The sequence below is a fragment of the Macaca nemestrina genome, chromosome 12, assembly GCF_043159975.1.
Source record: "Macaca nemestrina isolate mMacNem1 chromosome 12, mMacNem.hap1, whole genome shotgun sequence".
Lineage (NCBI taxonomy): Eukaryota > Metazoa > Chordata > Mammalia > Primates > Cercopithecidae > Macaca > Macaca nemestrina.
In genome coordinates, this window is record NC_092136.1 from 86,259,044 (window position 1) to 86,835,759 (window position 576,716).

The 576,716-nt window shown below is 39.0% G+C and overlaps 2 protein-coding genes, 2 long non-coding RNA genes and 2 pseudogenes across 14 annotated transcripts; 3 read left to right on the forward strand and 3 right to left on the reverse strand.

Annotated features, from left to right (window-relative positions):
* Window positions 1-20,922: 20,922 nt before the first annotated feature.
* Window positions 20,923-66,264, reverse strand: LOC105468880 (frizzled class receptor 4). Of its 3 annotated transcripts, none has more exons than XM_071075403.1 (3): window positions 64,842-65,241; window positions 61,251-62,513; window positions 20,923-32,492 (listed from the first exon to the last, which is right to left on the reverse strand). In XM_071075403.1, the coding sequence occupies exons 1-3, from the start codon at window positions 65,124-65,126 to the stop codon at window positions 32,469-32,471; spliced, it is 1,572 nt and encodes a 523-aa protein (XP_070931504.1). In that variant the 5' UTR covers window positions 65,127-65,241; the 3' UTR covers window positions 20,923-32,468. The 3 variants fall into 3 exon arrangements, with proteins under 3 accessions (XP_070931504.1, XP_011717669.1, XP_011717668.2); XM_011719367.3 differs by lacking the exon at window positions 20,923-32,492 and adding an exon at window positions 66,199-66,264 and having other exon boundaries at window positions 55,769-62,513; window positions 64,842-65,048; XM_011719366.2 differs by lacking the exon at window positions 20,923-32,492 and having other exon boundaries at window positions 55,769-62,513; window positions 64,842-65,436.
* A 1,691-nt stretch (window positions 66,265-67,955) lies between these two features.
* LOC105468879 (transmembrane protein 135) lies at window positions 67,956-416,597 on the forward strand. 6 transcript variants are annotated; one of them, XM_071075406.1, is made up of 17 exons: window positions 154,107-154,214; window positions 164,846-164,961; window positions 174,363-174,490; window positions 178,221-178,313; window positions 193,723-193,756; window positions 198,923-198,992; window positions 258,936-259,001; window positions 337,164-337,210; window positions 388,067-388,108; window positions 394,435-394,581; window positions 398,090-398,159; window positions 401,666-401,833; window positions 406,194-406,257; window positions 407,228-407,304; window positions 410,911-411,009; window positions 412,082-412,149; window positions 413,941-416,597. In XM_071075406.1, exons 4-17 carry the CDS (start codon window positions 178,283-178,285, stop codon window positions 414,071-414,073), a joined length of 1,116 nt encoding a protein of 371 aa, XP_070931507.1. In that variant the 5' UTR covers window positions 154,107-154,214; window positions 164,846-164,961; window positions 174,363-174,490; window positions 178,221-178,282; the 3' UTR covers window positions 414,074-416,597. The 6 variants fall into 6 exon arrangements, with proteins under 6 accessions (XP_011717663.2, XP_011717658.2, XP_011717660.2 ...); XM_011719361.2 differs by lacking the exons at window positions 154,107-154,214; window positions 164,846-164,961; window positions 198,923-198,992 and adding exons at window positions 67,956-68,046; window positions 110,197-110,265; XM_071075404.1 differs by lacking the exon at window positions 198,923-198,992 and having other exon boundaries at window positions 164,846-164,981.
* Window positions 136,517-146,900, forward strand: LOC105468953 (heterogeneous nuclear ribonucleoproteins C1/C2-like; annotated as a pseudogene).
* Window positions 196,883-198,302, reverse strand: LOC139357642 (E3 ubiquitin-protein ligase XIAP pseudogene; annotated as a pseudogene).
* LOC105468875 (uncharacterized) lies at window positions 242,268-314,710 on the reverse strand. Of its 2 annotated transcripts, none has more exons than XR_011610968.1 (3): window positions 314,575-314,710; window positions 308,720-308,934; window positions 242,268-242,385 (listed from the first exon to the last, which is right to left on the reverse strand). It is a non-coding gene; the product is annotated as an uncharacterized lncRNA (long non-coding RNA). The 2 variants fall into 2 exon arrangements; XR_979682.3 differs by lacking the exon at window positions 242,268-242,385 and adding an exon at window positions 288,102-288,238.
* A 7,238-nt stretch (window positions 416,598-423,835) lies between the features above and the next one.
* LOC105468881 (uncharacterized) lies at window positions 423,836-536,530 on the forward strand. 3 transcript variants are annotated; one of them, XR_011610969.1, is made up of 6 exons: window positions 423,836-446,976; window positions 449,365-449,484; window positions 496,979-497,054; window positions 518,091-518,296; window positions 519,066-519,259; window positions 534,620-536,530. It is a non-coding gene; the product is annotated as an uncharacterized lncRNA (long non-coding RNA). The 3 variants fall into 3 exon arrangements; XR_011610972.1 differs by lacking the exon at window positions 518,091-518,296; XR_011610971.1 differs by lacking the exons at window positions 423,836-446,976; window positions 449,365-449,484 and adding an exon at window positions 495,605-495,925.
* Window positions 536,531-576,716: the final 40,186 nt, after the last annotated feature.

Consider the following 576,716-nt stretch of genomic DNA (forward strand, 5'->3'; position numbering starts at 1 on the left):
GATTATGGTTCAACATGAATTCTGGAGGGACATAAACATTCAAACCATCATAGATCCCTTGTGCCTAGAACTCTGGGGGAAGAGGCTGAACACTCAGCTTCACCTGTCACTCTGAGATTTAACCATCAGAAATTTCAAATCCTGAATATGACCATTCAGTAACAGAAATCTCCCTTCCCTTCTTTCTCTGATGTGCAATGGTTCTGCCTGTTAGAATCATCTGGAGAGCTTTTTAAAAATACCAAAGTCAGGAGCTCGACCCTAGAGACTCAAATTTAACTGATCTGGTGTTGGGCCTGGAAATCCTCTATTTTCTAAAAGTTCCCCAATTGAGGCCAGGTGCGGTGGCTCACGCCTGAAACCCGGCACTTTGGGAAGCCGAGGTGGGCGGATCACTTGAGGTCAGGAATTCGAGACCGGCCTGGCCAACATGGTGATACTCCATCTCTACTAAAAAAAAAAAAAAAAAAAAAAAAAAAAAATTAGCCAGGTGTGGTGGCGCACACCTGTAATTCCAGCTACTCAGAGGTTGAGGCATGAGAATCCTTTGCACTTGGGAGGTGGACGTTGCAGTGAGCCGAGATCATGCCACTGCACTCCAGCCTGGACAACACAGCAAGATTCCATCTCCAAAAGAAAAGAAAAGTTCCCCAGTTGAGTCTAATGGGCAGCTAACATTAAGAAGCATTGACCTGGAATCTCATACCTCAGCATAAAGCATAAAATTTCTATCCATATTTATGTCAGAACAAAAGTTTACATCAGCTGTTGACAATACCAGTGAAAAAATATGATTAATAATTGCTTAAATTGTATCCGTGTAGGGTAAATGCACCTGATAGCAATAACTTAAGCATACCCTTAGAATGACCCTGTATGGCAGACACATCTGAATGTGTGTTCCAAGCTAGGGAATTCGGGAGTGGCCAACCCAGAAATTATTCCTTGTTTATGAAGAACATCTGAGCCCCTGGCCCGAACCATGGAAGTGAAACACGGGCTGTACATGGGATTGAGGCCCTAAGTTTTGGGTTATATGAAGGTTTCCAGGTGGAGGTCATTAGGGGAAGGTGTTAAGTGAAAATGCTATATAAACTGCATGCTGTTTGCAAGTGGTTGCAGTTTTCCTGCTCAGCCCAATGCCACTGGGCCATGTGGTTATGTTGTCCAGGCCACCACCACTGGACTTCCTCTTCTGTGTGTAAGCCCTTAATAAAACCCCGTATCTCCTTTGCTGACTCTGGGTCTCTTCTTCAGCCTCTTGAACCTGGTGCTCTCCCTGTTAAGGTTAATCAGCATTCAGCAGAACAACCAGTTAGCAATTTACAGTTTGCCATCTTCAAAATGCCTTTTGGTTCGGTGAGATAAAGTGGCTAACCAGGAGGAAGCAGGTAGGATGTGCCAAGGCTTGGTCTAAAACACCTAATTATTTGAGCTCAACTCCTTCCACTGTTCCACCCCCGGCTCCTCAATTGCCAAGCCTGTTTTCTGTAATCAGACTGAGCCTGTGAGACATTTACAGCCGGCCCTCCACCACTGGATTGAAGTAGAACAGCAAGGTAATTATCAGAATAATTCAGGTAATGGCAGTTTATTTTCCCTGAATTACCTGGATAATTACCTCAAGCCTAATAAGATAGAGAGAAGCCAGAGCCACATTCTGATGGTTTTATTGCCCCTTCAACAATGTGTTCTTGTTTAACGGTCCTGACTTAAAGAAATAATTTGTTGAAGCTTGTGTCTTCCTTATTTGCCACAGGATATTCCATAAATCATCTGGGAAAGGTACCAGTGTGTAATTGTCCAACTCCTGTGCCTGTTGAAATCTCCTCCAGGCTGAGGAGCACAGCTGTCCTGGATTTCTGACGTGTTCTCTGAGTTTTGGGGAGTCATTAGCTCAGGTAATGAGGTGACAAAGAGGAAGTCTTCTGGGTGTTAGATTTTTGTTTCTCCTTTTCTTTTTGTGTGCCTTCCCACATTTCTTAACTACGTAACCAAATATTTCACACTATGTCTGATATGGTTTGCCTGTGTCCCCACCCAAAATCTCATCTTGAATTGTAATCCCCATAATCCCCACGTGTCAAGGGACCAGGCGGAGGTAATTGAATCATGGGGGCAATTTCCCCCATGCTGTTCTCATGATAGTGATTGAGTTCTCTCGAGATCTGATGATTTTATAAGTGTTTGGTAGTTCTTCCTGCGTTCATGCTCCTTCCTGCTGCCTTGTGAAGAAGGTGCGCTTCCCCTTTGGCTTCCACCACGACTGGAAGTTTGCTGAGGCCGTCCCCAGCCATGCCGAACTGTGAGTTAATTAAACCTCTTTCCTTTATAAATTACCCAGTCTCAAGCAGTTCTTTACAGCAGTGTGAAAAAAGACTGATACAACATCCTATTTTCTCGTGCTGAACTTGATCTGTAAAATGGAGCACCTTGTCCAAGAGACAAGACCTGGGCTTTCACATCAAGCCTCATGGCCAGAAACTGGGGAACCCAAAGCCAACTAATGGGACAGGAGCTTCCTGGTTCTGCTGCTATCACTATTTGCTTTGTTAAAATGACCAAATGTCTCACAGGAAGAGGTGTCTATCTCTTTCCAAAAGGGAATTCCTCCTCTGGGGCACTTGGTCCTCTCTCTGGAGCCTTACTTCATTGTCACTCCCTCTTTTCTCTCTCTGCCGTCTTTGCTGTCCACTGGCTCCTTCTAGATAGGATTAAGTCTTCCCCATCCCTGTAAATAGAAAGTGAGAAATTGAATGAGATTGGGCAGGAGCTGGCCATGGCCGAGAGTTGATGGAATGACAGTTTTATGAGATGGAAAGCAGAAAATAGAGGCCAGAAAATGCAGCCAAGTCAGATACACCAGATCAATGTAGCAATATGGAAGCAAAGAGAGATGAAGTTCCAAATAAACATGATATGATGGAAAACCATGGGTTTGGAATTGAATCCTGGCTGCTTAGCTCTCTAGCTGTGGGATAATCTTTAAAACTGATGTATTATTAAAACCCACCTCCCAAGGCTTTGTAAGATTGAATTATTTGTTGCATGCAAAATTACTTGGATAAATTTTATACTCATTAATTATTACTATTATTATTGCCAAAAAGGGAAATGTAGCCGGCTATGTTAAATGCTTCTTGGAATCAGAGTGAAAAAGGTACTGGGGGTCTTCTAGTCCTATCTTTGAAGGTTTTGAGACCTCTTCTCATAATAAGAAAAACAATTCACAAAGTGATCAAGAATTTACATATATATATATGTAGTGTGTTGAATAGTGTCCCCCAAAATTTGTGTCTACACTGACCCTTGGAATGTGGCCTTATCTGGAAATAGGGTCTTTGCAGATATAATTTAGGTAAAGATCAAGATAAGATCACACTGGGTTAAAGTGGGGCCTAAATCCAATGACTGTGTCCTTATAAGAGACAGAAAAGGGCACAGAGAGAAGATGCTGTGAAGATGAAAACAGAGATTGCAGTTATGCTAACACCAGCCAGGGAATGCCAGGAGTCACTAGAAGTTAGAAGAGCCCAGAAAGGATTCTCCTCTAGAGCTTTCAAAGAAAGCTTAGTCCTGCCACACCTTGATTTCCGACTTCTGCCCTCCAGAACTATGAGAGAATAAATTTCTAATGTCCTAAGCCACCCAGTTTGTGGTAATGTGTTATGGCAGCCCTAGTAAACTAATACATGTAAGTATCTGAATCCAAAGCTTCGCAAATTATACTGTGTGTGATGCACTATGATAAATCCTATTAATGCTGGCTGTAAACCACTAAATTGATTTCTGACCCACTTATCGGTTGTGACTCATGATTGGGAGAAACGTTGTTCTACTGTATCTCTCATTAAGGATGAATGAAGACTGAGAAAAAAATCTTTGGATTTGGTGATTAAGAGTCAATGCTGGTCCTCATGGAAATAATTAAGGTAGGATGGCAGGAGCTATCTACTTAGCACAGAAATGTGATCATTATAGACAGGTAGATAAAAATAGATGGATAGATATAGATATATACATGCATTCTATATTTTGTGCCCAAAATATCAGTGGCTTAAATAAAAGCATATTCTTCTTGTTAAAAAAAATTTAAATAAAGGTAAATTATTTACTCTCATACAAATATAAAATGAATACATGTCAAAGATTTTAACTCATTAACTAATGAAGGAACCAGTAAGATATTACTACCAGCTCAAAGGAGAATTTAAAGTACCCCACTTATAGAGGTCAATCAGGAATACTGAAGAGAATTTACAAATAGATGTAAAACTGGTTTTTTCCAAAGGGCAGAAGTAGAGAGGGAGTAAAGGGGATAACCAATTCACGGACAGAATTTGTCTTCCTTTTTTTTGTTTGTTGGTTTTTGTTTTTTTGAAACGGAATCTCACTCTGTCGCCCAGGCTGGAGTACGGTGGCACAATCTCGGCTCACTGCAACCTCTGCCTCCCAGATTCAAGCAATTCTCCTGCCTCAGCCTCCCAAGTAGCTGGGATTACAGACATGCACCACCACGCCTGGCTAATTTTTGTATTTTTAGTAGCATGAGATTTCACCAGGTTGTCCAGGCTGGTCTCAAACTCCTGACGTCAAGTGATCTGCCTGCCTCCACCTTACAAAGTGCTGAGATTACAGGCATGAGCCATTGTGCCCAGCCAGAATTTGTTTGTATGTGGAAAAGAAATCATCTTTGCCTTGCTAGCAGTTCTCTACAATTTACAGAGTTGCAAAATAGTTCAAAGACAATGAATGGTAGAGGTAACCTGGCTGGGTAAGGTACTCAGGACACCCAAGAATCTTTTTGTTGCCCATTTCAAAACCCTTTGCAATTTTTCCTGGCACTCTCTTATATAATCCCATGAGAGTAAGTGTTCTAGAACTCCCATGGCAGTTCCCAGTATCAAGGGACCAGTGCCTTCCGTCTTACCAGTTATCCATTTCTAGGGTGACACTTTCATGTTTGGCAATGTAGGGAAGGAGAGGTAGTAGGAACAGGTAGGGAAAATCAAGCTGAAGAAAGGACTAACCTTGACTCGTCACTGTCTTTAACTTCAAAGCTCACACTGCAGATGCCATCCCCCCTACGCAGCCTTGCCTAATTACCATAGCTAAAATCTCTTTCTCCCCTAAACTCCCATGTCCCTTGATATATGCCCTTCTTCCTCATCATTATTCTGTATATATCTTATCTCTTCTGTAGGCTCTAACGTATCTTATTTATGTTTTAATGCCCATAGCTTCTAGTACAGTGCCCTGCCCAAAGCTGACATTTTATTCAGTTATTGCCATCCTATTGAGCTCTCTTCAGGACAAAGCCAAAGAAAGAATCTAGTATTTTTCCTCCCCTTTCAATAACACAGAGAGTTACCAGTAATCTTTCTTTGATGGCATTACAGTGAGACTTCAGATCATGAGTTTGAGAATTCTGGCATTTAAGTCACATTCCATTTTGATATACAGTAACATATAAAGATTTAATCAAATAATTAAACATCTATTCTGCCCAGCACAGTTTGGCATATTAGAAAGTGAGAGAAATTTTGAATACCACAGACCAGGGTACAAATCCTGGTCCTGCTACTCACTGGCATATGTGACCTTCTGTGAGTCACTTAACTTCTCTGGGCTTCTGCTTTCACATTCATTAAATGAGGATAATAAATCCACCTTGCAAGGTTATTGTGACATATAAGCCTATTGTATACACAATGTCTATCATAAAGTCAATGGCATTCACTAATATTAGCATACAAAACTGAGAATATCTGGATTTTTGACTGTATTTATCCTTTATTTATCTTTTTTTTTTTTTTTTTTTTTTTGAGATAGGGTCTCACTCTTGCCCAGGCTGGAGAGCAGTGGTGCAATCTTGGCTCACTGCAGCCTTGACCTCTTGGGCTTAAATGATCCTCCCACCTCAGCCTCCCACCTCAGCCTCCTGAGTAGCTGGGAGACCACCAGCACATACTACCATGCCCAGCTAATTTTTGTATTTTTTATAGAGATGACATTTCACCATATTGCCCAGGCTGCTCTCGAACTCCTGGGCTCAAGTGATTGGCCCACTTTGGCCTCCCAAAATGCTGGGACTACAGGTGTGAACCACCGTGACTGGCCTGTATTCATCTTTTTTAACCAGATGTTTGGTACTATTGTGTAGTCACAGCTATAGTTAGTAGAAGGTAAGTCAAATTCATGTCAATTATGGCCAGATGTGAAGATGAATTAACAAATGCATCTGATCAGTCCATCCATAATTTCAGTCAAATTATCAGGAACTATATAATTTGTATAATACAACTAACTGTTCATCTTTCTGTGAAGTGTACCCACTTCACAGTGGGGACAGGTTTATGGCAGTAGCTGTACAACTTTTAAAATCTGCCTTTGTTTCTTATTTATTTTGAAATGGGGATCTTTTTAAACTCCTTAAAACTTGAAGTAAGTCTCAGAGACCCCAACTAAAACTACCAAGTAAGTTTGTACAGGAGACTTTTCCAAATGTAATTACAGGGCAGATATTTCAGGGTGTATATATATATATGTGATAGTATTTTAATAATTTGTTGAGTCTTAAGGTACAGTATCAAATACTGTTCATTCCTTCCAGTTTAGAGGGGAGGAGTGGAAACAATAGGGAAGCAGAATGGAATGACTTATTCAACTTTCCCATTCTTTAATACAGCATTGACCTTTGTAAAAGAAAACACATATACACATGCGCATAAACAAGGACTCCCATTTACCTTATTTTCCATTTTAAATTATACTACCCGGTCATTCATCTTTGTCACGATCCACCAAATAGTTTTGTAAGAACATGTTTCATAAACAAGCTCTCCTTTCAGCATCAGCCAGAAAGGTTAAGGTTTCGATCCTGCATGATAGAAACCCTTTTTGTAATTCTCCCCCAAACATCTGTTCAGTCACTCATCATTAACATCTGTCACCCATTTCTGGGCTCAACCCAGACAAAGCTATGTTTTTCTGTTTCTCTAACAAACTCCATTTCAAATTGTTACCAAGTGATTCCTACTCAGACTAATCTTACACAAGGATTGAGAAGATGTCTTTTTGGATCAAATTCATCTTCCACTAATGCAGCATCTACCCTGAAGACTTGGCAAAAGCTTAATGGCTCAGAGGAAGGGAAATTCCTCATAACATGCTAACATTTTCCTGCCTGGAATTGTTACATTGAAAACTTCTAATTCTCTTTAACTTTCCAGGGTTAGCAAAACGCCATCCTATACATCTTATACATACGTATATCTTTAACTTCAGCCCATCATTTACCCTATACAAGCCCCAGCAGGGCTGCTTTGCTAACCAGCTGAAATAAGAACATAAGAAATGATTTTTTAATACTTGGTCCAATTATTTGCATAAAATGGCCAATAAATGTTGGTTCATTTGGAAAGGTAATGCAATGTTTAAAAATATGTAGAGAGACCTGAATTGAGATCTTGGAAAATCACCTGTAAGTCAGGTAACCTTGGATACTTTAGTTAATGGCCCGGGGCCCTCATCTACTTAAAGGAAAAATGGATTCCTTATAGAATTAAAGAGTTAAAAGGACTATTGCACATAAAGTGCTTTTTTTATTTTAAATTTCTTAGATAGAGACAGGGTCTCACTATATTGCCCAGGCTGATCTGAAACTCCTGGCCTCAAGCAATCCTCCCAACTTGGCTTACTCTCAATGTGCTGGAATTACAGGAGTGAGCCACCATGCCTGGCCAACATAAAGTACTTGACACAGTGCCTGGCACATAGTAAACAACTCAGGTTATAGTAACTCTTTATTTATTTTACTTATTTAATTGAGATACAAAGTCTTGCTCTGTCACTCAGGCTGGAGTGCATGGCACAATCATAGCTCACTGTAACCTCAAACTCCTGGGCTCAAGTAATCCTCCTGCCTCAGCCTCCTGAGTAGCTAGAATGATAAGCGTGCACCCCTGGATAGTTTTGTTTGTTTGTTATAAATACTGGGTCTTGCTGTTGCCCAGTCTAGTTTCAAACTCCTGGCCTCAAGTGATCCTCCTACCCTGGGCTTTGTTTGCTGGGATTATGGCGTGAGCCATCACACCTGGCCAGTTTATGGTAACTCTTGCCATCATCATCTTCAAAGAAAAAAAAGAGCAGAATAGCTTTACCTTGCTCTTTGAGCTTAACATCTCCTTTTTCTCATTTCTGTTTAACCAGTATTTACTGAGAGCCTCTTATGGGCTAAAAACTGTGCCAAATAACATGAAAGAGGCAAATTCCTTATCCTCAAGGAGCTCTCCCTGGAGAAGATAGATAGATCTAGACTCTACTTCCAATCAGATGATAGTAAGTGCTATAAATACAAAAGTAACATTCCCCACAGATTACTTGAGGATATTTTAACACCAAATCTCTGATTTTCTTATTAGAAGTCTTTAATTGGAGGCTCATCTTACAGTGTAAGTTAGGAATTTAAACCCCAGGGCAAATATTTCATTTCAATGAGAACCTAATGGTTATAATCTAGGTGAATGTTTATAATGTCAGTAGTGCAGTGAAGAGAAGAAGAGTTTTCACCTCTCTTTCCATGGATTTTAAAAACAATCATAGTGAAGAAGGCCCCCAAAACTGAACCAGATGGGACAAGTGAATTATTATAACTTATTTATTTCCTTCAAGAAATATAGTATAAAAAGTATTTCAGAAAGCTCCCATAACCCATTAGAGTCTGTTTGATATATAAGGATGCTAAATATTAATATCGATATTTTTTGTTGGGGAGCAGAATGCCAAGGACTCATTTTCTGTTGAATATAGTCAATAAGGAAGGAGTCTCTTTGAGAATTCCATCGTGACCATAGCTATGGGTCCCTTTCCTCATTATCTGGGGAAAGGACAAATGAAGCGGAGCACCTTTCAGAGCTACAGTTCTCTGCTGTTGTTCCTTCATGGGCCCCTGTCCTGGGGATATACGTCTTGTGAAGAAAATATGTGTCACACTGAAGATGTGATAAACGTGCTGAGACCACACAAAGAAACTGACTCCATCAGCAGAAGGGCATGGGGTGAGCAGAGGCTTTCCAGGCAGAGGGAATTGCATGCGGTGGGGATATCACTTCTCTGAACCTTCATTTCCTGGGTGGACAAAACAAGGCACATCTCTCTGGGTGCCCAGAAGCACTTATATATATTGTCTGGTAGTCATGGGCACTCATCTATGTTAATTTATTTGTGGCCCAGAGTTACTGGACTAGGCAGTGATTAGAAACCAAGCCCAGGTATTCTGAGCACCAGGTCATGCAGGTTCCAGGGCATCACTCTACTTCCAGGCACACCCAGCAGACAAAGTGTGTGTGCAAGTCCCAGCTGACCTGCTACCATGTTCATAGGGTAAAGTTGGAAAGTATTTGTCCCGCAACCTTCAAACCCCACCTGCTTCAACAAACCCTGGCCTGCCCAGCATGCATTCTATGTTGATCCCTTCCCCAACCCCACACCCCATCCATGGGGCACTGGTAGGGGAGAATCAAGCTAACTCTTAACAAGTCAAGAAAAAAAATACTACCCCGGCCAGGCGTGGTATCTCATGCCTCTAATACCAGATCTTTGGGAGACTGAAGGGGGCAGATTGCATAAGCTAAGGAGTTTGAGACCAGCCTGGGCAACATGGCAAAACCCCGTGTCTACAAAACATACAAAAATTAGCCAGGTATGGAAGCTCGCACCTGTAGTCCCAGCTACTTGGGGAGCTGAGGCGGGAGGATCGCCTGAGCCTGGGAGGTCGAGGCGACAGTGAGCTGAGATCATGCTACTGCACTCCAGCCTGGGCAACAAAGCGAGACCTCATTTCTTAAAAAAAAAAAAAAAAAAAAAAAAAAAAAAAATACTACCCCAAGGGACGCCTCAGCCATGAATTAAATTGGGAAGAAAAAGTAATGACAAATGACGCTGAAAAGGCTAGAGTTTTAAAAAGATGCTTTTAGTTGTCTTAAAAAAAAATCCAAAGGCAAATCCGATAACCAAAGAATGCATGGTCTATGATGGAGGAAAGTAGGAAATTGAGTTAGATGAGGGAAGGAGCTGACTAAATGCCTCTTTGGAAATAGAGATGTTTCTAAGTCAACGGACCCTAAGGACATGTTTCCTGAGATACTTAATGCCAAATGTGTTCTTTTCACTTAAGACTAGTATCTTGTTCTCTAAGTTGTTGAGATCTTTAATACTTGATTTATTATTTCCTCCTCAATGCTTTCCTCTCCTGTAATTGTAGACACTTTGTACTCGGTTTCAAGTTCTGTAAACTGCATTCTGCCTCCCAGGCAGGACATTTGGTAGGGGGAGGCAAGGGGAGGAAGCAGCTTGCATGTGCCCAGCATATGTTCAGGCTCTGTGCCCACCTTGCAATATGCATTTGATGACTCAGGCTATGTACTGATTTTCTTAAATGCATATCTGATTCATTCTGCACACAGAATTCAGAGATATTTTGTAACGTAAGCAGATCATACTACTTCTCTGTTTGCCACCTGCCTGTGACTTCCCACTGTACCCAGAATGAAATCCATACTCTTTACCAGGTGCTACAGGGCCCTACATGGGCTGGCTCTGAGCCACTTCACCATGCTCATTTTGTGCCACTCTTCCCCACCATGACTATGGCACACCTGTGTTTGCCTCTGACAGTGTATAGGCGACATCCTCTTCTTTTCAGCTCAGAGTCTACACATATGCTGCTCCCTCTCCCTGGAATCTCTTTCCCAGGCTCTGCCTGGCTAGTGCCTCCTCCTTCAAATTTCAGCATTATTGTCTCTCTCTCTCTTTTTTTTTTTTTAAACAGAGTTTCACTCTTGTCACCCTGGCTGGAGTGCAGTGATGCGATCTCAGCTCACTGCAACCTCTGCCTCCCAGGTTCAAGCAATTCTCCTGCCTCAACCTCCCAAGCAGCTGGGACTACAGACACCCACCACCATGCCTAGCTAACTTTTGTATTTTTAGTAGAGATGGGGTTTCACCATGTTGGCCAGGCTGGTCTCGAACTCCTGACTTCAGGTGGTCCACCCACCTCAGCATCCCAAAGTGCTGGGATTACAGGCATGAGCCACCATGCCCAGCCTGTTATCTCTTTCTTAAAGAGGTCTTCCCTGTCTCTCAATCCAAAGTAGGCCAACCACTATTGTACATTCATAACAGCCTAGTCTTTCCTTATTAACGCTTGTTATTTGTGAGGTTATTTGCCAAATATCTGAGACCCTACACCTGATGGAGAGTAAACCTCATGGAGACATTGACCAATATGCACCTATTTTATATACATTATATACCAAGACCCGAACATAGCTCTTGTCCCAGCACAGTGCATGATAAATGTTTAGAAAATAAATGAATGGCTGGCTTGAACAAAACTACCATCTTTTCTATTTCTGCTGTCGGAACTGAAAGAGTAGAGGTGGCCTCTATACCTCATCTCACAACAGAATACCAAATTATTAAAAGCGCCTGAAACCAAACTGAATTACAGTCAAAATGGTAGATTGGCTGTCTTCTCCTTCTAGCCAAGGAGCTGCTAAAAAGGGAAGTCACTGGTCTAAAAAGTTATAAAGGACTTTGAGGAAAAGAAGGTGCATTTATCAAAACCAGGAAGGTTCTAATCCAAAGTCTCTTGAGAGGGCCAATCACCTCCATAAATAGTCCTACAGTCACTCACATAAATGCCAAAATGTCAGAATTTAAAGTTGGCATTTGGAAGGGAAGTAGCTGTATCTCCACAGAAACCTGGACCCTACAGACCTTGCTCACATAGTACAGTATTTTCCAGTGTTATCCTGAGAAGCCCAGCTGTTCCCATGACTAAAGGCAATTTCCAGTCATTCCTTTGGTTTTCCACTAATTATACATTATTATTGTAATGGTATAGCATGTCAAGCCATGGTCTTTATGAAAACCAGGGTACTTCTGGGGGAAAATAGATAAAAGGGAAACTCATAACTCTGTCTCTGTCTCTACTGAACCAGGCATGGGTGACCCTTCAAGGTAGAAATTGGGTGTTGCTCATCTTTGCTTACCTGGAGCCTAGAATGATGCTGAGCACAGAGTAGATTGTCAATTAGTGTCTACTGAATGTCTACATAAATGATGGAGAGATGGGAGTGTGTCTAAGCAATTTGTGGAGTTTTCTTTCACTGAAATAAAGTTGACCCTTGGACTATTCATTTAGGAAGATTATGTACTTATAAACTGACCCACCTGTGCTCAGACCCTATAGGGACATTCTCTACATCATGCCCCCCGCCACCAAAACCTTATCTATTATTTATTCCCAATTTCTACTGTTCTATTTACACTCAGCATGTCTTCTGACCTTTGGCAATATCTCCCAGCTGGAGTCTTCTCTTTCCTTGGACAAGGCATTGGTACTTAATTTTTTCTTTCTTAAGACCTGTTACTCAGCTTATCTCATTCTCATCTTTGGCTGACCTAGATAAGGGTCCTCCCTCAAGCTTCAGCCACTTCAGGTGTAACTGGCTTTCTGTCAGCCCAAGACTTCTGAAACAGATTTTAAAGAGAGATGCCCTAGAAATTGGATAATTGGTGAGCTGCCAACAGATGACAGGTAACAGGCATGATGATATCATACATCTAGCTATCAAACTACTTCCAGATGTGGATAACTGAGGAGAAAATATTACTGTACATGATGCTACTACCTATGTCTTTTCTAGAAAGACAGTTAAAAAAAAACCCAAAGCAAGATTTAAACATGACATCAAGACACAGATTGGTGCTTGCTTTTTCTGCTCTCTGCTAATTCCACACTGCTTCATTCAGCTACTTTATGTTTTCAAGTCTAAATTGAAAATATCTTCCCTTCCTCCCAAGGATCAAAGATGAATATAATCGTAGTTAAGATCTTGGATTGTCAACTCTGGAAGGCCAGTGTGGAAATTCTGGGTCTACTAGTAAGTAGCATGGGCAAGCTATCTAACCTCTTCAAGCCATAGTGCTCTTCTTTCCAAAATATGAAAAATAACAGCACAGAGGGAAATTGCTCACTGGAATTCCAGGACCTCACCTGTCCTGGATGAATGATATTTCCAACATTTAGATATCTTCAAAAGAACTTTTCCTGCTACCATTTGATCCAGGTCTTGCATCTTCTGGATATATTTTTTCCTTCTTTCCTTCCTTCCTACCTTTCTTTTTTCTTTCCCTTCCCCACTGCCCTTTGTTTATCTATATGTTCTTACCTACTACATGGATTAAGGGATGCATGTCTAATGTCAATTTCCACAATCAAGTTAAAAGATAATAAAAAATGTGGCCGGGTGCGGTGGTTCACGCCTGTAATCCCAGCACTTTGGGAGGCCGAGGCGGGCGGATCACGAGGTCAGAAGATTGAGACCATCCTGGCTAACATGGCGAAACCCCGTCTCTATTAAAAATACAAAAAAATTAGCCAGGCGTGGTGGCGGGCGTCTGTGGTCCCAGCTACTCGGGAGGCTGAGGCAGGAGAGTGGCATAAACCCAGGAGGCGGAGCTTGCAGTGAGCCGAGATCGCACCACTGCACTCCAGCCTGGGTGAGAGCGAGACTCCGTCTCAAAAAAAAAAAAAAAATATATATATATATATATGTATATATAAACGTGATATCCAGCAAAATAAGCATCCCACGTTCTATTTTACAAGCTATGGGTCACAAGGTCACTGCAATCACTCATAATGGTTCATATCCCACTATGGATGTTGTAGGGGCTGAGCCTCTGGCATGCCCACTGGTCATTTACAACCCAGCCCTATACAGTACCACAACACCAAGTTGTTCCTTAAGTATCGTAATTTTTAACATATAATCTTTTAAAACCTTTTTGAACAATTAAAATGCTTACTTCCAGACCCCTGGGTAAATGACTTATTTATTCTACCTCCCTCATGACCTTGAAGTGAGGATTAAGAGAGATAAAGTGTGTAAACCACCTGGTGTATGACCTGGCATAGGCAGGGTAAGCAATAATTTAGAATGTGCTGAAATGGGACTGTTTGAATTGGTAGCTGTTGCTTCTGAAGGCTTTTTCTAATAGATCCAGAGAAAAATAAATTTAAAACCTTCTCACTATGACTGGAATGAGGTAAATCAGGGATAGCATATAGGTCTGAACATGCACACTCACTCTGACAAATAGTAGCCACCTGGAGTACAAATAAAGCTGCAGGAAAGAGTTCTGTGTTCAATCAGCACTGGTCACTGTGGACCTAGGTTGAAGGAATGACAACATGGGTGCTGTGTATTTGCTGTCTTTGCTGTTGTGATAAGCACATAGGACTGCCAGTTAGAAAACCTGGATTTTAGTCCTGCCCCACCTAGACACACCACCTCCAGCAAATCACCCAAGTCGAGACTGATTTCCTCATCTGCTTCCGTCCCCATCTTGCATGTTGTATCCTAGTAATCATAAACTGCTTGTGGTTCTCCCTATGTATCATTCTGTTGTCTAGTCCCTTGGCTTTCCTTTGCCTGGAGTACCCTTCTTATCCTTCTAACTCCCATAAGTCTTACCCTTCAGTTCCTAGCTCAAGCAGTGCCTTTCCCAGGAAGCCTTTCTCAACCCCCAGGTGGTGCTATGTACCCCAACTCTAAATGCCCACCCACCTGAGCATTATTCCTCTATTCTATGGGTTAGCAAACTTTTTCTATAAAGGTTCAATAGTCAATATTTTAGGCTCTGTAGGCCAGATAGCCTCGGTCACAACTATTATATTAAACTCTGCCATTGTAGCACGAAAGTATCCGTGGACAACATATAAATAAATGAGTATAGCTGTGTCCCAGTAAAACTTTACCGTTGGGCCAGACATGGTGGCTCATGCCTGTAATCCCAGCATCTTGGGAGGCTGAGGCAGGAGGATTGCTTGAGGCCAAAATTTAAGACTAGCCTGAGCAACATATTGAGATCCATGTCCACCAAAAAAAAAAAAAAAAAAGTTCTAATTAGCAGGGCCTGGTGGTGCATATCTGTAGTCCCAGCTACTTGGGAGGCTGAGATGGGAAGATCCCTTGAGTCTGAGTGTTAAAGGCTGCAGTGAGCTATGGTTATACAGGTCACAAGGTATGACTGTGCGTCACAAGGTATGACGCACTTCAGTCTGGGGGACAGAGTTAGACCCTGTCTCGAAACAACAACAAAACAAAAACAAAAAAACCTTTATTTTCAAAAACAGATGTTGGGCTTGATCTACCCTATCAGGTAACATGTCATACCGGAATTGATCCATGTGCATATCTTTCTCTTTCACTAGACCGTGCGCTAAAGGCAGAGATAGGCCTTACTTCTTTGTACCTCTAACATTCAGCACACAGTGGCTATTCAATAACTGAAGTAACAACACTGGAAAACTGGAATAATAATCTCTTTCTGGCTATTCCACAGGGCTATGGGTTTTAAGCATGATAAAGCATGTGAAAGCCCAGGACAGTGATAAGGCACCATTCAAACGTATGGTGCTCTTCCTACGGGCACATCATTGACACTCTTGCTCTAGCCTCAGGAGGTGAAGAGTCACATATGAACCTGTTATTTCCTGCCACAAGCAGACACAAAATAAAACACCAGCTAAAAACCTCACTCCTGTCAGACTCAGCTTCTAAGAAGAAATGAATCATTAGGTTATATGCTGAGTTGAAACATATTAAACTGAAGTCCTGAAGTTACCCTGAAAGGCATAAAAAGCCTCGCAATGTCTGCCTCCCTTTCTTTAAGCTTCTCTCTAACAAATTCCTTCACACTTTTCCGGAAAGTGTCAATATTTACATCTGTTGAGTTTGCTGTCAAGCTTAACAGAAGGCAGGAATAGATGTCTGAGTCCCCAAGGTGTAGACACAGAACTCAGAGAAGTCCCACTCAGCTGGGGTTTCTGCTCACTATGCAATGCTGCTCTTACCTGAAAACATGACCCCTTTACACCAGCCGGCTGTGACCAACACAACGTGAAAATTCTGTACAGATGTGAACAAATGGAGTGAACAAGGAAGGTGAGGATGAAAGATGAGATGTCCTGATCTTGCTGGTGCCCTAGGCCCATCCCCAGTGATGACATTTATTCACTCATTCATTCATTCATTCATTCATTCAACAATTATCTTGAGAGCCAACTCCATGCCAAATTGTGCTGGGCATTCATTGCCTTTGTAGAGAGAACAAGGCACCACTGGGATTTCTCAGGCGCACTATTACCTTGCAGGGAAGGGCTCCAAGGCCTTTCGGGACCGAAGGGGCGGAGGCAAGAGGAAAGCTAATACCTCTAGTATTGTCTGCCAGTCAGAAGGCCACACCGGGATTGGAAGGGGAAGGGTTCCAGCACCTTCCTCCACCCTTGTCCCGAGGAAACCAAACCTTGCAGCTATTGTTTTCGTCGAAGCCCGAAGCCATGGGCTAGGCTGCGGCCCCTCAAAGGCCCCCACCAGCGCCACTCTCAGCTCTTCGCCCAGGATCCCCCTGAGGCTGCGCCCTCCGCGTGCGCCCAGCTGCCTGCCCCTGCGCCACCCTGGGGCACCTGAGGGGCTGGAGGCTGGCTCGGCGGGCTTGGGGAGGTTGTGGCCGGGACCGCGAGGTTGCGCCCCCTGTAATCGCCCCGCAATGCCTCGCCAACTCCGGAAGATTTCAAGGAGTTGTGCCCGATAGTTTGCCACGAATCTCCAAACGCTGAACTACCACTTTCCTCCATGCCCTGCATTTCCCAGAGGGAGGACTGAGGTCCAGGGACAGCACTGCTGCCCAAAATAACACTGCTGGTTAGTGGCACAATAAGGCCCAAACCCAAGGTCCTCTATCACTGGCACTCATGACAATAAAAGCAATGTCTATTTAGGAAGCGCTTGCCATATACTAGGCCCTGTGACCATTTTAGGTACGTTATTTCATTCATTCTTCTCAGCCACAACCAGAGATGACATTTGTATCTCTATATAAATTAAAGCACCGAGAAATTAAATAGTGCCTGAAGAGCAACAAGCAGTGAGCAGGAGGGCGAGGTTTCCGTTCACTTTACCCCGTGATAGATTCCCGCTGATGTCAGGGAACTCATTCTCTGTTGTGTGCCTACCTGGCTGTTACAAACTTTGGTATACTTTAAGATGCCTAAAAGGAATGGGCTGCATCGTTTTTCTTATTTGTGTACATCCAGGGGACAGAATACCATTGCTGGCCTACACTGGGCCCAATTAATGGTTTTTTTAGTCTTGCTATTCACATAAAACACGAACAAAAATATCTTGTAGTATATATGTACATGTATATTTTTGTATTGCATATACTTTTTGTTATATAGATTGACTGATGGATAATGTTGCACATATGCCTATAAAGAAAAACTGTTTGCTGCAGCATCCCCATGTATAACACTGAACCTGGCACATTCTAAGTGTATAATAAATGTTTATTGAACAAATTCATGATTAAAAAAACAATAAAATGTTAGCAGTGGTGTTAGGGAAATTGTCATTTTAAGAATACTTTTCGATAAGGAACTTTTTAAAAATTGTGGTAAGAGCACTTAACATGAGATCTATCCTCTTAACAATTTTTTGGGTTTTTTGAGACAGGGTATCACTCTGTCACCCAGGCTGGAGCGCATTGTGCCATTATGGCTTCCTGTAGCCTCGACCTCTTGGGCCCTAGCAGTCCTCCCATCTCAGCTTCCCGAGTAGCTGAGACTACAGGTGCGTACCACTATGCCCAGATAATTTTTGTATTTGTCATAGAGACAGAGTCCCTCTATGTTGCCCAGGCTGGTCTCAAGCTCCTGGGCTGAAGGGATCCACCTGCCTTAACCTCCCAAAATGCTGGGATTTCCGGTATGAGCCACCATGCCAGCCTTAACAAATTTTTAAGTACACAGTGCAGTATTTTTAACAGTAAGTACGATGTTGTAGAGCAGTTCTCTAGAACTTATTCAGCTGCATAACTGAAACTTTATACCCAGTTGAATAGCAACTCTATTTTTCCCTCCCCCTAGTGCCTGGCAACCACCATCTACTCTCTGCTCCTACGAGTTTGACTACTTCAGATTCCTCATGTCAGTGGGAATCACGCAGTATTTGTCTTGTGACTGGCTTAATGTCACTTAGCATAATGTCCTCAAGATTCATTCATGTTGTTGCATATGGCAGGATTTCCTTCCCTTTAAGGCTGAAAAATATTCCATTGTATGTATATGACACATTTTCTTTATCTACTCCTTTATCAACAGACATTTAGGTTGTTTCCACATGTCGGCTATTGTGAATAATGCTGCAAAGAACATGAGAGTGCAAGATCTTGATTTCAATTCTTTTTACTAAATACCCAGAAGTGGGAAATACTGGATCACATGAGAATTCTATTTTTAACTTTTTGAGGAAACGCCATACTGTTTTCCATAGCAGCTGCACCATTTTGCATTCTTACCAACAGTGTACAAGGAAACACATATTTTTAATAATCAAAATATGTACCCATCTATAATTTTGTTGGCCTTTTGGAAAATAATAAGTCAAAAGTAACAGGAGTTCATGAAGATGTTCACAGTCTTGAGCCAGTTTACTCCTACAGATTGATCCTAGGGAGGAACAGGAGGAAGTAAGAAATGCCCTTGGGCTGTCCCAGAAACACTGCTTCCTTGCAGCCACTTCCTGGGACTCACTGGTCCAGTGTGAGGGAAGCAACTGGATAAATGATGCTGTTTCAACACTATGACATATTGTGTAGCTACTCAATAATAATAACTACAGAAACTTTGCAGTCCATAGAATCTGTAGAAACATGGAAAATGTTTATTAGGTAAATGAAAAATATCAGATGTGAAAGCAGTGTGAGGGTGGTGGGGTTTAGATAACTCACTGTTATTTTCATTTTCAACTATTTTAATGGTTTCTATCCTTGTTCATCAGGATAGATGAACACTCAAGCAGGAGCAATATCAGCCAGGTTCACCCTGGAGCTTGTTAGAAATGCAGAATTTTTAGCCCCACTCCAGATCTACCAAACCAAAATTTGCATTTTATCAAGATTCCCAAGTGATTTGTATGTGCCTTATGGCTTATATTATCTTTTTTTTTTTTTTTAATATATTTGTTGAATGAGCTCCTTAATTTGGTCTTCAAGCAATCTACAGATGAAGAGAGAAAATTTGAGTTAAGTGACTTAGAGTTGTGTACCATTTAATGTCAGCTGTCAAGCCCAAGTCCCCTGATTCTGAGGCTACAGCTAAATTCAGACTAGCCACAGCCTGCCTGGCCTTGTTTCTGTGCCAGGCCTTCCTCCATATGGCCTGAGGTGGCCCACCCGCTGTCACCTTCCTTAGGCTAAACAGCATGGACAGTGACTACCATCAACAGGGGCCCGTTTCAGGAAAAAGAGGACAGGCTGAGGTTTCTGAAAACATTCCTGTCTCTCCCATGAGTTCCTGATAGCACTCCCTTGAACCCAATCCAAGGGGCTGAGGATTCGTGTTTGTGAGCCACCTTGGAGCCGTGGAGATGAAAGTAAGCAGGGCAGAGGGCCACTGCAGATCAGTTGAAGCCACCCTGGCTCTCATCTAGTTCAACCCCATCCATTTTCAGAAGAAACACACCCAGAGAGGGAAGTGACTGGCCTTAAGCAACAAAGCTAAATTCAAGGCTAAGAGGAGAGGCTGGCATAAAGGGCAACCCAGATATGGGAATTCAGGGTAGTGTGGCTGGGAGCACCTCAAAACACAGGGTGGGGAAGGAACAGGGAGGTCCAGAGTATTCCCTGAAGAACAGGTGTGTAGTATCCTCCCATAATGCTGTGATCCTTTGTCATTCATGTACCCCTTTCTGAGCAAAAGTTTATCCTAGTTCTCCGCACTGAGAAAGGCTTGCTCCCCTGTCCTGTGTGTTGTACATCCTCAAGTGCCTTTCCCCTCATCAACCACTGACAAAACAGAATGAGAGACATATGAAAGGTGGATTTAAATAAATAAAATTCACTCTTCAGTTAAGGTCTGTGGAAAAGGCATGATTTTATTGCACACTCACAATACGCCAGGTAGTGTTCTACTCATCAACACTCGTTTCAAAACAGGATTTGGAGACAGGATGCTTCAAAAGAGAACTGCACATTCAACTAAACATATCCAAAAAAATTCAACTCTTTTGAATTAGTCTCCAAGTCTACACAAGCCATGGGAAATAGAAGATCATTAAGATATGTGATTATACACAGACAAATGGACAAATGAAACAGTAATTAATATTGCTTGAGCTCAGACTGCTCCTGTAAGATCTGCAGAAATATGACTGGGTAAGGTTTTATAGAACAATATTTCATCAGGAGATAATGGCAGTATCTCATTAGACTAAAAGGAGACGATAGATGCTGGAAGATCAGCTTTCATACAGCTCTTCTCTGTTCATAATAATACTGTGCGCCTTCTCCAAATGACAAAGAAGTAAATTCATACTCCGTCAAAATAACCTCAAAACACTGAGCCATTTCAGGGCTTTAAAAATTGGTCAAGAATTGTTTGGCCCCCACAAAAAGACTCTGCCATAAAACTTAGATGGCTCATAGGTAGAATATGTTTTAGTATTCTGCAGGTAAAAAATAACATATGGTTAACTATAAATAAGAAATATATGTGCAAAATATGTATGTCCTTAACATTTGCTACTCAAAGGTAATTTCTAAAGTATCTAGAATGAGCTAAATTTTTTTTAATAAAAAAAGCCTTCCTTGAAGTACCCACTTTTGGCATTCTAAATGTTATCTCTCCCTCTCACATATACACACACTCTCCACTTCCTTTCTAATCATGGTGTATAGATGCAAGCAATATTGTTGGTTCTGTGACAATACTTTTAAAACTACAAAAACAAGTTCTCCCACTCTAATAGACGATGTATTTGTTTGTTTTCCCCTTATGTGACTCATCTGTTAGAGTGAGAGGGTTTTTTTTTTTTTTTTTTAAATGCTGTGCTTCCAGCAATAAGGATAGTCAATGGCACAAAATAAGTGCTCAATGAATAATTAATGCACAGTGAATTCTCTTACCTTTGCTCTCCTATATCTTCTAAATGTCCCATGTATGATTTTTGTAATAAGAAGTAAAAATAATGTTATTTTTAGAAGTACCAGAATCCCAAAGTGACCAATATGGACCATTACATGATGAGTTCTAAAGGGTAAAGATGTCCTTATTTGTCATCACGTCCCCAGGACCTGCCCCCAAGTAGGTGACTAAACAGGTTTCATTATTAGATGAATAAATTAATTAAGGAATGATTGAACTATAAATAAAAAAGGGCAGGAGAGTATTGTATATGTAATTAGCTTATAAGGAATCTCATCCCTTTCTACCACATGACTTTCTTTTTAAATTATTTTTATATAGAAATATTTTAATGTACTTTGTATTATCATACATATATGGGGTACATGTGCAGGTTTGTTACATGGGGAAACTGCATAATGCTGGCATTTGGGCTTCAAGTGAACACATCACCCAAATAGTGAACATAGTACCCCAAAACTTCCAACAGGTGGTTTTTCAACTCTGGCCTCTTTCCATCCTCCTCCCTTTTGGAGTCTCCAGTATCTAATATCTCCATCTTTATGTGCATGTGTACCCATTGATTAGCTTCCACTTACAAGTGAGAACACGCAGTATTAGATTTTCTGTTTCTGAGTTATTTCACTTAGGATAATAGCCACTAGCTGCATCCATGTGGCTATGACAACATGATTTCATTCTTTTTCACATCACATGACTTTCAAACTTGTTTTTGTAGTTTTAAAAGTATTGTCATAGAACCAACAACATTGCTTGCATCTATACACCATGATTAGAAAAGAAATGGAGTGTATGTGTATGTGTGTGAGTGTGATAGGGTCCAACTCTGTCACCCAGGCTGGAGTGTAGTGGCATGATCTCAGCTCACTGCAGCCTCAACCTCCTAGGCCCAAGCAATCCTCCCACTTCAGTAGCTCAGTGGTCAGTAGCTCAGACCACAAGCATGTGCCACCATGCCCAGCTAATTTTTTTATTTTTGCAGAGACCGGGTTTTCCTATGTTGTCCAGACTCATCTTGAACTCCTGGGCTCAAGCGCTCCTCCCGCCTTAGCCTCTCAAAGTGTTGGGATTACAGGTGTAAGCCATTGCACCTGGCCAAAAAGTGGATTTTAAAATGTTTTTGTATATGCATCTCCAGATTAGTGAAAATAAGAAAGAGGGTGGTGATAAGCAGGAAAAGACAAGAAAGTTTTGCACCAAAAGATTACAGACATAACCATAGGCTTTGTTGTCATTGTTGTTATTGTTGTTTACTACTGAGTTATGTGATGGTTATCTTTGTATTTATCCTGTCGAGGATTCATCAAGCTTCTTAAATCTGAGAACATATGCATTTAATTAAATTTGGAAAGCTTTTAGATATCATTTCTTCAAAAATGTTTTCTGTCCCATTTTCTAGCTTCTAGTCTTTGGGACTCCAATTCCACATGTTAGGCCTTTGATATTGGCCCACTTTCCTTGAGACTCTGTTCATTTTTTTCCCAATTTTTCTTCTCTCTGTTCTGCAAGTCAGTGACTTCTATTGACCGCTCTTCAAGTTCACTGACCCTTTCTTGTCACCTACAATTTACTGTGAAGTTCAATCAGGGAATTTTTTATTTCTCATATTGCATTTTTGTATACGATTTAATTCCATTTGGTTCTTTTTTTAAGTTTCTATTTCTCTAATGTAATTTTCTATTTGTTAATTCATTAGAAGCCTATTCATCTTATGTCCTTAACCACAGTTATAATAACTACTTTAACATTTTTGCCAGCTAATTCCCACATATGGTTCATCTCAGAGCTTGTTTCTATTAACCCTTTCTCTTAAATATGAGTCATGCTTCCCTGTTTCTTTATAATAATTTTGAATTACGTCTTGGACATTGTGAGTAATATGTTGTAGGGATTCTGTTTTTTGTTACATTCATCCAAAAAGTGTTATTTTTGTTTGTTCGTTTTAGCCAGTAATTAACATGGCTAAATTCAATCTCTATCTTGCGCTAAAATAGACACCAAGTGAAATCTCTGTTTAGTTGTTTGGCCTTAGTTGGGCTGCTTGAAGTCTGTCTCACACATGCATAGTTCAGGGAATTGCCAGAGACTTAGGCAGAGTTTTATACATAAAATCTTGGGCTCCCTTTCTGTTGTTTTTTCCTTTCTTGGATCCTCCTGCCCTTGATCCCAATTTACAGCTGCTATAGTTACCCTGAATGCTTCCCTCTTGTTCTTCTATTTGATAAGACTGCATCTATCTGTATTTTAGCTGCTGCCCTGCTTAGTACTGACTGGGGTCTGCCCTCAGGCATATATATATATATGTGTGTGTGTGTGTGTGTGTGTGTGTACATATATATAATGCAAATTTCACATATGATATTCTTTTTGTCCAAATGCTGACTCTTGTCTAGCATTTGTTTTTTGTTCTTCTCCATAGCCTTCAGGTTTGTATTGGTGTTTTTTTTTCTCAATAGTCTACTGTTTTTATTTGTGGAAGAGTTGGTCTGATAGGAACTATTCTGCCAATAGCGGAAGTGGAAACTCAGATTTCCATGTTTTAGAAAGTATTCTAAAGGAATGTTGAGAATGGATCTGAAATGAGACGAGGGACAGAGAAACCAGTCAGGAATATAGCAGCCACCCAGGGAAAAGGTAATGAGAGTTCACAGAACAGCAGCAATTAAGTGCAATGAAAGTTTGTATTTGCAAGCTCCAGACTCTTAAATTCCAACTCTGCAGTAAAATAGCTAAAAACAGTCTGAACTAAAATATCAAGAGTTTTTGGATAGAGATGTAGGTTGTGGTGAGAGGGGAGGCAATGATCTTGGGCAGTATCTTCCTAGGAGAGTGGGAAGTGTGAGAAGGGAAGTGGACCATAGGCTGAACACTGGGGAAGAGGCAGGGAGTGACAGGACAACAGGGTAGCTAAGAAGAGTCAGAGAAGCTGGAAACTGGTTGTGATGACACTGAGCTAGAAAGTTGTGGCCAGGCTTCGTGGCTCATGCCTGTAATCCAAGCATTTTCGGAGGCCGAGGCAGGTGGATCACCTGAGGTCAGGAGTTCGAGACCAGCCTGACAAATATGGTGAAACACCATCTCTACTGAAAAAAAAACAACAACTCAACGATTAGCCAGGCGCAGACATGGTGGCGTGTGCCTGTGGCCCCAGCTACTCAGGAGGCTGAGGCAGGGGAATTGCTTGAATCCAGGAGACAGAGGTTGCAACAAGCCGAGATCACGCCACTACACTCCAGCCTGGGTGACACAGTGAGACTCCATCTCAAAAAGCAAAAAACAATGAAAGAAAGAAAGAAAGTTGTAAAAGGAGTGCTATTGATTAATAACATCGAATGCCTCAAATTAATCAGGTAAGCTGAGGTCCAGAAAACTCCCACTGGATTTGCAATTGGAAAGTCACTGGTGACCTTTGTGAGAACAATTTCAGAGGATGGTGGAAAAGGCAGATTGGAGAGGGTTAAAAAGTGAATGGAAGGTGAGGAAGAGCAGAGCATTCTATGTCATAGATGCCTTCAAAGCATTTCACTCGATTTCCCTTGTTCTTTTTCCACATAAAATTTCTACAAATTTCATAATAGTGTATCATGCAGTTTTCAAAAAATGTAATTAATCTATATTTTCTTTCAGTTTTTATGTGACTGTCTTTGAAAAAAGTACCATCTGATTGTTCTTTCAAAATAACAGAAATAAACAGTTGGAAAAAAGGATTATAATGTGGCAGAACCTTTTTTCCCCTTTTTAGTTGACATGTAATCATTGTACATATGAAAACTTTTAATAATTCTGATTTGAATGTGTTAAGTTTCAAAACATCTGACTGGGTATCAATTAAACTGTTCCAAGTCTGGAATTTAGAAGAGAGTTTTAAGCCTTACATATTTTTTAAAAGTTTAATATCCTGTTTAGAATGTGCTGAGTTGCTGAGAGCATCTCAGATTTTGAAAAATTTTGAGAATATAAATGGGAATTCAAATGGGGCACAAATAACCACAAGGGCTTTAGTGAGTATATCAGGATTCAGTTTTACAGCATAGAGACGTGATTAACCTCACAGCCTGCCTATCTGCGAACAGCTGAGAAGGAAGGAGGACCAGAGCACATGGCACAGCAGTTGGGAACCATCAATTGCATCAGTCCAGCTGCCTGGGAACTTAAAAATGGACAGTGTTTAATTGGAAAGGCCCAAATCTTACTACGGGGCCAGGGGATTCATGGGAACATGAAAGGAGTGAGACTAGGATTAAGTTTTTTGAGCAAAGGAGAGTCGAAGAAAACTCCTACATCACAAGTAATGATGTTCTGGAAAGACAGAAAACTCAGGGTGGGTTAGGGAGCACCAGGCACAGCCAGGGTGTGGCAATAAGTAGTGTTGGCTCAGGAGTTAAAGAGACCTGGGTGTAAAACCTGGCTTTGATCTTGGGACAGTTTCTTATCCTCTTTGAATTCTAGTTCCTTCATTTATAAAATAGTAATAATACTGTAATAATGTCTACTCTGGAGGCTTAAGATAAGGAAATGAGATAATGTAAGAGGCCAGTGATGTCACTCAATAAGGCAAATATCTGCTTAGAGTTGTAATAATAATATATTAGATATATTAAAAACTAATATATAATGTATACAACTAATATGTATAAAATATATAATGATATATATATATTTTTTGAGACAGAGTCTCACTCTGTCACCCAGGCTGGAGTGCAGAGGCATGATCTCAGCTCACTGCAACCTCTGCCTCCTGTATTCAAGCGATTCTGGTGCCTCACCTCCTGAGTAGCTGGGATTAAAGGCACACACCACCACACCCAGCTAATTTTTGTATTTTTAGTAGAGACGGGGTTTCATTATGTTGGCCAGGCTGGTCTCAAACTCCTGACCTCAAGTGATCCTCCCGCCTCAGCCTCCCAAAGTGCTGGGATTACAGGCATGAGCCACCGTGCCTGGCTAAAGTGGTAATAATATAATAACTGAAAGATAGAAAATTTAAATGTCCAACAATAGATTGACCAACTAAACCACAGAGCAACTGTATAATGAAATATTATATTTATAATTACATTTGAAACAGCATAATAGGTCAGGTGTGGTGGCTCATGCCTGTAATCCCAGTGCTTTGGGGGGGCTGAGTCGGGTGGATCACTTGAGGCCAGGAGTTCAAGACCAGCCTGCCCAACCTGGTGAAACCCTGTCTCTACTAAAAAAAATACAAAAAAGTTAGCCAGGCATGGTGGCACACACCTGTAATCTCAGCTACTCAGGAAGCTGAGGGACAAGAATTGCTTGAACTCAGGAGGCAGAGGTTGCAGTGAGCCAAGATCACACCACTGCATTCCAGCCTGGGTAACAGAGCGGGACTCTGTCTCCAAAAAAAAAAAAAAAAAAGTGCATAATATATAGGGAAGTATTTATCATATTAAGTCATATGACCAGACCAGAATAAATAATGCATACAAATATACTATTTAAAAAGAACGTTTATACATCAAAATGTTAACAGTGATTATAGTTTAGACTGAGAGATTTTGGTTTCCTTTTTACAAAAAAACCCTATAAGCACAAACTTTGGTAGCTTTCTGAGTTTTCTATGATGAGAATGAATTGCTTCTATAAGAATATAGAATTTTAACTGGAGATAATAGATAGTGGATGTTTTCATGCCATTGGTGTTACCCTTATTAGTGAATTGTTCTTATTTGCTGTTCCCCAAACCCACCTCTGGCTTAGCCCCTGGGAAAATGGCAACAATCCAGCAGAAACTAAATCTGCAGACCTAGAGGAATTAGAAGGATTTTTCTTCATTTACTTTGGGTGGTTTTGTCTGGCTGGGTGTGCCTCATTCTGACAGGAAGTGTGTGTCACCAGAAAAGAATTTAATTCTTTGCAGCAAAAAGATGGTTAGTGGAAAGAGAGAAAAATACTCATGCATGCTTCTCACAGATTGTCAAACTAGCTCCCCTTCCTAACTGGACCCACCCAGAGAAGAGGTGCCTCCACTCAGAGTCCATGCTGCTGCAACAGACCAGGAATGTGTAGTGGCCTCCCAGTCCACTGAGAGGCCAGCTTGTTTGACCTCCGGTGTATAAACCTGGCTTTGCCTCTTGAAAGACTAACCACCCCTCTCTGTGCCTCAGTTTCTCAACTGCCATGCCCCACTAAAAAGTGAGCCGCACGTCTGCCACCGCCACTAAAAAGTGAGCCCCTATAAGCACAAGGACAGAGCATTATACCTTTCTGTATCTATACAGCCTAGCCAGCACCGAGGCTCAATTAATGTCTATTGACTAAAATGACAAAGTTGTTTTAAGTGGCTTTTTAAATGTGCCATCCAGTGTTCGCAATTAAATATGTGGAGCCAGGCGCGGTGGCTCATGCCTGTAATCACAGCACTTTGGGAGGCCGAGGCAGGCAGATCACCTGAGGTAGGAGTTCAAGACCAACCTGACCAACATGGCAAAACCCCATCTCTACTAACAATACAAAAATTAGTGGGGCATGGTGGCACGCGCCTGTAATCCCAGCTACTTGGGAGACTGAGGTAGGAGAATCGCTTGAACCCAGAAGACAGAGGGTGCAGTGAGCCGAGATTGAGCCATTGCACTCCAGCCTGGGGGACAGAGTGAGACTCCGTCTCAATCAATCAATCAATTTGTGATCATAGCCCTCTGGGGTATATTTATATGTGGTATAATGTTTCTGGGGAAAAAAATTAAGACAAACATAGGGAAATGTTAAGATCTGATAAGTCTGTATGGTAGACACATGAATGGATCTAACTAATATCCATATTAATCACTGATTTTCAGTTTCCTTGTCCACAAAATAATATCTACTTCATTGAGGCTTTTGTGCCTTGAACGAGAAGTGTTATGTCAAGTGCTTAGCACATTTGTGTCCTAACTCTTGATTTTCTTTCAGCAAGAGGAATGAAGGGTAGCTCTCAGTTGATTTTTTAATTCTAATGCTTAAAATTGAACTATCTGATTTGTAGGATCTGACCACAGTCATCCTGGCTATCATCCCACAGTGGCTGTATCCCATAGTGACATAGATATTTCAATGGAGAGAAGATTGGACCACATTAGGGCAGATGATTTGATCTCAGCCAATATTTCACCCAGTGTTGGAAGCCTTCTACAGTAATGCATAAAAGTATAACTGATTGCCTATTCATTCACCAAACACCACATGCTAGGCATTGCACCAAGCACAGGAAATGAAGAGATGTGAAGATATAATTCCCTGGCCACAAAATATTCACTGTGTAGTAGCAGAGACAGAGGCAGAATCAAATTATTTCAATATAATTCAGTATATGCTAGATTATTAGCCCAAAGGAAGAAGTAAAACATTTACCTACACTTAGCAATCAAATTTAGCTATTTCATTTTTAGTAATGAGGCCTATAGCTCTCACATACCTTTCAATTTTAGAAAATGTTAAGAAGAGTCTTTTTGCTGAAAATAAAAAGATATCACCTTCAAAAAGGATGAGCTCATTTACGTAGAAAATAAAATAAAGCTGTTGTGTCGGTATATACAGAAATGAATGTAAATGCAGAGACAAAGCTTGGGCAGGGAACACATCATTGCCAAAGTGTTTATTGGGAGAGAGGAGAAGGTAATAGGAAGGTGGTGAGAAGGTTGTTCCTTTGTTTCCCATATATTTCTGTATTATTTGAAGATTTTAAATCAAAGATGTATTCACATCTTGTTTATGTTATAATCGCATTATTGTACATGTACCGAAAGAAAGGAGTCGTCTCCCAGATATCCACGTGTGCTTCAGATCTTTGTTCAAATGTCACTTTCTGAATATCCTATTTTTAAATTGCCACCTCACCACCATTAAAATCTCCGTCCCCTTCTCTAATTTATCTGTCTTCATAGCATTTACCACAATCTGACATGCTATGTATTTTACTTTTTTACAAAATATTATTGTCTGTCTCTCCCGGACAATTAGAACACAGGCTCTGTGAGAGCTGAGATTACTGTGTGCCAGTTTTACAGCTCTAAACCCAGGGCTGAGGACACACATACCAGGTGTTCCATAGGCCAACGGCCTGACTCTATACAGCATTAGCTAACAGCAATTATTTCTGAATGGAGAGACTACAGATGTCTTTTATTTTCTTCATTCTGCTACTTGCTATCTGAATTTTTGTAATGAGCACATATTACCTAAGAAAGCAATTGAAATTATTATTTTTTAAATGATAACCTGGGAACTAAGAAAGAGGCTCCCCTAGAAGCCACCATGGAAGCAGTAAGGGCCTAGTGGGAGTCAGGCCAAACAGCATAGGAGAAACCTCTTGAGACACTTGGTGGAGTAAAGTTAGTTGGAGTTAAAAAGCCAACTAATTTATGACTCCTCCGCTGCCTCGCAGTTTCCAGACATCCACACAAATGCCTGGTCTACGAGTCACTGGTTCACAAAGGGTCTTCTGCCCCATAGCTTCCCATCCCCAAGCAGCGGGGCCCAGAAATTTGCCCACATCCTTCCATCCAACAAATGTTTTTATCTGGGTCCTACTTAGATTTCAGCCAATTCTTTGCTGAGCAACTTGGCTTACTGTTTTCCTTGGGAACCAGACTCTTTGTAAGTTGGAGTCATAAAAAGAATGAAATCCTTTACCTGATACTTTTCTATTCGGGTATTCAAGCCTGCCACAGATGGAGGCCCTGTGGGCCACTCTCTCATTATAGGCACTGGTACCTTAGCCCAGCACTTTGAATAAGGCACATGTGAGAGTGAATGCTGAGCTTTTTTCATTCTTTTCTTCTCTATTTTTTTTTTTTCTGTTCTATTTCTAATTGAAAGCCATTGTCTTGAGGGAATGATTGCAGCGATGGCTTAATCCTCATCTCAAAATGCCATCATAGGAGCAATGCGAGAAAGTGGTCCTGCCAGTCTGAAATCAGTTAAGAGACTTGGTTTCTCATAATTGTTCTGCCATTAACTTGTTACATGATCTTAGTCAAATCATGTTACCTCCCCAGGCCTCTGTTTCTTCATCTGCAAAATAAAGATCTTTGCAGTGTTTCTCAAGTCCCTGCCTAAATCAGTTTTTGTTTAACTGAGGATCAACAGTGACACCTTGTGGTTCTCCTTGAGCCATGTCTTTGTTTTTTCTAGCCCAAGTTTAAGGGAACCAAGGATATTTTTGCCTGTTCCCTTGCCTGGCCCACCCACCCTATCAGCTTCATTTAGCATGGCCCTAACCTTGTCTCCCCCTAGATTCGGAAAAGTGTGTCCACCCTTTGTTCACCAGCTGCTTCCCAGCCTCAACTTAGCAAATGTTACTAAAATCAAACTACAAGTAGACTGCAGACACCAGCGTGAAGGCCTGTGCTTCTGTGGTGACGTCTGCGGTTTGCTGTGAATGTGAGGGTATCAGCCCCAGGTGTTTTTTAGGGCTGGTAGTGCAGTCCCAGAGAGGGATCTGGGCAACAGCTCAAAGAGCAAGACTGAAGATTTTACTGTTTTCCAGCACTCCTACTAATTTGTAAAATTATCAGATTCCAAATTGTTCTATGCCACAGTTTTTCCATTCATAAAATAAGAAAAAGCTGCCATAGCACTGCCTTCAAATTCAGTTAGTCTATTCATTCATTTACGTATTTCTTCTTCAAATATTTAATGAGCATCTTCCTGATGCCAAGTTCTGAGCACCTACCTGTGCCAGTAGTCCGAACTTGAGAAGACAGTCTCTACTCTTCAAGACCCTGTTCTTGTCTAATGAAGAAGAGAGAGGGAGGAAAAACTTCCATTGCCGTGCAACAAAGTAAGCCTTATGGCAGATAATGTGTACACATAATGGCATGGAAGCCTGGAGACAGACAGCATACCAGGCCTGGGAAGAATGTTTGACAGAGAACAGGACACTTAAATGCGGACTTTCACAGAATGGAGCTTGCCAGAGGAGACTGTTCAGGAAGAGAGAACAGGGTGGGAATAAACATGATCTATTTAACAGGGTGGCACATAAACATGATCTATCTAGATGCCCTACCATAAAATCAAAACACAAAACTCGACTGACTCAATTCCCTCCCCTTCCAGATATTACCCCATTTCTCTACTTCCCATTGTAGCCAAACTTTCCAAAAATTCATGTTCTGTCTTCACTTCCTCATGTTCAACCACCCTATCTTAGCTACCACCCCTCCGTAACTACCTAGCCTGGGTAGAAACAAATGCCAGCATGATACCATACTCAATGATCCTCTGTCACTGTTGGCATTGTCATCATTCCATGGCCATACTTTCCCTCTCAGTGCCATTTGCCACAGTGAGAAACTTTCTTTCTTGACTTCTTGTTTCTCTTGGCTTCCATGACACCCACTCTCCTATTCATGTTCCAGGTTCACTGTCTGCTCCTTGCTAGTCTCCCTGTTCAGCTCCTCCTACTCCATTCGATATCAAATGTCAACATTCTTTTCTTCTATCTAGGAAATCTCATTCATTCCCATGGTTTTAAATGTCATGTACCAGCTCCTAAATTTTGTATATGCAAACCTGACCTCTGAAATCCAGTCTTAGCAACTAGTGAGGTCTCAGCTTAAATACTACCTGAAGGTTTGGTGATCTTCCCTGACATTTTTCTTCTTATCTGCTTCTTGCTAGATTGAGAGCTCCATGCAGGCATATTCATCCTTACTTTCTTCAAACTTGCATGTTTAATGATTAGAACAGTTCCTAGGATACTCAAAAATTATTTGTTAACTAATTCCTGAATAAAATATAAGTAAATATAAGTATTTCAAATAGAATAAATCTGTTATTTTGATTGTTTTTAAGAAATTATTCACTCAATCCAGTTCAAGTTCAGCCAGGCAAGCCTCACAAAGGGGCATACGCTCAGTGTTTCAGGATGTGATCTAATTTTTAATTGTTTCTTGATGCAAAGTATCACCTTTTTCCAGTGACTGTTTCTCCTCCTCCATCATCTACTCTTGCCCAATGGGAGATTTCCCAATGAAATCCCACTGAAGATCTGAATCAGAACATTTCATTCTCCATGGTTATTCCAAGTTCACAAACTTCATTTGTGGCCCTTGTGGCAGTTGATATTTTTTCAGGAAATACTATAGTTGCAGCAGGCCCTGTTACAGCTTAGAGGATATGCACGTTGTGGATGCTTTTTACCGAAACACATGATAACCAGGTATCCAGGAGCGGGAGCTAGCGACACGGTGGTCCGGACCTGTGGAAAAGGGAACGCCACTCCTGGCAAAGGGAAGCAACAGGCAGCACATTTTGTTCAGAGAAACAAGGTGAACCCTCTTGGAGGTAAACTTAAGGCTGAGATCCATTTCGGCTTGAGGCTTCCAAGGCACAAAGCAGCTCCCAGTAGCTGAGAGGGATCAAGAAATAGGATATCCTCATCTTTCCTTTGTAGCAAGAGCATTCAGAAACGAGGACCACTGGTCACCTGGAATAGAAAGTTATTATTAAAATAAAGCTCCAGTCACATTATTCAGGAAACTTTGGGAATGTTTATAAATAGATAAAAATAGTAATGGCCAAGGAACATTCCTCTCTCCTACCTCTCCATGAGACAATACTGACCAAGTTAAACATGCCTTGTTTCCGAGATTGAATCCCAGGTCTACCTCTGATAAATCAGATGGACAATTACTTAACCACTCTCAACTTTTATTTCCTCCTCTTTAAAATGGGCAAAATGGGTACAGTGGCTCTTGCCTGTAGTCCCAGCACTTTGGGAGGCCGAGTCAGGTGGATTGCTTGAGCCCAGGAGTTAGAGACCAACCTGGGCAACATAGCAAGACCCCATCTCTAAAAAAATAAATAAATAAAAATAAAAATAAAATGGGCAAAATAATGTCCTCACACTATCACTATGAAGATTAAATGAGACAGTACCTGTTAAGTGCAGATACAATACCTGGGACACAGTAGTAGCTCAGTAAAAATACTTTCCATCCCTTAATACCTAAGCAAAAGAAAATGCCCTGATGATGTACATATTCTCTAGAGAATTTTTTTCTATATTTGTTCAATCAAACATATGAATAAATAATACAGCAGCCTAGACAGGAAGGGACACCCAGCATTGAATTATGATTTGTGCTTTCCAGAGCTGTCTGCCTATTACCCTGGTATGTTTGTTCACCTTCATATTCCTGCATCTAACAGACTTCCTGGCATATAACAGGTGCACAAAATGTTTACTGGCTTGAATTAAACTACACCTGCACTGTAGGTCCCAGCCTCATGTGACTATTAAGCAGTTGAAATGTAGTTAGTCTGAATTGATTGTGCTGTGAATGCAAAACACACACCAGATTTTGAAAATTTAGTACCCCTTTTTTGGGGCTACTAAACGTAAAATATTTCATTATTAATTTTTATATTCATTACATGTTAAAATGATAATATATCACATATATCAGGTTCAATAATATATATTATTAAAATTAATTTCACCTGTTCTTGTCTATTTTTTTTTTTTTTTTTTTGAGATGGGGTCTCTGTCGCCCAGGCTGGAGTGCAATGGTGTGATTATTGCTCACTGCAACCTTGAACTCCTGGGCTCAAGTTCCACCTCTGCCTCTCAGAAAAATGGAACTACAGGCACACATTACCACACCTAGCTCATTTTTAAAAAAATATTTTTGTAGAGATAGGGTCTTGCCGTGTTGCCCAGGGTGGTCTCAAATTCAAGTGATCCTCCCACCTAAGCCTCCCAAGTTGCTGGGATTACCAGCATAAACCACCTTCTATTTCTTTAACGTGATTACTGGAAAATTTTAAATTACATGTATGGCTTTTACATTATATTTCTAATGGACAGAGCAGAACTAGACTATAGGCCACCAACTGGCTGAAAGGCCATTGAATATGTATATCTCAGACTTTTTTCTCTGGACCTCCTCTCTTGTTAAAGTTATACAAGCTTTATAAGGCATTTTCTAGGTCCAGCATTCTATGATCTTATGAACTTTAGACTACAGTTTCTTATGTAAGAATACTGATTAGGTTGCTAGTCTGGGCCAAACACTTTTGTACACACTGTCATTTAGTCTATATGACAAACTTAAGAGGGAAGAATGACCCTCCTCATTTAATAAGTGTAAAAAGAAGACTCACAGAAGTTAAGAAACTGACTAATGTCACCTGGCTTGTAAGTGGCAGAACTGGCCTGGAATCTTTGCCCGTTTTCTCCAGTTCTTTGAAAGAATTCCCAACAGAAAACACAATTCAAGAGTCAATGTGGGTGCTTTGACTTGGTTATTCCCTATGATATATTTCCTTGAGAAGAATCATGTATCATCAAGATCATTGTAAAACGATATGCAAGAGGCTCCTTAAAGAATGGAGAGGAAGCCCCGGCGCTTCTCAAGCTTGGTAGATCATTGACACCTAGCAGTAAATGTAGGGAGGCTTCTAAGGAGGTAAGATTGAAAGCTGGAAAAGCAGGGTCTGCTGGCGGTTAATTGTTCACTAGATTCAGAAGACACGGCTGGGAGGATAGCGGAGGAGTGAAACATTGACCAGTTCTGATTTAGATGCAGGAATGTGCTAGGGAGGCACAGAAAGGTCCGGCACCTGAGACACCTCTCATGGGCAAAATTCTTCTCCCAAGGACTGTGAAAGGAACAGAGAATGTGCTCAGAGAAGAAAGGGGCTGCTGGCCTCAGAGTGCACTTATTTTGCCAACTCCTACAGCCATTTCTAGGGCCTACAACAACAAAATGATGACGGCATGTTTGACTTTTACAACCCACCAAACTCTGTTAAATTTTGGAGACCTGGGACCAAGAAGTAAGGGATAGATAAAACAAAAAATGAGTTAAATAAGATATTGCCCTTGCATTGGAACCAAACTGGAAAATGCAAACTGGACTTGAAGGCTCTTGGACCTGGATTCAATTCTTGGCTCCACCTAACCCCTTAATCCTAGGCAATTCAGTTACTCTCAGTTTACTCAACTGGGAAAGTAATAAAACTTACCTCTAAGAGTTGTTATAGTGATTACATGATAATCAGGAAGCTCCTGAGTCCTGGTGTAATCAATGTCAAGTTGAAGAGTAGGAAAGACTACATTGTTTAAAATGGTCCAAGGGTTCCCTAAAACCTTTAGTGAAAGGTTCAGTATGGCTTCCTTTCCTCCAAGAGCCCAGCTTATTTCCACAGCTTCCCTCCCACCCTCTGCCTCTTCACCCCTACCCAACTGGGGTCAGCTTCTGATTTGTGACACTTTTAGAACCAACATCCTGAATGCTGAGACTCAGTATTTCATTCTGTAGCATTTTCTGAAGCCTTTAACTCACCGAGGGGAGTTGACCCCTTCAGAGGCCCTTCTTTAGCACAAGCCGCCAAGCTACCTTTTCCGGGGTTAGCCGTTGGCCCTGTGGGGGTGAGCTTGATCACCCCAGACATCACTTGACAAGGAGCATGCTGCATTTCTCTTAAAACACAAAACAAAAATTTGCTGGCTGGCTGCCCGGTTTCTGTTATGTAGACCCAGATTAAATTTCTCTTGGACTGGTTTGTAGAGCCCCTGGATGTTGGACTGGAAAGTGATTTATGTTTTCTCTTGGCAGGGAATTACCCAAGTGAAAACTGCATTGAAAAATAACTGTTTGACTGGAGTGTGTGTGTGTGTGTGTGTGTGCGCACGCATGTTCGTATACATTTATATGCATGCCGTAGTCTGGTCTGGTTGATAAGCTGCTTCTCATTGGTTGACAAGCTTTAGAAGTAGAAAATCAACAGCCAGGAAAAGGGACTTACAAATATGCCACCCTTAATAGTAGCAGGGTTGCCATGATTAAGTTTTAAATTTGATTCTGAACTCCCTGGCAATCAAGGCAAAAATGAAAACATAATCAGGCATGTAGCTCTCAATAACAGACAGGAAGGCCCTCCTGACCCTTCTTGAAAGCATTCAGAATATTACAACAATAACAACAGTCATTTACTGAGTACTCTCTATGTACCAAGAGCACATTTTGTGCTTGAAACAACCAAACAAATTAGTTTTTTCTTTTATGGTTGAAAAAATTAGGCTCCCAGAGGTGATGACTTTTGTAAGACTTTCCAGTTAGTAGCAGTTGAAACCTGAATTACTATCCAAGTATATCTGACTCCAGCTACTAACCAACACTGTCTTTCCAGCCTGTGATAGGCATGTCTTCAGGAACATTTTCATAGCAAATGTGCTACTTTTAATGACTGTTTGACCGTCAAGTAGAAATTTCAAAATTTGGGAGTTTGTTTCGTGTCATATTCAAACTGGAAATGAGTTGAGTGAGCCTCAGAGCTTTGCTCCATCCCCTTTCCCATCAAAAAGTAAAGAATAAAACTAAATATATGTTGAGTCTACCAAGCCAGGTGCCCTACATTCATTTCCTTCTTTAAACTTCACCCAAGGCCAGGTGCAGTAGTTCACACCTGTAATCCCAGCACTTTGGGAGGCCGAGGCAGGTGGATCACCCGAGGTCAGGAGTTGGAGACCAGCCTGACCAATATGGTGAAACCCTGCCTCTACTAAAAATACAAAAATTAGCCGCACATGGTGACATGCATCTGTAGTCCCACTTACTCGGGAGGTTGAGGCAGGAGAATCACTTGAACCAGGAAGGTAGAGGTTGCAGTGAGCCAAGATTGTACCACTGCACTCCAGACTGGGCGACAAGAGCAAGACAGAATCTCAAAAAAATAATTAATAAAAAAATAAATAAACTTCACCCTAAAAAAAGTGTGACTTAGAGTCTTAATAAACGGTTTTTGGTTACCAGTTGCAAGACCCACCTGAAAGAATTTAAATAAAGGGATACCCATAATTATAAATAATGTGTATCTGGGAGAACTCAAGGGTGGGAAGTGTGGTTGAGCTTCATAAGAGAGACGAGAAGCAGAAACTGCGAAGTCAGAACACTGACTGGACCTACTTCTCCAGAGGGTATTGTCTTTTGACCCTGCTTCTCTATGCATCTCTGTTTCGGGGTGAACCTTCTTGTTTCCAAGTACAAAAACCTCCATTAGGGCTATACTCCTGGATTTTGGTTCATGAATTTGGGGAAGGGACCAAGCACTCATAGTTCAACTGTTTCCCCTCGCATTTTCCCCTCCATCTACATGCAGCAGCCTCTGGCTATTCAGGGTTGTCTACGAAAAGTCTCTCTCATTATGTGTTCAGCATTGCCACACTAAACCATGTTTATCTGCAAAAAGCTCATGCGTTACTCCTCCTCTGCCATAACCTCATGAATCCCTTAATTGGTTTGCAAGTGAGGCAAGGAAAGAGGAGGCTACTTATTGGGCCCCCTCAAACTCCAACATGTAGTCAGATAGGGTTACCCAGTCATGGTGTCACCCCCACTTCCCAGATCAAGAATTAACAGAGCCTCTGGATGTTATTCTTAAGTATTTTTTAGATTCTGACTAACCTAACGAGTCAGTCCACCGTGGGTCCAATCAGCTCTGCCAGGGGCCTGGAACCATGTGGTACAAACAGAGAGGAGGAGAGTAGTCAGAGAGAAAGAACCAAGGGGCTAAGCAGATACCTCAAGGTTTTTCTATTATAGGCAGGCGTTGTCATCTGCTTTTCACCAGTGGAGAAATTGCATCTTAGGGAGAAGACAGTCTCACAGCTAATATCAGAGCTAAAAGTCATACTGAGGTCTGATTGACTCTAAAGGTTATATTCCTAACATAGTTATAAGATCTCAGAAGCTGCCCTGAGCTGGCATTCTCTAGTTGGCATTGAATAGAATACCTGGCATCGTGTAAACTATCCCATCGTGTAAAGTATCCCAGTAATACTAATAAGAAATCAGAGTTAAGATTTTACCTTTTCATTTTTTTTTATTTTAAAAATGAGATGGGGTCTCACTATATTGCCCAGTCTGGTCTTGAACTCCTGAGCTCAAGGAGTCCTCCCACCTTGACCTCCCAAAGTGCTGGGATTACAGGCATGAGCCACCGTGCCTGGCCTTACCTTCTCATTTTCAGTGACATCATCTTTTCCTTTCTCCTTCTGAACTACCCTAGAAATACGAGCTGCAAAGATTAATAAAAAGAATACTAGGCTGGGCGTGGTGGCTCATGCCTGTAAGCCAGGAGAGGCTGAGGCAGGAAGATCACTTGAGTCAGGAGTTTGAGACCAGCCTGGCCAACATAATGAAACCCCGTCTCTACTAAAAATACAAAAATTAGCCAGGCATGATAGCAGGCACCTGTAGTCCCAGATACTTGGGGGGCTGAGGCTTAAACCCAGGAGGCGGAGGTTGCAGTAAGCTGAGATCGCACCATTGCACTCCAGCCTGGGTGATAACAGAGAAACTCAGTCTCAAAAAAAAAAAAAGTATACTGTACTTGGTCCCAGAAAGTTTCCACTTACAAGTTCCATGTCCTTAAAACGCACAGATTTAACCTTAAGCTCTTTGATCATCATTCAGTTTTTTCTTTTATTTAGCCTATATAGATGTATGTATGTATGTATGTATGTGTGTATATGTATATGTTAATGTAATATTAAGCATGTTTTATATACTTATACATATTATACATAAGTATAACATATGTATATGTTAATGTAATATATAAAGCATATGCATTACAAATATTTTATACTTATACATGTGTATTATATATAAGTATAATATATGTATATATTATATACTTATACATGTTTAATACATATTACATTAACATGCATATACTTATATAAGTATGTAATTCATATGCTTAATATATTACATTAACATATATAAATCTATAATACATATGTTTAATATATAAATGCCTAAGACATATACACCATACCATATAATATGTTATGTATTAATATGTAATACATGTTTTATTATTATATCAACAGATATATTGGATATCTATAACATATTAAGTAATTAAAAATAAAACAAATCCTACCAGATGCTTATCTTCTAAAGTGAGAAATGCAAATTAAAAGTAACTATACCGAAATAATGTTTTTCTGCTCTCAGATCTCCAAATGTCCAAATGTTCTGCAACACATGTGGGTGAGGCCAAGGGGAAACAGGTGCACTTAAACACTGTGGATGGGAATATGAAGTAGTACAATCCCAATGAAAGCAATTTGCCAAAACTTATTAAACCACAAACTTGGCCGGGCGCAGTGGCTTATGTCTGTAATCCCAGCATTTTGGGAGGCTGAGGCAGGCGGTTCATCTGAGGTCGGGAGTTCGCGACCAGCCTGACCAACATGGAGAAACCCAGTCTCTACTAAAAACACAAAATTAGCTGGGCATGGTGGTGCATGCCTATAATCCCAGCTACTCAGGAAGGCTGAGGCAGGCGAATCACTTGAACCTGGGAAGTGGAGGTTGCAGTGAGCCAAGATCATGCCATTGTACTCCAGCCTGGGCAACAAGAGTGAAACTCTGTCTCAGAAACAAAAAACAAAAAAAAAACCCCACAAACTCAAGGCTGGGTGTAGTGGCTCACGCCTATAATCCTAGTACTTTGGGAAGCTAAGGCAGGCAGATCACCTGAGGTCAGAAGTTCAAGACCAGCCTGGCCAACATGGCAAAGCCTCATCTCTACTAAAAATACAAAAATTAACCACGCGTGGTGGCACATGCCTTTAATCCCAGATACTTGGGAGGCTGAGGCAGGAGAATCGCTTGAACCTGGGAGGCAGAGGTTGCAGTGAACCAAGATTATGCCTGGATGACAAAGCGAGACTCTGTCTCAAAAATAATAATTTGGGCCGGGCGCGGTGGCTCAAGCCTGTAATCCCAGCACTTTGGGAGGCCGAGATGGGCGGATCACGAGGTCAGGAGATCGAGACCATCCTGGTGAACACGGTGAAACCCCGTCTCTAATAAAAAATACAAAAAACTAGCCGGGCGAGGTGGCGGGCGCCTGTAGTCCCAGCTACTCGGGAGGCTGAGGCAGGAGAATGGCGTAAACCCGGGAGGCGGAGCTTGCAGTGAGTTGAGATCCGGCCACTGCACCCCAGCCTGGGCGACAGAGCGAGACTCCGTCTCAAAAACAAAAACAAAAAATTTGAAATACAAACTCGTAGACAATTTGTACCAGCAATTAGGTTTCCAGGAAATTATGCTTCAAGTGTTCTCACACTCATAATATCATCTGTATATGATTGTTATTGTGGCATTGTTTATGATAGCAAAAGATTAAAAACAATTTAAATGGCCATCAGCAGAGGCCTAGATCATCTATAAAGTGGAACTCTGGGCATCAGTGACAGAGAATGAGGAAGCTCTCTAAGTTCTGAAACGGAAAACTACCAAAATGTAACAGTGCGTGGAAAAAGCAAGGTGCAGAACAGTGTGTAGAGTATGCGTATGTGTAAAAATTATATACATAAGTATTAGCAATACTAATAGTACTAGTAATTACTTATTTGCTAATATATGCAAATACAGTATATTATACTGTAATAGTATTCATTATAATGGTATAGTATGTGTATATATGTTTGTGTATATGTATATGTATATAAAATCTTGTATAGGCATTAAAAAAATCTCTGAGGAAAAAAACTGAAATCAAGAAGTTCCTTTAAAAAGAAAAATGTGGGTTGGGAAGCCAGGCAAATGGGGACATGGATGGGAATAAAACTTTTGACAGAATATCTTTTGAGAATTTTGAACCAACATGAATGTATAAGCTATTCAAAAATTGAAATAAATATATGCATTTGTAAATATATGCATTGTCATTTGTAAAACGACAACAGTGCAGTGAATGTTAGGAAGGAGAAGCCCAGGGTCCCACAGGAACAAGTAACTTAGTCTGCAGGGCCTAGGGAAACTCTCTGATGAAGTCGCTTTTAAACTGAGACTGGAAGAATAAATAGGCAAAGAGGAAAGTGGATGAAGAATGGCTGACCAGCAAAAGGGACCCCACTTACAAAAACCCTGAGCAGGTAAAGAGCTTCACAGTCAAGGAGTAAAAACATACACAGTATGGCCAGAACACAGAAAACCAGGGGAAAGGGAGATGCAGGAAGGAGTAGCCAAAGCTGAAAGCAAAGTGAGGGCCAAATCGTGCAGGCTACGTGAAAAATATCTGGACTTGCTCCTAAGGGCAATGGGAAGCCATTGAAGGAGTTTAAGCGGGAAAGTGATGGGATCAAGGTTATGTTTTAAATGGATTGCTCTGGAGCCTATGAGGAGAAATGACTGGAGGAAGCAAGATTGGATGTTGACAACTCATATATCTGACAAACTACTCTGGAAAACTGTCTGGCAGTTTCTTATAAAGTTAAACATACATCTACCCTATGACCTAGCAATTTCATTCTTCGGTATTTATCCAAGTTAAATGAAAACATATGTTCACAAAATATTTGTACAAAATTTCTTATAGCAGTTGTATTCATAGTAGCAAAAATGATGTAGGAAAAAGCCACTAAATTTCTACCAAAAAATGAATTAATAAGCAAATTGTGGTGTATTTCTACAATGGAATACCACTCAGCAATACAATGGAAGGAATTCCTCATACACACAACATGAGTGAGTCTTAAATCCATGAAAAAAAAAGCACAGATATGTACATACTGTATGATTCCAATGATATAAAATGAAATCAATGTACAGAAAAATAGTCCCTAGTAATAGAAATCAGAAAGTAGTTGCCTATGGGAAGGAGACATTGACTGGAAAGAAAAAAACAAAGAATTATTCTGGGGTGACGGAAATATTGTATCTCTTTTTGCACATGGTAGTTACCCAGTGTATACAATTGTCCAAACTCATCAAAGCAAAACAGCTGGACTTGTGCTTTTTATTATCCCAAGCTCAAGCGACCCATTCACCTTGGCCTCCCAAAGTGCTGGGATTACAGCATGAGCCACCATTCCCAGCATGCTTTTTATTATCTATTAAGTATACTTCAAGTTTTAAAAAAGAGTGGACCTTGAGGAAGATAGGAGGCAACTGTAATAATCCAGAGAAAGGTGATGGCAGCCTGGTCCCCTATTACTGAGGACCAAATAAAATAACATGTATAAGAGGGCAAATAATAAATCTTCATGCAAACCATGAAGCTCTATGCGAACTGTGAACCTTTGTGTGAAAGTGAGGACCGAGTCTAACTTAAACCCCATCAAATTTTGGAGGTGATGGGGACTTCCAAAATTGCCCCCGAGGCAGTCCCATTGTTGGCAATGAAGGACTTGGGGGCGATTAATCATGATCATCTGGTTGGTTTGTCACAGTTTGGCAGGAAGTGGGACCAATGACTGCTGAGAGTCATCAGAATACTTGACCTTGGGGGCAAAAGGCGGGGGAGGGGCAGGAGCTGCTTTTGCCAGAAGTCGTTTTCTACTGAAAACTGGGCTTTCCCAAACAAGAAGTGTATTCAGCTGCTGGGCTGGCGTCTTGAATTTATTTTTTTGTATAATTAGGGTTTGAAGGATACAGCAAAAAAGGAAGCAGACTGTCAGTTCCTGATGCAGGGGCCATCACCATCAGTGACACGGCCACCCAGCCTTCAGAAGAGTTTGCTGGGGGCTGAGAGTGTGTGGGAAATACACGGGGGCTGCTTGCAAGCATCTGCCTCTGAGTGCAGACAGGTTTGGAGAAACAGCTGTGTGGAAATCAGGCAAAAGTCATCTGAAGAACTGTTCACTCACCATTTAACTGAATTCAACTTTGTTTCCATGCCATTTTTTTTCAGTGTTAATAAATCTCTGATTATTTGCTTTAATTTAATGTTGATTTTGTTTTCTCAAAACTACTTGGAATGAGCAGACACAGCTGGATCCTCCCTATTTACCCCAGTGGATGCTAAATGCCCTGGTGAAGAGGAGACACCCCTGCACAAAGCAGAGCTGCGGATTCTCTGACCTCCTTGAAGACCCTCTTCTGAGCTGCAGTGGACATTTGTCATATTTTTATTAATGGGTGTCTGTCATAAAATCTCCCTCTGTAAGGGTTGGTCACTGTTGTGGCTTCTCTAGATGTAAGGTTGGACTCACCTTCCATACCAAAAGTGCACAAAATCACACTCACACTCTCTGGTTCACACATAAACACTCACTCATAGAACCCTGGCACAATCTGAGGGTCAGTAATTGACTTTGGCTCAGCACACCAAGTGGTCTTGCCCTGAAGTGTGAATCTCAGGGAAGCAATACAAAAACAGGCAGGGGGTGGGTGGCTATCTCTGGAGACAGCTGGAGGTCGTCCTTTCAAAAGCAGGCTGGCTGGCATGCTGACCAAACTACTCCTGCCAAGGTGCCATTGCCGTGGTTCCTTTGGCTTGACTCTCCCCTAATTTCTACTCATTTCTAAGGTTAATTCTCTTTATTCTCCAATACCCACTCCAATACATTTCCTTCCATTTGTGTTCTCCAGAGTCTGTTTTTATTGCTGACACCTAAGACAGTGCATAATCATAAGCCAGTGTGATTTCATTTCCTACTTGAAGCCTTTAAAGAAAATGCTCTCAAGCAGTATCTCAGACACTCAAATCAAAGGTGTTACTTGTGTGGCAATGGAAAGACACCTGAGCGGGTAGGCATGGGAATAGAGGAAGAGGAATAGAAAAGAGGAAGGGAAAAGAGAAAGTACTGCACATTTCATACCTACTATAGTCTAGGACTGAGGATACAGCAATGATCAACATAGGCAGAGGCTCTAACAGATGCCAGGAGCCAGCTAGGCATTTGTCTGGCTACCTTATGATAACATCATAGGGAGGGAGGTGCTCCCATATCCCAAGTGGGAAGAGTGTGGCTCAGTGAGGCTGAGAAACTTGTCCTGGGCCACACAGCAGATGATTATTGGAGCTGGAATCGGAACCAGATCTCATTCCTAACCACATCTGCCCTTTCCACTACATAAATTTGCTAGACAATGGTGGGTAAACCGCGCACCTTTTTTTCTTTTCATATTTTGATTTCACTGTTGTAGCCATGATTTGGAATGAGCCCACCTGAGCCTAATGATGTAACAAGATCACTGGATTATATATGTACTTACTTTAAAAACACAAGGTAGAAAACTTTACTGAGTCCATGAAAAGAAAAGCTGGAGGCACGTCAAAGCCTGTTTTGATTTAAGTGGAATAGATCCAGCTTGAGTGTAAATTCGAGACTGTGTTTGCTTGTGTCACACTCTATTTTTCAAATTACTTTCATATGTCCCGTTTCATTTATTTCCCCCAGTTCTAGATGGGAAAACTGAGGCCTGGGACTTGAAATAACAGATGTATGTTTGCATAGCAAATTATGAGAGCCAAAACTCAAACCCATTCTGTCTCACCGTACCTCACTGCTTCTTTCAGCACACAATAATTATTCTTGTACCAAGTAAGTGTAACAAAGTGACTTGGATCGATTCGTTCTGATGATTTGAGTTAGCTCCTGGGATCATTTGGGTAAATATTAGGCCCACATCTCTTTCCAAACATATTCCATCTCTCTCCCTCTTCAGTTTATTTCTTAACTTTTTTCTATATTTTCACCTCTCCTCCCTCATCATACCTCCCTTCCTTTCTCTGTTAAACTCCTCCCCTTCTCTTCTTTCCTCCCTTCCTCTCATCCTCTCACCCACAAAAACATTTGTTTGTCTTACATAGGGATAGTGTCATGTGACTGGGTGGCTGAAATGAGAAGTATCTTTTAAGCTCCTGGAAGCAGAATATTTTCTTATGGATTTTTTATTGTTTGGATTGTTTTGCCAGGCTAATGAAAAAAGACTCCGAGGTCCCCTTATCTCAGGCCAACTAGAGGATGCCTTCAAGTTTTTGTTTTTCTTCCCAAGCTGGTTCCTTACAAATGCATCCAGAAGGTCATTCCCAGGTCCCCAAGATAGTGGTGGGTAATCAATCACATCCAGGACATCAGCATTACAGCAGATAAGCTCATGCATGGGAGGATTTGGGAAAGGAGAAAGGGGAGCCTAAACTGTCCCTGAACCATGTGCTCCAGCAAAGGCAAGCTGAGGGATTACTTTTTCTAGGACTTCACTGGGACAGCCACAAGTATATTCTAGCTCCAATGACCATTCTTCCCTTTTGATTTTTGACTCAAAACAAATAAAAATACACATACATAAAATGCTTAAACATTTCCTATATAATCTGATAATTGCAATTCAGCAAGCAATAAAGATTGTGTGATTGTGTTTAATAGCTCCAAGGGCTGGGTCCACACAGGGCCCCCAGGCAATAACTAATCCCTCTGAAACAAACAGAGAGGACAACTCCAGACCTGGCTTTGCCAAGGACACGATTTGTAAGCTTATTTAAGTCACCTAATTTCTCTAGGCCTCAGAGTCCTCAACTATAAAATAATGAGCTAGTTTATTATTATTTTTTAGCTAGTTTATTATTTCAACCAACGATTATTAAACATCCACTTTGTGTCACGCTTTGTGCAAGAAGCTGGAAATATTTTTAAAGTATAGACACAGTATCTGTTCTCAGAGGGTCTCAATGTTTAATGGGGGAAAAAATGCATCATAAGAGAAAAGTGCTGTGGAAGGGCAAAGGTAAAAACAACTCAGCCTAGGAGCTTATCTTTAGGTTTCTTCCCAACCCCAAAGTCTACGTGCTTGGCATTTTTTGTCTGTTCATTTTGTTTTGGTTGTCTTTTCACATGGATGTATGTTATTTCATTCTTTCTTGACTAGTTGTTTTCAAATCATTGTTGTCATTGTCAACATTACCAATTACCAAATACATATTGTTTAATTACCCCAACAACTCTAAAAGTTAGACATTATAATCACTATTTTTTATACAATAACACTGAAGCCCAGAGAGTTAAGTAACTTACCCAAGCTCACATAGCTAGGAAGTTACAGAACTGGGATCGGAGTTGACCCCCATCAACTCCAAAGTACATGCTCTTTCTACTACTTGGTGCTGCCTCAGGTATATGTAGCCACTTAGGACAAACAACACCATTTGCAGGAGCCAGTGTGAAATAAAAATATGAGGCCCTTTGTTCAAATATTATTGAAAATTTCAAGACAGCAACAGCAAAGCATTAAACAAAGCACAAGGCCTGTCTAAGCACAGGGCTCTGAATGACTGCCCATGTTGCACACTAGGAATCCAGCCCTGCCAGCCACAATTCAGTTTGCAGTGGCATCTCCCACTGAAGCAGAAAAGCTTCATAGCAAGTTGCAGGCCCAGATCACAGTCGCAGAATGTTTCAGTGATCATGCTTCACATGTAGGATTTCTGGCATTACCCAGAGAGTTCATTGTGAACCACCTGGCAGGATTTGGGTGCTCTCTGTGGTAGCTTTTTCAGAGTAGCCCTGGCACCTAACCTAAAGAATATTAATATCATTTCTGGAAATGCCAATTACTTTTTTTTTGAGATGGAGTTTTGCTCTTATCACCAGGCTAGAGTGCAATGGCACAATCTGTTCACCACAACCTCTGCTTCCCAAGTTCAAGTGATTCTCCTGCCTCAGCCTTCTGAGTAGCTGGGATTACAGGCATGTGCCACCATAGCCGGCTAATTCTGTATTTTTAGTAGAGAAGAGGTTTCTCCATGTTGGTCAGGCTGGTCTTGAACTCCTGACCTCAGGTGATCCACCTGCCTTGGCCTCCCAAAGTGCTGGGATTACAGGCATGAACCACTCTGCCCGGCCAGCCAATTACTTTTTTTAGTGTGGGGAAAGCTATATAGTTTTGAGCTGAAAGAGTTTTGCTCGGTGCAATGGTTCATGCCTGTAATCCCAGTATTTTGGGAGGCTGAGGCAGGAGGATGGCCTGAGCCCAAGAGTTTGAGACCAGCCTGGGAAACAGAGACCCCTGTCTCTACAAAAAAAATACAAAATATCAGCCAGGCATGGTGGTATGTGCCTGTAGTGCGAAGCTGAGCTGGGAGCATCACTTGAGCCTGGGAGGTTGAGACTACAGTGAGCCATGATCATGCCACTGCATTCCAGCCTGGGTGACAGAATGAAAAAAGAAAAAAAAAAAAAAAACAGTTCTGGTCATACCCTCACACCCTTACTCTTACATTCTTACATTTAGAACATGAGGAGGGGGAACATTAATGCTGCATAAATGGAACATGTCCAAAAGCCTCTTGGGATGCAAGCCTCTTTTTAAATTGCAAACTGGGACCAGTACGTGTGCCCTAATAGAGGGCAGTAGGAAAAAAAGCAACAAGAGCTTTGCAGCTGCTAGATTACAAACTTCTCTACTGAGGCACTAACTCTTATTAAGGTGTTAGCTCCTACTGACCCAGCAGAGGTTGAGTAAAGATTGTCATTTTGGTCAGTGATTCTTAACCAGTGGTATTTAATCTTTTGAGATCGCAGACCCCTTCTTTGAAAAGTATGAACCATCTCCCCAGAAAAAAAGACAGGTATATGTAAAATATTCTTGTGTTCAATTGTAGACTCTCTACCATAGCCCTAGATTTTTAAAAACCGTATTTTAAAGCATGGCTCCCCTAATTATATAATTGTCAGAGGCGTTTGAACCACAGCAACTCCATCTTGAGTAGGGGCTGGGTAAAATAAGGCTGAGACCTACTGGGCTGCATTCCCAGATGGTTAAGGCATTCTAAGTCACAGGATGAGATAGGAGGTCAGCACAAGATACAGACCATCAAGACCTTGCTGATAAAACAGGTTGCAGTAAAGAAGCCAGCTGAAACCCACCAAAACCAAGATGGCCATGAGAGTGACCTCTGGTTGTCCTCACTGCTACAGTCCCACCAGCACCATGACAGTTTGCAAATGTCATGGCAATGTCAGGAAGTTATCCTATATGGTCTAAAAGGGGAGGCATGAATAATCCACCCCTCGTTTAGCATATAATCAAGAAATAACCATAAAAATAGGCAACCAGAAGCCTTCTGTCAGTGGAGTAGCCATTCTTTTATTCCTTTACTTTCTTTATAAACTTGCTTTTACTTTATGGACTCCCCCACAGTTCTTTCTTGCGTGAGATCCAAGAACCCTCTCTTGGGGTCTGGATCCAGACCCCTTTCTGGTAACAGAATCTTCCAATGTTAGAACTAGACAGAAACTTAGAGATTATTTTTGTGAAAGCACCTTATTCCTAGTGGTGTGAAAGCTGAGGTCATTTGGGATAATAAATGGTTCTGCACATTTTCAAAGAGCTAGTCCTCTCATTGTCAACGCTACCTTGAACTAGTTGTCCCACTCCTAATTTGCTCCTGTCAAGACACTGCAGCCAAATGGAACAATCCAGTGCCACAAAAGGCTGCTGCTAGGATGTCAGTGAACATTTGTGGAGCACCTGAACCAGCCAGGGTATTGGGCGCAAGAACAGCTCTTGTCTTTGAGAAGCTCAAACACATCTAGAGGAGAAACAAACAAGAACAATATAATGTAACATAACACATGCAATTATAGATGTTTGAACTAGGTTCAGAGGTGCCCTAACAGAAGGTGCTACAGGCTCTGCTTGATTGGATCATGCGAAGCTCCCAGAAGAGGAAATGCATATGCAGGGACTTGAAGAAGAGGAGGAAACACTTATGCAGGGACTTGAAGAATGAGCAGAAGGGCCATGGAGGGGAAGAGTCTCCTGGCTGAGGAGTCTAGCATGCACAAGCAGAGAAGGCTGAAACAGCCTGAGGACAGGAGGAGCTAGAAGTGGCTGGGATTGGCTAGAGCATAGGGTGTGTCCGAGGAGGAGGAGTGATGTGGCTGGAAGAGAGGGGAAGAGCCAGACCTGAGGGTCTTGGATATCACTCTGAGGGGTTTGGACACAAAAAAGAATATCAACCAATGTGATGGATTAAGGAACTCCTTCCTAGGGGTGGTGCAAGGAGGCCAGATAGTCATCTGTCCTAGATGAGCTTCTCAGGGGTTGGGGGTGGGGGCTGGGTGGGGCTGGAGTGAGGGCAGCCTCTCTGAGATCCCTATCGCCTCTCTCTTTAAAAATCAGCCACTGCCAAACACTAGAGAACCTAAGAAGGCCCCTGTAAAGCATTCAGAAATGACAGGCAGTCAGCCTAGAGCACTCCTTTAACAAGTCAATAAGACATACACAGCAGAAAAGGACCACACTTCTCCATTAAAAGATAGCCAAATGGGAGAAGGCTTTCTCAAAAATACAGGGAAATTTCTCACTTGATGTATTGATGTTTTTCCTCTGCAGAGCTTCACATTTTTCATTCATTCTTAAAATTGAGCCAGTTTAGCCCTAGGAGGTGGGCAGGCTCTGAGGAATCATCAATCAAGAGAAGAGAACAACATCGCCAGAAACACGTAAGGGAAATGTTTCCATGTCACTACTTCTCAGGATTCCTGGGCATTAAGGGTACTTAAGAAGTGCTTGTAAGGAGTGTGTTTTCTCCCAAGCAAATGCATAAACAAAAAATCCTAATTACAGGGACACTGCATTGAGTCTGTCCTAAAGCTGTTCTGCCTGTATTCACCACTAGGTGTCATTAGAGCCCTCTTTTAAAAGAAACAAAGCTTCAAAAAACACCTCAAGAGAATAATTTTTCCAGTGTTCCTATTTCTCAGTTAAAAAATATGTGTGTGTATATATATATTTTTTAACATGAGTAAAAATTGCAAATGTTCAGGACTTAGCTCTCGAGTGGCTACTAAGGATTATGATTCCTCAGACTACCTGCAAATATCATTAGTCCTACAGAATCACAACAAATACATTTTTATTGAAATATCTATGGTAAATATACATCTTACAGGAAATTCCATTGCGTTTACACTATTTATTTAATAGAAATAATCTCTGAGATTATTTGCATTTATTTCTGAAGGAGGATGTTTTTCCTTCCTCAGAATAAGTTCAGGAAATGGGTGAAATGTTCAGGAAGTTAGCTAAATGCTGATGTAAATCCAAAAGGAAGGTCTGTTGTTGTTTCTTTCTTTTTTTTTTTTTTTTTGGGGGGGGGGGTGGAGGGACACACAAAAAAGCTAGGAAGTGGTTCTCTCATTCACTTATGGAAAATGTTATACTGAATTTCTGATTTAAAAGGAAGAGGATTAGAAAAAATGTGTGGGCCCATGATATCATTTTCTGTAGAACTAGTTAGGCAATCCACAGTAGCTAGCAAAGGAAACTGTGTCAAGAAACAAAATCTACATGGGAGACATGACTTGGATTCAGTTTGTCCTAACTTAAACCTTTACAATGAAATTTGAATCAGCTACTCTAAGAAGTAAGTCGTGTTAGAAAACTCTGAGTCCTGAAGAGCTGGTGGGGCCTCTTAGCACTACATAAACAACTAAATGCTACCCTCTCCTCCCAAGGACCCTGTCCCCTCCACTAACAGTGTCATGCTGACCCTCGGACTGCAAGGGGGAGTCTGAATGCAGTGAAACTCAAGATCTCCGGGGTACTTGGTCAGTGTTGCAAGCTGCTGTGGCCTTTGGCGTTATTTATCTTTAGTTTGCAACGTAGGGGTGTGCTGTATCAGGTGTGCAGAGCAAACAAACTCCTTGCCTCTGAAACACTGGCATTTTAGAAAGCAAAGATTCGGCTCATTGACCAGAGCTACAGGGGACACAATTTGTTGTGGCTTCTCTGAAAATCACCCCCTCTTTTCCATCTCTCTGCTACCACCTTCATTCAGGCCTTCATGGTTTCTCATCCAAACCGGTCTTCCTGCCTCCTGCCTGCCTTCTTCCCAGCCCGCAGTGCACACAGCACACAGAGCAAGCTATGTAAAAACACCAACAGGGACATGAGCCTTCCTTGCTTTCAAACTTTTGCCGACTCCCCTGTGCTGAGCGCAGGAGAGAATACGGATGGCCTCCAAGGCCTTTCATAACTTGGCCTCAGCCCACCTTCCCTCCTACTCCAAGAATCTCAGGCTCCAGTTACACTGAGCCACTCACTGCCCTGCACCTCCTGCCAGGCAACTCTCTGCCAAGTTTATTCACCCATTTATCCTTTTCACTCTGGATAAATGAGGACTGATCATGTACTGTACTTCTTTTTAACTTCTATAGAGCAATCTCTTTGTATTTATACAATTATGACTTAACAGTAGTAAGAGAAGGTTCAGAGGGCACAAGGTAACACACCTACATAAACAACCCTACTGGGTGCAAATATTGTAAATCAACATATGCCTAGAAAAGGTGGTCAGATGCTGAATTCTGACTATATACTTCCGATGGCACATAATGAGTAAGTTTCAATTTTTATAGTTTTAACATTCTGAATTCTGGGGGTGGTTTTGATGAGCAGACCAAGTTTTAAAAGAGTTATGGTCTTTGGGATCCTCACTTCTTTCTCTTCTTCCCTGCACCTTCCCTACATGTTTACATCAGCAGATGTGTCCTTTGAGGGGTGAAATGGTGAGACGACAGCAGTTTAGGAACTGTTTGCCCATTACACTGGGTACTCAGAAACTGTAAGACCTAGGGACTTAGGAAGAAATAACATAGTAAGTGTGATAGGACTAGTAGCATTGATCATTTGTGGGGAGGAGTGTAGAGGGAGGCACGTAGTGTGCCGCAGCGAACTTCCAGAGGGAAAGGTTGTGTCTTATTTATCTGTGTCCCCTACGGTGCCTTCCCAGGACAGTGGCTGGCACATGATGGACCCTCATTCAGCTATTCAACAAATATTTACTAAGCAGTAGAGGATTTGTTTTTCCAGGTTTAGAGTTTTAAGCTTGTTAATAGCAGCTGAATTCTTTCTCTGTTTTGTCATCTGCACTTTTGGACTCCAAGTTGGACTTCATATTTCATAGTTTTTAAAAATCACTCCCTTTCCCTTCCCTAGCCCATTCCAGTGTTCTATATACAGTAGACTTTCAGCAAATATTTAAAAGAGACAACTTACAATAGGCAACACGGTGGGGTAGTCGATCATTCCCTAACCTATCTTTGAGGCTAGAGAATTTTCTCTGAGGCTAGTGCCGTAGCATCTTCCCAGAAAGTCCTGCCAACCTGATGGCTCTTGTTGTCACCTTTGGTTTCCTTCCTATGGTGGCCACATTTGTCACCAAAGCCCTTCAGTTTCTCCACCTAACAATATTAAAACCCTCCCTTCCTGCCCTCCTTCCTTACTCCATTTCTTCTTTCCTCCCTCCCTTCCTTCCTTATACACATTTTGATACTTGTGCCCTGTGCCAGGCAGTGTGCCAAGCTCTGACGGTACATAGACAATTTTAGGTGCTCAAAGTCACACTCAGGGAGCTCAGTTTAGTAAGAAATGGATGCATGCACAGACCTTGCAATCACAGTGCAAGGAAGGCTCCCAGAGTTGAATGCACAGAGGCTTAAACCTACCTATCAATAAAAGGAAAGGGAAGCAGGAAGTGGCAAGCAGGAGGGTCGGGGATGTCTTCCCAGGAAAGATGACACAAGGCTTTAAAAAGGACAGGCATAACCTAGTTAAAGAAAGATGGAAAGGACATTCCAGGCAAAAGGAATCAACACATATGCAAAGGCAAAGGGGTGAGAGGAAAATGATGAAACCAGGACAGGCTTTTCTGTGACTTATCTATTCCATCTCATTGCTTTATATTCTACCCATTTACCTCATATCAAGTGGAATGATGCAACCCCAGGCATTTCAGGAAATTTACATAGCCAATCATTTAATCTCTTAAAGAGAAAGGCATTGATAATGCAGGCTTTCCATGAGATTAAGCACGTTCTTGGGTGAAAACAGAATTGGTTGCTTATAGGAAACCAGGTGGAAAGCTGATGAAAATCAGGCAGTGGATGGAAAAATGCAGTACATTTGATTTTCTATTCCCTTTCCCTGGTAATTTGAGAAGTTGGAATCCTTTGCCATGAGGGTAAATAAATCTATGGGCCCTCTTAGCCTAAAGATGAAATAGACTGAAGGAAAAAAACAGGGTAATTCTAAGAATTTCATGTGAGGCCAAGGTCCATTTTGAAAGTCTTTTGGACTAAACTTTTGCAGGTCCAACACATTTTCAAGATATTTAGTGGGATCCTCCCAGTCCTATGATACCAGCTTGCATTGTGAAGGAAAACGAAGGACAGAATAAAGCCCTTCTCCCAGTCTGGTTTATTTTTGTACACGGAACCTCTGAAAACAGGAGGCCAAGGCTGACCTCTTTAGTCAAGAGTCAGCTCAACTTTAAAATTATAATTGCATGTGAAAGCTAAAATGGGAAAGAGAAAAAATCAGTTCTCAAGACCGAAATGCTAAAAACCCTTGGGTCACATTCCAGTTAGGGTCCTGGCCATGCACACAGAGCTCCCATTGGGGGAAGGTGGGCAAGAGACCAGTCAAGACCAATTCAAACCATAGAATGTTGGGCATCATGGCATTTACTCTAGAGGTGTCCAGTTTACAGATAAAGAAATGTACTATAGTGATTATGCTATATAATCTTTTAAAAACTAGAAGCTTACAGTCAGATCTCATTATTGAGAAAAGTGCCAAAGAATCTACCCACTCCAAGTGAACTATTTGCAGTAAAGAAATCAGAGGAGGTTGGGTGCAGTGGCTTACACCTGTAATCCCAGCACTTTGGGAGGCTGAGGCAGGTGGATCACCTGAGGTCAGGAGTTCAAGACCAGCCTGGCTAACATGGTGAAACTCCGTCTCCACAAAAATACAAAAATTAGTCAGGCATGATGGCAGGTGCCTGTAATCCCAGCTACTCAGGAGGCTGAGGCAGGAGAATCACTTGAACCAGGGAGACAGAGGTTGCAGTGAGCTGAGAACTAGTCATTGAACCATTGCACTCCAGCCTGGGTGACAGAGCAAGACTCCATCTTTAAAAAAAAAAAAAAAAGAAAGAAATCAGAGGGATAGAGTCTGTATTAGTTTCCTTGGGCTGCTATAACAAATTATCACAAACTGGGTGACTAAAGACAACAGGAATTTATCATTTATTTGGGACAGGGTCTTGCTGCAATGCCCAGGCTTGAGTGCAATGGCGTGATCTCGGTTCATTGCAACCGCTGCCTCCCAGGTTCAAGCGATTCTCCTGCCTCAGCCTCCCAAGTAGCTGGGACTACAAGTGCACATCACCATGCCTGACTAATTTTTGTATTTTTGGTAGAGACGGGGTTTCACCATATTGGCCAGGCTGGTCTCAAACTCCTGACCTCAAGTGATCTGCCTGCCTGGACCTCTGAAAATGCTGGGATTACAGGCGTGAGTCACTGCACCTCGCCCATAGGTATTTATTCTTATACAGTTCTAGAGGTTAGAAAGCCAAGATCAAGGTTGTTTTCTTCTGCAGGATCCAAGGAGGAATCTTCCCTGCCTGTCTCCTGGCTGGTGATTGCCAGCAATCGGTGTTTCTTGCTTGGCCCATAGCTGCATAACTCCAATCTCTGTGTCAGCCTTCCCATGGCATTCTCCTCTCTGTGTCTGTGTCCAAATTTCCCTTTTTTTATAAGGATACTAGATATGAGATTAGAACCCACCCTAATCTAGTAAGTATGAACTCATTTTTGACTTTATTTAATCTGCAAAGACCCTATTTCCTAATAACGTCATGTTCACAGGTATCTGGGGTTAAGATTAGGGGGACACCATGCCCATAGGAGTATAAAACAAAAACAAAATAAATCCCTGTATAAAATAAAAATACAACCAAAACCCTGAACTGGGCATGGGAAGACCTGCTAACCAACCTTCTCCAACCCCTTTGGGCTGTCCTCGCCCTCTCTACGTCTTGGTTTCTCCACTCTAAAGGAAGGTCATCAGGCCTGCCCTACTGACTTCAGAAATGCCAGGAGAATAAAATGAAATCATGTAAATGAAAGTATTTTCTATTCAGAAAATGTTTCTTTAAGTGCAAGGAATTAAGAATTCATTCCAGATTGTGTTGACTTTCCTTAACTTCATAACTACTTAATGAAGAGGTAATGGAAAGAGAAACACAGCCCTACTGGGAAAACCATTTAAATTACATACTTGCCTTCGTTTAAGGTTTGAGGTAAGTGTCCAGTAGCAATCTGCAGATAAGGAGAGTAGTATTGCAGATCCTTGTTCAATGGGCTTTTTACTCGCACCAAAACAGGGTGGTATTCAAGCGAAGCTAAATGGTGGCAAGCAATTTAAAAGCAAACCAAGAGGCCTAAGGTTCACATCTGGGACATCAGCAGACGGTGATGGCTCTCCTTCTCTCTGTCTGTGTGGTCTATAATATTACTGGCTCCCATAACAATATCCTCATAGTAGCTTTGAATTTGCTTTGTCTGATGACTTTTCTGGATATGGCGACACAGACCACACAATTTATAAAATTAGCTAAAAAAGCCACTTTCCTGATTGACAAATGTGGCATATGCCCATGTATATTACACAAACAGAACCACTGTGTAGCCAGAAAAAAAAAAAAATCTGAAGAAAAAAAAAAGCCCCCTTTCCTTTCCCTTTTTTAAGAGGCCAAAAGTTCTAGCAATGATGGGAAAACTCTTTTTTAGGCCATCAGATTAAGTCAGTGGGGCTTGGAAGGCAAAGATAGCCACATGCATTGAAAATGCCAGAAAAAGAGGTGTCATTGGGATAACAACTTGAGAACTATAGTTATATCCAAAGCATCATGTGACCTACTTGAGTGTTACTGATGCCCATATTAGTAATCAATTCTGTTGACCTTGGACTGTGGGGGTTTGCTGACCCAGGAGAAATCTCACAGGGGAAAAAGAGCCCCAGCAAAAAAGAAAGAGGCCCTCAGAAAGCAGTTTCCAATCTGCCCTGCAAACTGAATCCTCTATTTGTCACTGCTGGGTGTATATGCTTCCTAGTGGCTGTCATATACTTTCAGAAATATGCCAAGTCACACACAAGCTAACAAACAAAACTTTATTTTCCTTTAATACAAAAATTAAATAGCAAGGGGTTTTCTTTGTACAGTGATAAATTAGAAATTTACAGTACAGACATCGAAGCAGACATACTTTTGTACATCCTTAAAAGCAGGGTCCATTTCCTTTGAAATTTAGCAATTCATTCAGGGCATGTGTAGCAGGAAGTTTGCCTGGTACCTCTTTGTCAAACATCTGAAAGTCCCCCAGATTGGCTTCAAGGTTCCTGGAGCTGTGGGGTGGCATGAGGATCCAAGAAAGGCCACAGAGCATCCAGCCCAACAGCTGCACACAGCAGGGGGAGTCACATGTTATCTTTTTGCAGATTACACCTAATATTTAATCAACCTTTCTTACAAAGAACCCAAGGGGCCTTCATTTTTTTGACCTTTTCAAGCCTCACAACATCCCTGTGAGGTAGACAAAATTCAGAAACACCTCCGTGCCTCGCAGGGAGAGATCTAGAAAGCAGCTTACCCCTCCCAAAGCCCACAGCCAAGTCAGGGCCCCAGCCTACTTGTACAATTTGAAAACTTTCACAACCTGGGAGAGAAGATGGACCCAACCTTTGTGGGACAGAGTGGCTCTTGCCCCTCTTTCCAGAAGCCTTCTAGGATGACAGTGGTCATGTACTGAATATTGTAGGAGAGCAAGGAGGTATAAAAGCTTTGAGGACATGGCTCATACAGGACCCCAAAAAGGTCCTCTACAAATTGCCTGGGTAAATTCTGGAAATTGGCTAATGCAAATAAGAGAAAAAAGGTAGCAGAAACAGAAACAGGCTACTATCAGGGCAACTGAGCTTGCCAAGGGGAACAGGCATGTCGGGGCATCTATAAGTCATTTGTCTCCTGGTACTGTCAAGTGTGTAATCACTGCACAAGTGCATGGCAAGAGACAGCAACAGAAAGCTCTATGTAGGCTAGAGTGAAATGAAATCCATTATGTAGGGCTCTAGTATCTGATCCTTGGTAGGAGCAAAATGCTCTCTAAGTAGTTTCCAAGATCTATGACCTAACCCTGGAGGAATAGTGATAACTCAGGTCATTTGCAAGACATAATACAAACCCAGATGGGAACTCAAATAAAATAAAGGAACCAATAGGATTTTCAGAGTCCAGTGACTCGACATGATTGACTGGAATAGCAACTCTCTCCAGTGTCCTCCATCACAGAACAAAATACAAGATGTAAACTGATTTTAAGAGGTTCCTTCCAGGCCAGGTGTGGTGGCTCACACCTGTAATCCCAGCACTTTAGGAGGCCGAGGCGGACAGATCATGAGGTCAGGAGTTCGAGACCAGCCTGGCCAACACAGTAAAACCCCATCTCTACTAAAAATACAAAAAGTAGCTGGGCGTGGTGGCAGACACCTGTAGTCCCAGCTACTCGGGAGGCTGTGGCAGGAGAATCGCTTGAACCTGGGAGGCAGAGGTTGCAGTGAGCCAAGATTGTGCCATTGCACCCCAGCCTGGGCAAAAGAACAAGACTCTGTGTCAAACAAACAAACAAAAAAGAGGTTCCTTTGACAGTCTGTGCTCTGTGGCTCCCTTCCCTAACTGCAGCTGTGGCCACCTCACCAGAAATCAAATATTGTACCGGCCTGGTGAAATCCCTGAGTCTGTTCCTCTAGGGCTGAGACTGCTGAGCTCATCTTTGTGTCCTCAGGTCCCAGCTTGGTTCTCAACACAATAAGCATTTAATTCAGTGACCATGAGGATGCGGGGAGCCAGAGAATATAGAGCTAAAGGTGCTGAACAGAATCTAAAATCAGAGTCTAGACACACGAGCTTCCCAGAACCTGAGTTTGGGGAGTGCAGGTGAGAGAGTGACCTGGGAGAGGAAAATCAGAGAGCATCTCTGAAATTAAATTCTCTAGTTTCAGGCCCAAGTAAGTTGCCAGTTCAGAAATAGTCTCAGCGATCAGGAAGTGGGTCTCCATAAAGGAAAGAGGATATGAATCAACCAAGAAGATCAAGCAGATGGTTCTGGCCAGCACCATTCTACTCCCATGTTTCCCTGCCCTGAGGTTTGGCCTATATAAGCAGGAGAAAGGAGTCTACCAGAAAGGACGCTGGATGGAGGTGCCATTGCATCATGTTTAATCTCTGGAGGCCAAGGGATTTCTGAGGAAGCTACAATCATACCTATTTACTGCAGGTTTCATAGAAAAAAAACAATGCTCACCTTCTCTCTAGCAAGATGCTGTCCTCAAACACACCCATACAAGTCACATGGAACTCCCCAAGCCCTGAATTGCCGGCAAAGCCAAAGCAGATGTGTGGGCCCATGTCCTTGTGGACTACTCTTATAGTCTTCCTAAGGGATTTCTCCAGAGATTGTCATGAAGCAGAGCTGATGCTTTCTGTTAAAACCACCTGTAACTGACTTAGAAGGAATCCTGGGAAAAGGATGAGAGATGTGTTAAAGGCAGAGAGACCCAGGCTGGGTGTGGTGGCTCACACAGGCAGAGATTTACGGAATGGAGACAGTGAAACAGATGGGAATTCCAGAGGTCCCTGCTCCTTTCCCAGAGGAACAGTAAAGTTCAGCAGACCTGGGTGCGTCCCCACCCTAGATCAGTTAGAAGAACAGAGATTATCTATTTCAGGGCTTTACATACAGTTGGCACTCAATAAACACAACAATAACTGATATTTTTAACAAATACCGATTTAAGAAGTGATGGAGTTGATTGAAGGTCACTGGTAACTGACTCCTCAGCCACAAAGTTCTTTTCCTGAAACCATGAACACTCTCCATTGTCTGCAATGTGAAAGGAGAGGCCTATAACCCTGTAGCATTGCTAAGACTACTAATCCAAATGGCCACTTCTGATCAAATACACTTTGCCCTGAAAAGGTAAGAGATTTGTGGAAAACACATGTCAAAACCCAAAACATTGTCAAAACACTAGCTCCAGAACTCAAAACTCAGAAATCAGGTGCCCAGATTCACCCAAGTGCTCTTTTATTGTTATTATTTAGTCATTGACAAGCATTGATCACCTACTCCACGCCTGGCTTTCTGTTAGATGCTGCCTTGGTCACACAATCACTGACACGTTACAAAGAAAACTGCATTACAAACCTCTATACTCTAACAGTAAGACCAGTCCCCTACCGCCTGGTCTTCCTTCCCCTGCCTGGGCCAGAGTCCCTGCACAACTCCCAAGACACCAGAACAGAGCGTGAGTAAGGGCAGGCTCTGCCCCTGGGTGCGTGCTCCAGGGCCCTGGACAGTTATGGGAACTGTCTACAAGCAGCACAGGGAGTTCACATTTTATATTTCATAGGCAATGGAGTATCAGATGGAGTTAAAATGGTTCTTCCGGGGATCAATTCTCATGCTCCTGGAGCCTGACCCAGAGTCTAGCCAAGGTACTCAGACTGGGCACAGCAGCAGGGGCCACCTGTGCCCACTTAGCTTCAGTCTCAAAAGCCAAGACTTTGCCTTCCAAAACATACGATGGACCTTACATGCATCTTGATGTCAGAGAGCTCAAGAACCACACAAAAACGAAAAGGAAAGAAGAAAGGGAAATGTCAGACTATGGGCATAAGGCTCAAACCACATTTTTAAAACAGAGGAAATGCTTATTTCCAGAATTTGACCACCTATTTGGAATTCTGAGTCCCTGGAAATGTTTTTTTCAATCACACAAAGTGTGATTTAAAAAAAAAAAAAAAAGAGCTTCCCTTCCTATTTTTTTAAAGGCATGAATTAATAAATAAGTCATTGCAAAGCAGTTGCTGAAGCAGACAGGTATGAGTTACAAGGAGTGCAACCTGTGACATAGTCAACAATTTGTCCCCAAGATCTCATGATTAGAAGGCCTAAGGCAAGGTAAGAGAAAGGCCAGTTACAGTTTTAAGAGAAGTGCAATTTTCAAGCGGCTGCTAGGGGATACCCCCTCATGAAGAACGTATAGCATAAATTTTAAAAGCTTTGGATACCTCTGCTAAAGGCAATTAAGACCTGGGCTATTAGAGTTTGCAGTTCATTTCATATGGTCTACACTTTATTCCCCACTAACCAATCAAGCTTCTGGCTGGCATTCTGGAGATTCATTAAGCACCATATAAATACTCCAGGCCACACTGCCTCCAATGAAATCTTACAAGGAGCCTTTGCCAATTACTAGGAAACAATTATGCACCAAGTAGTTGGATTAGCTGTCCTCAGTTCCCTTTATAAAACTGAAAAAGTCTCCATTGTCGTTAGTAGACCAGACTCTGATAACATTCTTATGCTTTAAAAAATAAAAAATAAAAAATTTAAAAAGGCACTATCATTCTGAGAATGCAAGTTGAAGTTGACCCTAGTTTTAAAGTCAGTTGAGTATACTATGTCATGGTCCAAGAATGTGCTTTTAATTCTAATTGACACACACAAATTACACAGCTAATCTGTGCGAATGCAAAGTTGCCAAGAAAGTTAACATTTCAGCTCTTCCAGACTGGCGTCTGCATAGATGCAATCACACAAGTAAAATATATTAAGTCCCCACCACTCAATGCAATAGGTCTCTGGGGTCGGTCAGGTAAGTCAACTTAGTAAATCTCATTTTCCTTTGAATTAAGTGATTGTCAAAAAGTGAATCATCCTTCCTTTTCCCCTCTTTAAGCATGCTGCAGTGCAAAAATTCCTATAAAAATACCTTTTTTTTGAGTCATTAATATAAAATGAAGAAAACAGCAGCAGCCCAGAAGAGAGATGTTGAAATTTAAGAGAGGAAGAGAGAGAAGAAAAATCCACTGGATACCTTATGTGTGTGAGTACAGTACATTTGTTTGTTCAGACAACTCTGTTTTATGACAAAGGCACTGAAAGATTCTAACACCACCTCTTGGGAGTGCAATCCACAAAGTTCTAAACAGCAGACAGTGCACCACAGAAGATGTTTATGTTACATCAGCCAAACTATAAAACTCTTGTAACACTTCTCTGAACCCAGCGTTTCCAGTGTTTATAGATTGCGTTGCTATCTGAAAGACCCAGTTAGTATTTAAAATTGTAAAGGGTTAAAAAAGTTAATCTTTCTCCCTGCAAGTTACCAACTCACAGCTCAAATCCCACCCTGCAGGGGAAAACAGTATCGCCCTGGACTTCCTGGACTCTAGGCAGGACCTCCACGCTCCAAGCTGCAACCTGCTAAAGTGATCAACGTTTTTGATTTTTCACAGCTTTGAAAGCCTCTAACTGGCTGTTCCATTTTGGATCATTCCAAAGTCTGCAGCAAAATCATTGTTTTTTTGATGCTGGGGTTGGGGTGGGGTCTCTTAATTGTTGCTAGTTTGTTCAAACTGAGATTCACTGCATAAAACTTTTAGTAGAATTTCCTCCAAAATGCTGGCATTCCCTGCTTCAAAATGAAGAAAGCGTGGAGGCTGACTAGCCTTACACCACAGTCTCATTGCCTTTCCCAGGCTTCACCCAACCATTTCCTCTTTTCTCTCTCTTTACCTTTCCAGAATTCACCAATCTGTTGGAACACTTCTGCCACGTGTGAAGAGTTTTGGCAGACCAAATCCACATGCCTGAAGTGATGCCCACCAGCAAAGACATAAAAATTTTCAACATTTCAACAGCCATGTTGGAATCATCTGCAGAATACCGAAAGAGTGCCCAGTTGGAGATTTCATAAAAGTAACAGGCAATCACACACGTTGCAGGAACTGTGTACAGTACTGAGAACACCCCGATCTTGACCATCAGTCTTTCTAACTTGTCTGTCTTTGTCCCATCCTTTTGAAGATTTGACCGAATTTTGAACAAGGCCACCAAACCTGCAGCAATGAACAAAGTTCCAATCACCAAATAAGTAAAGAGGGGAGCCACCACGAACCCGGTGAGCGCATCGAGATTTTGGTTTCCAACATAGCACAGGCCAGTCAGTTCATCTGCATCCACCAGTCTCATAATCAAGATGACAATGGTTTTCACTGCGGGGATGGCCCAGGCTGCAATGTGGAAATAAGAGCTGTGCATTTCAATGGCTTCATGGCCCCATTTGAGTCCTGCTGCCAAAAACCAAGTGAGTGTCAGAATAACCCACCAAATGGAGCTGGCCATTCCAAAAAAGTACATCAGCAAGAAAATTATTGCACATCCTGTGTTCTTAAGTCCTTCTTGGATGAGAACAGGTTCTGCTGCCTCTTCAAAATCACAGGATATCCTTTCCCGGCCTACAGTCAGCCTGACAATATAAGCAATGCTATAAATATTATAGCACATACTGAGAAATATGATGGGGCGCTCAGGGTAGGAAAACCTAGAAGAATCGATCAGGAAGGTCAGTACTGTGAAGGCAGTGGAAATGAAGCACAGGCTGGCCCACACAGCCATCCAGATATCGGTGAACTCCTTGGCTGAGCGGCTGTATAAGCCAGCATCATAGCCACATTTGAGAACACAGTTCAGGCTCCTTTTCACCCAGATGTACTGATCAGAATTGGTTCCCACAGAGTGACACTCTTCCCCAGGCTGGATGGGGGTTTTGTGAGGTAAGGGCACCTCTTCATCACCTGGCCCTTCCATGCACATGTGGTTGTGGTCGTTCTGTGGTGGGAATTTGCTGCAGTTCAGACTCTCTGGCCAGGCAAATCCAAATTCCTTCAGGACGGGTTCACAGCGTCTCTTGACTGAAAGGCACATGCCGCCGCACGGGCCAATGGGGATGTTGATCTTCTCTGTGCACATTGGCACATAAACAGAACAAAGGAAGAACTGGAAAAGTAACAAAATGAACAAAAAAAAAAAAAAACACAAAAAAAACAATGACTTGGAAGTTTGACCAAATGCTCCCACAAAGCTGAGTTGAATGCTTCCAGGCAATGTACGTATCTACTTTTAAACCAACCTATGGGGAGTCTGTCTGTTTACTCTGACCTCAAACAAGGATGCCTGATAATCCATCACTTACACACTTTTCTTAGTTTGGCTCTAGTAATCCTTTCCAGAGGAATGTACACAAATAAATAAATAAAATAAATAGGGTGTGAAGAATTGCATAAGCCCTCTTTGCACAACACTTGAAATAAATTTAAAAAAACTGGCTTTCAATCTCCTTCCATTTTAGATACTATTTGAAAAAGCTAAAGAAACTAATATGACTCAGGTGGTTTATTTTTATCCCCATTTCTTTATCATTTTAAAAATAAAAGTTTAAAAAAATGTAGATCCTGTTAGTATTCTCTTCTCCCTACTTTACCCCTTAAAAATTTGTTTAAACTAGTCCCATACTGAAACAAAAAATGGCCCAACTGAGACACTGTTAGATTCAAGGATGGGATGCAGATTGAGGTCTCTGGTCACTAGGGATTTGTTTGGCCAGGTTTCCTCAATGAATAATAATGAAGCACAATAGGAAAATGTAAATGTTAAGTCGCTGAAACTGCAATACCAGCAGGGGAGAGTCCAGTTGCTGTCCTCAATTCCTCCAGCATTGATAAACAGTCTGCTTGGCTCCTTACAGATGTTGTCTATGAAGTCTAGAGTTACAAGTAACTATTTTCCAGCATGTAAAGGGATCCAGTCTTGTCCTTCAAAACAGCTTGGCCACTTTCCCCAGGATACATGTAATTAAAAATATATATCCCTGCAAAAGCTGTTTCTCCAACAAATTACCACTGATGTCAGGATATGTGCTGTTTCCAAACTGAGAGCTGGAGGATCATTTCTTAAGCTTTTATAACCTAGTTCTAAAATTCTGGAACTTCCAAAGGGATATTTCAGCAGCAACAGGTCTAATCCCGACCATCTTTCCAAAACCACAAACCAAGTTTTAAAATGACCTATGTAAAAACATGCACCTAGTAAGTAAGCTATATGTCTGTTTCTTATCTCTCAGAAGTTACAGCCAGAACCACAGATTTCTTTTTTTTTTTTTGGATATGGAGTTTTGCTGTTGTCGCCCAGGCTAGAGTGCAATAGCATAATCTTGGCTCACTGCAACCTCCACCTCCCAGGTTCAAGAGATTCTCCTGCCTCAGCCTCCTGAGTAGCTGGGATTACAGGTGAGCACCACCACGCCCGGCTAATTTTTGTACTTTAAGTAGAGACAGGATTTCACCATGTTGGTCAGGCTGGTCTCGAACTCCTGACCTCGTGATCCACCTGCCTCGGCCTCCCAAAGTGCTGGGATTACAGGCGTGAGCCACCGCGCCCGGCCAGAAACCAGATTTCTGAAGCCTGGACAACTAACGTGTACTTTTTCCCACAACTTCTCTGTTTTCTAAATTTCTAAAAATCATCCAGCCTCAACAACCCAAACATAACCAATGTTAACACTTTAAAAATTTTCCTTTCAGTTTTTTATTACCCCAATGATTTTTTTTTGCAGGATTATAATCACCCTGTATATGCAAATTCTTATTACTGTGGAATAAACATTTTCTCTATCATTACATATGCTTTACATTTTTTAACGACTGCAAGAAAAATTTCTTCCAATATACCAACCACCTTCCTGCAGCTTCTTGTCACCCTCCAAGCATTAAACGTGCCTTCAACTCTTGAGGATAAGAAAGAACTCAAGCCAACCCAACCACTCCTTCATGCATGACCTCTAAAACCCTGCGGGACGCCGTGAGGAGGGGCTATTCGGCAGAAAAAGGTACGGTAGTATTTCATTTAATAACACCCCAAAAATAGTGGGGAGAGGGAAGGTCCGTGAGGGATGGTCTCCTTATCTCTCCCTCCAAGTCTTAGCTGCAGCTGGCTCCCTCCCACTTGCCGACCGAGCACTGGCGGCCAGAATCCTTGGCAGAGATAACCCTCAGCTCCACTGGGGTTAGGGGTCTGGCCAGACATGGGTGGGCAAGGAAGAAAAACGGAAGGGCGGGGTGTAAGAGTGGGTTCTTTCCCAGGCCAGATGACTTACACAACGTTTTGGCTTCCAGTCCCTGAGAAAGTGGGGGTGGGGATGGAAATCAGTTTTCCAGGAGAGCTGTCTCCTTCAGGCTAGGATGATCAACTTGGCATGGGCTCTGCAAAGTTAGTTTGGAGCGTCCCTCCCCAAGGGGTCCTGCCAGGGGTGGGGGTGGGGGCGCCCACCTGCAGCTGGCTGGAGCAGCCGTACTGGATGAGCGGTGTGAAAGTTGTCAGCTGCAGCTCGGCGTCCGTCTGAAGCTCGTGCCCCACCAGGTTGGGCATCTTGGTCACGTTGTAGCCGAGGTTCTGGCACATGGAGATGCGGATGGGGTCGCAGCGCCGCTCCTCCTCGTCCCCGAAGCCCCGCGCCGGCCCCAGGAGCAGCAGCAACTGCAGCAGCAACCCCAGACTGATACCGACGCCCCCGGGCGCCCCCGGGACGCTCGGCCCTGCGCCCCGCCAGGCCATGGCCAGCGTCGGGGGCAGCAGCGGCAGCGGCGGGGGCTGCTCTGGCAGACACCCCCAGTTTGCACGGGGGCGCCGGCTGCCCGCGCTGCTCCCAGCTCCCGGGAAGGGAGTGTGATGCGGCGATGAGGGGGCAGCGGCCGGCTCTCCAGAAGCTGCGCGCGACCGTGTGGGATATTAGACGTCCCGGGCCGAGGCCGAGAGACAGGCTGCGAGGGTCATGGCTGCAGGCGGCGAGCCCACAAGCCGGCGCCGGCCGCGTCCGCTCGGCGTCTCCGCGAGGCCAGCCAGCAGCCAGCGCTGCGCAGCTCTCACCGCCTGAGCCCTGCGCGGCGCTGGAGGCTCGCGGCGCGGCGGCGGGGCGGGACGGACAGGGCGCCGCTCCAATGGCCGGGCGCGGTGGGCAGCAAGGGGCGAGGCGGCGGGGCGGGGCCGCTCTCCCGCTGGAGGGGTCAGGCCCCCGCCCTCCAGCCCCCTCCTCCGGCCGCTCCTCCCTCCCTCCCTCCCTGAGCGCCCCGCTCCGCCTGCTTCCCGGCTCCTGCTTTCCTCCCACCCGGATCTAGGCGCGCAGGGGCCAGGCGGGGACTGAGCCCAGTGGCTCCAGCCGCGCCGTCCTGCCGCCTCCTCCCCCAGGTGAGAAGTGCGCCCTGTTCCGTCTGCCCCCTTTTCTTCCCGTCTCCTTTCAGCTGTAACCTAGGCCCGTGGCCACCTCCCCGTCAGGCAGAGGAACGTACACAAAGAACACGGGATTTGGATTTACACCGATTGTGGCTTTCAGTCCCGGCTGTGTGACCTTGAGCAAATTGCTCAGCCTCTCGGCGTCAGTCTCCTCCTCTCTAAAGTCACTTGGGAGGATTAGAGATAAAGCGTAGAAGGCTTAGCGCGGTGCCTGGTACTGCGCTAGCCCACAGCTATTTTCACTCCCGACTAGAGGCGATCCGGGCCCGGCCTCTCCCCGCCCCCAGACTCGCCCGACCTGCGCCGGGAGCCGCCCACCTCCAGCCGCCAGAGGGGAGGCGCCCCGGAGCTGCGAAGCTGCAGACCAGCCGATGGTCTCGCGCTCCGATTTCCTCACCGTATGAAATGAAATTCCACAGGGGGATTCGAAAGGAAATGAGACCGGGACTCTCCGTGCTTCTCGGCCCGCCGCCCTTCCTGTCTCGGGGACATGGTTTCTAAATAAGGTTGGGAGGGTGAGAGGGCGGGAGGGGAGAGGCTTGACCTATGACTGGGGACGAGGAAGGCGCACAACCACCGTGACTCCTCTCTCCCGGCCTCCCGGGCACCCCCTCCCCACCAGCCTGCACCCCTTTTTTTCCTTACTATTCTTCTGCCTCGGTTCCTAGGGATTTGGGGATCATGCGACCCAGGTTTGAACCCAACTTTCCTGTCTCATTACCAGCCCCCCCGCGGCTTTGTGCTGGTCCACCCTCTCTCTGCTTTCCAGTCGGCCAGTAAAACTCCCAGCAGGTGGATTCCTCAACCATTCACTTGTTGCTTGACTATGTTCAAGCTATGGTGCCTCTCTGAGCCTCAAAGTGGCCAGCTGTGAAGTAGGGAAATTCATATCCACCTCACACAGTTGTTCTAAGAGTTCAGTGAGATAATGCCTGTAAATCATTTAGCGGTGTCTGACACATAATGAATGCTGAAGAACTTGATGATTGGTGTGTATGTGTGTGTGTTTCCAAAACACTAGGGGAGATCAATTCTGGGACAGCCTCCTGCTTTCCAGCCTGGTGCTAAAGACAGCTCTAACAGCCCCAGACTGAGGATCTGGGTAAAAGACTTTTCACCCTCTTCCTGAGATCTTTTTGTCCAACACTTACCACTGTTTTCCTGGAACTGTTTTATGCATGTTTTTATCCTCCCATTTCAACCAAATTCTGTGGCATATGGCAGAGGCTAGGTGCAAGTTGGAAGAATGTCTGTGCCACTCATATGACACTCATATTCTGTCTTGTATTTTTAGTCGTCTTATATTGGCAACGAGACTTGACTGAGGGCAAAAATGGAATCAACTTTTTTTTGGTATTTGGCTTTGTGCCTAGAACTGTGTTGGACACGGAGAAGCTGCATTGTCTCCAGTCAGCATCATAAACTCCCAATGAAGGAGGTTCCGTTAGCCCCTTATAGAGATTAGGAAACTGAGGCTAGAACCAAAGTAATAGAAAATGACAAGACCAACCAAACCAGGGCACAGAAGAGGCTCTTCAAAGATGGAAGGCAGGGCTATTTTCCCAGAAAAAATTCCCAGCTGGAAATCAATATACTCAGCAATAGGATTGAATCTCTGTGTGCCTGTGCTGAGTAATGCATGAAACCCTTGGCCTACAGAGATGAATAAACGATCAAATGAACAGATCAAATGATCTATTAATCATTTGGGTTACAGAGATGAATACATAATCAGATGAATAGATCAAATGAATAGATAATCCTCATCCTTTAGGACTTCACGGGAGGAGATAAAGGATTAACAAACAACAATAACTTAGTGTGCTAGTGCACAGATAGAGAATTATGGGTGAACTGAAGGTAGAAGTGGCTGAGTCTGGAGGGCTACTCAAAGGAGGATGACCTGCAAGATTTCTAGCTACTCAACAAAGTGAAGTTAGTATGCAATTGGCCCTTCTCATTGGGAAGAGAGGTGGTGGTGGGGTGTGCTTTGTGCTGAAGATATACTTACATGGTTTATTAAACAGTGAGGTCACGGAGGAGGACCTGTCCCTCATACAGGGCCTGGCACACAAGGAACATCATTTGTGCTGGGTGAAGGAATACTGTTTTCAAATCAATAACCACTCATATAGAACTCTTACTTTCAGACACTGTGTTACATGCCTAACATTCTTTATTTATTTCTCAAAACTTGCAAAAACTGATGCTCTGAGAGGCCAAGCAGTTTGCCCAGGATTACACAGTAAGTCGTGGAGAAGAACTCGTGCGTGTCTGCCTGGCCCTAAATTCTGTGTGCATGGTACTGCTCTTGCAGAGGAAACTGCTTCACGCCCAGCCTAATCCATAAAGATGACCCTTTTGTGATCTGGACCTCTTATTCCTAGACCTGGCATCCTGCCTCAGCTTGCTTGAAGCAACTGTCTCCTTTGAGAACACATGAAGAAGCCCCTTCCCTATCAGAAGCCTTTTCTGTCAACAGCTTTTGTTTCTAGTGGTGGAACTCATCACCAGTATTTTCCAAAAAAGAAAGCTAGGGGAATCACATTTCAGTCTGAATGTGGAAAGGCAACAAAGACCATAACTTAGAGCTAAATCGGAATGGCCCGGAGTCCCTCAGCCTCCCTCTGCTGGAGTGGTTTACACAGTCCACAATCTGCCCCTGGTGACAGGCATGGCATGTTTGTCTTTGTTACGGAAAACACTTCCCAAGGGAGTCCCAGGCAGAGGGATATCCACCCTGTGACATGCACAGCATTTCTGAGAGGAAAATATAGTGACACCTGAATAAAGTGCAGGCCATGGGCCCCTGCTAACTCTGGCTTGAGTGCCTGGGCAGTTTCCTTGGTCCAGCCTCTGAGCAGTAAAGATTCAGCTGCTTTGGAGCTGCAGCAAACATGACTTCAACAGGCTCTTGGGCAGTTGGAGGGCTCTCCATTTGTATCTAATAAGAGGCTGGGTTCTTATTAACTCCGGTGATGTGTTAATTTTTCAACCTGACGTTTTCTGCTCTAATAGATTCTTGTAATGGTTAGTAAATTAAAGGCCGCATGGAAGACTAACATTTAGGTTAAAATGCATCACCTAAGGGGGTGGAAGCCATAAACATCCTTTCCCTCCTACGGGAAAATCTCTCATTTGCAGCTCTTTGCTAACCCAATTAAGTGCTGAAGTAGTTACCCTAGAGCCTGCTTTTTATTTCCTATGAAACAATCCAACTAATCCATATTCAGTAGCTTCCAAGAAAAGTCTTATTCCAACCACTCATGAAGAAACCAGCTTCTTTGAATCTAGATAGAACATTTAGAACTCACAAAGAGCTGTCTTGATGGAAAATGCAAGAAAGTGGTTCATTATTATCCTGCCTGGTTTTTGAGGGAAATAATTCACTGGGACTAAAACCCCATAAGTATTGGGAATTTACTGTGGAACAACAGAAGCAAAGGAAGATGCCATGACACATTCCATCCGTTTATAAATAGGGTGTCACATCTCCCCCTGCACCCAAACTAGTTATAAAACAAAAATGCGCCTACTGAGTAAGGTGGAAGGGAACACTGATCTTACTTCGAGCTGAGGAATCAAAGTTCCCAAGAGATTAACACCTATTAAGTGGCAGAGCCAAACTCCCTTCTTAGTCCATTGCACCACTAGCTAGCAGAGAAGAAATGTCACCACAGAGCTCTTGCATTTCAAGGAATAGAAGCTCAAAATTTTTCCTCCTACCCATAAATTTAGCAAGCATTAAATGGTACATCAGACATCCTTATTTATTGGTGGTGATAACACAAAGATGAACAACTAAAAACCTCCATGGAAGGCAAAAAATAATGCAAACACACTTTTACATCCATAGCCTCATTTCATTTCAGTGAAATTGATCAGTCAAGCTATTAACAAATGTTTAGTGATGGGTTATTGTGGACATGTTACTGAGCTGGGTACTAGAGAGTATGCAGACCTGTTAAAGGTGGTTTCTGCCTTCAAGGAGCTTACAGTCACATTGGGGGAGATTAAGACATGAGACCAAGGGTGAAACAAGTTTTTTATGGTTAAGTGCATTTTGTTGAGCTCTCATTTCCTGTTTCCCCTTGTTGTTGTACATAAGGTTCTGTATTATAAAGTTATTGGGTTGTTTTGTTTTTGTCTCTCACTCTCCTCTGAAGTCAGAGACTGTGTCTTTTTCACTACTGTGCTCCTAAACAACATAGAACAATATTGCCTGAGTCACAGAAGGCAGTCCGTAGTTATTTGTTTAATACATAAATGAATGGTTCTGGCTATAAGTGATCGGATTATTCAGAAAAAGAGAGCCTGCATTATGAGCCGGGTATAGGCAACCATCAAAATACTACCTAAGTGGTTCCAGAATGACGGTTAAGTCAAGATTATAAACCACTCCTGCAAGTCAGGCATGGTTCACGCTTTCAGGTTTCTTTTCAAGTCAGATGTTTTGCCAATTATTTATCTTCCTTTTTATTTGACAGTGTCTCTATTCTTAAATCTTTTACAGTAGACAAATATCTTTCTTTTTTTCTTTGAGATAGGGTCTCACTCTTTCACCCAGGCTGGAGTGCAGTGGTGTGATCGTGGCTCACAACCTCTGCTTTCAGGGCTCAAGTGATCCTCCAGCCTCATCCTCCTGGGTAGCTGGGACCACAGGTGTGAGCCAACATGCTGTGCTAATTTTAATATTTTTTTGTAGAGTCAGGTTTCGCTATATTACCCAGGCTGGTCTTAAACCCTTGAGCTCAAAGTGATCCACCCACCTTGGCTTCCCAAATGCTGGGATTACAGGCATAAACCACTGCATCTGGCCTAAAAAAAACCTTGACAAAAATTGTTTTTCAATTCAGAAGCAAATGTGTTTCTCTATTTCGTGAATCAGCCTAAGACTGTTTTGTTGTTGTTTTTTTTTTCTGTGAGATGGAGTCTCACTCTGTTGCGCAGACTGGAATACAGTAGCACAATCTCGGCTCACTGCAACCTCCGCCTCCCAGGTTCATGCCATTCTCCTGCCTCAGCCTCCCAAGTAGCTGGGGCTACAGGCGCCCACCACCACACCTGGCTAATTTGTTATATTTTTAGTAGAGATAGGGTTTCCACCATGTTAGCCAGGATGGAGCCTAAGACATTTTTAAAATCACTGTTTACTACTGTAGCTAGTCAACCACTCATCTCATTATTGTCAGCTGAAGCCATTAGGAATCATATATGCCATGAAACAGTTGGTAAAAGCCGGGGTCTCAAGCCAAGGCATTTTAAGTCAAGGAATTACCTGTAATTGATAAATTTGTAGAAAAATTAGAATGTAAGCTTAGCTTTGAAGGATGGGTAATTTTCCAAGAAACCTTGGGAAGCATGGAAAGGAAGGCACTTTTAATAATATTCTCATAGACACCGCTCATTAATTAATGGAGATGAGAAATGAATATGAATGAAAATGATGCTAAATAATGACCAAAGGGTGAACTAGCTACCACATATTGTGTATAAGCATGAACTAGACGAGATAAAGTCCCAGATGATGGTTTTAAAACATGGCCTCAAATTCTTTGACTCTTCTCCTGTTGAAAGATGGAATTTATGTTCTCTCCCCTTGAATCAGGGAGGGTTTGTAACTTCTTCAACCAATAGAGTATGCTGTAAGTGCTAGTACATGACTTCCAAAGCTGCATCATGAAAGGTCATGCAATTTCTACTTTGTTTGCTGGAAAACTCACTTTGGAGCTCTGAGCAACCTTGTAAATAGTTCAGCTACTCTAAGACTGCCATGCAGGAGAGGCTACATGCAGGTTCTTCATTAGTCCCAGATGAGCCTTTCCTTCAGCCATCCCAAGCCAGGTGCCCAAAATGTGAGGAAAGAAGCCATCTTTAAAGTGGATTCTCTGGCCCCTGCTATTCCTAACCTCTACTGTTGGTGTCATCCCAACATCCTTGCTGTGCCTTTTCCCAATTCCTAACACATAAAATCCTTGATGATAATTGTTTTATTCCTATAGGTTTAGGTTGGTTTGTTGGTTAGCAACAAATAACCAGGACAGAATTAAATAGCAAGATATCAAAGGAGAGTGTGACTCAGCTAGGAAAAGAATGATTATTACCTAAAGATGAATAAAGGGACTTTATAGTCTCTCTTGGGGAGAGGGATAGCATATTTTCAGTTGAATGAGGGACAATTGTGTATTGTGAAGGGAAAGCCTTATTTTGCTATTGTCTTTATTTGGAAGTTAAGTGTGGTTAAAAGAAGTGTGTATGCATCCCAGGCTGACAAGGAGTAGACTCCACTAGTTTCGTATTATGTTAATCTAGCTAAGCTGAAATGAACTTTCCCAGAATCTCCTTCCTACATGGTTCTAGATTAGGGTAAGCTACAAGAAAAATTAACACAAGATTGGGGAGGTAGATGTGAAGCAGCATTTTTATGCTCTGAAAGTCAGTGCTGGGTACCAGGCACCATGGTGGCTCATGCACACTGTTACTAATCTGCTGGCTCACCTGCTGGCATGGGGTAGCACCCGGGCCTGCAGTTCCTCCAACTCCTGATGATCTCCTTTATTTTCTCTGAGTCCTGGGCTAGGTGCTTGAGTAGTTCTGTTGCTGAGGACTCCAGCTTCTGCAGGTCACCTGCATTATCAAGCTTAGAGGTGGTTAAAGACAGACATGGGATCTAGTTTGTCCCCATGGGTTCCACTTTGCCCCTGATTTCCCAAACTTCACACCTAGCTTTCCTTTTTGTAAAGGAGTAGTGCTTCAATAAACATACATGTGCAGGTATCTTTATGGTAGAATGATTTATAATCCTTTGGGTATATACCCAGTAATGGGATGGCTGGGTCAAATGGTATTTCTAGTTCTAGATCCTTGAGGAATCGCCACACTGTCTTACACAATGGTTAACTAATTTACACTCCCACCAACAGTGTAAAAGTGTTCCTATTTCTCCACATCCTCTCCAGCACCTGTTGTTTCCTGACTTTTTAATGATCCCCATTCTAACTGGTGTGACATGGTATCTAATTGTGGTTTTGATTTGCATTTCTCTGATGACGAGCATTTTTTCATATGTCTGTTGACTGCATAAATGTCTTCTTTTGAGAAGTGTCTGTTCATATCCTTTGTCCACTTTTTGATGGGGTTGTTTGTTTTTTCTTGTAAATTTAAGTTCTTTGTAGATTCTGGATATTAGTCCTTTGTCAGATGGACAGAGTGTGAAAATTTTCTCCCATTCTGTAGGTTGCCTGTTCACTCTGATTATAGTTTCTTTTGCTGTGCAGAAGCTCTTTAGTTAATTAGATCCCATTTGTGTATTTTGGCTTTTGTTGCCATTGCTTTTGTGTTTTAGTCATGAAATCTTTGCCCATGCCTATGTCCTGAATGGTATTGCCTAAGTTTTCTCCTAGGGATTTTATGGTTTTAGGTCTTACATTTAAGTTTTTAATCCATCCTGTGTTAATTTTTGTATATGGTGTAAGGAAGGGATCCAGTTTCAGCTTTCTACATATGGCTAGCCAGTTTTCCCAGCACCATTTATTAAATAGGGAATGCTTTCCCCATTGCTTGTTTTTGTCAGGTTTGTCAAAGACCAGATGGTTGTAGATGTGTGGTGTCATTTCTGAGGCCTCTGTTCTGTTCCGTTGGTCTATATATCTGTGTTGGTACCAGTACCATGCTGTGTTGGTTACTATAGCCTTGTAGTATAGTTTGAAGTCAGGCAGCGTCGTGCCTCAGCTTTGTTCTTTTTGCTTAGGATTGTCTTGGCTATGTGGGCTCTTTTTTGGTTCCATATGAACTTTAAAGTAGTTTTTTTCCAGTTCTGTGAAGAAAGTCATTGGTAGCTCGATGGGGATGGCATTGAATCTACAAATTACCTTGGGCAGTATAGCCGTTTTCAGGATATTGATTCTTCCTATCCATGAGCATAGAATGTTCTTCCATTTGTTTGTGTCCTCTTTTATTTCGTTGAGCAGTGGTTAGTAGTTATCCTTGAAGAGGTCCTTCACATCTCTTGTAAGTTGGATTCCTATGTATTTTATTCTCTTTGTAATAATTGTGAATGGGAGTTCACTCATGATTTGACTGTTTGTTCTTGGTGTATAGGAATGCTTGTGATTTTTGCACATTGATTTTGTATCCTGAGACTTTGCTGAAGTTGCTTATGAGCTGAAGGAGATTTTGGGCCGAGATAATGGGGTTTTCTAAATATACAATCATGTCATCTGCAAACAGAGTCAATTTGACTTCCTCTTTTCCTAATTGAATATCCTGTATTTCTTTCTCTTGCCTGATTGCCCTGGCCAGAAGTTCCAATACTATGTTGAATAGGAGTGGTGAGAGAGAGCATCCTTGTCTTGTACTGGTTTTCAAAGGGAATGCTTCTAGTTTTTGCCCATTCAGTATGATATTGGCTGTGGGTTTGCCATAAATAGCTCTCATTATTTTGAGATACATTCCATCAACACCTAGTTTATTGAGAGTTTTTAGCATGAAAGGCTGTTGGATTTTGTCGAAGGCCTTTTCTGCATCTATTGAGATAACAATGTGGTTTTTGTCGTTGGTTCTGTTTATTTGATGGATTACGTTTATTGATTTGCATATGTTGAACCAGCCTTGCATCCCATGGATGAAGCTGACTTGATCGTGGTGGATAAGCTTTTTGATGCTGCTAGATTCAGTTCACCAGTATTTTATTGAGGGTTTTCACAATGATGTTCATCAAGGATATTGGTCTCAAATTTTCTCTTTTTGTTGTTTCTCTACCGGGTTTTGGTATCACTGGCCACATAAAATGAGCTAGGGAGGATTCCCTCTTTTTCTATTGATTGGAATAGTTTCAGAAGGAATGATACCAGCTCCTCTTTGTACCTCTGGTAGAATTTGGGTGTGAATCTGTCTGTTCCTGGACTTTTTTTGGTTGGCAGGCTATTAATTATTGCCTGAATTACAGAACCTGTTACTGGTCTATTCAGATATTCAGATTCTTCCTGGTTTAGTCTTGGGAGGGTGTATGTGTCCAAGAATTTATCCATTTCTTCTAGATTTTCTAGTTTATTTGCATAGAGGTGTTGATAGTATTCTCTAATGGTAGTTTGTATTTCTGTGGGATCGGTGGTGATACCCCCTTTATCATTTTGCATTGTGTCTATTTGATTCTGCTCTTTTCTTCTTTATTAGTCTAGCTAGCAGTCTATCTATTTAGTTGATCTTTTCAAAAAACCAGCTCCTGGATTCATTGATTTTTTGAAGGATTTTTTTATGTCTCTATCTCCTTCAGTTCTGCTCTGATCTTAGTTATTTTTCGTCTTCCGCTAGTTTTTGAATTTATTTGCTCTTGCTTCTCCTGTTCTTTAAATTGTGATGTTAGGGTGTCAATTTTAGATCTTTCCTGCTTTTGCTTGTGAAAATTTAGTGCTATAAATTTCCCTCTACACACTGCTTTAAATGTGTCCCAGAGATTCTGGTACGTTGTGTCTTTGTTATCATTGGTTTCAAAGAACAACTTTATTTATGCCTTCATTTCGTTATGTACCCAGTAGTCATTCAGGGGCAGGTTGTTCAGTTTCCATGTAGTTGTGCGATTTTGAGTGAGTTTCTTAATCCTGAGTTCTAATTTGATTGCACTGTGGTCTGAGAGACAGTTTCTTGTGATTTCTGTTCTTTTACATTTGCCGAGGAGTGTTTTACTTCCAATTATATGGTCAATTTTAGAATCAGTGCGATGTGGTACTGAGAATAATGTATATTCTGTTGATTTGGGGTGGAGAGTTCTGTAGATGTCTATTAAGTCCACTTGGTCCAGAGCTGAGTTCCAATCCTGGATATCCTTGTTAATTTTCTGTCTTGTTGATGTGTCTAATATTGACAGTGGAGTGTTAAAGTCTCCCATTATTATTGTGTGGAAGTCTAAGTCTCTTTGTAGGTCTCTAAGAACTTGCTTTATGAATCTGGGTGCTCCTACATTGGGTCTGTATATATTTAGAATAGTTAGCTCTTCTTGTTGAATTGATCCCTTTATCATTATGTAATGGCCTTCTTTGTCTCTTTTGATCTTTGTTGGTTTAAAGTCTGTTGGTTTAAAGTTGGTTTATCAGAGACCAGGATTGCAAACCTGCATTTTTTTGTTTTCCATTTGCTTGGTAGATCTTCCTCTATCCATTTATTTTGAGCCTATGTGTGTCTTTGCCCGTGGATGAGTTACCTGAATACAACACATCGATGGGTCTTGACTTTTTATCCAATTTGCCAGTCTGTGTCTTGTAATTGGGGCATTTAGCCCATTTACATTTAAGGTTAATATTGTTATGTGTGAATTTGATCCTGTCATTATGATGCTAGCTGGTTATTTCACCCATTAATTGATGCAGTTTCTTTATAGTGTCGATGATCTTTACAATTTGGCGTCTTTTTGCAGTGCCTGGTACCGGTTGTTGCTTTCCATGTTGAGTGCTTCCGTCAGGATCTCTTGTGAGGCAGGCTTGGTGGTGACACAATCTCTCAGCATTTGCTTGTCTGTAAAGGGTTTTATTTCTTCTTCACTTATGAAGCTTAGTTTGACTGGATATGAAATTCTGGGTTGAAAATTCTTTCCTTTAAGAATGTTGAATATTGGCCCCCACTCTCTTCTGGCTTGTAGGGTTTCTGCCAAGAGATCTACTGTTAGGCTGATGGGCTTCCCTTTGTGGGTAACCCGACCTTTTTCTCTGACTGCCCTTAACATTTTTTCCTTCATTTCAACCTTGGTGAATCTGACAATTATGTGTCTTGGGGTTGCTCTTCTCAAGGAGTATCTTTGTAGTGGTCTCTGTATTTCCTGAATTTGAATGTTGGCCTGTCTTGCTACGTTGGGGAAGTTCTCCTGGATAATATCCTGAAGAGTGTTTTCTAACTTGGTTCCATTCTCCCCGTCACTTTCAGGTACACCAGTCATACGTAGATTTGGTCTTTTCACATAACCCCATGTTTCTTGGAGGCTTTGTTCATTTCTTTTCACTCTTTTTTCTCTAATCTTGTCTTCTCGCTTTATTTCATTAATTTGATCTTCAATCACTGATATCCTTTCTTCCACTTGATCGAATCAGCTATTGAAGCTTGTGTATGCTTCATGAAGTTCTCGTACTATGGTTTTCAGCTCCATCAGGTCATTTAAGCTCTTCTCTTCACTGGTTATTCTAGCTAGCCATTCGTCTAATCTTTTTTCAAGATTTTTAGCTTACTTACGATGGGTTAGAACATGCTCCTTTAGCTCAGAGAAGTTTGTTATTACCGACCTTCTGAAGCCTACTTCTGTCAACTTGTCACACTCATTCTCCGTCCAGTTTTGTTCCCTTGCTGGCAAGGAGTTGTGTTCCTTTGGAGGAGAAGAGGCGTTCTGGTGTTTGAAATTGTCAGCCTTTCTGGTCTGTTTTCTCCCCATCTTTGTGGTTTTATTTACCTTTGGTCTTTGATGTTGATGACCTATGGATGGGGTTTTGGTGTGGATGTCCTTTTTGTTGATGTTGATGCTATTCCTTTCTGTTTGTTAGTTTTCCTTCTGACAGGCCCCTCAGCTGCATGTCTGTTGGATTTTGCTGGAGGTCTACTCCAGACCCTGTTTGCAGGGGTATCACCAGAGGAGGCTGTAGAACAGCAAATACTGCTGCCTGTTCCTTCCTCTGGAAGCTTCATCCTGGAGGGCACTCGCCTATATAAGGTGTCTGTCAGCCCCTACTGGGAGATATCTCCCTGTCAGGCTACATGGGGGTCAGGGACCCACTTGAGGAGGCAGTCTTTCCATTATTGGAGCTGGAATGCTGTGCTGGGAGAATCACTGCTCTCTTCAGCGCTGTCAGGCAGAGACGTTTAGGTCTCTAGAAGCTATCTGCTGCCATGTTGCCATTTGTTCAGATATGCCCTGCCCCCAGAGGTAGAATCTAGAGAGGCAGTAGGCCTTGATGAGATGCAGTGGGCTCTGCCCAGTTCGAGCTTCCCTGCCACTTTGTTTATACTGTGAGCATAGAACCACCTACTCAAGCCTCATCAAGGGTGGACCTCCCTCCACCAAGCTCCAGCATCCCAGGTTGATCTCAGACAGCTGCGCTAGCAGCGAGCAAGACTCGTGGGCGTGGGACCCACCAAGCCAGGCACAGGAGGGAATCTCCTGGTCTGCCAGTTGTGAAGACCATGGGAAAAGCATAGTGTTTGGGCAGGAGCATACCGTTCCTCCAGGTACAGTCACTCACAGCTTCCCTTGGCTACCACAGGGAAATCACCCTATCCCTTGCACTTCCTGGGTGAGGGGATGTCCCACCCTACTTTAGCTCACCCTCCATGGGCTGCACCCACTGTCCAACCAGTCCCAATGCGATGAACCAGGTACCTCAGTTGGAAATGCAGAAATCACCCGTCTTCTGCGTCGATCTTGCTGGGAGCTGTAGACAGGAGCTATTCCTATTCCGCCATCTTGGAAGCAACCCCCCCTCAGTGAATATTTCTTAAATGAATAAATCGATACAGTACCTACTGTTAATCTCCCCATTCTGCAGATAAGGAAACAGAGTATCTGATAAATTGAGAAACTTGCCTGAGGTCCCACAATAAATGGCCGAGTTGATATTCCAACACAAGTCTGTCTGACTCTACAGCCTGTGCTTTTAATCATTATGCATGCTACCTTAGACAGCTTCATTGCATCCCTAGTTTTTCTCTGTAAAATGTATTAGGGTATATTAGCATTGCAAGGAAATTTGATAATCAGCTAGTTCCTTGCCTAGTCATTATAGTAAGTTTAATCAGTTAACAACTATTGATTGAGTTTTTATAGTATGCATTGCTAAGGTAACTGAAATTCCTCCCCAAAATAGGGTAGACATTAAGGATCACTCATTTATCACATCCTGAAAATTTCCAGATGCCTATATTTTTATCTGATTTTCCTTTAGTAGCCCTTCAGGAGTTCAAGACCAACCTGGCCAACGTGGCAAAACCCCATCTCTACTAAAAAATACAAAAATTAGCTGGGTGTGGTGGCACACACCAGTAATTCTAGCTACTTGGTAGATTGAGGCAGGAGAATTGCTTGAATCTGGGAAGTGGAGATTGCAGTGAGCCAAGATCACACCACTGCACTCCAGCGTGGGCAACAGAGTGAGACTCTGTCTCAAAAAAAAAAAAAAAAAAGAAAACAATTTTCACACCAATGTAAAGAAACAATAGCAGCTGATAGTATCCATTAGACTATCAGAGACCTGGAAGGAATGTTCCAGATCATCTGTTACTGAACACCGCTTAATAGATAAAGCAGTTGAGACCCAGTGAATGGAAATGACTTGTCTAATCCAGGGTTAAAACTAGAGGTCCCTTACCCTGTTACCAGGACCCTTCCCACCATATCTAACTCTGTTTTTCCTCCACCTACCTTCTCCAGAAACTAGGATTTCTGTGGAAACCAGGTTTTGGGGTAAATAGCAGCAAACCCGTCAATCAGACCTGAGACTTCAGACTGCATACACCAGGAGCTAGGTCATAGGTTGCTCTTTATAATCCAGCCCTTTCCTGTTCTCTATATTACTGCTGCACGTTGTCATTTGCTGACTAAGAATGAATAAACATTCCCTGCCTGCCTGTCCTTCAGAGTGGCCAATCACTCCTCTCCCTCTGCCATGCCATTTCTCCTTCCTCCTTTTCAAAACATTTGTGTTCAGGAAGGCATTGTGTTGAATGACTTTCTCATTTCTGCCCCTGTGATGCTGTTTAAGCCTTCCTTGAGGGGCAAGCTAATGAGGTCTGAATTATACCATCCACATGAGACCAGACTGGTAGAGGCTGTGTGGCTCATAGAATGTTAGAAGTGGAAGATAACTTAGAGACCCAAAGGTCCACCTCATCACCCCATCTTGAAGATAAATGAAGACAGCAAGAGAAAGGGAAATATTAATTGGCTGTCCAGGTTGATATTGCTAGCTAGATGCAGAGCATGGCTAGAACCCAGGCCTTCTGACTTCCCGGTTCAGTACTTACTATTAATACATTACACTGAAGCCTTGGCACTTAGAAGACAAGGGATATAATGAGCCCCCAGGAAAGGATGTTGACCAATTGATAATAATTTCCAGCAAGGAAATGAAGAAATTATGTTTCCTTCTTAGAGGAATTCCCCACCATAGTAACCTTCTCCAGGAAAAACAAAAGCAAAAACAAAATTTCTTTATCATCCAAGGGGCTTTGTGAAAATTAAAGAGATAACTATATGAAGAACTATAACTGTGTGAACTATATAACTTACCACTGGGCTTGGAAAATACTGTTAGATTTCTTTTCACTCCAGCTTTATTGAGGTGTTTTTGACAAATAAAAATTACATATATTTATGATGTACAACATGATGTTTTGATGCAGTTATATGCCATGAAATGATTACCACAATAAACCTAATGTACATTTCCATCACACCTCACATAGTTACCTTTTGTGTAGGTCTGTGGTGAGAACATTGAAGATCAAATCTCTTAGCAAAATACAATACATTATTATTAACTATAATCATCACAGTATACATTAGATCTCCAAAACTTATTCATTCTGCATAACTGAAACGTTGTACCCTTTGACCAGCATCCTCCCATTTCCCTAATCCCTCAGTCCATGGCAACCACCACTCTACTCTCTGTTTCTATGAGTTTGAGTTTTTTAGATGCTACGTATAGAGATTATGCATTATTTGTCCTTCTGTGTCTGGCTTATTTCACTTAGCATAATGTCCTCCAGATTCATACATGTTGTCACAAATGATAGAATTTTCTTTTTTTATAAGACTGAATAATATTCCTGTGTGTGTGCGTGTGTGTGTGTGTATGTGAAATTTTCTTTATCCTTTCATCTGTCACTGATGGTAGTTTGATTCCATACGTTCGCTACTGTGAATAGTGCTGCAGTGAAGAAAGGGGTAGAGATATCAGAGATCCTGATTCCTTTTCCTTTGGATAGGTATCCAGATGTGGGCTTGTTGTAGCATATTATAGTTCTGTTTTTAATTTTTTGAGGATATACTGATTTCCTTTCTTCGGTTATTATTTTGCACAATAGCTCTACCAGTTTACATGCCCACCAACAGTGGACAGGGTTTTCTCCACATCCTTACCAACACTTGCTATATTTTGTCTTTTTGATGATAGCCGTTCTAACAGATGTGAGGTAATATCTCATTGTGGTTTTGATTTGCATTTGTCTGATGATTAGTGATGTTGAGCACCTTTTCATATACCTGTTGGCCATTTGTATGTCTTTTGAGAAATGTCCGTTTAGGTTTGTTGCCCATTTTAAAAATTCTGTTGTTTTCTTGCCATTGAGTTGTTTGAGTTTCTTGTGTATTTTGGATAGTAACCCCTTATCAGATATATCGTTTACAAATATTTTTTATCCCATTATATAACTTACCTTTTCATTTTGTTGATTGTTTCCTTCGCTGTGCAGAAACTTTTTCGTTTGATGCCATCCCATTAGTTTATTTTTGCTTTTGTTGCCTGTGCTTTTAGAGTAATTTTTTAAAAAATTCAGCTGGGTGCAGTGGCTCATGCCTGTAATCCCAGCACCTTGGGAAAGGATCACCTGAGGTCAGGAGTACGAAACCAGCCTGGTCAATAGGGCGAAACCCTGTCTCTATTAAAAATACTAGCCGGGTGTGGTGGCAGGCACCTATAATCCCAGCTACTCAGGAGACTGAGGCAGGAGAATCACTTGAACACAGGAGGTGGAAGTTGCAGTGAGCCAAGATCGCGCCATTGCACTCCAGCCTGGGCGACAGAGCGAGAAAATAAAAAATTCATTGCCAAGATAAATGTCAAGAAGATTTTCTCTATATCTTTTGTTCTAGTAGTTCAAGCTTTACATTTAACTTTTTTTTTTTTTTTTTTTTTTTTTTTTGCACAGATGGGGTGGGGAGGCAGGGTCTCATGATGTTGCCTAGGCTGGTCTTGAACTCCAGGATTCAAACAGTCCTCCTGCCTGGCCTCCTAAAGTACTGAGATTACAGGCATGAGCCACCATGCCCAACCACATTTAAGTCTACAATTCATTTTGAGTTCATTTTTGTATGTAGTTTAACATAAGGTCTAATTTCATTTTCTGCATGTGGATATCCAGTTTTCCCAGCACCGTTTATTAAAGAGATATGCTACTTTAAAAAATCTTTACAGAAATTAGCCAGATGTGGGTGGTGGGCATCTGTGGCCCCAGCTCCTCAGGGGGCTGAGATAGGAGAATTGCCAGAACCCAAGAGGCAGAGATTGCAGTGAGCCGAGATCGTGCCACTGCACCCCAGCCTAGGTGACAGAGCAAGATTCTGTCAAAAATAAAACAAACAAACTTCATTATCATTGATGTTTGAGAATTTGATTATAATGTCTTGGTGAGGCCAGGCACGGTGGCTCACGCCTGTAATCCCAGCACTTTGGGAGGCTGAGACAGGTGGATCACAAGGTTAGGAGTTCGAGACCAGGCTGGCCAAGATTATGAAACCCCATCTCTACTAAAAATATAAAAATTAGCCAAGCGCAGTGGCAGGTGCCTGTAATCCCAGCTACTTGGGAGGCTGAGGCAGGAGAATCACTTGAGCTGGGAGGCGGAGGTTGCAGTGAGCTGAGATCGCACCATTGCACTCTAGCCTAAGCAACAGAGGAAGATTTCATCTCAAAACAAATAAATAAATAAAATAATAATAATAATAAAATGTCTTGGTGAAGATCTGTTTTTGTGGTTTTTGGGGGACTTCATGTGTCTGAATGTTCACTTCCTACTCCAGACTGGGGCTGGGCGGGGGAGTTCTGTTATTTCTTTCTTTAGATAAGCTTTTTGCTCCTTTCTCTTTCATTCCTCCTTCTGAATATCCTATAATGTGAGTGTTGGTTCACTTGATGTTGTCCCATAAATCCCATAGACTTTCTTCACTCTTGTTATTTTGTTGTTGTTGTTGTTTTGCTGGGTAATTTCAATGACCTGTCTTTGAGATCAGTGATTCTTTTTTTTTTTTTTTTTTTTTTTTTTTTTTGAGACAGAGTCTCGCTCTGTCACCCGAGCTGGAGTACAGTGGCCGGATCTCAGCTCACTGCAAGCTCCGCCTCCCGGGTTTACGCCATTCTCCTGCCTCAGCCTCCCAAGTAGCTGGGACTACAGGCGCCCGCCACCTCGCCCGGCTACTTTTTTTTGTATTTTTTAGTAGAGACGGGGTTTCACCGTGTTAGCCAGGATGGTCTCGATCTCCTGACCTCGTGATCCGCCCGTCTCGGCCTCCCAAAGTGCTGGGATTACAGGCTTGAGCCACCGCGCCGGGCCAGAGATCAGTGATTCTTTTGATTGACTGAGTCTGCTGTTGAAGATCTCAATGGAATTTTTCAGTTTAGTCATTGTATTCTTCAATTCCAGAATTTTTAAAAATGATTTCTGTTTGTTGAACTTCTCATTTTGTTCGTGTATTGTTTCTGTGATTTTTGTTTGTTTAGTTGTTTATCTGTGTTCTCTTGTCACTCAATGAATTTATTTAAGACAATTATTTATAATTGTTTGTTAGGCAGTTCATAGATATCCATTTGTAGGGTTGATTACTTGTGCTTTATTTTGTTCCTTTGGTGGTGATCCTGGTGGTCTTGTGTTAGTTTCTGTGCATTTGAAGAAGCAGTACTTTTTCCCACCTTTGCAAATTTGCTTCAACAGGGAAAGACCTTCACTAGTTAACCTATCCAGAGATACTGGGTGGGCTAACTGGTGGGATTTATGGATGGGCTTGCTGTTGGAGTCCTCAAGTAGCTGACCTGGTTCCTGGGTCTGTGAGTGGATGGTCCTGGTGTCTGTGTCCACAGTGGCCAGCCTGGTGCCTGGGTCTGCAGGGTGGCCTGAAGGTCAACTTGGGCAAACCTGTAGCTCAGGTCTTCATGGGTGGGCCTGGTATCTGGGTCTGCAGGGGCAGACCTGAATCCTGAGTCTGCTAGAGTCTGGGCTGTGGAAGATGGTTTGGAGTGTGGGTTTGTGGTTATCAGCCTTGTACCTGAGGCTGCAGGACCCAGCCTGGCACTAGGGTGGGCCTCTGTTAGCTTTATTTCACATGTTTCTTGTGGCATGGAGTTCAAACTTGTCTGTGTTATAGTAGTACTTAAGTTAAATAATTTTCCACTCTCACTCTAAAGTTAAGTCATCTTACAACTTTTAGTCAAGGTGATGCTGTGGTGAAGCTCTAGGGGCATAATTAGTCTTATCTTCTTGGTGAATAGCACACCTGAGAATTACACATTGTGTCATTCTTTATCCTATGGTGGGGCAGCAAATAATAGCTAAAGTGCTTTACATATACTAAGTTAATGTGATACTCTAAAAGGTAAGAACTATTGTTGTGTCTATTTATCAGAAAAGAAAATTTGTAGGGATCAAAGCATTGGCCCAAAGTTACAATATAGGGCCAAATCAGATCTATCAATAGCTACAGCTAGCAAATGAGAGCCAGAGAGATGTTGTTAGCAGTTCTAACTTAACATTGTATTAGTTGTGTGGTGTGGGTCAACTCAATGTTTATGAGCCTCAGTGTTCATATCTCTAAAATGGAGATAATAAAAATTTGTGAGTGGCTGGTATAAGAATGGTATGTGACATAATTCTAGCCAATGAGATTGAAATGGATATGGGGGTGGTGAATTTAGAGGGCTCACCTTTTGGAACATTTTCCCTAACTTCTAGAAAGGGTGTGGCAGAATAGACCAACCTCCTCCTTTTACTCCAGCTTTTGGATGTTGTGTGAAGAAGTGATGGCTGGAACTGTTGCTGCTATCTTGCTACCAGAAGAGGTATAGGCCAAATAATGAAGATGACTATGTTTGTTAATTTTATGTCAACTTGACTGGGACAAAGAATACTCAGATATCTGGTTGAACATTATTTTCGGTGTTTCTGTGAGGGTGTATTTGGATGAGTTTAACATTTAAATCAATAGATTGAGTAAGGCAGATTGCCTTCCCTAATTACCCAATCAGTTAAAGGCATGAATAGAACAAAAAGGCTGACCCTCCCCAGAATAAGAGAATTCCTCCTCCGTGACTGCCTTCAATCTGAGACATCAGGTTTTTTTTCCTGCCTTTGGACTGGAACTTAAACATCTGTTCTTCTTGGGTCTCATGCCTGCTGGCCTGCAGACTGGAACTACACTATTGGCTCTCCTAGTTCTTAGGCCTTCAGACTCAGACTATGACATCAGCTCTCCTGAGTTTTCAGCTTTCTAGCTTACCCTGCAGAGGTTGGGACTAAGTAGAGTCCATAATATTGTGAGCCATTTCCTCATAATAAACACACACACATACACTATTTGTTCTGTTTCTCCAGAGAACCCTAACACAACGAGAGAACAGGAAAATGGAAAGAACATGGTTCTTGCAGAGGTGGTTGAGTTACTGGATTAATCAACCTAATAAACTCTATGTTTAGACACATGGTTAAATGAAATACTTTTTTATTCTTATTTTAGCTACTTTTAGTTGGTCTCCTATTTCTTGCATCTGAAGGCATCACAATAGATCCAGAAATCAAACTAGTAGGACTGTTGTGAAAATTTAATGGTGGTCAATAAATATTAGTTCTCTTCCCAGCATCTAAATTATAGCTCAAGCCACACTTCTTCATAATAAGAACCCCTTAAGTGATATAGTCTTCTGTTTGTCATAGAGAGATTCCATAGACATTTTTCTACTAGACTGTTTCTTAAAAGTAGAAACCATGTTAAGTTTGTCTCTATTTCTAGCACAGGTGTTGAATGTTTCTTAGACTACATCTTTTAATGGATTTGATCCTCAATAACATTGATGCTCACTTGGAAGTAATTACCTAGTAATTACCTAGTGATTACAAGTTATCTTGACACAACTGTAGATGTATACTTCATAGTAGAGTTGTTGTTATAGGACAGTCAATTTGGTTCTTTGGTTGGCAAACCTTATGTTGATAAGGATGTACTTACATGTTAACTGCTATTATGCTATTATCTAAGGCCTGTGCTATGTTAAAGGCACCATTTTAACTTAATAACCAGGTGCCCTATAATTGAACCATCATGTGGAAATTCCATGACTGTTAGGATTGCCACCAAGGACAGACTTAGGATGCTTGGAAGGGCTTGGGTTACCTCCGGGCTCTGGGAAAAGCAATAGAAAATGCTAAATATGATTCTGAAAGGTAAACTAGAATTTCTAGGATAGTTAGCCATGACGTAGCTGCTTCTGCCTGCTGGAAGGTATGTCCTTCTCTATACTATGGGCCAGAAATAGGAAAGAGAGGGGGGAAAAGGATCCCTGTAAGAGATGGGTTTGTGTATATATAACGGGAGGAAAGGTGGAGTGGAGGGAGGTTATCAAGAGAAAGGAAGCCTATGACTGTTGCATCTTTTGGCTTCTCCCCAGAAGAGCCTTTTTAAAGAACTTTCAACTCTTCACTAAGATGCCCATGTAGACTTTATGAATGAAGGGAATCCTTAACCAAGGAGCTTTTTTTTTTCTGCTCAGCAAGCCTGTGAAAATATGATTATTTCAGACAGTTGTTCCCTAATTTAATTTCTAGAGATTCTAGAATCTAGAAGGTCAGATGCATGGTACAGGAAATTGCATTTTCCTTCAAGTATCCCAGGTGGATGGTGTCAGTAATTTTTCAGACTTGACTTTGGGTATTGCTAATACCCTAAGAGGAACATCTGAGCTAGGCAACTTATTTTGAGAAGGCCCCTGCCAGCTAATTGCCATGACCTAAAATATCTTTGTTAGGGTCTGCCTGAGAGACTAGAGAATGTAGGTGGAAATTGAGTCTAGAGACCATGATGCTTAGATGTTTTCTCTAGGAATTTCTCATGGTCTCCTCTGCTCACAACAGGAAGCTGTACCCTAAGTAAAGGGTTGCTTTAGACCATTTTCTGTGAGAATTAGTAAAGCCATTCCCTCCAGGTAGATACCACCCTGTGGAGTTCACAGCTTGGTAAGGGAAGTAAGGCTAGATTTTAGCCCACTTGCCCAAATCAGGGTATTTTTGTGCACTGTACAGTCTGTACAACTGTACGTGATGTCCTTATGAAACCCTTCTGCTGGTTTTCACTGAGGAAGGAGCATTTGAGGATTAATAAGATAAACAAAATGAGCTCTTTGGGGTACCCAATAAAGCCCTAAACAAACATCATTATTTTCATTCCTGAGTTCAAAATAAATTAGATAAGTAAGTCAAAATATTACCTTTATTAGTGAGAGAGGCTAGATTGGTCAGTGAATGCTATAGCTCTAGTGATAGCTGCCCTTTATTCATTAACTCATATATATACCAGGTACTGAATTTATATTATTTCTAAACCTCCTCCCCAAGTTTTGGAGTTAAATATTATGATCCCCATTGTGTAGATGGGGAAACTGAGTTAGTAAGTTGGAGAAGCAGGATTCAACCCTAGACCTGACTAGACCCAAAGCTCCCAGCTTCTTACTTGGCACTGCTGCTTCTGGGGAACAAGCTGGAACTTCTACAACCAAGACCCAATTAAATCAACCAATAATTCTTACGAGATTTCCAAAGTTGTCTCCAGGCAGAGTTTTTCTCTTTCCCCAAGGTTCTCCTCTGGCACAAGCCAGAAGGCCTGGCTCCTCCAGCAGATGCAGAACTGTGCAAAGCCTTGGGTCTTCCAATTCCAGGTTATTTTTCATTGCCCCTGGGAGCACTAGGTCTAATGCCAGCACGGATATACTATTTTGAAACTAAATGCATTTCTCAGAAAACTTAGGCAGAATGCCATTCAAGGATATATTTTATATCATCACCCCACAGTGCAGTATCACTGCTACTGTCCTTCAGCCTGGGCCTTGCTGTCTATGGAGAAGAATTGCTTTATTTAGTATTTACCTCCCAAGCATGTCGGGAAAACCACAATAAAACCCAAAGGGGTAGGCTACTTTCATCATTGCACATAGCTTTCATCATTACAAAGATACATTTTTTCAGGGGATAGTTCTTGTCTTAGGTCACGTTCCTTAGAAACCAACCCTGAGGTGAGGATTTGTGCTCAAGTGATTTATTGAGTGTTTTTAAGAAGTGGAGTGAGATATAGGTGGGAATGGAACAACGAGAACACTTGGACACAGGGTGGGGAACATCACACACCGGGGCCTGTTATGGGGTGGGGGAGGGGGAGGGGGAGGGATAGCGTTAGGAGATATACCTAATGTAAACGACGAATTAACGGGTGCAGCACACCAACATGGCACATGTATACATATGTAACAAATCAGCACATTGTGCACATGTATCCTAGAACTTAAAGTATAATAAAAATAATAATAATTTGAAAAAAAAAAAGAAGGAGTGAGAAACAGGACAGGACAGAGAAAGGTGTTAAGCAAGAATTTGGCTTCTACTGATGTCTTGCTTCCGCCTGATCTCATGAGGAGCACTGAATCACAAATTGTACCACCGAGTTAAACCCACTTTAAAGTTGAGGGGGTGCAGCTGGCCTTTTGTACTCCCCACGACAGTTAGTCATGGGCCACCAGCTGCAGAAGTCAAGTCTAGTGTACATGCGCATATAGCCTCCTGGCCAAGATGGCTCCCATTAGCTCAAGGTCTCTTCCTCATGGCCAAGGGCAATTCTCCAGAGAAAGAGGAAGCTGTGAATTGTATTAGCCAACTCTCCCAGCAGCTGGGGGTAACTGCCTGGGTACACTGGCTGGTAAAGGGGATCTGGACAGGGCACCAACAGCACTTCTGAATCATACGACACAAGAGTCATTTGAATCTGAGTATTGGTTAATTAATCTCAAGAGTTCCCAGAGACTATGCCTCATTATATATTCCTTTCTATGCATTTAATGAGTGAGTAAGCCAAAGTGAAAATCACATAGCAACATAGTCCTATGGTTCTAAGTTGCTGTAAGTAAAGATAATATTCAAGTAACTTCACTCTATTTCAACATTCAGCCAGCCTGCTGAAATGCATAACTTTGAATGTTACAGCATATGTTCCATTTTATATGCATTTTCATGGCCAACAATACTGCATATAGTTTAGTCTTACAGTATGACCAATAGGTGGCACCAGAAACACCCACACTTATTCCAGCTGCATAGTATGTATATATGTGCTAAAATTTCAGTCCCTCTCTACTTAGTTTTTTCATGTTGAAAAGGACCTCATAATGTTAAATCTAAACCCAAACTTGGTAACTTACAATTTCCCATTTGCTATTTGACCTCTTTCTTGTAGGGTTATGTGAGCATGAAAAAAATAGGGTGATAGGGGCAGTCGATTCAGAAAGAAAACATCTATTCATTAGCAAAAGGAAGGAAAAAAGACTGGAGCCCTGTATCCTTTTCCTTCAAGGTCTCTTGAGTGCATAAATGCTGAAGATTATTAGGAAATATTTGAATAACAGGATAAAAAAGTCAAGGATACTGCCTCCAAAACATGAACTTTATTCCCTACTGAAAACAGACTTGGATGGCAACCAAGTTGTTCAAGGATTGCCCTAGCCAATATCTGACCACAGGGTTCCACTCCGGGAAAGGTTTTTGAGTCCAGCAGTCACCATTTTCAAGTTTGTTTCTTTTGAAGTTTGTACTTTATTGTTGGTGAAGGGAAGTAAAGGGAGGAGGGGGTGCTACATCTTCCAATTTTTTTCCCAGCAATCCAGCATTGTGCTCTTTTCCTACATCAGACTATTCCAAGGAGCAGAATGACTTAGAGGAAAAAGTACTCAACTGGAAATTAGGCTACAATACACTTAACGTTTACCAAGTATTTTTGTAGTCATAATTTGACCCTCCAACCATATTAAAAATGGGTATACTGAATTTCAGAAAGGTCCTTTAGCTAGAAAGGACCTTAATCCAGTTCATCTGACCCCCAAGGCCAAGGCTAAATCTAGATATGATATGGGCTCACCATACAAATTGGACAACTCATTTCACCTCACTGGCCTTTAGTTTCATCTACAACATAAGGGACTGGACTGCATGGCCCCAACACATCTTCCAGCAAGACATCTCCAGATTCTGAATAGTACGTGTGGAGTGTAGTGTCTTGTGTACTGATTGGGACTAGAGGTGTGGTTTGGCACATAGTCAGTAGGAAGGGAGGGTAAAACTCACTTTGATAGTGTTCCAGAGTGGAAGGTGACAGGGCTATGATACAATGTGTTCAACAGTCTGGTTCTTGCATTTTGGGGGGGAAAATCAATGCCAGGTTTTGATTAGCCTTTCCTATGCCTGTCATCAGCTTATTATGCAGTAAACATCATGCCTCTGTGAGCTTTCCTTTCCAAATGAAATGATCCTAAAGTTTGGAATTTCTCTTTACATGGCATGCTCTTCTGCCATGCATACCACAAATTATTTTCACTGCCCTTCTCTGAACCGTTGCTATTTTTGCTCTGCCTTTTTGATAGCAGGACTGATTAAAGAGTGATTTTATTCTTTTAAATATTAACTACAAAGATAGAGGCAACAGGACTCTTCAAGGATACACATGGATTTCTTGCTCATAAACCTTCATAATGTGAACAGAAAAATCAAGAAAGGGGAAGAAAGGAAACGAACTTTAATTGAGTGTCTACAATAATATATCAAGCTTTCTTCTAGGTCCATTTGATATGTTATCTCCCTTCATTCTCTCAGATGGCAGGCAGTGCTGTGTAGCGGTTACATGCCTAGGCACTCGAGTCAGATAGACCTGGCTTCTCATCGAGGCCTGAGTGTTACCTTACCATGTGACTCTGGGCAATCTATGTAAATTTTCTAAGCTTTGGTTTCCTCAGTGAGACAATATCCATAAAGTACTTAGTATTAGCCCAGAGTAAGTGCTCAATGAATGTTAACTATCTTTTTGACCACCCTAAAGAGTACATCTTATCTACTTCACACTAGATTTTTAAAAACCTAAGGTTCTAAGAAGCTAAGTAAAAAATTTTCAGACCTGTATTGATCTGACACTGATGGATATCTGTTGTTTCTCTCTCTCTCTCTCTCTTTTTCTTTTTTTTGAGATGGAGTTTCGATGTTGTCACCCAGGCTGGAGTGCAATGGCGCAATCTCGGCTCACTGCAACCTCTGCTTCCCGGGTTCAAGCGATTTTCCTGCCTCAGCCTCCTGAGTAGCTGAGATTACAGGTGCCTGCCACAACGCCTGGCTAATTTTTTTTTTTGTATTTTCAGTAGAGACGGGGTTTCACCATGTTGGCCAGGCTGGTCTTGAACTCCTGACCTCAGGTGATCTGCCCGCCTCGGCCTCCCTGGCCAGATATCTGTTGTTTTTTTCCCCAGCACCACTCTATACCCAGGGAACCCACCATCCTACCACCCCTATTTCACTTTGTTTTGTTAGAACAGATTCCGTAAGGCTCAAGAGTGAACTCTAGAGCAGACAATATGGTTCAAATCTCAGCTCTGGCCAGGTGTGGTGGCTCATGCCTGTAATCCCAGCACTTTGGGAGGCTGAGGTGGGTGGATCACTTGAGACCGGGGGTGCAAGACCAGCCTGGCCAACATGCTGAAACCCCATCTCTACTAAAAATACAAAAATTAGCTGGGTGTGGTGGTGCATGCCTATAATCCCAGCTACTTGGGAGACTGAGGCATGAAACTCGCTTGAACCCAGGAGGCAGAGATTACAGTGAGCTAAGATCACACCACTGCAGTCCAGCCTAGGCGACAGAGCAAGACTCCATCTAAACAAACAAACAAACAAAAAATCTCAGCTCTACCGCTTATTGGCTGTGTAACTTTTGAAAGATTCCTTAACCTTTCTGTGTCTTAGTGTCTTCATCTATCAAATGAGGATGACAAAAGTCTTTACCACTTGGATTCTTGTAAAGATAAATAAGTTAATAGGAATGAAGTGCTTACAGCAGTGCCTCATGCATGGTAAGTGCTTGGTAACTATAAAGCCTTTTTCTTCTTCCCCTACCTGTCTCCCAGTTATAGGGCTGGGCACATGACTCAGATCTGGCCATCAGAGTGTCTGTCCTATCTTCTTCTTTACCACGATTGGTCTAGGGCAAGGTCAGGGAAATTTTTCTGTAAAGAGCAGATAGCAAGTATTTTAGGCTTTGTGGGCCATGTGGCCTCTGTCACCACTATTCAACTTGCTGTGACAGTGGAAAACCAACCATAGACAACACAGAAACAAATGGGTGTGACTGTGTTATTATAAAACTGACATTTATGGATCTTGACATTAGAATTTCATATAATTTTCAGGTGTTAAAAAATATTACTCTTCTTTTGTTTTTTTTCCCCAATCATTTAAAAATGACAGAACCATTTTTAGTTCATCTGCTGCCCCAAAACAAGAATCAGGCTGGATTTGGCCAGTGGGTCATAGTTTGTTGACTCCTGGTGTGGGCATGGGCATGTGACCCACAAAGGGCCAAAGTCCTGCCACGGGATTTAATCCATGGACGCTGGGAGAGAGTATGTCCTTCTTCCTTTTGGATCAAGATTTCCATGTCCATCTTCCTTCCCACAGGGAGAGACTCTGTGTATGGCAGGAGGAATGAAACCAACAGCAAAAAGAATCAAAGCCCAAGCAGAGCCAGCTAAGAAATAAAAGACAGAGACACCAAGCCCTGAAAACTTTACCTGAGCCTCAAGATCTAGCCATGCCTATTCGTTCCATGAGTTTTTTCTAATGTAGGTTGTAGTCAGGTTTTGGTCACCTACAATGGAGTTCTGATAGATAATAGATACTTAAGGGCTTGTTTTCCTTACACAACATAATACCACTGTACATAATTATTTTAAAAAATGGAACACTAGCCTGTATTGTGTAGTTACCATGTGCCAGGCAATTTGGTAAGTGCTTTCACATGTGAGCTCTCATTGACTTCTTATAACAACACTCTGAGGTTGGCATTATTATCCTCACTTTACCAAGAACACAGACACATTTGATGCCAGTGGATTGCTTGCTGAGGTACAGTATTTGATGGCAGAATGAGGCAGCTAAAGGGATTGGGGGAGTGGACTGTTCAGGGCCCTTTTCTCACTCGCCTCGCTCCCTAAGAAAGAATGATGGCAGAGTATACTGTCAGGGCACACTTAATCCCTTTTCTGGGAAGGAGGACATGTACTGATCAGGAATCCCCACTGTTCCCTCTTCTGGGCAGTGGGGAGTGGCGGTCCTGGAGTTCTTGCCCAGCTGCCCAGCAGAGAGTGGACGAGCAGCTGAGGCACACTGATGAACAGCCTGGGTTAATCCAGGCTGCAGCTTGCAACTCCCTTGCAGGACTCATCCAGGATTTCCTTCAGAAGTATCACATCACAGCAGCTGGCTGGCTTGACTTTGCCAACTGCTTGACCCCTAGCTGCACAGGAAACTTCAGCAGGTAGAACTTGGCCAGCCTCAGGAGCAGACACACCCTGAGCTCCTCAGGATAGAAAAGAAACGCTTGCACAAACAGGGCTTGCACAATAGAGGATGAGAAAGCGGCCAGGGAAAATAATCTTCCACATCCATTAACCCTCACCTTGACACATCAGCCCTTTGAATTATGGATTGAAGACAACTACCATACTAATAGCTGCTACTTACTGGACAACTCCTGTATCTCATTCCATTTATTACAGTAGCTCTTATTATCAATTATTATGTGCCAGATACTTTACCTAAATAATAATAATTACATTATATATATTTTTTTTCTTTTTTTTTTTTTTTTTTTTTTGAGACAGTCTCACTCTATTGCCCAGGCTGGAGTGCAGTGGTGCAATCTCAGCTCACTGCAACCTCTGCCTCCCAGCTCAAGCAATTCTCTTGCCTCAGCTTCCTAAGTAGCTGGGATTACACCCAGCTAATTTTTGTATTTTTAGTAGACATAGGGTTTCACCATATTGGCCAGGCTGGTCTCAAACTCCTGACCCCAAGTGATCTGCCCACCTCAGCCTTCCAAAGTTCTGGGATTATAGGCATGAGCCACTGCACCGGCCTCATTATTTCTAATTATCAGAAACCTTGCAAACTACACATTAAATATTACCTACTATTTCATAGACAAAGAAACCAAGACGACTAGAGGTTGCAAAATGATGAACACTAGGAGAGAAGTGGAATTTGCACTTGGTCTATCTCTATTTCCACCCACTACCATGTGGGATGGGAGATGAAGCAGGAAGAGAGGGGCAATATTTTTCCAGCCTTAGGTAGTTGGGCAGGACAGGTCAAGCCACCGGAAATGGAACATGAAGCCTGAATCCCTCTTCAAGCTTTTTGAAGGCAGGGAATTGTGTTATTTTGTATTTACATGATATACCATCAGCATATAACTCATATTTGGCCCAGAGCAGGAGCTCATTAATGTTTGTAGAATAAATGAATAAATGAGTCCAGGTGTCTTTTTCTTTCAGTAAAACAGGAAAAGACTGAAGGGGCACTGATTTGATTATGTCCTCTCTTTAAGTTGCTTCCTGGAACTCTTAGAAGTCATATGAACTCTTAGTACAACGGAGTAGAAGTTCACCCAATGTCACGGTAAATTTTATAGGATGGCTTTACCTAATACCACCATAGGGTTCTAAAACAGGTAATGCATGTTTCAAAAAAATGTCTCTATTGGACTTTCTTCTTGAGGTAGGGAACAAATTCTGATTTTACAAACTTACTTTAGGGTTTTCTTGCTGAGCCTTAACCAGGCTGAGAAAGTTAAGCAGAGACCTTTAGAAGGGAAGTCTTTTTAAAATGGGGATAGAGGGCAAGGCAAGGAAGGAAAAATGGGGCACAAAGGTCAAAAGTTGGAGCTTTGCCTATTCTATTCCCTGGCCAGCAGGCAGGCCCTGAACTCAATTCCCTTTTGCTTGCTCTCTGGGGCAAGGCTGAGTTAGCAAGCTATAAATTCCACTAGTTTAAGTGTGAGGAATGTGGAGATGAATGTGGAGAAGTCTTCGTTCCAGAGGAAAGGGCACAACAGCGGGCCAGCTGGAGATGGAAGACAGAACATATCCCAAGTGCGAGCCAACGGAGATTTGAAATTAGAATCTGGGCTCAACCTGCATCTGGGTTTGAAGAACTCTGTGATTGTAAGTGGATAGGGCTGTCAAGTTGTTGGAAGAAAGTGTGTAGAGACCTGAGGTGACACGGAGTTGATTTGCCAAGAAAAATTATTAGCATATTTATCAGATCATTTGCGTCAATGTGTCTTCTTGGCAAGGAGAAGCATTTGTGCAGGGAACTAGTGAAAGAGGAAGGTTAAAAGAAAAGGAGAGCCCCATAAGGTGAGCAGGAAGTCAAGTGGTACTCAGAGAAGCCCATCTGGCTTTGCCATCAAAGGTAAATTGATGGAGATGGAGAACCTAAATGACTGGCCACATTTCCCATGTGTTGTGGGTGACACCCTCTCCTAGAACCTGGGAACTGGGATCCAGGCCTGGAGCTTACTTTGGAACTTGCTGTGGAGGATCATTTTTATTGGGAAGTGTGGTTTGGAAGGTAAAACTGTTGAAGACCATCTCTCTTTGAAGATCAGTGTTTGCTGGCACTCATTGAGGATTTCTGGATACTTGGAAATCTAACAACTGCCTCTTTCCTCACCACAACTAGGTATAAACAATGAATATGTGGGAACTAAGAATTCAAGGATGATGGCCCTCTTAAGGTTTGCTTTGAGTGCAACGATTTAAAACTATAGATAGAGACAGGAGGCAGCCAAGGGTCCCGATGAAACCCTGCCTCCAAGCCTAAAAGCCTGAAGGCTGAAAAACCGGACTGATGGTCCTGGATGAAGTGCACCCTTCCCGACTGATTCTCTGAATAATGCCCACCTGCGCACTGGGGGAAGAGGGTGGAGCCAGTAGAAGTTCCTGCCATTTGCAGGGGAAGGAGCCTGACCTCTTCAGTTCCTGTGTGGTGACCTGGGAATCAATCTGTGAGGTGGGAGATCTGTTAGTAGGACTCCATCTGACTTTGCTGAGAGTTCCTCTTTCATTTTTTCCTTTTCACCCAATAAACCCTGCCCTACTCACACTACAGTTGTGTCTGTGTGCCTAAATTTTCCTAGTCGTGTGACAAGAACCTGGTGTTTTTCTACAACACTGTGTCCTCTTAATGTGACTTCATCAAGTCATAGGAAGCATGAATAGCTGAAAAAGTATTGCATTAATGGCCAGAAAGTAGGGTTTCAGGAAAACTCTCCTTTAATGTGTGAGATTGGGCAAGCCATTTAACTTCTTTGTGTCTAATTTTCCTTACCTTTTAAATGGAGTTAATAGTATCCTGTCAAAGTAAAATAAAATGATAAGTGGCCAGCCAGGCACAGTGGCTCATGCCTGTAATCCCAGCACTTTTGGGAGGCCGAGGCGGGCGGATCACCTGAGGTCGGGAATTAGACACCAGCCTGACCAATATGGAGAAACCCCGTCTGTACTAAAAATACTAAATTAACCGGGCGTGGTGGCACATGCCTGTAATCCCAGCTACTAGGGAGGCTGAGGCAGGAGAATCTCTTGAACTGGGGAGGCGGAGGTTGCGGTGAGCCGAGATCATGCCATTGTACTCCAGCCTGGGCAACAAGAGCAAAACTCCATATCAAAAAAAAAATAAAAAGATAAGTGGCCAAGTGTTTTTTAAGTATGCAAACTAAGTCAACCGTGTTACATGAAAAGGGTTTGGGAATCTGGGTTTAAATACCAGTTCTCTGATTTACTACCTGTATAATTTTTTTTTTTTTTTTGAGACAGGGTCTCACTCTGTCGCCCAGGCTGGAGTGCGGTGGCAGGATCTCGGCTCACTGCAACCTCCTCCTCTCCAGATTCAAGCGATTCTCCTGCCTCTGCCTCCCAAGTAACTGGGATTACAGACATGTGCCACCAGGTCCAGCTAATTTTTGTATTTTTAGTAGAGATGGGGTTTCACCATGTTGGCCGGGCTGGTCTTGAACTCCTGACCTCAAGTGATCCGTCCACCTCAGCCTCCCAAAGTGCTGAGATTACAGGTATAAGCCACCATGCCCCAGCCTATAATCTTGGACATGTTTCTTAACTTGTCAGTGCCTCATTTCCTGATCTCTAAATACTTCTCTAAAACATTGTAAAGATTAAAATAATGTATGCAAATGACCTAGCTTATATATGGGCTTTATAAATTCTACTGATTATGATAATGACTCTTATAAGCAAGAAATACATATTAAGTGCTTGAACTAATACTTAAGTTTGTGCATGGTAAATGCTAATTATTGTCATCATTAATGTTTCTACCAGAGATGAAAAACCATCTAGAGGCAAAATTCCTCTCACCTCTCAAAAATGATTGAATAAAACAGCAGTGAATCCACTGTATGCAAAGCAATCTGAGCTTCATTGGACCTGGAGCTTTTTCTACCACCTCCGGAAATCCTGTTTCACAAGAGTTTTTTATTATTATTGTTATTCAAATGGGAACTGTGAAGGGAATAAAACCACTAGTAATAATTTAATGCATAGGCAAAACCCAATCTGAGGATAAGCTTTGGACATGATTCCTCAGCAATAACTCAATAGCAACCACAACCCCACCAGAATAATGTTCTGCCAGGAACCTCAGGGCCAGGGTGGTGTCCTTCCACCAACTCACCACAAGAGATTATACCAAAGCAGAGGAGTACAAGGAGCCCACATTGTAAAAATTACAGGATAAAGAAGCGGAAGTTCAAAATACTCATAAGACAGAATGTATAATAATCTCATCATAACGTCTATAACTGCTAAAAGAGAACTGATTTTACTGCCTTAGTTTATCCAGTAAAAACTTACGATAAGGTAACAGGATTGGTATAGACTTGCTAGAAAGCTAATAAAATACCTAGCTATTTATTTTTCTAACTCAAATGTATAATGGTTACACCTAAATTTTTTTCTTCCCATTACATCTTTTTGAAGGCAGTTCTATTTTTCTGTTTAATGAGGTCCTGCAAATATAAACAAAAAGTATAATATATAAAAAATCAAGCAATAACTTCACATGTTATGTGAAGAATTTTATCCCCAAGAGCTAAAAATAATATAAATTCCCTATTATATATTATAAATATTTTAATCTTGAATTAAAAATAGAAACCCAAGTCTTATACAATATATATGTGATTATTAAAAATGTTCAAAAGACAAACATTGAATACAGACAATAAAATTACTTACCTAAAGTAATTTCTTACCTCAAATTCTGGCTGTTAACCAATTTATGTGACATTTTGTTGACATAAGACATTGATTTAGTGTTAGGAAGGAGGACTTTCTGATGGTGATTTTTCACTGGCTTGGACAAGGTATTTTGCAGGGGAATGAGTGGACTGATCAATAAATTATTATGCTAACTGAGATGGCTTATCAGCCTTTGCCAGATTTCTTTCTTGGATCAAGATGATGAAATAATCATGCAAGTCAATCTTGCTTTTCCCACCCTCCAAAGCCCTTAAATTAACGTAAATGAAAATTTTAAAAAGATTTAGGGTTGACAGACTTAGCAAAAATTAAAACAACACTGGACATAGTTAAATTCGAATTTCAGATCAACAACAGACAATTGTTTAGTATAAGTATGCCCCAAATGCACTATTTTGGACATGCGATATTTTATCTGGCAACCATAAAAACAATAAATTCATATAAATTCATAACACTGTAACATCAGTGGATCATAATTATGTAGAATTTTGGGATTGGATTAGATTGAGTTTGTCGTGCAATTCTACTTTTAGGAATGTATGAAATGAAAAGATAATGTTCATAAAAACATCTGTGTAAGAATGTTCACAGAAGCGTTACTTATAATAGTCAAAAATCTAGAAACAACCAAATGTTTGTCAGCATTATTCTGATAATTTGCCTTTTTAACAAGTTCCAAGGTGCTGCTGATGCTGCTAGTTCAGGCACTATACTTAGAGAACTACTGTTCTAGAGGGATGGATAGCTCACAGTCAGGGTGACTACAAGTCAAAAGCAGGAGGGGGTCCTGAGACAAGTGTCAGGATAATTAATTACAGACCTGCATCTGGAACAGCAAAGCCAGTCATGTCCTGGATACCCCATTACTACCACCACTGAGTAGCCAGCAGCAGCAGCTCTGGACCCTGGGTTAAAACCCCAAGAGACTACCCCTCCATATAATGTTAACTTCCTATTTGGGAGGGATAATGTTGTATGGGGATAGAGAGCTGAGAAAGACAAATACACACTTCCAAAATAGACCCAGGAGAAATAAAACTATGTCATCTTTGCTTAGGAAAAAAATGTACTGAAGTCTTCCCATGCCAAAGTAAAACCCTACTTATTCTAGTAATGAGGTAGGGAAGGCAAAGGGTCTTTAGCCTGCTTGTCTGCCCCATGCCCATGCTCCCTAAAGTGACATCTTTTGATCAAGCCCTATCCACTTACATGCAGCCACAGCCCCCCTTTCTTTTAGGGGAGAGACCTGTTGGGAAAAACAAGTCTGAGTAGCTGCAGAGGAAGCCCGTGCCAGATATCTAAAATCCAAACAGACAACTAGCGATCACCAGACAGACATCAAGATTAAGAAGGAGAAAGAAGAACAAACTGACCAGAGGAAGCAGAGATATCTCAGAGAAAAGAGAACTTGCAAGAAATACTAATTTGTGTACTAGGAGATATTTGAGAGGCTATCACGTTCATAAAAATAGGAACAATCATAGCCTAAGACTGCCAAAGAAATGTAATAGAAACTAAACATGACTGAGGACAGTTTCTCTCCTGTTTTCTTTATAAATAATCATGGTAAGATGCAATAAAATATGCACAAAAACTGCTGAACAGAAAAAGATGTGGCCCTGCCAAAGTAGAGCTGTGGGCTGGCAGGTGGTGCAGCCATGGGATACCTCAAATTGCTCATTAAACGGCAAGTAGATGAAATTCCAGATTTGGTGTGGGAAAGGCATTTTAGGGGTGGCATGTGTAATGTGTGAAAATCGGGTTGTATAAAAGTTGACTATGTGAAAGTTAAGAACCATCTGTGTCCACATTCCACTTGGCTTTCCCCAGAGCTTAGTAATATAAATCTGTCAGCTTAGACTCAGGGTCACCATTACAATAACTGTATCTATATACTACTTCACTACTTATAGTTTACAAAACACTTTTACTAATTATTGTATTTAATCATTATCTTGGAAGGTAGCTAATATATCCTTATTCTACCCTTGAGGTAATAGAGGCAACCAGCAATTTTTATCTAAAACCTTCCAGGAAATATAGAGACTGGTCAGGCATTTTGCAAACTGCTTCCCAAAGAATGATCTGCAAATTGTTGATTCCAAAAGACAATAGTTCTCAAACTTCAATGTGCATCAGAATTGCTTCAGGGCTTGTACATGCACACACACACACACACACACACATTGCTGTCTCTCCTCCCTCTGGTTTCTGGATTCAGTAGGAGCCTGAGAATTTGAATTTGAACAAATTCCTAAGTGATGCTGCTGCTGCTCCTGCTGATCTAGGGTCAACATTTCATGAACCACCATCATAAGATGCTCTCTGAAGAAAGGGTTCCATGGTTAAATTGAGGCATATTCGTCATGTAATGGCATTAGCTCTGCAAGGGAAAGAGTAGGAAAAATGGAAATAGGTATACTAGAATAATAGGATTATGAATGATTTTTACTTGAAAAATCTTTTTACATACCATGAGTTTATCTTTTAAACTAAAATGGAGAGGGAGGATATAATATACTGAAAAATGACTAAAATGAAAGATAATGCACAAAACTTAACAAAAAATTCTTAATGATCTGGAAAAATGTTTATGATGTACCATATGATCTAACCATAGATACGAAAATAAATATATCTTTTTCCATGAAAGAGAGAGAGAGAATGAAAAACTAGAAGGAACTGCTCCAAAATGTGTGCAGTGATTATCTTTGGACTTTTGGGTTTATGCATAATTTTTAGTTTCTAGAAAAATACACCTGTATTTTTTTCTAAAAAGATGCTTAGAGTCTGTAGGAATTCCAGTTTTTAAGAGGAAAAGAAAATCTCTGCTTTTTAAAGCCTACCTTTAAAATTCCACCCCCTTTGTTTAAGCAATCTCTCAAATAGAATTATAATTCTTGTAACATAATTCATATAAAAGGCAATTTGTGGTGATTTACTAGTGCAAAAAAGGATTATACCATTAAATCAACTAGCGTCAAATTACCACATTTCACCACATATAGGCTATAATTAAGGCAAGTCTAAACTGGACTAATCTTTTTTTCCTGCTTCCCACAATAATCTGGTTTTGTCATCTTCTCTACTATTTTTTTTTTTTTTTTTTTTTGAGACTGAGTCTCAGCTTGTTGCCCAGGCTGGAGTGCAGTGGCACGATCTTGGCACACGGCAACCTCCACCTCCCGGATTCAAGCAGTTCTCCTGCCTCAGCCTCCCAAATAGCTGGGATTACAGGTGTGTACCATCATGCCCAGCTAATTTTTGTATTTTTAGTAGAGACAGGGTTTCACCATGTTGGCCAGGCTGGTCTCAAACTCCTGACCTCAAGTGATTGACCCGCTTCAGCCTCCCAAGGTTCACGGATTACAGGTGTAAGCCATCGCACCCAGCCTTTCCTACTACTTTTATGTATTTTGCCCAACTGTGTTCGAAAACTGCCTCAAAGTTACAGGCCAATCTCTGATATTTATACATAACAATGAATGTTTTGTGTATTTCAAAAAAAGAAAGTAAATCTGTATATGTTGTGGTTTGTTGATTGTAACAACTGCATGCTAGAATGGATTTCCATGGCACAGATTCATACTGTACAAGTTTCAATGTAGAGAAAATATTCTCCTTAGAGAACTAATGAATCAGTAGTTCAAACATTAGGTTAATTTTTAAAACATTTTCCAGACACAAATAATAATATTTTTTTGCAATACGTAGCTGAAATCAGACTGAGGCTGATTAAAATGGCCCTAAATTGTTATTTCTAAACTATGTCCATGAAAATACCCCTTCAAAAATTCAGGTAAGGCCAGGTGTGGTGGCTCATGCCGGTAATCCCAACACTTCGGGAGGCCAAGGTGGGCGGATCACTTGAGGTCAAGAGTTTGAGACCAGCCTGGCTAACATAGTGAAACCCTATCTCTACTACAAATATAAAAATTAGCCAGGCATGGTGGCATGTGCCTGTAATCCCAGTTCCTCGGGAGGCCGAGGCAGGAGAATTGCTTGAGCCTGGGAGGTAGAGGTTGCAGTGAGCTGAGATCACGCCACTGCACTCCAGCCTGGGTGACAGAGCAAGACTCCGTCTCAAAAAAACAAAACAAAACAAAAGGGCCAGCCGTGGTGGCTCAAGCCTGTAATCCCAGCACTTTGCGAGGCTGAGGAGGGCAGATCACGAGGTCAGGAGGTCGAGACCATCCTGGCTAACACAGTGAAACCCCATCTCTACTAAAAATACAATCAATCAATCAATCAATCAATCAATCAATAAAATAGCTGGGTGTGGTGGCGGGTGCCTGTAGTCCCAGCTACTCAGGAGGCTGAGGCAGGAGAATGGCGTGAACCCAGGAGGTGGAGCTTGCAGTGAGCCGAGATCGTGCCACTGCACTCCAGCCTGGGTGACAGAGCAAGACTCCGTCTCAAAAATAAATAAATAAATAAATTCAGTTAATAATGTGTATGTTGGATATCTGTTAAGTGCCCAGTTCTGTGAGATCTGTGAAATGTTTCCTGCTATAAAAGAGTTTCTGTCTAAATTGGTAGAGATAAAATTTTTACACATGAAGCAATAAGAGACAAATGAAAGTACAGATGAATGGCTCAGGGAAGTTAGTGCACTAACCAAGGGAACACGATCTAACAGGCATACTAGCAGGCATTTGAGAGGTTATCACATTCATAAAACAAAAATAAGAACAATCATAGCCTAGGACTGCCAAAGAAATGTAATAGAAACTAAACATGGCTGAGGACAGTTTTCTCTTGTTTTTTAAATAAATAATCATGGCAAGGTACAATAAAATATCCGCATCTTTCCAAATCATCTTCAAACCTCTTTAAACACTACTGTAGCGGATCGATGATAGTTCAGAGTGTTCCACAGCGTCGCAATTCTAGAAGGATTTTAAAGTTTACTAAATTCAAATGAATCCTTGCTCCAGGAAGTCTGCAGTAAGGAGGCATTTATTTTCTTCCTTTTTTATCCTACTGCTACCGGCCTTTAGTACATTTACCATTCCACTGCAAGCAAGTGAGGAAATAGACAAGCGAGAGTATCCGCTTAGGGACATATGGCAGCAAGGATGCCCTTGGCTACAAGTAAAAGAAAAGCCCACTGAGACGTAAATGAAGAGGAAATCTCTTATCTCCCAAGATAGGAAGCACGTGAGGGTGAGTTCTAGATGCATCAGGATTAGAAGCTTCTATGAAGGAACCAGCTCTTTATCTGTACCTATCTTTCTCCATCCTCAGGCTGGTAGCAGAATGGTTGTCATTCCAGGAGGCCCTCCCAGACTATATCCTAGTGGGCATAGTCCAGTGAAACGACGGGAAAACTATGACCATGAGGAAAATCTGGAGCACCACCTGATTTTTTAAAGTAGATTTTACTGAAACACAACCATGTGCATTTCTTTTCATATCGTTTGTGGCTGCTCTCACATTATAGCAGCAGATCTGAATAGCTGCAACAGAGAATTTGAATAATTCTCACAAAGCCAGGCCAAGACAAAGAGACAGCCAATCACTGCTGCTCGTTGTTCATATTATCCTTTCCTATTTCTAATGGCCCATCTATCTGTCCATCCACCAATTTACATGAAGAGAAAATATTCTCCTTAGAGAACTAATGAATCAATAGTTCAAACATTAGGTGAATTTTAAAAACATTTTCCAGACACACAATATAATTTTTTTTTTGCAATAGGTAGCTTAAATCATACTGAGCCTGATTAAAGTGGCCCCAAATGGTTATTTCTATAATATGATCTTGAAAATACCCCTTCAAAAATTCAGTTTATAATGTATATGTTGTCATATGCATTAGTATACAAGTATATATTAGCATATAAATAATAGGGAAGTAGACAAAGCTAGATTATTGTGGGAAGCAGGAAAAAAAAGATTAGCTTAGACTTGCCATAATTATAGCCTATATGTGATGAAATGTGGTAATTTGACACTAGTTGATTTAATCCTTTTTTGCATTAGTAAATACATACACATAAATACATTTATCTTCACGCCTGAGGTCAGTCTTAGGCAGGAGTGAGAAACCTTGGCAAGCAACCCAAAAAAGGGAATGCAGAAGGAGACTTTCATTAGTAGTTACTAGAGAGAGTGTGTTATCTCCAATTTGCTTGACAATCACCTCTGATCTTTTCATACTCGGGCTCTTGCTAAACTAGAATTATTTCTAGTCCTTCCCTTTCCTAGTCTTTCTGAGATCTTAGAAACTTAAAATTAGGCCAGGTGTGGTGGCTCATGCCTGTAATCCCAACACTTTGGGAGGTTGAGGCAGGTAGATCACAAGGTCAGGAGTTCGAGACCAGCCTGGCCAACATGGTGAAACCCTGTCTCTACTAAAAATACAAAAATTAGCCAGGCATGGTGGCACAGGTCTGTAATCCCAGCTACTTGGGAGGCTGAGGCAGGAGAATCACTTGAATGCAGGAGGTGAAGTTTGCAGTGAGCCGAGATCAGGCCACTGCACTCCAGCCTGGGCAACAGAGGAAGACTCTGTCTCAGAAAAAAAAGAAAAAAAAAAAAATAGCCAGGCGTGGTGGCATGTGCTACTTGGGAGGCTGAGGCAGGAGAATCCCCTGAACCTGGGAGGCGGAGGTTGCAGTGAACCGAGATCACGCCACTGCACTCTAGCTGGGCCACAGTGTGACACTCTGACTCTAAATAAATAAATAAATAAATAAATAAATAAATAAATAAATAAATAAATAAAATTAGAATGAAACTAGAAATAACCCTTAAAAAATATTCCAGCTGAGGGACTTACTCTTTTTTTTTTTCTTTTTAGATGAAGTCTCACTCTGTTGCCAGGCTGGAATGCAGTGGCGCAATCTTGCCTCACTGCATCCTTCACCTCCTGGGTTCAAGCAATTCTCCTGCCTCAGCCTCCCCAGTAGCTGGGACTACAGGCACCACCACACCCAGCTAATTTTTGTAGTTTTAGCAGAGACAGGGTTTCACCGTGTTGGCCAGGATGGTCTCAATCTCTTGACCTTGTGATCCGCCCACCTTGGCCTTCCAAAGTGCTGGGATTACAGGTATCAGCCACCACGCCTGGCCCAGCTGGGGGACTTATTTTTAAAAGGAGCTTGTGTAAAATGTTAATACTTATCATAATGGGAATGATACCAATTTTCCATGAAACAAGATGTGAAGAGAACCATCATTTATTGAGCATCTGCTATATGCCACATGATTTGTATATTAACTTCAGTCAATATTCATAACAAGCCTATGACATATTAAAATTCTCTGGTGATAGAGCTGGCTGGAAAATGCAGAAAATCTGACTACAGTGGATTGAAATTTATGGGATTAGTAGTCCACCAGTATCCACCACTAGGTGGTGCTGATATTGATGCAGCTTCTCAGTGATGACATTGAAAAACTTATCTCTATCTGCATAACTATCCTTAGCAAGTTAACATTTGGCTTTGTTCATGTCTCATAATTGCAAGATGGCTACAGTAGCTCCAGATACCACATCCACATTAGAGGTAGAATTGAGAGAGGCTGGGCGCGGTGGCTCACGCTTGTAATACCAGCACTTCGGGAGGCCTAGGCAGGTGGATCACATGAGGCCAGGAGTTTGAGACCAGCCTGGCCAACATGGCAAAACTCTGTCTCTACTGAAAATTACAAAAATTAGCCAGGTGTGGCCGGGTGCAGTGGCCCATGCCTGTAATCCCAGCATTTTGGGAGGCCGAGGTAGGTGGATCATGAGGTTAGGAGATCAAGACCATCCTGGCCAACACGGCGAAACCTCATCTCTACTAAAAATACAAAAATTAGCTGGGCGTGGTGGTGGGTGCCTGTAATCCCAGGTACTTGGGAGGCTGAGGCAGGAGAATGACTTGAACCCAGGAGGCAGAGGTGCAGTGAGCTGAGATTGTGCCACTGCACTCCAGCCTGGTGACAGAGCAAGGCTCTGTCTCAAAAACAAACAAACAAACAAAAAAATTAGCCAGGTGTGCTGGGCACCATGGCTCACGCCTGTAATCCCAGCACTTTGGGAGGCCCGCCTCCCAAAGACCATCCTGGCTCACATGGTGAAACCCCATCTCTACTACAAATACAAAAAAATTAGCCGGGCAAGGTGGCGCACGCCTGTAGTCCCAGCTACTCAGGAGGCTGAGGCAGGAGAATGGCTTGAACCTGGGAGGTGGAGCTTGCAGTGAGCCGAGATCGCGCCATTGCACTCCAGCTTGGGCGACAGAGCGAGACTCTGTCTCAAAAAAAAAAAAAAAAATTAGCCAGGTGTGGCTGGGCTTGGTGGTTCATGCCTGTAATCCCAGCACTTTGGGAGGCCAAGATGGGCGGATCATGAGGTCAGGAGTTCGAGATTAGCCTGGCCAACATAGTGAAATCATGTCTCTACTATAAATACAAAAATTAGCTGGGCGTGGTCTCGGGCACTTGTAGTCCCAGCTACTCGGGAGGCTGAGGCAGGAGAATTGCTTGAACCCGAGAGGCAAAGGTTGAAGTGAGCTGAGACCATGCTACTGCATTCCAACCTGGCCAACAGAGCGAGACTGTATCTCAAAAAAAAAAAAAAAAAAAATTAGCCAAGGGTGGTGGTGTACATCTGTAATCCCAGCTACTCGGGAGGCTGAGGCACGAGAATTGCCTGAGGCACAAGAATTGCTTGTACCCAGGAGGCGGAGGTTGCAGTGAGCTGTGATCACATCACTGCACTCCAGCCTAGGCGACAGAACAAGACTCTGTCTAAACAAAAAAAAAAGGTAGAATTGAGGAAAAAGGATAAGGCCATACCCCAGAAAACCCCATCATCAGACTGCTACTTAGGTATTATTGACAACAAATGTGTCACATAGATACCCTTAGTTACAAAGGAGTCAGAGAAAGTAAGGGATGGGATTGTCAGGGTTGTGTTAGATTAGGGATGGATAAACAATAACTAAATCTGGACAACTGCCTGTTTTTGTAAATAAAGTTTTCTTGCACCATATCTATACCCATGCATTTCCATATTGTCTATGGTTGTATTCACACTACAATGGCAGAGTTGTGACAGAAACTGAATGGCCTGCAAAGTTTAAAATAGCTACTCTCTGGCCCTTTTCAGGAAAATTTGCTGACCTCTGCCTTAAACCACTTGTGAGCCATCATCTAGATTAGGCACTTCCCTCCCCCAAACAAAACTGGGAGAGCTTCTGATAGCAAAAAGAAGGGGACATTGTCACTGAGTAGGTCACTGACATTATCTGCCACATGTAGCTGTTGTTACCTGTTTCAGATGAGGAGGATCAGAAAAGTTATGTAACTTGCCCAAAGACACAAGTTGAATGAGGGCAGTCCTAATTTCAAGTTTAGATTCAAAGTTGACTTCATGTCCTTTTGATCACCATCATAGTTTTGTGAGCTTTCTCATCTGTGAAGGAGCTGTGAGACAGCCACCTATTATTCAATGCAGCCCTTCAATGAGTTGTACAAAAGGACAGAAAGCTAATGAATCTATCTAAATAGGTTCACAATACAATTATTTACTTTTAAACTGCATTTCAATGTTCGCTTTGTGGAGTCAAACTCTGTAAAATATTTGAAGAGATTTATTCTGAGCCAAATATGAGTGACCATGGCCCATGACACAGGCCTCAGAAGGTCCTGAAAACATGTGCCCAGGGTTGTCGGGGAGCAACTTGGTTTTACATATTTTAGGGAGGCATGAGACATCAATCAAATACATTTAAGAAATACATTGATTTGGTTCAGAAAGGTGAGACAACTCAAAGCGCGTTGGTGGGGGGTCGGGGGGCTTCCAGGCTATAGGTAAATTTAAACTTTTTCTGGTTGACATTTGGTTGAGTTTACCTAAAGACCTGGGATCATAGAAAATGTTCAGGTTAAAAATAAAAGATTGTGGAGACCAAGGTTCTTTTGAAGTCTTATAGTGGCTGCCCTTAGAGACAATAGATGACAGATGTTTCCTATTAAGATGTTCAAAAGGTGCTAGACTTTTAGTTAATCTCTTTAGGACTGGGAGGACCTAGGCCGGGCATGGTGGCTCATGCCTGTAATCCCAGCACTTTGGGGGGCCGAGGCAGGCGGATCACGAGGTCAGGAGATGGAGACCATCCTGGCTAACACAGTGAAACCCCGCGTCTACTAAATATACAAAAAAATTAGCTGGGCGTGGTGGCGGGCGCCTGTAGTCCCAGCTACTCGGGAAGCTGAGGCAGGAGAATGGCGTGAACCCGGGAGGCGGAGCTTGCAGTGAGCCGAGATCGCACCACTGGATTCCCGCCTGAGACTCCGTCTCAAAAAAAAAAAAAAAAAAAAAAGGGATTGGGAGGACCTGGAAGAAAAAGATCTAGCTATGTTAATAGAGATTCCTTAAAGATGCAAATTTTCCCCACAAAGGACAGCTTTGCAGGGACAATTCAAGATAATGGCAAAGAAACATGTTTTGGGGTAAAATATATTTATTTTCTTCCTTGTCTCGTAATGTTTTGCTAGAGTCAGGTTGGAAAGCAAGTCATGATATATAGGGTTAAATAAAACCCATCTGACGAGAATTTAGGATTTCTAGGGCATGACTGCCCAGACTCCTTAGATAAAAATTTGGGCAAGATTAAAAAATCAAAGTTTAGTCTTCAGTTTCCCATTTGGTTCTCTTTCCCTTACATATAAACACAGGCTATAATAACCTGAGCTACTTTAGAAAAGTTTTTATTTATTTATTTATTTATTTTTATTATTTTTTTTTGAGACGGAGTCTTGCTCTGTTGCCCAGCCTGGAGTGCAATGGGGCAATCTTGGCTTACTGCAACCCTTGCCTCCTGGATTCAAGCAACTCTGCTTCCTCAGCCTCCCAAGTAGCCAGGACTACAGGCACGCACCACCACGGCTAGCTAATTTTTTGTATTTTTAGTAGAGACGGGGTTTTACCATGTTGGCCAGGCTGGTCTCGAACTCTGACCTCGTGATCTGCCCACCTTGGCCTCCCAAAGTGCTGGGATTACAGGTGTGAGCCACCATGCCCTGCCTAGAATAGGTTTCTTAAAAATTATTTTTCTCCCCGGTACTTCACATATACCTAACACACAAGAAGGACTCAAGAAAAGTTTGTTATACCCCATACTCCACTATTGTCTCATACAAAGTAAACATAACATAATTTCATGTGTTATCTTCCCAATGAGGCTGTGAATTACATCTGTGGATACCCACTCTGCACTTAACATATGCAAAATGAATAAATGACAACCCCAACCCTCACCATTGGCCCCTTAGAACTGAAAATAATGGCAGTTGCAGTGTTTAAGGGCAACATGAATGGCTAGCCACCTTTGGCCTGCCTGGTCGGTCTCATCTATGTGTGATGGCAGCAGCACCTATATGGAGCTGAGGCCTCAACTTTGGCCTGTCTCTGAAACTTCATTTCCTCTGCAACCTGGAAACAGCAGCACAGGTGGTAAGAGAGCTAAGAACAGCATGATCAAGACAAAGGAAAAGGGCAAAATTTTGAGAGGAAGAAGAGGAAAGCTTTAGAATATTCATTTTTCTTCATTTTCCTCTCTCCATTCTCCATAACTCAATCAAGGGGATCTGGGAGAAACCACTTCCCCTCTTCCTGCTTTCCATTTCAAGTTTCTGAAGCTTCTTCAAATTTGTTCTCTCTCTCTCTTTCTCTTGCCTGCACATCTTAGCCATGCCTGGAAGAAACTTCTCTTCCACTCTGCCACACCACTGTCAAGCTAACCTTTCTTCTAAGGTTTTATTTTAGAGTTAACATCCTCCAGAAAGCCTTCCTCAAGAGTTGAAGATATCCCTAATATCACAGTCATGGTATCATGTACCCTGGACCTTATTGTCTGTCTGCCTGTTGTACCTTGTATTAGTCTATAAGCAAAACCTATAAGAAGCCACATCTGGCTATTCTGTGTACTCAAAAAATAATTGGCAAGTGAAAGAATGAGGAAAAGGAGGAAAAATTCAGAAGGCCCCTACCCCTTCCAATGGGTCAAGTCAGGAATTTCCTACCTGCATGTGATTCCCTGTGTCCTAGAGGGTTTTATTTACACCTCAGACCTTAGAAACTGTTAACCAGAGTCTCTGTTTGGAGATCTTATCTGTGTGCTTCTCCATGGTTGTTGTTTCCCCCTATCTCTCTAGCCATGCATTCCTCAGCTCTTTAAGTGGTGGAGCCTGTCTGCCTGGATACAGTGCAAAAGCTACAGTGTAATCTTGCTTTCTTTCAGGGCCACTGACCAGGGGAAACAAAAACTGGACTGATTGAGCTCTCCTGATGTAGACCAGCCAGTGGCCCTGTAAGTTTCCTTCTGTGTTTAAAATTCCTTATCTGACATTGCTAGCTGATCAGCAGGCCCACAGGTCAACTGAGGGCTTATCTCCAGGGCTGGAGCTTCAAAGAGATACAAGCACACCACTGCCCTGGGTCAGATGGGCTGTGTCACAGTGAGTTGGGAGTAATGTGGGATCAGTTAACACAGGTAACACAACCCATTAATTTTTTTTTTCAAAGAGCAAAGTTTATTTTACTTTTTCCCATTAAGAAAGTCATCAATGCTCATTATTGAAAATTTGGCAAATAACAGTGGAAAGAAAAAAATTCCTTAATAGTTTAGTATATTTGATATATTTATCTTTAATCTTTTACTATGTTATATCTTTAATAGTTGTGATTATATACTTTTTGTAAAAAATGTATATTTGTATTGTGGCTTTTTTAAAATTTAAAAACATAACAAATATTTCCCTAAATTTCTACATTGTTTGGGTAAACAATTTTAATAGCTGCATAATTGTTTACATAAAGCATACTTTAACTGTTTCCTCATTGTTAAGTATTTAGGTAGTTTTCAATATTTTTTTTTTTTGAGATGGAGTCTTGCTCTGTTGCCCAGGCTGGAGTACAGTGGCACAGTGTCAGCTCACTGCAACCTCTGCCTCCCCAGGTTCAAGCAATTCTCCTGCCTCAACCTCCCGGGTAGCTGGAATTACAGGTACATGCCACCACGCCCGGCTAATTTTTAGTAGAGATGGGGTTTCACCATGTCAGCCAGGATGGTCTCAATCTCCTGACCTTGTGATCCGCCTGCCTCGGCCTCCCAAAGTGCTAGGATTACAGGCGTGAGCCACCGCCCCTGGCCATGCCCGGCTAATTTTTTGTATTTTTAATAGAGATAGGGTTTCACCATGTTGGCCAGGCTGGTCTTGAATTCCTGACCTCAGGTAATCCACCCGCCTCAGCCTCCCAAAGTGTTGGGATTACAGGCATGAGCCACTGCACCCGGCCAGCCCCATCTTCTTTTGTGTTGGCCTTACAAGGCTGTATAGCATGGTACGAGGCATTGGTTTAGTGGTTAAGAGAAAGAAAGATAGCATCAAACACACCTAAGTTTGTGTGCATCTCAGCTTTGCTACCTGTCTGACTTTGGTGAACTTACTTCCCTGAGCTTCACTTTCATATTTCTAAAATAAAATAGGAGTAGCAATAATAGTACCTGCAACAATCCAAATGTCCTTTACCTGGTGAATGGACAAACAAAATATGGTACATTCATACAATGGAATATTATTCAGTTATAAAAAGGAAGTATGGTATGTACCACAATAGAGATAAACCTTGAAAACATTATGCTAAGTGAAAGAAGCCAGGCACCAAAGATCATATATTTTATTCCATTTAGATGAAATGTACAGAATAGGCAAATCTATAGAGACAGAAAGGAGATTAGTGGTTGCTTAGAGTTTGGGAAGATGGGGAAAATGAGGGATGATAACTAAAGAATACGAAGTTTCTAGTTAAGACTTGCATGGTTTACACTGATTGATGGTGCTAAAGTTGTGTGCCTGCATCTTTGTTGCAAGGGAGACTGGGAATTTGAGTTCAATTTTTCTAAATTGAGAAATTTGCCACTTAAATATGAAAATTTTAGGCCAGGCGCAGTGGTTCATGCCTGTAATCCCAGCACTTTGGGAGGCTGAGGCAGATGGATCACGAGTTCAGGAGTTCAAGACCAGCCTGGCCAAGATGGTGAAACCCTGTCTCTACTAAAAATACAAAAAATTAGCTGGGTGCTGTGGCAGGTGCCTGTGATCCCAGCTACTTGGGAGGCTGAGCAGGAGAACTGCTTGAACCTGGAGGGTCGGAGGTTGCAGTGAGCTGAGATTGTGCCATCGCACTCCAGCCTGGGCAACAGAGTGAGTGAGACTCCATCTCAAAAAAGAAAAAGAAAAAAGAAAATTTCTCCTAACATAGAAATGTTAATCAAAAGACAATGGGCAGTCATGATTATAATCAGATGCCTACAACAAGGACAAGGCATAGACTCCTAGAGAACCCAACATCATAGGGGCAAACAGGGGAAGAGGATCCAGAGAAGAGTACAGAGAAGGCAAGGTAGTAGTATAGATGGAAAGAAAATCCAAAAAGAAAAAACAGTCAGAAAGTAGATTAAATAATTTTAAGGAGGGAGTTATCAAGAGTGTTAGTATACATAGGTCAAATCAAGTAAAGACTGAGAATTATCCATTGGTGTTAGCCATTAGGAGGTCATTCATACCTTTAGTATGACTAATTTCAGTGGGCTAAAATGGAAACGGGAGATGATGACATAAAAACATACACTATCTCAAGACCTGGGGATCTAATCTCAACATGTATTTGTTTTAATAAACATCATCATTTTCAATCCTTGTAAAGTCTTATGAGGAAGGGACTATTATTACCCCCATTTTACAGATGAGCAAATAGACTTGGAGATGAAAGGTCACCTCTGGGTCTCACAACCAGACTTGTCTGACATCAGAGTTAGAAAGAACTCAACCACTAGATCACACTGCCAATACTTTATAATAGCTGTGGGTTTTAGGACAATCCCCGGAATCAGAGATTCTCAGAATGGAAAGGGATTTGAACTCGGTTCCTTTTGGTTCTACTTCAGTGGTTATTTCTTAGATCTGCAAAGCCAGAATATGTCTCTACCCTTGTCTGCTCATTATATTATGTTTATTCCTCTTTTATATTTGGTTTTGAATCCATTTCCTCCTCTCTGATTTCTTTTTCTTTTTTCATAGAGGTAGGGTCTCACTATGTTGCCTAGGCTGGTCTTGAACTCCTGGGCTCAAGTGATCCTCTCACCTTGGCCTTCCAAAGTACTGGGATTACAGGTGTGAGCCGCTGTGTCCAGCCTATTTTCTTTTTTCTCTGAGGAATTACCCATTATCTGAACCTTGGTCCATTGCTTTGATAAATGCTAACCTCACCTCTGTCTCCAGGGCTGGGCAAGTTACTCAGACTTGCCCAGTTAGAACATGACATTCCTTTGACCACTGTAATAAGTTTAAGGATAAACTTAAACTTCAGGCCACTGCAAGTCCTATCCAAGACTTACATCATACATGGGGGAAGAGAAGTTCTATTTTCTGACATTCTGAAATCAGGGAGTACATAGAGCTAGGGCTGTAGGAACCACCAGAGTGAGGGCTACACTTTGGAGAGCAGATCCAGAAGGTGAAGAGATTTGGGGTCCCAGTGACATTACTTGAGCCTTTTAATCAACCCCAATTTAAAGCCAGACTTTCCTTTCTTTCTTTCTCTCTTTCTCTCTTTATTTCTTTGAGATGGAATTTTGCTCTTGTTGTCCAGGCTGGAGTGCAATGGCGCGATCTTGGCCCACCGCAACCTCTGCCTCCCAGGTTCAAGAGATTCTCCTGCCTCAGCCTCCTGAGTAGCTGGTATTACAGGCATGCGCCATCCTGGCTAATTTTTTTTGTATTTTTAGTAGAGACAGGGTTTCTCTATGTTGGTCAGGCTGGTCTTGAACTCCCGACCTCAGATGATCAGCCCGCCTTGGCCTCCCAAAGTGCTGAGATGACAGGTGTGAGCCACTGCACCTGGCCGAAGCCAGACTTTTCATAATATAAGTGAATTTTTTTTTTTTAAAGCAGGTTCTTGCTATGTTGCCCAGGCTGGAGTGCAGTGGTACGATCACATCTCACTGCAGCCTCAACTTCCTGGCCTCAAGCAATCCTTCCACATCAGCCTCCCAAATAGCTGGAACTACAGGCACATGCCACCATGTCCAGCTTTTTTTTTTTTGGTAGAGGTAGGGTCTCTCTCTGTTTCCCAGGCTGGTCTCAAACTCCTGGCCTCAAGGAATCCTCCTGCCTCGGCCTCTCAATGCTAGGATTACAGGTATAAGTCACCATGCCCAGCCATGAATAATTTTTTAGTTTGTTTAAGTCAGTTTGAATGGAGTTTTCTCTGACTTCATACCAAGACCTAATGCATGGCTTATTACTGCCTGCATAGTATTTTCTCCCCCAGCCGAATTAACTCCAATCCTGCCATATTTCTCTTTATACTCTATCCCCATCAATGCCTAGGATGGTGTCTTGTACATAACATGTGCTCAGTAAATGTCTGATGGAGTTAGTGGATTGAATGTGGGTTGATTCTGCAACATTCCCTAAAAGTTGCTTTCGAAAAGCCTTCTGTCAGCCGGGCGCGGTGCCTCACGCCTTTAATCCCAGCACTTTGGCTAACACGGTGAAACCCCGTCTCTACTAAAAATACAAAAAATTAGCCGGGAGTGGTGGCAGGTGCCTGCAGTCCCAGCTACTCGGGAGGCTGAGGCAGGAGAATGGTGTGAACCTGGGAGGAGGAGCTTGCAGTGAGCCAAGATGGCGCTACTGCACTCCAGCCTGGGCGAGAGTAAGAGACTCCATTTCAAAAAAAAAAAAAAAAAAAAGCCTTCTGTCTGTAAGTTTGCTGACTGCTGCTTTTGCTTTTGTCTCTTAATCACAAAAGTAATCTGTAGAAGAACTTCCAAATATTTGATCTTTCTGTTTGTTTGAATCCACATTGAACTGAACTTAGTGTAAATATGTACTTGGAATACTCACTACATGCTCCAACAAAACTGATTGGAAGATGCAGAGTGGATTGCTCTATCGGTGGCTCAGTCAAATAAAATGTTTACTTTCTGCCCTTTGTAAAAAAACAAAAAACAAACAAACAAAAACCTGTTTTTTTTCTCTGGAGCTTGAGTCCTTTCACACAAAGCTACTGGCATTCTCTCAAATTAAAAAGGGGTAGAGAAATACGATATTTTTCTGTTTATTACTGTGAAAACGTAGCCTCAATTCTGTACCAGAATGGCCATGAGCTCTTGCTGCTGTGCACCGTTTAGGAACACTGCTCTTTGGGCTGAGCTCATTAAACCTGAAAGACTCAGACAGAAATACTTTTAGAACACATTGAAGAACACTGTGAAATGATGTGTCATAGCTGTGAATGGCTGGAAAATCCTGATTTGCTAGTATTAATAACTGCTGAAAACAAAAAGAAATAAGGAAATAAAAAACAACTGCTGAGATGGCTGTGTCACATTGAAATAGGCCAGGAGAATCTTCTACCATATCTTGATGACAAAAAAACAGTGGAGGAAATGTAGTGAATTGATTATGTTAATATTTCACTTCATCATAACTATAATGACAGCTGACCCTTACTGAGTACTTATTATATACTCAGTACACTCAGGCACTGTTCCAATCATTTTACACATATCAATAATGAGTAGCGACTATTATTATCCCCATTTTATACATATGAAACTGAGGTATGACATAATTACTTAACTTGCTTGAGGTCACACAGGTTGTAATGGACGAGCTAGGATTTATACCAGATAGTCTTGATCTAAAGCTTCTGTTGTTCTTAACCATGGTGTTTTACTGTTTTTCACAGTATTTGCACAGATAAGTTAATAAGCTTATAGGAATGTAGGAATACAACCTTTGGGAAAGTCATCTTGCAACACCTATTAAAATTTAAATTATACCTACCTTTATTTTTATGTATTTATTTATTTATTTATTTTGAGACAGAGTCTTGATTTGTCACCCAGGGTGGAGTGCAGTGGTGCAATCTCGGCTCACTGCAACCTCCGCCTCCTGGGTTCAAGCCATTCTCCTGCCTCAGCCTCCCGAGAAGCTGGGATGACAGGCATGCACCAACAGGCCTGGCTAATTTTTTTTTTTTGAGATGGAGTCTCCCTCTGTCACCCAGGCTGGAGTGCAGTGACATGACCTTGGCTCACTGCAACCTCCGCCTCCTGGATTCAAGCCATTCTCCTGCCTCACCTTCCTGAGTAACTGGGACTACAGGTGTGCACCACTATGCCTGGCTAATTTTCGTATTTTTAGTAGAGACGGGGTTTCAGCATGTTTACCAGGATGGTCTCGATCTCTTGACCTCATGATCCGCCCACCTCAGCCTCCCAAAGTGCTGGAATTACATGGGTGAGCCACCGCACCCAGCCGATTAATTTTGGTATTTTTAGTAGAGACAGGGTTTCACCATGTTGGCTATGCTGGTCTCGAATTCCTGACCTCAGGTGATTCACTTTGGCCTCCCCAGGTGCTGGGATTACAGGCATAAGCCACCGTGCCCAGCTACACATACCTTTAACCCAACAATCCAGGAACATATTCTACAGAAGTAATAGATATATACTAAAGGATGTACATACAAGAATTTTTATTGTGATATTCTTGATGGTAACTGGAAAATCCTGATGTCCATCAATAAAGGTTGAATTAGCAGCGACACAATCATATTTGGCAGGTATATTTTGAATGAATTGGATCTAGATCTATTGACCTGGAAATATATCCATGGTGTTCCATCCAATGAGGAAAGTAAATAGCAGAAACTATATGGAATGTGATTCACTTTTATCAAACAATAAACAAATTATACATATATACACTCATATGTGGTTTCATGAGAATTGAGTGGAATTAGGATACATTGGGCAGAGAGTATTTGGAGGTGGCTGGGGGGAAGAAGTGAGCACAAAAAAGTAAAACAAAGACTAAAACAACACAGAACAATAGACATGGCATAATGTCAAATGAAAATGTCAAATAAAGTTCTACAGTGTTATTGCAAATATCTAGTATTGAATATGCATTTAAGAAAAGCTGAACAATAGCAAGAACAAACGTTAAACATTAATTTGATTAAAAGGTTATTTTGTGAGAAAACTTTTTCTTGGATTTTGCTTATTTTTTAATATAGATTTTTGTAATAAAGAACCATTAATGGGGGAACAAGATTACAAATCATTTTAGGAGACGACTAAGTCTGGAACTCACAGGTGAGATTAAGGTGAAATTGTAAGGGCTGGGCACAGTGGCTCACATCTGCAATCCCAGTGCTTTGGGAGGTGAGAAGATCGCTTGAGGCCAGGAGTTTGAGACCAGCCTGGGTAACATAATGAGACCCCATCTCTTCCAGAAAAAAATAAAAAATAAAAATAAATTAAAATAAATTAGCTGGGAGTGGTGATGTGTACCTGTAGTCCTATTTATATGGGAGACTGAGGTGGCAGGTGGGTGGGGGAGTAAGTGGGCACAAAAAAGGTAAGAAAGGGTAGGTGAGCCTAGGAGTTTGAGGTTACAGTGAGCTATGATCATGCCACTGCACTCCAGCCTGTGAGACAGAGCAAGAATCTATCTCTAAAAAGAAAAAAAAAATGAAATTAAGTACTGTGGTCAATTTATTGCAATATGAACATGGACTATGTGAAGTGTTACGGAGGTAGCTTTGCCAAACCTCATGGCTAGGAGCCCAGAAGGAAAAAGTCGAAGCAGCACTGAGCTGATACGAGACCAATTTCCACATTCCTGATTTGTGACTTGCGTGGCCCCAAATCACAGCTGCCTTGAACCTATATATTTATTTGGGTGCCCACTAGCAACTTGAGAGCTTTGGAAACTACTTATCCCCATTACAAAATATTGGGCATCCATCCATCCAGCTGTTCAACTAGCAACAGTTGTGTGCCTACCATGTGCCAAGCCATACACCAGGGGGTCCTTCTATGGTAAGGCTGCTTCTATTACAGAAGATAAATATATTCTCCTCTTCCTCCCATAAACTTTATCTATGCATAAGCATGCTCACTTACCCTGCTCACTGTGCAAAATAGAAAGGAAATGGATTTTTATTTTTTAACTTTTAAGTTCAGGGGTACATGTGCAGGTTTGTTATATAGGTAAATTTTGTCATGGGGGTTTGTTGTACAAATTATTTCCTCACCTAGGTATTAAGCCTAGTACCCATTAATTATTTTTCCCAATCCTCTCCCTCCTCCCACCCTCCAGTAGTCCCCAGTGTGTGTTCCTCTCTGTGTGTCCATTTGTTCTCATCATTTAGCTCCCATTTGAAAGTAAGAACATGTGGTATTTGGTTTTTTGTTCCTGTGTTAGCTTGCAAAGGATAATGGCCTCCAGCTCCATCCTAGCCCCTGATCTTATTCTTTTTTATGGCTGCATAGTATTCCATGGTGTATATGTACCACATAATGAAAATATGTAGCCAGGCACAGTGGCTCATGCCTGTAATCCCAGCACTTTGGGAGGCCAAGGCAGGTGGATCACCTGAGGTCAGGAGTTCGAGACCAGCCTGGACAACGTGGTGAAACCCCATCTCTACTAAAAATACAAAAAATTAGCCGGGCGAGGTGTCGGGCGCCTATAGTCCCAGCTACTTGGGAGGCTGAGTCAGGATAATCACTTGAACCTGGGAGGCGGAGGTTGCAGTGAGCCGAGATCACGCCACTGCACTCCAGCCTGGGTAACAGAGCAAAACTCCGTCTCAAAAAAAAAAAAATTTTTTTTTTGAAAATTTAAAAGCAAATTATTCTTATTATTATTTTTTTTTTTTCTAGCAGCCCCACTCTGGTTCTGTCCAGTTTTGAGTGTGAGGTCTGTAAAGGATTTTAGCTGATGAGTGATATTGTATTTTATAAATAGAAAATGACAGTTATGTGGAATGCTACTGCAATATTTGGGTAAGAGAAAATGATGACCTAAATCAAGGTTCTGGCAGTGAGGATGTAGAAGAAAAGATAGATTTGAGAGGTGTTTAGGAGTAGAATAAATAGAATGAGTGCATATTGATGGCAGTGGGGTGCGGAGGGGTGTGATGAGAGAGGAAGCTATAGATAACATCAGTTTACTTGAATGAATGTGGAAGTGGTAATACCACTAATAGAAAAATGACTACAGAATAAGGAGCTGGTTTGGAGTTGGAGAGGATACATTCTACTTTATATACCCTAGGTTTGAGGTTCCCAGGAGAAATCCAGGTGGAGATGTCAAGTAAGATGTCAAAAATACAGGTCTGGAGATTAACATAGAAGTATAAATATATATTTAAGAGTAGTTGGAGTATGAATAATAATTGAAGTTAAGGTAGCAGTGTGCTGGGTGAAAAGGAAAGACAGGTGAATAATTAAATATTGGAGTACTAATACGTAAGGTCTGGCTAACAGAAGCAGCAGCCAAGTAAGCAAATTGAGAAGAGAGACATTGTGGTTCATCAGGAAAATCAGGAGAATGGATTGTCATGGAAACAAAAGGAAGAGAATTCCAAAAAGCAGAGTGTTTGGGGATATCAAATACCCCAAAGAAAGCAGTGGAAACAATGAAAAGTATTCATTGGCCTTGGCAGTAAGAAAGTCATTGAAGACCTTTAAAAGAACTTTAAAGTACACAAGCAACAAAAGCAAAAATAAATAAGTGGGACTGTATCAAACTAAAAATCTGCACAAGCAAAGGAAGCAATCAACAGAATGAAAAGGCAACCTATGGAATGGGAGAAAACATTTGTAAACCATATATCTGATAAGGAGTTAATATACAAAATATATAAAGAATTCATACAACTCAGTAGCAAAAAACCAATGATCCAATTAAAAAATGGACAAAGAGCCTCAGTAGGCACTTGCCCAAAGCAGACATACAAATGACCCACAGGTACATGAAAAGGTGCTCAACATCACTAACCATCAGGGAATTGCAAATCAAAACCACAATGAGATATAATCTCACACCAGTTAGAATGGCTGTCATCAAAAAGGCAAAATATATCAAATGTTGGTAAGGATGTGGAGAAAAGGGAATCCTTCTCCACTCTTGATGGGAATGTAAATTGGTACAGCCATTATGGAAAACAGTATGGAGGTTCCTCAAAAAATTAAAAATGGAACTACCATATGACCCCAGCAATCTCACTCCTGGGTATATATTCAGAGAAAATGAAATCAATATCTCCAAGAGAATATGCACACCCATGTTCACTCTAGCATTATTTAAAGTAGCCACAACATTAAAACAACCTAAGTGTCTATTGATAGATGAATGGGTAAATAAATTGTGTTATGTATAGACAAATGGAATATTATTCAGCCTTAAAAAGAAGGAAATACCATAATTTGCAACATAGATGAACCTTGAAGGCATTATGCTAAGTGAAACAAACCAGACAGACAAAGCCAAATACTGTATTATCTTACGTATGTATAGAATCTAAAAAGTTGAACCCATAGAAACAAATAGTAGAATGGTGGTCGCCAGGGGCTGGGGGCAGGGGAAATGGGGAAATGTTGGTCAAAGGGAACAAACTTTCAGTTATAAGATGAGTAAGTTCTAGGGACCTAATATACAGCTTGGTGACTATAGTTTCCATGTAATACTATACACTTGAAATTGTTGAGAGATCTTAAATGTTCTTACCAACCCGCCCCCGTGAATACACACATACATTTAAGTTCACTAGTGAAGTGATAGCTGTGTTCACTAACTTGATTATGGTAATCATTTCACAATATACATATATCAAATTATCACATTTATACTTTAAATTTATAAAATTTTGTCAATTATATCTCAAAACAGCTAGAAAACTTTTTTTTAAAAAAAGGAACTGTGAGAAGATGGATATATTCATTTGCTTGACTGTAGTAATCATTTCACTATGTATATGTATATCAAAGTATATTATATCCCTTAAGTATATACAAAAAAAAAAAAGGACTATTTAACATGAAAAAAGCTGAGCGCGGTGGCTCACGCCTGTAATCCCAGCACTTTGGAAGGCCGAGGCGGGCGGATCACAAGGTCAGGAGATTGAGACCACCCTGGCTAACACGGTGAAACCCCGTCTATACTAAAAATACAAAAAAATTAGCCGGGCCTCGTGGCAGGCTCCTGTAGTCCCAGCTACTCAGGAGGCTGAGGCAGGAGAATGGCATGAACCCGGGAGGCGGAGCTTGCAGTGAGCCGAGTTCGCGCCGCTGCACTCCAGCCTGGGTGACAGAGCGAGACTCTGTCTCAGAAAAAAAAAAAAAAAACCATGAAAAAAATCCCATCAAAGTGTGTGGGTCGTGGGTACTGGATTGTAGGATATTTAAATATGAACACAGGGAAGGTGCAGAAGGATGCAGAGTGAGGTGGGGGCATGGTGGCTCACACTTGTAATCCCGGCACTCTGAGAGGTCGAAGCAGCTAGATCACTTGAGGTCAGGAATTCGAGACCACCCGGCCAACATGGCGAAATCCCGTCTCTACTAAAAATTACAAAAATTAGCTGAGCATGGTGATGTGCCCCTATAGTCCCAGTCACTCAGGAGTCTGAGGCAGGAGAATCGCTTGAACCTGGGAGGCAGAGCCGAGATCATGCCACTGCACTCCAGCCTGGGCAACACAGTGAGACTCCGTCTCAAAAAAAAATAATAATAATAAAAGGATGCAGAGTGGAGTTTGGTGATGAAGGAAATAATAAATGGTGATAGCTAACATTTATTAAGTGCTTATTTTGTGTCAGGTTTAGTGTCTGACACGTAGCATCTAATTTTGTGAACCATGTACAATTGTTGTCTCCTTTTGTTTATTTATTTTTTAATTTTAATTTAATTTAATTTAATTTTAAGATAGAGTCTCGCTCTGTTGCCCAGGCTAGAGTGCAGTGGCACAATCTCGGCTCACTGCTAGCTCTGCCTCCCAGGTTCACGCCATTCTCATGCCTCAGCCTCCGGAGTAGCTGGGACTACAGGCACCTGTGACCACGCCCGGCTAATTTTTTGTATTTTTAGTAGAGACAGGGTTTCACCGTGTTAGCCAGGATGGTCTTGATCTCCTGACCTCGTGATCTGCCCTCCTTGGCCTCCCAAAGTACTGGGATTACAGGCATGAGCCACTTCGCCCAGCCTGTTGTCCCCTTTTATACACCAGAAACACACTTGGACTTAAGTGAGTTGCTAAAGATCACAAAACAAATAGGTTGCAAAACATGACTCAAACCTAGTTTTGACTGACCCAGACCCAATATCTTGACAGCCACATTGAGGCCAGAGAAGGTAGGGCTGAGAGTATTCTTGTTTATATGGTTATAAGCTTATAAAAGGAAAGCTTCTTAATATAATGATAGATTTAGTTTAGTTTTGTTTTGTTTTGTTTTTTGTTTTTTGTTTTTTTTGAGACGGAGTCTCGCTCTGCGCCCAGGCTGGAGTGCACTGGCCGGATCTCAGCTCACTGCAAGCTCCGCCTCCCGGGTTTACGCCATTCTCCTGCCTCAGCCTCCCGAGTAGCTGGGACTACAGGCGCCCGCCACCTCGCCCGGCTAAGTTTTTGTATTTTTTTTAGTAGAGACGGGGTTTCACCGTGTCAGCCAGGATGGTCTCCATCTCCTGACCTCGTGATCCGCCCGTCTCGGCCTCCCAAAGTGCTGGGATTACAGGCTTGAGCCACCGCGCCCGGCCAGATTTAGTTTTTTAATAATAAAAATCACACACACAAAATCACATAGGACAATTTTCCTCGAATTGCCATTCTGTTTCATGTCTGGAATCAAATAATAATGAATGATTCCAATTCTTTCAATATTAAAACTTTTCACTCAACCAGCTAGCTGATTAGTCATTAACACTTGCTGAGCATACACAGTACAGGATGGTAAACTTGAAGTGAAATTAAAACATCAGTCTCAACTTCCTGGACCCTCGAGGAAAAGCAGCTGGTAAAATAGAGAGGAAAAAAGACTTCTAGATCTACCTTGGTGTTTCTGACCAGTGCTGGGGAGAGCCCCGAAAGATTTTTAGGTTACAGTGGCCCTTCAGTGATTCAGATCCATCCTTTTTTCCCAATGGCATCTAGCCTCAGTCAGAAAGCTTTGCTGAGCCCAGTGCTCTGCAGATAGCCCTTCCCTTATGGCAAGTGCCTCTCTGGGGCCCTTGTTCTTCTTTCCCGCTAATAATTCTCAATGAGTACCATCCCAATCCATTTGGGAACCTCTAACCTAGGACCTCAAAGATAAAGAGTCAAAGCCTCTTTTCCTTTTCTTTTTTCAGGGTGGCTTCCTTGCAGAACTCCAGGGGTACCATCCACATTGTGCCCCTCAGAACATGTCCATCGCAATCTATTACAATATGCATGGTGTCCCCTGAAGTTGTGCAGCTTAGCACTGAGTCACCTACTTAACCCCAGCCTTCTATCCCAAGGGAATGGGAAAGAACAGATATTTCAAGACCAAGTCATCATATTATTCCTTCTTCCAAGGCAGTAGGTCTCTTGTAGTAATGTAATTCACTCAAGTGATTCTTGCAAAATAAAGATCTATTCAAATGTGATTTTCCAAAGCTGTTTTTTAAATAAAATGCATTTTCTGCTCCTCCAGGTGCCTCATTACACAAATAATAATAGCTATCATTTATTCAGCAGACATGGTACCAATGTTTTACATGCATTATCTCATCTCTGATGCAGAAGAATTTGAGTCTAATAGTGGAGCTAAAAAATGCAGAAATTATAGTACAAGGTGGAATGTGAAAAAGATCACATGAGTGAGGTAAGTGCAAAGCACCAGGGGAGCTCAGAGGAGGGGGGATTATTTCCAACCAGAGAAGCGGATACAGCCAACATTCAACAAATAATTATTGTGTGCCTGTTACATCTTTGTCTCAAGAATCTCACATTCCATTGAGAAAAGGACAAGGAAACAGATCATCTCAGTAGTGAGATGTCATTTGATGACTGCAATCGAGCCATCAAGGGAGGCTCCTTGGAAGAGGCAGTACATGAACTATAGGCACTGAAGGTTTGGGGGACTTCTGAATAGACCAGGATGGGGATCCCTGATATCTCAAGGGTTGCACCTGGATCTCATTACACCAGCCCCATCCTCTAGAAGAGAGAGAGAGAAACAAGGAGTTGTTCTCCATTCATTTCTCCTCTGAGGTCTCAATTTTGAAGACTTTAATGGTAACCAGTCCTTCCCCCCTGTACAACTGGCTTTTCTCCACTGCAGATTGCACTGCACTTTGCTTAACTCCATTCAGTTTGTGACCTCTTCTCCAATTTACCAATTCTGATTCACATGCTCCATCTTTCTCCCACAGAGAAGAAACAGCCGGCTTTTGGACTTCCAAACCTCCTGGAAAAAAGCCAAGCTCCCATAAACTGCAGAATGATTGTGTGAATTAAAATGTTCACATGATATCAACCGTGCAGTTACTCCAAAGTTTATTTTGGAAAATATTACATTTGGAAAATGGGAAGCATTCCAGAGTATTCCCTTACCTTGAAATATCAGTAGACACAAGGGTATTTTGAGATCATTTCTTGGTCAAAAGTTAGCAAATAATCTATACAATTAGACACATAAAATTGCCTTAAATAACATTAGTTAAGGACTCTGGGGCTTAAAAATTTCTATAGAGTATTTGTTGAGAAATTTGGGACAAAAGGCTATAATTTTAACTCACTGAAGCAAACTTTCAAAATGCCTTTGAGTTAACTCCCAGTTGACTTTTATTGCACATTTCACTTCCAATCATCAACGATTAGACCTTGGTCAGTTGCATGTTTCCCAAAATCTTACAGGCTTCAAACTCTATCCCTCTGGCTATAAGAGGCAAAAGAGTTTAGAGTCCTAGTGAGAACTGTATCCAAACCCTAACAGCCCAGGCATCCAAGGGCCCAAGGGGCCTATACATTTCTCCCTTACTCTCCTCTTCCATCCTTTTCTTCTCAGCTTAGTTTTGCAGTGCTAAAGCCACAAGAGGAGAGGTTCTACAAGGTCAGATGTCCCAGGGAGATCTTATTGATGCACCTCTTTCTCTAATGCAGCCCAGTTCCCAGTGCCTATGATGTATTTGCAGTGGCTACCATACTAATTAGATTGGAGGGCCTTAAGAAAAAAGGCCTAGAATGATAAACAGGTTACAGTCCTGGTATATTTATTCTGGCTTTGAAATATGAAAAGGCCTGAAACTCAATATTGTCCATTATCTCATTTATGAAAAAGAAAACCCAGTGCGTGTGTGTGTGTGTGTGTGCGCAAATGCATAAAGAAAATGGTTACCTCTGGGAAAGAAAGGGTAATTAGACAAGAGTAAAGGCGGACTCTTAAATGTATATATATAGAGATAGATATATAAACAGACTTTTTTTTTTTTTCTTTTTTTGAGACGGAGTCTTGCTCTGTCGCCAGGCTGGAGTGCAATGGTGCAATCTCAGCTCACTGCAACCCCTAACTCCCTGGTTCAAACAATTCTCCTGCCTCAGCCTCCTGAGTAGCTGGGATTACAGGCGTGTGCCACCATGCCCAGCTAATTTTGTATTTTTAGTAGAGATTCCATTTCACCATGTTAGTCAGGCTGGTCTCGAACTCCTGACCTCAGATGATCGGCCCACCTCAGCCTCCCAAAGTGCTGGGATTACAGGTGTGAGCCACCACACCCAGTGGTTAAGTTTCTTAAGCCCTCCAAGTCTCAATTTTCTCATCTATAAAATGATCTGTTATGAGAATGAGGGGTAAATGCTAATAACATAGGCAAACACCTAAAACAGTGTTTAATGCAATACAATGGTAATTATTATTGGTACTTTTATCATCATTATTGGTTCCTTCTATAATTGATAATTCTTCTTACTTTTTTTTTTTTTTTTGAGATGGAGTCTCGCTCTGTCACACAGGCTGGAGTGCAGTGGAGCAAGCTTGGCTCACTGCAACCTCTGCCTTCCAGGTTCAAATGATTCTCTTGCCTCAGCCTCCCAAGTAGCTGGGACTAGAGGCATACAGCGCTATGTCCGGCTAATTTTTTGTAGTTTTAGTAGAGATGGGGTTTCACTATATTAGCCCGGCTGATCTCGAATTCCTGACCTCGGATGATTCACTTGCCTCGGCCTCTCAAGGTGCTAGGATTTCAGGTGTGAGCCACGGCAATTGGCCTCTTCTTACCTTTTCCTGTTGCTGTTTGTTTCCAAAACCCCTTCGAAATGCATTCTCTTCTTATGTTATCAATTCTCCTCAGCTTCTAATCATCAATCACTTTATGGTAAATATACAAAACATCTAAATAAAAATAATTTTTAAATTCAATTATACTTTCCCATTTTACAAGAAAAAAAAAGTGTTATACAGCATGTGTGCCTTCTGTGATTGGTACTGGGATAGAACCTGGATTTTGTCTTTACCTGGAATGCAAAGATGATCATTGAAATGCAGGCTCCAAGGAGCTCCTAGTCCAGTGGAAATGATAGAACACACTAAGAACGTATTCAGAGATATCTGAAACTGCCTTTCTTTCTCATTGGTGTGTGGGAGACTGTCATACTCCCTTAGTAAGTATGGCATTTAGGCAGGAAACTTAAATTGGAAGTAAAACCCCCCTGATTTCTGAGAGCAGTCAGATGGTAGCTCCTGCCTGCCTTCCCAGCTAATTGCCTCCCATTAAGATAGTGAGTGGGTACAGGACAGGGAAAGGAGACAAGTAACTAAAGATGAGTATGAGGAATTAGGGTCAGAGGATGCCAGGGAGTGAAGAAAAGGAAGCAGTGTAACTAAAAGAGGCAGTAGAGGGATGTTTGTTGGCGGAACTAAGCAGAATGACTGAGGGTCCAGGCTCTGGAATCAAAATGCTTAGTTTCGTATCCAACTCCTTTACCTATGAAGTCTTTGACCCTAGACAATCCTCTTGATCATGAGTATCTCTGTTTTCCTCATCTGTAAAATGGGGGTCATAAATTACTATCTTCATAGGATTGTTGTGAGAATTAAATGAGATAATAGACATAGAACAGACAGAGCCTGGGACACAGTAAATGCTTAATAAATATTGACCCACCTTATGTTGGTGGAAGATGTCTAGGGTGATGCTTGTTGTCTTGGGCATAGTTAGCCATGTAAGACAGCCCGCTGGGAGGACCTGTGTGACTCAGCCACATGTGGGACACAGACAACAAGCTGCCTTCATAGCTCTTTGCCTTCCACCTCCAAGAGAGGAGGAGAGTTGTTTGCCTTGCTTCTTGCTCTACCCATAGCAGCTAGAATAGTGTCACTCACTGTGCAGATACTTAGTACATACTTATTGAATTAGTGATACATGAATGCATACCTAGAAAGGGTTTAATGCCTTATTCATCGGGAAAACTGCTACTATTTTTTCGAGGCATAATTAAAATTCTTTGAACTCCTCTGGTCTACCCCTCCAGAACCCCCAAAAAGTTAGGCACTTCTGCCTCTGCCTTTATTTACTCATATATCTTTTGGTTTTATTGAGAATCTTGCTCTGTTGCCCAGGCTGGAGTGCAGTGGCATGATCTCAGCTCACTGCAAGCTCCACCTACCGGTTCACACCATTCTCCTGCCTCAGCCTCCTGAGTAGCTGGGACTACAGGTGCCCGCCACCGCGCCCGGCTAATTTTTTATATTTTTAGTAGAGATGGGTTTCACTGTGTTAGCCAGGATGGGCTCGATCTCCTGACCTTGTGATCTGCCTGCCTTGGCCTCCCAAAATGCTGGGATTACAGGCGTGAGCCACCTCACCCGGCCTATTCCTCATATATCTTACATTATACTTTCATTTAATTTCCATGCATATTTTCCCTATTAGACAAGAGAAATCACAGAGGCACGAACTCTTTTAACCTTTGACACAAGAATGCCTTGCTAGGAACTAAACATAAGTTTTGTCTCCTCTGCTTTTGGAGGCCTTGGGGCTTGAATTATTGAGACACAAAAGCTAATCACCTCTCAGGAGGTGATAGATAGGAATCCTGGAATTTGGAGTTTGGGATTCATGGCAAGCTTTCTAAATCCTATTGCCAAGGAAGGAGCTTTTGTGTCTAAAGGTCAACAGAAAACTGCTGCCAGGAGAGGTGGCCCTGGAGACCACCTAGATAGTCACTTTAGCTGAGGGCATGAAAGGGCCTTTTGTCTGTGAGAAGTATGAATATAGTGCTTTTGTATTTTTACAGTTGAAATGGAAAGTGGGCTGGCCTCTGGTATTGCAGTCTGTGAGGTGCTAATGCTTCAGCCAGTCAGAGTGAAGGTGGATTGGTGGTGGGGATTGAAGGGGAATGGTTTTATGTGATGCAAAGGACTGAGCACTAAATGCTGCAGACTGGGAGATCCAGCAAGGGACATTCTCTGTTGATCATGGCATCAAAAGAATGGAGTCTCTCATGAAGACACCTTCCATCAAAGTACAACGCTAGCTGATGCGGTAAACTGGATCAGCAGCAGTGTCTGACACTGAGCTGCTACAGGCCCTGGCTGACGGTGGAAGGCCAACTTTCAACAGCAACACTATGAGGCATGCAGGAATAGCAGTGGGTGCTTGGATATCAGGGCTTACCTTAACTTGAAGCAGAAGTCAAATGGACCTCCCAGTTGGAATGTGTACACCCTCCAGGGTTCTCAGAAGAGCTAGAAGAAGGGAAAGGGGTCCCAAAAAAGAGACAACAGATTCCACACAAACCTAACATGAGGGGACTCAAGTCATTTTTCATTTAAATAGGAAAATTGAATATGCTGTCATAATTCTACCTTGAATGTTGAGGAGCTGACACCAGCTACACGTCAGTGGATCGACTTTGGTTTCTACCATACTGCTTGGCACATGATGGGGTTCATTACATGATTAGAGTACTAACAAATGGATACACGGAATGTGACTATAAAATGTTCAATAAGATTTCCACAGATTTGATTAGGAACCCATTTCGGTTTTCTTTTATATTCTGCAAACCCATGTTAAACAGGTTACTAAGATACAAAAACTGTTTTATGGTGTGCTCCATATACATACACCCAGTCTACCTGGACGCACCAGACGGTGATTAAAGAGGAGGTCAGGTTTACCTTGTAATGTCCAAATTACTGTGGCTCAAACTTTCATCTCATCTAATGACAGAAAATCCTGTCTTTTATGAGGCCCCTCTCTGCAAGTAGGTCTTTGCGCCTCCCAGTCGGTCACATGTTCCACAAACCCATACTGCCCTAGCCATCCCTGTGGTGGCAGATTGCTCATCGTAGCTCCACCACTGTCACCCCTCATCTCCCACAACCCCAGGATTGATGCCACTGTAGCTATGCTGGTCTCAGGGAGAGAAAGGCTTTTCTTCCCTTTGCTAGATGATCCCAAAGGTGGACACAGACCCTTTAATTTCCCACAGCATGATGAAGACCAAACATTATTTTGCAGAATATTTAAGGATATGAGAAAGGAATTATAAAACTGACAAAAATGCCTACTAATTCTGAATGTTCTCAGAGTCCACAAGCCAGAGCATAGTCTGCCTTGGGCTCTTAGAGCGGCAGTCCCCAACTGTTTTAGTACCAGGGACCGGTTTTGAAGAAGACAATTTTTCCATGGATGGTGGTGGGAGAGGGTTTTGGGATGAAACTGTTCCACCTCAGATCATTAGGCATTAGATTCTCATAAGGGGCACGCAACCTAGATCCCTCTCATGCACAGTTCACAGTGGGGTTCAAGCTCCTGTGCTGCCGCTGATCTGACAGGTGCTGGAGCTCAGGTGGTAATGCTTGCTTGCCTGCCACTCACTTCCTGCTGTGCAGCCCGGTTCCTAACAGGCTGTGAATTGCTCCTGGTCCACAGCCCAGGAGTTGGGGACCCCTGTTTTGAGAGTGCCTCCCTGTTCTCAAACTTGGACCTTCTAGCGGTGTCTATCTTTTCCCTTCAGGGGCAACCTCCAGTGGGTTCGCTCTGCTAAAAGTCCAGGCCCCAATCTCCGAGAGCCCAGGAGAGGACCACATTTCTCCCTCTGTCCCTCTAGTCTCAGGCCTGCCTCCCCATCCTCTTTTCCTGTTTATTTCCTGTGGGTAAACTCCAGCCCTCCCCCATTCATGGGGTCAGGCCTCTCCCTAAGGTCTCTGTGATATCATCGTATAAAAGCAAAATATCCAATGAGGCATATTCTCCAAAATCTGCATTTGAATATTACTGTGTATGACAGAATAGCAGGCCAGTCTTTTAGCATTAAGCCAAGCCCAGTCCCATTATTTTTACATTTTATCCAGCATGAACTCAAAATCAGAACCACAGTTTCTCTGCAGTCCTAAAGTCTTCTCTCCCAATCTCCCGTGAGAAGCTGTTTAAACAGGAAGCATGAGCATTTCTACTACAATAAACAATACCATACAGGCTGGGGTAGCCTACACCCGCACTTTAAAGGAAACATTTCCCCAAAGGCATAGTAAACTGCTGATATGTAGCTTTGCCCATAATAAAGATAATTTTTGCTATTACTATGCAGAAAAGTTTAGCTCTCTAAAGATACAGCCGTCAAACCCCCATTCCTGAAAAGGATCTGGCTTAATATAAGCATATCTAAACTGGTCCATTTAGATAATTATCCCCAAACCAAGGGTGAATCTGCCTCAGGATGAATGAAAGTTTCTACCTCCTGCAAAAACTACATGAAGATCTGAAATTACAACATTCAAGGCACCATCCCCACTCTAGCCTTCACAGATCTCAGGCCCATTTTTAGTTAAGGTTCTGGTTACAAGTATTATGTGACTGCCTACCCCCAGTGATCTCTGCTTTTCTTAAGGGTATCACTCACAAAAGGGAATCTAGCCCTAAAAAGAGAGCAGAAGGGAAACTGCTGCCTCTTTCCGGGCAACGCAGCCTTTCCCCTTTTCCACGAGCACATAAATATGGAACTAATTTTGATTTATTTTTCTTGAAACTTAGATACCTGGCTTGTCAACAATAATTCAAAAATAATTTTATGAAGTTTTAAGAATTAGAGTTAGTCAAATAGTGAAATTGAGATTCTTTAGAGATTCAATTTCTGTAATCATAGGTCATACAGAACTAAATGAATTTGGAGGTGTGGATTCTAATGGGTTTAGGTTGTAGAGACTGTCAACTCAGACAAATGGAAATAAAAGGTGAACTTTCTCAATAAGTTTCTGAATAGACTTTAAGGTTTTATAATGAACAACAGCTGGCAAGTGCTTACGTGTCTCTTTCCATTTATTTTGGCCACTAGCCCAAACAATGAAAATAGATTTTTGCCAATCATAGACTTAAAAATCATCAATGGGGAATGCCATTTTAAATTTAAAAACACAAGTAGGTATGCAGTATACAGAAATGAGCCATAAAGAACTTTCTATTTTCTTGCCTTCAGTTCTAGTCATTCAAATGTTTATTGCCTACCATGTACCAGGCATTGTGCTAGGTCCTAAAGTAGAGAGCAAAATGAGTAAGTAAAGCTGCCATGTCCTTACCTCCTGGTCGGGGAATAGAGGTGAGTGGGGTGACAGAATACACTGTTAACTAAAATATTAAAATAAAAAACCTGTTCTCAGTTGATAACAGATGTGTGGACCATGTTCAGAAAAGACAACTAACTCTACCCAGAAGGCTTCACAGAGAAGTTGCATTTCAGTTGGATCCTGAAAGGTGAATAGAAGGTCACCAAAAGAAGGGGAGATAAATTAAGTATTTGTTTGTTGTTTATTTTTGTTACTAGACTGGCTATAAGTTCTGTGTGGGTAGGGACTGGATCTTGCTCAATGTTGCATTTTTGGTGCTTGAAAACACCTCAAGTGTTCTAAACTATCTGTTGACTAACTAACTGAACAGTATTTCAGGCAAAGCGAACCATATGCACAATAGCAAAATAAATAACAGAATGATTTTTCTAGGCTATGGCTTTTAATATCAACACTGCTAGCTCCTGGAGAGGAAAGAGGTGTATCATAAGATGGCTAAAAAGGGCAGGTGTTATAGAAGGAACCAGCAGATCTGCATTCTATTCCCATCCCTGTCATTAACTAACTACACGACTGAATAAATGCTTAGCTTGTACCACCTGTAGTTTTCTCACTTGTAAAATAGCTTTGGAAGAGTATATTATCTTAAGTATAGCAGGACGATCTGCAGACAAAACTCCTCAGACACCAAGTTAAAGAAGGAAGGGGTTTATTCGGCCGGGGGCATCGGCAAGACTCCTGTCTCAACAGCCGAGTCCCACAAGCGAGCAATTCCTGTCCCTTTTAAGGGCTCACAACTCTAAGGGGGTGCATGTGAGAGGGTCGTGATCGATTGAGCAAGCAGTGGGTACGTGACTGGGGGCTGCATGCACTGGTAATTAGATCGGAACAAAACAGGATAGGGATTTTTCACAGTGCTTTTCTATACAATGTCTGAAATCTATAGATAACATAACCGATTAGGTCAGGGGTCAGTCTTTAACTACCAGGCCCAGGGTGTGGCACTGGGCTGTCTGCATGTGGATTTCATTTCTGCCTTTTAGTTTTTACTTTTTCTTTCTTTGGAGGCAGAAATTGGTCATAAGACAATATGAGGGGTGGTCTCCTCCCGTATAAGAAAAAAAATTAAAGAAAGATCAATAATATATGACTGCATTTTTCCCTCCTTTTTCTAAATGCAAAATTGATATATGCATCCCAGCTTTAAGATGGCCAACCACGTGCATACTGATCATCTCTTCCTTTCTCAACAAGACTGCGGCACTGACAAAAAAATTAATGAATGTTCAAAAACAGGGCAGAGATGTCCCTTGGATCAGAAGCTGTGAGTAGATAAGAAACCAGAGCAGTGAGCTGTGGCTCTCCCCACCTCAAAGCTGCTGTTGTTGGTCACGTATTGCCCTAACTGAGGGCCTTCTAGATTTCTATTACCTAACTAAAGAGATAAAAAGATAGAAAGATTGAAACAGAAAGAAAAGCTAAGAGATATGGAGGTTACAGGAATTTTACAATCAATCTAATGCAGGCATTTAAAAAATGTCTTTGTTCCAGGAATCTCTGTAGCAGTTTAGTGAAGACTATGGATACCTTCTCAGAATAATACCTTTAAATGCATAAAATAAAATACAGAGGAGAACAAGATGGCCGACTAGAAGCAGACAAGTGGAACAGCTCCCTTGACCACCACGGACACTTGAGGTAGCAGGGAGAGCTACTTAGAGAAGTGGTGGGGCAGCAAACCAGCTGATGTGGAGCCCAGAGGGTTTGGTGCCAGAGTATTTGTAGTGGAGCACAGCCAGGGACGGCCATCCCTCTAGCTTGACTTGCTCCTTTAAGAGACTTTAGCCCTAGGGAAGCTGTCAGATCTAATCTCTGCAGGGCAGTCTTGCACATCAGATGGGGCTGGTCCAACCTGAGCACTTCTTGGTTTGCTGGCCTTTCCTGGGGCCCCAGCATGGCCACACCTGCTTACAGGGCAGTCTCAGATGTCCTGGGGGCACACACCATGGCTTCTGCACCAGCAGACAGTGCCTGACCTGTGGAGAGCTCCAGTGATATGGCCCCTATGGCTACACACCAGCCTGCATGTTCCCTCCCTATAGTGCAGCCTCCCCCAAGCCCACTGCAACTTCCCACATTGCTTTTCTGGCCCACATCTACACAGATGGGTTTTACTTGCCTTGCCTTGCCAGCATGTGGGAGTGCAGTCTGCCCTCCTTCCCCTCCCTGGCCACTGCTCCCTGCTCCCACCATTGGAGAGAGACCCTTGGCAGGTACAGAGCCAGAAAGCCCTGCCAGCGCCTTGCTCTTGCCCTAATACTGCACAGAGAACACTGTGCAGGGGATCCTCAATGAAAGAAAGCTAAAAATCATGATAAAACAATGCAGCAGTTGACAGACAAAATAGCCATTATAGAGATGAACGTAACCTACCTGATAGAGCTGAAAAACACACTACAAGCTGCCACACTTTGGCCCCCACAGCACAGTGAACTCCAATCCTTGAGGATCCAGAGAGCAAAGTTGGGTCCCAATACAAGTCCCCCAGAGTTTGAGCACACAGTCCAGAAGTTGGGAGCTGAGTATTGGCCCCCTAAAATCTCCCAGAAATGAAGCCAGCCAGCTGAATGTACCTTATGCTATAATCAAACCCTCAAGGTCATCAAATAGGATAAAGAAAAAAAAAAAAATCCCATCTGAAGGTCAGCAGTCTCAAAGGTTGAAGGTAGATAAGCCCACAGCGATGAGTAAGAATCAGCACAATAATGCTGTAAACTCAAAAAGCCAGAGTGCCTTCTTTCCTCCAAATGACCACATCACCCTTCCAGCAAGGTTTTGGAACTGGAGTGAGGCTGAGATGGCCGAAATGAAAGAAGTAGAATTCAGAATATGGATAGGAACAAAGTTCATTGAGCTACAGAAGTATGTTGAAACCCAATGTAAGAAAACTAAAATTCATGATAAAACAATGCAGGAGCTGACAGACAAAATAGCCAGTATAGAGATGAATGTAACCTACCTGATAGAGCTGAAAAACACACTACAAGAATTTCATGGCTGGGCATGGTGGCTTATGCCTGTAATCCCAGCACTTTGGGAGGTTGAGGCAGGCAGATCATGAGGTCAGGAGATCAAGACCAGCCTGGCTAATATGGTGAAATCCCGTCTCAACTAAAAATACAAAAAAATTAGCCAGGCATGGTGGTGGGCGCCTGTAGTCCCAGCTACTCAGGAGGCTGAGGCAGGGGAATGGCATGAACCCAGGAGGCAGGGCTTGCAGTGAGCCGAGATCTTGCCACTGCACTCCAGCCTGGGTGACAGAGGGAGACTCCATCTCAAAAACAAACAAACAAACAAACAAAAAACAAAGAATTTCATAATGCAATCACAAGTGTTTTTTTTTTTTGTTTTTTTTTTTTTTTTGAGATGAAGTCTCGCACTGTCACCCAGGCTGGAGTACAGTGGCACAATCTTGGCTCACTGAAACCTCCACCTCCCAGGTTCAAGTAATTCTCCTGCCTCAGCCTCCTGGAGAGCTGGGATTATAGGTGCCCACCACCAATCCTGGCTAATTTTTGTATTTTTAGTAGAGACAGGGGTTTCACCATGTTGGTCAGGCTGGTCTCGAACTCCTGACCTCGTGATCCACCCGCCTCAGCCTCCCAAAGGACTTGGATTACAGGCATGAGCCGCCACACCTGGCCAACATTCTTAAAAAAGAAGAAATTCCAACCCAGAATTTTATATCTGGCCAAAGTAAGCTTCATAAGCAAGGGAGAAATAAGATCCTTTTCAGACAAGCAGATGCCGAAGGAATTCATTACCACCAGACCTGCCTTACAAGAGCTTCTGAAGTAAGCACTAAATATGGGAAGGAAAGAGTTACCAGTCACTACCAAAACACACTGAAATACACAAACCAGTGACACCATAAAGCAACCACATAAACAAGTCTGCAAAGTAACCAGCCAACATCATGATGACATGATCAATCCACACATAGCAATACTAACCTTAAATGTAAATGGGCTAAATGCATCAATTAAAAGATACAGAGTGGTAAGTTGGATAAAGAACCAAGATCCATTGGTATGCTGTCTTCAAGAAACCCTTCTCACATGCAATGACACACCTAGGCTTAAAATGAAAGTGTGGAGAAAAACCTACCAAGCAAATGGAAAACAGAAAAAAGTGGGGGTTGCAGTCCTAGTTTCTGACAAACCAGATTTTAACCCAAGAAAGTTAACAAAAGACAAGGGCACTACATAATGGTAAAGAGTTCAATTTAACAAGAAAATCTAACTATCTAAATATACATGCACCTAACACAGGATCACCCAGATTAGTAAAGCAAGTTCTTAGAGATCTTAAAAGAGACTTAGACTCCCACACAATAATAGTGGGAAATTTTTTTTTTTTTTTTTTTTTTGAGACGGAGTCTCGCTCTGTCACCCGGGCTGGAGTGCAGTGGCCGGATCTCAGCTCACTGCAAGCTCCGCCTCCCGGGTTCACGCCATTCTCCTGCCTCAGCCTCCCGAGTAGCTGGGACTACAGGCGCCCGCCACCTCGCCCGGCTAGCTTTTTGTATTTTTTAGTAGAGACGGGGTTTCACCGTGTTAGCCAGGATGGTCTCGATCTCCTGACCTTGTGATCCGCCCGTCTCAGCCTCCCAAAGTGCTGGGATTACAGGCTTGAGCCACCGCGCCCGGCTGCAATAGTGGGAAATGTTAACACCCCACTGACAGTATTAGATCACCAAGACAGAAAATTAATAAAGATATTCAGGACCTTAACTGAGCACTGGATCAAATGAACTTGATAGATATCTACGTAACTCTCTACCCCAAAACAATAGAATATGCAGCATTCTCATTGTCACATGGCACATACTCAAAAATCGATTATATAACTGGAAATAAAACACTACTCAGCAAATGCTAAAGAACTGAAATCATAATAAACAATCTTTTGGACCACAGAACGAACAATTAGAAATCAAGACTAAGAAATTCACTCAGCATTTTGTGAAGAGATGAAGACTGAGTTGTTGTGGCCTGTTGCTGCCAACCTCAAGCAGCAGTTGGCTGTCTCTACATAGAACCCAGGAGTAGGAGACTCATAATCGAACCTTTTCTCCTTCCCCATCCTGTTTTCAGCTTTATGAGAAATCTTATTATCAAACACAATGGCCAGCAATGTTACCAACAAGACAGATCTCTGCTCCATGAACTCCTGTGTGTTCTTTGGGAATCTCAACACTCTTGCAGTCAAGAAGTCTGATGTGGAAGCAATCTTTTCAAAGTATGGCAAAATTGTGGGTTCCTCGGTTCATAAGAACTTTGCCTTTGTTCAGTATGTTAATGAGAGATATGCCCAGGCTGCTGTAGCAGGAGAGAATGGCAGAATGATTGCTGGCCAGGTTTTTAGATATCCTGGCTGCAGAGCCAAAAGTGAACCTAGGAAAGCAGGTGTGAAATGATCTGTAGCAGAGATATATGGCTCCTCTTTTGATTTGGACTATGACTTTCAGTGGGATTATTATGACAGGACGTACAGTTACTGAGCACATGTTCCTCCTTTTTCTCCTATTGCTTGGGCTGTAGTACCATTGAAACACCACCATGTATCAGGAAACACCTCAAGAAGGGGCAAAAGTGGCTGGGTGCGGTGGCTCACACCTGTAATCCCACCACTTTGGGAGGCCAAGGTGGGTGGATCATGAAATCAGGAGCTCGAGACCATCCTGACCAACATGGTGAAACCCCCATCTCTACTAAAAATACAAAAGTTAGCTAGGTGTGGTGGTGCATGCCTGTAATCCCAGCTACTCAGGAGGCTGAGGCAGGAGAATCACTTGAACCCAGGAGGCAGAGGTTGCAGTGAGCTGAGATCACACCACTGCACACTCCAGCCTGGGCAACAGAGTGAGACTCTGTCTCAAAAAAAGAAAAAAAAGAGAAAGAAGGGCCAAAAGTAGCTTCAATTCTAAGAGTGAATAGTGGGGATCTTCCAAGTCTGGAAAGTTGAAAGGAGATGGTCTTCAGGCCATTAAGAAGGAATTGAAACAGATAAAACAAAAGGTGGATTATCTCCTGGAAAAAATTGAAAAGGAACAGAGCAAACAAGCAGTAGAGATGAGGAATAAGGCAGAAGAGGAGCAGAGCCATCAGTTCCACGAAGAGAGATGAGACTAATGTGAAGATAGTTTCTGAGGGGGGTGCAGGTGACTCTCCTGAAAGGGGAACCTACTAGATGACGATGATATTGAAGATGGGGGATGACCAGCTGGAGTTGATCAAGGATGATGAAAAAGAGGCTGAGGAAGGAGAGGATGACAGAGACAGTGCCAATGGTGAGGATGATTCTTTTTTTTTTTTGAGACGGAGTCTCGCTCTGTTGCCCAGGCTGGAGTGCAGTGGCATGATCTCGGCCCACTGCAAGCTCTGCCTCCCAGGTTCACATCATTCTCCTGCCTCAGCCTCCCGAGTAGCTGGGACTACAGGCACCCGCCACCACACCTGGCTAATTTTTTGTATTTTTAGTAGAGACAGGGTTTCACAGTGTTAACCAGGATGGTCTCGATCTCCTGACCTCGTGATCCGCCCGCCTCGGCCTCCCAAAGTGCTGGGATTACAGGCGTGAGCCACCGCGCCCGGCAAGGATAATTCTTAAGCACATGGTGAGGTCTGGAAATCTTATCCCATTATTTACCTAGGTGCTTCTCTAAGATCAAAATTTTCACCAGATCCTCTCCCCTAGTATCTTCAGCACATGCTCACTGTTCTCCAAATCCTTGTACTTGTTCTGTTCATTAATTCTTATTGCCCTGCTCCTAGTCCCATTTTCAATTCCTATGATGCTCCTGGTAGTTTTATTAAGTCTTACCCTGTAATTTTTGCTTTTAATTTTGATACCTGTTTGTGACTTAACAATAAAAAGGATGTATGGGTTTTATCAACTGTCTCCAAAATAATCTCTTGTTATGCAGGGAGTACAGTTCTTTTTATTCATACATAAGTTCAGTAAATGCTTCCCTAACTGTAAAAGCAATCTCAGGAGTTGAGTAGCTCCTGAAAGAAGCTTTGACTTAGAAGTATGTGTGTTACACCCCCACAGAAGTGTGCTGTGTGGGGCAGTTCAACACAAATGTAACAATGTATTTCTTTGAATGAGAATTGGCATGTCAAATGCATCCTCCAGAAATACAGTGTTATTGTCTTATGATTTGTTTTCTAAAGTTGATACTGTAGATTATTTTTGTGAAAAACCTGATGTTTGGGACCTTTTTTCCTCAAAATAAATCCTTATTAAACCAGGAATTTTAGGGAAAAAAACTCAAAACCATAAAATTACATGGAAATTGAATAACCTGCACCTGAATGACTTTTGGGTGAATAATGAAATTAAAGCAGAAGTCAGGAAGTTCTTTCAAACTAATGAGAACAAAGATACAACATACCAGAATCTCTGGGACACACAGGTAAAGCAGTGTTAAGAGGGAAATTCATAGCACTATATGCCCACATCAAAAAGACAGATCTCAAGTTAACAACCTAATATCACAACTAAAAGAACTAGAGCACTAAGAGCAAACAAATCCCAAAGTTAGCAGAAGACAAAAAGTAACCAAAATCAGAGCTGAACTGAAGGAGGTTGAGACACAAAAAACCATTCAAAAAGTCAATGAATCCAGGAGCTGGTTTTTTGAAAAATAAAATAAAATAAAATAAAATAAAATAGAAAGATTGCTAGCTAGACTAATCAAGAAGAAAAGAGAGAAGATTCAAATAAACACAATCAGAAACAACAAAGGGGCTATTACCACTGACCTCACTGAAATACAAACAACCATCAGAGAATATTGTGAACACCTCTGAGGGGAAATTTACTGGGAATCTATAATTCTTTTTTTTTTTTTTTTTTGAGACAAAGTTTCACTCTTGTTGCTCAGGTTGGAATGCACTGGAGTGGTCTTGGCTCACTGCAACCTCTGCCTCCTGGGTTCAAGTGATTCTCCTGCCTCAGCCTCCCAAGTAGCTGGGATTACAGGTGAGCACCTCTACGACCAGCTAATTTTTTGTACTTTTAGTAGAGATGGGGTTTTGCCATTTTGGCCAGGCTGATCTTGAACTCCTGACCTCAGTTGATCCACCCGCCTTGGCCTCCCAAAGTGCTGGGATTACAGGTGTGAGCCACTCTGTTCTGCCTATAATTCTTTGGATAACAAAATTATCATTAGTTTGTGGTAGAATGAAGGCAAAATAATGATACATTCAGAAAATTTAACACTCATTACCTAAAAATAAACTCTTAAGAAAAGAAAAATTTCTTTAGAAGGAAGTATTGGAATGTAGGAATAACGCATACTAGTTGGGAAAAAATTAAATGTTAATATATATATATATAAAGTAAAAGGTGAAAGGGCTCTGCCTATCCCTTTATTTGTTTTTGTTTGTTTGTTTGTTTTTTTGAGATGGAGTTTCACTCTTGTTGCCCAGGCTGGAGTGCAATGGCACGATCTCGGCTCACCACAACCTCCCCCTCCTGGGTTCAAGCAATTCTCCTGCCTCAGCCTCCGAAGTAGCTGGGATTACAGGCATGCACCACCAGGCCCAGCTAATTTGTATTTTTAGTAGACACGCGGTTTCTCCATGTTTGTCAGGTCAGTCGCGAACTCCCAACCTCAGTTGATCTGCCCGCCTCGGCCTCCCAAAGTGCTGGGATTACATGCGGGAGCCACCGCACCTGGCCCCTTTATTTTTTGTATATTCTCCTACACCGTTTTTAATGACTACATAAATATATATACAAATATATACACACACCCAACTTTTATTCTTTAAACAGTGAGCTCACTCTATGTAAAATACTTTGTGCTCTCTTTCCCTTTATTCCCAATTGAATATCATAAATATTCTTCAATATTGGCATGTGCAGATCTACCTTATCCTTTTTGCTATCTGCATTCCATGATATAAATATATCATAAGTTTATACATGTCTATTTAACATGAACGTTTAGATTATTTTAAATATTTTTTGCTCTTATAAATAATGCATGACTAAGTTTTTTGTTAGTATTTCTATAGGATAGAGGCCTAGAAGTATAATTGTTGGATCACAGGATAGAGACATTTAAAATGCTGATAGGGCCGGGTACAGTGGCTCACTCCTGTAACCCCAGCACTTTTGGGTGCTGAGGCGAGAGGACTGCTTTAGCCCAGGAGTTTGAGACCAGCCTGGGCAAGATGGGGAGACCCCCATCTCTCCAAAAAAAAAAAAAAAAAGTAAACTGTTTATAGATCCTGCCAAAATGACTTCTAAAAATATTGCTAATTTATAGTCAGACTAAAAGTATATGGAATGTAGTATTTTAAGGAAATAAATCTTCAAACATGAGAATAGGCACAAAATACAAAGAATCTAGATGATAATGTTTTTAAAAACAGATAGAAAATGTGCATTATTGGCTGGGTGCGGTGCCTCATGCCTGTAACTCCAGCACTTTGATAGGCTGAGGCAGGCAGATCACAAGGTCAGGAGTTGGAGAATAGCCTGGCCAACATGGTGAAAACCCATCTCTACTAAAAAAAAAAAAAAATACAAAATTTAGCCAGGCATGGTGGCATGCACCTGTAATCCCAGCTACTCAGGAGACTGAGGCAGGAGAACTGGGAGGCAGAGGTTGCAGTGAGCCAAGATCGCGCCACTGCACTCCAGCCTGGGCGAAAGAGCAAGACTCCATCTCAAAAAAAAAAAAAGGAAATATGCATTAGTTTGAGTGCATATAACAGATGGCTTTGTCCATCAGACCACATGGAAAATATATTTCCAGAAGGGATTACAAACTAATCCAAAGAGATTTTGTAAGCAAGGAAGTCTTCAACTATTATTATGTCTTATTCTATTAAAAGCAGATCATCAAATAAATTCTTGCACATTAGTTTGTCTTTTACAAAGTAATCTTTTTTTTGAGATGGAGTCTCGCTTTGTCGCCCAGGCTGGAGTGCAGTGGCGCGATCTCAGCTCCCTGCAAGCTCCGCCTCCAGGGTTCACACCATTCTCCTGCCTCAGCCTCCCAAGTAGCTGGGACTACAAGCCCCCGCCACTGCGCCCGGCTAATTTTTTTGTATTTTTAGTAGAGACAGGGTTTCACCGTGTTAGCCAGGATGGTCTCGATCTTCTTTTTTTTTTTTTTTTGAGACGGAGTCTCGCTCTGTCACCCAGGCTGGAGTGCAGTGGCCGGATCTCAGCTCACTGCAAGCTCCGCCTCCCGGGTTCACGCCATTCTCCTGCCTCAGCCTCCTGAGTAGCTGGGACTACAGGCGCCTGCCACCTCGCCCGGCTAAGTTTTTGTATTTTTAGTAGAGACGGGGTTTCACTGTGTTACCCAGGATGGTCTCGATCTCCTGACCTCGTGATCCGCCCGTCTCGGCCTCCCAAAGTGCTGGAATTACAGGCTTGAGCCACCGCGCCCGGCAGTCTCGATCTTCTGACCTTGTGATCCACCTGCCTCCGCCTCCCAAAGTGTTGGGATTACAGGCGTGAGCCACCGCGCCTGGCCACAAAGTAATCTTAATAAGGAAAAACCTCTGCCTTTGGACTTGATTCTAACTGTAATAGGATACTGAGTTGTCCTGTGAAAGTGACAAGATCCTTGATAAAAAGTATCTGCATCATCTTGGAATTTGTAGTGTTTGTAATGTGCAAGAATATGACTGATGAGCATGTTTGGACATGTACTTAAGACTTTGGGAAAACAGATATTGAAAACTTTAGAGAGAGAAAAAATATAGGGCCCATTATTTGAGTCTTCAAATAAGAAAGTTACTGTGGAGTGCTATCTATAGAGGTTTAACTACATAAGTATATATAATCTCTGCATTTTACTAATCCAACAAATGTTTGAGTGTGCCTATCTAGTAGATCCTGGGATAGGCACTAAAGTGGCTGCGTTAATGTTGGAGGAAATTGCAGTTTGGAGATTTTAATATATTTGATAAAAATCAATTCTCTGAATTACAGCAAAAATGTGTCTCAGTTTTGCAAGTGAGACTGTCAGTTGCAAAAAGCAAACAATAGCATTTCTTTTAAAAGATTATATTGATAACCTCTTAGGAGCACCATCTGTCACACAAAGAAATACAAGAGATGGTCCCTGACTTCAAAGTACTTGCAATTGTTTTAAGTATTTGAGTTAAAAAAAAAAAAAAAGTATTGTTTAAAAAAAACCAGTAGAACCTTCACAAAGTAAAATAAAATGCTGGTACTGCATGTCATGCAGCGATTTTCAAAGGAATTGTGAAACGAAAGAGGTGCCTCACCATCAAAAACAGGCACACAGCATAGCAATAAGAACACTGAGGACATAGCAAATCCCAGAATGAGTAATTGAGAGTCACAATATGGTCAACAAGTAAGACATTGTTCCAGGTTTGGCAGAGGCTTCTGATAAGGAAAGGGGTAAGCTCTGTGCTTAGGGGCAAATGTTGCAATCTGAGTGAATGGTAGGCAGAATACAAAGTAACTAACTCTTCTTTTGCTATTGTATTGTCTATCAAATATAATCATTTATTACAAAGGTTATGATTAAGGATAATTGAAAGCCAAGGCCGTTGAGAAGAAAATCATAATGTTTCTATTTTCCATGAATTCAAGTGTTCAGGCCCAAGTAAATTACATCAATTATATATCATAGAAGAAAAGTAATTGGCAGCAACTGTGGAATTGTGACACGTATGGATAGTTTTGTATGCTCATAGGTAGTTTGAGAGGAGAGGAAGCTTTTGATGTTAGGCTATGATCATACTAAGTTTTTTTTTTTTTTTTTTTTTTTTTTTTTTTGAGACGGAGTCTCACGCTGTTGCCCAGGCTGGAGTGCAGTGGCGCGATCTCGGCTCACTGCAAGCTCCGCCTCCTGGGTTCACGCCATTCTCCTGCCTCAGCCTCCGGAGTAGCTGGGACTACAGGCGCCCGCCACCGCGCCCGGCTAACTTTTTGTATTTTTAGTAGAGACGGGGTTTCACTGTGGTCTCGATCTCCTGACCTTGTGATCCGCCCGCCTCGGCCTCCCAAAGTGCTGGGATTACAGGCTTGAGCCACCGCGCCCGGCCTGTTTTTTTTTTAAACTGAGTCTCACTATGTCCCCCAAGCTGGAGTGCAATGGCGCCATCTCGGCTCACTGCAACCTCCGCCTCCCGGGTTCAAGCTATTCTCCTGCCTCAGCCCCCCGCCCCTCCCCCAGAGTAGCCGGAATTACAGACGTGAACCACCATGCCCCGCTAGTTTTTGTATTTTTAGTAGAGATGGGGTTTCTCCATGTTGACCAGGCTGGTCTGGAACTCTGACCTTAGGCGATCCGTCCATTTAGGGCTTCCACAATGCTGGGATTACAGAACTGAGCCACCGTGCCCGCCTGACAGATCCTAATATCTAAAATGGTGTAAAAAGATCAGGCGTGGTGGCTCACCTGCCACTGCACTCTGGTCTGGGAGACAGAGTGAGACTCTGTCTCCAAATAAAATATAAAATAAAATAGTCATTTATAGAAACTATAGACTGGAGCAATAAACAAAAAATTGTATACCAGAGTCAGTCATTCATTTCCTCAAACATTTTTTTTTTTTTTTTTGAGACGGAGTTTTGCTCTTGTCGCCCAGGGTGGAGTGCAATGGCACAATCTCAGCTCAACACAACCGCTGCCTCCCGGCTTCAAGCAGTTTTCCTGCCTCAGCCTCCTGAGTAGCTGGGATTACAGGCATGCACCGCCATACCCAGCTAGTTTTGTATTCTTAGTAGAGATAGGGTTTCTCCATGTTGGTCAGGCTGGTCTCGAACTCCCGACCTCAGGTGGTCTGCCTGCCTTGGCCTCCCAAAGTGCCGGGATTACAGGCGTGATGCACTAAGCCTGGCACCTCAAAATGTTTTAGTTCCACCACAAGTATGCTAGGTGGTTAAGGAAAATACAACGATGACAAATAGGGCATAGATTCCGTCTGCAAGGAACTGAAAGTTTAATAGGAGAGTTAAAGAAGTAAAACAAAAACAAACAAGCTAATAAATTTAAAATGTAAAAGTCTTGCCTACTTGCTGTCTTTGTTTTTGTTTTGAGATGGAGTCTCACTTTGTCGTCCAGGCCGGAGTGCAGTGGTGAGATCTCACTGCAACTTCCGCCTCCTGAGTTCAAGCAATTATCCTGCCTCAGCCTCTCGAGTAGCTGGGACTACAGGCGCGTGCCACCACGCCTGGCTAATTTTTGTATTTTTTCAGTAGAGTCGGGGTTTTGCCATGTTGACTAGGCTGGTCTCGAACTCCTGACCTCAGGTGATCCACCCACCTCGGCCTCCTAAAGTGCTGAGATTACAGGCATGAGCCACCTCAACAGGCCTTAACAAGAGTACAGTGCTTTCAAATTTCCCTCCCACCAAGTCTTCTTTTATTAAATATTAAAAATGTTCTGTGTACAAGACACTGTGCTATGTGGTACAGAAGATAATAAAGATGAATCAGAAATAGATCTTGTCTTTAAGGAGCATTATAATGACTGAAAGTTTTATTAAAAATTTAAAACTGCGGGACGTGGTGGCTCATGCCTGTAATCCCAGCACTTTGGGAGGCCGAGGCGAGCGGATCACAAGGTCAGGAGATTGAGATCATCCTGGCTAACGGGGTGAAACCCCGTCTCTTCTAGAAATACAAAAAATTAGCTGGGCACGGTGGCAGGCGCCTGTACTCCCAGCTACTCAGGAGGCTGAGGCAGGAGAATGGTGTGAACCCGGGAGGCAGAGTTTGCAGTGAGCTGAGATTGTGCAACTGCACTCCAGCCTGGGTGACAGAGTGAGACTCTGTCTCCAAAAAAAAAAAAAAAATGTATGTGTATATATATATATATACACACACACACACACACAGACATGTATATACACACACACTAAGTGATGATGATTAGTTTGCATTAGTTCATTTATAGTAAGCTATACTATTGTACATATATTCATTTAAGAAAAGAGAGTCATACAGTCCACAAAGATGGAAGAGAATCAGTGGAGGTTAGCTGGTTGTCTTACAGGTAGCCTGACCCTGCAATTGATATTTGTGACAGAGATGGTGCAAAATGCTTAACAAAATCTCATTTCATTTTCGTTTCCTGGTTTTATGGAAGGACTACATTTTCCATCCTCCTTTGAGGTTAGGTTGGGGACATGTGACTAAGTTCTGGAAATGGGATGTAAGCAGAAGTGATGTAAACCACTTCCAGGCCTGGTCCTTAAAAGCGAAAGCAGTGATTGGTATCTACGAAAGTTAAATGTATGCTGGCCCCATGACCCAGCACATCTACTCTTAGGTATATGCTGAAGAAAAACAAAAGCATATGTCTACAAAAGTCAAGTAAAAGAATGTTCCTTGCTGGGTTATTCATAATAGGTTCAAACATGCAACAACACAAATGTCCTCAAATGAAAAAAATTGTGCTATATTCATACAATAAACTCAATATAGCAATAAAAATGAATGAACTATAGCTACATACAACAACATGCACAAGATCTTGAGTGAAGGAAGCCAGACACAAAAAATATTCAACATATGCATTTGTTAACATAAGCTTTAGGAACAGGCAAAATGAAGCTATGATGCTAGAAGTGAGAATAGTGGTTACCTCTGTTTGCGGGTGTATCTACTGGGAAGGGGCACAAAAGAGCCTTCTGGGGTGATGGAAATACTTTTTCTTCATCTGGATAGCAGTCTCAGGGCACATAGTAGTTTCCGTAAAGGCAAATTTAAAAATTCATCGAGCTGTACACTTAAATTTTGTGCATGCTGTTATGTAAAAGAACTAAAAATTATGCACACATAAAAAATCAAAGAAGCAAGAAAAAAAAAAAATAAAAAGTGATCACAGAAGGCCCAGTGCAGATGGAAGAGGCTATATTCCTGAATCACTGGTTGCCCTTGCCCTGAAGGACTGGCCAGTCTGCTTTGGAATTTGTGTAAACACAAAATAAATCTTTCTTATTTTAAATTATCTGAGATTTACAGTGTATGTGGTATCTCAGCATAGCCTAACTGTTCTTGGCTAATACAGAATTCATTGCCACAAACAACCAGGGTTAAAAACCTGGTTTTGGCAGCATATCAGGGAGGCTCTTCCTTTCTCAGGCTAAGTGATATAAAACAAGCTTATAAATGAGTGTATAAATCAAGATGCCAATTTTTAAAATAACAATATAAAATTAAAGCCTCTCATACAAACTAGGTTATCTGTTGCCTAATAGATAATCATTCTCTCTCTCAAGATAGATCTGCATGGGAAGCCAAACCACAATAAAAGTTTGTTTTATTCTCAGAAAGAAAACATTAGTTAGATGAGTCAATTGTTTAATGACATCTGTCCAGGAGAAGCTATGCATCCCATTTCATGGTCAATTCCTGAGGTCCCTGGGCTGCAGTTCTCACTCCCAGGTATGCACCTGAATTGCCTCAGTGGCTCCTCCTTTTTTATCTTCCAATTCTGTCAATACACTTTTCTTCTATAGATATGTTATTGCATAAGTCTACTGTCTTTAGAGAGATGTGGCTGGCCTCTAAAGCATTCCTTGTATACATCTACATGTTGATTTTGTGTTTTTCCTCTCAAAGAATAATTATAAATCTTTTACTTTTAAATTCTGTGGTTGGAGTGGTAGGGGTTTAATGTGGAGAGGATGGTGTCCTTAGCTATAGCTTCCAAGTACTGGTAACATCATGAAACTAATATAGACACTGAGAATTCTAGACAGCGTATGTACCTGAATATTTTGTAAGGCCACTTGAGAGTTTTTTGTATAATCTTTGAAGGCTTGAAGGGATGAAATTGCTATCAAAAGCTGGAGAAAAAGGGATCCCTGTTATACAGTGGCAGAAAGTTTAGCCACACTGTTGCCTGCTGAAATGCAGAAAATAGAAAAATATATCTAACAAACTGGTGCATTTGGTTAAGGAAATTTCCAGACAGACTGTTGAAAGTGCCAACTGATTAAAACAAAACAAAACCAAAACAAAACAAAAAAAACCTATATGGGATAAGATGTAGAGAGGTGAGATATAAAAGGAACAATTTCATTTTTAAGCAAAATTTAGAGAAAATATACATAGTCTAGGAACTTTGGGTTCAAAAATAAAACTGCTTTTCACTTCCAGCCTCTCCAGATGGTGAAACAACTAAGGCATTGCCTTGAGGGGAAGGTACAATCCAGGGTGCAGCTATTCAGATTTTTTGTAAAGACTGTACAAAGATTTAAAGCCATTTTACCTAGACTATTTCAGCTAGACAAAAGCAATTCTAAGTGTATAAGGGCGTTTTCCATCAGCTTTCTGACTCTCAGCCCAAGATGGGAAGTGTCTGTCTCAAAGAGGTTTGTGAGTGGGGCTTTTTTTTTCTGTTGGAGTGGATTATAATTTGATATACATGAAGTCCCCAAAATCTTAAAGAGAATTGTATTGGCAGACACTGCCTACTTGTACTGAAAGGGCATATTATCTTTTAATATTCCAGATTTGAATATTTAAATTTATATTTATATCTTAGAAACTCAATATTTTAAATCAAATGATGTCAGGAAAAATCTGAATTATGTTGCAACAAAAATTAGTAGAAAATCAGAATTATTGCTGGGCATGGTGGCTCATGCCTGTAATCCCAGCACTTTGGGAGGCCGAGGCAGGTGGATTACCTAAGATCAGGAGTTCGAGACCAGCCTGGACTACATGGCGAAACCCCATCTCTACTAAAAATACAAAAATTAGATGGGTGTGGTGGTGGGCATTGCTAATCTCAGCTAGTCGGGAGGCTGAGGCAGAAGAATCGCTTGAGCCCAGGAGGCAGAAGTTGTAGTGAGCCAAGATCATGCCATTGCACTCCAGCCTGGGTGACAGAGCAAGACTGTGTCTCAAAAAAAAAAAAAAAAAAAAAAAAAGAAAAGAAAAGAAAATCAGAATCATATGTAACTGTTGTGAAAAGCTTGGTTATTGATTGTTGCTGGAATCAAGAGCTACTACAATGTCATACTTCGAGTTTGCCGTACTTTGCCATCGTACTTGTGCCTGATAATTATTTCTACAATGATTGCATGTAGATCTAAACTAGTTTAGTGTCGTTAAATCCTCTGCATTAGATCCTAAGAGCTCTTCCATTCTTTTTCATTGACATCAGCAAAACTAGAATCCTACAAGAGCAACAACTTTTTTTTTTTTTCATTCTTCCAACACACAGAAAGGAGCAACAATTTTCATATTGGCGTTTCTTCAAAGCCTTTGAATTCCATCATAAATTGCCAGAATAGTTTTCTTCATTCACTGTGCACTTTCATTGGAGAAACTCTTTTTTTTTTTCAGACAGAGTCACACTCTGTCGCCCAGGTTGGAGTGCAGTGGCCCGATCTCAGCTCACTGCAAGCTCTGCCTCCAGGGTTCACGCCATTCTCCTGCCTTGGCCTCCTGAGTAGCTGGGACTTCAGGCACTCGCCACCACGCCCGGCTAATTTTTTGTATTTTTTTTTTTTTTAGTAGAGAAGGAGTTTCACTCTGTTAGCCAGGATGGTCTTGATCTCCTGACCTCGTGATCTGCATGCCTCAGCCTCCCAAAGTGCTGGGATTACAACAGGGATGAGCCACTGCACCTGGCCTAGAGAAATTCTTTGCTTCACCTTGTTGATGAACGCTAAAGCCCTCCTCGCCTTTTCTTAATGAAAAAGAAGAAACAATGAAGCCCCCAGAAAGTATCCAATCAAACCACTGTCATAGCCAGCCTAAAAGAATGAATAACCCATGCAGATGCAATGTTTAACATTGAGAGGTGACAACGTGCTAGCAGCCCTTGCTCCCGGTGTCTCCGCCTTGGCGTCCACTCTGGTGGCGCTTGAGGAGCCCTTCAGCCTGCCATGGCACTGTGGGAGCCCCTCTCTGGGCTGGCTGGGGGCTGAGCCTGCTCCCTCTGCTTGAGGGGAGGTGTGGAGGGAGAGCTGCGGGTGGGAACCAGGGCTGCCCACAGTGCTCGTGGGCCAGCGAGTGTTCCGGGTGAACGTGGGCTCGGCTGCCCGCACTCGGAGTGGCCGGCTGGCGTTGCCGGCCAAGGGCAGTGAGGGGCTTAGCACCCTGGCAAGGAGCTGCAGAGGGTGTGCGGGGTCCCCCAGCAGTGCCCGCCCACCACGCTGCCATCAATGTCTCACTGGGCCTCAGCTGCCTCCCTGCAGGGCAGAGCTCAGGACCTGCATCCTGCCATGCTGGAGCCTCACTCTTACAATCTAAGGGATAGTAAATACACCAATCAGCACCCTGTGTCTAGCTCAAGGTTCATAAATACACCAGTCAGTACTCAGTATCTGGCTAACCTAATGAGGACTTGGATAACTTTTCTGTCTAGCACTCTGTGTCTCTAGCTGGAGGACTGTGAACGCACCAATCAGCACTCTGTCTAGCTCAGGGTTTGTAAATACATCAATCAGTACTCTGTATCTAGCTAACCTAGTGGGGACTTGGAGAACCTTTCTGGCTAGCACTTTGTGTCTAGCTAAAGGATTGTAACCGCACAAATCAGCACTCTGTGTCTAGCTCAGGGATTGCAAATGCACCAATCAGCACTCTGTCAAAATGGACCAATCAGCGCTCTGTAAAATGGACCAATCAGCTCTCTGTAAATGGACCAATCAGCAGGATGTGGGTGGGGCCCGACAAAGGAATAAAAGCAGGCTGCAGGAATCAGTCGGTGGTAACCTGGTCTGGTCGCCTTACACAGTGTGGAAGGTTTGTTCTTTTGCTCTTTGGGTCCGCAGGGCCTTTATGAGCTGTAACACTCACTGTGAAGGTCTGCAGCTTCAGTCCTGAGGCCAGTGAGACTGAGAACCTGCCAGAAGGAAGAAACTCCGAACACCTCCGAACATCAGAAGGAACGAACTCCAGACACACTATCTTGGAGAACTGAAACACTCACCATGAGGGTCTGTGGTTTCATTCTTGAAGTCAGTGAGATCGAGAACCCACCAATTCTGGACACAACATTATCTTTAAACTTAATGGTGACATGATGGGAAGGCTTTCTTTTAAAAAACAGCCTGCTATATCTTATAATACCATATAAAGAAATTTACAAATGTAAGCTACTGGTTTACTGCATACTACTCCTTTTTGCAATTTGTTTTGCATCCTAAAGCATAAATCATCTCCCCTGAGGATTTATCAATGCCTTCGTATTTTGGAATCTGCATAGCAGCACTAGAAAAGATAAGAGTTGTCCTTTCTTTTGAACTTGGGAGTTTCCCTGAAATCACCTCATTTGCCACCCAACTCATCAGCTTTGTCCTCCTTGGCACCATTCCGTTTTTCTCAAATTTCTTTATGCTTCAAGTCTCTATTTAACAGTTAATTAGGACCAGGTGTGTTGGTGCACACCTGTAATCCCAGCACTTTGGGAGGCTGAGATGGGTGGACAGCTTGAGCCAAGAGAGTTCAAGAGTAGTCTCGGTAACATAGGGAGACCCCATTTCTACAAATAATTTAAAAACATTAGCCAGGTGTGGTGGTGTACTTGTGGTCCCAGCTACTCAGGAGGCTGATTCAGGAGGATCTCCTGAGCCCAAGAGATATGGACTGCTGTGAGCCATGATTGTGCCACTGTACTTCAGCCTGGGCAGGAGAGACCACGTCTCAAACAAAAGACAGTTAACTAAAAGAAACTACCTGGTTTTAACTGTAATTTTAAGTTTTCCTTATTTATTAATGTGTAATTGCTGGGCCCACATAGTAAACATATTGTTTATTATCAGGCATGCAAGCTGTATTGTGCTATTACATTCAGAAACAACTGAGAGTTAACAATTTTTTTTTTTTTTTTTTTTTGGAGACGGAGTCTTGTTATGTTGCCCAGGTTGGAGTGTAGTGGTGCCATCTTGGCTCACTGCAACCTCCGCCTCCCAGGTTCAAGTGATTCTCCTGTCAGAGCCTCCTGAGTAGCTGGGATTACAGGTGTCCACCACCATGCCTGACTACTTTTTGTATTTTTAGTAGAGATGGGGTTTCACCATAGGCCAGGCTGGTCTTGAACTTGTGACCTCGGGTGATCCACCAAGCTCAGCCTCCCAAAGTGCTGGGATTACAGGCGTCAGCCACCGTGCCCAGTCCATATTAATTGTTTGGTGAATAAGATGTTATTTGTGTACTATTGTACATCTTAACATGATATTTTTTGTTAATATTTGATACTATATTTTAAATACTTAAGAATTTTTTGGTTGATATGTAATGCATTTTATTTTTTCCCATTTAAAACTAAGTTGCTATTTAGCATTTTCTTGTGGAAGGATCATATTTTTTCAGGAATGGATTACTGAAAAAAATAAGCCTGCACTGGTATTTCTGTAATTTTTTGGGTAAGTTTATGCTGTGTTTTTGATCTTCTTAGTTTCTGAATTGGAGATTTGAAAAAAATTGTGATTATCTTGTTCCTATTCTACCATTGTATGTTGGATGTGTTGAGGGGGAGGATAACTTTGAGATCTGCATCTGGTCCTCAGGAATATTCTGGACTTTGGCTAGGATTCAGCAACTGGATGGGATTTTAGGTAGTCTTCCTTGGAAAAGGGAAGGTATATCTGTCTGTAGAAAGAATGATATGCCCGGATATTTGGGTAGCCAGAGCATAGAACTACGGCAGACACTGCTAGTTGCCTCTAATATCTGTTTTTTTCCATTTTGCTCAGTAATAAAACCTCAAATGTTAGCTGGGTATTTGTCCAATTAGTTAAAAAAGATTGTATTTGCCATCCTCTCTTGCAATGAAGTGTGGCCATGTGATCAAGCTTTGTCCAAGGAACGTAAGTCGCAGTAGTTTGTATGGATCTTCTGGGAAGTTTTCTTAAAAAGAGGAAATATGCCCTTCTCTCCCCTGACCCCCCCCCCCCCTTTTTTTGAGACGGAGTCTCTCTCTGTCACCCAGGCTGGAGTGCAGTGGTGTGATCTTGGCCCACTGCAACCTCTGCCTCCTGGGTTCAAGCGATTCTTCTGCCTCAGCCCCTGAGTAGCTAGGATTACAGGAGCGCGTCACCACTTCCAGCAAATTTTTGTATTTTTAGTAGAGACGGGGTTTCACCATGTTGGCCAGGCTGGTCTCAAACTCCTGACCTCAAGTGGTCCACCCACCTCAGCCTCTCAAAGTACTAGGATTACAGGTGTGAGCCACCGTGCCTGGCCTCTCTTCCCCTTTTGCTGGTCTTCCTGACCAGCATGTTGATGTCATGTTAGGTGACAGAGTTATTTTCTAAGTCAGGGTGGAAATCACAGGTAGCAGATGGCATAGCAAACTGTCACAGAGGCTGGGATTCCCTAATCGTTATGGAGCCACCATTTTATTCTAGGACTGCCTACCTTTACCTGAGAGAAAGACACTTTTATCTTTTTGCCATTGTTGTTTTGGACTTTTCATCTGAGTATTTCTCTTTTATTTTGTTCAGACAACTACACCTATCTGATATTATCTTGTTCAGTTTTCTTTCTTATTTGCTGTCTTCTCCCTCTAGAATGCTAGTTTCGCGAAAATAAATACCTTGTCGTGTCTCTTGTTTCTGTTTGTTTCCTTAGCACAGTGCCTGGAAAATAGTAATGACTCAGTAAATATTTGTAGATGAATGAATGAAGACTAGGAGATTAGAATGCAATTCTTCTAAAGGTAGTTCGTTTCTGCTTTAAGAGACTATGGAATTTAGAATTCCAAAGAAACTGGTAGGTTTGTTATATGCGAGGAAATTGACTGAGGGGTTATATGACTCAAGCAACACACGACCCTTGTCTTGCTAATTGTTGGCCAAGCTCCCTACCCAGGTCTGCGTTCTAACACACGACTGCCGCCTCTACTGTGTGTGGTGTTTGGTTGACAAGCACCTATCAAGGATGCTGTAGACAGGATTGCTCCATGGCGTAAGGTTTGGACTGGATCACCTATTGCCCTTCCCCACACACGGTCGGGGTGTGAGCATAGCTGAGACTTTTCAAGCCTTCCCAGGTACCACAGAGCTTGGAAAGCCCAGCACCTGCGGGCAGTTCAGTTGCAACTGGCGGGCAGCCGTAGCTGTTTATTACCTGGGGCTCTCGGGAAGGCGAGCTCGTAGTGCTGGGGAGGACGTTTGTCTCAGGCATTCCTCTGGCAACCCTCTTCCTCCAGCGGCTCCCAACAAAGACATTTCATTTAATCCCTTTCTTCCACTCCCCTCCGCTCTACTTGGCTTGGCGTTGGAAGCTGAAGCACAATTTGACCCAAGCCACCTCCTACTGCGCACCTGCCAGAGCGCTCGCGCCCCGGAGCCTGGCACGGCATTGCGGGGGTGGGGAGGCGGCGCGTCCCCGAGCTGCGCTCCCTCGCTTACAGCCTCGGCTCTGGGGGCGAAGATCCATTCTACCTCCGCTCACCCAGCTGCGCCGCCGCGCGGGAGCGCGCCCCAGCGGAAGGCCTCTTGAGGGAGCGCGCACGCGCCGCCTCTCTCCGCCTCCCGGTGCACGTCCCGCCCCCTTAAGCTGCGATACGCCGAGCGCTCAACATCCGAGGACTTTGGCCCAGAGTAACCCCGCTCTCGTGACCTTTCCCCTCCATTCCGCGCCTCCGGCTGCTGGCCGGGCAAGAGGCTGGCGGCTGGGCTCTGGCGCCCCTCCCTGCAGGGCGCAGGCTCTCCCCCTCCCGTCTCCTCCGCGCTGTTCCTCGTCATGGCGGCCCTCAGCAAGTCCATCCCTCATAACTGCTATGAGATTGGCCACACTTGGCACCCTTCCTGCCGGGTCTCCTTCCTGCAGATCACCGGGGGCGCCCTGGAGGAGTCCCTGAAGATCTATGCTCCTCTGTACTTGGTGAGACCCGTCACCCCTCCCGCAGGGCGAGTTTAATGTGGAGGATGGGCCAGGGGCTGCAGTTGGTGATCCCGAGGGGCTCTGGGGGACTTGCCTTGTGTCGGGCTCTCTTTTGGAGGGGTCGGAGTGTTTTGGGGGGCCGGTGGGGGGAAGGCGGAGGTCGCTTGGGGAGGATATACCAATCCCTGCAAGGGAGAAGGAGGAGGGGAATTACAGGTTGAGCTGTCATCTGAATGCCTGTTGCTAGGAAGAGGATGGGCTCCCAACTTTTAGAATTAAGTTGAGGACACTTAAAAACGTTAATTCAAAGACCAGCGTTATTTTCCTCTGGCCTGCCTTGTGATGGAGAGGTATTTGTAGGTCAGCGAGGCTATGAGAAGTACCTGCAAGCTTTCCTCATCTGGTTTCCCCTGTTTTATTTTGCCTTTTTTTTTTTTTTTTAAATGAAGAAGGCATATTTGACCCTGAAGTCCCTGTGGCCTCAGATCTTGACTCAGTTTTGAGATGGTAGGATTGTGATTTGGGGTTTTGCAAGTGTTTTTGCAAGTTCACAGAACAGACTCCTGGGTTGAGATTGTGTGTGGTGATTTAAAGGGTGATGCCAGTCTTTCAGTGAGTGAACTTGGTTAGGACATCTGACTTTGTGTCACCTAGGACCTTTTACACAGCTTTACATACGGGCCAATTAATAGGAAATATTTGGCAATATGTATATGTAACCCTGAGGACTATTAAAGATGCTCTTCAATGTTCTCGCCAAAATCTTTTTTTCAATAACCTTATCCTTGATATTAAAGATTTATTATTACTTTGGCCATTGAAGTGCATTGTCTCGTTTTCTTGCCTTACAGAGTTTGTGTCCTAAGAAGACAGATCATATTTTTTGTATGTCTTCTAAGAATTTCGATATTCAGCAGATGATCAATTATTATTTCTCATTGAAGTAATTTAGATTTATACCCTAATGTTCCTGAAAGTGTGTCATGGCTGTATCTGTAGTACTTCTTGAAAAGTCTGATTATGTATTTCAGAGGTAACACAGGAGAAGGTGATGACTTTGTCGGAGGTTGCAGGCATCCATTTCATTTTTATTGTATAGACTGATGCTTCTCAAATTTTCATGTATGTTAGGAATCCTCTGAGGATTATGTTAAAATGGGAGTTCTAATTCATGAGGTCCCGGTGGGGCCTGAACCTCTGCTTTCCTAACAAACTCGTGGTAATGCTGATGATGGGGGCTGCACTTTGAATAATAAAGATCTAGAGTAGAGGCCAATAATTATTATTGGAGCTGGAAATTTTTTCCTCGATTTTCTTTGGCAAAGATTCATGTTTATCTGCTTTTCCACATTCACTGTGGCCAGCGTATGTCTCAGATTTTTCCTTTTTCTTTTTGGATATACGGTCTTGTTGCATTGCCATTCTGGCTGGAGTGCAGTGGTGCAACCACAGCTCAATGCATAAGGCTCAGATGTGTAAAAAATAAAACATCTACAAACATTATTGAGCTCTTGATGCACAACTATAGAAAAGATTGTTCCTGCCCTCAGAGGATTATGATATAGGTGGAAAGAGAGTTTATGCTGTCTACTTCTCCCTTTGAAAATCCATAGCACTTTTCATTCATTAATTCATTCACTTAACAAATATTTGTTGAATGCCTGATACTTGTTATATCAATAGCTTAGACAATTTATGGATTATAGTCTATGATAGGGAAGTTCAGGGCAACAACAGGAGCATAGGTTCTCCTACTCCTACTCTAACAAGGTAGGTTGGGGGTGTTCAGGAAAGGAGTTGTGTTTTACTACTATATCTCCAACAAGATTAAGTACTTATTGAGGATAAATTTTCCATCTCATGTGGCCTTGTACCCTTACATCTGTGTATATGAAAATTTGGGTTGCTACTCATCAGTAGTTGTGAAATAAAATTAGTGGGAACTGAATAGCATTTTATTTTATATTAAGTGAAATGGAAGAAAATAAAAAATGTTAGAACACATTGTGCATACTAAGGATAAGCATTATTTCGTGACAGTTTTGTTTCAGTTATCCATGTAGGTGTGGGTGGTGCTACTTGGAGCATATAGCTGTTTTCTTTGTAAGTGTTGGATAGTTGATTAAATGTATACCCCCATGTACTAAGATGCAAGGTGGTGTGGTGGAAAGAAATTGGGCTTTAAAAAGGGATCAGGCGGGGTGCGGTGGCTCACGCCTGTAATCCCAGCACTTTGGGAGCCCAAGGCATGTGGATCACCTGAGGTCAGGAGTTCGAGACCAGCCAACTTGACCAATATGGTGAAACCCCATCTCTACTAAAAATATAAAATTAGCTGGGCGTGGTGCACATGCCTATAATCCCAGCTACTTGGGAGGCTGAGGCAGGAGAATCACTTGAATCTGGGAGGCGGAGGTTGTAGTGAGCTGAGATTGCGTCATTTTACTCCAGCCTGGGAAACAAGAGCAAAACTCTGTCACAAAACAAAACAAACAAACAAAAAAAAGGGATTGGGGTATCAGGGTTTGAATCTCAGCTCTTCATTTATCAGCTGTTTGACTTTATATATGTTACTTTATCTTTTTGAGAATTATATGAAATAGTGCATTGATGATGTATCACATCTAGTTTATCATAGGTTTTGAATAATTATGCATATTTTTCTTCCTCCCTTCTCTGGTGGCACTTAAGAGTGAAGTTCATGGAAGATGGGTAGGGGAAGCCTCTTGAAGTAAGTGGTCCTTGACTTGTGCCTTAAGTATAAGGCTGTACAGACATTGATTCATACAGTAGATATTTATAGCATACCTATTCTTAATGGAGAGGAGGGAGGATAATGTAAACTGAGGCAGAAAACTAAGTGGTTTCGTAAGAGAGGCAATGCATATATTGTCTATAACAGAATGTTTGCATACAGGAGTTGTGAACGATAACAACTTATGTTTATTATGTGCTTAGTCCTTAACATCTTTTTTAACCCTTACACAACTCCAGCTTCTTATCCCCGTTTTATAGGTAAGACAACTGAAGGTTAGAGACATTAAGTGATTCACAAGATTTAAATCTAGTAAGGAAAAAGACAGGATTCAGTTCTCATGTTTTTTTTTTTTTTGACTGAAAGTCAGACTGAAGGACAGGCTAAAGGAACCATTGAGGGTTTTTTTGTGTGCATGCTATTGAGTTTTTTTTTTTTTTTTTAAACAAAGGGGTTGTAAGTACAAAATAATGCTTTCAGATGCTAAATATGGTAACACTGGGAAGACTAGATAGGAAAGATGTTTGAGAAATTGATGCAGTAGATTCACTAAGTGGTATAAAGAGTCAGAACTCCTGTGGAATCTCACCCTGCAATTTACTATCAATAGGATCTTTAGAAAAATTATTGAATTGCATGGAGCCTTAGTCTCCTTGCTTTGCAGAAGATGATTATATCCATTTTTTAAGGTCTGTTGTGAGGAGTTAAATAGGATAATAGTGCATTAATTATGATCTGTGTCTCCATCTCCTGTTAAAACAGTGGTTTGTGTTTAGACTCGTGTAGTACCTCATTAAATGCTTAGTATGTGTCTAAATGAGTGAAGGTATGAATGAATGAACTCATGAATAGTGCAGGAGTGAAGAGATATTTGGCAGGTCTGCCAGAGAAAATGAAAGGGCAGTTCTAGAGGCATTTTGCAGGCAGAATGAACAGGACGTAGAGACCAAGGATATTGGGGCAGTGTGAGGACTTGTTTATACTTCTAGGCTGTCAAGTCAGATTGTTGCAATTGCCATTATTGCTAGAAATGGAGAAGCTCCAAAGGTAAGCTGGTGTAGGGACCAATGGAGAGCTTTCCCCTTGGCCCTCTGAAGGTTCACCAAAAATCACTGACAGGAGGCAGATGGATTAATAGGAGAAAGGGCATGTACCAATTTATTTAACATGTATACACGGGAGCCTTCAGAATGAAGACCCCAAAATACAGGGGAAATTATCTGTTTTTATGCTTATGTTCAACAAAGTATAGATAGCTATGTAGAAATGTGATTGGACAATAATGCTAATGCTAATAGACTGATTGGGGAAGCAAGGCCTGTCTGTCTAGATTCTTCTTGACCTCTCTGAGCATTCATTCTTTTCTTTTGGGTGTGGAGTAGGACCCTCTCTGGAATGGGGGCTTATGACTTACAGTCAAACAAGGTAGGTCAGATAGTTTCTTTATGGCCAGTTTTTACATGGAAAGGCGAAGGGAAAGTTAGTATGATATTTTAAGATTTTCTGGCTGGCTTTGGGGAAAATAGGTTCTGGTTTTTATGACCTGCCTTGCGGAAAATTCTAGTTTCTAAGGCTAGCTCAGAGGAGAATGGGACTAGGAGACAGGAGAGCAGGAGAAGGTCAGGAAAAAAATTCTGCTTCTAAGGCTGCTTCTGAGGCCTTCATTTTGGGGTGTTGTATTCTGAGTCCCAACAAGAAGGAAGATTTTTTTTATCAGGGGTATTTTCTGGAGCCTATAAAAGAGGTCTTATATATCTGCTTTTCATTGGAAACATTACGTGATAATGTAATGTAAAAATCGTTTAGTTATTGAATAGAAAGATAAAGTGAGCCCCTTATTTACACCCCCATAAAATAGGTCTCAAGCAAAAATCAAGGGGGATTATGCACAGATTTACAATTCCATGGTCTCCAAAGCTCTTGATTTCTGGGGAATATCTTAAATTGTACAACAGCCAGATTGTAAAAAAAAAAAAATGCATATTTCTATGGAATACATAAAAGATAACTCTTGTTTTATGAGTTATGACTTCGAGAAAAAAATTCGTGCCTCAATTTGTGCGTAAGCAAGTATATGGATACTTTCTTTTCTTGATTATGAAAAGACGATGTGGATTGAAAGGCTGGAACACAGACTTATGTTGTATAAATCTATCTGTATAAGCTTTGGAAGTAAAAAATGTGGTAAGACCTTGACAATAGATTGATCATTTGTTAATTATCTTATTAGTTATTGAGTACTTAGGTGATAGGCAGGTGATGGGTGGTAATTAGGGAAGGGGAGTTAATTAAAGTGATGGTTTAATAAAGAACTAAATAAAATAGTTTTAAGAAAGTCTTTTGAAAATGTCAGTACAATTTCTTACATTACAGTTACTTCCATTACTTTTATAGTATAGTGAATGAGAATTATGTTTTCATCCCCAAGGACTTAAACTGGGCACATAGAATGCCTAATAGTGGTCGATGGTTTGATGATTAAGGGTTTTATAATATTTTAGATTTATTATTCTTCCATTATCGTAATCTAGTACATAATACAGTACTGTATTAAAGACTTAATTCAAATCTCTATTGACCGTAGGTTAAACTTTTAAATTACCTTTTAATTAATCACTAATCTTAGTTTTCTTTCTACTCATTGATATGCTCTTAAGCAATATTGTGATTGAGGTTTGTGTATTTTTTCCTTCAGGTAATAGGAAATGAATCTGTTTTATCTTTGGATACTAGGAATATAGTTAATAAGTATTTGTTAGTGACCCTGAATAATTAATTAGTCAAGTTAGTATGGTGAATTGATCTTATATACTATATGTGAGGCTCTGTCTTCCTCATAATTATACTTGAGGGGAATCAATAATTGAAATAAATTAAAGAAGATTTTAACTAACTTGGCTCATAGGAGTATTGAAAAATATTTAGTGGCTGGGCGGGTTGGCTTACGCCTGTAATACCAGCATTTTGGGAGGCCAAACTGGGCGAATCACCTGAGGTCAGGAGTTTGAGACCAGTCTGGCCAACATGGTGAAACCCCATCTCTACTAAAAATACAAAAATTAGCCGGGCACCTTGGCACGTGCCTGTAGTCCCAGCTACTAGGGAGGCTGAGGCAGGAGAATCACTGGAACCTGGAGGCGGAGGTTGCAATGAGCCTAGATTGCGCCACTGGACTCCAGCCTGGCGACAGAGCGCGAGTCCGTCTCAAAAAAAAAAAAAAAAAAAAAAGGAAATGGACCTTAAATGGACCTAAAATAATTTATATATGAAAGAAAAGTATTAAGGAAGAGTGCTAAATCAAGTATCATCAAATTTGAGCATGTTCCTTTTATAAGAATGCTGAATTTTTTCAACTTTCATTTATTTTGTATAGTCTTTTGACTCATTGGATTTGTCAGGTTGCTTTGGTTTCTTGATTCTTACTTGATTTTGGGGGTTTGGATTGTGATTAATTCACTTTGGGAGTTTCCTTGAAAGATTCTGCACCTCTTGGCAGTGATGAAGGGAGGCTTGTTCTGATTAGCTTCAATTTTTAAACCTTGAAGGAAATACACACGGGACTATTTTTTTTTCAGACCCGCATGTCAGAAACTCGCAAGCATAGGAGGCACTGAATTAACCAGAACCAGCCGAATTTCACTGTGCCCCTAGCTGCATTTAGAGCCCGTGGAGTGTAATATAACTGTATTTACTCTGAATCTTCATTTCCTTTCACTGTCTCTTTTCTACCCTTATTTCATTCATCAAATATTACATGAGAGTAAGCAATACTGGAGTGAGGGGAACATGGAGGTTAACAGTGAAGGGGGAAGATAAACTCAAAATAAATGCACACAAAATTATCTGTGATAAGTGCTATTAAGAAGACATACGGAGTGTTACTAGGCTGTTTACAAGAGGATCTATTCTAGTGTAGAGGGTTTGGGAAGCCTTTCCTAAGGAAGTGACATGGTGATTATATGAATATATATAAAGTGAACATATATTAGGTTTAACATTTATGGCACAAAACCCAAATTTTAACGTGAGGAAATCAAGAGAAATAAGAAGCCATTACTTTATAGAAAAAGAGTTTATGTGACAATTTCACGAATCCAGTACTCTGGTCAAGAATTTGGCCTTTGCTTACCTTGAAGTCAAAGGCAGTAAGAAAACTTTACTGCTGCCAGGCGCGATGGCTCACGCCTGTAATCCCAGTACTTTGGGAGGCCGAGGCGGGTGGATCACGAGGTCAGGAGATTGAGACCATCCTGGCCAACATGGTGAAACGCCGTCTCAAATACAAAAAATTAGCTGGGTGTGGTGGCGGGCACCTGTAGTTCCAGCTACTTGGGAGGCTGAGGAAGAAGAATGTTGTGAACCCGGGAGGCCTCGGAGCTTGCAGTGAGCTGAGATCGCGCCACTGCACTCCAGTCTGGGTGACAAAGCGAGACTCTGTCTCAAAAAAAAAAAAAAAAAAAAAAAAAAAACTGTACTGCCTACAAATACCTCGATTAACAAATGCTCTGAAACTGAACCTTCCTTCTAATAAAATCTGTTTTAAATTATAGTAGTCAGAAATTTTCAATTACGAATGTTAGAAAAACTATTTGAATAACTTCTATTTGTCTTACCCCATTTAAGGGTAAGTTGAGATTGTTTTAGACAAAATTGTGAAGTCTGAGAAGTTAACCATCTTTTTTTTATTTTTATTTTTTTGAGATGGAGTTTAGCTCTTGTTGCCTAGGCTGGAGTGCAATAGCACAATCTCGGCTCATGCCAACCTCCACCTCCTGGGTTCAAGTGATTCTCCTGCCTCAGCCTCCTGTGTAGCTGGGACTACAAGTGTGTGTCACCGTGCTTGGCTAATTTTGTATTTTTAGTAGAGATGGGGTTTCACCATGTTGGTTAGGCTGATCTTGAGCTCCTGATCTCAAGTGATCCACCCGCCTCTGTTACAGGAAAGGGATCCTGATTTAGACCCCAAGAGAGGGTTCTTGGATTTCACACAAGAAAGAATTCAGGGTGAGTCCGCAGTGCAAAGCAAAAGCAAGTTTATTAAGAAAGTAAAGTGGTGAAAGGACAGCTACTCCATAGACAGAGTAGGACATTCCTCAAAGTCAGAAGAGGAACGCATCCACCCTAGGTATAATGCCTGTATATATGGGGAGATGTGCACTGCTACAAGGGTTTGTGTTGTGATAAAGGATTAATTTTCTTAATTACTATATTTTGCAAGAATTGATATTGTTAAAGCAAAATTAGGAATGCCTTTGTTCTTCAGATATTGGGATATGTGGACACTCCCAAGTCTGGGTCTGTTTTTGTAAATGTTATTAATTTGTTCCTTTAACCGTAAATATCTAGAGGCTAGGAATGCCTAATTTTCTGAGAATGCAGCCCAGCAGGTCTCAGCCTCATTTTCCTAGCTCTCACTCAAAATGGAGTCTCTCTGGCTCGAGCGCCTCTAACACCTCTGCCTCCCAAAGAGCTGGCATTACAGGTGTGAGCCACTGTGCCTGGGCAAGCATCTTTTTAAAGTTTTCTTTTTCTGCGCTCTTTTCTCTTTTTCCCATGGTTAAATTTCATGATTAGATTTCTTTTCTGGTTCAGGTAGGTGGTTAGGGTTACCCTATCAAAGAATAGTAAAGGATTTTATATCCATCAAATGGTTGACAGACTAATTAATTATTAGACTTTAATATGAATGAGTTGAAGTGCAGTTTAAACCTTTTAATGTTGGCTTTATCTTCTTTTTAATGGAATTTATGTATCAACAAATAGTGAGACAGTTGTTATTTTTTAGTCAAGATAGTTACTGTTATCTGTGATTTCTTCTCTTTCTCAAATCATCCTTACTTCCAGGGCTTAAACTCTTAGTGTTCATGTGTTCTGTTTAAAGGATTCAATTCATTACCCGATATTCACCCAATTTATCACCCAGTATTCTTAATGAGACTGCAACAAATATGTATACTTTCTGTTTTTCATCTGAATATTGTTGTTCAATTAGAAATATATTAGGTTTTTTCCCATTATTTAAAGTATTTCGCATTAGAGTCCATGATATTTGTGCTTAAGTATGCAGAAGATGGCAGGGTATGAAAGAGTGGTTAGGTTTAAAGTTGTCGTGCTGCATGTGAGTTATATCACTGAAAGTTGAAGTGACAGGTGTGTGTTTTCAAGGCTTTATATTACAAAAATACTGGCATTACTCAGTTTTTTTTTTTTTTTTTTTTTTGAGACGAAGTCTTGCTCTGTCGCCCAGGCTGGAGTGCAGTGGCATGATCTCAGCTCACTGCAAGCTCCACCCCCCGGGTTCATGCCATTCTCCTGCCTCAGCCTCCCCAGTAGCTGGGACTACAGGCGCTCGCCACCATGCCCGGCTAATTTTTTGTATTTTTAGTAGAGACGGGATTTCATCGTGTTAGCCAGGTTGGTCTCAATCTCCTGACCTTGTGATCCGTCTGCCTTGGCCTCCCAAAGTGCTGGGATTTCAGGCGTGAGCCACCACGCCCGGCTGGTATTACTCAGTTTTGAACATGAGTATAATATATGCAGGGCTCAATCTGAGTCTTGTTCCTGATCACGTTTTGTTTCAGTGTTGTAACTTAAGTTTATTTTTATGTTTATCTTGAAAGCCTATCTCAACTTTTATGTAAAAAATTGAAAATGTAGGAGAGGAAGGCTATTACAGGTAAGGTATGTAAGGCTTAATGGTCATCGCTAAAGTTTGATAGTATGATTTTCATTATAGGGAGGCTTTACAATATAATCATGGAAAACTTTTGAAGATTGCTTGTATCTTTCCACATATATTATTAACAAGTTGCCCCAGTTTTTTGGCTTGTTTTGTTTTTAATAAGCTGGTTCTTGTATCTGTTGGGGGCAGCATGGTGTAATGCACTGGTTGTGAGTTACAAGATACGAGTTTTTGTTTTGCTTTGCGATTTATGATGCAATTTCTTCATTTATGAATAGAAGAGAATCCTGCCTTAACTTCATGGCTTGCTGTGGGAATCATGAGAGAGAGTGCACATATAAAAGCTTTAAAAACTGTAAGAAGATAGGTAAATATTGGTCTAGGATACTTGGTTTCTTGTCATTTTGTTTGAGATGTTTATATTTGGCTTTTGTAGCTAATGATTCTAACCTTAAAAATAAAGATGTTGGAAGCAGTTGAGATTGCTAGAATTATAGGTGTATGCCACCACACTCAGGTAATTTTTTGTATTTTTAGTAGAGACAGGGTTTCGCTTTGTTGGCCAGACTGGTCTTGAACTCCTGGTCTCAAGCTTATTAGAGTTCTTCAGAGAAACACAAGCCTCTGTGTGTGTGTGTGTGTGTGTGTGTGTATGTGTGTATAAATTAAAAAATTGGCTCACAATTTTGGAGGCTTCATAAGTGCCAAGATCTGCAGTTGGCATGCTGGAGACCCAGAGAGCCAACGTGTAATTCCAGTGTTAGTCCAAAGACCTGAGTACTAGAAGAGACAATGGTGTAAGTTCCAGTCTGAAAGCCAGCAGGCTGTAGACCCAAGAAGAACTGGTGTTTCAGTCAGGTCTGAAGGCAGGAAAATACCAGTGTCCTAGCTCAATAAATCAGACAGGAGGAGGAGTTTGGTTTTTTGTTCTCTTCTGGTCTTCAACCGAGAGGATGAAGCCTACTCGCATTAGGAAGGGCAGTCTGTTTTTCACAGTCTACTGATTCAAATGTTAATCTCACCTAGGAGCACCCTCATAGACATACGCAGAATAATCATTTGACCAAATGTCTAGGCATTCCTTGGCCCAATTAGGTTAATGCATAAAATTAAACATGGTATATAGGAAAATTTGTTTGTTAAAACAAATAATTCTACCTCCTTTATTATACTATTTTTTTTTTTTTTTGACAGTCTTGCTCTGTCACCCAGGTTGGAGTGCAGTGGCGTGATCTTGGCTCGCTGCAACCTCTGTCTCCTGGGTTCAAGTGATCCTCCTGCCTCAGCCTCCTGAGTTGCTAGAATTACAGGTGTGTGCCACCACACTCAGGTAATTTTTTGTATTTTTAGTAGAGACAGGGTTTCGCTTTGTTGGCCAGACTGGGCTTGAACTCCTGGTCTCAAGTGATCTATCCGCCTTGGCCTATGATAAATAATTTTTAAAAACAAGGTCTTATTTTTTAAAAGCATTTTGAAAACTTTTATTTAAAATTTTTTTAAAAAACTTACTTAATTAATTATTTTTGAGATGAAGTCTCACTCTGTCACCCAGGCTGGAGTGCAGTGGTGCGATCTCAGCTCACTGCAACCTCGGCCTCCTGGATTCAAGCAATTCTCTTGCCTCAGCCTCCCAAGTAGCTGAGATTGCAGGTGCCCACCATCATGACTGGCTATTTTTTGTATTTTTATAGAAATGGGGCTTCACCATGTTGGGCAGGCTGATCTTGAACTCCTGACCTCAGGTGATCCACCTGCCTAGGCCTCCCAAAGTGCTGACATCAGCCACCGTGCCCAGCCCAAAAATTTTTAGAAAAAAATTACAAGAGGTCTTCTGACTATGGATGAATATCCTACTTTAGTTCTGTTGTTTGAAGTTCTTTTTTTTAATTTATTTTTATTTTTTTTATTGAGACGGAGGCTTGCTCTGTTGCCTAGGCTGGGGTGCAGTGGCGTGATCATGGCTCACTGCAGTCTCTGCCTCCCAGGTTCAAGTGATTCTCCTGCGATTCTCCTGCCTCAGCCTCACGAGTAGCTGGGATTACAGGCGTGTGCCACCACGCCTGGCTAATTTTTGTATTTTTAGTAGAGACGAGGTTTTGCCATGTTGTCTGAGCTGGTCTCAAACTCCTGACCTCAAGTGATCCACCCGTCTCAGCCTCCCAAAGTTCTGGGATCATAGGCATGAACCACCATACCTGGCCTTTCCCAGATATTCTGATTATCAGAGATAGAAATCTCTTCTTAACACTTAATAAAACAAACCTGCACAACACAAAAAGGAATTGAGGTTGGGTCAGGAAGCAATTCTGCAGAGTGAAGGAAATAGCATTTTCAAAATGCCTACTATGTGCTGGTTACTCTGCTAAATACTTTATATTTGTTATCAGATTTATTAAAAAGTACCTATTAATAGATTTTGGGGCCGGGCGTGGTGGCTCACACCTGTAATCCCAGCACTTTGTGAGGCCAAGGTGGACGGATCACGAGGTCAGGAGTTTGAGACCAGCCTGGCTAATATGGTGAAACCCTGTCTCTACTAAAAATACAAAAATTAGTTGGGCATAGTGGCGCATGCCTGTGATCTCAGCTGCTTGGGAGGCTGAGGCAGGAGAATCCTGCCTCTTGAACCCAAGAGGTGGAGGTTGCAGTGGACCGAAATCGCGCGACTGCATTCCAGCCTTGGCAATGGAACATTACTCTGAATTTAAAAAAATAAAAATACATAAAAAAACAAGAAAAAAAGTTTAGATTTTATAGATCTTGGACAAGGAAAAGGGTAAAGTTAATTGCACAGCTGGTTGTTGTCTGGTCTCTTCTATTGGAATTAATTCTTTTTATTTGCTAATTTAGTGTTGTGAATGTTGTGTTCCCATCTTCTTTCCTCTTTATTTTTTTGTAGACTGGAACTGCAGTTTCTAGCCCCTGAGTCATCATGGGTGCCTTATTTAGTCTTTCTGCAGGTTAGATCACCACATTTCTGAATAGTCAGGTCATTTTTATATCTTAGTTGTAATTGCCCTATGTTTTTGTGTTTTTCTCTGAGAATAAGCAACTTGAACTTCTGTAGGAGCTATAAGTCACAGGTTTAAATTTATAACATGCAGTATGGATAAGTGATAATTCTCCTTATTTAGAATGTGTTTTGACTTCAACATCAATTGGTAATTAAGAGCCACTTGCCTGACTTCAATCCCTGCTCTACATCTATCAGTTACGTCACCTTGAGTAACTTCATCTCTCTGTATTAACTTTTTCTTCTTCTTCCTTTTTTTTTTTTTTTTTTTTTTTTGTGACGGAGTCTCCCTCTGTTGCCCAGGCTGGAGTGCAGTGGCGTGATCTCAGCTCACTGCAAACTCCGCCTTCCAGGGTCACGCCATTCTCCTGCCTCAGCCTCCTGAGTAGCTGGGACTACAGGTGCCCACCACCATGCCTGGCTAATTTTTTTGTATTTTCAGTAGAGACGAGGTTTCACCATGTTAGCCAAGGTGGTCTCGATCTCCTGACTTCATGATCCACCTGCCTTGGCCTCCCAAAGTGCTGGGATTACAGGTGTGAGCCACCACGCCAGGCCTGTACTAACATTTTCTTATCTCTAAAATGGGGATAATAAAATCATGCCCATTAAAATGATGCCCAATAAAATGAGGAGATTGAAATCTAAAGTGCATCTAAACAAAGATTTTTCATAGAAATAGTTGTAGGGTAAAGATTGTTATGATAATTAAATGAGTTGATATTTGTATGGTATATAGGATGGTGCCTGGCACAAGTGCTATATAAGCATTTTTTAAAAATAAAATAAAAATCCTGGAACTAACATATTAAAAATATATAAATTTGTTATACTCTTTCCTTTAAGGCAGTTGTTCTTACTCAATAAGGGGCACAATTTTACCTCCTAGGAGACATTTAACAATGTAGGCATTTTTGGTTATCACAGCTGGGGGGATTCTATTGCCATTTAGAAAGTAGAGAGCAGGGATGCTGCTAAACATCCTTCAATGCTTAGGACAGCCCTGCACAACAGATGATCTGGCCCAAAATGTCAATAGTGCCAAGGTTGAGAAACCCTACCTTAAAGAAATAATTTTTTTTGCTAGAGATTACTCTAAGAAAGATTAAATACATACAACATAAAATTGACTCTTATTTGCGAACTATTTAATTTTCCAAAGAAACTAGATTTCTCACACTATCACACCCTTTAGAAATGTATTCTTCTGGAAGAGTTTAACGATCAAACTCGGAGGCTCACGATGACTGCTAATTTAGAGTTTGGTACTAGGAAGGCTAAGATCGTGGGTCAGCCCCTTTGAGGGCCAATTAGCTTTATTCCGTGGCCACAAAGTGCAATCCCAGTACAGTCAACCATCTCTATGGCAAATGTGCAGCACTAATCAAATGGGGAAAGAAACGAGAATAACAAGGGAATGTATATAGTGCTGATGGATGTTTAATAGTGATAATCTTATGAAGAGATACTTCTAAATTGGGGGCCTGACCTTATAATTTTGTATCACTCTTCAGTCTGTGCCCATCATATTAGTCAGGTTGGTCTCCATACTTGTGTTTCATCAACTCTGGTTAATACTGCCTCTGTCCTTTGACTCATGCCTGGAATATCTGTGAAGATACTCACTTATGTTTGCTTCTGGGTACTTTTTTTTTCTTGAGACAGTCTCACTCTGTTGCCTAGGATGGCGTGCAGTGGTGTGATATTGGCTCACTGCAGCCTCTGCCTTCTGGGTTCAAGCAATTCTCCTGCCTTAGCCTCCTGAGTAACTGGGATTACAGGTGCATGCCACCACACCTGGTTAATTTTTGTATTTTTAGTAGAGACGGTGTTTTACCATGTTGCTCAGGCTGGTCTCGAACTCCTGACCTCATGATCCACCCGCCTCGACCTCCCAAAGTGCTGGGATTATAGTTGTGAGCCACTGCATCCAGCCCCTTTTTCTGGGCACTTTATTGTTTTATAATTTTCAAATTTAGTACATGATTTATTTCAAATTAATTTTTATGTATAGTTTGAAGTAGGACTGAAAGTACGTTTTCCCCCCTGCATAGATGTCCAATTCTTCCAATATCATTTATTTATTTTTTATAAATAAATAATTTAAAATAAATAAATTGTTTATTATAGTTTGACCGTCTTGGCTAGGCTGGTCTTGGACTCCTGACCTCATGATCCACCTGCCTCGGCCTCCCAAAGTGCTAGGATATAAGCATGAGCCACCACACTCTGCCCATTTATTTTTAAAAAATTACATAATTTTAGAAGTCGAAAGAAAATAAATACTTTGTGTTGTTTAATTTAACCTCCTTATTTACTAAATGAGGAGACTGAAATCTAAAGAGCACCTAAACAAGGATTTTTCATACATAAAAAATTAGCCGGGCGCGGTTGTGGGCGCCTGTAGTCCCAGCTACTCGGGAGGCTGAGGCAGGAGAATGGCGTAAACCCGGGAGGCGGAGCTTGCAGTGAGCCGAGATCGCGCCACTGCACTCCAGCCTGGGCTGGGCGACAGAGCGAGACTCCGTCTCAAAAAAAAAAAAAAAAAAAAAAAAACAAAAAAACAAAAAGAAATAGTTGTGGGGTTAAGATTAAAAATAAAATCTCTTAATTGTATTGTATTATGCTGATTGTTTCCACTCCCTGTTGAGATTTGTTTCTACGATAATTAATTCTTCTTTCTCACACTTGTTCTCGTCACCCCAATATTATAAATTGTAACATATATTTATTGCAGAAAGTCTGGAACATATCCAAAAGTGAAAAGAAGAAAATTAAAATAATCTATTATCAACCATTTAGGGATAATCAAGATATAACATTCTAGTATTTGTTCTGTATGTTCACTACAAATTTTTTTTGTAATCTGTCTTTTCACTTTATATATTTTGATTCATTTTCCTAGGGCATTAAATAGTCTTCTAAAGCCAGGTCTTATAAATACATAAATACAGATCTGTATTTTAACCATAGTGTTATGATGTGATGATGTGCCTTTTTTAGCTAAATCTTTATATGCATGTTTGAAAAATTCATAATAAATTAACGAATGTGGAATTATTTGGTCAAAGCATATGAACATTACAAACGCTTTGATTATAAAATGTGATGTTTCTGAAGGTATCTGATGTCTGATGATTTTATACTTGAGTGCAAGTGCTATTATAATTACTACATGGCTAACACAATTATTGGTATGTTATTTGTTTACTCTAGTGCTTCCTAACCTTTTTCATGCTGTAGTGTGCTGTGGTTTACATAGAAAATGATAAAAATATGTGGCACACTGGGGAAAACAGAGGTGGTGGTCACCCTGCCCTGTTACCTTATGTCTGACCTGGCTAACTAGACTACTGAGTGGATCAGTATTTTAGCCACTTGTAAACCTTGGTTAGAAGCTCTGGGTTACAGTACAGTGATGATAAGGTCCTAGGTTATTTTCTATGTCTTGTGTTAGATATTTCCTGTTTCTCATAATAGACTGTACAGTTTGGTCTATCAATATGGTAAATATGTACAATTTATGTACTTTACTGTTAATGGACATTTAGGTTGTTACAGTATTTGTAATTATAGATAATACTATAAATATGTCTTTTGGCAGACATGAGCATTTCTTTCTTTTTTTTAATTTTTAAAACTTAATTATTTAGTTACTACAGAGGTAATGGAAGAAATAATATTATGAAATAAAATATATTCTGATAAAACAATAGGAAATAATATTTTAATCAAATAGAGCTAATGTCATTCAAACACATTAAAATTGCTAACATATTTTGAGCACTTATGGTATACCAAGCATGGTGCTAAGCCTTTTATTATCTCATTCAATTTTCACAACAAATTTGTAAAATAGACATTACTTGTTTCTTAATTGATATACAAATATTAGTATAGATGTTTGATAAAGAATGAATAATTATCTCAATGTAAGGTTAAACATAAAATAAAAATAAAGAGCTATTTCATAGTTGATGATTTGATAAGCACTTATTTCTTTTGAGTAAATACCTGGGAGTGGAATTACTGGGTTATGGGGTAGGTACACAATTAATTAGATGCTATCAAACAACCGGTTTTCCAAAGTGACCACAATTTTACATTGTCATGAGCAATATATGAGAACTAATCCTAAAGCTGTATGAGAATTGCAGTTGTTCTGCATTCCCACCAGCACTTATGTTATCAGTTCTTGGCATTTTAGCCATTCTAATGTGTGTGTAGTGGTATTTCTCTGATGACTAATGGTCCTGGGAGCCTTTTATATGCCTAGTGGTCATGTGAATGACTCCTTTTTTTTTTTTTTAAACACAAAGTGTTGAACTTTTAATTTTGAGATAATTGTAGATTCACATGCAGTTGTAAGAAGTACAGTTCTTCAAGAGATTCAGTTAGCTCTTTGTCCAGTTTCTCCCAATTGTTTCATCTTGCAAAATAGTAGTATAATATCACAACAAAAATTTTGCCATTGATACAGTCAAAATACAGAACATTTCCATCACCAGAAGGATCCCTAAGGTTGCCCTTTATAGCTATACTCACTTCTTTTCCACTTACCCACTCCCCCTTAATCCCTGGCAACCGCTAAGTTATTCATTTCTATAATTTTGTCATTTCAAGAATGTTATAGAGGCAAGGCACGGTGGCTCATGCGTGTAATCCCAGCACTTCGGGAGGCTGAGGCGGGCGGATCAACTGAGATCAGGAGTTTGAGACCAGCCTGGCCAACATGGCGAAACCCCGTCTTTACTAAAAATAAAAAAAATTAGCTGGGCATGGTGGCAGGTGCCTGTAATCCCAGCTACTTGGGAGACTGAGGCAGGGAGAATCGTTTGAACCTGGGAGGTGGAGGTTGCAGTGAGTTGAGATCACACCATTGCACTCCAGCCTGGGCAACAGAGCGAGACTCCGTCTCAAAGAAACCCAAAAAAGCAATGTTCTAGAAATGGAATCATATAGTATATAGCTTTAGGATTAGCTTTTTTTTTTTCTCCCCCACTCAGTATAATTCTGTGGAAATTCATCAAGGTTGTTTCATACATCCTTTTTATTGTTCGTTTTTATTGCTGAATAGCATTTCATGTCATGGATATATCACAATTTGTTAAACCGTTTACTTGTTGAAGGACATTGGGGTTGTTTCTGGTTTTTGACGATTACTAGACAAACCTGCTATAAACATTCCTTCACAGGTTTTTGTGTAAATATGTTTTTATTTCTCAGAGATAAATACCCCAGGGCTACAATTGCTGGGACAAATAGTAGTTGATTGTTTAATTTTTCAAAAAACTGCCAAGCTGTTTTCCAGAATTGCCGTACCATTTCATATTTCCACCAGTAATGCATGAATGATCCAGGTTTTCTGAATCCTTGCCAACATTTGGTGTTTTCACTGTCTTTTATTTTAGCCATTCTGATAGTTGTAACACCTCATTGTGGCTTTAACTAGCATTTTCCTAATGGCTAACGTGCTTATTTGCTGTCTGTTTATCCTCTTCTGTGAAATGTCTGGTCATATATTTTCCTATTTTCTAATTGGATTGTTTGCATTTTTATTGTTGAATTTTGGGACTTCTTTATGTATTCTAGATACTAGTTCCTTATTAGATATGTGATTTGTAAGTATTCTATTCTGGAGCTTGCCTTTTTAATCCCCCAACAGGTCTTTAATAGAGAAAAAGTTTGAATTTTGATGGAAGTTCAGTTTATCCATTTTCTTTTTTATGAATTGTGCTTTTGGTGTCAAGTCTAAGAATGCATTGTCTGGCCTTGTATCCATAAGATTTGCTCTGTTTTTTTCCCTCTAGAAGGTTTGTAGTTTTATGTTTCACATTTGTGCCCGTGATCCATTTTAAATTAATTTTTGCATAAAGTGTGAGACTAGGTTGAGATTTAGTTTTTCTTTTCTTTTAACCTATCATTTAACACACTGCCATATTATAGCTTATTGTTTTTGTTTGTGTCTTTTTCCCTATCGAGATTTTATGTTCCTTGAAGGAAAGGATTGGGTCTTATTCATCATTGTTTTTCTTGTGTATGACAGTTGAATTGAAGTAATAGATGGTCAGTTTCAGAGGCTTGAAGAGGGAGGCAGTAACAGAACAATTGAGAAGATGCCATTAGATTTGTTGATCACTGACTTTAGGGAAAGTGTTATCTCTGGAAAGGTGGGGAATAGATGGAGAGTTTTGTAGTCTTTCTGTTCTCAAGTTAGTTTTTCTCTTTCTTACACCCTCTTACTCCTTCCCTATTAGGTTCTAACCTTTTTTGATATATTGTTTCATTATGTTGGGGAAGTACTGTTTTCCATGACTAGTGAGGAATCTTATTATTCTTCCAAATTCAGCACATATGCCTTTCTCCGTGAAATTCCTGCCTTCCCCTGTATTAAACTCACTCTGCTAAACTTCTGTGGTACTTTCTGTTTTATTACTAACACTTAGTCAGTCCTCAGTATCTATATATCTTGCACATATTATGATTTATATTGCTTTATTTCCTGGAATGTTAATAGTCTGCTCAATAAATACTTAGATTTCATGTCTATCCATATAATTACTAAATTATTTCAGGACCTTTTTTGGTTTTAATCTAGAAATCTTCCTTTCATATTCAGAGTTCACCAAAAAAAAAAAAAAAAAAAGGTTTTCAATCTAGATTTAAAAGCTAAGTCATGAAGACTGATAGGTTGATATTTTTTTTTAAACACTCCTATGGTAAATTTCTGCAGTCTTTTGTATTGGGACTTGTTCCTGTTTCTGTGTTCTGGTCACAGGTGATACTTACTTGTGTTGTTACTAGATTCTTTTTTTTTTTTTAATTTTTTTATTTTTTGAGACAGAGTCTCGCTCTGTCGCTAGGCTGGAGTGCAGTGACGCGATCCCGGGTCACTGCAACCTCCGCCTCCCGCGTTCAAGTGATTCTCGTGCCTCGGCCTCCCAAGTAGCTGGGACTACAGGCGCCCGCCACCACTCCCGGCTCATTTTTTGTATTTTTAGGAAAGAAGAGGTTTCACCATGTTGGCCAGGATGGTCTCGAACTCCAGACCTCGTGATCCACCCACCTCAGCCTCCCAAAGTGCTGGGATTGCAGATGTAAGCCACTGCGCCTGGCCTAGATTCTTAATATTATTTTTTCAGGTCTTTTTTTTAATGGGCTCCAGGAAACCAGAAATCATTATTTTTTAAATTTTCTTTTTATATTTCTCTCTCTCTCTCTGTCTCTCTCTCTGTCTCGCGCTATATATATATATATATATATATTTTTTTTTTTTTTTTTTTCCCACACCATAGTCAATTTGAATAACTGAATGAATTTCTCTGGTTTCTACTAGTGAAGTTCTCTAGTAGTAATAGGCTGATAAAATCTGTAATATAGTTTTATTATAGCATCCAGTTTTTATTTGAATTGGAATTTTTTTCATTTAAAAGTATATTCCATTTTCAGTTTAAAACTGTTTTAAGGCATTACAAATATTTACCTCAACATAAGGAGATTATTCAACATATGACCCATATAAATTCAGGTGTCTTCCTTTCTATCCTGAACATAGTATTTTTATAGAGGAACCAGTAAAATGCCAGCATTTTTACTTTAATTTTTAAATATATGCTTTTATTCAGTAGCTTCCACGTATAAGCTAATTTAAGTGGGAAATGTTGGTTGGATTAAACAAAAAATCCTTTCTCTTTCCAGATTGCAGCAATTCTCCGGAAAAGGAAATTAGACTATTATTTACACAAACTACTCCCTGAGATCCTACAATCTGCTTCATTTCTAACTGCTAATGGGGCCTTGTATATGGCTTTCTTTTGCATTTTAAGGTTGGTACTCATAATCACCATAGATATTAATATAGGTTCTGTTATTGAAATGGAAACAAGTATGTATTTACATAAATGTTATGTGGGTTACTATCCCTGCTCCCCTTTTTTTAATCTGTGAAGTGACATTTATGTCAATGAAAGCTTGTAAAACTAGGAACTATGAGCCTATTGACCTCAAGATGTAATATAAACTTCAAATTATTGGTGTAATTATATAGCAAAAATGCTTTAAGATGTTATACATATTCTGAGGCCTGTTATATTTACCAAGTTGTTGAATAGGATTTCTTAGCTTTTCAATTTCACAGATCAGGAATTCAAGGCAACTGTCTATGACATAGGTTAGGGCCACATGCAGAACAGACTTCTAAAGGACTATAACATACACATTTTTATTTATAAAACAGTAAGTTAACTCCTGGTATATTCTGTTGTTGGAACTTTTGATCCTGATTCAGTCTTACATATATTACCTGTGCTGCATCTTTATACACTATAGAGATACAGATAGAATTCAGTCTTTTGAGTGCTTCTACTTATTTGATATATTTATTAGCTATTCTTTTTTTTCCTGTTGATTGCTGAAAACTCACTTTTTTCTTTCTTTTTTTTTTAATAGCTTCCTGTTAGTGTTGCACAAAGTAATTGTGCAGGTATATTTTAACTGCAATTAAACATATAATTTCCAAATGTCTTTTACAGATTTTTCCCTCAGATCATTATCAGATCATTAATATTTATAAACTTTTAGATTATGCAGAAAATAATTGATAAGGCTTTTATACTATTGAACAAATCATGCCTTTAAATTGACATGAAAATCTATGTAAGGAACTCTCTTTATCATGTGCTGTCTAGAAAGTTTCTATGACGACTGTGCGCGGTGGCTCACACCTGTAATCCCAGCACTTTGGGAGGTCGAGGCAGGTGGATCATGAGGTCAGCAGATCGAGACCATTCTGGCTAACACAGTGAAACCCCGTCTCTACTAAAAATACAAAAAATTAGCTGGGCATGGTGACGGGTGCCTGTAGTCCCAGCTACTTGGGAGGCTGAGGCAGGAGAATTGCTTGAACCCGTGAGGCTGAGGTTGCAGTGAGCCAAGATTGCACCACACACTACAGCCTGGGCAACAGAGAGAGACTCCGTCTCAAAAAAAAAAAAAAAAAAAAGAAAGTCTCTATAATTAGATTTTTAAAAAAATTGCAGTTAAGTATACCTTGCTATTGCAGCATCTTTCTTTATGTTCTATGAACCTGTTTGGTTAAGTTGTAGAAGCATGTATCCTGAAGATACTAGGAGACCGTAAGAACTCATGAGGTGGTTGAGAGTCAGGGTGGAATTGAAAATGCCACTTACGTTTTGTTCCTAATTGGGTAGATGAGATGCTGTTACTTGAGGTAGGGAACTCAGAAGTTTGAGAAATTTGAGAAATACAGTGAGATCTGCTTTGGACATGTTGCTTTTTCTGAGCCTATGGGACATCTATGTTGACATGTCCAATAGACATTTGAAATTTGAACTTAGAATATATTTAAGGTAACATCCATGTTCTCCCTATAACTGATTCGCTAAGTCAATTTTTCTTATGATTTTACATTCAATAACTAAGTCCTTTATGGATTTTATATTGGAGGGAAAACCACTCAGTCTTCACAGGTGGAAGGTTTCTGATGTCCATATCAAAAAATACCCAAGTTATATGTCCTCAATAGCTTTTCTAATCTTTTTAAATCTGAGCTTCAATTTAAGAAATTATTTCAGGTTAGGTACAGTGGCTCCCACCTGTTGTATCAACAATTTGGGAGGCCAAGATGGGAGGATTGCTTGAGGCTGGCAGTTCGAGGCCAGCCTGGGCAACATGGTAAGACTCTGCCTCTTAAAACAAACAAAAAAATTAACCAGGTGCCGTAGTGTGCCTGTAGTCCCAGCTAACTCGGGAGGCTGAGGCAGGAGGATCCCTTGAACCCAGGAATTTCGGGCTACAGTGAACCATGATTGCAGCACTGCATGCCAGCCTGGGTGACAGGGCAAGACCTTGTCTCTAAAAAAAGAAAAATCTTGATTCTTATATATATCTATATATAATTTTCATAATGTATAATTTAGCAATTTACCAACTTTGTTCAGATAATTTCTTGTAATTTTTACTTGCTACTTCTCCCTTTCTTAGGAACATGTTGTTCTGAAAGGAAAAAAAAACTTCCTCATGTCTCCAAATATTTTTGTTTTTCTCTTAAAAAACCCGCAGTGGCTCACGCCTATAATCCCAGCACTTTGGAAGGCCGAGGCCGAGGCGGGTGGATCATGAGGTCAGGAGTTCAAGACCAGCCTGACCAATATGGTGAAACCCTGTCTCTACTAAAAATAAAAAAAATTAGCTGGGCGTGGTGACATGTGCCTGTAATCCCAGCTACTCAGGAGGCTGAGGCAGGAGAATTGCTTGAGCCTGGGAGGTGGAGGTTGCAGTGAGCTGAGATTGTGCCATTGCACTCCAGCCTGGGTGACAGAGTGAGACTCCATCTCAAAAAAAAAAAAAGACAAAACCCAGGCAGGCCAGGCGTGGTGGCTCACACCTGTAATCCCAGCACTTTGGGAGGCTGAGGCGGGCAGATCACGAGGTCAGGAGTTTGAGACCAGCCTGGTCAATTTGGTGAAACCCCATCTCTACTAAAAATACAAAAAAATTAGCTAGGTGTGGTGGCAGGTGCCTGTAATCCCAGCTACATGGGAGGCTGAGGCAGGAGAATCACTTGAACCCAGGAAGCAGAGGTTCCAGTGAGCCAAGACCGTGCCACTGCACTCCAGCCTGGGCAACAGAGCACGACTCCATCTCAAAAAAAAAAAAAAAAAAAAAAAAAAAAAAATCAAAACCAAAAACAAAACTCAGGCAGCTACTGGTCATTTGTAATTTGTAATTTATGAGGCACTGTGAGGATTCCTACTTTCAAGGAATATATTCTAGTAAATGAAAAATGACATACATAAAACTAAAATATATAAAATGCTTTAGTAAATGCTGTAAAAAAAAGTTATCAAGGGTTGTGGAAGCAAAGAAAGGAAAACATTTATTGAATATCTACCATGTGTTGAAAAAATAGTCATAATAATAGTAATAACAGCTAACACTTTCTAAGTACTTGTTATGTGTCCTGCATGGTGCTGGGAAATGTCTCATATAGTTCTCTTAATGGCTCTATGAGATAGGTAATATTATTCTCATTTGGTAAATAAAGGAAACTGAGAAGCCAGAGGGTCTGCATAGCCAGCAGATTTGGATCCAGGGAATGCCTGAACGATTGTGACCGGCTGTTATCGAAAGGAGTGTTACCCATTATTTGTTACTGTAGCAGCCTTAATGAGAGTTGGTGAGAGACTTAACTAAGGCAGGGGCAGTAGGTTGGAGAGGAATTTGAAAGATAAATTGCATCTGTAATAATTTAAGGGAATAATTTAATATGTGGGGTAAGGGAAACAGAAAGTGAAGGATGACGTGTGTCAAACATAAGTGGATAGGTTGTTGTTGATATTAACCTAGGAAAATAGAGGAGAGAGAACAAGTTCATGGGGATAGGAGAGAGATAAGAAGTTTGATTTTGAATATGTTTATTTTGAGGTACTGTGCTACATTTAAATAGAGGATGGATAGAGAAGGGAAACTTCTATTCATAATAACTGAAGTAACCAACTAGGAATTTCATACAAAAATTCCAAATTTGAATTTCAGGAAGATACTTGGAAAATTCTACTCATGGACTCCTGGCTTTGGTGCCGCTTTGCCAGCATCTTATGTGGCCATTCTCATTGAAAGAAAAAGCAGGTAAAATTTTATATATTTATTTAACAGAACTGATTACCTGTCCCCCACCCCAACCAGATTTTTTTTTTTTTAAATTATCACTTACAGGGATGAGAAATATTTCTAGATATATTTTTTCAGTTCTGCAGATATTTGATTGAAAATTACTTTTATATTAATATTTATATGTATTAATTTTCTTTTTATTGTCTGTAAAAATATAAAAATGGACATTATAGAGCAGTAATAGCCTCTGTTTACTAAAAGATTAGAGAGTTCTATGATGTGACCTAACTAAAATATGGCTATGCAAATTCTAGGCCAGGTGGCCCATTCCTGTAATCCCAGCACCTTGGGAGACTGAGGCGGGTGGATGGCTTGAGCCTTGGAATTTGAGACCAGCCTGGCCAGCATTGCAAAACCCTGTCTCTACAAAAAAAACTACAAAGAAAATTAGCTGGACGTAATGATGTACTCATGTAGTCCCTGCTACTGGGGAAGCCGAGGTGGGAGGATCACACGAGTCCCCAAAGGTCAAGGCTTCAGTGAGCCGTGATCATGCCACCGCACTTCAGTCTGGGCAACAGAGTGAGACTCCTGTCTCAAAAAGCAAGCAAATAAACAAACATTATAATCAAAGGTCTTTTCCATAGCCATAATAGCATTTCACACTTAAGAAAATTAACAATAGTTTTTTATTATCATCTAGATCTGTACTTCACTTACTTTGCTTCAGGCTCATTGAGTGATCTCAAATCAATTATTATTATTATTATTAATTGATTTATTTTTCCGTGCTGGAGTCTTGCTCTGTTGCACAGGCTGGAGTGCAGTGGTGCGACCTCAGTCCACTGCAACCTCCGCCTCCCAGGTTCAAGCAATTCTCCTCTCTCAGCCTCCCGAGTAGCTGGAATTACAGGCACATGCCACCATGCCTGGCTAGTTTTTGTGTTTTTTTTTTAGTAGAGATAAGGTTTCACTGTGTTGACTAGGCTGGTCTCAAACTCTTGACCTTGTGATCCACCCTCCTTGGCCTTCCAAAGTGCTGGAATTACAGGCGTTGGCCACTGTGCCTGGCCCAATTATTATTTTTAAGACATCTTATGTTTTAAAAAAAATTTTTATTATCAGCCTGAAATTTTCCATGTGAATAACTATGATTTCTATAAAATGTTGCAAACTTTCATAAACTGTTCAGTCAGGTAAACAGTTAAAATTTAAAGGTTTTGCCATAAGAAAACACTTGCCATCTCATGAATAATTGTTTTTATTGCTGAGGAATTTATCTACCGTTGTCCCAGATAAATCAAAAAAGGATCGTGTATCGAAACCACTTATGAAGATGCTTATTGTAGTCATTGGCCCTCTGGTAAGAATGTAATTCTCATCAGATAACCAAATATTAAACTACTGAAAGCCACTCTTTTTCTTTTTTTTTTTGAGACAGAGTCTCACTCTGTTACACAGGCTGGGGTGCAGTGGCGTGATCTCAGCTCACCACGGTCTCCACCTCCCCGGTTCAAGTGATTCTCCTGCCTGAGCCTCCCGAGTAGCTGGGATTACAGGCACCCGCCACCATGCCCAGCTTATTTTGTATTTTTAGTAGAGATAGGGTTTCACCATGTTGGCCAGGCTGGTCTCAAACTCCTGGCTTCAAGTGATCCACCCACCTCGGCCTCCCAAAGTGCTGGGATTACAGGCATGAGCCACTGCACTGGGCCATGAAGCCCCTGTTGCTAGGCCAGAGTGCAGTGGTGCGATCTCAGCTCACTGCACCTACTCCGTGGTTAAGCAATTCTCCTGCTTCAGCCTCCCGAGTAGGTGGGACTTCAGGCATGTGCCACCATGCCCAGCTAATTTTTGTATTTTTAGTAGAGACGGGGTTTCACTTGTTGGCCAGTATGGTCTTGATCTCCTGACCTCGTGATCCGCCCACCTCGGCCTCCCAAAGTGCTGGGATTACAGGCGTGAGCCACCGCACCTGGCCCATGAAGCCACTCTTAATATATTTTTGTAAGTGTCATAGTATCTAAATTTTTGTGGTTCTCTGTTGGATTATATCAGTGACTATAATACTTATCCTTTTGGATTATTAGAATGACTAAAATCAAAGGTTTGGTGGATGTTGTAACCTCAGCAAAATCAAGTCAGTAATTCCAGAAGCGTAGGTTACTCCACCTGAAAAGAGAGTACAGCATGATTGCTGAAGCATGGATTTTGGAGCTGTGCTATCTGGCTTAGGAGCCCAGCTCTGCCACTTACTGTGTGATATTCATTACTTGCAAAATGAAAACAGTGATAATCTATTTGTAGGATTGTTACTTTATTTTTTTGAGACGAGTTTCATTCTGTGGCCCAGGCCGGAGTGCAATGGTGCAATCTCAGCTCACTGCAACCTCTACCTCCCAAGTTCAAGCGATTCTCCTGCCTCAGCTTCCCAAGTAGCTGGGATTACAGGTGCCTGCCACCACGCCTGGCTAATTTTTGTATTTTTAGTAAAAATGGGATTTCACCATGCTGGCCAGGCTGGTCTTGAACTCTCAGACTCAAGAGATCTGCCTGCTTTGGCCTTCCAAAGTGCTGGGATTACAGACGTGAGCCACTGCGCCCAGGCTTATTTTATGTTTTTTGAGACAGAGTCTTACTCCGTCACCCAGGCTGAGTATAGTGGCTTGATCTTGGCTTACTGAAACCTCTGCTTCCTGGGTTCAAACAATTTTCCTGCATCATCCTCCCAAGTGGCTGGAACCACAGGCATGAACCACCACACCTGGCTAATTTTTGTATTTTTAGTAGAGATGGGGTTTTGCCATGTTGGCCAGGCTGGTCTCGAACTCCCGACCTCAGGTAATCCACCTGCCTTGGCCTCCCAAAATTTTGGGATTACAGGCATGAGCCACAGTGCCTGGCCTGTAGGGTTGTTTAGATAATTAAGTGAATTAATATATGTAAAAATGCTTAGAACAGTGCCTGACATATAGTAAGAGTTATATATGTGTTAAGTATTATTTTTGTTTTTTTTGCCTGTAGGTAATGAGAGAGTTATTCTGGTGATGGTAACTTCCTTATCAATAAAAACTGTGTATATTGGTCTTGAAAAGATATTTTTGAAATATATCAGTTACATTAAAGATTCTCTAAATCAGCATAGCTATTATTTACTCATATTTAGCACTCAAATAATAAGATAGTATTTTTGCTGTTATGTACCTACTTTTCAATACAAACTGTTGAACACCTTTGTAATAATCAACTAGAGTCAATGGTTATTAACATTTTGCCATTTTACTTTATTTGTATGTGAATATATGTGAATATGTATTTTTTTCTATGTGTGTGAGCCATATGGAAACATGTTATAGACATCATGCCACTTTACTCCTGAGTACTTCAGCATGCATCTCTTAAAATAAGGATATTTTTCTACAGAATTACAATACTGTTATCACACACAAGACAATTAGCAACTAGTTTTTCATACCATCCAGTTCGTATTGTCCTAAAATGGCTTTTAATAGTATTTTTTTGAGCCAGAATCTAGTCAAGGTTGATGTGTGTGGATATATTTCTTTCTTTTCCTTTTTCTGAAAGTACTTTTTTCTTGAGATAGGGTCTTGCTTTGTCACCCAGGCTAGAATGCAGTGATGTGAGATGGAGTCCAGTGGCATGATCTTCACTCACTGCAACCTCCACTTCTCTGCCTCAGCCTCCAGGTAGCTGGAGCTACAGGTGCATGCCACCACACCCAGCCAATTTTTGTATTTCTAGTATTGATGGGGTTTCACCATGCTGACCAGGCTGGTCTTGAACTCCTGACCTCAGGTGATCCACCTACCTTGGCCTCCCAAAGTTCTGGGATTACAGGAGTGAGCCACTGTGCTTGGCCATGTTTTCTTTTAAAAGTTGTATAGTTTTAGTTCTTACATTTAAGTCTTTCATCCATTTTGAATTAATTTTTGTATATAATGTGAAGTAGAGAGTATTAAGTTTTAAATTTCATTTTCCACATTTGTTGCTATGACATATAAATATAATAGTTTTTTTGTGTTTTATCTTGACTTCTGTGACCTTGCTGAATTTATCAGTTTTAAGAGTTTTTGGTACATTCCTTGAGATTTTCTATATAGACAATTATGTTGTCTGTAAATAGGGATGGTTTTCTTTGTTTGCCAATCCGTATGTCCTTTATTCTGCTTGTATCTGGTATTTGCTCTTAGGGGGAGGCGTTAACTTTTTCATCATTAAGTGTGTTGTTAGCTGTGGGGTGGTTTTTCAGATGCTCTTTGTTAGGGTTAGGATGTTTACATCATTTCTAGTTTGCTGTGAACCTTTTCATGAATGGATGTAATATTTTGTTGTATGTCTTTTCTGCATCTATTGATAAGATCATGTGATATTTTTTCTTTTTTTTTTTTTTTTGAGACAGAGTCTCACTCTGTCGCCTAGGCTGGAGTGCAGTGGCATGATCTCGGCTTACTGCAACCTCTGCCTCGTGGGTTCAAGTGATTCTCCTGCCTCAGCCTTCCAATTAGGTGGGACTACAGGTGCGCGCCACCTTGCCTGGTTGATTTTTGTATTTTTAGTGGAGACGGGGCTTCACCATATTGGCCAGGCTGGTCTCGAACTCCTGTACTCGTGATCTACCCTCCACGTCCTCCCAATGTGCTGAGATTGTAGGCGTGAGCCACTAGGCCTGGCTGATCTTTCTTCTTTCGCTTATTTGTAGTGTTTTTTTTTTTTATATCAACAAGGACAAGGTCATTGATAGTGTTGTCTGCAGCTGGGTTTCTCAGCTTTGGCACTATTCACATGTTTTGGGCCAGATAATACTTTACTGGGAGGGCTGTCTTGTGCAGTGTACCTATACATGCCATTAGCACTGCCTTCCCCTCCCCCATCAAGTTGAGATAACCAAAAATTCCTCCAGGCAGTGCTACATTTCCCCATGGGGCAAATGTCTCGTTGTTGATAATTACTGATCTATACCTTTACTAATTTGCTTAGTCTGGTTTTATCATTTGCTGAGAGAAAAGTGTAAAATCTCCAACCGTGATTCTGGAATTGCCTATTACAGTTTGCATAGTGTATATCTTTCTTTCCAATTAATTTCAAACATCAGTGTCTTTATATTTCAAGTTTTTTTTTTTTTTTAAAAGCAGATAACATATAGTGGGTCTTATTTTTTAAAATCTATTCTGCTAGTGTTACCCTTTAAATTAGATTATTTAGTTCATTAACATTTGAGGCATTTATTATTTATTTGTAAGGCTAGGTTGAGCATGCCATTTTATTTGTTTTCTGCTTTTCATTTGTCTGTTCCTTCTTACTTCCCTTGCATTATTTGATTTTGGTTTTTTTTTGTTTTTAGAATTCCACTTTAATTTTTTTTTTTTTTGTTTTTGGTATTTCAGTGCTTGCTCTGTGGACTGTAATATACATCTTTGAAGTTTCTTACTATTTTACTACCTCTCAAAATGTGGCAGTCTGTCTAGGTCCACCTTAGGACTGCTTACTATTGGATTTGTTTTTTGTTTGTTGGTTTGTTTTTTCTCTTTCTTTAAACACTAACATTAGTTCAAATACAGTAAAACCAAAGTAAAAGAGTGTTACTGATATTAAGAGCAATAACTTCTTAGGGCATAAAGAAAGGTTTCCTGGATGTGAGGTGATAACATGGATTTGGGTTCCTAGTTTATTTTCTATTTTCACTTTTGATAAGTGAGGGTTTTTTTTTTTAATCTTTCTGTTTTTATTTCCTGTAAATGAGCTTTTGCACTAGTGTTTCATTCTTAGACACTGGTTGTTCAAAGACAATTTTTAGGTATTACAGATTATGACCTATTCTAAATATTAGCTGAAGTGTTTTTATTGTTTTAAAGTCTTAAGAAATTTAAGTCTAGCTTTGTTTAACTTCTTTATAACTGTTATCACATGGTTGCTGAAAAAAAATTGATCCTTCCCTTGATCTGATTGTTACATTATTGAATTCTTTGCATATGTGTTGATTTAGTTCTTTTGTTTATTAGGTGATGCAGTTAACAATACTGGGAAATAGCTCTGTAGTTCTTTCTGTTGAGAGTTGTGTATGTCTATGCATATCAATCACAATTCCTGGTTGAGTTTAATTAAAAACTTTAATTTTTGTTTTTTAGTGTTGTTCACAAGCTTGGTGACTTTAAGAAAAAAATCAGGTTTTGTATTTTTTTTTCCCCTTTGGAGTTAAACTTTAAAACAGAGAAAAGCAAGTTTTTTTTTGCTTTATCTCTTGACAAGTTGCCTTATAGTGTGTCTTGTTTTAAGTAAATGTGTCTGTGCGTTATTTGGAATTTGTGAGTTACTTTAGTAGCTTAATTTGCTCTGAAACAGTATTCTTTACTTACCACAAATTTATGTAAGATTTCATTAAATATCAAGATCCATTAAAAGCTTATAAGTAATTTGCAAGGATTGAAGTTGTGCATATTTTAAAATTATGACATCTAGTCCAAAAATCAAGCATATTAGTATTGTAGTTCTTGTTTGGTAAGGAAAAAGAATTTATAATTATGCCTTTAATTCACAGAGAAAATCAATGGTATGCTGGTGGAAATAGCCAGCAGGCAGCTGGAAATGTGAGTCTAGGTTCAAGGGAAAGAAGGTAGTTAGAGAAAAATGGGAAGTTTTCCTCTAGTAGGTGGTCGTTGAAATTGTGGAAGTAGATTCATGTGTGAAAGCCCAGTATGAGAGGAGGTCTAAGATTGAACGTTTAGAAGCATTTAAGGAGCTGGTTGTCAGCTGAAATGTATACAGTTCAGTCTTTAAATTTAATGTCAGCAATGCACTAGAAAAGGTAGAAGAAACATATTGTGATGACTAGCAGTTTCTTTTTACAAAATAGCAAATACTGGTAGTCCTAAGTTTTAAATCTCTAAAGCTTTACTAATGCAATCTTTACTCTGAGATTTTGCACTCAGTTGTATAATCAGTTTTTCAAAAAGTATTTAATGAGGTGAGAACATACAATATGCACTTACATCTCTTTCTGTCTGGATATAAATATAAATACATAGATAAAGATGTGTCTCTCTGTAAATATCTTCATCTGTATTGGTTTAAGTTTCTTTCTTCTTCTTTTTTCCTTCTCTCTAATCCATCCATCAATTACCTCCTCCCTTTCTAGTAGTATTAAGCTTGCTTTGCTTGCTGGTTTGTGACACCTAGTAAGAGGGCAGCTTACTTAAATCTTAATCGCATCATTGTGGGGTTCTGAGAAAGCTTTGAAGTTGTTTCCAGGGTTGCTTAAAAAATTTGTGCCGCAAAGGACTCTGATCATAGAAACCCAGTAGGAAGCATTGGTAACATCTAGTTTATCTGTAGGAGGGCTGTTAAGAACTAGTCTTCTTTTTCTTTTTCTAGGAAGTGCTTTGTTTGTGGTTTAGAAAGAAGTTGTTCTGATGGATTTTGTTTTGTAGAATTGCTGTGGAATTTGCTTTGATATTTAGTATTAGCTAAGAATTACAGTGTGCTCAAACATGAACATGGATTAAGGTATCAACAATTACATATTTATTGCAAGCATACTCATTTGTTAAATTATTAAATTGCACTGTAGTACTTATGAAACTCCAAACCGGGTATGACCAGAATGAATGATCTATATTATATACAAATAAAAGAATACCCATAAATTTGGTCTGTAAGTTCTTGGTATCTTCAGGTTTCATTGGCATGTTAACTTCACCAGAAGATTAAACACTTTGTTGCCTTCTGTAAAGTTTACTCCTTATGTACTGTGTAAGATAGAACATGATCATAGACTCTTGCTCTAGATTAGAATTTTGTTCTATTAATTCCTATGCTTTAAGGAAGTATTTTTATACCTTCTAAAACATTCTGACAGTTAAAAACCCATTATACCTTGAAAGATCTTCCGAGATGATTAAATAGCATTTCTTAATAAGCCATTACAATGCTTAGGAATTTTCACTTTTTAAAATTTCTAATATCTCCTTATTTATAGAACATATAATTATTTTTATATGTATATTTCATATGCATATACAGGATATATACATATTTAGAATTTAGAAGTTGCATTGTTCCTACTGTATTTCCCAGTGGCCTGTTGTGAAGTGTGATATGTAGTATCATTCAAAACTTTGAGGTTAGCTAAATAATACATACACCAAAGTTTCTGGAAAAAAACCCATTATTGATTATGCATCTAATTAGAAATGATAATGCTGTTAGATGATAATAATGCTTAGAATTTCAGCAGGATGTATGAATACTTTTTAATCTACTAAGATGTTACAGAACATTTATTTATTTTATTTAATGTTTTCCTATAAGAATGATGATACTCTGACTACACAGTTTCTGTAGCAGTGGTTCTTTTTTTTTTTAAGACAGAGTTTCACCAGTCATCTAGGCTAGAGTATAGTGGTACAATCATAGCTCACTGCAGCCTTGATCTCTTGGGCTCAGGTGATCCTCCTGCCTCAGTCTCCTGAGTAGCTGGGACCACAGGCATGTGCCACCATGACCAGGTCAGTCTTATTTTTGGTGGAGACGAGATCTCACTGTGTTGCCCAGGCTATCTCAAACTCATGGGCTTAAGTGATCCTCCTAACTTGGCTTCACAAAGTGCTGGGATTACAGGTGTGAGGCACTGCGCCTGGCTGCAATGGTTCTTAATACTTTTTTTGATAACACCCCTGGAGGTACACACCCATTTAAATTTTGTATGCTGCAACTTTGAGAGATTCCACCCCTTCTCCAACCAAAATAAATAGATAAATAAAAGAAGGAAACAATGAGAAAAGCTTATGTGGTGTAAAGGAATATTGGACTGCTTATTTGCTGAGCTTTCCCAGCCTTCTAATATAGTGACTCTCAGTAGAATGGGAGTATAGGATATATGGGTATCAGAATCTCCTGTGAAATTTAACAGTTACTTATTGTGCTTCTTGGCCCCAGCTTCTCCCTTTTAGACCTATGCCATCATCTCTTCTAATGGGCACCTCCCCCTCTCCATCACTGTGTTAGCCATGTTTTAATAGGTAACTTGGTTTCCAGAGAGGATTTAGTCACCAGTAAGGGAGTGGCCTATTTGTCTTCAGAATTAGGCTAAATATAGTCAAGTGTGAAACAATAAAATGGCATTTAACTAACTTCTCAGTTTTTCGTAGTGCTTAACGTAACTGAAGAAGTGATAAATTATTGTTCTGATATCATACAGTTATAAAGTTGACATTGGAACAGAAGATGAAGACATTGCATGAAAGAAATCCTATCAAAGAGTGTGGCCCTATAATCCAACATACCATACCCTTCAGAGATAATATTCTCTCCGGGTGTGAATTCAGCAGAAGCTATTAAGGAGGTGATTTAGGGGAAGATAAATTGAAATTTTGAGAACAGAATAGGACTTAATCTAATAGCAATACATTCTCTGCTTTTACATAATAGTAACAGTATGTGAAGGCTTTAGTCTTCCTCAAAGAATAGAAGCCTGTTAGGATGCCGTGTTAAACAAGCAAGTGAATTACAGAACTTAAAGATAATTTAGGGCCAGGTGCATTGGCTCATGCCTGTTATTCCAGCACTTTGGGAGGCTGAGGTGGGCAGATCACTTGAGCTCAGGATTTCGAGACCAACCTGGCCAACATGGCAAAACCTTGCTCTACCCAAAATACAAAAAATTAGCTGGGTGTGGTGGTATGTGCCTGTGGTGCCAGCTACTTGGGAGGCTGGGGTGGGAGGATCCCTTGAGCCTGGGAAGTGGAAGTTTCAGTGAGCCAAGATTGCACCACTGCACTCCAGCCTGGGCGACAGAGCAAGATTGTCTCAAAAACAAACAACAACGAGAAAGATAATTTAGTAGTGCAAAGATATTCTGTAGAAGTAATGCATTGGACAGAGTCAGATGAAACTGCAGTCAGATGAACTGACTATGAATTCCAGCTTGTCTTTTTGTTACTTTTACCTTTTTAAGGAAACCACTTCACTTCTCTGATTCTTGGTCTTCAATAGAGTAAGGATAATGGTGTCTGCCTTTCACTTCATGGTACTATTGGGTGGGTAAAATTTGATCTCATAATATCGATTATACCTTGTAGATTGGTAAGTTTTATGCAACTTTAAGGTCTGATCACTTCTTTGCTAATAAATTGGTATCATTAATTGGCCCTCCCTTGTTCTAGTGGTTATCTTTGGTGATTATATGTCTATAATATACTTTTTTTTTGTAAGGATGTGTTGTTAGGAATACCTTGTTGACTGTGTCTAGTAATTCCATAATCATTTGTTTAGTGCCTCGTATGCCTTAGGTGTGAGGTATTGATGCAGGATTTTTCTTGTCCACTTTGCCAACTGGAGACCTCCATGACTGGTGATGTCCCCCTGCCCTGCACCCAGGCCTTACTTGGCCCCAGGCCTTCCACTGGAGGCAGGCCCTCTACTTGGCCTGCCTGTGTTATGGCTTGTACCCACGTTTGGCAGTTCCCAGGCTCTTGTCCCATGTCCAAGAAGAATTAGGATACACTGACAATTTGAAGGATGAGGAGGGCAGAGAAGAGTTTTATTGAGCGGTGGAACAGCTCAGCGGAGAGGGGACGCAGGGATGGTTCCCGACCCCTGCAGTTTGGTGTTTTTTTTCCTCTCAGTGTGCCTGTGTCTGGGGCTTTTATGGCCTCAGAATAGGGAAGTGCTTGCTGATTGGTTTGTGAGTATGCAAAAAAGTTTAAAACGAAGACTCTGCTCAAAGGTGGGCACCACAGTGTAGAAAACCAATTAGGAAAGGGTAGGTATATATAAAATAGGTGGAGGTGGGGATTAATTGGAGAAAAGTGTGCCAAACAGGAAGGCAAGTTCTTAATCTGGTCTGTGGATTTGACTTGTAACTTGGCTTTCAGGCTTTAAACTTTCTTCGGCTTGGAGGTGGGATTTCACCAGGGACCCACCCCTATCTGCCTAGGCATTTGACTGTCTCCTGCTGCTGTCAATTTCCCCTTCTGAAGAGGTACATCTAATTGCCATTAGGTTAAGGATGATGTCCAGTCTTAACTGCTTTCTGCTGACAGGGGGTGCTGTTTTGGGAAAATGGCAGTCAGATCTCTCTTAGACACCTAAGAGTCCCCAGTAAAAGGGAGCCATCATTCGAGACTCCGGTTGCATAACTGTTTGGAGTTTGATGGCCTGAAGGTGAGAAGAGACAAACCAGGTTATTAGAAGATATGTATCAAAACAAAACATGGGGGTAAGAACGGCTCAAAAACTGAGGCTGCTAACATGCCCAGATAACTGGTGGCTATAGTTATGCCTGCTAAGACTTGGGTGCTGGGGCTTGGTTGGGTTAGCTCCTTTGGTCTTATTTCCAAAAAAAAAAAAAGCAAAAAAAAAAAAAAACCCAAACCTTCAGGTTATGGGCACCCTGTTCTCACCACCTGGCAGGATTTGCAGGATAATTGCCCAGAATTAGAATATTGATCCAGATTTTTACATTACTCATCCCTTTTCTTTCTTAGCTGCATCCAGAGATCACTGGTTGGTTCTCAGGAATAAGCAGAGTTGGTCTAAAATGCAGGCAAAACTTAAAAACAACTAATGAGATGAGAATTTAATGACAACTGTATGATAAGTTTTGGAACTGTTTTCTGTGTTTCCAGTCCTCATTTTGTGACAAACAAGTCATGATAGGACCGAATTGTTTGCAAAATAAACTTTAGTCTTATACTTGGCTTAATCATTTGCATAAAGTGCACCAAGAATAATTATTTTCACATATGCCTTTAAAATTGGCTCTGTGTGGAACTCTATTCCATATGGAATCTCAGATAAGACTGTCTTTTTTTTTTTGATGGAGTTTTGCTCTTGTTGGCCAGGCTCAAGTGCAATGGCGCGATCTCGGCTCACTGCAACCTTTGCTTCCTGGGTTCGAGAGATTCTCCTGCCTCAGCCGGGATTACAGGCATGCGCCACCACGCCTGGCTAATTTTTTGTATTTTTAGTAGAGACAGGGTTTTTTCATGTTGGTCAGGCTGGTCTCAAACTCCCGATTCCAGGTGATCCGCCCTCCTGGGCCTCCCAATGTGTTGGGATTACAGGCGTGAGCCACCGCACTTGGCTCGGATAAGACTTTTTAAATAGCTGAGCCCAGCCATGGTTTTATACCCTCAAATACCTGTGAATTTGGTAAATTCCTCTCTTCTTGAGGTGTCAAGATAACTTGGGGCTCCTGGACCTGATAGAAAGTCACATTCTTAATCACCACAAGTTAGGAACCCTGTACAGGAACTGTGTAGACAGGGTATGAGGCCGGTACTCCCAATGGGCTTTTTTATTGGCTCTGCAAGTCAAGCTTAATTCCTTAAAGGGAAGCACACCCTTCCAGTCAAAGCCTTGGTAAAACAACCAGTCTCTCTAGTTGTGTCCTGTTGCAAAAGAAAATGGATTCTTATTGCAGTGATGCAAATAACTGTATTGCCCTATGCTAAGAATACTCACAAAGTTTCCAAATTCTGGAGAAACCAAGCAGAAAGAAACAAATATTTTCCAAACTTTGTTCATAGTATACCTTACTCAATTGTTGAAAACTGTAGATAGCTTAAAAGAAAAATTTCCATGACTCTGAAAAATAAAACAAGGACCAGCAATGTTTTAAGCAAAAAGTTAAAACGATTAATTAAGTTTTCTATTAGTTCAGTCCATTCAATTAACTCTTGTCCTGCTTGATATTCATGAACATTTCAGCTCTTCATGAGTCCGGAATGATTTTCCTTTATTCCAATGTCACAATCTCCAAAGATATCAGAAACTTGCATTTAAGAGCACCTGTCAAAGTCCTGTAGCTGATTATAAACCATTTTTGGAAGAGGATCAAGACAACTGTCTGTGAATGACAAAATGTCCAGGGTGGTTCCAGTCAGACACACAATTGATAAAGAGATTTGTTTATTTCTGTGGTTTACAATAACAACATAATAACCTTAATTATGATTGAGCACCAGCATGATGCCATAAGTGGAAAATTTCACATTTAAGTACTGAACACAAACTTTATTTCGGGCACAAAATTATTAAAAATGTTGTATAAAATTACATTAAGTTGTATGTATTTAGGTTGGTGCAAAAGTAATTGCAGTTTTTGCCAAGTATAAGGTGTATATGAAACATAAATGAATTTTGGACTTGGGTCTCGTCCCCAAATTATTTCATTATGTATATGCAAATACTACAAAATACAAAAAAATCAAAAATTGGGAATACTTCTAGTCTCAAGCATTTTGGATAAGGGATACTCAGCTTTAGCTCATTTCACCTTGAAATGCATTTATCAGCGGGGTGTGGTAGCTCATGCCTGTAATCCCAGCAATCTTGGGGGGCGAGGGCAGGAGGATTGCTTAAATCCAGAAACTCGAACCAGCTTGGACAATATAGAGAGACTGGGTCTCTACAGAAAATCAAAAAATTAGTGGGCATGGTGGTGTGCGCCTGTAGTTTCAGCTGTTTGGGAAACTGAGGCAGTAAGATCACTTGAGCCCAGGAGTTTGAGACTGCGGTGAGCTGTGATTGTACTACTGCACTCCAGCCTGGGTGACAGAGTGAGATCCTATTCAAAAACAAACAAACAAAAACGAAAAAGAAAAAAAATTGTCAGGCTCTGTCACAGAAAGTAAAGAAATATTTTTATTTTGGAATTTGTAATATATATATATTTTCTTCATATGTAACCAGCTTTTGGTAAAAATAGGTATCCTTTTGGTAAAAATGAGAAGCACTTAACTTTTCTTTCTTTAGTGTATGTGGGACTCTTGGATGTTAATGTTACCCTAATTTTTCTTGGTATAGCTTATTTAAAATAAGCAATATTAGAGTATTTTTGATTTAGAATTTGGTAGGAACTAACAAGAATGATGAGAACTAGTAAGAACACTTTCAATCCATATGTAAAAATCATAGAACAAAGGACGTTAAAAAACATTATAGATATTCTGACAAGTGATTTTTGTTATTATTTTCTTTTCCTAACTTTTAAGTTCAGGAGTACATGTGTAGAATGTGCAGGTTTCTGCCATGTTGGTTTGCTGCATAGATCATCCTATCACCTTTACCAGTGATTTTTAAAAATTCTTTTTGTAAGGGCAATTGGGTTCTCTTGTTCTGCTGAAATGCATTAGGATCTGCTGAGGAGGGATTGTTAGGAGTGTATGGTACTGGGTGTGTGGCACTGTGGGTCCTATATCCCCTTCTCCTTTCAACCAGAGTAGGTACAATGTTATATTTTATATATTGGTGATAATGTAAATTTTTTCTTTAATAATTTTTATGTTAAAAAAGTAGATTTAATAAGTAGATAACTAGTCCCTCAAATGTTCCCTAATTTTAATGACAAATTTACAGAGTCCCAGAGTACCTAACTTTACTTTAGCACTGTTTAGTTAAATCATACTGCCTGCATATGGCTTTAGGAATATTAAAAATCTTACTAAACCATTTAAAATAATGAACATTCAGCACTGTGTATGAATCGGGCATCAAGAAGATTTCATTGACAATATCAGTATGAAGATTTGGCATATTTAAATGAAAGTGGTTTGACATTGGTACTTTTTATATATATTTCATTTTCTTTGAGTATTGAAAATGTTCATAACAGAAGCTAAAATAAGTTTTTGTAATTTTCAGAGGTCGAACTCTGCCCTTGAATTCTTAAAATCTATTGAAGACATTTTCTAGAGAATAGAATGCGCTTCATTCATTTCTCATGTGCAGTATAAGCCAAGTAGACTGATTAAGGGCAGAAAAAAGTTCTTATGTTTGACTTTCTACCTGAATTTTTATTAAATAAGTTTGGTAAATATGCAATTTTTGTGTAAAGTGTTTATAGAACTTTTGTTTGTCCTTTGGCATTAGAAAGTTCCCTTAGTGCCTGACTTTTCATTTAAAACGAAATTAAAACCAATGTGATTTAGTATGATTTGTAATATTATTTAATGAAACAAACAATTATATTGTGTGTGAAACAGATGGAAGGCTTGTTTTATTTATTTATTTTTTGATACATTTTTATTTGGTCAGAATTGTTCTTTTTGGCAAGATGAATTAGAATTATTTATAAAAAATTTAGATTTAGCTAGCATAGATAAGTAAGAAATTATACCACTCTTGCCAATAACAAATAACAATGGGGAAATAGTAATTTTAAATATTTAATTAATGACTGCTAAGAATATTTAATGACCACAAAACAAGTGATTTTATGGAATTTTTTTAGATGCAGCTAAATTTAGGTCACAGAAAAATTAGTTCAGCATAATTTACCCGTTTTTCTAAGATACCAGTACGATTCTCAATTTCTGAGAATTCTTTTTATAGACTTCCAATAAATGATAAAGTGATTATTAAGTCAAATTGAAGTTTAATATCTTCCTTTTAAAATTATTTGCAGGAGAGGGCTGCTCACAATTTATATGGCCAACTTGGTAAGTATTTTGTTTTAACCTTTGATGTCTTCCATAAGCTGTATCTTTTTAAAATCATGTTATCTTAAAAAAAGTAAAAGAGGAAAGCCACTTGTGTCTGAGAATAATCTTCTCTGTGTTAATGGATAGACTTAAATGTTCAAAAAAGCCTTGATACCATCTGGTTTGTTCCTGTCATATAGGATTGAATTTCACGTATTTTAGAAGGAAATCACTGTCTTGTGCTCCTCATTGCCTTTTTCTTTCTTAAAGTTTACATCTTCATCTTTGATAGGCTATAATTCTATATGTATATATCTATCTTTTTATATCTGTTTATATATATAATTTCATATTCTGCCTCTGTTGTGATTTCTTATGGGAAAAACGATATAAGGATGGGTTTTTATGATACGTGTTCTTCTTGGACAATAAAACAACGTTGGTACTATCTCCAAACACTCGGTTCATTTAATAATATAATTAGCTAGGCTTCCAAATTTTTAAGTTTACAGAAATGAAGTTAATGTTATGTTGTTTGATATTCTTTAAAGTAAATATATAATCAAGGTTATATAATTTTTATTGCCAAGTTAATATTTTAAAAACATTTACATTAAAATCTTTTCAGGTTGTTTAATAGACTTGATAGGCAACGTTAAAAAATTTAACTAGGAAAGATTAATAATTATTTATTTACCTAAAGTTTAGTTCTTGAATTCTGTAACAAGGGAGTATTTCAGAGGTACATTTAGCAATTCTTTTTAGTTATAAAATATATACTTTTAGCTCTGTACTTTTGTGTTTCTGTGCTAGATGCTGGTAAACAAGAGATAGCTTTTGCATTCATGGAGTTTTACTCTCTAGTGGGAGAAGTCACAGCAGAAATAATAATATATGAAAAGGACTGAAAGATGATTTATAGGTTCCTGTGGAAATCATATAGCACCAAACTATTCTGGGTATGTGGGGTTGGGTCAGAGAAAAGTGGGTATAAACTCCTTTTGAGTCATAGACCTCTCTGAGAATCTGATGACATATATGGACATTCTGTACAGAAAACTGCTCATGTAAGGAACGATACCCAAATTTTCATTTCAGGGTGTTCATGGACCACCAATTAAGAAAGCCTAGGGTATGCCGTCAAGTAAATTTATTTTGAAATACTCCAGAAAATTAGGAGTTCTGAGCTCTTTTAATTGTAACGAAATGGAAATTTCAGGACAGCAGGAGAGCAGGATTTCTTTTTGGCATTATTCTCCTTGAAAAAATTCTTACTAGAATGTAAGCTCTTGAACTTCTAAATAGAGTCTGTCATGTAGTGAGATTTGATAAATATTTGTTTTAATAACAATCTTGCTGGGTGTAGAATTCTAGATTGACAATGATTTAAAGATAATCCTTTATCTTTGTTCTCTATAGATACTTTTCGTAGTCTGTTGTCAATCTGGTTTTACTTTTTAGGTAATCTCTCTTTTTTTCCTCAATTTTTTTTTTTAAAATTTACTTTTGAAGAATTTATTTTTGGCATATTGGGTTTACTATGATATGGATTTATTTTTATTTAGTTTGATCAGAACTCAGCTTTTGTAGTCCGAGAATTAATGGTTAGTTCTGGAATTAAATTCTTATCCATCCCCTCTCTGAATCTTGCTTCTTCCCATTCTCTATATTCTATTGTTTTGGAACTCCTTTGAGATGCATGTTAAACATTCTTATGTGCCTCTTCATGTTTTCTTAATCACTCTTTAACATTTTCCTAATTTTTCATCTCTTTATGCTGAATTCTGGTTATCTTTTCAGGTTTGTTTTCAAGTTAGCTTATCTATTTACTTGTTTCCATTTATTTTATTTATTTTATTTTTTTTGGTCTCATTTTGTTGCCCAGGCTGGAGTACAGTGATGTGATCACGGCTCAAACTCCTGGGCTCAAGCAATCCTCCCACCTCAGCCTCCCAAGTAGCTGGGACCACAGGCATATACCACAATGTCCAGCTATTTTTTTTTTTACATTTTATTTTTGTATAGATGGGATCTCTCTATGTTGCCTATGCTGGTCTCAGACTCTTGGGCTCAAGTGATCCTTTTGCCTTGGCCTCCCAAAGTACTGTGATTATAGGCAAGAGCCACTGTGCCCAGCCAATTTGCTTGTTGTTTTTATTAATTATTATTATTATTTTTTGAGATGGGGTCTCGCTCTTTCACCCGGGCTGGAGTGCAGTGGTGTGATATCAAGTCACTGCAACCACTGCGTCCTGGGTTCAAGTGATTCTCCTGCCTCAGCTTCCTGAGTAGCTGGGATTACAGGTGTGCACAATCAAGCCTGGCTAATTTTTTTTGTATTTTTAGTAGAGATGGGGTTTCACCGTGTTGTTCAGGCTGGTCTTGAACTCTTGACTTCGTGATCTGCCTGCCTCAGCCTCCCAAAGTGCTGTTATTATAGGTGTGAGCCGCAGCACCTGGCCAATTTACTTGTTTTTCTTGCTGAACCTGTCCAGTAAAAATTCAGTTTGAGTGATGATATTTTACTTTTAAAAAGATGATAAACACCAGACTTAACATAAAATCTAGATTTTATGTTAATTAAATGTTAAATAATTATCTAACATACCTCCACAAAACTTTTTTTCCATCATATATTGGTTATAAACTCCATTTCTTCATATGATTTTATATTATAATTTTCTTTTGAAAAAATTACTAAGACAATACTGATTTTATACAAGGAGTTTCCCAGACTCTGGGTTTTTAATTGGTCATGAAACTTTGATTGGTTTGGTGTCACCAGCTTCGGTTAGAGACTACTTGGAATATTTGAATATCAAAGTAAACTTTATTCCTCAAAAGCCAAGTTATATGGCTAGACTTCCTTTTCAGTTCCTATATAATACTTTTCTGAAACCCTCATGCTACAGGTTCTTATTATTTGTCTCTCATTTTCTTCTTACAGCCTAGGCCCAATTCTGTGTTTGATATATTTCTCATTTTGTGTATAATTTCTTAGTAATTTAGAGGTCTTGGAATCAGTTCTGTGCTATTACTGGCAGACCCTGGATCTGGAGCTCCATTACTTCTTCTCCCCTTTTTTCTTTCAATAATACTTCCTTCAATTCCCTCCACCTAGTCTTTCCTCTGGCTCATTAGTAATTACAGTATAGGCTGGGTGTGGTGGTATGAGCCTGTAGTCCTGGCTACTTGAGAGGCTGAGGTGGGAGGATTGCTTGAGGGCAGTAGCCCAAGATCAACCTGGGTAACATAATGAGACCCCGTCTCTTTTTGCAGTGAAATCTGACTTGATTCATTTTGTGTCTTTCTGAGCACTCAATGAATCTGCAACCAGAACCTCAGGTGACTTTTAGTTGCTCCCAGATAAGTTTTAGTTTTGTCTTCCATTATTAATGTCCTTAAAACCGAACCCCATTTGTATAGGGAGAGGCCTAAGGCCAAAATTCTTGTACCATAGGATTTTGAAAGATAGTATAATCTATAGTCAGTGATGACATTTTTTTCAGCACTTCTCACCAGTGACTCCTCAAGTGAATGGGTTAAATGGATATTACTTATATATTCTTGTTTCTCCTCCTGTAATAGATATTTACACCTTGGATACCATTTAGCATGTTGTTCCCAGGGGTGTTCAATGTGTTTCCATCAGTTAGCCTTCCTCCACAGCAAAAGCATTTTACTTTATCACTTTTACCTAAAGCATAAAATTCAGGCCTGTACACTGCTGCTTGTTAACTGAGTACATCCACATCCCCAAAGTAATGATCCGTGCTTCATAATCTGCTGTGGATGGATTTCTTCAGAGGATTTGTTGAATTGGGGAAATTCCTATCAGAACTCACAACATCAGATTCACTTCAAATGTTAACATTCTGGCCCAAAACAAAGAAGCAATTAAGAAAGTGTTGCCTATGTTCTTCTGCCACCAGCCAGCACTATAAGCTTCCCAATTTTTCAGTTTTCTACAATAAAAGCACTGCACTTGGTCATCAATACTTGTGTAGTAGAGTTCAGCACTAACTCTCATGGGGTTAAGTGGGCATAGTTTGGCTGGTTCTGAAATGACTATAATCGAGCTTCCTCACTATACATGGTGTGTTTCTTGGGTATATGGTATCTGATACATCTGAAGCCTGTCCAGTTATCAGAAGATAATCTGCGTGAATCTCAGATGGCCTGCCTAAGGCAAATTGATTACTGTTTCCCAGTTTTCAACTTTGTACTGACCATTTTGGATACTAGGATTTGCAGGTTGTGTGGCACTATTTTAAAAATAAATGCCATTGGTAATCTGCAGTTTGGGACAGTTTCTTGTGTCTTCCAACTACTGAGTCTCCATACTGCCTTCTATCTACTGCTGCATGACAACGAAAGCACCACATGGTATCTCCTTCGCCACTATAAAGAAAACCTACCTGTGCCAGTGTTGATGCTGAAACAGGACTACTGCTTGGAAAACTAGCCAAAGTTTTTAATCCGTTAAACTCTTCTACAAATTCTTCATCCTTATTTATGTCTGCAGGTACATAGTTTTAGATCCTTCAAAACTGTTAAAAGCCATCTTCTCTTGAAAATGGGACTTGTTCACCCTTTCTTAGGTGTCAGAGAGTTCAGAAAGGCAGTCTTGGAGGGCGTGAGCTACCCACCCTCCCACCCAGCCATACCTTCCTTCAACAGTCCTGGGAACCCAGTCATGGAGCCCCTGCTGGGGGGGTGCTGCTTTCCTGCCTTCCCCAGCAGCCTATAATATCATTTTATACAGAGAAAATAAAAAAAGATATTTCAGTCTTTCTTCTTGCATTATTGATCACATATGTTTTAATAATTATTCATATTTGGAATAGTTAAAACCATGTTACTTAATACACAGATTTATCACCTTTTTTTGAATACTGATATAGGTAGTGCTTCTCAAACATAGGCATTCTGAAAAATTTTCTGTAGTACAGTTTCCCATTGGGAAAAAAACCTACAAAGTTATGTTGCATTTATAATAATTATAATTGTATTCACTTCATTTACTTGACAGGAGATAACTTGGATTTTGACTAGACTTTGATAAGAATCAGATCTTCTGCTTACTACGTTGCATATCTGATGATTGGTAGAACTTTTAACAATCTACCTTTTAGCTTTGTGCATTTCAAATTTATTTCTTTTTCATTACCCACATATTTTCAGGGCTTGGCACCCTAGGACGTGTCTATATATCATTATGGCCTCTGGTTCTTCACCTTTGTGTCATGACGGGGTAAGTTGGCACAGTAGACAACAGAGTATTCCTGGAAGCCACTCTTTTTTTTTTTTTTTTTCTTTTTTCGAGACAGGATCTGGCTCTGTCACCCAGGCTGGAGTGCAGTGGCATGATCTTGGCTCACTGCAACCTCTGCCTCCTGGGTTCAAGCAATTCTCCTGCCTCAGCACCCAGAATAGCTGGGATTACAGGCGCACACTGCCATGCCTGGCTAATTTTTGTATTTCCAGTAGAGTTAGGGTTTCACCATGTTGGCCAGGCTGGTCTCGAACTCCTGGCCTCAAGTGATCTGCCAGCCTTGGCCTCCCAAAGTGCTGGGATTACAGGCGTGAACCACCGTGCCTGGCTGCCACTCTTTAATGAGCCACTAGGAATCAATGTTCTATACCTAAAAGCAACTGGAAAGTAAATTAATGAATATATCATGCAATCCAAGCTCAATATATCTTGCTAAACTCAACTCTACTAGTAAGCTGGATCCCAAAACCTAGTGCTGCTCACCACAAGGTGAAGTTTGACAGAGAAATCAGAATGTAAAATGATAGGGATCTTAACTATCTATGGTTAAAATACCTTACTTTGGCAAATGTTACCAAAATGTGACTATGTGAACAGATTTTGTAGGGCTCTTTTCGAGGCTTGGAAGAAGCCTGTGGTTATGAGGGGTCTTTATGTTTCTCTGGCTTCCTCCTACCACCACTGTCTCCTTCCTCATTCTCCACTTCAGCCACACTGCCCTCTCTGGTGTTCAGTGAGCATGACAAGCATGCTTTCTCTTCAGGACTTTGATATTTGCTGTTCGCTCTGTTTTGAGTTCTTACCGCCAGATATCTGCATGGCTTGCTGTTTCATTTCACTGAGACTGCTGAAGTGTCACTGCTGTGAGGCCTTCCATACCTATCTCACATGAAGTAACAGTCACTCTTCATGTCACTTATAACCCTGCAGTCCCAAACCTCTTTATCTTTTTTTTTTTTTTCATGGACTTGATCAACATCTAACATATATCTTTTTTGCTTATTATTTTATTGTCTTTCCACCTTTGAATTTAAACTTCATGAATGTAGAGTTTTTGTGTGTTTTATACCTGCTGTGTCATGCCTAGAACAGTGCCTAAAATGTACTTTGTGCCATAATTTGTTAAATGAATCATAGATGAATGTGTTTATTAACCCATCTATGCTGGAGGTTGCAAATTTGTTTTTGTGAAAAATCAGACCTACTTGAGCAGTAGGAAAAAAATAACTCCTACTTTCTAGTAGGAGCAACTGGAGCATTATTAGAAGCTTAGCGTTCTAATAATGGAACACTAGGCATAAATGGGTTAAAGAGAAGGATTTATAGGAGACATACCAAATTATACCTAGATGTTTATTTAAAAGCTTGTTTTAAATATTTTAGGTTGGCGCAAAAGTAATGGTGATTTTGCTGTAATATTATTTACTTTATAAGTAAAACCTTGCTTTATTTGACTGCATTAATGTTGTATTTCAGATTAAAATATACAAAGATTAAAAGTCGGTGGTCGTGGAACATAGATGAAGTATGTGACTTACTTTGAACTGAGTGTGAACACTTATGTCTTGCCAGCTCATGGTGTTGTAATCAGAATCCAGAAAAATAGATAACTGCAGGAAATCATCTACTTTAAAATGATAAACTTAAATTATTAAGTGATAATAAATACTACAACCTGAAAAGAATTTAAAACAATTGATTAATCTTAGTTATAGATTATAGATTATTTTTATTGTATAACAAAGTATCTTAAATTTTCTTAGTGGCTTTGTTATTGTGCTGCTTTTCTTATGTTTTTAAAAAAGTTTAAAATATTATGCCTGCATGCTAGAATAGATTTGAGTTTTAATGTATTTTTTTAGACACTCATATGCTTTTCTATAGTAGCACATGGTATATACTTCAATACCCAAATACTGTGCATATTCATACACTTATTTTTAAATTATAAGTAAATTTTCTAAAACTTTTGTGTGTTGCCTGCTTTAGATTGTAAATTCCTGGGAAAAAGATCTTTAACTTTGATATTATTGATGTTAGAGAGCACACTTAAAATACTGTATTTAAAAAAAATTAAAACTTTTATTTTGAAATAATTATAGATTCATATGCAATTATAAAAAGTAATATAGGGATCCCATGTTCTCTTTACCCAGTTTCCCCCAATAGTAGCATATTGCAAAACTATAATATAATATCAAAACCAGAATATTTAATTGATACAGTCAAGATACAGAATATTTCCATCATAGCAACACCCACTTCTCTCTTGTTGTTGCCCCTCCTTAACCCCTGTTCATGGTTTTTAGTTATTATGAATAAATCTGCTGTAAATATTCATGTACAGATTTTTATGTTTTTATTGTTCTGGGATAAATGCCCCTTAGTGCAGTTGCTGGGTTTATATTGTGGTTACATGTTTAGTATTTTCTTTTTTTTTAAGACAGATTTTTACTCTGTTGCCCAGGCTGGAGTGCAGTGGTATGATCTTGGCTCACTGCAACCTCTGCCTCCTGGGTTCAATTGATTCTCCTGCCTCAGCCTCCTGAGTAGCTGTGATTACAGGTGCATGCCACCATGCCTGGCTAATTTTTGTATTTAGTGGAGACGGGGTTTCACCATGTTGGTCAAGCTGGTCTCGAACTCCTGACTTCGTTATCTGCCCTCCTCGGCCTCCCAAAGTGCTGGGATTACAGGCGTGAGCCCCACGTTTAGTTTTTAAAGAAACTATCAAATGTGTTCCTGAGTGGTGGCTGTACCATTTTGTTAGGGTTCCCAACCTAGAAGAAAGCTTTGAATCTCTAGTTCTTTAAAATGGAAAACCTTTTTGGGGGTTACATTTGTCTGTAAATTTTAGTATTAGAAAAATTTCTGGGAAAGTACAAAATGTGAATTGGTGTTTTTAGCCAGTTATAAATGCTCAGTAATTCAAAGCTTTAATGAGATCAAAGACTTGACACATAGATATTGACTATGTCTAAGGGAAAGTGAATTTGAACATAATCATAATTTTTTCTGGATACTAATAATAACCTGATGTGCTTCATCTTCCTTTTTATCTAAACAGAGCCATTTATTTATTACTGTATAACTTTTACTACATGAAGAGGGTGCTTGTTTCAGAACAGGTAGGGATTTAAGGATTCAGGGAGAACTGAATTCAATCTAAAGAAATAACTTTTCTTATGACTTGATTATATTGCTTACAAGACTAAGTTGAAATTGTTGGCTTATAACATCCAACAATAAAATTTCTAAATGTTGGGAGGTTTTATTTAAAGAAAATATTTACTGTTTTTTGGTATGTGTCTCTGATTTGGAAAATAAAGAGGAGAGTAAAAGTCATCTGTATTTGGGAGGCCAAGGCGAGTGAATCACCTGAGGTCAGGAGTTCAAGACCAGCCTGGCCAACATGGTGAAACCCCGTCTCTACTAAAAAATACAAAAATTAGCCAGGCATGGTGGCATGTGCCTGTAATCCTAGCTACTAGGGAGGCTGAGGCAGGAGAATCGATTGAATCCAGGAGGTGGAGGTTGCAATAAGCCAAGATCATGCCACTGCACTCCAGCCTTTGCAACAGAGCAATACTCTGTCTCAAAAAAAAAAAAAAAAAAAAAAGAACTTTAAGAAAAAGAGCCATCAGATACAAGTACGTTTTGATAAGTTGCAATCATTAGACCATTAGTTTATAGCCTTAATGATTAACTAGCACTTAAAAACATACAAATTGAAGGCAATTGTATTAATACCCATCTGAAAATGTTGCTTTCTTGTTATATGTTAGTTAGCATGTATTAGAGTGAAAAGTAACCAATTTAAAAAATAGTAGTTTTCTAGATTTTAAATGTTGATAGTGAATTAGTTATTAAAGGTCAAAATGAATGAAATGTATATAGAAATAAGTATAAAGAGTTAAATATTTTCTCTGTCCAAAATATGTCTATAAAATTATGGAAAAATTTTCCTGGGGCTGATGTGCCAGAACTGATTACCCATAAGAGAACACTTACTGTTAGATTTCAACTTTGCCACAGTATGATTTAAGAGAGAACACGTAAGCAAAATTTGCATTTGCATGATTTTCCATTATTATATCAGTTGTGACGACTAAGTTTTCCAGTCTTTCAAAATTGATTATATGCTGCTAACATTTATTTAAAATGTGATGTCAAATGTAATTAGTTCACTTACATTTTATTTTAAGAAAAAAAATGTAAGACATTGAAAAATCCTTCTGTGTGACTCCTTTTGAAAACTTCTCTGTTATTTTATTTATGTCACCAAGCATTTCAACAGTATATATGTTTTAAAATTGTAAACATACATCTAATGTATGTTAGCAATTTGTCTTTAGCATTTGGTTTTTCATGTTAAACATGCAGTATATTTTATTAAAACATCTATATTTGATTTTTCAAACATAGGTTTGAAAATGGTGATTCAGTCTGGGCACAGTGGCTCACACCTGTAATCCCAGCATTTTGGGAGGCTGAGGAGGGAAGATCACCTGAGGTTGGGAGTTTGAGACCAGCCTGACCAACATGGATAAACCCCGTCTCTACTAAAAATACAAAATTAACTGGGTGTGGTGATGCATGCCTGTAATCCCAGCTACTCGGTAGACTGAGGCAGGAGAATAGCTTGAACCTGGGAGGCGGAGGTTACATTAAGCTGAGATCATGCCACTGCACTCCAGCCTGGGCAACAAGAGCAAAACTCCATCTCAGAAAAAAAAGAAAAAAGAAAAAAGTGCTTTCTCTTGTTCTTTCACTCAACAGAGAATGATCCCCACAGATCAAGCAGTTCTCTGGAAGCACGTTCTCTAGCAGACACCAGCTTAGTGTCTTCTAATTCAATTGAATTCTGACACTGTCTACCTGGATGGAGATAGCATCAGATTCCACAGGTTGAAGGCTCAGTTTCATAAGACTGCCTCCACCTCAGATGCCAATAAAAAGTAATACTTGTTATCTGTACTTCTGACTGATCAGCTATAAATTGGGGTTCCCACTACCCCCTCTTCAAGTTCAGCTAATTTACCAAAGCAGATCACAGAACTCAGGGAAACACTTTGCTTACATTTACTAGTTTATTATAGAGGATATTAGAAAGGTTTTGGATGAACAGCCAGATGGAAGAGATGCATATGGCAAGATATGGGAAAAGTCTAACAAGAGCAAATGTTGGTATGAATGTATAGGAACTGGAACTATCAGATTCCTGCATGTGGGAATGTAAAATTGTTTAACCCCTTTGGAAGCTGATTTGACAGTTTATTAAAAGGATAAACATACACTTTTCCATATGAGCCAACAAATCTACTCATAGACATTTGCTTTAGAGAAATACATTTTTATTTCTTTTTAAGTTATTTTTAATTGACAAATCATACTTGTATATATCTATGGGGCACAATGTGATGTGTGTGTATATATATGTGTATATATATATGAATCTCGAACTCCTGACCTCAGGTGATCCACTCGCCTTGGCCTCCCAAATACAGATACAAAAAAAACAGGTTTTGTTTTTTTTTTTTTGAGAAATGTCTGTTCAGGGCCTTTGCCCATTTTTTAATTGGGTTGTTTCCTTGTAATTGTGTTAAATCCCTTATATATTTTGGATATTAACCCTTTATCAGATGTATAATTTGCAAAGATTTTCTCCTAATCTGTGGAATCTGTGGGTTGTCTCCTTTTCTTTTTTGAGACAGAGTCTCGCTCTGTCACTCAGGCTGGAGTGCAGTGGTGCGACCTTGGCTCACTGTAACCTTCACCTCCCAGGGTCAAGCAATCCTCCCATAACTTCTTGAGTAGCTGGGACTGCAGGTGCATGTCACTATGCCTGGCTAGTTTTTGTAGTTTTTGTAGAGATGGGGTTTCACCATGTTGCCCAGACTTCCAATCTGTAGGTTGTCTCTTTACCCTGTTAATTGTTTCCTTTGCTGTACAGAAGCTTTTTAGTTTGATGTAATCCCATTTGTCTATTTCTGCTTTTATTGCCTGTGCTTTTGGGTTCATATCCAAAAAAACAAATTACCTAGACCAGTGCCATGAAGCTTTTGCCCTATATTTTCTTTTAGTCATTTTATAGTCTTTAACCCATTTTGAATTAATTTTTGCATACCATATGAGAAAAGAGCCCAGTTTCATTCTTTTGCAAGTAGATATCCGGTTTTCCTGACACCGTTTATTGAGACTTGGTTTTTTTCCTGTTTTGTGTTGTTAGCACCTTTGTCAAAAATCAGTTGTCATAACTGTGGGTTTATTTATTTCTGGGTTATTTATTCTGTTCCATTGGTCTGTGTGCCTGTTTTTATGCCAGTACAATGCTGTTTTGATTAAAATAGATTTAAAATATATTTTAAAATCAGGGAGTGTGATGGCTTCTAGCTTTGTTCATTTTCCTCAGGATTCTTTGGCTGTTTGGGGTCTTTTGTGGTTCCATTTGAACTTAAAGATTGCTTTTTCTATTTCTGTGAAAAATTACATTGGAATTTCAGTAAGGATTGCATTGAATCTATAGATTGCTTTGGGCAGTATGAACATTTTAACAATATTAAATTTCCCAATTCATGAACATGGGTGTTTTCCCGCAGTTTTGTTTATCAGTGTTTTATAGTGTTTTTAGTATATGGATCTTTTACCTTCTTGGTTAAGGATTTTATTTTTTGTTGTTGCTGTTGTAAATGGGATTTTTTTCTTAATTTATTTTTGAATAGTTGATTGTTAGTGTATAAAAATATTACTGATTTTTGTATGTTGACCGTGTGTCCTGCAAGTATACTGAATTTATTTATCAGTTCCAACAGTTTTTTGGTGGAATCTTTAGGGTTTTTAATGTATAAGATCATATAGTCTACAAACAGAGATTGTTTTACTTCTTTCTTTCCTACTAGGATTACTTTTATTTGTTTCTCTTGCCTAATTGCTCTGGTTAGGGCTTCCAGTACTATGTTGAAAAGAGATGGTGAGAGTGGGCATCCTTGACTTTTTCCTCATCTTAGAGAAAACGCTTTCAACTTTTCACTGTTGAGTATGATGTTAGCCGTGGGCTTGTCACATATGGCCTTCATTGTGTTGAGGTACATTCCTCTATACCTAATTTGTTGAGAGTTTTTATTGTGAAAGGATGTTGAATTTTGTCAGCACTCTTTCTGCATCTCTTGAGATGATCATAAGGATTTTATCCTTCATCCTGCTAATGTGGCATATCACAGGGGTCCCCAGCCCCTGGGCCACGAACCCCATCAGGAACCAGCCTGCAAAGCAGGATATGATACGCAGTGAGCGACCATTATTGCCTGAGCTCTGTCTCTTGTCAGATCAGCAGTGGCATTAGATTCTCATAGGAACCCAAACCCGATTGCGAACTGCACATGTGAGGGATCTAGGTTGCATGCTTCTTGTGATGATCTGAGGTGGAACAGTTTCATCCTGAAACCAACTCCCACGCCCCTCCACCCCCGCCCTTGCATCCATGGAAAATTGTCTTCCAGGAAACCACTTTCTGGTTCCAAAAATGTTGGGGACTGCTGGCCTATCACATTTATTGATTTCCTATTGAACCATCTTTGCCTCCCAGGGTTAAATGCCACTTGATCATGGTGAAAGATTTTTAAAAAACAGGTAAAAACACTTAAATTGACATATATTACTTGTACATATTTATATAGTGCATGTAACATTTTGATACATGCATAGACTATGTAATGTAGGATATCCATCCCTTTGAACATTGATCATTTCTTTGTGTTGGGAACATTTTTCCTTTTTTATTTGCAGATGATTTCTGTAGTGTCAGGAACATTTTAAATCTTGTCTTTTAGCTATTTTGAAATAGACAATATGTTGTTAACTATAGTCACTCACCCTACTGTGTTATAGCACACCAGAACTTATTTCTTGTATCTCACTTTATGTTTGTACTCATTCACCAACCTCTCTTCATCTACCCTTCTCCTACACAGCTTCTGGTATTTACCGTCCTGCTGTCTATCTCCATGAGATCAACTTTTTTAGCTCTCATGTATGAGTGAGAATATGTGATGTTTATCTTTTTTGCCTGGCTTTTTTCACTTAATGTAATGATCTGCAGTTCCATCTGTGTTGCTGCAACTGACAGTATTTCTTTTTGTTTTGAGACGGAGTCTCTCTCTGTTGCCCAGTGCAGTGGGGTGATCTTGGCTCACTGCAACCTCCACCTCCTGGGTTCAAGTGATTCTCCTGCCTCAGCCTCCTGAGTAGCTGGGATTATAGGTGCCCGTCACCATGCCCAACTACTTTTTGTAGTTTTAGTAGTGATGGGGTTTCACCATGTTGGCCAGGCTGGTCTTGACCTCCTGACCTCAGGTGATCCATCCGCCTTAGCCTCTCAAAGTGTTGGGATTACAGGTGTGAGCCACTGCACCTGGCTAACCGACAGTATTTCAAGTGAAAGATTATTTTAATGTATTAATTGGATTCAGTTTGCTAGTATTTTGTTAAGGATTTTTGCATCTATGTTCATCAGGGATATTGGCCTGGAATTTTCTTTTCTTGAAGTGCCCTTGTTTGGCTTTGGTATCAGGGTAATACTGGCTTTGTAAAATGAGTTTGGGTGTATTCCTTCTGTTTCAGTTTTTTTTGAAGAGTTTGAGAAGGATTGGTATTAGTTTTTCTTTAAGTGTTTATTAGAATTCACCAGGTCCTTGGATTTTCTTTGATGGGAAACTTTTTATTATTTATTCTATCTGCTTACTCATTTTGGTTGTGTAAGGCCATTCTTGCATTGCGATAAAGAGATATCAGTATCAGAGGCTGGATAATTTATAAATAAAAGAGGTTTAATTGGCTAATGGTTCTGCAGGCTCACGGTTCTGCAGGCTGTATGGGAGGCATAGTCCTGGCATCAGCTTCTGGGAAGTCCTCAGGAAGCTTACAATCATGGCAGAAGGTGTGAAGTGGGAGCCAGCATGTCACATGGTGAAAGCAAGAGCAAAGGCAGGGATTGAGGGGTGCCACACACTTTTAAATAACCATGTCTCACGAGAACTCACTATCACGAAGATAGCACCAAGGCATGAGGGATCCACCCCCATGATACAAACACTTCCCACTGGGCCCCACTTGTAGCACTGAGGATTGCAACTCAACATGGTATTTCAGTGGGGACAAATATACAGACTATATCATTGGTCTATTTAGATATTTTTTAATTCTTCATGATTCAGTCTTGGTAGGTTGTATGTGTCTAATAATTTATCCATTTCTTTTAGGTTATATAATTTGTTGGCATATAATTGTTCACAGTTGTTTCTTTTTTATTATTATACTTTAAGTTCTAGGGTACATGTGCACAATGTGCAGGTTTGTTACATATGTATACATGTGCCATGTTGGTATGCTGCACCCTTAACTCGTCATTTACATTAGGTATTTCTCCTAATGGTATCCCTCCCCCCTCCCTCTACCCCACGACAGGCCCTGGTGTGTGATGTTCTCCACCCTGTGTCCAAGTGTTCTCATTGTTCAATTCTCACCTATGAGTGAGAACACGCGGTGTTTGGTTTTTCTGTCCTTGCAATAGTTTGCTCAGAACGATGGTTTCCAGCTTCATCCATGTCCCTACAAAGGACATGAACTCATCTTTTTTATAGCTGCATAGTATTCCATGGTGTATATGTGCCACATTTTCTTAATCCAGTCTATCATTGATGGACATTTGGGTTGGTTCCAAGTCTTTGCTATTGTGAATAGTGCCACAATAAACATATGTGTGCATGTGTCTTTATAGTAGCATGATTTATAATCCTTTGGGTATATATCCAGTAATGGGATGGCTAGGTCAAATGGTATTTCTAGTTCTAGATCCTTGAGGAATCGCCACACTGTCTTCCACAATGGTTGAACTAGTTTACAGTACCACCAACAGTGTAAAAGTGTTCCAATTTCTCCACATCCTCTCCAGCACCTGTTGTTTCCTGACTTTTTAATGGTAGCCATTCTAACTGGTGTGAGATGGTATCTCATTGTGGTTTTGATTTGCATTTCTCTGATGGCCAGTGGTGATGAGCATTTTTTCATGTGTCTGTTGACTGCATAAATGTCTTCTTTTGAGAAGTGTCTGTTCATATCCTTTGCCCACTTTTTGATGGGGTTGATTGATTTTTTTTTCTTGTAAATTTGTTTAAGTTCTTTGTAGATTTTGGATGTTAGCCCTTTGTCTGATGGGTAGATTGCAAAAATGTTCTCCCATTCTGTAGGTTGCCTGTTCACTCTGATAGTAGTTTCTTTTGCTGTGCCAAAGCTCTTTAGTTAAATTAGATCCCATTTGTCTATTTTGACTTTTGTTACCATTGCTTTTGGTGTTTTAGTCATGGAGTCCTTGCCCATGCCCCTATCCTGAATGGTATTGACTAGATTTTCTTCTAGGGTTTTTATGGTTTTAGGTCTAACATTTAAGTCTTTAATCCAATGTCTCCTCTTTCATTTTTCATTTTATTTTTCTTCTCTCTTAAACTAGCTAAGGGTTTGTCAATTTTATTTAAAAAAAAAAACAACTCTCAATTTTGTTGATTTTTTAAAATAGTGTTTTCCTAGTCTCTATTTTATTTATTTCTGCTTTGATCTTTGTTATTTCCTTTATTTATTTACTTTTGGCTTAGTTTGTCTTTTTCTAGTTTCTTAAGGTGTAGCATTAGATGTGTTACTTGAAATCTTCTTTTCTGATGTAGGCATTTAGTGCTATTAATTTCCCCTTTGGAACTACTTTTGCTGCATCCTATACATTTTGGTTTGTTGTGCTTCCATTTTTGTTTGTCTTCGGCATATGAATTCTGATTTCTATGTAAAGACTTGTATACGAATATTCTTAGAGCCTTTGGTTGTTTGCCAAAAACCAGAAGCAATCAAAAGTTCATTAATAGATGATTTGATAAGCATATTGTGCTGTGTCCAAACAGTGGTATACTTCTCATGTATAAAAGGGAAAGAGCTTTGACACATTGAACTATATAGATGAATCTCAAAATCATTATGAGTGAAAGAAGCTAAGACAAAAACGATCATGTAATCTATAGTAACAGAAAGCAGATATGTGGTGGGAGAGCAGGGAGTGAAGGGATTGAGTGAGAGATAGTACAAAGGAACACAAGGAAACTTTGGATGTAATAGATGTGTTAATTATTTTGATCGTGATGATCATTTTAGAGTGTGTACATATTTAAAAACTTTTCAAAATGTACTCTTTAAATTTTTGGTGTTTATTGTAAAGTTGTTCCCCTTTATCTGCTGCTAAATATGTATTCTAAGACCTCCAGTAGATGCCTGAAACCATGGGGAGTGCTGAAACCTAGATACATGATGTTTTTCCTGTATGTACATATCCTAATAAAGTTTAATTTATAAATTTGGCACAGTAAGAGATTAACAACAATAGCTACAATAAAATAGAACAATTATAATAATACACTGTAATAAAAGTTACGTGAATGTGGCATCTCTGTCTCTCTGAAAATTCCTTGGTGTACTGTGCTCACTTTCCTCTTCTTGTCGTGTTGTGGGATACTAAATTGCCAGCATGATGAGATGAAATGAGGTTGATGATGTAGGCCTTGCGACATAGCATTTAAAACTTATGAGTTGTTTATTTCTGGAATCTTGTATTAAGTATTTTTGAACCCCAATTTATTGTTGGTAACTAAAACCATGGAAAGCAAAACCGTGGATAAAGGGGGACTACTATATATCAATAAAGCTGTTAAAAAATTATGTTTGCAGCATAAAAAACCGCTCAATCATCCTGGAGTTTTACATGTTCCTCCAGTATGTTAACATAAATCAGCTTTGGCTAACATACTTTTGAAATAATTTAAAAGTACCAACTCATTTTTTTTTTTTTTGCCACTATTGTTATACTGTATGTCAGTGTATTGGTGGATTTTAAATTTTTCTTTATGTGTTAATTAGATAGAGAAGTAAACCATGTATGAATAAGTTTTATTGACTGGCAAAGAAGTTATCTTCCTCTTACTGGAATGGATAACAGAATGACTTCCTCTGGGTTCTTCCTTCTCTGCTGCCTGGCTTTTTTGTGTCACTCCAGATTTTTGGTTGAGAGAACTTGGTTTAAGTGTCCATCTCTAAAGCCATCATATATGACCTCAGTGACAGTGTATCCACTGTAGAGGTATAGCTGGTTGTGGCAGTGTTGAAATTCCTCAAGGAGAGGGCAGTTCTCAGTGGTATTGTTTTTGGGCTGTATACCACTTATGCAAAAGGATATAGATAGTTTTCCAACTCAAATTACAAAAAAACACAGTAAAGTGGTTAAGAACACCGGCTCTAGAGTTAGATGGATTTAAATTTGAAGGCCGGGAGTGACGGCTCGCATTTGTAGACCTAGCTACTTGGCAGGCTGAAGCAGGACGATTGCTTGAGCCCGAGAGTTTGAGGTTATAGTGAGCCATGCTTGCATTCTAGCCTGGGCACAGAGTGGGAACCTGTCTCTGAATTTTAAAAAAAATTGAATCCTACTTTACCATTTAATAGCTTTGTGACGATAACTGCAAATCTAAATTTTCTCATCTGTCAAATGGAATAATTCATAGATCATTTTTTGGTGATTATTACGAAGGCTAAGTCAATGTGACCCAAGAGGAAAAAGAAGCTATTAAACCTAGCATTTCTACACAGTGATAATGGATCATTCCTCTAGGTAAGAGATGAGTAATTTAAAGAAATGTTTATTTCAAAAGATTCTTTGATAAACATAGAACTCTGTTTTTGACTGCTTTTTTAAGGAATGTGTGTATGTGTCTCTGTGTGTGTAATGAATAAATGAATAATTCAGGGTGGATAAAAATTGCATACATTTAAAAATTACAGGCATTATATAAAGGAGGAAGTAATATTTAGGTTACTAGCATTGCACAGTCATATTCATAATGTGTGATTAGTTTCCCAGAATACTTGCCTGGAGCTGACATGAAAGTAAGTTCTGGGACTTAGCCCTGCCATAGATGCCTTATGTACTTCAACCTAGATGTTTCCTTTTCTAGTTCTGCATTCTTTCACTAAATCTGGACTAAATAAGTCATTGTTGAAGTCTTAAAATGTCTTTCCTAAACATAGCGATAGAGTATATGTAGAAGCTTAGGACTCCTTAGCAAAGAAGGCCAAAGAAATGCTTAGTTGTTTCTCCCCCATCTCTACTTTCCTTAATTAATCCTAGTAGTTTTTGTTGTTGGCCTGTTTTTTTGGCTGTGAATTTAAAGGGATTTTCTTATTTTACATCTTTTTGATATTTAATATATGTGTTTTCTGTATTTTTATTTATTGTTCTCTGAAATAAGCTCTTCCATGTCTGAGATTTTGTCTTCTATGTCTGTCTTTGAAATTTCCTGCAGTAATAACCTGAATGCTTTGTATTCAGTGAATTATACCATTATAAAAATATAGCTTATGTTTGTTTATTGCTTTAAAACATGCTCCCATACATTTTTCCATTTACCCTGTCAAAACCACCCTGTTAAATAGGCATGACAGCTTTTATTGTCCCATTTATAGTTGAGCAAACTGAATATAAAAGGCTATATGGTTTCTCTGAACTCAGAGTAATAATATATAAAATAATATTGAAAACTCAGGTTTTGATCCTGGGTTTAGTGCTTTTACTCTGCTATTGTAGCCTATCTAAGTGTTATTGATTGATGACCTTCTAGACTTGAGGCTTTGTAAATAATGATACCAGGAAACAAACCTTATATGTGGCAATAGTTGCAATATAGAGCATGATTGTTTTATTATGGTTTTTTAATTAATGTTGAATCTAAAGGGCTGGATATAATAGCAATGTTTATAAAAATTTAACACTACCATGACAGCCTCAGGCAGCCTTAGCATGAATATTGACTCAGTACACTTCTGTGTTAAATCATTTTATGTGACTTTGGTCTAGAAGGTAAGCATTACTTGTACTTCTAGGAATTAAATTATGCAACTGTATTGTACGTTTAAAACCAAAGGAAAAATAACTTATTTAATTTATATTCATCCGGTTAACTATTTGAGCCCTAAAAATAAATCACTCACTGTTTTACTGTGTTCTGTAGCTCTCTGGTCATCAACTGTATTTCATAGAGTTTTTATCATTTGTATGTGTTTCTTTTATTGTGATATCCATGGCTAGGTTTATTATAATATTTAGTACTTTTCAAAAACAGAAGCAAAAAACTGTGTCTTTCCTTGTGTGATATTTATTGAACTCATTCTTCTTGTGAGACACAGTTTAATTGCAAGGTTAAATATCATCTTTACAATCTTGTATGTAAAATTATTATAATACTAAAATGTAAATGTAAGTGGTAAAAACACATTTACTAATTTAAGAGTTTAAGTACTTTAGTTTTAAAACAATACATTATATGTTAAGTTTTTTGGAAGAAGATTATGTAGGGCCGATTCCTAGCATGATACAGGTTCTTATCATTTGTTAAATTATACGGCTGAATGGCGTATGATAAGGAGATTTTTTTCTGCCAATAATGAATTACATCATTTAGTAGTACTTCTCAGCAGACTTTCATGAAAATAACATAAGTTTAACACTTAATTGTACTGCTTATCAGAAATGATTAATTGAGGAACTGTGCCTAGATGTATCCTATCATGCATAGATTCTGGAATTTTTTGCACTTAGGAGTGCAGAAAATTGGTAATTGGTTTAATAAAATGAGCTGTACAATGAAGAAATTTAAGAGATTATAAATGGCTTAAATGTGTAGGAAAAAGTATCTCATTTAGAATATGTCTCTAAGGCATGCCTTTTGCATCTCCAGTAGTGATTAGCAAATAGAAGATGAAAAGTCATGGCCCAACTTATAAATGCCATTTGATGAAAGATAGTTCACATTACAATTTCCATTTTTACTAAAAGCTACAGGAGTCAGGCAAGAATTACTTTTCTTGATACTTGATCTTGTGTTTGTGAGAAAGTATTTATTTAAAGAAAAACAGAGAAAGGAAAAAAAAGTGAAAAGGAAAGAAAAACCTTTTCTCTAAAATGCACCTTGACAATGTGGGTCTCAATCTTTCATCTCTGGCATGTATTATTTTACCTCTGCAATTATTTTCATTGTTAGATGATTGATGAGAATAATAATTTAATAAAGATACTTTAAAGATTTAACTCTTTTACAGAACCAAACACTTGTAACAAGATCTAGCTTGTTGTATGGGTTAATATTAAGTTGGCCTTCTATTCTTGCAAATGTGGCAGCAACCTGGTAAACATGAAGAGACAGAAAGATAAAGCGTGGAAGAGTGGAAAGAAGACTGATTCTACAACAAACCTAAATTTTGGTATCAGTTTTCACACTAATTAGTGTCCATTTGACTCCTAGGCCCCTGATTTACTAGTCTGGGAAAGCTGAGATCTTTTCAGTACTATTTCAGAACTTTGTTTTGTCACTAAAAAATATTTTCCAGACACTGTCTCTTGCTGGTTGTGTGATGATCTTGGTGAAACCATTTTACTGTTATGCCTCCATTTTCTCAGCTGTGAGATATAGGGATCATCACAATATGATCCCTATATTGTGTATATTATGAAAAATAATACATATAAAAGATATACTAGTGCACAGGAAGATCTCAATCAGTGTTTGCCTTTATTATTGCTATTGTCATTGTTGTCACTATGATTATGATCATGTTTGTGAAACACTTTCACAATTCTGAAGGAAAATGATTTGGATCTAGAATTCTCTGTCCAACCAAACTGTGAATCAGAATCAAGAGAAGGCAAAATATAGACATTTTCAGCCATTTGAGGACTCAGAGTTTACCTCTCATCTAGTCTCTCTTGAAAGAAAACTGAGAATGTATTCGAGCAAAATAAAAAGGAATCCAAGCAGGAGAAACATAACGGATTCTAGAAACAGTGAAACCAACTCAAGATTGCAACACAAAGAAATTTCAAGATAACAGCTATTCAGCACATCTTGCAAGGCATTCATCCAACTTTAAATAGGAACTCAGAGGTTCCAAAAAAATGTAGATATCATTTGAAAATATGTGATTAAAGAAGTGAAAAACTGAGTGATGTACTAAAATCGTGTTTCTTCCAACAATGAGAAAAGAAAAACAATTACAAACTCTGTAAAAAACAAAAAGCTATACAGGAAAGTGATAGTCCAAATATGAAACAGTAGAATATGATTTTGATCAACTGATGGAGAATTGACCTTGACATTTGGTACATACTTGTAGAGCAGTACAGTTTCAGTTCCTGTTATTACATTGACGTTCAATTATATGAGTCCCATCACATTTATTGATTCTGAACTTTATATATTTAGTATTTTAAACATTTATTCATTTTTAACTTTTGAGCTGTATATGTTGGAAAAACGGACTACATTATAACAGTTAAGCTACCAAACCATTGTAAACAAGGTGGGCAAAAGAACACAGTATTGGCACTGCCTGAGAACTGAGGGGCATAGCTGTACAGGGTTTGGAAATAATTGTACACACTAGTCAACCAAGGATGCAGTACTTGTAATAGCATGCTTGTTTTATAACAAAGGGCTTTGACAGACAAGTTAGTCTTGCAAATAACTGGAAAAACAGAAGCCTAGAATAGATGGCTGACCATATTCCATTATATTCAGGCATAGTTTCCATTATTGATCATCTTTAAACCCAAATGAAAGCAATACATACAAAGAGTTTTGGAGGAATGTTGAATGTTGAGCTATGTAAGAGAAGCTCTGGTCAAAGATGGGGGCTGATTAAGCATTTAATAGTATAATGTATAGTGTAGCTTTAAAATTATATCAAAGAAATTTGTTTAATTTTATTTAAGAAATTTGTGTAGGCAAAACCTTAAGAAACATCTCTCTGCTATCCATTATTTTGTTTAAAAACTATGTCATAATGCTCAAGTCCTATAGTGTATTATTAATATGTCTTTAATAATTAAACCAAAATTCTAGATAAGTTTAGTTTTTAAGCACTTTGTCTCTGCATTGGAAATGACTGTAGCAAATTTAATCTTAAAGTATCTCTATCCTTCTATTTCAAGTAGAACTTATAAAAAAAGTAAAATAAAGCGATTTTATTTGGCATCAGAGTTATGATTTCCCCCTACCCCACCTAATGCCAGTCCCTCTTTCAGTAAATACTTTTGTAATTACTTTGCCTTTTACTTCTGCAACTGAACTGTATTTACATTGAATTTACAGCCTTTGAGATATATAAATTGTGCAATTTAATGGTTTAATTGGCATAGACTTTTCTATTAGTTTTTGCATCTAGTTAATGGTTTAATTGGCATAGACTTTTCTATTAGTTTTTGCATCTAGTTGATTTTAGACAGCTAAATTTAGAAGTATTTACTCTTGACTAGAATATTCACAATTCACCTTTTTAGAGAGTATTTATATGAGAATTTTTGCTTATAACATCAATATTTTTCTTTTTAAATGAAAAGTAAGTTTTATACACATAGCATTTTGGGTTTAATGTTACAAAAAGAGTAAATCCTGTGATACTTAAATTCATTATTGGGCTGATCATGTTTGAATCTCAATCCAAGAAGATCCTAGGTTCGTGTAGCATAGTCTTAGAAATTTATTAAACATTAAATTGATTTATAGAGTATTTAGTTTATTTAACCTATCAGTGAAATAAAATAAAGATATTAATCTATTTTTAAGAATACAGAGTAATGGTAAATTTTAGTTACATTACCAAATCTTAGGATTAAAAAATAGATTTATAGAATTACTTTTCATTTGTTAGTCTTGAAGAAAATCAGTTAACATTCATTCTGTTACTATTTTATAGTTTCCATTCCACTCTGGCCAATGATATGTGTATATATGAGAATACCCGTTTATAAATGTGCCATAAGTGCATGTATTGCCATAGTTTGAAATGTAAAATTCTACATTTTCTAGATCTGGAATTGACAATTTATCTGAATAATTGTTAGCCTTTATAAACACAGTTTTATTGTACCTAAAATAAGAAAGCAATGATATTGAAAGCCTGTGCTTTGCAACATACGGCTTCAATTTGCATTTCAATCAGAATATGGAAGTCATTACTCTGACATCTGAAACTGAGGTAGCAATAAAAAATTATCACTAACAGGACAGCAGACACAATTTATTTTGTGTTTTTTAGTGGGTGGCCCACTTGAAACTTTTCAGAAACTTAATTGATTCCAGATCTTAGAAAATTACAATTAAATTATGACATTTATTTTAGATGCATTTAAATTAGCTGTCTTAATAGGATTGGTATAAATTGACGATTAATATCTATTAAGATTTATAGCATATATGTACAAACACACACACACATATAGTATAGGCACACCTCAAAGATATCATGGGTTTGGATCTAGACCACTGCAATATAGTGAATACTGCAATAAAATGAGTCACATGAATTATTTTTTGCTTTTCCAGTGCATTTAAAAATGATGTTTACCTTATATCGTAGTTTTATGTGCAAAGCATTATGTTTTGTTTTGTTTTTTCCGAGATGACATCTCGCTCTGTCACCCAAGCTGGAGTGCAGTGGTGCGATCTCAGCTCACTGCAACCTCTGCCTCCTGGGTTCAAGTGACTCTCCTGCCTCAGCCTCCTGAGTAGCTGGGATTACAGGCGTGTTTCACCACACCAGGCTAATTTTTGTATTTTTAGTAGAGACAGGATTTCACCATGTTGGTCAGTCTGGTCTTGAACTTCTAACTTCGTTATCCACCCACCAAAGTGCTGGGATTACAGGTGTGAGCCACCGTGTCCAGCCAAAGCATTATGTTTAAAACAAAGTGCACACATTAATTACAAAATACTTATAGCTAAAAGTTGATAATGATCATCTAAGCCTTCAGGAAGTCATAATCTTTGGAAGGCCTTGCCCCAGTGTTGACGATTGCTAATTAAGATGGTGGTTGCTGAAGGTTGATGTGACTGTGCCAGATTTTTAATATAAGACAACAATGAAGTTTACCATATTGATTGATTCTTTCTTTCATGAAAGATCTCTCTGAAGCATTCAATGCTATTTGATAGCATTTCACCCACAGTACAATTTCTTTTAAAATTGGAGTCAATTCTCTCAAGCACTGCTGCCGCTTTCTTAATTAAGTTTATGTAATATTCTAAATTGTTTGTTGTCATCTCAGTAATGTCCACAGCATCATCACCAGGAGTAAATTTCATTTCAAGAAACCTGTTTTTGTGCTCATTCCTAAGAAAAAAACAGAACTCCTGATCTGTTCAAGATTTATCATGAGATTGGAGGCATTCAGTCATATCTTCCAGCTTCACTTCTAACTCTAGTTCTGTTGCTCTTTCTATCACATTTGCAGTTACTTTCTTCACTGAAGTCTTGAACCCCTCAAAGTCATCTATGAGAGTGAGAATCAATGTCTTCCAAACTCCTGTTAATGTTGATATTTAGACCACCTTCCATGAATCACAAATGTCCTTAATGGCATGTAGAATGGTGAATTCTTTCCAGAAGGTTTACGATTTGCTTTCTCCCAATCCATCAGAGGAATCACTCTCTCATCAATCACTCATAAAGCAACTATAGCTTTATGAAATAGTTGTAAGGAATAAGATTGGCAAGTTCAAACTACTCCTTGATCCATGGGCTGCAGAATGGGTATTGTATTAGCAGGCATGAGAACAACATTAATCTTGTACGTCCAAGCTCTTGGGTGACCTGGTGTGTTGTCAGTGAGTGGTAATATTTTGAAAGGAATCTTTTTGTGTGTGTGAGTAGCAGGTCTCAACGGTGGGCTTAAAATATTCAGTAAACCATGCTATAAACAGATGTGTGCTTTGTTGTTTCATTTGTAGAGCATGGGCGGAGTAGATTTAGCATAATTCTTAAGGGCCTTAGTATTGTCAGAATGGTAAATGATCATTGGCTTCAACTTAAAGTCACCAGTTGTATGGAAATTCAGTCTGTTCTCTAAAGGTTTGAAGCCAGGCATTGAGTTCTTCTCTCTAGCTGCGAAAGTCATAGATGACATCTTCTTCCAATATAAGGCTCCTTTGTCTAAAATCTGTTGTTTAGTATAGCCACCTTCATCAACAGTCTTGGCTAGATCTTCTGGATAACTTCCTGTAGCTTTTTTTTTTCTTTTCTTTTTTAAGATGGTGTCTCACGCTGTTGCCCGGGCTGGAGTACAGTGGTGTGATCTTGGCTCACTGCAACCTCCACCTCCCGGGTTCAAGCGAATTTCCTGCCTTAGCCTCCCAAGTAGCTGGGATTACAGGTGCCTGCCACCACATCCAGCTAATTTTTTTTTGTATTTTTAGTACAGATGGGGTTTCACTATGTTGGCCAAGCTGCTCTCCTGACCTCATGATCCGCCCACCTTGGCCTCCCAAAGTGCTGGGATTACAGGCGTGAGCCATCATGCCCAGCTCTTCCTGTAGCTTCTACGTTAGCACTTGCTGCTTCACCTTGCCTTTTTATGTTATGGAGATGGCTTCTTCCCTTAAATCTCATGAACCCATCTCTGCTAGCTTCACACTTCTGCAATTTCCTCAGCCTTCATAGAATTGAAGACAGTTAGGGCCTTGCTCTGGATTAGGTTTTGGTGAAGGGAATGTTGTGGTTGGTTTGATCTTGTATTCAGACCACTGAAACGTTCTCCATATCAGCAATAAGGCTGTTTTGCTTTCTTATCATTCGTGTATTCACTGGAATAGCACCTTTAATTTCCTTTGAGAACTTTTCTTTTGCATTTACAACTTGGCTAACTGGAACAAGAAGCCTAGCTCTGGCCTATCTTGGCTTTCAACATGCTTTCCTCACTAAGCTTAATTATTTCTAGTTTTTGATTTAAAGTGAAAGACATACAACTCTTCTTTTCACTTGAACACTTAGAATTGCAGGGTTATTAATTGGCCTAATTTCAATATTGTTGTTTCTCAGGGAATAGGGAGGCCTGAGGAGAGTGAGTGGGATGGGGGAACAGCCAGTTGGTGGAGCAGTCAAAACATACACAACATTTATCTATTAAGTTTGCTGTCTTACACAGTTTGCAGTCTGTGGCACCCCAAAGCAATTACAATGGTAACATTAATGATAACAGGCCAGCGCAGTGGCTCATGCGTGTAATCCCAGCACTTTGGGAGGCCAAGGAGGACAGATCACTTGAGGCCAGGAGTTTGACACTAGCCTGGCCAACATGGCGAAACCATGTCTTTACTAAAAATACAAAAATTAGCCGGTCGTGGTGATGCACGCCTGTAATCCCAGCTACTCGAGTATCTGAGGCTTGAATCACTTGAACCTGGGAGGTGGAGGTTGCAGTGAGCTGAGATTGTGCCACTGCACTCCAGCCTGGGTGACAGAGAGACTCTGTCTCAAAAACAGAACAAAACAAAAACTTTAAAGATCACTGATGATATCATTATAACAGATATGCTAATAATGAGAAAGTTTGAAATGCTAGGAGAATTACCAAAATGTGATTCAGAGACAAAGTGAGCACATTCTCTTGGAAAAATGTCTTGGATAGACTTGCTGAATGCAGCGATGCCACAAACCTTTAATTTGTAAAAAACACAGTATCTGTGAAGTGCAATAAAATAAGATTGCCTGCATATGCATATACAGTCATTGTGTGTATATAGTCATTTGCATGACAAAGGACTGAAAATATTCATTTGAAAGTGCTGAATGCATTAATAATTATAGTTAATATTTCTGAAATGGGGAACATTGGTGGGAAAAGGATTTCATGTTATATAAATGAACTTATTAGTCTTTTTTTCTATTTTTTTTTTTGAGACAGTCACTTTGTCATCCAGGCTGGGGTGCAGTGTTGCAATCACAGCTCACTGTAACCTTGATCTCCTGGGCTCAAGCCACCATCCTGAGTAGCTGGGACCACAGGCATGTACCACTATGACCAGCTAATGTTTTACTTTTTGTAGAGATGTTGCCTAGGGTGGTCTTGAACTCCTGGACTTCAGTGATTCTCTCACTTCGGCCTCCCAAAACTCTGGGATTTACAGGAATGAACCACTGTTCCTGGACTACTTTTTAGTCGTATAATGGGGATATATTACTTATATAACAAAATATAGCGTGAGATGAAATTTCTTGCCTCAGCCTTGTAGCTGGGACTACAGGCGTGTGCTACTGTGCCCAGCTAATTTTTGTATTTTTAGTAGAGACAGGGTTTCACCATGTTGACCAGGATGCTCTTGATCTCCTGACCTCGTGATCTGCCTGCCTTGGCCTCCCAAAGTGCTGGGATTACAGACGTGAATTTCATTAATTTCTAAATTTTGTTTGAACTAAAATATTAATTACAGTCGTTTAAAGCACTTCAGTGTATTGTTAAAGCTAATTTCTAAGAGTGAAAATACATGATCTAGAACTTTGTTATCTTGAATTAAATTTTCAAGATAATGTTAATTCATTTGCCCAGCAAATTTTGACTCTTCATATGTTTTGTACATTGAATTAAGTGTTGGGGAAACAATGACGAATTGAGAAGCTCAAGGTTTAGTGAGATGTAGGTACCATTAAATATGTACATTACTGTATGATACGGCAAATATTGTTTTAGCAAAGTGGAAGAGGGGCAGAACAACTGCCAGAAATTGTAGGGCAAGATTTTCTTTGGAGTCTGAATTCTTGAAGCATGAGTAAGAATTTTCTGGATAGGTAAGCACAGCAAAGAGAATTCTCGCCTGAGGGAGCATTGTGTGCAAACAGGAGTCCTGAGTTGATAGGGCATATTTATTCATCCTTTCTTTGTTCATTTATTTATTCTTTATTCAACTAATATTTATTGTACACCTATGTACCAGTTTGGGTGCTGTGGATATCATAGTGAACCTGACAGGCATACTCCTATCATAAAATTCAGTATAATGTAGAAGAATGAATAATTAAAATTATGATGAGTGTTGCAAAAGAGGAAGCATGAGGTGTTACAGATGGGTGTATGTAACAATGTTAGATATAAGAGAAGCTTCTGGAATATTGAGGAGTGGTATGAGATGGGACTGGAAGGAGGGATTTGGTCCAATTTTGAAAGGTGTTTTATACTGAGCACAGGAGTTTAAATAACATTTTAATTTTTAAGAAATTAGTTACAGAAGTTCCACAGTATGATTAAACTTTCTACTTTAGGACAATCATTTTGAATGTACTCTTTTTTTTTTTTTTTTTGAGATGGAGTCTTATTCTATTGCTAAGGCTAGAGTGCAGTGATGCCATGTTGGCTCACTGCAACCTCCACCTCCTGGGTTCAAGCGATTTCCTGCCTCAGCCTCCTCAGTAGCTGAGACTACAGGTACATGCCACCAAACCTGGCTAATTTTTGTATTTTTAGTAGAGACGAGAATTCACCATGTTGGCCAGGCTGGTCTCGAACTCCTGACCTCAGGTAATCCCAATGCCTCGGCCTCCCAACGCATCGTGCCTGGCCTGAATGCCCTCTTACGGATAGATTATAGTAGTACTGGATTGATGACCTGGCCAGTTAGGTTCTTATAGTGTTCAATTAGTAAAGCATTTTAATTGCTTAGACTTGGCACATAAACAGCAAAGAGAAAATTGGAGGGTATAATCTACATCTGAATTTTTAAATCATTTTTTTCAATTCCATTTTGTAATATTTTCAGGAGATCTCTGTTAGATATTTTCTGCCTACGTTATACATATTAAAGCAAATTAATAGTTTTATTCCACATTCTTACATTATATCCAGCTTCCCCATAACAATGACTGCTGTCATCTAAGTTATTTCACAAAGACAACAGACTATTCTTGACTGGCAGGTTTATGTTTTGCTAGGTTTTTTGTTTTTACTTTTGTTTTTGTCAAATCCTGATTTATTTTAAAACTTTAAATTTGTCATAAAATCATAAAAATCTCCAGAGTTTTTGTTTGTTCATTTATCATTGAGTTTTTAAATCTATCCAGCTATTGCTTGGTCACATCTCATCAGTACTATGCAGTGCTCACTAGTACTCAGTACTGCACCTGAACCCTGTCTCAGGTATTAATTTCTCTCTTAGGCATTAATGCTCAAGTCCAGAAGTTGAGTAACTTTTTCTATTTAGAGCTACACAGTAAATTTTGCCAGCTTTGTGGGTCATATGGCCCCCTATGGCAATTATTTAACTTTGCCAGAGTAGAATGAAAACATACATAGACAATGTGTAAACAAATGAATGTGTCTGTGTTCCAATTATTTATGGACACTGAAATTTGGTATCATATTTTTTCACGTGTCAACAAATATCATTCTTTCATTCTCTTAAAACTGTTTATGTTAGTCTTCTAGGGCTGCTGTGACAAATTATCACAAACGTGGTGGCTTTAGGCAACAGAAATTTATTCTCTCTCAGTTCAGAGGCTAGAAACCTGAAAGCGAGGTGTTGGCAGAGCTGTGCTCCCTCTGAAGTTTCTAGGGAAGAATCCTTTCCTTGCCTCTTTGAGCTTCTGGTAGATCCTGGGAATCCTTGGTGTTCTTTAGTTTATAGTTGCAACTTTCTAATCTTTGCCTCTGTCATCACATGGCCTTCTTCTCTCTATGTCTGTGTGGTTTTGTATTCAGATTCCCTCTTCTTTCTCTTATAAAGACACCTGTCATTGGATTTGGTGCTTCCTGTAATACAGTATGACTTTACATTAGCTTGGTTACATCTGCAAAGACCCTATTTCCAAATAAGGTCACATTCACATGAACCAGCATACAATTTATCATTTGTGGGGACAATATTCAACCCATGACACTATTAAAAATATAAAAATAATTGTTATTTTGTGGGCCATACAAAACAGGTGGTGGGGTGGATTTAGCCATGTGCTGTATTTGCGGATTCCTGCTCTAGGCAGAGTTGCCTTTTTATTTATTCTCTCAATAAATGCCTTATTCTTACTGGGAAACAAGGTGAGAATGAACATTTATTGAGCCTCTGCTATCTTCCAGACATTTTGGGGTTTACTGACATCTTTTCTCGTTTATTCTTCAAACAATCCTATAAAGCACTTCTTATTAGTAGCTCATGAAACAAGCTGAGAACATTATTAAATTTACTTGCTCAAGCTTACATAATATAGCTAAGAAGTAGCGACTCTAGGATTTGAATCTGCACCTAAAACTAAGTGATGATAATGTTTTTCTCTTTCTACTCTATCACTGTAGTTTCTCTGTGTGTAGTGACTTAACGTTGCTCCTTGGAATAGGTCTTTAAGTCTCAATCTCTTGTTTTAGCTCTTCATTAGGGTGATTTCACATGTACAGTGTTTCATGTCTAATTTAGTTGCTTTGGCTTTATAAACAGAAATCAATTTGGTTAGCTTAAGATAAAAATAGGAATTAAGGGGAAGAACACTGATGGCTCCGAGAATTGAAAGAAGTTCTAAAGAGTCGAGTCTCAGGAAAAAATGGAACTAGGGCACCTACGGGAACTTGGCAGTAGGACCTGTTATATGACATTGCCATTAAAGTGACTGAGCTCTAACATTCCCTTCCTTCCGCCTTGCCTTTAACCTCAAATTTTAATCCTTTAGAGGGAGAATCTGTTTGACCTATTTAGGTATAATCTTATGCTGGATCAAACTACCTTAGCAGGTGGGAGGCCGCCGGGGAAGAGGGCATGGCTCAAATGTGACCCGTGTAGCATTCTTCCTGAATTAAAGAACAACTCAATTTTTTTTGCTTTTTTTTCAATGACATTTTTTGACTCAAGTGACATTCATGAGGCTTCTCTGTGGCATAGAGGGTCACGTGGAATAATCTTCATTTAATACGTGTGTGTTGTTATATCCTGATATGTACCGATGACAGTGATAAATCTGAATTTAGAAATCTTTCCTCTATGGCAGGTTATATTCTCTTCTGTTCTTCCATAGCTGTTAGTTCATTATTCTATAGTGGTAATTTTCCTTCCTTTCTCCTCCTTCCCTTCATTTATCCCTTCCTCCCTCCTTTTCCCCCTTTATGCCTTCCTCTCTTACTTCTGTTCTTCTCTCATTACACTGATAAGCTATTCCAGAGCTGAGATTTTATTTAGTCATATTTATCTTTTAATGCTTGAAACAGAAAATGCTATTAGGGTAAATACTAATTTTGTTTCCTTGCTTTAGTTGCTACTTTTCTTACTTCACAACTACTTATTAAGTACTTGCTCTGTGTCTGGTATTGTTTTGAGGCGAGGGCACGAATAAGGCCTTGTACTTGACTTGACTCTTTAGAACTTCTTTCAATTCTCTGAGCCATCAAAGTGTCCTTCCCCTTAATTTCTATTTTTATCTTAAGCTAACCAAATTGATTTCTGTTTATAAAGCCAAAGCAACTGAATTAGATATGAAACACTGTACATGTGTATTGTGTTTGAGGCCAGGGCACAAATAGCCAATGCGCTGTCTTTGTAGACCTTACATAATAGAGAGAAAGTGGGACAATAATCCAATAAGTAAATAATTTAAAATTGTAAATGTTAGAGGTGGAAGTGCTAGGTAGAAAATAAGCAGGATAAGAGTAGTTGTGGGGGAGTGGAGGTGCTTTTGGTCTGGAAAGGCCTCTCTGGAGAGATGACATTGAGTACACTCTGAATGATGTAAAGGAGCTGTTAATAGATCATGAGAAAATCTTATGCAAGAGTGTAATGAATAATAAGTAAACAGGTCCCAAGATGGGAACAAGTTTGATTCATTTGATTTATAGCTAAAGAGTCTGTTATGTCTGGACAGAATGGTATGAAATGAGGTTGGAAAGACAGACAAAAAACAGATTGTATTTAGGATATTGTAGGCAGTGGTAAAGAGTTCAGACTTTAAGTGTAATAGAAAACCATTGGAGACTTTTGAAAAGCAAAAAGTGATATGATAGGATTTGCATTTTTAAAACTGTTACTCCAGCTGATTTGGGAAGAAGTAATTGTAAAGGGGATGGACAGCCGTTTTAGAAGATGGGGGTCAGTTCTCAGACTAGTGCAGCAAATTATAAGCACTCTAGAAAATTTACATATAAATATTTTACAATCTTTTAAATTCATTTAAACAATCTTTACAGATAATTTACTTAAATGAAGATAAATTCTGTTTAACTCCTGAAATTTTTACTAATTTTACTGTTTTAACAAAGCAAATTTTGTACTCTACCTGGAACATGCACCTTTTATTTCCCTGCCATTCTCACTCACCTTTTCTTGTTTGTTTTCAACAGTGATATCAAGGAACAGTATTGTATTGTATTGGGATACGCTTTATGGCCAGGCTGGTCTTGAATTCCTGACCTCAAGTGGTCCACCCGCCTGGGACTCCCAAAGTGTTGGGATTATGGGCATGAGCCACTGTGACCAGCCTAGAGTCCCTGTGTTTTAATTCATAAAATCAATGTAAATCTTTATTGATCATTTTGAAAAATAATTATAATAATCTTTATCAGTAGGCTTTTAAAACTTAATTTTTGTGGCTATCTCTTCAGAAGTTCATGCTATTATGCCTGTGTGCATAAATGTGTATTTATATGTATAAAATAGGGTCAGAAACATTTATATTAAAATGTCTTCACTTTTATCAAATATTTTACAATATTTCATTAAACATTTATTAATAATCATCCTTTCAATAAAAAAGTTTAAAAATGACTATAATTAAAACAATTACATTAACTTTCTAGCAAAATATTTAGTATACTGTGTTCTTTTTTTCGGAAGGAAATTTCTCGCTAAAAATGTATACCTTTAAAAGTGCTAAGGATTTTGTTTTGCTTTGCTTTTTAAAATATGTATACTCTATATACACACTTGCAGGAGAAAAGGATTCATTGTATGGTTAGAATGTGATGGTTTTAAAAAAATATGTTTTTCATTTTTCATGTTAAAAATTGTTAATAAAGTCCCCATGAAGTATAGCAAATGCTATAGAAATACTAGAAGGAAGCATTACCTTTAATGAAGGCTGGTTTTAATTACTAAGTAGGTGTATGTACGGTATGTGTTTATAAAATTTATGTTTAGATTCTGAATTCTTATTAATTTATGATGGAATTAAAAGTCAAAAGCAGAGGTAAACTAGTATAGGAAATAGTGAGAAATTGTGGAATTAGGGGGAATGATTAAGAATTGGAATCTGTTACATCCTTTTCAAGAATACATATAGTACACATATAAGTGTAGATAAAAAAGTCTGAGCTCATTTACGATATATTTATTAACAGCCCTAGCCTGGTAAAAAAACAACATTGATTTGAACAGTTTTGGATATTTTCCAGCTCCTGTTTACTTTCTTAAAACCATAAAAAAGTAATTTGGTTCCTTTTGACTTAAATAAGACAAAGAATTCAATACCGACGCCCTGTTTATAGGTTGTTAAACATTTCACTTTGGTGTCTGAGGATAATGTTCAGCATTGTGTTCAATTAGTGTGAACTAATCTAAGCTGAAGTGTCAGATTCCTAAACGTCTTACTTCAATTAATACAAAATACTAAGGACTCCATTCAGTCCAAATTATTGCTCCATGGGTGCCAGCCACACAGTCTCCATAGCAGGCCTTTCTGTGGACTAATCAAGATTCATGACCTCCAGGTTTTGTGCACTGGCGTTTTAGTATCTGGAACGTCACTTTTTCTTTTTGTGAGCTTCTCTGTTTTGATCCCAAGTTCTTTCTCCCATTCTAAGTTATGTATGGAATTGAATTTTGTATGATACTCTGATGTAGTTAGAAGTGAGTATAATTTGGTACAGTATACTGGAAATCTATTAAATTATATAAATTCAAACAAAACTATATGCCAATTTAGGATGTTGGTCTTCAGTAGACTAAGTTTTTATAAGAGGTCAGTTAAAGACAACAGCAAGTTTATTTCTTCCTACCTACCAGCGTTAGGGCTACGTGTTGATTAAGTGGTGAAGTAGGCACATTTTTTGTTTGTTACTTTGGCACCTTTTTCAGCATGTCATTCCTAGTTTTGTTATTTTTTTCAGTTGCTTATCTTTTTAAGTTTCTTGTGTCCATTGATATTTATAACTTAATGTAAATATTGTTATTGAATGAAAAGAATTGCTGAACGTCCTGCAGAATACAATAATGTACATGTGGCTTCAGGCACTGTGAGAAGAAATATCTGCTTGGGAGGTGGGAGGAACTTTGAACATCTCTTAAATTCAGATAGGCAAATAAGTGCTCTATCTTATCATGCTTGATCTAGAATCTTACTTTGGGTTTTTGTGTTCAACTCTAGTTATTCTCTGAAGTGTTTACACAGATAATAGAGACATTGCTGTAGATAATAGTGGTATGGTCTAGTAAAACTCCTGGTTTCTAACCTTAATTTTCTGGTAAGGACATTAGGGCTGGAAAACAAAACTACAGCCCTTCTATACTTTGATGACGCCCTTTTTCCTAGTCTTAACTGTGCCTGTATATGCATGTATGTTAGCATGTATGATTGTATGCATGTGCATATACGTGTTTACATATTTGCTTCAAATCTCTCATTGTTTTGTAGTCCTCTGATTCCAGATCTTTATTCCAGCTGTTTCAACCTTCTGCGTGTTCTTTTTTTCTTGCAGGTTTCTGATACTTGTAGTAAGAGAATCTCTACAAGACTGTTGTTTTTCTTCCTACTAAGAGAAGTTTCAGGAAATGCTTTTGGTTACTGAGTTACTACTATATGTATGGTACCATTAAGCAGGTAGACAATAAATACTTGTTGAACAAATAATTGTGCTTTGAAGTATCTTTAGATAACTTCAGGATACTTGATGAACTGTTTTGTTAACTCTAAGAATAATACTAGTAGGAAATGAACTCTTGTCTATTGCTGGTAGGAATGCCAACTTGCAACCACTTTGGAAAATGGTTTGTTACTTTTAAATGAAACTGAACATGTACACGTCAATCCATTCTTCAATCCATTCTTCAATCCATTCTTTAAGTATATTCTAGAGAAATTTCTAACTATATGTAGAAAATAAGAGAAACCAGCAAGAATATTTAGAGCAGCATGTTCATAATTATGAAAACTCAATTCAACTCAAGGGTCCATTAGTAGTTGAATGAATAAGTAAATTCTATATTTATGCAATGGAATACAATATAGCATATAAGCTTAAGTTGATTCTAAGAAACTCCAATGAATTATTTCTTCCAAATGCCCTTGCTGTTCCCTATTTGGAGAGTAAACAGGTTTAAGTTTTTTTTCTTTTTTTCTTTTTTTTTTTTTTTTTACCTAGAGTTATAGCTTAACTGTAAATATCTGGAGCTTTTGTGTCTTCTAACTATTTGATTTTAAAATTTAGCACCTCTACTTTCCTTGTAAAAAAAACTTAGTAGTAGTATAGGTATGTAGTTGAAAGGAGCAGCAAGGTTGGTATTAGCAGAGTTTGCTTTTCGCTATACATTTTTCTTATTCCTTAATTATTATTATTATTATTTTTGAGACAGAGTCTTGTCCTGTCGCCCAGGCTGGAGTACAGTGGCACGATCTCAGCTCATTGCAACCTCTGCCTCCCAGGTTCAAGCAGTTCTTCTGTCTCAGCCTCACTAATAGCTGGGAATACTAGCACATCACCATGACTGGCTAATTTTTGTATTTTTAGTAGAGATGTGGTTTCACCATATTGGCCAGGCTGGTCTCGAACTCTTGACCTCAGGTGATCCGTCTGCCTAGGCCTCCCAAAGTGCAGGGATTACAGGTGTGAGCCACCATGCTTGGCCAATTTTAATTTTTTTTTTTTTTTTGAGATGGAATCTTGCTCTGTTGCCCAGGCTGGAGTGCAGTGGGGCCATCTGGGCTCACTGCAACCTCTGCTCCCCGGGTTCAAGCAATTCTCGTGCCTCAGTTTCCTGAATAGCTGGGTTTATAGGCATGTGCCCCCATACCTGGCTAATTGTTTTATTTTTAGTAGAGACAGGGTTTCGCCATGTTAGCCATGCTGGGGCTCAAACTCCTGACCTAAGGTGATCTGCCCTCTTTAGCTTCCCAAAGTGCTGGGATTATAGGTGTGACTATTGCACCCGGCCATTATTTCTTAATGTTTTTATCATAAATACTATACAACTGCTTACATTCTGTCTTTGGAAAAAATGAACCCTAAATTAATAGAATGTAAGTATTCAGGAAATGATTTAATAATTCTCCAGACATCTAGAACAAAGAATATAGGAATGCAGAGTGTATACTCCAAGATAATGATTTTATTTTAATAAATTGAGGCAAGTTCTTCAGTGGGCTTCTAGATTTCTTTGGCTACAAATAGCAGGATACGTAACTACAAGTGACTTGCAGTATAAATACATTTTTTTTTTAAGTAAATTATAAGGAGTCTTGGGGGTACCAGTTCCAGCATTTTTTTTTTAAGTAAATTACAAGGAGTCTTGAGAGTACCAGTTCCAGGATTCAGTGATATCAAGGGCCCAGGCTCTTTCCATCCCCTTCTCTGCTGATCTTGTTTCATTTGCTTTTTGCTTTCATGCTTATCAATAAATTCTATGATAAGGATGATAGTAATGATAGTGAAGGACATAAAATTTCATCTTTCTGTTGTTTTCCTAAGAGGACCTGGATGAACAAACTGGAAGTTAGGACATACTTCTTTGAAAATAATGTTCTCCTGAGATCATGTTAGAAATCATATGACTAATTCCTGATGTGGAAAGGGAATGGTGTTTCATATTGACAGTTCCTCCTTGTGTCCTTCCATCTCCTCTTCTTTCCCTACTGTCCTTTTCATGGGTTATAGAGATTAGACTGTGTATCTGGGTATCACCATCATTATCAATGTCTCTTGGGAGTATAGTATAGGATGAGTAGCTGTTAAACCTTTTATAATTTTAATTTCTTTTTATGTTTTATTTAATTGTGGAGACTGGGTCTCGATAGTTGCCCAGGCTGGTCTTGAGCTCCTGGCCTCAAGCGCTCCTCCTACCTTGGCCTCCCAAAGTGCTGGGTTTACAGGAGTGAGACATTGTACCTGGCTCATTAGATGTTTTAAAATGAGTTAAATTCCAATTATTAGAGTGACCTAATTTCACCAATTTTTTAGATGGATTAAATTAATTGGGTTGTATAAAAGGTGCTAATTCTAATTTTTATGTTTAGTTACAGTTTTCTTTTCTTTTTTTTTTAACCTTGGGATGTGACCTTCTGGTTTCTTCTTTATTTTTAGATTGTACATATATCCTTTTACAAATTAGGCTTTATTTATTTATGTATACCTTTCCTATTGTGCTGATAGGCTTTATTTTTTTAAACCAGTTTTTGCTTTGTAGAAACCTTGAGTGGAAAGTACAGAGGGTTCCCATATTACTCTCTTTCTCCTATTTTTAAAATCTTGCATGAATGCATTACATTTGATGCAGTTAATGAACTCATATTGATGCCTTATTATTAATTGAAGTTTATAGTTTACATTAGGGATAATTCTTTGTGTTGTATAGTTCTATGGGTTTGGACAAATGCATAATGTCACATATCCACCATTACGGTATCATGCAGAATAGTTTCACTGCCCTGAAAATCCCCCGTGCTCCACCTATTCATCCGTTGCAGCCACTTTTTACTGTCTCTATAGTTTTGCATTTTTCAGAGTGGGAGGATTGTTTTTTGGTGTGTATCCCTCACTAGAGTGTGGTCTGCTGGGGATAGGGAATGTGTTATGTATACTATTATATCTGCAATGCTGTATGCCTGGCCCACAGTTAACATTCAACTGCTCAGTGATGAATACATTAATAATTATTTGCCTAAGAATTATATTATGAAAATAATTTAATCTTCATGAGAGGACATACTGCATAGTGATTATTATAAACTCACTTGGGCTTTGTACATAGAGTACCTGATTTGTGATCCTGAGTTTGCCACATACAGTGTGTCCCTGGGAAAGTGACTTCTCTATGCCTGCATTTCCTTACCTATAAAACAAAGTTAAAATAGAACATACCTCACAGGGCAGGGGTCCCCAGCAGTACTGGTCCGTGGCCTGTTAGGAACTGGGCCACACAGCAGGAGGTGGATGGCAGGCGAATGAGAGAAGCTTCGTCTGTATTTACAACCTCTCCCCATCGCTTGCATTGCCGTCTGAGCTCTGCTTCCTGTCAGATCAGTGACAGCAACAGCGACAGCGTTAGATTCTCATAGGAGCGAACCCTTTTATGAATTGTGCATGTGAAGGATCTGGTTGCTTACTCCTTATGAGAATCTAATGACTGATGATCTGGCACTGTCTCCCATCACCTCCAGATGGGACTATCTAGTTACAGGAAAAAAGACTCAAGGCTCCCACTAATTCTACATTGTGGTGAGTGTATAATTATTTCATCATGTATTGCAATGTAATAAGAAGACAAATAAAGTGAACAATAAATGTAATGTGCTTTAATCATCTTAAAACTATCTGCACCCACCCCTGCCGCCCCCAGCTGATTCATGGAAAAATTATCTTCCACGAAACCAGTCGCTGGTGCCTGCTGTCATAGCATATTGTGAACATTACTTGAGATAGCACATACAGTACATAAAACAATGATTGGCACATAGAAAGGTTAATTAATGTTTTTAAAAATTATTATTGTTATTAAAATTTTGAATAGGCTTATATAGGCTAGCCTGGCTTATATGCAAGAATTAATGGAAAGTCCTTATGATTTAAGAGTTAATTAGTAATATATATATAAGTGACTTTACTATTATCACTATTATTTATAATGTACATGATATTGGATTCATTGTAGTATAATACTAACAAAATTAAACTTTGATTTTGAGGTAGTCTTGACCCTTTTAATATTCTTAATGAAGGATAATCAGAGATAAACTTCTCAATATATGACATTTTGTCTGTTTAGATCTTTGTTATGCTAACTACAATTATTAGTATTTAACAACTCTATTGAAGTTTATTTAATATTTAATAAAATAGGCTTGCAGTAGTCCCTGTCTATCCAGAAGGGATACATTCCAACACGCCTGGTGGATGCTGGAATCTGCAGGTTGTACCAAACCCTATACATACATACCTATGATATGTTTTTTTCTCTATACATACATACCTATGATAAAGTTTATCTTGCAAATTTTTCACGATAAGGGATTAGTTACAATAATAAAACAGAACCGTTATAACCATATGCCAGCACCACTATTTGTGCACTTTGGGGCCATTATTAAGTAACATAAGAGTTACTCAAATACATGCATCATGATACGAGGACAGTCGATGTGATAACTGAGAGGGCTAATTGCTAACTGGTGCATAGCATCCATAGTATGGATACCTGGACAGGGACAATTCACATCCTGAGGTGAGAGGGGGCAGGACAGCTTGAGATGTTATCATACTACTTAAAATGACAAGCAATTTAAAACTGATGAATTGTTTATTTCTGGAATATTCCATTGAATATTTTTGGACTGCAGTTGATCATGGATAACTGAAACTGCAGACAGTGAGAATGAGGAAAAGGCTGGACTACTGTATTTAAAAATACAATTCAATACGTTTTGACATGTTTATATACCCACGAAACCATCACCACATATAAGACAATGAACCTAAAACATCATCCCCAAAATTTCTTCATGTTCCTTGGTAAGTCCTCCCCACCACTCACATACCTCATGGATGCCTTCTATTACTGTAGATTTGTTTATATTTTCTAGATTTTTGTATAAACGGAATCATAGACCATGTCAACTTTTTCTAAAGCTACTTACTCTTGATCCCTCTTTACAAAACCACTTTATTGAAGTATAATGATGTATAAAAACTATACATATGTAAAGTATATTGATACATTTTGACATACGTGTATATCCATGAAACTGTTACCACACTCAAGGTAGTGAACATACCCATTACTCTACAAGTTTACTTCCCTTGGTAATCTCTCCTTTCAGCTTCTCCCTCCCACCTTCCCAAACAACCACTGATCTGCTGTCACCACAGATTAGTTTGCATTTTCTAGAGTTTTATATAAATGGAATCATACAGTACATACTCGCTTTTTTATCTGGCCTCTTTCAGCATAATTATTTTGAGATTCATATATTTTATTTTGTGTAACAATGGTTCATTCCTTTTTATTGCTGATTAGCATTCTGTTATTTGGTTCTATCATGATTCCTTTTTCTATTTGTTATTTGGGTTGTTTCTAGGATTTGGTGATTATGAGTAAAGCTGCTACAGAATTCACATACAAGTCTTTGTATGGGCATATGCTTTCATTTTTTTTTTCCAGGAGTGTGGTAATTATATTAGTTTTCTAGGGCTGCCATAACAAGTAACACAGACTGTGTGGCTTAAACGGCAGAAGTTTATTTTCTAACAGTTGTAGAACTAGAAGTCTGGGATCAAGGTGTTGGCAAGGTTGCTTTTTTCTGAGGCCTCTTTTCTTAGCTTATAGATGGCTGTTTTCTCCCTGTGTCTTCATATGGCTTTTTCTGTGTGTATGCCCATGTCTAAATATTTTCTTCCTGTAAGGACGCCAGTCATATTGAATTTGAACCCACCCTAAAGGACCTCATTTTAACTTAATTATCTCCTTAAAGATCATATCTCCAAATACAGTTACATTCTGAGATATTGGGGGTTAGGACTGTAGCATATATATATTTTGGTGGGTGGGGGGTATACAATAAAGCTCATAGTGGAAGTTATATGGAAAGCACATGACTAGTATTTTAAAATTTTGTTTAGTTTTGTTTTTAGAGACAGGGTCTTGCTCTATCATCCAGGCTGGAGTGCAATAGCATGATCACATCTCACTGCAACTGCAAACTCCTGGGCTCAGATGATCCTTTCCCCTCAGTTTCTGGAGTAGCTGGGACTGTAGGCATGTGCCGCCGTGCCTGGCTTATTTATTTATTTTTGTAGAGATGGGGGTCTCACAATGTTGCCCAGTCTGAGTTTGAACTCCTGGGCTCAAGTGACCCTCCCACTTTGGCCTTTTGAGTAACTGGGACTACAGGCATGTGCAACTGCACCAGCTGTATGGCTTTAATATTTAAGAAGTGGCTAGACTGTTTTCCAAAGTGATCATACCATTTTACATTCATGCTGGCACTGTGTGAGAGTTCTAGTTGCCCTACATCTATGCTAACACTTGGAATGGCCAGTCTTTTACAATTTAGCCATTACTAATAGGTACACAATCGTGGCTTTAATTTGAATTTCCCTGATGACTAATGATGATGAATAAAAAGTTAAATTTTTATGTGATTATTAAGTATCATAGGTTGTTTTCAGTGAACTGTCTTTTCAAAACTATTGCATATTTTAAAATCGGATTGTTTTTCTTATTATGGGGCTTTGAGAGCTCTTTATATATATTCTGGATTCATGTCCTTGATTGGATCTATATTTTGTAAAAATTTTTTTTCCATACTGTGGCTTCTTTTTTTGTTCTCTAAACAATGTCTTTTAAAGAGTAGAAGTTTAAAATTTGGATTTAATCTAATTTGTGAATTTTTTTCTTTATTGATTCACTTTTGATGTGTATTTAAGAAAATTTTGCCTTATCTAAGCTCATAAGAGTTTCTGCTATGTTTTCTTACTTCATAGTTCTAGATTTTACATTTAACTCTGTGATACAGTTTGCCCTAACTTTTGTATTTGGTGTAAAGTATCGATCACAGTTCATTTAATGTCATTATTTTTGCATATAGTTAAACAAATGTTCTAGCACCATTTGTTGAAGAGTTCATCTTTTTTTTCAGAATTTCATTTGCACTATTGTTGAAAAATCAATTTTACACATATATGTAGGTCTCTTTCTGGACTCTCATTTCTTTCAATGATCTGTTAGTCTTTGTTTAAACCCAAAGCATACTGTCTTGATAACTGTAGGTATGTGATAACTTTAGCAGTCATGTAGTATTAGTCTTCCAATTATATTCTCTTTAAGTGTTGTTTTTGACTGTTGTAGGTCCTTTGCATTTCCATGTAAATTTTAGAACAGCTCTTCAATTTTTGTATAAAAAGCCTTTGAAATATCTATTAGAATTATATTTAATCTCTAGGTCAATTTTGGCAGAATTAATATCTTGACAATATTGAGTATTTTGACTAATGAAAATTGAATAGTTCTGTATTTATTTATGTTTTCTTTAATTTTTCTCAACAGTGTTTTTACTTTTCAGTGTACAGGTCTTGCATATTTTTGTTAAACTTAACCGCAAGTATTTAATATTCTTTAATGCTATTGTCAATAGTGTTGTTTTATTAGCTTGAATTTTCAGTTATTCATTGCTATTGATTTTGCATATTGATCTTATATCCTGAAACTGTTAAAGTCAATTTTTAGTTCTAGTAGCTTCTTTTTGGTATGTTTCATAGTATCCTATACATAGATGAACATGTCATCTAAGAAAAAGAGAAAATTTTACTTCTTTTTAAATCTGTATGCCTTATGAGAGTTAAAAAAATTTTGGAATGGAAGTTTATGTCAGATGCTTTTTCTGTATCTGTAGAGATGATCATGTGCTTTTTCTTTTTTAGCTTAATATAGTGATTTACATTGCTTGATGTTTGGCCTTGTATCCTAGAATAAATCCCATTTGGTGTATTATTATTCTTATATATTGTTGGATTCAGTGTGCTCAAATTTTCTTAAGAACATTTATAACTATGTCCATGGGGGATATTGGTCTGTAGTTTTCTTGTTAATGTCTGCATGTAGTTTTGCTGTCTAGGCAACACTGCCCTCATAAGAATGAGTTAAGAGTTAAGTAGAATTTCTTTCTTTTCAAATTCCTAGGTGAGGTTTGAGAATTGGAATTATTTCTTCCTTAAATGTTTGGTAGAATCTATGAGTGAAGCAATCTGATCTTTTTTTCTTTGGCAAGATATTTTACTACTATTTCAACTTTTTTTAACTTTTTTAAAGACAGTAATGCTATTTAGGCTATATACTTCTTCTTGTGAGAGCTGTGGTAGTTTGTGTCTTCCAAGCAATTTGTCGTTTTCTATTTCATTTAAGTTGTCAATTAACAGAAACAAAATTGTACGTAATATTCCTCATTATCCTTTTAATTTCTGAAGAGTTTGTAGTTTATGTCACCTCATTCCTGATAATGGTAATCTGCGCCTTCTTTCTTCTCTTCTGGATTATAGTCTATTTTAGCAAATGCCTTGTGTGGATCTGAAAAGGGTATTCTGCATTTGTTTAGTGCAATGCTGTATAAACATCAATTAGATCAAGTTGATTGATAGTATTTTTTTTACCAGGCTAATATCTTTACTGATTTTCTCTCTACTTTTTCTATTAATTATTAGAGAAGGGTGTTGAAATCTCTGACTATAGTTATGGATTTTTGATATTTGATTATGAAGTTGTGTCAGTTTTTGATTCATGCATTTTAAAGCTCTGTTTTTAGATGCATAAACATTTAAGTTTGTTATGTCCTGTTGATAATTTGACCCTTTTATTGTTATGTAACAACCTTTTTCATCTCTGGCATTATATGCCTATATCTAAAAAAAAAAAATCACTGACATAAGGAATGGGAATACTATTATTGACTTAATTAAGTGAATGTCTTTGTAAAAGAAGATGAATTATCAAAATGCAATCAGCTTTTTTGTGAGAACAGAAGAAGGAACTGGAGGAAGGAAGAGGAATGTTGTATAATCATCCAACAATTATTTATCACATATGCTAAGTTTGCCTACTTAAAAAAATTTATGATAATTAAATGAAAGGTGAAATTTAGATAAAATTTTTTATTCCTTACTCTCAAATATGAAGTTAAACAGACTCTCAATTATTATAATATTTGGTATTATCCCCATTTAATGGTTGAGAAAGCTCAGCTCTGATAGGAAGAGAGACTCTATTTTGTTTTGAAACATAGTTGAAGTATAACTCTAAATCTCAGCTTTTTTTTATTATTATTATCTTTTGTTTGCTTTGACTTAAGTGTAAGAAGATGGCATTGTGGGGAAAAAAACCTCATGCTTTTCTTTTGTTAAGTTTTATTATGTTAAAAGAAGCAAAGCAGGACATAACATAGTATGTTGTTATGTCATGTCACATTGGGTAAAACATGACAGAACATATATTTACAAAAGTACACTCTTCTTTAGAGCCAGATCACTGCTCTCAATTTGGAAAGAAACCATCTGCTTATCATTTAAATTCCTGAATTACTTACCAGCCCACATCTCTAAACAGAAGTAACACACTGTTACTTCTTAAAACCGCTGTTAAGGTCCATTGTCTCCATATGTAATGCATATTTCCTGTGTACTGAATGAAAACAGATTAGACATTTATGATGTTTAAAAAGACCAAGTTGATTTCTTTTTTTTTTTTCTTTTAGGCCGAGTCTCACTCTGTCACCCAGGCTGGAGTGCAGTGGCATGATCTCAGCCTACTGCAACCTCCGCCTTCCGGGTTCAAGTGATTCTTCTGCCTCAGCCTTCCAAGTAGCTGGGATTACAGGTGCCTACCACCATGCCCGGCTAATTTTTGTATTTTTAATAGAGATGGGGTTTCACCATGTTGGCCAGGCTGGTCTCAAACTCCTGACCTCAGGTGATCTGCCCGCCTCTACCTCCCAAAGTGCTGGGATTACAGGCGTGAGCCACTGTGCCCAGCTCCAAGCTGATTTCATTAACAGGAAAAGCTAATGAATTGTTTTTTCAGCATTTGAAATTTCTTTAATGTAGTTAAGGAAATATTTGTTCATACTTTGCTAAACCACATACCCCAATATAATCAGTAAATAAGCACTTACTTGACATAGTCCAAACAATGACTTACTCATTAGCTCTTATATCTTGCATTTATTCAATATTTATTATTTATCAGGTGTAAGTGGCAGAGGTATATTGGTGAAATAGAATCTATATTCTAGTGAGAATTGTAAATGAATACGTAGTTACCATTTAGTATGATAAATTGTGGCAGAAGAAGGATTCAGGTCGGACTGTTAACTTTTTGCTTGGACAAATGGTGGGTGGGAACACAGGTACAAGAACACTCATCTGCAAGTAAAGGTGAGATTGGCAATGCTTGTTTGCCAACTTGCTGGTTTTTATATAGAGTACATATTTTTCTTCATTATCAAGTTAAGTGTATACTAGAGCAGTGGTTCTTAATTGGTGACATGTGTAGAATTCTGCGTGGAATGCAGGGTTTTCATAACTTACTTATCTTGGATCCCCAGCATACCTACGAGTATGACATGCAGGCTCTGTTTTGTCTTTCCTGGATTATTCGTCTCTAGCATTTATTACTGGCTTTAGTATTTCTGTTGCTTTGGGCAGCTTCGACCTCTGCTCAGTTTATATGAATTTAAGATAAAATCTATCTCTAAAGCATATGAATCTCTGCCTAAAGCATATGTGTCCTTCCTAAAAAAATTTTCATTAATGTAGTACCCAGGTTTTTCCCAATGATAAGTGGGAATTGAATTACCACTGAATTGAGAACTACTTTTGGGTGGGACTGGGGAGGAGGGACAGGTAGTGTTTTGAGAAAACAGCCTTATTTGTATTTAATGAACATCATGTATTTTAAGTTTACAGTTTGATGAGTTTTGGCAAATGTTTATAGTCATGTGACTATAAGCACAATCAAGATGTAGAATATTTTCTCTTCCTTAAAAAGCCCCTCTTTCCCCTTTGTAGTTTCTCTCCCCATGTCCTAGATCCCAAGCAGTCACTTGGTGGTATACCACCAAGTCATCAATACCACCAGTCACTAAAATTTTGGCTTTTCTACAATTCATATAAATGGATATATGTTTTCATTTATCTTGGGTAGATACCTAGGGATAGAATTGCTGGGCCTTATGGTAAGTGTATGTTTAATAAGAAATAAGTTTATAAGAAACTGACAAATTGTTTTAGAAATTGACTGTACCATTTTGCCTTCCCACCAGCAATATATGAGAGTTCTAGTATCTCCATATTCTCACTATCACTTAGTATTGTCATTCTTATTACTTGTCGCCATTCTAGTGCATGTGGAGTGGTATCTCATTTTGGTTTTAATTTGCATTTTCCTAAAGACTAATGATATTGAACATCTTTTTGTTGACTTTGGCTATTCATAAATATTGGTATGTGTATATATATGTACATATATTCATGTATATGTATGTATATGAATATATGTAGATTTTTTTGTTCAAGTATCTGTTGAAATATTTTGGTCATTTCAACTTTTTGGGTTGTGTAGCTTATTTTTGACTAGTAAGAGTTATTTATATATTTTGAATTTAAGTGCTTTGCCACATATATATTTGCAGATATTTTTTCAGAGTTTGTGTGTTGCTTGCTCTTTCTTTCTCTCTCTCTTTTTTTTTTTTTTTTTTTGAGATGGAGCCTCGCTCTGTCACCCAGACTGGAGTGTAATGGCGTGATCTTGGCTCATTGAAACCTCCACCTCCCGGGTTCAAGCGATTCTCCCACCTCAGCCTTCCGAGTAGCTGGGACTACAGGTGTGCATGCCACCATGCCTGACTAATTTTTTGTATTTTTAGTAGAGATGGGGTTTCATCCTGTTAGCCAGGATGGTCTTGATCTCCTGTCCTTGTGATCCACCTGCCTTGGCCTCCCAAAGTGCTGGGATTACAGATGTAAGCCACCATGCCCAGCTGCTTTTTCTTTTTTTAAATTAAGTAATGGGCTATCATGGGCAAACCATTTGACTGCAAAGAGCAAAAGGCTTTTAATTTTAATTAGGTACATTTTATCAATGAATTAGTTGTCTAGTGTTGTGTCACAAACCACTAAAAAATGTAGTGGCTAAAAAAAACAGCAGTATTATTTTTGCAGGAATCTGTAGTCAAATAGTTTGACCATGACAGCCCTTACAGCTTCACTTGACTTTGGCTGATGTAGTTTGAAAGCTAAGGTCTGGAATCATCTGAAGACTCACTGACATGACTAGCACTTGAGCTTGGGATATTCAAATAGCTGTGTTTTAAAACAGTGGGGACACCTCTCTATATCTGTGTAGTTTCTCTTGGCATGGTGGCTTTAAGGTAATTGGAGGTACCATGGTGACTCAGGGCTCCAGAGACATGATGTCTAAAGACAGTGAGAACACCAGGCAGAAGTCATTTTGCCTGTTATGACTTAATCAGCATCACTTTTCTACCTCCTTCTATTTATGCTATAGTTACAAAGGCAGTTTTAAAGGTCCCTGGTACAAGGAGAGGGAATATGTATGGAGGAGAGTCAATGTCACATTTTAAGATACACATGTGGGATGGGATATATATTTTGGCGTGGGCATCTTTGGATGGTATAATCTGCAATGATGAAATTTTTTCTTTAATTTTTTTTATCCCCTAATGTAATATGTCTTTGCTCAAATCATGATCATAAATGTTTTTTGCAGTGTTTTTCTTCCAGAAGTTTTAAGTTTTGAGCTCCAACGTTTAAGTCTGTGATTTATTTTGAGTTAGTTTTTGTTATGGAGTGAGGTATGGGTTGAGGTTTATATATTTCCATTTGGAAATTCCATTGTTTCATCTCTGTTAGTTGAAGAAACTGTTGCTTCTCCATTGAATTATATTGGTATCTTTGTAGAAAATCAATTGGACATATAGTGTTGGGTCTATTTTTGAATTCTGACTATATTCCAATACCACACTGTCTTGATTATTTGAATCTTTATAGTCAGTCTTGAAATAAGTCTGCCAACTTTGTTCTTTTTTTTTTTTTTAACATTGTTATGACTATCTTGTATCCTTTGTGTTTTTTATATAAATTTTATACTCAGATTGTCATTTTCTGCAAGAATGCCTGTTAGGTTTTGATTGAGATTGCTTTGACTTTATTATCAATTTGAGGAGATTTGATAATATTAAATCTTTCTGTTTATGTACATAGCATATTTCTGCACTTTCTTAGGTTTTTAATTTCTTGCAGCATTATTTTTCAGTTTTTAGTGTTTAGATCTTTTACTTCTTTTGTTAAGCTTTATCCCTAAATGTTTAATATATTTGTATTCTAATGGAATGGAAATGTTTTCTAAAACTTCATTTTTAAATTGTTTTTTGGTAGGATACAGAAAACAATTGTGTATTGAATATGTACATTGTTTTTAATGAGTTGGCTAAACTTATGACTAGATCACTTTCTTAAACATTTCTTAGGATTTTTCTACCTACACAGTCATGTCCTGTGTGCATTTGGAAAGTTTTATTGCTTATTTCCCAATGTTTATTTTTATAATATCTTTTCCGTGTTTTATTTCATTGGGTTAGGGCATCCAGAAGAATAGCAAATAGAAGTGGTCAGAGTGGCCATCCTGACTTTATTTCTCACTTTAGGTAGAAAGTTGTTCACTTATAAGTCTGATGATAGTTGTCCCTTGTCAAATTGAAGAAGTTTCATTCCATAGCAGTGTCCACCCTGCAGACAGAAACTCTATTAGTTATTAGAACAGGAAAAATTTTAAAAATTTAATATTAAAAATGTAAACATTTAAAAGTAAAAAAATTAAAATATAACAAGAAAGGCAAAAACTCACAGTTCTTACAATATACAGCAGCAGTTTTTTATGTTTTAATATAAAGAAAAATTAGCTATTGAAAGGTGTCTTAATTACTAAAAGGGGTACAAGAGGAATCTAACGGATCTAGCAATAGGAGGTAAAAGCTAGGGGAGGTTAACAAATGAAGGAATCAAGGACTCGAGAGAGGGTCCTCCTCCCCAAACCCCCTCAGGCTTTTCTTTAGATCTCTTTAAAGGGAGTTTGTCACTCATGATTTGCTGGTAGAGTAGAAACTTGCTAGAGGGCATGGGCCACAGGTGGTCTGTAGAAGAGTCCAATCTTGCCAGAGCATGGATGAGCTAGAGCAGGTCTGTAGAAAATGCCTGCCATGTTGGTAGTGGTGGTAGAGAGTTGCCTAGGGGTGCAGCTGAAGCTACTGTGGAAATCATCTGCAGGAGGTTCTCAGAAGCAGCAACTAGTTTAGGAGAGCTTGGCTTGACGCTGTGGATGGAGTACTGTGGAAGCAGCCTCATGTAGCTGTGCTCTAAGTGCTGCTGGAAAAGGCTGATTTGTGTGAAAAAGATTATTTTGGTTTTTCCCTATCTCGATTATTATTTCATTTGCATTTTTCAAAAATAGTTATTTTTGGATATAGAATTGTGGGTTGACAATCTGGCATCTACTATTCGTGTCGAGAAGTCTGCCATTAACTGTATTTTCTCTCCCTAAGTATAAAGTGTCTGCTTTTAAGATTTTTTTCTTTATCTTTGGTTTTCAGAAATTTGAATATGATGTATCCATGTGCGAATTGCTTTGTGTGTTTTTCCTTTTTGGAGTTTTTGTTTGTTTGTTTGTTTGTTTGTTTTTTGAGACGGAGGCTTGCTCTGTCGCTCAGCCTGGCGTGCAGTGGTGCGGTCTCGGCTCACTGCAAGCTCCGCCTCTCGGGTTCACGCCATTCTCCTGCCTGAGCCTCCCGAGTAGCTGGGACTACAGGCATCCACCACCACGCTGGGCTAATTTATATATTTTTAAAAGTAGAGACGGGGTTTCACCGTGTTAGCCAGGATGGTCTTGATCTCCTGACATCATGATCCGCCCTCCTCGGCCTCCCAAAGTGCTGGGATTACAGGCATGAGCCACCGCGCCCGGCCTCGGAGTTCTTTTAGCTTCCAGATTTCCTCCTCCTCCTCCTCCTTCCCCTCTCCCTCCTTCACCCCTTCCTCTCCTGTCCCTCTTGTACTCCTTTATTCCAGTTTACCCTTCCTTTTCCTCTTTCTCCTCCTTTTACTTTTCCTTCTGCTCCTTTTTTCTTACTCCTCCTCCTTTCTTCTTCTTTTCTTCCTCTTTTTTTTTTTTTCTTCAGTATTCAGGAGGTTTTTGACAATTATTTCTTTTCTTTTTTTTTTTTTTCTGCCTCCTTTTCTATCTACTTTCCTGTTGGAGCCTCAATTACATGCGTTGAACTATTTGATACTTCTTGGTCTCTGAGTCTTTCATTTCTCTTCAGTCTTTTTTTCCTCAGTCGTCTTCAAATTAGAAATGTCTAGTATCTCTTCAAGATCACTGATTGTTTTTCTCTGCCATCTCAACTATTCTGTTGAGCTCACCTAGCAAATTTTTATTTCAGTGATTGTACTTTATTAGCTCAGTTATTTCCATTTAGTTCTTTGTTATAGTTTCCTTTTTCTGTTGAAATTCCTTATTTATCCATCTATTAAATAACATATTGCCAAGAATTTTTTGAACATGTTTTCTTATAACTTTTGACCGTATTTATAACAGCTATTTTGACATCTTTGTTTTTGAAATGCAACACCTGGACCCATTTGGATTCGGTCTTCGTTGACTTTTTTCTCTTCTCTTCTCTTCTCTTCTCTTCTCTTCTCTTCTCTTCTCTTCTCTTCTCTTCTCTTCTCTTCTCTTCTCTTCTCTTCTCTTCTCCCTGACTGTGGAGCACACTTTCCTGTTTTGTTTGTTAGTGTGTCTAGTTGTTTTTGATTGGAAATTGGACATTTTATGTTATATATTTCCAACTGGTCCTCCAGCCTTAGGTTCTGCCCTCTGAAACTTCAAGCCAGTAGGCTTTTGTTTTCTTTAACCTGAGCTGTGTGCAGCTGCAGAACACACTTAGTGAAAGGTGCAGCAAACACACAGCAGCTTTGTCTTTTAGGTGTAGAACCCTTTCTGGTTTTTGCCTGACTTTTGTCAGTCTCCTGAGTATTTCCCGCATGTATGCCAAATTAAGCAGTCAGTCAAGCTTTTGAGTAGAATTTATATTCAGAATTTGTGTCCCAGTCTTTCTGTGGATCTTTCCCCTCCAGAATTTCCTTCTTAAACTATAGTTGCTCTAATTTTTGAAATTTGACATGTAACCACTTTGATGTGGTAAGGGTATAGTTTTCTGCTCTCAGAACCGCTGGGGAGTTTGGCGAGCACCCCTTGGCAAGAAAGGCAAAAACTCACTTTTTATATTATGCAGTAGTAGTGTTTCATGAGTAAATTCTGCTTGCATTTTGTTGTTTTTCCAGTATTTTAAATACTTTTGTCCAGATTTTACATTGTTTTCTGTGAGACGAATGATGTGACCTTTACCTCACCATTATTATATGTTCCTGATAAATTTCTTTTAAAATTTCAAAACTAATATATGTACCTGGTTAAAAATATTGGGAAAATAGTATAGTATAAATTAAAAAAACTACAGAAATTATTAGTAGAGCTGTAAATTGCATTTGCTAAGTTACTGCTTATTAAAAAAAACAAACACAAGTAAATATTTACAATGAATTATCCTGATGAATGCATACCTATCCGAGTAGATAAATATGGTGTTTTTGTGTTAAGTTAAATCAGTGGTTAGCATGCTTGTTTTTCCTAAAGGGCCAGTACATATTTTTGGCTATGCCTGCCATACAGTCTCTGTTGCAACTATTAAATTCTGCTATTATAATTTGAGAGCAGCCATAGACAATAGGTAAACAAATGGGCATGGTGGTGTGCCAGTAATACTTAATTTATATAAACAGGTGGCAGGCTGATTTGCCTGCAGGCCTTGCTGTTTTGAGGAAAGAAAGCCATTCCCTTCATGGGAAATGTTTGGTAATGTGAACTGCTGTTTCTCATCATGAGGGATTACTCCAAGTGTCAATTTTTCATTTGTGGTGAAGAAAGTATTACCTTTAATCTTCTAGTTGGGAATATACTTTGGAATTCAGTCTATCTAACTATAATGTTTTACTGTATATAATTTGTGTGTGAAAGTGTGTGTGTGTGTGTGTGTGTGTGTGTTTTCTGGCTGCTTTCAAGAGTTTTTTTTAAATTTAGGTTTTATGATTTTGTTTGTGATGTGTCTGGGTATGGTTTTTCTTTTTTATTATAAATTCACAATTCATAATTGTGTACATTTATGGGGAACAAAGCAACGTTATAATCTTATGAGTACAATGTGGAATAATTAAATCAAGCTGGTTAACATATCTATTACCTCAATTACTTAACTTTTTTGTGGCAAGAACATTTGAAATTTACTCTCTTAGCAATTTGGAAATGTGCTGTACTCTATTATCAGCTGTATTCACCATGCAGTGCAATAGAACTCAAAAGAAGAAAAAAAAAAGCCATATTTCTCCAGAGATTTTGTACCCTTTGATCACATCTCCTCATTTCCCCCACCTCCAGCCTCTGTAACCACTATTCTACTTTCTGCTATGGGTTTGATTGTGTTGGATTCCCCATATAAGTGAGAACATATGGTATTTGTCTTTCTGGGTACGACTTATATAGCATAATCTCCAATTTCATCCATGTTGTCTCAAATGTCAGAATTTCCTTCATTTTAAAGGCTGAATAGTATTCTATAGTGTAAATACATCACCTTTTCTTTATCCATTCATCTGTTGATGGACACTTAGGTTGATTTCATAACTTAGCTATTGTAAATAGTTGCTGCAGTGAACATAGGGGTGCAGACATCTCTTCAACGAACTGATTTCAAATCTTTTGGGTAAATACCCAGCAGTGGGATTGCTGGATCATATGGCAGTTCTATTTTTAGTGTTTTTGAGAAACTTCTATACTTTTTTGCATAATGCCTGTACTAATTTATATTCCCACCAAGAGTATATAAAGGTTCCCTTTTCTCCATATCCTTGTCAACACTTACCTTTCATCTTTTTGATAAAAGCTATTCTGACAGGTGTGAGATGATACATCATTGTGGTTTTAATTGCATTTCTCTGCTAATTTCTGATGTTGATTTTTTTTTTCATATATCTGTTGGCCATTTGTATGTCTTCTTTGGAGAAATGTCTGTTCAGGACACTTACCCATTTTTTCAATTGAATTTTTTGTTTTCTTGCTATTGAATTGTTTGTGCTCCTTACCTATTTGGGGTATTCATTCTTTATTGGATGGATGGTTTGCAAACATTTTCTCCCAATCCATGGGTTGTCTCTCTACTTCGTTGTTTTCTTTGCTGTGCAGAAGCTTTTTAGTTTGATGTAATTCCCATTTGTCTATTTTTGTTTTTGTTGCCTGCACTTTTGGGATCAATTTCAAAAAATCATTGCCCAGACCAATGTTGTTTAGTCTTTATCCTGTGCTTTCTTGTAGTAGTTTTAGAGTTTCAGGCCTATGTTTCAGTCTTTAATACATTTTGCACTGATTTTTGTATATGGTGTGAGACAAGGCTCTAATTTCATTCTCCTATATGTGAAAATCCAGTTTTGCCAGCACCATTTATTGAAGACACTATCCTTTTCCCATTGTGTATTTGTGGCACTTTTGTCAAAAATCAGTGGAAGCCATGTGTGGTGGCATGTGCCTATAATCCCAGCTACTCAGGAGGCTGGGGCAGGAGGATTACTTGCACTCAGGAGTTTTTTGAGATCAGCCTGGAGGAATATAGTGAGACTCAGTCTCAGAAAAAAAAATTGGTTGATTGTATATGAACCTGCTTTAGCCTCTGGAGTAGTTGGGAGTAGTGCACCACCATGCCAGGCTAATTGTTTTATTTTTATGTTTTAGAAAATAAGCGATCTTCCTACTTTAGCCTCCAGAGTAGCTGGGAGGCTATTTACATGTTCGAGCCACTCTACCTGGTGATTTTTGCTTTTCTATTCACAGCCATGATTAGCGTTCCTTTGTTTTTGGTTTTTCATTAATCCATCTCATATTTTTACATTTGAAAAGGCAAAATTAGTATTTGTCAAACATCTATTAATCTCAAAAAGTGCTGTACTAAACTTTACCTTGGATTCAATGTTTTACGCCCTCTAACTCCATTGAGTGTTTTCACATATATTAATACCTGCATTGACCACTTTCAGGCAGGTTGAAATTAACTGTGACCATCTTACAGACAAAATCAATGTGTAGAGAGTTTAAATGACCTGCCTAAGGTTGCCCAAGTAGTAAACAGTTGGAAATGAGATAACTAGAAATCTAGTTGCCTGACTAATAGGAAATAAATATCTGCTAAATACAACTATTTTTGTATTTATATTTATAAATTGCATGTTAAATTGACCCACTGAAATCTTTCTATAAGATGATGCCTACATGATTAAAGGTATTGTAAGATGATGATTGAAATGTATTATAATCATACTGCTCACACCTATAATCCCAGCACTCTGGGAGGCCAAGACAGGGGATCACCTGAGGTCAGGAGTTCGAAACCAGCCTGGCCAACATGGTGAAACCCTGTCTCTACTAAAAAATGCAAAAATTAGCCCAGCATAGTGGCATGTGCCTGTAGTCTTAGCTACTTGGGAGGCTAAGGCACGAGAATCGCTTGAACCCAGGAGGCGAAGGTTGCCATGAGCTGAGATCATGCCACTGCACTCCAGCCTGGGTGACAAAGCGAAACTCCATCTTGGAAAACAAACAAACAAACAAACAAACCACTAACTCTATATTAAGTGTATATTTCTTGTTTATTTTACTTACTGTATGTTGGTTTAATGAATTAAAAAGTATTGGACTATAGAAACATGAGTCTCTGTTGAATTTTGGTTATTTTCACTTTAGAAGTTACTCAAACTACCTCTGCTTACAACATTTTACATTGTTCCAAAATTCTGCTTTAATCTTTTATCTTGGCTGGGCGTGGTCACTCACGCCTGTAATCCCAGCACTTTGGGAAAGCTGAGGCGGGTGGATCACCTGAGATCAGGAGTTCGAGACCAGCCTGGCCAACATGGTGAAAACCTGTCTCTACTAAAAATACAAAAATTAACCGGACATGGTTGTGGGCTCCTATAATCCCAGCTACTCGGGAGGCTGAGGCAGGAGAATCACTTGAACCCAGGAGGTGGAGATTGCAGTGAGCCAAGATCGTGCCACTGCACTCCAGCCTGGGTGACATAGCAAGGCTCTGTCTCAAAACAAACAAACAAACAAACAAAACTTTTAGTGTAACAAAAATTATTACTTCTTTTTTAAGAGAAGAGGTCTCTGTATATTGCCCAGTCTGTCCTCTAACTCTTGGACTCAAAGGATCCTTCTGCCTCAGCCTCCTGAGTCACTGGGACTATAGGCATGTGCCACTGTGCCCAGCTAATTGTTATTGTTACTTTTTATTTTTATTATTACCAAACAGTGTGTGTGTATAGCAGAACATAGAAAATAACTAAAGAAGAAAATCACCCAGAGATTACTACTGTTACCACCTCAGCGTGCATCTTTATAGATCTTTTTGATTTGCACACATATACACAAAAACATACACACAAAAGTCCAGTCCAGAAGTTTGCATTTATTACATCTAGGTTTTATGTCTCTTAAGTCTCTTACCTAGCACTGTTATTTAAAACAGTCTCTTGTTAACTTATGATTTTTTTTGAGACAAAGTCTTACTCTGTTGCCCAAGCTAGAGTGCAGTGGTGCGACCTCGGCTCACTGCAACCTCTACCTCTCGGGTTCAAGCGATTCTCCTGCCTCAGCCTCCTGAGTAGCTGGGACTACAGGCATGCACTACCATGCCCGGCTAATTTTCATATTTTTAGTAGAGATGGGGTTTCACTATGTTGGCCAGGCTGGTCTTGAACTCCTGACCTCATGATCTGCCTGCTTCGGTCCCCCAAAGTGCTGGGATTACAGGCGTGTGCCACCACACACGGCCGTTAACTTATTTTTAAACAAGGACATTGTAGACAGTTATTTTCCCCTGTCACTGACATAGAATGAATGAATGTTTTTAGTATTAATCATCTTAGATGTAATAAAAACTCAAAAGAAAGAGTCATTTCAATCAATAATTTGGTATAGGTAAATTTACAAATGCTGGGAATTAGCTCTGAATTCATTTTTTTTGACCCTTGTTAGTAGTTGTTTAGGTACAAGGAAATAAAAAAGCAATCTCTTTGGCAGAGGTCAAAAGAAAGTTGTACACTTCAGTACTTTCCCATAGAAACAAAGGAAGCTTAGCTGAATTGGCAGAATGCTATTAGAATGAGATATTCTTAAAAATGTTGGTGGGAAGAGCTGATGAAATAAATAAGTTGGGAACAAAGCATTGAATTTGGTATTCTTCTTCTACTGGAGAAGGTGCCGAAAAAGAATTTGATCCTCAGATTGCCTAGGGTTTTGAGACATGAGAAAGAACGTAATTTGATCTGGTTTTGAGAAATTATTGCACACTTTATTTTAAGTGCTTGCTGCCTCTACCTTTCCCCTTTTGCTCCTCAAATACATAAAGTAAGTAGCCTGACCTACAGGAGGACTGTTAAAATCATATCACTAGATTAAATAGAATTAAAAAAGAAACAGGAAGATTGAAGATGTAGTTTAATATATGTATCATTAAGAATAGAATAAATACAAGAACATAATGGGTGAGAAATGTATTTCTTAAAAAAAAATTTCTGAGAATAGATAGACCTTTCAACATTTAGTTATATATGCTTTAAAAAAAACTATCATAGTAAATTTATAATTTTTGTTTGAGTATGTGAATAACCCTTCGCCTGCCCATTATTGGCCTATTATAAATCTTTCAATGAATTGTGGGTTGGAGTTTTATTCATATGTGCTGAATTTACAAAATTTAACAGTTTGCCTTAAACGTTTAAAAAATTTTCTAACTTAGCACCAACTCCCCCCATATCTTTGTGTGTGTGTGTGTATCTGTGTGTATGTGTGTGTTTATGCATGTGGAGAAATGTTCCAGAGATTCTTTCTTCTCATTTAAAAAAAGTTAGAAAAAATTTTGCTCTTATTTATAAATTACATGCTGTATTTTACTAATAAAGTGTATAGCCTTGCTTAACTTTGTCCTGACAGTTTCTAAACTGTGAATCTTTCTATTTTTCTAATGCCATAACTAAGATTTGTGTTTTTCAACTTTAGCTGAGCGTAAGTACTACTTAGCGATTCTGTGTTCTATTTACTTACGTGTTCCTATACTCTTACCCCTGTCCTTATGTTAGTGTCTTTGTCATTCTCAGAGGCTTATTCTTTCTTCTAATTCAGAGAGGGAGGGGGAAGGGGAAGAGAAAAGGGGAAAATTTACACAGTGGGAGAGGGTCAGGGAAAGGGAGAGGAAGAGAGTTTAGTTATACTTGCACCTGCATCCTTTTAACACAGACAACAGATTGCTATGTATGTTCTTAATCCTGTCTTAAACAGGAATCTTTCTCAGTCATAGCCATTTTCCTTCTTGTATCTGTAAGTTCTTCCACCTTACTGAACACTGACTTCTACTTAGCCAGTAAAAACGTGTTTAAATCTCTTATATCCTACAAATATCCTGTTACCAATTTTCTCTCAACTGTGATTCTCGTTCTAGCCACAACTCAATCTCCTTCTTTACCTTTATTGTCAAACTTTTCACATTTACTTGTACAATTTGTATCTTCTCATTCAGTCCTCAACTACATTCTCATCTGCACTGCTCTATTAAAATTGTAAAGTATTTGACCTATTGGACACTTGATTACTTCTATAAAAGTTTTTTTCAAAATTTAATTAAATATTTACATGTAGTTTAAAAGTGAAATGGTGGCCGGGCGCAGTGGCGCACGCCTGTAATCCCAGCACTTTGGGAGGCCAAAGCGGGTGGATCACCTGAGGGTCAGGAGTTAGTGACCAGCCTAACATGGTGAAACCTGTCTTTGCCAAATACAAAAAAATTAGCTGGGCGTAGTGGCACATGCCTGTAATCCAAGCTACTTGGGAGGGTGAGACAGGAGAATCGCTTGTACCTGGGAGGTGGAGGTTGCAGTGAGCCGAGCACACCATTGCACTTCAGCCTGGGCAGCAAAAGCGAAACTCCATCTCAAAAAAAAAAAAAAAAAAAAAAAAAGGTGAAATGGTATGCTGCAAAAGTTACAGAAAATAGTAGTATTCTTTTCCACCCCTTCTAACACATGAATTCTACAGTGCAGAGGCAACCGCTTACAGTCTTTGCCTTATTTCCTCTGTTGCTTCGTTATATCTAGATTAACTTACCTACACTGTTATTCTTGTTTTGGTTTACTCATTACTGACTTTCTACTACAGAAGATGGGAATTTGGTTTTCTTTACACTCAAGGGTGGTGTGGGGATGTTCACGATATGGTAATACATAAATTTTGTTTAAAATAGTATTTAATGTTTAGCATATTCTGTTCCAGCTGTGTGACAATTACTCATAGCCGAGCCATTGTACAACTTGTCTTGCTACCTTATGTTTTTTTTCATAGTTAATAACTGCCTCACTTTTTATTTGCCTAGTTTCTTTGTACCTATTACTAACTCACTTCCTAACTTTGTGACATAAGATTCCTTTCAGTATTATCAAGAACACCTACTAATTTTTCAGTTATATTTTTCCCTCTGTGGAGCTTCATCATTTGTTGAAGTTTGTTGTCTTGTTCCCGTCTTGTCTGACTACTTGGGACTTCCATTTACCTCTGTAATTTGTTGAATCCCAGTTGTCTTTTTGGATTTACTCTGTATTTTACTGAATGTGGCTGGGAGGTAGATATTTTTAGATCTTGCAAATCTGGAAATATTTTTATATTATCTTCACAATTAAGAGTTTGATTAATACAGATTTCTATGTGAGAAATTGCTTACCTTTCAAATTTTAAGGCATTATTTTATTGTCTTCTAGTTGCAATTATTGCTGTTGAGTAGTCCCGGGTTGTTTTGATTCCTGTTTCTTTGTTTAATGAAATTTCAGGATGTGGTTTAACGTGGGTCTCTAAAAAATCACGGTGCTGAGTATGGGTGCTTAGCAGGCTCTTTCACTTTGGGAATTTATATCCTTGTATTGAGAAATATCCTAGTGTAATTTTGTATCCTCTACTCTGTTTCTTTGTTTTTCTGTTTGAATTCCTGGAAGAGTTTCTCAACTTTTATTTGGAATTTTTTTTACTAAAATTTATAGTTTTGCTATTATAATTTCTTAGAGTCCTTCAGCTCTCTAAAGTGTTCCTTTTCTTATAACATACTATTCTTGTTTTATGGTTGCAATGGATGTGTTTTTGTGTGTACTTTTCAGAAATTTATTTTGATCTTCCATTTATTTATTCCAAATTTCTTTTTTGTGTTTATTTTGCTCTGTCATTCATGTTAAAGGAATTCCTTAAATGTTTATTGATTCTTGTTTGTCTTTTTATTTAAAAGTTCCTTTGAAGCTTATTGGAAGCTCACTGTTTTTATTTGTGGGTCTTTACCTATTTCAATGTGTAATTTCCAAAAGTTAGCATCGTGTGGGTCTTTTTTCTTGGGCTGTTTTTTTTTTTTTTTTCCTAGAGAGGGATCCTCTTATTAGCTACCTTGAGAATGGGAAAGTGGTTGGGATATAAGCATAGTTCCACTGCTTTTGGATCAATGGAAAGAGATACAGTAGGTGGTGAGTTGGGATGGATGGTGGCCTAACATTCGCTATGTATGATTTGACCTAACATCCCGTCGTTACTAGTATGGTGTTTCACTCCTGTCCTAATTATCCTAACTCTGGTTTATTCCCTTTAGAGAATCTTCTCTTGATTTGAGAGAAGTGATTGGTGTTTAACCGGGCAGAGAAGAAGAGAGGAGTCTAACTCCTTTTTAGACTGTTTTGCAGCCAGTCCACCAGTTCTCAGTCTTACCTGCATTCTGGCCTTCTGGTGCCTTTCTATTGATGCTTCTAATTCCTAAGGTTCTGCTGAACAAATTAGCATGTCTTCTGACTCTTCAGAGAGTGAAATTATGGCTACCTTTGTACTGTTAAGTCTGTTACTCTCTTGTTCATACTCCAAAGTTTCATTGATATTTTTTGTGTTCTGTCAACTCCCTTATTGTGTTCTTTTTTTCTTTGTGGTTTATACTCCTTTATTTCCTTCTGTCATTTTTGTAGTATTTCTGGAAGGAGTAAAGTTAAGTCTGTATGATCACTGTAGTATATTTAACGTAATGGCTTTTCTTCATTTTGAAATTCTTTACTCTTGACTTCTAGGATTTTATTTTTCTGCAATGCCTTCTGATTCTCATGTTACTTTTTTTTTTGAGATGAATTTTCACTCTTGACGTCCAGGCTGGAATGCAATGGTGCAATCTTGGCTCACTGCAGCCTCCACCTCGTGGGTTCAAGCGATTCTCCGGCCTCAGCCTCCCAAGTAGCTGGGATTACAGGCATGCACCACCATGCCTGGCTAATTTTTTGTATTTTTAGTAGAGATGGGTTTCACCATGTTGGTCAGGCTGGTCGCAAACTCCTGACCTCAGGTAACCCACCTGCCTCGGCCTCCCAAAGTGCTGGGATTACAGGCATGAGCCACCGTACCGGACCCTTATGTTACTTTTGAGCCTTCCCTGCTGTATCCTTTTCTTTTGCCTCATTTTATATGTTGTTATTTCCTATTTTTCTTTTGTTCTCTTTAACTTTCTTGATTTGCCTCATCAAGGTTTCTGGTTACAACCAACTCTTTATACATTGATGACACCAAAATGATATTGATAGTTCTTACCAATACCCTGAGGTCCAGTTCCATAATATCTGTTAGGCATCTTTTTATATACATCTCCCACATATATCAGTTTCCTTACCCCTTCTCCAGTTCTCCACCTCTTGTACCCCTGGATTTTATTAGATGTATGTTTAGTTTTTAAATTTAAAATTCTGTGATGTTTCTAGTTTATAAATTCTTAAAATTTATGTTTAGTAGAGCATCCTTCGATTCACATATTTTTGATTATTAAAGGTTAGAAATGCATTCCTTTTATGCTAGGCTAGAAAAATAAAAGCACCTATTGAACAGAGGAACATGCACCCTCTTCTGGTCTCAACCATCATGCAGTCTCAACCATCTCATGCAATCTTTTTCCTTCAGCCCCACTGGCCATCTTATTTGTCCTCAAACATGCCAACTATGATCCTACCTACAGGCTCTTTTGGTCTTTTGACTAGAACCTTCTTTCCTCCAATTTTCAAATTAGTTGATACGTTGAAATCTTGTAGAGGGGATTTTGGCAAATAGTAAGTATTGAGTTAGGGTCAGCAATTATTACTGTCATTATCATTGTAATATCCATACTGGCTATTCACTTTATGGTTTCACTTAGTTTCTGTTCAAATTATCTTCTCCTAAAAGAGGCCACCCTTGATTTACTCTATTTAAAATATCCCTTCTACCTCATTGTTCTTCATATACTTATTATGCTTAAGTTTTTCATTTCCCATATTCACATGCATATGACTTACTTATTTCTGTATTTGTTTGCTCCCACTGTCCCCTAGATGTAAACTCTTTAAAAATAAGGGCATTGTCAAATTGACTCTGTTGCTAATTCCTTCAATTTGCCCTTTACAGTGCTTATGAAATAATTGTTCAATAAATTCTAGACTAACAAATCAATATCCTTTTCTTTCTGTATATTACAGTGTTCTACACTCTATCAATGGATTTTCCATTAAATACTCTTTAGGTACAATCCTAAAGAATGTTTTATTAGGGTCTAAATCCTCAGCAATTGTAAGATGGGGAAGCATTGGAAATAGCAATAACTATTTTTTTTAAATTGCGGTAAAACATATACAATGTTAAATTTACGTTTTAGCCATTTTTTGTGTGTACAGTTCACTGGCATTAAGTAAATTCACATTGTTGTGCATCCACTACTACTATCCATCTCCAGAACTTTGTCATCAAACTGAAACTCTATGTCCATCATATAGTACATCCCCATTACTCCTCTCTCAGCCTCTAGTAACCACTGTTCTACTTTCTGTCTCAATGAATTTGACTACTCTAGATCCTTCATGTAAGTAAATCATTCAGTATTTGTTGTTTTGCTTCTGGCTTAGTTCAGTTAGCATAATATCTTCAGTGTTCACCCATGTTGTATCCTATATCAGAATTTCATTATTTTCTAAGTCTGAATAATATTCCATTGTATATATAAACCATATTTTGTTTATTCATTTATTCATTGATGGACACTTGGGTTGCATCTACATCTAGGCTGTTGTAAATAATACTACTGTGAAAATGGGTATGCAAATATCTCTTTGAGAGCCTACATTCAGTAGTTATGGATATATATCCAGAAGCAGCGTGACTGGATCATATGATAATTCTGTGTGTAATTTTTAAAGTAACTGCCTTACTGTTTTCCACAGCGGCTGTGCCATTTTTCATTACTATCAGCAGTGCACAAGGGTTCCAATTTCTCCACATCCTTCTCAACACTTGATATTTTCTGTCTTTTTGATAATAGCCATTCTAATGGATGGGAAGTGGTATGTCATTGTGGTTTTGATATGCATTTCCCTAATGATTAGTGATGTGGAGCATCATTTCATGTGCTTATTGGCTATTTGTATATGTTCTTTGCATAAATTTCTGTTCAAGTCCTTTGCCCATTTTTAAATTGGGTTGTTTAGTTTTTGTTGTTGGGTGGTAGGAGTTCTGAATATACTCTGGATATTAACTCATCAGATATGCAATTTGCAGGTGTTTTCTGTTTCATGAGTTGTTTTTAAATTTTGTCGATAGAGTCCTTTGATACACTAAAGTTTTTAATTTTTGGTGAAATCCAGTTACCTATTTTAATTTGTTTGTTTTTTTATTTATTAATTTTGAGACTGAGTTTTGCTCTTGTTGCCCAGGCTGGAGTGCAGTGGTGCGATCTTGGCTCACTGCAACCTCCATCTCCCGGGTTCAAGCGATTCTTTTGCCTCAGCCTCCCCGGTAGCTGCGATTACAAGCATGTGCCACGATGCCCGGCTAATTTTTGTATTTTTAGTAGAGATGGGGTTTCACCCACATTGGCCAGGCTGGTCTCGAACTCCTGAACTCAGGTGATCCACCCGCCTTAGCCTCCCAAAGTGCTGGGATTACAGGCGTGAGCCACTGCGCCCGGCCTATTTTTAGTTTTGTTGCTTGTGCTTTCGTTGTCATATTCAAGAAATCGTTGTGAAATCTAATGTCATAAAGCTTTTCCCTTATGTTTTCTTTTAAGAGTTTTAAAGTTTTAGATCTTAAATTTATGTCTTTGATCCATTTTGAGATGATTTTTGTATATGGTAGAGGTAAAGGTCTAACTTCATTCTTTTATTTGTGGATGTATAACTGTAATAGGTCCATTGCGCAGTATGTGTAGCAAGTCAGTACACCAAGACACCAGATTGCAGCAGAGACAGATGTTTAATTTTAGGGCCACTGACTGAGGAGATGAGAGGAAACCTTAAATCCATCTCCCCGTGGAGTTTGGGGCTAGAGGTTTGAAGATTTTTAGGGTGTGCTGGAGTTTGGAGATGGTTGGTTAGTCCAAGAATGCAGGATGAGGTCATGGGACATGGAGATGAAGGAACTGTATTCTCATGCTGATTTGGTTCCACTTTGGGGATCTTTAAATTGGTTGGTGTCCGCTATTCTACTGGAATTCAGGATCTGCTTCAGTATTCCAGATGTTGAATAAGCAAAAGCCTTATGATTCTAACGTCAGAGACGCTATCTATCTTTAAAAAAAGTCTTACAACCCTAGTGTCAGAAATTCTATCTATAGTAACAATGGGTATTCAAATGGAAAGTATGTACTGTTTCTAGACTTTTGCTTACAAGGAAGTGGGTCAAAGTGCAGCTGATTTATGCTTAATTATAACTATATTTCTATTCAAAATTCTTGTTAAGCCTGTGAGGACAGCTTCATGGATTTCCAGTTTTTTTAAGTACTTTTGAAAAGATTGTCCTTTGCCCACTCAATAGTCTTATTATCCTGATCAAATATCATTTGACCATATATGCAAGGATTTATTTTTGGGTTCTCTGTTCTATTCCATTGTCTTAAATGTCCATCTTTATGATAGTACCAAATATTTTTGATTACTGTAGGTTTGTACTAAGTTTTGAATCAGAAAGTGAGTCCTTCAACTTTCTTCTTCTTTTTTCAAGATTGTTTTGTTTATTTGGGGTCCCTTAACGTTCTATATGAATTTCAGGATGGGTTTTTGTATTTCTGCAAAATGTGCCATTGGGATTTTAATAGGGATTGCATTGAATCTGTAGATCGCTTTGGGTTATATGGTCATCTTAATAATAAGTATTCCAAACCATGAGCACAGGATGTCTTTTTATTTATTTGTGTCTTCTTCAATTTCTTTCAGCAATGTTTTGTTGTTTTCAGATTACAAGTCTTTCACTTCCTTGTTTTATTTTTCCCTAGGATTTTTTTTGATGCTATTGTAAATGGAATTTGTTTCTTAATTTCCATTTCTGATTGTTCATTGTTAGTGTATAGCGAGCAATAACTATTTTGGGGTTAATTAAGTAATGTCACTTAATATATGACATTACTAAATTACTTCATCTCCTCTCTGTATCTTAGTAACAGATAAGTGATTTGAACTAAATTCAAATGGAAACTAAATTCAGAATAAATGATAACTTCCAAATTGAACTTAAATGCTAAATTTGAACTTAATTTTTGTTCATTAAACTAAGGTTTAAACTTGTCTAAGCAAACTAATTTGAAACTATAGTCCTGGAAGAATACCAGATTATCAAAATAACCATTTGAAACAATTAAGTTTGAACTCTTAAAAGATTGTGATAATGATATTTCTGGGGTATAATTTATAACTTCTAGCTCTTAGTGTGCCTTGTAGATAGTTCTCTAGTTGCATTTCTTTTCTCTTTTCTTTTCTTTTCTTTCTTTCTTTCTTTCTTTCTTTCTTTCTTTCTTTCTTTCTTTCTTTCTTTCTTTCTTTCTTTCTTTCTTTCTTTCTTTCTTTTTAAGACAGGGTTTCACTCTGTCATCTAGGCTAGAGTGCAGTGTATCAATCATAGCTTACTGTAGCCTTGAACTCCTGGACTCAAGTGATCCTCCTGCCTGAGTAGCTAGGACTATAGGCATATACCACTTATTGATGGTTGCCTAGAAGTTGCTGGATATATAATAGTTTTGAATGTTGTTCACATTTAGGGCGTGGGATATACAATTGAGGAGAGATTATAGATTATATATTTTTGCTGTTTTTTTTTTTTTTTAAATTTACAGGCCACAGAAACACTATTCAGAATGGGTGTAGCAAGAGGAGCCATCACAACATTAAGAAATGGAGAAGTAAGATGATAATTTTCATATAGTTATTAGTTGTTAATTTACAGTTTGTGATTTTTAGAATATCAAATGTGATGAAATCTATGATGCTTTGTCTAAGAAATAGAGAGATATCTGGTATATATAATATTGAATGTACCTGAACAAATCCATTTTAATTCATAGTCATATTGGAACCAGATCTTAGGTTGAAAACAAATTACTGTCTTTTTACCTTTAGTTATCAAATATCTTTACTCTTAAAAAATGACATTTTATTAGTAACTTCTACAAATGTTTTTAATGAAAAAAGAACCCCTTACCTTTTGCTTTCTTTCTATTTTGTGTTATACGGGACTGATACTTATTTCTTAAGATAAAATAATTTGAAATGTTGAAATTTACCACACGTGGAGAGAAGGGAAGAAAGAGGGAGAGGGAGAGGGAAAGGGAGAAGAAAGCTGGAGAGGATTTTTGTCTGCAGATGCTAAGTTTTGACTTTTTAAAATGCTCCTGTCAATCCTTTAAAAGATTTTTCTATCACCTCACATAAATTTTCATTTTAAAATTATTACCAGCTTAATTACCACTCTGTCTGCTCTTTCTTTATTTTCTCCTTTACTAATACAAATTTAGGTTGAGGCCAAATGTAACACCACGTTGTTATGTTCCTTTTTCTGTTCTATTGGCAAGTACTTAAGGCTAAAATACAGATCTCCCTATTTTTGGGGAGGTGGAGTTTTGCTATGTTGCTTAGGCTGGTCTTGAACTCTTGGCCTCAAGCGATTCTCCTGCCTCCTGCCTCAGCCTCACAAAGTGCTGGCATTATAGGCATGAGCCACCATGCCTAGCCCTTACAATTCCCTATTCTTGAATTAAGTTTGATGTTATTTAATGTAATATTTATAATTTAGAAACCTAAATATTTAATAGTAGAAGTGAGTATCTAAGGAGTTAAATAAAATTGTATTACTTCATAACTATAAATGTATTGGTTGATGTATTTGCTCATTAGGCAGAAATGTGCCAACATTTGAAAAGTATGTATACTCTAAATATTTAATTTTGTATTGGCAAATCACCTTGGTATAATTTGTAACATATATTTTGTCTATACAGAAAGACTTAATTGATCCCTTTGTATTCTCAAACATTGAAGTATGTGGTGTCATTTTGAAAAAAGAAAACTTACAGCAATATAGTCAGACATAGTAATCTACCTATAATGTCTAAAAATGAATTTCAGATTTTACTAATTACTGTATTTTTTTTTCATAGGGTGGGCAATGAACTGTTGAACTTACCTTCTTTTATAGGACGGTTAGGGAAATGTATGCAACACAGTTGTATAAGTAATCATCTGAGGATATCAACACATTGGATATATACTTATTTTACTTAATGGGGAGGCAATAGTTAAAATAGCTGGCTTTTGATCCATTTTTCTACTAATTATTAGGTGTTGTTCCATGTGGCCAACCTGGTTAACAAGTATTACTGTCAGATAAAGTGTTTAAGCACTCTCTGACCTCCAGTTTCTATAATGAGGTTAAAAGTATAAGATGCACATATTTTTCTTACATTTTAAGAGCTCTGAAAATGGAATGTGTCTTCTAATTAATGGCACCTCAGAGTTACCATCTGCTATTCTTCACATTTTAATGTCTCTAAAATTAGGAAATTTCTTTTTTTCCCCACTGACTTTTTTGGTTCTCAGGAAATTTGTCTGTGGTATGTTAGGGTTGATAAAATAATATTTTATGGTTTAAAAAGTACAGAGTGATGTGTGGCAAGCATTTGTTAAATGGTAGTTAGGATAGGCCACTAATTAGTTTTAATTTCATGATTTGATTTTTGGAAGTAGAAGAGACAAAACAAAACAAAGATATTACTGAATACACACACACACACACACACACACACACACGCCATAGATTTTCCGAGATGGTGGGCTAAATGCTATGGAAATGGGTGCCATGATTCCTGACTTTAGAGGAGCTTACTCTCTGATGGGGGAAATAATTCTATCAATACTTGGAAAAAGGAAAAAGTCTGGGAGAGTGTGGAAATACTTTGTTTAGCTTGAGTCTGAAACTAACCAGTGTCCCGATTCCACTTGGATTGTGTTAAATTTAAACTGTGTTTTAGTATTAGGACAATGGTAGATAATCTGTTTGAGAGTAGGATATAAACTAAAAGGTTAATAATTTAAGGGATTATTTAAAACACAACGTGAAATCATTATATTTATCAATATTGGAAAATTTATAATATGCTAAGGGAGGAAAGCAGCAAGTGGTTAATTTATTTGTCCTAGGCCTTTTAAAAAAAAATGTACTAGGCCAGTACTGCAAAAATATTTGTTAGGCAGGGATTCATAGGTAACCTCATGACGAGTGTATCAGGTAAGAGAAAAAAAGTTGGTATATCCAAATTCCAAAAATATCGGTCTTTCAGCGAATTTATCCAGATGCATGATGACAATAAACTTTGCATGTTTCCTCCTTCCTGTTCTGGCTTTAATGCTGTATTTTGTCTACTTACTGGACATTTCTGCTTGGATATTTGAAGAAATTTTGAAATGGGAGAACATTTTCCCCTTTCTGAAAGTAAGATAGTCTTTGAAGGTGTTTAAAACTTATTTTATAGGTTGTAATGTATTATAGGAGGTCTTAAGCAAAGGAGCGATACTTTATCTTTTAAAAATCCTCCTCTTAACTCTCCAAGGGAGAAATTACACTGGTCATCTTACAGGTAAACTGAGGCTTAGAAAAGTTAAACATTTTGCCTGTGGTCAAATAGCTAGGAAATTGGAGAGCTAGGATTTGAACCCTTGTCTCCAAAGTTCATTGATTCTACTATGCAATATAATTGCCCTCAATGTACAATAATTCATTTACTTAGACTTTAAGGTGTAAGGAAGGGATCCAGTTTCAGTTTTCTGCATATGGCCAGCCAGTTTTCCCAACACCATTTATTAAATAGGGAATCCTTTTCCCATTGCTTGCTTTTGTCAGGTTTGTCAAAGATCAGATAGTTGTAAATGTGTGACATTATTTTTGAGGCCTCTGTTCTGTTCCATTGGCCTATATATTTGTTTCGGTACCAGCACCATGCTGTTTTGATTACTGTGACCTTGTAGTGCAGTTTGAAGTCAGTGTAGTTGTACTGACAGTGTAGTGTAGTTTGATGCCTCCAGTTTTGTTCTTTTTGCTTAGGATTTTCTTGACTATATGAACTCTTTTTTGGCACCATATGAAATTTAGTTTTTTCTAATTCTGTGAAGAAAGTCAATGGTAGCTTGATGGGGATAGCATTGAATCTATAAATTACTTTGGGCAGTATGGCCATTTTCATGATACTGATTCTCCCTATCCATGAGCATGGAATGTTTTTCCCGTTTGTTTGTATCATCTCTTATTTCCTTGAGCAGTGGTTTGTAGATCTCCTTCAAGAGGTCCTTCACATCCCTCGTAAGTTGTATTCCTAGGTATTTTGTTCTCTTTGTAGCAATTGTGAATTGGTGTTTGCTCAAGATTTGGCATTCTCTTTGTCTATTATCGATGTGTAGGAATGCATGTGATTTTTGCACGTTGATTTTGTATCCTGAGACTTTGCTGAAGTTGCCTATCAGCTTAAGGAGATTTTGGGCTGAGACAATGGGGTTTTCTAAATATACAATTATGTCATCTGCACACAGAGATAATTTGACTTCCTCTCTTCCTATTTGACTACCCTTTATTTCTTTCTCTTGCCTGATTGTCCTGGCCAGAAATTCCAACACTATGTTGAATAGGAGTGGTGAGAGAGGGCATCCTTGTCTTGTGCCTGTTTTCAAAGGGAATGCTTCCAGCTTTTGCCCAGTTAGTGTGATATTGTCTGTGGGTTTGTCATAAATAGCTCTTATTATTTTGAGATATGATCCATCAATACCTAGTTTATTGAGTGTTTTTAGCATGAAAGGGTGTTGAATTTTATCGAAGGCCTTTTCTTCATCTATTGAGTTAATCATGTGGTTTTTGCCATTGGTTCTGTTTATGTGATGGATTACGTTTATTGATTTGCGTGTGTTGAACCAGCCTTGCATCCCAGAGATGAAGCTGACTTGATCATGGTGGATAAGCTTTTTGATGTGCTGCTGGGTTTGGTCTGCCAGTATTTTATTGAGGATTTTTGCATCGATGTTCATCAGGGATATTGGCCTGAAACTTCTTTTTTTTTGTTGTGTGTCTGCCACGTTTTGGTATCAGGATGATGCTGGCCTCATACAATGAGTTGGGGAGGAGTCCCACTTTTTGTATTGATCGGAATAGTTTCAGAAGGAATGGTACCAGCTCCTCTTTGTACCTCTGGTAGAAATCAGGTGTGAAGCTGTCAGGTCCTGGGCTGTTTTTGTGTGGTAGGCTATTAATTACTGCCTCAATTTCAAATCTTGTTATTGGTCTGTTCAGGGATTCGACTTCTTCCTAGTTTAGTCTTGGGAGGGTGTATGTGTCCAGGAATTTATCCATTTCTTCTAGATTTTCTAGTTTATTTGCATAGAGGTGTTGATAGTATTCTCTAATGGTAGTTTGTATTTCTGTGGGATCGGTGGTAATATCCCCTTTATCTAATTTTTTATTGAGTCTATTTGATTCTGCTCTTTTTTCTTTATTAGTCTAGCTAGCGGTCTATCTATTTAGTTGATCTTTTCAAAAAACCACCTCCTGGATTCATTGATTTTTTTGAAGGATTTTTTGTATCTCTATCTCCTTCAGTTCTGCTCTGATATTAGTTATTTCTTGTCTTCTGCTTGCTTTTGAATTTGTTAGCTTTTGCTTCTCTAGTTCTTTTAATTGTGATGTTAAGGTGTTGATTTTAGATCTTTCCAACATCTTCTGTGGGCATTTGGTGCCATAAATTTCCCTCTACACACTCCTTTAGCTGTGTCCCAGAGATTCTGGTACGTCGTGTCTTTGTTCTCTGCCTTACTTTCATTATTTACTGAGTAGTCATAGAGGAGCAGGTTGTTCAGTTTCCACGTAGTTGTGTGGTTTTGAGGGAGTTTTTTAATCCTGAGTTCTAATTTGATTGCATTGTAGTCTGAGAGACTGTTATGATTTCCGTTCTTTTGCATTTGCTGAAGAGTGTTTTACTTCTAATTATGTGGTCAATTTTAGAATAAGTGCGATGTGGTGCTGAGAAGAATGTATATTCTGTTGATTTGGGGTGGAGTGTTCTGTAGATGTCTATTGAGTCTGCCTGGTTCAGAGCTGAGTTCAAGTCCAGGACATCCTTATTAATTTTTTGTCTCATTGATCTAATATTGACAATGAGGTGTTAAACTCTCCCACTGTTTTTTTGTGGGAATCTAAGTTTCTTTGTAGGTCTCTAAGGACTTGCTTTATGAATCTGGGTGCTCCTGTATTGGGTGCATATATATTTAGGATAGTTAACTCGTCTTGTTGCAGTGATCCCTTTGCCATTATGTAATGCCCTTCTTTGTCTCTGTTGATCTTTGTTGGTTTAAAGTCTGTTTTATCACAGAGTAGGATTGTAACCCCTGCTTTTTTTAGCTTTCCATTTACTTGGTAAGTCTTCCTTCATCCCTTTATTTTGAGCCTATGTGTGTGTTTGCACGTGAGATGGGACTCCTGAATATCGATGGGTCTTGACTCTTTATCTAATTTTCCAGTCTCTGTCTTTTAATTGTGGCATTTAGCCCATTTACATTTAAGGTTAATATATATATATATATTTTTGAGACGGAGTCTTGCTCTGTCGCCCGGGGTGGAGTACAGTGGCCGGATCTCAGCTCACTGCAAGCTCCACCTCCCGGGTTTACGCCATTCTCCTGCCTCAGCCTCCCAAGTAGCTGAGACTACAGGTGCCCGCCACCTCGCCCGGCTAGTTTTTTTTTTTTTTTTTTTGTATTTTTTAGTAGAGACAGGGTTTCACTGTGTTAGCCAGGATGGTCTCGATCTCCTGACCTTGTGATCCGCCCGTCTCAGCCTTCCAAAGTGCTGGGATTACAGGCTTGAGCCACCGCGCCCGGCCTAAGGTTAATATTGTTATATGTGAATTTGATCCTGTCATTATGATGCTAGCTGGTTATTTTGCCCATTAGTTGATGCAGTTTCTTCATAGTGTCGATGGTCTTTATAATTTGGTATGTTTTTGCAGTGGCTGGTACCTGTTTTTCCTTTGCATATTTAGTACTTCCTTTGGGAGCTCTTGTGAGGCAGGCCTGGTGGTGACAAAATCTCTCAGCATTTGCTTGTCTGTAAAGGATTTTTATTTATTTTTTGCTTATGAAGCTTAATTTGGTTGGATATGAAATTCTGGGTTGAAAATCTTTTCTTTAAGAATGTTGAATATTGGTTCTCACTGTCTTCTTGCTTGTAGGGTTTGTGTAGATATACCCGCTGTTAGTCTGAGGGACTTCCCTTTGTTGGTAACCCAACCTTTGTCTCTGGCTGCCCTTAACCTTTTTTCCTTCATTTCAACCTTGGTGAATCTGACAATTATGTGTCTTGGGATTGCTCTTCTCGAGGAGTTTCTTTGAGGTGTTCTCTGTATTTCTTGAATTTGAATATTGGCCTCTGTTGCTAAGTTGGGAAGTTCTTCTGGATAATATCCTGAAGAGTGTTTTCCAACTTGGTTCTATTCTCCCCATCATTTTCAGGTATACCAATCAAACGTAGGTTTGGTCTTTTCATATAGTCCCATATTTCTTGGAGGCTTTGTTCTTTCCTTTTCATTCTTTTTTTTTTTTTTTTTCCTGATCTTGTCTTCATGCCTTATTTCATTAAGTTGATCTTCAATCTCTGATATCCTTTTTCCACTTGATCAGTTCAGCTATTGATACGTGTGTGTGCTTCACGAAGTTCTCATGCTGTGTTTTTCAGCTCCATTAGGTCATTTATGTTCTTCTCTAAACTGGTTATTCTAGTTAGCAATTCCTCTAACGTTTTTTCATGGTTCTTAGCTTCCTTGCATTGGGTTAGAACATGCTTCTTTACCTCAGAGGAGTTTGTTAGTACCCACCTTCTGAAGCCTATTTCTGTCATTCCTCAAACTTACTCTCTGTCCAGTTTTGTTCCCTTGCTGGCCAGGAGTTGTGATCCTTTCGAGGAGAAGAGACATTCTGGTTTTTGGAATTTTCAGCCTTTTTGCCTGGTTTTTCCTCATCTTCATGGATTTATCTACATTTGTTCTTTGATGTTGGTGACCTTCTGATGGGGTTTCTGTGTGGACGTCCTTTTTGTTGATGTTGCTGTTACTCTTTTCTGTTTGTTAATTTTCTTTCTAACAGTCAGGCCCCTCTGCTGCAGGTCTGCTGGAGTTTGCTGGAAGTTTACTCCAGACCCTGTTTGCCTGGGTATCACCAGCTGAGGCTGCAGAACAGCAAAGATTGCTGCCTGTTCCTTCCTCTGGAAGCTTTGTCCTAGAGTGGCATCTGCCAGATGGCAGCCGGAGGTCTCCTGTATGAGGTGTCTTGACCCATGCTGAGAAGTGTCTCCCAGTCAGGAGGCACGGGGATCAAGGACCCACTTGAGGAGGCAGTTTGTACCTTAGCAGAGCTCCAGCGCTGTGCTGGGAGATCCGCTGCTGTCTTCAGAGCTGCCAGGCAGGAACGTTTAAGTTTGCAGAAGCTGCGCCCATAGCTGCCTCTTCCTCAGGTTCTCTGTCCCAGGGAGATGGGAGTTTTATCTGTAAGCCCCTGCCTGGGGCTGCTGCCTTTCTTTCAGAGATGCCCTGGCTAGAGAGCAAAGAAGTTATATCTTTAAACTTAGCTTTGAAGAAACTGATGAGCATTAATCAAGGAGAAGAGGCCAAAAGTCTTTGCCAGTTAGGAGAAACAATATGAAAAGGATTAAAGTGAGGTACTAGGGACAGGTAACTTTAATTGCAGAATCAAAAAGGAAAGCAGTGTGGGTGGTGTCATGTTGAAGGGAAGTAACATTTGTTGAGTGCCTATTATATGCTCTAGGTGCATTATAATTATCCAGCTCATTCATACATCAAAACAACTTTCCATTTTTGTTACTCTTATCACTGTTTTTCCAAAGGAGGTATTTCAGGTTCAAGACAGTGTAGTGTTTTTTTTTTTTAATTTTTATTTTTTTTAATTTTAATCACATTTCCCTGAGAATTTATGATATGAATGCTTAGGGTATTGATAAGTTTGTGGTAGAATCAAGAATTAGTATTCTGTCTCCCAACTGGAGTAGCCAGCGTCCTATGCTAAGCCAGTACTGCGAATGTATTTGTTAAGCAGGGATTCTTAGGTAACCTCATGACAAAAATATCAGCTAAGAGAAGTAATGAAAAAATACTAGTCTGCATGTCAGTAGACTTTACTAGACCTTGGACAGTTTACTTAACTCCTCACAACTTCAGCTTTATACTTCAGAAAATGAGCCGATTAGATGATCTTTAAGGTCCTATATGGCTTTAACATTTTCTGCTTACAGGTAGCTTTGTATACCCTTTCTGCCTAGGTAGCGGTTTCCAGCCTTTTTGACACGAGAGACTGGCTTCGTCGAAGACAGTTTTTCCACGGGGGGCTTGGTTTTGGGATGAAACTGTTCTACCTCAAATCATCGTTAGATTATCATAAGGAGCACACAACCTAGATCCCTCCCATGTGCAGTTCAAAATAGGGTTCACGCTCCTATGAGAATCTACTGCCACGGCTGATCTGACAGGAGGCCAAGCTCAGGCGGTAATGCTCGCTTGCCTGCTGCTCACCTCCTGTTGTGTGGCCTGGTTCCTAACAAGCCAGGGACCAGTACCTGTCCATCTCTCAGGGGTTGGGAACCCCTGTGTTTAATTAAGCCTTTAAAGTTGTGGTTGTCAACTTTGGCTGAGTTTGAGAATTGCCCATGGAGCTCTGCAAAACTATAGGTACCTGGGCTCCATCACCAAAGACTTTGTCTATGAGGTCTAGTTTGGGGCTCCAGTATCTGTATTTTTAAAAATGTCCCCTGATTTTAATACTTAGCTACTGTTGTAAACCACTGTATTAGAAGTATTTTTTAATTCTTTCTTCTTTGAACTCAAGGAGGGTACACTCTGTACGAGATAAAACAGGTTAAGAAATAGAAAAGAAATTTAAAGTATATATAAAGATTTTTGTATGTAAAGTAGAACAGAGTATTAAGGTTTGTTGCTGTTTTGGCAAGAAGGAAAAGTAGGTTTTTTTAAAGCTACTTTTGTTTTATATGACGACATGGTATTAGGTATTCTGAATGATTTATTAGAATGGATTTTTTTTAACCTTCCAGGAGCATGCTGTACATAAGTAATATAGAATATTTAATTTTAGAGTGATTGCTGCAGTGAGGGTAGGGATTCTTTGTTAGGGATTTCTATTTCTTAAAGTTTAACACCTAGCTGACACATAATAAAAATCTCAGTATATGTCTGATGAGTAAGTAAAAGATTTATTTAGACAGAACTGAAGTGGCAAATACTACTTTAATTTCATCAGCTTTCAGTTTAATATAAGTATATCTTTATAGATTTTTATGGATAGTTATAAATATTGGTGTTATTTTAAAATCATATTTAATACAGTGATAATTATTTTTGACATTAAATTTTTTCATGAAAATATTCATGAATTAAAGAATATTTAAATAATACAATTTACATAGTTGATATTTCTTATTCACAAAGAGACTTGATTATTCAGCTATTAAGATATATTTCCAACATTACTAAAATTATTATACTTAATTTTAATATTATATTTAAGGAAACTAAGCATTTTCTTATTGTTGAATGTGAATTCTTTATACAAGAAAACCTAGAACTAAACTCTCAAATATATATTTTTATTGTTGAATCTATTTTTTCTTATATATTTTTGTTATTATTTTTTTCTTTACTGCTTCCCTTCTAGCACTACCTCAGGAAAAAATGTAAGTCTTTAATAAGCAAAATATTAGTTCAAATAATGAAATCTCTGAGACCTGGTGCCTAGTAGAATGCCAGGAGCTAGTGGCTTGTAAAATCTAATCAAATAAATATTCACTGATAGCGTCCTAAAAGCAAATGTGATGCGTGGCACTGGAATCAGATCTAGTGTTCCTTCTTTTTTCTTTGTTCCCCTGAATAATTATTGTGAGGTAGATTACTAGATACTGGGTTTTAATTGTAAACTAAACCAAAATGGTTTTGGCTTTCAAAAAGTTTTGTAGTCTGGTGGCTGAGTCATAACCTGCTACTTAGGACCTTGCCAGTGTCTTCTGTAACCAGACCAGCAGCAAGCTCATGCATTTCTTTGTGAGAAATAAATTAGATAATGTCTATAAGGCAGCTAGCACAATGTCTGCCACAAAATAAGCCTATTAGAATTAGCCTGTTCTAAATCTTAACTTAGTTTTTTTTTTATTACATCTGTTGTATTATTTTCTATATTGGGGTGAGTAAATGGAGATCTTATGTTTATAACAGTGCGTAAACTGGTAGTTGATAATAAAAGACAGAGTTTAGGTATTTTGATCCACAACTATACTAATAGCAGTGTTATTGGCACTTTTGAGTGATTATTTCCTTCCTGTGTGACTCATGATATTTGAGTTGGCATTTGTTGCCAGTGCCCTCTGCTGTCTAGTGCCAGTATCTCAGTATTATACAAAACATGTTTAGTCACAAACTTGATGTGTACTACTCAACCAAATTCTGCTGATCATGTTTTTGTTTTTATGCATAAAGTAAATATAACAAGGGAAGTGCAATAATAAAAAAAATGACTTGTTCAAACAAACATAAGAATCCTATTAACCAAACGGTAAAGTTATTACATGGTGAAAACTTAGTTTTGATTATTGCAAGTCTTAGTTGGGCAGAAGTCCCACTGAGATTGGTGAGACACGGGCCTTCCAGAAATGCAGACTAAGGCTTAGTTGATCCTGTCAAAGAAAATTGGATTATCACTTTCGCAATAAGACCTCTGATTTATGTATCATATTTTAATGGGAAGAAAATATTAAGATACCTTACACATGTCTATTGCTATTTAAATATACTTTTTATTAACATGATTCACTTCTGCCCATATCCTCATACCATGTAGGAAAAAAAAAAGAATTCTGACCACTCTAGAATGTTCCTGATAACTTTTTCAAGTCTATTCTTTTATTCTTCTGTTGTTGGTTTTCAAATTGGATACTTAGTAAGCTATACGTAATCTATTAGAATATAGCTTAGAAGAGTTAGAATGATTTTTCCTTTTTAAGCAGCAATTCAAATACAGCAGTTTTAAAAAGCATGTGGGGAGAATGGATAATGTCTAGAGAAGGGGATAGGAAATAAGTATGAAAAGAATCTTGAGGAAAAGGAAAGAGATATGAGATATGATATGGCCTAGGGAATATTTATTATAAGCAAGGTGCAGTAAGTCCTCATGTCATGTTGTCAGTAGCTCCTTGGAAACTGTGACTTTGAGTGAAATGCCTTACAGCAGGTCCTCCAATCACGTCCCTTTGTTCAATCCCATTTTGTTATAACATTGAAGAGGGGAATAGTAGTTTTGTTTGTCATACATTGTTTCACTTAAAATAGCAGTTGCCAAGAACCTATCAAGGACATTATGTTCAGATTTACTGTATATACGGAGACATCCCCATCCTATCTCTAATGTGGTGGGAAGAAATTAGTTTTGAACACAGAACAGAAAGTTTGAGATAACTAAAGCCACTGGTCATCACTTTCAGGGTGATAAAGCATTAAAAAAGGCTTCAAGGAGGTTGTGGAGTTACTATTAATATCTTGCTCATGTAGAAAAAATGTACCTTTTAATAGCCATCAGTCTGGATAGTATAGATATTGAACCGCCAGAGGCAGAAGACAGGACTAAGTATAATAATATCGTGATATTTATTTCAGATCTCCAATTCCATGAATCAAAACAGCATATTATATTTTGGCAGGTTCTTAGAAAATTTATAGTTCATGCCAGAATCACATCATAAAACATTAAGCTTCAGCACTTGTATTTTATTCTTGCTGGAATATTTTACCCTTGTCACTAAATCTGCTTTAAATAGCTCACCATGTTATATGCATTATTGCATACTCCTGATGAACAAACAATTTATTTTGAAAAGTTTGGTGTAGACCAAGAAGGCCAAGGGTCAAACCAAGATTTTAAAAATATCAGATCACAGTGTTTAAGTTTGTTGGCCTCGTCTGTACCAACTCTGTACGTGCCTTTCTACACTGAGATGATTATCTTTTGAAATTCTCTTATTTTCTTCATAATAGTAAGTCTGCTTTTGATTTAAATACAAAAATAAATGTGTTATACTTTTGTCCTTAAACAAAACAAACAACATCTGTTTAAGTATGGAACATTTAGGTTTTATTTTCAAAAATTAGAAGAGTTCTTAAGATAATATCAATTTGTTTTGATTCTAATGGGAAGAGCTTTAGGTCAAGAAAGCAATTACTTCCACATGGGTAAGGCTGAGCCTACCTCCCTCCCCTATACCAACCACCCACTAAACTTAAATTTATCTACTCTGGCTGTGTACCTAGATGTGGTTGAATGCATTAGAAGACACAGGCTTTATTTAAGAAACAAAGATTTTAGATATGTAGAAAATGTTTTTTTGTACAAACATAACAAAAGAATTTTGCATATAATGTTAGGTGAGTTCAGCAGCAAGTAACTTAAACATTTTGAATTAGCAAATAAATTTAACTTTATGCATATATGTGTATGGCCAAATGTAATTTTTACCATTTTGTTTGCACATCATTTTTATTTTTAATTGACTGTTGTGTTCTCAGTAGGTAAGTGCTATAGTTTGGATATTTGACCCTTCAAACGTCATGTTGAAATTTGATCACCAGTGTTGGAGGTGGAACCTAATGGGAGGTGTTTGGATCATGGGGGTGGATTCCTCATCAATGACTTGGTACCTTTCTTGTGGTAATGAGTGAGTTTCTATTCTGTTAGTTTCCATGACAGCTGGTTGTTAGAAAGAGCCTGGCACCTCCCTGCCCCTTCCTGTTTCCCCATATGATGTCTGCACATGCCGGCTCCCCTTTGCCTTCTGTCATGAAGAGAAGCAGCTTGAGGCCCTTACCATATGCATATGCTAGCCTCATGCATCTTGTACAGGCTGCAGAACTATGAGCCAAATGAATACCTTTTTAAAATAATAAATTACCCAATCTCAGGTATTCCTTTTTAGTAACACAAATTGACTAAGATACTGAGTTTGCCATATAATGTCAATTATCATTTGAGATGGTTCAGTAGGGATGTGGCAGGTCAGAAGAGAGAAGATTTGTATTTAATGATAAAGAGATGTCATTAATTTCAAATAGGAGATTGTACAAATTTCCATATACCCTTGAATTTTAGAGGATTGAAGTCCATGGGAAAGATTGTTAAGGTAATTGGAAGAGTTGAAGGAATTTGGTAAAAGTCTGGTTTAGTGACTTTCACTGTAGTGGTTTTAGCCTAATGGCTGGGATTGAAGTCAGATTATAGTGGGTTAGGGAGTGAGTGAATGAGAGGGGAGCATGAATAGATTTTACACATGTATACTTCTTTTTTCAGGAAGGTGGTTTCAAGAAGAGAATTAAAGGACAGTATCAAGAGGAAAAGCTCAGGGGTTAAAAAACAGTGCATCCCATGCATATAACAACTTACTCTCTTTTCTTATTGTTTAAAAGTGTCCCATTAGCCAGTGCTGAATGCAAATATGGCTCTAATATTAATATAATATACATGCTAGCAGTCCTTTTGATATAATTTTTCAGTAATGGATTATAAAATCATCAAGTGAAAGAATATTTAATAGGCAGAATCACAACTGACCGTAAAATCTCTGAGACTAATGAGAGCACCCAGGGCATTGGCTAATTCCAGATTGCCCCAATTGAAAGCACTTTATCATTGCCTCACACCTTCATGTTAAAGTATTTTCCATAAAATGTGGACCTAATCCATCCTACCTACATCCTACATCCTACATGTGAGATCTTTAACCTCATTTAACGTTGCTAATTTTGATAGAGTTCTTCTGTATATCTAATGGAGTGCTCTTAAGACAGTTGAAACCCTTCATTTCTTGTTATTTTTGCACTGACTGATGCAATTAATAAATATTTGGTGTTCATTATGAGAATACAGAATGAAGAAATACATGATTATTATAACTTTGAATGCCTTCTATAATCTTGGAAACTTACTGATTAGATTTTAAAAACCAGTTTTATTGTGGTATAATAACCATAAGTTATATTCATTGAAAGTGTACAATTCAGTGATTTTTAAGTACATTTATGGAGTTGTACAGCCATAATCAAATCTAGTTTTTGAATATTTCTATCACTCTAAAAAATATTTGTTGCTATCACTTCCCATTGCTACTCCCAGACCCAGGTAACCGCTAATCTTTTTGTCTCTTTTTTTCCATTTCTGCCCTCTGTGGGTATATTGTAATACAGTTCTGACACTAACTGTCCATCAGTTAGCATCAGACTCCACAGGTTTAAGAGTTTAGCCCTCCCGAAGACTGCTCTCAATTCAGATGCCAGCCACAAATGCGGAACATTCATGCTTCTGACAACTGACTGTAAAATTGGAGATTCCCAAATTTATAGGTTCAGTAATTCTCTGGAATGACTCACAGAGCTCACTAAAAATGTTATACAGTTTCTTTATAAAGGGTACACATAAGACAAGGTTTGGAAGGGACCTGGACCTAAAGCTTCCATGCCCTCTCCCTGTAGAGTCAGGGTACATTACCCTCTCTGCATGTCAGTGTGTCCACCAAGCCTCAGTGTTCAGAGCTTTTATTGGGGTTTCAGTATATGGGTGTGATTGATTAAATTATTGGCCATGTGATTAAACTGTCTCCAGCTCCCTACCTGTCCTTGGAGGTGCTGTTGACCTAGAGTTCCAACCCTCTAATCATGTATTTGGTTTTTTTGGTGACCAGTCCCTATCTGGAAGCTATCACCATGAGCCACCTCATTACCATAACAAAGACAGTGCAGTCACCTATGAAATTCCAAGGGTTTTTGAAGCCCTGTGCCAGGAACCAGGAACAAGGTTCGGATATATTTTTATTATGCTACAATCTAAACTCTCTTTTTCTGAAAATTTTATATACATGTAATTATACAATATGTGCCCTTTTGAGTCTGCCTTCCTTTCCTTAACATGATGTGTTTTGTTTTTTTTTGAGATGGAGTCTCACTCTCTTCCCCAGGCTTGAGTGCAGTAGAGTGATCTCAGCTCACTTCAGCCTCTGCCTGCCAGGTTCAAGCGATTCTCCTGCCTGAGTCTCCTGAGTAGCTGGGACTACAGGAGTGCACCACCATACCTGGCTAATTTTTGTATTTTTAGTAGAGATGGGATTTCACCGTGTTGCCCAGGCTGGTCTCGAACTCCCGACCTCAAGTGATCTGCCTGTCTTGGCCTCCCAAATTGCTGAGATTACAGGTGTGAGCCACGCCGCCTGTCCAACATAATGTTTTTGAGGTCATTATTATCAGTAAGTTTTTTTTCCCCTTTTCATGACCGAATAGTATTCCATTGTTTGGATTGCATTTTGTTTATGGACATATTAATTAACCATTTCGATTATTTCCAGTTTTCAGTTATGAAAGTTGGAGAGAAGTCTTTGGGTTGACATATGTTTTAATTTCTCTTGGCTTGATACCTAAATGTAGAATTGTTAGGTCATAAGAATAATGCTTAAAGAGTAGTTGTTCTATTTTACATTCCCACTTGGCAGTGTATGAGGGGTGCAGTTTGTCAGCATCCTTGCCAACATTTGGCATGATCATACTGTTTTATTATAGCCATTCTAGAGATGTATAGTGGTATCTTTTATGGTAATTTTCATTTCCCTAATGACTAGTGATGTTGGACTTCTTTTCATAGTGCTTATTGGACATTTGTATGTATTTTGTGAAATGTCTATTAAATTTTTTTGCCGTTTTTTTCATGGGATTTATTGTCTTATTACTGACTTGCAGGAGGTGACTTTAAAAATTTTTTCATTTTGGATCAATCTTTTATTAAGTATAGGATTTGGGAATATTTTTTCCCAGATTGTGGCCTGCCTTTTCACTTTCTAAATAGTGCTTTTGGAAGACAAAATGTTATAAGTTTGATGATATTCCATTTATTAATTTTTTTTCTGTTATGAGCTATACTTTGGCTATCATATCCAAGAAATCTTTACCTAGTTGGGGGTCACAAAGATTTTCTCCTTTGTTTTTCATTTAGGTCTGTGATCTGTTTTGAGTTTACTTTTAAATACGGTGTGAGATACTCTGGTTTCTCTTCAGATCATATCAGTCTTTCTGTCACCTTTTAAATATGGTGTGAGGTGAAAATCCAAGTTCATTTTTTTTGTTTTATTTTTTGCCTATGTATATTCAGTTGTACCAGCAGCATTTGTTGAAAAGCCTATCTTTGCCCGTTGAATTGCTTTGGCATCTTTGTTAAAAAACAGTTGACCATAAATGTCAAGGTTTATGTCTAGAATTTTTGTGGTTCTGAATCTACTAAGATGGAGGAAGACTCTCTCCTATGCATTCCAACTAAAACCCTGGGCAGAATACACAGCACAACTATTTGAGGTCTCTGAAGAGTAAATAATAGCAGGAGGTTCAGGATGCAGTTCCAACCTGGAGGTGCGACTGATACTGGCAAGTTTTCTGTTTTGTTTGTTGTTGTTGTTGTTGTTATTGTTTTCTCTCTCCTTTTCCCCTTTCTTTTTCTCCCAGCTTGGCAGGGCATCTTATTCTTGGTCTGCACAAAAGATACAGACAGAAAAATTCTCTTTTTCTCTGTTTATGGTCAGAGGACTGGGAAGAAGGGCCCCTGTGCAAAGGAGTCTGTGTGGAAAATCACTGTTTTCTTTGTGTTTTGTATTCTGGTTTTTGTTTTACTTTTCTGGTGGGACCCCAGGTAAGCCTTAATCATGAGGCTGTTCCCCTGCAATGGTGGTGGTGGTGGTGGCAATGGCAACTATGCAGGCATTTAAAACTCTGAAAGGTAATCTTTTTCTTTGACCAAATAAACTGGAAAAATGGGCCCCTGTAGTCCAAAGAATGAGGGGAGAATATCTGTTCGTTTTTGCTTTTTTCCTCCTTTCCTGCCACTTCTCCCCAAGGCATATGCAGTTGCAGAAAGTACATGAGTGTGTGTGGAGGCAAAAACACCATGTAGCCAGAGAATTAAGACAAGGGGTCTAGGAGACAGATAGTGTTGGGGAAATTATGGAGAGGAAGTAGGTAGAGAAAAAGATGACCTAAATCTGTGCATGAAGACCCAGACTCATCCCTAAGCTGAGCATGTGTGGTACCTTTTCAAGGAGGTGAAATAAAAAGTTTTATAACTGAACTACATTGTAGATCACCGTCTTTGTCCTAGATTGACTTTTAGGTGACACATATGAGGATAGTGTGAATATCCCTAAAAAGACTTGGGAAACTGAATTGACATTGAAGTCACAGCCCACCAGGTAGGTTGGGACTTGTGGTTTGAACCTAACAGGGTTGATTGCCAACAACAACAAAAATATTAAAACGAAAGCAAAAACAAATCCATTGTCCAGAGGACTAAGAGCCTTTAGCATGACCAAGAGTGTCAAAATGCAATATTCACAGTCTCCCTCCCCTTTCTGGGACACACTCCAACATTACTGGACATAACCAAGACTCAGGGAAATCATCAACTGTTGTAGGAAAAACAGCAGCTAACAAATGCCATTCCTAAGATGACCTGGATGCTGGAATTATAAGACAGAGTTCTTACAGCAGCCATTATAACTCTGTCCTGTTAAAGTCAGAACAAACACTTTTGAAGTGAAAAGAAAGAATGAAGTTCTCAGCAAGGAAAGTAGAAAAGGAACCAACAGAAAATTTTAGGATAGGAAGTAGCAATAATCCAAATATATTAAAATAGTAAAATACCTAAACATTTTCTAGATGAGTTCAGTAGCAGAATGGAGGGGACAGAAAAAAGATTAAGTGGACCTCTTCAAGGAGAACTACAAACTACTGCTCAGTGAAATAAAAGAGGACACAAACAAATGGAAGAACATACCATGCTCATGAATAGGAAGAATCAATATCGTGAAAATGGCCATACTGCCCAAGGTAATTTATAGATTCAATGCCATCCCCATCAAGCTATCAATGAGTTTTCTTATTTTTCACAGAATTGGAAAAAACTGCTTTAAAGTTCATATGGAACCAAAAAAGAGCCCGCATGGCCAAGACAATCCTAAGCCAAAAGAACAAAGCTGGAGGCATCATGCTACCTGACTTCAAACTGTACTACAAGGCTACAGTAACCAAAACAGCATGGTACTGGTACCAAAACAGAGATATAGACCAATGGAACAGAACAGAGTCCTCAGAAATAATACTACACATCTACAGCCATCTGATCTTTGACAAACCTGACAAAAACAAGAAATGGGGAAAGGATTCCCTATTTAATAAATGGTGCTGGGAAAATTGGCTAGCCCTAAGTAAAAAGCTGAAACTGGATCCTTTCCTTACTCCCTATAGGAAAATTAATTCAAGATGGATTAGAGACTTAAATGTTAGACCTAATACCATAAAAACCCTAGAAGAAAACCTAGCTAATACCATTCAGGACATAGGCATGGACAAGGACTTCATGTCTAAAACACCAAAAGCAGTGGCAACAAAAGCCAAAATTGACAAATGGGATCTAATTAAACTAAAGAGCTTCTGCACAGCAAAAGAAACTACCATCAGAGTGAACAGGCAACCTACAGAATGGGAGAAAATTTTTGCAATCAACTCATCTGACAAAGGACTAATATCTAGAACCTTCAAAGAACTCAAACAAATTTACAAGAAAAAAACAAACAACCCCATCAAAAAGTGGGTAAAGGATATGAACAGACATTTCTCAAAAGAAGACATGCATATAGCCAACAGACACATGAAAAAATGCTCATCATCACTGGCCATCAGAGAAATGCGAATCAAAACCACAATGAGATACCATCTCACACCAGTTAGAATGGCAATCATTAAAAAGTCAGGAAACAACAGGTGCTGGAGAGGATGTGGAGAAATAGGAATACTTTTACACTGTTGGTGGGATTGTAAACTAGTTCAACCATTATGGAAAACAGTATGGCGATTCCTCAAGGATCTAGAAGTATCATATGACCCAGCCATCCCATTACTGGGTATATACCCAAAGGATTATAAATCATGCTGCTATAAAGACACATGCACACGTATGTTTATTGCGGCACTATTCACAATAGCAAAGACTTGGAATCAACCCAGATGTCCATCAGTGACAGACTGGATTAAGAAAATGTGGCACATATACACCATGGAATACTATGCAGCCATCCAAAAGGATGAGTTTGTGTCCTTTGTAGGGACATGGATGCAGCTGGAAACCATCATTCTCAGCAAACTATCACAAGAACACAAAACCAAACACCGCATGTTGTCACTCATAGGTGGGAACTGAACAATGAGATCACTTGGACTCGTGAAGGGGAACATCACACACCAGGGCCTATTATGGGGAGGGGGAAGGGGAGAGGGATTGCATTGGGAGTTATACCTGATGTAAATGACGAGTTGATAGGTGCTGACAAGTTGATGGGTGCAGCACACCAACATGGCACAAGTATACATATGTAACAGACCTGCACGTTATGCACATGTACCCTAGAACTTAAAGTATAATAATAAAAGAAAATAAAATATAAAATAAAATATGAAAAGAATGAAAAAAAATTAAGTGAAATTGAAGAAAGGGCAATAGAAATTATAGTATCTGAACAATAAAGATAAAAAGACAATAAAATGAGCACAGTGTAGAGATCTATGGGATGATAGAAAAGGTATAACAATTATGTCATAAGAGACCCAGAGAAGAGGACGAAGAGATTGGTACAGAAAAAATACTGAAGACATAATAGATGAAAACTTTCATCTTTGGTGAAAGACACATTTATAGATTCATAATATTCAGTAAATTCCAAAAATGCCAAATATGTTGTGATTCAATTTATATGACATTCTGCAAAAGCAAAAACTGTAGACATGGAGACCCAGATCAGTGTTTGTCGGAGATCGGAAGCACAGGGAAGGGTTGATTTCAAAGACAGAATGAGGGAATTTTCTGAGTGATGAAACTGTTTGGCATAGTGATACTAATAATGGATACATGACTCCATGCATTTGTTAAAACCTAAACATTACAGGTTAAAACTTATAAAGTAAATTTTATTGTAATTAAAATGTTAAAAAGTAATTCTTAAGATAAAAAATGTATTGAGGGCAGTAGTGCTCAGAACACTTTGGTTCTAATGATTTCACCTGGTATATTGGAAGATTAAGGAGCCCAAATAAAGATGCTAGTTCTACAGATTCATTTATGAGAATTGCATCATTGTGGTTTGTGTTTCTATATGATGATAAACTATTCAATTTCTTTTTGAATGAGGGTGCCTTTTTTTTTTTTAAAGAGAGAATTGTTTTCATGCAGTGTATTTGAAATGAGAGTAATCCTTAATATTCTTATTAAAGTGTAAGAAAAAGAACTTGAAAAGCATTTGCCAAAACTAAAAATACAGAACAGTATTTGTATATGTAATATCTACTAGTATTCAAATGAGGTTTCTACATATTGCCTTTTCATGAAAACTTGTTTAGTGTGTTTGCATTTCAAATGAAATGTACGTTTTTTTATTTTCTATTAATATTAGGTGTGAACAGTGTACATTGTATGACCTACATGCTATTTTAAACAGATTCTGCACTCAAATTAAGATAAGAAAAAAGAGCAAAAGCTCTCTTTTGATTGTGTTTTATTTAAGTTATGGTTTCTTGTCCATTGCCCAGACTTGTAATACTGGATCTTCTTTATCTATTACAGGTTGTTGAATATAATCTGTAATAATTGCATATACCTAGTTATGATAAAATGATTTAAATGGTAGCACCTTAACTAAGGTGCTGTGAGTGGTGGATGATGAGAAGTATGTGTTTGTGAGCAGAAATTTGAATCTCCTTGGATCACTAACATCTAAGTATATGGCAAATATAATTTCTATTTGCTTTTCTTCTTTTGCAGTATTTGATTATTAAAACAATTGACTTTAATATTACTATTATGGAGATATCTGAAGGTACTTTCACTTGCTACTTTTTATTTTACTTCATGGAAGATCAGATTTCCTTTATGAAATATTTTTTTCTCTCCAACATTTTTATGTTTTTAAACTGTGCTCCAGACACAGGTGAATGTAATAATAAATAAGCTATGGTTTCTGCTTTCATAGCTCTCACTTTTAAAATTGTTTCATTTGTGTTTTTAAATTTTTCTCTTGAATATTTACTGCTAAATATTTTAAATGTGATTTTCTTTGTGTAATGGCCTACTTTTATATAGAATATAATTAAAATTATATTTATGTTATCTTAGTATGGTATTAGATGGAATTTTTAACCATATGCATATAATCTGTTAGAATTTAATTACTGTTAATTCTAGTAGAACATATTTCCAAGAGCCAAGGTTAATGGAGGGCAATGAGAGAAAGCTATTTATTGAAGCTGAAAGCTCTACTGTATTTGAATTGTAGCTGTCTAAACTACTGATTTTTAAAAATTATCATGAGTTGGTAATCACTAATTTTTTTTTTTTTTTTGAGATGGAGTCTTGCTCTGTCGCCCAGGCTGGAGTGCAATGGCTCAGTCTCGGCTCACTGCAACCTCTGCCTCCCGGGTTCAAGCGATTCTCCTGCCTCAGCCTCCTGAGTAGCTGGGATTACAGGTGTGTGCCACTACATCCGGTTAATTTTTGTATTTTTAGTAGAGACGGGGTTTCACCATGTTGGTCAAGCTGGTCTGAAACTCCTGACCTTGTGATCTGTCTGCCTCAGCCTACCCAAGTGCTGGGATTACAGGCGTGAGTCACGATGCCTGGCTATCACTAAAATTTTTCATTATTTGTTTTCTCTATACTCAATAGTAAAGTTAAAGGTAAGTAAAATTTAGCTTTTAATGTTTTAATTCCTGAAACACTGTTTTCAAAAAGGATACTACGGTTAAATTGTCTGATTAAGGTGGATTTCTTAGGATAATTGAAATGTGTGCATTGACACTAAACCTTGTGAATGGACTTACCCTCTATATGCTATGTGTTTAAAAATTCTGGCCAGGTGCAGTGGCTCATGCCTGTAATCCCAGCACTTTGGGAGGCTGAGGTGGGTGGATCACCTGAGGTGAGGAGTTCGAGACCAACCTGGCCAACACGGTAAAACCCCGTCTCTACTAAAAATACAAAAATTTGCTGGGCGTGGTGGTGGGTGCCTGTAATCCCAGCTAGTTGGGAGGCTGAGGCAGAAGAATCACTTGAACCTGGGAGGTGGAGGTTACAGTGAGCTCAGATCATGCCATTGCACTACAACTTGGGCAACAGAGCCAGACTCTGTCTCAAAAAAAAAAAAAAAAAAAAAGAGTTAAACGAATATTTACCTTTTTTGTTCTAAGAGCAAGCATGTTCAGTGAACATTTTCTACTTAGAAAAATTTTGCAATACATCTTTCAAGTATTTTAGAATGTTTTAAATTCATAAAGCACTTAGTCTCGTAGTTGTTTTATTTGTTCTTTTGTAATATTATATGTGAAATTAAAACCTTGTCTCTGATTTGTTTTGTGAATTATCTGTGATCCAAAGAATTCATCAAAAAAATTAAAGAATGGGTATATGAATATCATATATTTATTGTACAAGAACTGTTCAATTTTTGATAGCCTATTTAATATTACCTGAATAATTGCATTAATTATTTTATTTAATAGTTTTCAGCCTTTAGTAGTAATAGAGTATGACTTTTAATGTTGATCTGGGAAAAATGCATCGTGAGGAATTAATCTGTAATTTATACTAAGAAAATGACTTTTGGGTAAAAAATTCATAGAATGAAGGATCTGACGATTAGTTTAGGTCTTTAAAAACAAAGGCAATAAATAGTGAATTTTAGAATATTACCGCTCAGCTCATATAGTAAATGAAGGAGTTTCTAGTGGCAAGTATGTTTGAGAAACTATAGACATGTCGGATTGTGTGGGCTTTATATTTCATAGTATATGTTAGATGCTCACCTATTTTTTCCTTAAATAGTATTGTGTTGTATAAGAGACTCTAAATATAATGAAATCATTGTCTTTATTCTGTATATATTACTTTTTGTATTGAATGCCTGTGGCTTTTAGCACAATGCTTGGAATGTTGATGTTGTTATATACTCTTATAAGTTAACATTGATTTATAAGAATTTAATATACCCAACATGGAAGTATTAACACACGTTGGTTTACCTTTGTGAAAACCCAGTATGGCAAACATCCTCTTTGCTAAATAAAAATTTAGGGTACCATTTTGTATATTATAAAATGATTTTTCAGTTAAAATTTCTTTTTATTTTAGAAAATTTTAAACTCACACAAAAGTAAAGAGGATAATAATCCCCCAATGTAGCCATCATCCAGTTTTAATAATTGCTCACTGATTGCCAGTCTTCTTTATATCCCTAACCACTACTGCCTTCCCTCAATAATTTTGAAGCAAATTTCAAAATTTGCTTTTTGAAGCACGTAGACATCATATCACTCTATGTAAATATTTCAGTATGTAGCCTTAGAAGACAAGGAATCTCCTTTTAAACTATGAACACAATGCTGTTCATCTCACTGAAAAATTTTTCCTTATTATCGTATTTAGTCAGTGTTCACATTTTTCCAGTCATCTCTCTTTCTTGTTTGTTAAAATCAGAATCCAGATAAGATCTATATATTCCAGTTGGTTAAGATCTTAAATTTATTTGAATTGGTTCCCCCTTTGTCCCTCTCTGTATGGTTTCCTAGAAATTTATTTATTGAAGAAACCAGACTGTAAAGCTTCTCACAATCTGATTTTTGCTGGTCCTTGTGGTATTCTTTCTTGGTTCTCTGTATTTCCTGCAAATCAGTAATAGATCTAGAGGCTTGATTAGATTCATATGTGTTTTGTTTTTTCTTTTCCTCGTCTCAGAAATACATCAAAATTGGTTTTGTGTACTTCCATCAAGAGACACATAATATCTCGTTGAGTTTGTTTGTGTGTCTTGTTAAGTCATTGGTGACCATTACCTATCATTACTTGTGTTTATTAGGCTTGCAAAATGGAGATATTCTTTTATCAGAGAATACTTGTGTAAAGGGAAACTTCTATTCTTTAACTATTTGGTTGCCTTTCATATGGAAAAGATAGGATAAAGTCTTGATTTTTCTCCCTTTATTTAACATTATTCAAAATGATGCGTTAGTTTATAAAAATCCTCAAAAGATGAATAATGAGGTTTTTATAAATCATTAGGAAATCATAGATTTAAATATATTTTGTGTGTTTCAATCCGCCGTAGTTATCCTTCTTTTTTTTTTTTTTTGAGATGGAGGTTCACTCTGTCGCCAGGCTATAGTGCAGTGGCGTGATCTTGGCTCACTGCAACATCCGTCTCCCAGGTTCAAGTGATTCTCCTACCTCAGCCTCCCAAGTAGCTGGGACTACAGGTGTGTGCCACTACACCCTAGCTAAAAAAAAATAGCTATTTTTGTATTTTTAGTAGAGATGGGGTTTCACCATGTTGGCCAGGATGGTCTCCGTCTCTTGACTTCATGATCTGCCTGCCTTGGCCTCCCAAAGTGCTGGGATTAAAGGTGTGAGCCACCATGCCTGGCCGTAGTTATCCTTCTTGAAGGTAAAGTTGTCCCTTCTTTGGACAGTGGAAACCTCTACAGGTTGGCTTCTGAATCCTTTGGATATAACTCTAGTAGTAGTCTGGTAAGATAAGAGGTTCTAGGTTCATCTTGTATAGCTCCTGGCCCCAGCTACAATCAGCCATTTCCCCAAGGAACTGTTGTTAGTTCACAAAAGGATTTTTAACTTATAAAATGTTTTATTATTTAAGAGTTACTCATACCCTATGAATTAAAATTTTCGTTTGATGTAATTTTGGTTGTATAGGATATATGAGTGGATGATTTTGAAAGATTTGTCCACTATTGAAGTTAGTAGTGTGGCATTTAGTTTTCCCCTTGAGAAATCTGTTACTCACCATAAAGTTCATCTTTTTTTTTTTAATTTAAATAAAGTTTATCTTTAAAGTTGATTAAAATTTTTCTCATGGGAGATTTGAATAATTCACATCATAATACTCATTTAGCCTCATATATATTTATTAAAATTATCTCCACTTAATAGTAGGAAAACATAAAGATTTATAAAATTATGATTTTGATTGTGAAACATTTTGAAACTCAGTAATTAGAGTCACCTGATTTATGACCTAATTTTTATACTCTGAGATATCCCACATTTTGATTTAAAATTGGTGGAGGAATGAACAGAAGGTGATTTTGTAAAACAAGAGAGGGGAAATATTAAGGATAATAAAACAATGTTTATAGGGGATGTACTAGAAAATATAATTATTATTGTGTAGTTAATATTATGGGTACTTTGATTTTATGATTTATAATCAGGTGGGTCTTATCTAAAATAATAGTTTGACCAAATGCTTATGATTAGCTAAGAATATTTTATTTTATCCTATTGGGTTCTCAAACTTACTTTGACTTTGAGATTTTAAATGTTTAGTGCTTGCTTTGTGTCTCTTGGGGAGCTATGTCAAACCAAGTTAAGAATTCATTAATAAAACTCTTACAATTTATTTCCCACAGAGGGTTAGCTTGAACTCATGTGCCAGAGGTTACATAGCAGTACTTCACAGAAGGTCTCCAAGGTAAAGAGCAATAAGTTAGAGGGGCCAGAGGGGCCAGCAGGGAAAGTATGTGTACTAAGTTGACCATCTGGAATACCTGAGGCCAGATTCTGATTAATGCGTTCATGTGAGATGAAAACAGGGAATGGAGAAATAGTTACTGTTTGTCATAAAGTATTGTGGTTGGGTTGGAATACTAACTGCCAAATCTAATAGATCCTATTGAACTCAATATAACCCTCCCATGGGCTTTGGGGATCTTACAGATCTTGACCTTAAGTGTCATGGATTCTCAAACCACACTCTCTTTGTGCCCGAACAAAATGTAGTTTGTTGTAATGATTGTATGGTAAGATGAGCTGAAACATGCTGTGCATGTATGTGTCTGTGTGCATTTCTGTGTGCGCGTAGTTGCCATTAAGTTTACTTAGTGCTTATAGTACTTTGACTATTGAGAATCTTGTGATGGTATTTTATAACTTCAAATCTTCAAGATTAGAACATTTTTCAACCAAATTGTAAAATTGTAAAGAAAACGGCTAGCCACCATCCAATTACAACAACTTCTTGTTGTTTGTGGGAAAATAAGCAAAATCAGATTCTTTTACCGTTCATTCATCTAGTACAGAATGTTACTTATGCCTGGCTAGGGGCTGTTTATTTGCCAGTCTTTCAAAATTAAACCTTCTTAAACTATATTATACTTTGAGACCCAGTTAATGTTGTCTTTATCTGTCTTTGTTTAGAAAGAGTGTTTTGTGTTGATGCTACAGGATATTTTGACAAAGATTATTTATTCAGAATTCCCACTTACAAGTTCAGTGTTGAAAAATGAGAGAAAGAGAGCTCCCTTACAGACCCCCTTTTGTTGTGATGGTGAAGTTCAGCATATCACTATGTGGTGTTCTTATGCTTGTTTCTTTGGAGTGTTGTAGCGGAAGCCAATGTAGTTTGTACAGTCATGCTTTTGTTCATACGCCACCCCTCAATCTCATACAGAAGGCTTTATGAAAAAAAAAAAAAAAAAGTCTTGGAGTTTCTCTAGGTTAATTGAATTGAGCCGATTTGAATTCAAGTCTGAAAAAAATAAGTTATAGCCTAGCATTCTGTATTTTGTCTTGTTTTATTCACCGTCTTTTTACCCTTATCTTGTTTTTTAATGTTTCCACTGGGTAGCTAAAAAATAATAGAAGTGGGCTGGGCGTGGTGGCTCATGCCTGTAATCCCAGCACTTTTGGAGACCGAGGTGGGTGGATCACCTGCGGTTAAGAGTTTGAGACCAGCCTGGCCAACATGATGAAACCCCCTCTCTACTAAAAATACAAAAATTAGCTGGGTATGGTGGCTGGCGCCTGTAATCCCAGATACTCAGGAGGCTGAGGCAGGAGAATCGCTGGAACCCAGTAGGTGGAGGTTGCAGTGGGCCAGGATTGCGCCATTGCACTCCAGCCTGGGTGACAAGAGTAAAACTCTGTATCAAAAAAAAAAAAAAAAAATTATAGAAGCAATATATACTATTAATAATTGACAAAATTTCAAAATATGTAAAAATGTATAAAGTAAAAAAGGAGTATCCCTGTTTTTTCACTCTTTTCTATTCTTGCCTTCTGGATTAACCACTGTTAATGGTTTGATGTATCCTTCTTGACTGTTTTGTATTCATTTTCACATAAATGAATACATCTCTATGTGCATTTGGTACATGTGCCAGTTTAACTTATTCTACATAACTATAATTATTCCATAGTATAGTTATACTGTAATTTATTTACTCACTCTCTTGTTAAATGTTTGGGTTGTGTTCAATATTTCATGTCTCTAATAATGCTATTCCTTCCTTTTCCTTTTCTCTTTCCTTTCCTTTCTTTCCTTCCTTTTCCTTTCCCTTTCCATTTCCCTTTCCCTTTCCTCTCCTTTCTTTCCTTTCTTTCTTCTCACTCTGTTGCCCAGCCATACAGTGTTGTACAGTGGCGTCATCTCAGCTCACTGCAACCTCTGCTTCCCGCATTCAAGCGATTCTCCTGCTTCAGCCTCCCAAGTAACTGGGATCACAGGCATGTGCCACCATGCCTTGCTAATTTTTATATTTTTAGTAGAGACGGGGTTTTACCATGTTGGCCAGGCTGACCCCTGACCCCAGGTGATCCACCTGCCTCACTCAGCCTCCCAAAGTGTTGGGATTACAGGCATGAGCCTCCACGCCCAGACTCTCAGACATTTCTTAATTGATAGAAGCATGTTAAATTTGTATAGTGATGAGGATGGCAGACACAATATCTTCTCATGGGTGGCATCCCACTGATTATACATTTGTTTGACAAAAATATTTATAGAACTGGGAAGTATACATTCTGAAACTGCTATTAAATAGGTTTTAAAAAATTAGGGCAAGTACAGTGCCTCACACCTGTAATCCTAGCACTTTGGGAGACCAAAGAGGGAGAATGCTTGAGCCCAAGAGTTTGAGACTAGCCTGGGCTCAACATAGTGAGATCCCATCTCAAAAAAAAAAAAAAAAAAAAAAAAAAAATGACTGGGTCTGTGCCTGTAGTCCCAGCTACATGGGAGACTGAAGTGGGAGGATCACTTGAGCCTGGGAAGTTTAGGCTTCAGTGAGCCTTGATCGTGCTTTGCTCTCCAACCTGGGTGACAGAGCAAGATCCTGTCTTATAATGAATGAATGAATGAATGAATGAATGCATGAATGAATAAAATACATAAAAAATCATGTGGAAAGGCCAAAGACAGAACAGTAGATACAAAATCAGCACTTTTCTTTTTAAATCAATCATGTAGAAAAAGGAACTGCTTTATGATACTTCTGAATCTGATTTCTAAGAGAACTCTTATAAAAATCTCACATACTTTATTTAATAACCTTGTGAAATAGGTTCTACTTGTCAAGCTCTTTCTTGCTTGTTTATATATTTTCCTCCAGACTTCAAAGCTCTTACTACTCTCTGGTAAATAGAATCAGCATCTCCGTGAAGTACTGTTACTGACTACTTCCACTTTATTTTTGGCTGCTATCTGTGAGGATTATTGTAGTTAATGCCATGGAAAACAGAAAACCATCTGGTTAAAAGAGAAGTAGTGGTAATGGTGGTGTTCGGTGAGAGAGAGAGAGAGAGAAGGAGAGAGAATTTTAAACAAGAATCAAGCAAACTTTTTCTTTGTTTTTTCTTTTTCAATGGTGTTTTAATAATTTGAAAATTTGGATCTTCTAAAATACTTAGAAGTCTTTTGAAATTTCTAAGATATTTTTAAAAAGGTAACTCTTTGTAGCTATTTGTTTGCAATCACTGTGAGTCAAGGTTGCCTTAAAAAAAAAAAAAAACTTTAAAGTGCTAAGTAAACTATTTGTGTCATTAATGTTAAGGAAGCTAGCATTAATATGAAGGAGATTCCTGAAGTTTACCAGTGTCACAGAATCAGAGCAGAAGGTCCTTGGAGAGTGACCTGAAAGAGAAAGACAGCAGCAGATATTTGATGTCTTTTCAATTTTCTGTTGTGATCTAGGTTGTGTAACCAATGAGTTTATTATTTGTGCAATAGATATTTCATGATCTTACTATTTTTTTTTTTTTGGCTTCATGTATACTTAAATTGAATAGTATATTCACAGACAATATACTTTTTAAAATTTTCTTTGCTTGTTACCAGTTTTTTGATAACATATATTTGCATATCGATTTAACCACTACTTTTATTTTACTTACTTCATTAACTACAATTGTTTTATTCTTTATTATTCCATACTATGGTTTACTAATTTGCAACATACATTCTTATGAATCTTCCAAAATCACTCATTCACATAGCTGTTGACAGAAAACTAATTCCTTGCCAGCTGGTTGTAAGGAGGCCTTAGTTCCTCACCAGCTTGACCTCTCCATAAGTTTGCTTGAATGTCCTTATGTCCCCTTGAGTGAGGGTCCTAAGAGAGGGCACGGAAGAAGCCACAATGTCCTGATATCAGAAGTCACACATGCTCACTTCGGCAGTATTCTATTCATTAGGAGTGATTCACTAAGTACAGTCAACAGTTAGGGGCAGGGAAGAATTAGATTCTACTACCTTTGGAAGGAAGAAGTAAAGAATTTGTGGGATATATTTTAAAACCATGACGATCATCATATATTATTTCTAAGAATTTCCTGTTAGAGCTTATTATTTGGAATTCTTTGCAACAGTGTTGACAATTGATATGTGTTGCGTAGTTTCTTTTTGAATGCCTTGTTTATGGATTTGGGGATCAGTGTCATATACTCACTTTAAAGAAATAACTTAGTTTTCCTTATTATCTATGTTTTTGGAATAATTTTAAAGTAGCATTGGGAGTTTATACTTTTAAAAAGTATGCTAGCATTCTCCTGTGAAGTCATCTGGACCTGGGGCATTTTTTTTTTTTTTTTTTTGAGAGCTCTATTACTGGTTTTTCTATTTATTTTTTTCTTTTTCTTTTTTTTTTTTTTTTTTGAGACAGACTCGTGCTCTGTCTCCAGGCTGGAGTGCAGTGGCGCGATCTGGGCTCACTGCAACCTCCGCCTCCTGGGATGAAGCGATTCCCCTGCCTCAGTGTCCCGAGTAGCTGAAACTACAGGCGCCCGCCACCACGCCCAGCTATATATATATATATATTTTGTATTTTAGTAGAGACGGAGTTTCACTATGTTGGTCAGGATGGTCTCGATCTCCTGACCTCGTGATCCGCCCACCTCAGCCTCCCAAAGTGCTGGGATTACAGGCTGAGACACTTCTATTTCTTTTATAATTGATTTATGTAGATGTCTGTCTTTCTTAAGGCCATTTCTGGTACCAATTTCAGTATTTTTTAGGTTAAATTTTAAAGACAAATTTATATTCAGAAGATTGTATCTTTTGTTTTTGTGCCATAAGTCAATAGGAATAAAAATGAATTACATATTTATGTATGTTATATATAGGCAAACATCAGAAGTTTATCAGTTCTTTAAAGAGAAGTAAACTTGTTTTACCCATGTTTGTGTTTTAACTTGTTTTTGAAGGCTAATTAGGTAAATATGAGTGAATGTAAGAGTTTTCAAAAAGCCACATAAGTTCTTTTGAAATGTGTGTGCTACTTGAAGATATCAGCTATTATTTTGTTTATAAATAAGAGAAATAAGCTTTATTCCATGTAATTTGGTATAACAATTTGAATTTTTGTTTCTAGATCTATTCCTGTTTATAAAGGCTGGCTTAAATTCATTTTTAATAAAACGAGTTTACATATTTATAAGAATGTGATTGTATGTGTGGGTGAGCCATGTATACTGCTTTTAATAAATATTTTAGTTGGCCGTGCATGGTGGCTCATGCCTGTAATCCCAGCACTTTGAGAGGCTAAGGTGGGCAGATCACTTGAGGTTGGGAGTTCAAGACCAACCTGGCCAACATGGGGAAACCCTATCTCTACTGAAAGTATAAAAAATATCCAGGCATGGTGGCACCCATCTGTAATCCAGGCTACTTGGGAGGCTGAGGCGGGAGAATCACTTGAACCTGGGAGGCGAAAGTTGCAGTGAGCTGAGATCGCACCATTGCACTCCAGCCTGGGTGACTGCCTCTCAAAAAAACAAGGCCGGGCAAGACCGGGTGCAGTGGCTCAGGCCTGTAATCCCAGCACTTCGGGAGGCCGAGGCGGGTGGATCATGAGGTCAGGAGATTGAAACCATCCTGGCTAACACGGTGAAACCCCGTCTCTACTAAAAGTACAAAAAATTAGCCAGGCGCAGTGGCGGGTGCATGTCGTCCCAGCTACTCGGGAGGCTGAGGCAGGAAAATGGTGTGAACCCGGAAGGCGGAGCTTGCAGTGAGCCGAGATAGCGCCACTGCCCTCCAGCCTGGGCAACAGAACAAGACTCCATCTCAAAAAAAAAAAGAAAAAAGAAAAAAGAAAAATTATCATTATTCATGTATTCATTTCATCACATGTAATAGTCCATCGTTAAGACTGAGTGATAGACAGCAGTGAAGTGGAGTTAACAGGGTACCTGCTCTTGAGTAGCTTGTGTCTAGCAGATTCTAAATCAGGGGGTAGTGGTGTTGAGATCTGATTCAAGAAATATTTAGGAGATACCTGAAAATTGTAAGACAAATTTATGAAATCACTTAATCTAGAGTTTTCATTGAGATTAAGATACAGATTATTATTCAGTTTAGCCTTTGCTAATTTTTATCCATTTTCCTTGTAATCTGCAAAATTTTCAGGTTTTCCTGTTTTATTTTCCCATTTATTTTTCCTGAGAGCTAAATATTGATGAGACTCCAGATATGAAATTATTTTAATTTGGTAGTAAGAATTGAAAATCATTTCTTTTTGGTGGGGTTTAACTGTTAATTGCTTCTGAGTACCCAGGGAATAATTGTTAAGCTTTTAATTTTGTGGCTTATGTAATTAAGAATATCTGACTTCTCTTTTCAATGTATAATCAGAAATAGAGAATTAAGAACTCAATTAAGTTTTTAAAACTTTTTCTTTAGTTGTTTCAGATTTAAGTCTTGAAGTGTTCACTTAAAGAACATGTGTGTTCTTATATATTATATAAATGTATATTATATATATTTATGGATGTATATGAAGTCATATACTTGTTTTGAATTTTTTAATAGGCCTAGGATCATGCTAAGATACAGTAGATGCACAATGCATTTATTTAATTTGTGTGCATTGAGGTATTGCTGTAGTTATGATAAAGCATTTTTGTGGTAAGGCATATGCTTGTTATCTTTGCTTTTTTCACTTATTGGCAGAGAAGATTAATGTAATATTCATGACATTCACGCTTATTCTTTAATATCTTCATAAAATGTTTTGAATCAGCTAAACACATTTAAAAGAGTTTGTTCCTGTGTGAATTTTAAGCCTTTTAATGGATTTTACTTCCATGTCATTTAATGAAAAAGGAACCGTGGCTCCACACAAAAGGCAACATATTTTCTGCACAAGTTAAAAAAAATTGGTAAATGTAGATCTTTGTTGATTGAAGTGCTGGGAAAGCTGCTGTTTCTTGCACATATTCTTAAAATCAATAAAATACCTCCACAAGGCAACTGGCAACTGTGGTTGAACTTAAAAAGCACTCTTACTCATGCTGAAGTCTACAGTATCAGTCTAGCTAACTGTGTACTATTCTGCAAATGAAAAAATCTCAAATCGTTTAGTGGGCAAAGACTTTTGAAATTCTCTTGTACTATCTTGTGTCAGATCTTTACTACTATTTACTTATACAGTATAGTTTATTTTACATTTTATACTTCCACCTTCTTAAAGAATAATAATACCTGTGTGTGTGTGTTGTGTATTTATATGTATGTGTATATACAGTGGAAAACTTGATTATCATAAATTATACAAATTAAAGTACCCATAAAAACTCTGGTTAAAAGTTTTGCCTTCTTATTCCTAATCTATTGTATTGAGCAAGATTCCTGTTGCTCTTCATGTTCTCTGTTCATCTTCCATAATTCTCTTTGAAGTCAGTAGTTGCTGTGAATATGGAAATAGAGAAGTGAAAACCTAACTAAATCCAGTGTACTTAGAGCTCTGATGAAAGTCAATGTTGTGGCATTTTTTTTTTAAAGGAAATTATAGATATCTTGCTAATTTCTTGATACTGTGTCATGAGGTTATCTTTTGCATAAACTCTTAAATGGATAAATTATATCTTCTTACTAAAATGATGCATGTATATGTTACTTAATGAATGCTTGTTTCTATCTTTTTAAATTTTAAAACCATGCCAGTATTATATATTTTACTTTTTAGAAACAAAGCGTGCCTTTTATTAAAGTGTGAAACATACATTAAAAATTTAGTCTTCTTTATGTGTTATCTGAAGGAAGCTTATTAAAATCTGAATTATGTTTGTTTTACCCATAAACATGAGTATTCTTTGCAAGATATCGAATGCAAATCCAACATCCAAATTTAGGTAATTTATTTACTGTCAAATGACTTTCTTTCCTTCTCCCCTTTCTTCTTTCTCTTCTTTTATTTTTAAAATATGATTCTGACAAGAATGACGAATTTTAATCTGTATGATTGAAAAAGTCATTTTCTTTCTCTTTCTTTCTCTTTCTTTCTCTTTCTTTCTTTCTTTCTTTCTTTCTTTCTTTCTTTCTTTCTTTCTTTCTTTTCTTTTCTTTTTTCTTTTCTTTTCTTTTCTTTTCTTTTCTTTTCTTTTCTTTTCTTTCTCTCTTTCTCTCTCTCTCTCTCTCTTTCTCTCTCTCTTTCTCTCTTTCTCTCTTAGACGGAGTTTCACTCTTGTTGTCCAGGCTGGAGTGCACTGGCATGACCTCGGCTCGCGGCAGTCTCCACCTCCCGGGTTCAAGCGATTCTCCTGCCTCAGCCTCCCGAGTAGCTGGGATTACAGGCATGCGCCACTATGCCTGGCTAGTTCTGTATTTTTCGTAGAGATGGGGTTTCTCCATGTTGATCAGGCTGGTCTTGAACTCCCAATCTCGGCCTCCCAAAGTGTTGGGATTACACGCATGAGCCACTGTGCCTGGACGAAAAAGTCATTTTCTTACTTCACACGAGTAAAACTTGTTTTTGCATGCCTGTTATTTTCAGCCTACAGTTGCTCGGAGTGTGCCTCTCAATGTTGATGTTCAATGTTATTAATAATGAGTAAAATTTGAAGACATTTAAAGAAAAGCATTTGGTTAATATTTTATGGTGGTTTTTTAAAAACAGTATATAGTATCTGTGCGAGACTATTTTATGGCAGTTATAAACTTGTTTGGAATGACACCATTCTGTTTGCTAGAATTATTACCCAAGAAAACAAACCAGTTTTTAAAATCTTCCTTTATAATTTTAGTGAGAGAGTAAAATTATGTTAAAATAATATTCGTGACAGATTTTGGGGGAAATATTTTAGGATTTTGTGCTAAAAAGTGAATTGTAACACTCATCATCCTTTGCAATGGTGAAGTGTCTGCAAATTCTGAACTTAAATATTTGATTAAATATTGCAGGTATATTCATGTTTTAATTTGATATACTTAAAATAAAAATGAAGATTATTAAAGTTACATTATCATTTAACACATTTTTTTTTTTTTTTTTTTTTTTTGAGACGGAGTCTCGCTCTGTCGCCCAGGCTGGAGTGCAGTGGCCGGATCTCAGCTCACTGCAAGCTCCGCCTCCCGGGTTCACGCCATTCTCCGGCCTCAGCCTCCCGAGTAGCTGGGACTACAGGCGCTGCCACCTCGCCCGGCTATTTTTTGTATTTCTTAGTAGAGACGGGGTTTCACCGTGTTAGCCAGGATGGTCTCGATCTCCTGACCTCGTGATCCGCCCATCTCGGCCTCCCAAAGTGCTGGGATTACAGGCTTGAGCCACCGCGCCCGGCCCATTTAACACATTTTTTAAAAGGCTCATAAGTAATTACCTTAATTTGGCACAGATGCTGAGGAAATACTATTAAAAAGTGATCAAGTTCCAAAAATTTACATATTTATTTTAGGATATGCAAATCTTTTGGTCCTAAACATTGTTGTCTTTTTTCTACATTAGGCTTAGATGCCTGGCGGTAGACTGTTTTCTTTTTCTATTGTGTATAGTGGGCATCATTATTTTTAGGGAATTTGATGGTGGGAACCTGAAATTGAGGTTTAGTTTTACAAGAAGATCTTTTTGGAGTTGTCAGGAAGTAGACTTCAAATATATGTTCTAGCCACTTATTCACTTTCTGATAAGATAGAGACCAGAGTCAGTGAAATTTTCAATGAAACCTGAACTTTTAGACTTTAACGCATAATCTTCCAGGTGGGATAATGTGCTGTGTATATTCAGTGGCTTGTGGATGTATTTAGAATTTTTTTAAAAGTTACTATCTAAAAAGGAATTTAAATTACTTTAAGAATGGATACATATTTTGGATCTCTTAGCCTTTGCTAATGTTAAATATTGGTGTTTATAAATTAGCGATTTACAGCATTGGGGAGATACTGATGAAGCATAGTTACATTTCTCCTAATGAAAAAAAATTAGCAAAACTTATAGTACCAAAATAAAGGAAATTCAGATGTAGGCTATTTTTGTCTTCAAACAACATGAAAATTTTTACTTTTATTCTTTAGAAGTTTCCGCATACATACAGAAAGTGCAATAGCTGCACGAGTACATATTTTTTTAATTTAATGCAAGAAATTCTAATTCGGCATAAATGGTAAAACTTATCAGACTCTCATACGGGCTATTGTGAAGTAGCATAAATGGAAAAACACTAAATTCCTTTGTGTTGTCCCATAAAACAGGAAGCATCTTAAGCTATTGGATGCCTAAATATTTGTATATCAGAATCTAGAAAGGCGATGGTAACCTGTAGTTTGACATTAGATACAGAATCGTCTCTGAAGTTACTAAGTGCAATTTGCTAAATTTCTTCTATTGATAGATTTCTTTATGATAGGACTTTCCAATTCTGTTAAAATTGGTAGTTTGTTATTATTGTCATGGTTTACTTATGGCTAGTATGGTTTAATGTGTATCTTGGCAAAAAAATGTCACTTGAGGCTATGGATTGGCATGAGTCTAAGTTTAAATCCTAATTTCATATTTAATTATTTGATGTTTGTTTTGCAAATTCACTTACTAGGGATGTCATATAAATGCACTGCTACCTAGAATGAAAAAGTTACTAAGAAGTTTTTTTATTTGTATGTTATCAGAGAAGAACATTTATATTTTATTTACTGGGAAAACAGTTAAAGTTAAATTAATTCTATCTCAAAATCCATTTAGAAAATATTTATCAATTTTTATTTTTAGTTTTTGGATATTTTTTTATTTTTATTTTTTAGGTACATAATAGTTGTAAATCTTTATGGGCTACATGTGAGTATTTCTTACATGTAATGATCAAGTCAGAATATTTGGGGTATCCATCACCTTGAGTGTTTATCATTTTTATGTGTTGGTGTCACTTCAAGCCCTCTCTTCTTGTTATTTTTAAATATACATAATATTGTTGCTAAGTATAGTCACTCTAGTCTGCTATCAGACATCCTCCCAACCACCCTCCTCAGTTCTATTCTTTATGTGCATGAGATTAAAGTTTTTTAGTTCCCATATTTGAGTAAGAATGTATGTGAAAATCCATTTTAAAATTTATTTTATTATACATTTGTATTAGGATACCTCTTTTAGATCTATTGTTTTTGGATGGAGGGTTTTGACATTCCAAGAGCAGGAACCTTGGAAACTCTTCAAAACCCTTAGAGTATTCTGGGGAAAAACAAAACAGAACAAAACAAAATCAGCAACAAAAAAGTTAATAAAAGTACTTTCTGAGCTGAAAATGTAAAGGCACTATACCAGGTGTTAGAGACAAGTATAAATAACAGAAACAACAGTTTAAAAAGATGCTTAGAAATGAAGAACGTTTGACTGAGTTCCTAGTTTTATAAATTCACTCCACAAATATTGTCTTCTGTGTCTCTTTTTATTTTGCTAGGCATTAGGAATTTTCTTACTCTCAAGAGGCTTATATTTTAAATCTATGCAGTGCTGTAATAGAATTATGTACAAAATGCCATAGAAATTTAGAGAAAGGAGCATCTTAGCCTTAGAAAATATTTGTTATACTCTGAATTGGAAGCCTGGTACAGACACCTTGTATTATGAATAGTTATCGCAGTGGCTCACACCTGTAGTCCCAGCACTTTGGGAGGCCGAGGTGGATGGATCATGAGGTCAGGAGTTCGAGACCAGCCTGGCCAACATGGTGAAACCCCATCTCTACTAAAAATACAAAAATTAGCTGGACGTGGTGGTGGGCATCTGTAATCCCAGCTACTCGGGAGGCTGAGGCAGGAGAATCGCTCGAACCTGGGAGGCAGAGGTTGCAGTGAGCCGAGATCGCACCACTGCACTCCAGCCTGGGTGACAGAGCTAGACTCAGTCTCCAAAAAAATGAAAGAAAAAAAAATTACAAATTTCAAGCCTACCTTTTGGCACACCCAGCCTTACTGCTATCCCATTTGTCAGAGTAAAGTCAAAGGCAGTATTCCAAGGATGGGTTTAGAAGTTGAAATTGTTTAAAGATTTAGAAGCCAAAACACATTTAGGCTTTTAAGTGGTCCTTCCAATTCCTACATTCTGTAATGCACCGAAATGTATTTTATTCTGTACTGTATTTGTCGGTTCTCACATTGCTATAAAGAACTACCTGAGAGTGGGTAATTTATAAAGAAAAGAGGTTTAATTGGCACATAGTTCAGCAGACTATACAGGAAGCATGGCTCCGAGGCCTCGGGAAACTTACAATAATAGTAGAAGGCAAAGGGGAAACAGACAGGTCTTACATGACTGGAGCAGGAGAAAGAGAGTGAAGAGAGAGGTGCTACACATTTTTAAACAACCAGATCTCATGAGAACTGTATCACAGGACAGCACTAGGGGGATGGTACTGAACCATTACAAACTACTCCCATAATCCAGTCACCTCCCACCAGACCCAGCCTCCAACACTGGGAATTACAACTCAACATGAGATTTGGGTGGGGACTCAGAGCCAAACTGTATCACGTACTAAACTCTATACACAAATTAATTATTGTTTCTGCCTTCAAGCTATTTACTGGATTGACTTCTTGGGCATCTAGAATCAGTATAGCTTTTCTTAAATAACTTTTATTACTATTATTTAGCATAACTTTCTATGTCTCACAAATCAAGTACTGAATTGTACTTGCACAAATTAAGTACTTCCCTTTTTTCCTCCCTCCTCTCCTTTTGGTAGTGAATAATGGGATTGTCAATTTTGATTGTTGATATAATAACAGACTAAATATTTTTAGAAATCTCCCCATAAGAGGAAACTTGTTTGTTAAAGCACTCAGTAATATGGTATATAAATCTAAAATATTAAATTACTACAGTTATATAGGTCAATGCAAAAATATTGATTAAAATTCACAGGGCATATGAAGATTACTAAGTCATTGTCCCACTTCTTCCAGAATCTTATTTCTAGTTGGAAGGCCAAAAAGTATTTAAGATATTATAATACAATGCAGATTTTAATTAGTGCAATAATAAAGTAGCTTCTAGGTTTGGGGATAGAGTGATAAATTTGTTTCTTTTAAATTCTCAACTTTGTGCTTTTCCCAGTACTTTGGAGGAATTTGGAATTAAAAAAGAAGAAAATAAGGTTGGAAACTTTAATAAATCTATTTACTAGAGGTTATGTAAGAGTGTACTAGAAAGTAAGGTTTAAAGATTGAGATTAGAGTTTGGCAAGGCCTTAAATACCTTACAATAAACTCCATTTGGTATGTCATTCATAGGTAGTGAGACAAATAAGTGAACTAATACTGATCAAATGTTTGTACATTATAATGGATTGCTCTAGGATATACAAGCTTGGATCTCTACTAGTAATTTTTGTAGATCAATATATGTATATATACTTTTGGATACTCTGCTTTTTGTTGCTTTGTCATAGTAAATAATATATATTTACTTTTTCACTTTAGAGACCTTGGGGAAAGCACAGTTGTTCAGTAGAAAGGAAATTAATATGGGCATTAATTTCTTGCTACTAATAATTTTAAAACACAATTCTCTGTATAATCAGTGATAAGAATGTTTTATTTTATTTTATTTTTTTTAGACGGAATCTCGCTCTGTCGCCCAGGCATGAGTGCAATGGCGCGATTTCGGCTCACTGGAACCTCCGCCGCCAGGGTTCAAGCGATTCTTGTGCCTCAGCCTCCCGACTAGCTGGGATCACAGGTGCTCGCCACCATGCCCAGCTAATTTTTGTATATATATGTATTTTCTTAAGTACAGATGGGGTTTCACCATGTTGCCCAAGCTGGTCTTAAACTCCTGACCTCAGGTGATCCACCTGCCTCGGCCACCCAAAGTGCCGGGATTACAGGAGGGAGCCTCCGCGCCCAGCCTATAAGAATGTTTTAAAACATGACATGAATGGCCAATACTGAAAACATAGCAAACCTCTTCACTTAAAGACAAATTATTGAGACGGGAAATCCTAGTGAAGCACTAAGGTTTGCATTTAATCTAACTTGTGCTGATCATTTTACAATAGAATTGCATCTTTGAATATATTTTACTTTCTCAGCTTTTGTATTTCTTTAGCTATTATCTCATTTTCCTTTTCCAAAGATTCACAATTTTGTAAGAAAATTCAAATGAAGACTTTGACTTCATTTTTGGGGAGATACTGAAGATACATCCTTTTATTTTTTACAAATTCTGCCTTCTATTAAGTATACATTCTATAATATTTATTAAAGATATATTCTAACTTCTGTTAAGTGTTTTCAGTTATCTTTATAAATAAATAAAGTACCTGACTGTGAGAAGTATAAAAGACTGAACTGGCGACATTTTAATCATATGGTAGAAGAAAGACTCATAAGTTAAAGCCTTTTGGTTATTTTATAATAAAATAAGAATGGCTTACTTAATATTTAGGGTATAAGATAATAACTTGTAAGATGGCCTTGTGAATTAGGATTTTTCCAATAGTAGCAATATGTATCTTCTTTAAAAACCTTTAATGGTTATAGTTTTTTATTCACAACTCCATATTCCAAAAATCAGTTTTCGAAGTTAATAACACTGTTAGTAGTTCTTATAATGACGTCGTCATATTAAATCTGAAAAGTGGACCAATAGTAAATAAACACTTGTTAAAATCTGTCCAAGTACAGTGTTTGGAGATAGAGTGATAAGTTTAGTTTACTAATAGTGTTAGTAATCAGTTGCTAAAAACTATCAAGTCTGTAGTATGTTGCTCCCCTAGCAGACTGTTTCCACTAAAAGCCTACACCAAGGGAATGGAAGGCATGTGGCAATGTTATAGATACTGAACTAAGGACTTTTGGCAAAATTGTTGTCAATTAATGAGATCACTTAAAGTCACACCATATTTGAAAGCAAAAGTGGAGACTTAGCATGAAAATGTCATTATTGGCAAAACATAAAGTTGTATTTTTAAATTAATTTGTTTTTTGACTGTAGAAGTGTCTTCAAGCTATTGTTTTTTAAATCACAGAAACAAGCGTTTCTCTGCAATTAGACACGTCTTACCTATAAGCATGCACTTACGCCACTTTATAAACAGACTGATTTCATGAGAGGAGTATAACTTACAAGTGTAGGTTTTCTCTCTATGTTTAAAAAGAGTTTTTTTTTTTTTCATTTATTTATTTATTTTTCTTTTAAGTGTTACACTGTAACGTGATACTTTTCTGTCAACATTTCGTTGAATAGGAACATCAGTTTCTACAAACCATGGTGTAAAAACAAGTATTTGCTTGAAGTGCATTGCTTTTTTTCCCCGTATATTTTGAAACAATTGTGAAATAGTATAGGAACTACCTTTAGAAAAAATTCATAATCCAGTACTTTAGTGTCTTTGAATTCATCTAATACTTTTCTTATATTCATCCATATCTTTGATATTATATAATATAGATATAAATGACCTTTTATCACAGTTACTACTTGAGTAAAGATAAATTATTTATATTTTGAAGGAAAATAATTTCAAATCTTAGCAATTATTCTTACTCTTTTAGTTCTGTTTTTGCTGAAATAGTATGACATCACATTGGAAATTTGGGCTATTACTTGATAATAAACTTAATTGTTTTTTTAAAAAGCTATTCATAAAGAAGGGAACATATTCAGACTACCTTTTGTAGTCTGAATAATGTAGCACTGATGATAGAGAACTTTCTTAGAGTCTAGACACTGGAAACTCCTTGTGCAGTGCTTTTACAAGTGGTTAATGTTTCTGAAGAGGGTAGGTTAGAGGGAGTGTTAAGAGGATGGAAACCTCCTTGTATTGACCTCTCTGAGATAGTGTGTTCATGTCAAAAACTAATCAAGTGCACCTGTAAGATTAATTATGTGAGGAAGCTGTAAATATGAAAAACTATGGCCTCTAGTCAGACCTCTGTTTTATATACATGCATTCACTTTAGAACTACTGTCAGTGAACCTGAATGAACAATAATTTGCTCACTTGAGCATACAGTGGTAGTATTTAAAAATTACTGAGCTTGTAGGGGATGAGGTAGATACATATAGATTTCTAGTTGAGGCATTTGAGGAAACTAGAGTAGGTCTGAGTAAAGAAGATGGAATAAAATAACTTGGGTTTGTGGCTTTTAAGTTTTCATTGGGTTTGTGGCTGGGAGCGGTGGCTCATGCCTGTAATCCCAGCACTCTGGGAGGCCAAGGCAGGTGGATCACCTGAGGTCAGGAGTTCGAGACCAGCCTGGCCAACATGGTGAAACCCCATCTCTACTAAAAATACAAAAATTAGCCAGGCGTGGTGGCACATGCCTGTAATCCCAGCTACTCGGGAGGCTGAGGCAGGAGAATTGCTTTATCCCGGGAGGCAGAGGTTGCAGTGAGTCGAGATCATGCTACTGAACTCCAGCCTGAGTGACAGAGCGAGACTCCATCTCTAAAATAAATAATAAATAAGTAAATAAATAACTTGGGTTTGTAAAGCCATTGCCATTATTAACCTTTGAATCTTTTAGCACTGTAAACTAAATGGAATTTCAATTTAATCTTCAATATGGTTTGCTTCTTTCTGTAAGTTTCATTAATAATTGTTAAAAACCTGTCATTGAAATTATAGTTATTAGTAATTTTCACTCAATAATTATTGTCTTAGATAAGTAAAATAATATTTTGAAATTATGGGGTGATAGTTAACTTTTAATTTTAATAGGAAATAGCTTACTCACCTAAATAGTTGTAATTAATATGAACCTTCACAGGTTTTAGACTCTTCTAAATGCATCCAAAAATGTAATAAGAAAATAACTTAACTGTAAAATTGAATTATCTTGTTAGGATTTTGGTAATCTTGGAATTCAAGATGGTGAAAGTTACAAAATGATTTCTCTGTAAAATATGTAGGTAATTTTGTGATTTCCTTTAATTTTTCTTTTTCATTAACAGACCTTATTTTTAGAGAAGTTTTATGATCACAGCAAAATTAGGTGGAAAATAAAGAAACTTCCCATGTAGAGTTCCAAATGCAGAAAGGGTACCCTGCTCCCCAATGTGCACAGACTCCTCCATAATCAACATCCACTCCAGAATGATACACTTTGGTATAATCAAAGACCTTACACTGACACATCATTATCATTCAATGTCCGTAGTTTACATTAGGATTCGCTCTTGGTATTATATCTTCTGTAGGCTTTGACAAATGTATATTGACATGTATCTACCTTTATAGCATCATACAGAATAGTTTCATTGCTCCAAAAATCCCATGTCCTCTCCCCATTCAGCCTTCCCTCTGCCCAAACCCCTGAAAACGATTGATCTTTTCACTGTCTCCGTATTTTTGCCTTTTCCAAAGTAAGCTATAGATGTAAATGTACGGTATGTAGCCTTTTCAGGTTGGCTTCTTTCACTTTAGTATGCATTTAAGACATTTAAATATTTAATAATCCGCATTCTTCCATGTCTTATCTTAGTTGGATTGCTCATTTCTTTTTGGTGCTGAATATTATTCCATGGTATTCTTTTAACTTTTAGGAAGAGAAAAAAGCTTATATATGTTAGCACTATATTATTATTTTTTTTAATCTCAATTTCCATTTCTGCTAAGTACAGTTATTCCTGTTTGGACTTGAGGAAGAGGAGGTATAGAGAAGTTATATAACTTTCCCAAGGTCATATTGGTAGGAATTATAAATTCAGGATTTGAAACTTGAAGATCTTACTCCTGATACATCATCCTGTCTTGGAGAAGGAATATGTAAAACATATATAAAATCTTATGTATTGTAATTTTAAGTACAACTTAATTTTCATTAGAAATACTGTCTTTTTACATCCTTCATGTTCCATTTTTTTCTGTATGGAAAATAAATAAATGGCTTCTGGAAAAATCAAATATAATGAGTTTGTATAGTATATATTCCTATTTGACTGAAGTTTTAACTAAGGTCTCGTAGATGCAGTTTAAATTTCACCAACTTTTAAGTTTTCATTCAGTACAAAGTAACCTTGGCTTTCATCCTGAGTGAATCTTGTGATCATGCATCTTTCTTGAGGCAGTCAGTGAATAAAACATGGTAATTATTAAGGCCATTTTTAAGACACCCGCTAGTTGGAGGAGTTAATTTTATCATATGATGGCAGTTAATGTTGGCTATACATTATAAAAGCCCCTGCTTTGTGAAATGTGAGGAGTGAATTTGATTCATGTTTAACATGTCTTTTTTCTACTTCATATTCTTAGAAAACTGACATGAAAAGTTACATATATAATAACTAGATTGAAAAATCTCACTTAGTTTGCTACCATATATTAATACTTACTCTGCACTAAACCATCCAGGAACTTTGTTTTAATGTCCAGTAAAGATGCATTTCATATATATCATTTTATAATGAAATCTCTCTTATTATAAAGATTTAAACACAAACACATACACACACACACACATATATATATGCATTCACTTTTGATTTTTATTTTATTTTAATTTATTTTATTTATTTTATTTTATTTTATTTTATTTTGTTTTGTTTTGTTTTGTTTATTTTATTTTAGTTCATGTTTGAGATGAAGTCTGGCTGTGGCGCCCAGACTGGAGTACAATGGCGTGGTCTCAGCTCACTGCAACCTCCACCTCCCTGATTCAAGTGATTCTCTTGCCTCAACCCTCCAAGTATCTGGGACTATAGGAGCGCACCACCCCTCCTGGCTAAATTTTGTATTTTTAGTAGAGATGGGGTTTTGCCATGTTGGCCAGGCTGGTCTCAAACTCCTGACCTCAAGTGATCCACCCACCTCGACCTCCCAAAGTGTTGGGATTACAGGCGTGAGCCGCCATGCCCAGACTGTTTTATTTTATTTTTTGAGACAAGGTCTGGCTCTGTTACCCAGGCTGGAGTACAGTGGTGCAATCACGCCTTACTGCAACCTCTGCCTCCTGGGCTCAGGCCATCCTTCCACCTCAGCCTCCTGAACAACTGGGACTAGAGGCATGCACCACCATGTTTGGCTAATATTTGTATTTTTTTGTAGAGATGGGGTTTTGCCAGGTTGCCTAGGCTGGTCTTTAACTCATAGTTTGCATTTTTATTAACCTATGTAACTGTTGAGAGACAAGTGGCAAATCATATGTGTGTGTATGTAAAATATATTTTTATATTATGTGGGTGTGTATGTTTAACACTGCATGTAAATAACAATTGACATTTGTTGTCAAGCACTGTGTCTCCCAAGAGAAATTTTTTAAAGATTTTTTTTTTTTTTCTAAAGAAGTTTTAGTTTGTGAGCAAAATTGAGAGATCCGGAGATTTCTCATATACCCAATGGCCCCACACACATTCATACCCTCCCCCATTATTAACATCCCACACCAGACTGTACACTTGTTACAACTGATAAACCTATATTGACACATTATCGTTACTCAAAAGACATAGTTTACATTTTTGCTGTCTACATATTTGCTGTCTACATTTTGCTACATATTTTTGCTGTCTCAAAAATCCTCTGTGCTCTTTTCCCCTGAAAACCCTTGCAATCAGTATTCTTACTGTCTCCCTAGTTTTACCTTTCTAGAGTGTCATATAGTTGAAACCATACAATATGCAGCCTTTTCAGATGGGCTTCTTTTCACTTGGCAATATACATTTCAGCTTCCTCCGTGTCTTTTCATGGCTTGTTTCTTTTTATGGCTCAGTTTCTTTTTAGAACCAAATAATATTCCATTTTCTGGATGTACCAGTTTATTTATTTACTCACCTACTGGAGAACACATCTCGATTACTTCTAAGTTTTGACAATTAGGAATAGAACTCTAGCAAACATTTGTGTGCTGGTTTTTGTGTACACATAAATTTTCGACTTCTTTGTATAAATACCAAGGAGCACAATTGCTGGATTGTACGGTAAAAGTATGTTTAATTTTGTAAGAAACCACCAAACTGTCTTCCAAAGTGGCTGTACCATTTAGTATTCCCATCAGCAATGAATGAGAGTTCCTGTTGTTTCACATCTTTAACAGTATTTGGTGCTGCCAGTGTTCTGAATTATGGCCATTCTAGTGTGTATTGATACCTTATCATTGGTTTTCCAAGTGAAATATTTTTGCCTTTATCATTTCATTTTCTTTTCTCCACTACTCAGTTTTTACTAGGTACTTGTCAATCATGCACCATAAGTTTTAGAATTATCCTTTTCTTTCCAACTTAACTGCCCATACACAATTCTGTACCCTGTTCCTCTTTTGGCTTGTTTACTTTTGGTAATCTAGGAAGTCTTTTCTGTTGCATTTTCTCTCTCACTCATTCCTTTTGTTTGTTTGTTTTTTTATCTAAAATGGTTCTATCTGAAAGTCCCCTATGAATCTATGATGGGTTTATGTAGCCAGTGTTTGTTCAGGGAATGAATGAATTGAATATTCATACAAAATTTTTTACCAAACTCAAGCTGCTTTGCCTAGTTTGCAAGGACATCTGTAATTTGATTTTTTTCTTATCTATTCAGTTGATCTTCCTACTTCTCCCCTAAAGAGTACCTTTTGTCCCATTCAAGCAGTTATGCAATACAGTTGACCTTTGAACAACACAAGGATTAGAAGTGTTGACCCCTTGCATAGTTAAAAATTTGAGAATAGTTTTTGACTCCTCAATAATTTACTAATAGACTACTGTGGACCAGAAGCCTTACTGTAGCATAAACAGTCGGTTAATGCATTTTGTGTCATATGTACTATATAGTATATTAAAATAAAGTAAGCTAGAGAAAAGAAAATGTTATTAAGAAACTCATAAGGAAGAGGAAATATGTTTACTGTTCTTTAAGTGCAAGTGGATCATCATAAAGATCTTTTTTCTCATCATCTTCACATTGAGGAGGAGACTGAGAAGGAGGAAGAGGAAGAGGTTGATCTTGCTTTCTAAGGGTTGGCAGAGGTGGAAGAAAATCAACATACAAATGGATCTGCACAGTTCATGCTCATGTTGTTCAAGGGTCAACTTATATTGTTTTATGACTATTTTTTCCTTTAATTATTTCTTCTATCAAAAATTCCCTTTGTATTCTTTTTCTAAATTCTGCATTCTGCTTTACCTTCTCCATGAAACCCTCTCAGACATACTGAATGTTTCCATTTTTTAAACAATTGCACTTTTAAAATTAATGCTTTATTGTTTAGTACTAATTATTCTCTAATTGAAATCATTTTTGCCATTTTGCCTCTGGCAAAAGTCAGACTTTGTCATCTATGTTCTTTATCTGCTGCTGAAAGAAGTGTTTAGCTTCAAAAGAAGAAATGAGAAGTTACGTAGATGGAAAATAATGGCGGTCTGAAGATGACTTTAAATAAGACATGGGAGCATGATTGAAACATGGGGTTGCTTTATGGAATATTCTGAGATTATATTAGATAGGGATATGATTATTTGATAGAGTAGTAGCTGTGGATTTTTAATAGACACTAAGGAGCTGCTGTAGATACTTGAGTAAGCATGATGTGATGAAAACATTAGAAAGACATATCATTAGTTTATAATATATTGGAAGAATTGAATATTAAGAAACCTTCTAGAAGATGCTTGTAGTAATCTAGATATTGATGGATAATGTATATATTCTAGAGTCAAAACTCATAGTTGAGCAGGATCAGAGGATGGAGTAAGGTAGAAGCTTTTCCACTTTTGTAGAGAGACATAATTACACCAGTTTATGTGAAACCTTGCTACTCTTTGAAAGTTTGATGCAGCAAGCTATGTTATAGCCAGCTTTTAAAAATTATTAATCATTTACATTTGTAATGTTAATGTTGTAGGCGCTAGAGTCATATGAATAAGACAATGTCTCCTACTAGTTTTTCAAACCTAACATAAGACTTGGCTGAATATAATATTTTAAGTTAAGTTTTGTTCTTGATCTATATCCCCTTGTTTTGAATCTGTGCCACATTCTCTGCCTCTCAGTGTTTCCCAGCATGCTGCTGGTCGGAGGACAGGGAATTGGGGACTTGGGAGAAATAGTGAGTCCCTGAGTGTCTGTTAGTTCTCCCTGAGCTCCCAGAGAACACCTTTTTGGTGGATATCCTAGATAGAATGAATATGAGCATTCACTTTCTTACTAATTATAATAAATCTTCTTTGTTTTTCTTATATCTGTAGGTCTCATCTGGTCTATCTGCGCTAGTGGTTGTGAACTACTGCTCTAGTCATTTAAAATGTGATTCATTTGCACTATGTTTATTGAAACCCAACTTTGTAATAACGTTTTATAAAATCAATAAATGATGTGCATCTGGTTTGAAAGGACCATACTCTGTTTTAGACTGTTGACAAAGCTTCAGAAACAGCATCTGAAACTAACTAATACGCAAATTGTGAAATGCTGTGATTTAGTGTTCAGTAATACTAGTAATACATGTATGTGTGTAGTTGATAGAAATTGGAGATTGCTATATTGTTATATTTCATATATAACATGTTATAATTAAAGATTGTTATATTTCATCTCAGATTATTCCAGGACTACAGGAAGACAAATGATGGTACATGTAATTCATGCAGAAATTTTTGAATGTTGTGTTTTTTTCCTCCTATTACATGGTACATATTACTTCCATAATTGTTCAGAGTTGAAGATATATTGAAAAAAGAGTATAAACATGAATCTCACAGTGAAGGCAAATTTTTATGAAGTATCTATGATATATATAACCTGTGGCAGTGTTGGCTAAGAGGTTAATCAGAAACATCTGTTAAGAATACAAACAATGTTAGTTTAAGAATATTTATTATATACACATGGTACAGTTACCTAAAATAAAAACTTTAGTCTACACAAGTTTAATATTTAAACATATTTTGACAGGATACTAATAGCTTTTAGTCTATTATAGTAGGAACTATTAATGTGGGCATTTTATTTTCAGTTTTACTTCATAGTCTTGTGCATACATTTGGTAATTGCATTAGATGGTTATTTAAACTTGAAATTATCTCTGTGCCTACAGGCTTTATTTTTTACATATATTTTTAGTTTAGTATGTATGTTAGAACCTGTATTGGTCAGAATATCCTGCTCAAGAGTAAGATTAAAAAAAATTCTCCCCAGCCTTCTATGATGCCTAAAATCATAAAGACATTAATTTTATCTACATGCAACATGATTAGGCAGGAGAGCTAAGCTACCAAAGTTGCAGCTAGCTACTACTATAATCAGATATTTTTCTGATTAAACTCACTGATGATTAGTACAGAACAGAATGCTAGGAGAATAGGACAAAAGATGGGAGAAGAGATGTAGGAAACGTTTTAGAACATGTAACTCAGATGTTTTACATTGGAGCTTTGGGCTATTTGCTTTAGGACTTTGGGTTCTTGGGAAGGATTTTGAAAGCAGCAACAAGGATAAACTTTCCTTACAAAGTTTTCCTAGGAGTAGTAAAATTAATAATTCTGCTTTTTTATTGACTTTGGAAGTTCCGCTGTACTCTCTTACCTTATGACTCTTTTTCTGTTATTCCTTCTGATCCTTGCTGTACTTGAAATCATTTTAGTAGAGTTTTCAGATGTCCCTTAGATCTCCTTTTGGGATTCAAGGACTGCGTATTTCCAGTTTAATGATTTGTCATTAGGCAACATTGTTTACTTAATTAAAAGCATAAAATTTCCCAGATACGATAATAATCATCACCATTTATTGAACCTCATCAGTGTGCCAAGTAATGTGCTAAATGCATGATATACATTTACTATTTCATTAAGTTCTCTAAACAGCCATACAAAGTATGCATTCTTAGTCCCATTTAATAAATTTAACACTGTCATTTTCTATTGCTATAATAGATACTGCAGACTGTGTAATTTACAAAGAAAAGTTTATACTTCCCTACTGGAGCACCTCATACCTGTGGTGTCCCCACTGCCTCTGTTGGAGCACTTATGCCCATGGCTCTCCTGCCATCCCCATGGTGTGCTCTTGCCAGTAGTCTGGGAGCATGTTGGCCCCTCCAGCCCATCTGGGACTTGACCTTGAAGGACCAGAGGACAAAACTGTGAACCTGGTCTCAGTCTTGTAGGTTTAGAGTATGCAGCGCAGGAGTCTGGAGCTCAGCCTTGGCCCCTAAAAGCATCAAGAAACAAAGCCATTCAACTATACCCAACTTGTTGCCAGAGTCAAAGCCCTCAAGAGTAATAAAGACCTTAAAATAAAAAAGCCCCATCCAAAGGACAGCAGCTACAAAGGGTAAAGGAACATCAGTGCTCACAGATGAGAAAGAACCAGCACAAGAATTCTGGAAGCTCTAAAAGCAGAGTGTCTTTTTACCTCCAAATGATCACAATAGTTCCTTAGCAATGGATCCAGATTGAAATGGCTGAAATGTCAGACATAGAATTCAGAATCTTTGTGGCAAGGAAGCTCATCGGGATACAAGAGTTGATTGAGACAATCCAAGGAAAACAGTGAAATGATCCAAGATTTGAAGACTACATAACCATTTTAAGAATAAAACAAACTGAACTTCTAGAAATGAAAAATTCACTGCAGGAATTTCAGAATACAATTGGAAGTATTAATGATCGAATAGACCAAGCTGAGGAAAGAATCGAAGAGTTTGAAGACCACTCCTTTAAGCACACATGCAGATAAAAATAAAGAAAAGAAATTTTAAAAAATAAACAACACCTCTGAGAAATATGGGATTAGGTAAAGAGACCAAACCTCCAACTCACTGGCATTCCAAAAAGAGAAGTAGAGGGAGAGAGCAAGCAACTTGGAAAACATATTTCAGGATATATTTCATGAAAATTTTCCTAATCTCACTAGAGAGGTTGACATACAAATTCAAGAAATTCAGAGAACCCCAGTGAGATACTATGTAAGACAACCATCTCCAAGACATACAGTCATCAGATTCTCCAAGGTAAACACAAAAGAAAAAATCTTAAAGGCTGCTAGAGACAAGGGGCAGGTCACTTACAATGGGAACCCCATCAGGCTAACAGTGGACCTTTCAGCAGGGACCTCACAAGCTAGATGAGATAGGGGGCTTATTTTCAATATTCTTGAAGAAAATAAATTCCAACAATAATTTCATATCCCTCCAATCTATGCTTCATAAAGCAAAGGAAGAATAAAATCATTTTCAGACAAGCAAATGCTAAAGGACTTTGTTATGACTAGACCTGTGTGATCTAGAGGGAGTACTAAACATGGAAAGGGAAGAAAGATACCAAAACATATTTAAGGATATAACCCCATTGACACTATAGAGCAACTACATAATCAAGTCTACATAACAACCAGTTAACAGCACAATGACAGGACCAAATCCTCACATATCAATATTGACTCTTAATGTCAGTGGGCTGAATACCCCACTAAAAGACATACAGGGGCAAGTTGGATAAAGAAGTCAAGACCCACCTGTCTGCTTTCTTCAAGATACACATGTCACAAGTAATGACACCCATACGCACGAAGTAAAGAGATGGAGAAAGGTCTATTAGGCAAATGGAAAACAAGAGCAGGGGTAGCTATTCTTACATCAGAAAAAAAAAAAAAAACAGACTTTAAACTAGTAATGATCAGAAAGGACAAAGCAGGGCATTACATAGTGATAAAGAACTCAACCTAACAAAAAGACCTAACTATCTTAAATATATATGCACCCAACATTGGAGTACCCAGACTCATAAAACAGGTTCTTATATATCTACAAAGAGATTTATATAACCTTACATTAGTAGTGGGAGACTTCAGCACCCTATTAGACAGATCACTGAGGCAGAAAACTAACAAAGATATTCTGGACTTTAACTCAACACTTGACCAATTGTATCTGATAGAGATCTACAGAACATCCAAGAACACCAGAATATACATTCTTCTCATCTGTACATGTTACATACTCTAAAATGACCGTATGCTTGGCCATAAAGCAAGTCTTTTTGAACAAATTCCAAAAAATTGAAATACCAACCACATTATTGGACCACAGTAAAATAAAAATAGAAATCATTACCAAGATGATCTGTTAAAACCGTACAATTACATGGAAGTTAAACAACCTGCTCTTGAAGGACTGACTTTTGGCTAAAGAACAAAATTAAGGCAGAAATAAAAAAAAATTCCTTGAAACTAATGAAAACAGAGACACAACATACCAGAATCTTTGGGTCACAGCTAAAGCAACATTAAGGGGAAAGTTTATAGTGCTAAACACTTACAACAAGAAAGTAGAAAGATCTCAAATTAACAACATAATGTTGCACCTAGAGGAACTACAAAAACAAGAGCACACCAACCCCAAAGCTAGCGGAAGAAAATAACCCAAATTAGAGCTGAACTGAATGAAATTGAGATGTAAAAATCCATACAAAAGATCAATAGAACCAAAAGTTGGTTCTTTGAAAGATTAAACAGATTGTTAGGGCACTAGCTGGATTAATAAAGAAACAGAGAGAGGATCCAAATAAACACAATCCGAAATGATGAAGGTGGTATTACCACTGACTCCACAGAAATACAAAAAACATTCTCAGACTGTTACAAATACTTCTAGGCACACGAATAGGAAACGTAGAATAAATGAATAAATTATTGGAAACACATCGCCTCCCAAGATTGAGCCAGGAAGAAATTAAAATCCTGAACACACTAATAATGAGTTCCTAAAATTGAATCAGTAATAAAAAGCTTACTAACCAACAAAAGCCCTGGACCAGATCGACTCACAGGTAAATTCTATTAGACATACAAAGAAATGCTAGTACTAATGCTACTGAAATTATTCAAGAAAATCAAGGATGGGGGACTCCTCCCTAACTCATTCTATGAAGCCAGCATCATTCTGAGAGAGGAACGAAAAAGGAAAACTTAAGGCCAATATCCCTGATGAATATAGATGCAAAAATCCTCAAGAAAATACTAGTAAAACGAATCTAGCAGCACATCAAAGAATTAACTCACCATGATTAAGTAGGCTCCTGCCTGGGATGCAAGGTTGATTTAACATGCAAATCAGTAAATGCAGTTCACCATATGAGCAGAATTAAAAATGAAAACAATGTGATCATTTTTAATAGATGCAGAAAAGGCCTTCGATAAAATACAGTATCATTATATGCTAAAACCTCAACAAATTAGGCATTGAAAGAGTATACCTTAAAGTGATAAGAGCTATATTATGACAAACCCATAGCTAATGTCATACTGAACTGGCAACAACTGAAGCATTCCCCTTGAGAACTGGAACAAGATAGGGATACCTACTTTTACTGCTCCTATTCAACATTGTTCCATTTTATAAATTTAAGACTGAGGCCTCTGAGAGCCTACCTAATTTGCCCCAGGTCATGCACAGTAAGGACTTGAACTTCAAAGACTTAGTACTTTATAGAATAACACACTACCTCTTAGAATATGAAATTTTAATGAAGTTGGATTTTGTTATTTCATATGAATATCCTCATTAAAACCCTTATGCAACTTCATACTTTTTATGCATCCTGAATTCATAGAGTATTTTAATAGCAGAACTATCATTATGAACTTGTATATCCTTGGCCTTATATGGCATCCTGTTGTCATGGACTCAGGGAGATCCCCAGGGTAAAAAGTATATTGAAGAGAATCAGGGAAAGAACATAGAAGGTAAGGAGATACTGTAGAATTGAGGAGGCCACAAGGACCATTGCGGAATTTGGTGACTTTGGCGCATTCACCATCTTGAATTGGTGTACATTGTCTTTCTCTCTTTTAAAGGTTATTTAGCTGATGTGGAGGAAGAAAGTAGAAAGAGAGCAGCAAAACAGATCTGTTTTTCAACCACTCTTTTCTACTGAGCCCTTATTTTAAAGATTGTCAATAAAATATCATTGAAATTCTCATGGGACAGAATAGCAGGATAGTTCACTGTTTAAGAAAAGGCTCATTGACCTTGTAGTTTTGAGATCTTGGGCATGTTTATCAACTTTTTTCATATGTAAAACAAGTATAATAATAACTACTCATATGATTATTTAGAAGAGATATTGTACATCTGTCCATCCATTTGTAAATGGTAAGACTTGATACATAGCAAATGCCCAATAGCTGGTAATGAATGTTACCAGGTAGTACAATTAATCTGCATAAAAGTTTTTAGTTTTTGAATTAAAGTCTGTAGATCTCTTTTAGTTTTCTATGCAAATTAGCTCTTAACACATTTTTTTTCCTAGTGAATAGTAGTAACTGTGAATACCTCTTGCCCCAATTGTGAGAGTCATAAATGGATGAAACAGAAACATGTAGAGTAGTTACTGTAAAGGATCAGAATTGTTCCCAGGTCAAAATAAAACTTGGATGAAATACAATTGAATATATTAATTTTTTTTTTGAGACAGAGTCTTGCTCTGTCGCCCAGGCTGGAGTTCAGTGGCACAATCTCGGCTCACTGCAAGCTCCGCCTCCCGGGTTCATGCCATTCTCCTGCATCAGCCTCCCAAGTAGCTGGGACTACAGGCGCCTGCCCCCACACCCAGCTATTTTTTTTTTTTTTGTATTTTTAGTAGAGACAGGGTTTCACCGTGTTAGCCAGGATGGTCTCAATCTCCTGACCTCATGATCTGCCCGTCTTGGCCTCCCAAAGTGCTAGGATTACAGGTGTGAGCCACCGCGCCTGGCCTATATTAATAATTTTAAAGGAGAACTTTGTAAATTACAGAAGGTATTGGTCATTCAAGAAAGGGGAGAACAAAGAGTTGCAGATTAAAGGTTAGCAGTGCCCAAGAAGAGAGATACTAAGGCTCAAGTATATAAATATTCCGGCTGGGTGTAGTGGCTTATGCCTGTAATCCCAGCACTTTGGGAGGCTGAGGTGGGAGTATCACCTGAGCTCAGGAGTTTGAGACCATCCTGGGCAACATGGTGAAACCCTGGTGTCCCAAAAAAACATTAGCTGGGCATGGTGGCATGTGCCTGTGGTCCCAGCTACTCAGGAGGCTGAAGTGAGACAATCGTTTGAGCCTGAGAAGCGGAGGTTGCAGTGAGCTGAGATCGCACCACTGCACTCCAACGTGGGTGACGTTTTTCTTTTTTTTTGAAAAAAAAAAAGAATACAATTGTTGTCTAAGAATGGGCATATTTTTTCTGATTTAATAGAAATCTATAAATTTATAGAAATTAGTATTTATTTGCAAATTAGTAATTACTAATAGAAATGTTTGGTTTTCTTAGTTTGACATCACTACATAATAGTCAAACTTTAACTCATCTTTCTCTGGTCTCATGTTCACAAATAGATCTTATGATTATAATCTGGGTTCTTTTGGAGCTTACGTTCCGAAGACAGTATTCATTGATAAGACTATGAGAATGTATAGCCCTTTGGCAGTTAAATTTTATAGCAAAAATTTATAAATTACATTTCTGCTGGATCTGTTTCTCATAGCTTAGTGTAATTAAGTGTTTGTAAAATAGTCTCTCTGTATGTTAAGAAATCAGGTTTCTTTGCCTGCTAAGAGCCAAACTGGTGCTTCTCTACCAGTGTCCTGTGGAAGGTATACCACAAGATTTTAATAAATGTAACTTCTATTACTACTGCAACTATACAATTTTGTTTTGGCAGTGTATAGCAGAACATCAAGCTGAATAAGTCATAAAAAATGATGTAACCTAGGGTACCTAGAGTGTAATGAGAAGTCAGCATCAAATAAAGATTTATGGACCATTTACTTCTAGAGTGAGTGATGGAGCACAATTAGAGCAGTATCTACTTACACTCAGAGATCATCTACAGAAGATTAATTTTCAAGCTTCCATATTAGTAGGTAGTTTCTGTTTTGTTCTCTACTGAATCTCCAGAATGGTAGTAGGTGTTCAGTTAATTCTTATACAGTGAATGAGTGAATAAAATAAATATTCAATGAGTGTTGAATAGAAGGTCAATTGTGGACATATTAGAACCTAGAACATACTTCTTAATGACCTAATAAAGATGCAGAATTTGGGTACTAACATATATATCCATTACCTTGTTCTCAATGTAGACTGAAAACAACAATATAACCGTTCAGTTTAGCAGTTGAAAATATATATATAAGTGAACCATAACTTCAGAATTTGATTCCTTTAACATTCCACAGTGATGTGATACATGAAAAAGAGTTTTAAATACTTAAAATGAGACTGTTTGATTTAAAATGGATCTTTTTATGGGTACTGTGAGACATTACTCGATGGTGGTGTGGTAGTAGTAGTTGTTATAATCATTGCTGACTTTAGTGTTTTTCTGAGACTTAATTCTTTAATTCCAAAGTTATCTGAGACCACAAAAGGATGAGATCCCTGTTCTAAAAAATAATAATAAAAATAAAAAGAGATCCCCATTCTAGAATGGAGTGAATCCTCAAGGTAAAGTAATACTTCTAGGGACTTATGGGACCAGCAGGTGATCCTCTCCTAGTACCTTGCCAGTGCAAAGCAGCCTGTTTTCAAACTTCCATGTACTCAATCAGTCTTTACTGTTATAGCAGCGCAGTACAGTTTTTCTGGTGAACAAGAGAAGTGAATGGTAGAATTAGTTGTAGGCATGCTAACATTTTATTAACAGAAGACCTGTATTGGGAAGTTACATCTTTTAAGACTGTGGTTTAGATTATCAGGTGAATGAGAATTTCCTTGAAGGAAAACACCTTACCTATGTAGACCAGACTCTGTAACACCTTTTTTATATTGGGTTTTCTTTTGGCTACAGTACCAGGTTATGAGGCAAAATACATATAAACTAATAATTACAATGTTTGCTTAGCTAAGTGGTTTTATTCTGAATATTTAAAACTTTTTCCCCTTATATCACTATGGAATGTTATGGGAAGGAAAAACTGAAGCTATGGTTGACTTATGTAGAGTTTTTGCTATAACGATTAGTTACAAGATGTTTTTCAGCCAAAGTTCTTAATAAAGTATAGAGTTAAGATGTGTTAGCAGCCAAAGTATGCATATTATTAGGTCATTGTAAAATATATTCTAGGGTTTATATATCCATAACTGACCTTCTATTTTATTTAACACTGATGGAATATTTAATGAAGTATGGGTGCTAAAGAATTTTATTGATTGTTTGGAATATTTAAGATCAATAGAATTTGTTATTTCGTAATGCAGAAATCCAAGTTTTCTATGAGTTCGGGATTCTTTGAAATATTTTTAGTTATATTAAATTGTTTCCAGAAGGTGTCACATATTTCTTTTTCTTATTCAGAACATATTAAACAACTTGTGTCATTTATTATTAACTATTACTAATGTGAAATACTTTATAATATAATAATATTTACACATTTAGGACCTACTGAATTGGATAGGGTTCTTTGTTCTACCATAAGTGATTTCCAGGTAACTATTAATTTTGAGTTTCAGTTACTTATTATCTATTACCATATAGTGAACTACCCCAAAACTTACTGGCTTTAAAACAGCAACAGTTTTATTTGCTCATGATTCTGTGAGTCAGCAATTTGGTCAGGGCTTAGCTGGACAGCTCTTCTGCTGGTATCTCTTGGTATTAGTCATGCAGCTATAGTCGTTTGGGACCTTGACTGGGGCTGCATGGTCTTAACATGGTGTCACATGTTAAGTTGGTCATCGACTTCTCTGTCATTGTTGCCTCTCATCCTCAGGTTGGCTAGTTCAGATTTATGTAATGCCCTCAAGGTTCCAAGAGAGGAAAGTGGGGCACTGTACTTGGAATTTACACAGTTACTTTTGCCATATTCTGTTGGTCAAAGTGAGTGATAAGGGCTAACCCAGGAAGGATGGGGAACTTACCTCTCTATCTCTGTCTCTAGGAGTGGAACAGCAAGTCAAATGGCAAGGGAAGTATGCATACAGTGGTGGGAGAAATTGTTGTGGCCAACTTTGCAAACAGTATATCATTCTTATTGGTGCTTTATTTTTCCCTTGCTTTCAGCTATAACTTCATTGTTATTTATATGTTTCCCTCTAGTATCTCCTCTTTTCCCTCTCCCTTCTATGCTGAATTTTCTGCTATCTAGTAGTCTCCTCTTAACCATAGTGTCAATAGTTTTGCTTTTCCTGGTTTTAGTTACCTGTGGTACAGTACAAGAAGATGAGAGAGAGAGAGAGACAGAGACCATTCACATAACTTTTATTATAGTATATTGTAACTGTTCTATTTTTTATTATTGTGGTAATTTCTTACTGTTCCTAATTTATAAATTAAACTTTATCACAGATATGTATGTATAGGAAGAAACATAGTATATATAGGGTTTGGTATTATAAGCAGTTTCAGACATCCACTGGGAGTCTTGGGCTGCATCCCCTGTGGATAAGGTGGGGGGACTACAGTCTTTTTGAAAACCCCTTAGCTTGTATTGCCAAAATGATATGTAAACTAAGAACAGACTTACCTTGAGAGAGGACCTAAGATATTCTACAACAATGTAAGTGCATGGTGGGTGTGAATTTCTCTCTCCTGTCTCTGAACCTTTTTTTTTTTTTTTTTTTTTTTTTTTGAGGAGCGAGTACAGAGGAGAGGGTACAGTGGCTTACTCTACCCTGTTGTTTGACTATGTGTTGACATAGTGTTTTCCAAGATATTCTTCATGTATTCCCAGAGTTTTGCAGAGTCTACCAGGAACTACTTTGTAACACAGTATGAGAGGCAAACCAGGACTTAAGGGTATCTTACCCTACCTCAGGCAGAGCATTTCTGCATTCGTTTGTTTTACTCAAAGTTTTTGCAGGTCTGATTTTGTTTGAGCAAAGAGTTTCTTTGCTTAAAAAACAAAACTTTAAAACTACTATTTAGATAATTGGACTTGTTGGCTGAGTTTTGGATATGTGATGTTAATTATACATTTAAACCATAAGCACTTTAAGATTTTATAAAAATATATTTGCCTTAAGCCATTTCTAAAATATATTTTCCAAATGAGGGATTTAAATGCTTTGATTTTATCAATTACTTTAAAATGATGCTTTAAAAACACATTCTAGAACACAGCTATCCAAAATTTAGAGCATCAATTACACAAGAAGTAAAATTGTACAAAATTCAGGACTTATTTACATCTAAGTAAGTAGTGTGTGTAATAAAATAGCATAATAAAAAGGCTCTGAGTATATTGGTAGAGGCATATCATTTGGACCAACAATGAGGGAATAGACCTTTTTAAAAATTAACAACTTAATGTTTATCAGAAATTGCCTGTTTAAATGAAAGGGAAATAATTTGAAAAGAAAAATGTAATAAATAAGAGGGTGTATTTTTTGAGAATATAAAAGTTTAAATATTACAGTGTTTGTAAATATTGCTATAAATGCATATGTGATCCAGGGCTGAGCTCATCTGGAACAGGGAGGTAGGCCAATTTCTCTATACCCCATGGATGCCATGGGTGACTCCTTGACCATTGGGTATACAGAATGTTAATTGATGTTGTTTGTGTGTCTCTTGTAGTTCTCTTGACCTACAAAGAATCAAGGTGTAGAAGTTATATATTTGAAGGGCTGAGTTTGTGGAAAAATGATTAGTTTTTTTATAAATCTAGGAATTATGAATATAATTTAGAGAAAGGCAAATTTCAGTACAATAATGAGAACTGACCAAAAATTGATTTCAAATAGAACTGTTTTAAAAAGGGATTTGGGGCTGGATGTGGTGGCTCATGCCTGTAATCTCAGCACTTTGGGAGGCCGAGGTGGGCAGATCACCTGAAGTCTGGAGTTCGAGATCAGCCTTACCAACATGGAGAAACCCCGTCTCTACTAAATATACAAAATTAGCTGGGTGTGGCGGCACATGCCTGTAATCCCAGCTACTTGGGAGCCTGAGGCAGGAGAATCGCTTGAACCAGGGAGATGGAGGTTGTGGTGAGTCAAGATTGTGCCATTGCACTCCAGCCTGGGCAACAAGAGTGAAACTCTGTCTCAAAATAAATAAATAAATAAATAATCTGGGGTGGTGGATTTGGTTGCCTGATAAAGTTGAGAATTTCCTATTCTAGGAGATGTTTAAGCAGAAGCTGGATAGTGATCTTTTAGGATCATTGCAGAGGGGATTCATTTCACAGAGAAGAGGATGGATTAGATAGTTCTAAGGCCTTTTTCTGTACTTAAGATTGTATGAGTGTTCCAAGTCTCTAAACTTCCTCTAGGGCAGTAAGTCCAACTGGGAGCAATTTTGTACGTCTTCCTAAAGACATTTGGCTCTGTGTGGAGGCATTTTTGGTTGTCATCACTGGTGAGGATGGCAGAGGGGTGCTATTTAATTAGGTAGAGGCCAGCACAGCCCTTCTCCCCTGCCATGAGCCCCACCCAGATAACAAAGAATTATCAACCCCCAAATCTCACTAGTGTCAATGTTAAAAAACTCTAGGGATTTAACTTAGAAGTGGTCCATTTGATCTTTAAAACTTATCTGGGCTTGAAGTTATTAGGCCAGCTAATACTGGCCTTTGGCAAAGTGTGAAGTAGGAAACACTTACTTTGAACAAATTCTTGCCATATTGGTAACATCATCACTTTTATTGCCCTCATGCTCTGTACCACCCTTCTAGACCTATCCCTACTAACGATTCTTGGTTTCATCAGGCTTAGCTCCCTTGAGCCCTATTTCTTTAACATCTACTGTCTGTTACCTAGATAATCTGAAAAATGAGTATACCAGCTGATATTGCTTTAGTACTTTTTCCTTATGGTGGTAATGCCTCAATCTCTTTTTCTCTCCCAGTGATTCATGGTAATCCTGCTGGAGTCATTCATGATTCCAAGCTATCAACTCACAGGGCTGTAAAAATGTGCTGTAGGCCGGGCACAGTGGCTCACGCCTGTAATCCCAGCACTTTGGGAGGCCAAGGCAAGTGGATCACTTGAGGTCAGGAGTTCGAGACCAGCCTGGCCAACATGGTGAAACCCCATCTCTACTAAAAATACAAAAATTAGCCAGGCATGGTGGTGCGCACCTGTAATCCCAGCTATTCGGGAGGCTGAGGCAGGAGAATCGCTTGAACCCAGGAGGCGGAGGTTGCAGTGAGCTCTGATCACCACTGCACTCCAGCCTGAGTGACAGAGTGAGACTCTGTCTCAAAAAAATGTGCTGTAAAATGTACAAGTTGTCATTCACACAAAACATATATGCATACTTTATTAAAGCAAAACAATGTGATTCTTGTCTAATATCTATTCCAAATTATTTAAATAAAATTAAAATAAAAAGAAATATTTGCATGCATTTATATGTTGCTAATTAGAGCTAACAACTCAGAGGTAGATGAGAATTTTGATATAAGCAGTTTGACTACTGGAAATTATCAATACTAAGAATGGTCTATAATCATCTGGGTAGAAATCACCTAAATTTTGGAGGTTGTATTATTAATCTACCAGGGCTCTCATAACAAAATACTACAGAGTAGATGGCTTATTCAATAGAAGTTTGTTTTCTCAAAGTTCTGGAAGCTACAAGTCTAAGATCAAGGTGCTGTCAGGGTTGGTTTCTGGTGAGACCTCTCTTGGCTTATGGACAGCAGCCTTCTTGGTGTTTCCTTACATGGGCTTTCTTCTGTGCATGTGGTCAGGGGGTGGCGGCGGGGCTGGGAGGAGAGAGCCAGAGAGAGCGAGAGAGCGAGAGAGCAAGAGCGAGCAAGCATGTGAGTAAGTGAGAGCTCTCTCTCGTGTTGCTTCCACTTCTTATACAGACACCAGTCTTACTGGATTAGGGCCCAACCCTTAAGACCTCATTTAACCTGAGTTACTTTCCTAACAGCCGTCTCTTCAGATACAGGTACATTAGGGATTAGGGCTTTAACATATGAATTTTTGGGGGACACAATCAGTTTATAACATGAGGTAACTGACCATAAATTTTACATGAAATAATCAGACAACAGTTTTAAACTTAGTTGGTATAAGTAAACTGCTCTGATGTGTTTCATAGTTTAGTGTCATAACAATCCAAAGTGAAATTCATGTCACTGTGTCATTATAGATAATATGCAAACTTTTCTTCTAGTCATTCATGCTGTACTCACTACTAGCTATTGAGTGTATAAAATTGGAGAATTTATTTTTGCTGAGATAGGTCTCAATAAAAAAGCGTGTAAAAGTCTAGGTTCTTGTGAAATTTTTGAAGCAGAGTAATTAGCAATACTTTAATGTTTAGTTTTCATTAACAGCTGGTCATTTTACCCACTTTCCTTTATGTAAAAATGAAATCATGCTCCACAAATGTCGGTTTATAATTTGACTCCTAACCTGATTAAGATGAAGGAATGTATGCTTAGGATAGCTCAGACACTGAGATATTGTATACCAGGAACCACCTGCTTTCCTTAGGGCATTTTCTGTTAAAATATTAATCAAGCTATTTGTTATTAAAGACAGAATTTCCATGTGAAGATTTTGGCTAACATATATAAACATACCTCATTTTTGCCATGTCCTATATTTAACACACTAAAAAGAGTACATTTAGAAATACTCTTCAGGATTTGTAGCTTCCACCCTAAATTAGTCTGGCTTATTGTTACTAATTAAATTTTGAAGACTGAGAAGACCAGGTCATATCACTGTCAAAGTGCTTTGGATATTGTGAGGACTTAGTTTTGAGGTTATTACCCTGTTTAACTCCAGATCTTCCTGGCATGACAATATGGAGTTGTTCTACTCTGCTAAGATACTGCTTGTTCATCTCATTCTAACTTTGTGGGTGAAGACAACAACGGTATTTAGACATGTTGTTTTAGAAACATCCCAGGGAGAATTTTCTACATGTTTTGGTTTGTAGAATTTTATTTTGAGAAGGCTCTAGCTTTCTTTATAGCCTGTAGGATATTTTTAAAAGTAGACACTTAAAAAATCTGAGAGTTGGATAAGAGATATGCCTGTAACTTATATGAGTGATTAAAATGAATTTTTAAAAATCTTAACCATGAAATCTATGTCCAGTATGTCTATATGTTTAATAACCTGCATTTTCAAGGTAGTTCTTTGGAATAAAACCTAGAATAAATATACATCCATATTACTGCTATTTTAAAATAAAAATTAATGTGGATGTATTCACGAAATAAAACAGGAGAAGTAAGATAAACCTCATTGCTATGCTATTGCTACTAAAAAAAAGACTGGAAACATTAAGAATTCTGTTGTCATAAAGTTTAAGGTAACCTTTGTTCAGTCCTTCCCGTGCTTTTTAATGACATCTTCTGGAAAAAAAAGATTGAGATGAAAAAACAAAACTAGTTTTTCTTTTTGTGAGACTTTCTACTGGGATTAATGATTATCACATTGTGAACATAATTGAGGGACTAAAATACCATATGAGGATTGCATTCTTCATTCTGAAACTTGTTAGTCTTCTTAGATGCAGGCATTATGAAAAACCAGCTAAGGTGGAGACTATACTTAGATTTTTATAGTACATTATTTTGGGTTTATTTAGAAAGTTCGGTGAATATTTCCTTTGGTAAGAGGATTCCAAAGGGGAATTGTGCATGTGAACCTATTTATTTATAAATACATGCTAAATATTGACACCATCATTGTAAGAGTAATACTACTTTAGGGGTTACAGTTTGTATAAACATTTCCAGATTTTAATTCCTCAAATTATGGTTTTGCCTTTACACAGACACTGAGTACCTATTGCATTTTAGGTCATATGGACCAGATTCATTCTTGACACTCTCTGTACACAACTTTTGTATAAGATCTTAACCACATGCAACTAGAATACAAAATAAAAAAGAGATTTCTATGATCGGGGTAATGTCTGGTCTATAAATGTCTGTCTTCTCTTTTATCACTTTGGAATTCATAGCTAAGAGCTGATCCTAGATAAATGTGATTTTACAGTGTCACTAGATTTTCATCCCTATGTTTATTCTCAAAATCATTTTTACTGTTGAAACAAAGCTAACTCAGCATTTAATTTTTTACTAATTGCTCTAGACTCACTGGATATTGAACAAAGTTGACTGAATTTTTAAAAATATTACTGGGCCAGGGCCAGGCACGGTGGCTCATGCCTGTAATCCCAGCACTTTGGGAGGCCAAGGCAGGCGGATCATGAGGTCAGGAGATTGAGACCATCCTGGCTAACATGGTGAAACCCTGTCTCTACTAAAATTACAAAAAAATTAGCCGGGCATGGTGGCGGGCGCCTATAGTCCTAGCTACTCGGGAGGCTGAGGCAGCAGAATGATGTGAACCCGGGAGATGGAGCTTGCAGTGAGCTGAGATCACGCCACTGCCCTCCAGCCTGGGTGACAGACCTAGACTCTGTCTCAAAAAAAAAAAAAGAAAAAAAAAATTACTGGGCCACGCGTGGTGACTCACGCCGGTAATCCCAGCACTTTGGGAAGCTGAAGCAGGCAGATCACCTGAGGAGTTCAAGACCTGCCTAACCAGCATAGTGAAACCTCGTCTCTACTAAAAATACAAAAATTAGCCAGGTGTGGTGGCAGGCACCTGTAATCTCAACTACTCGAGAGCTTGAGGCTGGAGAATCACTTGAACCCGGGAGGTGGAAGTTGCAGAGAGCTGAAATCATGCCATTACACTCCAGTCTGGGCAACAGGAGCAAAGCTTTCTCAAAAAAAAAAAAAAAAAAAAAAAAAAAGAGAAAAAAAAAATCACTGTTGATTATTGTTATATCACTCTCTAATCTATAAACTGTTAAAATACTTTTGTAAGTATTTTGCAAAACTCTATTCAATATCATTACATCTTGTAGTGACAAACTGGATTACTGAGTTTGTCATGCTGATTGGAGAGGGGGAGAAAAGCACAGAAATGAAGTTTCTTAAGGTTATATAACACAACTGACAGGTTGTGGTCAATTGTTTCCTTGCTATAATAAGCATAGGAAGCTTGAAAGGAAAAAAATCTTGTCTGTAGATTAATTTGGGAAAATATAATCGAGAAGTCTATATTCTGCAGTAAATGAAGTTGAAAAGCACTTTTTTTTTTCCTGAGATGAAGTCTCACTGTGTCGCCCAGGCTGGAGTGCAGTGGTGCGATTTCGGCTCACTGCAAGCTCTGCCTCCCAGGTTCATGCTGTTCTCCTGCCTCAGCCTCCCGAATAGCCATGACTACAGGTGCCTGCCACCACACCCAGCTAATTTTTTTTTGTATTTTTAGTAGAGATGGGGTTTCACCATGTTAGCCAGGATGGTCTCGATCTCCTGACCTTGTGATCTACTGCCTTGGTCTCCCAAAGTGCTGGGATTACAGGCATGAGCCACTGCGCCTGGCCTGAAAAGCACTTCTATACAGTTCATCTGATTCAGAATTTAAGTGCATGCACTCATTGTGCTTTAAGTCTTCGTTTGACCTCATTAGGAAAAACTCCCAAAAGGCTGGGTGTGTGTGGATCACCTGAGGTCAGGAGTTCGAGACAAGCCTGGCCAACATGGTGAAACAGTGTTTCTACTAAAAACACATACACACACACACACACAATTAGCTGGGTGTGGTTGTGCATGCCTGTGATTCCAGCCACTCTGGAGGCTGAAGCAGGAGAATCGCTTGAACCTGGGAGGTAGAGGTTGCAGTGAGCTGAGATCACACCACTGCACTCCAGCCTGGGTAAGAGAGCAAGACTCTGTCAAAAAAAAAAAAAAAAAAAAAAAAGGAAAAGAAAAGAAACCCCAAAACATTATTAGTTCAGGACCATTTCTGACTGAAGAAGTGATAATGGGAACTGAGTATGAAAGGAGGAATTTGCAGCTGGAATGGTCCAAACCAAACCAGATATGAGCAATACCATGACTAATTAAGGAAGAATTTTCTCAAATGAATTTTGGAATGACCATATGCCCAAGGAACTGGTAGATGGCTTGAAGATGGGCAACAGGACACACTATTTGGGAGAACTAAGTGTTACTCTATTATACTAATATGTGAGTATGTACTCGTGTGCTGTAATTAAAACAAGAGATTATATATCCTTCTACTTGTTCTTGAATTATGTATTGGGATTAAATTGGCTATTAATATGTACTTAAAAAATGTGGAACTCAGCTAGAGGGCCACTGTTGGCCTTTTGTCCACAAAACCTTGTAGTTTAGTGAAGTAGTGAGTGAATGCTATCTTATTGGCCACCTTAGTGAACAATAATCTTCGTTCTGGTGATCTTTCTTAGCTTTTGTCAAATGACAGAAATCTGAATTGCCATATTGGTATGTGCTGTTTGTTATGTGGCCTTGCTGTGACCTTTCTAAAGTAATCTAGAAGCTCTTATTTATTTATTTTTTTTAATGTCTCAGAAGTAAAAGCATAATAATATCACCTTAAGCCTGGTTCTTATTCTTACTTGAGGTTAATGGGAATACCACCCTTTGGATGAAAATAATGAACTTACTACAAATTGTTCATTTATAACAAGTAGGCTTCACATAGGTGACCTGTCTACTTTGACCTACTGAAAACATAATATTTTTTCAGCTGTAACTTTGCCCTGAGTTCATATAGCACCTTTCTTCTCCTCCTTCTCCATGTGCTGAATGACATGTGAGGGTTTTTTTCCTTTTTTTAATTTGAAAAAGTAACATGTTTGGCAGCATTAGGATAAAGAATGGTCTCTTGTAAGTTTATATAAACATACTGAAAAGCTTACTCATGTAGTTTATCCTCTCATCTTACTACATATGTAAACAAGTGAGGTTTTAGTTTTTGTTCATAATATTTAGATTATTTATTTTGGAAATTTAAAAATTTTGCTTCTTACATCTGCTGTTCTTCACTAGAATAAATAAGGATTATGGAGTTTTCCTGTCACCTTTTCTTAAATCTCGTTCATTATATAGATAACAAGCTTCTTAACACAGACTATATTTTAACTTACTGTTTTATCTGCTATACATGAAAATAGTAGATGTTTCATAATTAAGTTGAATGAAATTTGTAAATGCTGTAAATCTTTAATGGGATTTTAAAAAGTACTTGAGAGAAATCCATGACAGCTCAGGGGCTTTGGAATCTTACCTGGTTTCAAAACCTAGCTCAATCGCGTAACTATCTATGTCTCTCTAAATCTCATCTCTGAAGTAGGGGTAATGATCCCTACATCGCAAGGGTGTTTTGAGCATTACATAAAACAGTGTATGTTAAGGACTTCATATAACATGTAACATATGGTGACTTTTCAATAACATCTGCAATTTATGGTGTTGTTACACTGTAATTAATATGATACTGAACTCTGAGATTCTCCTTACTCCCTTTTTTAAAAGGACAGACACATCTTGTTAAAAAAAAATATTTGGAAGCATTAGTGGGATTACTCCTACCTTGGAAGCACAGTAGTCACTAAACTAACATTATTAAGAATAAAGTACTTTTTAGAGGCTATAATTGAAAGCTTCAGTTTGAAGTCAGACAGTCCTGGCTTTGAGTCTTGGTTCAGCTACTTAAATATTCTGTGATTTTAGGTGAGTACCTTAACTTTTGATTCCAATTGCCTCATCTTTAAAATAGAAATGGTAAAAACTTACCTAGTGCCTGGCACCATTAATAGTTTATTATTATTATTATTGTTTTATTCCTCCTCTTTTCTTTTTCTCCATGTTCATTGGTCACTTTAAAAAGAAATTTACCTTCACTAACTATCCATCTTTAAGCTCTCCCATGGCTCCTTTTAGTTCCTCACTCTTCCTGTTCACATTAATTCTTTTCTTTTTTATTTTGAATTGCATTTTTAATGATAATGACTTATAATGACCAATTAATTGACCATAAAATAGAGGAATGATGTGGGAAATAAAAGACGGAGCTGAATGTCTTAGTAAATTTTAGACCTAAGTCATTAGCTAACCTTTACTTCCAATAAACTGCATTTCCTTTACATGGTAAATAAAGATGTGAATAAAATGTTGTGGGTGTTTGATGATGATGTCTAATTGGCTTTTGTAGTCCCAGCTCTGAGAGTATACTTGAATTAGTATTCTGTTTCATGAATGATTTCTTGTCTCGATTGTCATTTGACCATTGAATTTTCTTTTATATTTTAAATAAAGGCTGGATTTTTCCATATGTAAATCTCTATTTGTAATCTTTCAAGTAGCAAGTTGTTTTAAACTGTTTATTTTTAAAAATCTGTCAGCGGAATTAGAATTTTGTTGTAATAAGGACTGTAACTTCCAGGATATATTTAATATTACTGAGTATCGAAAACTTAACTTTAAATTGTCCCATTTTTACAGAAGATAAGGTGCAACTACAACTAATCTACTTACTATAAAAGGACAGGATAGCATATAGGCTGTACTTCACCCAGCCACTCTAACATATCTGCTTCTACAAATAGAATATTTAAAGGTTGATGTGTTGCCAGACTCTATTTAGTGACCTTGAAGGTATAAATCAAGAATGGTGGCCTGGGTGTGGTGGTTTATGCCTGTAATCCCAGCACTTTGGGAGTCTGAGGCAGGTGGATCACCTGAGGTCAGGAGTTTGAGACCAGCCTGCCTGGCCAACATGGTGAAACCCCGTCTCTACTAAAAATACAAAAATTAGCTGGGTGTGGTGGTGCATGCCTATAGTCCCAGCTACTAGGGAGGCTGAGGCATGAGAATCACTTGAACCTGGGAGGTAGACGTTGCAATGAGCTGAGATTGCCCCAGTGTACTCCAGCCTGGGCAATAGAGTGAGACTCCATCTCAAAAAAACAAACACAAAAACAAAACAAAACAAAAACAACAATGGTGAACAGTGCAAGTAAGAAACTAGGCCTAAGTTTCTGGCATATTTCCTGTGAGTTCCCACACTCAATTCAGTGAAAGTAATTTTATTTTCTTGGTGTATACATAAATTCTGAGACTTGGCTTATTCTGTGTTATTATAATATTATATATTAGTTACAATGTGCATTGAAATGTTTGTTGTACACTGACAAAAATGGACTTATGGAATGATAGAACTTTGAAGTTCCGAAGTATCCTAGAGATTAGTGTAACTTCTTTTTATGGATGAAAAATTAAGGTTTAAAGAATAACAGTGATTTAATCAAGTTTACAGTCTTAACCTGGAGACCCAAGACTTCTTTCTTACTTCTAGTCTGGCATTTTTGGCTCTAAATTCTCTTTAAGATTTTTATGCTTTCCCTGTATTTGTTTTATCAAGGAATAGAAACATAAAAAAAAATTAGGTAAAGCTGCTAATCCAAAAACAAATGAATTAATTAAAAAAATGGACTGTGTGTTATGGGTGATTTTAATTAAACAGTGATTTAAAAAATTTGTTATATATCAATACATAGCTATTTAACTTTAGGATAGTGTTGCTTAAAATTACATATAAGACAAATATTATGATAATGATATGTTGCATATATTTTGACTTTGAACACACATTGTAAATTATAATAATACTTACTTGTTCAGTAAGAGCTGTATTCATAAGAGACCGTGCAATAGTCTGTTTTCAGAAAAGTTGAAGATGCTTAGCAGAGTCTAAAGTTTAGTCTTTAAAAAAGTATATGAATGGGAATACTGTTTAGTTTCTTGAAAAATGATTTCTTTAAATAGAAACTAACATTATGAAAACTCTTATTATCAATAATGTATCTATCTATGTATCTGCCCTCTGGGACTTTGTGTTCTAAGTAAGCAAGAGACATAAAGAAAGTATACAAACAACACAAAAACCATTGCTTAAATATATTAAATAATTAAAATAACAATATAGTCAGATGTTTTGGTGAGTACCACCTATAGGATGAAGTATAAATACTTCTGTCCTATTGTATTCTATTGGAATGATCTGTTAATATGCCTACATTTCCACCAAACTATGTTCTTCAGGGCAACAAGAATAAAGTATTAGGTAGTTATTTTCTCATAGTGTGCCGGGACTATAACAGATATTGAATAATAAATGAAGGAGGGTGAGAACTTGTGGTTCCTTGTCTTCTCTGTTTTATTCAAGGTCATGAAGGCTCCTGAATCCAGAGCTTACCTTTCTACATCTGTCCCCTTTCAAGTTGCTGAGTTGTAAAATATTGGAAACACATGACACCAGATTAGTTTTTGTTGAATGGATAGGTAGAAATATGGCTAAAATATGAATGAAGTACAGAGGGTGCAAGAGGAAGTATATTGCTCTTCAGTTTCAGTATTTATTTGAGTCATGGAAGGAAGAGGATCTTAATGAATATTGGGGGAGATGAACTTGGTGAATAGTGAAGGCTAGCTAGGTTCCCTACTCACTAAGCATCAGTGTCTTTGGAGATACTCAAGAAGGAATGGCCACAGGCACTGTGATCAGGGGCAAAAAACAAATAATCAAATACACTAAAGAAAAGCAAAAGAGTTTTGTGGTAGGAAATAGTTAAACATACCATGTGTTCAGTTCTCTAGTACAATTTAAAATGGATATATGTTTTAACCACTTTCAGGCTTAAATAGTAAAAACAGCTTTCTTTACCGGGCTGTGTTTACTTTTGGCCATGTTCACATTTTTGATATTTCTGATTATTTTAAGGACTTCCTATATTGTGATTTTGTTTCTTTGCTACTGCTTGCGAGGCATAGTTTTTGTGTAATTCTACATGACATAGTGATGACAGAATAGTACAGTTTTTCTTGAAAGTTTTGTAAGACCTATAACAGGAAGCAATAAATTGTAAATCTGTCATTTCCTACAAAGTCTTTCCAGAGAGAAAACACTATTTTCCAGCTGAATGAACTTTATTTGCACATTATTTGTTATACTTTCTGTACCCTTATGTTATATCGGCCTAATACATTTTGACGTTTCTTTTATGTGATTGCTTTTGTTTAATCACCCATATTTTTGTTGATAATAATAAAATTCCATGTTTTCATATAAATATGTTCAGTTTCAGAAAACAAAATTGTTTCTAAAAGGCCATTAACCCAACCAAAAATAAAGCATACGAAAAAGTAGTTTAACCAACCAACCAACCAAAAAAAACAAACAAAAGGATTATAAACCTGGGAGGCTCAACTTAACTTAATAAGAGGGATGTAACTATAATATGAAATAACATTTCTTTCACCTATCAGTCTGGCAAGGATAAAACACAGTTTTTGTGGGTATAGGAAAATAACTAGTGTAAGGAAATAGCTACTTTCATATGCTGTTGTGGGGATTATATATTGGTATGATTTTCTTTGGAGGTCAATTTGGCAATATTTGTCAAAATTAAAAATGTACTTGTCCTTTGACAAGAATTCACCTCCAGCGATACGTTTACAAAGTATACTTTGGTATTTAGAAAAGTTTATTGCATCCATTCTAAGTATTCATAGGAGACTTTAAATAAACTTCAGCATATCCATATATGTGTATGCTTTGTGTATATAAAATTGAAAAGTATATGTCTTTAAGACAATGTCTGTATTTGATATATTTCTATGTACAAAGGTATGTACATACTCATACAAAATTCTATAAAAGTCCAAAAATCTTAGAAGGGAACTTCCTTTTCATTGTTATTTGTTATTCTGTTTGAATTTTTGTTTTTATCATGTACATGCATTACTCTTTTGTATCAGTTTAACAGCTTTTTTGAGGTGTAGTTTATATGCTATAAGATTTACCAGTTTAATGTATCAGTTTCATGGGGTTTTCAAATATTTACTGAGTTGTGTGTGCATCCAACCCTGTAATCTAATTTTAAAACCTTTTCATTGCCCCCAAATAATTCTTGTACCTATTAACAGTCCTTCCTCATCATCCCTTAGTAGTTCCTCTCCATCACCCCTTACTCCTCCAACTCTAGGCCACCAGTGTTCTACTTTCTGTAGGTGGACTTGCCTGTTCTAGAATTTTATATTAACAATATCATACATAATTGGTCTTTGTAATTGGCCTCTTTCACTTAGCATAATGTATTTGAGGTTCATCCATGTTTTAGTATGACTGATACTATTTTTTTAATTTAAAACTATTTTTACAAAAGTGAAAACAGCAATTTCAGAATTACTTATCCTGCTGAAGTATATTGCCCCATGGCTGTGAAGTGGTAATGAATGATAGAGAAATTTTTTCAAGTTAAAAGTTACCATGTACTGAGCATCTGTGATGTGCTAGTCACGCTATTAGGCTTTATGTATGTTACATCATATATAAATCCTTATAGTTTATGTAATAGGTAGTATTATATTGTTTCTACAAATGAACAGATTAAATATCATTAATTTTTTGTGTCAATTTACACATGAAAGTGTAAAGCATATATATGTGCAGATGTATATTTTGCAGCTAAAGTTAAAATATGTAAAGTGCTAAAATATTGCTGTAATACACAATGAAAATGTCATTCACTGTCTAGAGATGTCCAGTGGAACTTTTTGCAGTGATGAGAATGATCTATATCTGTTATGTCTGTTATGGTATCCACTACCACATATGGCTTTTGATTACTTGAGATATGGCTAGGGTGAATGAAGAAACAAATTTTAATATTACTTAATTTTAATTAATTTAAATTTAAATAACCACACTCTGATTCCGGTCATGATTTGATACTAGTGATAGATTTACTCTTCCAGTTGGAGAGTGGAAACAACTTGATCAAAAACATGAACAAAGTATATGAAAAAATGGTATGCAAGATCCTGGATATTAAGTGTTGAAGGACAGTGTTCCCTGAGATATAGGAAACAAATGTGCTCTACAGTTACCCAAGCTTACTGTCTAGAGAGAATTTCCGGGCATGGATTAAAGAGGGGTCACTCAGACAAAACCTAGGGGACTTTCTGAGTTGAGGAAATAAAGCTCAAAGTGTAGGCGGACCATGCTGGATTCAGGTCACAGAACAGAGGACTAGAGAGGAAAGTACTCAGCTGATTACTGAGTAGGACTTGCATGTGAGGAACCTGTTCCAAGCCAAAGAAAGAACAATCTGAAGAAATAGAGGTTTTTAATTGGGTAGTTAGCACTCAAACAGGAATAGGAATATTGTCTGTTTCTATTAGCCAGACTGGAAAATCTCAAAGATTCATGTGGCATTGGGTAAAGTACACATAATGTTTTACCTTAGTATGGGGAATAATTAGCCCTGGATTTCATCTCTTATTAAAATGTCCTAAAAGCAAGTCCTTAAAAGATCAAACTATTTCCAAGTAACTTAACTGTGTCTCACAACAAAGCTCAAGAAAACTTATGGGAATGCAAACATAGGCAACACCTATTAAGGTAAAATTTAGAATGGCTGACAGCCAGTAAAAAATTACCACCATGCAATAAGAAATAGGAAAATTTGACCCATAATGAATAGATAAATCAGCAAATTAGTACCAAATGATAACTTATAAATATGTTAAATTGCAGGCAAAGATATTAAAAAGAGTTATCATAGCTGAATTTTATAGTTTCAAAAAGTTAGAGATATGGAAATGGGGAAAAAGGAAAAATGAAACTTCTAGAGATGAAAATTACAATTTGTGAAATGAAAAGCTTACTGGATGATATTAATGACAGATTATACATTGCAGAATAAAGTGTTAGTGAACCTGAAGACATAAGAATAGAAACCATCTAAAATGAAACAGAGAGAAAAGAGACTTTTTTTTCTTTCTTTCTTTTTTTTTTTTGAGACAGAGTCTCATTCCATCACCTCGGTGGAGTGCAGTGGTGGTCTCACTCACTGCAACCTCTGTCTCCTGGGTTCAAGGAATTCTTATGTCTCAGTCTCCCAAGTAGCTGGAATTACAGATGTGCACCACCATGCCTGACTAATTTTTGTATTTTTAGTGGAGACAGGGTTTTGCCATGTTGGACAGGCTGGTCATGAACTCCTGACCTCAAGTGATCTGACAACCTTGGCCTCCCAAAGTGCTGGGATTACAGGGATGAGCCATTGCGCCTGGCCATGGTTTTGTTTTTTTCTTTTTTAATCACCAAATAAAGATAACATCTGTGAGTTGTGGGTGATCTCCTATTCATGTAATTGGAGTTCTTGAAGCAGAGAAGGGAGAAGAAAAAATAATGGTGAAATAATGACCGAAAATTACTCAAATTTGATAACTGTAAACCCAGAGATCCAAGTAGCCTAATAGATCCTACTACAGGAAATATTTTGAAGACTACCCAAGGCACATCGTAATCAAATTGTGAAAAGACAATGGAGTGACATTTGTAAACCACTGAAACAAAATGATCCATCAGCCTAAAATTCTATACCCAACAAAAGTATCTTTCAAAACAAAATGAAAAAACTTTGCAGACCTACATTTTTAAGTCAAAGTGATTAAAATATAATGATGAATTTAGATATATCTGTACATATATACACTATGGATGACAATAATAGCACAAAGATCAAGAGAGGAGAAATGGAAATACATTATTGGAAGATTTTTTTTCTATATGTTAAGTAGTATAATGTCATTTGAATATAGACAACAATTTATAGATGTGTACTATAAACCGTAAAACCAACACTAAAATACGCCAACAAAGGGAAGAAAATGCGATCATTGAAAAATACTCAGTTGCTGGGTGCAGTGGCTTACACCTGTAATCCCAGCACTTTCAGAGACCGAGGTGGGTGGATCACGTGAGGTCAGGAGTTTGAGACCAGCCTGACTGACATGGTGAAACCCCATCTCTACTAAAAATACAAAAATTAACTGGGTGTGGTGGCATGTGCCTGTATTCCCAGCTACTGGGGAGGCTGAGACAGGACAATTGCTTGAACATGGGAGGTGGAGGTTGCAGTGAGCCGAGGTTGCAACACTGCACTTCAGCCTGGGTGACAGAGTGAGACTCTGTCTCAAAAAACAAAACAAAACAATACAAAAACTTAGTTAATCAAAAAGGGGCAGAAACGAGGGGAAAAAAACAGTAAGAGATAAGTAGAGAAATAAATAGCAAGATGATAGATTTAAATATAAGCATACCAATAATCATATTAAATGTAAATAGTATAAATATCTCAATTGAGAGACAAAGATTTTTTGATAGGATAAAAAAGCAGGAAACTATTATATGCTGCCTACAAGCAATGCACTTCAAATGTAAAGACCCCAATCAGTTAAAACTACAAGACAGCTAACATCAAGCCAAAGAAAGGTGGAGTTACCGTCCAACAAATAATGGGAGAGTGCTATAAGCAGCTTTTTGGGTGAATATGTTTATTATTTTGCTTATGATGATTATTTTACAGGTACATAGCTATGTCAAAACTTATAAAATTGTACACTTTAAATATGTACAGTTTATTTTGATTATACCTCAATAAAGCTATTAAATCATTTAGATAGCCACACGTGTCCAGTAACTACAGTACTGGACTGCAGTATCCTGTAAGGTCCTTGAGGGTCAGAATTGTATTCAAATATCCTCTCTATTTAGCAGGTACAGAGTAACCACTTGGCCAATATTTGTTTAATGAAGGAATGTAAGATACAGCTAGCTCAGTGAGCATGGACGTATCGCTTACCTTTTCAGGATCTGAGTTTCCTGATATGAAAAAATATGATGGTTTATATCAAAGTATCTTTTAGCTTTAAAATTCTGTAATTTCAAACACAGAGGAAGTATTCTTCCTTATTTAGCTGTGGATTTAGATTTATTTGGAAAAATACTTTGTGAAAGTAACAATGATAAACTAGCACAGTTTTAAAAACTTTTTAAAAAACTTAGCTAAAAATGAAATGCTGTTTTTAGCATCTTTAACTAAAATAATAACAAACATATTTTGCATTAAGTTCCCATCTTTCTTGATGGAATCCAAAATCCTTCCAGTAGCTCTATGCATATGGTCCCCCGGCTTTTCTCTTACAGTATCTCTGCTAACAAGTCTCTTCTTCTTTGACCACTTTGTATAAAATAACAACCCCCAGTCTCCTGTATTTCTCTTTCCTTATTCTACTTTATCTCCAAAACTCCTACTACTGTCTAACATACATCTTTTTAAAAATATATTCTCTTACCTGGCTAAAAGATAAGTTCCATGAGGCCAAGGACTTTGTCCATTTTGTGCATTGTGGTAAGTTTTAGAACGGTACCAGCCACATAGTAGGAATTCAATAAATATTTGTTTAATGAATCAGTCAATTGCACTGTAATATCCTTTTGATTTATTCTCCTAATTATCAGTGAGATTTCAAAAGGGTTCCCTGCTTAAAAATAATTTCTTTCCAGATTTATGTCTCTGGGTTAGGTTTTTCTATCTAGATCACTTATGTCAGTAACAAAACAAGATAAAAACAATCTGCTGAAGAATTTTATAAAGCTGGTTATAGCATTCTCCCATTATTTGTTGGACGATAACTCCACCTTTCTTTTATAAGCATCCTCTCATTAATTCTTCTTCAGCAGACTGTTTTTATAAACTTTTATAAGCATCATCTTATTAATTCTTCTAAATAATTCAAAGTATGATATTATTCTCAGTTTATAGATAAGGGATCTAAGGTTTAGGGAAGTTATATAAAATATCTAGAGGTACACAGAACTAGGATTCAAACCTAGGTCTATCTTAGTCTAACGCTTGAGTTCTGAAACATTGTACTTTTTCTCAGTTTCGAGTGTATTATTTGTAAAGATAATTACCAGTTTAGTACAAACACAGATAGGTTAGCATATTAGGATAGATCACACCAACATTTTGAGGGATGGGAGACTTTGGATATTTAGAGAAGATGAAGAGTGTGTGAAAGATTTGTGGGATACTTCTAGAGAGGTTTTTAGTGTGATCTGCAGGGGGGACACTGATTAGTGGAGGAAAAGCCTGAAGCATTGAACATCTGGGAAGGATGGCATTGTCTAACAGGGATTGAATGATAGAGAAATTTTAAAAAATGAATATCATAACAGTTTTGTTAGGCAAATTATAACCAGTAAATAAACCCACTTAGACTTTAATTTATAATCAATTGGAAATAACTGAAAATTATTTTACATGCTTTAAGTTATGTTTCTAAAAACATTGAAATGGTAAAATGAACCTTACGCTTCATGGATAGGGTGTTTTAAGTCAATGGAGAGAGAGATGGAGAGAGGAAGGAAGAAGCGAAAGAGAGAGGGGAGAAGAGTATGTGTGTTTAGCACAGAAAGAGATTTTATAGATATATAATGTTACATAAATATATATAATATTTACTTCATATTAATTGATACCAATCCTCATTTTCATTGGTATATTTATACATTTCTAAGTCATTCAGGCTATATATAATGCTTATCTTAGGCTAAGACAGCAAACTTGTCAAGCTTGATTTGTAATGGCATCATTACCATGCTTTCATCAGGATGACTAGAAATTATTTGTGTTAGAAATAGCAAAACAATTTTTCCAGTGTTCTCATTTCTGTTCTTGTGGTTAGCCTTTCACAATCGAAAGAAAGTTCATTTCTTATTTGTCTGTGATGTGAAGCCATTGACAATTCTTATGCTTAGTTTATACTGTTGTTTTTTAACATAAGAATGCATTCTACAACTTTAATTTTTGTGATTTAAAACAACTTTTCCAATCTGTTTTTTTTTGGTGTAACTAAGACGTTAGTCAGGACTGGAGTTCTGGGTTCCTTCCACATACCATCTTAATATGGTTGTGTTTACTGTGATGTTTTTGAGATAATCATTTCAGATGTTCTTATGCCTGCTTCTAGAGGAATTACTTTTATAGCTAGTCCGTATTCCACAAAGGAATATTGTATTTTTATGAGCTTTTCTTATTGATTAGAATTGGTTAACAACTGTACTGTATTTTACATTAGAAAATCTGGTCATCTTCATATCATAGTTAATAAGCTTTCTGATTTATTCACTGAATTGATTATACAAAAGCTGTTGTCCTTGTTTTTAAGTTAAGCTTGCTTGTTTAGGCATTCTAACAGAAAGTTAAAAATTTGCTGCTCCCTTTTTTTTGAACCCTGTTACCCTTCTATCCAGTCTGTATATGTCTGTATAATATATATAATTATATACATGTTGATAGTTACATATAAGTATTGCAATTTATTCTCCTAATATTGGTTATATTAGGGGTGTCCAATCTTTTAGCTTTTCTGGGCCACATTGGAAGAAGAAAATTTGTCTTGGGCCATACTTGAAATATACTAACACTAATGATAGTTGATGAACTGAAAAAAATTGCAAAAAAAAAAAAATCACAATGTTTAAAGAAAGTTTACAAATTGTGTTAGACCACATTCAAAGCTGTCTTGGAGTTCATGCAGCCTACAGGCCGCAGGTTGAACAAGTTTGGTTTATATGAAAGGTCGAGAATATGAAATGTGTGTGACTGGTTTGTGTATCTTTTTATTGTTTCAGGCACAAGATTTAATAGTATTTTGCTTTTATGATTCACTCAAATGGTGATGTCAGTGTTCTTTTGCAAGTAATGTATTTTCTCCTTGTTACAGGTCCTTTTGTTTTGCATCACAGCTGCCATGTACATGTTCTTTTTCAGGTAGGTTCTGTTATACCTATTTACTTTAATACCCCAAACAGTATCCCTTTGTAATTTCATCAACCGTGAAACTAAAGTATTCTCCAAATAATTATCCCTTACAAGCAGCATACTTCCCCCCGCACCCAGAGTGGACAGAGATAAAGCATTGCTTCTTCATGAGTAAAGAAAAGAGAAAGAGAGGGAATGAAGATTGATTCCCACCCCCCATTCTATTTATAAGTTTATCCTAGAAAGTTGAGTATGTCAATTAACAGGACTCAAATCCTGATAAGTGAATTTTTATCTTTTATGGACCTGATTGTATGTAAATACCTAAGTATTTTTCACTCAGCTTATAAAACAATCAACATTTTACATTTCAATAAGAAAAAAGTGACAGTAGAGCTCTAGCTAAGCCTTCTGCAAAGATACCCTAGCGCACTAATGATAGTCTGTAAACTATTGTTTGTTATAATGTCAACATTGTACTTTTCGCTGACACCGATCTCGGGTTTGTCGGGGCTACGGGGAAGAGTGTTAGGATGGCCCAAGATTTAAATGCCAGTAAGAAGGATTTCTGTCATCTTCGTATAATCCCAGCAGTGTGCAATGTGATTTTTGATTAGGGAGAGTCCCCTCCTTTATAATCTTTATTTCTTTATTTTTAGTGATACCAATTAATTTCCATTTATTTTACTCTTATTGCCCTCATTTGAATAGATCTTTTTGGTATTTATGGATCTAGCAAAAGTAAGTCTTAGCAGACAGGACCAGACTTTTCAAATTAAAATTTGTGCTTAATTAACAAAGACAGTTGCGGATTTTTAGTAGGATATATTTGGTAGATATATATATTTTTTTAAGAATAAAACAATCCAACCATATCAGAATTTTTTTTAAAAAAATTATTTTTAATTTTTGTGGGGACATAGTAGTTGTACATGAGATGTTTTGATACAGGGATATGATGCATAATAATCAAATGCTGTTATCTTATGTGTTACAAACAATCCAATTTGCACTCTTAGTTATTTAAAAATGTACGATGTATTATTGATGATAGTCACCCTGTTGTGCTATCAAATAGTAAGTCTCATTCTTTCTTTTTCTATACCCATGAATCACCCCCACCTCCCCCTACACCCCACTACTCTTACCACCCTCTGGTAACCATCATTCTACTCTCTATGTCCATGAGTTCAATTGTTTTGATTTTTAGATCCCACAAATAAGTGAGAACATGTGACATTTTCCTTTCTGTGCCTGGCTTAATTCACTTAACATAATGATCTCCAGTTCCATCTATGTTGCAAATGACAGGATCTCATTCTTTTTTGTGACTAAATAATACTCCGTTGTTTATATGTACCACATTTTCTTTATTTATTCATCTGTCAGTGGACGCTTAGCCTCCTTCCAAATTTTGCTATTGTGACCAGTGCTGCAACAAACATGGGAGTGCAGATATCTCTTCGATATATTGATTTGCTTTATTTTGAGTATATACCCAGCAGTGGGATTGCTGGATCACATAATAGAGATCATAAATCTCTATTTTTTTCCAGAATTTTTAAACCATTAATTTCCTGCTAGTATGTCCTAATAAATATTTTATAAAGCAAAATTATATAATTTTAAATTGTTTTGAGTTTTTAAAATGTCATATGCAAATAAAAATGATGATGTTACTGTTATTATTCTTGTAAAGAGACAGCCAGACTTTTGGAAGGGAAAACATAGATGAAGAGTCAAGGTAGGGAAGACTTGAACTGCAAAGGGTTTTGTATCAGTCATTGGGATGCTTAATATTTTGTATCAGTCATTAGTGACTGAAGAATTATTGGAGCTGTCTGGTTGTCTTTGTGAAATTGTTTGATCTATTTATTACTTTTACTGTATCTTCATATACAATATACTTTTCCTGTGGTCTCTTTCCTATATTTTAATAATTTAGAGGTGGGTCATGGGAGCTATGAACAATGACTCACTGATTTCCAAAAACTTCTTAATTGTATTCAGACACATTATTAGGATAGTATTGCAAAAAGTTCACATAGTTTGCCTTTATATTTTAATGTTTTATCTAGTCTGAGGATATAGCATACCCAGTAGGGAAAATTCAATCATAAAAAGCTTAAAAACTAGAAACCTAACTTGTTGACATACACAAGAAGAAAGTCCAATCTCAAATAAATTTTCTTTTTCATGGAAATTCCTAACAGAGCAGGTATTTAAAATCCTTCCCATTGTGGAACTTAAAGATGTACTTGATTGATGTGTAGCATTTCTTAGTCATCAGAAGTTTTTGAGGTTTAAAAATAAATCATTTGTTAAATACACCGATAGAGGCCCAATTTATAGCATGGGTCTAGGAAATTATGTTTTGAAAATTGCTGCCATCAACCCAGTATTTTTGGTGTCGAAAGAAAATCAACCCTATAAATATGTGTTTTGGTGCAGAGCTACGGAACCTTTTCCTGTTTCAGTCACAAGTCTAGGTTAAAAACAACAGTTTAAAATACTTTCCAGAAGGCTCAATACAAGGTTTAAGTGCCAAAATAAACACTTTTAATTTTCTGAGGAAACTGGTTGTTTTTCTCCCGAAAGAAGTACTATCACCAAATTCACTATTCTTGGCAGGAGTTAGTTTGAATAGCTCAACAGCAGAGGTTTGGTATATGGTAAAACCAAACAATTTATAAAGTATTACAACCAAACAAAACAATATTAGATTTGTCTGCATGCTAGCTTGTGTTTGGGAATGAACAAACACTATTGTACATGACACTTGGCAGGTCCACTTGCATTTGAATATTTTATTTTAAAATTAAATTTTATTATAAATACATATATTTGAAGACACATTTATTTCATTTATTAACAATTATGTTAAATCTAATTGCATGAAGTTGGATAGTCAAATGAGACTGTCCCCAGGACTCCATTTATGGTAACCTCCTATGAGAAGAGGATAGGGAAGAATTTTATGTTTGAAATAAGTCAACTCGTGTTTTTATCCTAATGGGCAAAGGGGAAATGGGCAAAGGGGAAATGGGGAAATGAGGCCTGCTTTCAAGAAAAAGAAAATATGCCGTTTTTTTTTTTTTCAAAGAAAGAACTTGAGAAGTAGTTTCATAAATGTTTTCCAAAGATGTCGCAAGATGTGATGACTATACTATGAATTTACTTAAAAGCAACACGTTTTTGATATTGAAAACTATGTGAAAACTATAATGTGTAATGAAGTAACTTACTTTTGCATAGCTCTTAATAGTTTTGTAATAGTTATTTTACATATATTTCATATGTTAATGATCAGATTTTCACATTATACACCAGAAGTAAGGCTTATGTTCAAATGAAATCACCCACTTACTTCTGGTGTGTAATGTGAAATGCTTCAAAGGCTTGGGCTGGGAAAAGGTAATGTGTGAGGAGAGAGTTCTAGTTCTTTTCTGGTCAGCTGGCCTGACAGCCATGTAGCTAGCCATCACAAGTGTCTCTTGATACACATGCTATGGATTCTGTTAGGAACGGGATTACAAGGGAAGGTGGAACATATCCTGAGGATGTTTTGAAAGAGCTTTTTGTATAATCTCAGTGGGCATTCTTCATAATAGTTTTACCTCCTTTGTTCAGTCACCTTATTTTTATTATGTGTGCTATTGTCATTGCTGTACCTTAGGTCATTGTTTGTTTCTGTTGATTTTGGCCAAGCAGAAGTCATATTTAAAAACTTTTTAGAAAATTTGGTCTCATGCACCCCTTGAAATAATTTCTTTACTTCCAAATATGTATTTATGGGCAAATCAGTTTGCATTCATCATAATTTTTCATTCAGGATTGGGCCTTCCCAACAGTCATGTGGAAAAATAAATCAGTTTCTTTTGATCACTAACTCTTTTAATTAAGAAGCAAAAGAAAGAATCAACAATAAACATCAAAACTGTTGCACTTAATCCTACGCACACATAAAAAAAAAATGCAACATTTAGAAATACCAGTTCATTGGTTTTATATTCACCATTAGGTACCTGTCTATGAAGAATATTTGAGAGAAAGGAAGTAGTTCAGCATAATTTTTTATAGATAAATTTAAAGTAGTACTGTAAAGTGTATTATAACTACTTTGATCCTAATCTAATAAGTACCAGTTAGAAATTCTTTCCACATGCCTTTGCAAAGGCAACAACAAATCCAGGTTTATTTTAACATATAGAGTGAATCGTTCCAACATGTCATAGCAGTTAATCTATAGACTATATGGGACTGATTCACAATAGAAATATCTTAAATAATCTGATGTCAACATTGTGCAGCATGGCATTTATAGTTAGAAATCAGTGCAAGTCAGAGTTTATTGTTATACTTTAAACATTTAGAAACATTATTTCTTTTTGCCATTTGAGAATTCTAATCAATTCTCTGTGAAGGCATAAATAAATGATTTTATTAGTCTCAAGGTGTAGATTTAGTTTATCTATTTAAGAAAACCAGACTATTTATTGATTGGACAACCTGCAAGTATTGAGTGAAAGACTTGTGATTATTCTTGAACATCTTTATATAAGTATACCTTAGTATATTAGAGATAACTTTAGCAGCAAATAAAAAACTTTTGATCTTGACCTTTAAACTATTTACTGATTTTTAAGTGAAAGGTCTTTAATGTTAATTAGGTTCTATGTTTATTTTTAATTTTTAAAATTTTTAATTTTTATAGGTATATAGTAGGTGTATATACTTACGGCGTTCGTGAGATGTTTTGATACAGGCATACAGTGCATACCTAACTGTCATATCAGGATAAATGTTTCATTGCCTCAAGCATTTATCATTTCTCTGTGTTGCAAACATCCTAATTATATTCTTAGTTATTTTAAAATGTGCAGTAAATTGTTGACTATAGTCACCCTGTTGTGCTATCAAATAGTAGGTCTTATTCATTGTATCTAACTGTATTTTTGTACTCATTAACCATCCCCACTACCCTCCACCCTGCCCCACCACTACTTTTTCCAGCCTCTGGTAACCCTTGTTCTACTCTATCTCCATGAGTTCAATTGTTTTAGTTTTTAGCTTTCATAAATGTTTGCCTTTGTGTTCCTGGCTTATTTCACTTAAAGTCCTTGAGTCCCATCCGTGTTGCTGCAAATGATAGCCCTTTCTTTAGAAAAAAAAAAAAAAAAAAAGCTGAATAGCATTCCATTGTGTGTATGTACTATATTTTCTTCATCCATTCATGTGTTGATGGGAACTTACATTGCTTGCAAATCTTGGCTATTGTGAATAATGCTGCAATAAATGTGAGAGTGCTTGATATCTCTTTGATATACTGATTTGCTTTCTTTTGGGAATATACCTAGCAGTGAGATTGCTGGTTCATATTGTAGTTCTATTTTTAGTTCTTTGAGAAACCTCCAAACTGTTCTCCATAGTGTTTGTACTAATTTACATTCCCACTAACAGTGTACAGGGGTTTCCTTTTCTTCACACCTTCTCACAGCATTTGTTATTGCCTGTGTTTTGGATAAAAGCCATTTTAACTAGGGTGAGATGATATCTCATTGTAGTTTTGATTTGCGTTTCTCTGATGATCAGTGATGTTGAGCACCTTCTTATATACCTGCTTGCCATTTGTATGTCTTCTTTTGAAGAAGTAGCGTAATTGTAGTGTAATTTGAAGTCAGGTAATGTGATTCTTCCAGTTTTGTTCTTCTTGCTTAGGATAGCTTTGGCTATTTTGGGTCATTTGTGGTTCCGTGTAAATTATATGATTTTTTTTTTCTATTTCTATGTAGACTGTCCTTAGCATTTTGATAGGGATTATACTGAATCTGTAGATTGCTTTGAGTAGTGTGGACATTTTGACAATACTGATTCTTATACTCCATGAACATGGAAATCTTTTTATTTTTCGGTGTCCTCTTTAATTTCTTGTATCAGTGTTTTATAGTTTTCATTGTAGAGATCTTTCATTTCTTTGGTTAATTCCTAGGTATTTAATTGTATTTGTAGCTATTGTAAATGGGATTACTTTCTTGATTTATTTTTCAGAATGTTCACTGTTGGGATATAGAAATACTACTGATTTTAGTATGTTGATTTGGATCCTGCAACTTTACTGAATTTGTTTATTCTAATAGTTTTTAGTAGAGTCTTTAGGTTTTTCCGTATCTATCATCTGCAAAGAAGGATAATTTAACTTCTTCGTTTCCAAATTGAATTTCATTTCTGTCTCTTGTCTGATTGCTCTAGCTAGGACTTTCAGTACTATGTTGAATAACAGTCGTGAAAGTGGGCATCCCTGTTGTGTTCCAGATCTTAGAAGAAAGGCTTTCAGTTTTTTCTCATTCAGTATAATACTATCTGTGGGTCTGTTGTATGTGACTGTTATTATGTGGAAGTGTATTCCTTTCAGGTTTTTGAGGGTTTTTATCATGAAAAGATACTGAATTTTGTTAAATGCTTTTCCAGTATCAATTGAAATGAGCATATGTTTTTTGTTTTTCATACTGTTTATATGATGTATCACATTGATTTATCTTTTCAAAAAAACCAGCTTTTCATTTTGTTGATCTTTTTTAATTTTGTGTGTATTTCATTTTTTTCTACTTTGATATTTATTATTTTCTTCTGCTAATTTTGGGCTTGGTTTGCTCTTTTCTAGTTCTTTAAGGTGCATTGTTAGGTTGTTTAAAGTTTTTCCGCTTTTTTGATGTAAGTGCTTATTGTTATAACTTTTCTCTTAGTACTGCTTTCACTTAGTACTGATTTACATATGTTAAACCATCCTTGCATCCCTGGGATAAATCCCAGTTTTTCATGATGAATTATCTTTTTAGTGTGCTGTTTAATTTGGTTTGCTAGTATTTTGTTGAGGATTTTTGTATCAGTGTTTGTCAGATATATTGACCTGTAGTTTTCTTTTATTGCTATATCTTTGGTTTTGGTATCAGGGTACTACTGTCCTCATAGAATGAGTTTGGAAGTATTCTTTTCTTCTTTATTTTTTAGAATAGTTTGAGTAGGATTGGTATTAGTTCACATAGTAAAATTCTGCGGTGAAGCTATTGTGTTCTGGGCTTTTCTTTGCTGGGAGACTTTATTACAGCTTCAATATCATCCTTTGTCGTTGGTCTATTCAGGTTTTGGAATTCTTCATGGTTCAATTTTGGTAGATTGTATGTGTCTAGGAATGTATTCATTTCTTGAAGGTATTCCACTTTATTGGCATATAGTTGATCATTATAGTCTCTTAGGAGCATTTGAATTTCTACTGTAATTCAATTGAATTACATGAGTTGCACTGTCTCCTTTTTCATCTCTGATGCATTTCTGCATTTTGCTTAGTTATTCTGGCTAAAGGTTTTTTGATCTGTTTATCTTTTCAAAAAACCAGCTTTTCATTTTGTTGATCTTTTGTATTTTTGGTGTGTATTTCTTTTATTTCTACTTTGATATTATTTTCTTCTGCTAATTTTGGACTTGGTATGCTCTTGCTTTTCTAGTTCTTTAAGATGCATTGTTAGGTTGTTTGCTTAAAGTTTTTCTGCTTTTTGATGTAGATGCTTATTACGAACTTTTCTCTTAGTATTGCTTTCACCGTATTTCATAGATTTTGGTTTGTTGTGTTTCCATTTTCATTTGTTTCAAGAAATGTTTAAATTTTCTTCTTAATTTCTTCATTGGTCACTCAGTGTATTGTTTAATGTCTATGTGTAGTTTCCAAAGTTCCCTTTGTTATTGGCTTCTACTTTTATTCCATTCTGGTCAGAGAAGGGACTTGATATGATTTCAAGTTTTTGAATTTTTTAAGACTTGTTTTATGGCCAAACATATGCACTTTGGGAGGCCGAGGCGGGTGGATCACAAGGTCAGGAGATCGAGACCATCCTGGCTAACACTGTGAAACCCTGTCTCTACTAAAAATGCAAAAAATTAGCCGGGCGAGGCGGCGGGCACCTGTAGTCCCAGCTACTCGGGAGGCTGAGGCAGGAGAATGGCGTGAACCCGGGAGGCGGAGCTTGCAGTGAGCCGAGATCGCGCCACTGCACTCCAGCCTGGGCGACTAAGCGAGACTCTGTCTCAAAATAAATAAATAAATAAATAAATAAATAAATAAATAAATAAATAAAATTGCTTAAAAATACACAGGAACCTAGTCTAAAAAAATTAAATTATATACAGAATTTAGAGGTTAAAAGTTGTACTTCAGAGTTAGGAGATGTGCCTTAAATAATTAGATTTTATTGTAAAGGGATTACTTGCAGCAATGCAGACAGTGAATTTGGGATTTGGAGGGGATATATCACAGGTAATAGGGGATGCTGTTGCAGTTATCCAGCAGAGAAATGGTGAGGACTTGACCAAAGCTTATGGCAACGTTATGGTGGAAAGTAGGTTTATCTGAAGTGTAAGGATTGCTGCTTGGATGAGGAAGAGGAAAAACGCTGGAAGGTAAGCGAATTATAAAATAGGAAAAATGTGTGAACATTGAATATAAGCTTTGCAAATACTGAGGCTGAGGTGCTTTTATGATATTCAGCTAGAGAAATAATGGGTATCAGTTGGGTATTCAGAGCTCAGGTGATAAATCTAGGCCAGGGGTAGAAATGTAGGAGTTATCAGCCTGTAGATATTAGTTTAAACCACGCAGGTTGATAGTGTTCTGTAGTGAGAATATGGAGATTAAGAAAAAGGGTTCCAAGTATGGACTGGAGAATCTTGATGTTCGAAGCATAGGCAGTAGGAAAGGAGTCAGTAAAGCAGAGGCCGGAGTAGTGGCAAGAGGCATTATAAATACCTTGTTAAATTTAGGGTCTACTATTAGCTGTCGCACTAGCTGTCTGACTTTAGACAAATTACATAACTTTACTATACCTCATTTTCTTCATTATGAAAAGTGTAAATTAACACGTGGGCCTCATAGGTAGGGCTGTGAGGATTGAATATGACACAGTGTCTTTCAAATGTTTTTGATGTGACCCAAAATAAGAACTGTATTTTATATATTATGATTATGTTACCATATATACACGTATATATATGTATATAAATTTCCCAGAAAAATACTTACCTTCCTACATGTGATATATTTGGATATTTTCTATTCTAATTTATGTTTTTAAAAAGCTGCGTTGACTCACTGATGGATAGCAGCCAGTAGTGAGAAAAAACATGAACTAAAACGTGTGAGCACCTAGAACAGTGACTGATCACTTAGCAAACGCAGAGTTAAGAGTAATGATTGTTGTTTTTAAACCAAGAGAGAAAGTTGACTAAAATACAGAATTTCAGTAAGGACAGTATTATCTTTATTGTTACTGCTCTAGATTATCCAGTAAGTGAGAGGTAAAAAGTATTCATCTGCAGTCTGAGGGTCAGTGGTAAGCTGCTAGAGAAATTTCTGTAGTTGGGTTGGGGTAGTGGATTAAGAAATAAATGTAAAATAAGGAAGTAAGAGTGAGTTTAGTAAACTCAAGAAGCTTGAGAGAAAAAGATAGGGCCATTTGTTAGAGGATTAAGGGTTTTTCTTTTCTTTCTTGTCCCCTTCCTACCCTCCTCTCTCTTTCTTAGACTGGAGAGACTAGACTCTGGGAAAGTTTAAGTGAATAAGAGAAGACTGAAGAAGCAGACAAGATTGATAAATTGGGGAATGGGAAAGAGAATAGAGTCTAAAGTCAGGTCCATAATGTCAACATTTAGGGGTACATTATTAAAATTGTCTGGGAGAAATTATTATAAATGATTAGGAGGAAATTAAAATGGTTTGGAAGCCTTGCACATGTGTTTTAAGTGAACGAGGACTGAAAAAAAGTAGGAAATAGAAAAATCTAATGCTCGTGGCTTTCTAAATACATGATCTTTCTTAAAACATAATTTAATTTCTTATAAAAATAGACATGGAGCTGGGCGCAGTGGCTCATGCCTGTAATCCCAGCACTTTGGGAGGCTGAGGAGGGTAGATCACCTGAGGTCAGGAGTTCGAGACCAGCCTGACCAACATGGAGAAACCCTGTCTCTACTAAAAATACAAAATTAGCCAGGCGGGGTGGCACATGCCTGTAATCCCAGCTACTTGGGAGGCTGAGGCAGAAGAATCACTTGGACCCGGGAGGCGGAGGTTGCGGTAAGCCGAGATCATACCGTTGCACTCCAGCCTGGGCAACAAGAGCAAAACTTGATCTCAAAAAATATATATATGTGTGTGTGTGTGTGTGTGTGTGTGTGTGTGTGTGTGTGTGTGTATGTATATATATATATAGAGAGAGAGACAGACATGGACATACATGAAGCCATTATTCCTCAGAAGATATATACAGATGAAATGAGGCACTTCTATTATTGGCAACCAAACCTGTGAGTTTACCAAAAATGCAAAATTTGTTCAATGAAAAGAAGTATTGAGATTGTTAGGACTGTTGCTTTCCTCAAAACAAATGGAAAAGATGAGAAAACATGGGTTCATAAATGTTGTGAATCATTTCCTTTGAGAATAAAAAGCTTATTACACCAAGTCACATGACTGTGATCTGACTTTCTTTATTGGTAGAAAAAAATTTGCCTGCTCATTTGTTGAGTGTACTCTAAGAATGAGAAACTAATGGCAAATCTGTTGTCATTTTTTTTACCTGTCAGTCTTTGAGGTAGTTGTGCTCAGATAAAGAAATTACTCCAACATTTTATGATGAATATAAATTGTTTTAGTAGAAGGCAAAGAGAAATATTGTATGGAGAAACAGCATGAACCTAAATGCAACTCCCTAAGGTAAGGACTTAATGGGACACGATCATGTCAAAAATGGCCCATTGCCTTTCAAAAACTTGCAATAAAAATGACATTCTTAGGTGGTTTTAAAAATGTGAATATTTTATTTGTTATTTTCACTGATGTCAAAGTTCAAAAGTGGATAACATTCACATGTTATTAAATCAGTGGAAAACTCACACCACTAATACATTATTCATTGCTGATGGTCTTATCCTAGTTCTACAATAGTTCTCAGAGGTTCCGCTGGATATAGTAGCCTCTTTGTCAATCAAGATGGTTGTTTGAACTTAAAATAAAGGATGAGCCATATATATATATGTGTGTGTGTGTGTGTGTATTTATATATATATATATATATATATATATATATATATATATATATAGCCTGGTGTACATTTCTAACCTGATGCAATTTTAACTTGTTAGCATTTTAAGGTAAATCAAATTGGCACTGTGTAATCTTATTTCTCTCTAAGTTACAATTTACCTAGAATTTCATAGTAACAATCGTTGTCTCATGAAAAAGTAAATTTGTTGCATGTTTTATAAATTCTTTTTATATTATTGACAAAAATTAATAATTCTTATAAATTCAGTTTACCTTTAGAAGTTAGGAGAAATGAAAATAAAATGTTGTTGTTTTGAAAATGACAGTCCACAGATTTTAAAAAAGCATTTTTTCAATAAAGCATTTATGTTTTGAGCAAGAAGGGTGTCTTATATGTAACAATCTGTTACCTTTGCGGAAGTCTCAGCACATCAAACATTCATACATAAAAGAAATGATTATGATAAATTTCTAATAACAGTGGCGAGTTTTAAAAATAATTTGGGTATTTTTTTCCTTGACAATGTCAGTAATAGTTTATTAGTATTGGTGATTACTAGAGGGAATTTTAGGTAAAACAGTACTCAGTAAATGTTTGAATGAATGATGCTCAGTTAAGAAAAATTTAAGGATTTGAAGTAAAATTTTTAGCCTTTCAGAGTTTTCATTGACTTAATTAAAAGCATACACGTGTTTTAGGAGGTTCCATGGTAGAACAGAAATCATACAGTCTTCAATGCCATATATAACAGACCCCTCTTTAGGTTTTGGCTCTACCACTTACAAACTCTGTGACCTTCAATAAGATACTTGGCTTCTTTCATGTTAAATTTGTCATGGATAAAATGATCCCTGTGGCTATGAAAACTTAGAACAGATAATCCTACAAGAACATAATATTTTTAAACATTATTTATGTTTCCAAGCCCATCTTTAAAAGTCATTCAACCTATAAATGAATCTATAAAATATAGTTGAAGTACAGTGCCAGTGGTACTATAGAAACAAATAATATTTATGATAATATTTCTTTGGGAAAATACATTGATGTCCAGTGTGTTAGCCCTAAAGCAAAAGGACTGGGAATTATCCAGATGTGAGCTACTCCACAGTCCCATATTTGGAGCTAGAGTTCAGCATGTGGGGGAATGGGGAGTGATGGGACAGAAGGACAAAACTGGAGATCTTAGTGGTAGAATGGTTAAAAACAAAATAAGGGCCTGGTACAGCAGCTCATTCCTGTAATTCCAGCACTTGAAGAGCTGAGGCAGGAGAATAGTTTGAGCCCAGGAGTTCGATACCAGCTTGGACAACATTGGGAGATCCCATCCCTACAAAATATAAAATAACAAAACTAAGTAGGTTAATACTACAAATTGAGGAGCCAAAGGATTGGGATTATGATTTAAAATAGGGCTTTTCCTTTCATTCCTCTTTTTTTCCCTTTCTTCTCCATTTCTTCCCTACTCTGACTAGAGGAATTTGGGACAGCACAGTAAATGGGACTGGACAAAAAGGGATCTTGGAGTATAAAGTGGAGATTGGCACTTCAGAGCAGGTAGGGGTGGGAGGAAGAGGGCAGGGCAAAGAAACAAATATATTGGCCCTGAATTTGCAGAGAAGCAAAATTCTGCCATCCTTCCCTCTATTGCCAGCCTTACTGTGAACTAGTTGTTAGTGTATCCATTGAAAACTGGATTTAAAAAGCTAGAAAGATTAAAATGAGTGATGAATGAAGCCAAATAAGGCATCCAGTTTTTCTTCATTATTCAGATCTTTCTGGACATGTTTTATCATAACTAGATAAAGCCACAGGTGACTCTTAACGTATCTGCAGGAGCTGGGCATGGTGGCACATGCCTACCGTCCCAGTTACACAGGAGGCTGAGAAAGGAAGATTGCTTGAGCCCAGGAATTCAGGACTGTAGTGCGCTACAATTGTTCCTGTGAATAGCTACTGTACTCCAGCTTGGGCAGCATGAGGAGAATCTTGTCTCTTGAAAAAAAAAGTATCTACAAGCACTTTAAAAAATTATCGTAGCCAAAGAGCTGCCATGCAGTTGGCCTTTCTTTATAGTTGACTGTTTCTCTCCCTGCCTGTAAGGGAGGAAGTGAAGGTGAAGAGGAGGGAGGGTTAAGAGGAAATGGTTGCTAGAAGCAGTGAGGTCAGAGGAGGTCTTCAGTGTTTAAATAGAGTAGCCCTTTGTATTTAAAGGATATACATTCATTTTGTGTGTATCTTCAATGTAGCTATAAGATACTATTTTCCCAGAATTTGCTAGTATATCATCTGGTTGGTAAATTACAAAACTGGGAATAACTTTTTAACTTTATAATGAAATACATTGATGTTTAAGGGATCTATTAAAAACATTGACCTCAAGACCTGCCTATTACTCCAAGGAGTAGGTTACTCCCTGTCTCCATGTAAGGATAACCTTTTAATGCATGTCTTTTAAAATGAGGTTTGAAGTTATAAACCTATTTGAATTTGCTTTTAAACTAAATATCATTTTATGTTTAAATATTATTAGAGGATCCATTATATTGGCCAAAATAGGTGATTCCAACTGTATAAACTTATGTAACTTTATACCTCAGTTTTAATTACAGCTAATTCCATCTCATTTAGGCTTGAGATATAAATATAATCTGATTTTGAAAATGTGAGATTAAAGTTATTTGGAATAAGATACAATTTGCAAATTATAAATAAATACAGAAGTTGGGAGCTGTTCGCTATGAAAAGATGATAAAATGCAGATACCTTAAAGAATTAACTTTTGGATTTGTTTACTTAAATTATGTTGTAATATGTAATATGATTCTTCAAAATATTTTTTAATTTGGGAATTTATGATGAATATAAAAAGATTCATTGAGAATGAGGAAGCTTCATATTGAGACACGATGCCCTGTGAATTAAGGTCAATAACTGGAGTTTTGTAGAGCATTTTAGAGGACAGTGGCCTCAAATTAAGATTGTATTCAAGTGATTTTTGGGGAGGCAAAAACACGTCTTTTGCTCGTTGTGGAAAAATGAGCAAATATGACTGAAAAAATTATAATTATCACCCATAATCTCTTCTTTCAGGGACAAGTAACTACCAGCTTTGTTTATATCCCTTTAGTCTGTTGGCTATGCCTCTGTCTGTTGGTCCTGCTTGCCTTCGCTCTTCCTCCTGTCCTCCCTCTTTTGCCCCTTTCCTTCCTCCTGCCTTCACTTCTTTCCTCTCTCCTTCCACACATTTATATGTGTATAGGTGTTGTGTGTATATATGTCTTTCAGCTTCTCAAATGAGATTATATTATGTAGGCTATATGATTATATGCCTTTTATTTCCATATAAACCCTAGGAATGGATTCTGATACTAATCTTCAATTCTTCACTAAGAAACTGGTGATAACTCTTAGAAATGTTGAGTGTGACTAAACATCCAAACATTATATCCTTTCGAGTTTTGGTATCCTCTTTTGCATGCTAAGATGTCTGCTTCTTGTTTAAGGAGCATTATTACTAATCACAGAAAGTTCTTTGACGAGACTTTGCTGATACAGCTGCTCAAATTTGAAGCAGTTAAATTTAACCATTTGCTTTACTACTTATGAGGTGCTATAACTCATTGGGCTGTGCTGTAACTCACTGTGTCTTTCTCAAGCCTGAATCTTTCTATTATATTCTTTTATTTAAGTTCTGTGTCAGAGGTAATCAAAAGACACTATAGTATAGTTGAGAGGGAACTCTGGAATCCAGCTGTGTTGGTTCAAATCCTTTTCCATCTTACTTGTTTTGTGACCTTGGGTAAGTTACGTAGCCTCTTTGTGCCTCACATTTCTCATCTTCAGTGGGGATAATAATAGTACTTACCTCATGGGGTTATTGTATTGAATGTCTACTGCATAGTAAGCACTCAATAAATGTTAGTTGTTTTTATTATTTAAATCGAAGCTGCAAAGATCGTATTTATATGATTCTATTTATCAAAAACGTCCAGAATAGAAAAATCTGTAGGGATACAAATTAGATTGGTGGCCTAGGGGAGTTGGGGGTGTAGGGAATGATTACTAATGGGTAAGGGTTTTTTTTTTTAGAGTTGATGAAAATGTTCTAAAAGTAATTGTGGTGATGGCTGCACAAGTCTGAATATACCAGAAACCACTGACTGATACACTTTAGGTCGTGAATTGTATAATATGTCAATGGTATCTCAATAAAACTGTGAACATATTTTTAAATATAAGTCTGGCACATTCTTGATCAAAATTAAGTCACAGATTGCCAGATACAAACTGACCACAAGCACGTACTTCCTATATCATATGTACGTCTAAGTCCTTTGCTAAGAATACATTCCAATTTAGTTTGAATAGAAATTACATTTATAGTCTTTAGAAATATCAGTCAATAACTTGATTATATTTTGAGTATATATTATATATATTTGATTATGTATTGATATTGATTATATTTTGCAGAACAATTATTTTACTGTATTCTGTGTTTATTTTGGGAAAAAGGCTTTTTTTTCAGTTGGAATCACTTTTAATATTTAAATTAAAAAAGTGAGCACTGACTTCTGTTTTTTTAAACACACAGACAAAGTGTAACAGTCAAAATATGCAGAGGAAAGGAGCTCCTGCCCTGTCTTCCACAGTCCCCATCCTGTGGCTGAAGCTGCAGCCAGTCTCTTTCCTCTTATACATGGGGATTCATAGTGGCCACTTTACACCACAGTTGTAGTGCATTTTGTCTGTTTTACATTGTGTGCATGTCCCTCCCCGACAGCTCCATTCTTTAAGGAAAAAAAAAAAGAAAAAGAAAGCAGTCATTAATGGTCAGGGGTACATCCCTCCCACTGGCATCAGTACCTACCCCACAGGGGAAAGTGAGATCTTCCAGTTAGGAGCAATTTTGTGAAAGGAGTGTGTGGCCAAAGTTGGAATAACCATCTGCATGGCTGCACTCTGGTATCAGAGTGAAGACTGAGGTAAGTCAGGATAGCGTGGAGGGCATAGTTGCAAGTTAAGTCTCTTCATGAGACAATGTGGGGAGATTTCTCCCCACCAGGTTTAGATGGATCAATGTGCCAAAGTTTAAAAAAAAAAATTCAAATAATCAGCAGTTCAAACACTATTGAATTTCAAACTTCTCCCACTGAAACAACTCATATATGGCAGTAACAATCTAGATCTTTCCAGGAAGTGAAGGTAGAGCCCCTTGCATTCCTCCTGAGAGCCCTGTGTTAGGCCTTAGAAGTATCTGCCGCGGTTGCTGCTGTTGCTCCATTTGCATCTTCTCAGTCTCAAAAACAACGGGAAGAACGAGGATCATAAAGGAAGTGTTTCCAATCCACACGGCTGCCCTGGAAAACCTGTACATTTTTTGAGCCACAAAGAGGGAGAGAAAGAAGAGGTTCTGGCCGCCAACTGGACCCTCTTTGGAAACATCACCGTCAGGCCCCATAGTCTCTCCGACAAGATCTCATCTAGCTCCTCCTCATCATCCTCCTCCAACTCCTCCTTAGTCTTCTCTGCGTCGCCTTTTGGTAGCAATTCCTCCGGGGAAGCAGGGGTTCCCCTGCGACAGTGGCGGCCATGGCTGTAGGGGACACCAGAAGTGGAAAAAAAGGATAGGGAAAAGATATTTCGAAACCACTGTGCTTGCCATGGATAATTTTTTAAATGAATGGCAACACAGAAGGAAATTTTATGTGTGTGTATGTGTATGTTTGTGTGCATGTAGAACGAGAATACACACACACACACACTACATATATATAATATCAAGTTACATTTTTTTCCTTTTCCAGTCTATTTTAGACATTTTTAAGAATTAGCATAGATAGCACAAATGGGAATTATTTGGCCTTATTCCAGTCTACATCCTTAAAACTTCAAATAAAACATCCATATTTGGAGGCTTATTTTTCACGTTGTATGGTTTCAGTGAATGGGCTCACTGGGAGAGAAAGTATACCATCTATATACAAGTTCATCTAAAATTCACAGCAAAACAATATTTTTCCACCATTATCAATTTTCAGCAGATTTTGTTTCAGATGTGTGATTGAGTCACTGAGCCAGGAAAGTGTTTACCTGCAAAGTGAGCTAATAGAAATGGGAGAAGCTTTTAAGTTCTAAAATTTCAGCCATCTCTGTCTAGCGTCTTCCCTAGAGGAAGGAAAATGTGGGTCTCTTCCCTTTTTTATTTTCCCTTGTTAATCACAAAGCCTCTTTGTACTGGTAGGGCCTTGATGGTGGCTGAGTGCTGTCTGTTTATCATGTTACTGTCATCCTCAAATGCAAAATACAAAGAGGAGGAGAACACAGCTTTGTGTTTTCAAGCTTTGTGACAGCTTAGGACCTCTGAATCTCAGCTGCTCTCAAATGCTTTCTAAAGTGATTTGATCACTGAAATGGATTATGCAATTTTTATGGTTTTGAGGTCTTTGGGCATGTTCAGAACAAGAATGATATTAAAAATCAGACAGTGGAGAACAATTGAGCTTATCAGGTTAGATTTCTTTTATTATCGCAAAAGCATCCAGTTCTATTATTGGAAACACAATTGTTATCTTCTGTTTCTTCCTTGAATGTTAAAAATGTTTATTGTATTTGGTAATTCCAAATACTAATATTGTATGAACCTTCCTTGCAGGGTGTCATTGTAAGATATTTTCAGGGATTCTTATGAAAGATAAGGCTTTCCTTATCTCACTTTTGAAAACACCAGCAATTTCTACTGGTATGAAACACGTAGAGACAATTATGATAGCAAGCCTAATGTGTTGAAATTATTTGAATGATAAGAAGTTTATAATCATTAAAATTCTGGTCACTTTCCTGAATTTGTTATCAATTTTTTTTGGATTTGTATTACATCCCTTACAATTTTCTATTACATTGTAATGATTAATAAAACTGTGTGAGTAAATACGAGTTAGACTGATAGAGCTTTTACCTTCTTAAAATAAATAGGCCTAATAAAATAGGGCATTAATTTTTTATTGTTCTTTGGAAAAACAGAAATAGTACTGATAAGGATGAAAAAGAAAGTTTTTTTTTTTTAATCAAATGAGGTATCTTTCTTTATTGGTTCCTAATATGCAGTCATTGTTAATAAACTGTTACAAATTTAAATGTCTGATGTAAGAGCTATAAAGCAGTTCCCAAACTTGAACATGGATCTTTTAAAAATGCAGATTATGATTCCGTAGGTCTGGGGTAGGATGTGAGCTTCAGTAGTTCCAACATGCTCCCAGGAGATGCTCGTCCTGGTCCTCGTGTCACACTCTGAATAGTAGAGCCGTAAGTCACATCAAGAAATAACTTCTGTGATTGTCTTTAAAATCTGTAATTTTAAGAAATTCCAGAGACTTTAATTCCACTGCTTCTCTTGGCAACCTATTCTAGTAGTTTACAACAAGTAGAGTCAAGACATTTTTCTCAACATCTTGAATTTCTGTAATGGGAATTTTCTCAGTTAAAACAGAAAATAGCTATTCATATAATTACCTTAGAAGGTCAAAGATTATCAGGTCTCTTTCCCCTCCCTCTTACTTTCTTCTCAGCACCAACCTCCTTTAATAGTTCCATATGTATATTTTGCCAAAGTACATATTCTGCCTTGATTTATTACCCGATTTTAACTACAAATCATCTATATAGGTTAGAAATCATGAGTCTGTTAATTATTTAGTAGATGAATTGATAAAATAGAGACTTTTCTTATCCAAAATTTCTCATTAATGTGTGAAACAAAGAAATTAGAAGTCTCCTCCGTTTCTTTTTAAAATTTTCTTAATTGTATAAATAATACAGTTTCATTTAAAAATTCAAACAATGCAAAAGTATAAATAATAAAAATGGAAAATTCTCAGCTCTTTATCTACCTCCCTCTTTGTACTTCTCTTTTTTTAGTTGAAACCATCTTAACAGTTTGCATATATCCTTCCAGAATTCTTTTTTTTTTTTGAGACTCATTTACACTGGAGTGTAGTGGCACAATCATGACTTACTGCAGCCTCAAACTTCTGGCCTTAAGCAGGCCTCCCACCTCAGCCTCCCAGGTGACTGCGACCACATGTGTGCACCACCATGCCTATCTAATTTTTTACTTTTGTTTTTTAGACAGGGTCTCCTTATGTTGCTCAAGGTGCTCTGGAACTCTTGGGTACAAGGAATCGGCCTGCCTTGGCCTGCCAAAGTGTTGAGATTGTAGGCATGAGCCACCAGGTTCAACACAGAATTATTTCTATACATACCTATGTACCTATGTTTATATTTTTAAAAATGAGATCACACATTATATATTGTTCTGTAGTGTTTTTTATTTAAAATAATGCATCTTAGGATTCTATCCAAATGTCAGTACATATAGATCTGCCTCATTGTTTTTAGGGGCTGCAAAAAAAAAAAAAATCTATAAGTATTTAAACCTTCTCAACAGACATTTATACTGTTTGCAGGTTTTCATTGTTGCAAACTGTACAACCATGAACATTGTTTTTAAAATATCTTTGTGCTCCTGTTCCAGTATTTCTAAATTTATGTTACTGTTTATATATTATTGATAGGCTAGATACTTAGCTACAGATGGATTCTTTGGGTCAAATGTACTAGACATATTTAATGTTAATCGATATTGCCAGATTGGCCTCCAAAAAAGGCAGTATCCATGTATTTTCACTCCAAGAGTGCTTACTGATTCCTACATCCTAGTTCATGTTGGTAATTTTTATCTTTTTGTCAGTCAAATCATCTAAAATGTAGGTAATACCTCATTTTTGCTGTACTTTATATTTATCTGATAACTAGTGAGGTGGAACACCTTTTCATTGGTTTATTAGCCATTTCAATTTCCTACCCTCTACCTATTTTTTATTTTTAAATTTGTTGCTCTGATTTGTAGGAGCTCTTTACATGCTATTAATGTTTGTTCTTTCCTGTTATATTATTAAATCAATCAGCTAGTATAAACACAACCACAAAATCTGAATGTCATATAACAGCAAGCCAGTTGTCTAGCCAGCTCTGTTTCATGCTGCAGGTCTGTGGGGGCAGCTGGGGAAGTTCAGGTCCCCATATCTTCATTTTGAGCCCTGAGCTGAGGGGACAAAAATCTATGCAAGGAAGGCTGTCTTCATAGCAGTAGCATGAGATTTGTTTCTATTAACATTGTCTACAAAATATGGATACATGTATACATTAACGACTTTGTTTCAACTTAGCACACATAAATATCTGCTCATTTACCAAGGTTTTTTTGTGAGTATGAGTTGCCTAGGTGGAGTTCTGAGTTGTTTTTGTTTTAAGATATTGTCTTTCCAAAGCATTCAACTCAGTTTTCATGGGACGGGGGGAGGGAAACTTTCTTCCTTTTCCTTTTATGTAATATGTAAGCCAGTTACATAATTACATTAAGAAGTACAACTGACATGAACACATTTGGGGACAGATACAACTGAGTCTTGACAAGCATATAACAACTAATATGAAGAGAAGTATATGTGGTCCTATTTGGAGTAGTGTTTTATTTTTGAGTAATCAATGTGCACATTAGAATATTTACAGAGAAAATAAGGAAACTAAGATAAATTTGTCCTATTTAATCTCTTAAATGGAGATTGGATACAATAACTGTTACTGTAAAGAGCACATTTTGAAAATATTTGCTAAGTTCTGATTCTTCATATTTTGTTACTGCAATATCATTATCACTGTCCTCTTCTCCATTCCTTTAGAATTTTTTCCATGCTTTAAAGCTGTCAAGATTTGGCTCCTACCATTCTTGTTTTGGCTCATTATTAATCCTAGTAGAGCCAGACTTCACTCATACTTTTACTTTAGGAACTGGTTGACACATTGGACATATATCTTGATTCTTACATATTAAAAGTAACTGAAGTTCAAAAATTCATAAACTGAGGCTGATTTAGTGTTCTTTTTAGTCTAATATGTTGCAACATTTCATAAATAAAAGTGTTATTCTCTAAAGTGAATAATACCAATACTTAATGTTTCATAGGATCATAGGGTTTTAGAGTATGAAGCAAATTAGAGATTATGTAATACAGCATTGTCAATTTTCTGGTGAAGAAAACAAACTTGAAATATTTTTGTAGCTTTTCCTAGATCACACAGCAGTTAGTGGCAGAGACAGAAGTGGAATTTTTGCATAATTTACTTTCAAATGCCAGTAATTATTTTAAAACAATTGAATATTTTGAAATTTATGTGAGGGACATGGCAAAAGACCCAGTATTATTTTTGTATTTGTAAATACCACATTGTGATGGCAAGCCTTTTAGAAAAGAAATATGAAATTAAATGAAGGACCTAGAAATTAAGGAAGATAGAAGCTTGGTAAGAAATTTCTTAATGCAGATTTTGGATTTTATATATGATATAATTTAAACTGTAGTGGAAATATTATACCATGTCATGGAACGCTTTATCTTTCTATTTGAAATAGTAAATATTTCTAATTAGTGCCATTAAAAATTTTTGAAATTCCTTTATTGTGACTAGGTTTTAAACTAGAAAAGAGGATAAAAGCTACTTTGTAGTCAGATGTCTATGATCTCTGTCTTTGTTTCAGTCTCTCTCTCTCTCTTTTTTCTACTCTCCTCCCTCCCCCATCTCACTTTGCTGTACTTTTGTTGTTGTGGTTGTTGTTATTGTTTGTTTTCTGCTTTTACTTTAATTTATTATGTTAAGGAAGTAACTAGTAATCCACTATGGCACCTAACATTATTAGTCATTTCATTTTACGTGTGACAAATATGTAGATAAATGGTATTTTAGATCCAAATTAAATTGATGTTACTGTTTATATATTATTGGTAGTTTCTTTTTAATAGGAGCTATACTTTGCATTAGCATATATTTATAATCTCTTCTGATCTTTTATCATGAATTGATCACTTTTTCTTATGAAATGTATTCAGATATGTATTGAAGACTTATTTGAATGCAGTCTGTACATTTTAAGAATTTCAGCTGTTTAATCTCTGCAATGTAGTTCCAGCCTTAAGCTCACTGTATATAGTCAGTTGTCATTTAAATTCAATCTTCCAGATCTGTGGTAGGTTGAATTTTTCTGACTTCAGAAAAATCTTAAACTTTATTCTTTGTTTATTAGCTTTGAAGGCATTATCTTGCTTCTAGTATTAAAGTTCATTTTGTTGAGAAATAATTGACTAGATTTTTGAAGAGACTTATAAAAAGAGATTGTATGTTATTTTAAAGCTACGAACTTTTTGAAATTTCATGAGATAGGTCTGAAATTAATTGTAGAATATAGTTATAGGTTGTACGTTCTTATTTTCTAGAGTAAATTGGCCACAATAATAAAAAGCTACAATTAAAACATGAAACTTTGACATAAAGAAGAAATTGGAATGTTACTCACAGCTGTTGTAATAAAAGAGATTGACTAGACATGTATTGTCTGTTCACACTTAGATCAGCTCTTTTGGAAGGAAGAAATTTAGAGCTAGAACAAATAATATTTAATGCTCATTTTATAAACTGATAGTGAGAAATATAGCTAGAAGCCAAGATTTTTAGTTCTACACATCTGGTTGTGATGATATTGGAATCTTTACACTCTGATAATATGTCTTTGTTATGATTTTAGAATATTTTCTGGTCAACTCATTAAGCAGATATGGAAGCAAGTCCTGAGTCAGACCAAGTTCCTATCATCCGTGAAGAATACTGGACTCTTTTCATTTTGAAAGAGAACAATTCTTTGGATGGTTTCAGGGAGCCATTTTACCATATTGCATATAAATGGAGTCTATTACTCCTCAATGTTTTCTCTTCTCTTCTTTTTCCTCTCTTCCTCCAAATTTGTTTCCTTTGTTTGAATACTATGTCAGGCCAAATTTTAATAAGGATCTAAACACTTCTGGAAAATAATTGGTATGCATCTTCTATGAAATATTTGAATGTTCTCTTAAAGATGAATTTATTCCAATCGGCCACCATTTGATAGCATATTTAAAGAAAATAAAAGACAAAATAACTTTAAAATAGTGTTTAGATGGCTTATATAATATGCCAAATTATCTCTGAGATAAAAACAGGAGCACAGGGTATTTTGTATTTCATTTAATCCCATAGGTCATAGCTTATTATTAAACATCGTATAGAAAATATCAGTGATTATTGCATGCACTGAGTCAATTTATTTTTTATTGAGAATCTTCCTAGTTTTCTGTGTTCCTTGAGATTCTGAGAAAGTTATTTGAGATCTCTTTACATGCATGTAATTTGTAGTCATATACTGAGCTGTCGATCTGTTAGACTTACAGCTAAAAGGTTTTCTTGAAATCCTTTCTGTTTTTGAACAAAGATTAAATGTTTTTCATGACTCAGAGTAATGAAAAAGGAAATATTTATTTTGAGTATAAGCCAATTTATATATTATTGGACATTGCACAGACCACCCAGGCCTGAAGCCTACTGTTTATAGTTAAGGATTTTAAATCTACATATGCTCTTGAGGAGCCAGAGTTATCTGTGTTCCAACTAGAAAGTTTTGTGTCTGCAAAGGGTAATAATTCCATGTTCTCCACCCCTAAGTCCCTCACCCTTGGCTGGTAAAATTCCTGTCAAGATTATTTTATTTCCACAGGGGAAAAGGCTTCTTTGGACCTCAGTAATAATAACATTGCGAAATTTCATCTATCAAAGGACTGATGTTTTAATATTGTTGGAAAACATTAGAGTTATATTTGTCTTCAAAATCAGTTTGTTTGAACGTGTATGTATGTATATATAGCAGAATGTAGCTGACTTGTTTTTAGTGCAAATTTCTAGTTTCTTTGAAGGTTTATTTTCCTGGCCATCAAACTTTAGAATTCTTCAAGGTTTGGTTCTAGGCTCGCTTATTGTCTCTCTTTTTTCATTGTAAATAACTTATCCCATGCTTATAGCTTTAACTACTATCTAAGGCAATAGGAGGGGAGAAAAGAGAAAATGGTGCAGAACAGAAGTTATCAGACATGAACCTCCTCAGCTTCCCATTGGAATGTCATATCTGTTAGTTTCTTTGGTTCTCACTAAAGCAGGAGGCAGGGTCTTTGCTGAAAGAAAGGATAGAGGGTCAAAGTCCTGAAGAGAATTTATGTGGTTTGAAGTACTTGTTTTGTATAGATAGAGTAAAATGACAGGCTTACCTGGGCTGTGTTCAGGATCCCTTTGAGTGTGGTGATTATGTTTTGTTGTGTGGTTTTCCCTAGCAGTACATAGTTGCCTCATTATAGGCATGGAGAAAGTGATTCGTTTCATCCAGGATTGGAGTTTTGCCAGGTGGAGGTGATGCAAGAACTGAGGAGAAAGGAGCTTAGGGTGGTAGAGTGTTTCCTAGGGTCATGGAATTTAAGCTGGGTAAGGAGGATAGTGAGAAGAAAGTATTGGAAATGGAGAGAGAAATGGAGCTAATGAATCGGAAGTGTCTTAAGAGTCCAAAGAACTCTGCCGTAAGTGGTGAGTGAGGTCTGGTTATACATTAATATAAAATGTGTGTTATATTATTAATAAGTTAACAAAAAGCAGTATTAGAATTTTAGTTCCTTCATGGAGAGGGAATGGATGAAAAAGTTATCATCTATTTATTTCATTTATTTAGATATATAGGAAAAGATAGATTTTGAGCTGAGAAAGTCCTAAATGGTAAATAGGAAGTCACTTTCTAATTTCCTTCTTTTACACAGAATAAGCATTCTAGCCAACTTTCTCTAAAGAATGGAAAACTTGCTATATCTGATTTCACATGATTGTGGGGGCTTTATTATATAGTTAAAAAAAAAAAAGTGTTTTGTGAAAAAAACCATTTCATTGGAAAGGTATTTTTGTCCACGGAAGATAATAGTAAGCATCAAATAGTTATTTAAGCTTATTGTTTTATTCAGAGCTTGGATTTCACGATCGTTTTTTGTGGTACACTATATAAAACCTTCATGAAAGTAGAGAATTGTATACATGATATACATTTCAAAAACTAATGCATGAAACTAAATGTCATGATCAGTTTTCTTTTTTTTTGGAGATGGAGTCTTATTCTATTGCCCAGGCTGGAGTGCAGTGACATGGTCTCCACTCACTGCAACCTTCACCTCCTGGGTTCAAGTGATTCTCTTGCCTAAGCCTCACGAATAACTGGGATTACAGGTGCCTGCCACAACGCCCAGCTAATTTTTATGTTTTTAGTGGAGACTGGGTTTCACCATGTTGGCCAGACTGGTCTCGAACTCCTGACCTCAGGTAATTAGCCCGCCTTAGCTTCCCAAAGTGTCGGAATTACAGGTGTGAGCCACCGCGGCCATGATCAGTATTCTTATTTCCCTGTAATACATGTGCCCTGGAGTACAGGACAACTAAACAAAGCCCTGTTCACTTGTTCACTTTCAGGGGAGATTAAGTACCTACTCTTTTGTGCCCTGCCCTCCCCTCCCCTGCCCTCCCCTTCCCCACTCTCTTCCCTTCCCCCCTCTTCCCTCTCCTCCCCTCCCTCCCCTCCCCTCCCCTCCCTCCCCTCCCCTCCCCTCCCTCCCCTCCCCTCCCCTCCCCCTTCCCCTTCCCCTCCCCCTTCCCCTTTCCCTTCCCCTTCCCTTCCCCTCTTCCCTCCCCTCTTCGCTCCCTTCTTCCCTCCCCTCTTCCCTTCCCTTCCTTCTTTTTTTTTTTTTTTGTTTGTTTTCTGTTTTTTTGAGACTGGGTCTCACTTTGTTCTCCAGGCAGGCACTCGCCCCAACATCTGGAGATTTTTTTTTTTTTTTGTAAAGACGGGGTCACCCTATGTTTTCCAGGCTGGGTCTCCCTATGTTTTCCAGGCTGATCTGGAACTCCTGGGCTCATGCAATCCCCCCACCTTGGCCTCCCAAAGTGTTGGGATTACAGGTGTGAACCATCATGCCAGGCCCCTGCTCCTCTCTAAAGATGGTCTGAATATGAATATTTACATGTCTTACACATTGTATATCCTTTGTCTGTCAATGATTGCATTTTAGATGACTTAAATTATGATTTAAGAATTTAAACTGGAATGAAATAATCTTAATCTTTATTTTAAGAGTGTATTAAGAACAAAATTTAAATCTTTAGGGTTAAGAATATTGAATGGATGCTCATGGATTTGACAAAGAATTCTATTTTGTCTCCTATTTGCTATTTTTTTTTTTTGACTGCACAATTAGTAAACCCAATTTACTAATGTTGTTAATGTTCTTTATTTGTTTTGTATGTTTTGTTGCTTGTGGAAACCTGATTAGAGCTTTTGAGAGTGTATTTCAGTCAGAAGTGATTTATTTTGTGTATTTAAGCTAGATTCCAGCTGTTTGAGGTTTTTCTCTTAGAAGTCTAAATTTCAAATAGCATCTAAATTGAAAAGATGGTTCTGCTTAAGGTGCCTATCCTAGTCTTTCTTAAATAGTTTAAATTCTTTGTTTTTCTGAGTTTCTCATAAGTTTATTTAGATTTTTACCTTAAACAATTTGTTATAGAGGTAGGATTATAGATTTTCAAATTCGCTTTTAAAAATGGCTAGTTTTAAGGAAGGGGTGTGTGTTAAAAAATTACTTCTACTTCAAGAATTTTGATTAGCTAAATTAATAGCATTCAGTAGGTTGTCTGTAAGAAGTCCTACAATACATAACTAAAGAACATTTCCTTAGTGTTTCTAATTCAGAGGTTACATCCTCTATTAATATGAAGAGGAATGAAATCATTCCCACCATATGATTTGTCATTTTTACTTTTTCCTCTGAAACTAAGTAAGACTTTTTGTAGCTCTCCTGTACTGCAAAGCATACTGTTCTTGTGGAGAAATAAGAATATGGATCATGACATCGAGTTTCTATAAACTATTGCTTTTTTATTTTAGTCACCAAAATATGAGCAATTTTATATGTAATTTTGACTTATAGGACTTATCAAACTTTTCCTGTTTATTATTAAAAATGAATTTTATAAAAATCATAATGCATAAATTAAAAAAATGTATAAAACAATATTTTCCAGTCAGACATGAGCTGTCATTATTCTTTGGATACAGATTGCTGTGTATTTTCTCTCACAAGTTTTTTTTTTAAGAAACTTTTTCAGATTCAGATAATATATACCTGAAGGAACGTCTGAATAAATCATAATTCGTTTTGTCTTCATGTGACTCACGGTGATAAAACACTTTTCATGAAAGTTGCTATTTCAGGTTACCTATCAGTTTACTTTTAGAAAGGTCATTGTGATTGCTGCCTTCTTGACTATAGTCTTTAGAAGAAAGACCTCCTTGAAAATTATATACCACCACCAAAAAAACGTCTGTGATCATTGTCTTACTTGGTTTAGGAGCTGTTCAGTTTAATCAGTAACCAGCCCCCAAGAGCTACAATATGGTCACATTAATGTACTATGAATTTCTATGATTTTTTTATGATTCCAATATCAATGAAGAGAAAAAAGTTGTGTCATGCATTTTATTACCACCCTATGAACTTTAATCTTTAGAAAAGTCACTTGATATCTGCAGGCTGCAGTTAGTTTCATGATTATCTAAAACAGCATTGTCCAGTGTGGTAGCCACTAGCACATATGGCTACTGAATGCTTGAAATGTGACTAGTCAAGTGTAGATTGCCGTAAGTATAAAGCCTACACCAGATTTCAAAGACTTGGTATGGATAAAGAATGTGAATATCTCATTAATAATAATACTTTTATATTGGTTATTTGTTGATATGGCAATATCTTGGATATATTGGGTTAAGTGAAATATATTATTAAAATTAAAGCCCGAGCGCAGTGGCTCATGCCTGTAATCCCAGCACTTTGGGAGGCCAAGGTGAGCAGATTGCTTGAGCCCAGGAGTTCAAGATTAGCCTGGTCAACATGGCAAAACCCCCACTCTATAAAAAAATACAAAAAAATTACCTGAGCTTGGCAGCATGTGCTTGTTGTCCCAGCTATTTTGAAGGCTGAGGTGGGAAAATCGCCTGAGCTCAGGAAGTCGAGGCTGCAGTGAGCATAGATCATGCCACGGCACTTTAGTCTGGGTGACAGAGTGAGACCCCCACCTCAAAGAACAATTAAATTAATTTTATCTATTTCTTTTTACTTTCAAAATATGGCTACTAGAAAATTTCAAATTACACATATAACTTGCATTATATTTATATTGGACGACTCTGCTCTAGAAGATACAAGATGACCTCTATGAACCTTTCTAGTCTCAGCACTGTGATGATTCTTAAAATTTCTTTTTTAAATTTCTGTTTTTTGAGACGGGATCTCACTCTGTCACCCAGGCTGGAGTACAGTGGCATGATCACAGCTCATTGCAGCCTTGACCTCCCAGGCTTAAGTGAGCCTCCCACCTCAGTCTTCTGAGTAGCTGGGACCATAGGTGAGTGCCACCATGCCTGGCTAGCTTAAAAAATTTTTTTGTAGAGATGAGGTCTTGCTCTGTTGCTAGGCTGGTCTTGAACTCCTGGGCTCAAGCAATTCTCCTGTCTCAGCCTCCCAAAGTTCTGGAACTATAGGTGTGAGCCATCATACCCAGTATCCAGCACTAATGATTCTAATTGATGCTCTGATTAATTCTGGAACTATCATTTTATTTTTAATTGTTATGATGTTTCTGTTAAGGATTTTTACAGTATGTTATTTTGGAATGTAGAGCTCTTGGAAAGTTCTTTTTTTTTTTTTTAATGTCTTAGTACATTAACCATACTCTGAAAGAATTTAGCCTATGAGCTTTTAGGCTGTAGCCGATAAGCCTAGGTCTTCTCATTTTTGAAGCTGGACCGTTCTGCCTTGTTATAGCAATTATCCTGCCTTTCTTCCATCTTCTTATTGTTAAGAAGCCCCTCATATTTATTAATTTATTCTCAGTGATTTTATTTATTCCATCCAAAGCTTGGGACCTCTTTCTTCACTAGGGCTAGGATACTGTAGTATAAATAGAATGTAGGATTTAGATTAAAGACTTTCTAAATCTGGTTTCTTTTTTTATTAGCTGGGCAATTCTGGACAAGACACTTACTTTGCTAAGCCTCCTTTCATCTGTAAATCTGATGTTGTGAGGATTAAATAAAACACCATACAGATATTGTTATTACCTACCCATGTTTATCTTTTCTTTTCAGACTTCTTGACAATATTTGACTTCAAGGATATTATACTTTTCAAGTATCCTTTATTATTTGCCATTTGTTCTTTTTATCATTTTGATCTTTTCTTTCCTTTATCCATTGATATTCTTGGTTCTACCAGTCTTTAGTCCATCAGACTATGGTTATAAAGAAAAATAGAAGAAACATATTATATTGCTCACAAAATAAAAATCATCACTTGGAACCTGCACCTAGATTTGTAAAAACTAAAGTAATAGATTCAGAGAAAAATCTCAAACTCCAAGTGGGTGAAGGGAGAATAAGACAAATTGTTGGAAACCAAAACCAAGGGAAAGAGAGAAAGGAACTGAATTATATTGAATATATGTCATGTTCCTGGCATTGCTCTTGATTGATAATTGATATATTTATATTATGCACAGCAAAATCTTTTATTAATAAATCTTTTAAGGGGAGGTCTCACCTATTTTATAGAGGAGGAAATTGAGTAACAGGCATATTAAATAACATACTCTCAGGCTATTTGGGTCCTTATTGTTTATTTGCATTTTTCCCCCCAAGACCATTGTTTTGGTAAACACTGTTTAAACAGTTGAGTTCTGTGCTAATTATGTAGGTAGAGTTGGTCTCAAGTACACTAGCAAAAATAAATGAAACTTGAGTGTTTTTAAACAAGGATACCAGATATGAGATTTATGAAATATATTTTGCACTGTTTTTGGAAATGTACTTCTCCTGACCATCCTTTAGAGTGGGTTGAGTTGGTAGTAGTAGTGATTTGGGAAGCCATTCCTTCCTAATCTAGGTATGTCAACAAAACTTTCAGGTCTGAAGGCTGCTGAACACTAAATAACTCTAAATAAGTGAAATAGCTAAATTACTCTAGCTATTCTGCCATCTATTCCCTTTATTGATGGACAAAGCTAAATTGGTAACTGTAAATCTCTGAATTATGCCATGACTTTCAAGGCGAAGTCCAGACTTATTTGAAATGTCTTCACAAATGTGGCTTGTAACAATCTCTGCCCACTTCCCTCAAAGGTTTTCTCTCTGTCTGTACTTTTCTGCTTATAAGCTCCTTAATACCCTATTCTCATACATGTCTTTCTTGGGTTCTACAAGTACCTTCCTCCCTTCTGAGTTTTTTTTCAGAAAGACTAAAATATGCTAAGTATCTTCTTATGCTTTAGAAGTCTTACGGCAAAAAATCTGTACTGACTCAAATATAGAATACTTAGTAGGCGTGAATGAACTCTTGAAAAATATCATATTTTCAACTCCATGTCCTTATATTCATATTAAAGAAAATTAAACAAGATAAATATCATTTGAGCCAGGTGTGGTGGCTGATGCCTGTAATCCCAGCAACTCAGGAGACTGAGGCAGAAGGACTACTTGAGGCTAGCAGTTCAAAACCAGCCTGGGCAACGTAGCAAGACCCTGTCTCTGTGTGTGTGTGTGTGTGTGTGTGTGTGTGTGTGTGTGTGTGTGTGTGTTTATATTTATATATGTGTGTATATACATGCATATATATTTATATATATGTATTATATATAGATAAGATGATTATTAAGTTAACTGGTTTCTGAAGAACTCTTTTTTCCCCCTAAGGAGTTCTAAGAGACATATTTTGTATTTCTAGAGCAAATAAACTTTAACTTCTTTTTTTTGTTTTATTATTAAATGAATATTTTGTTATAATATTAAATGAATAAATATTTGAGATGCCCTTGTCTTTATGTTCAGACCCCTGCAATTTTTCTGTTAAAATCAAAAAGCATGTGAAGTATTACTATGAATTCGGCAATTTTATTTCAAAGAGCTAAATGTAAGAATGTTATTTTCTTCTCATCTGCTGCATGGTTGTCTTTTGTGTTTTCACTTGATTTTCCTCTTTATCCTCTTGGAATTTAGACTCTGAAGCTTGAATTTCCTTCCTTTTTTTCAACAAAGTGAAGGCATGGCATGAAGTCAAAAGTAAATTCCTATACTTAAGTGCTAGCAACCATTACAGGCTTCTTGAGGCCAAAGCCTGCCTATCAGATGCTTATTGGTTGGGCGACCATATGTTCTAAGGCAGGGGCACTTGACTAACTTTGAAGAAGTTGAATTTTGATACAATGTTGCCAAAAATTAAAAAAAAGTAACCAAATACATCACCCTGTGTATTAAGTATTTGTCTGGCAGGATACTGAAAACCTAAAATATAGCCCACACATGCAAACTTGTTGGAAGACAAAGTACATTTTTCAGCAAGTTAGAGTCTCAGAATAAGAAAAGCCAAACTAGTCTGGATTTTATTTATTATTTTATTTTTTATTTTTATTTTTTTTGAGTCGGAGTTTCACTCTTTTGCCCAGGCTGGAGTACAGTGGCGCAATCTTGGCTCACTGCAAACTCCTCATCCCGGGTTCAAGCAATTCTCCTGCCTCCACTCTTGAGTAGCTGGGATTACAGGCACCCACCACCACGCCCAGCTAATTTTTTGTATTTTTTAGTAGAGACAGGGTTTCACCACGTTAGCCAGGCTGGCCTTGAACTCCTGACCTCAGGTGATCCGCCCATCTCAGCCTCCCAAAGTGCTGAGATTACAGGCATGAGCCACCGTGCCCAGCCGCTAATCTGGATTTTAACATTGTCCTTCTACCTTCCTCTACTGCCAAGCTCCAGAAGGACCCAAACCATGTAGCATGGAAGAGAAAATTATTTTTTGCATTTTAAAATCAGAGTATTGCTTTTGACTCAGCAGGATTTCAATTTACATATGTAAAGGAAAATATAAAATTACAAGGACTGGATACTAACTCACGTAAATCCTATGTTGAGTGAGTAGTTTTGAGATTTTTATAACTCCTCTATTATAAACATTTAATCCTCAATACATTGTTCTTCAGCATTTTCTGTTTCAGACTGTATGATATTCTTTAATTTTCATAACAGTCTTGTATAGTAAGTAATAGTAGCTGATTTCACATTTGAGGAAACTGAAGTTCTGTGATTTCAAATACTTAACCAAGACTGGCCAGTGTTTAGAACTTGAGTTGTAACTGCATCAGAATTTGATTTCTGAGAGCATCAGAGCTCTGATCAGGTCTTCTTACTTTAATCTTAGACTTTTAGCCAATTTTGTTACTCTAGTACATTACTATCAGAAGTTTATATATATATATACATGCACACACACGTATATATACATAAGTTTATATAAGAGTGTTTATGTATATGTGTGTGTGTATTTATTGGGAGAGATTTCATTGAATGTAACACATAGAATTTTATATTCGTAAGTTATGTAAAACTTCTTTTCTTTTTTTTGGAACGAAGTTTCACTCTTGTTGCCCAGGCTGGAGCACAATGGCGCGGTCTTGGCTCACTGCACCCTCTGCTTCCCAGGTTCAAGGGATTCTCCTACCTCAGCCTCCTGAGTAGCTGGGATTACAGGCGTCCGCCACCATGCCCGGCTAATTTTTGTATATTTAGTAGAGACCGGGTTTCACCACGTTGACCAGGCTGGTCTTGAACTTCTGACCTCAGGTGATCCACCCGCCTCAGCCTCCCAGAGTGCTGGGATTACAGGCGTGAGCTACCACGCCCTGCCAAACAGAGCCTCACTTTGTCACCCAGGCTGGAGTGCGATAGCGTGATCTCAACTCACTGCAGCCTCTGCCTCTCAGGTTCCAGTGATTCTCCTGCCTCAGCCTTCCGAGTAACTGGGATTACTGGCATGTGAGGTCGCCATCCCTGGCTAATTTTTGTATTTTTAGTAGTGTCGGGGTTTCACCATGTTGGCCAGGCTGGTCTTGAACTCTTGACCTCAGGTGGTCCACCTGCCTCGACCTCCCAAAGTGCTGGGATTACAGGCGTGAGCCACCTCACCTGGCTTTTTTTTTTTTTTAAATAATTTAATATTTATGGAACTTTGGAATAGGATAATAAACTGCAGAATTTATATTATGAATTTTAAGATTAATAAAATTTTGAAGATTTCAATATATATATATTTTTTACCCAACATTTCTTACCCAGAAGTATCGCTAAAATTATGTAAAAGCAAGGTTTTTTCGAGATTGAGTCTTGCTTTGTTGCCCAGGCTGGAGTGCAGTGGTGTGATCTCAGCTCACTACAGCCTGCACCTCCTGGGTTCAAGCGATTCTTGTTCCTCAGCCATCTGAGTAGCTGAGATTGTGGGGTTGTACCACCATGCCTGGCTAATCTTTGTATTTTTGTAGAGATGAGGTTTCACCATGTTAGCCAGGCTGGTCTTGAATTCTTGACCTTCAGTGATCCTACTGCCTTGGCTTTCCAAAGTACTGGGATTACAGGTGTGAGCCACTGTGCCTGGCCAAAAATAAGATTTTTAAAAATGTGAAACTACCATATTGGATCACATTTGCTGTACTCTGAGAATAAGGAGTAGTAAACAACTCTTTTTTTTTTTTTTTTTTTTAAAGACAGAGTTTTGCTCTTGTCACCCAGGCTGGAGTTCAATGGCGCAATCTTGGCTCACTGCAACTTCCCCTTCCTGGGTTCAATCAATTCTCCTGCCTCAGCCTCCCTAGTAGTTGGGATTGCGGGCACCCACCACCACACCCAGCTAATTTTCGTATTTTTAGTAGAGACGGGGTTTCACCGTATTGGCCAGGCTGGTCTCGAACTCCTAATCTTAGGTGATCTGCCCGCCTCAGCCTCCCAAAGTGCTGTGATTACAGGCGTGAGCCAGCATGCTGGGCCAACTCTTAACATAAAATGTTACTTTTATAAATTAGGAAGACTTTAATTATCTACCCCATGACCGAAACTTGCTTCTTGATACTCTGGAGTCAGTCACTTTCTAATAGATCTATAAATGATTTAAAACATTTTGTCTATTTTTCCCTTGTAATGCATGGCTATGATGTGTCATTCTGTTCAGAAATCCTCTGTGATTTCCCATTGCCTTCAAGACAGTCTAAATTCTTGGACCAAGGCCTTCCATTGTCTAGCCTTGCTCGACCTTTCTAGAATTCTCTTCACTCAACTCAAGCTATGGCTTTTACCTTGTATGCTTTGGTAGCCTTTGCATCCTTACTCTGTTACCTCTATACTAAAAAATTCAGTCTGCACAAATGATATCTTTTCCCTAAAACCATCTTTGATTCTTTAGTTTTGAGCAATTTCTTTATTCTTTGAATTTCATAAAGTGTAGCGTGTTTCACAACACATATACATTTGTAATCTCTAAAATATATAATTTTATACCTCTATTTAGTTCTGTTACTGATTCAGGCAAATTTTCATTCTTTTTTTTTTTTTGAGACAGAGTCTCACTCTGTCACCCAGGCTGGAGTGCAATGGCACGATCTCAGCTCACTGCAACCTCCATCTCGTGGGTTCAAGTGATTTTCCTGCCTCAACCTTCCTATTAGCTGGGATTACAGGCACCTGCCACCAGGCCCAGATAATTTTTGTATTTTTAGTAGAGATGGGGTTTCACCACATTGCCCAGGCTGGTCTCAAATTCCTGACCTCAAGTGATTCGCCCGATTCGGCTTCCCAAAGTGCTGGGATTACAGGCATGAACCACCGCGCGCAGCCAAATCTTCATTCTTTTAAAATTAACTTTGAGTTATAATTTATATACAATAAAAATGTACACATTTGGAGAGTATACTCTGAGTTCTATGAGTTTTGACAAATGTACACCTAAGTGTAACCACCCCCATGGTCAAATTCAGAGTATTTCCATCATTCTTTAAAATTTTTTGTGCTTTTTTTTGCAGTCAGTTTCTATCTCTCCTCTCATCCCTGACAGCAGGAAAAGATAAGATGGATCTGCTCTCTGTCACTTTAGATTATGAAACTTTTTTTCTAGAATTTCACACCAGTGGATTCATACAGTATGCACCTTTGTGTCTGGCTGCTTCTCAGCATTTTTTTTTTTTTTTTGAGATTCATCTATTTTGTTCAGTGTATCAGTAGTTTGTTCTTTTTTTAGCTGAGCAGTATTTTATTATATGGATATGCCACAGTTTGTGCATTCACATGTTGATGGACTCATTTCTAGTTCAGGTCATTTTTTTTCCATTTGGCAATTTATATCACATGTACCATTATCCTCAATTAGTAAATGATTGTGTACTAGTATGATTATATCAGTGTGTATCTTTGGAGGAAGACCTGTGGCGATACATCTTTTAGATAACGGTGTTAATTTCAGGGGAGATGATGTGTCTACTTTTTTCTGTCTGTGGCTCACTATTTTACCTCAGTTTAAGCCTATGAGCTTGATACCGGTAGGGACTATTAAATTTTTCTTATAGTCTCAGTGTGTAAGACAGCAACTGCTGTACCCTCATCTTTGTAGTTGTGTTTGTTTTAGTAATAGCAGCAGCAGTAGTAATAATAACATTTCTTGAGCACTTAGTATAATAATCATATGATGTAGGTCCTATTATTTGTATTTTACAGATGGCGAAACAGGCTCGGAATGTAAAACAACTTGCTTCTCTGAATCTATAGTCCTCACTTTTAACTCTACTGCCTCAGTGCTTAATAATTGCTTATTGAACAAATATATGATTGTGTAAATAAATAACATTTGCTTTATAGATCTGTGGACATAGTGTTAATTACACCTCATGTAACTTACTGGTATAGTCTTGACTTTCATCATTCTTCCTTGTCCCTACAATACATTAATGATGTGACATTATTATTCACATACACACAGAACAATATCTAGAAAGACATTATAGCTGACTGAAACGAGGTTACTCTCTGTGTCAGAGACAGCCTGGATGAATGCCTGGGTGGATAGTGATAAATAAACAGACCTTTATTATGTTAAGGCATTGAGATTTTGTGATTAGTTTGTTAAAACAACTAGTATTAATTACCTGAATTTTATAGCTTAATTAAGTTTGATATTTTATGTAGGCATCTTAGTTGTAATTTTGAAGGTTATTATTTTTAAACTAATTTGTTAATCTATCAAAAAGTTATTAAAATCTGTCTTAAAGTTAATATGTGGTTTAATCTTTTAAAATAAAGAACAAAGTATGTGTTTAGATTGCATTAATATCAGTTGCTTTCAACAAGTCAGCTTGTAGACTGTCATTTAAAAAGTTTAAGCAAATAGTACCAAATGAGATTATAGTTTAAAAATAAACAATGGAGTGAGATTTGGTAATAGGTCATGAACATTAAACCTGGAATACCTTTGTTAAACATAGGTCTGGTTATGTCATTCCTCTGGTAGCAGGACCTTTTGTCTTAGAAGTAAAGTTCATATTCATTTTTGGTGTGATGTGACATGTGCCAGTCTTTCTCCATTTGGTTTCCATGTCTCTTTGTTACAGTCATATTAAACCTCTTCAATTCTCAGAATATCCAGTGTTTTCTTTTTTCTAAGTCTTATATGTATTTTTCCTCCCTGCTTTCTTCCTCTACTTCTTTTTTATAGCAACTTAAATGTCTCTTTGTCTGAACAGCCTTTATGACACCAAAGTCAGTGTTAGACACACTTCCTTTGTGCTCCTAAAGCACTATGTACTTTATATTAAAGTACTTTCTATAATGTAATGTCATTATTTGATTGTATGTATACTTTCTGGATTGTGAATTCCTCAAGTCATCAACAATGGCTATCGTCAACACTTGGCAACCTGCCTGACACATTGTCAACTCTTTGTAAATACTTATGAAATACTTAACTGTTTGAAGGAGTGAATAAATGATATAAAAGTGAACAACACTCCAACCTAAAGACTTTATGGTCTCACCTCTTTTGCTGGATTTCACTTCCTAGTAGCGTGATGAACATGCCTAGCAGCCGTATCCCCATTCCTGCCTTTTGGATTTGATAACTTCATATTATAATCACTGTTCCATTTCATTTGTGGTATTAAAAAATAGCTCCTAATTAAGAAAAGACTGGAAGCCCCTATTTAGACTATGCATGTTTATGTTTAAATGTAAATTCATAGCACATTATCAATATAACGAAACTAATGGAACTTTATATTAAGGATGATCCTTGGGAGTTGTTAATGAGTATAGAGGTAGTTGATTTAAAAATAAACACATTTCTTTAGAAACAGAAAATCAAAACAAAACAAAAAACCCTACAATTGCTGTCAAAGAAACAACTACAAGAAACTTGGCATCCAAATATAAATAGTTACTATAAAAATGCAGTTTTTTTCAGTGATTACAGGGACAAAAATTTCTTTCAACATATATTTCTTGAGTGACTCATGTATTATGCGCTGTACTAGGTACTGGGGATATATAAACAATGAGAAAATCCTGAATTCTTTGGTAATTAGAAGAAAAATGAAGCTCAGAGGACACATGCACACACACAGACAAACACGTTTATATATTCACATATAGTGTAAAATACTAATTGATGTGTTGTACACTATCCTATTTCTGAAACCAGTACCAGAAAAATTTTAAATATTGTCACACTTAACGTGAAAAAAGTTATTGTGAAAAAGACTATTGAGAGTATTTTATGAAGAAAAGGAAATTGTGCTTTGAATTTTCTTAAATATAAACAAATACAGTTGATCTTCAACAATTATATGCTTGGCGTGTATGGTAGACTGTGTTATTGTTCAAAAACCTTTGCTGCCCCCTCCCTGGAGAAACTTTATACTTCCCTTCCCTATTGACATCATGCCTGGAGTTATGACATGCTTTGGCTAAAGAAATATGAGTGGAAATGATTTATGTACACTTATGAGCAAAATCTTTAAATCAGAACACAGCTTCCTATGTTTGTTCTTTTTCTCTGCTCTGACAATCCACATTTGCAGATAAAGTTTCTGTATTACCCTAAGGTACAAAATGAAGATTTCATGTAGTTGAGCCATCGCTAACTCTTGTTTGACATGTAGCATGAGCAGAAAATTAACTTTGGTTGTTAAAAGGCATTGAGATTTTGTTACTGCTACGTAACTTAGCTTAGTGGTTTTCAAGCTTTAACATTTTTAAGAATCCTGTGGCGATTTTGTTAAAACATAGGTTGCAGAGATTGTTGGGCTCCACACTTAGAATTTCTGAATTCAGGAGGTCTGGAGTGGGGACCAAGAATTGTATTTCTGATGTGAAAAGCTTTTATGAAGGGGAGGTGGATAAGAGAAGCCAGCATGAAGTCTTGACCAAAGGTACACTCTCAGGCAAATCATGTTTAGATAGGAGAACATGTGGAAGTGAGGAACTGGACATTGGTTCATTTTTTTTTTTTTTTCCATCTTTTTCTTTTTGAGGTGGAGTTTTGCTCTTATTGCCCAGGCTGGAATGCAATGATGTGATCTTGGCTCACTGCAACCTCCGCCTTCCGTGTTCAAGCAGTTCTCCTGCCCCAGCCTCCCAAGTAGCTGAGATTACAGGCACGAGCCACCATGGCCAGCTAGTTTTTGTATTTTTAGTAGAAACGGGGTTTCACCACCTTGGCCAGGCTAGTCTCGAACTCCTGACTCTCAGGCTATCCACTCGCCTTGGCCTCCCAAAGTGCTGAGATTACACACATGAGCCATCGCATCCAGCCAACACTGGTTTCTTTAAAACTATCCATGCCCTTTGTCCCTTGTAAAGTCTTTGCATAATACCAGTTGGAAGACCATTGTTCTCTACCTTCATTTAGGTGATTTGTGTTTTCTTTTATATAGTCCAAGATCCCTTTACTTGTCTGTAATATTTCTTTTTTTTTTTTTTTTTTTTTTTTGAGACGGAGTCTCACGCTGTTGCCCAGGCTGGAGTGCAGTGGCGCGATCTCGGCTCACTGCAAGCTCCGCCTCCCGGGTTCCCGCCATTCTCCTGCCTCAGCCTCCTGAGTAGCTGGAACTACAGGCGCCCGCCACCGCGCCCGGCTAATTTTTTGTATTTTTAGTAGAGACGGGGTTTCACTGTGGTCTCGATCTCCTGACCTTGTGATCCGCCCGCCTCGGCCTCCCAAAGTGCTGGGATTACAGGCTTGAGCCACCGCGCCCGGCCGTCTGTAATATTTCTTCTTCACAGTTGAGACTTCAGCAGGTACAGACAGTTAGGTGATTGGGATGAATTTACAGTTTAATCACTTAACCTCCTTGGGCCTTGGTTTCTTAATCTACATAATACAATTCTCTCATGTTACCTTCGTTCCAATATTTTATTTTTCTATTACCGTTCTATGGGCTAGCAAGATTCCATTATGTGTTGACTCTCAATTTCTATCGATAAGTTCAAAATCTTTGAGAGGAAGTAAACTGGAGTATTTGAAATTAAATGTTTCTCTTTCTTGGGGGTCAGGATACTCTATAAGTCTTCAGTTAATCAAAAAAATAGTAGTTTCCGGCCAGGTGCGGTGGCTTACCCTGTAATCCCAGCACTTTGGGAGGCCGACGCAGGCGGATCACCTGAGGTCAGGAGTTCGAGATCAGCCTGGCCAACATGGTGAACCCCTGTCTCTACTAAAAATATAAAATTAGCTGGGCGTGGTACCAGGTGCCTGTAATCCCAGCTACTTGGGAGGCTGAGGCAGGAGAATCACTTGAACCCAGGAGGTGGAAGTTGCAGTGAGCCAAGACTGCTCCATTGCACTCCAGCCTGGGCAACAAGAGCGAAATTCCATCTCAAAAAAAAGAAAAGGAAAAGAGAATAGTAATTTGCAAAAGCTTCCAAAATGTTGTTTGGTTTTGTTCCATTTCTAGGCGTTGCATATTTTATTTATTTTAGATTTGAACTTTGGTATGAAATAAGCATAAATTTATGAAAAATTTTAGCCTGTTATAGTTTTAAATAGATGCTCATTTTGTTCAATATGGAAACAAATTGCTATATTATTTCGCTGACATATATGCCAATATGCATTTGACAATAAATTAATGGGGCCGGTGCGGTGGCTCATGCCTGTAGTGCCAGCACTTTGGGAGGCCAAGGTGGGTGGATCATGTGGTCAGAAGTTCAAAACCAGCCAGGCCAAGATGGTGAAACCCTGTCTCTACTGAAAATACAAAAATTAGCTGGGCGGGGTGGCGGGCACCTGTAATCCCAGCTACTTGGGAGGCTGAGGCAGAGAATTGCCTTGAACTCGGGTGGTGGAGGTTGCAGTGAGCCAAGATCACGCCACTGCACTCCAGCCTGGGCGACAGAGCGAGACTCAATCTCAAAAAATAAAGAAAAGAAAAGAAATTAGTGTTGATTCAAAGATTCTGTTTAATAGAAAACATTTGTTTTCATATTTTTCACTATGATTGCAGAAGGGAAAAAGTTGAAAGTATTTGTTTGTCTTGAGGTCTTTAAAAAATAGATTGGTTCAGAATTGTGATTATAATTTTGTTTAATGTAAATAATTTTGATCATAGCAATGCCATGATTTTAAGACAGTTGCTAATTTTTCCTTGGATTTACATGAAACATTATTTTGATATTTTTTGGTTGTTGCCTATAGTTAATTTGTTAAGTCTACACTCATGCCATTTCCTTGGGAACTGCAAATAGGCCTTTCAGTTTAGGTCCAATGAAACCATGATCTGCTCCTTTTGCAACGATTTTAAAGTTTGACTAGTGTTACTATTACCAGTTCATTATGAGAAAGAAATTTATCCTAATTAACATTTCTTTTAGAAATCGTCTGAAGGTGATTCTTGGTTTCTTAGTAATTTAAAGCTGCTTGGAACATGACCTTCCTAGTTTGGATTTTAAAGCAGAAACAGTTCCAGCTTCTCCAAGTTTAAGGAGAAATGTGATTCTATTGGAGTTGTTACTGTAAGTTTTAGTCCAACTGTTTCCAATTTATAGTTAGGACACACCAGAAAAAAGTGCACAATAATCATCTGGGGACTTACAGTTTCACTTGATTACCCATAACTGCGGCCTGCTTCAGCAGCTTTGCTTGGGCTCTTGAAGACAAAGCCAGTATCAGTGTTCCATTCTGTATGAAATAAATGTACTGTGAAATATTTATCAGAATAGAAAATAACATTTTTAATACACTGGGGAATTTCAGTATTTAAAGGAATTCTATTGAAAGTTATTGAAGATATAATGTGTTCATAAAGGAAACAAAATAATCTTCCCCAAATTTCTTAATTTCTTGCTATTCCAACTTCAGATGTTTGTATGTGAGGTTTCTTAAAATAGGGATACAACATAAGTAGTTCAGTTTTCTCCTACTAAGTGCCATATGAAGGCGGAAACTGAACTCTTAGTCCATTTTATTATTCAAACAAAAAAATTTAACGTAAAACCTGTTGTATATGTATAAGCCATGTAATGTATTTTAACCACACACCACAAGTTTTGCATAGTAAATTGAAATAATAAATTTAACCTATTGGAATATGCTTATGTGATTAGAATATTAAACATTTTTAAAAACAAACCAAAAATAAAAGTCTGAAAGTAATTTCATGTCAGTATTTTCTTGGTTATCTTTGATAAGCAAGCATCAATCAAAATATACAATTGGTGATTATGTCTTAAATACTAAATTATAAGTTAGTACTAAGGTAAACTTCTGTATTTGAAAATGGGTTGGAAAATTAATTACAAAATCTAGTGTATTCTTTTATGTGGGTTTTTAAAAACAAAATTAGAAAAATTTAATTAAAACTACATAAAATTGCTTGAATTTTCTTTAGAATAAAGATAATTAGGAGTCACAAATTAGAGGCATTTAAATAGGCATCCTAGTTCCTTTTTGACTTTCAAATTAAACTTTTCAATTGTATTCACTCTGATTATATTTATGCTTACAGTAACTAATCGAAATTTTGAAGTTCCAGCTATTGTCTGTAACTGTAATTTATATTCAATTTTATGTCATTCTTTTCATAACTCCAACATAAATGTTTACACTTGAACTTTCAGCATTTTCTGTTTTAATTAATTTTGTTCACATAAAATAATGTAACTTTTAATTTTGATACTGAGTGACTTAGATGGCTGGTATCAGAATAGAATAGAATAGAATATTTTAAGAATTATCGATGTGCTCAACTATTTTAAATCCAATTTGTCTTTATTTTTTGCTAACTGAATCTTTTCACATATTTAATTGTGCTTTAGCATATATGTAACACTTTACTCCAATTGAATAATTTGAGGTAGATGATGTAAAATACTGAATAAAAGAAACTTAGAGCTGAACTCAGGAAGTACAAATAGAGTAGCTCTTAAAAAGCTACCTTTGCATTCTTCAAGTGACCAGCAGCACAATGTCTTCTGTATATTAGATGCTCAATTAATGTTGAGTGAATAAAGATATATCATGTAATATTTAATGAATATTTGACTTTCCTTCTGGTTTAATGAGTGAAAGAACTCTGAAGTGCCCCACTTGATACTTAATAAATGTTTGTTTTTCTTCCGGGCGCGGTGGCTCAAGCCTGTAATCCCAGCATTTTGGGAAGCCGAGGTGGGCAGATCATGAGGTCAAGAGATCGAGACCATCCTGGTCAACATGGTGAAACCCTGTCTCTACTAAAAATACAAAAATTAGCTGGGCATAGTGGCAGGTGCCTATAGTCCCAGCTACTTGGGAAGCTGAGGCAGGAGAATCGCTTGAACCCGGGAGGCGGAGGTTGCAGTGAGCTGAAATCACGCCACTGCACTCCAGCGTGGTGACGGAGTGAGACTCAGTCTCATAATAAATAAATGTATGTATGTATGTTTTTTATCATTATAGTTACCTAATTATCCATGTTCATTGGGATCATAGTTTCAAACAATTTCAGCCTAAATCATTTATTTCAGACAGTTGTTTTATGCCTCTTTCTAGCAAAACTTTCACAACCCTGTTAATTAGTAAAGTTGACTAGTTTGAGTGTTATATTCTTTGCCATTGTGTTGGTGTAATAAAGATGAATAACTTTTACACTGTTCAGTCTGTTCCTAAATGATCAATAACTGATTTTAAGATTAAGTTGTACAAATATTGTATAAATTTATGCTTATTGTAAAAATTCAGTGATGTACCCCCATAGAAAGTAAAAAGTTATATTTTCCTGCATACCTCTTAACTCATCCAACTACAGTAGGTAGTCCACTACCCACAGTTTGGTTTTGTATGCATCCTATTAGAGGACTTTCTATAACAATGCCATGTGTAAATAATAAACAACATTTTATATTTTACTATTAATATTTTATCATTGATGCTGAATATAGCAATAATATTTTATCAATCAGATTATGTATATAGAATTCCTTTTTTTACTTAACAGTGTTTCATACAGGTCTTTCTATAGCAGTGTATATATATCCCAGTAGTTGGTCTCGAAAGACTAAGTTTGAAACTTGAAAAGTTTCTCTTTGAACCTTTGCATGAAGAAGTTCCACCTCAATAAGTTTTATAAAATGATAAGCAAGTATAATACTCTTAGTAGCAACTAGTAGTCTTAACACGAATTCAGAGTTTTCTTTGTATGTTTGGTTTTATTCTTGGGGCTAGTGAGATCATTTCTCTTTTTACATCATAAGTGATTTAGAAAAATTCATTCTATTTTTCCATTATGATTTTTAATAATAAAGCTAGCATTAAATAAAATGATGAAATTTCAGAATTCTAAATCATTTAATCAGCCAGTTATGGTAGTCATTTACTTTCAGTTTTTTTTTTTTTTTAATATACAAGGATGTTGATTCCTAAAGTTAAGTGATTTGCTCAAGATTGTAGAGAAATTATGATTAGTATCTATATCCTTTCTCTTAGCAGGATTTTTTTCACTACACCATGCGTTGCCTCTGAAGAAATACTTTTTTTCGTTTTTGTTTTTAGATGTTTATTTAAAATGTGTAATATAAGCACAGTGGCACATGCCTGTGATCCCAGTTACTTGGGAGGCTGAGGTGGGAGGATTGTTTGAGTCCAGGAGTTTAAGACTAGCTTGGGCAACATAGGGAGACCCCATCTTGGGGGGTGAGGAGGAAGAAGTAATAAATAAGTAAATAAAACATGTAATATTGTTTTAGATGCTTATATTTTTCTTATGTAAAAATTTACACATTAAATTTATTGTGAAAACATAATTACAATCACAGACATGCAGTGGAAAAAAAAATCCCATGTTGTCTGCACCTTCTTCTGAGACCACATTTTGTGTATATGAAATGTATTTTGTCATTTAAAAAATTGACAAATAATAATTGTACATATTCATGGGACTACATAGTGATGTTTTAATACATATATAGTTATTAGATCAGGGTAATTAGCATATCTATAATCTCATATTTATCATGTCTTTGTATTGGGAGTATTCAATATTCTCCTTCTGACTATTTGAAACTATGTATTACTGTTAACTATAGTCATCCTACAGTGATATAGAACCACTATTCCTCCTACGTAGCTGTGATTTTGTATCTAACAAGTTTCTCCATATCTTTTTTTTTTTTTTTTTTTTTGAGGTGGAGTTTTGCTCTGTCGCCCAGGCTGGAGTGCAGTGGTGCGATCTCAGCTCACTGCAACCTCTGCCTCCTGGGTTCAACCAATTCTTCTGCCACAGCCTCCCGAGTAGCTGGAATTACAGATGCCCGCCACCATGCCTGGCTAATTTTTGTATTTTTAGTAGAGACGGGTTTCACTATGTTGTCCAGGCTGCTCTTGAACTCCTGACCCCAGGTGATCCTCCCTCCTTGGCCTCCCAAAGTGCTGGGATTACAGGCATGAGCCACCACACCCAGCCATCTCTTCATATCTTTACCTTCCCCCTACTGGTTCCAGCCTTGGGTATTTTCTCTTCTGCTTTCTACTTTTCGCTTCTATGAGATAACCTGCTTTTAGCTTTCACATATGAGTGAGAACATGCAGTGTTTAACTTTTCTGTTCATGGCTTATTTCACTGAGCATGTCTACCAGTCCATCCATGTTGCTGCAAATAACAGAATTTCATCCTTTTTGTGGCCTATAGTATTCCATGGATATTTTCTGGATAGTAATCCCCTCTAGGATGTATAGTTTGTAAATATTTTCTTCCATTCTTTAGATTGTGAAGAAATATTTTAAAGGAGATTTATAAAGTACATCTTTTACATCTTTTATATTTACCAAATGAGTGAAAACTGAGTAGACAATAAAAAAATCTTAGAAATCAAAATAGTTTGTTCTCATTCTTTTCAGCTCATTAGAGAGCACATAATAAAGTAGCACATTTACGTTATTAAATTTTGTGTTGGTGCCAAACAATAGGGTGTTCTTAAACATTTTACACTGAATGGATTATAGGAACATCACCCATCATTAAAAGTCTAATATCGCGATATTTTCTTGGGAGAACTTAATGCACTTTAATTAACATTAGTAACATTTTTGCATCCTTATAAATGTGTTTTTAGAGGAAAACCTACAGTAAAGTGTTTGCTATAGAAGTCACACCAATGAACTACAAATTCTTCCAAAAACAGTTTTCTAGCGACATCTGCTGGTACAATGTAATAAAGGTGACTATCTTATGAAAGTAATTTCATAGAAGAAAAATATCATTGTGGGCAGAATTGTTTATTTCGCTATCATTTACACTTCTAATTGAAAATTTGAACATTTGACCAAGAGTATTATCCTGATAATGATAACACTGAGCTTATTTATACTTTCTTGTACATAGTATGCAGTTCCAACCTGAACCTCTACAGTTATTTGTGTATTGACTAAGTTATTTGATACTATTATGCAACATATTTCTTTTCCTCCCTGTGTTTTTTGGCTCTATTTTATATCATAATTTGCCTTAGCACAGAACCTTGCAAGTAGAGATTCAGTAAATGTAGACTATTTTATAGTATTTATTTTTTCATTTGCATAAATTAAGTTGAAAAGTCTACGTATATGAGTTAAATGCATTACTTTTATGTGCACTTGAAAATAAAAATGAGACTTTATATTAGAAAAGAATGTGATTAGGATAAATGGATTTTTATTTTTCTTCCTTTGAAGAGATATTCTGCATTATAAGTTGTGGAGAAGCAAAATATATTCAGTCCTTGGACATTTTCTTTACAATTATTTCCTGTATGATTGTATCTAGTCTCATGCATTTAAATACTACATATAAACAAATCAGACCTCTCCCTTAATCTTCAGACTTGTTCAGCCAGTTACTTGCTTCCTCAGCATTACCATTTAATTAGTTAACAAACATTTTAAACTTAACATGTCCAAAACAAAAGTTTTAAACTTACATTTTAAACTTAACATGTCCAAAACAACTGTTTCTGCTGTAGTATTCCTTACTTTGGTGAGTGGCCATATTATCCTTCCATTTGATCAAACCAAAAATTATTTCAGTAATTTGTAAATTCCCTCTCTTTTATTCCACATTTAAACCATTGAGAATTTCAGTCAGCTCTATTTCTCTCCACCTTCTACAACTATGATCTAGATGACCACAATCATCTTTCCCCTCCTAACTTGCTTCCTTGCTTCTAACCTTGACCTCCTATAAGTCTATCCAGCAGCCAAGTGATTTTTTTTTTTTTTTTTTTGAGACAGAGTCTCCCTCTGTTGCCCAGGCTGGAGTGCAGTGGCGCGATCTCAGCTCATTGCCAACTCCACCTCCTGCTGCCTCCTGGGTTCCAGTGACTCTCCCTGCCTCAGCCTCCCAAGTAGCTGGGATTACAGGCATCCGTCACCACACCCGGCTAGTTTTTGTGTTTTCAGTAGAGACGGGGTTTTGCCATATTGGCCAGGCTGGTCTCAAACTCCTGACCTCAGGTGATCCACCAGTCTCAGCCTCCCAAAGTCCTGGGATGACAGGTGTGAGCCACTGTCCCCGGCCACAAGTGATTCTTTTAAAGGCCTCTCCTCTGATGAGAACCTCCCAAAGTTCTTACCTTGCCTAAAGGGCTTATGTGAAATGTAGACTGCTCCCTCTCTCCACCCCAATTGCTAGGTCCTCATTTCCTACCACTACTTCCCTCCCCTATTTTGCTCCAGCTACAGTAATCTACTTGCTTCTCTTTACATGCCAAGCTGACTCCATATCATGGGCAGTGTACTTGATTACCTCAAACGGAAATGCTGTCCCCTCTACTCACTAATGTTTCTGATCAGATCACCACATTTTACCTCTCAGAGAAGCTCTTCTTGGCCATACTGTGTAATGAAGCCTGACTGTATCACTGTTTCTCCCCTTATCTTGCAGGGTTTTTTTTTTTTTTCATACCTATAACCACTATATGACATATTTACTTTTTTATGTATCTCTTTCCCAACTAGAATGCCAGCTCTGTGAAACCAGGGATTCTTTATTGTTCACAGTTATGTCCTTGGAACCTAAGGCAGGCAGTGCTTATACATAGTGGCCATTTAGTTAATATTTATCAAATAAGTTGGTGAGCCTTAATACTTAAATGGAGAATGTGATTTCATTTACATTATAATAATCGAATCCATAGAATAATGAGGAAACTTCAAATGGAATCTGCTTTGTTTAAATCTTTATATCATATTTTCAACATTCAACACAGATTACAATTGTGTTTCATAGTTAGGTTAATGCTCATACAATACTCTTAGTGTCAAAATGTGGGGCCATATTACTATTTTAAAGATTCTTTTTATGGGAATAATTACTTTTTTGTTCTTTTGACATAGACATCTGACCCTCAATTACATTAACAAACCTTATACACATGAATGGAAAGAAGAATAGCCCCTTTTGAATCCATGCTAAGACTTTATCAATATGAAGTGCTTCCCACAGAGTTCTGCTGAAAGAACTGAACTTCCATCATAATGAAATTGCAAATTCATTTGTATATGCTCCTCTTATATTTGAAAGCTACTTTTTGATGTTTTGGTCTGCAATTAAATTTATTGTTTAAGGTCACAAATATGCAATTCTGACTAGAACAAGTTGTCAGAATTCTTTATTCAGCATAGCACAAAGATAAATGGTTGTCTTTTAACAATAACATATGAAAGCCAAAATTTGTTCCCAGATATACATAATCTTTTAATGCTTTCTGTTTTCCAGTCAATAGACCCCTTAACCTGCTTCCTCACCATCTTACCTATCTAGATTATGGGTTTTTAAATTACGGCAAAACACTTTCATCAGATGGAAAAAGAAGTTTAAACATTTTAATGCTATAATTTTCCCATGCACATTTTATCGTTCCATCCGAATTCTTTTGCCTTTACCCCTATTCTGTGTAAGGTAGATAATTATGTAGTATGTTAGCTAAATTCTGTGGTTACATTTCTCACTGTTAACATGACCAGGAAGTAGATCGTGTTGCTTAATTGAAATTGAGTTTTCAAGTGTTTTTTCTTCTAAAAAAAAAGGGATACATGTGCAGAACATGCAGGTTTGTTACATACGTACATGTGTGCCATGGTGGTTTGCTGCACCTATTGACCAGTCCTCCAACTTCCCTCCCCTCACTCCCCACACCCCAACAGGCCCTGGTTTGTGTTGTTCCCCTCTCTGTGTCTATGTGTTTTCAACGTTCACCTCCTACTTATGAGTGAGAACACGTAGTATTTGGTTTTCTGTTCCTGTGTTAGTTTGCTGAGGATGAGGGCTTCCAGCTTCATCCATGTCCTTGTAAAGGACATGATCTCATTTCTTTTTATGGCTGCAGAGTATTCCATGGTGTATATGTACCACATTTTCTTTATCCATTTGATCATTGATGGGCATTTGGGTTGGTTCCACGTCTTTGCTATTATAAATAGTGCTGCAGTAAACATATGTGTGCATCTATCTTTATAGTAGAATGGTTTGTATTCCTTTGGGTATATACCCAGTAATGGGATTGTTGCGTCAAATGTTATTTCTGGTTCCAGATCCTTGAGGAATCGCTATACTGTCTTCCACAATGGTTGAACTAATTTACATTCCCACCAACAGTGCAAAAGCATTCATACTTCTCCACAGCCTCACCAGCATCTATTGTTCCCTGACTTTTTAATAATCGCCATTCTTACTGGCATGAGATGGTATCTCATTGTGGTTTTGATTTGCATTTCTCTGATGATCATTGATGTTGAGCTTTTTTTCATATGTTTGTTGGCTGCGTAAATGTCTTCTTTTGAGAAGTGTCTGTTCATATTCTTTGCCCACTTTTTGATGGGGTTGTTTTAAAACATTTCTGTGCATGTGGATTAACTTATTTTCTCAGATTCTATACTGCATCTAATACAAATGTATATGATTTTGATTAAAATGGATTTCTTAAATTTTTATTTCCTTTGTGGTCTTTCATACAGAAGACATAGAGGAACAACTGCCCTATAATATTTGAGGCCTTACTCTTTTTTTTTTAAGACAGAGTTTCGCTCTTATTGCCCAGGCTGGAGAGAAATGGCGCAATCTTGACTCATTGCAACCTCTGCCTCGTGGGTTCAAGCGATTCTCCTGCCTCAGCCTCCTGAGTAGCTGGGATTACAGGCCTGTGCCACCACGCCCAGCTAATTTTGCATTTTTAGTAGAGACGGGGTGTCTCCATGTTGGTCAGGCTGCTCTTGAACTCCTGGTCTCAGGTGATCCACCGGCCTTGGCCTCCTAAAGTGCTGGGATTAGAGGTGTGAGCCACTGCGCCCGGCCTAGGCCTTATGCTTTATCTAAGAATATCCAGTGTCTTTATAGATTTATTCAAGGGATTTTGATAATAAATAATCAAAAGCCCTTTGTTTAAGGTGATCATAGCGATAAAGAAGAACAAAGACATTGAATGACAATAGCAGGATGTTGTAAAGCCTGCATAGTAATGTCCCCATTTTAAGATCTTGTTTAAATATTTTTTTGCAAATCTGAGAATCTTTTTTTTTTTTTTTAACTACCATGTAATTTGAATCTTCCCCAACTGAAGAGAGTAGATTGTTTCAGGAGGACGTATAAGAAAAAAACATAACTTTTAAAAGTCAGACAATCCCCTCCAGCCCCCGAATTCTGGAATTCTGACTGCTATTACTTTTGTGACCTAGGTTACTGCATTCTTCGAGCCTCTGTGTAGCAATGCAATAGACAAAAATCTCTATTCATACAGTTTAGTGATACGATTAAATGAGACAACACATATAAAGAGCTGAAAACAGTGCCCAGCTATATAGTAAGCACTCAATAAATACCATTTGGAGTCCTCTCTTTCTGCTGTCCCCTCACCCCAACTCTGTTCTTCATGCTCTGTGATCTGTTCTAATTGGGCTTAATCAGAAATTAAAACTGTTGAACTAAACTTGAAACCTTTCTGTGCCTGCCAACTCTGTATTAAGAATACTGTGCATTCTCCGATGTAATAGGTAGGACAAAGAGAGAACCTTGAATTGATCTAGATCTAAACACCCACCAGGTGTATGTGGTCTTTTTCTTCTCAGCAAATTGGTCCCCCAGGGATTTGTAGCACCTGCTCTACTCCCAGCCCCCATTTGAAGTCCAGATGGAGCCTTTAGATTTACTTAAGTCTCTCTTCAACCTGCCTATTTGAGAGCTGAGCTCTAAGTAATGTTAATGTGATGTAGGAAGGCATTATCATATTAATCATTTTGTGTAAGGTGACATACTTCATTGCTTGTTGCTCTTTTGACCATTCATAATGTTCAGATTTTTGCCTTAAGAGTTTCATCTTTTAAAACACTTATTTTCAGGAAAAGATTTAATAGTAATGTAATATACTGTTTATACCTCAAAATATTTTATGATTGTAAATTCTTATTGTTTTAGGTGCAAGGATGGTTTGAAAGGATTTACATTTTCTGCACTTAGGTAAGTAACATTTATTTTTATGTTGAGAGAGAATTTACAAGTTAACTTAAAACATAATACATAATTACAATAAATATTTATTGACTAAACATTTAAACTGAAAATAATTTTAGAATTCACAAAAGTACTTCCAAGCCTGCGGATATATAGCTCATTGAAAGAGTAATTTGTCAGATTTTTCCCTCTAAAAATTAATCAGCTACTTCTTTTGGACCTATTGTGTGCTTTCTATTGCGGGGTGTTTGAAAAGAAATACAAGAACTCACTTCAGGGAGCTTGGAAAGACAGAGCTGCTCATGAACAATTACTGAAAAGTTAAGTATTTAATTGTGTGGTACTAGATTATTTGCTTTAGGGCAAGACTCATGCACAGTCAAACACAAATTTGATTTTAAGTATCACTAGAGTCTTTTCACCGCATAGCCCATCTTTTAGCATAGCAACTGGTACATGGTATATACTGTAGAAATGTTGGTTGGCATTAGCATTATATTTTATAGTTCACCAAGAATTTTCTCATAGATTAGAAAATTAAATTTTTGCAACAGTTCTGTGAAAGATAACATGATGAGAAAACTGAGGCTTAGAATATTTGTCTAATTTAACCTCACACAAGTTAACTGTATATACTGACTCCATACCCAGTGTTTGTCTAGTTTATATCATAAATGTTGCCTGTTTTGTAATCCAAAGGACGTATAGTAGATGCTTGGTGAAGATTAGTAGTATGGTTTTTACTGCAAGTATTGGAGGGAAAAATTAGGGAAAGCTTCAGTACTAGCAAAAGTTTTTACGTGATTGTCTCAAGGTTATTTTGAGGATCAAATGAGTTAATATGTGAAAAATATTTCAAACAGTGGCTGGCATGTAGTAAATACTCAAGAAATGTTGACTGTTATTTTTGTTATATTCTCATAGATGATGTGCCTTAAACTGTACTTTAAGGATAGCTTTCAATAACTACAAGGAAGAGGAAGTGCACTCTGGGTGGAAGTGAATAATAGTAGCAGGAGAGTGAAAATTGTAAACACAAAGTGTGAGGTAACAGTGAGAAAATGGACTTAATTGGTAGGAAAAGTTTATATTAGGAAATGTAAAATATTTTTTGGTATGTAGAGTAGGGCCAGATTATGGAAGACCTGGGGGACAAAAAAAAAGACTAATTTGGATTTGATAAGGTCAGCAGTAGGGAGCTACTAACATTTTTTGAGCAGGGTGGTTTACAGTGTTTCAGAAAGATTGGTCTGGCTGCAGTATTTGGGACATCAAAAAAGAGAGAACCAGCAGGTGGAAAGACAATAAGGACTAAATTTGGGTGACAGTAGGAGGATTAAAGAGAATGAAAATGAAGACTGATATTTTCCTTCTTTTCCCCTCCACCCTGCAATCCCAGCCAAGTATTGGAAACCAAAGTGCCTGAAAGAAGGTGCTGTTAACAGAAAATCACATGGCATGCAAGGAAACTGGTTTGGGAGGGAACAAATGGAGTCCGCTGTATGATTAAGGATATCTTTGGTTGTGAGAACTCTGTGGGAACAACAACTTTCTAAGTCATAATACACCACACTAATTTCCTTACTGTTACTTTTTGGTAAAAGATCATGATATTTATTAGAAAATAAAGTTTTTGTTATTGTTGTTGCATTGGCTAGAAAGCATTTGGTATTAAGTTTAAAGTTGATAACAAAAACAACAGTTAGGTTTTCAAAAGAGAAGGAAAAACTTAGTCTTGTTTTCCTACATCTCCTTAGACTCCCAGAATTCTTACAAAAACTTAAAATGTGTCAGATGGTTTTGTGTCTTTTCTTCAAATCCACTTTTAACAGAGGGCTAGTTTGGACTATTTGCACTTAATTTTTCGCTGTATTATAGAAAAATATTCTAGAAAAGTGTTTGTTAATTCTTGCTAATATTCTTGTTGCTAAAGCAAGAAAACTGTTAAATATTGTGAATTGTCATATGTTTATTTGTGCATCTTCTTCCACTAAGCAAATTCTGTTTCATTTTAATTCTACTTCATAATCAGTCTGCAGTGTGGTGAATTTGGATTCAAGAAATGTGGCTATTTCTTGAATTTATATGGTGAATATGGACTCACTCCATTGCAGATGAATTAATCTCACACTTATAAAGTTGATTCTCAGAAGAATGTTACTAAAAGCCAAATGTATTTTTTATTGTTAAGTTTCATTGTAAAAAAATAATGTGTGTGCTTCTTGTAGGCTTTCAAAAAAGTGTTATCTGACATGTCTTTCCTGCTACCTCTTTGCAGTCCTGGTGGTTGTGATTTTTATTGTAGACGTATGCTGTAAATTTATGGCATGTCAAAAGTGCAAAATTTAATATTAATTACAAAGGGAAGGGGAAAGGAAAATACTTTTTGTAGCACAATTTAATATGACTTCCTGACAATATTAAACTTTGGTGAGGAAAAGATACACAGAGCTTGACACATTTGAGAATGGTGAGATTTAAATGAATACAATCATAAAATGCCATAAGGAAGTGCTTATCTCATACAGATCATAATTGCTGTATCATGAAAACATACATTGTTCACTCAGAGGAAAACTGTCCTTTATCCACAAAGGACAAATATTTACACAGTACTGCAGTGTAATGTGTCCTAATTAGACAAGGCTAAAAAGCTTTAAAATACTAAACTTTACTTCAGACTGGGCACAGTGGCTAACGCCTATAATCCCAGCACTTTGGGAGGCCAAGGCGGGCAATCACTTGAGATCAGGAGTTAGAGACCAGCCTGACCAACATGGTGAAACCCCGTCTCTATTAAAAATACAAAAATCAGCTATGTGTGGTGGTGGGCACCTGTAATTCCAGATGCTTGGGAGGCTGAGGCAGGAGAATTGCTTGAACCTAGGAGGCGGAGGTTGCAATGAACTTTGATTATGCCACTGCAATACAGCCTGGGTGACAGAGTGAGACTCTGTCTCAAACAAACAAACAAAAACTCAGTTTAGCACCTTTTAAAAAATCACTTGTATTAGTCTGTTCTCACACTGCTATAAAGATACTACTCGAGACTGGTTAATGTATAAACAAAAGAGGTTTAATTGACTCACAGTTCTGTATGACTAGGGAGGCCCCAGGAAACTTACAGTCATGGCAGAAGGCCAAGAGGAAGCAGGCTGCTTCTTCACAAGGCGGCAGGAGAGGAAGAGAGCTAGAGTGAGGGAGTGCCACACTTTAAAACCATCAGCTCTCCTGAGAACTAATTCATTATCACGAGGACAGCATGGGAGGAACTGCCTCCATGATCCAATCACCCCCACCATGTCCCTCCCTCAACAGGTGAGGATCACAACTCAAGATGAGATTTGGGTAAGGACACAGAGCCAAACCATATCAGCACTCCTCAACAAGTATGAGATAATACAGGAGCTACAGAGTTAACATTCACTGATAGATATACTCAGTATACATTTATTCTGCTCCAGGTCTTGTACTAAGTGTTGAGAATACACTGGGGAATAAGCCAGATACAGTCTCTGTCCTCAGAGAGCTTATGGTCTAGTGGGAAAGACAGCACTAATTATAACTGTGTCCAATGTTGCAAAAGAGAAGTGTAGGTTATCTCAGGGATATATTTTAGGCAAACCTAACCTAGCATCTTTCCCCAAGCTGTGGATGGGAGTAAATGGAGAGAAGAAAGCAGGAAATTTGCACAAAATTACTTATAGACTGGAAAAACCGAAATGTAATAATAGAAGTTAAGTGTTCTATAATTCCAAATTATTAATACTTTTATTTTACTGTGGGGGTGGGTGGGAAGGAGCGAGTGGAAGGAGCATTTAAGATGGATTTTTAAAAGACAAATAAGATTTTTAGAAAAGATGTAGGGAAGAATGATCCAGATAAGAAGAGCAATACAGACACATGGTTTATTTGGATAATGTCAAGTAGTTCATTTAATTGTAATATAATAATAGCTCCTATAGTGAGCACTCACTCTGCACAGGCCTCACAGTATCTTAAATCAGATACTGATTTAAGCTTGAAGTTTGTATTTAATTCAGTAGGCCATAAGCCCGTGAAGTTCCTTGAGGATATGTGTAGTCAGTTCAGATGTGTACTTTGGGAAGCTTCCTCTGGAAATTCTACGTGGGATGATTTGAAAAGTATCTGCGTATGTAGGTAACAGTAGAAGTCAAGAGAATAGTGTCAAGGACACAACCTCGGGAGAAAAGCCAGTGTGAGACTCTGAAGGTGTGCTAGCCTTATTCATCATAGTTTAAAACATAGTTAGAAACATATGTAGCTTAGTGATTAAGAAGCCAGACTTTAGGCCAGACAATTCTGGGTTCAAATAATTACTGATAATTTATTGGTTGTGGACCAGATACTTAACCATGCCAACTCTCATGGGAATTGTGACACCTATAGTGTTGTGAGGATTACATGAATGAATTAGTATTTGTAAAAGGCTCAGTTGGCACTGTGTCTGTCATATAAGATATGCTCAGAAAATGCTAGCTATTACTATATTCATTCATTCAATATGTATTACGTATTTACCATGTGCCAGACACTATGCTAGATGCTGGGATATAATAGCAAAGAAGATACACATGGTCTCACAGGCCTCACAGTTGAGTAGCGGATGTAGACTACTAAAATGGCACGTACATTACTGTACTGGCAGTTCATTGGGCTCTCCTAGCACAGAATTATTCTGGCCTGGGACAGGGTCAACTTCTCCAAGGAAGTGACTTCTAATCTGAAATAGTCAGTCCTGGCCAAAATAACAACAGTATTATGAAGGGTGTAAGAGAAACTGTTCTATCTGTTCTGGCATAGTTTTACCCTTGTTGCTAATAAAGAACAGCAGTACAGATCTTAAACTCTCTATGTACAACCATAAGTGAGAAACAAATTCATTTGAACTGACAGCTACCAAAGATGCACAGCTGCCATCTGGTGACAAACAAACCCCTTGCACACCCCTTATGATTTGATAAGCTAGATGTTTTACCGAGGTTGTCTGAACAGGATGGGTTGCAGTTGTTGGTAGTAACAGCTTTTTCATTATTTCTAAGTATTTATAGTTTCATATTCTGTTTGTCACAGGTCTGAAGTTACTTTTTTTTTTTTTTTTTTTTTTAAGTGACAGGGTCTTACTGTATTGCCTAGGCTGAAGTACAGTGGCATGATCATAGCCCACTGCAACCTTTAACTCCTGAGCTCAGGCAATCCTCCCATGTCAGCCTCCCACGTAGCTGGGACTACAGGCATACACCACCATGCCTAGCTGATTTTTAATTTTTTTGTTAAGGTGGGGTCTCACTCTGGTGACCAGGATGTTCTTGAACTCCTGGCCACAAGTGATTGTCCTGCCTCAACTCCCATAGTGCTGGGGTTACGACATGAGCCACTATGCCTGACTCAAGTTCCAGAATTTTAGTGTATTGTTATTAATCCCGTTCTATCTCTATTTTACTATATTTTCTGAAAGCTTGGAAGGTAGTATTACCTTGGGAAAGCTTAATCTTTATAAGAGCAATGACTCTTACAGGATAGGTGTAAACAGTGATACTGCAAACTCTGAGAAAGGAGATACTTCTTGAGGCATATCCAATTGTGATAATATTTTCCATTCATTGTCTTTGCAAAAATATAGTCTAGTTTTGATGAAACAGGAATATTATTTTCTAGATATTTTATTTTTCCAAAGAAAAATAAGTAATTAGAATAACATCAACTTTCAGATTTCCTAATGAAATAATATGAAGACTTGGGGAATCTGACTGTTTTCTGATTCCTGTTCTGTAGTGCCCTCTGTTTCCCTGTGCGTATACAGATAACCGAGTGTGCTGCAGCTGTTTATGACTCAAAATGACAGGTATAAATGTCGAGTTTTACTGTAAATGAGAATCTCATTCAATTGTAACTATTAGCCAAATTTAAGAAAAAATACATAATTTTTGTGATTTATTAGTGTTGTGATTTACTAGTATACCCAAGTCTACCTGGTTTTTTTTAAAAACTGTAAGATGTATGTTTAAAAAGTGGTGTCCCATGTTAAAGGGTGCTTCATTAAGTGTTGTGCTGTATTTTACTTGGTCAGTTTGATTTTAAAATACCTGCATTATCAAACAAATGACTATTAATTTTTTTTGAGTATTCAGATTTTAAAAGTCTATTTTTCTTCATAGGATGATTCGATTTTATGGAAATTGTGAAAATACTATCTCAAATGATAAGATATTTGCCAAAGTGTATTTGTTTATAAACAGTTTTTTTTTTTTTTTCCTCATTGATTTTTTTTTTTAAGTGGAAAATGCCTCACATTGTGCTCTTTTCTTTAGGTTCATTGTAGGGAAGGAAGAAATTCCCACACACTCTTTTTCACCAGAGGCAGCATATGCAAAAGTGGAACAAAAGAGAGAGCAACACAAGGAAAAACCCAGAAGAATGAATATGATCGGTCTAGTCAGGAAATTTGTGGATTCAATGTGAGCACTTTATCTTGATATTTTAACCTACTTTGTCACTGTTTCATATGATATTTGTACCGTGCCACGATATTTTTGTTTTCTATTCAGGTAATGATGATCATTTTTCATCAGAAACTGCATAGAATTTTATAAAAGGCACACAATGGCAAGTGAATATTATTTATTATTTCTGGCAGGACTGTAGACCATCATATGCCTTTAAAATAGGTTTACATAGAATTGGAATGCTTTCGTATTTCAAACCAGGCAGAATCACAGGAGGCCATGATGGAGAACTTCAGGAAACTGATTAATATGTGTTGATTTAATGTGCCAAGTGTGGAAAGAAGGAAGCAAAATTCCTGAGAGAGATTCAAGAAGATTAAGGAATAATAAGGGACAACCCTTAAGTAAAGGATATTTTGTAAGAGTGAACATTTTTGGGGTTCTCAAACTGAAATGTTTTTATTTGTATATTATAAAAAGAAGTTTTCAGGTTTCATACAGATTTTCGTTTATATTTCTAGTGTAGTGTAGATATTTAAGAAAATAAATTTAATAGTTTGAAATTAGATTATCAACCAATAAATAAAATCTTGGTAGTGATATTTTAGAGAGGGTGGAATGAGTAGGCAATAAAGAAAGTTAGGGGATCAATTATAGCAAGGGCTCCTAACCCCTGGGCCATGGGCCAGTATTGGTCCGAGGCCTTTTAGGAACCCGGCCACACAGCAGGAGGTGAGCAGCAGGCCAGCGAGCATTACCGTTTGAACTCTGCCTCCTGTCACATCAGCAGTGGCATTAGATTCTCATAGGAGCACAAACCCCATTGTGAACTGCGCGTGTGAGGGATCTAAGTTACGTGCTTCTTATGAGCATCTAATGCCTGATGATGTGGAGTGGAACAGTTTCATCCTAAACCATCCCCCTCTCCCACCACCCAGTCAGTGGAAAAATTGTCTTCCATGAAACCAGTCCCTGGTGCCAAAAAAGTTGGGGACCATTGAGTTATAGGAAGCTGAGGTCCTTTAATAAATTAGAAAACCTATGTTTCACTCTTATTTTCCCTCTACCAGCATTGTAACTTTGGATGAGAGATTTAACCATTGTGCATTTCCAAATTCTTATCTGTTAACTGGGATTAATAATCTCTATTAAGAATTGCTGTGAGCATTAAATGAGATAACGTCTATGAACTTGCCTGACATAAAATATGAGCACAGGGAGGGTACTCAGATTTTTATTGAATTTAAAGGTTTTGTCTTCATCTTAACATACAATACATCTAGAAGATAACAGGAATAATTATGGTAGTTGAATTTATTAAACAAGTTCAAAAATAGTTATGGGTTACCTCAGTGGAAAAAAGGGAGAAAGGATCCTATTAATGGAAATAATTTCAACGGGAATCAGAGGGGAATGCAGAGAATGAATTATATGGGTAAATGATGCCTGGGGCGTCAGAACTGATCAGGTCATGACAGAACGTATCAGAGTAGCCTCAGTGGGTCTACTGGTGTGAAAGCAGATGCAGAATAATACAGAAGCAAAGCAAATAATACAGGAGACAGGCAGTCCAGGTTCTGGGAAGCCATTTATGAGTGACTAAGAAAGACAATAATTGACAGTACAGTTGATACCAGGATTTAACTTCACTAGCAAAGAAAGGTTAGGCCAGGCATGGTGGCTCACACCTATAAAACTAACACTTTGGGAGACTGAGGTAGGAGAATCACTTGAGGCCAGGAGTTTGAGACCAGCCTAGACAACATAGCAAGACCCTGTCTCAAAAAAATTTAAAAATTAGGTAGGCATGGTGGCATGTGCCTGTAGTCCTGGCTACTCAGGAGGCTGAGGTGGGAGGATTGCTTGAGCCTAGGAGTTTAAGGCTGCAGTGATCTATGATCATTATGATCATGCTACTATACTCCAGCTTGGGTGACAGAGTGAGACCCCCATCTCTTAAAAAAAAACACCAAAACCCCAAAAAACAAAGGAAGCTTAACAATTTCAGTGTAGTTCTGGTAGCAATGGCTGAGAAGTGTCTTTGAAGGGGACACTTAAAAGTGTGAAGAGTGATGGCTTGCATGAGGCAGCCTTTCTCTTATTCACTGCTTTTCAGACCTCCAGCTTTAATCACTCAGCAGCTTCACATGGCCAGATATGCCTTAGCATTCTAAAGATATAAGGGCTATGGCCAGTGTGAACTGAACTGTTGCTGTCACCGTTGACTAGGAAAGGCTGTATACTCCAGCTGTAGTGCAGAATTGGATTTCTGTAAAGGTCTTGCTAATCAATTTGCGAATGGGATTGGAGAGGTGCAGAGCCAGAACATTGCTCTACAAGTTATTGTTATAAACAGGAAAACATTCATATGGTTCAACCATGAAAATAATTAATTAGCTACAGTCTGAAAGAAGTTATAAAGACCGCTTGTTTTGCAACATGAACCCTCAGAGAGAGAGGGAGAGTTAGAACCATGTTAGATATTCTACTTTTTTATGCCTAGGGTTAATAAATAGTCTTGGATTCAACATGCTAAATAATTAAAATGAGTGCATCATGAACAGTAGTCCTCCCAGCAGAAATATTTATTAAACACTAGAGGGTTAAGTGGTTTACAGTTAAATCACAAATTAACTACTTTTGAATTACCACATGATCTCTATTTCTATATTTATTTCAACTGATTTTTGAATCCTAATACTATATCATGTTTCTTTTCCAGATGTTTTCTCTCAAATCTAATTAAGTATAAATTCCTGTAACCTGAGCACATTCTCATTATGACTTTTGCTCAAGTACTGACTTCATGGATGATTTATTACCATTATACTCTACAATAAGCAATTTAAAGTTTCCAAAAGACTTAGCAGAGTATATACATAATATATACGTATTTTTTCATATTTAATCACAAATACCTAACAGGGTGGTTTCTCTAGTCCATATTCAAGTATTTTGACTGCAGTCAGATAGTTTATACAATGTGTCAAAAGGTAAGCAGCAAGTAGAAAAAGCAAAAATATCTGTTGTTCTTGCTTCTGTATGTCCTAAAACACCAAAAGTGACACACATTTAGAAGTAGTGAGTGGCACGGTGGCTCATACCTGTAATCCCAGAACTTTGGGAGGCCAAGGAGGGCGGATCACCTGAGGTCAGGAGTTCGAGACCAGCCTAACCAACATGGTGAAACCCCATCTCTACTAAAAATACAAAAATTAGCCGGGCGTGGTGGCGGGTGCCTGTAATCCCAGCTACTTGGGAGGCTGAGGCAGGAGAATGTCATGAACCTGGGAGGCAGAGGTTGCAGTGAGCTGAGATTGCACCATTGCACTCCAACCTAGGGGACAAGAACGAGACTTTGTCCCCCCACCCCCAAAAAAAGAAGTGAGTGATGTTTTCTTCTCTTTTTCCTTTGTTTTTCTTGGTTAGAAAGCTTTAAACAGATCCACAAACATATACAAACACATGGATATACACACTTTAATTATAATTAGTTTAATTTTTTTGGGTTCACTTTCAGATGCAAACATGGACCAAGGCATAGATGTTGCAAACATTATGAAGATAATTGCATCTCTTATTGCATTAAAGTAAGTATATGAAAGTATGTACTTTATTAACAATAGGGAATGGGTATAGAAATAACTTATTTAGAAATAATTTAAAAGTAAATGGAAAAGTTGACATTAATAACTGCTATCATTCTTTGAATCTGACTTCAAGAGATGAGAAATTTATGACAATAGGTGACAGTTTAGCTTTCAGTATTCACTTACCAGATCCTTAAATAATTTAAAAATTAGCTTATTTAAAAATTGGCTTACTTAAAACTTACAACATAGAAGATAAGATGGGATAACAACAAGGAAACATAAAGTCATTAAAATTTGTACTTTGTAATGTATCCTCATTAGAACTACATCCTAGAACAAAACTCCCAGACAGTGCTGTGTGCTAGCTGGATCAGCACTCACACACATACACTGTATGCACTGTGCCCAGTCTGGTACAATGGCATTTAATTTTGGACTTGTAAAACTATTACTTTTTTTTTAAGCCATTGAGGTAACTGGAGCATGTCCACAGTTGCTCTACATTAAGAGAGCTAACTATGCCTGGCATAATTTCCTGACTCCCTAGTGGACTTGTGTACTAGCGTGTCTCTCCCTCCTCCCCTGCCGTTGTATTGTCCCTCCTCCCTTCCCCCATCACCACCACTTCTGGGAAGAAAGTTACTTTCTTTGCAGTCAGCATGGCACAGGTGACACCACCTGCTGCAAGTTCTTTAGTTTTTTTTTTTTTTTTTTTTTTTTTTAAAGATGGAGTCTCGCTCAGCCACCCAGGCTGGAGTGCAGTGGTGCGATCTTGGCTCACTGCAACCACCGTCTCCTGGGTTCAAGCAATTTTCCCACCTCAGCCTCCCAAGTAGCTGGGATGATTACAGGCACCCATCATCATGCCTGGCTGATTTTTGTGTTTTAGTAGAGGCGGGGTTTCACCATTTTAGCCAGGCTGGTCTTGAACTCCTGACCTTAGGTGATCTGCCTGCCTTGACCTCACAACACTAGGAATACAGGTGTGAGCCACCGCGCCCAGCCAAGTTCCTTAGTTTTGAATGGTGCTCTAACAGTTCCAGTGCTGTAGAAAGTTTATGTTCTTCTTGCAATTTTAGTCTCTACTCAGTTGATGATGAGAAGAGCAGAGTTGTGCAGCACCCCAAAAGACAGCCCCTTTATGGTTACTCTAGAAAGGAGGAACTGTCCCACATTAGTGCTCATGAAGGTAAACATCTGTGACCCAGTGTTGACGGTACCATTTGCCCAGCCCACGCTTAGCTTCACAATTCCCCAGAATGACCAAGGATAAAACAGTAGGGTTTTGTTTAGTTTTGTTCCTCGGTTGTGCAATACTTTCTGACACTCTTTCCAAATTTGATTTCCTGCCTCAGTTTAAAGTGGCTGAAAAAAAAAAAGTAACATTGCTGGCAGTCCAAGTCAGCTGGTACCTGGATTTATTATTCCTTCCAACTGAACATGATTGTAGTTCAAAGGAAAGCATTAGATGGGGATCTAAGAGAAGTATTTGGATTAAATCAGAGGTATTTGAGAAATTTGGAGTGGGGGAGGTAATATTAAAAAAAATTGTATGAGAAAGTTAGAATTTCCAAGCAATAAAAAACTAGTGATTCTTTCAAATGTGTACCAGTACTGTAAACTTGGCAATTTATGTATAAATTGGAATACTGTATTATATCCATGAATGTAAAACTATTTGGAGACCTGTGGGTAAGGAATTTAAGCCATAAACATGGTAGCGAAATTTTTTGACAATGAACCTCATTATTTCAAAAACTTAATTACACCATATGTTAAATCACATCCCTGAGTAAATCCTCATATTAATTACATTGTCCTCAACATTCTGTACTCCATTCACACTAACTTTTTCTTGGTTCCTTACACCTACCAGCCTCTTAATTGGCTTTATATTTTCTGTCTGAGCTGTCTGAAACGTTTTTCTCATGCTAACTTCTTCTCTTTTGGTTCTATTTAAATGTCACATCATTTACATGTCTGCCCTTAACATTTAATCTAATATAGATTGCCCTGTTAATGTCTATCCTAGTGTCTTGATTACTTCCTTCATAACATTTATTATAATCTTTTGTATTTGTTTACTTAGTTATTTTCTTTTCCACTAATGAACATGAAAGCTCCACGAAGGCAAGAACTCTGTGTCCTCCTCGTCACTGTTATCCCCAGCATCTAGTGTAATGTTTGGCACATAACAGGCATTCAGCAAATATTTTCTAAGTACATTAATGGGTGGATGAATAGTTCTCTTGAAAATAGTATGAAAAAGATTGTAATGTAATTATAATCCCTAAATCCTTAGATTATCATTATAAGGTATCAGTGGCAAGATAGAAGTGTGACCATTTCATTCATTTAACAAATACTAGGCAATTTCAGTTAAGCAGATGCTTGAGAATTCACAGTAATTGATTGGACAATTTGATTTTATGTTTTAATAAGGTATTAGGTAGTTTCAGGTAAATTAACCAGTGTTTCCTCATAGTAATTAATTCTTTTTCTAAAAAAGAAAGCTGTAGTCCAGAAAATACAAACCTGACTTTTGGGCATACACTGCTAAGAGTGTAAATATTTTTCCATTCCAGTCGGAGTTAGAGAGGAGGAGGATGGGACACTGGTATTAACAATGTATTGGTTGAACTGTATAGAAAATACTATTCTTTTTGTTAATGTTTTGTGCTAATTGAAATTTTTCAGTTTAATATTAATTACTTATAGTCTCTCAGACATCTAAAATTCATCTTCATAAATACGGAAATGAAATTGACCAATAATAGTCATCCTCTCCAGATCTCTTTTGCATTACGGACAGTTGAAGGAAATATAGAGAAATGTTAACAGTAAATTTGTAGTAGGTTTGCTTTCTCAAGTTTAATTTGATATACCTAAAGCTACTCCTCCCTAGGGATATTTTAGCCCGACATAGTGGAGCACAGGAATGAAAACCTAGATATAATTATGCACTCCCTGCCCCCTGGAAGTTCTTCTTACCTGACCATTTTAAAAATTAGCACCAGAGGTCTGAACAAATAATGAAAATATTTTTCTATGAAAATAATCCCTACTCGTGCTAATCATTAAGAGCAGTTTTCTGTTAACATTTTTCAAGAGCATTTGGTTTTATTAAGTAGTTTTTGGAATTTTAGTGCTTTTGTATGTAAAACTCATTTGTGGTTTAGGAATTTAAAATCCTGATTATTGTCAACAAAATGTCAAGAAATGGAATTCTGGTACATAGGCAAGCTTGGCCAGTGCTTGTGAGACTTTTTAAGTCTTGTAAATCAGAGAAACTAAACTCATTCCAAGACTTCACTCTTATTTTTAAGGTAATTGTTTTAAAATTATTGTTTGAGGTTTTAAGGCTTTATTTTGAAAGTTGCTGTGCTATAAACTTAGATTAAATTTGTTTTGTCTTGTTTCTATTTTGAGATGGTAAAATTCATATTCTATGAAAAACTTCAAAATTTGTTTGTAAATCAGATTTTCCTCCAAATTTCCTCTAGGGTTTCATCAGAATGTTTAGCGTGGGGTACTTGATCCAGTGCTGCCTCCGAATCCCCTCTGCATTTAGGCATCTATTTACACAGCCATCTCGGCTACTTTCTCTCTTCTACAATAAAGAAAACTTCCAGCTTGGAGCTTTTCTTGGCTCTTTTGTTAGTATATACAAGGTAAGTAAGGCTTTTAGAAGAGGAAAGAAAAATGGGAAATAAGTAACATTGCTATTGTTAGAATGAGAGATGGCCTTAGTTCACTTATTTTTTAATGCTTCTTTCTGGAATATTCATAGATACCTTGAACATAACCAGATCTATACAATGTATTGGGAAGTGAGGGTGCAGAAATTTCTTCTTTTAAAATATTATTTAATATACTTGAATGTGTAGACATGTTTGCATTTAGGTATGGTATTAAACATTGTCAGACTCATTTTCTTTTTCAGTACATAGACACTCAGAAAATATGAATTTTTTGGATATTTCCAACATCAAAAATGATATTAATATGCCTGGTTTATTTGTTTTTTTAATCATATTTACTGCCTGGTTATTAGTTTAAATGTATTTCAGATCTTTCTAGCTGAAATAAACACTTGATAGAATCGGTGAGGATTTTCTGTTGTAACTTATATAAGCAATGACTTATGTTCCTTCTTCCACCCACTCCCAATTGCTACTACACTGTCTCAAATAACCAGAGTTCACAGTCTTCCACCCCATTCTGTATGTTCCTATAAAAGTGCCTGCACATATATAAGCCTACACCTAAACATATATGTAGCGATCATTCTTAACCTAGTACTCTGCAACTTTAAGTGATGGCCTTTTGCATAATGGAGTCACTAGTATGTAAATCATATTTTATAAAACACTTAAAAGATTCTTAATCTGAATATAGTCTCTAAATGGTAAAGTGTGTTAATTAATGTTGACCTAACACATGGACATAAAGATAACAACAGAAGTCACTGGGGGCTTCTAGAGGAGGGAGGGAGGGAGGGAGGGAGCAGGGCAAGAGTTGGAAAACTAGTGCCTGGGTATCAGGATCAATCATACCCCAAACCTCAGCACCACACATTATACTCCATAACAAATCTGCACGTGTATCCCCCGAGTCTAAAAAAAAAAAGTTGCAATTAAAAAAAAAAAAGAGATTAGAACATGTACACACACAGAGGAATGACCACATGAGGACACAGGGAGAAGATGGCCATCTGCTAGCCATGAAGAGAGGCCTCAGGAGGAGCGAACCTTGAGCATACCTTGATCTTTGAACTCCCAGCCTGTATGACTGTGAAAAAAATTGATTTGTTGTTTTTTTTTAATCTACAATCACAAATTGCTCACTTTTGCCGTAATTTTACTCTATAAAAGATATGTGTGGCCAGGCGCGGTGGCTCACGCCTGTAATCCCAGCACTTTGGGAGGCCGAGGTGGGCGGATCATGAGGTCAGGAGATCGAGACCATCCTGGCTAACACGGTGAAACCCCGTCTGTAATAAAAATACAAAAAAAATTAGCTGGGTGTGGTGGTGGACACCTGTAGTCCCAGCTGCTGGGGAGGCTGAGGCAGGAGAATGGCATGAACCCGGGAGGTGGAGCTTGCAGTGAGCCGAGATCGTGCGACTGCACTCCAGCCTGGGTGACAGAGCGAGACTCCATCTCAAAAAAAAAAAAAAAAAAAAAAAAGATACATCTTTTGAGCACAGGGATTGTGGCTCATTTTGCAGGAACATGCAGCAGGCATTCCAATATGTCTGACTAATGAATTAAGGACATTAAAGGAGTGTGCATTTTCGTAGATGGGATTTGTCTACCTTCCCTCTGTCTACAAAAAATATATATATATATATTTCATTCATATTTTATTTCTTTGAATAAGCGTTAATGTATATTTTAATAAATATATTGAAAGAAGGATATATATTCTGTGGGTATATATATGTGTGTATATATATACATGCACATATACACACTTTTTGTTAAATAAAATTAATGATGGGAAAACTGAATTCTAGAATTATTTAGGGTAACATGGTCAGTGTCATTTTCTGTAAAAATTTACACATACAAGATAGGTATGGATAAAATATTTTGAAAAGGAAAGGAGGAATAATAAACTATAGATAATGGATCACTTGTTATGAAATATTACTAATGTTAAAAACATTTTCAATATGGTTTGACTAGGAAGCATTACTAATGTATTTGAATATACAAGAGTTAAGGACAGATTATTGGTAATTGCATGTTTATATTCACATTTAAAAAAATTTCTCACGTTACAGCATTTGTATTTATTCTTAATGTAAACTCTAACTATTTACATGTGGATTATCTCCAACATTTTTAGCCCCAGGTTGGTTATTCCCTACCATCTAGCATATCTCAGAGTGTGTTTTGTTTTGCTTTTTTCTTTTTCTTTTTTTTTTTTTTTGGGTTTTGTCCCCTTTTTTCTTTTTTTTTTTTTTTTTAAATTTATTTATTATTATTATACTTTAAGTTGTAAGGTACATGTGCATAACGTGCAGGTTTGTTACATATGTATACTTGTGCCTTGTTGGTGTGCTGCACCCATCAACTCGTCATTTACATCAGGTATAACTCCCAATGCCCCATGGTAGGGCATGATAGGCCCCGGTGTGTGATGTTCCCCTTCCTGAGTCCAAGTGATCTCATTGTTCAGTTTATTTTTCATTTTTGTTACTATTTATTTACTTAGGTAATACAAACAAATGGTATTAAACTAACAAAAATACAACTGGGTCAGAAAATTTCAGAAAATATTCATGTGGTGTGTTCAAAAACTGTATGTGATTTTTCAAAAACAAATTGCCCATGCTATAGTATCTTTGTAAGAATGTTAAGAGAAGGGCAGGCAAATAAACCTTGTTTTTTCTGTTTCTTGGTGAACTGACCCTTTTTAAAAAATTTGGTAAGGTTCTTCTTTATCGCTGGTAATATTCATTGTTTTATAGTCTACATTTAATATTAATATAACTACTTCAACTTTTTAAAATTATCGTTTGATGTAATAATGTTTCCATTCTTTCACTTTAATTTTTCCGTCTTCATTTGAAAAACTGGTTTCTTTTAGGCTGCAGAGAGTTGGCCCTTTCTTATAGAATCTGATCATCTCTGTCTTCTAATTGGCATGTTTGTACTGTTTACATATAATAAATTATATAGTTTATGATGTGATTGCGTTTAAACCTACTTTCATGTTGTTTTGTGTTTGTTCCTTTTTTTTCTTCTTTTTTTTTTTCTTTTTCGGCCTTCTGGATTGATTGTGTATTTTACTATGGCTCCATTCTATCTTCATGATTGCCTTATTATTTGTGCTTGCTTTCATTTAGTGGCTGCCATAACATTTTATAATACACATTTTTAATGTATCAGCCAATCTTCACGTAATGTTATACTACTTCACATACAGTGTCAGACCTTACAACAGTGTACTTTGAATTTCTCCTTCGCGTCCTTTGTTATAGAATTTAACATTTATCATTTATTTTTATATGTGTTATACACTCCACAATGCGTTGTTACTATTTCTGTTTTAGATCAGGGGTCAGCACACTTTTTCTGTGAAGAGCCAGATCATGACTATTTTAGGCTTTGTGACCATATGGTCTCTGTCATAACTACCCACCTCTGCTGTTACAGTGTGAAAGCAGCTATAGACAATATATAAATGAATGAGTGTGGCTGTTTCAGTAAAACTTTATCACACTGTAATTAGAACTTTGTATAATTTTCACATCGTAAAATGTCATTCTTTTGATTTATTTTTCATTTATTTAGGACTGTAAAAATGATTATTAGCTCCTGAGCCATATAAAAACAAGTGGCAGGCCCGATTTGGCTAGTGAGCCATAGTTTGCTGACTCCTATTTTAGATAGTTAATTAACTTTTCGTGCAAGTAAATATAAGAAAAATATGTCTTCTAAATTTACCTTCACTTTTCTATTTCCAGAACTCTGCATTTCTTTTCATAGTTCTAAATTTTTGTCTCATGTCATATTCCTTCTATCTTTAACATTTGTGTGAGCTCAGATCTGCTGGTGATGGATTTTCTCAGCTTTTATTTGTCTGGAAAAAATATTTGTTTCATCTTCAGTTTTGAGAAATATTTTCTCTGGGTATAGAATTGTGGCCTGACAGACTTGTTTAACCAGCATTTTGTTCTTGTTAAAATGGGAATGATGCTTTTCTCAGCATTCGATAGCTAGGCAAAAGTGGAATTTATGGATTTATTTTGAAAAATCAGTGCAATAAAAATATTATGTGTAATTTCTTAATAGAGTCTATCCAGAGTAATAACTTTATAAAATATTATTTTTCATAATTTTTCCCATCACATATTCAGTTTGATTTAGATAAGATCACTAATCTTATCTTATTTAGATAATCACTAAACCTTGAACTGCAAGGTAATCTGATGAATTGATTCATTATAGTTGTTTTTGTTTTATGCTTTTGTTTCTAGAAATGAAATAACTGTAGTCATTGTATTTTCTCCTTAATTAGGGTACTAGTTGCTTCCTGCGCTGGATCAGAAACTTAGATGATGAACTACATGCTATTATAGCTGGTAAACCAATAATGAAAAATGAAGTTATTATTGTATTAATCAGTAGTAGGAATGAATTAGAAATACCATCCAATTCATCCAATTTCTATGGATCTTCCTTTCTCTATTGTAATAGAATCCCAGTTGAGGCACTTGTCCAAATACTTTGTGATGTTTAACATATTAAGGCACTGTTGCCATCTGATGTTTTGAGTTGACAGTGTAATGACTTGGGTATCTGTCCTGCTATAGGCCATAAATCCTAGCGAATGTGTCACAAAAGAACGTAAAGCCTTATAGTTACCATATAAGTGATTAATGGAAGTTCAAGTAGATTTCATTGAAAATTCTATTTTTACCATGAGAAAATGGCATATATATTCATAATAACTTTTTAAAGGACCTTAATCATTTTATTAAAAAATCTAAATATTATTTTCTATAAGTGTAATATATTATTAAATTAAATAGATAATTTATCAGGTATTTATTAGGAATAATCTTAGTTATTAGTATTCGACAACTCCTCTCTTCCCCTGGCCTTGGTTTTCCATTTATAGAATGAATGAAAGCAGTGCTGTGGAGAGAAGTATTGATAGCACTAAAAATTATTTGAACTATTTAATATTAGAAGAATATATGAATAAATATTTCCACTTAAAATCAAAATGATACCAAAAGGCTTTGAAAAATTATTTTTTTAAATTGTATTTGGCAAGACCACTCCTCTTTAAAGTTAAAATAGAAATGTAAAGCTTCTTGTTATACATAAATCAGAACTGTTTATTTCTAACTCTGAATATCAATTTTTAAATAAAAAAATATGCAATAATAACTCACCCCATTTTAATATCATCTGGTGTATTACTGTCCTTGATTGTGTTGTAACAGAGGTAGTGCTGATTTGTGTAACTGAATTTACATTTCTGATGACGTAATGCTAAATAAACACTTTGCGATCTTATCAGTTATTTCTTATTTCTTGTTTCAGGATTTTTGGCAGGTATATCAATGATGTTTTATAAAAGCACAACAATTTCCATGTACTTAGCATCCAAATTGGTAGAGGTAAGCAAAATTTTTATGCATGAAAAGTTCCAAAGAATATAAAGCTTTTAGCTGCTGACTGTTTTAACAGCAAATATATATCCCAATGGCAAAAGTAAATTTTAATCCTCTAAAAGTATTTGCAAAGTTGATTCCCCTGTGTTTTTCTGTGTATGTGTGTGTTATTTTCAAATATACATTAATTATAGAAAGAGTAGTGTAATTAACCTTCATGCACCCATCATGCAGCTTCAACAGTTACCAGCATTTGCCCAGTCTCCTTTCATCTACACTCCTCAACCCCACAGGTACTGAATTGTTTTAAAGCAAATCCCAGACATTATATCATTTCATCCTTAAAAAAATCTCATAGTAAAGACTCCTTAAAGAATAAAGGCTAAAGGCTTCTTCAAAACAAACAAATCAACAATACCTCAGTATCATTATCATATATTAAAACCCTCCCAGTAATTCCATAGTAATATAATATATCCAATTAGAGTTTATGTCTTCACTGATTATCTTATAAATATCTTTTTACAATCATTTTATTTTAATCAAGTTCCAAACAAAGTTTCTTTTAGTTTATAATAGTTACCCCCCTACTACTGCTGCTACAGCTTTTCTTCCTCCTTCTCCTCCTTCCTTGACATTTATTTGTTGAAGATGTAGGTCATTAGTTCAGGGAATTTCCCAAATTCTGAATTTTGCTGATTGCATCCTCACTGTTGTTAACATGTTTATTTAACTCATGAATTTTAAAAATTGTTAGATCTTGAGGCCTAAGCAAATTCAGGTTTAAATTTGTATAGGCGGTAACAGACATACTTCACATTTACTGTGTATGTGAACTTTGAATTGCATGACGAGGCACAAAAATGTCTGGTTGTCTCTCTTATTGTAATGCTAAGATTGATCAGTGGGCTTAGGTATTGATAGAGCCAACATAAGGTTCCCCAGTAGCCTTTTAGCTAGTGGTTTTACCACCTGTTAATAATCACTGGGATTTATTATTTCATTAAGGGTTGTAAAATGATGAAAAATACTAGTATTGTTTGTTCATTCTGTGTTTATTAGCTGAAATTGTCCTAAAAGCATTTTTCATTTTCAACTGTTTGGTTACTCTGAAATATGTTGTTCTGGGAAGTCAAAATAAAATGCTTGATTACTTCATTTTTAATTATCAGTGTTTAGAATGAGTTAGTACGTTAGCATCCTGCAAAGTTGACCAATGAGTCTTTATTTTTAAAGTATCATTATGAAGATTTGGAGTTTAACATATATGATTTATTTTAACCCATTGCAATCATTATGCTCAAATTGTTCCCATATTTGGCCATGAGAGCTTCCTTAAGTTGACTCCTGTTTGTTGTAACATAACACCATTATCTTTGATAGCTTTCTTGCTGTAAGACAATATATTCCAGGCTCATCTGGGACATTTTCTGCCTCAGACATAGAATCAGTCTTCTCTGTAATGGCTCCTAGTTTGTTTTAGTGGGAAATGGTATTTAAAGATAAGTCGGGTACTAGAGGTTATTTGCTCCCAGGCTAGTTACTGATTCTTGGCTTTCGCAGTGAACGGAGCTAGAGAATCTCCCTCCCCTTTCTTCTTAGAGACAGAAAATACATTTGGAGCATATTGATATTTCTAAATCAAAGTTAAGAGTATAGATTTTATTTAACTTGTTTAATTACTTGCTTTACCCAAATATGTGCTTGTGTGTGTGTGTGTGTGTGTGTGTGTGTGAGAGAGAGAGAGAGAGAGAGAGAGAGAGAGAGAGAGAGAGAGATGGAGAGATTGAGAGAATATATACATCATGAAATCAGGAGGACAGGCAGGAGCCAGATCATGTAGGATTTTAAAAGCTGGGGTAAATAATTTATTTTTTTTTCTCAGTGCGCTGGAAACCACTGAAGAGTTTTAAGCATGGAAATGACAGTATTTAATTCACATTTTAAGAAGAACATTCTGGCTACTATATAGAGGGAGGCAGGACCGAAGCTGAGAGAACAGTTAGTCTCTGTCAGGAGATGGTGCCTTGCACCATGATGGTAGCAGCAGAGATGGAGAGAACTACACAGGTTTGGTGTATGTTTAGGAGTAGAGTTGACAAGACTTGCTAATGGAGAGGAAAAGGGAACTGAGAGAAAGAAAATAATCCTTAGGTGGCAAAAATATATTCTTTAACACAAGAGGAAACCAATATTGAGATCTAGTTTATTAAAGGGGTTTTACAGCGAAGTGGCCAGAGTTTTTTAAGGCCAGCAATGGTATCTCTCCCTTTCTTGTGTCATCAGGCCATACCTGATCCTGGCAAAAGAAACTGGCATATACACTGTGCTGGTGGAGACTTTTAAAAAAAAAAAATTAAGGAGATTAGAAATTTAAGCTTGCTATGTCCTTTTGTGGAATTTTTTGCTCTGTTGTAATAGACAATCATTTTTCTATGATTGAAGTTAATTTTATATTAAAATGCTCTATTACTGTACAGTGAAAATGATATAAAAATCAACTGTAGAGACCATTGTTTTCTAGGAACCTCTGAGTCAAATGCATATTTTTATTTAGTATATATTATGTTCTCATTACTGTGCTACATACTGGAAAGAGTATAGAAGTATAGGATATGGTTTCTATCCTTCATTAACTTAGAATCTGGTTTATTAAATGAATTTTCTTATAAATAATTAGAAACACAGTTATTCTATCTATTGGGAAATAGCTGTTTCACTTAACATTTGTGTGATGCAGTTCTACCACATCTGAATTAAATTTTCTTCAACATGAATACAGCACAATATATCTGTATCTTGCAATATACTGTTACTTTTTTTTTCAAAATAATGGCCAATGTATATTTATTTATCTTGTTTCCAAAATAGATTATAACTTGGTATATATCTTACAATTCTCATATATCCCAGTCTCTTACACATATTATGTACATTTAATCCTCAGTATATACTTTTGGGTTGATTTGTATGTAAAGTATTCACCTTATCATTTCCTTTGTTGCTTTGCTCTTTGGTTACGGTAGCTTATATAGATCTTGAGGATTCTTTTTATGGCAATTCAGTTGGGATATAATTTTAAAAGAGTCCGATTTACTTAGCGAGTATTTTAATGCCATAGTCTGGGGTAGGTATTGAAGACCATGCAAAGTTGGAGAAGGTTGTTGCCACCTGTCAGTGACTTCTTTTGAGTTTTCATACTGTTTATATTCTTTATTTTGTGAAGAACAGTGCCCAGCATGTAGATACCGTTAAATGTTTACTGAATAAATTAATGAAGGATGAACAGATCTATCAGGGAGGAGAGCACATGAGCACTGTACAGAAAGCATTGAAGAGTAAATATCATTTAAAAAGCAGAAATAAAATGTTACTGAATTTACAGAAAAGTATTACTGCTTGAAGCTGGGATTTGGAGCAAAACAGTGAGGGAAAGGGAAGGGCTGACCCTTAACATCATTATGAAAAATGTGACATGGTTTGAGCTCTGAAGGGAGTATTAGGATTCAGAAAGGTAGAAAACATAGTTGTAGGCAGGGAGCACAATGCTCAACTATGTTTTTAATGCTGAGGTTTTTTCTTTGTAACTCTTGTCTTATGCTTGTTTTGCAGGCAATGTATTTCAAAGGCATTGAAGCAGGGAAGGTTCCCTATTTTCCTCATGCAGATACTATCATCTATTCCATCTCTACAGCAATTTGCTTCCAGGCAGTAAGTATAGCTTTTTGAAATGAGAAATTGAATGATTCCTGTTTCTAATGTACATTAATCAAATGGAAGAAAAACAAACTCTGGGAACATTTCTATTTACAGTATTACATTTTAAGCTTCTTTTTTTTGTTTTTTGTTTTTTGTTTTTTCAGCAAGATAGCTTACAGGCTTCTGATCTTTAAACATGTTAACTTAATGGGCTAGGTCCTTTCTATGAGTACACCAATTTTTAGGTTTTAATAGACTACAATTTATAAGTAAATTATTATTCCAGTACCTTGGGAAGAATGCCCCAATTTAATTATCCTTCCCTTTGATTAGAAAAAAAAAAGGATAATAGGGATATGCTGGTAATAGGCATAGGCATAAATATAAATAATTACATTTCTCCAATATTCAGAATGAGGATGAGGAAGAACTAGTTTCATATAAGCATTGTTCAATCTCTAAATTCTGTAACCATTATTATTGACATTAATGGTGTTAGGGCTGTTTTAAAATTTTTGGGAAAACTTTTATTTGCTCTTTCTCACAAAATGCTGCCAGGTTGAAAAACTCATTAAAACTAATGAAGTATCAATATCTCAGCAAATCCTTCCTGATAATGACTATTCACTTATTACTTCAAAAGCAACTTTTTTTTTTTTTTGAGATGGAGTTTTGCTCTTGTCCAGGCTGGAGTGCAGTGGCGCAATCTCAGCTCACTGCAACCTCCGCCTCCTGCGTCCAAGTGATTCTCCTGCCTCAGCCTCCCAAGTAGCTGGGATTAAAGGCATGCACCACCACGCCTGGCTAATTTTTGTATTTTCAGTAGAGACGGGGTTTTTCCATGTTGGTCAGGCTTGTCTCGAACTCCTGACCTCAGGTGATTCGCCTGCCTCAGCCTCTGCAAGTGCTGAGATTACAGGTGTGAGCCACCGCGCCTGGCCAAAAGCAACATTTTTATTTGAAGGCATATTTACGAAGATTCTTGATAGTTACCAACTTAAACATCAATACACCTTTGTGTATTTCATCACTTTCAGTTTTCATTTATACTTACTAAAAGAATTCTCAAATTTAATAATCTTAGGCTGTCATGGAAGTTCAGACTTTGAGACCATCTTACTGGAAGTTCCTTTTAAGACTCACCAAGGGCAAGTAAGTGACTAAGCAGTTTTCTTAAAAATATTATTAGTGGTTTTATCTTTTTGAGGGAATATTCTTTCAGTGGTAAAGTAGGTATTTATATATAAATAAAATATGAGCAACTTACTAAGAATAACATGGGGCATTTTTTGAGTGATCATTATTCTGACCATTCTTTTCCCTGTATAATGTAGATGTTTTAAGTGGTCTAGATTAATATCATGTTGATTTGCTAACTACTGATTAATTGCTACATAAATACTTAAGTCTGACTGTTTGAATCATTGGCCATTTGTTTTTTATTAAAAATATTAAGCAGATTCATTAAAGATCATCTCTACTTAATTAACTGATTTCCATTTAGGAAATAGTCATATTGCGTTGCTTCTTGTTGTAAGTATACTTTCCTCTACCTTACGTATCATTTTTACTTTGTTTTGTTTTCTCTCCTGATCTTAATCTAATTCTTTGGGAGGCATTTTGACCTAATAGAAAGAGCATAGGTTTTAGAGTCAGGCAGACCTAAATTTGAGTCCAGCTCTGCTACCTTCAGCTGTGTTACTATGGAAAATTATTTACCCTCATGCACGTAAGTTTTTTTCTGTCTACAATGAAACAATAATGCATACATTGTGTGGTTGTAGGAAAATCAAGATGCTTATAGTAGCACTGGGTAAATTGCACATATTACTATCATTACTAAGAATAATAGCAAATACTTGTACAGTGCTTACAATGTCCAAGGTGTGGTTTTAAGAGGCACGCATACAATATACACGTATACATAAATATGCATTTAATCCTTAAATCCTAACTCTATGAGTTAGGTACTATTATTATCCCTGTTTTACATATGAGGAAGCCAAAATGTGCAAAGGGGTTAGATAGCTTGCCAGAGTCACTCAGTTAGTAAATGAAGGAGCTGGAACATAAATCAGGCAGTCTGGCTTCAGAACTTTCCCTCTTACCCGTGTCGCTGTAGATCCTTTATTTATTATTGTGTAATCATTTTTTTGTCATTTAGTTTTCTGCACATTAATGAGTTTTACTAGTTGATTATTTTGGAAGGGAACTTACTTTGGAAAAGTACTCAAAGTCACATTTATAGGCTGTCAGAATAATGCTGGCCAGTGATTCAAAACTAATTTCATTCAGCTGTTTTCTCCAGAAAGGAAATAAGGAAATGCTTGTGAATAAGCACAGAGACCCAGAAGGTCTATCCTGTACATTAGCTAAATTTGTGTATTTGAAAAATGTTATATATCTTAGGTTAGGTAATGGATAACATTAGGGTATGTTTTTACTGTGTTGTGTCTATTAGACATTTGAAAACCTGTATGCTGTTTGCCTTTTAGTCATTAAACATTTCCACATTTGAATGTGTTTTCATTTGATTGTGAGACATTAAGATGTCAATTATGAGAGGAATTACATTTAATGCTTTTGCCTCATTGGTAATGTTAGCTCATTTATTGTTTAGTTTCCAGTGAATTTATTCATCATAAAAATAATAATGAACCTAATTTTCTATTTGATACAGTCTAGTGGAAAGAATTCTAGAAGGGTTTGAAATAATGATTGTAATCTTTGCGGTTTCAGATCTGGGGATTATCTCTTTAAGTAAAATATGAGACAGTGTATCTCGAAGAAAAGCATTCATGTGACTTGAATCTGCCATTGAATTTAGATCCTTTGCCACGTTAGCCTTTTCTGTTTTCCCATCCCACAAAAGATAAGTCAACTAAAATGAATTATTTTATAAACTATATTAATACTTGGTTTACTGTATTCTTTGTTTTACAGATTTGCTGTCATGAACCGAAAAGTCCTTGATGTTTTTGGTACTGGTGCATCTAAACACTTTCAGGATTTCATCCCCAGGTTGGATCCAAGATACACAACTGTAACACCAGAGTTGCCCACAGAGTTTTCTTGAAGATGACTGTAATTTATTAATGTGACTAAATGTTTCATTTTGAAGAGTTAATTATGTTGAACACAAAGGAGGGGACCCAAGCTCGAACTTCAGTGTTATTTCAGTTAGAGATACTCTTTTCATTTGTGTTGTTTTTCTTATGAATCAGAAATTCAGAAGCTTTTTAGGAAGGTGTTGCTTAATAATTAAGCTTCCTCCATAGCCAGAATAAGATTCTGGATCACTGTAGTGATTGACATTATTATATATTATTGATCAAATTATGTCCATAAGCAATATTATATAATCTATGTAGAAGTGTAATAGCAAACAAGAGTACACTTAAAATTACTTTAAAAGATGTCTTTAGTTCATTCCAATATAATTCTTGATTAAAATTAGGATTATTTCTATGTTTTAGGATTTACAAAGGATCACGGGTACATGGATTTGGTCTGAATTTTTTTTTAAGTTTGGAATTGGTATCTGTAGTAGTGGAATGTTATAGATTTGGAGTAACTCTCCACGGACAGTGCTGCTTTTGTGTAGAGCAATTTAATTGGAGAAGTGGCCATTCTTACTTCAGGGATGCAAAGATGGGTCTCATACCATTTGGATAAATGTCGTGGTATCCATGCTTTTCTTTCAACTAATAACATCATCTCTCTTCATGACCAGTTAGTTGGGATATTTGGCAGCCTAGCAAACCTATGTACTAATGGCAGGTTAGGGGTAAATGGAAATGGACACATCCAACAGAGTTGAAATGTATGTTTTAATCTTTCACAGAAGTATTACACTTGAATATTTAAAAACAAAACTTTTTTTTTTTTTTGAGACGGGGTCTCGCTCTGTCGCCCAGGCAGGAGTGCAGTGGCCGGATCACAGCTCACTGCAAGTTCCGCCTCCCGGGTTCACGCCATTCTCCTGCCTCAGCCTCCCATGTAGCTGGGATTACAGTCGCCCGCCACCTTGCCCGGCTAGTTTTTTTTTTTTTTTTGTATTTTTTAGTAGAGACGGGGTTTCACGTTGTTAGCCAGGATGGTCTCGGTCTCCTGACCTCGTGATCCGCCTGTCTCAGCCTCCCAAAGTGCTGGGATTATAGGCTTGAGCCACCGCGCCCAGCCAAAAACAAAACTTTTAAACTTCCTATAGGTTTATTATGTTTGTTTTCATTTATATGGACATAATTCTTCATAGCTCAGTTTATATGCCATTGTTGTGTTAGAAGGGATCAAAATCCTATGGAACAAAGTAGTCTTGGCAAGTTGGCAGTTTGTGTCCTCTCAGCTGTTTAACTTATGTAATGGATGTTTTGCACCTGAAAACACTATAAAAATCCAATGCTTGTTTAAAAAGTCCATTTTGTCACTAATTGGATTCAGGTTCTCCAGCCTTCTTCTTGAATATCATTGTCACCATTTTTACTGTTAGAATAAAGAGGTGACACCACAAAGTCCTGCTGATAATGAGAGTAGTTCAGGACAGCTGTGATTGAAATATGGTCACTATTTACAGTTTTTGGGAAAAGTTATACTTTTCTATGTTAATAAAAAGCTGAAGTGGTCTACAGTTAATGTAACATCTAGGGATGATGATATTTTTAAAATACATTTGTTGCTAAAAACTTTTTAGGCCATTGCAAATTATGCAGTAGAACTTGTGTTGCAAAAGGAATTATAACCCACACTTTAAAAATGCTTAATCCCCCATATTCAATTTCATCAAGCCTTGTATACTTCTTAAATGTAATTCAATCCTTGGTTGTTATGGCAAATAGAAACCCAACAAAAAGACAGACTTGGGTACCATGGTAACAGAGCCACTTTATCATTTGGTCAAAATTTGGCATTATGATTAGCCTTTTGGAATCGACAATGCTGTTTAGAATTGGCAATGCTGTTAAAAGATCATTTTGGTTTCAGACTTCAAAGTTGATTAATAAATTTAATCTTAACTTTTTATTCACTGGAATCAAAATGATGATTGGTACTGTGTTTACTGTTTAAAATGAAGCACCGAGAGAGCACTGCTAACTGCACCTCATTTTCTTTATCCAGAAATTGTGCTTATATATTTTCCTGTCAGGTTAAAAAAGATGTTTTAATTCATAAATTATTGTTTTCATTGACACTAAAAGACTGTGATATTGAAAGACGAATTATGAAATTTGCTGAGATTGTTTAGTAAAATTTTGCTGGTCAAAAAGGTGTATTTCTACAATTTACTTTTTCATTTTTATAAATTGCAGTCATTTTTCAAATTTTATATAAAATGTAAAATGAAATAGCTATCATGAAGCAGAACACAATGATGAATGTATAGGTTGAGTGAATAGTTAACCAATTTGCAGTGGTGGATTGAGAAGTCTAGTTTGATTTCATTGGGACAGACTGCAAAGTATAGTTGTTTGAGCAAACACAAAGACACTTTGTGTTTTTGAAGACAATCAGAATGATTACCTTTCTACCTCTAACTAATCAGGTATTGGTTGACAACTTTTTGGCATTATAAATAAAGTAAAATAGATCTCTGCATTCCAAAACATGTTTTTTAGTTTATTTATATCCTGAAGAAATGGTAAGTTTTCACTGGAACTGATTACAGTAAACAATACTATGTCCCCTTAATCTTTCTGACATTTTTATGTAGATAAAGATGGAAAAACAGTGCATTTGGGGCAGTGGTATTATGGTCATTTCATTGCTATTTTCTGTTTTAATAAAATCATAGAACTAGTACCAACTGAGTAAAGATTGAGTTTGCAAGATAACAGATTGTCTCAAATCTATTCAATTCTCAACAGTTTTTCACCAAATAATTTCAGGATCCATTTTATTACGCATTTTTGAAGTAACACCTTTGGTTCAGTTATATTTTCTCATAAATTCTGCATTTGCTTCTGTAACTTTTTTCTTGAACTATAAGCATAGTCATCACTCAGTTGATATCTAGTTTATTTTTTGCCTTCATTTGTTGTTTAGTCAGTTGTTATTTAATTTAGAATGTTATCTTTTTTTGGCTCTCAGATTGTATAATGAACTTTTATTAGAATGAACATATATTTTTTTGATGGAATCCAAACTGAGCAAATGTCACACAGTATTTTCTTGTGCTCGAGTGTTCATCTCCTTGTAGATTGTATCTAGGCTAACATTTCATTTAGTTGTTAATGCTGACAGAATTGTTTCCTGGTTATATTTTATTATATCCGTGAGCTTCTGCGTGCTCTACATTTCATAGGTAGTGAAAAGCAATGTCGTTTACTCTCAAGGAGCTTCGTCCGCTTGCCTGTGTCACAACCTCTCCCTTGGTGCTAATTAGGAAGCTTCTTGTGGGGCTGAAGGGAAATGATCACTGGAGCAATGACCCAAATGTTGTTTTGGAGCAGATAAATTATTAACCCAGAGATTCCTTAAATTCTCCATGTGATTTAATTTTTATTTTTTAAGATGGGGTCTAGCTCCATTGCCCGGGTTGGAGTACAGTGGCGCAGTCGTAGCTCATTAAAACCTCAAATTCCTTGGCTCAAGCAATTTTTTCCCTTCAGTCTCTAATAGCTGGGACAACAGACATGTGCCACCATGCCTGGCTAATATTTAATTTTTTTTTTTTTTTTTTTATAGAAACAAGGTGTTGGCCGGGCGCGGTGGCTCAAGCCTGTAATCCCAGCACTTTGGGAGGCCGAGACGGGTGGATCACGAGGTCAGGAGATCGAGACTATCCTGGCTAACATGGTGAAACCCTGTCTCTACTAAAAAATACAAAAAACTAGCCGGGCGATGTGGCGGACGCCTGTAGTCCCAGCTACTCGGGAGGCTGAGGCAGGAGAATGGCGTGAACCCGGGAGGCGGAGCTTGCAGTGAGCTGAGATCCGGCCACTGCACTCCAGCCTGGGCGACAGAGTGAGACTCCGTCTCAAAAAAAAAAAAAAAAAAAAAAAAAGAAAGAAACAAGGTGTTGCTATGTTGTCCAGGCTGCTCTTGAACTCCTGACCTCAAGTGACCCTCTTGGCCTGGCCTCCCAAAACTCTGGGATTCCAAGTGTGAGCCACAGTACTAGCCGTATTTTTATTTGTATGAGTAATAAGTAGTTTGACACAGCAACGAAGTTGTCCTTTATTTCCCAAAGGCAAAAGTATACATTTCTTGCTAAGATATCTTATAAACATTCTCTCTCCTAATATCTCCTCGTAATCATTTTCACATAGTCATACTTCACTCAGCTGAAACCGAGTGGCCAAGAAAAAAATACAAGAAAAGGAATAAGAAGTGAATATTTTCTTTAGGGCTGCGCTTTGAATGTGATGAGTAATAAGGTTACCTTCATTGTGAAGGTGATGTTTACAGTTGCCTCCAGCCCTTTACTGTTGGTGCTGAAGCCACTGTTGGTGCCAGCTCTATAATTTCTTCTTGAGGAATTAACAAAGAAAGGAGTGTCAAGGACTGAGATGACCCTGAGATTGGGGTGCTGTCTTGGATTCTACGGCTGCTTAGTACTGTGTTGCTGTTTAAAGTAGTAACCTCAGGTGACTTTGTAATAGCCCTGTAGTTGCAAAATGGGTGACTACAAAGAAATGAAACTGACTCTAGTGTGTGACTTCTGGAAACAGAAGTGGAGCAGTAAGTTGGCCATGATGTAGCTTGTGTCCTAGGACTGCAGCAGGGTAGTGAGTGAACGGCCTTAAGCTTACAGCTTGAATAAGAATGTGTGCTATTTTACACACAGAGAAAAATGATTGACTTTTGGTTGGAGGAAAGAATTTATATCTGGGCTTTTGGAAATGATTCTGTTGCTGTTTTATGTGGGCTCGCTCTCTCTCTCACTGCCCCCTCCCCCCACCACCTTGTCCATTCTCTGCTTGCTGGTGTTACTTTATGTTAACTATTCTCCTTGGACTTCATTGCAACCTTTTATGCCAGCCGTTGAAGTGAGAGGCTCTGAAGAGATCATAACGGTGATAACAATGGAGTAAACATTTCCAGGGACGCTGATTTTTTTATATGCTCTGCATTTCTTAGGCAGAATGATGTAGAAGATAATTGCACAGATATGGAAGGAGATTTTTCTCTGTATGTGAAGCCTTTAAATCCAGAACAATTAATTTCTTTTCTTCTTACAACCCCGTAACATCACTTGACTCTGGAATTTCCTATTTTCTTTTACTTTCTCCATTTTTTTCCATCTGTCCCTCCTACAAATGTGTTTTATGTGAAATAATGTGTATTGAGTTTTATCGTTTCTCCCCGCAGACCTGAAAATCCCAGTATATTACCACAGACACATATACCATCTGGTCAACAACAGGGACATCAAGGCCAAGTGCAGTTTACACTTCTTTCTTTAGCTCACAAACTACTATAGCTTGCCTGTTCAGTTTTTTTTTTAAATGTTCAGTTTTGTGCCATACTCTCCCCCATCCCCAGCCTGCTGCCTCCTCAGAGCATAACATTCTAATCTTGTCAGACTGTGGGTAATAGGATGTTCCCTGGTCTTGGCATAGAGGCCATAGGCATACAACATGCTTTTATCTGCCTTGCTTAGACTCAGCATCCCTTTCTGTCTTGAGAGGTTCAGGCTTCCACAAAGTAGACCTGTAGACCTATGTTGGCTAAGGTCACCCTTGCATTACTACTTTCCTCCATCTCTGAACTAGCACCGGTTAATTTTCGAAGTCTAGTTCTTCAATGTCTGTTAAACTTTTTCCAGTAGTTAATTAATCTCTTAAATTAATTTTCTTTTCAGATTATTTTTGGTCCCCTAAGAGGACCCTGAAGCTCTAGTACCAAAGGCTGAAGTACATCCTGTGGTTGGTCATTATGGTATTGGATGCCAAAAGCAATGGGAGAGAAGAGACTATAAACACATTTCAAGCCTTATCTCTTTTCTCCTATTCCTTTCTTTACCTTCCCTGACCCGTGCTTTCCTGCCATATCTTTGCTATGTATTTCTTCATCTTGAGTTCTCAAGGGAAAAAAACAGAAGTACTTGTTTTTCTATTTATTTCAGGGAAAATTGAAGGTAAATAATATCTGCAAAACTTCAGGAAGAAATTCAGTTGCATCTGAATCTGAGTCTGCAGTTTTTGAGAGCCTCTCAATGCTCAGGGATAGCACTAAGACTCTCTTCAGAACCAAAAGGTCAGGATAAATGAATCTATGAAACTAGAGGCAGTAATTGAATCATCTGAGGACCTTTTTTTTTTTCTTTTTCTTTTTTTCCTCACTAGAACTCTTCCTATAACTTGGATTAAAATTCAAAAATGGGATTGCAGTCATTGTTAATTGCTCAACTAGTGACAGTTTTTCCTTGCTGAGGGAACACTGATGTTGTTTAAGACAGTTACATGCCTAGCCCTAGGGATGAATCATAATTGTTCTAGGCCTTTCATGTCATTCCTTTCTTCTTGTCCAGATACTTTTCCAACCAGCCTTTACTCAGGGGTGTTCACGTTACCTTGTTTTGACCAATAAAGTGTAATGGAAAATGTGGGAAACACTTGGGAAAATCTTTCCTCTCTGCTTAAAGGAAAGTTCTTTTTAGCTCTTTTTCTCTTGTTCAAGGTGTTAGTATTAGTCAATAGGGTCTAAATCTGTGGCAGCAATCTTGCAGGCATGAGGTGAAAAGTAGAAAGATGAAAAACTAGCATGTTAAAGATGCCAGGTCAGAAAAATGGAAAGAACCTGCTTCCGTGAGCCACTGAATGGGTGCCAATAACCATACGCATTTGAGCATTTTCAGAAAATAAACGTCTGTTTCTTAAAGTTCTGTATCAGTCAGGGTTTCCCAGAGAGGCAGAACAATAGGGATCAAGAGATACACAGAGAGAGATAAGAGAGGGATGGAGAGAGACACACAGAGAGATATGAAAGGCGGTTAAGGGAGTTGGCTCATGTGATTGCGGAGGCTGAGAAATCCCACCACAGGCCATTCGTAACCTGGAGACCTTGGGATGCTGGTGGTCTGGCTCAGTATAATTCCAAAAGCCTTGGAACCAGGGAAACTGATGGTGTAATTGATGGTGTAATTCTCAGTCCGAGGCTGAATTCTCAAGCCTGAGAACCTGGGCGTGGGGTGGGGGAGTGATAGTTTAAGTCCTGGAGTCCCAAGGTTAGAGAGTCTGGGGTCCTAATGTCCAAGGGCAGTTGGAGAAGAGTGTATCCCTGCTGCAGGGGGGAGAGAAGCCAATTTTCCTTTCTTCTGTTTTTATCCTACCCAGGCCTCCAGTGGATTGGAGGTGCCTGCCCATATTGACGGCAGATCTTCTCTGCCTAGTCCACTCTAACTCACATGCCAGTCGCCTCTGAAAACACCTTCACAGACACACCCCAAAACAATGCCTTACCAGTTCTCTAGATATTCCTTAATCCAGTCAAGTTGACACCTAAAATTAATCATCACAGCCTTTATGGCTTTATTAGCCAAGAATTCTGTTACTTTCAGCTGAAAACATTTCTAATAGACATATTCCAATTCTGTATAGATCAGACCTGGGTTTCATTTCCCATTATATCCTTCTATCTCTTGATTTAGAATTCTCTTTTTCTCCACTCCGCTATTTTCTGTATTCAGTATTCTAAAATACTGTCAATCTCATCTTTGAAGGTTTTGCTCATCTTTAAAACATCTTAGTTGATTATGTTTTATGTGTTGTTTAATTAAGGAATGAATTTACTTATTTTTATTTCAGTAGTTTTTGGGGTACAGGTGGGTTTCGGTTGCATGGATGAATTGTATAGTGGTGAAGTCTGAGATTTGAGTGCACCTGTCACCAGAATAGTGTGCACTGTACCCAATATATAGTTTTTATTCCTCCCCCTTCTGAGTCTCCATGGTCCATTATATCACTCTGTATACCCTTGTGTATCTACAGCTTAGCTTTCACTTACAATTGAGAACATACAGTATTTGGTTATCCATTCCTGAGTTACTTTACTTAGAATAATGGCCTCCAGCTCCATCCAAGATGCTGCAAAAGACATTATTTCATCTTTTCTTTTTTATGGCTGAGTAGTATTCCATGGTGCATATATACCACATTTTCTTTATCCACTTATTGGTCAGTGGGCACTTTGGTTGATTCCATATCTTTGCAATTGTGAACTGTGTTACGATAAAAATATGCGTATGAGTGTCTTTTTTGGTAGATCTCCTTTTAGTTCTTTAAGACACCTCCATACTGTTGTCTATAGAGGTTGCACTAATTTACATTCCCACCAGCAGTGTATAAGTGAGACAGGGTCTCTGTCACCCAGGTTGGAGTGCAGTGGCATGATCATGGCTCACTGCAACCTTGACGTCCCAGGCTTAAGTAATCCTTCCACCTAAGCTTCCCTAGTAGCTGGGACTACAGGCACATGCCACCATGTCTGACTAATTTTTGTTTTTGTTTTTTGTAGAGACAGGAGGCTCACTGTCTTGCCTAGGCTGGTCTTGAACTGTTGGGATCAAGCAGTCCTCCATCCAAAGCCTCCCAAAGTGCTCCAATTATAGGCATGAGCCACTGTGCCTGGCGTAATAAGTGTCATTTTTAAAACATCAGTTTATTAACTACATAGAAATAAATCTAAAAAGATTCTGCCAAAAAAAAAAAAAAAAAAACATCCTTTAAACGTGTTTAAGTAGATAGAATATCTGAAATTCTGGATTTTTCAGTCACTTCATTATTATGCCGTGGCAGCCAACTAATCCTTAACTTCAGCTGGATGAAATAAACTTCCTAAATACAGCTTCATTGCAGATTCCAACTTCTATGTTATCTTCTGTCATTTGCCTTTTAACACTTCCCTTTAGGATTAAGATGGCTATATGAATGGTATTTTAAGTTTCAGATCTTCTTTTGTATCTTCTCTCAAAGAAAGTTTTCCCATTCACACAGTTCTTTCCCGTCGCTGTGGCATTCAAAGAAAGCTCCAGATGGATCTGCCTGAGTAAATATGTCTGTCCCCCACAACCACAAATAAGTAGAAAGACTCCAAATGGACAAATACCACCAGACTGGGTGTATTTGTGGATCTCAGAAGCTAATTTCTCTACCAGCTGAGCTGTGGGAATGGGTTCTTGGTAAACAGGATAGTATTGCTGAGCTAGCTTTTGAACTCTGTGCACAAGCACTCTGTAATCTGCACCCATTGCCACTATACACCAAACCTGTATGTTCGATAATTAGTTCCACTCTGTGTACACTTTGCTCATCATACAGAATAGAATTCTGCTCTTCTCAGTTGCTAATACCATGCCATTTGCTACTTTAACTCCCACTGAAAGGGCTTCTCCAGCTAGAGCAGCCAAAGCCTATTCAATATGGACAAATTTACTAGACAGGCCCAATGTAGTCGGTGAAAAGCTGTAACTATGATCCTCCATCTTTATCCAGATAACCCTTTTCTCATCTTTTATCTCTGTCTTAGTGCAGCAGTTCACTCATACCCCAAATAAAGCACATTTCATTTGATTTTGATTAGCTGTGTATTCATCTGTTGCTCTTTTTAGGTGGTGGTATATATTTGAAGAGCAAAGACTACAGCTTATCCTCTATCTGAGTGTATGTCAGGCCTTTATATAGGGAGTGGAGTTAGGATGGGAGGTGGTGTTCTCAGCAGCTGCTTGTTGGATGCCTGCTAACTTTATGGAGTCTGCAGACCAAAAATTCACACTTAATTGTCCCTATAAAAGTCTGGAAAATATTATTCTTACAAATGATTTTGTAAATACTGCAGGAAATTGGCTCCTACTACCATCCCAGCAGCTATTGAAGCCAGTTTGGCTTCAGGTCCTAGACAAATGATTTGTCATCTGTTTCATTTGTTTGTTTCCTTTCCTGACGGAGCTGGAATTCTGGATTGTTCCCCACTTTAAAAATTTCCAAATCCAAACCAGAAGTAGACAGGGCAGGATACAAGGCTCCCCATTCGCACTTAGTTTCACAGAGTAAAAAATCACAGGCAGTTTGCCCAGAATTACATTTTATGTCTGGCTTTTCAATAGCATATTATGGTAAAAAAAAATTTGTTGTTGTTGTTTTTCTGTAACAGATGGGGTCTTAGATATTTGAGACAGGAAAAGGGTGGGAATTACTCTTACCAATATAGGTATGGCTCTAACAAATAGCTTCCGATACTCTTTTTTAGAGGAAAGAGAAGGAAACTAAAATTTAAGAGGTGTGCCTCTGATATGTGGTAAATTGTTTATATCTCACTCAATCCCCACACCTTATCAGGTAGGTATTATTAGTTCTGTTTTATCTGCTAGGGAACTGGGAATCAAAAAGTGTGGTAATTTACCCAAGGTAACAATACTGGAATTTGAACTCAGATCTCTCAAGAGTTGAAAGTTTAAAGCATCTTTACTTCCATTAAAATTAATCATATAACACTGAAATACAAACCCTTGCCTCCCAAAGTGGTTGATGTTTACTTTCAGCTTAACTAAAAGAATAGAAACAAGATTTACCTTTTCATCTGAAACAACTAAAAGACCTGACAATATTATATGTAATAAAACAATAGTTTTCAGACACTAGTCATGAAGCAGTGAAGGGCAACAATCCTGAAAGAAGGAACACAAATGAGTTGAGTTTTATGATTCCCCTAGCTGATATCTGGAGAGAGATTCCAGATTGCAGCCTAAGGAAAGAGAACTAAGGGAGAAACCAGAGATTATTCTCTGAGTTGAGGGAACAGAGGTGGGAGTCCAGAAGAGGCCAAAGTAGATGAAGTTCATAAGGCAGAGTACAAAAGAGGAGAGAGCTGCACAGAAAAAAAGGCTTGCAGATCTCAGGAGGGTCCCCCTTGAGACATGAGCTCAGTACTTCGGCATGCATGGGAAAATTACCAAGGTTGGAGAAAGAACCACCTGAAAGGAGCAGAGGGAGCAATCATTGGAGTTCACACAAGGAAGCGAGTAGTTTGTGTTCCTGCTAGCCAGAGTAGGACAATTCATTTTACAAAGGGCGCTGGATAGAGTAGTCAGGAAAATAGAGCCTCATAAGGGAGCAAAATTAACCCTAGACTAAAGGCTGGTCTCATCTTACCTACTGAAGCTTTAAGCCTCAGTTTCCAGCCAGGAGCAGTGGCTTACTTACACCTGTAATCCCAGCACTTTGGGAGGCCAAAGTGGGCGGATCACTGGATCAGGAGATCGAGACCATCCTGGCTAACAGGGTGAAACCCTGTCTCTTCTAAAAATACAAAAAATTAGCCGGGCGTGGTGGCTGGTCCCTGTAGTCCCAGCTACTCGGGAGGCTGAGGCAGGAGAATGGCATGAACCTGGGAGGTGGAACTTGCAGTGAGCCGAGATTGTGCCACTGCACTCCAGCCTGGGCGACAGAGCGAGACTCCATCTCAAAGAAAAAAAAAAAAAAAAAAAAGCCTCATTTTCCAAATAACTGTCTCCTAGAACAAAGTAAAAAAACAAACAAACAAAAAAAACCCAGAATATATATCCTGCAAGAGGAAGGAAAAAGTGATAGAATCAGAAATGACACAAATAATAGAATAACTGCAAAAGAACATCATAGCTATATGCCGTATGGTTAAGAAAGTAGAGGCCAGTTTAACATACTAAGTAGAAATATAGAAGATATAAAAAGGACCAGAAAAAAACTTGTAAGAGATAAAAATACAATGTATTAAAAAATATTGTTTGTTATTTTTTAATCCATTTAAAAGATAATTGATTTCCTAAAGCAAAAATAATAACAGTTTATAACACGTCAAAAGAAAACAATCACACCAAGTTAAGGATTCAGCAAATGGAATTATACCATTGTAAGTTTCTTACGTGCTATGAAGTAAGTATATTACATGAAGGAAAACTGCATTAAGTTACAGATGCATAATATAAACCCTAATTTCTTTCCCCCACAAACAAAATTATAGCTAATAAGCCAACAAAGGAGTTACAGTGGAATCATTAAACACAATTTAGTTAGTTGAAAAGAAGGGAGAAAAAGAAGGTGGTGAAGAGAGAACAAAGAGACAAAAACATATGAGACAAAAATAAAATGGAAAAATCCCCCAATATTTGGAAATGACATGATTCTATTGAAGAAATGAAAATAAGTTAAGGCCGGGTGTGGTGGTTTACGCTTGCAATCCCAGCACTTTTGGAGGGCAAGGAGGGTGGGTCGTTTGAGGTCAGGAGATTGAGACCAGACTGGCCAACATGGTGAAACCCTATCTCTACTAAAAATACAAGAAAATGAGCCTGGTGTGGCGGTGTGCACCTGTAATCCCAGCTACTCAGGAGGCTGAGGCACGAGAATCACTTCAACCTAAGAGGCAGAGGTTGCAGTGAGCTGAGATCATACCACTGCACTCCAGCCTGGGGTAACAGAGTGATAACCTGCCCCATTCTTCCTCTCAAGAAAAAGGAGTTAAAAAGTAGATTGACCAGAATGAAAATAAAAATATGATATGTTGACATTTATTTGATACAAATAATGCAATCTTTAAGTTTTCTTACAACACTAGTTCTCTATATTAAAATAGAAGAAAATTTTAAAATTGGTCATCTCAACTTCTATCTTAAGAAACTAGGGAAGAAAGCAAATTAAACCCAAAATAAACAGAAAAAGAGGTAATAATGATAAAATCAGAAGTCAGAAAAATTTAAAAAAAGGAAAAACAATGGAGAAAAGCTAATAAAACCACAAGTCTGTTCTTTGAGAAAAATCAATAAAATTGATAAACCTCTAGCCAAACAGATTGGAGGGAGAAAAAAACAGAAAAGGCATAGGAATATTAGGAATAAAGACAGGTGACATCACTACAGATTCTTCAGAAATTAAAAGTATAATCAGTTACCATTAAAAACAACTTTATGCCAATAAATTGGGCAAGTTAGATGAAATGGACAGATACCTTGAAAGACACTACAGTGGTTTGAATGTGTCTTCCAAAGTTCATGTGTTGGAAACTTGATATCCAATGCAGAAATGTTGGACAGTGGCACCTTTAAGAGGTGTTTACATCATGAGAGATGTGTCTTTATAAATGGATTAATCCCATTATTGCAGAAATGGTTTTGTTATCATGGGAGGGGGTCATTATAAAAAGACAATTTTGCTGGGCACGGTGGCTCATACTTGTAATCCCAGCACTTTGGGAGGCCGAGGCGGGTGGATCTTGAAGTCAGGAGATCGAAACCATCCTGGCTAACACGATGAAACCCCATCTCTACTAAAAAATTCCAAAAAAATTAGCTGGGCGTGGTGATGGGTGCCTGTAGTTCCAGCTGCTTGGGAGGCTGAGACAGGAGAATGGCGTGAACCTGGGAGGCAGAGCTTTCAGTGAGCCGAGATCACGCCACTGCACTCCAGCCTGGGCGACAGAGCGAGACTCCGTCTCAAAAAACAAAAACCAAAAACAAAAAAAGACAGTTTTGGCCCCTTCTTGTTTTCTCCTACCCTCTTTTGCCCTTCTGCCATGGAATGACACACAGCAAGAAGGCCCTCACCAGATGCTAGCACATCAATCTTGATTTCCCAGCCTCCAGAACCATTAGTCAATAAATTCTTGTTTATTATAAATTACCCAGTCTGTGTATTTGTTATAGCAGCACAAAACAGCCCAAGACATGTACAAACTAACAAATTTCATGACGAACTAGATAATGTGAACAACGCTGTATTAAAGAAATGATACTTTTAGTTAAACAAAACGTTAACTTTTGTTTAGTCAAACAAAACTCTAGGCCCAGCTGGGTTCACTGATGAGTCCTACAAAACATCTAAGGGGGAAAAAAATACACCAATTCTACACACTATTCCAGAAAATAATGAGGAGGGAAGACTTGTCATCTCAATGTATGAGGCCAGTATTTATCTGATACCAAAACTAGACAAGGAAAGTACAAGAAAAAACAATTAAAGCCCACTGTCCATCCTGACCATAAAGAAAAAATTCTCAACAAAATTTTAGCAAACCGAACAATAAATAAAAAGGGTAATATAATGTGACCAAGTGAAGTTATCTCAGGAACTCAAGGTTGGAAATCAATCAGTTGAAAAATCAATCATTGCAATCCATTATATTTACAAACTGAAAAAACAAAAACCATATGATTGTCTCAGTGGAACCAGGAAAAGCATATGGTGAAACTCAACGTTGATTTCTCATAACTTTCAGCAAACTAGGAATAGAAGGGAATTTCCTCAAATGAGGAATATAAAGGACTTTCTAATAAAGAGCATCAACGAAAACTCTATAGTGAATGTCATACTTAACTGTGAAAGACCAAATGCTTTTCCTCTAAGATTATCAACAAGGCAAGAATGCCTGATCTTACAACTATTTAGCCTTGCACTAGAGGTTCTAGTCATTGCACTAAGCCATGAAGAAGGAATAAACCCATTCAAATTGGAAAGCAAGAAGTAATTCTCCTTTCATTAAATTTTTAAATATTTATTTATTTATTTATATTTTGAGATAGACTCTCACTCTGTTGCCCAGGCTGGAGTGCAGTGGCACGATCTTGGCTCACCACAACCTCTGCCTCCCAGGTTCAACAATTCTCCTGCCTCAGCCTCCTGAGTAGCTGGGACTACAGGTGCGTTCCACCATGCCTGGCCAATTTTTTTATTTTTAGTAGAGACGGGGTTTTACAGTGTTAGCCAAGATGGTCTCAATCTCCTGACCTTGTGATCCACCTGCCTCAGCCCCCCAAAGTGCTGGGATTACAGGCATGAGCCACCACACCAGCCTTAATTTTTAAATTTTTATTGATTTTTTGAGTCTCCCTGTCATACAGGCTGGAGTGCAGTGGTGCAATCATGGCTCACTGCAGCATCAACCTTCCAGGCTCAAGCGATCTTCCTGCCTCAGCCTCCGAAATACCAAGTAGGTGGGACTACCGGTGTGCACCACCACACCCAGCATATTTTTTTTTTTTTTTTTTTTTGAGAGAAACATTCCCACTATGTTGCCTAAGCTGGCTTTGAACTCCTGGGCTCAAGTGATCCTCCCATCTTGGCCTCCCAAAGTGCTGGGATTAAAGGTGTGAGCCACCATGCCTGGGGTAAGTCTGCCTTTAATGGCAGACAACATAATCGTTGTCTGCCATTAAATAGACATCCTAAATTAATAGGATTAGAAAGTCCTATGAAATCTGCAAAACTGCTAAAATTGATGAGTCAATTTTGCAAAATAATTCTAAAATGTATATAGAAATGGAAAAGGTATAAAGTAGCCAAAATTACTTCATAAAAGAACAAAGTGAAGGGATGTATGTTACCTGATTTGAAGACTTATTATGAAGCTATCATAAGCAAGACATCCTAGTATTGGTGTAAAATTAGACATATAGATCAATGGAACATCATAGTAACTTGAGAAATCAACTCAGACATATTTGGTTAACTGAATTTTGGCAAAGGTGCAATGGTAAATGGAGAAAGAATAATCTTTTTAACACATGCTGGAACAATGGGCTAGGCATTTTTTTAAAAAAAAAGAAAAATGGGAAAAAACATTGACTTCTATTGCAAATTATTACAAAACTAACTTATACCATATATATAAATTTAATTAAAAATATCATTTTGAGACATAAATGTAACATGTAAAATTATACAATTTCTGGAAAAAAAAATGAGAAAATATTTGTTATCTTCATTTAGGTAAAGATTTTTTAGATATGACATCAAAAATACAGTCCATAAAAGAACATTTTGATAAGTTGGAGTGCATCAAAACATAAAACTTTGGTTTCTTCAAAAGACAGGATTAAGAGAATGAAAAGACAGCTTACATACTGGGAGAAAATATTTGCAAATCACAGTCCAGTAAAGAGCTTTATCTCCAATATATAAAGAACTGTTGGAACTCAATAGGAAGATTGACTTCTGGCATAACAGCATGAGGAGTTCTGCTGACACATTCCCCAGTGAAACTAGTGAAAGTTACTATTTTTTTCTGTCTATGCTGCTTGAAGGAGAAAAAAAGTATTAAAATCTCCAACCGTTTAGAGTCTCTGGAAATGGTCCTGAGGACAAAGAGCAAATGAAGAAACATCTCTTTTAGAAAATTTAGTAAGAAAGGTGAGATTCTGTGATATTTGAACCAAGACGACTTCTACCCTCTCATCCCCCAGCTCAGTGAGGTAGTGACTCCACTCTAGATAACTGCAGCCAAGAACACAAGGATCTTTTTCCCCCCCCCCCCCCAGGAGAGATAGGACTTTAGCAGTTCTCATCCTGCCACTTGTTGCCTGTTGCTGAGGTTAAATCCCAGGTGAATGTGATTGAGAGGTGGAAGCTCCCTTCTTCTACCCAACTCTTACTCTTGGAATGGAGGTTCTACCTTGGGTGTAGCATACAGAGAATATTGGGTCCTTATAACCCTTCCCCATACAGAGAATATTGGGCCCTTATTAAGGTGGTAGGTCCATGCCAGAAGAGACAAGCTGAGAGGACCAGATTACAGCCACTCCTCATTCCCACTGAATTCTCAGCTCCTAGTAGGTGAGAATCACTTGGAGAGAAGCCTGCCATTGTCCTCACTCTCCAGCTCCAAAGTCAGGGAAAGATGGAAAGGAGCCCTACCAGTACCACTGTCATCCCAAGGTGACTGTAGGCATACCCAAGCTGTACCATCCTGAACAGCAACATCAGAGGCTGGACACTGTAGGGGAGGAATAGACTTCACTAAAATAATTCAACCAGTCACTAGACAAGCAGACAAGCAACAACAAGGCTCAGAGTGGGGTAATCATTATCCAGCATTACTACAATATATTATCTAAAATATTCAGTTTCCAACAAAAAAATTTTTGAGTCATGCAAGGAAACAGGAAAGTGTGACCCATGCACTGAAAAAAAAACAAAAGCATAAAATAAAAATAACGAGGCAACAGAAACTGCCCATGAGAGTGGTCAGATGTTGGCTTTAATAGGAAATGATTTTAAAGTAACCATTATAAATATGTTCACAGAACTGAAGGAAAGCTTGACAAAAAAAGTTAAAGGAAGGTATAGTGATAATGTTGCATCAAATAGAGAATATCAGTAAAGATAGAATTTTTAATGGAAATTCTGGAGTTTAAAGTACAATAACTAAAATTTAAAAATTTATTAGAAGGCCTCGACAATAGATTTGAATTGGCAGAAGAAAGAATTTCTGAACTTGAGGATTGGTCAATAGAGATTATGCACTCCAAAGAACAGGAAAAAAGAATGAAGAAAAGTAAACAGAACCTCAGAGAAAGGTGAGATACCATTAAGTACACTGATACACATGTAATGTGATTATCAGGAGGAGGGGAGGGGAGGGGAGGGAAAGAGGTGAAAAAATACTGGAAGAAATAATGGCTGAAAACTTCCCAAATTTATTGACAGACAATAACCTACACATCCAGGAAACTCAGTGATTTCCAAGTTAGGTAAACACAAAGAGAGCCATAGATAAACATATTATAGGAAAAATGTGGAAAAATCCAAGACAAAGAGATACTTTGAAAGAAGAGAAAAATAATCTATCACTTTCCAAAGGAACCTCCAAGATTAACAGCTGGCTTCCTAGCAGAAACCATAAAGGCCAGAAGGCAGTGGGAGAACATAGTCAATGTGCTCGAAACTCAATAATACGAAAAACAATCTGATTTTTTAAAATGGGCAAAAGATTTGAACACATTTTACATAAGAAGATACATGGATGGCAAATAAGCACATTGAAAGGTGCTCCACATCATTGCAAATTAAAAGTAGTTGCAGATTAAATGTCAATTAGAACCAGAATGCAATGCCACTATACACTCACTGCAATGACTAACTACAAAAACTATACTAACTGCTAGCAAGGATGTGGAGAAGCTTGAACTGTCATATATTGCTAATGGGAATGTAAATTAGAGCAACCTAATTGGAAACAATCGTTCATCTCTGAAAAAGCTAAACATACAGTAGCATATGACTCAGGCATTTCAATCACGGCCATAGCTACCCAAGAGAAATGAAAGGCTTATATATGAATGTTCACAGCAGCTCTATTTGTAATAGCCAAAAAGTTGAAAGAACCTAAATGTCTTTTGGTAGGTGAATGAATAAACAAATTTTGTATATCCATATAATAAAATACTTTGCAGAAATGAAAAGAATGAGCCAGTGACATGTGCAACATGCTAATAGTTTGTAAAACCTTTTATTGTAAAATATACATATATTGTACACCAAAATAAATAAGTAGATGCTGCCACACCCTCAGAAGCCTATTTTGTACCCTCTTGCAATTGCAATCCTTACCTCCTCCAAAGATAGCCACTGTTCTTTTTATAATAATCATGTCTACCTTAATGGGCATTCCCAAGCACTAGATATTACTACATTGACAAGTCCTTGAACCTTATGTAAATGGAATTATACACAGTATGTCAGGGGTTTTTGTTTTTTGTTTGATTTTTGAGACAGAGTCTTGATCTGGCACCCAGGCTGGAGTGCAGTGGTGTGATCTCAGCTCACTGCAACCCCTGTCTCTCAAGTTCAAGCAATTCTCATGCCTCAGCCTCTTGATTAGCTGGGACTACAGGCATGCACCACCACTCCTGGCTAATTTTTGTATTTTTAGTAGAGATAAGGTTTCACCATGTTGGCCAGGCTAGTCTTGAACTCCTGACCTCAAGTGGTCCACCTGCCTCGGCCTCCCAAAGTGCTGGGATTGCAGGTGTGAGCCACTGTGCCTGGCCACAGTATATTCCTTTGTATCTGATTTCTTTCACTCAGCTTTGTATTTATTATTGTGTATAGCTATATATTATTGTGTATTGCTATAATATGTTTATTTTCGTTTTGTTCAGTATTCTAAATATGCCATGGACATCAATTGTCCTGTTTAGGGCTATTATAAAAATGCCATTGTTAGCATTCTCATGAACAGCCCTGGGTGCCTTGCATAACTTTTCTGTGAGTTATGTACCTAGGAGTGGAGCCCCCAGGGCATAAGGTGTATTATATCTTTAAGTTCATTCGATGTCAGACTTTTCCAAAGTGGTTGTTCCCCAGTGTACACTACTGCAGAGTTCTGTGATGGTCACACCTTTGTCCAGCCTCATAGTCTCTCAGCTAAAGCAACCCCAAATGTTGGGCTCACCTTTCTGGGCTTGACTTTATTCTGGAATCTGGATCATTAATTCATTTTCTTGTTACCTCTCTAATGCCTTCAAAAAGTTGTTTCTTGTATATTTTGTCCATTTTTGATGGTTGTCTTCATTTGGAGGGTTAGTCTGAATTGCATAGTCTACCATTACTTGAAGCAGAACCTCTACTATTTATGAAAACATTTATTATATGCTCACTGTCTACAGACACTACTGGATACCAAGGAATCTTTTTCAATCTTAAAAGAGTAATTCTTATGATTACTGGGGACTGTAGGCCTAAGATGCTCCCAGTTATCCTGAGTGTAGGCTTTGCGTTGGGATAACATGAGATTTCTTAAAGCCATGTGCCTGAACCCAGGGGTGTGGTTCCACAAAGTATAGAAAAATAGAGGGAAAACATTAAAATTTACTGAGTTTTCTTTGGTTGCCTCTTGGCCTCCTGGGAACATCACATAGCTTTATAATAAACACGAAGATGACATCTCCAAATGATCTGAGACCCACAGATGTACCATTAGCTTCGATATCCTATTAACCTGTTATTTGGATTATACCCCATTTGTATAAATTCTGGGAAGATTTGACATTTATTGTGAGAGAAACCACTGCTACTTTCTGGCAAGTGTATACAGTAGGTCATTTTGGAGTAAAATTTTAAGCACCGCTTGAGAGATCCATCCTAATTGTGTATATGTAAGGCACTGAACACCTGTTGTCCTGGAGTACAAGTGTAGCCAGGACTTTTATGACTTTGTGAAGGTCAAGGCCACTCTCTTCAAGCTTTGCTTAAATGTCACATTCTCAGTGAAGCCTTTCTGACCATCTCAGACCCCTTTAACTGCTTTATTGTTTTTGTTTGTTACTTTGTTTTTGAGATGGAGTACTGCTCTGTCGCCCAGGCTGGAGTGCAGTGGCGTAATCTCGGCTCACTACAACCTCCGCCTCCTGGGTTCAAGTGATTCCCCTGCCTCAGCCTCCCGAGTAGCTGGGATTACAGGCACTCACCACCACACCCGGCTAATTTTTGTCTTTTTAGTAGAGATGGGGTTTCACCATCTTTGCCAGGCTGGTCTTGAACTTCTTGTGATCCACCCACCTTGGCCTCCCAAAGTGCTGGGATTACAGGCACGAGCCACTGCACCCAGCTGCTTTATTGTTTTTTTATTCTTAAAACTTAATACCTTCAGTATGCTAAATTATTTACTTATTTATTATGTCTATTATTTGACCCCTGCTAGAAATTAAACTCCATGAGACTGGAGATCTTTGTTTTGTTCATTGTCATATTCCCAACACCTGAGAATTTCTAGAACATAGCAGGCATTTAGTAAGTATTTACTAGACTTTCTGTTTATAAGAGTAATCAACTGAAAAAATATAAACAATATGACCATATTTATTCCTCACACTGGTGGCTATTTTGGGGATACATTATTACTATTATTATAAGGATTTTACTCAGAATATTTTTCAATATTGTTTTAAATGCTTTTATACTGATAGAACAGTCTCTTCAATATGGCAGTGAGAATAAGAGCAGTGGGAAGTCAGAACTGCTAAAGATAAGAAATTAAATTCTCTTCTGACTAAGACTCAAGTCATTTATCCTGGAAGTTACAGGCCAGGAGGGCCCCGAGCCGTGTCTGAATAGTCTTCTTTGTGCGAAGACTGCCTTCTAGTTGGAGAAGCAGCACTTTCCTCATGGGAATGGTGTCAGTGCCACACACAAGCACATTTGAGAGTCTGACCCTCTAAAAGTCAGAAATAACTCCTGATGGCTAACCTCATGCCTGCACAGTACCACTGAAGTCCATGTTTTCTTTTTCATCCTTCCAAAAGAGGAAGAACAATTGTACTCCTTTTCCCTGTCGTGCTACCAGAGTGCTGACTCTTGATTTCTCTTAGGTCTGCTTTTCCTAACTTTTTGATATCTTATCTCCCTAAACTGTCACCAAGTAGGCAGGGGCCTGAAGCCTTTTCTAAGAAGGTTTCAAGCAGGGTTGACCACTAAGGAGAAATGTCTGGATTTGAAGCCAAGTCAAAGAGTATAGCATGCAGCTCCTACCTGGGGCGAGGGTAGGAGAAGATCCAGACCTTTCCCTCAAGGAGCTTGTGACGTTCGCACAGTTAACAGCTGGCCCTGTTTCTTGTGAACTGTGTGATCTGGCCTAGTTACCTCACATCCCCATGTCCTCCTCTTTATGATAGTGCATGGCCCACAAGGTAGTTGTGAGAATTTTATTGTGTAATTGGAGGAAGCATTTAGAACAATGCTTCATTTATACTGAAAACTCAGTCAGTGTTGGCAATGGCTATTTTCCCTATACGGGTTCAGCAAACATTTGATGGACGTGGATAAGATGACTGTACAAGGTGATTGCATACTGATTCACTAGTTCAATTTTTACAGGAATTCAGTGAGATAAATACTATTCTCTGAATTCAGAAGAACAACTTGTTCAGGGGCACACAACACTGGGGGGATATAGACAAGAAGAACTACAGCAGGGGTCCCCAACTACTCGCCCCCAGCCTCAGACTGGTACCAGTCAGTGGTCTGTTAGGGACTGGGCCACACAGCAGAAGGTGAGCAGCGTGCGAGCGAGCATCACCGCCTGAGCGCCACATCCTGTCACATCAGCAGTGGCATTAGATTATTGTAGGAACTCTGACCCTATTGGGAACTGTGCATGTGAAGGATGTAGGTTGAAATCATCCCCGCAACTCCCTCCATGGAAAAATGATCTCCCACACCGGTCCCTGGTGCCAAAAAGGTTGGAGACCACTGAATGAGAGGATAATATGGACCACCAAATAAACCGTTTAACACAATTTCTTCATTTCTTTCTTCCTTAATGAAACATGTCTCAGTACTGTGTGAGACCTTGCGGGAGATAGACAAATCAAAGTAATGTTCCTTACCTTAACTAATTTGATAGCCTGGGAGGTGAGTCAGACTTTTCTGGTTCTTATTACTGTGTAACAAATTATCTAAAAACTTAGCACATAAAACAGCCATTTTATCATGAACACATATTTTTTGGATCTGAAATTCAGAAAGGCCATAGCAAAAATTGATCTGTGCTCCATGATGTCTGAGGCCTCAGCCAGGAAGATAGCTGGGAACCAAACATCTGGGGCTGGAGGATGCCCTTCTAAGGTGGTTTCTTCACTCCCAGGTTTGGTGCCTGGGCAGGTTTGACATGAAGGCTCAGTTTAGCTGTGACTGTCGACCAGAATAACTGCTTGTGGCCCTTTTCCGCAGCATGGGTTTTTCTCCATGAACCCTGGGTTCAGAGAGTCAGTGTCCCAAACGTGTGCCCCCTCAAGAGCTAGCATTGCAAGACTAGATGGATACTTCCAGGTCTTTTCTGGTTTCAGAAGTCTTACAGTATCACTTCTGCTGTGTTCTATTTATTGAAATAGTCAGAAGTCCGCCCAAATTCAAGGGGAGGGGAGATAGACCCCATTATCTTTATGTGGAGATGCCAGAGAATTTTAGAACTACATTTTAAAACATAGGCATAAAAATTGCTGTCACACAGACAAACATCACAGTCCAGCATTAAAGGTTCTGTGAGAGATGTGAACTCTGTACTGTTGGGAACAGAGAGGGGAAGCATAATGACCAGTTTATGGTCAAGGCACACAGAAGACTGAATGGGGGCACAGCATTTGGGATGAGTTTGTATGGACCAGAAATTAGCCAGACAAAGAAAGAGGTATGAATGGCTGCTGGCAAAGGGTATTCTGGTCCTGCTACAGTGATGAATCACAGACTTTTTTCTAGGGGACTCTAGCTCAGTTATTCATATTATTTGGATCATAATCCTGAGAGACACCATCCCAAATGCCATAATCCTGAATGTTGAAATGTCAAAAGATCAAAATCCCTGAAGGTCAAAATCTCTAAAGTCTAAAATATTGAAGCTTTCAAATCCTGAAAATCACAGTCACCCTGTTAGGTGGAACTGTTACCTTGTCATTGTCTTTATTTGGAAATTAAGATGGCTTAAGGACATGCTTGTGGATGCCAAGTTGACAAGGGGTAGACTTGCGGATTTAATCTTAGGTGCCAACTTGACTGGATGAAGGAATGCCTAGAGCCCTGGTAAAGCATTATTTGGGGTGTGTCTGCGGTGTGTGTTGCAGGGGAGATGAGTGTGAGTCTGAGTGGACTAGGTGGGGAAGATCTGTCCTCAGTGTTTGTCTATGTTATCCAATCGGCTGGGGGCCCAGAGAGAACAAATACAGAAGGCAAAATGGTCTCTTTCTGGGAGTTGAGACAGACTTTTCTTCTGCTGCCTTTGACATCAGAACTCCACGTTCTCCAGCCTTGGGACTCCATGAGTTAACACCAGCAGACCCCTGGGTAAGTTACACCATCAGTTTCCCTGGTTCTGAGGCCTTCACATTTGAACTGAGCCATGCTACCAGCATCCTAGGGTCTCCAGCTTTGCAGATGGCCTGTCATGGGACTTTTCAGCCACTGTAATTGCATGAACCAATTTTTCTAGTAAATCCCTCTCCTATCTGTATACATATCCTATTGATTCTGTCTCTCTGGAGGACCCTAACTAATACATATGTGGTATTAGGGAAGCCAGATATTATTCCTTCTTACTATATTCCTTCTGACACAATGGAAGAGATCTGTGAGATTGTTCACTCACAAAGTATATGAGGCTACTTAATGGTGAAAGATAAAAGTTTAAAAGTGAATTATTACTGGTGCTTCAGAAGCAGAAAATTGCTTAATCGCAATGGCCGAGCAGTAACCAGACTTTCAAATGGACAGCATATACTTACAAAATTTGTAGACCACAAGCACTCAACAAATACAAGTGTAGCTAATGTTTCAAAGATCATAGAAGTGAAAATGCAGATGAAAAATACAAATCTTCCCTGCCAGGTTATTCAATTATGTACAACTTCTGCCTCTTCACAAATATTGCCAATTCACTATGCTATGTGTTTCATTTTCACATCACTTCTAATAACAGAGGTTTAAATTGTGTACATTCTTTTACAGAGTTCTAATTCGTGCTTTTTTTTGTTTTTGCAGATTTGACTCCATGAAAGTATATTATCACAACATTGATTTTGTGTGTAAGCATTGTGCATGTATGTAAAAACTTTGAAACTTCCTCAATAAGTGAAGCGATGGCCTTTTTGTACATGAGCATTTGTGAAAGATAAAATTTCTTGAGATCTCAGCTCTGTGGGTGACTGCATATGCAGTGGTGACCCGTCGCAGTTTTGGATTAAACTTGTCAAAAGCCTTAGGTTGTCTGTCATGGTATTTCAGACAACTGCAGTTATAAAGCTTGGTGATACGTGTTTATACATTTCCCTTTTTGAGCTATTTCTTTATGAATATAATTTGTCTGTCATAACCATTATACTTCTGAGACTCTCATTAGTATACCTGAATGTTTATGCTTGCACAACTATGGACTTTGTTATTACCTAGTTTATTGTGAAAAGGTGGCCTATGAAATGTTCTATCATGTTTTTATGTTTTTCAAATAAACCTCCTTAAAAAATATAAATATATTTTAAATAATTAACCAATTTATTTTTGTCAGAGTTATGTTTTCTGGATTTTTATCTTTTGAGATTTCAGCGTTCGGGATTATGGCGTTCAGGATTGTGTCTTTGGGGATTATGATCGGCTTTTTAATAGGCAAGTCATCATTCCTCTTTGGATCTTGAAAGGTTCATTTTCTCTCCAAGAGAACTCTCCTTTTCTGTTTATAGAGATTTGTATTTGACAACTAATTCAGCACAGTTTTAACCTATAATGGCAGTAAACCTAGTCTGAATTTTCATGGGATGGGAGAGATGGGTCGTTGTAATGTAATGTTGATTTTGTGGACTCAGAGTTTTTGCTTTGGAGTTGCTTGTTGAATTTACTGATTACCAAAGCAGACTCATTTCCTTTCCCCACAGACTTGCCCTTTGTTCCAGCATCGGTGGCTTCACCTCTCTCTCTCTCATTTAGGTGACATCTTTTACTCCTTCCTCTTTCTTCCTCTTTGGCCATCAGAGTCCTGGACATTCAACTTCTGCACTATCTTGCATCTGTTTCCTCTCTATCCCTCCTACCCACTCTCTCATCAAACTCCAGAATGTGGGTTTCACGAGAGAAGAGACTTTTGTATGAACAGCGTCTGGCTCATAACAGGCTTGTCATTATCTGTTGGATGTTGAATGAATTATGTTGTAACAAATGCTGCAGCCATTTTTCCTAACCAATCTCTGCACACTCGCCTCTTAAATAGATCTTTAAGAAACAACCGATATTCTTGCTTCAAACTTTCCAGTGGCTTATCTTAGGCCTCCGAAAAAAAGTTGAAACCCAGAAACTGGCTTATATCACAAGTTATCATAACTTCACATTCCAGCCAGTTCTGGGTCCTGGTACCCCCCTCTACCCCCCACAACACACATACACAATATTCGGCAGCTATCCTTGCTGTTTCCTGGACCCATTGTTTTCACTGTCCCATTCCTTTGCTTGGAATGTTTTCCGTTTTGTCACCTGCTGAAATCTTATCCATCCTTTGCATCCTTGATGACACCTAAAAACCAGCTCCTGATATTCAATGACTTGTCACCTCATCTGTGCCCCTGCAGGTTGTTGAATCTGTTTTGCTACGATGTCTTATATTTTGGTTAATTGCGAATATCTGAGTATACGGGTCCCATGAAGGAAGGGACCTTAGCTTGGTAATTTCTAATCCCATGTGCCTAGCTTAGTGTATGGCACAAAGTAAGTGCCCAATAGATGGTGGAGAGTCTTGTTCTTTTTGATGGAGATGCTACTCTTTACTATTGTAATTAATGCGATTATAATGACAGAGGGATTAGCCTGAACAAAGCCTTAGGGCAGAGGGCAGGATGGCTGGAAAGATGCGTGGTGTTGATGTAGTGTTGATGTCATTACTGTCATGTGGTGGCTATCGTGATCCCCGCCGCACAGGCGGTTCTCTGGGCGCTAGTCATGCAAATGTGGCCACTAGGTGGCACCCGTGTTCCACGAGCGCTAGTTGGAGTGCAACCCGCGGGCTCGGGCTCGGGCTCAGGCTCAGGGCAGGATCTGGCTTGGTGACGCTTGCCTGGCCAGATTGGTGTTCATCCCTGCCCCACGTCAGCACCCTAGGCCGGCAGGATCCCTAGACCGGCCACAAACCCAGCTTCTGCAGGCTCGACCCCAGTTAGGCCCCACAAACATTGATTTGTAATTACTGTTTCCTGCAGATTGGGCGATGCCCCTCTCTTAGGAAGCCCATCTGGCCATTAGTCGAGTTGGCAGGAAGTGCTGAGAGGGTCTAAGTCCCAGATCAGACGGGGCACAAGTGAATTATCAGCTATCTCAGTCATAGAGGCAGCCCTTCAGTGGTGTATACCAAGAGCCCCAGATCTGAAAAATGTTTTCCCTAGGCAGCCTCCTACTGTCCTGCCTCCCTGCACCCAGCCTAGCCCTCGGAAATGTCACACATCCACCTGTGTTTATAATTATGGCCCAGTCACTGTCTAGCATTTCCTCTGAGCAACAGATGACTTGCAAGAAATGGGTGTCACAGTGTGTTGGAGGGAGATTCAGAGTAGCCTTCTGCAAAGAGGATGCCTGGATGTGCTCGGGCAGGTGAGCTGGTCCCCTTTGGGGCCTGTCCTGGCCACATGTGCCATCTGACTTCTGTACCTGTCTCAGGCTCATCTCCCCAGCAGAGGCTTCCTTCGTCCTCGACACCTAGGCTCTGTGGGCACCCAGACCTTGTCCCTAAACTGTCAGTGGGTAACACAGCTCTTGGCATGATCTATTTTAAAGCCCACTTCCTAGTCAAAGGCTGTTAGGGGCTGTTAGCTCTCATTTGGGAGCTGGAGTCCTTACTCTAATTGTGTATGAGCTCATGGAAATAGAGGGGTTTAGTTTGTCTGTTTTATACTCAAGCACAAAAGGGGATATGATGAGAACCCTCATGTAGTCATGTACTCATGCGTTAGATGTATCACATGTGTGCAGGGTTCTGGAAGGGATGATGTCTTTGAGGTGTTTATATGGCCTATGACAGAGGACACAAGAGGCTTAATCCTTCCCCACCCCACATCCGCACCCACACTGGGGGGATGTGTTACACAGGAAGAGCCAAGCTAGGAAGGCATCTGCCTGGTCTGGTGTGTGGAAGCAGGCAGGGACTGGGGCAGGGAAGGCAGGGGATAGGAAGCAATTTAGAGCCTGGATCACAACCAGGAAATTACTCCTCTGCTCCAAAAATGCTTAAAATACCTTCTCTTCCACCAAAGAAAACTCACAGGATGAAAATACATCTAAGAGAGGAACCCAGCAGAGCGTGAAACAGAGGTAAAGCTGCATCTGTTCAGAGCATTCTGGGCCTTGGGCCCCAAAGGAAGCACGCCTCCCTGGCAGGTGTGAGGACAAGAGAGCGTTTGGCTCGGCAGGTAAACCCTAAGAAAGGGTATATAATCGTCAGGTCAACACTCAGTAGGGATATAATCCCTTCTGTGAATCCCACCTAGGGCCCTAGTGCTAAAGGATAGGAGAGCAGCCTGGAGCACAGGAAAGACGGCTAGCAGAATTTAGGGCCTGCTGGCTGGGCACGGTGGATCACTCCTGTAATCTCAGCACTTTTGGAGGAAGAGGCGGGTGGATCATTTGAAGTCAGGAGTTCAGGACTAGCCTGGCCAACATGATGAAACCCATCTCTACAAAAAATACAAAAATTAGCCGGGTAGTAGTGGTGCACGCCTGTAATTCCAGCTCCTTGAGAGGCTGAGGGAGCAGAATCGCTAGAGCCTGGGAGGTGGAGGTTTCGGTGAGCCAAGATCGTACCACTGCACACCAGTCTGGGCGAGAGAGTGAGACTGAGAAAAAGAAAAAAAAAAAATTGTAGGGCCTGCTGAGGAGAAGTGGAAATAAAGCAGATCTCAGGACTTTTGACTTGGACACAGGAACGTTAGAGGCTTTCACCAGGCCTTGGAGAGGAGGAACTTGGAGCTGAGGTCAGGGTGTCAGAACCCACTGTTCACTGGAGACACTTGATCCAGGTGATACCAAAATGTACATTGCGAAACCACAGAAGCAATGGACACATTTGTTTTTTTCAAACTATGAGCAGAACAAAGCCTTTTTTTAGTACTTCAGACAAATCACCCCTTCATCCAACTTCCCCCTCTCGTGGTGCTGATCTTCCAGGTTTAGCAGAACAAGCTTTCTGGTTTCTACTCCTGGTGAGCCTTCAAGGAGAGTTCCATCTGCTTCAGAGAGTTCAGGCCTGAAAGGACATGAAAAGAGAACATCTTTTTTGCAGCCGTAAAATAGGCATCAGCCTCTCCATCCAGGCTGCCTTCCAGAAGTGGTGTGAGATCAGATGAGACAGCGCCATGAGAAAGCACTTTGCAGAGCATGGAGCAGTGATGTTGCTCCTAGGCAGGGTTCTATCAAGTTAGATTCTTGTCCCAGCACCCTTAGTCACTTGGTTTAATTAATTGCTTTGCATTTATTTAATTCACATGTCAACCCTGGCCTCCTCAAACTACAGTTCTTTTCTGCAGAAGTCCAAAGTTGTCCCAAGATTTCCGCAAGTTCCCAGGGGACGAGAGCAGCTCATCTTCTCAGGAACACTTCTGCCTTGTGACATTGATTCAGACAAGCTCAGCCCCTTCTTCAGGGCCTTAAAAAAATTCCACTCGTACAGTGCTCGTGAGTGTTACAGAGTTTGCTAAAATGTTGGAGGGAGATAAGTGACTTTGTACATGACAGCAATGAACTTTCAGGGGGAACATTTGGCATCCTGGATCTCACAACTCGCTGGTACTAAACTATCTCTGGGGTCGGGGTCTGGACTCCACCCACTGCTGGGGGCCTGCCAGTGACTTGGACTTAATCTTAACTTAAAGACTTCTCTTAATCTTAATTCTCCTTGTTCCTCTCCTTTCAGTCTCCATCCCTCTGTTTCTGCTCCCTCCCTAGAGCTACAACAAATTCCTTTCTTATATTCCAAGTTCATTTTAGCCAGTGGCTTTGTAGCTAAGATTCCTGTAGTTTTCACTTTCTACCCCAAGGTCCTTGTTAAGGTTTTTTCTCAAAGCGAAGGTGGTTCCCTCCCTAAGGAGAACTCTGGGGCCAGCTGTTAAGATAACATTTTCACCCCATGGCATTTATCATAACAGAATCCAAAAATGTTTCCAACAGCCTTGATATTGGGAACAGATTTGAGCTGAGAAAAACAACATATAGTTAAAAATGAGATTATAAAGGAAACTCAGAATGACCTGGAAGGAAGGGGATAAAATTCTCCCAGAAATTCAAGCAGCCCTTTCCAATAGCAAATACTAAAATGGAAGTAAGTGTGCACCTTCTCAGTGTAACACCTAATTCCAAAATCCCCCCAGGGCCTCGTCGTGTGGGGTGGCCTTCTGGCTCTGAGCCTCTGCACACAAAGGCTCCCGGAGGAAATGGAGGCCAGGGCTCACCGTGGATGTCTAGGAACACTGGGAGCAATGGGGAGGCTGGTGTTGGGACACAGCAGTGGACATGCCTGGCAAAGCCCAGCGTGATTCCTAGTTCCCCAGGGCAGGCTGAAGTTGAGGGGCCCAGCTACATCTCCATACCTCACTGGTTATCCTGCCACACCACCACCACAGCACTGTCACTGTCGTGGGGTGACTGCCTGTTGACTTCCCTCCCACCTGCCTCAGACTGCACTTTTGTGCCAGCAGACACCAGGTGCAGTTTATTGCTGTGTGCCTGGTACACAGAGGTATATAATAAACGTGGAAAGAAGGAAGGAGAGAATGGTTGAGTCCCTGGCTGGGGGGTTCTAAGTCTGATTTCTTGCTCATCCACTGACTTGCTCTGAAGCCTCTAGCAAGCCTACAAACCACTCTAAAACTTCACTTTTCGAATGAAGTGGGACTAGATGCCTGTCTTGAAGGGAAGATGTACTGGTCTAATGAAGAGACGTGCAAGCACTTGGGAAGTCAAAAACAAGGAGCAGCGCTTATCAGGTCAGAAGCTCACAGGCCTGGCACCAATGCCTGCAATGTCCCCACATGCAGAGCTTGATACAGTGTTTCTCCAAATCCCTAAGGGAACAGCTGTACCTGCTTTGCTGACTTGACTTGGTATAAATGATGGAGTCCCAGCGGGTGAGTCTTATCCAAAGCCACCCAGCTCTCTCCTGACAGAGCTGAAGTAGAACCAGGCCTTGTAACTCCCTGCTCCCTCCTAGCTGGAGCAGTGCTCTGGAAATGTGGGTGGTGCCGGAGAAGGGCAGGTGTTGTTAATAAGGAGAGCATGTTGCAGAAACTGCAGGGCTGTGCGTGCTAATTTTAGAAGGCATTTTGAACATAAACTCTAGGGTTCTGAAATTCAATCAGGTGGAGCCTGAATGTAAAGAAAAGAAAGCTTGGGATGTATTCACAATTTAATTAAATTCTGCCCACTCTCTCTTTTGTAATTTCCCTTCCTTCACTCACTTCCCACTTGGGTCATTTTTGCACTGTTAGTGCCACTTGTGGGTACCCAGGCCTCTTACCTTGTTTCTCCCACACACAGTTAAGGTCAGCTGGTCAGACATGCAAGAGAGACCGAATTCATGTTTGAGACTGAATAAATGAAAATGCATGAATAAATGAATTGATAAATGCATGCATAGGAGGCAGGAGCATGCAATGGACAAATGGACACAAATTCTTGACTTAGGTGGTGCTGTCTCCTCTCCCTTTGAGAGAACTTCCATTCGCACAGCTTCGTATAGAAAGCCCAGCACTGTGACACCTTTGTGCAGGATGTTCTTTTCAGCTGGATTCCACCTGTCTGTGTCTTAGTCCCTTCACTTGAAAAATAGGAGCAACATTAGTCCCTACCTTATAAACTTTTGTGAGGCCCAAATGAGCACATTGACCTGAAGGTGCTTGGTAAAGGATAAACTCTTACAATATTAGATACTCCATTATGGAAAGGCAGCAGTCTGTCACTACCCCACTCACTGCCTCCCTCCAAACTCTCACAGTCCACACACACAGCAGGTACCTGCATATGCATAGATGTGTGTACATGTTTACACTCTGCACACATTGCACCAACTCACCACACACACATACAGAGCATAGACACCCATGACATACTCACATATACACATACTATTACTCAGGCCCAAGACATCTGAACACATGGCCATTTCCTGGCTGCCACCTGTTACCTGAGAGATAGATATTTCCAATATTTCATCCGCAGTCATTCCTTGATAAAATATTACTAGGTGTTTTCAGCAGTAACAACTGACTTATCCATTTTTTTATTTTTTATTTTTGATACAGGGTCTCCCTCTGTTGCCCAGGCTGGAATAAAATGGCATGATCATGGCTCGTGGCTCACTGCAGCCTTAACCTTCCAGGCTCAAGAGATCCTCCTGCTTCAGCCTCTTCAGTAACTGGGACTACAGGCACGTGCCACCATGCCCAGTTAATTTTTTAATTTTTGTAGAGACAGGGCCTTTCTTTGTTGCCCAGGCTGATCTCAAACTCCTGGGCTCAGGCGATCTGCCTGCCTCAGGCTCTCAAAGTGCTGGGGTTACAGGTGTGAGCCATCCCACTCGGCCACTTTTAACACTCTCATAAAAAACACCTGGGGCTTCCTGAGAGCCATCTTGGGCTTTCGTTACTGCCTCCCCTGCTCATGATGGGTGTTTACATATCCTTAGACATTCAGTCTAGAACAAGCTGCACCTGAGATCAGTCTCCAGTGGAGTTTCGGTCCAGGAAACGCCCTGACCTGTGGCTGGGAGTCCTTCCTCCCTTAACTCCAAGTGGCCAGTCATGGTACATGTTCCTCTTCTTGAGACCCGGAGCTTGTTGCTTGTCAGCTCTTTGTTCCTTATCCATCACCCCTCAAGCTGAGGAACAGACTCAGTGTAGGATGTGAGGGTTGGGGGTGGGCAAAGTGATAATGAGTTTGATTTTGAGAGTGTTGTCATTGAGGCAGCTGGCACATCCAGCTGGAGGATAGTTCTGGAGTTATTGGGAGAGATCTGAACTATTGATAAATAAATGTGGGAATCTTATACATATTTGTAGTATATTTGTTAGGAATTACATTTAGCTGCTAGAAGAAACTTTCTTGTCAAAGACCAGAAGGAACAGTGGCTTAAACCAGATGGAAATGTATTGTGCTTCACATTAGTGGGCTGGTGCATTGGTATCATGGTGTTTTTCAGGGTCCAAGGAACCTACCTGTCTTTCTGCCTCACCATTTTAGTATGTATCCCCCATCTCGGATTTGTCTTATAATTGAATATCGCTGCGAGAGCAACAGCCATCACCTTTGCATTCCAGGCAGAAAGCAGGAAAAAAAGGTGGAAGGTTTTTTTAAAAAAAGAAAAGTGCTTATGCCTGCAGCTGTCTACCTTCTTTTTAAGTCCTACCCAATAACTTCTGTTTACACATTGTAAGGGAGATGGCTGCATTTTAGTCAGGAACAGGCTGAGGCAGCCTTCCCTGCAGCATGGTTCGATGGGTTTGGAGCACAGGTGCACAACCCCACACATCATGTAACCACGCCGCCTGAGGCACATTAGGTGATCACTCACGTGAGTTTGCACCTGGCCTAGATCCACTATTGTCTACAAAAGGTATAATTACTCTGCTAACACTGTACACAAGGCTCGCACCCAGAAAGAGAATAAAGCCGTGTCAAAACTCCCTGCGATTCCCCTAGTGTTTTTCCAGCTACCCACCCACCGACTCCCCTCAGACCTCAGTTTGGGATAGAATCTGACAATTGGTGTCATGAACAGGATCCTGAGGTGAGTGCCTTTGGCCCCTGCTGATTCTGGGTTGGCCATATGGCCGCAACATGGGTTGTGGTGGTACTGTTGGCAGCTGTGCTGCTTGGATGGGCTCCGGTGGAGACCCGGGTGGTGGTAGACGGGTCTCCCGCGGGCATAGACAAGGTGCTGGAGCAACAGGAAGCACACAGCACTGAGAAGGAGGGAGCCTTTGCCGGCAGAGTCGGATGGGGGTTTTTGTGCTACAAAAAGTACACATCCAGTCCCTGAGGGATGCAGCAGAGGTAAGGGACCTCCAGACGCAGGCAGGGTGCCTGGAGACCTGGCCACACAGGTCAAAAAGGGTTAGAGGCTGCCGTAAATGGAGACCTCCAGGTGCAGGTGGGGCGCATGAAGGCCTGGCTTCAGAGCTTGGAAAAAGAATTAGGGGCTGCCGTGAATGCAGGCCTGGGTCCTCGTTTGAGCCGGAGACTTCCCCACTTGGTCTGATACCGAGGAGGAGGAACCCCTGTTGCAGGGTCGCCCAGTGGACCATCAGAAGGTAGATCATGAACAGCTGTTGGGACCCCAAGGGCAGGCTCAGGGATTGCCCACCGTAACACAACACACTTCATATATTGCCTATACCCCAACTGAGTTGCGAGAATTAGGCAAGCAGGGCCACCAGTGTCCAGGAGATGCCCTGCCTGCCTGGATGCTTCATTTGTGAAATGAGGGAGCAGATAGTATTTCTTGTTCTGCCTCTGAGATGGAAAAGCTGGCCACCATCACAACTCACCCGTCCCTCTGTCAGCGGTTTCAAGTGAGGAGGCAGTTAATGGCGGGGCAAGGTGATCACACACCCGGATTGAATGGCTGTGGGCAGCCATACGGACTGTGTGAAATGACGCCAGTGAAATACGCAAAACTGAGTAAACAGCAGTCGTATGCCGACTTGGTGCAAGTCATCTGGGAGATGGGTATGCAGCAGGCTATGTCTGACCTGAATACCTGGGTACCACTGATGAACGTTTCACCTCCTACATGAGGGATCTCGTGTTGGGGCCTGTACCCCTGAGTGCCTTTGGTTCTCTAGCTGCTGTCCTCACCCCCTATGTAGGGTGCCGCACACATGCAGTGACCACTGCTATGGTGGCTCTTGGGGAAACAGAAGGCCATCAGCACGACTGAGGGGTCTGTGCTGTAAAGAAGGGGAAGCTCCCCCTCCTCCATGGGATAAAAGGGGGCCCCAATGAGTGACATGCTCACAGACGTGGATAGATTTGATTTTGGCCAGGGGTGACTGAGAGAAAATCAATAAGCAGCCCAGTGAAGTACTCTTAATTTTGTGGAGACAGTTGTCTCTGGAGCAGCAGTTCCAGAAAATGTCCAAGCGGGAGAAGGACATTGCTGTGCAACCCTGTCCCGCCTGGGCAGCTCCAGCTTAGAGACTGCTCGCTGCAGCCAGGGCGGAAATGAAGAGCCTTTTCTGTTTGATTAGAGAACTGGCTGAGGTGCCTGGCTTGGGAAGACACAGGGTGACTGGAGGCCATAGGTGGAATTAGCAATCCACTGGTCCCCCATCAACGTACAGCAGGTGCCGGTGTTAGTAGCTACTGGCACAGATTGTAGCCTTGTTTATGGGAACCCATGGGCAAAGCTGCATACATTGATGCTTGTGGAGGCCGATCAGTGAACATGAAACCTGTATCTCTGTACCACGCCACTGGCTGCTTGGCTCCCCGTTTATATACTGTATATGTCTCTCCCATACAAGAATACATTCTGGGGGTGCACATTTTACATAGCCTGGGATTACAAACCATGGCTGGGGAATTCGGACTCCAGGTGCATGTGATGAAGCCGGTGCTGCATGGACACACGCATCACCAGCCTTGGGTCCTGCTACAACCCCGACGAGTTACTTCCACCTGTCAATACCATTTGCTGGGTGGGCATACAGAGATAACTGAGACAACTAAAAAGCTGGAGGAGGTGCAGATAGTGTGTGGCACCCATAGCCCCTGCAGTTCTCCAGTGTGGTCAGTTAGGAAGCCTGATGGAACTTGGCAGATGATGGTGGACTATTGGGAACTGAGTAAAGTAACACCACCTTTGCATGCAGCTGTGCTGTCAATCATGAATTTAATGGACCATTTGATGACAGAACTGGCACAATACTATTATGTAGTGGACTTAGCCAATGCATTTTTCTCCATCAACAGCGCTCCAGAAAGCCAGGAACAGTTTGCCTTCATGTGGGAAAGGCGACAATGGACTTTCACAGTGTTGTCACAGGGCTATGTTCATAGCCCAACCTATGTCATGGTCTCATTGCCGTGGATTAAGCCTCCTGGCAATATCCAGAAGGGGTCTGCCTATTCCATTACATTGATAATATTATGTTGACCTCTAATTCTCTTCCAGATTTAGAAGCAGCGGCGGCCCTCTTGCAGCAACGTTTAGCAGCATGTGGTTGGGGCATCAATGAATCCAAGGTCCAAGGGCCTGGATTATCTGCCAGATCCTTGGAAGTTATCTGGTCAGGTAAGACAAAGGCCATACCAGAAGCCATCATTGACAAAATCCCCGGCCCACCACCGTGAGATAGCTGCAAACTTTTGTGAGCGTCCTAGGATATTGGTGGACATTTGTGCCCCATGTAGCTCAAATGATAAAACCATTGCATCAGTTAACAAAGGAGGGAGCTACCTGGGATTGGGTTGATGTGACTGAGACCACCTTCCTGGCAGCCAAGCAGTCTGTTCAGCAGGCACAAGCCCTACAGGTCATTGACTGGGGTGCCCATTTGAGCTGGATGTGCATGTGACCACAGACGGTTTCTGTTGGGGCCTGTGGCAGCGCACAGAGCACCTGAGAAGGCCAGTAGGCTTTTGGTCCCAACTGTGGAAGGTATCTGACCTCCAGTATTCCTTGATAGAGAAACAGCTAGCAGGCTGTTTCCTGCTCTTCAGACTTGTGAGAGTGTGACAGGATGGGCTACAGTCATCTTGTGGATGACTTACCTGATAGTGGGATGGGTGTGTTCACGGGTAACATAGTTGGCCATTGGTTATCAACCCAGTCCTCGGCCCTTCTGCTCTCCCCAGAGGCTTGGAGGTGGGGATGAAAGTTCCAATCCTCTAATCACAAGGTTGCTTCCCTGGCAACCAGACCCATCCTGAGGCCATCCAGGAGCCCACAAAGAATCACCTCATTAGAACAAAAGATGCTCCTATCACCCAGGAGATTCCCAGGGATTTAGGAAATCTGTGTCAGGAACTGTGGTCATAGACCAAATATTAGAACAGAAGATTCTTCTAGCACCCCTATCTACAAAGGTCTTAGGAGCTCTATGTTGGGAAGCAGGGGCAGATATATGTATTTCTTACTATATCACAATATCACGACCTGCCATTACATTTGGATGTCCTTCATGTCTATTGACCTGAACACTGCAAGCCCAAGCCATCTTTGCACCTCTCAGCATACTCAGTATGCAGTGGTGGGGCAGGAGCAGAATGACCACTATAGAGGCTGTTGAAAAAGGAGAGTAAAGGAGACATGGCATAGTCACTCATCTGAAACAATCATCAGTCCTGTTGGATAGGGTTTCTGAAGACTCCTTGATATCATTAGAGCAGTAAGTTTCTTTGTCAGACCCCAGTTCTGCTTTCTCTGAGTATCTCCCTTATTCGTTGTTTTTTGGGTTCCCAGGGCCACTCTTGGTCCATTCCTCATTTTTATATACATTAGAAAAGGGCAACCCTCTGGGTGGTCGTTGCCCTGCTGGTGCATGGCTTTGGCAAGCAGACAGTGTCTTTGTGCTTATAAGGAAACCACAACCCTTCTCCCAGGTGCGTGCAGTGCTTCAGCAGAGGGCTTGAAGAGAGGATTACAGGCCATGTTTCAGCCTCAGCTTGCTATTCCACTAGGTGTTCTTGTGCAGTGCTCAGCATGAACATCTGTAGGTGGCCGTGATGGCCCCTGGCTCTCCTTTCAGGGGAGTCCTTCTTTGTTCATAATCCTCTGTGGACATATTTAAAGTCTGTTCAGAGGAAAAGATTTCCTTCCTGCACTGAACAGCTTTAGCAGCCCCCATCCTATAGGTGTGCATTTAGGGACCCTGGGATCATATTAGGAACTTAACAGTCATGGACTGTTGCAGAGCTCACAAATGAATGACACGGCCCAAGAAAAGTGTATAGTAAGAAGAGAGCCTCTGATCCCTGAGAAACATTGTGATTTAAGAGGTTGATTAGAAATGAGGTATCACTAAAGAACACCGAGAAGGTAGGAACTAGAAGTCAGGAGAGAGGAAGGAGACAGTGATAGCACTGAAATCAAGAGAAGAGATATTCAGTGGGGGACTTGTCAACATAGTAAGAGAGGGTTAAAAGTCAAGTAAAATGGAAGCAGAAATGACCATAGAGTTTGACCTTTGACTTCCAATTACACTTTGACTCCTCTTACAGCAATTATCCTACTCTACCTTATAGCCTTGACATGAGAAATGAGGGAAAGAGCTGTTTTCCCAATTTTCCTATAACATGGTAATTCCTTTCACATTTCTGTGGTGTTTGGCCCTGCTGAGCAATCTCTTCTTTGATACAGTACTCCTTCTGCCTCTTTGATGGCTTTTTCTCAGTCTTATTGCCCGGATTCCCCTTGCTGTTCTCCTTATAGGCTTGGCTATGTACCCCACAAAAAGCAGGCCTACTGCTTTTTCATCCATGTACCCACCATTGACAGTGACATTCACTCCTGAGATTTCAATTCCCATTGTGGTATCTCCAGATTTACTGGTGCCTCCTGACAGTCTCTTGAGCTGCAGGCATATTTTTGGATACACCCATTGGGGTGTATCCAAATGTATCTAAAATTCACTATATTGGGACAAAGAACCCATTGCATTTAAACAAGAAAATGAAAGTATTGGTTTATGTAATTGGAAATTCCAAGATGTATAAATTCTAAATTGCAGGCATGCCTGGATCTAAGGCTTCAAGCTGTGTCCTTCAGGTGCTCTTTCTGTCTCTGTTTCTCTCTAGGTGTCTTTCTGTGTCTCCTTCACTTTGGCCTTAGTTTCAAACAGGCTTTCTCCACATAGTGGCAAATGGCTCTTGCAGCCTCCGCTCATATGCTGTCAATTTAGTGACCTCAGCTGAATAAAGGTTTAGAAAGAATAGACTTGGTAGAAGAGTCTCTAGGAAGATTATTGTTTGTCCACCAAGGGTAATATTCCTGCTACTGACCCATTTCCTTTGGTTGGGGTACAATGGCTGGTATTTCTGAGTTGTGGATGGCATCCCCTGGGAAGTGCTGAGTTTGGAAGGGAAAGTTTAGGCCCCCTGAGCCATGCGCTATGGGTTCTTACCACTTCCCTTTAGCCAAACAGAATCATTTGTTTTTTCTCTGTTTCCTTAAAAGTTCTTTCACATTACTATTCCTTCGTGTATGTTATTTTTCTATGCTTTAGTCCTGATTCTTTTCCTAGCCAATTCCTACTCATTCTTTATACTCCTGCTGAGTCACCTCCTTTGGGAAGCCTTTCTTCATGCCTTAATTAACTGGGCCATGGGTCCTTATTTATAAAATTGGGATAAGTAACATCTACACTGTATAGTTGTTATCAGGATTAAATGAGAGAAAGCAAATGTAAACAGCTGGTAGAATGTCACACAGAAGCTCAACACACGTGTGTCCTCTTTGCTTCTCCTTTAGATAGGTAACTGCCCTCCTTGGTGCGGTCTTGGGTTCCAGCTGTTGCATTGTTTTATTGTAATTACTAGGAGTATATTCTTTTACTCTAAACAATGTCCTGATTGGGATGATAAATTACATTGTTAGTCTGTTAATGAGCTATCTAAACTGCTGCCAACCATGCAGCCTGACTTCTGACAAAATGACAACTGGGAACCATAACCCCAAATTAGATGACTCAAGGTAGGGAGCAAAAGCAACTGGAAGCCACAGTCTCAAGGTGGATGCATCTGTACACAGTAGAGAACACTGCAGCCATCTTGGCACTTACGCACCTGAGGAGTAACTCCAAATGTCACCAGCCCATCAGCAGTGTTTGGAAGCTTTGCTTTCCTAAATGGGACAGAAAGCGTTGTAGTTTAAAAGACAAATTATTAGAACCAATTGGCTTTAAAAGACCAATTCCATTTTCTTTTCCCCAAACCTCCTCTTTCAGAACCTCAACTGTCTGCTGGATGTTTCCTTCCTGGAAGTAAAATTACCTCCATTCAACACTCAACCTTTAGTCACTTGGCTTTTATTAATAGTTATATTTTTATAACAGCACTTGGTTAAAATACTATTTGGCTCTACAAGAAGCATCTTTCTATGATTACAACATTAGCATTTGTTGTTACCTTAGAATAGCTGAGTTCCTCAAGGATGGGGACCATGGCTTGCTACCATCATGTCTCTATTGCCAACCACCAGTGCTTGGCACATACTATATATTTAACACAAGTGGATTGAATGGATGGGTAATGCATATGAATGAGATGGCCCAACCTGCCCTTGGCTTTGAGTGTATTTCCCAGACTGGATGGGCTTTATGTGACTCTTCCATGGCCTCTGTGGATGCTGGGGCTGGATTTATCTGGAAAAAATCACAGGAAATAGGTGTCCTGTACTGGAGATGTCTCAATGACTTGGTAAGGATTTCCTTTAGGCTTATTGCGGGACACTGGCTACCACTGCCAGGAAACCAAACTGTTAATTTGCCCAAATGAGATCCTCCTAGGGAGAATCAATATTTATTAGCATTGGTTTTGTTTTTAAAGAAAGCCTGTACATGATTTTCTTAGCTCTTCTAATGGTAAAGAGGCAGAAGCCTTTGAGAAAGAAACTTGAATGAGTGAGGAAAGGATTGAAGGCAAGCAGGAAGGAGAGTTATTCATCCACACGCAAGTAACCCACTCATCTGGTGGTTCATCTAGCTCAGAATGGACCACATGATTCAGAATTTGCCAGCACTCCTTATAGGATACCTTGTAGAATATTCCTTGTAGAATACCAAGGTCCACTCAGTCTTGCATTTCATTATGTGTAGTCCATATTAGTCAGGGTTTGGTTAGAACGGGCGCTACTGTAGGTATTTCAAGTAGGAAGAGGCTTAATACAGGGAATTTGAGATTTTCGTGGCCACTGGAAGATGGAGATTTCTGCTTTCAGAAAATCAAAAAAGGCAGAGGTCTCAGGAAGCTGCTCCACTGACCTCAGCAGGTGCCTCTCCAAGGTGAGTAATTCTCAGGAGGCTACCCAGAGGTGATAAGAGATATAATTGGTGATTCAACATTTTTCACCACTAAAAAGGGTGATTCTTAGGGTGATATTCCAAACCTCTGCCTTCCACCAATGCCCACATGCCTGCAAACAGCTGCCCCTGGGAAATAATGACTTCATTTTGGTCTTCCAAAGCTCTTTCAAGAGCCTCTCCTTGACAGAACTGACCCAGAACTACACTGGAAAGAGATTCTTAGAAAAGAAGTTCCAGATGATCGCCCTAAGTAGATGGAGTGAGGATGCTTCTGAGTTGATCACAGACAATCCTGCACATGGACCTATCTTCATTTATTCAATGAGTAGTTAAGGGAGATCTACTATACACCAGACTCTGCACTTGTGCCAGTCTTATTTCTCTAAGACTTTTGAGTACAGTTCTGTATCTTCTAATTTTTTTTCTATATTCTATAATATGTGGCACAATTCTGGGCACACAGCAGATAGATGCACACTGATTGCCCATTGCCTTAGCTGACCTTAAACATAGCTAGTCTGCCATTTTCAACGGAAGAGTGTAAAATGAGAACTATAATTTACATATCTCTTTCTATACGTAGTAATTTATGTATGTATGTTGAGTAGAACTTAGTATTATACAGGTATAATAAGCTAATTAAAGGCAATTTGAAAAAGCTAATTAAAATGTTAAAATCACTTTTAGTTTATCATTTACCAAAACAGCCTTTTACCAACATTTTTGGTTTGCCTTTACTGTTTTTTATTCTATTTTTGTCTTTTAGATAGTATTAATATAATTTTAATGGTTTTATGTCTTTTTCTCTTGATTAATAGGTACTTTAATGTTATTTGTACAAATTTTGACAGCTGAAGAACAGTCAATTGAATGGATTTATTATTGTTTATTTAATCATTCTGCTAGTATTGGATACTTAGATTGCTTCCAGTATGAAGTGTTGTCTAAGCTTCGTTTTTCCTTTGAAAATTGGTTGGTAGTTTGGGTTCTGAGTGAGTCAGGCTTGCATTTCATCCTTTCTCCCTCTCCCAGCCCTTGATATGAACAAAAGGTCTAGAGGGTATTGTTGACTCAGAGCTGTTAGTACACAGTACAACTCCCAGTTTGTTGGCCTGGCTGGATATCTTTGCCCCAGGGACCCTTGCTTTAGTGCAGAGGAAGGAATCCAGGCCTGGGTGGTAAAGAGGAAATCTGGCTTCCTGTCCTGGCTGTCACTTACGGGGTGTGTAATATCGAGCATGAGTCCTTACCTCTCTGACTCCAAGCTTTTCCTCATTTGAGAGAATGACCAGTTAGTTTATGGACCCCTCCAGCTCTGTCCATTCCTTGGATTTATCTCATTCCTAACCTTCCTGGGCATGAAGAATTATCTTGCTACTCTTTCTCCCGTTCTGATTTGCAAGCTGACTTTTCATTTTGGGGATGTTGTATGGCTCAGCTCAGGTGGAGATCACTTTCCACACCTCTCTGCATTTGCCTCTGCTGCTTTCTCCACTTACGTTGCCTTTCTTCCTAATTCAGAGATAATGTTTGTGTGATGCCAAGCTCTGAATGCCTATTTTTGCCTTTTCTTTTTTTTTTTTTTGAGACGGAGTCTCGCTCTGTCGCCCAGGCTGGAGTGCAGTGGCCGGATCTCAGCTCACTGCAAGCTCCGCCTCCCGGGTTCGCGCCATTCTCCTGCCTCAGCCTCCCCAGTAGCTGGGACTACAGGCGCCCGCCACCTCGCCCGGCTAATTTTTTGTATTTTTTAGTAGAGACGGGTTTTCACCGTGTTAGCCAGCATGGTCTACATCTCCTGACCTCGTGATCCGCCCATCTTGGCCTCCCAAAGTGTATTTTTGCCTTTTCTTCTTCTGCTATTAATTTCAGTTATTGCTCAAATGTTCCCTGTTGAAAAAGTCTCCGCTATGTCTGGGCTGCAGCTCAGTGTACTGCCCCTAAGGCCCTTACCATGCCGCATGGTGCTGTCTCCCCTTGCCCTTGCAAATTCTTTGAGGTTCACATCATGTCTCCCTCATCTACAGCAAGGTGCCTGGCACATAGTGGGTGTTCCATGATGGTGTTGAATCAGCAAAGTGCCCTGTCCAGAGCGAGCTTGCATTTCCCTGACAAGTCTGGAGCTGTCAGAATAAGTGCAAGCCACCCTTCCTCAGTTGAAAAACAGGAAAGTGATTTGTGGAGGTTTCCTTTCTTTCCTTGTCAGAGCAGGATGCACATTTTTAGTGCAGGGTTCTGAATGGCAAGGTTTTACCTTATCAGCGATATCCATTTCCAGCATCTCTTTAAATGCTAATTAGTCTCTCCCCAGGGAGATCCGGCAGAATGATTCAGCTTCACTCTGAATGATCCTCTCTTTGTGCAGACAGATGCAGGTATGGAGTGAGGGTGTTACCTGCCTGCCTCTAAGTCCTCTGATCTGCACTCATATTTGTCTCATTTCAGTTCCCTCCGCTCACTGCCTTGGCAGCTCCCCCTCTGACTTTGAGAAAAGGCTGCTCATATGCACCTCCCTATGGGGAAGTGGAAACAGAAATAAAAGTGAATCACATTAACTCATTTAATCTCCATGACCACCTTTTCCAGAAGGTTTTATTATTCCCATTTGAACATTTGAGGAAGCTGAGACCCAGAGAATTTTATTAACTTTATTTACAAAGTCACAAAGACTAAGTGGTAGAGGTGAGATTCAAACCTGAGCCTGGGTCCAAATTCCCTGGCAGTCTATGGTACCTCCCAGCTAAGAAAATCAGCGACTATCCACTACTGAGGACTTCTCAGGGCCGGGTTTTGTACTAAACAATGCTTTATGCACTCTAACTCATTTACTTTAAATTAATCCTCACAAAATCCGATAAGGCAGGTATATTAGTCCCAGTCTGCAGTAAGGTGCACAAGAGGGTAGCAGCTGTGCAAGGTCACAGGGCTCATACATGGCTTCCCCTTAGTGTCTGACTCGAACTCCTGTCTCCGCCCATGCCTATTCCTCCTCTGCCCACTATCTCTTCACTCGCTCAAAGGCAAGATGTGTGTTCAAGTCACCAGGCAGTATCTTCCCTGCTAGGAGCGATTGGAGACAGCCTGCAGTTGGTTACCCAAGCCCTAACAGGGGGAGTCTGTGGATACTGGGTCTCACACTGAAAACCTCTGCCTACGGGTCACATAGCTCTGGTCTGATAGGCAGCCTGCAGCTCCACCCCCAGTAGTTCCTGAAGCTCTAGTAACTAGAGTCTAATTGAATTGAATTTTTCCTCCCACAGGTGGAAGAGTTAATTATTAGTTTTTCAAAAGACGCCAACAGCTGAACAGCATTTTCCTTGGACATCCTGGGGCTTGGGAGCACGTGTAGATTATTCTCCTAGATTACAGCAATGCCTCCTAACTGGCCTCCCAGAAACCTCTCTTGCTTCTCTCCAGCATCTTCCCTACACAATAGCCAAAATGATCATTAAAAAAATACAAAGTTAGGCCACGCACAGTGGCTCACGCCTGTAATCCCAACACGTTGGGAGGCCGAGGCAGGTGGATCATTTGAGGTCAGGAGTTCAAGACTAGCCTGGCCAACGTGGTGAAACCCCGTATCTACTAAAAATACAAAAATTAGCCAGGTGTGGTGGCATGCGCCTGTAGTCCCAGCTACTCAGGAGGCTGAGGCAGGAGGATTGCTTGAACCCGGGAGGTGGAGGTTGCAGTGAGCTGAGATCGTGCCATCGCGCTCCAGCCTGGGTGACAGAGCGAGACTGTCTCAAAAAAAAAAAAAAAAAGTTAATGATGTCGTTCATTCCCTAGAAGCCCTTATCATGGTTTCTCATTGCTTTTAGGACAATGGCCCCAATCCTTAACTTCACCACTGCATGGGAGTGACTGTCTGCCCTCATTCTGCTTTAGCCACACTGATCTTTTGGCTCCCTGATTTGCTCTTTTCCACCTTAGGAATACCACCTTTTGCTCATGGTATTCTTTTATTCTAAAGCATTCTCTATGCCACTCCAGGCTAATGCCTCCTCATCTTTCAAATCCTGATCTAAATGTCTCTTCCTCAAAGAACTATCCCTAATTCCTGCAGAGCAAAACCAGTTTCTTTTGTACTCCTTGTACTTTTCTTCACAATGTTTACCATAATTTCTCATCCTACATTTATTAATGTAAACGATGTTTTAGTGTTGCTTCTTAATTGAAATAGAAGCTCCCTCATGGGGCAGGGTCCTGCTTGTCCTGGGCTCCCAGCACCCAGGGTGGTGCCATCTGCATAGTAGGCTTTGACAAATATTTGTTGACTATAAGGTATATGCTAAGGATGGGGCTACTCATACCTCGGAAGAAATTTCCTGCCAACACCTCAATTGTTTCCAAGCCTGATTTTTCAGAAGCTCTTCTTGAAAATGTTTTCCCATCCAAATAAAGTTGTCCTTACATGCTAAACATCAAGGGGATATGGGAAACACTGGAAAGAATTTCTGCCTGTAATTAAATTATAGCCAAATGAAGTGACATGTTGATCCGTCTCACTGTTCGCATATCTAGGACTGCAGGTTGCATACCAATTTCTGGTCTAAATCAATTAAAATCCTATGGAGAAAACTCTTTCTTTAGAACAGAAGTAAGATAATGCTTGGAGAATCATGGGAGACAGTTAGGCTCTAAGGCGGTGGAAACCTGTAGGTCCCACATCTCTGCTTTCACTCAGCCATGAGTGAAAGAAAAGTAGATGAATGAGATCTGGGTTTCAAAACCTTAATTAACTTGGGCTATGGAACTCCAACTCACAATCCATTGTGATTCTTCTCAGCCCTTAAGAGAGGCAAATGACAAGAAAATAATAGAATTTCAGGGCGTTAGTCTAAACAGTCAGTATCTCTGAGCTGTCCCATGGTTAATACAGCTTCAGTGTAGTTTTCTACTCCAGCTACGTTATCAGGCAGGGAGAACTGATGTTGATAATGAGGACCTGGTGGCCTTATATCATCCCCACACACCTGAGATGGTTTGATCAGATGCAGAATGTGCTCCACTTAGGCAGGAAAGTAAAATCTTTATCAAGATTCATAAAAATTTTACCTTTTTTTTTTCCTGGCTAATTGCTACCTCAATTGCTATACCAGTATTTTTTGGAAAGAATGATACACGAAGGAGAACCAGACACAGTGTCTGTCCTTGAGGCCTGTGTCCAGTAAATAGAGTGGGGAGTATTCTAGACCAGGCATGATTATGGGTTTGGAGGTGCTGTTATAAAATGTACTCCAACTGTTACTATATAACTGTGTCTCTTTTGTGCTAAGCAGGCTTTACTGATTCATATCCTGAAAGGAGAAGTCAATTTAATCTGTAGGAAATGGTCCAATATGTAGGTGAGAGCTCTCTGAAGATACTCTCACTGTCTATAATTCATGGAAGAGGCAGGATTCTCAGAGGCTTTCAGTAGGAAGGATCGAGAACTCCTGTTTCTCTCAGGGCCTCTCTGGGTTCTACTTTAAGGTAGCAAGATGTCTGACTGACCTGTGCACACTTATCAGGTCTCAGACGTTCTTAATATGTTATTTCCTTTAAAACTCTCAGTCCCAAATGGAAAGAGTTATCATCTCCGTTTTTACAGAAGGGTAAACTGAGACTCTGACAGATTAAGAATTTTATAACTAGTAAGGGATGGTCCAGGGGCCCAGAGCAAGGTCTGCTTTAGCACATAGTCTTCAGTCTCAGCCTGTTAACGAGCTGGGTGAAAAGTTGATTCCTACCTAAAGGTCTCTTTCTTCTCTGTTTTCTAGAAGTCTTTACTGAAGCCCAGAATGAATGCCTTTTTTCCCAGCTTTACAGAAAGAATTCAGGAAAAGGAGAAAGACTCTCTTACACCCAATCCCACCCATCTATGGTGGTGGCAGAGATGGTAAGAGAGACATCCGAAGGGAATAGGGAACCTTGGAAGATTAGGGGTTGTGACTGCTTCACCTCTCTTGAAACTTCTTCCATTGTCCACCTTTGATAATTTAGGGAGATGCCAAGTTTCCCCTAAAGAGACTTTGAAAATGTTCTCTGACATAACTGAGCTCTCCCACTTTTCCATCATTGTATGTGGTCATGAAAGTCATCACTACCCTTGTTTCTCCATTTCTGTCAGTTTTCCGTTTCATGTGTGATTCTTAGACTGCCTGTATCACAGTCACCTAGGGTGCTTAAGGAAAATGTGTATTTCAGACCCGGGGTCTGCATTTAACCAGTTCTTCACTTAATTATTATACTCAATGTTTGAGAGCCTTTTTGCTAAACTACATTTTCTAAAATGTCTCTAGCAGACCCGAGGTTATAGGATGCTAATAAGCATTATGTAAAAAAGGGAACATGAAAGAGGGGTCTATGGCAGGTGGTCTGTAAAGAGCTCAAAATCAGGCTGTGGCCTGTTTCTGTATAGTCCTTAAGCCAAGAATGGTTTGGATATTTTTTAAGTGTTGTACTAAAAAAAAAATATGCAATATCAGATTTATATCTGATAATTTCTCAGTAGCCACACATACCAGAGACCATATGTAGCCAGAAAACTTATAATATTTACTATCTGACCCTTTACAGGAAAAGTTTGGTGACCTCCTCTGTGGTCAAATGAATTTCAGAAAGTGTTGAAAAAAATTAAACACTTCTGGGGTGCTGTTGCCTGATCTAAATGCTGGTTGTGTTCGGTTTGTGAAAATTAATTCAGTATAAAGTTTAAACTACAATAAAGAGGTTTCTTGACTGCAGGAAGACTTGGCACCTTTAACACACCAATGTACACTGGAGGGTTTATGACATTCCTTAATCTTGTTTGAACACAGAATTCCCCCTCTTTTTGTTTTGATTTTTTTTAATAGAGCGTATTGTGGAATTAGTGCTCTGTGGAATATGTTCTGAGCAATACTTTTCTAAACAAGTTAACTCCAGTTCAGATTTGACAATCAGTTTCCCTTGAATCATTCATTGTAATATTTTCCTTTATCTTGGTTAGGAACACCATTCCTTCTCCTCTTATACTCCATGGATTCAAATCATTCTTCCAAACTTTCTGCTCAAGCCCTCTCTCTTCCAAAATCCACTTGCCATCTCCTACGTCAATTATAGGGACAGAAAACTTTGAACCATATGGAATCATTTACTGACTGATTGTAAGGACAACAATGAACTTAATTTAACCTTATTTTCCTAACCATATTTCCATTTAATGGAAATATGAGAAAAGTTGTGTTTCTGGCTCAGGTCAACCACTAACGAAGTGGGAGGCCTGAGTAATTCACTTTTCTACCCTGGCCTTTGATAACATGAGTTTGTTGGCCTTGATATTCACTTCAAGTTTCCTTGCAGATCCAATATTCTGTAATGTTCTGGGATTGTAGAATTCCAGAAAAGGGAGTGAGATGAGGCAAGTCCATTCAAGTTGATATTTGATTTGTATCTGATGATTTCTCACTAACCACACATCCAGTTGGCATTGCTAAATCGTGGTTGTGATACAGACTTTGAAAGCATTCTAACTGATACTTAATTCTATTAGTTGAACAAAACTCATATTTTCACACAACAGCAGATTAAAAATCAAAGATTTTCTTAATCTTGTTAAGTGGATTTTCTTCTTCATGAGTGAGTCTGGCAAACCTTTGATCATGGACTTGGACAAAGCATTGGTATTTTTGTGCCTTCTAGAAAGCCCCAGCTGTCGGAGACACTCTGCCCCCGAGGTCTCATAAATCTGATTTGATCACTCTTAATTTGTTTCCCAGATAAAGCTATTGACTGTGGGAGTGAAAAGAGTTGCTTTTTACTCTACAGAAAGGTCACGAACTTCAATTTTGTGGGCTTCTATTTTTTTTAAATGGATACCACTGGCATGAAATTTCAGTCATGTTCTCACTGTGCTTCCTAATCCTACCATCATCTCTAGACGACTTTCCACTGAATTTCCAATAGAGGCTGCTCCAGGCAGTTCTGTCTTCTCTTTGGTCATCAGCCCATTCAGCCCTCTCAGCCCAGGAAGGGCCCATACTTTTCCTCTTTGCCATCTCAAAGCTCCTAAAGTATCCGATGACTTCTCCCATCCTCACTCATTCAATCATTAACATTTCACAAATGTTCAATCTGCCAGGTACTATGAACCAGGCATAGTTCTTCCCCTAAGGCGCTCCTACTCTGGTGGGGATTGTGAACTCCGAATATTTAGATATGTCTCAGTCAATTTAGAAAGTTTATTTTGCCAAGGTTGAGGACACGGACCCATGACAGCCTCAGGAGGTCCTGACAACATTTGCCCAAGGTGGTCAGGGCACAGCTTGGTTTCATACATTTTAGGGAGACATGAGACATCAGTCAATATATGTTAGATGTACATTGGTTCTGTCCAGAAAGGCGGGACAACTTGAAGCAGGGAGGGAGCTTCCAGGTTACAGGTAGGTGAGCAACAAATGGTTGCATTCTTTTGAGTTTCTGATTGGTCTTTCCAAAGGAGGCAATCAGATATGCGTCTATCTCAGTGAGCAGAGGGATGACTTTGAATAGAATGGGAGGCAGGTTTATGCTAAGCAGTTCCCAGCTTGACTTTTCCCTTTAACTTAGTGCTTTGGGAGCCCCAAGATTTATTTTTCTTTCACAAGAGTCAGAAGAGATAAAAACACCAGTAAGTGTATAATGTACAAGTCTATGAGTACCAGAGAGGAAGCATTTACTTCGCTTAAATAGGAGAATGAAGGAAATTTCCCAGTAAAAATGATCAATGAGTTGTGTCTGAAAAGGGTAAGTTAGAGTTTACTAGAGACAATAAGGGGGACTGACACTCCAGGTGGAGGGAAAAATGTGTGCAAAACCTTGAAAGCATGAGAAAGTGTGGCATAATCAGAGAGAGTAGGAGGGGGTTAGAAGGAGAATGTGTTGGGGTGGTGTTGGGAGATGAGCTGGAAAATCAGGTAGGGATGCCTTCATCTGGGAGGAGGAAGGGCCTTCCCTCTCCTGGGCTCCTGGCCCCACTCTCTTCAGCCTCAACAGTATCCTTTCTGAGTTCCCCTTTTCTTCTGTTCCAACCCACAGATGGACTTAAATCTTATCTTTAACACACACACACACACACACACACCCCACTTTCACTCCACTCTGATTTAAGATTGCACCTCATGGTCCTCAGTATCTAGTTTACAAAGTCCTCAAAAGAACAGTGTCTCACTTGTTTTTTACTTTGTCACCTCCTATTATTTCCATGTTATTGTTATCTGGTTTGAGAAAAAATGAGGAGTGTATTTAGGTGTGCCAACTGCTGTGGTCTGAATGTTTGTGTTCCCCCTGAATTAATAGGCTGAAACCTAATTCCCAATGTGAGGGTCTCAGGAGGTGGAGCCTTTGGGAGGTGATAAGTCATGAGGGTGGAGTCCTCATAAATGGGATACATGCCGTTATAAAAGGGACCCCAGAGAACTCCCTTTCCTTTTCCATTATGTGAGATAAAATGAGAAGATGATCATCTGTGAGCCAGGAAATAAGCCCTCACCAGACACTGAATCTGGCAATACCTTAGTCTTGAACTTCCCAGCCTCTAGAACTGTGAGAAATAATTTCTGTTGTTTATAAATCACTCAGTCTATGATATTCTCTTGTAACAGCCCAAATGGACCAAGAGTCCATCCAATTTTTAAACTTTTCTCTAAAACCTATGAATCAACTCTTTTTGGGCCTGTCCCACTGTGAATGTTTCTCTTCTTCCTTATTTATTTGCAGCCTATGTAGATTTGGTTCCTCCCTGAATATATTTTAATTTACTTAAAATGAGTCCGCCATCTTTTTCTGAACATTTATATAAGGCCAATAGGTGCTTTAATTCCAAGGCCATGGTGGGAGGTGACAAAAGGTCATGGAAATGCCCATTTGATATAAAGACTGAAGCAGAAATGAATTATCCCTTATCCCCACTCCAAGAGACAATGTGCAATACTGGGAAAGCAGAAGAAGAGAATGAGATTGAGAGAGAGAAATGAGATTCACACTGTTAGGGAAAAATGCTTTCAGGGCTGTGTGTTATCTTTGCAGAGGCTGTGCTATTGTTCCAGCTAGTTACAAATATTTGATAGGTGTTACTATGTGTAGTCATTGGAATACTGAGTTGTAAACACATTTTCTGAATTCATGGGGTCACAGTCTGGCAAGACAAGCCACACTGTTAGAAACAGAAATTTAGTAGTTTGCTAGGCACCGAGATGAAGGAGTACACAGATCATCAAGTGAAAAGTGTATGTGAGGTAGGTTTGGATAAGGTGTCTTGAACTGTGTCTCGAAGAACAAATAGAAACCCAGGCAGCTGAAGGAGGGAGGATATTCCAGGACGAGGAAACAGGATGTCTAAATGTACAGAAGAAATATGAGAAGATGGTGCCTCCAGGAAACTGTAGCTAGTTTTATTGCTTGTTGTGGCAGAAGCTTAGGGTAGACAAGTGGCCAAAGGGTGTATAATGAAGAGCTTTAAGGTCCATGCATAATAGATTGGATTTTTATCTTTTAGTAATAAGAGCCACTGAGGGGTGTTAATTTGGGAAGTCATATTGATGCAGGATTTTTCTCAGCCCCTTTGCTGGACTCCCAGCAGGTGTGCCCTGTCTACTTGGCTCACTGTGCTCAGCCCCTTGAGGGAGGGAGCACATAAGCAAGTGAGTGTGTAATTGGGCTGGCTGCTCTGGGCGCTGACACAGGAACAAGCTCCATGCAGGGCACGTGGCCAGACCAGGTGTGTCACCTTGAGGGGAACACAGTGGGGCCCAGGCAAGGGTCCTCATGACCCTGAAATCCCAGAGGGGGTGTTAGTGTGATAATTAGCTCTTCTGTTGTCCACAGTCTGATGGATGGTGGTGTGTTAGCAGCTCAGTTGGCCCATGGCTCCATTGTGTGGGGTGGCTGCCCTCTGCTGGTGAGGGCAAAGGGCCAGTGTGACAGCGTTTCTGGGTACCCTCACTTGGTGGGTCCCGAGCTCTTGTCTGGTGTCCAAGAAGAATGAGGTCACACTGACAACTGAAGGATGGTGAGGGCAGAGAATTTTATTGAGCAATGAAAACAGCTCTCAGTGGAGAGGAGAGCTGGAGAGGGGATCTGAAGAGCAGGTTGTCTTTCCCAAAGTCAGGTCATCTCTCTCTGTCTACCCACTGAGTCTGGGGCCTTCATAGGCACAGGATAGGGGCAGGGTAGGCCACAGGCCGTATTGGAAAAGGCAACATTCAGTTGATTGAAAGGCAGTATTCAAAAAAGAACCAATTGGGAAAGAGTAGGCAAACAGGAATAGAAGTTCTCACTCTGGGCTGAGGTTTTACTTGGGACTGTCTTTGGCTTGAAGGTTGAGTTTCACTGGTGACCCACCCCTGACTGCCTAAGATTTCTCTGTCTCCTGCCTCTATTAATATGATTAGAAATGAGTTTGTAACTGATCATTATGAGTCATCTTTTCCCTACCTTACCTTTGATATTTCTATCGAATCTTTATACACATGCTTCTTGACTTACAATGGGGCCACATCCCAATAAACCCATCATCAGTTGAAAATATTTTAAGTCATTCAGGAGCAGGTTGTTCAGTTTCCATGTAGTTGAGCAGTTTTGATTGAGTTTCTTAGTCCTGAGTTCTAGTTTGATTGCACTGTGGTCTGAGAGACAGTTTGTTATAATTTCTGTTCTTGTACATTTGCTGAGGAGTGCTTTACTTCCAATTACGTGGTCAATTTTGGAGTAAGTACGATGTGGTGCTGAGAAGAATGTATATTCTGTTGATTTGGGGTGGAGAGTTCTGTAGATGTCTATTAGGTCTGCTTGCTGCAGAGATGAGTTCAATTCCTGGATATCCTTGTTAACTTTCTGTCTCGTTGATCTGTCTAATGTTGACAGTGGAGTGTTGAAGTCTCCCATTATTATTGTATGGGAGTCTAAGTCTCTTTGTAAGTCTCTAAGGACTTGCTTTATGAATCTGGGTGCTCCTGTATTGGGTGCATATATATTTAGGATAGTTAGCTCTTCCTGTTGAATTGATCCCTTTACCATTATGTAATGGCCTTCTTTGTCTCTTTTGATCTTTGATGGTTTAAAGTCTGTTTTATCAGAGACTAGTATTGCAACCCCCGCTTTTTTTTGTTCTCCATTTGCTTGGTAAATCTTCCTCCATCCCTTTATTTTGAGCCTATGTATGTCTCTGCGTGTGAGATGGGTCTCCTGAATACAGCAGACTGATGGGTCTCATTCAGGACATAGGCATGGGCAAAGACTTCATGTCTAAAACACCAAAGGCAACAGCAGCAAAAGCCAAAATTGACAAATGGGATCTCATTAAACTAAAGAGCTTCTGCACAGCAAAAGAAACTACCATCAGAGTGAACAGGCAACCTACAGAATGGGAGAAAATTTTTGCAATCTACCCATCTGACAAAGGGCTAATATCCAGAACCTACAAAGAACTCAAACAAATTTACAAGAAAAAAACAAACAACCCCATCAAAAAGTGGGCAAAGGATATGAACAGACATTTCTCAAAAGAAGACATTCATACAGCCAACAGACACATGAAAAAATGCTCATCATCACTGGCCATCAGAGAAATGCAAATCAAAACCACAATGAGATACCATCTCACACCAGTTAGAATGGCGATCATTAAAAAGTCAGGAAACAACAGGTGCTGGAGAGGATGTGGAGAAATAGGAACACTTTTACACTGTTGGTGGGATTGTAAACTAGTTCAACCATTATGGAAAACAGTATGGCGATTCCTCAAGGATCTAGAACTAGATGTACCATATGACCCAGCCATCCCATTACTGGGTATATACCCAAAGGATTATAAATTATGCTGCTATAAAGACACATGCACACGTATGTTTATTGCGGCACTATTCACAATAGCAAAGACTTGGAATCAACCCAAATGTCCATCAGTGACAGATTGGATTAAGAAAATGTGGCACATATACACCATGGAATACTATGCAGCCATCAAAAAGGATGAGTTTGTGTCCTTTGTAGGGACATGGATGCAGCTGGAAACCATCATTCTTAGCAAACTATCACAAGAACAGAAAACCAAACACCGCATGTTCTCACTCATAGGTGGGAACTGAACAATGAGATCACTTGGACTCAGGAAGGGGAACATCACACACCGGGGCCTATCATGGGGAGGGGGGAGGGGGGAGGGGGGAGGGATTGCATTGGGAGTTATACCTGATGTAAATGACGAGTTGATGGGTGCAGCACACCAACAAGGCACAAGTATACATATGTAACAAACCTGCACGTTATGCACATGTACCCTACAACTTAAAGTATAATAATAATAATTAAAAAAATAATAATAATAATAAAAAATAAGTATTTAAGCTTTATGCTTATGAATTTTTCACTTTATTATCTGTAATATACAACAATACTTTTTTAAAAGTATGATGTAGAAACAATTGTGTTATCTTTGTGCATGAAATTCAAATCTCTATATTTTTATTTCATTCAGCAATTCTGTGACTTCACATGTTAAATGGATTTTTTTGTACCACACAATTAAATGTTCATAGACAGAAAAGTAATAATTCAAAATCTTGTAGATCTCTATATCTGCAGGAGCTGTGGTATTGTTTTCCTTATTTCTTTGTGCAGGTATTGATAAGGGCACAGATAACTTCTTGTTTTTTCCCCATCTTTTGCCTCAGTAATTCCAAATTATCAACTTTTTCCTCACATTTCTTTATATGTGACTTCTAATCATAAACTGTATGATATATAAATGAAATACAAAAAAAGAACTTAATAAAAATCAACGTGTTTTACAAATCTTAAAAAAAAAAATATTTTAAGTCAAAAATGTATTTAATATACCTATCTAACCTACTTTCTCTGGTTAGTATGAAAAAAAAAAAATCTAACCTACCAAGCATCATAGCTCAGCCTAGTCTACCTTAAATGTGCTCAGAAAACTTACATTAGCCTACTGTTGTGCAAAATCATCTAACATAAAGCCCATTTTATAATAAAGCATTGAATTTTTCATGCAATTTATTGAATACTGTATTGAAAATGAAAAATAGCATGGCTTGCTGCTGCTATCCAGCAGTGTGAGAGAGTCCTATACTGCATATCACTAGCATGGGAAAAGATCAAAATTATAAGTTTGAAGTGTGCTTTCTACTGAATTCATATCACTTTTGCACCATTGTAAAGTTGAAAAATCATTAAGAATCTGTACTCAGATTATTGTTATTTGTTGAAATATGATACCTTTATTCACTCTTGTCCTATCCCCGACGCCACCCAAACTTGCCATTCTGCTTAGTTCTTTTGTTCAGTAACTAGTTGTGTCATCCCTCTTTCTCTAAACCAGAAATCTCCATATCTCATTCCCACATTGAATTTCGTGATTCTAATTCTTTCATAGTTCTCAAATTCATTTTCATATTGTCTCCCTGACAGATTTTCTGATTTTAAGTTCACATCATTTATTTTCTGATTTTTTTTCTTACTAACCAGAGAAAGTAGGTTAGGTAGGTATATTAAATACATTTTTGACTTAAAATATTGAAAATATTTGCACGAGATAATGCTGATTCCAGTAGTACCTTGAATTGAAGCAGATTCTGGCACACTTCTCATTGCACACTATTGCCTCTCCAGGATTATGGCCAAGAACTGAACTTCACAATTTGGGGTAGGCTTTTAATGTGCCTGTAGCTCATTTCCATCATAAATGGTTGGCTGTTACTGCTATGCAGAGCTGTTGATGATGTCAGGTGTTTTGGATATCTCTATGGGAGTCACAATTTCACAGAACCGTGGACATTTATTTGTTTATTTAAGATTAATCTAATGCTACTATTTGAAAGAACTGTGTTTGGCATAGGAGATACAAAGAAAATAAAATGCAATCTCTGACCTCAAAGGACTCTCGAAATTTTAGGGAATAAGTGAAAGTAAAAAATAGAGAAGAGAGAGATTATGTTATGAGTAATGAAACTGAAGCCTAGAATAAGGGATGTGATTTAATCAAAGATTTAATTGTAATCTCTCTGTTCTTTGCATGCTGAATATATATCCTATTTGGGCACTAAATCATTCTAAATTCTTTGGCTCAATTGGAATAGACAGTGGTGGAAAATTAGAGGTTTGCGTTATTCTCTTGTAAGAGAATATGGAATCCAGCATTTTTGAAAACTGCAGAAACGTTAAGATTGCCAGCCATTAGTCCTACTTTGGGGAATAACCATTCCAGTTCTACAAGGTCACCCTATTTAGTGAAAATGAAAAAAAATGGGTGCAAAATACTCCCTAAATTGTCTAATGAGTTGATTTCTGGTAACAGTGAAATGCAACTAGGTCAACAGCAACATGGTATCCGTCTTAGGGAGCCCACGTGAGACTACTGTTATCCTGGACTCATTGCTTTTTTTTTAAATTTGGACAAAGTTATATTGCAAAATGGAAGTAAAGTGTCAGCAGAGAGGTAGTAAGAGATATTGAAAGAACCATTTGAAAGTTCTGACAATAGCTAGGCTGGATAGTGAGATAGCAAGGGTAGGGTGGACAGACAGGAAGGAGGCATTTTGAAGGGGTATCATCTTTGCTGTGGGAACTCATGGAGAAACTGGTGGCAGGGCTACCCATGCCTTAGGACTTGGAATGGCTGTCCTGAGGAGTTTAGCCTAGGTGGAGAAATTAAATGACCCCTGAAAGGAGACAAGTTCAAAATGGAGAGAGCAACTGGGTATGTTGGACTTGAAGAAGACAATAGCAGGTATGCATGGTGTAGAAAAAGAGGCAATAATGTTAGTCATGTCAAGAGTTACTTGGGATTATTCAGGGTTGAGTTTGGAAGTATAGTATGCATTCGGTAGATGGGACTAAAAGAAGTCTTCATGTGCTGGACACCAGGCAGGGAAACACTAAATAATCATTTGGAACCAAAGATACAGTGCTTAAGATTCTATTTCTGAATATATGCTAAATATATAGGAATTCCATTTTGTCTGTGTTATTTGCATAGAATCAACACAGGATTTTTTGAATTAATTGCACAGTATATTTTGAGGTGAGCTGAAATCCTGAAACGTAATATTTTAGCCATTGTATCTAGACTTTCTGTTATCTTTTCTAGTCACCAGACTCCCTGTTCTCCATAGGCGATTTCCTTTAATCTTGACAACAATTCTATACTGATTAGATCCTTTCAAAATATGTGAAACAGGGATATATTCAGTTTGCTGGTAAATGGGAGTTGAAATTAAAGTAAACATTTAATGAAAAAATTCCAACTTGACATAGAGAGACTAGTAGAATAAAACTCCTGAACCTATAATAATTTCTACAATAATTCTCTACTGCTGTTGTTTTATCTACACCCTTTCTCATGTCTCCTATCATACCATAGGATTATTTTGAAGCAAATCCCAGATATCTTGTCTTATCAAGAATTTAAAAGATAAACCTAAACATTTATTTAATAACATGAAATGTCCACTCAGGGCTCAAATTTCTCTCTCACTCTCTCTCTGCCCCCAACCCCTTCACACACACAAATACACACATACACACACACACACACAGAGTCACACACACAGTTTGATTGGATCAGCATCTAAAGAAGGTTTATGTATTGCATTTAGATGATATATCTATTCAGTATCTTTTAATTCATAGGTTCTATTTCTTTGTAGTATTTCCTTGAGATATATTTGTTGATGAAACAGTCATTTTTTCCTATGAAATTTTTCATACTCTGAGTTTTGCTGGTTGCTCCCCATGGTATCATGAAATGTTCCTCTGTCTCTCTCCATTTCCATGTGGTTCCATGAAATTAGTACTTAGAGCTAAATCTTGATGTGATTCAGATTCATAATTTTTTATAAATAAAATCACCTCGTAGGTGGTGGTATGTATGTCCATAAAAAAATAATAGTGTCTGTTCTCTCCTTTGATGTCAATGTATTAGCTTCCTTGGACTACCAAAATAGAATACCAAAGACTGAGTGGCTTAAACAAGAGAAATTTATTTTCTCACAGTTCTAGAGGTTCAGAGTCTTAGACTAAGGTGCCAATAAAGGTTGTTTCTGGATAAGACCTCTTCCTGGCTTCTAGATGACTACTTTCTCATTGTTCCCTCATATGGCGTTTTCTCTGTGTGTTTATGAAGACGGAGCTCTGGTGGTGTCGCTTCCTCTTCTCATAAGGATGCTCATCCTATTAGATCAGGGTATCATGCTTGTGACCTTACTTAATCTTAATTGCCTCCTTAAGGTAAGTAAGGCCTTTGATGGTTTGAATGTCCCTTTCAAAATTCACGTTGAGATTTAACTACTGTTGTAATGGTATTAAGAGATGGAACTTTAATAAGTGATTAGATCATGAGGAATTTGCCCTCATGAATGGATTAATTCTGTTGTCATGGGAATTTGCCCCCCTTTGTCTCTTTCTGTCTTATGCTCATGCCTCTAGTATGTGATGCTTTCCACCATGTTATGACACAGCAAGAAGGCCCTCACCAGATGTGGCTAGTTAATCTTGAACTTCTCAGCCTTTAGAACTGTTAGCCAAAAACATCTCTTTCCTTTATAAATTACTCAGTCTATGGTATCCTGTTATAGCAACAGAAAATGAATTTAGAGAGACCCTATCTCCAAATACAGTCACACTGGGATCCAATGCTTCAATATATAAAATTTGGGGGGATGAAATTTTGTCCACAGCAATTAATAAGCCTATATCTGTATAAGGAGTTTGCAAAAAGGTGACATTTTCTCATTCCTTCTTTATTTGTAATCTGAAATACCTCTATAGAAAAAAAATTCTTCAATACCTTCTTGATTGCTTTAAGGCCCAATTCATATTAAAAAAAAGGCAGATCATTTTTTCCCCCAAGATGACAGATTAGAAGCTTTTAGCATGCCTTAGCTACTTGGAAATAGCAGGATAGTTCATAAAGGTGTACTCTGTGGGCTTTAATTCAAGAAGGAAAATGGGAATCCAGTGGAATTATGAAGGACATCACTGATTCTAGGGAGGAGAATGCCAGCAAACAGCTCCAGTGATGGTGTCTGGCTGATAATGGTGAGTGAAGCCTAAGTACATGAGAGAGGCAGACAGCCTTCCTCTGTGACTGACCTTTCCACTGGGAATCCAAGTGTATTATTCTGTTCTCATACTGCTATAACGAACTCCCTGAGACTGGGTAATTTATGAAGAAAAGAGGTGTAATTGACTCAAAGTTCCACAGGCTATACAGGAAGCATGGCTGGGAGGTCTCAGGAAACTTACAATCATGGCAGAAGGCAAAGGGGAAGGAAACTTGTCTTACCATGGTAGAGCAGGAGAGAGAAAGTGGAAGGGAAAGTGCTACATCCTTTTATTATTATTATTATTAATTGAGACAGAGTCTTGCTCTATTACCCAGGCTGCTGTGCACTGGTGCAGTCTTGGCTCACTGCAACATCTGCCTTCCAGGTTCAAGCAATTCTCCTGCCTCAGCCACCCTAGTAGCTGGGACTACAGGCACGTGCCACCATGCTTGGCTAATATTTTTGTACATTTAGTAGAGACAGGGTTTCACCCTGTTGGCCAGGCTGGTCTCGAACTCCTGACCTCAAGTGATCTGCCTGCCTCAGCCTCCCAAAGTGCTAGGACTACAGGTGTGAGCCACCATACCCAGCCCTGCTACGTGCTTTTAAATAACTAAATCTCATGAGAACTCACTATCACGAGAACAAAAGGAGGGAAATCCACCTCCATGATCCAGTCACCTCCTACCAGGTTCCCTCCCCCAACACGGGGAATTAAAATTTGATATGAGATTTTGGTGGGGAGGACACAGAGCCAAACCATATCACTGAGCAATTCCTGCTGAAATACAGCGCTGTGGTTCTCCCAAGCCCTGTGACTAACAGGGAGAGGCTTGAATATGCTGTGATGGAAAGATGGGGAAAAACTGCAGACACATTCCCAGACCCAGGACTGAGATCAGGATGCCATTTTTAATCTGGGACATACAAAGTCAGCCATCTTTGGCAACCCAGCAGCATTGCCACACAAATAATATAATCTCAGGCCAGAGATTGGAGCACCCACTCTGGAGTGGAATAGGAGCTTCCACAGCCAGAACTGTGGAAGGCATTTCAGCAGCAGGCATTAGAATTGTGCTGTCCCTCATTGCAAGCCTAGAAGTGGAGGAGAAATGCTACAGCAGCAGTTTCTCCAGAGAGGTGAGACTTGCAGCTAGGGACAGCTTGGAAACCTGGAACCAGTCTGTGCGTGCCATTGCTGGGCACCCTCAGCCTGCTCCCCTGGGATTGTGGTGTAGTAGAGCCCTCTGTGCTCCAACCCCGGGCAGAAATCCAGGCATTTGTAGCACCCACTTCCCTGGGCCAGCAGTGTAAGCTGCCTCACTCTCCATGGACATAGATCATGGTGAATTGGGGCTCTCTCTCTGCTCCACACCCGGGCATTCAGAGTATCTTCTCACCTAGATCAGCAGCTTGACCCACCCTATCCTTCTTGGGCCAAGTTCCTGATGCAGGGATGCCATCTCTGCTTCATGCTTAGGCAGATCTCTAGGCATTTGGAGTGTCTTGTCTATTCAGCAGCCTGAGCTACCCTACCCTTCCTGGATATAGATCATGGTGCACCAAGATTTCTCTTATGTATGCCCAGGCAGATCTCCAGGTATTCAGAGCACCTGCTTGCCCGGCCTGTTAGTCTGAGTCACTAGCCCCTCCTTTGCAGGCATCTTGGTATAGTAGGGGGCTCTCTCTGCTCTGTGCTCAAACAGATCTGCAAGCATCTGGGGCACCCACTTTCCCAGATAAGGAGTTTAGGCCATCTCCCGTCCCCATGCAGAGAACTTGAAGAACTAAGTAGGCTTCCCAGCTTCATGCCTAGGGCACCTCTGGGTATTTGGTGGCTGCCCACTGGATTCTCCCTTGGCACTGATGTTCATGCCTGCCATCAGGAATCTGTAGGTGGACCCCCCAGTCCAGCCCTGCTCATTGTGGCCCCCACCCACCAGTGGCTGAACATGGAGCTCAGACCACTGTGCCTTCCATGAATCAGCCCATTGCCTGAGGAAATAGCTTCTGCTGTTTCAAACAAGTAACAAGTAATGTGATCTGTTGTAAACAAGATCACGTATATACCCAGCCACGTTGGCCACAGATTACTTACTTATAAGTACCATCTACTGACTTGTAGGTGAAGCAGCATAGGCCAATATAAAACCTGCTAAAAAAAAAAAAAGTGCTTAGGGCTATAGAAGCAAAGCCAAAAGACTATATCCAGCATTCCCTATAGTCACATTCCCTAGGGAGTGGGGGAAAAGAAAAAGGAAGGGAAAAATTAATACTATAGAGAAAGAAAGAAAAAGAAAAAAATCTACCTATAAAAAAAAGCTACAAAAATTAGAAGTGAAAGTCTCTCCAGGTGATAAGGAACCAGCACAGGAATTCTGGCACCATGAAAAATCTGAATGTGGAGACAACACAAAAAGATCACATTAATTGGTCCAGCAAGGGTTCCTAACCAAAATGGAAATTCAGAAACTACAGATAAAGAATTCAAAGCATGGATTGCAAGGAAGGTCTATGAGATCCAAGACAAAGTTGAATATCAACACGAAGAAACTTCTAAGCAATCCAGGAAATGAAGAAAGAGCCATCTTAAAAATAAATCACGTAGAGCTTCTGGAATTGAAAAATTCAATGAATTTTGAAATACAGTTGAAAGCTTTTGCAATAGACTGAATCAATCAGAGGAAAGATCAGTCCTTTCAGAGCTTGAAGATCAGTCTTTCTAAACTAAACCAGTCAGACAAAAAAAAAAAAAAAAAGGAATTAAAACTACCAAAGTCTTCAAGATATATGGTGTTATGTAAAGCAACCAAAGCTTTGAATTACTGGCATTTCTGAGAAAGAAGGAGGAAAAGTAAACAACTTGGAAAACATATTGAGGGAATAATTCAAAAAAAATTTTCTAATCTTGTTAGAGAGGTAGACATCCAGGTACAAGAAATCTAGAGAACACCTGGGAGATACTATACAAAACTAACACCACCAGGGCATATAGTCACCAGACTGTCCAAGGTCAATGCTAAAGAAAAAATCTTGAAGGCAGCTAGAGAAATAGGTCAGATCATGTGCAAAGGGAACCCCATCAGGCTAACAGTGGACTTCTCAGCAGAAACTTTACAAGCCAGAAGACATTAGGGGCCTGTTTTTAACATTCTTAAAGAAAATAAATTTCAACCAAAAATTTCATATCTCAGGGTGTTCCAAGATGGCCGAATAGGAACAGCTCCGGTGTGCAGCCCCCAGCAGAACTGATGCAGAAGACAGGTGATTTCTGCATTTCCAACTGAGGTACCTGGTTCATCTCATTGGGACTGGTTGAATAGTGGGTACAGCCCACAGAGGGTGAGCCGAAGCAGGGTGGGGCATCACCTCAGCCGGGAAGTGCAAGGGGTTGGGGCATTTCACTTTTCTAGCCAAGGGAAGCTGGGACAGACTACTTGGAAAAATGGGACACTCCTGCTCAAATACTGTGCTGTTCCCAAGGTCTTAGCAAACAGCAGACAAGGTGATTCTGTCCTGTGCCTGGTTTGGTGGCTCCCATGCCCATGGAGCCTTGCTCACTGCTAGTGCAGTAGTTAGAGATCCATCAGAAAGATGGCAGTCCTTAGAGACCTACAAAGAGACCTAGAAACCCACACAATAATAATGGGAGACTCTAACACCCCACTGTCAGTATTAGACAGATCAACAAGAGAGAAGGTTAACAAGGATATCCAGGACCTGAACTCAGCTCTGCAACAAGCAGACCTAATAGGCATCTACAGAACTCTCCACCCCAAATCAACAGAATATACATTCTTCTTCACACCACATGGCACTTAAATTGACCACATAATTGGAAGTAAAGCACTCCTCAGCAAATGTAAAATAACAGAAATCACAAGAAATTATCTCTCAGACCACAGTGCAATCAAATTAGAACTCAAGATTAAGAAACTCACTCAAAACCGCACAACCACATGGAAACTGAAGAACTTACTCCTTAATGACTACTGGGTAAATAACGAAATGAAGGCAGAAATAAAGATGTTCTTCGAAACCAATTAGAACAAAGACACAACATACCAGAATCCCTGGGACACATTTAAAGCAGTGTGTAGAGGGAAATTTATAGCACCAAATGCCCACAAGAGAAAGCAGGAAAGATCTAAAATCGACACTCTAACATCACAATGAAAAGAACAAGAGAAGCAAGAGCAAACAAATTCAAAAGCTAGCAGAAGGCAAGAAATAACTAAGGTCAGAGCAGAACTGCAGGAGATAGAGACACAAAAGACCCTTCAAAAAAATCAATGAATCCAGGAGTTGGTTTTTTGAAAAGATAAAATTGACAGATAGCTAGCAAGACTAATAAAGAAAAAAAGAAGAATCAAATAGATGCAATAAAAAATAATAAAGGGAATATCACCACCGATCCCACAGAAATACAAATTACCATCAGTGAATACTAGAAACACCTCTACGCAAATACACTAGAAAATCTAGAAGAATTGGATAAATTCCTGGACACATACACCCTCCCAAGGCTAAACCAGGAAGAAGTTGAATCTCTGAATAGACCAATAACAGGCTCTGAAATTGAGGCAATAATTAATAGCCTACCAACCAAAACAAGTCCAGGGCCAGATGGATTCACAGCTGAATTCTACCAGACGTACAAAGAGGAGCTGGTACCAATCCTTCTGAAACTATCCCAATCAATAGAAAAAGAGGGAAACCTCCCTAACTCATTGTATGAGGCCAACATCATCCTAATACCAAAGCCTGGCAGAGACACACAAAAATATGAGAATTTTAGACCAATATCCCTGATAAACATCGATGCAAAAATCCTCAATAAAATACTGGCAAACTGAATCTAGCAGCACATCAAAAAGCTTATCTACTACGATCAAGTTGGCTTCATCCCTGGGATGCAAGACTGGTTCAACATACACAAATCAATAAACGTAATCCACATAAACAGAACCAATGACAAATACCACATGATTATTTCAGTAGATGCAGAAAAGGCCTTCAACAAAATTCAACAGCCCTTCATGCTAAAAACTCAAAAAACTGGTTATTGATGGAAGGTATCTCAAAATAATAAGAGTTATTTATGACAAACCCACAGCCAATATCATACTGAATGGGCAAAAACTGGAAGCATTCCCTTTGAAAACTGTCACAAGAAAAGGATGCCTTCTCTCACCACTCTTATTCAACATAGTGTTGGAAGTTCTGGCCAAGGCAATCAGGTAAGAGAAAGAAAGAAAGGGTATTCAATTAGGAACTGAGGAAGTAAAATTGTCCCTGTTTGCAGATGACACGATTGTATATTTAGAAAACCCCATCATCTCAGGCCAAAATCTCCTTAAGCTGCAAAGTCTCGGGATATAAAATCAATGTGCAAAAATCACAAGCATTCCTATACACCATGAACAGACAAACAGCCAAATCATGAGTAAACTCCCATTCACAATTGTTTCAAAGATAATAAAATACCTAGGAATCCGACTTACAAGGGATGTGAAGGATCTCTTTGAGGAGAACTACAAACCACTGCTCAAGGAAATAAAAGAGGACACAAACAAATGGAAGAATATTCCATGCTCCTGGATAGGAAGAATCAATATTGTGAAAATGGCCATACTGCCCACAGTAATTTATATATTCAATGCCATCTCCATCAAGCTACCAATGTCTTCACAGAATTGGAAAAAACTAAAGTTCATATGGAACCAAAAAAGAATCCACATTGCCAAGACAGCCTAAGCAAAAAGAACAAAGCTGGAGGCATCACACTACCTGACTTCAAACTATATTACAAGGCTACAGTAACCAAAACAGCATGGTACTGGTACCAAAACAGATATATAGACCAATGGAATAGAACAGAGACCTCAGAAATAACATCACACATCTACAACCATGTGATCTTTGACAAACCTGACAAAAACAAGAAATGGGGAAAGGATTCCCTATTTAATAAATGGTGCTGGGAAAACTGGCTAGCCATATGTAGAAAGCTGAAACTGGATCCCTTCCTTACACCTTATACAAAAATTAATTAAAGATGGGTTAAAGACTTAAATGTTAGAGATAAAACCATAAAAACCCTAGAAGAAAACCTAGGCAATACCATTCAGGACATAGGCATGGGCAAGGACTTCATGACTAAAACACCAAAAGCAATGGCAACAAAAGCCAAAATAGACAAATGGGATCCAATAAAACTAAAGAGCTTCTGCACAGCAAAAGAAACCACCATCAGAGTGAACAGACAACCTGCAGAATGGGAGAAAATTTTTGTAATCTACCCATCTGACAAAGGGCTAATATCCAGAATCTACAAAGAACTCAAACAAATTTACAAGAAAAAAAGAACCCCATCAAAAGTGGGCAAAGGATGTGAACAGACACTTCTCAAAAGAAGACATCTATGCAACCAACAGACATGTGAAAAAATGCTCATCATCACTGGTCATCAGATAAATGCAGATCAAAAGCACAATGAGATACCATCTCATACCAGTTAGAATGGGAATCATTAAAAAGTCAGGAAACAACAGATGCTGGAGAGGATGTGGAGAAATAGGAATGCTTTTACACTGTTGATGGGAGTGTAAATTATTTCAACCATTGTGGAAGACTGTGGCAATTCCTCAAGGATCTAGAACTAGAATTACCATTTGACCCAGCAATCCCATTACTGGGTATATACCCAAAGGCTTATAAATCATGCTACTATAAAGACACATGCACATATATGTTTATTGCAGCACTATTCACAATAGCAAAGACTTGGAACCAACCCACATGTCCATCAATGATAGACTGGATTAAGAAAATGTGGCACATATACACCACGAAATACCATGCAGCCATAAAAAATAAGTTCATGTCCTTTGCAGGGACATGGATGAAGCTGGAAACCATAATTCTCAGCAAACTATCACAAAGGTAGTAAACCAAACACCACATGTTCTCACTTATAGGTGGGAATTGAACAATGAAATCACTTGGACACAGGGCAGGGAACATCACACACCGGGGCCTGTTGGGGTGGGTGGCTGGGGGAGGGATAGCATTGGGAGAAATACCTAATGTAAATTATGAGTTGATGGTTGCAGCAAACCAACATGGCCCATGTATACATATGTATCAAACCTGCACGTTGTGGACATGTACCCTAGAACTTAAAGTACAAAAAAAATTTCATATCTCATCAAACTAAGCTGTATAAGCAAAGGAGAAATAATGTCTTTTCCAGACAAGCAAGTGCTTAGGGAATTTGCTACCACTAGACCACCCTTACAAGATATCCATAAGGGAGTTCCATGCAACAAATATGGAAACAAAAGAATGATACGTGCTACCACAAAAACGTACTCAAGTACGTAGCCCACAGATCCTATAAAGCAACTACACAATCAAACTACAAAGCAACCAGATAACAACTTCATCAAAACCTCACATATCAATATTAAACTTGAGGGTAAATGGTCTAAACAGCCCACTTAAAAGGTACAGAACGGCGAGTTGGGTAAAAAAAACAAGACCAATACATCTACATTCTCCAAGAGACCCATCTTGCATGTAACAATATGCATCGGCTCAAAGTAAAGTGTTGGAGAAACATATACCATACAAACAAAACAAAAAAAGAGCAGGAATCACTATTCTTATATCAGATAAAACAGACTTTAAACCAACTACAGTAAGGTTTAAAGGACAAAGAAGGGCATTATATAATGATAAAGGGTACAATTTAACAAGAACACATAACTATCCTAATACACACCCAACATTGGATCCCAGATTTATAATACAAGTACTTCTAGACCTACAAAAAGACTTAGACAGCTATACAGTAATAGTGGAGCACTTTAATAGCACACTGACAGCATTAGAGAGATTACTGAGGCAGAAAACTAACAGAAATTCTGAACTTAAACTTAACGCTTGACCAATTGGACCTAATAGACATCTACAGAGTACTCCACCAATCAGCCAAGAAATATTCATTCTTCTCATCTGCACACAGAACATACTCCAAAATTGACCACACACTTTGCCATAAAACAAGTCTCAATGAATTTAAAAAAATTGAAATCATGCCAACCATATTCAATTACAATAGAATAAAAATATAAAGTAACACACAGAAGCTCTCTCAAAACCATACAATTACAAGGAAATTAAACAACTTTCTTCTGAATAACTTTTTTTTTTTTTTTTTTTTTTGAGACAGAGTCTTGCTCTGTCGCCCAGGCTGGGGTGCAGTGGCCGGATCTCAGCTCACTGCAAGCTCTGCCTCCTGGGTTTAGACCATTCTCCTGCCTCAGCCTCCCGAGTAGCTGGGACTACAGGCGCCCACCACCTCGCCCGGCTAGTTTTTTGTATTTTTTAGTAGAGACGGGGTTTCACCGTGTTAGCCAGGATGGTCTCGATCTCCTGACCTCGTGATCCGCCCGTCTCGGCCTCCCAAAGTGTTGGGATTACAGGCTTGAGCCACCGCGCCCAGCCTCTGAATAACTTTTGGGTAAATAAAATTAAGGTAGAAATCAAAAAATTATTTGAAATAAATGAAAATAGGTACACAACATACCAAATTCCCTGGTATGTAGCAAAAGAAACGTTAAAAGGAAAGGTTATGTTAGATGCCTACCTCAAAAAGAAAGATCTCAAATTAACAATCTAATATCATACCTAGAGGAACTAGAAAAACAAGAACAAACTAACCCCAACGTTAGGACTAGAAAAGAAATAACTAAAATCAGAGAAAAGAATGAAATTGCAGAACATAATGTAATTGAGACTCCAAAATCCATACAAAAATAAAAAAAATCAAAACTTGGTTTTTTGAAAGAATAAACAAGATTGATTAACAACTAGCTAGATTAACAAAGAAAGAAGATCCAAATGAGCACAATCAGAAAAAAAGGTGGCATTACAACCAATCCAACAGAAATACAAAATATTTGCAGAAATGATTATGATCATCTCTCTGTACGCAAACTATATATAGAGGAAATAGATAAATTACTTAGGAACACATCATTTCCCAATATTGAATCAGGAAGAAATTGAAACCCTGAACAAAACAATATTGAGTTCCAAAGCTGAATCAGTAATAAAAATCCTACCAACAACCCAAACAAAAGCTCCAGACCCAATGGATTTACAGCCAAATTCTACCAGACAAACAAAACACTGGTGCCAGTTCTGCTTAAACTATTCCAAAACATTGAGGAGGAGAGGCTCCTCCCTAACTCATTCTAAAAAGCCAGCATCATAGATGTCAAAACCTTGCAAAGACACAACAAAAAGAGAAAACTGCAGGCCAATATCCCTGATGAACATAGCCATACAAATTCTCAACAAAACATTAGCAAACCAAATCCAAAATCATGTCAAAAAGTTAATTCACCATGATCAAGTAGGCTTCATTGCCTAAAGATAGCAACAATAGAAACTGGAAACTACTAGATGGGGGAAGGAGGGAGAGGGAAAGTGTTGAAATACTAACTATTGTGACTATTCTCAGTACCTGGGTGATGGGATCATTTGTATTCCAAACCTCTGCATCACACAATATTCCCAGGCAGCAAACCTGCATCTATACCCCATGAATTTAAAATAAGCGTTGAAAACAAAGGGCAGGAAAAATGTTTTATTATTTTCTTTTAATTAGCAATATTGAAAATAGTGGATTACTTCCTAGCATCCTCTAAAGTAAACAATGAGATGCGTGTGTGTGTGTGTGTGTGTATGTGTGTGTGTGTGATTATGATCTCAATATATTAGATGTGTGTGTGTTTTTTCTTGAGATGGAGTCTTGCTCTGTCACCCAGGCTGGAGTGCAGTGGCGTGATCTCAGCTCACTGCAACCTCCAATTCCCAGCTTCAAGCGATTCTCCTGCCTCAGCCTCCTGAGTAGCTGGGATTACAAGCATGCGCCACCACATCCAGCTAATTTTTGTATTTTTGGAAGAGACGGGTTTCACCATGTTGGCCAGGACGGTCTCGATCTCCTGATCTTGTGATCTGTCCGCCTTGGTCTCCCAAAGTGCTGGGATTACAGGCGTGAGCTACTGCACCCGGCCAGATGTGTTTTTATACATTGTTGTTATTATTCTAATTCATACGTACATCATCTCACATTTAGCCAATGGGATTCTTTTTAAATCGTCCCCTGAGTCCTTCTGACATGACCTTAGTAATCTTTGTTAATGTCCTTGCTATTTAGAATGTAAAAATATTTTAGAATTAACACGTACATTTCTGGCCCCAGATCTAGAATCAGCCATTTTCCCAAAGAGGCCTGGCTTCTTTTAGTGTGAAATGACATTTAGAGAACATTATCTAGTTATGAGGGAGCTCAGTGCTACTGGGTTGATTATTGTCTCTAGGCCTTTTTAATGAAAAGAGCTAGGAAATACATTTTTTTAAAAAGAAAGTACATGATGATGTCATAATAATATTTCCAATCCAAATTTAGAGATTGCCTTTAATTTCATTTTGGTTTAATTTTATTTTATAATTGTATAAAACTTACATGGTTCAAAATCAAATTAACAAGGAATATGTAGATAAGTTTATCTTCTATTTCTCTGCCTCCATCCTGTTTTTTTCTCCCAGTTTTGTTTACAGGCATACCTTGTTTTATTGTACTTCACTTTATTGTGTTTCTCAGATACTGTGGGTTTTTTTTTTTTTTTTTTTTTTTTTTTGCAAATTAAAGTTTTGAAGCAATCCTGGGGTAAGCAAGTCTATTGGCACCATTTTTCCAACAGCATATGCTCACTTGTGTCTCTGTGTCACATTTAGTAAGTCTTATAATATTTCAGATTTATTCATTCTTATTGTATCTGTTATGGTGATCTGTGATCTTTGATGTCACTATTACGTTTTTAGGGGGTGCCATGAACCATGCTCATATAAGATAACAAACTTGATCAATAAATGTATGTGTTCTGGCTGCTCCATTGACCAGCCATTCCTTCATCTCTCTTTCTCTCTTCAGTCCTCCCTATTCCTTAAGACATAGTTAGGCTAATTGATAACCCTACAGTGGCCTCTTAAGTGTTCAAGTGAAAAGAAGAATCACATGTCTCTCCACTCACATCAAAAGTCAAAGATGATTAAGTTTGGTAAGGAAGGCATGTCAAAAGCTGAGATAGACTAGCTATAGCCAGACCTATTGTGCCAAACAGCCAAGTTGTAAATGCAAGGGTAAAATTCTTTAAAAAAATTAAAAGTTATGCTCTAGTGAACACACAAAATGATGAGAAAGTGAAATAGCCTTATTGCTGATATGGAGAAAGTTTTGTGGTTTACAGAGAAGATCAAACCAGCCACATCATTTCCTTAATTGTAAAACCTAATCCAGAGCGAATTTCTAACTCTCTTCAATTATATGAAGGCTGAGAGAGGTGAGGAAACAGAAGAAGAAATGTTTAAAGCTAGAAGAGGTTGGTTCATGAGATTTAAGGAAATAAGCTATATCCATAACAGTGAAGTGCAAGGTGAAGCAGCAAGTGCTGATGGAGAAGCTGAGGCAGGTTGTTTAGAATATCTAGATAAGATCATTGATGAAAGTAGCTATACTAAACAGATTTTTAATGCAGATGAAAGAGGCTTCTATTGGAAAAACATGCCATCTAGGACTTTTACAGCTAGTGAAGAGAAGTCAATGTTTGGCTTCAAATTTTCAAAGGGCAGACTGACTCTCTTGTTAGGAGCTAATGCAGCTGGCGACTTTAAATTGAAGCCAATGTTCATTTACTATTCTGAAAATCCTAGGGCTCTTAAGAATTACATTACTCTGCCTGTGCTCTATCAGTGGAGCATCAAAGCCTGGATGACAGCACATCAGCTTATAGCATAGTTTGTGGACTATCTTAAGCCCACTGTTGAGACCGACTTCTCAGAAAAAGATTTATTTCCAAATATTACCACGCATTGACACAATGCACCTGGTAACCCAAGAGCTCTGACGGAGACGTACAGGGAGTTTAATGTTTTCATGCCTTCTCAAACAGTCATTCTGTAGCACATGGATCAAGGAGTAATTTTGACTTTTGAGTCAAAATTAAGAAATACATTTTGTAAGGCTATAGCTGCCATAGATAGTGATTCCCCTGATGGACCTGGGCAAAGTAAATTGAATACCTTCTGAAAAGGATTTACCATTCTAAATGCCATTAAGGATATTCATGACTCATGGGAAGAGCAGTAGTTTGGAAGAATGTCAACGTCAGCAAGAGTTTAGAAGAAAGTTGACTCCAACCCTCACTGATGATTTTGAGGGTTTCAAGACTTCAGTGAAGGAAGTATCTGCAAATGTGGTGGAAATAGCAAGAGAACTAGAATTAGAACTGAAGTCTGAAGGTGTTACTGAATTGCTGCAACCTCATGATAAAACTTGAACGGTTGAGGAGTTGCTTCTTATGGACGAGCAAAGGAGGTGGTTCCTTTAGATGGAATTGACTCCTGGTGATGATGCTGTGAACACTGTTGAAATGACAAAAAAGAATTTAGAATATTACATAACTTAATTGAGAAGGCAGTGGCAGGATTTGAGAGAATTGACTCCAATTCTGAAAGAAGTTGTACTGTGGGTAAAGTGCTATAAAATAGCATAGCATGTTCCAGAGAAGTATTTTATGAAAGGAAAGGTAAATCAATGTGGCAAACTTCATTTCTTTTTTCAAGAGATTGTTACAATCACCCCAGCCTTCAGCAACTACCATTCTGATTAGTCAGCAGCCATTAACATTGAGGCAAGATCCTCCAACAACAAAAGATTACAACTTGCTCATGGCTCAGGTGATCATTAACATTTTTTAGCTATAAAGTGTTTTTTAAATTAAGCCATGTACTCTTTTGATGTAATGTTATTGCATACTTAATAGACTATAGTATAGTATAAACATAACTTTTATATGCACTGGGAAACCAAAATATTTGTGTGACTCACTTTATTGCCATATTTGCTTTCTTGTGGTGGTCTGGAACTGAACCCACCATATCTCCGACATATATCTATATTTTGTGGCTTATTCGTCAATTTAACATTTAAAAAATTTAACTATTTAATGAAAAAAATTTCAAGAACCACTCAATTTTTTAAACATAAGAAATATATACAATCAATCCTCATTAGTCACAGATTCCGTATTTGCAAATTTGCCTACATGCTAACATTTATTTGTAACCTTAAAATCAATACTTGCAGCATTTCCATGGTCATTCATGGATACATGTAAAGCACTGTAAAATCTGAATCATTCAATGTGCGTATTCCTAGCTGAGTCAAATAAGGCTCTGTCTTCTCATTTCAGCTCTCATATGTAAGCACGTGTCCTTTTTGCAGTATATTTATTCTTTTTTTTTTTTTTTTGCACTTTTTGCTTTTTCTTGGTGATTTCACAATTAACAATGGCCCCAAAGCATAATGCTGAAGTGCTGTTTGGTGTTACTAAGCATAATAAGGTTGTTGATGTGCCTTATGAGGAAAATCCATGTACTAGATAACCTTCATTTAGGCATGAGTTATAGTGCTGTTGGCTGTGAGATCAACATTAATGAATCAACAACATATATTTAAATAAGATATCTTTAAACAGAATCAGACATTAAACAGGGTTATATATTGAGCCATTGATAAAAATATTGTGACCAGGGCTTACAGGAACCTAACCCTGTATTTCCATTAGGAGCAACGGTTCAGTTATTTGCTAATTTAGTGCTCAGTGTGACTTTAGAGAACACAGCTACCACAAATAATGAGAATAATGAGAATTCACTATGTGTGTGTATGAGTATACTTAGTACTCTTCTTTCTTAGATAAACAATAGCATACTATGTGTACTCTTCTCTGCTTTGATTTTTTTTACTCAACATCAAATCCTAGAGAACATGGTAGTACATACAAAAAAATCTTTATTCTTCAAGACAACTATACACCATTGTGTGGATGTACTACAGTTATTCAACCTATCCCCTATTGATAGATATTTAAGTTATTTTTCAGTTATAGTTTTTACTACTTTGCCTCATGTATATATCTTAGATATTACCAAATTTCCAAATTCCCCTTCCCAGGGTTGTACTGTTTTGTGTTCCCACCAGCAGAGAAGTACTCGTTTTCCCAGGGCCTTGATTAAAATGTGTCTTATCAAACTTTTGAATATTTGCCAATCTGATTAGGAGAGAAATCAAATCTCAGTTTAGTTTTAATTTTCATTTATCTTATCTTATTATGAGTGAGGGTGAATGTCTTTTTATATACTGAAGGATAATTTGTTTTTGTTGTTCATATCACTAGCACTGGAGGTTTATTTCAAGGATGGCTGGGAAAATTCGAAAGGCTGCACAGTAAGGTCTTTGGAAATCTGGAACATTGTTTGTCACCACATATAATTCAGCAGCAGCAGCAGCAGCATGAGTCTGTCAGTAGCTCTGGGCCCCAGTAACAATTTGAGACGTCTTCTGAGTTCATGACTGTGATAATTAACTTGATATATCAACTGATTGAGTTAAAGGATAACCAGAGAGCTGGCAAAACATTATTTCTGGTGAATCTTTGAGGGTGTTTCCAGATGATATTAGCATTTGGATCAGTAGACTGAGTAAAAACGATCCACTTTTACCTATTTGAGTGGGCACCATCCAGTCCATGGATGGCCAACCTGAATAGAGAAAAATGGTGGAGGAAGAGAAAATTCAGTCTCTCTTCTTGAGCTGAGAAATGTGTCTTCTAATGCCCTTAGCCATAGGCGCTCTGGGTTCTTGGACCTTACAACCTTGGGACTTACAAGAGCAGCCTTCCTGATTCTCAGGCCTTACGACAAGGACTGAATCACACCGCTGGCTTTCCTCATTCTATAACTTGCAAATGGTATATTTTGGAACTTCTTGGCTTCCATAATCATGCGAGCCAATTCCTATAATAAATATATTCTTATATATCTGTGTATATCCTATTGGTTCTGTTTCTCTGTATAACCCTCACTATTGCAGTGCAGCAACTTCAGCTCTATTTTTCTCTCCACCAACTTCTTCCTATTTCATTCCTGACAATTTTTTTCTTATTTCCTCAGCCTATTTGCTTTTAGCTGACTCCTGGCTTTTACTTACCCATGGTACCTCATGGCTTCTGCCTCTTGTTCCCTCTTTTTCTCTCTGCTTCTGCCAATCCTACTCTGCTCACTTTTTTTTGGGTTTTTTTTTTTTTTTTTTTTTTTTTTTTTGCACATCTGACATTAAAATTCCCCAAGGGTGGACTTAATGGATTGGATTAGCCAGTAATCACTGAGTATAAAGTGTCTTTGTGGGGCAGTGATTTGGCAGGTTGCTGGCCAATCTAAACATATCTTTGGGTCAGATACTTAACCTTAGTTCAAGAGGTCATGATTAGAGCCTGAGGTTATATGACACAAAGTGTGGAAACCTAGGGGTAAGGAAGTTCTCAGAAGAAAGATGTGTGCAAGACTTCTCATGATTTTACTTCTCAGGGATAGTCCAATATAAACACTAAGAGGAAAGGTATGAAATTAACATATACATTTTACATATGAGGCAATGGAGGCTTAGAGACATTAAGTAACTTTCCCAAAGTCACATGGCTTACTGGTATCAAAGCCATGTGCTTTGGAGACAAGACTCAATCCTCAGAGTTGAATGCAGACATTGAAATCCTATTGTATTGACTCTTAATTGGACTCTGTGAGTGTTTTTACCTGACTGTTTTGGGCTTGAATGTACTTAATGTCCATATTAAAAAAAAATAAATCTCTAAATCAGGGTTATGCTTTAGTAAATGAATATCTATGGGAAAAGCATTTTTCTTTTGGAGCATTCTATACTAATTCAACTTAATTCCTTGATCATTTCCTATCCAGGGCAGTTATAGTTTTACTTTTATTTTACTGATATTGGTCTAGATTAATTATTTCTGTGTACATTTTATAATAAATGTTAATGTAGTCATCAGTTTTTGTTATAATTTGTTTTATTATTGTTAAATTTTGTCATTATGTTTTCATTTTTTTGGCTTTATAGTTTTAAATTCAATTTTTTCAGATAAAATATTTTAGATGCAAATTTTACAAGAAGGTTTTTTTTGCTAATTTTTTTGAGTGTGGTTTTAGCTGTTGACAGTTTTATTTGTTGCTGCTGTTGATTATTTCTTCTGAATATGCTTTTTCTAAGGTGATTTTTTTCTTTTTGCATTTTACTATATGCCCAGCAATGCATAATTCTTCAGTTAGTTTTTACCTATAACAACTTTTAGCCTGTGGAGATTCATTATTTTCAGTTTCACTATAATATTTTGTGGTATTTTTTTCTATCAGTAATGCTTATTATAAATTAGAAAAAGTATTGATAATTTGTATTACTTTCTTGGAACAAAGCAAAGAGCTCATGAAGGACAAAGACAAAAGATTTAGGTGAGTGGTGGGTTAAAGTCTTGCATATATATCCAGGAGTCTAGATTCCATAGGGAGTGCTCTTTCTTCTCAACCAAAATGCCATGATACTCGGCATATTTCCTTTCTCCTAGGAGTTGTTTGGGGTTATCAGGCTAAGGATCAGGTCCTTTGCCCTACAAGGCTACTAATGAAGAGAGAAGGTCATCCTGAATCTGTGTGTAAGGACTGAAAAAAAAAGTCCACTCAATGTAAACATAACAGCTCCCCAGGCCCTACTTAACTCTGCTGAAGGGACAAGCTGTTCCTTTCCTGAACTTGGTTCCCCAAATCCCCACACTGTCTTGGGACGGGGGTTGGAGCTGGAAAGGAATGACCTTTCATCATCCTCTACATCCATCCAAGTTCTTCCAGGCTTGGAAAGGCTCCCAGGCCATTCTTCAGTATCTCTACATAGCAATGCCTCCCTGCAGGCCTATCTTGTCTGAATTCCAGGGGCTGTATGTCAATTAAAGCACTTGGAAGTCACAATCGGTTGTCTTTCTAATGCATCTAATTTCAACTCTCCAAATGATTGCATTGTGTACAACCTAGTCTAGGAGTGGTTACTAAGTCATGATATCCACTGAGATTTGTATCATTAGCCAGGCCATATAGTAATATGGCCAAGAACAGGACAAAACAAATAAAAATGACCATAGAGTTTTTGTCAAACTTTGTTATAAACTGAGTGTTAAATCCCATCTGATCTCAGCTTTAGGATTCTCTGGAGATAAAGTGCTCCATGGCGTTGTCCTGAAATGACTCTCCCTGTGTCTGTTTAATGGTTCATAGTCAGTAAAAGAGCTGTGTATGCCAGTCTTGGTGATGTCCCACATGATCAGCCTGAAGGACTCACAGGTGGCCAGTATTTATTGTAAAACAAACCATCTTTTTTGTACCATTGTCCACAGAAACATGGTAGCTAATATGTTGATTTAAAAAGCAACAGAAATTTGTTGGCTGCTAACTTTCTGAAGGCAAATTTGTCAACAGCCTGCTTTGTGAGACTTTTGACCTCCCTTTCCAACCTGTGTCTGATTGCAGCTCAAGATCTCCTGCTCTGTATTTGGGCTTAATCCTAATTCTGTTTCTCAGACACTGATGTTTGCCTTACCTTTAACTACAACTCAGATGATCCCATTGGGTTTTGGGCTTGATATGGCTTCTTGTAAAGGTCTGTCTGTCTTCTGTCTAGCTCCTCGTATACCTTAAGGGCCATGGCCACTATTGGGTTTGCCTCAGCCTTTGAATGGGAACCAGAGAGAATGGAAGAAATGTTTCCTCCTTATCTACTTCTCTGTCTTCCTCCAGTGGTTCTCTGGTTTAGCTTTCATGTGTAACTAGGTGAGTATCTTTCTGAATCCCTCAGTCTCAGAGAAAATAGGATTAAGGGATCATTAGGTCCAGTTGAATTCTACAGTCTTGGAATAGACTGCTTTCTATTCTTGTGCTCAATACCATTGAAGAATCTGTTCGAAGTCACCCAGCAGTAGAATTTTCCATTTTTAAGGAAAGATGATATTAAATGTTATAAATCTGAATTGAGGACTGGTGTTATACATGCCATTGGTGAGAAAAATGTGCTAGGTCAATTGAAGCAAGAATTGAGTCTTATTTATCTTTCTGACTACCACAGAACCTAGAAGGTGCTCAGTAAGCATAATTTAAATTTAACTGGATATGAATTGTGATTGTAAATTTATATTCGTATGGCCTCATCAACAATATATAGTTTTCCAATTCTTTTCTATCTAATATGTATCTGACAGCTCTTAATTTTTCCAGTGTCCTTTGTGGCCAGAGTATTGCAGATTGGAAAGTAAGTGGACTTTGGGATCAGAAAGATATATGTCAGAATCTCTCTACCACATACTAGCTGTGTGCTTACATGTCTCTCTGCCACAGTAAAGGTGGCAAAAATATATCCTGCAGGACAGTTATGAAGATTGAGTATACTGCTGTGGGGTGTTTCTCTTCTCTGGGATAAACACTGCTATTTTATTATTTCATTGCTATTTTCTCATTTGTTCCTCACCCTGTTTGCTTCAGGAAGTAAGAAATAAATATTTCCCCCCAAGATGAAACATGAGCAGGTAAAAGTGATTATCATCACTTAGCTTTTGAGGGCAGGAGACAAGACTAGGACCCAGACTGACTGAGTGCTTTTTTGTTTTGTTTTGTTTTGTTTTGTTTTTGAGATGGAGTCTCACTCTGTCACCAGGCTGGAGTGAAGTGCAGTGGTGCAATCTCGGCTTACTGCAACTTCAGTCTCCTGGGTTCAAGTGATTCTCCTGCCTCAGCCTCCCGAGTAGCTGGGATTACAGGCACGCGCCACCATGCCCGGCTAATTTTTGTATTTTTAGTAGAGACAGGGTTTCACCATGTTGGCCACGATAGTCTTAACCTCGTGATCTGCCTGCCTTGGCCTCCCAAAGTGCTGGGATTACAGGCGTGAGCCACCACACCTGGTCCTGACTGACTTCTAATTGCATGATTTATAGTAAACGCAATTCAAGCCTGAGGATAGGAGTCTGGGTTTCCAGCCAAACCACTCGGCAGCTGCATGGTTGTGCAAACAGCTCTTCATGTTTTTGAGTCTCATTTTCCTAATCCTTAAAACTGGAATAATGGTAAGATATACCTTACGAGATGGTTTTGAGAACCAACTTTAGTTCTTTGAAGCAGTGTTTCTTATTCAGGAGATACATAGGAATCATCTGATAAAGTTTCTAAACATACATAGACCTTACTCATGGAGGATTGGAGGTGCAAGTAGGCATCCACATTTTCATAAAGCTTCTCCAGGTGACTCTCATGTACCCAACCCACTCCAAACTGCTGCCTGCTTCTAATTGTAAAATTCCATGCACATGTGAATGATTGTTGGTATTCTTGACAAGTTTACATTATACTGAGACTTTAAAATGCTTGTAAAGCTGCTATGTTGTTGAGGAAAGAACAATAATCTCTTGGGTCAAAAGATATGGAACAAATCCAAGCTGTAAATGTACAGCTGTGAGGCCTTAAGCAGATTATATAACTTCTTTGAAAATCATTCTCCTCAGTAGTAAAACAGGGTGGAAGAATACTCATAATTAAATAAGGAAGCTGAGGTAATGACACTTTTTAAGTCAGAAGGACTTTGTTAGGTTGAGAAGTGGAAGCAAGGGAGAACTCAAGACATTTTTCCAAGATCATAAAGCTAGTTAGGGGTAGAGCTGGAGTTTGAACCCAGGTCTAACTGACTTCAGAGCTTGAACTCTGATATTCTGTACCATCCTTTACTCATGCAATAGCTACGTATTGAGTGCCTACTATGCACTAGGTACTTTTCTATGGGTTTTGAATATACTAGGGAATAAAACAAAGATACAAAAATTCCTATCTTTGTGGAGCTTTTACATTAGAAGGTGGTAAGTGCTATGGAAAGAAATCACGACTGTAATCCCAGCACTTTGGGAGGCTGAGGCAGGTGAATCACCTGAAGTCGAGTTCGAGACCAGCCTGGCCAATATAGTGAAACCCCGTCTCTACTAAAAAAACAAAAATTAATTGGGCGTGGTGGTGGGCCTGTAATCCCAGCAACTCGGGAGGCTGAGGCAGGAGAATTGTTTGAACCTGGGAGGTGGGGGTTGCAGTGAGCCAAGATGGCACCACTGCACTCCAGCCTGGGTGACAGAGCGAGACTCTGTCTAAAAAAACAGAAACAAAAACAAAAACAAAAAAAGAAAAAGAGAGAAAAAAAAGAAATTAACAAAGAGGAAAAAAAACCAAGCATAGATGAGGGTCAGGAATCGGGCAGGTGAAGGTAGGGGCCAGGATGCAGTTTTAATTAAGGTGGTCTGTCTGGGTCTCATTGAGAAAGTGACTGTTAAACAAAGACTTGAAGAAGGTGAAGGAAGTAACCAGGCAGTTATCTGGAGGAAAACTTGGCAAGCAGAAGGACAAGCCCATATGATGATGGTCCTGAGGTGTGGGCAGGCCTGGCAGGTTTATGGAATAGCAAAGAGGCCAGTGTGGCTAGGGTGATGTGAGCATGGAGCAGAGAAGTAGCAGATGATGTCACGGAGGTCACAGATGCAGTGTGCAGGGCACTGCCGGGCATTCTAGGCTCTTTAGTTTTTATCCTGGAGTAAAATATGAGCCACTGGAAGATTCTGAACAGGAGATGGATTTGGTGACACTTATGCTAAGTGGAATAAGCCAGTCACAGAAGGACAAACACTTCACGAGGTATTTCACTTATATAAGGAATCTAAAATAGTCTAACTCATAGAAGTAGAGAGCAGAATGGTAGTTACCAGGGCCTGCGGAAGGAATAGGGAATTGCTAATTAACAGGCATAAATTTTAAGTTAAAGGAGATGAATAAGTTCTAGAGGCTGGCTATACATTGTGCATACAGTTAATAATACAGTGTTGTGCACCTAAAAATCTGTTAAGAGGGTACATTGGTGGGTCTCATGTTAAGCTTTTTTACCACAATAAAAAATATTCTGGCTGCTGTATTGAGGAAACACTGTAGTGGGACGAGGATAGACTAGGTGAGGTCATCTGTGAGAAGGTATTGCAGCGATCCAGGAAGAGTGATGGAGGTTCAATAGTGGGATTGCAGTGGTGTAAGAAGTACGTGCTGACAGGAGATTACCTGAGCCTGTTGCTGATGTCTGCATTCCTTATGGGTTGTGGGGTCTATTTAGCTACAATCTCAAGTGGTTACCCTATGGAAGCCAGAGGAAAGACAACTAGCTTGGTGGTAGAGGTGAGGTTCTCCCTGAAGGAAGTAAAATTTCTTTTATTCACCTGGGAGAGAGGCTAGTCATTAGTAGCAGATCAGACCTTGGAAAGCAGGCCACAGCTAGGCAATGGAAGCTCATGGGCCTTGTTCTCTGAGTTCTGGTTATGAAGTGTTTAGATGTGCTCCAGGAGGCCATACCTGGATGGCTAAATGCCTGTTATACAGTTTGGCAAGTAGGGGCCCCAAGCTGAAGATGGCTCAGCAAACATTGTAATAAGAATATCCAGTTGTATTTTACTCTCTGTATTTTCTCTCTTAATCCATGATCTTTAGTGCAGTATTATTTAAATATTGCAGCCTAGCCTCAGTGGGCCTCTGGAGGGAACTAGGGGAGGGTTTTGTTCCCACTTCTGTCCTGGAGTATAGAGCAGAGTACTTTGAAGCCTCTGAGGTCATGACAGTAGGAATTAAGAAAAGATCCTCTTGGGGATTAGCAGTTGGGATGGGGCCAGGCCCCTTTCCTCCTTTGCTTACGTTGGAAGAGGGTTTTGGATATATTGGATCATAGGTTTCCTTACATAAGCACACGTGAAGTATCTTACTAATGTTCAGTCATCTTGCATGGGCCTCACTTTTTACACAGCCTCGTGTGAGGCATGATGTCCCTGTTGAACATCAGCTGAACGTCACCCAAGAGTCAGGGGGAGACAGTTGGAGACCACAGCAATAGGGCTTTGCATCTTGGAGGGAACAAGACGGTATAATCTTTGAATCTTGGGGTTTACCATTAGATATGCTGATATGTAGGACTGAAAGAGGCCTGAGCCCCTGTGCCTGGTTTCTCAGAAAGTATTGGGAATGCAGCAGAACATGACAGCTAAGTGCCCAGCCTTCACAGCTGGACTGGATTTGAGTTCCGGATGTACTCTTTTCTGGTTGGACAACTTTTTAAACCTCTCTATTGCTTATTTCTTTTATTCATAAAATATAGATGACTATGATAGTGTCCTAGTCCATTTGTGCTGCTGTAAAGATAGAAAACCTGAGGCTGGATAATTTATAAAGAAAAGAGGTTTATTTGACTCTCAGTTCTGCAGGCTGTACAGGAAGCATGGCACCAACACCTGCTTCAGATGAGGGCCTCAGGCTGCTTCTACTTATGGTAGAATGTGAAGAGGAGCTGGAGTGTACAGATCACATAGTGAGAGAGGAAGCAAAGAAAGAGGGAAGTGCCAAGTATGGGAACTCTCACAGGAACTAACAGAGTGAGAACTCACTCATTACCTCTAGGACAGCACCAAGCCATTAATGAGAGATCTGCCCCCATGACCCAAACACCTCCCATTAGGGCCCTCCTCCAATATTGGAGATCACATTTCAATATGAGATTTGGAGGGGTCAAACATCCAAACTATAACAGATAACATGTATCATGTAGGGTTGCTCTGAAGATGAAAATAAATAATATGTTTAGCTGACCTCAATACCTGGCACAAAGTAAGTGCTCAGTGTAGCCATTATTATGACTAATTATGGAAGCTTGTCAAGATAGTGCCTCTTTAGGGTATGTGATTAGGGGGTGAGATTGGTACAGTATCACAGGCAGGAATTTAGTCACTGTTCTATTCTCTGGGACACTTTCTAGACTTCCTTGGATTTTCACTTGGGCAAAAATGGAAATAATGGGAACCTATTCCTGGCTATATTGGTAAGCAAATGGGAATATAATGAAACCTCATCAAACATAAAAATGACAGCAAACTGTTGTGGCATCTGGGCATTTGGTGTGCATGTGTGGGTACGTGTTTAATGTGGGTCATTGGTGTTGTGTTGGTGTTGCAAAGCAGGAGGAAGTTCATATAAAACTTGGTTTAGGTGTCAAGCCTGAGGACCTGCCATGCACTGAGAGAATTTGAGAGACAGTTTATTATTCACACAGAGGAAAGCTGAGCAGGCACAAGCAGGTCCAGGTAGGTTTGGGCAAAGCAAAGGGAGTGGGTTTGGGCCTTTACAGTGGCTGAGAAGTGGGGCTGGGAAAAGTTCCTGCATGTCGACAATTTAAATATTCAGTGGTACCAAAGGAGGAGATGAGGTCATGGGCCTTCTTATCAGCCTGCCCAGATGTGGGGCCAAAAAGGAAGAGAGGGCAAGGCCTGAAAGGAATTATCAATCCAACATAAAAAACGAAGTGTGACTCTCCATTACAATCAATTATAAAGGGGATAAGAAATAAATATCACAGAAAACCACTTTAAAATAGCAAATCTCTACCATAGCAAATTGTTACTAATATATGAATGAATCAACAAAGGCACAAGTATACGATAACCCCGGAGACTGGTAGAGGGGTAGCCAGCACTTTCATACCTTTGGCCTGAGGGATTTACTGTCCTGTAAAGAAGACTGAAGATGTGAATGACTCTCCACTAGGGCTTTTGAAATACTCAAGGTGAGAAATGGTGTTGGCCTGAACCAAGTAGTTTTGGATATGGAAGAAGGTAGGTTTCATTCATTCATCACCCTAACTGAGTGTTTATGTGTGCCAGCCCTGTCCTAGGGGACCTGTGACACACACTGAATAAGAGAGAAACAGGTCCATTTTTGCAGGGTACTCAGTCAGGCAAACAACTATAATGGTATTATATATTATATAATATGACTAAGTGTTTTTCTTGGAGAAGTACAGGAGTGCGAAAACCCATACCCAGGATGATGGCAAAGGAAATAAGGAGGGAGAGAAGTGGTAGTAGAGAGAACTCAACAAGGAGATAGAAGTGATAGAATTTGGTAGAGGATTAAATGTGGGAGGGGAAGACTGGCAAGGGCATCTGTGTGGAGGGAGGTACCGTTCTTTGAAGTAGGTAATACCCAAGGAGAAGAAGACTAGTGGGGAAGGTGTGGATTTAATTTTGGATACACTGTATTTGAGATGCCTGTAGGACAGTCCATTTGAAATGCCCCCGAATCTTCTGCAGAGAGAGACCTGGACTAGCAATACGGTCCTGGGGGTGAGAAGAAAGGCTGTTGCAATTTGAGTCCCTGGCTGGCTATCAGATTATCCAGGGAGGGAGTGCAAGGCATGACAATGGCCCTGGACAGCACACTGAGGAACGTCAAGGCTAGGGACTGGCGCAGAAAGGAACCTCTGCTGGGCAAAGGCTCTCGGCCCAGATTTTACGCACTGGCATAGGTCGTTTACTGAGATGGCCTCAGCAGCACAGGAGGAGGCCAGAGTCAGGAAGGAGCAATCTAAGAGCTCACACTTGTGGGTTGTCTGTGGAATCTAAGAAGTATTGGGACATTAGTGGCTACCAGGCTTTTGAAGGAGGCCTGGGACATTAGTGGCTACCAGGCTTTTGAAGGAGGCCTGGGCTACCAGCTTTTATCCTTAGTGGGAGCAAGATCAGAGAACTACTGGGTAATGTGACCCCATGAGCTCACTGTGTTGCAGTTCAAGGACCCCAGGCTTATCTTTGTGATTTGTGTCTTCTACCCTGCACAGATGGCTTCGGTCTCGCTGAGGTCAAGAGGAACCATTCTGTGTTTGTGGAGAAGTCAATGACAGACATGGATTAAAGGTATTTGTTTGCATCTACTTACCTTGGTTGGCAGCAGATTACGACCACCTGACTGCTAGACAGGTGTGGAGCCAAGGGGCAAGGATGCCCGTTGACATGGTGATCATTCACCTGATTGGAAGTGAGGTGCCGAAGTGTGTCTGCGTTCTAGTGGAGAAACCACTCCTGGAGAACTGGAGATGGATGGGTTTTGGGGCAGAGCAGATCTGGTATTGCAAGCTGTGATTGTTTCCTACTAGCTCTGTGAGATTGGGGAAATGACCTCTGAGTTTCTATTCCCTTGTCCTCAGAAAAATGAGAATTATTCATGTGAATAAAGACAAATGCAGATATGAGTGACTGGCATAACTAAGGTGCACAGGAAGGCAGCCTGCACTTCCAGTATGCATTTCATGCCATGTCTTTACCTCCTGTGGCATACTTGAGTCTGAGATTTCTTTGAGCCTAGAATTTGAGTGCCGATTGGAACTTGAATTCTTCTGTTCAGACTCAGGTCCTGGAGGGAGGACATGTGAAATGTGCTTTAAACCCTGTTGAATTTCTAGCAACTTGAATTTGAATGGGTCCTCTGAGTTTAAAAAATATTCTACCATACTTTGTTTCTGCCTCCCCAAAAGAAGTGTTTAGGTTTTTATCCAATGCTTTAAGGCTCTCCGAGGACAACATCATGGAGGAGGAAGAACACTGGCTTTGAATCCTGGCTCTGTCACTTTCTTACGCTGTGGCCGTGGCTGACACCTTTTTTGAGTGTGTTTTGTCACCTGCAAAATGGGCAAAAGCAGGGCAGGTTTCAGGTTTTGTGGGGCTTGAAGCTTATACAATTTGGGGACCTCTTTAAGAGAAAGAACACAAAATTATGAATATAAACTTAGGTACAAAACTTACCTTTAGAATAAGAAAATAAATCAACATAAATTATAAATTTTAAAAATGCCACAAATACTATATAATTTAGAAAAATAGTTTACTTACATTATTTAACTACCTGCCAGATCTCTACAATGCTTTCCCTCCTTACCTCTTTTGGCTGATTACTCTCTGATTATCTTTTCATAGGACCATAATTTTGTAATATCCTTGTCTATAGAGAGTATAGAAGGATACTCTATTCTTCTTGCATGCTGATCAAAGTTTGTATTATTGTGAGGTTTTTTTTTAAGCTTTATTAATTATTGTGTAATTTTTTTTTTTTTTTTTGAGACTGAGTTTCACTTTGTCGCCCAGACAGGAGTGCAGTGGTGCAATCTTGGCTCACTGCAACCTCCACCTCCCAGGTTCAAGCGATTCTCATGTCTCAGCCTCCTGAGTTGCTGGGATTACAGGCCCGCCACCATGCCCAGCTAATTTTTGTGTCTTTAGTAGAGACGGGGTTTCCCGATGTTGGTCAGGCTGGTCTCAAACTCCTTACCTCAAGTGATCTGCCTGCCTCGGACTCCCAAAGTGCTGGGATTACAGGCATGAGCCACCGCACCTGCTGTAAATTTTTAGAATTGTCTATTTTGGAAAATGTTCTATCGTTTTATATATGTAGTAAGACATGAAGTATTCTTGTATAGTACTTGTATTAAACACTCTCTGAAATGACAGTATTCTTCGATGAGCTTGTTATGAGTGTCCTATATTGTCATTGTCAAAGTGTCAATTAGCAGAAAATGTTCTAATGCATTCTTGTGATTCCCTCCTCCTCATTAATTGGATTATCAGATAATCCAGAAGCCTGTCTATTACTTCTGTTTAGAATTTATCTCATTCTTTGAGATAAATTAACTATATTTGTCTATGATCTGAATTTTGCTTTTGTTATAATTGTATCTCAATGTCAGAATAATTTCTGTTGATTTCACAGCTCATTTATTTTATTAATTTATTTGAATATTCTCCCAGTCCCTTAATAAATCAGTAATCTGCATTGATCCTACTACCTAAGGGAGTTGTTGGAGTGAACAGGCTTTGTAAATGTCAAAGGTTATGTCTTCCTAATTGATACTATTCTCTCCTATGCCCCTCTCCTGCCACTCAGCACACCCCAGGACTCTGCAGAGTGTGTCTCCCATTGTAAGTATACATGGAAGGATCTATGAGTTGAGTTCTTGGTTCCCTTGCTAAAAGCCAGGAGGAAAGAAAAGGAAGGAAGCAGAGTAATAATTCTTTTTGGTTATTGTACGTTTACATCATGTTTCACTCTAACATAAACACGATGAAGTATAACACACAACTTTATATAAAAGCCTGTTTTAGAAAAAATAATCCCAGAATTTCCTAATTTCTGATAAGGAGTATTTGACCAGGGCTTCAGGAATGTACTCTGTTTCGGCAGCTTGGGCCATAGGCACCAAATGGAGGCTACTACTGGTTCCTAGCCCTTCCCCATATCCATTAATCCTCAGACTGTGTTCCTGATAGGACACCTGGGCTGTGCAGGCATAGCTCAGCCCACATTTTATCTGACTGTTATCTCCTCCTGCCAATGCTCCCATTCCCTGAAATCTCTTCAAGAATACCTGAAGGGCAGGCTTTCTGCACAGCACCAACACTTCTGCAGGATGTAAATGTCAAATCCAAAGCAATCTACCTTTAAAGAAATATTTTCCTATTTGAAACTCACCCCTCCCATGAAGGAAATTAATTGCACTTGATAATTCTCTTAAAATGAGTAATGGAGTAGGTATAGCCTTAAAAATGTGCTGTTGGCATTTTTGTTTGTTTTTCTAAGTGCAGTTAATTAAATTCTGGTGATTCCAGTGGGCTGTCTGCAGAACAGAGAGTTATTACTTCCCCCTGAATGTCCCCCTGATTTCCCAGGCAGAGTTAGGAGCTTCTTCCTTTTTCTCTGGCCACCCCCTGCAATGCTGTGTGTTCCCTCCCATCATAAGACTCATCCTGTTATTATTATTAACCTACTTCTCTGCTTCCTGTACTAAATGTCAGTGCCTTGAGGATAAGAACTATGATTTTTTTTGGTCATTAATCAGGTCTCACTACCTGCTAATGGAATCTTCCTACCTTGACTTCCCCTTGTAGTGGGTCCCTGGCATTTTCTGAACACAGATGGCTATGGGCATCCTTTGTAGACTGCCTTGGAAGCTCACCTGTGCCCAGGTAGACCATCCCTAGTGTAGGCACATTTTATCCTGCCACCAGAAATCTAGGTCATGCCTGCTTATCCCTTCTGGCCTGGATAACAGTGGCCTTGACATATTGGATGGAGCCCTTTGAAGAGAGGACAGTTTCCACCCATGGCAATGAAGGCAGATGAGCTGATTTTCCTTGTGAGTTCAGGCTTTTAGGTGCTGGCATGCCCCCTTGAGAACGGGCTCATCAGGATTCCCCTGGAAGGACAGGTCTTGGCTATTACCCAGCTAGTTGTTAATGCTGGGGCTCACCTTGGGGTTAAGGATGCCTTACTCTCAGCAGGCCTTGACAGGCTCAGCAGTAAGGCTTTCCAGGGAAAAGATTCCAAGACCTTGGCTGTGGGCTGCTCTTGGTCAGGCTGATTTCAGAAAGAAATACCATTGAGCCGAGATGGTGATGAATGGCTCTTGAAAACATAGGAAATTGGGTTTTATGACAGGTCATTTATTTTCTCTCCTCCCTCTCTCCCCATAGCCACAAATAAATAAAGAAAGAAATACATAAATACATAAATACCACTCAATATTTCAACCAATTGAAGAAGCAGCAAAAAAATCCAATTGCAATGTAGGAAAAGATACCTACCTATGATGTGCATGGCTCTTCCCCAATAGAAATGCTAGGCAGAGAAAGGTGGGTGTTGCTTTCTGATAAACTGCAACTCTGGGCAGTTGTTCAGGTGAAGATATTTGATCTCCCAAAATGTCTCAGGCAGTGGCTGTCCCTGGATGTAGACTTCTGTTTCAGAGGGCAGAACCTCATTGAAAGACCTTCTGGTCTTATCTCCACTGTTATCCTGCAGGCCAGGTCACCACCATATGCCTCCTGGACCATGAAATTTTTCTTTTCATAAATCTCTCACTTCTGCTTGTGATCCTCTAACCCATCATTCACATGACAGACAGAATGATCTGTTCAAAAATAAATTAGATCACGTCACATGCAGCCACACATCCCTTTTCTCTGCTACTGGATGACGCCAATGTGTTTCTCACACAAGAGCTTTTTGCATATTTTCTTCCTTCCCCTCTCTCTTTGCTGAACTAACTTCTATGCCTCCTTCAGGCCTCAACCCCAGAGATTATTTCTATACAGAGTCGCCCTCTGCCTTTCCTACCTAAAATTTGTCTTTTCCATTACTTGCCCTCATAGTACCCTATGCTTTTCCTCCATGACACGTATTAGCATTTGTAAGTATAGATTTATTTATTTACTGTTTGTTCTTTTTCCATACTGTAAGCTCCAAGAGGGCAGGCGCATAGTCTGTTTGGTTAATCATTGTGTATCTAATGTCTAGTACCATGTCTACTACATAGAAAGTGCTCATTAAATATTTGTTGAATGAAAGAATATGCAATGAGTTACTTTCCATATAATAGCTCAAATGAGTGGGGGCTAAAGCTTAGAAGCTTCAGGTAAAATAATTAGGAAAGGTCCTTAATACATGATTATTTTTATCTGCTGAGTTAAATGAGGGTCAAGGACTGGGACTAAGATTTAAGTTCTATCTACCTTGGTGTTTAGACATAAAGAAACTTGTTTTATAGACAAGAATGGATTCCATAGAGGCCAAATCAGAAGGAGAGACAACAGGGTTCCTGAGAAATAAATCATCCTGTGATAGGATTTCTGAGCATAAGCATTATTGATATTTTGGGCTAGATAATTCTTTGATGCAGGGGAATGTCTTGTGCAGTATGAGTTTAGCAGTATCCCTGGCCTCTACCCACTAAATTCCAGTAGCACCCTCCTTCTATCTGAGAGAACCAAAAAATGTCTCCAGACAAGGCCAAATGTACCCTGGAGGGAAAAGAAAACTTTTCTCTTAGGGCAAGTTGAGAACTACTTGTCCTAAGAGAAGAAGTGATATAGCAGATTCCAGGACAGTTCTGAATGCTGGAATGAAGAACTGGTTCTGGGTGCATGGAGGTAGCTAATATCAGCATTTATCCTATTCCTACCACCCTGTGGGTGTGTATGAAGCCTAGAAGGTAGGCATTAGGCCACTAATGATTATGATGCTTTGGGTTCAAGCATTTTTGCTTTGGGAGCTCTTCCTGCCAGCTAAGCATAACATTGCAGGAACTACTTCCTCCAGGCATTAAGGGGCAGTGGTATTGTCTTATATCAGTCATGGCATTCTGGACACAGATTCAGTGCTGTCAAAGACCCTTTGTTGGACTGTCAGGATCTTGGGGTAGTGCTGGCTGCAGAATGGCGTGGTGATCTTCACTGATTCTGAGATAAGAAGTATTCCCAGGAATTCTCCATAAATACTTTGGAAGGAGGATTTTATAAAATGGGTATACTACCCAAAGCAATCTACAAATTCAATGCCATCCCTATCAGTATATCAACATCATTGTTCACAGACATAAAAAAATTTCTAAAATTTGTATGGAACCAAAAAAAAAGCCTGAATACCCAAAGCAATCCTATGCAAAAAGAATAAAGCTGGGTCAGAGGACAAGATGGCTGAACAGATGTAGCCAGGTGAAACAGCTACCACCGAGAGACTGAGAGACTGGTGTGCTTTTAATAGATCTTCAGAGGAAAGGTGTCAAGAGTGAATGGAGGGAAGTCACAGAAGCTTGGCTGAAGAGAGAGAAAGCTGGGAACCCTACACAGGGCTGCTGTGCAATGGGACTCATGTTTGGACCACAGCAGCTCTGAGGGAACGGGTGAGTTGAACTGGTAAGAAGCAACCCACTCTCACTGCAGCCCTCTGGAACCCCAGCAGCAGGAGACCCCTTGACCACCATAGACACTGGAGTTGGCAGAGACAGCTGCTTAGAGAAGTGGTAGGGGCAGCAAGCTGTCTGATGTGGAGCCCAGAGGGTGTGATGTGGGAACATCTGTAGCAGAGCACAGCCAGAGATGGCCATCCCTCTAGGCTTGACTTGCTCCCATAAGAAACTTTAGCTCCAGAAGAACTATTGGACCTGATCTCTGCAGGGAAGTCTTGCCCATCAGATGGGGCTGGTCCAACCTGGACACCCTTGGTCTTCTGGCCTCTCCCAGAGCCCTAGCCTGGCTATGCCAGCTGGCAGGGTAGCCTTGGGTGCACTGGGGGCCTGCACCATAGCTTCTGTGCTGGTGGACCGTACATGACTGGTGGAGAGATCCAGCGATACATCTCCTATAGCCACACACCAGCCTGCCTACTCCCTCCCCATACTGCAGCTTCCCCTTGGGCCCATGGCAACTCCCATGTGACTTTGCTGGCATGTGTCTGCATGGGTGTGTTTTGCTTTCCTTGCCCCACCAGCATAGAGGAGTGCAGTTCACCGCCTCTTCCCCTGCCAACCACCATTGCAGATGTAGCCTTGGCTGGCACAGACTCATCCAGTCCCACCGCTGCCAGTACTCTGCTCTTGCACTAACACTGCGCAGAGTACAGCAGATCCTCCCCGACCTTGAATGACCACTCCTGCTTATGAGACACAGCAAAGGCACCCAGACCTCTGCCTGACAGCACCCCACCCCCAAGTGAACACCACCTCTAGTGTGGCCATGCAAACAGTCTCCAGCAGGGACCTCCAGGGCCCCGCCTCTCCTCAGCTGTGTTGCCAGTATGATTAATGCTTTCAGGGAGGCAGGCACTCTGGCACCTGCTAGTAGTCTGATGCACCTGCTGCCCCGTTGCCCCCACAGCACAGTGGATTTCAAACCTCAAGGAGTTGGAGAACAGAGTCAGGCCCAATACAAGTCCCCCAGAGTTAGAGCATACAGTCTAGGAGTTGGGACCTGAGCATCGGCTCCCTAAAATCTTACGGAAATGAAGCCAGTTGGCTGAATTTACCTTATACCACAACTAAACCCTCAACGTCATCAAACAGGATCAAAGAAAAAAAAATCCAAAGGTCAGCAACCCCAAAGATTGAAGGTAGACAAGGCCACAAAGATGAGGAAGAATCAGTGCAAGAACCCTGAAAAATCAAAAAGCCAGAGTGTCTTCTTTCTTCCAAGTGTCTGCATCACCTCTCTAGCAAGGGTTCTGAACTGAGCTGAGATGGCTGGAATGACAGAAATAGAATTTGGAATACGGATAAAAATGAAGATCATTGAGCTACAAGAGTATGTTGAAATACGATGCAAGGAAGCTAAAAATCATGATAAAACAATACAGGAGCTGACAGACAAAATAGACAGTATAAGAAGAATGTAACCAACCTGACAGAGCTGAAAAACTCACTATAAGAATGTCATAACATAATCACAAGTATTAACAGCAGAATAGACCAAGTGAAGGAAAGAGTCTCAGAGCTTGAAGACTGGTTTTCTGGAATAAGACAGTCAGACAAGAATAGAGGATAAACAATAAAAACAAATGAACAAAACCTCTGAGAAATATGGGATTATGTAAATAGAGCAAATCTGTGATTCATTGGTGTCCCTGAAAGAGATGGGGAGAATAGAACCAACTTGGAAAACATATTTCAGGATATCATCCGTGAGAATGTCCCCAACCTAGCTAGAGAGGCCAACATTCAAATTCAGGAAATGCAGAGAACTGTAGCAAGATACATCACAAGAAGATCATCCCCAAGACACAGACTCATCAGATTCTCCAAGGTTGAAATTAAAGAAAAAATGTTAAAGGCAGTTAGAGAGAAAGGTCAGGTCACCTGGAAAGGGAAGCCCATCAGACTAACAGTAGACCTCTCAGTGGAAACCCTACAAGCCAGAAGAGATTGGGGGCCAATAGTCAACATTCTTTTTTTTTTTTTGAGACGGAGTCTTGCTCTGTCGCCCAGGCTGGAGTGCAGTGGCCGGATCTCAGCTCACTGCAAGCTCCACCTCCTGGGTTCACGCCATTCTCCTGCCTCAGCCTCCCGAGTAGCTGGGACTACAGGCGCCCGCCGCCTCGCCTGGCTAGTTTTTTGTATTTTTAGTAGAGACGGGGTTTCACCGGGTTAGCCAGGATGGTCTTGATCTCCTGACCTCGTGATCCACCCGTCTTGGCCTCCCAAAGTGCTGGGATTACAGGCTTGAGCCACCGAGCCCGGCCAATAGTCAACATTCTTTTTTTTTTTTTGAGACGGAGTCTTGCTCTGTCGCCCAGGCTGGAGTGCAGTGGCCGGATCTCAGCTCACTGCAAGCTCCACCTCCTGGGTTCACGCCATTCTCCTGCCTCAGCCTCCCGAGTAGCTGGGACTACAGGCGCCCGCCGCCTCGCCTGGCTAGTTTTTTGTATTTTTAGTAGAGACGGGGTTTCACCGGGTTAGCCAGGATGGTCTTGATCTCCTGACCTCGTGATCCACCCGTCTTGGCCTCCCAAAGTGCTGGGATTACAGGCTTGAGCCACCGAGCCCGGCCAATAGTCAACATTCTTAAAGAAAAGAAACTCCAACCAAGAACTTCATATCCAGCCAAACTAAGCTTAATAAGTGAAGGAGAAATAAGATCCCTTTTCAGACAAGCAAAAGCTGAGGGAATTTGTTACCACCAGACCTGCCTGACAAGAGCTCCTGAAGGAAGCACTAAATATGGAAAGGAAAGAACATTACCAGCCACTACAAAACCAGATTGAAGTACACAGACCAGTGATACTATAAAGCAACCACATAAAGAAGTCTACATAATAACCAGCTAACATCATGATGACAGGATCAAATCCACACATATCAGTACAACCTTGAATGTAAATGGGCTAAATGTCCCAATTAAAAGACACAGTGTGGTAAGCTACATAAAGAACCAAGATCCATTGATATGCTCTCTTCAAGAGACCCATCTCACATCAGTGGCACACAGAGGCTCAACATGAAGAGATGGAGAAAAATCTATCAAGCAATTGGAAAACAGAAAAAAGTAGGGGTTGCAATTCTAATTTCAGACAAAAGAGACTTTAAACCAAAAAAGATAAAAACAGAAAAGAAGGCTATTTCATAATGGTGAAGGTTTCAATTCAGCAAGGAGACATAAGTATCCTAAATATATATACACCCAACACAAGAGCACCCAGATTCATAAAGCAAGCTCTTAGAGACCTACACAGAAACATAAACTCCCATACAATAATAGTGGGACACTTTTAACACCCCACTGACAATGTTAGACAGATTATCAATACAAAAAATTAACAAAGATATTCAAGACCTGAACTCAGCACCGGATTAAATGGACCTAATAGATATCTCCAGAACTCTCCACCAAACCAACAGAATATACATTATTCTCATTGCCACATGGCATGTACTCCAAAACTGATCACATAAATGAAAGTAAAACACTCCTTGGCAAATGCTAAATAACTGCAATCATAACAAACAATCTCTTGGACCACAGCAAAATCAAATTAGAAATCAAGACTAAGGAATTCACTCAGAACCATACAATTACACATAAATTGAGTAACCTTCTCCTGAGTGAGTTTTGGGTAAATAATGAAATTAAGAAATCAAGAAGTTCTTAAAAACTAAGTAGAACAAAGCTACAACATACCAGGGTCTCTGGGACACAGCTAAAGCAGTGTTAAGAGGAGAATTTATAGCAGTAAATGCCCACATTAAAAAGTTAGAAAGACCTCAAGTTAACAACTTAACATCACAACTAAAAGAACAAGAGAACCAAGAGCAAACAAATCTCAAAGCTAGCAGAAGACAAGAAATAACCAAAGACAGAGCTTAACTGAAGGAGACTGAGGCACAGAAAACAATTCAAAAGATCAATGAATCCAGTAGCTGTTTTTTTGAAAAAGCACAATAAAATAAATAGACTGTTAGGTAGACTAGTAAAGAAGAAAAGAGAGAAGATTCAAATAAACACAATCAGAAATGACAAGGGGGAATTAGCACTGACCCCGCTGGAATACAAACAACCATCAGAGAATATTATGAATACCTCTATGCACATAAACTAGAAAATCTAGATGAAATGAATGAATTCCTGGACACATACAGCCTCCCAAGACTGAGCAAGAAGAAATTGAATCCCTGAACAGACCAATAATGAACTCTGAAATCAGTCAGTAATGAATAACCTACCAACTAAAACAAGCCCAGGACCAGATGGATTCACAGCTGAATTCTGTCAGATATAAAGGGAAGAGCTAGTACCACTCCTGCTGAAACTGTTCCAAAAAATTGAGAAGGATCTCATCCCTAACTCATTCTGTGAGGCCATAATCATGCCAATACCAAAACCTGGCAGAGAAACAACAACAAAAAACTTTATGCCAACATCCTCAATGAACAAACCCAGCAGCATATCAAAAAGCTTATTCACCATGATCAAGTAGGCTTTAGGATGCAAGGTTGGTTCAACATATGCAAATCAATAAATGTGGTTCAACACATAAACAGAACTAAAGACAAAAACCACATGATAATTTCAATAGATGCAGAAAAGTCTTTTGATGAAATTTATCACTCCTTTATGTTAAAAACTCTCAATAAACTAGGTATTGAAGGAACATACCTCAAAATAATAAGGGCATCTATGACAAACCCACAGCCAATATTATACTGAATGGGAAAAAGCTGAAAGCGCTCCACTTGAAAACAGGCGGAAGATAAAAGTGACCTCTCTTGCCACTCCTATTCAACATAGTATTAAAAGGTCTGGCCAGGGCAATCAGGCAAAAGAAAGAAATAAAGTACATCTAAATAGGAAGAGAGGAAATCAAACTATTTCTATTTGCAGGCAACATAATCCTGTATCTAGAAAACCCCACAGTTTTGGCCCAAAAACCCCTTCAGCTAATAAATAACTTCAGTAAAATTTCAGGATACAAAATCAATGTGCAAAAATTACTAACATTCCTATACACCAACAATAGTCAAGCTGACAATCCCATTCACAATTACCACTAAAAGAACAAAATACTTAGGAACATAGCTAACCAGAGAGGTGAAAGATCTCTACAAGAAGAACTACAAAACACTGCTCAAAGAAATCAGAGATGACACAAACAAATGAAAAACATTCCAGGCTCATGGATAAGAAGACTCGATATCATAAAAATGGCCATACTACCCAAAGCAATTTATAGATTCAATGTCATTCCTATTAAATTACCATTGAGATTCTTCACAGAACTAGAAAAAGCTATTTTAAAATTCATATGGAACCAAAGCAGAGCCCAAATAGCCAAGGCATGCTTAAGCAAAAAGAAAAAAAGCTGGAGGCGTCATGTTACCCAACTTGAATCTATACTACAGGGCTACAGTGACCAAAACAGCATGGCATTGGTACAAAAACAGACATAGAACAATGGAACATAATAGAGAACCCAGAAGTAAGGCCACACACCTCCAACTATCTGATCTTTGACAAACCTGACAAAAACAAGCAATGGGGAAAGGATTCGCTATTTAATAAATGGTGCTGGGATAACTGGCTAGCAGTATGCAAAAGCGTGAAATCGAACCCCTTCCTTACACCATATATAAAAATTAACTCAAGATGGATTAAAGACTTAAATGTAAACCCAAAACTACAAAAACTCCGGAAGACAACCTAGGCAATACCATTCAGGACATAGGCACAGGCAAAGATTTCATGATGTGGATGCCAAAAACAATTTCAAGAAAAGCAAAAATTGACAAATGGGATCTAATGAAACTACAGAACTTCTGTACAGCAAATGAAAGTATCAACAAAGTAAACCAACAACGTACAGAATGGGAGAAAATTTTTGTGAACTATGCATCCCACGAAGGTCTAATATCCAGTATCTATAAGGAACTTATAGTTATAAGAAGCCAAACAACTCCATTAAAAACTGTGCCAAGAACATTAACAGACACTTTTCAAAAGAAGACATACATATGGCCAGCAATCACATGAAGAAAAACTCAACATCATTGCTCACTAGAGAAATGCAAATCAAACCACAATGAGATACCATCCCACACCAGTCAGAATGGCTATTGGAAAAAGTAAAAAAATGACAGATGCTAGAGAGGTTGCGGAAAAAATGGAACGCTTATATGGTGTTGGTGGGAGTGTAAATTAGTTCAACCATTTGGAAGACTGTGTGGCAATTCCTAAAAGACCTAAAAACAGAAATACCATTTGACACAGCAATCCCATGACTGGATTTATACCCAGCGGAATATAAATCGCTCCATTATAAGGACATATCCATGTGTATGTTCATTGCAGCACTATTCACAATAGCAAAGACTTGAAGTCAGCCTAAATGACCATCAATGACAGACTAGAAATGTGGTACATATACACCATAGAATACTATGCAGCCATACAAAGGAATGAGATCATCCCCTTTGCAGGGACATGGATGGAACTGGAGGCCATTATCCTTAGCAAGCTAATACAGGAACAGAAAAGAAAATACCGTATGTTCTTACAACTGTGAGTTAAATGATGAGAACACATGGTCACATAGAGGAGAGCAACAGACACTGGAGCCTATTGGGGGTAGCGGGGGTTGGGGAGGAGGGAGAGAACATGAATATAACCAACGGATACTAGGCTTAATACCTGGATGATGAAACAATTTGTACAACAAACCCCCATGACACAAGTTTACCTATATAACAAACCTGCCCATGTACTCCTGAACACAAAATTAAAAAAATTAAGCTGGGGGTATCACATTACATTGACTTCAAAATATATTACAAGGCTATAGTAACCAAAGCAGCATGACATTGGTATAAAAATGGACACACAGACCAATGGAACAGAATAGAGAACCCAGAAATAAATCCACCCAGAAATAAAGTCAAGTGATTTTTGACCAAATTGTCAAGAACATACACTGGGGAAAGGAAACCTGCTTCAATAAATGATGCTGGGAAAACTGGATATCCATATGCAAAAGAATAAAACTAAGCTCCTATCTCTCATCATATAAAAATGAACTCATATAAGTTAATGACTAAGACTTCAAAAGCACAGGCAACAAAAATTCACAAATGGGACTATATTAAACTAAAAACTTCTGCAGAGCAAAGGAAACAATCAAGAGTGAAGAGACAACCTATTTAATGGGAAAAATATTGCAAACTATTCACTGACAAGGTACTAATACTGAAAATATACAAGGAAGTCAACTCAGCAGTAAAATACCAAATAATCCCATTAAAAAATGAGCAAAGGACATGAGTAGACATTTCTCAAAAGAATGTATACAAATGGCTTGCCTGGCGCAGTGGCTCACGACTGTAATCCCAGCACTTTGGGAGGCTGAGACGGGCAGATCACAAGGTCAGGAGATCGAGACCATCCTGGCTAACACGGTGAAACCTCGTCTCTACTAAAAATACAAAAAATTAGCCAGGAGTGGTGGTGGGCGCCTGTAGTCCCAGCTACTCGGGAGGCTGAGGCAGGAAAGATGGCATGAACCCGGGAGGCGGAGCCTGCAGTGAGCTGAGATTGCACCAATGCACTCCAGCCTGGGTGACAGAGCGAGACTCTGTCTCAAAAAAAAAAAAAAAAAAAAAAAAAAGAATATATACAAACGGCTAATGGGTATATGAAAAAAAAAATAAACCACAATATTGTTTATTATCAGGAAATTGCAAATCAAAACCACAGTGAGATATCATCTTACCCCAGTTAGAACGGCTGTTATTGAAAAGAAAAAATAACAGATGCTGGTGAGAACATGGAGAAAAGGGAACTCTTGTATTACACTGTTGGTGGGAATGTAAACTAGTATAGTCACTATGGAAAAATTAGTATAGTCACCACAAAACTTAAAATAGAACTACATACAATCCAGCAATCCCACTACTGAGTATCCAATAGAAGGAAAGAAAGTATATCAAAGGGATGCCTGCACTTGCATGTCTATCACTGCACTATTCACAATAGCCAAGGTATGGAATCAACCTGCGTGTCCGTCAATGAATGAGTGGATAAAGAAAATGTGGTATATACACAATGGAATACTACTCAGCCATGTGAACAAAGAATAAAACCCTGTCATTTAGAGAAACATGGATGAAACTGAAGGTTATTATATTAAGTGACATAAGCCAGACACAGAAAGACAAATATAGCACATTCTCATTCATATATGGGAGCTAAAATACTTGATCTCATGGTGGTAAATAGTAGAATGATAATTATCAGAGGGCTGGAAAAGGTGTGTGTGTGGAGGGGCTAAGGGGTAGGGGTAAGAGAATAAAGAGAGGTTAGTTAATAAGTACAAACATACAGTTAAATAGAAGGAATAAGTCCTAATATTCAATAGCAGAGTAGGGTAACTATAGTATTTTCAAAACAGCTAGAAGAGAGAACTTGAGATGTTTCCAACACATAGAAATTATAAATACTAAGGTGATGTATACCCTAAATACCTTGACTTGATCTTTAACATTCTATGCATTTAACAATGGGTCACATGCACCTCACAAAAATGCACAAACATTTTTATTACTAAAAAATTCATAAAAACTGCAATATGCAAATCTTTTTTAAAAAGTGGTTGCCTTTGTGTCACCACGCCAGAAGCAGAACTTGCCCACCATTAGGAATTTCTAATAAAGTTAATGAGTCTATGATGCAGTTCACAGACTATTAAAGCCTAAGATGCTAACATTTCCTCCATGCTTTTAAATTTACACAGCCTTCTTATCCACTTGGCGTCATTTAGTCTTCACAAAAATTCTGCAAACTGGCATCAGTATTGTTATCAGTCTCTTTTTTATAGATAAACCAACCACCCAGAGCACCATCATCTGGACTAGAACCAGGTTCCTGGGCTCCAGTGCAAACCATGATGCTTCCTTTTAAGAAAATTCTTTGTCATCTTCTGCCCCATTAGAGGGATAGTTTTATTTATTCATCTGAGGTTGAACAATAGAAACATAGACTCATGTTTTTGCTAGCTCTTTTTCCAACTAACGGACAGAGAAAAGTAAAACAATGTATGCACATGTTTGTACATTAGTATATTTTCGGTGTTCAGTTCTTTACGTATATGTTCAGGACATTGAACAAATGAATTAATGAATAAATATTATAAATATATGTGCTGAGCTGCTACTGGTACATCCTAGTAGTGGCTTGTGGCCTTAGTGCAGGGCAACCAACTCTCCTGATTTGCCCGAGACAGATGGCTTTTCAGGGACTCGGGACTGTCAGTACTTGCCCTGGTATTAGTTGGTTGTCTGACCATAATGATCCTTTTCTTTTTTTTTTTTTTTTTTTTTTTTTGAGACGGAGTCTCGCTCTGTCGCCCAGGCTGGAGTGCAGTGGCGCGATCTCGGCTCACTGCAAGCTCCGCCTCCCGGGTTCACGCCATTCTCCTGCCTCAGCCTCCCGAGTAGCTGGGACGACAGGCGCCCACAACCGCGCCTGGCTAATTTTTTGTATTTTTAGTAGAGACGGGGTTTCACCGTGGTCTCGATCTCCTGACCTTGTGATCCGCCCGCCTCGGCCTCCCAAAGTGCTGGGATTACAGGCGTGAGCCACCGCGCCCGGCCTAGAAGGCCCAGACTTTTTTTTTTTTTTTTTTTTTTGAGACGGAGTCTTGCTCTGTGCCCCAGGCTGGAGTGCAGTGGCGCGATCTCGGCTCACTGCAAGCTCCGCCTCCCCGGGTTCACGCCATTCTCCTGCCTCAGCCTCCCGAGTAGCTGGGACTACAGGCGCCCGCCACCTCGCCCGGCTAATTTTCTTGTATTTTTAGTAGAGACGGGGTTTCACCATGTTAGCCAGGATGGTCTCGATCTCCTGACCTCGTGATCCGCCCGTCTCGGCCTCCCAAAGTGCTGGGATTACAGGCTTGAGCCACCGCGCCCGGCCTCATAATGATCCTTTTCATGTGGCTGCCTAACTTTCCTTTTAGTTTGTAGTCTAGTTGGTAACTGATATTAGCGTTGAAATATCCAATGCTAATAACAGGAGAAAGTGATGTGTTTCAGAAAAAGGTAGTTGTAATTATTGGATTGGAGATGGGGCAGGGGAGGCAAGAAGGGCAGCCAGCTAGCCTAGGATGCCTGGGTTAACTTCTGAACCCTTGCTTTTTCCTCTACTCTAAGCCTGGCTAATCTTACTTATCTTTTAATCCTGGATTAAATGTTTTTTTCCCTGATAAACCTTCCCTGAACTCCTTAAGACTAGATTAGGCTCTCTGTTTGGTGTTCCTCTACTTTGCCTTTCAGACACCCTTCATATTTGTATTTATTGATTTGATGTCTATTCTTTGGGCTGTACACTCCAAAAAGTAAAGGTTGGAATTGTCTTATTCACTGCCATAGCTCTGATGGAAGCATAGTGCCTGGTATATAGTAGATACTAAGTAAAAACCTATTGAATAGATTTTTTTTTAACTGACCCCCACTTCTGTAAAAGGGTAGTGTTACAACAGGAGACTCGTTCAGAGAGCAAGTGTTTTACCTGGACATATGAGACATGCTTTTAGCACAGGTAGCTAGGAGCTCAGATATGGAAAAGACTAGATGCACAAAGTGGGTAGTCCTTTCAATTAACTAAACAAAATGAAGAAGCTAAGTTGTATTAAAACTTGGAAATTAATTGGCAAATATTTATTTTGCATTATCCCTCCATACTTTCATGTATTAATTCAACCAGCATGTGTTGAAGTCTTTCTCCATGCCAAGCCATGGTCAAGAGATTGGAGACACAAAGATAAACATATGGTCTCTGTCCTTGAGAACTCTATTCCTAGATATTAATTAACATATGTTAAGTTTTATGCTAGAGCTGGTGCTCTAACATGAGCACCAGCTGTCTGTCATTAAAAGACAGGCTCAGAGTTTAGAGATACACTAACTAACACTTTCTCAGCAGAGTCATAAGAGTTATAAAAATTGCATGTACAAGGTGTGCAAGATAAGAGTCCTGAAGCTCAACTGTGGGTATGATCAGGGAAGGCTTCCAAGAAGGGAGATGTTGAAAGTTAAAGAGGAGCTTGCCAATTAAAGAAGGAAATGAAATGTGGCATGAGAGCACAGTCCATCTGGAAATGTGGATGCTTGCTGAGGTATGCCTATAAGGAGATCCCTAGGAGCTGAGCCTGAGGAGTAGCTGGGACCCAATGGACACTTCTGATGAGGGTGCATGGGACCATTCAGCTGGCGTGAAAGGCAAGCAATGAAAGTACTGGGAGCAAAGGTTGAAAAGATGGGTCAGGGCTAGGTCATGGTGGCCATAAATGCTGGGCTAAGGAGTTTGGACTTTATTCCATGGGAAATGAGGCTATCTATGGAAGAATTTTGGCAGAGACAGGACACAATCACTCTCTGACTCAGAATTTATTTCTGCCTACCTTGACCTCCTTCCTCCCACACCCACGACCAAACTTTCCACAGCCAATATTAATAACATTCTGCTCAGAGTCAGAGTTATTCTTGTCCCTTTACATTTCCCTTCCTGTCTCTTGCACGTTCTACTCCTCCCGTCACCCGTGGCATATAGTATACTATATCAGGTGCCAAAGCTCCTAATAAGTTTTGGCAGAAGCAAATACTTGATAATGATTTTCTGGGAGGAAAAAAATCACTTCTTCTGCCAAAGTCTAAGGGGTCTATATTGTGAGATTAGCATATAGATGACCTTGCTCTCTGCTCTTGATTCAACTTTGGTGAGAACACAGAGCTTTTAAGTTCTCATTACATTTTTAGTTTCTCAGGTCCCCCAGAGCAGTGTTCCTGAAAGAAGAGTGAGGAGAATCTCTGGAAATAAAAAGGTGCAGCCATTTCTCTGATCCCGAGAAATCTGCAGACTCATTTACCTGGAAGAAGGGAATCAGCTCGTGCAGGCTCTGCAGGGAGCACCAGGAGGCATGCATGGCTCTCCTACTGGTGGGCCCATGCCTCAGTTTCCCCTTTGAAAAAATCTCTTCAAAATCTGATAGCCTTGTAGTGACTTAGCTTAGCTGGTAAGGTGAATTTTTCATTCACTCAAAATATAATATTTTGCACCTTCAATTGTGGTCAATTTTGAGGATACAAAAAGTGAAAAGTAACATCTCTGCTCCCCAATGTCAGACAGAAAATAGTGATAGTATCTAAGAATGGAGCAGGAGCCTCATTCTCTTGCATGCAAGGTAATTGGGCCAAAATTGATTTTCATATGGTTTGTCTTTACATAGGAAAAACCTACTTTAAGCTTAGTAGGCTGGCCTATTTACCTATGCTGTTCTTTTTTTCCTGGGATACTCTTTCCCAGTGTTTTACCCATCAAGACCCATGCATTTTTCAAGTCTCAGCCCAAATGCTACCGCCCTTCTGTAGCTTCCCTACCTATCCAACGCAGGCCTGATGGCTCCTTCATCTATATGCTCATGGCATGGAGTCCTTCATTTCAGTGCTTTCTCATTAGGTTACAGTAATAGCAACATGTGTGTAATAGCATGTGGACTTGAGCATGTGAACAAGGGGAGTCACATCCTCTCTATCTGGAGAATGGAAATGGGGGCAGGATGGACCCCCTGGAGAAGCCTCTCTGCCTCTTCATGCCACCTGGCACCTGTGTCCTCCTCCCTAACCACTTAGGGCCAAGTGCAATTGTTGGTTTTCCCACCTGAAGGACTGATCGGATGGTTTGAACTAAAGATACATTGTAAATGATTCTCAGTAAGGGCAATGATGGAAAGCCTGGGATGTATTAGAATCATCTGAGGGGCTCAGGAGACTGTCCCACTCTCTGCTGCCAAGACTGCCACAGTGGAAGGAACTGGGCCTTGTGTAACGGAATAGCAGCCATGTGGCCATTACTCTTGAGGACAGGGAGTATGCTTTTCTTCTTTGAGTCTTCAGCTCTTAGCATGGGGCCTGGAACATGGCAAGGGTTCATTAAATTCATGACTGAATGAGAACAAATGTAAAGGGCTAGGCTCATCAGCTTGGGCAGATGTATACCTCACATTCTATGTCAGTGGTCAGGTCCACAGACCTGGCAGGCAGGGAAGGGAGATGGACAGACACGTTTAAGTAATCGTGTTGAGTGTTGGGGAAAGGGTCCAGAAAGGTAGATGCTAACTAGATCCAAGTGCCAAGAATCCAAGAGAGCTTTGAGTCACTGCTTCCTCTGCTGGAGAATCTAAAGAGGGATGTTTAAGGTGGAACAGTGACACCTAGTGGTGGAAGAAGGACCTGTTAGATCCTTTCCCATCAAGCTCCCCATCCCGCTTATCTCTGTCCTTCTGTCCCTTGGCAGGTTGGAACCTAGGTGATACCAGTGGGCGCCTACAGCAGGAAGTGTGCTGTCTCAGGCTCCCACAGGATGCCATGGTTTGCTGGTCTCCAGGGTGGATGGAACAGTGGATAGTTTGACCACGAAAACACAAACAATGTGCCTATAACTCATGGCACTATATTGTACATTTAAAATTTTGTTAAAATGATAGATCTCATCTTAAATGTTTTTCTACAATTACTACACACACACACACCCCAAAACCCAAAACCAACCAATCACATAAAAAAACTCAACAAACCCAGTCTGATTCTGTTATGGGGCCAGACTAGATGATTGTAGAGGTCCCCTGGTCAACCCTTTTGGAGCCTAGAGAGGGAAAAGGACCAGTCCAAAGACACATAACAAATTAGTTACAGAGCCAGGGCCAGAAGCCAGGTTTTCTGCTGCTCAGAAAGAAGCCCTCTCTATTGGCCTTTCTCTACAGACTTTGACAAGGTGGAATTATGCCACAGTGAATAGAAAGGTACTGAGAGAGGAGCAAATCAATGGGAGGGGAAGCTTGAGGATGTAAACAAGGGGAGTCACATCCTCTCTACCTGGAGAATGGAAGTAGGGGCAGGATGGAGCCCCCTGGAGAAGTCTTTCCGCCTCTTCATGCCAACCTGGCACCTGCGTCCTCCTCCCTGAGCACTCAGGGCCAAATGTAATTGTTGGTTTCCCTGCCTGAAGGACTGATCTGATGGTTCACACTACCAACATATTGCAAATGACTCTCAGTAAGGGTAATGATGGAAAGCCTGGGATATAATAGAATCATCTGAGGGGCTCAGGAGACTGTCCCATTCTCTGCTGCCAAGACTGCCACAGTGGAAGAAAATGGGCCTTGTGTAACTCAGAGGAGCCTGGAGGAGGTGCTGGAGGCATTCACCATGGGGCTTTTGCTAGGAGAGCCTGTTTTCTGTCGTGTTATGCTGCCCAGTGAAGTTTTCCCAGCAGAGTTGTCTCCAGTGGCGTCCTGGCTTCCTGGCACAGAGATCCAGTCTCTCTTGGAAAGTCTGGACAACTCTCCCCTCTCACTCCAGTTTTCCATATATATTTTTCCTCTCAGCCTCCGTGCTGAGCCTGCCTGACTTTTCAATTGACTTCTCTCTGAGACACAAATTCCCCAGCTCCTCCTTCCCCACAGGCTGTACTAGGTTCCACCATAGCTGGGACAGGCAGGAAGCAGTTATCTCTCCCTTGGAGCAAAATTTCTCAAACACAGAATGGAAACAGAGTTTGCTATCAACTTGCTGAAAGTGCTTGTTGCTGGATAAAAAATGTGATATCAAGATGCTCCGGAGATATGCCTTTGCTGTTTCTCTAGAGTCCTTCTCTTCAGGTGACATTTGGTTATTCATTTTAGCAATTAAAAAATTCTTAACTTTATTTAGTGAATTTTTACATGTCTCAGAAAGAGTAGGTATTTCAAAGACAAATGAAGCCATGTGGAAAATGACTAAATGCAAAATGACTTGTTAGTCATTGTAATTAGCAAACAGATCTATTTTTGGCTAATTTGTATAGCATTAATTATGAATACTTAGGGGACGTTTACTGGGCCTTGTGGGCTTTGCAGGCCTTGGATTGTGCTAAGCACTTCGTGTGCATTTTATGGTTTAATCCTCATAACAACACTCCAAGGTAGACAATTTTATTATCTCAATTTGCAGTTGTAAAATCAAGCTTAGTGACTTGCCCAGAATCACATAGCCGGCTGTCAGGTCCTTGATGGCAGGGACCTTGCCTTATCTCCTGTTGTCCTCCATTTGCCTGCTGCAGGATCCTAGAAATAATAGGGCCAAAAAGATGCTGGTGAATGATGATGGTGAAGATGGTGATAACAAATGATGACTTCCCACTAAGATGCAAGGTCTCTCCTACTCCACCGTTTACTTCCTTACTCTGTTCCCAGATGTAATCTGGACAAAGACCCTCCCATTACAGACTGTGGAAAACGTCTCACCTTCCCTCCAAGCTTGGGAAAGGTGAGAATGCCTTGATTCAGTTGTTGCTTCTGTTTTCATCTGTAAAATGGGGACAAAAGTATGACTTTAGGGTAAATGAGACATAAATGTACATCATAGATGTAAAAACACTTTTTAAGTTGTTAATCATTAAATAAGAGAGATGCTATTTCTATGAATAGTCTGCTATTCAATATTAATAATAATGTACACACCAAGCTGAAAGGTGGGCTACCTTCTCCTTACTCTGTACATAAAGCAAAACTGCGATCTCATCTTTCATGCTTGCATCTTGGTATTTCAAAGGTAGAAAGAGGCAACGGGAGCTACTCATTCCTCCTCTTAGGAACAAGGGCTTGACTTTCAAGTCTATTTTCTTGCTGTGGATGGAAAAAAAGAACCTGATTTTGAATGCCAGAGCTGAATACTGTAATTTTAGTATTGCACTAACCCCAATCACCCATCACCCCACAGATAAATGCCTTGGGCTGAAGACTCTTTCATTATACATTAAATTGGTGTTAATTCAAATTTAGTGCTTGGCTGGGGGCCTTTCCACAAGCTTTTTGTTACTAGCTTATAAAAAGATACATTTAGCAATTAATGGTAAACATTTAGAAATTTCACAGCAACTTTACAGAGTTATTTTTATATCTGTTGAATTGAATAAAAAATAGTGGCTTCCATTTTGTTTGTCCTTTTAATATTTAACAGTACATTTTTATTGCATTTTCCAAAAGTATAAGTCTGTGGTCAATTGAAAATTTTTAAAAAATGTTATTCCCTACAGGTTGTTTGCGAAGTCCTGCTTTATACCTGGAAAGGAGGGAGTGGATGATTTTTAGCCTTTTATGCTAAGGATCCTTCCTAGCCCTATGAAAATGTGTTCGTCTCCTTCTCAGGGACCACACCATGTGGTATGATGAAGGACCTGACTATGACCAGACACAGAAGGGCTCTTACACCCTTCCTCCAGGGAATTAGGTGAGAACTCACTTTCTGTTGGTAAGCTCAAGAAAGCCACTAAAGTGATTATTTTCCCAACAACATCAGAATTTGCTCTTTGGTGACTCCTGGCTCTCACTGGATACAGAAGTAACTGGCAACATTTTAAATATGTGGTTCACCACGCACATCTTTACCGTAAAATGAGAAAATGGGCTCAGAGGGATGAAGTAACTTGTTCTAGGCACATAACTAGTACAGCTTAGAATCCAGATTTAAACCCAGGTCTGTTTTCTCCAAGAGCTCATGATCCTCCCAGTTTATCACAGTTTGTTTGGAAGGATGAGACACACAGTCTCTGCAAAAAGTGTTGAGGAGTCTGGAGAAGGCGAAAAGAGAAAGTCAGTCGGGCATACTCAGGAAGTGGAGAAGTGAGGGGAAACTGACAGAGTGGGACAGAGGAGTCAGACATTGCTATGGGTTGAAGTGAGCCCCCCACCCCAATTCATATGTTGAAACCCTAACCTTCATTACCTCAGAATGTGAGCTTAGGGGAGATAAGGTCTTTTTATAGGTAATCAAGTTAAAATGAGATCATTAGAATGGGCCCTAATCCAATATGATGACCTCCTTCTAGAAAGGGGAAATTTGGTGACAGACCTCTATAGAGGGAAGATCATGTGACGAGACATAGGGAGAAGATGACCATTTACAGCCAAGGAGGGAGGCCTTAACAGATCCTTTCCTCACAACCCTCAGAAGGAACCAAGCCTGCTGGCACTTTGATTTGGACTTCCAGCCTCCAGGACTGTGAGATAAGAAGTTTCTGTTGTTCAGGACACCCAGTGTGTGGTACTTTGTTATAGTAGTCCTAGCAAACACATGCAGACATCCTGGACTGAAAGGAGCTCTGATGGAGACTTTGCTTTCAGAAAGTGATAGCATCATTAAAGATTCCAGAGATGGCTGGTTTCCCCCAGTGGGAGGGGGAGGACCTCATGCCAGCTCCATCACTGATAGTGCCTTATGCTGTTAACATGTACTTACCAGCCTGTCAGGGCAGAGGAAATGAGGATGTTCTCTGCAAACCTGTCAACTTTCTCATCCATTTCCACTCTCCTTGTCCTGCCTCCTCATGAATATCTGGCCATGAGTCATTCTTTCAGGCCTGAACTCTATAGCCCTGTTACAGAGAGATTTTCACCAGCTCCAACCCTACTAGCCTTAAATGTATGGTAAGCATTGCACTGGATGGTACACATTTTTGAAATAACTAGCCTGGGCTGTCATTCGCTTCCTTCAGGGGGCAAGCAGACATTCTACATCTATCTCCTCACAATTCCTCTGAGTTCTGTTGAAAAGACAGGCTACTGAGAATGAACAGGCCACCTGAGAAAGGAGCCATCTGTGTTCTATGGAGGAACAGGGCTCTACTGGCCATGGGGAGGCTATGGGAATAGGTAGCCAAGGAGGATTCAAATGCTCTGCTTCACAAAGGAATATTTTCATAAATGCCACAGACATTCCTCTGACTATATATAGAGGCTCTCCGAGCCTTTTCTGGAGGCTTCCTGAGTGCTTCCTTACTCACCTTTTGAAACAACCAACTTACACTTTGGGGGCAGAAGGATTTCTTTGGAGGAATATTTCACTTTTTTTTGCAGTGATGGAGGTGGGCATTGTCGGATGGTCTGCAAAGATGGTGAAGGTTGGTTGCCTCGATTTTGTCTATGAATGGTTGTCTCACGGATCATTGTCATGGATTGTTGTTTCTGTGGGCTGGCTGCATTACAATCACCCTGTAGTTTAAACAGTAAACATTCTTGGATTCCTGCTCCCTGAGATCCTTATTCAGGAGTTTAGGCACATAGCTAGGAATTTGTGTTTTAAAAATATTTCTGGTGATTGTAATGTGCAGATAGATTTGGGAACCTCAGTTCCCCATTTCTACATTGCTATTATGTACACACACACACACACACACACCCCTTTAACAAGTATTCATTGGACAATTTCCCTGTTCTAGAAGGTGGGCAAAGGCATATAGAGACCAAAGGCACAATTTTTGTCCTCAGATAGTCAGTCTAGTGGGAAAGACAGACTGGGATCAGATGTTGACTATAGAACATCATAAATATTTGAGTAGAGTTAGGCCTAGGATGTCTAAGAACATTGAATCTGCTTTTGGGGGTGCATGTGGGAATGGAGTTATGGCATTGGTTTTCAACTGGGGGTGATTTTGCTCCAAGGAGATATTTGTTAAAGTCTGGAGACATTTTTGGTTGTCAAAAGTTGGGAGGGGTGCTTCTAGAATCTAGTGGGTAGAGGCCAGTGAGGGATGCTGCTAAATATCCTATATGCACAGAAAAGCACCCCATAACAAAGAATTATCTGGCCCCAAATGTCAATAGTGATGAGATTGAGAAGCCTGGAGATAGGAAAGGCTTCCTAGGGGTTGAAACTGACCAGACACCCAAAGTGGAGAGTTGGTAATGGGAAGCTTACTCTAATGCAGAGAAAACAGCAGAGACCTTGAGCAGGCACACCTTGGGAGCTGTGTGACGATATGCAAGTTGGCACAGGTGGTGAGGGAAGAGGCCAGAGAGGTTGAATGGGACTTGGGTTCCCTGCATTAGAGAGTGGATTTCTTCCTTAAGGCTAGAGGAAGCCACTGAAGCCGAAGTAGTCAATTGCAAAAGTAAACTTGCATTTTAGCAATATTACTCTGATAAAAGGTTGAGGGATGCCTAAGATGGAAGGGCTGGGCTGGGGGCACTCAGGTCTCTGAACAAAGAGATAAAGTCAAACCTTTTCAAACCCAGATGGAGTCTAAGAGCCAAGGAAATGTGCCAGATAGGAAAGTTGCAGAAGATGGAGGGGCCTGTGGGAAACCCAGAGAGGTTAAGTGACTTGTGTGAGGATGCATAGTAATTTTTGGCAGGCCTGGAAATTTTGGCAGATGATCTTAAAGATAAACATACACTGTAACAATAGCTTTATGTTATGGGGCTGCGGAAACAACTGCTGACATTGCCAAACTTTACCCGTAGTTGAGTTTCCTTGCTGATAGTAAGCATTGGGCTGTTACCATTCCTGGGATGAATGTTATTTTATTGCCTAAAATAGTTCTATAAAGGTGGTATTATCTTCAACATTCACAAATTTGAAAACTGAGATACAATGAGGTTAATCTCATAGATAATATGTCATTTAGCTATGGCTGCATGAGCAAATACCCACTCCCTAAATCAGTGACTTGGTACTGCTCATGAGTTTACAGGTAGCTGAATGGCTTTGCTGATCTCTGCTGGGATCTCTCACAAGGCTGGAGACTTGGCAGAGATAGTGCGGCTCTGTCCACATGGTCTTTTCAGGCTAACTTGAACATGTTCTCACAGCAATGGCAGAGAAGCAATGGAGGAAACAGAAACATGAATACTTTTTCAAGTCTCTGCTTCAAGCTTGCTACTGCCTGATTGGTCAATGCAAATCACGTTGCTGAGGCCAGGGTCAGAGTGGGAGGGGACTAAGGGTTATAGGGGAAAAGGCACAGATACAGGAGGCTATTAATAAGGGCCACGAAGTCACTCTTCTCCTCAGCAAATAGTGGCAGAGCCAGAATTTGAGCTGGATTCTTCAGATTCCAAAGTGTATAATTTTTCTACCAGACTCTCCTGCTTTGATAATAAGAATGTAATAAAAAAATACATTAGTTCATTAGTTAGGATTTTGTATCAATAAAGACATGTTCATATGTACCTTTTTTTTTTTTTTTTTTTGAGACAGACTCTCGCTCTGTTACCCAGGCTGGAATGCAGTGGTGCCATCTTGGCCCACTGAAACTTCTGCCTCCCAGCTTCAAACAGTTCTCATGCTTCAGCCTCCTGGATAGCTGGGATTACAGATGCACGCCACAATACCCGGCTAATTGTTGTATTTTTAGTAGAGATGGGGTTTTGCCATGTTGACCAGGCTGGTCTTGAACTCCTGGCCTCAAGTGATCCACCTGCTTCAGCCTCCCAAAGTGTTGAGATTACAGGCGTGAGCCACTGCACCTAACCTGTATATATTATCTTAACCAAGGCTGAGAGCAACCCTGTGATACTGGCAGGACTGACATCTTTGTTCAAAGAAAAAAAGCAAAAGCAAATAAATATTCAGATTCATAAAGGGCTAATTTCCTTAGTAAGCAAAGAGTGCTTAGGCACAAATAAGAAAAAGATAATAGGATAGTGGGCAAAGGCCACACACAGGTAATCCATTAAAAAAGAAATGTAAATGGGCAAACATGAGAAGATGCATAATGTCCTTCCAAATAAAAGGAATGCAAAATGTAAAAATAATGTATCATTCTATCCTATTGGACTGATGAAGACTTCTAGGTTTCATGATACCCAGTGTTACTTAGGGACGGGAGTATGGGCCAGAAATAGGAAGCCTTCTATGCTGATGGTGGGAGAATGAATTGGTTTGATATATTTGGAGGGTAATTTTGGCAATAGTGATAAAAATATGCATATGAAATTTGACTTAACTATTTTTATTTTTAGGAATTTACCCTAAAGATAGACCTAAAAAGGTCTGCAAAGATATCCACAGGGATATTCATTGCAGCCTTCTTTGTGATAGCCAAACAATGCAAACACTCTAAGCCAATTCAGAGAATGGGTTATATAGATTTTCTTTTAACTTTGTCCAAACTAGGTGTCAAGGAGAATGAAGTAGATCTTTATGTCCTGACATGGAAGGATCTCTAAGACATATTGTGAGAGAGAGGGAAAAAAAATGGCATGTCTGTGAACAAGATATATAATTTTCATTTGTTTAAAATAGAGATATTATATACATGCTTGTGTCAACATAGAAAATATCTCAAAGGACATATATGAAGCAGTTAATAGTAGCTAATTCCGAAGAATAATCAGAGGGGTGGAGGAAGAAAAGGACAACTCTATGTTTAACTTCATTCTCTTCCTCACTCTCTGAATTCTTTCCCCATGAAAATGTACTACTTTTCTCTAAGAGAACAGAATAGAACAGAGCAGAAAACAGATTGTAAAGAGGTTATTGTACTTGAGTATCATTTTTTGCTGGCATATCTTGCTTTTATGGTTGGTCAATTTGCTCAATTAGCAATCTTTTTTTATGGCCCTCATCTCCATCTATTAAGAAGGCTTTATTCTTGCTCCATGTTAACACTTAAGAATGCCTAGGAATTGTTTCCAAGGAAACCCATCTATAGCCAGATGTTAATGGCATAAGCTCCTATGGCTACAGATAGGGTCTTGTTTCTTAGCAACTCACTCAAATGTTCTCATTTTAATTAAAATCATACATTTCCTTAAAATGGAAAAAATTCCTTTCCTATTCATAGCAAGGATATGGAAGGTCATTTGTCCTCGTTCATGAAATTTGCCTCTGAAAAAAGGCTTTCGTGAATGTGAAGTGAAATTTAAAAACATCTTCTTACCTAAGGGTGCCCTCTTTGTCAAGTGCATAAATCAGTTACTGCTTTCTCTTTTTAAATAAAAATAAATTTATTTATTTTTAGAGACAGGGTCTCTCTATGTTGTCCAGGCTGAACACAAACTCCTGGACTTCAAGTGATCCTTCCGCCTCAACCTCCCGAGTAGCTGGGGTTACAGTTACCCACCCCCACACTTGGCTCTCTATCTCTGCTTTCTACTCAACTTCAATCACCCCAATCTGGCATCACTCCAATCTTTGCCATCCTCAGGTATAGTGTGTGACAGGTGAACACCATTTCCTCATCTAGCTAGCCCTTAGGTTTCTTATCAAGGCTGACTTAAGTAGGCACAGCAGATTCATAATGCCAGTACCACCTTTCTGGTGACCTGTACTTAAGGCAGACAGTGTTGGCCTCTTTCCCACCAAGTATTCACAGGGCCCCAGGGTCCTATTCACTGCTTTGCTTTGGGCAGCCATGGTGCTGGAGCTGCCCCGTGGGAGGAAGCCTGTCATCCTGCCCTGTGTGAAAAGATGTGAAAACATACACACTATGATAAGTATAAAAAGTTAAACAATTGTCAACATTGTGTATTTCCTGAAATGATCCACTGAGAAGGACAGACATAATTTCTCTGGTATTCGTGAAAAAGAAAAGTATGTTCTAAATACAATAATGAGGAAACATCAGGCAAACATGAACTGAGGAACAGTCTACAAAATAACTTTAAAGTGGTCAAGGTTATGCATGACAGTAAACACTGAAGAACTGAGCATAGTTAGAGATTGAAGAAAATACCATATCATATCTTTATGACTTTTCTTTCTTCATGGAAATATTCCTGGATGGCAACATTTTTGTTATCAGTTATTGGAGCCCTCCACAAATTTATTTCTTGGATTCTTGAGATTGTGAGATATGGACCTTGGGGATGCTGGGGATAGAGGGTAGGGAGAGAGACCTGGGGACAGGACTGTCACCCTAAGAAATGCCTGTGTGGGACACCTTGGGATCTCTGGACAGACAGAGGGTCCTGTGAAGACTTTGTCACTGTGGCAGAGGGAGCCAGGAGCCCTTCCATTGGATGGAAAGGTACGCTGTGACTCAACCTCACCCACTGAGTCCTAAGTGCCAGTTTCCCTGGGTGACTTGAGCCAGTTGCTGCCAAGTCATGCTGCTAGTGTTCACTGGGTGCCTTTCAAGTGGCAGCTGCTGTCCTAAGTGCTGGGGCTGCAGTTGTGAGCTGGACTAATGGTCCCGTTCTTGGGAACTTCAAGTCTAATAGCGAGGTCAGCATGCAGACAAAAGGTAGAACATTAGGGAGGTTGCAGGCACTATGGGCATGCACACCAGGAGATTCCATCCTAATTTGGTGGGAGTCAAGGAAGGCATTCTGAAGGAAGTGGCAATGTCTACACTGCGATGTAAACGTCGGATAAGGGTTCACCAAGTAATAGGAAGGAGGATCTTCCTTGTCTGCAAAACAATGGCTTGGAGTGACAGTGATGAAGCTCCCTTAGTGCTCAGTCTTTGTTGTGTATTACACCACTCAACTCGGAGACACATTGTGAGCAGACAGACTAGTGACAAAGACTCTCTCTTTGACCAAACTCTAGCCAGGCTCCCGTGAGCTCTCTTCTCCACTAGGCCTCAATCTTGTTCTATATAGACTTGAACAAACACTAACATCATTTCTAACAGCTCAAAGTGCCTGCTGAAGAAAACTCAAGGCTGCCAAAAAAAATGTACTGTTTGTTTCAGCCAACACCTAAGGATAGGGCCTCTGTCTTCCAGTGTCTGTGGGAGGATGGAATCTTAACTTTGATAATTGCCAGCTAGCAGACACGGCTGGCCTGATCACACATAAATAAAACAGATCCAGTAAATAGGGTAGGTGCAAATGCTCCCCAAAGGAGTCATGAGGAAAAATAAGTATTGGCCTGGAAAAAAGGGAGGGGCGGAGAGAAGAGAAAGAAAGCAGTGCACAAAACCCCAGACCAAGAGGAAGATGGTGCATTGCAGAATCTGTAAGTACAGTAGAAGCTCTTCCACAGACCTTTGCTTCACTAACTGGTTGTTCTTTGTATTCTTCAACTGGTGCTCTTTATTCCCTGTAGAAACACTGACCGACTTATCCTTCGTTGTAAGTTTTCACTTCCCTAACTCTACTCACCTCCTGCTCACCTCACTCCCCATTCTCTCATTCTCGCTTTAAAATGATCAATCAGCTCTTTATAAATTGAAGCTGAGTGCAGTTCCGGCTAGACTCTTTTCTCTGTTGCAATAGTTATTACTACGTTAAATCTGTCCTCATTTTAACTTGTGTCTGGCTTTATCTTTGACACTAGAGAGTAGCCTACTAGCCCTGGGCTCATCTGAGTGCTATGGTTATCTGTCAGTTTCTACAGGGAACAAAGAGCACTGGTTGAGAATGCAAAGGGCAATTAGTCAGTGAAGCAGAGCTCTTTGGAAGAGCTTCTATTGTACTTGCAGATTCCACAATGCACCATCCTTCCTCTTGCTCTGGGGTTTTATGTACTGTTTTCTTTGTCATCTTTTCCACCTCTCCCTTTTTTTCCAGGCCAATACTTACTTTTCTTGTTGACTCCTCTAGGGAGTATTTACATCTACCCTATTTATCTCTCTCTTGCATTATTCTCCATGAATTTTTATGGTAGACCTTTGTTCCTTTCTTGTCTTTCCTACCACCCCTGTGAAGATGGCTGAGCCACACGATGAAAGGAACCTGAGTTCCTTCCTCTCTGCCTCCTACTTTTACAAGAGCACACATTGCACTATGTTGTACTTTTCGATGACTTCTATGCCCCTCCCATTAGCATTTAAGCATCTTGTTGTCAGGGCCTGTGTCATATTCAACCTTGTTTTCTCAGCACAAAGCCCGGTGCCTGACACATAGTAGTTTTCCACTAAAGGTTTGGGGAATGACTTGACATCATTTAGAAACTATTATGCATATGGTCTAATCTCACAGTAGGTAGCAGATAAAGGATCACAGTCCAGTAATCAAAATAGCCTGAGATATTTATTTGCATTTCTCAAACGCAGTGAATATAAACACATAGCCTAAAATCTCTTTCTTTTTCTAAGTTTTATGCACTTAAGTTTTTCAATATCTGGTTTTCACAGACTTTGGCTTGGGGGAAAGAGTATGGAGAATCACATATGGAAGGTTTTTATGGACCAGTCCTGGAAATGGCACATTTTAGTACTTACATTCCTCAAGCCAGAACTCACGAGTTCCTCCCTCTCCCAATCACAAAGGAAGCTGGGAAATGTACTGTAACTGTATCTCAGGCAAAGTAAATTTCTGGGTCATGGGGCTATGCAATAGGAATAAATGCCTGGAGCCTCAACAAGTGTGATATGGATAGGAGGGATGGTGAATAAGCCCAGAGGGACAGGGAGTGTCAAGGGAGGGGGCAAGAGGGCAGATGACAGGTGGGGTGGACAGATAGGCTGGGCTCAGACTATGAAGGACTTGAAGGGCATGCCAACTTAGGATTCTCTCTCTCTCTCGCAGTGACAGAGAGCTCCTGATAGTTCTTACTCAGAGAAGTGACTTGGTCATGTCTCCTTCAGCACGATGACTCAAGCAGGAAGGTAGAGAAAGAAATGGAGAGAAAAACCTGAAAGGAGGAAAACTATTCAGGAGGTTGTGACAATGGTCATGACTATTCCCCTACCCTTCTTCCCCCAAAAAGCCTGAAGTAAAAGCTAGGACTATAGCCTGAGGATGAAGAGAAGAGGGCGGGCTGACACAGTCTACTGTTGAGTTGATGCTGAGAAGGAGGAAGGAGGGACATAGGATGGTCTCGGGACTGGCCTGTGTGGCCTGGTAAGCATGTGCTTTGTTGTGAATGCAGAGGGTGAGAGACAGCTCTGATTTATGTTTGGTGAAACATTGTTGAAGAAGAAGAGAGGAAGCCCCCAGCGCCTGAAGTATGTAAAAGCTGCTAACTTGACTGAATGTGAGTCTCCTAGACTCTGACGGAGTCACAGTTCCCAAGTACTATCACGTTTCTTCTGTATGAAAATGATTGAGCAACCTTGTGATGATACCTGAAAGTCTCCCTTTCCCAGCCTATGACCCCACATTGTTGAAAACCCCAGTTTGGAACCATCCAATCCATGGTTGCGTCATCTTTCAGGGTGAGCATATTGTGCAGGGAGTTGAAAAATGAGCCTCATCCTCCCTGAGAGAAAAATCCTACCAGGATTTACGGTTGGGTAAATTGAGGAATAGTTGTGCATGTTCCTCGGCGACCTTGTTGTACTATCTAAATTTCTCCCATTTGCACGATCTCTGCGAACCAGGGCCTGTGTCCCCAGATCTCATTTTTGATGAGAAATTTTGTCCACTGCTTGAATGTTTACATCTAACTCCCCTAACTCAGAGATTAAATATCACTGTGCAAAAAGTTTCCATTAATCACTGCAGATATTATGTCACAGAAGGCAATGACAAAATCTGTAGACTCCTGGGCCTTTATTTGCCATCATCATCCTTTTTTTTCCCCTGCCAAATGCAAACATTTGTCTTCCTATGGCTAGACTGGAATGATTCTCTTTTACCCACAAATTTATCACTGGCTGTCTCACAGACAAGTATATTTCTTACATGAGATTTATTTCTACCTCCAATATTTTTGCTCTCTATCTAAACTAAGAAAACAACACATTTACTGTACTTAACAGAAATCCTTTGAAAAAGTGATGAGGTGGGAAAGAAACGAGAGGGAGCTTTCCGGATTTTTAAAACTTGGTTTTGACCCTCTCTTACTTGGGCAAATTTCTTAACATGTCAAAGCCTCAGTTTGCTAATTAGGTTAGCTAATTTATAAATTGTGGTGGTTATGATAGTAATAAAAACCCTGCCTACCCACCCCAAGGGGTAGTTGGATCAACTGCAGTAACATTTGGGAAGACAGTTTATAAGTTTTAAAGTACTGTATAAATGCCATGTATCAGAATTATTCAATGACATAGCACAAATTTTAGTCTTAAAGGCCAAATGTCTGTCTTTTTCTAGTCTTTCTTACTTTTTTTTTTTTGAGACGGAGTCTCTTTCTGTCACCCAGGCTGACAGGCAGTGGTGCAATCTGAGCTCACTGCTACTTCTGTCTCCTGGGTTCAAGTGATTCTCCTGCCTCAGCCTCCTGAGTAGCTGGGATTACAGGTGCCCATCGCTACACCTGGCTAATTTTTATATTTTTAGTAGAGACGGGATTTTGCCATGTTGGCTAGGCTGGTCTCAAACTCCTTACCTCAGGTGATTCGCCTGCCCTGGCCTCCCAAAGTGCTGGGATTACAGGCGGGAGCCATCATAGCTGGCCGTATTCTTTCTGACTTTCATGCATATCTTTTCTTCATTGACTTTAAATATTTATTGAGTACCTATTTTGATGACAGTTTTGTGCTAGAAGCAGGAATGACAGTAGACATAACGGACAATTGATGTCAGCTTTAAAATAAAAAACAGAGGTGAGAAAATGGTGTTAACATCTCTTTAGAAAATAAACATAGCTTAGTGTAGCATAAGTGAAACGGAATGGTGTATGGTCGCAATTCCCATACTTGTTTGGACAGAAGACTCACCTGGGGAGCCCATAGAAAGTACGGGTTCTAATTAAATCAGCATATTTGGGAATAGACTGAGAAACCTGTGTTTTGTTCTTGTTTTTCTTTTTTAGCAAACTTTCTTGAAGAATTCTCAGACAGCCAACTGTACCAATTCCTTACTGGAACCATAGTCATAGAGCACGTGGATGTAGGAGTACAATGGAGAGTGCTCAGCGAGGGACAAAGTGACTGGGGAGGCTGGGGTTGGCTTCCTGGAGAAGGTGGGCCTTGAAGTGGGACAGGTAGGAAGAGTGGCAGGAAGGACATACACCCAAGACTGTCTTTTCACTTCCTTGACCTGGCTGACCCTAACTACACCTTCAGGGTGCTGCAACAATGCCACCTCCTTTGGTGAGGGTTTTTCAACCTCACCAGTTAGGGCTGGGGTTATCGCTGGGCTCCCACAACACGCTGTGCTTACTTATCACATCACCACTCATCATTCCAACTTATAATTATTTGCTCATTTACATGCCTTTGCTCTAAGTTATGGGAGAGGAGGGAAGTGTTTTGCCTATCCTTGGCACAAGGTCTGGCACACAGTAGGCATTCAAAAATGTTTGTTGAGATAATGAGAGGTGAGGGCATTCCAGGCAGGAAACAGCACAAGCCAAGGTTAGGAAGTGGGATCGACCTTGCTGTATTTGAGGGCATGGAAGCAGACTATTCAAAGATGGTCCAGTTGTAGAATAGAGAGGAATAAGGTTGGCTTTATTCCTTCACCAAACACAGGTTGAGTACCACCAATGCACCAGGCATTTGCTGATAGGAAAAAAAAATCCTCTCTCTAGTGAAGAAATAGATTTGTAAACAAAAAATTATGAGCCAGCTCCTGCTAAGAAACAGCATGAGAGAAAGAAACAGTAGTGAATAGACCAGAGAGCCATAGTAGCCCAGAGTGTCGATGTCGAACACTGCTGAGAACTGTCAGGATGATGTGACTGAGGTGGGTTCTGACTCAATACTCTCCACATTTGCATGTGAACTCTGTCAACTTTCACTAGATTCTTGACCTTATCCTTGGTGAAGGGCTATCTATCTTTCTCACCACTGTATACTGAAGGCTGGCCCATTGCCTCACCAGAGCAGACACCCATAGAGATTTGGTGAGTTCGAATAGATGCCAAGAAAGAAAGGCAGTGTTCCGAGAATGCTCTTCCACTGCAACAGTGGCCTGAAAGCTTAGTGAATGGAAAAGTGAAGGTGGCTGTTCTGAGCTGGATTGAAGCAGCCTTAAGTCATGAGCACTGACGTTATGGTCTCACTTGTCCCCATTATCCATCTTTAAACTGCCCATTACTTCATGCCTTGTTTTACTGAGAATGTGGGAGGATGGATGCCGCAACAGGGCAGAGACTGGCCAGAGCCCGCCCCCCGGGTCAGTGAGCATCTCATGGTAGCTCATTCCAGGTCCTCATCTCTGTAGGCTGTAAAAGAACAATATCAAATAAATAATCATCTGTTCTATTTTTAACGGGTAAGGAGTAGCTGAATAAGTAAATAGCTCTTGGAATTGAATGTATGTTCTAATGGGAAATTGTATACTATTGTGATTTCAAAGATAAAAACAGGACATGGTGTTTCTGTCATCTGGACTGGCAGTGGACGTGGTCAGTAAATTAGAAGACAGAAACCTGCGTTCTTTCAGGCTTACGCCTCACTTGATTAAAAAACTTGGCCAAGTCAGTTCACCCACCTCTCTGGAATTTAGATTACTCATTGAAAAGTGATGGAATTTATTTAGGTTCATAAAACTCTGAGTGCCTGGAAAAACATGGAGATTCACTGATGTGTTTTAAGAAGGGAAATGACATGGATCTTTTTTAAAATTTTTTTATTTTTTTGACATGGGTCTTAAGTCACTCACACAACTGTGTGAGCTGTTCCAATGGAGTGGTTTTTTTTTTTTCTTAAATGCTGAGACAAGTAATACACTTGATCAATTCCTCTGGAATTGTTAATTGCAGGTTTGTTTTTTTTTTTTTTTGTCTTTTACTCACATTTTTATGATCCTATTTTGCTTTAAAAAAACCTCTTTAGCTTAATTAAAAAACCCATTTTAGTATTTATATCAGCCTTATAGTCAAACTCACCAGGTATTCTACCCAGTCTGTTTTTTTGTTTTTGTTTTTATTTTTCCTGGAAACCTTCTTTCTGGAATTGTCTTTCTGATACAGTCTGGACTGGTGGCTCTCCAGGACCCACTGCACAGCCGTCATCTTGGGACTTCCCTTTATCCCTTTCCTATGTTAGCTCTCCTGTTTTCTAGACCCTATTTAAAAAAATTCTTGATGTATTTCCTCACTTTGGTGGAGAATAACATGTGGTGGTTCCCAGAAAAGGAATTTAAGGAAAGTATTTTTTTTTTTTTGAAAAGTTGCCTATATGAAAATGCATTTTCCACATACTTACACTTAAATGACAATGTGTCTAGTTATAACTCTGGGTTAGAACCCTCAGAATTGGGAAGGCTTTGTTGCATTGATTTTTGGCTTCCAGTGTTGCCTTAAATAATACAATACTGATTCTTAGTCTTTGATACATCACTACTGTTTTCTTTTTTTGTAGGTTTTAGAGTCTTCTCTTTATCCCCAAAGTTCTCAAATGTGACAATAATATGCCTTTTTCCATTAATTTTGCCAAGCAATGAGTGGTAACCTCAATTTGGAAACTCAGATCCTTTTGCTGTGGAAAATTTTCTAGTGTTATTTCTAATATCATTTCCTCCCCCCTCTTTTTCTTTTTCTGATTCTAGAATACTATATGTTGAATCTCCTGGACTGGTCTTCTGATTGCCTTTTCTTTTTTTTCATATATTCCATCACTTGGTCTACCTTCCAGAGACTATCCCCAACTTCCTCTTTCAACCATTCTGTAGAATTTGTAATTTCTGCTGTTGTAATTGATAAGAGTTCCATCTTTTTCTATAAATGTTTTGTTATAACAATTCTTTTATAAAATTGCACTTTATTCTTTACCTTGATATATGAGGATATCAATTATAGTTTTCTGAAATATTTTTTCTATATTTTTCTTTTCTTTTTCTGGGTTGTGTTACTCTAAAAATGTTTATTTTGGTCTCTTTCGTGTTGTAGACTTTACATAAATGTCTGGTGGTTCTTCGAAGTCCACTTATGGTTAAAAGTGGTATCCTAAACAGGTGATTGGAAGTCCTAAGTACCCACGGGAGGGTGTAAGAACTGGTGCATGCATTATACTATGTATTAATTTGGTGGGAACCAGGCCTCTCTCTTGGGACACACTCAACTATCTGTTCCTATAAGGCATTTTAGCAGGCAGTTTAGTTTCTCTAGAAAACTATTCTCTTGCCTGGAAGAACATACTGTCAAGTATTCCTGGAGCTGGTTGATACAAGCAGAATGGGGAATCTCATATTTTGATATGTCAACTTTCACTTAATTTTCTTGTTTTCAGCATAGCCCTCTTCCATGATACCTACTAACCCCACATTAGCAGCTGCTCCATGTCAGTTTCTCACATAATAATCCTCCAGTTTTTTCCTGAGTGGGAGAGCTAGTTGGTTTCAGGAATAGGGGTGGGACCTGGGATTACATTGCTTGCTAGAGAGATTTTGATTAACCCTCTGCCTCACACTCAGCTGTGGTGGAAGCAGACCCCTCCATCTGCCAGCCTCTCCAGAGCTGTGTGGCATGAAGGGGCCATCTCTTTTTGGCATCCTTTTCTTCAGTATCTGGTATTCAGCTTTCTCAGGCCCACGAATGCCTTCTTCTACTCTCTGTCTTCCAAAAGACAAAAATTTGTTGATCCCTATCTCTTGTTCCTTGTCTCTTTCCCATTCATTGCCCTTGTAGATTTGTACTTTTTGAATTCTTGTAATATCATTTTAGAAAGGTTTGGAGGAAAGGAACAGTGACAAACATATGGTTTCAATCTATCATTTTAAACCAGAAGCCCAGATGGACATTTTATTAAAACGATTTTATCCTGTCATGCCTGAGATATTTTCAACTACATGTCACTTTACAACAATCTAAAATATGATGTTAAAATAGAACTGTTTCCTTTGATAACTAAATTTCTCTCTCTGCACATTTTACATTAAAAGGCAAATCTTGAATTTGAAATAGAGTTCCCGCTGATTTAATTTGAGGTGCTGAAACTTGGCTGATCCAAAAATATTTTCTGATTCTAGGAGTCTATTGCTACTCTGTTTGACTATGATTGGAAATTTTCTTTCACCCACAACATTTTGTTCATTTGTGACGGGCCAACTCTTCACTGATCTGCACAATGTTGCCTCCTTTTTACAGATGTTCATTTTAATCCCATGGCCCATTCCAGATGACTTGGGAAGTCTGCGCTCCTCTGTAAGTGACTGCACACCAAATAGGAGTTTGGAAACAGAATGAAAAACAGCTCGAATTATCCATGTGTTCAGAGCACATGAGTTGGAGGTGGGCTTTAAATACCAGACTCCAGGAAAGACTTAGCTGAATTGCAGAAGGCTGGAAGCAGAATTAGAACAACTGTTAGAAGGTCATCTCCTCCAGTCCTTGCCTCACTGGATGAATTCCCTAAACAATGGGCATTTGTGCTGTTTCCACTGCTGTAGGAGTCTGTTTGTTTGAACATTTATTCTGATTGAACTTCATTCTATAAATACTGAATGTGTACTGAATATTGGAATATAAATAAATAATGTATTATTTCCCTGAAGAACTTCACAGTTTTCTGCCATCTTCATATAGGCAAATTCAGTGTGTTCTTTGTTTCAACAGAGGCCTAGCTTATCTAGAGGCTCAAGAGAGACTTCTCTGTGGAGGTTAAGGGAGGCTTCCCAGGGCCTGCCTCTTACTTATAGCTTTGTCTTGTGACTCTTTGTTCCAGGCCTTGATGTAAAACAGAATCAAGCTTTCTCACTCATTACAGCTCTCCAGATATTTATTTTATTTTATTTTTTTCCTGTAACCTAGGACAGCGCTGATCTCCAGATATTTAAAGAAAAACATTATGTCCTTGCTAAGTCTCTTCTTTTTTGGGCCACCCATCTCAGATCCTTTAACAACTCCTTATTTGTCATAGTTCAAGTTCCCCTAGCATTTTGGTATTCTCCATTGGCTATGCTCTCGTTCACTGAAGCCTGGTGCTTTCGGTGTGTTCTCTGAGGCATAAAGGACTATTAATTTCCTTGATTTCTAAATACTACATTTTTATGAATGCAGATTACCAGTGAGTTTGGAATTTTTGTTACCCAAAGTACAATATTGATTCCTGTTGAGCTTTTAGGTCACAGACCTTTTCACTTATGAGTTGCTATTGATTTCTGAAATTTAAGTATAGGAAATTACATTGGCATTTTCAAGACACATTTAGCCATTAATACCAATTTGTGACAATGCTTTTTAACTCTGAATTGGTCATCCATTATATCGATTATATTTCTAAACTTTAAAAAATATTAGATACTTGTTAGTATGAAAGTCAGTCAGGATGGGCTCCACTATACTGAAAGATAATCAAGTCCTGGATCCTAGCAGTTAATAAAATCCAAAGGATTGTTTCTTGCTTATGTCATATGTCCATTATGGATTGGCTGGGACTCTGCTCCTTGTGTCTTCCAGGGGTCAGGCTGAGTGAAATCTTCATCTGCAACGTTGCTGGTAAACATGGCAGAAGGAAGAAGACTCTGGAAGGTTTACACTAGCAATTAGATGCTCCAGGCTGGAAGTAACACGTCACTTTTGTTGTTTAGCTGGAATTAGTTTCATGGCCTCACTAACCACATGGAGATCAGAAATTGCAATTATATCAAGGGTAGTTCATGAACAGGGCCAGTGACTATCACAGCGTGATCTTTATTTTTGTGACATAGTAGTTAATAAAAATTATTGGCTAAGATAAGACTTAGAGAGTATTCCTTTAGTGCACTCCTAGAGACCTCCTTGAAATGGGTATGGACACATTAATCAGTACTCTGGGTATATTCTTTCAACAAGGTATAATTCCACTCAAGTGTACTGTCATCTGGGTCACATTTCCTCTTCTTCACAGCACATTATGAGAGATAAAGGCAAAACTTTTGCTAAAGTTTGTCTGCAACAGGTTAGGTGACTTGGGGTGATGAAAAAGACCTGATTTTTAAAAATCTGAGTTGTGGTCTTTGTTTTATCATTCTCTGTCTTTGTGAGCACTGGCAAATAAATATATCTCTCTGGCCCTTATAGCATTTGCTTTTTTTTTTAGTTTATAAAATTAAAATATTTTAAAAAATTATTTATAATTACTTCTAGCTCAAAAATTCTAAGAAATCATATCCTGCCTTTTAAAACCAATAACTTTTCATAAAATCAATAAGGTACTTCTGCCATGATTAACTTTTAGGGAACCCTTGCAGGTACCAGTGATCATTCATTCTGCTTCTAGATTATCACTCCCAGATTACAAAGAGGAGGGAAAAGACCGAGACATAGCACCGGGTGGGTTTCTGAGGTGTGGTACAAATGGAGGGGGACGTGGTTTTTGGTGCTGAGAACACACACAGGAGAGAAAAAGAAGTATTGCTTCTAGGAAGCACCATAAACTCCTCAGCAGTGAATATGAGAAAGGCATTTCAAGTATAGTAAATTATACTACTGTTTCCAGGTATTTGCTGTCTTTCCTGTGAGAATGTTACACTTTTGTGTCTCATCAACATTAGGCTGGACTTTGTGATTTCCTTTGACCAGCAGAATGTGGGTAGAAGGCCCGTTTGCTGAACAGAATCATTGAGAGATATCACATGGTTCCGTCATTGCTCTTTTCCCAACTACACAAGAATGACATGTCGCAGATAGATTTTCTCCTTCAGTCTGGGCTCAAGAAAGAAGAAAACATATGGAGTAGAGCTACAGCCAACCTACAGCTGAAATGTAATATGATCAAGAAATGAACTTTTGTCAGAAGCCACTGGGATAGTGGGATTGTTTACTACTACTGTATTATCTAGTGAAATGTGACTGGTACACTAGGCTGGCCAAGAGGTGGGTGGAATCAGCCTTAGAACCCAAGTTCAGGACTACTAAAAAGCTCTAAGAGAAGAGGAATTTTAATTAAGAAATACATTAACTGAGGGGCCATTTGGTTTGGGGTGAAAGGGTTTTCTAAATAGTAAAATAGCTATCTAATGATAAGACATTATTATTAAAACCCTATTAAATTTTAGGAAATTAATTCATTGTTGGTTACAGAAATAGCAACGTCTGTGAACTAGCAAGACAAACACCAAATCAAGGAGGTAAAGAAGAAAGCAGATGTTAAACAATGAAGATATCCAATTGAGGGGCTTATAGGAGAATTCTTCACTGAGATAAGTAGCTTTGTTGATGTAGGTCTTTGTGTTGAGCTTTGAAGAGGTAGGATATCTTGATTCCAGAAAGAGTCCAAAGCAGTCTCTGGCTGCTTTATCACAGAAAGGAATACGGAAATCTTGCTCTTAATAAATGGCCCTGTCATAAAACAGTTTTTTTTACTCACATAGGGATAAGACAGATAGAGGTGGGTCATCCAGAATTCAAGCACCATCTCCCTGATGATTGCAAACTACCCACTGACACATTGGCAGAATTGGCCGATAGAGCAGGGGAACAGGCTTTCTCTTTCTGATAATAACACAAGATGATAAAATGTGTTCCGCCAAGTGTCTTGGTATTTCCCTTTATCAGAAACAGAAATCCTTCACAGCTTTCATCACTCCTTTATCACATTTTTCTGTGTAATTGGAGCCACAGGGTTGGGCTACATTAATCTCCACTCTGTTAGGCAAGACTGGGTCCTCACCAATATCTGAGAGACTGAAAATAACAGAAATCTCAAAACTGATGTTGGGAGAAATATTGTCTTAATGAATGTGTGTAGAAAGAAATAGAATGATCCAGGTCGGTAGAAAGGATTTGACACTTTTCTAGAAAACAAGTATCACCCTGTTACTCTCCTGTGAGGGGTCCCATATGTTTTAGGATAAAGGTCAAGGTGCCCAGTGTACTTTGTTGGAAGCATTCTGATCAACCTGCAGTTTCCCAAATATGCCATTCCATTTCATGCCTTATGCGTGCTTTCCCTTCTCACCTTCCCAAACTCTTGCCTGTCTTCCAAAGTGCAGTCCAAGAGCTCTGCCTCAGACTTTCCTCACCTGCAATGTGATTTCACACATCACTCTGAATGTTAATCAGTGAGTGGGTTTGTCGTTCTCCTCTACTAGCATTTAGCTGTTCCAGGACAGGGACCACATGGTATTCAACGTTGCTTCCTCAGTGCCTGGTACTATGTCTGGCACTTGGCAGATGCTCAATAAATGTTGAATGAATGATTGCTCCTTTGTTCTACAATCCCCTTTCCCTCTCTTTTAATTTTGGGGAAGATTCTGGCCACAGAGTCATGTCCTCCATCTCTTGTTTAGCTCTGCTGCTGTCTCTAGGTGCTGTCATGGCTCTAAGATAGGAATGATAACCTCTGCCATGAAATAGAGCTGGAGAGAGGGACAGAAAAATTTTCACAGAGGGTCAGGGCCCCAAGTTTCTGTCTTAAAGGGTAACTAGGAGTTTGGGAGGTACATGAGGTAATAGGAAAACATGTACAAAGACATAGAGATATAACACAGAATATGAAAATATCAATTTGATCATTTACTGAACACATATTTTATGATACTCTTGTTGGGTATTAATGTACAAAATCTGTAAGTCTGGCAACATATTTACAGTGACGTAAAACCTTTCATTTAAACAACAAATTGTTGCTCAGAAAAACTCAGTGATATGCCCAAGGTCACACAGCTCTCAAGGGGCAGAGCTGGAATTCCAACCCTCCGAGCTCTTTTCACCACTCAGGGTTGTAGATGTGTAATAGTTTGGAATTGCTTTGTGACTCATATTCATCATCATTAAAATGTGTGTGTTTGACTCTACAAATGTCCGTTTTCTTCCAAATCTAAATTTTATGTTTGCTGAGCTCTCCTCTCAAAAAGTCACAAGGCATCATGATTAAGACAGTGGGCTCCATAGCTGGATAGTCCTGGTTCCAGTCTCAGCTCTGTCACTTATTTCAGGTGCAGCCTGGGTAGTGTTTTACAGACAGGAATGACATGACTGACATCTGTTTGGCTATTCACAGTCGATGAACACATGTAGTGTTCACAGTGCTACCTGCAATTAAAGGTACTGCATGCTGATTTAGACTCAAAAAAGTGGGCTTGAAATAGTTAAATTGCAAAACCCAATTTGGGGATATTGGAAAATTGCGTAGTACAAGGCAAATTAAATGAGTTGTCTTCTCAGAGGAACTAGCTACTGTGGAAGTTGTTCTCTGCCCTACAGGGCACACTCTTGTCTACAATCCCATGGAGTGTTACAGCATTACATGGTTTGAGGGCAGTGAGAGAACAAAAGGAGAAGGGACTTGAGAGGGGACATGGTAGCTGCCCGGGCATTTAGCAGAAGGCATGCTGGGATGAAGGCTTTCACAGAACAGAAGGGTCCACATGGAAGAGATGCGGCAGACTCTGGAATGTACACACACTACAATATAGCAAAGGGCCAGTGTTGTATTTCTACTCGGACACTGTACTTTGTCTTGATGTAACATCACGTCACAACATTATATGACTTTTCAACTGTAAATAACGTATTCATCTCTAATTTGAAGGCCTTTTCCATGAAGGAATTCATTTTTAATAACTTTCCATGTTACTTTAGAAAAAACAAAGAAAGGAATAACAATGTGTATTGTCAATAAGTAACCAATAAATTTCAAGTAGGCCATCATGAAAAGAAATTGAATTTGGCTTTCAAATAATCTCTGAAAATGCCCACTCCTCAGACCACAGCCCCTCGTGGTACAATTTCAAAGGGATCTTTTAGCAATATTGAACAATAATACTAGCTGCACCTTAGTGATGGCCACGTGTCCTTTCCAATCTCTTATCTCACTCTTTACAATAGTAAAATTTCCATTACTGTACATAAAAGAATGGAGTCTCATATATTTGAAATAATACCATGTTATCCCCAGACTCTCAGGATAGAGCTTGGAGTCAGGCAAATCTTTGTTCATGTTCAGTTTTGCTGCATACTAGCAAAGCTCTTCATGCCTCAGTTTCCTCTTCTGTAAAATAGGTGTAATAATGCTTATCTCATAGGGCTGTTGTGAAGAGTCAAAGGGATGGTATGTGTAAGAGGCTTAACACACAGCATGTGGATTTATTGGAAGGGCTCTACAGGTGGAAGCCAGCAAAGCATGATAGCCTGTACTCACCTCCACACTTCCTTTGCTCCCTTTCCAAGAGGATGCTGCAGGTTTGGGATAGAGCCAGCCCTATGTATTTGGTGTGTGCACCAAACACATTTGTCTTTTTGATCATGCCCCAGCTGGGATGATTGCTTTCCAGACAGGCAAGAACTTTTCTTTATTCTGGTATACCTGGCTGAAATCCCTTGCCACCTCCCTTTGGTTTGGAGAGTGCCCCCTTCTCTAGTCAACTGCATCTGCGTTACTGTGGACTGTGTTACTGTTACTTTGTGGTTATGGAGAGTCCCTCTGGCTGGCTGGCTGGTTGCCTGGAGAGGTGGTTCTGTTTTCAGTTGTTTGGAAGTTGTCAACACTGGCTACTTATCAGCATCAATGGATGAGTGGCTAATATATGCCCACGTTTGGTAAATCTTACCTTGAGAGATTCTGCTTCAGCAGCATCCAGAATTTGTGTTTTGAAAAACCTTTACTCATTGATTTGGATGCACAGCCTGTTTGAAAGTCACTAAGAGATGCATCTTGTCCAAGGAGAATTGAGTGTGTCTATCAGATACCCTCTTCAGTGTGACTCTCAGAGGACTTTTTTTAGTCCCACATGGTCCATCTGTAAATAGTGATTTTAACAGTGATTGAACTTTTACGTATGTTAGGCCATTGAATTCTCTCCACAACCCATAAGGCGGGCAGTATTGTCTCCAATTCTACAGATACAGAAACTAAGACCCAGAAAGATGTAATTTGCATAGCCATTCAGCAAACCTAGCGTTCTTATATAGGTTTCCATGACTCCCAGCACTGGGCTCTTTCTCCTCCAGTTCAGGGAGGTGAAACAGGTGAAACAAGATGTCTATTCATTTCACTGAGGTTAATTACCCTGAATTAAATTACCCTGAAAGTCATACTTTAAGGTGCCACAGTAGGGATATTTTGATAAGTTCAGATCAATGCCTTATAAATCTGAGCAGGCTTTATGGAGGAGGTGATTCCTGGCAAGAGCTTTCAAAGGAGAACCCCATTTAAATTGGAGGTGAAGAGAAGGGTATATGGTGCATGGGCATGAGGGGAAGTGGAATGAAAAAAGCCCCAAACACAAATGGCTAATGCTTTTGGGAAGGGGAATCAGAGACTGCAGAGAACCTTTGAGAAGGTGTCAGGGAACCAGCTTACCTTTGAGATCATTTGAAACCCCCCACCCCTTGAAACAGGAAGCCCTTAAAAAGTATTCAAGTAACTTCTCTGCATTCTCTGGTTGATGGGCTTATGGAAATGACATCTCCTCCAACAATCTGACTATTAGAGCAGAAAAAATGCAAAATTAAATAGAATGATTGAATTGAATTCATTTCTGTTATATGCAGACTGATTTCTCCCTTTGCATTTATTCAAGTACTAGTTGGATGGCAGGATATAATTAAAAGCTAATATTAACCTCTTTAAGAGAATCAGCTCAATCACAAGAAAATTTAACCTAAGAGTTGAACATATACACACACACACACACATACACACACACACACACATACATATTATATATATAAACAGTCTTCAATGATATGGGGGTAAAGTTATGACATTTTTTAAAACAAGGTTTTAAAATATAATTTCTAAGATATTCAAACTGAAGTTTCTCGGTATATTCATTCATTTATTCATTTAGCAAACATTTTTGACTACCTGCTCTGTGTTCCAGACACTGGTTTAGTTATGGAGAAGAAAGACCATCCTTCTCTGCTCTTACTAAGTAGGAAAAGGCAGAAAAGTAAACAGATTTATAAAACTGTGTGTGTATTTTGCTACAGTAGAGCTGTGCTTAGAGGCTAAGTTTGCACAGAGAAGGGGATTCAGTTTAGAAGGAGCGTTGTAAAAGATCAATATAACTTAGCTAAGCAGATCAATGCCTGGTATGTGCAATGCAGATAAAAGAGAGAATAGTGAAGGCAGTGTGTCATCAACAATACCAACAATTGCAACAGCAATATCAACAACAACCAAACACAGCTCAGTATAAATGCAGCTTTGAAATTTGAATGTGATCATGGAGCGTGGTGAGAAGAGGTGGGGATGTGGGGCAGAGGTATGATGTCAAGGCTGAGTTTGCTGGGCTCATAAACTTGGATTTCACCTTCAAGGTAATGGGGAGTCAGTGAAGATCCAGGAATGGACATTGTTTTCTACTTTGTGTTTGTTTTAAGTACAAAAGTAGTTTACTGGCTTCTATCGTTGATAAAGATACAGGGGTATCTGTAAGGAATCAGCTCAAGGATGAGAACTAAGGATTTGACGTTGCGAGGACTCTCCATCTCTCATCCCTCCCCTTCTCTCTGAATGTCAGTCTTAGTCTCTTCTGTTGCAGACAGCCTTTTCTACATTGCAGAAGATATGATAAAGAGTTTATTTTCTCAGCATCTGTGGCACAGTTCTAGAGAAAGACTTTGGTTGGCCTTGTTTGGCCAATCATTCTTGCCAGTGATGGAAGATACTCGACAGACTGGGTATTAAAAAGCTCATGTCAGAGGATAGATGGGAGGGCAGCAAGAACAGAGGCAGGTAAGAAAGAGGTGATGAGTCCTGAATTGATGCAATGACAAAGGGAATGGTGAGGAGGGGTGGGGTCAAGGATATGAAGGAGGCAGAAGTCGTAGAACTTGGAGATTGCATGAAGGAGAGAGGGGAGGGAATGAGGGGTGTGAATAGTATGATGTTGCCTCAGGTTCCTACTTGATCAACTGGGTAAATGCTTATCCTATTTACTGAGGTATGGGAGAGAAGCAATTTATAACTGGAAAGAAAAAATTCATCCTTTCTATTTTACTTCCCATTATTATTTAAATGTTTTTCTCTGATTTTTCAAAGGCAATAATTTTCACCTTTGATTTAAAAACCTGTAATCAAATTAAAGCTTCATTTATATTATCTGAAATGGGTGACATCTTACTAATGTGAGTTTCATTAGCAGATGAACAGATGTAGCTACCTTTCACTAATTAGGCTGGGAAAGGTAGCTGAGAGAATTTCAAGAGAAGAAGGTTATGCAATGTCTAATAAGATAGCCTAGGAATGGTTGGGGTCCATCCCCTGATGTCCATGGGCAAAATTGGTTTGCACTAAAACTAAAGAGGTAGATCTCTTGACAAGTTTTTTTTTTTTCCCCAGAAATTTCGTATATTTCGTAAGCTTACTAAATATATTTAGTAACTGTATTTGTTTTTGCTTTTGCTTATAAGTCAACATAGTTCAGATCTTTTACTAATTCAAGCTGTCTCTTCTAGTAGTTTGAGCTAGTAGGATTTATTGGATTTTGACATGAGACATTGAACAGCATTTTATGCACATATTGTATCTTTGTACATCATCTTACTTCTGCCTCAAATGTTCTTTACCGTATTTCCTGCTGGGAAGCTTCTAATTTATCCTTAAAGGCTGAATTCAAATGTCACCTTTCCCCTGTGATGATATACACTAGACAAAATTAATCACTTTTTCCCTAAGCTTTACCAGGTGGTAGCCCAGTGGTTAAGAACATGGAATTTGGCTTGACTTGTGTTCATGTCCATTTCTGTGAAACATTAGGCAAATTACTTAACCTCTCTGAGTCTCAGTTTGCTTACTGTAAAATGGGATTAATACAGTACTTTTTAAGGTTATTGTGAAAACTGAATGATATGATCGATATGAAATGCTTAGCACAGTGTCTGGCAGACAGAAAATTCTCAATAAATGATGAACGAGGAAATGAATGAAATGATAAACATATGCTAAAAGAATGACCCAAAATAAAAGGCATCTACCTGCTCTACTTGGTTGCTGGATGGTTATTATAATATTTGACAATGGAAATCCTGACATTCAGATTAATGTCTTCACATTTATTGAGCAGTTTGAAGTCTCAAGGGGGGTACTGTTTCTCAGTACTGTATTTCTTCTTATCTCAATGTGATGATAATTCCCCTTTCCAAATAATCAAAGTATCTTGTGTACCCCATAAGTATACACGCCCATATATCCACAAAAATAGAAAGAACAAAAGATTAAAGTACTTCCTGGATTGTGCTGATACAGAGATCCCATGCCCCTACCTTCACAGTATACTTGAAGCTTGGCTTAGCTCATCCTAGTACCCTACTGGAATGGGCACAGGATCCAAGCTGGACCAGCCAGAGTCCATTCCTGGAATCTTATATGCAGACGCTGGGCAAGAGAGACTCTCTCTGCTAGGAGATGATCCACCTGTGTCTCTTCTCACTGCTGCATGGAGGAAAGCAATCTGCAGTGGGCCAAAATGAGGTCAACACACAGGAAAAAAAACAGTCTTGACAGTGTTAGAGCCCCTGAGGCCTAGTCTTCCCTTGATCATCCTTGTTAGGTGATCTATACATTCTTTTTGCTTAACACAGTTTGTGTTAGGCTTTCGGATTCAAGACTGTTGACTTGAATGAATTCTTTATGATCCCTGCCATCACCCTTTAAGGGTGCTAAAAGAGGTAGCTATTGCACCTCTCTTTTTTCAGATGTAAAACTCAGGTGCAGAGAGGCTATAGGACCTATACAAGGATACACAGCTAAGTGGAAAAACGGGGGTCCAAATTCAGATCTGTTTGATTTTAAAACCTTTGCTTCCTTGATTGCTTCTGTTGACAAGTGGCTCTGATACCTGCCTGGGCGTTGATCTTCTAAATGCCAATCTGTGTGGCTGGGGAGGTGCTGCTGTCTGTTTCCCTTGTAGCTTGTCACTCTGTCCTCCCGGATTCAAGGGTGAGAGCACATTTGTATAGTCAGCTCTTATTTTTGTCTATCTCTACATTATTTGTAGATTTTTATATTTAAACTCTTCCTCACTCCCTTTCTAAGCAACTCAGGAACCGTGAAGAGCCTCCTTGCCAGACTACCTCTGACCCGCCCTGAGATGGGTCCATTAATCTCCCTGACTGCGAGGGAGGATGTGACTGCTCCAGACAGCATTCCTTAAGAGACAGTAAAGACAGGCAGAAGGACATGACTGGAATTTAAACTGCAGTGGCCTGCTCAGGACAGGAGGGTTTGGTCTAGGAGGAAAAGCAAGCTGGCAGCTTTATTTAGTTTATTGATTCATTATATACAGAGTTATATATAATGGCCTGATTTGATAACTCATGAGATAAGCATGTTCATTGCCAACTATAGGAGAAATTCTAGGAACAGAAAAGAATAGATCCAAGACATAGTTTGTATATTTGCCTACATGTATGTTTCATATTCCTATTAATGATTTAAATTATACACAACTGTGTTTATAGGTGTGCCTTTACCTATTATAGTTTTCTACTATTTTCCTTATCCATTGTAAAGCCTACAAATTAAAATAGTATTCTTAAGGATTTTAATAGTCAGTTTTACTCCTAAAATAGTTTTTCAAATATTAAGAATGAGCTAGAATTCTATTCTCAATCTGCATCATAAGGGGTTCTATGTCTGCTTATCCATCTTCATGTATAGGTTGTATGGATTGTAATATTGGGCAGGGCCTCTTTATTTCAACTATCATGCCTTTAAGGCCCCTCACTCCCTTCTCTGAACTAACACCTGTTCCATCTTGGTCTCACATACTTCAGAAGTTTTCAGCTTTTTGGCACCAACATCTCTACTTTCTAATATACAATGCACTTACAAGTTTTTGTTCGATGTTGTCTTTCTGGCTAGATTGCAAACTCTATGCATCCCCTGAAACGGGTTTTGCACATTTGTGTTTAACAGATATCTGTTGAAAGAAGCAATGAGCTATAACCTCCTATATCATGTCTTCAAGGTTACTCAGGTCATTTGGGCTTATTGGGAAGTGGGAAATGGGGCATAAGTGGCCTCCCATTTCCTCCACTGTGGTAGGCTTCAAGCATGCCTCTACTGTGGTGAGCCATACTCCTGATGGGAGTGGAAAGAATTGCAAACCGGTGCATATCTGAACTTCTAGTGTCCACCCTCTTGTATTGTAGTTATAGTTGTGATATCTGCTTCCTCCACTGAATTGCAAGCTTCTAAGGTTTGAGGGATAAGGTCTTATTCATTGCCCAGTGTCTTTATTGGCAACTAATTATTAGTAAAATTGCTAATATTTGTTGAGTGCTGACTATGTACCACATATTGTAGTAAGCATATTCCATATAATTTGTTATTCCTCACAACAGCATATGAGGTAAGCACTATTACTATATCCATTTAAAGATGAGAAAACTGGAGGTAACAGGGATTTTAAGTACCTGTTAAAGACCACATCTATAAGACCATAAATGATAAGGCAGGGATTCAAATTCAGGCTGTACAGCTCCAAAGATCACATTCTTAAACAATACTACCTCTCATGGTATGTTTTGATTAAATTCAGTTTGAGGTGAACAAGTAAGCCCTGTCTGAGATCTCAAGAGAAACAAATGCAAGTCATTTGAGACAAAGTAAGGGAATTAGACAAGCACACCCAGAGACAGGCCAAATAGACATATGTCATTTTGCCTTAGAATGCGGGCATCTGGAAGGGTGAAGAGGAAGGTGCCAAGTTCCTCCTTGATGCACATATTTAAACTCAAGTAGGGTGCCCTTTTGTTGGGGAAGCAATAAGTACCTAGTAGATGGTAGTGGTGGTTGGGTGACAGTCCTATGTCACATGAAGCCAGTTTATCATAACGCTGACCAGCAGGTGTTGTAAAGACAGACAGCTTGGCTTAGCACATTGCCTGACACATGATAAATGCTCAATGCATGACAGCTATCCATTATCACCATTTGAGAGTATTTCAAGTATTCAGAGCAAACACTCTCAATGTCCATGAAGATCAGGAGACTAGTGCTTATGCATTCTGATGGAGCTGAAGTTCTACAGAGGCAGGAGTCCAACCAGAAGAGTGGTTTTGTCTCAGAGCTGACGGCCTCCCACAACTTAGGATGTACAGTTGCCACGCTTGTGGAAATATCTGGACCCCAAAGAAGGAGGAGTGTAGCCTGCCCAGTGCTGAATCCTTCCCTACTCACGGCCATTTCTGTGAAGAAGTTATGTCTGTTTTCATTTCTCTTATCCATTAACTCACACAAGGCATTTTCCAGTTAATTGAATTCACTAGAAGACTGCCTTCTGTGATTAGGTGTCCTGCAGCCTGAGCTGGGAGGAAGAAGGGAACAGGCAGAGAGGCAAACATCTTGGTGAGTGCGATTCAATCTGCTGCTAAATTTAATCTGTACATTTCTGGTTTCTGTTCTCATTCACCACCTGCAGTGATATGTTTAAAATGCTCCTGACACATCAGCAAGGTGGGCAGTGTGCCAAGACCATGGCTGTCCATTTTCACTTCATTTTATATATATCCCTAGTAAATATCAGGTAGCATTTTTTCTCTTCTCTCTACACTTGCAATTCCACACTGGAAAAAGATAGGACTGCAGTATCTGCCCCAAATTCATCTCTGAAATAGGTTTTAATGACATCAGTTCTCCTCAAATTTTCCTCTGTCCAGAAGAAAATTGGTAGACCTAGGATCTCTTAGTTTTGGAGCTATCATTTCACATTATATCAAACACATTCATACATCTAAATCTTGCATGATAGAAAATTAATTTAAAGTTTCACCTGGTAAGCTGTAGTCAAGTCAAAGATTTATAGACATATAATTAAGCATGTATTAATTTTCAGTTTTCTTTTTATATTCTGTGGTCAATATTTTTCATTGTCAGGCTTTACATCTCTTTCGTAGGCCTCTGAAAAGCTCATAGACCCTAGGCCCTGTATCCATAGTGGCTGACAGATTACATTGGTCATTCATAGGCCACAATGGGGGCTAAAAAGATCTAGGTGGTTTTATTGTCTGCCTACCATGATGAAATTTCCTAAAGTGGAAGCAAAAAGTACTACTGTGTGACAGCTCAGAGCACAGGCCTTGGCATCAGTTTGGAGTCTACATGACCAGAGCCTCAGTTTCCGCCTTTGTTAAAATTTGAATGATGATAGTACATGCTCATTATTGCTGCTTGATTAGTATCTGTGGTGGCTTGCAATGTGTTGACTTGGTGAAGCTGAAGTACATTTCCCAGAATTCTCTTTCTTGTATGTTTCTGGTTGGAATGGGTGGGCCACTACAGCAGTTCTCATGGGAGATGTGCAAGATGCAGGTGAAGCAGCAGCTGTTTTGTAGTTCACACACAGTGTTGTCTGTCTGCTGGCTCACCTGGTCGGTAGTGGGTAGGGACCAGGCCTGCAACAGTCCTCTGGATCCTTCTTCGGCTTCTCTTCTCTGGCTCCTGGGCCAGTTGTGTATGTTTAGCTCCAGGAGGAAGTGTACTTACTTCTGCAGGACACTCACACCGCCAAGATCAGAATAAAAAGAAAACTGGCCATCCTCGTGGGTTCCAACTTAGTCTTGCTCTGCCCTGCTTTACATCCATCTTCCCTCCTTGATTTCCTCCTCTCAGGACTGGACAGGCCAGCATCGGATGCGATGACAATCAGCTCCCACAACTGTATAAGATTAAATCCTGTAGCAAATCACTTTCTGTATTTGCTGAGGTCTGTTTCTCTCATTAAGTCTCTACTGAAACACTACCTACTCATCACTGTTGTTTAAATGAGATAAGGCTTGTACATGGCATAGCTCAGGACCTTGTCTGGATTAAGTGATAATAAACATCTCTATTACAATCCCAAAAGACAGACATTATTTGACTAACACAAATCTAAGTCCAGCACCTAACACAGCCTGGCACATAGCAGACGCTCACTCAATAAACTTGTTGAATATTTTTCATCACAAGAGAGAAACAGAACTATATGTGGCAATACATGGGAGTTGAGTGGGATGTGGTGGAATCAGTTGAGTAATAGGACATCTATATTTAAGAATATTATTTTGAAGAAATGCAATTTATCATTTCAAATTTATAGGGCGGTCACCTAGGGCAACATCATACGCTCTAAATTTAAATAGTTGCTGAGTATGTTCCTTGGACTCAGTTTGTAGAGTTAGATAATAAAAAGTATGGTCAAATACAAATAGATGTTTCTATGGTACCTGAAAAAAAAACTAATCTCTTAACGGGTTTGCACATTCCGACAAGTTTCTCTCATTGCCTTTCTCTGATCTGGTGTCATCTTCATGGTCCCTTTTTTTTTTTTTTTTTTGAGACGGAGTCTCGCTCTGTTCCCCAGGCTGTAGTGCAGTGGTGTGAAATTGGCTCACTGCAAGCTCCGCCTCCCAAGATCATGCCATTCTCCTGCCTCAGCCTCCTGAGTAGCTGGGACTACAGGCGCCCGCCACTGCGCCTGGCTAATTTTTTTTTGTATTTTTAGTAGAGACGAGGTTTCACCGTGGTCTCGATCTCCTGACCTTGTGATCCGCCCACCTCAGCCTCCCAAAGTGCTGGGATTACAGGCGTGAGCCACCGCGCCCGGCAGGGAGGGTTCCTTTCCCCACATGGCCCTCTTGACACCAGAGAGTTCTAGTTTCATCTTCTTCAGTTCCCTGTATCATCACAGCCCTTCCCTGGCTCTTGTCTTCACCCTAAGTTGAGCTATCTCTGAAAGCTTACCTCTAATTTTATAATAAACCGCCCAAACAGCAATCAATCATTTATTTTGCTCATAAATCTACAAGGTTGTCAGGATGCAGCAAGGACAATAGCAAGGTTAAGGTCTCTGCTCTATGACATCTGGGACCTTGGCTGGGATCATTCAAATAACTGGGCCTAGAATAGTGGAGGGCTGTCCTGGTATCTCTTTTTTCTCATAGTCCCAGGACCTCTCTTTATGGCCTCCCCATACAGTATATCCAGCATTGGTGACCTCAGAATAGCTGGACTTCTTTTTTTTTTTTTTTTTTCCAGATTCTTTTTTTTTTTTTTTAAATTTATTTATTATTATTATACTTTAAGTTGTAGGGTACATGTGCATAACGTGCAGGTTTGTTACATATGTATACTTGTGCCATGTTGCTGTGCTGCACCCATCAACTCGTCATTTACATCAGGTATAACTCCCAATGCAATCCCTCCCCCCTCCCCCCTCCCCATGATAGGCCCCGGTGTGTGATGTTCCCCTTCCTGAGTTCGAGTGATCTCATTGTTCAGTTCCCACCTATGAGTGAGAACATGCGGTGTTTGGTTTTCTGTTCTTGTGATAGTTTGCTAAGAATGATGGATTCCAGCTGCATCCAAGTCCCTACAAAGGACTCAAACTCATCCTTTTTTATGGCTGCATAGTATTCCATGGTGTATATGTGCCACATTTTCTTAATCCAATCTGTCACTGATGGACATTTGGGTTGATTCCAAGTCTTTGCTATTGTGAATAGTGCTGCAATAAACATACGTGTGCATGTGTCTTTATAACAGCATAATTTATAATCCTTTGGGTATATACCCAGTAATGGGATGGCTGGGTCATATGGTACATCTAGTTCTAGATCCTTGAGGAATCGCCATACTGTTTTCCATGATGGTTGAACTAGTTTACAATCCCACCAACAGTGTAAAAGTGTTCCTATTTCTCCACATCCTCTCCAGCACCTGTTGTTTCCTGACTTTTTAATGATTGCCATTCTAACTGGTGTGAGATGGTATCTCATTGTGGTTTTGATTTGCATTTCTCTGATGGCCAGTGATGATGAGCATTTTTTCATGTGTCTGTTGGCTGTATGAATGTCTTCTTTTGAGAAATGTCTGTTCATATCCTTTGCCCACTTTTTGATGGGGTTGTTTGTTTTTTTCTTGTAAATTTGTTTGAGTTCTTTGTAGGTTCTGGATATTAGCCCTTTGTCAGATGAGTAGATTGCAAAAATTTTCTCCCATTCTGTAGGTTGCCTGTTCACTCTGATGGTAGTTTCTTTTGCTGTGCAGAAGCTCTTTAGTTTAATGAGATCCCATTTGTCAATTTTGGCTTTTGCTGCCGTTGCTTTTGGTGTTTTAGACATGAAGTCTTTGCCCATGCCTATGTCCTGAATGGTACTACCTAGGTTTTCCTCTAGGATTTTTATGGTATTAGGTCTAACATTTAAGTCTCTAATCCATCTTGAATTAATTTTTGTATAAGGAGTAAGGAAAGGATCCAGTTTCAGCTTTCTACTTATGGCTAGCCAATTTTCCCAGCACCATTTATTAAATAGGGAATCCTTTCCCCATTTCTTGTTTCTCTCAGGTTTGTCAAAGATCAGATGGCTGTAGATGTGTGGTATTATTTCTGAGGACTCTGTTCTGTTCCATTGGTCTATATCTCTGTTTTGGTACCAGTACCATGCTGTTTTGGTTACTGTAGCCTTGTAGTATAGTTTGAAGTCAGGTAGCGTGATGCCTCCAGCTTTGTTCTTTTGACTTAGGATTGTCTTGGAGATGCGGGCTCTTTTTTGGTTCCATATGAACTTTAAAGCAGTTTTTTCCAATTCTGTGAAGAAACTCATTGGTAGCTTGATGGGGATGGCATTGAATCTATAAATTACCTTGGGCAGTATGGCCATTTTCACGATATTGATTCTTCCTATCCATGAGCATGGTATGTTCTTCCATTTGTTTGTGTCCTCTTTTATTTCACTGAGCAGTGGTTTGTAGTTCTCCTTGAAGAGGTCCTTTACATCCCTTGTAAGTTGGATTCCTAGGTATTTTCTTCTCTTTGAAGCAATTGTGAATGGAAGTTCATTCCTGATTTGGCTCTCTGTTTGTCTGTTACTGGTGTATAAGAATGCTTGTGATTTTTGCACATTAATTTTGTATCCTGAGACTTTGCTGAAGTTGCTTATCAGCTTAAGGAGATTTTGGGCTGAGACAATGGGGTTTTCTAAATATACAATCATGTCATCTGCAAACAGGGACAATTTGACTTCTTCTTTTCCTAACTGAATACCCTTGATTTCTTTCTCTTGCCTGATTGCCCTAGCCAGAACTTCCAACACTATGTTGAATAGGAGTGGTGAGAGAGGGCATCCCTGTCTTGTGCCAGTTTTCAAAGGGAATTTTTCCAGTTTTTGCCCATTCAGTATGATATTGGCTGTGGGTTTGTCATAAATAGCTCTTATTATTTTGAGGTACGTTCCATCAATACCAAATTTATTGAGCGTTTTTAGCATGAAGGGCTGTTGAATTTTGTCAAAAGCCTTTTCTGCATCAATTGAGATAATCATGTGGTTCTTATCTTTGGTTCTGTTTATATGCTGGATTATGTTTATTGATTTGCGAATGTTGAACCAGCCTTGCATCCCAGGGATGAAGCCCACTTGATCATGGTGGATAAGCTTTTTGATGTGTTGCTGAATCCGGTTTGCCAGTATTTTATTGAGGATTTTTGCATCGATGTTCATCAGGGATATTGGTCTAAAATTCTCTTTTTTTGTTGTGTCTCTGCCAGGCTTTGGTATCAGGATGATGTTGGCCTCATAAAATGAGTTAGGGAGGATTCCCTCTTTTTCTATTGATTGGAATAGTTTCAGAAGGAATGGTACCAACTCTTCCTTGTACCTCTGGTAGAATTCAGCTGTGAATCCATCTGGTCCTGGACTTTTTTTGGTTGGTAGGCTATTAATTATTGTCTCAATTTCAGAGCCTGCTATTGGTCTATTCAGGGATTCAACTTCTTCCTGGTTTAGTCTTGGAAGAGTGTAAGTGTCCAGGAAATTATCCGTTTCTTCTAGATTTTCCAGTTTATTTGCGTAGAGGTGTTTATAGTATTCTCTGATGGTAGTTTGTATTTCTGTGGGGTCGGTGGTGATATCCCCTTTATCATTTTTAATTGCGTCGATTTGATTCTTCTCTCTTTTCTTCTTTATTAGTCTGGCTAGTGGTCTGTCAATTTTGTTGATCTTTTCAAAAAACCAACTCCTGGATTCATTGATTTTTTGGAGGGTTTTTTGTGTCTCTATCTCCTTCAGTTCTGCTCTGATCTTAGTTATTTCTTGCCTTCTGATAGCTTTCAAATGTGTTTGCTCTTGCTTCTCTAGTTCTTTTAATTGCGATGTTAGAGTGTCAATTTTAGATCTTTCCTGCTTTCTCTTGTGGGCATTTAGTGCTATAAATTTCCCTCTACACACTGCTTTAAATGTGTCCCAGAGATTCTGGTATGTTGTATCTTTGTTCTCATTGGTTTCAAAGAACATCTTTATTTCTGCCTTCATTTCGTTATGTACCCAGTAGTCATTCAGGAGCAGGTTGTTCAGTTTCCATGTAGTTGAGCGGTTTTGATTGAGTTTCTTAGTCCTGAGTTCTAGTTTGATTGCACTGTGGTCTGAGAGACAGTTTGTTATAATTTCTGTTCTTGTACATTTGCTGAGGAGTGCTTTACTTCCAATTACGTGGTCGATTTTGGAGTAAGTACGATGTGGTGCTGAGAAGAACGTATATTCTGTTGATTTGGGGTGGAGAGTTCTATAGATGTCTATTAGGTCTGCTTGCTGCAGAGATGAGTTCAATTCCTGCATATCCTTGTTAACTTTCTGTCTCGTTGATCTGTCTAATGTTGACAGTGGAGTGTTGAAGTCTCCCATTATTATTGTATGGGAGTCTAAGTCTCTTTGTAAGTCTCTAAGGACTTGCTTGATGAATCTGGGTGCTCCTGTATTGGGTGCATATATATTTAGGATAGTTAGCTCTTCCTGTTGAATTGATCCCTTTACCATTATGTAATGGCCTTCTTTGTCTCTTTTGATCTTTGATGGTTTAAAGTCTGTTTTATCAGAGACTAGTATTGCAACCGCCGCTTTTTTTTGTTCTCCATTTGCTTGGTAAATCTTCCCCCATCCCTTTATTTTGAGCCTATGTATGTCTCTGCGTGTGAGATGGGTCTCCTGAATACAGCAGACTGATGGGTCTTGACTCTTTATCCAGTTTGCCAGTCTGTGTCTTTTAATTGGAGCATTTAGTCCATTTACATTTAAGGTTAAGATTGTTATGTGTGAACTTGATCCTGCCATTATGATATTAACTGGTTATTTTGCTCGTTAGTTGATGCAGTTTCTTCCTAGCCTCGATGGTCTTTACATTTTGGCATGTTTTTGCAATGGCTGGTACCGGTTGTTCCTTTCCATGTTTAGTGCTTCCTTCAGGGTCTCTTGTAAGGCAGGCCTAGTGGTGACAAAATCTCTAAGCATTTGCTTATCTGTAAAGGATTTTATTTCTCCTTCACTTATGAAACTGAGTTTGGCTGGATATGAAATTCTGGGTTTAAAATTCTTTTCTTTCAGAATGTTGAATATTGGCCCCCACTCTCTTCTGGCTTGGAGAGTTTCTGCCGAGAGATCTGCTGTTAGTCTGATGGGCTTCCCTTTGTGGGTAACCCGACCTTTCTCTCTGGCTGCCCTTAAGATTTTTTCCTTCATTTCAACTTTGGTGAATCTGGCAATTATGTGTCTTGGAGTTGCTCTTCTCGAGGAGTATCTTTGTGGCGTTCTCTGTATTTCCTGGATTTGAATGTTGGCCTGCCCTACTAGGTTGGGGAAGTTCTCCTGGATGATATCCTGAAGAGTGTTTTCCAACTTGGTTCCATTTTCCCCCTCACTTTCAGGCACCCCAATCAGACGTAGATTTGGTCTTTTTACATAATCCCATACTTCTTGCAGGCTTTGTTCATTTCTTTTTCTTCTTTTTTCTTTTGGTTTCTCTTCTCGCTTCATTTCATTCATTTGATCCTCAATCGCTGATACTCTTTCTTCCAGTTGATCGAGTCGGTTACTGAAGCTTGTGCATTTGTCATGTATTTCTCGTGTCATGGTTTTCATCTCTTTCATTTAGTTTAGGACCTTCTCTGCATTAATTACTCTAGCCATCAATTCTTCCACTTTTTTTTCAAGATTTTTAGTTTCTTTGCGCTGGGTACGTAATTCCTCCTTTAGCTCTGAGAAATTTGATGGACTGAAGCCTTCTTCTCTCATCTCGTCAAAGTCATTCTCCGTCCAGCTTTGATCCGTTGCTGGCGATGAGCTGCGCTCCTTTGCCGGGGGAGATGCGCTCTTATTTTTTGAATTTCCAGCTTTTCTGCCCTGCTTTTTCCCCATCTTTGTGGTTTTATCTGCCTCTGGTCTTTGATGATGGTGACGTACTGATGGGGTTTTGGTGTAGGTGTCCTTCCTGTTTGATAGTTTTCCTTCTAACAGTCAGGACCCTCAGCTGTAGGTCTGTTGGAGATTGCTTGAGGTCCACTCCAGACCCTGTTTGCCTGGGTATCAGCAGCAGAGGCAGCAGAAGATAGAATATTTCTGAACAGCGAGTGTACCTGTCTGATTCTTGCTTTGGAAGCTTCCTCTCAGGGGTGTACTCCTTCCTGTGAGGTGTGGGGTGTCAGACTGCCCCTAGTGGGAGATGTCTCCCAGTTAGGCTACTCAGGGGTCAGGGACCCACTTGAGCAGGGAGTCTGTCCCTTCTCAGATCTCAACCTCCGTGTTGGGAGATCCACTGCTCTCTTCAAAGCTGTCAGACAGAGTCGTTTGCGTCTGCAGAGGTGTCTTCTGCGTTTGTTTAGTTTACTGTGCCCTGTCCCCAGAGGTGGAGTCTACAGAGACAGGCAGGTTTCCTTGAGCTGCTGTGAGCTCCACCCAGTTCGAGCTTCCCAGCAGCTTTGTTTACCTACTTAAGCCTCAGCAATGGCGGGCGCCCCTCCCCCAGCCTCGCTGCTGCCTTGCCGGTAGATCACAGACTGCTGTGCTAGCAATGAGGGAGGCTCCGTGGGTGTGGGACCCTCCCGGCCAGGTGTGGGATATGATCTCCTGGTGTGCCTGTTTGCTTAAAGCGCAGTATTGGGGTGGGAGTTACCCGATTTTCCAGGTGTTGTGTGTCTCAGTTCCCCTGGCTAGGAAAAGGGACTCCCTTCCCCCTTGCGCTTCCCAGGTGAGGCAATGCCTCACCCTGCTTCAGCTCTCGCTGGTCGGGCTGCAGCAGCTGACCAGCACCGATTGTCCGGCACTCCCCAGTGAGATGAACCCAGTACCTCAGTTGAAAATGCAGAAATCACCGGTCTTCTGTGTCGCTCGCGCTGGGAGTTGGAGACTGGAGCTGCTCCTATTCGGCCATCTTGCTCCACCCCCCCACAAGGCTTCTTTCTCATGCCCCAGGCTATGTAGCCCCAGATAATCATTTATACAATTTTATTAGTAAAGTTAATCCTTATCCCTAGATTCAGCTCAGATTCAAGTATATGGAAATTATATATTTGAATATAATTTCAGTGGAGGAAATAGCAAAGAATCTGTGGCCCTCTTTAAGGGACTGGCTTATAGGATTGTGGAGGCTGAGAAATCCAATGACCTGCAAGTTGGAAGCTCGGGGAAACCCATGTTGTAATTCAGTTTGATTCTGAAAACCTGAGAATCAGGAGAGCTGTTGGTGGAAATCCCAGTCTGAGGGCAGGAGAACATGAGATGAGATGTCTCAGTGCAAACAGTGAGGCAGAAAAAAGATATGAATTCCTCCTTCCTCCGCTTTTTGTTTTATTCAGGTCTTCGGTGGACTGAATAATGCTCATCTACACAGGGCAGGAAATCTACTTTACTGAGTCCACCAATGCAAATGTTAATCTCACCTGGAAACTCCCTCATAGACACACACAGAAATAGTGTTTAACCCACTATCTGAGCGTTTGGTGGCCCAGTCAAGTTCACATATAACATTAACTATCACATACATTATTTTTGACTCCTTTGGTCACCAGCTCCTTTTCCCCCATCTGCCATTCTCTTATTTCAATGTGCTTATTCATAGAGACCTAGGAACCTTTGATGTCTCTGTTTTCTTCCTCTCCTACCTTTATATTCTCCCTGTTCCAGTCTGGACTTCCTGGCCCAGCACTTTACCACTCTTGAGTGTCTTTGTCCTTTTGACTTTCTGTCACAGCCTCTAAGCAAAGTCTCAACCACAGCGGCATCCAAACAGTAGTCTCAGCACTCCTTCACAGGGTGTTAAGAGTGCCAAGGAAATACATGCATTGGTGACCTAGGGATACCAGACCCTCCCTAGAACTACTCCTCAGCCCAGGATGCTCCATCTTCACTCTCCATTGCAACAATCTCAGACCTTCCCCACTCTCTTACTCTAACCTTGATGCCATCTCGTAACTTCCTTCTCCATTCTCACAGATGGCCTTGTTTCCTCCTTCACAGAGAAAAATAAATGTTCTCTCAAATCCCTGTACCCCACTTCTCTAAGACAAATACATCTGCATCTGCACCTCCCTGGTACTTTACTCTGACTTTCTCTCAGTGGCAGTAAGGCAGGTGGTCCCTCCTCCTGGTTAAGGCTGAGCTCTCTCGGAGTTCTCTGCTCCATCTCTCTCAACTTCTCAGGAGCTTTGTTCCATCATGAATTCTTTATCTTTCCTGTGTCTTCAGTATCTTCCTTTTAGTGGTGTTTTCCCTTGATCGAGTAGGAATATCAACAGGAGCAGTTAATGTTCATCAAGTGTCTATGATGGGTCGGGCACCATCTAAGCACATGACATCTCGTAACTTACTTAATATTCACCATGTAAATAGTAGGTATTTTTATTATCTCCATCTTACAGATGAGCAAAATGGGATCCTGAGAAGTCAGGGAACATCCTCAAGATTACACAGCTTCTGTATGGAGCTGGGACTTGAACTCAGAGAGTCTGGCTCTAGCACTTTGAGTGCTTGATTGCTACAATATACTGCCTTGCTGCTTCATTTCAGGTACAGATGTTCAAGGAAATAACAAAACAAAACATTTTCTTTCCACCATTAGCTATTGTCACATCTCTCTCTCACACCAATTTCTTGAGTTACCTTCATAAAATATCATCTTTACGTCCTCACTTCATCTTCAACTGTTCCCACAAGTCCACTGAAAACACCCAGGCACCCACACTCCCACATTTAGAGTTCAGTCCTTCTTATTCTTGATGTCTTTGTGACACTTGATGTCCCTGACCAGTGTTTGTCCAATTCTCTCCTTTCTTGAATTTCTCATGGTTTTCTTCATATGTCTCTGACTGCTCCTCACTCATCTTGGCCAGCTCTTCTCCCTCTGTGTTGCTTTTCTCTTAATAGTTCTTGTTCCTTAGGCTTCCATCTGTGCCTGAATCTTACCCACAGTCTCCTCAGGTGAGTGCATCTGTTCTCAATGCTGCCGTTATACAAACTCTATGCTGATTACTCTCAAATGCATACTTCTGGCTCAGATCTCTGCTCTGAGCTCCAGCTCCATTTATGAAACTGCTAACTGGAGACTTGGCTGTCTAATAGTGTGCATCACCCCCTTGGAGGGGTTGGTGGGCCATGGAAAAGCTAGGGAAGGTAGGTAACTTGATGATGTGACAAAATCCTAGGGAAGCTAGAGAGAAACAATGGTAGTGCTGCATCAATGTGTGAGTTATCAGAAGTGGAAAGACAAAGATTTGGGATGATTGTATAAACCTGCCTGTGGCCTGTGCATGAAGAAATGATGTATAATATAATTTCATGGAATGGGATTGATATGGTCTTCACAGAATAAATAAAATATGTACAAAACCATGCTGGCCCTTTTTCTTTACAAACCTGATGTTCTTGCTATCTTTGAATCAGTGATTGACTCCATAACCCACCTGATCACCCAAACCAAATTCTAGATCAGTTGCTCTTTTTTTTGCTTCTCACATCATATTAGTCCATAAGTCCTGTTGATTATACTTCCTAATTATATTTTGATTTCACTCAGGCTTCTCTCTCATCACGCCTATTGAATTAAGTCAGCCCATTACCATTGCCTGTCTGGACTCTTTCAAATGCCTCTTGACTAATCTTCCAGCTGCTGTCTCACTGTCCTTTTAGAATGACCTTATCTAAAATGCAAATGAAATTATATTACCCCTTCCCACCTTTTTGCAATTGTTCAGCAGCTCCTATAGCCTATTGAATAAAACCCGATTTCCTTAGCAAGGCTTATAGGACTCTTCATTATCTAGCTCCTGCCTTCTTTCTCCAGCTCCATTCTTTCCAATCCTGTGCATATACCCAAAGCCTCAACTAAATGGAACACTTTGCACTTCCTCAGCATTCTTACTCTCACCTGCTATTTCTTTTGCCTGAGAGATCCTTTGGGTTTCATAGCTTGGTTAACTTTTCACTGTCCTCACAATCCCACTCCATGTCACCTCCTCCAGGAAGCCTTCCCTGACCTGGTATTCTAGATTAGGTTCTACTCTTCTGTGTCCCCAAAGAACACTGAACTGTAGGAGGAGATGTTTCTCTCTATGGGGCTGTAAGTTTCCGAAGGGCAGGGACTGCATTATATTTATCTGTATATACCCACAACTGAGCATGAAGCTTTTCACTTTGTAGGGGGCAACAAGTTTTGTCAGTTGATGGAGTCTGCTTGGCTAACCCTTTCCATTGTTTAAAATCCTGTTCAGGCATCCCTCCTCCAGGCAAGGCCTTCCCTGTTCCAAGGTGAAATTAATTACTACCTTTTCCGTATTACTCCTGAACACTGTATTTACTTCATTTATATTATTTATAATAATAACAATAATAAAAACATCAACTGAATACTTAGCTATGTGCTTGGCCTTATGATAATTGCTTTAGTGCTGACTTGGAGTCATGGTCATCTTCAGTGTTTAGAACACGCTATGAAGTGGTTACTATGATTATTTGCATTTTATAAAGGAAAAGGATTGGGTTTCAAGATGCTGTGCTAAATGCAGGGGATATGGCCTGAGAAAAGTGGGCAGGGCTTCTGCCTTCTTGAAGTCAATAGTCTGGTGGGAGAGATGAACATTCAATTAAACATTTCACAAATGATGGTAAAAACTAACACTTCTTGAGAGTTTACTTTTTGACAGGCACTCTTCTAGGTGCTTTATATGTGCCATTTTATTTAATCCTTATCAAAACCCTAGGAAGTGTGTATTGTCATCCTTGCTTTGCAGGAAAGGATATCACAGTTTGGTGGTGCTTGGAAATTTTCCCATGGTCCCACAGTCGGTGAGGGGAGTGCTAGGATTTGGACATTCTATCACCTGCCTCCAGTCTGGTGTTGTCCTCTGCCTGTGAGAACTGTGGAATGTGCTCTGAGACTGTCACAGGAGGTCTGGCTTGACTAGGGTAAGGACGGAAGTAGGGCTTCCCAGAGGAAGTGACATGAGGGTTGAGAATCGAAGGATAAGCTGAGGGAGGAAGAGTTTCAGGCAAAGAGAACAGGATTCTTTGGGTTGACGAAAAAAGTCAAACTGTAAAACATCTGAAGAGATTTATTCTGAGCCAAATATGAATGACCATCCTGAGAACATGTGCCCAAGGTGACTGGGGTGCAACCTGGTTTTGCACATTTTAAGGAGGCATGAGACTTCAAACAAGTACATCTAAGAAACACATTAGTTTGGTCCAGAAGGGTGGGATAACTTGAAGCGGGGGCTTCCAGTTTATAGGCATATTTAAAAGTTTTCTAGCTGACAATTGGTTCAGTTTATCTAAAGACCTGGGATCTATAGAAAGGAATGTTTGGGTTAAGATAAAGGATTGTGGAGACCAAAGTTCTTATTTGCAGAGGAAGCCTTCAGGTAGTAGGCTTCAGAAAGAATAGGTTGTAAAATGTTTCTTTATCAGACTTAAAGTCTGTGTTGATGTTAATGTCGGATAGGTATGATGAGGCATGTCTGACCCCCATTTCCTGTCATGGCCTGAACTAATCTTTCAGGTTAAATTTTAAGGGTGCACTGGCTGAGGAAGAAGTCCATTCAGATGGTTAGGGGACCTTAGAATTTTACTTTTGGCTTACGTTTGGTTTACATGTATTTTTTTTCTAGGTTAGAATTGTGGCTTATTCACTTTTGTATCAACACTGCTATGGATATTTATGTTCGTATGTATATGTACAGGTATATATCTCCAGAAGTATGGTACTTTGCACATAGCAGATAGTTAAATGCTTGTTAAAAAACATGAAAACACATTTGTTGCTTCAACAAGTCTGTCTCTTTTGATTCTTTACACATAAACTCTAAGTTAGACAGAACAAGGGTAACACATTCCTTTGAAAAGATAACCAACAACAAAAGTGACAACAAAATAGAAGAAGTGATTTGTTTAATGTCTTCAGGCCACAAAGAGACACAGGCAGAATCAGAACTCAAATCTCTGTACTTGGGCCATTCTCTGTGACACCTTATTACAGTGGCTTGTCCTCTGGTTACTTCCATTGTCCTTCCAGACAACTGTGGAAGCATGTGGTCATGGGAAACTGAATCTGGGCACGGCCATAGAACCTGAAAGATGTATAATATATCACTAGCAAAGAGCCTAGTCCATCTGGGAGACATTTGCACCACACTAGCACCAGGGAACTTTTCACCAAAGTGAAGCATGGGTTTTCTCCATTATGAGCCAGTAGGTGTCACAATTTACCCAAGAAGAGCACAACCAGGTCTGCATGGCAGCCTCTGATATGTCCAAGGTATTCTACCTGAAGGGCTGATGTGGACTGTCCTCTCATCCTTCACTGATTATCTGGTCAACTGGCAGATTGTTGACCCCCTCTACTCGTCCTGTGAGGTGTGGCAGGTGGGGACAAATTATTTCAAAGCTTTGGTCAATTCAATTTCTTTTCTCTTTGGCCAGGGACCTTGTGGAGCTTCTGAGGCTGCCATCTGCATTGCGCTTCCTGTCTTTGTTTTCTCTATTCCCTGGATGCTTCTTCTTCTCACCTTTAAGGTAGCCCCTGGGTGACCTTCGCCCTCCAGCTTTTTTGTGGCTGTTCTGCATCTGCCGTGCAGAGTTTTTTTTTTTTTTTTTAAATATATTGATTATAAAAACTCTGTATCCCTTATTTCCAAGGTTTCCCTGGACTAGACATGCTTTTCTGTCTGCCCATCACCATGCCAAGTGGGACATCCAAATTTGTGTCACATGACTCTCTTTTCTCTCCCGGCTGTTCCTGACCGCATTAGAAAAGGTATCTCAGGGAGATGGTGGGGATGTACCCAACAATGGAAGGATGGAGGGGATTCAGGCAGGCTGAAAGAAGGATGGGGGAAGAGAATGAGGGAAGACAAGGAATGGAGGAAAGAGTGGTTGGGGATAGGACACTTACGACTCATTTGGAGTATAACCAACTGGCTGGACTCTCATTGACTGGAAATCTAACCTCAGTGTGCAGGTGGTCGGAGTAGAAGAAACATTGCAGAGGCCTCAAAAGCCAGTCTGGATCCATAATCTCAGGCCAAATCCCATTCTAAATATGAATAATTCAATTGTATAGATTAGTACTAAGTATATTTTCAGGAGAAGACACATGCAGAGGGTGGGGAGGATAGAACCAATATTTATTAAATATTGTAGACTTCTGTAGCCTCTTTATTTACATCGCTCACACACAGCAGTTAGGAATGCACTTGATAGCAAGGAACAGAAAACTCAGCTTCAAGTGGCTTATATAAAGATACACTATTCTTTTAACATAATGAGAAATCTGGAGTTTGATGGCTTCAGCATTGCTTCAGTGTCTTGATGATGTCAGTCCAGATGACTCTGAGAGCCTCTTGGCCACAAGACAGCTCCTGCAGCTCCAGATAGCATCTTTGGTCAAAGCAGGAAGAAAAGAGTAGGAGAACCAATTGGCCTCATCTTTCATTTTTTCAGGGAAGCAGAAATATTTCCAGGAAACTTTTTTCAGACTTCTGCTTATATAACATTTCCCAGAGCTGAGTTAACTGGCCATCCCTGGCTGAAGGGGAGACCAGGAAAATAAGTAGTAAGATTTTCCAACCTCTAAAATGAAAGGTGCCACAGGATAATAAAATTGAGAATGGCAACCAACAAGGTCTGCCACAATTACTTTTTTTTTTCTTTAAACCTCTCGCACTAAAACTAGACAGATGCTAATATTATTTTACTAATTACAGGTAAGAAAATGGAGGTTTCATTTGGAAAATAAATTAATCAAGGTGAAACAACTAATATCTTGGAGAGTTGGAATTTAAATCTTGGTCATTTTGATTCTAAAGTCCTTGCCCTTCATGTGAGCCCTGGGAGGCTCAACCCTGACCTTGGACATGTACATCTCCAGGCTGTGTGTGGGGGAGCTGTGTCTGCCAGCCTTAAAAGCAGGCTCCTGAAAAATCCTGTAAGTGTGAGAGAGAAAATGTTGGAGCCTCAGAAAATTACTTGCTTCTATTTAGGAAGCCCGGGTTTCCTGTGGTGTTGCTGGGTGGAGGAGGTGGATAGAGAAGGTGTGGAGAGAGAAATGAAGAAAATTAAGCCCTTACTCTTTGTTTTAAATGATTCCTAAATAGGGTTGGATATGCAGTTCTGGGAAGCATATCTTTTATTGGCGAGAGAACAAAGAGCCTGGAAATGTAATATGTTAGGCTGGAGGAATTGTTCTATGAAAAATACCGCAGGACACTCAGGCTCTCTGCTGTTTCTCAAATGGGCAGCTGACAGGCCCCAATTTATAAAGGAGCAAATATAGGAAATAAAAGGCTTAGTTAAGTTTGACTGAATCACATTTCCCACGGAGCTGGAAATGACAAGTAGTGATTTCCTATCAATCACACCTCAGGTGACTATTTTAAAAGCAAACTGTCCCTGTTGCTATTAAAGGAAAAAAAAAAAAAAAAAAAAAAAGAAGGAAAGAACATTTCTTTCTGGATATGGGTTTTTGCCCTTAACCTCACTCTGCACATGACTTTTTGGAAGACTTTAGACATGGAACTACTAGGAAAGTAGGAACTACTTTTTTCCTGGGAGGAAAGTAGGTAGAGGAAACTTTGGCTTAAGTTCAGTTGAGCCTTCTGGCTCCTGGAGGGAGGTTGCTTGGAGATGTTCAACCTCTTGTGTTTGGTAGGGAAACGAAACAGCTCTTGGACCTCAGCTAACACAGAAATGATGACCCTGGCTTAGGCAATCCCCTGTCTGTGCAGTCTTTCTAGAGATGATAGAGAATAGATTCGTTTTTCCTTGGCCCCACTCCTTCTCTGTGGAAGACAACTCTGGGATCTGACAGATCTCGGGATGGTTTTCAATTCTCCTTCTCGTGAGTGACATTTGATGTAACCAGGTCCAGGCTCTCTGTCTCTATTACGTTTCAACAGTTTTGTTGAATGAGCAGTGATTTTGAGATTCTGGAGGCCTTTCACAGGCCTGGGAAGTACCACGAAAAGTGAATTCTAGAGAAAAGGTATTAAAGAAATTAATTCCTTTATTAATAAAGATATTAAGGAAATTAAACAAGTCAGAGAAACTCTTCAAAGACCTCTTGAACACGTTATATCTTTTAGTCTTGCACACTTGGCTCTTTCCAGTTTGGCTCCAGTCACATATGCTGCTGCTCTTTCTACAGTTGTCCTATATTACAACTGGGATGAGTGTATGCTCTGTTTCCTCAGAGCCTGTTGTGATTTTCATCCTTCTGGGGTTTTGCTTTTCCTTCTGCTTGGGGTTCTCTTATCCCCATTCTTTTCTTGGCAAACACATTTGACACTCAACTCAAATCACTCCTTGGGGAAGTCTTTATGCCAGGAGTCAGTCTTCCTTGTGGCTACAGCATGGTCTCAATTGTGACACTTCTCATGAGATAAAGCAGTGGTTCTCAAACATTGCCCTCCTCAGATTACCTGGGGGATTGTTTAAAATACATATTCCTGGGCTCCAACCCCAGAGCTTCTGACCTAGCACATCTAGGATGAGACCTAGAGGTCTGCATTTTAAGCAGGAACCTGAGAGATTCTTAGGTGCTTTAATACTCAGTCCCCTTTCTCCATCATATGATATCGGGAGTCACCTGAACATACATTGAAAAGCTCTGTGGTAGAACAATTATTTGTTTTAATGGGTCTATTTCCCCTGCAATTATATTAGTTTCTCGGGGCACAGATTAAGTCTTTAGAGCTGAGCACAGGACATGCCAAATAGCACAATTCCATGCAGCAGGGAGAAAGGTTATTACTTTATGAATTTTACGGACCCTCTTTTTACTGATAAAGTAGTGGAGGCCAATGATACGCAGCTGGCACTCAGACCCGGGGGGTGAGTCTGAGAGTTGTGGAGTAAGACTATATTTCATATGTAAAGACAAAGGAGAACAGTCATGGAAGATAAACATTTGATGGGGTATTTTAGAATTTATCTTTTCCATTCTATTTGTGCTCCTATGGGGTTTTAGACTAGCATCTATCTTAGCTATTTCCACCCCCATATCCTCAGGCATGTAGTAGATATATTTTAGAAGTCTGTTAAGAGCATGTTCCTTTCTTTGGAAGTACCATAATTGACCCTGAACTGAATATCAAATTATCTCTTCAGAACTTGAAACAAGAGCTCCAGATGTTGTCAGATGGTAATGGGCAGAGGAGTTGTACAGTCATGTTGCAACTACAGTCAGCATTATAGCAACATAGGGCTCAATGTAAATTGACGCTATGAGGAAGGGCCTTACAGAGAGTGTGTATGTGTGTGTGTGTGTGTGTGTATGTGTGTGTGTGTGTGTGCACGCGCGCAGAGAGAGAGAGGAAATGTAGTACATTTTCTTAGAGAGAGAGGAAATGTAGTACATTTTCTTAGAGAGAGAAAGAGAGGAAATGCAGTAAATTTTCTAGCAGAGACAAGAAGCCATGTGGTTCCAGGAAGAGACAGAGTTAGATAGGCAAAGGGGCCAGGAGTCCACAGGTTTTCCAGTTTTTATGTGGCTTATCTGTATTTCCTGTCATCGCATTCTATGAAATACACCTGATTCCTTATAAGCAGCCCTCCTTATCTTAAGCTAGCTTGAATCTATACCTTGAAACCCAAGACAGTGAGCGAATGAAAGATCCGCACACAGTCTTAGTGTAAATAAGGGCATCTGCCGCCCCGGTTTCTCTTTGCCAGTGAGAGGTCCCACAACAAGATGCCATCTTGCATTGAACTTCCGTAACTCCTGACTTGTTTTCTAATCAATTTTGGGCTAACGTTGTTTTTTCCTCCTTTGCTGGTTTGTATGTTACATCTAGCCTTAGTCTCTAGTGAGAATGCACTGAGACAAGTTCCTAATAAAAAAACTCAAATTCATTTGCATTCCAAGGCTCACAATACCCACAGGTTTTCTGCCTTTAAGCAGAATTTCTGTCTGCAGCAGCCAAGCCCAGCAAGCAAGACAATCTTAACAGAGCTTCAAGTGGCATAATCCAGTGAAATACAGGTTCTGAGTACAGTTCTCCTATTGCACAAACTGGCCTGAAAGCAGAAGTCACATCAATTATAGGCAGAATTGAGCCTATGGAAGTCAGCTGGGAAACTGTGGACTGACTTGGGTAAATGTTACATTGACCTCTGCCAGCACTATCAATGATCCATCACTAAACTGGCAATCCACCAAATCTATACAAGTTCACTGACTGACCTAGCACATCAATAAAATATTATGCCTGGAAACCAGAGGTGCTAATGGGGAAACTAGTTTTAGCGTCAGATATAACCACCTTGAAGCCTGCTCTATTACTTCTTTCTGGGAGCGTTTGAGCAAATTTACTCAAATTCTCTGAGCCTCACTTTCTTTATCTGTAAAATGAGGTCAATAATGAATCCTTAGTATGTGTTTCCCACCCTGCCCCAAACACCCATCAATATCTGAGGCTACATAAGAGAGCAAAGTTGAGTCTCTTGTATTTTCTCATTTAAATTTATTTTTTCTGGCCGAGCGTGGTGGCTCACGTCTGTAATTCCACACTTTGGGAAGCTGAGGCGGGCCAGTTGCCTGAGCTCAGGAGTTTGAGACCAGCCTGGGCCACATGGCAAAACCCTGTGTCTACAAAAAATTTAAAAATTAGCCGGGTGTGGTGGCACATGCTTGTGGTCCCAACTACTTGGGAGGCTGAGATGGGAGGATTCCTTGAGCCCAGGTCGAGGCTACAGTGAGCTGCAATCACACCACTGCCCTCCGGCCTGGGCAATAGAGTGAGACTGTCTAAATATATATGTATTTCCAAATAGCTGCCTACCAATAGGCCAGTTAACACTTGGACCAGGTATGGCATAGACACTAAGTGGTTGTACCCCTGCAGTAAGCTGATGTCTGCTAGCCTGAAGTTAGAAGATCTGGATTCTAGTGCTACATTTGAACCTCCCATTCACACCCTGTCAACTATGCAAGAATAGAATCATTCCTTCTCCCAGGTTTTCTGAAGATTGCATGAGAAAATGATTGGGAACAAAAGATTAGGCAATCTGTAGGGCTTCCACAAGAGAAGGCTGATGGTGGAAATGACTCTGTAGTTAATCTGAAGCTAACTGAACTGCCCCTTGCAGGGAGGTAGGGCCTGAATCTGGCAGCCGTCAACCATACTCCACTAACCTGGAGGAAGCTGAGGGTGAATTAATACAGAGTAGGGAGGCAGAATTCTTTATTGAATAATTAGTACTATCCTTTCATAGTGTCTTGTAGGACCTTGTTACTCAGAGTGTTGGTGAAACCTTGTCTGGAGTTTTTGACTCACAGAATTTATTGGCATAATAAAATGGGATTTTAAGCTTCTAAATATTGCATTAATTTGTAGATAGCAATAGTAACTGGAACAAAAAATAGGGTGCAGTATGGACATCACACGGGAGCTCATTAGAAATGAAGAAGTTCAGGCTTCACCCAGGACCCACTGAATATAAATCTACATTTTAACAAGATCCCCAGGTGATCCATATGTGCACTGAAATTAGAAAAGCACTAAAATCTAGTAGAGAACATAGGAGATTGGCTTTTAGCTGGCTTCTAATTAGAATAATGATGCAAATTGCAAAACCGACCAAAATTCCTTTTGTCAGTTGGCTAAGATGAGGAAAAGAAGAAAAACCTCTTAAAAAAAATTTTTTTTAGTCCTCTTTTGCAAGGCATTTCCTTCAGCTGTTTTTTATTTATATAAAAAATTAGGTTTGGAGGTGAGATAATTGATTTGTTTCATTAGCTCAATTGTTAGCAACTGGATCATCAGAACTGGGAATAAGGAAGACTGGTGGGGAGAAAGGCAACAAACACTTACGAGAGGAGTACTATTTTGTTGTTGTTGCTATAGATTAGTTGATTCCTCAGAAAACCTCTATAAGAAGTCTTATTTTACAGATCAGAAATAGGTTCATAAAGTGTGAACAGGTTGCTAACTTCATTCAAATGGTAGAGCTAGAATTTAAATGCAGGCCTGTTTGATTTTAAACATTATACCCCACTATTTGTTTCAGTTACTGATATGGTTTGGCTGTGTCCCCACCTAAATCTCATCTTGAATTATAGCTCCCATAATTCTCACATGTTGAAGGAAGGACCTGGTGGGAGATAATTGAATCACGGGGGTGGTTTCCCCAATACTGTTCTCGTGGTGCTGAATAAGTCTCACGAGATCTGATGGTTTTATAAGGGGAAACCCATTTCACTTGGCTCTCATTCGCCCTCTTGCCTGATGCTGTGTGAGATGTGCCTTTCACTTTCTGCCGTGATTGTAAGGTCTTCCCAGCCATATGGAACTGTGAGTCCATTAAATATCTTTTTCTTTATAAATTACCCAATCTCAGGTATGCCTTTATCAGCAGCGTGAAAACAGACTAATACAGTTGCTGTTGATGCTTACAAATTAATACAAAAGTTAGAAGGTTAAAACAATCATTTTATTATGCCAATAAACTCTATGGGTGAGGAATTCTAGACAAGGCACAGAGGGAATGCCTTGTCTCGCCTCCTAATGGATGGGGCGACTTTGTGGCTAGAGCTGGACTCAGAGGAAGGCACCTTCACTTACATGTGAGGCAGTTGATGCCGACCATCAGTTTGGATAAGCTGGTGCTTCTCACCAGAATACCTACACATGGCCTCTCCATGTGACCTGGACTTTTTAGCAGCATGCTGTTCTCAAGGAAGTTGGACTTTTTCATGGTGTCTGAACGTTCCAGATGTGAGTGTCCAAGTGAATAAGACAAAAGCTTTATCACCTTTTCTAAGCCTTAAAAGTCTTATAGTTCCTGTTCTACCACATTCTATTGGAGTTACAGGTTAAGTAACTACAAATCTGCCCAAATTCAAGGGGAGGTGACAAAGATCCCACTTCTGATGAGAGGATCATCAAAGGCCATGTAATTATCTTTAATTTCCTTAGCATTTGATGGGATACCTTTGGGGTGTACTTTGATGGGATATGGTAGGCCATTTGAGTCAAAAGTTTTGCTTCACTGTTGCATAGGAACAGCTATATGTAGTCATAAAGCAGCAGATGCAACCACATGCCAGGCATTTGAGGGCAGCAACTGATTTGTTGACATCTTCCAGTTATCTTTGTAGGCCTTGCCAAAGTAAGTAGAACTTTCAAGCTCCAGTAAGCAGGAACTAGAAATTTCAGTTAAAGCTTCTAATGGAGATTGAAAAAAGCAAGGTGGAGTCTTTGTGTCTTCTGGAGGAAAGTTTAATATGTGGGAAGTGGACATTGGGTTGGTGATTTCTGGCACAGGTGTTGAAAGGCACTCACCTTTCTCCATTATTTCCAGGGTTCTCTCGCTTTTTTCACTTTCTTGACCTGATTTACTTTGACAGGAAGAACTACTGTTTTCCAAGATACTTTGCTTCTCAGTGTATTTGACTCAAACGTCAAGAGGAAATAGAAGAGATAATGTGAGAAGTGTTAGGGAATCCAAGGGGAAAAAGCCCTAGATAGGTTTAAAAATCAAGTCTCCTTAGCTTGATTCTGATGGATTCCAGCTTGGAGGATGACTAGGTCATCCTCCAAATTGGTTATCTCTGTTGAGAAGACCTGAAAAAACATCCCCTAAATGGTTCAGATTCTGGAGGGAAGTATCTCATTTAACATTTAATGTCATAACGATCATTGCTATCTAACTCATATGAGAATAGTCTATTACCTAAGAAGAGAACAGGGAAAGCCACAAGCAGAACTGACAATAATAATAGTGAATATAGTCATAAAATGATCTAAACTGGGGAGCAGCTCCCATGTGCCACTCTCTGCCTGGATATTCATTCCACAGCTACTATTTCCCGCTACATGAAGAATCATACAGCAGGTTGGTCAAATGACTGAATGGCAATATAGAATTTGAGTTAGATGTAACTGCATCTGTGATACAAATTGTCAAACTGCAGATATAAGTAAATGCCTAATCTCAAAATCTGTTTCTCTATCTCACTCCCACTGAAAGTCATTAAGCTAAAGTCAAACAATTAAGAGTTATCCTGTTTCCATCAGTTTTCTAGCATATGATGCTACGATACCCCAGGGACTGATTTTAAGCTGCCATCCCAAGGGGAGAAAGGAAAGTAAAATTCATTCCCCGCATACTAGGTTCTATGGCTTTGCAAGTGGGAAAATTAGGAAGAACAGGGTGGGTACAGAATTTGTTGAGAGTTTACTGGCCCCAAAGTAAGGCAGGGAGATCAAGCAGGGGAGTGAGCTGATCCACGAATGCTGAGGTTGAAAAGATACTGGCCATCAAAGCCACACAATTTTGCCCCATAGGAGCATGTTCAGAATTACAAAAGACTTGAAATATTCTGACACAGCAGCCACAGGAAACTGCAGCAGAGGCAAAATGGTCTTCTAAGCCGCCTTGATGCAGATGCTCTGCTCTGGCGAGCTGCCCATTGGCCTCTGTGCTGATGGAGATGATTTCCCTACATAAAGTTGCTCGAGTTGTCAAAAATGAGCAAGAGGGTGCTGCTAACTTTGAAGTGAGTATGGCATAAGTGCTTGCTGAGGTAATGGTGAATCACAGCTTTGGATTTCAGGGACAGGGAGTGGGTGCTGTTCCCAGTGTTAGCTCAAGATGAAATTGGACAAGGTCTCCAATTATCCTGGGCCCCTTATTTTTTCTCTTTTCAGGATACAGAGAAGTGATGGTCTGTTTTCTTCAAGTAATGAGTAACATTCATCTACATAGTGTTTACACTGAGAAAGGGTTGGGAACTTTTTTGGGGACATGGGGAACACAGGTTGAAAATCTTACATAGCCTTTCTGATTCTAGTTTTTTTTTGTTTTTTTTTTTTCCCTGTAGGCATGGCATTATAATACATTCAGCATTTTTCTTTTTCTGGTCTCAGGTGTTCCTTTCCATGAGTTGGGACATACTAGAGGTCCTAGACTTTCTGAGTGGGACTTGTGAATCCAGTGAGCTATTCCATCAGGCTGAGAGGCCAGGATAGTGCGTGGCATCCCCTGCCACAGATGGCTGCCAGCCTCCTAGAATTTCTCGCCGTAAGGGGAAAGTGAGAGTGTTGATGGATGAACATAGATTCCCGCCCACTCACTGTGGATGGAATTTGATTTGATTCCATTCAATTCAAGGTCATCAGATCCCTTCTTGTGCTCTCCTGTTCCATCCCAACTCAGCTCATCTCCATCCATTCCATCTGTCTCAAATTTTGTAAGTTCCATTTCATTTTTTGTTTTGGAGATATAGAATTCTTTTCTGCTTAAGGAGCTCTGTGGACAACATTCTGCTAGCCATGTCAGGGCAGTCATAGGAAACCTCTTGTAAAAGTGACTTAGGAGATTTATCAAGCTGCCCTCAATTTTACCCATTCCAAGGCCCTGCTGTTGCTATTCCTGGTTTTCCTCTTGAATGTACCCTCTCTACTTCTCCTCTGAGGCATGTGAGGAGGAAGGAGCATCTGGAGGAAGACTGGAATCCTGGGCCCTGACTAGTTCTTATTTATCTCTGAATCTCAATTCGTGTGCCCAATATAAGGCACATATTAGGTTGGTGCAAACGTAATCATGGTTTTTGCTATTAAAACTAATTAAAAATAATGGCAAAAACCACAATTACATATGTACCAACCTGATATATATGACGCATCTTTGTTAATTGTGGTCCATGTTAGTTGAATAAATAATAAGCTCTGTGGCCTTGGGCAAGGCACTTGCCCTTTCTGGGTTTGTTTCCCTCTCTTGCAGAACAGGCAATTTGACTAGGTCAGTGGTTCTCAGACTGTGATAGAAATTCTGATTCGGGAAGTCAGTCCCAGTAAAATCAGATTCTGACAGTCAGAATAACAGTGATTAAGGGCATTCCAGTTGCAGCTCTACCACTTACTAGCTCGGTGATCCCGGACAAGTGACTTAGCTTCTCTAATCTGTTTCCTCATGTGTGAAAGGAATGTAATACCCATGCCAGATGGTTTCTATGGGAGTTAAATGAGTACTATATGCAAAGTGTTCCCTACAGTGCCTGGAATGTAAACAGTGTCATATGAGTGTTGGCCATTATCACTTGAGTGGGCCTCTATTGTACATCAAGAGCTGGCCATTTGGTATGAAGAAAATAAAGTTGACTAGAATACTTTTCCCTGACATCAAGAAGTTTATAATCATCCTGGCTAACACGGTGAAACCCCATCTCTACTAAAAATACAAGAAGTTGGCCAGGCATTAGTGGTGGGCACCTGTAGTCCCAGCTACTCTGGAGGCTGAGGTAGGAGAATGGCGTGCACCTGGGAGGCGGAGCTTGCAGTGACCCGAGATTGTGCCACTGCACTCCAGCCTGAGCAATAGAGTGAGACTCCATCTAAAAAAAAAAAAAAAAAAAAAAAGTTTATTATTAGTGAAAAGATAGGTCATAAACTTTGTGAAATGTAAATATATGTATAGGAAAAAACAAAGTATAGTAATATATTATTGGGAGTCATCTGTATAGTAGCACTATTGATACGGTTTTTAAAAATTTATATTTTTCTGACTTTTTATGTTTTCTAAAATGAGCTTTTATTAAATCTTAAGGACAAATAAACATTCATAACAGAGCAGTAGACTTTAACATAGGAGATATTTGGAATTATAATCCAAAAAACTCAAGTTGATTCTTTTCTTTTGTGCTATCCCCACTTCATTCAGGATAAAGCAAAGAAAAAACATTGACATGATAAAGCCCTTCAAGGTCTGCTCTTCAGCTTCATTTCTTTCCATTTCCCCTCTCACACTCTGTGGTGCAGCCATTCTGAATTATTTTCTGTTCTCCGAAACAGATTCAGTCTTAAAGTTCTACTCAGTCGTTCAATCAACCAATATTTATTGAGGACTTCAATGACCCCTTGCGAGAAGAGCAAAATGCAGCAGGGAGCTGACTATGGGAGATTTCCTTAGTGGATAGTTTGTGTTGAACTCCTTTGCTTAAGAAAAAGTAGAAGTCATATTAGATATTTGATTTATATTGTTTTGAGAATGAATACAAATAATATTGGTTGATGATAATTGTACACAAAAACATTTTAATTCTCAAGTATTACATGTTAGGTAAGCAAGATAACGTTATTGAGACTAAAATTATTCCTTCATTTTCTCTGAGTCTTGGGATGAATTTCCTCTACTTCTACAGTCGCACAGGAGAAGGCTGGCTTCTGGTGAGTGTGCTGTTGGGAGGTGTTGAGAAGCTTCCACCTGCAGGGTAAATGCCAGCACTAAAAACAGATCATTTTCTAGACCAAGGGCTGCAGAAGAAAAGAAATAGGTAGTTAGTACATTCCCCTTCTTTGTATCCTAGATTCAGCAAGCAGACCTCTTTTTCTTTTATTGCCAACTAGTAAGAATAATGTATTAATTGAGAATCCATTATGTACCAGGAAGTGGTGATGAATAAGGGAGATAGAAACCCTGTCCTCAATAATAATACATATGTATTAATATTCATTACATGATGGGCAGTAAATACTTTGCATGTGTTAACTCACATAATCCTTATAATAACCTTGGAAGGAAGGTACACTGATCATCTCCATTTTAGAGATATAAAAATAGAGGCATTGAGAAAACAAATACTTGCCTAAGCTGTCACAACTACTAAACTGGAGTGGAGGTGTTGCTCGGATTTGAATTCAGTCTTCCTGTCTCCAGAGCCCAAGTCTTAAACACTTATTATACTATACCATAGCATACATGCATATATTCTAGTGAGGCTGCTGAGAGCTCCTTGTTGACATGAATAATTCCAGTAAAACACATGGGTAGGACAGAGAGGATTGAAATAGGCTATTAAGCATCCAACAGGTAATTTATAAACCACATTGTAGCACTTTCCTTTTCTCTTCTGAGGCTTTGCAAAGGCTGTCCCACTGCCTGAATAGCCTTTCTTTCTTCCCATAGATTGATACACTTAAATACTTATATATAATTTACATAAGATGATATACCCACATCTTAAGTATGTAGCTAAATGAGTTTTGACAAATGAATACGTTGGTGTAGCTGCCACTCAAGAACATTTTTGTCGCCTAGAAAAGTCCTCTGTACTCAACTATCCCACACTTGACTCTTTCTGCCTAGCTGGATCTGATTTCTGTTAACATAGCTTAGTCTTGTTTGTGTTCTAGAATTAGTGAAATCATACAGTATGTTCTCTTTTGTTTTGGCTTCTTTCACTCACCATAATGTTTTTGACATTTATTCATAATGTTGTGTTTCTTCTATTTTCTTTTGGTTTTTGTTTTATTACTGAGTCCATTGCATGAATTTACCATACTTTTAACATCATTTTACCTGTTGAAAGAGGTATCAGGAGTGTTTCCAGTTTTTGGCTAATATGAATAAAGTTTCTACAAACATTTTTGTACTTTTTGTGAACACATGGCTTTATTCCTTTTGAGTAAGTATGTGGGAGTAGAATTGCTGGATTATTCAACAGGTGTTTACCTGTTTTCTAAAGTGGTTGCATCTTTTTGCATTCCCACCAGTGGTCTAGGAGATTTCCAGTGGCTCCATTTCATCACCAACATTTTGCATTGTTAGTATTTAATTTTGATGGTTCTAGTGTCTGTGAAGCAATATCTCATTGTAGTTTTGATTTGCATTTCCCTAATGACTAATAGTGTTAAATATATTTTCATGTGTTTCTTGGCCATTCATATATATTCTTTTGAGAAATCTGTGCTTGAATCTTTTGGCTACTTTTTAGTTTGTCTGACTTTAAAATATTAAGTTATAGGAGTTCTTTATATATTCTGAATTTAAGATTTTTTTAAAAAAATTACCCTTTATTTAACTTCAAAAACATTTCAGCATTCTAAATGTGCAAAAATAAATTTTGCGAATTATCTTTAAGTACAGAAGGTTCTTGAACTTTCATTGATGCAGGGGTTCTTCACTTTGCTGACAATGAAGAGTTCTATAGTTTGTTTAAAAACAGTTTAAAAACTACTGCACTTAATTAAAAAAATCTAAGCACTGCTCATGTCAGCTGACCCCACTTTGTCCATGGCTAAGAATGGCAAGAGAATGCTGTGTCACTATATACAGAAACAAGACAACCTGAAGCTAAATAGATGCACTGCAGAGTCAACAGGTCCAACCTCATAGTGCATGCCCTGAGCTCGGGTGCCTCTAAAAGGCACCTTTCCCCACAGCCTCAACACCAAGCAAGGAGCATCAGTAGTTTGCCTTTGTTGTTCTGTTCTTTTTAGAAACTATAAATACATACAGTTGATAACTCAGGGTTTCTGCCTCATAACCATATAATTAACACCACCTTGCAAATAAAAAAATGCCAGAAATATCTTAAATGCCTTGTCACACCAACAGCAAAGTATACAGAATGAGGAAAATACAAAAGTGCCTTTTCATTTTAAAAATACTTGGAAATATGTACAACTCTTGTACAGTTTCATGGTGCTCCAGACACCCATGGCCACTTCATGTAAACAACTGACAATTTCTAGAGTACTTTGAGCGACTACAATGTGATTGTGATTAAATTATGTAATTAAATCTAAGGAAGGTGATATCATTTGGCTGTGTCCCCACCCAAATCTCATATTGAATTGTAGCTCCCATAATTCCCATGTGTCATGGGAGGGACCTGGTGGGAGGTAATGAATCATGGGAACGGGTCTCTCCTGTGCTCTTCTCATGATAGTGAATAAGTCTCACGAGATCTGATGGTTTTATCAAGGGGAGTTCCCCTACACAAGCTCCCTCTTGCCTGCCGCCGTGTAATATATTCCTTTCTCCTCCTTTGCCTGCCGCCATGATTGTGAGGTCTCCCCAGTCATGTGAAACTGTGAGCCCATTAAACCTCTTTTTCTTTATAAATTACCCAGTCTCACATATGTCTTTATTAGCAGCATGAGAACTAATATAGCAAATTAGTACCAGGTAGTGGGATGCTGTTTAAAGATACCTGAAAATGTGGAAGCAACTTTGGAACTGGGTAACAGGTAGAGGTTGGAACAGTTTGGAGGGCTCAGGAGAAGATAGGAAA

Coding starts and splice junctions, on each gene's coding strand:
- LOC105468880 (XM_011719366.2), bottom strand. CDS start 65,126: ATGGCCTGGCGGGGCGCAGGGCCGAGCGTCCCGGGGGCGCCCGGGGGC. Junction 62,514..64,841: donor GCTGCTCCAGCCAGCTGCAG/GTGGGCGCCCCC, acceptor TTACTTTTCCAG/TTCTTCCTTTGTTCTGTTTA.
- LOC105468879 (XM_011719356.3), top strand. CDS start 154,074: ATGGCGGCCCTCAGCAAGTCCATCCCTCATAACTGCTATGAGATTGGC. Junction 174,491..178,220: donor GCTTTCTTTTGCATTTTAAG/GTTGGTACTCAT, acceptor TTTGAATTTCAG/GAAGATACTTGGAAAATTCT. Junction 412,150..413,940: donor TTAAGACTCACCAAGGGCAA/GTAAGTGACTAA, acceptor TTTGTTTTACAG/ATTTGCTGTCATGAACCGAA.